Here is a 570,944-nt window from a genome sequence, read left to right as displayed (position 1 = left end):
CCTAAGGCGGGACTAGAATTCCCTATCCCCTGGTGATTGGCTCAAAGTCACCCAGCCAGCTTTCATGCCTAAGGCAGGATTAGAATGCCCCATTATGCATCCAGAAGTAGCCATTTTGACTTTTTTGACCTGCCACTCCCAAGGGACGCCTCTGCTTTTGCTGCCACACAAAGGCTCCTCCTCTGCTTGCAGCCAGGCAATACTCACCCCAGATTGATGGTTTGTAACCTTGGCAACCGATCTTGGGTCGCTTCTGGTCGTACTTCTCACACGTCTGGGGAATTCCGGCCTTGTTGCAACACCAGTCGTGCAATTTCAGTTCTCCGTCTGGACACATCAACCCAGGGAGAAAATGAGAACAAGCCAGGATTAGTTGTTTTGTTTTGTTTTGATTGATGCTTGTTTGTTCAATGCCTCGCAGTAGCCCAGCAAATATAAACCAGCCCAGTACGGACAGTTTCCGACGGAAATGAACAGTTCGCTTAGTGACCGTTGGCCCTCTGGTCACGTGATCCAAAAGTCAGACGCTTGGCAACTGTCTCATATTTACGACGGTTGCAGGATCCGCTTTCGGCAACCTTCTGACAAGCCAAGTCAAGGGAGAAGCCGGATTCACTTCAGGACCGTATTGTAAAGAGTCAAGACCCTGCAACCGACACCCCATAAGCCACGAGCCACGCCCAGGAGCGGTTAAGTTTGCACCACCGCATCAAAAGTCAGAAGCAAAAAAGAACCGAGGCATTTAAAAACAAAACAAAATTAAGAGCAGTAATGGATATGAAATCCTTTGAAATCTCATCAGTCTGGAACCCACATTACGTATCTGATATTAGCACCGTTGAGAAAGTCCAGAAATATTTCAAAAGAAGAGTTCTCCACTCCTCTGCTCATTGCAGAATACCTTATGCCACCAGATTTGAAACTCTAGACCTAGAAAACCTTGAATTACGCTGCCTCCAGTCCGATCTAAATATAGTATATAAAATCATACATTGCAATGTCCTACCTGTCAATGAATACTTCAGCTTCAACCACAACAACACAAGAGCACACAATAGATACAAACTCAAGGTTAATCGCACCAAACTTGATGGCAGGAAATACGACTTCAGCCACAGAGAGGTCAATGCCTGGAATCCTCTACCTGACTCTGTGGTTTCTTCCCCAAACCCCCAAAACTTTAACCTTAGTTTGTCTACTATTGACCTCACCCCTTTCCTAAGAGGTCTGTAGGGGGTGTGCATAAGCGCACCAACGTGCCTACCGTCCCTGTCCTATTGTTTCTTTTTATTTTTCATATACGTACCCATTTCATGTATTCAAAACTATATTTATTCTTATACCTGTATCTGGTAAGCGATTGACAAATCAAATAAATACTAAATACTAAATACTCTACATTAACGGTAGGAGTCTAAGATCTTTTTTTAAAAAAAACACCTTTTGTTATGTTTGAGGTCTGACACGCAGGCAGGAGCGGGATTCAAAAATCCCAGAAAAGCGGTTCGCGGCCCAGTTGCTTGGGTGGGTGTGGCCATGATGGGTGTGGCCTACGGATACTTCCGGGAGGGCTGTTTTATCCTTTTCCCAGAGTCCGGAGGCTTCCCTCAGGCCTCTGGGGGGAAGGTGAAAATGGCCTCCCCTGGGCTCTGCAGAACTTTCCGGAAGCCCGAAATAGGCCCGTTTCCAGACTCCGATACTTCCAGAAGGCCTGGTTTCCACCCCTTCCCAGAGCCTCCCCACGGACTCTGCACGGGGCCACGTGGAAACTCTTGGGAGGGGAAGGGTGGAGTGGGAAGGGGCAGCCGGTCCGTTCAAATACTGGTTCAGCGAACCAGATGTAAAACTGAACACCTGGTTCTCCCGAACCAGTCCGAACCGATAGAATCCGACCTCTGCATGCAGGGTATCTGTACCTAGTTCAAAAGGTTTTGTGGCCCAGAAAATGACGTATCGACATCATCGACTTTTTTTAATGACCCTATAATCCCTCACCGAGTGGAGTCTGGGCAACTTGAGCTGAGTGTTTATTGGCCGGATGCCTTTCCTGTCGCCAGTGCAGAGTTTTGTTCAGCAGGTGCATTCTTAATGTGTCCAAAGAGAGAAATCTCTGTCTCTCTACCTAGGATTGAACTCACAGCCTCCTGATAAGTGAGGTGAGAGCTCCATTTCTAGGTCATCACACCACTCCCAGAAAATAATGATTTTTGTAATATTGTAGGATATTTTTGAGATAAAACCTTCTATCTGTTGGATGTGTCCAAGAGCTCCTATAACTGTTTGTAATTTGTCACCTTAACTACATTTCAGTCAAAAACATTTTCTGGACACTAGACTAGACTTAACAACCATGTTACTAACTTCAAGCATCCAGGTTATGGGTGTTGTTTGAACGTAACCATTGATCTCAGTCCACCAATATTTAACAGATTAACAAATGAGTTGGAAGGGACCTTGTAGGTCATCTAGTCCAACCCTCCACCCAAGCAGGAGACCTTAGATCATTTCTGACAGATGGCAGTCCAGTCTCTCCTTGAAAGCCTCCAGGGATGAAGCTCCCACAACTTCTGTTCCATGGGTTGATTGTTCTCACTGACAGAAAATTTCTCCTTGTTTCCAGGTTGAATCTCTCCTTAGTCAGTTTCCATCCATTGTTCCTTGTCTGGCCTTTGGGGGCTTTGGAAAATAGCTTGACCCCCTTCCTTCTCCTCTCTGGGGCAGCCCCTCAAATATTGGAAGATGCTCTCCTGTCTCCCCTGGTCCTTCTCTTCCCTAGACTAGCCAGGCCCAGTTTCTGCAACCGTCCATCGTATGTTTTAGCCTCCAATCATCTCCTCATCATCCTGGTTGCTCTTCTCTGCACTCTTTCTAGAGTCTCAACCTCTTTTTTATAGCGTGGTGACCAAAACTGGATGCAGGACTCTAGGTGTGGGCTTACTAAGGCTTTACAGAGTAGTATTAGCACCTCACTTGATCTGGATTGTAACCCTCTGTCTGTTAATGCAGTTTAGGATTGCATTGGCTTTTTTGGCGGCTGCTGCACACGGCTGGCTCCTATTTAATTTCACTTCCTTTTCTCCCTCGTTTTAATCCCGAGACAAAGGGTCAGAAAACCTCCATCCTTCACCCCCTTCGTGGCTCACCGTTGTTGGGGTAATTTTTCCTGGAATTTTTCCAGATTCTCTCCTGCCGACCTTCTTGGAGTTGGCCGTTTCGGTTGTAGAGACATCGGACGCCCGACCCGTAGTTATTTGGCCTGGACGAATACAGCAGGGTGAAGCCAGAGTCCTGCCAACCTGCAAACACGAAAGGGGTTAATTTCAAACTCATTCTTCGCCTCCTCTTCCTCCTCCTCCTCTTCCTCTTCTCAAATCCCCTTCTTTCTACCACTGACGATGTTCCCTAGTTAGGTCATAAAACGTCTGCAAGAAAACTACCAAACTCAGAGAGCACTAAGGATCCCACAGTCCTCCTGCTCCCACTCCTCCTCCTCTTCCTCCTCCTCCTCTTCCTCCTCCCTCTTCCTCCTCCTCCTCTTCCTCTTCAGAAATCCTCTCCTGTCTACTATTGACAATGTTACCTAGTTAGGTCATAAAACGTCTGCAAGAAAACTACCAAGCTCAGAGAGCACTAAGGATCCCACAGTCCTCTTTCTCCCATTCCCCCTCCTCTTCCTCCTCCCTCTTTCTCCTCCTCTTCTTCTCCACAAATCCCCTCCCTTCCACCACTGACAATGTTACCTAGTTAGGTTATAAAACGTCTGCAAGAAAACCACCCAGCTCAGAGAGCACTAAGGATCTCACAGTCCTCCTCCCACTCCTCCTCTTCTTCCTCCTCTTCCTCCTCTTCCTCCTCCTCCTCTTCTTCCTCCTCCTCCTTCTCTTCCTCCTCCTCCTCTTCCTCCTTCTCTTCTTCTTCCTCCTCCTCCTCTCTTCCTCCTCCTCCTCCTCCTCTTCTCCTCCTCTCTTCTTCCTCCTCCTCTTCTTCCTCCCCCTCCTCTCCTCCTCCTCTTCCTCCTCCTCCTCCTCTTCCTCTTCCCTCTTCCTCCTCCTCCTCTTCCTCCTCCTCTTCTTCTCCACAAATCCCCTCCCTTCCACCACTGACAATGTTACCTAGTTAGGTTATAAAACGTCTGCAAGAAAACCACCCAGCTCAGAGAGCACTAAGGATCTCACAGTCCTCCTCCCACTCCTCCTCTTCTTCCTCCTCTTCTTCCTCCTCCTCTTCCTCCTCCTCCTCTCTCCTCTTCCTCCTCCTCCTGTCCTCTTCTTCCTCCTCCTCCTCTCTCTTCCTCCTCCTCCTCCTCCTCTTCCTCCTCCTCCTCTCTTCTTCCTCCTCCTCTCCTTCCTCCCCTCCTCTCCTCCTCCTCTTCCTCCTCCTCCTCTTCCTCTTCCCTCTTCCTCCTCCTCCTCTTCCTCCTCCTCTTCTTCCTCCCCCTCCTCTCCTCCTCCTCTTCCTCCTCCTCCTCCTCTTCCTCTTCCCTCTTCCTCCTCCTCCTCTTCCTCCTCCTCTTTTTCTCCACAAATCCCCTCCCTTCCACCACTGACAATGTTACCTAGTTAGGTCATAAAACGTCTGCAAGAAAACCACCCAGCTCAGAGAGCACCAAGCGCCCCATGATCCTAAGAGGCCCCAGGGAGGTCCGTTGTCATTTCAAACGGCCACTCTCCTTAACCATCCATAAGTCAAGGACGACCTGTCACTGACTAAATGGAAACGGTGGCTTTGATTCCTCCAGAATCCAGAAAAGGTTAACCAGCTTAAATCCAGCTGTGGGAACTTTTAGCATTCTCTCTCTAGATCCAGCGGTCTCAGAGGCCCTGGAGACCCTCCCATGAACGCACACACACACAACCCCCCCCTCACCTTTTTGGCTGGTTGTGTAGCGGTTGTCCGACATCGCCTGTTTCAGAAAACATGGGCAAGGGGGCAGGTTCCTATTCCAGGCCGATGGGAGCGTCTCGTGACTCAACCAATCCAGGCACCTCTGCCGGTAATTCACACGGATCCAACTATCCAGTTTGTATATCCACAAACCGCGCACATCTGGAAGGAAACGCAGAGGGAAAGCAACAATGAGCTTGCATGAGAGCGGTCTTCCAGTATTTGAGGGGCTGCCCCAAAGATTGGAAGGGCAGGGGGGTCAACTTATTTCCCAAAGTCCCTGAAGGCAGGACAAGAAAAAAAATAACAGGTGGAAACTCATCAAGCAACCTGGAACGGAAGAGAAACTTCCTAAGGTAAGGACAATTAACCAGTGGAACAACTTGCCACCAGAAGTTGTGGCTGCTCCAACGCTGGAAGTTTTTAAGAAGAGATCGGATAACCGTTGGTCTGGAATGGTGTAGAGTCTCCTGATTGGATGGGGGTGGGGGCTGGACTAGATGACCTCCATGGTCCCTCCAACTCTGTTAATCTGTTCTTCTAATCAGCGGAAGGACCGGCCTTCAATAGTTGTGGGAGCTTCATCACTGGAAGCTTTCAAGAAGAGACTGGACTGGCATCGGTCGGAAACAGTGTAGCGTCTCCGCCTCGGGCGGAGGGTTGGACTAGATGACCTCCAAGGTCCCTCCAACTCTGTTAATCTGTTCTTCTAATCAGCGGAAGGACCGGCCTTCAATAGCTGTGGGAGCTTCATCACTGGAAGCTTTCAGGAAGAGACTGGACTGGCATCGGTCGGAAACAGTGCAGCGTCTCCGCCTCGGGCGGAGGGTTGGACTAGATGACCTGCAAGGTCCCTTCCAACTCTGTCCATCTGTTAAATCTCCGTTCAGTGCCACGGGAGACATTAACACCGCTTTATAAAGCCTTAGTAAGAGGCAACTGGGATACGGCACCCAGTTTTGGTCATCGACACATTACAAAAAAGGTGTTGCAAGTTTGGGAAAAGTGCAAAGAAAAGCAACTAAGATGATTAAAGGCCAAAATATATCAAGAACGGTGGCAGGATCTGTCTAGAGAAAAGAAGGACGGGGTGGGGCGGGACATGATAACAATATTCCAGTATTTGAGGGGCTGCCCCAAAGAAGAGGGGGTGTCTCAAATTATTCTCCAAAATACTAGAAGGCAGGACAAGAAGCAACGGATGGAAACGCATCAACAGAGACAAACAACCTGGAATTAAGGAGGAATTTCCTAAGGACAATGAACCAGTGGAACTGCTTGCCACTAGAGGTTGTGGCTGCTCCATCAGTGGAGGTTTTTAAGAAGAGACTGGATAACCCTTTTGTCTGAAACGGTCTAGGATCTTCTGCTGGAGCAGGGGGTTGGACTAGAAGACCTCTGTTAGGTATAACATAGGTCACCTAACGTAGTTTGGGTAAAATAATATATATAAACTATCATTCTAAGTTTAAGTGTGTGTCACTTTAAAACTGCAAAGCATGTAATTTGGGTGTGGTGTGAAACCACCATAAGAGGGAGCAAGACAACCTGATTGATTGCTGACGATTCCCTGACGATTTGCTGGCAATTACTGACAATTTACTGGATTGCATGGTTTGTTAGCTGCGTCTTTCCCCTACTGAAGAGTTGCTGAAGGAAGAGAGGAGTTTTTTGAGTTCTGCATATCTCTACTGCAAGGAGATATATCACCGGACTGATATTTGTAAGTGTACTGACCTCTCTTTTTCGACACTGGACTTTGCAACTGAATAATCCCTGGACGGACTGAACTAATTGAATGATATATGGACTGTTTTGACTATGCTTTAACTCTTGCTGGAATAAAACTATTTAATTAGCACTCTGTATCTGTTTTACTGAGTGTAAGCTACAAAAATGTTTATCTCACATATTCTGCCTGCCTGCCTGACTGCCCTGCAGATCCTGCTAGGGTGTATCCCTAACAACCTCCAGGGTCCCTTCCCGTTCTATTCTGATTCTGATTTATCAGATTTATCTCGGGTTAAGTTTTGGTTCTGTCTCTCCCAGCTTGGAGAAGCAACTTGGGATGAAGGAGAAACTTCCAAGCAAGGAGAACAATGAGACGTGTGTTCTGACTTCTAGATTTCTCTCCTGCTAGCCATGGGGGAAAAACGAGACATGTCATGTCCACGTTCTGTCTTTAGACTGCTGGCTGAATAGAAAGACAGACAGACAACCTCTACAGAGGCTTCCACACAAAGATGATCTTTATTTCCTTATTGGGTCGCCAGGCATCCTCAAATATAATTCACGGTTATGTTGAGATCCATCTGATGTGCAATTCTTCGCAGAGCTGATTTCACGGTGTAAAAGAATAGCGATCTTTCATCCCGTAACGAAGGAGCAATGGGGTGAGACGTTGCTCGGGTCCAGACAAGAGTGAAGGAAATTCCCCAACCCAACCAAGGGTCAATTCAGGGACCAATCGGGATTACAGATGTGACCGCACAACATGAACTACATTTCCCAGGATGCATTAACCACCTTTACCAGGAGGCATTCCCTTAAGGGGACAGCTCCCATATTCCTAAGTAAATGATCCCACTTCCCTTGTGCTGGCTGGACAGCACAGCCCACAAGATTTTGGCCAGTCCATTTCACCAAGCCCAGGCCTTGGTCCCTACCTGTGTTGTAACCTTGGAAGTGATCAGGACGGTATTTCTCAGCTGGCGTTCGAGTCATCAGATTATCGTTTTTGAAATAGCCATCGCCGCTGGATAGAGGGAGGAAGAAAGGACATCGATTCTTATTTTTCCAAGAATAGATCATGCACCCACCCTACTGGAGGCAGACCATCTTCCAGAAATTTACACGGCTTGATGTCTAAATCAAGCAAGGGATCAGGCCGGAATCATTACATAGACACGAGAAGGCAAAATCTGACAGAGCTTAGAGGAGGCCATTTTCACCCTCCCAGAGAGCCAGGGGAAATCTCCAGACCCTTGAGAGAGTGAAAACGGCCTCTTCCTGGGCTCTGGAAGCCCACCAGGAGCTGGAAACAGGAAGTTCTGGCCCACCACGGCCACACCCATCTAGCAACCGGGCAGCGAACTGGAATCCCACCCCTGGGCCAGGGCCATCCGACAGTTATCAGCTGCCTTTGGAGTTGGATATCAGTGGGGCAGAAGAACAGCTGGAGCCTGTTCCCTGTGTGCGCATGCGCAGAGCTGCCAGAGATTATTAGCATTACCTGGTGTACCCAATCAGCACATTGGGGGCTGAGAGTTTAGTGTAGTCCCATTGCATCCCTCCATCTTGGTAAAGGAACAGCGCGTAGGTTCGGTAACCGTCTGTGGTGAGAATGGCTTGATAGGTGTTCGTCTAAATTAACGAAAAGAAAGACCAGGGGTGAGACGATAGCAGTCTTCCAATATTTGAGGGACTTCCATAAAGAAGAGGAAGGGGTCAGCTTATTTTCCAAACCACCACAAGGCAGGATTAAGAAGTGACGGGTGGAAACTAATCCAGGAGAGAAGCAACCTGGAATTAAGGAGAACCATCCTAACAGCAGGGATGGGATTCTACCGGTTCATACCAGTTTGGTAGACCCGGTTGTTACGATTCTCCATAGTTTGGAGAATGGGTAATCAGGGCCCTGGCTGGCCCTGCCCCTCTCCATCCGTTTCTCCACTCCCTGACCAGTCACTCCTTATAGCGCGTGTACGCGACATCGCTGCCCGCATTTTCCCACCCACCACCATTGCTTCCGGCAGCAGCAGCAAGCCAGCCAACCAGCCAGCCAACTAGCCAGGCCAGCCAACCAGCCAGCCATTGCTGCCTGCCTTCCACCATCATCCCTAGCCCTGACTGATCTGGCTGAATGAAGGGCCGGTGAGAACAATTAACCGGTAGAACAGCTTGCCACCAGAAGTTGTGGGTGCTCCATCCCTGGAGATTTTTAAGAAAAGATTGGACCAGCACTTGGTACAGGGTGTCAGGGTTCCAACAAATCTACCCCCATTCAAATCGTAAGTCTCTAGCCGCATCTCTCAAGAGTAAAAAAAAAAAATTGATTTATTAGGAGCGGCCATGATGGCGTTAGCTGGGTGCAGCCGACACTAAAATACACCATTCATTTCCCCCTTGACCCTGGTCTTCCATCCACCCCCTGGATGTGTATTCTCCAATGGGACACATCCATAGCCAAGAGTCATCAAACATGCTCTCCAGTAATATTCCTGCACGCCGACAGCTTTGGGCTGCCAAGACGATTATCTAAGGCATTTAAGGAATGCACTGCTTTCCCCCACTCCCTTTTCTGCTGGCACCTAAAAAGACCAAAGGAGTATTATTATTATGTTAGTTGATACAGGGATGATCTCCTGCCTCGAGCAAGACTAGAAGACCTCCAACTCTTTTGTTATTCTGTTATCCTGAATCACAGCAGGTCCAGCTAACTTCATGAAAGGAAAAATATCGCCCAATGCTTGTTAAAATCCACTCACCTTGCTCTTCTGCCTCTGCGCCGGGTAAGGTTGGACTTTGTCCCAGGTGACTTTGAGTAACCACCGAGCTCGATAGGAAGACTTGACGTACCGGCGAATCTTTTCTTCCACGTCTTGGACGAGGGGGTCTTTGGCAGAGTTCCCACAAGGATATTCCTGTGCATGAAGGGACAACATGTGGTCAGTGGGGAAACCAAAGGAACATGTAGAGTAACGGTGGAGAAGATGTCGGAGGTCTTCTGAAATGTAGGGTCCTTGGTGCTGTCTGAGCTGGGTTGATTTCTTGTAGATCGGAGGTCTCATTCTCGCGGCCCGCAGGCCAATTGCGGCCCACAGGACGATATCCTGTGGCCCCCACCGTGATACGAAAGTATAATATTAGTGCGGCCTGCAGGGGGAATGGACCTCTGAAGGAAGTCCCACCCGCCGTTCCTCGTCGTGGCTGACATTCGGTGCTAGGCTAAGCTACACCGACTTCATGCACACACTACGCTTGTAACAACAGTGTGGCAGATGACGAACAGTCCGGTAGCAGTCGCCTTTTTTTTGCGGTCGCCATTCCAGTACTTTCTACCATCAACAAATGCCACGATCAAACGCAGAGAAAGGCGACTGCTACCGGGCTGTTCGTCATCTGCCGCGCTGTTGTGGCAAGTAGAAGCGGAAATGACGTCACGCGTCGGGACGTTCTCCATGCATCGCTAGCTGGCTAAACACTTCTATGAAACGTGGAACAAGAGCGACGCCAAATGGAATAAACTAAATTTTGTCACACCCTCATCATGTCTTTGTCAAAGCCTGCAGTGAAGAGAAAGATAGGTGATGAGCACAGAAAATGACATTTGAGGATGTTTTTTTAAAAAACGTTTTTTGTGGAATCCCTTATGCGGCCCAGCCTCACCCAGCCTCTGCCTCCAGAAGCCCCCAGGTAAATTGAGTTTGAGACCCCTGTTGTAGATGGTTCATTACCTGACCAGGTGACATCATCAGGGCTAGAAGGGAGGGGTTTGTGAAGAAGAGGAGGAGGAGGAGAAGGACTGAGGGGTCCTTGGTGCTGTCTGAGCTGGGTTGTTTTCCTGCAGACATTTAATTAGTGGACTATGTCAGTGGCTATTCAGCCGGTTCGCACCGGTTTCTACAACCCGGTAGCAAGGATTTAGTGTGGGTCGCCGAACCAGTAGTAAGTTCTGGCTGGCCACGGTCCCGACCCGGTCACCTGGTCACCGTTCGCTCGCTTGCCCCACCCGATCAGCTGTGCCAGGATTCCCCTCGTTTACTTACTGCTATGCCCAAGAGCCTTCCTGGGCCCCGGGGAGGCCCCCAAAATGAAGCGGGGAGGTTGCGTCCCCAAATATGCTCCGTTTTTTTTTCTTCCTGAGCAAAAATGCCCCCCTTCCTCTTCCCCCTCCCCTTTTTCCTCTTCCTCCTCCTCCTCGGCAAACTCCATTCCCTGGCTGGGGAATTCTGGGAGTTGAAGTCCACACCTCTTAACGGTGCCAACGTTGAGAAACACAGACCTCGCGAATCAACTTGACTGGTTTTGCTTCGTAGAGGTCCCTAGCATTAAACTATCGATGGCTCACCTGGTAAAAGATGGTGCCAGCTCCCTTGGAGAAGTCCGCATTGTCCCAAAACACAGCCACCATGGGTACTTTCTCACGACCATTAAAACCACCGGAAGGTGGGTTGGGATAGCTGGAAATGTCTTGGTCAGAGGCGGGGAAGACAATCTGTCCATTATCCGTGAACTAAAGGAAGGCGTAAAAAGAGATAGCGGCTTTTGAGAAATAAACGTTGATGTAGCCAGCACAGTTCTCTGTGCGCTGAGTCAACTCATAAAATATTTCGATGTTCTTTTTAGAGTTGCCAACGGCAGCTTGGAAACCAAAACTGCATTCCATAAATGTTTTCAAAGATAGTAACGAGGTGACTGAAGTTTCTGCCAACGCAAAATTCTAACTGGAGAGCATGATTGATGACTCTTGATGAGGGATGTGTCCCATTGCTGTCAGGATTCCGGCAATTACCCCCATTTAAATCATTACACAAACTTCCAGAACTTAAAAAGGATTTATTAGGAGTTAACATGCCGGCACTGCCTGGGTGTAGCCGACTCTGAGACATTTAATTTATTGTCACCCTTGAGCCTGGTTTTCCCCCCACCCCCTGGGAGTATCATAATTCATATTCTCCAATGGGACACCTCCATAGCCCAGAGTCATCAATCATGCTCTCCAGTTAGAATTTTGCACAGCAAAAACTTTGGTCACCTCGTTACTATCTTTGAAAACATTTATGGAATGCAGTTTCGGTTTGCAAGCGGCTGCACTGCTCCCCCCTCCCTTTCTGATGGCAACTCTAAAAAGACCATAGAAATATTTTATGAGTGCCCACGAGGTGCATCATATGATTGCAAAGCGGGTGTGTGTGTGTGTGTGTGTGTGATTGCCGGAACTATGGATCTGGGTCGTATGTCTCCTTTTTCAGATAGGGTGTTAGTTTTAAATGACAGGTCATAAAGTGAGGACTGCCCGTATTGGGCGCAGAGCTGTGGTGGCGCAGTTGTTGGAAAGCAAGTATTGCAGGCGAATTCCGCTGCCTGCCAGCTGCCTGCAGTTTGGCAGTTCGATCCTGACTGGCTCAAGGTTGACTCAGCCTTCCGTCTTTCCATGGTCGGTAAAATGAGGACCCAGATTGTTGGGGGCAATATGCTGACTCTGTAAACCGCTTAGAGAGGGCTGTAAAGCACTATAAAGCGGTATATAAGTTTAAGAGCAATTGCTATTTCTTTCTTCCTTCCTTCCCCCTTCCTTCCTTCCTTCCTTCCCTCCTTCCTTCCTCCCTCCCTCCCTCCCTCCCTTCCCTCCTTCCGTTCCCTCCCTTCCATTCCCTATCCATCCATCTATCCATCCATTCATCCACCCCAGCTTAAGGGTGACTCAGCATTCTATCCTTCCAAAGCCGGTAAAACGAGGACCCAGATTGTTGGGGGGCAATATGCTGACTCTGTAAACCGCTTAGAGAGGGCTGGGAAGCACTATGAAGCGGTATATAAATCTAAGTGCTATTGCTATTTCTTCCTTCTTTCTTTCCTTCCTTCCTTCCTTCCTTCCTTCCTTCCTTCCTTCCTTCCTTCCTTCCTTCCTTCCTTCCTCCCTCCCTCCTTTTCCTTCTTTCTTTCCTTCCTTCCTTCTTTCTTTCCTCCCTCCCTCTGTTTCTTTCTTTCTTTTTTCCTTCCTTATTTCCTTTCTTCCTCCCTCCCTCCGTTTCTTTCTTTCTTTTTTCCTTCCTTATTTCTCCATTCTTTCCTTTCTTCCTCCTTTCCTCCTTTTCCTTCTTTCTTTCCTTCCTTCCTCCCTCCCTCCTTTTCCTTCTTTCCTTCCTTCCTTCTTTCCTTCCTTCCTCCCTCCCTCTCTCCATTTCTTTCTTCTTTTTTTTTCCTTCTTTCTTTCCTTCTTTCCTTCCTTCTTTCCTCGGTTCTTTCCTTCCTTCCTCCCTCCCTCCCTCCTTTTCCTTCTTTCCTTTCTCCCTTCCTTCCTCCCTTCCTCTTTTTCCTTCCTCCTTTTCCTTCTTTCTTTCCTTCTTTTTTCCTCCCTCCCTCCTTTTCCTTCCTTCCTTCTTTTCTTCCTTCTTTCCTTCCTTCCTCCCTCCCTCTCTCTATTTCTTTCTTTCTTCCTTCTTTCTTTCCTTCTTGCCTTCCTTCTTTCCTTCCTTCCTCCCCTCTTCCTCCTTTTCCTTCTTTCCTTCCTTCCTTCCCCCCTTCCTCTTTTTCCCTCCTCCTTTTCCTTCTTTCTTCCCTTCTTTTTCCTCCCTCCCTCCCTCCTTTTCCTTCTTTCTCTCTTTCCTTTTTTCCTTCCTTCTTTCTTTCCTTCCTTCCTTCCTTCCTTCCACAGCCAGGAGTTCAATCCTGACCGGCTCAAGATTGATCCAACCTTCCATCCTTCTGACGTCAGTAAATTGAGGACTCAGATGGTTGGGGACAAGAGGCTGACTCTGTAAACCACCTAGAGCGGCCTGTAAAGTGGTATATAAGTCACTATTATAAGCGGTATATAAGTCACAATTGCTATTGCCATTCTTCCTTCCTGGGGTCAGAGTCAAGAGAGCAATCAGCCTAGAATCATTTAAGTTGTCACAAATGGTTTAAGTTCAACCCTTTTTGAATCCCGTTGATTCTGATCTAGCGCCAATTTAGCCCTGACTGTTAGTTGACCAGATTCTTCCGTGTGCGAATCAGCTTCCCTGAAACGTAACGTGTGGTCCTTAATCCTCATGCCTGACACACATACGCACCCCCAGTGAATCTCAACTCACTAGTTACTCACGTAAAGAGAGTTGCGTAGAGATTTTCCAAGTGGTATCCCAGTCTCGGGCTTGAAGAGGGGTGAGTTAAAATCCACTTTCCTTTCCACATATTGGTTATCATTCACGCCGGCACCGTAGGGGTACAAGGACACTGCTGCACCTGTAAACCATGTGACAAAAATTGAGGCCATTTTGGTTTGTTTTTTATTCAGCCGCTTTTGACTTTCATTCTCGGTTAGATCATGGTTTAAATTTAAACCAGGAATTCTGAGAATGTTGATGGATATTAAGGCATAAAACCTGATTGCTGTTATAATCATTATCACGCTCAGTCACATTTAACATTTTTTGTGTCCACTGTTTTTGGACAGAAGGACGGTAAAACGACTCTAAGAAGAATAAAAGCAATTTCAGGGCTTCTTTTGTTGATTTACACATCAGCCATAGCTTATTAAGTGATAATTTACTTTGAAAAGCTCGGTTTCTAATGAACATCAGATAGTCCTCGACTTATGCCCATGTATGACCAGAATTTCCATTGCTAAATAAGGCAGTTGTTAAGGGAATGCCTGATTTTACGAGCCTTATGGTCACGGTTAAGCAAATCACTGCAGTCCTTAAGTGAACCACATGGTCTTTAAGTGAATCCAGCTCCCCCTCCACGGACTTTGCTTGTCAGAAGCTGGCTGGGAAGGCCGCAAACGGCGACCATGTGCCAAGCTTCCAAATTTGGATCATGTGACGGTGGGATGCTGCCACGGTTATAAGTGTGAGGATGAGTGATCCCTTTTTTCAGCCCCGTTGTAACTTTGAACACTCAAAGGAAGGGCTCTAAGTCAAGGACTAACTGTTATTGCTGCTAAAATGGGATTGGATGGCATGTGTCCCGAGAAGCGCTCAAAAAATCAAAATGGTGGCGACCAGGTGATTCGAGCCCCGCCCCCTTTTGGAGTTTGCAGCCCGCCATCTTGATTCTTTTGATCGCCCCCACATGGATGACTCCGTTGGATGCATAACATGGACGCCACAGGGAGGGGAGAACCTGGAACCCCAGGGATGGGCCCAATTATGGACCCTTTAGGACGTGTGGACTTCGATTCCCATAATTCCATGCTGTCTCGGGAATTCTGGGAGTTGAAGTCCGCAGGTCGTCAAGGGACCAGGGCTGCTCACCTCTCCTGTTAATCCTGTTAGTAGGAAGACTGTGGTCTACCCCGTTTCCCTGAAAAATACCCCCTACCCTGAAAGTAAGTCCTAGCTTGATTTCTACACGTGCACCCAATATAAGCCCTACTCCCCCAAATAAGCCCTAATTAACATCCCAGCCACTCCAAAGTGGACGGGTAAAAATTAAGCTAGGGTGAGGATTGGGAGTGGGGTGGAGCTGCCCTACTACTTATCTTAGGACAGGTGTAGCCAGGCCTCGCACATCCTGACACCTGCCTGGCCGGCCTATTTCTTCTGCAGCTGGCAAGGTTGTCAAGGCTTTTCTGAAGGCCTCTGGAGCTGAGAACAAAGCTCTGGATCGATCCTGAGCTCCGTTACCAGCTGCAGAGGCCTTCAGGAAAGCCTTGCTAGCCACAGAAGAAGTTCCTGAAGGTCTCTGACAGCGAAAAGGAGGCCAGGAGCAACGTGCACGAGTGAGGTTAGTCAGTGGAGGATGTCCCCCAAAAATAAGACCTGGTGCTTTTTTTTGGTGGCAAAAAAAAATATAAGACAGGGTCTTATTTTGGGGGAAACACGGTAGCAGCAAAGAAAATGTGGTTTCTCACCAACCCACCTGATGGTGCACCAGTCATGATGGCGGAGTTTTCAACTGGTTTGGTTTTCTTGTCCTTGGACTTCTTCGAATCGGACTTCTTCGAATCAGACTTCTTCAAATCGGACTTCTTCGAATCGGACTTCTTCGAATCGGACTTCTTCGAATCGGACTTCTTCTTTGCGGGTTTGCCGGTGGGTTTTGAGGACTTGGCGGCTAGTAGGCCCACTCCGGATAAGGCAAGATGAACACCGGGCTCGCTCCCGTCTGTTTTGGCTTTGCTTAAGTCAAGAGCGACCTTCCCTTTCATTAAAGTCTGGTGCTCTTTTGACAAGTTAGGGCCACTTGAAGAGTCCTCATCATTCTCATCTGAAGCAGAAGAGCTGTCTGAAGATGCGGGACCCGGCTTCCCAGGAAGGATGTGCCCTGAGTTGGCTAGGATGTCAGAGTTGAAGGACAGGAGAGGATAATCTGTTTTGAGTTGAACTCCTGATCTTAAAGAAGGTAACAGTGGCATCTCCTCTGGGACTGAAGTCTTGAAGGACAGGAGAGGAGAACCTGCTTTGAGTTGAAGTCCTGGTTTTCCAGAAACCAATTTTGATGCCTCTGCTGGGCCTTCAGGGTTGGAGGACAGGAGAGGAGAACCTGCTTTGAGTTGAAGTCCTGGTTTTCCAGAAGCCAATGTTGATGCCTCTGCCGGGACTTCAGGGTTGGAGGACAGAAGAGGAGAACCTGCTTTGAGTTGAAGTCCTGGTTTTCCAGAAGCCAATTTTGATGCCTCTACTGGGACTTCAGGCTTGGAGGCCAGGAGAGGAGAACCTGCTATGAGGTGAAGTCCTGGTTTTCCAGAAGCCAATTTTGATGCCTCTGCTGGGCCTTCAGGGTTGGAGGACAGAAGAGGAGAACCTGCTATGAGTTGAAGTCCTGGTTTTCCAGAAGCCAATTTTGATGCTTTTGCTGGGACTTCAGGCTTGGAGGCCAGGAGAGGAGAACCTGCTATGAGGTGAAGTCCTGGTTTTCCAGAAGCCAATGTTGATGCCTCTGCTGGGACTTCAGGGTTGGAGGACAGAAGAGGAGAACCTGCTATGAGTTGAAGTCCTGGTTTTCCAGAAGCCAATGTTGATGCCTCTGCTGGGCCTTCAGGGTTGGAGGACAGGAGAGGAGAACCTGCTATGAGTTGAAGTCCTGGTTTTCCAGAATCCAATTTTGATGTCTTTGCCGGGACTTCAGGCTTGGAGGCCAGGAGAGGAGAACCTGCTATGAGTTGAAGTCCTGGTTTTCCAGAAACCAATGTTGATGCCTCTGCTGGGCCTTCAGGGTTGGAGGACAGGAGAGGAGAACCTGCTATGAGTTGAAGTCCTGGTTTTCCAGAAGCCAATTTTGATGCCTCTGCTGGGCCTTCAGGCTTGGAGGACAGGAGAGGAGAACCTGCTATGAGTTGAAGTCCTGGTTTTCCAGAAGCCAACTCTGATATCTTTGCTGGGCTTCCTTTTGTACCCAAAAGAGAAGGTGGCACTCCATCTGCAGAAGAAGCTATGGATATCCCCTTGTGAACTGCCAAGATTGAATTGAGAACTTCACCTCTGTCTTCCAGAGTTAAGGGAGATGAACCTTTCCCAACCACACTGCCAAGTTTGGGGCCACCTAGATTAGAAGGTGCTGACAGCAGGCCATTTTTGGGAGGCAAGGAAGCCAATGGAGACACCACTCCTAATAGTTGACCTGCTGCTGGTTTGGTTCCTTTGGCAGAAGATGGATGGACCAAGTTACTGACACCATCCAAAGCCTCAGAAAATCCTTGGAGAACCTCTCCACCTGCTTCCAAGATTGGACCATTTGATACACCCAAAGTATCACCAGTAGAAATATGGTCACCCAAAACAGAGTTTTCTCCACTTCCATCCTCGATGGAATTCGCCAAATTGCCCTGGTTATCTGAAGATGGCTGAGAAGAATCTGGAGCACCAACATCCTGGCTCATTCCTTGGGCGGCCAAATTCTCATCTGAAGATACTGAGCTGGAGATGGAGGTTTCTTCTGAAGATTGAGAAATCACGGCTCCATCAACAGACGACTGTCCACTCATTGCATCCGAATTTTCTCCAAATTGTTCTGCTATATTGTTTTGATCTGGACCTGTTCCTGTGGAAGAAGTGGGTCCTTGGGCACCTGCTGTTCCTAGGTTGGTAATCTCCTTCCCTCCATCGGTGGAGAGGGATGGTCCTCCCTCAACCAGGTTTTCAGAGACATCTTTGCTGACCGATGTCCCAGGGGATTGTGGTTCAGTGGACGATGGAGCTACGGAGAATTGGTCCTCGCTTACAATTGAATTGTCTTCAGGCGTCTCTGCTCCTTCTCCTTCGGTTGCCACGCTATCTGGAGATCCTACATTATTTGATGACCCCGCATCGTCTGCCTCCTCACCTGGAGATGAGGAAGATTGTCCATTCTCAAGGCCTCCAGGAAGGTTTTCATTGGCAGATGTTTCTGGAAATTGTAATTCTGTGGCTGGTGGAACCAGAGAAGCTTGGTCTCCACTTGCAATGGGGTGGCTTTCCGTTGGTTCTGCTTCCTCAGGTGCAAGAGAATCTTCTGGTGATGTTCTATCTGCTGATAGCTGAGATCCCTCATCAGTTGTTGACTTTCTGATGGCAGTTCCCAACTCTTTGGTGGAAGACGAATCTTCTAGGGACTCTTGAGTGGATGGAGACGAAGGTCCCTTTTCCTCAGGCACACTTGAAGACACTTCTGATGTCTCTGCCCCATTGGGAAGGGGTGTCCCTGCCGCTGATTCTCCATCTAGAGGGAGTTGAGATCCTGCATTTGTGTCTGTGTTGCTAGTTTCTTCTTCGTCGGAAGAAGAAGTGGCTTGTGGTTCTGGAGCAGTTGAAGATCCATCACTCGTTCTGGAGACTTCTGGTGTTCCTGCCTCTTCAGAAACTGTAGCTCCACCTGGCCCAAGCCCGTTTGGAGACGACAGAGGTTCTGTGTTAGTTGCTGGTTCTGAATCAACTGCTTCCATCCCATCTCCACCGCTAGGTTTTCCAGAGACCTCTAGATCTTCTAGAACCGTTGATGATTCTGTGGCTGATGAACCTAGGGAGGTCTCTCCCTCATTGGCAGAAGAAGAGTTTTCTAATGGTTCCAGTCTGTTGGACACGTCAGATGTTTCAGTGGCTCCACCCGCCACGGATGGCTGAGCTTCTGCGTTATTTGTTGCCGCTGGACCAGCCGTTTCCAACTCTTCCCCAATGAGAGAAGATTCCTCGTTATCCGTTCCTCCAGAAATGTCCTCACCGCCTGATAGTCCTGGAGATTGTGATGCTGTGGATGATAAGGTCCAAGACGATTTCTCCCCATTGTTGGAAGTATCTTCTACTGCTTCTGCACTCTTAGAATCTTGAACCTCTGTTGTTGGCGAACCATCTAGAGATGGTTTAGATTCTGGGGGAATCCTGGATTCTGAGTTGGCGTTTTCCACTCCTTCAGAAGTCGAAGTTGAATGTAACTCCGCAGCTGATGGGATCAAAGATCCTTCCTTCCCGTTTACATCAGAGGCACCTTCTGATATCTCAGAACTTCCAGCGGTTGCAGATAGCTGAGCACCATCAGGAGGTAGCTGAGATCCTCCATTATTTGCTGACTCCAACGTGGCTGTTTCAGTCCTGTTATTATTTAGGGAGAGTTCTCCATCCATACGTCCTTCAGCATCCTCTTCGCTGGTGGATATTTTGGACTCCGATCCTCTGTCCAATGGATCTTGAGAAGATTTCTCACTGATCGTATTAGTGGTCTCTTCAGAATCTTCTACTCCATCAGAAGAAGCCACACCTTCTGGAAGGACCTGAGATCCCTTGTCAGTCGCTGGAGGTGAATTAGCAGTTCCCGCCACTTCAACTGGGAAGGCCGCACTTCCATGGTTGAGTTCTCCAGAAAACTCACCACTTTCTGAGTCTGTGGGTCCTCGTGACTCTGTGGTTGACGAAGCCAAAGGTGATGCCTTCTCACTAGCTACAGATGTTTGCAGTTGTCCTGTCTCTTTAGAAGTTTCAGGTGCTGCTTCACCACCTGGAGATGGCCGAGAACCCACCGCTGATGGCTCAGAGGCAGAGGTCTCCGTTTCTTCAGCAGAAGAGGTCGATGGTGGTGTTGCATCCTCAGAAGATACTGCTCCTGTTGATAATTGAGCATCCTCTCTTGGGACTGAGGTCTCTCCATCTTCTATAGGTGCCAGAGCTAAAATTCCTCCAACAGGTGAAGTTACTAATTGTCTCACAGGAAAGTCACTTCCAGGCTGACCGTCGTTGCTTGCTGCAACGGTTGTTTGGGCTGATGAAGCTGACCTGGCATCATCTTCCTCGTCTCTACTCTCATCTATCCCATCACCGCCTGGAGAAGAATCGAGAGTTTTGGATGATAGACCTGGGGAGGGTTCGCCATCTTCATTCTCCGAATTGGGAAGTATATCCTCAATAGATGCCGAAGATTTTTCCGCTGAGGGTTCCTGAGTTTGTGTTGATGTCTCGGTGTCTACAAGGGGAGAAATTGTCCCAGATTGTACAGCGGGTTCATTTCCAGAGCTTGGAATACTGGTATCCAGTGCATCTTCAGACTTTAGCTGTTGCTCAGAAGATGAAGCATTGAATTTGTGCTGGGTATTGTCACCATCTACAAGAGGTTCCTCATCAACCCCTGGCTCTGAGGTAGATCCAATTTTCTCTTCTTTAGGAGATAAGATTGGTCCGTCGCTTAAGTCTCCAGAAATGCTTGGTTCCTCAGTAACTTCTACAAGAGCCGGCTGAGGGTTTATGATGGATGGTGCAGAGGAAATTTCTTCTCCATTGATGGAAACGGAATCTTCTGGATCCTCTGAGTGTGTTTCCACATCATCATCTTTTGGTGGTTGGGAAGACGTTGCCAGCGGGATTCCAGAAATTGAAGAGAGCTCGTATCAGAAGGCGGGAGATCTGACACACCGTGATCTTCACCATTGGCTTGTGTGTCTACCTCATCTGAGGAAACACTTGGGATGGGGCCACCGTTTTCAGAAGAAGAACCCATATTTCCAGATGATCCACTGGGCAAGTCCTCACTTCCTTCTCTCTCTGAAGGTGGTTCGTTGGTAGATCCAGGAGCTGAAGTTTCTGCAGGTGGTTCTTGAGCCTGGTCAGCTCCTTCATTCTCCACAGGTGGAAGAGAAGGAGGAGGATCTTCTACATCCCCTGAGCCCGTTTCCATGTCATTCTCTTTTGGTAGTTGAGAAGAAGGTTGGGAACCCGGTAACAAATTGGACGGAAGTTCTGTTGTGTCTGGTTCTGAAATTAGAGATCCAGAAAGTGCTTCACTGGGAGATGTTGAAGGAAAGGTAGGTTCTCCTTCTGAGGAAGAACTGGAACCAGATGTTGGTGCATTCTCTACAAGTGACTGACTTGGAGACAGTTGATCGTCCAAGGACCCTGATCTTTCCATGGGCAACAGGGTTCCAGAACTTGAAGAGAACTCTGTGTCAGGAGGTGAGAAGTCTTTACTGGTGGCTTCTGTGTCTACCTCCTCCAAAGAGGAACCAACATTTCCAGGTGATTCATTAGGGAAGGCCTCATTTCCTTCTGTCTCTGAAGATGGTCCACCAGTAGATGCAGGATCTGAAGCTTCTTCAGGTGATCCTTGAGCTTCTGCAGGTGGTTCTTGAGCCTGGTCAGCTCCTTCGTTCTCCACAGGTGGAGGAGAACTCACCATCGTATCAAACAAAGCCCCTGGTTTATTTCCAGTAGCCAAATCTGAAGGGATGGGATTTATTTCATCCTCGGGAAGGCCGTTGGATGTGGTAGTTGCCTCGCTATCTTCTAACTCTGAATTAGCTGTTTCCACCCCAGGATTCAAGGAGGAAGCTGTGCCACCGAGATCTTCAGATCTTTCTTCATCAGGTATCTCAGTTCCTTGGGCAGGTTCTTGTCCTGGAAATGGTGACACAGGAGATGTCCCTTCATCGCTCTTTGGGTTTCCTGAGTCGTTTTCTCCTTCCTCTTTCACTGTGGAGGCTTCTCCTCCTATCTCACCACCTTCAGTCAACTGAGAAGGTATCTCTGGAGTTCCAGAAATTTCCCCCGGAGGAATATCTGATGTATCCAACGGTGAAGTCCTAACAAGGGTGTCACCGGGAGGCCCTGAGCCAGATGGAGCATCATCTGAAGGAGAGGAATCCGCTGCTTCAACATCTAGAAGGTCTTCTGGTTCTTCCCTGGGCAGGTTGACAGGGCTTTCCTGATTGGGCTCTGAAGATGAAGATGGAATTGGATCTGCGTCACCTCTCCCTACAGGAGAACCAGAGTCCACACCAGCAGGAGATGGCTGAAGGGAGCCTACATCAAGGTCATTTATCCCTGGAGATCCAACGTTTTCACGGGCGGGCAATGGCCAAACGGGAGGGAACCCTGTTGAGGTCTCAGGACCACCCTCTGAAGACAGCGAAGGGGCATCTACGTTCTCTCCTGTTTCTTGGCCTGGCAGGTCTTCTGGGGTGCTAGGAAAAACGGGGGGATTTGAGGAGGGGTCTTCTAACGTCCCACCACTCTCATCCGTAGACGGTTCTGGCGTGTCTTTCTCTGCCTCTAAAGGGGAAGCTTTGGTTTCTTCCCACGAAGTTGAGTTGGGCTTCCCTTCCTCGTCCAGATTTGGTTCTCCAGGGATGTTCTCCAACGGCTTCTCTCCTTCTGGAGGACTTGTGCTGAGAATTTCAGTCTGGGCTTCTTCTTTAGAGGGAGAGGCTAAGAGGTCTTCCTCAGAGGTTGCAAAAATAGTCACGGGAGCCTCTGTCACGCCGGAGTATCTCTCCGTGACTAGCTCGGTGGCTTCGTGGCCAACTTCCGAATCCAGAGGAGGTGTTTTCTTTGGAGCTTCCTGGGATTCAGCAAGAGAGTCTCCTTGGAGGCTCTCTTTCCCCAGAGTTGGCTGGGAAGAGTTGACTGGATGCAAGACATTCTTGTCCACCGAAGGGACTTCTGAGATTTCCTTGAGATCTTCGGGGATTTTGAAGGTCTTGGGTGTGACGGCCAGAGAACCAGAACCGTCTTCGCCATCGGCCTCAGAAGGGAAGGGGGTTTCGGCGGGAAAGTCCAGATCCTCCTCGGTGGTTGTGGGCAGAGTGGGCCCAAAATAATCGGCGAATGCCACAGTGGAAAGAAAATTTGGCGTGGAAAAGTCGTCTTCGATTGCCGGAGGTTCAGTGGCCACTGGGAGCGCTGCTCCCGTCGCGATCCCTGCAAAGGGGGGATGAAATGAGAGTCACGCTTTTGCAACAAAGACAAGCTCCTATTGAAATAGATTGAAATAGAATAGAATAGGACAGAAAATGGAATAGGATAGAAAATAGGATAGGATAGGAAATAGAATAGAATAGAATAGAATAGAATAGAATAGAATAGAATAGAATAGAATAGAATAGACAAGACAAGAGAAAATAGAAGAGAATAAAAAATAGAAGAGAATAGAATAGAAAATAGAAGAGAATAGAGAATAGAATATAATAGAACAAAGAGAAGAGAAGAGAAGAGAAAATAGAAAATAGAAAATAGAATAGAATAGAAAATAGAATAGAATAGAAAATAGAATGAAAATAGAATAGAACAGAAAACACAAGAGAATAGAAAATAGAAGAGAATAAAAAATAGAAGAAAAGAGAAAATAGAAGAGAAAATAGAAGAGAAGAGAAAATAGGAGAAAATAGAATAGAATAGAAAAGAGAAAAGAGAAGAGAAAATAGAAGAGAAGAGAAAATAGAAGAGAAAATAGAAGAGAGACTAGAATAGAATAGAATAGAATAGAATAGAAGAGAAGAGAAGAGAAGAGAAGAGAAGAGAAGAGAAGAGAATAACAAAGTTGGAAGGGAAGTTGGAGGTCTTCTAGTCCAACCCCCTGCCTAGGCAGGAAACCGTATACCACTTCAGACAAAGGGCTGTCCAACATCTTTTTTAAAACTTCCCCTGATGCAGCACCAGCTACTTCTGGAGGGAAACTCTTCCACCGATTAATTGTTCTCACTGTCAGGAAATTCCTCCTTCGTTCGGAGCTGCTTCTCTCCTGGATGAGTTCCCACCCATTGCTCCTTGTCCTGCCTTCAGGGGCTTTGGGGAATTATTTTGACCAATCTTATAAATCGATGAATGTACAGAAGTCAGGGAGGACTATGCGTGGTACCTGGCTCAACAGCAGTAACTGGGAGAGGGACCTTGGAGTCTTAGCGGACAATCATTTAAATCGGAGCCAGCCGTGTGGCTGAAGCTGCCAAAAAAAAGCCCACACGGTTCTAGGCTGCATCAACAAAAGGATAGACTCACGGGAAGTGTTAATACCACTTTATAAGGCCTTGGTGTAAGGCCACACTTGGGATACTGCGTCCAGTTGTGGTGGCCAGGATGTAAAAAAAGGTTGTTGAGATTCTGGAAAGAGTGCAGAGAAGAGCCACAACATACAACGAACAGTTACAGGAATTGGGTAGGCCTAGTTTGATGACAAGAAGGACCGGGGTGATATCATAACAGTGTTCCAATATTTGAGGGGCTGCCCCAAAGAAGAGGCAGTCAAGCTATTCTCCAAATGCACCTGAGGGAGGACAAGAAAGAATAAATGGAAACTCATCAAGGAGAGAAGCAACCTGGAACTAAGCAGACATTTCCTGACAGTGAGGACAATTGACCAATTCTTCCTTCCAGAAGTTGTGACTTCTTCAACGCTGGAAGTTTTTAAGAAGAGACTGGACAGCCGCTTGTCTGAAATGGTATAAGGTTTCCTGCCTAAGCAGGGGGTTGGACTAGAAGACCTCCAAGGTCCCTTCCAACTCTGTACTTCTATGATCTAAGGCCATGATGGCAAACCCACGGTTTGCAGAATCAGCCTCTTGCCCCCAACAATCTGGGTCCTCATTTTACCGACCATGGAAAGACGGAAGGCTGAGTCAACCTTGAGCCGGTCAGGATCGAACTGCCGAACTGCAAGCAGCTGGCAGGCGGCGGAATTCGCCTGCAATGCTTGCATTCTAACCCCTGCACCACCACAGCTCTGCACCCGATACGGGCAGTCCTCACTTTATGACCTGTTCGTTTGAAATTAACACCCTATCTGAAAAAGGGGACTTACGACCCAGATCCATAGTTCCGGCAATCTCACACACACACACACACCGCTTTGCAATCATATGATGCACCTCGTGGGCACTCATAAAACATTTCTATGGTCTTTTTAGAGTTGCCATCAGAAAGGGAGGGGGGAGCAATGCGGCCACTTGCAAACCGAAACCGCATTCCATAAATGTTTTCAAAGATAGTAACGAGGTGACTGAAGTTTCTGCCAACGCAAAATTCTAACTGGAGAGCATGATTGATGACTCTGGGCTATGGAGGTGTCCCATTGGAGAATATGAATTAGGATACACCCAGGGGGGTGGAGGGAAAACCAAGGTCAAGAGTGACAATGAATGACGTGTCTCAGAGTCGGCTACACCCAGGCAGTGCCGCCATGTTAACTCCCAATAAATCCTTTTGAAGTTTTTGGAAGTTTGGCTTGAGATTTGTGATTTAAATGGGGTAACTCCTGGAATCCTGACACCTCGAGTTATGACCATAACGGAGCCTGCCCCCAGAGGTGGTATTCAGCCAGTTCTGACCAGTTCTGGAGAACTGGTAGAGGAAATTTTGAGTAATTCGGAGAACCAGCCAATCCCACCTCGGACTGGCCCCGCCAATCCGCTCTATTCTCCGCCTCCCATTGAGTCCCAGCTGATCGGCTGAGTCTCCTTGGGTTGCCCTGCTCAGGAGAATGGAGCTGGAAAGCAGGTTAGTGGGGTGGGCGGGGAAGGGGGATTTTGCAGTATCCTTTTCCCTGTCATGCCCACCAAGCCACACCCACCAAGCCATGCCCACAGAACTGGATTCACTTAACAACCACGTTACTAACTGAACAACTGCAGTGATTCACTTAGCAACGGTGGCAAGAAAGTTCGTAAAATAGGGCAAAACTCAGCTAACAACTGTCTCCCTCAGCAATGGAAAGTTTTGGCTCAGTTATGGACTACCTGTAAAATGCACTTCAGATAATCTTGAACGATCCCTAATCATTAACAACTTGGCTCCTTCTTGGAGGAGGACGAATTGCTGTTATAAGCTCTTTGTTTGAAGGATTAAAAAAAGGGGAACGGAAATGAATTAAAATATATAGATAAACTTTGGCAAAGCGGAAAGGAAGAAAAAATATGATTATTAATTATTATAAGTGAAGATAAAATGAGACATATTAAGAAGTTATTTTAGCGATTTACCGGGGGGGGGATACTTTAAAATATATACATTTTAAAATATACAGTTGATTATTTAATAGATATTAAAAGTGTACAATGAGAGTATTTTATTATGATTAAAGTAGGGGAATGAAAAATACCACGTGGATCCTAAATATATAGCCTTTATTTTACCTTTACTCTTTTTAGATTATTATATATCGGCTTAGAGAAAATTAAGGATAATAATGATGTGTCATGTAAAATAAATAGGTGGTAAGCTGAATATGGAAATAATAGGGGATAAAGAATTGAAAACCTATGTGTGGATGAAATGATATTGACGTTGAATTAATGAATTGAAATAGGAAATGCAATTTTATTTAAAGAAGAGTGAAATGGATAATGAGATGAGATGATATTATACTGTATAAGATTAATGGAAATGAAAGTATGACTATGTACAAGTGCTATAATCCAGAATCATGTTGCTCACGTGAAGAGATGTGTAAAATAAAATAAAAAATACAACTTTCATTAAAAAACAACAACTTGACTCCTTCTTAACTCCCTCCCTTAATGGATCTTTTAGATAAGATCCCTGGGTTTTTTGGCCATCTTGCAACTAAGAGGATTAAAACCCGGAGACTAAAACGTACGAAGAATGGTTGCAGGATTTGGCTATGGACAGTCTAGAGAAAAGAAGAACTAGCGGGGGATATAATAGCAGTCTTCCAATATTTTTTCTAAAATACTTTTTATTAAAGTTTTACAATTAAAAAAATACAAATCATGTTTACATTATTTTGCAATACATTGGGGCATCGGTTTTTTTCCATCTTCCGTTATTCAAATCTATCTACATAAATACATTACTCATATTTACATTATATATTAACTGTTATTCTTGTTATCTAACCAAGTATATAAATTTCCCCAGACTGTATAGAATTCTCTTTTTTCCTTTTCCTGCAACTCCATATTAAGCTTATTCATTTCTGCACAATCCATAATTTTTTTAATTAACATATTAATTAAGCAGTTTTCCAATATTTGAGGGGCTGCCCCTAAGAAGAGGAAGGGGTCAACTTATTCCCCAAAGCATCAAAAGTCAGGAGAAGAAGCAATGGATGGAACCACCGGCCTCCAGGAGTTGTGAATGCTCCAACACTGGAAGTTTTTTTAGAAGAGATTGGATAGCCATTTGTCTGAAGTGGTGCAGGGTTTCCTGCCTTAAGCAGGGGGTTGGACTAGAAGACCTCCAAGGTCCCTTCCCACTCTGCTATTCTATTCTATTCTATTCTATTCTAAGAGGCAGGACAGCCATTTGTCTTGGGCAGAGGGCTGGACTAGAGGACCAGCAATACCCTTTGCAGACCCATGAATCAGGAAGGAAGGAAGGAAGGAAGGAAGGAAGGAAGGAAGGAAGGAAGGAAGGAAGGAAGGAAGGAAGGAAGGAAAGAAGGAAGGGAGGGAGAGTGGGAGAGTGGAAGGAAAGAAGGAAGGAAGGGAGGGTGGAAGGAAAGAAGGAAGGATGGAAGGAAAGAAGGAAGGAAGGGTGGAAGGAAGAATGGAAGGAAAGAAGGAAGGAAGGAAAGAAGGAAGGAAGGAAAGAAGGATGGAAGGAAGAATGGAAGGAAGGAAGGAAGGAAGGAAGGAAGGAAGGAAAGGGAAGGAAGGAAGGAAGGAAAGAAGGAAGGAAGGGAGGGAGAGTGGGAGAGTGGAAGGAAAGAAGGAAGGATGGAAGGAAAGAAGGAAGGAAGGGTGGAAGGAAGAATGGAAGGAAAGAAGGAAGGAAGGAAAAGAAGGAAGGAAGGAAAGAAGGGTGGAAGGAAGAATGGAAGGAAGGAAGGAAGGAAGGAAGGAAGGAAGGAAGGAAGGAAGAAGGAAGGAAGGAAAGAAGGAAGGAAGGAAAGGTGGAAGGAAGCATAGAAGGAAGGAAGGAAAGAAGGAAGGATGGAAGGAAAGAAGGAAGGAAGGGTGGAAGGAAGAATGGAAGGAAAGAAGGAAGGAAGGAAAGAAGGAAGGAAAGAAGGAAGGGAGGAAGGGAGGAAGGGAGGGTGGAAGGAAAGAAGGAAGGATGGAAGGAAAGAAGGAAGGAAGGAAGGAAGGAAGGAAGGAAGGAAAGGGAAGGATGAAAGAAGGATGCATGAATGGAAGGAGGAAGGGAGATGGAAATGAGAAGAAGACAGAAGGGGAAGGAAGGAAGGAAGGAAGGAAGGAAGGAAGGAAGGAAGGAAGGAAGGAAGGAAGGAAGGAGATGGAAACTCATCCAGGAGAGAAGCAACCTGGAATTAAGGAGAAACTTCATAACTGTGAGGACAATTAACCAGTGGAACAACTTGCCACCAGAAGTTGTGGCTGCTCCCATCCCTGGAGGTTTTTTAAGAAGAGACTGGACAGCCCCCTGTCTGGAAATGGTCTAGGGTCTCCTGCTGGAGCATGGGGCTGGACTAGAAGACCTCCAAAGTCCCTCCCCAGCTCTATTCTAATTTGATTGCTCAGGTGCTCTTTTCCTATCTAGGTATGGCAGGTTGAGCTTTGCCCCCCACAGACAGGCTGGGTTATGCTAGGTACACAAACTCCTTCATGCATGTCCCATCAATAAATCTCCTTTTGAGATAAAAACCCCCTTTTGCTAATCATTGCTCAGGTCCGATTCCTGCTCACAAAAACACACACACACACACACACACACATACCTGCCACTCCAGTTTTACCCTGAGGAGGAAATGCTGGAGTGGAGGGTGGATTCAAGCCAAGAAAAGCTTTGAAAAAATTGATTTTTTCTTCAGTCGTTCCCAGAAACCTAGCAGATGCCAAAGCAGAATCCGTAAAAGGAAATATTTTATTTTATTGTAGTTTAGTTTAGTTTAGTTTAGTTTAGTTTAGTTTAGATAGATAGATAGATAGATAGATAGATAGATAGATAGACAGACACAGATAGATATAGAGATTAGATAGATAGATAGATAGATAGATAGATAGATAGATAGATAGATAGATAGAGATATATATAAATGATATAGATATAGATATAGATGTATGGTATTCAGCTTTGTTCGGGTATTTTCCCACGTCATTATAGTTGTGCTTTTAAAGTTGCCTGATGATGGCAGATGAGATTCTGCCGAAATGGCGCTACAACTTTAAAAGCACAACTATAATGACGTGGGAAAATACCCGAACAAAGCTGAATGCCATACATGTAAGTACCTGTGAAAACTTAAGAAAACATAGCTATAGATACAGATAGCTATAGCTATAGATAGATATATGGATATATAGACATTAGGTATAGATATATAGATAAACACACATACACAAATACTGGTAATTATATTTATTTATTTATTTGTACCCTGCCCTTATTATTTTTATAAATGACTCAGTATTTTCTCCTCCTATTTTCCCCATAACATCAACCCTGTGAGGTGGGCTGGGATAAGCAAGAGTGATTGATCCAGAATGACCCAGCCAGCTTTCATGCCTAAGGCACGACTAGAACGCTCCAACTCCTGGTAATTGTCCCAAAGTCACCCAGCTGGCTTTTGGGCCTAATGAAGAACTAGAATTCAGTGCCTCCTGGCGATTGGCCTAAAGTCATCCAGCCAGTTTTCATACCTAAGACAGGACTAGAACTCACCGTCTGCTAGTGATTGGCCCAAAGTTACCCAGTCAGCTTTCGTGCCTAAGGCGGGACTAGAACTCACCATCTTCTGAGCTCTCTCCTGGCGCCTGCACCCCTAGACCAAACTGGTGCTTTATCTACTTCCTCTGTTCATACACAGAGCGCTGCATTTTGCACCGCTCCCTTTGCTGTTTCTGAGAGGTCTCCAAGGGCAGCTCCATGTGAAGCACACTGCAGTAGCCTAGTCTGGTGCGAGGCATTCTAGTTCAGTGGTCGCCAACCGGTGGGCCGGGGACCACTGGTGGGCCATGAGAAAATTTTGGTGGTCCGCAGAGAAATGTCCCCCCAAAGCAATTCATCCAGGCTATGCGGGAACACAAGGCTGCGCCACCCATATGGCTGGTGGGAACACAAGGCTTGTGTCGCTTGCATTGCGAACAACACAAGGTAGTGAGGGGAGGGGAGGGAAGGGCGGAGGGGGGACTTGCCCCACTCGCCCCACGCATCTGGCCTGGCCACTGGGCTGCTTCTTTCCGCTTCTTTCTTCTTCTGCTTCTGGCTGCACGCAAGGAAAGCAGCCAAAGTCTTTCTTTCTCTCCCGCAAACTCCGCCAGAAATGAGTCTTTGGGACCCTGCAAGGCCTCCTGCTCCAAGAGGCTGCGCGGCAAAGACTCGTTTCTGGCGGAGTTTGGGGGAGAGAAAGAAAGACTTCTGCGGCTCCTGCTGCTTTCCTTGCAAGAAGCCAAAAGTCTCTCCTCTCTCTCTCCCCCTGAGAACTGAGCTGGAGACGGTATCCTGCGATTCCAAATAAAGAACGATCGATCGGTAGGAAAACGGGTTGGGGGATTTTCCTGCAGACTTTTTGGGGGGATTTTCCCAGGGTCTCTGGTCCGCGGGATTTAAAATGGTGAGTTTGGGGGTCCCTGAAATCCAAAACATCAGTGACCCCTGGACTTAGATGCTTAGATGCTCTGCTCTTTAAAAAAAAACATTCTCCAATTTCTAACAAGCGGCACATGGGTTTCTCCAGAGGCAACACAAGGTCTTCAGATAGCACTTTTCTACATTTACAGTATGGGTAAATCCTCGACTTACGACCTCAATGGAGCCCAACCTTTCTGCTGCTGAGACATTTATTGAGTTTTGCCCTGATTTTACGACCTTTTGTTGCCACCGTTGCTAAGCGAATCACTGCAGTTCTTCAGTGAGTAACACGGTTGCTAAGTGAATCTGGCTTCCCCATTGATTTTGCTTTTTAGGTCGCCAAAAGGGACTGCAACCGTCGTCAATGTGAATACTTGCCGAGGGTCTGAATTTTGATCCCATGCCCCTGGGAAGGCTGCAACGGTCGTTAAGTGTGAAAAACAGCCATACGTCACTTTATCCAATGCTGTTGTGAAACTTCAAACAGCCACTATGTGAATGGTTGTAAACTGAGAACCTGTACAATTAATCCTAGCATTCATGCACAAAGGTTTGCGGAATACGTTAAGCTACAAAAAATAAAATAAAATTAACCAACATTCTTACGAACTAAGCTTAGTTAGCACACAATACAAGCACCGTCACTGGATCTTCAACCTAACCTGGTTTAATCATGTTGTGTGAACCGGGTTCTTACGCCGGTGGCAGGAAAATGTAGTTTTTCAGCACCTTTCATCAAAATTGTTTGTAATTATCAAGTACCACAACACACAGGAACTTGAAATGCTAACTTCACTCGGCATTCATTACTCTGGGGTTAAAACTTGTCTGCAACCACACCAGGATATATTTGTGTGGTTATTAGAACCAGCCCAGGAGAAATTTCCTGATAAGCGAGGACAATTAACCAGCGGAACTGCTTGCCACCAGAAGTTGTGGGTGTTTCGTCCCTGGAGGTATTCAAGAAGAGATTGTCTAAAATGGGATAGGTCTCCCTGCTTGGTCATGGGGGTCAGACTAGATGACCTAAACAGCAACTGTGAGAGGGACCTTGGAGTCCCAGTGGACGATCCCTTAAACATGAGCCAGCCATGTGCAGCAGCAGCCAAAAAAGCTAATACAATCCTTGGTTGTATAAACAGAGGCATAGAATCGAAAATCACAGGAAGCATTAGTACCGCTTTGTAAAGCCTTTAGTAAGGCCACACCTGGAATCTTGGCATCCAGTTTTGGTCACCACGTTACCAAAAAGATGTTGAAAAACTTTGGCAAAAGTGCAAAGAAGAGCAATTAAGATGATTTAAAGGTCCGGAGACCAAAACATATGAAGAAGGGATTGCTGGATTTGGGTTTGGCTAGTCTGGAGAAAAGAAGGAAAAAAGGGGAAATGATAGCGGTCTTCCAATATTTGGGGGGCTGCCACTAAGAGGAGGAGGTCAATTTATTTTGCAAAGGAACAGAAGCAACTCAAGGAGAGAAGCAACTTAGAATTAAGGAGAAACTTCCTAACAGTGAGAACAATTAACCAGTGGAACAGCTTGCCACCAGAAGTTGTGGATTCTCCAAAATTGGAAGTTTTATTAGAAGAGATTAGATAACCCTTTGTCTGAAGTGGTGTAGGGCTTCCTGCCTGAGCGGGGGGTTGGACTAGAAGACCTCCAAGGTCCCTTCCAACTCTGTTATTCTATTCCAAGAGGCAGGACAGCCATTTGTCTGAAACGGTATGGTGTCTCCTGCTTCGGCAGAGGGCTGGACTAGAAGACCTCCAATATCCTTTGCAGACCCGTGATTCAGGAAGGAAGGAAGGAAGGAAGGAAGGAAGGAAGGAAGGAAGGAAGGAAGGAAAGAGAAGGATGAAAGAAAGATGCATGGAAGGAAGGAGGAAGAGAGATGGAAATGAGAAGAAGACGGAAGAAGAAGGAAGGAGGGAGGAGGGAGGGAGGAGGGAGGGACGAAGGAAGGAAGGAAGGAAGGAGAAGGATGAAAGAAGGATCCATGGATGGAAGGAGAAGGAAGGAAGGAGGATGCAAATGAGAAGGAGACAGAAGGAGAAGGAAGGAAGGAAGGAAGGAAGGAAGGAAGGAAGGAAGGAAGGAAGGAAGGAAGGAAGGAAAGAGAAGGATGAAAGAAGGATGCATGAAGGAGGAAGAGAGATGGAAATGAGAAGAAGGAGAAAGAAGGAAGGAGAGAGGGAGGGAGGGAGGGAAAGAGAAGGATGAAAGAAGGATGCATGGATGGAAGGAGAAGGAGGAAAGGGGATGCAAATGAGAAGAAGACAGAAGGAGAAGGAAGGAAGGAAGGAAGGAAGGAAGGAAGGAAGGAAGGAAGGAAGGAAGGAAGGAAGGAAGGAAGGAAGGAAGGAAGGAAGGAAGGAAAGAGAAGGATGAAAGAAGGATGCATGGATGGAAGGAGAAGGAAGGAAGGGAGATGCAAATGAGAAGAAGACAGAAGGAGAAGGAAGAAAGGAAGGAAGGAAGGAAGGAAGGAAGGAAGGAAAGAGAAGGATGAAAGAAGGATGCATGGATGGAAGGAGGAAGGGAGATGCAAATGAGAAGAAGACAGAAGGAGAAGGAAGGAAGGAAGGAAGGAAGGAAGGAAGGAAGGAAGGAAGGAAGGAAGGAAGGAAAGAGAAGGATGAAAGAAGGATGCATGGATGGAAGGAGGAAGGAAATGGAAATGAGAAGATAGAAGGAAGGAAGGAAGGAAGGAAGGAAGGAAGGAAGGAAGGAAGGAGATGGAAACTAATCCAGGAGAGAAGCAACCTGGAATCAAAGGAGAAACTTCCTAACCGCAAGGACCATTAACCAGGGGAACTGCTTGCGACCAGAAATTGTGGCTGCTCCATCACCGGAGGCTTTTAAGAAGAGACTGGACAGCCATTTGTCTGGGGTCTCCTGCTGGAGCAGAGGGTCGGACTAGAAGACCTCTGAGGTCCCTTCCAGCTCCATTCTGACTGAAGCCTCCCAGGAGCCTTCCAGCTCTGTGACGGCATCCTGTCTATTCGGACTGGCGAAGTCCTCCTCCTCTACTGCCCTTCCTCCAACCCTTCTCTTCCCTTCTCCCTTGAGTGCATCTTTAATTAACGTCCCCCCACCCACCCACCCCCGCTGGGCTGAATATGCCCACCTCCCTCTTCGAACTGTACCGATGCCAACTCACCGCACAGAAGCCATGCCCAGAATCCGAGCGAGGGCCCCCGCAGCCGCTCCTTCAGGCTCCCCATGGACCGGCTGGTTGACTACGCTGGAGAAGACCGCCCAGTGGCTGAGGTCCTCTTAACAGGACCAAGTAGACCGTGCCAGGGGACCCGTGGGTCTTTATAAGAGGTGGGAAAGGGGGCTGTGCCCGTAGCCACGCCTCTCCCTTCCTCCGATGCTCGGGTTACAACCGGAGGGCTGGAAAGAACTAAGGTGAAACAAAGGTGCTTTCCATCTAACCAAAGAACGGTCGAATGGGATCTGGAAGGTCTTCTAGCTCAACCCCTTTTTCCTCAAGCAGGAAATCCAACACAGGTGGTCCTCAAATGCACGGCTGCAATCGAGTCCGGGGTTTATTTTCTTAATAAGGGAGTTTTGCACCCCGTTACGACTTTTCTTGCCCGTGTCGTTAATCAGGTCATTGCTGTTGTTAAGTTAGTGACACGGTCGTTAAGCGAATCAGGCTCTTCCCCCCATTGCTTGTTAAGAAGGTCGCAAGAGGGATCCCAGGATTCTGGGACGCAGCCACCGTCATCAACATGAGACAGTTGCTAAGAAGCTGAATTTTGATCATACAGATAACAGATCATCAGAGTTGGAAGGGACCTTATAGGTCATCTAGTCCAACCCCCTGCCCAAGTGGGAGATCCTCCACCATTTCTGACCGATGCCAGTCCAGTCTCTTCTTGAAAGTCTCAAATGATGAAGCTTCCACGATCACTGAAGGCAAGTCGTTCCATTGAATATAGATTAACAGAGTTGGAAGGGATCTTGTAGGTCATCTAGTCCAACCCCTCCAGCCAAGCGGGAGACCCTACATCATTTCTGACAGATGGGAGTCCAATCTCTTCTTGAAAGCTTCCAGGGATGAAGCTCCTACAACTTCCGAGGGCAACTTCTGTTCCATTGGTTGATTGTTCTCCCTGTCAGAAAGTTTCTCCTTATTTCCAGGTTAAATCTCTCTCCTTGTTCAGTTTCCATCCATTATTTCTTGTCTGGCCTTCGAGTGCTTTAGAAAATAGCTTGACCCCCTCCTCCTCCTCTCTGTGGCAGCCCCTCAAATACTGGAAGATGCTCTCCTGTCTCCCCTGGTCCTTCTCTTCCCTAGACTAGCCAGGCCCAGTTCCTGCAACCGTCCGTCGTATGTTTTAGCCTCCAGTCCCCTCATCATCCTGGTTGCTCTTCTCTGCACTCTTTCCAGAGTCTCAACATCCTTTTTATAGTGTGGGGACCAAAACTGGATGCAGGACTCTAGGTGTGGCCTTACTAAGGCTTTACAGAGGGGTATTAGCGCCTCTCTTGATCTCGATTGAATCCCTCTGTTCATGCAATTTAGGATTGCGTTGGCTTTTTTGGCTGCTGCTGCACATGGTGTGGCCTGACAGGACTTCCATTTTGTTGCCTTTCCCAGAGTCCGGAGGCTTCTCTCAGGCCTCTGGGAGGGAGAAAATGGCCTCCCTTGGGCTCTGGAGACCCACCAGAAGCCGGAAACGGGGCCGTTTCCGGACTTCCAGAAGGCCCGTTTTTTCCCCCTCCCAGAACTTCTGCACGGACCCTGTAATCCAAAATGGGCCTCGTGGAGACTCCTGGGAGGAGGAGAATCCCACCCCTAGTTTGTGTGTGTGTCTGTGTGTGTGTGTTTGTGTCTGTGTGAGTGCGTATCCCACCTATATTATATTTATACTATAGTAAAATGAGGACCCTGATTGTTGACGGGGCGGGCAGAAGCCTCTCTGAGACTCCAGCATCTTATTTACCACACGTGCACAACGCGTACAAACGTTCAGCCTTCCAGAGAGGGCAGAAAGAGAGTGGAAAGGATTAGATCTTAATTTTATTTATTGATATATATTTATATATGTTTATATTAATCTCAGAGAGCTCTCACTCTCGCCTCAGAATCAGGAGGCTGTGAGTTCGATCCTAAGTAGAGGCAGATATTTCTCTCTCCATGGGCCCGATGAGAAAATATCTGCTGAACAAAACTCTGCATCGGTGACAGGAAAGGCATCCGGCCAGTAAACACTCGACTCCATTCTGTTGCACTGAGTGGTGTGTGGCCTTGAGGTGGAGCTCTCACCTCACAATCGGGAGGTTGTGAGTTTGATCCCAGGTAGAGGCAGATATTTCTCTCTGAGCACGATGGGAATAGATCTGCAGAACAAAACTCCGCATCAGTGACAGGAATGGTATCCGGCCAGTAAACACTCAGCTCCATTCTGTTGCACAGACTCCACCCCACAAGGGATTATGGGGTCGTTTAAAAGGAGATGATGATATAGATCTCAGAGAGGGTGGTGGATTGAGCTCTTTTCCTGCCCCCTAAATACTAATAAATGAACTTATATTAATGATATAATCAAAGCTTCCATCCCTCATCGTGAAAGGTTTGCACCGCAAGATGTTATTTTTAACAAATACAAACAAATACAACTATTTGTTTAATGACTGAGGTTAAAAACGGCACTGAAAAAAAAGTGACTTTATGACCATTTTTCATTCGGTTGCAGCATCTCCATGGTCATGTGATCAACGCTTGGCAACAGGCTCAGACTTATGACCGTTGCCTTGTTCTGACGTCACGTGATCCCCTTTGCGACTTTTTGATCAGCAACATCAACGGGGAAGCCAGATTCCCAATGGGTTGCAGGATCCCAGATCACCAATTGCCATCTTCTGGACTGGCTTGTGACCAATAATGCCAATGGGGTGAACCCTAACTCTGATTCACTTAACGACTGTTACGATTTGCTGAGCCCAAAAGCTCATAACATCAACCACTTAACCTCCATCTTGCTTAGCAATGGAAATTCTTTTTTTTTTTAATTGATTTTCTGTTAAAATACATTTCTTAATGCTTTATAAACATTGTATTGTCTGGGTATTTAATTTGCTTAACAATACCAATTTACATTCTTCACCTCCACCTCTTTTTTTTTCCAACCATTGGTCAAATAAATTCCACATCCTCTTTCTGCTTAATTTTCAATGTCAATCCATCCCTTTCTGCACAGTCTAGTATATTCTTGATTATCTCTTCATTTCGTGGCGTTTCTTCATTTTTCCACTATTGCATGAATATAATCCTTGCTGCTGTTAAGACATATAATACCGTGTTTCCCTGAAAATAAGACCCTGTGTTATATATATTTTTTGCCACCAAAAAAGGCAACAGGTCTTATTTTGAGGGGATGTCATCCCCTGACTAACCTCACCTGTGCACATCGCCCCCAGCCTCCTTTTCGCTGTCAGAGGCCTTGAAGAATTAATTCTACAGCTGGCAAGACTTTCCTGAAGGCCTCTGCATCCCATAATAGAGCTCTGGATCGATCCAGAGCTTTGTTATCGGCTACAGAGGCCTTCAGGAAAGCCTGGCCAGCTTTGCCGGCTGCAGAAGAAATGGGCCGGCCAGGCAGGTGTCAGGGTATATGAGGCCTGGCTACACCTGTCTAAAGGTAAGTAGTAGGACAGCTCCACCCCCCCATCCCCACACTATCTTAATTTTTACCCGTCCACTCTGGTGTGAGCAGGATCTTAATTAGGGCTTATTTTGAGGGTAGGGCTTATATTGGGTGCATGTGTCCAAATCAAGCTAGGGCCTACTTTCAGGGTAAGTCATATTTTGGGGGAAATGGGATATTAAAGACATTCTCTTCCCGTCCGGTTTTTCTGATATGATACCTAGTAAAAAAAACAATTCAAGTGTAAAATCTACATGTAAAAATTCTAACTGATTTCCCACCATCAGAGTCATAACTTGAGGGCTACCTGTTCCCAGAGTCTTCTCAAGGTGTAGTTTTCGAAGAAGTCACCTGGTCTGCTTAGGTGAGCCACCCACTCAAACATCCTCGCAAGGCGCAAAGCAGTTTTGAGTTTCTGGTTAGGGTCGATGGTCCCTCAGGGACATTAAAATGCTAATTCTGCTCCAGTCCATTAAATCTGCTGATGAGGTCACAGACCATGAATCCCTTAAGGCTTTCTGGATCACCTGCCATTCATGCCTGGCCCGATGAGTCAAAGAAGGGCATCGTGTCACCAGCCAATGAAAAAGAGCAAGGATGATAACCTCTGCACCTCGAGAACGGGATGTCTTCAGGTCCCACCGACATCAGAAGGACCTCACAGGGTCTCTTAAAAGATTAAAAGCTGATTACCTCACCCCCTGCGTGAATTCCAAAGTTATTCTTCATCGGAACTCGTCAGTTACGAGTTTGTTTATCGGGAACATGGAATTTTCCAGATTTTGTGTGTGTGTGGTGGTGGGGGAGCATGAGAACCTGTTTAGAAGACTGCATGACGAGCAAATTTGGGGAGGCGGGGGAGGAATGTGTCCCTTTAAATTCATGGCTAGGACATATAATCCTTGACATGCAACCATTGGTTTAGTGGCCGTTCGAAGTTACAGCACTGAAAAATAGAATAGAATAGAATAGAATAGAATAGAATAGAATAGAATAGAATAGAATAGAATAGAATAGAATAGAATAGAATTAGAATAAAAATAGAGTAGAATAGAAATAGAGTAGAATAGAAATAGAATTAGAATAGAAACAGAATAAATAGAATAGAACTAGAATAGAATAGAAATAGTATAGAATAGAAATAGAATAGAATAGGATAGGATAGGATAGGATAGGGTAGGGTAGGGTAGGGTAGGGTAGGGTAGAATAGAAATAGAATAAAAATAGAATAGAAATAGAGTAGAATAGACATAGAAATAGAATAGAAATAGTATAGGAATAGAAATACAATAGAAATAGAATAGAATAGAATAGAATAGAATAGAACAGGATAGGATAGGATAGGGTAGAATAGAAATAGAATAAAAATAGAGTAGAAATAGAGTAGAATGGAAATAGAATAAAAATAGAATAGAAATAGAATAGAATAGACATAGAAATAGAATAAAAATAGTATAGGAATAGAAATACAATAGAAATACAATAGAAATAGAATAGAATAGAATAGAATAGAATAGAATAGAATAGAATAGAATAGAATAGAATAGAATAGAATAGAATAGGATAGAACAGGATAGGATAGGGTAGAATAGAAATAGAATAAAAATAGAATAGAAATAGAAATAGAGTAGAATGGAAATAGAATAAAAATAGAATAGAAATAGAATAGAATAGACATAGAAATAGAATAGAAATAGTATAGGAATAGAAATACAATAGAAATAGAATAGAATAGAATAGAATAGAATAGAATAGAATAGAATAGAATAGAATAGAATAGAATAGAAATACTGTTAGGAATATGAGTCACCTAACAGCTATTTGGGTGAGAAATATATAAACCAGGATAAACATTTTAAAACTGTATCTTTAAGAGCATGCTAAAAACTGCAATTGGGTGTGGTTTCTCAAATGGCCATAAGAGGGAGCCAGAAACCTGGTTTATCTTAGGCCTTAGTCTCAGAAGAGAGTGTGAGTGTATCTCTGTTTCCTTCTGTTGGAAGGTATTGCGGTTCCTCCATCTTTCCTAATTGACTGATATTCCTGGATTTGATGTAAGTTTGTTACTGAACTTTTTTTTGACACTGGACTTTGATATTTGGATTGTCCCTGGATCGAAAAACTGACTGATTTACCTGTGAATGACTTTGGGACTGCTTATCTTGAACTTTGCTTAACATTTCTGGAAGTAAAAACCTACATTTACTGTACAGTGTATCTGTGTGCTGTATGTGTATTATTCAAACACTACTCTCAAATAAGTCTCCCTGTATGTGCTCATTCTCCTAACGGGGAATTACCTCAACACTAGTTATGGGCCCAGGCCATACCAGGCTCAGATAACTGAAAGTTAGTGTGAATGCACAGTACTGTATACAGACAGCTGTTTACTGTTTAATTGTGGGTTACTATCCTGGTAAAGATGGCACAAGACACTTCAACAAGTCTATCACTGATAACCCAGTTGGATGGAACAAACTATGTTTCCTGGTCTATGAAGTGCAGTCTACTTCTGCGTAGAGAAGGTTTATGGAATGTAGTTCAAGACCCACCAGATGTAAATGCTTGGGATCCAGAAAATGAGGATGATGCCAAGAAGCTTGCTGACTTTAAACAAAACAACGAACGAGCTCTTTGTATAATTGGACTAACACTGAGTGACCAGCAGCTAGTCCATATTCGTGGAGAAGAGTCTGCTGCTAGGTGTTGGGAGAATTTGAAGAGGATTTATGTTCGTGACAGTGTAGGTGCACACATACATCTTACACGTAAACTGTTTAGAGCACGTCTTCTGAAAGGTAGAGATATGTTAGTTCATTTGAATTTCATGAAAAGAACTTTTCAAGAGCTACATGAAAAAGAACTGATATTTTCAGAGCTGCATCAAGTTTACATCATTCTTTCCTCATTGGATGAAAGTTATGATGATTATGTATCTTCACTGGAAGTCCTGCCCAGAGATGAACTGACATTGACTGACATAACCGGAAGGTTGCTAGAAGAAGCAAGAAGACGGCTGGATAGGGACCAACTGAGGAAGGAACAACCACAAGAAGAGAATTTGTCTTCAACTGCCTATACTGTTAGGAAATGTTTTTCTTGTGGGGCTAGGGGAGATATAGCTAGATTCTGTAAGGATGGAAAACAACAGAATACTGGCAAACACCAGAAGGCCAAAAAGAATGTTAGTTTAGCTATGTATAGCAATTCAACTGTAAACCATGATTTGTGGGTTGTTGATATTGGAGCATCACAATGCATTACTAAGGATAGAAACAGGTTTGTAAAGATGTCCACGAGTAAACAACATGTATCATTGGCAAATGGATGGAAGATTAAAGCATCAGGTGAAGGTACTGCATATTGTTCTTGTATAAACGAACATTTAACTATGCTGTATGTACCTAAATTGAAATTTAATTTGCTATCAGTAAGGGCTTTAGTTAATATTGGTTATGTAGTAACCTTTAGAGGAGATAACTGTATAATAGAGAAAGAGGGTAAAAGTGTTACTGCTACTTTAAAAAATGATTTATATGTAATACATGATGATCAGTTGAAGATGGCTAGTTCAGTTTATAACAATGTTAAACCACGTGATGAATGTATACATTTATTACATAGACGTTTAGGGCACATTAATTTCAAAATGCTCAAACAAACTGTTGAATTATTAGAGGGAGTAAAATTGAAACCCCGTAGCAAGTATTTAAACTGTAATGCTTGTAGCCAAGTTAAGAGTAAGGCTACTCCAGCAAACAGACTAAATGGGTTTAAGACCAAAGAACCTTTAGAGGTTGTGTTTGCTGGCATAATTGGTCCTAAGAAACCAAGTTTAGGAGGTGCCTGTTATATTTTGAGTATTATGGAACATTACTCACGATATGGTTTCTGCTATCTTATGAAAAACAAAACAGAAACATTCCAACATTTCTTTAACTGGCTAAGGTTTGCTGAGAGAAAAAGTAAAGTAATTACTTTAATTACTGATAATGGGACTGAGTTTGTTAAAAAAAGATTCCAAACTATGTTGAAATCGGCTGGTGTGAAGCATAAACGTTCTGTACCTTGTAGACCACAACGTAACTCCTTTGTAGAACGAAGAGGGCAAACATTACAAGCCATGGCTCGTACTATGTTATCTGACTCAGGTTTACCTGAAACACTGTGGGGTGAGGCCATAATGTTTAGTAACCATGTTTTAAACAATGTAGTTAATACAACAACTGGAGAATTGCCGTTGGCATGGCAGAAAGCAAGCCAAATTTAAGTTACCTACACACATTTGGAGCTCCAGCATGGGTGCATATTCCCTCACAAGTAAGACTGAAAGGGCAACATAGAGCTAAGAAGTTATTTTTTGTGGGTTATGAGGCCAACCATAGATCATTTAGATTCTGGGATCAAGGCACAGCTCATGTTTATTGTAGTGCTAGTGCAAAAGATATCTGAAACAAACAATGCATTATGCATTGTATTTGCAGCCAAAAGATGAGCTGAATTTAGCTGCATATGCTGATGCAAGTTTTGCTACAGACATAAATACACGAAACTCTACATCGGGTACTGCTGTATTATTGGGAAAAACATTGATTGGATGGAGACAGAAACATCTAAGTTTGTCAACAATGGAGGCTGAATTCTCATGTTTGTCTTTACTATGTACAGATTTAGTTTTGTATAAGCAATTATTAATTGATATGGGAATTGATGTAAAAGATCCTATTGTTTTTTATGAAGATAACCAATCAGCAATACAGATGGCTTCAAATATTGCTGTTAAAACAAGAACGAAACACACAGATTTAAGATATTTAAATGTGAGACAATGTGTGCAAAGTAAAATGATCAAGCTAGAATACTGTATGTCAGAAAACAATATAGCAAATCATTCTACAAAGGCCCAAGGCTCTATAAAGCATAAGGCGTGCTGTGAAGATTATGGACTTAGAATGTAAGGTTGTACATATTATCTTACCCAAAAGGGGAGAATGTTAGGAATATGAGTCACCTAATGGCTATTTGGGTGAGAAATATATAAACCAGGATAAACATTTTAAAACTGTATCTTTAAGAGCATGCTAAAAACTGCAATTGGGTGTGGTTTCTCAAATGGCCATAAGAGGGAGCCAGAAACCTGGTTTATCTTAGGCCATAGTCTCAGAAGAGAGTGTGAATGTATCTCTGTTTCCTTCTGTTGGAAAGTATTGTCGTTCCTCCATTTTTCCTAATTGACTGATATTCCTGGATTTGATATAAGTTTGTTACTGAACTGTTTTTTGACACTGGACTTTGATATTTGGATTATCCCTGGATTGAAAAACTGACTGATTTACCTGTGAATGACCTTTGGACTGCTTATCTTGAAATTTGCTTAATGTTTCTGGAAGTAAAAACCCACATTTACTGTACAGTGTATCTGTGTGCTGTATGTGTATTATTCAAACACTACTCTCAAATAAGTCTCCCTGTATGCGCTCATTCTCCTAACGGGGAATTACCTCAACAAATACAATAGAATAAAATAGAATAGAAATAGAATAGAACAGATATAGAAATAGAACAGAATAGAATTAGAATTAGAATTAGAATTAGAATAGAATAGAATAGAATAGAATAGAATAGAATAGAACAGAACAGAATAGAATTCTTTATTGGCCAAGTGTCGTTGGACACACAAGGAATTTGTCTTGGTGCAAATGCGCTCAGAGTACATAAAAGAAAAGAGACATTCGTCCACAGTCAAGAATCCAAAGGTACAACACTTAATAATAGTGCAATTTTAATTAATAATTAAATTAATATTGCAATTTAGGATTGCATTGTGCTAGGTAGACCCAACCGCTTGGCTGGTTTATCATTCAATAAACTACATGAACTCAGGAAGGAGGATTTATCAACATATTGTGTGAAAATGATCATTGATAGCCGATATACGTGAACTGGTAGTGTTGGGGTGCAGAAAGTAGGGGAACGTGTATACAAAATCAAAGTGATATTATTGAAGATGAATCTTAAAGGTAAGCGATCTCCCTCTTAGGGACATATCAGAGGTTCTTACATGCTTAATGATCTAAATGTTTGTCTTATTAAATATTTGGCTTGGTTTTTTTTAGTTTTTATTTTCAGGCATGGTGTTTTGTTTCACGATTAGCTCTGTTGTGGAGTCCTTGGTGCTCTCTGAGCTTGGCGGTTTTCTTGCAGATGTTTCCTCACCCAGCCAGTTAACATTATCAGTGCAAACTCCTCCCCCTTCAAGCACTGATGATGTTACCTAGTTGGGTCATGAAATGTCTACCAAAACCCACCAAACTCAGAGAGCACCAAGACCCCAAAGTCGTAATTCTCCTCCTCCCTCCTTTTCTTCCTCCCTCCTCTTCCTCCTCCCTCCTCTTCCTCCTCCCTCCTCTTCTTCCTCCTCCTCCACCTTTCCTCCCTTCTAGCATTGATGATTCTCTATTTCCTGGCTGAGGAGTTCTAGTAGTTGAAATCCACATCTCTTAAACTGCCCAAAGTTGAAATACACCGCTCAAAATGGAATATATTTTGGGATTATTATGTTTTTTAAAAAATTCACTCATTAAAAATAAAGTTGAAGATCACCTCACGATAGTTTTGGGGAGAAATAATAGCTCAAATGTCAAAAAAATTATTAGCTATTGGACCAGTGAGAATTATGAAGATCAACAGTTCCATCTTGGAAATCTTTGCTTCTCCTTACCAAACTTTTGATAGAAAGAGGTTTCAATTGAGAATCATTGGCCTCAACTAGAGAGCAAGAAGAAAAAGAATATTTTAAGATATGGGATTTATTTTATCAATGGCTAGATAGAAAAGTGGAAAATTGAAGTATAATTTAACAGTAATGATAGGTTATAATTGATTATTATAGAGTGACTTTTAATATGAAATAAAATAGGTAAGAACTGAGATTTTCTCCAAAGGATAATGTGGATTTGAAACTAAAATCTAATGATGGCGTGATAATAGTATAATATGACATGGAAAGTTGATGACTGTAATATGAATGTAAACTTACATTTAAGAGGAAAAGACTATACCCATGATGGCGAACCTATGGCACGCATGCCACAGGTGGCACACAGAGCTATTCGTGTGGGCACGCGAGCCCCAGCCCAATTTATCTGCACTGCGCATGCACACCTCCCAGCTGATTTTTGGTCCATTTGAGGCCTTTTTCACCCTCCAAAGGCTGCAGACTTTGCAGCCTTTGGAGGCTGAACAACAGGCCTTCAGGAAATACAAGAAGTGCCAAACGGGCCCATTTTTCGGCCTCCAAAGGCTGCAGAGGCTTCCCTCGAGCCTCAGGAAGGGCAAAAAAGGCCTCAAAGAGTACAAAAATCACCTGAGAGGCATGTGCATGCACAGTGCATTGTGGGCGCGCGCCTGCGTTTTTGGCACACCACAACAAAAGGGTTCGCCATCACTGGACCATACATATTGTGCACAAGATTTATGTACTACCCGACACACTGTACAATTGAAAGATGGTTTTATTTTGTTGTTTTACATTTGTATTTGTCTACGTTTGTTTTAAAAATATTTAAAAAAATATTATAAAAAAGAGAGACTAATTTGCCTGGATTTCTCCGTGAATTTTTTACTTTATTTTTTTATTAATTTGCCCCCTATCTCACCACGAGGAATCCCTGTCGATATCTGGAAGGAAAAGCAGAAAACCTTCTACATTCTCCAAGGTGACCCTCCCGCCAAAGGGTTGACCTCTGGCCGTTTGTTTCCCTGATTTGGCCAAACGGATTGAAGAGTTAATAGGTGACCAGCCTGTTACATAACCTGGTTTGGGAGGAGAAGTTTTCCTTCCAGTCCTCCAAACGCTTTCCAAATTAATGACCTGAATCTTCTGCATGGCGTCACAGCGTGGGCCAAACCGATGATCCGTGCAGTTGGACAGCAATCGCTCGAGGGGCTGAAATATTTTCCTTTGGGAGGGGAGAAATAAACGACCCTTGCGAAAGAGGACGCAAGTTCTTAAATAGCCCCTGGGCAAGATGTCAAAGACCCGAGCCTTCATGCACTATGATTATGCTTGTGGTTATTTCCAAACCTGTTTTTGGATTCTCCGGTGCCAATTCTGTAGGATTCTGGGCCCACCATTCATTCGGTAATTCTCCTTTTTTTTTTTTCTTCCAAATCAGAGCGAAGTCTGCTTAGTGAAAAATCTTGCAGAAATTCCAGCCCTTTCCAAGAATTACAGAATAGTCAGAGTGGAAGGGACCTTTGAGGTCTTCTAGTCCAACCCCGTGCTCAAGCGGGAGATCTATACCATTCTGGACAAAAAGGCTGTTCAACCTCTTCTTGAAAACTTCCAGTGTTGGAGCAATTCGCAGCTTCTGGAGGCAAGTTGTTCCGCTGATGAATTGTTCTCCTTGTCAGAAAATTTCTCCTTGGTTCTAGGTTGCTGGGTTAGTTTCTATTCATGATTTCTTGTCTTGCTTTCTGGTGCTTTGGAGAATAATTTGACCCTCTCTTCTTTGGAGCAGCAGCCCCTCAACTATTGGAAGGCCGCTCTCATGTCACCCCTGGTCCTCCCAGATATGCTGGATTCGAGGGGCACAGGGGTTAGCTGACTGCTAAGGGTTTGATCCTGACTGGCTCAAGGTCGACTCAGCCTTCCCTCCTTCCGAGGTGGGTAAAATGAGGACCCAGATTGTTGGGGGCAAAAGGCTGGCTCTGTAAACTGCTTAGAGTAAGGATGGAAAGCACTGTGAAGTGGGATATAAGGCTAAGTGCTATTGTTCTTCCTTCCTTCTTTCCTTCTTTTCTTCCTCTCTCATGCTTATCTTCCTTCCTTCTCTAATTCTTATCTTCCTTGCTTCCTTCCAGTCTTATCTTCCTCCCTCCCACCCTCCTTTCCTTCCTCCCATGATGGCACAGTGGTTAGGATGCAGCATTGCAGGCTGACTCTGCCCACAGTCAGAAGTTTGATCCTGACTGGCTCAAGGTTGACTCAGCCTTCCGTCCTTCCGAGGTGGGTAAAATGAGGACCCAGATTGTTGGGGGCAAGAGGGTGACTCTGTAAACTGCTTAAAGGGGGCTGGAAAGCACTGGGAAGCAGGATATAAGTCTAAGTGCTATTGCTATTGTTCCTTCCTTCCTTCCTTCCTTCCTTCCTTCCTTCCTTCCTTCCTTCCTTCCTTCCTTCCTTCCTTCCTTTTCTCCTTCCTTCCTTCTGTCAAGTGGTATATAAGTCTAAGTGCTATTGCTCTTCTTTCCTCCCTTCCTTCTCTTATTCTTATCTTCCTCCCTCCCTCCTTTCCTTCCTTCCATAGTGGCACAATGGTCAGAAGGCAGCATTGCAGGCAAACTCTGACACAGTCAGAAGTTTGATCCTGACCAGCTCAAGGTGGACTCAGCCTTCCCACCTTCCGAGGTGGGTAAAATGAGGACCCAGATTGTTGGGGGCAAGAGGCCCTCCCTGTAAACTCCTGGAGAGGGGCCGTAAAGCATGGTGAAAGGGGAAGGGAAAAGGAGAGGAGAGGGGAAGGAGAAAGGGAAAGGAAAAAGAAAGAAAAACGAACTGTGTAAATCAAGGACTACATGAAATACAGGAATCTTCCCAGACTGGCAGGTTTTGCCTGGGAAAGACCAGATCAGGCACAAAGACATTCAGGGGTGTGTGTGCGTGTGCGTGTGTGTGCGCGCGTGCGTGCGTGCCAGACCTTCTCCTCGTGTCTACATAACGATTCCAGGCTAATCTCTCACTTGACCCCGCCCTCCTTCTGACTCGGCCCTTGAACCTGAAAGATTTTCCGCCAAAACGGGACATTGCAACGGTCATAAATATGAGTCAATTGCCAAGCATCTGAATGTTGACCATGGGAAAGCTGCATCCGTTATCGGTGTGAAAAACAAACATAAATCTCTTTTTTTCCAGCACTGTTGTAACTTCAAATGGTCACTCAACGGAATGGTTGTAAGTCGAGGAATATCTGTATTGCCTTTTCCAAAATGGATTAGACCAGGTGAATTTAGTTATTGGAGTTAAAAAAAACAGAAGCAGGCCATTTTTGCTGTATTATCCGAGGGGTTTTTGTTTGGCAATCAAAGCTACAGTTGCTAATCTGTTACTTAAGCTCAACACAAGGGTGTAACTGCAACTGGCATTATTTCCAAAGCTTTTGAAGGAGGAAACGCACTCGGTTCCTGAGCTGGTTACAACATTTGGCTATTTATTTATTCAAAATATTAAGCTGTCATCTAACCAGACTGGTTGAATTTTCTGTCCAAGTTGTTCGGCCAATAAAAGGAATTAAGAAAGAGGAAAACTAACCTCCCTTAGCAAGTTACGTAGGGACTGTCCCTAGGGTTGGGTTTTGAAGAAGAGACTGCACAACAATTTGTCTGAAATGGTATATAGTCTCCTGCTTGTGAAGGGGATTGGACTAGAACAGTGGTCGCCAACCAGTGGACCACTGGTGGTCCGCGAGAAAATTTTGGTGGTCTGCAGAGAAATGTCAGCCCCAAAGCAATTAATCCAAGCTGCGTGGGAACACAAGGCTGCGCTGCCCACATGGACCATGGGAACACAAGGCTTGCGTCGCTTGCATTGTGAACAACACGAGGTAGTGACGGGGGGGGGGAAGGGCGGAGGGGGGAACTTGCCTCACGCGCCCCACGCGCCTGGCCTGGCCACCGGGTTGCTTCTTTCTGCTTCTTTCTTCTTCTGCTGTTGGCTGCACGAAAGGAAAGCAGCCAAAGTCTTTCTTTCTCTCCCCCAAACTCCGCCAGAAATGAGTCTTTGGGACCCTGCAAGGCCTCCCGCTCCAAGAGGCTGCACCGGCAAAGACTCATTTCTGGTGGAGTTTGGGGGAGAGAAAGAAAGACTTCTGCGGCTTCTGCTGTTTTCCTTGCATGAAGCCAAAAGTCTCTCCCTCTCCCCCTGAGAACGGAGCTGGAGACGGTATTGTGCGATCCCAAATAAAGAACAATCGATCGGTGGGAAAACAGGGTAGGGAATTTTCCTGCAGACTTTTTGGGGGATTTTCCCAGGGTCTCTGGTCCGTGGGAGTTAAAATTATGAGTTTGGTGGTCCCTGAGGTCCAAGAGGTTGGTGACCCCTGGACTAGATGACCTCTAAGGTCCCTTCCAGCTCTTTTCTGATTGATTGATTGTGTGAACACAGCCAACCTGTTGATTTTGTACATTTCGCACAGTAGGGGAGAATTTGTCACTGGAGTTTTCTCAAAATTTGAACAGAGCATTCGTGGAATCAGCCAGCATGAAAAATAATTTTTTTTAAAAAAAAAACTGAAATCCATGATTATTTATGTTATTGGGGTGCATTGATCCAGAAGAGGCACAAATTGGAAGCTTTCTGATTATTTTCCAACTTCTTTGCTAGCCAATCCAGGTCAGGTTGAAGTTGTAAACCGGAAATTTTGCCTGCAGTTCCTGGTTGAACTGGAAGGAAGAAGAGAAGAAAGCGATTGGACAACCGTTTGTCTGGAATGGTCTAGGGTTTCCTGCCTAAGCAGGGGGTTGGACTAGAAGACCTCTAAGGTCCCTTTCAGTTCAGTTATTCTATTCTATTCTACGCTACTCTACTCTATTCTTCTTCTGCATTCTATTCTATTCTATTCTATTCCATTCCATTCCATTTTCTGCATTCTATTCTATTCTATTCTATTCTATTTTATTCTATTCTATTCCATTCCATTCCATTCCATTCTTTTTCTGCATTCTATTCTATTCTATTCGTCATTCCAATATTTATTCTATTCTATTCTATTCTATTCTATTCTATTCTATTCTATTCTATTCTATTCTATTCTATTCTATTTCTATTCTATTCTATGCTTTTTCTGCATTCTATTCTATTCTATTCTATTCTATTCTATTCTATTTCTATTCTGTTTCTATTCATTTTCTCCATTCTATTCTATTCTATTCTATTCTATTCTATTCTATTCTATTCTATTCTATTCTATTCTATTCTATTCTATTCTATTCCATTCCATTCCATTCCATTCCATTCTTTTTCTGCATTCTATTCTATTCTATTCGTCATTCCAATATTTATTCTATTCTATTCTATTCTATTCTATTCTATTCTATTCCTATTCTATTCTATGCTTTTTCTGCATTCTATTCTATTCTATTCTATTTCTTCATTCTATTCTATTATTCTATTCTATTCTATTCTATTCTATTCTATTCTATTCTATTCTATTTCTATTCTGTTTCTATTCATTTTCTCCATTCTATTCTATTCTGTTCTGTTCTATTCTATTCTATTGTATTCTATGCTTTTTCTGCATTCTATTCTATTCTATTCTATTCTATTCTTTCTATTCTATTTCTATTCATTTTCTCCATTCTATTCTATTCTATTCTGTTCTGTTCTATTCTATTTCTGTTCTATTTCTATTCTATTCTTTTTCTGCATTCTATTCTATTCTATTCTATTCTATTCTATTCTATTCTATTCTATCCTATCCTATCCTATTCTATCCTCCTGAAAAAAGCACCTTCGGGACAACCATGAGCTGGGGGATGGAGAACCACTGCAGCCTTTTTCCAGATGTGCTGTAAGGCCTTACCCACTTTCGCACCGCATGAGTGACAGAAGGATCCGTGATGTTTAAGGAAGTGCTGAGTCTCACCGACAGGATGAAGCGAGTCCTGGCTGCAGGAAAGCAAAGACAGAGAAAAAAAAAAGAATCAGGCAGTCCTTGACTTACAATCGTTCTTTTTTAACGTCCCAACTTACAGTGGCACTGAAAAAAAAGTACAGGATGAGATATTTTTACACTTACGACCATCGTAATATCCCCCAGGGTCACCTGATCAATGTTTGTTCCACGGTTCATTCTGGGTGTTGCCCCAGGGATTGGGGCCTGGATGTTGTCTGCACACACCTAGCCTGATAATACAACCTCAGGTTGAGGATTTAGTCTTGCAGCTGAACTGAACCAGCAGGCTGACGGGGAATTTTGAAAATGGAGCTTTTTAGAAATCTCCGCTCCAGAGGTGGTGAATTCAACCAGTTCTGACCAGTTCTGGAAAAACCAGTAGCGGAAATTTTGAGTAATTCAGAGAACCGGCCAAATCCCACCTCTGACTAGCCCCGCCAACCCCATCTCTTCTCTGCCTCCCCTTGAGTCCCAGCTGATCAGCTGGGTCTCCTTTGGTTGCCCTGCACAGGAGAACGGAGCTGGAAAGCAGGTTCTTTGGTTGCCCTGCCCAGGAGAACGGAGCTGGAAAGCAGGTCAGTGGGGTGGGGAAAGAATGGAGATTTTGTAGTATCCTTCCCCTGCCACACCCACTGAGCCACACCGTGCCCACAGAACCAGTAGTAAAAAATTTGAATCCCACTACCGCGAGTCCGGTCTCTTTCGAATTCAGAAGAATTCAAGTGTTCAGACAGAGCGGGAGGATGTTTACCTGGAGTTTTAGGGAGAGTCTTTGAAGCTGAGGAAGATGTGGTGGTAGAAGAAAGGACTTTCAAAGTGGTTGTAGAATTTGCACTTGTGGGATTTGTGGCGGGCGGAGCAGGAAGTCCCAGGTTGGTCTTTCCTGGGTTGGAAGACAGAAGGCCGGTGGACATAACTTTTGAGGTGCTTCTGTCTTGAGTAACCAAAGAAAAAGTTGAGGAGGGAGAACTTCCTGGCCACCAGCTGGTGATCTTAGCCTCAGAACTCGTGGCAACTTCTCTGGTTGTGTCTCCAACTCCAGAAGGGGCACTCAGAAGGGTGGAGGCCGCTACTCTTGGAGTAGAAAGGGGAACCAACAAGGGGGACGTTTTCATTGTCTCCGTAAAAGAAGGAGAACTAGGATGTTTCTCACTGGTAGATTCTTCTTGGGACGTGATGGAGATGATGGTCAAAGGGACTTCAGATGTCCTTTCGTCGTGGGGAGATGGAGGGCTGGAATTCATCTCCTCTGTGGTGGAACGGATGGAAAGCATGGTGGATTCTGCTGGGTGAGTAGTCCTTTCTTCTGAAGGATGCCCAAAAACAGTGCTGGAGATGGAGGTCGTTTCAAGGGGTGAAGAAGATGGAGAGACATTTGAGGTGCCAACAGGAGTGGAAGCTTCAGGTGAGGAAGAGGTTGGCAGCGTTGTAGCTACTCCAGAGAGGCCTGTTTCTCCAAGGATTCTCCTCGGAGCAGTCGTGTCGGAGAGGAGAGCCACAGAGGAAGAGAGGAATCCCGTGGAAGCTTCAGGTGAGGAAGAGGTTGGCAACGTTGTAGCTACTCCAGAGAGGCTTGTTTCTCCAAGGGTTCTCCTCGGAGTAGTCGTGTCAGAGAGGAGAGCCACAGAGGAAGAGAGGAATCCCGTGGAAGCTTCAGGTGAGGAAGAGGTTGGCAGCGTTGTAGCTACTCCAGGGAGGCTTGTTTCTCCAAGGGTTCTCCTCGGAGTAGTCGTGTCAGAGAGGAGAGCCACAGAGGAAGAGAGGAATCCCGTGGAAGTTTCAGGTAAGGAAGAGGTTGGCAGCGTTGTAGCTACTCCAGAGAGGCTTGTTTCTCCAAGGGTTCTCCTCAGAGCAGTCGTGTCAGAGAGGAGAGCCACAGAGGAAGAGAGGAATCCCGTGGAAGTTTCAGGTAAGGAAGAGGTTGGCAGCGTTGTAGCTACTCCAGGGAGGCTTGTTTCTCCAAGGGTTCTCCTCGGAGTAGTCGTGTCAGAGAGGAGAGCCACAGAGGAAGAGAGGAATTCTGTGGAAGCTTCAGGTGAGGAAGAGGTTGGCAGCGTTGTAGCTACTCCAGAGAGGCTTGTTTCTCCAACGGGGTTCCATGGAGTGGTTGTTTCATAGAGGAGAGCAACAGAAGAGGGAAGATACTTATTGGTCTCCGCTGCTGGTGTGGTAGTTTCCGTGGTACTAGCGGTGTCAGCCACAGATACAGAAAGACGTGACGCTGATGGTGTTGGAGGAGAAGTTGTGAGATTGGTTGTGGCTCCCCCTGAAAAGAAAAAAAGAGACAGGTCACTTTTTGTGTTGACCAGCACTCACGTTGACCAACTCTTGTGTTGACCAACACTTAATCAGTGGAACGACTTGCCTTCAGAAGTTGTGGGTCCTCCATCTCTGGAAGCTTTTAAGAAGAGATTGGACGGCCATTTTGTCCAGAATGGTGGAAACAGTATAGGTTTCCTGCGAGAGCGGGGGGGTTGGACTAGATGACCTTCAAAGCCCCTTCCAACTCTGTTACGAGTCTTTGAATGAGTCGCCAAAGTTTAGGTCCCGCCCAGAAGTCTCCACGTGGCCCATTTTCGATGCAGGTAAGTGCAGGGTTTGCGCAGAAGCTCTGGGAGGGGAGAAAATGGGCCTATTTCTGGCTTCTGGAGGGCCTCTGGAGCCCGGGGGAGGCCATTTTCACCCTCCCAGAAGCCTGAGGGAAGCCTCCGGACTCTGGGGAAGGCGAAAAACGGCCCTCCCGGAAGCTCTGGTAGGCTACTCCCTCTATGGCCATGCCCACTGTGGCCACGCCCACCTAGCAACTGGGCAGCGAACCAGTTGCTGGGATTTTTGAATCCCGCCCCTGCTTAAGAACCTGCACAGCCGGTGCCAGCCCATTCCGCCTAGTTGCTCGCAGTGCCGCGCCTATGAGGCAAAAGTTGGGGTGGTGGCGGTGGAGTTACCCCCCCCCTGCACCCTGCATGGACTTACCTCAGGGCCCCCGCACCCAGGCCATCCACGCCCTGGCACCTACCTTGCAATGGCAGCACCGGCGGCCATGTCCACATAGCCACTGGAACACTGCTACTATTTGCTCATAGCCGCAATGGAGCAGGAGGCCAGCGGTGTGCTGGTGCCGCGGCTGCAAAGTGAGGCATGTTTCAGGGTGTGGGTGGCCAGGCTGCAGGGGCCCTCAGATAAGCCGGTGTGGGGCGCATGAGTAGCTCTGTGATGACCCAAAAGGGCGTGGCACAAAGGCAACACAGTCAAATAAACAAGAAGTATCCCTTTAGTATCTCCAACTTTGCCCCCAATGTCCAGGTTACCTTTGGCTGGAGAAAAACCTTCCCAGGAACAGCCTTTAAGTGAAGGAAATTCAGTCCGAAAACAAAGTACGTACAAACTGTAACTAAAAATCCAAACAAACCAATCTGTAGGAATTAACTCGATAGGGCAGGAGAAGGAATTGCAGACTTGAACGGCCAGCAAAACACACACAGTTGGGAAGACGCCAGAAACCCAGATAAGCCTCGACAATACCAGATAATTCAAAATTTGCTCCCAACAACTTGCTGTGTACAGCTTTTTCCCGTTTTAAACACTGTGTTCCCACCTGCAGCTAATGAAGGGAATCAGGGCCCTTTCCTTCCCCGTAAGCCAGCAACTCACGTTGCTCCCTTTAATCCATTCCTCCCTATGTGCCCTAGGATAAAGAGGAGGTGGGCCTGGGTCTTCCTCTGAACTCCCTCTCCCTTGTTCTACCCCTCCCCTGCTCTGCCCAGCCGGACTTTGCCCTTCCCCAGTTTCTTCCACAGCCAACGGAGCCACACTCCCACTCCCTGTCCGCTGCTCGGTGTCCCCCTCAGAATCAGATTCCAACAGGGACATGACAAGCTCCACCACCACCACCCGCCTCATGGCGATGACACTGGCACACGCGCAGCCTCCTGCCCTGCCGCGAGCAAGCAGAAGAAGTGGGCCTCCCGTACATGGAAAAGAATAAAGACATACCCCAAAATAAGTCCTAGTGCTTATTTTGGGATCCAAAAGAAAATAAGACCCTGTCTTATTTTCAGGGAAACACAGTATCTGCTGGATAACTCCGCATTGGTGACAGGAAAGGCATCCGGCCAGTAAACACTCGGCTAGCTCTATTCAGACTCCACCCCACGATTGATTATGGGGTCGACAAATGAGGATGATTCCCTTCACTACAGTTGCAAGACAAGTCATAAAACGGGGCAAAACTCCCTTAACAAATGTTTCACTTAGCCACGTAAATTTGGGAGCTCAACTGTGGTCGTAAGTCGAGGACTACCTGTGCTTTTATCCCCCTCCCCAAAAAAATCAGCTGTGAGGCATGCTCAGTGAGGTAAGTTTGCCTGCGGCTCATGCGCCAGCACAAATGGCTTTGGGTGCCATAGGTTCGCCATCACGGGTGAATGGGCAGGGGGTTGGACTAGATGACCTACGAGGTCCCTTCCAACTCTGTTATTCTATATTCTTTTTTTAAAAAAATAACTTTTATTAAAGTTTTACAAAATTAAAAAAACCTACAAATCGTGTTTTTAATTTTTACAATTTGTCGTAGCATCGGTTTTCCCCATCTTCCGTTATTCATAGCTACATATCTACATTATTTATATTTATCATATTTTATCTGCTATACCTGTTGTCTATCCAAACATACAATTTCTCCCAGACCGTATAAAGTTCTTTTTTTTCTTTCTCTTGTAACTCCACCATAAACATATTCATTTCCACACAATCCATAATGTTTTTGATCCATAGTAACCGTGGGATTATCCTCCAATTTCGAATTTTGAGTGTAGGCTAATCTCGCTGCTGTCAGAATATGTATTATAAGATATTTAATTTCTTTTTTATATTCACCTCTCATTATTCCTAATAAAAACACTTCCGGTTTGAGTTCTATTTTTTCATTCGTTATTTCTTGTAGCCAGATTCTAATTTTATTCCAATTTTTTTAATTTTGCAGCACAACCACCACATATGAAAGAAGGAACCAGTTGTTGATTTATACTTATTGTTATTTTGTTATTCTATCTTCAATGGAACATTGAACATTGGGCGGAGGGTTGGACTAGATGAGCTACAAGGTCCTTCCAATTCTGATTATCTGTTATCAAGTTTCTATTTTGTTTTCATGCAGGTAGTCCTCGACCTCCAAAAGTTCATTTAGTGACCGTCCGAAGTTAGAGCGCCACTGAAAAAAAATCTATGATTTCCCCCCACACATACTTTCAACCTTTGCAAACATCCCCATAGTCACGTGGCCCAAATTAAGACATTTAGCACTTGACTCATATTTATGACGGCTGCATAATGTCCACAGGTCACGTTGTCCCCTTTAGCGACCTCTAGATGAGCCAAGGGAATGGGGAAGCCAGATTCACTTAACAACCAAGTTACTAATTTATCAGCTGCAGTGATTCACTTAATAACCGGGGCAAGGAATGTCGTAAAATGGGGCTAAAATTCCCTTAGCATATGTCTCACTTAGCAACAGAAATATTGGGCATTAATTTTGGTCATAAGTTGAGGAACAACCAGTACAAATTCAAGCGAAGTTAAAATACAAAACAACTTCCAATTTTCCTAAGGACAGATATGATTATATAATCAGGTCATTAATGAATTGAACAGCTTCGTCCAGAAGTTCTGTCTGCTCCAACACTGGAGGTTTTTAAGAAGAGATTGGACAGCCATTTGTCTGAAGTGGGATAGGGTCTCCTGACTGAGCAGGGGGTTGGACTAGATGACCTCCATGTCCCTTCCAGCCATACAACAGAAGGATGCATTCTGCTATTCCCTTATGCAAATAAACAAAACCTAACCACTATCTAACTCTGCATGCAGTATTTCCATGCTCTTAAACTAATCGATCAATCATTGGTTCACAAGAAATTGTCTATTTGTTATTAAACAGGATTATAATCTCCAGTTTAAAAACCTAAGCAAGATTTTAGAAGAACCAAAAATTTTTAATTGCAAAGTCTCCATTCATTCCTGTTTCCAAATCTACTTTTTTCTTACTCTTTTTTACACTTCTCCATTCTATCGATCCATCACAACAACAACAAAAATCCAATCTCGCATCCATCTTTACATTCTTTTCTCTCCCTCCTTCCCTCCTCTCTTCCTCTCCCTCCCTCTCTTTCCTTCCCCCCCTCTCTCTCTTCCTCTCCCTTCCTCTCCCTCTCCCCCTCCCTCCCCCTTTCTCCCTCCCTCTCTCCCTTCCTCTCCCTATCTCTTCCTCTCCCTCCTTCCCCCTCTCTCTTCCTCTCTCCCTCTTTCCTTCCCCCTCTCTCTCTTCCTCTCCCTTCCTCTCCCTATCTCTTCCTCTCCCTCCTTCCCCCTCTCTTCCTCTCCCTCCCTCTTTCCTTCCCCTCTCTTTCTTCCTCTCCCTTCCTCTCCCTCCTTCCCCCCTTTCCCTCTCCCTCCCTCTCCCTCCCTCCCTCTTTCCCTCTCTCTCTCCTCTCCATCTCTTCCTCTCCTTCTCCCTCCTTCCCCCTCTCTTCCTCTCCCTCCCTCTCTCCCCCTCCCTCCATCCCTCTCTCTTTCCCTCTCTCCCTTCCTCTTCCTATCTCTTCCTCCCCCTCCCTCCTTCCCTTCCCCTCCCTCTCCCTGCCTCCCTCTCTCTTTCTCCAGGTGTCTTTAAAGCACTTACCAGTCACCTTGGCAGATTCCAGTAAGAATAAAATGGGCACCACTGGAAAATAACCGAGACCCATTTCAGGCAGAGGTCGGGGCTCACCTGCTGTCCCTTTTACCCACGATCTCAACAGCCAGAGATCAGCCTGACGAGACAATTAAAGCTGCAAATTCAAAGATCTCTTTCGATCTGGAGAGGGTTGTTTTCGGAAGCAGGTTTCCGGGTTGATCCAATTGCCAGGCAGGCAGGGAGGGGCGCTGAAGTCTGGGCTGGGTGTTTCACCTTCTCTTGCACTCCTTAGTCCGAGATGAGACTAAGTTCGGCCCACGATTTGAATTCACACGTTACAAGCAAGAACTGCAGAATCAGCAGAGAACCACAAGGACAGCACATTCCCACAACACAGTGAACAAGGAACTGAACTTGCTGGAATTTGTACAACACACGGAATGGGATAGGATGGGATGGGATGGGATAGGATAGGATAGGATACTTTATTGGCCAAGTGTGATTGGACACACAAGGAATTTGTCTTGGTGTAAATACTCTCAGTATACATAAAGAAAAGGTATATTCGTCAAGAATCAAGAATCGTAACGTACAACACTTAATGATAGTCATAGGGTACAATCAACAATCAAATCATACTAGGAAACAGTCAAATAGGATATTGGAATATAGAATAGAATAGAATAGAATAGAATAGAATAGAATAGAATAGAATAGAATAGAATAGAATAGAATAGAATAGAATAGAATAGAATAGAATAGAATTCTTTATTGGCCAAGTGTGATTGGACACACAAGGAATTCATCTTGGTGCAAATGGTCTCAGTGTACATAAGAAAAGAGACATTCATCAAGAGTCAAGAATTATAAGGTACAACACTTAATAATAGTCGTAGGGTACAATAAGCAATCAAATCATACTAGGAAACAGTCAATATAAATCGTAAGGATACAAGCGACAAAGTTACAATCATACAGTCACAAGTGGGAGGGGATGGACCATAAGGAGTGATGAGCAGATTAACAGTAATAACAGTGAACCCTTTGTAAGTAGTTGAACAGGGTGGAGGGAATTATTTGTTTAATAGAGTGATGGCTTTCAGGAAAAATTGTCCTTGTGTCTAGTTGTTCTGGTGTGCAGTGCTCTAAAAATAAATAAATAAAAAAATAAAATAAAATAAAATAATAAAATAAAATAAAATAAAATATAAAATAATAAAATAAAATAAAACAAATAATAAAATAAAATATAAAATAAAATAAAATAAATACCCTAACCGAGGTTAACCCTCACCAAGCCAAAGGTGTTGTGCGTTTCCTACCTTTTTAACCTGACCTGGTGAAAATGTTGCTTTTATAGCAGGCAAGCCATCCAGGCATGATGCTCCTTGAAAGAAAATAAAACCATTTTTTTTTCTCTCTTTTGCTGGCTGCTGGAGGTAGAATCCTGCACTGGGAAAGAGGTTGAACTAGATGGCCTCTAAGATGGCTTTCAATCTTTCCATTCCAAGGTTCTATTATTTTTGGCTGTTAAGTTAATACGGGGATCAAGGCTGGGTTTTCCCTTCCTTGGTTCATTTTTAGAGTTTCATTTCCTTCTGACTCCTTCCATGTTCATGAATAAAACAAATTCTTTTGATTAGAAAAAGATCCTGGGAGGTTTCCTCATTCCAGCCCTCGGTGAGTTTTCTGTTTTAGTGGGCTTTCCCTCCCGCTCTGAAAAAGTTGGCTTTTCAGTCCCCGATCTCCCAAATGACAAACATAGATTTAGAAAAATGAACAGATATCGGTTTTTCTTTTAGTATAGAGAGAACAGAGTTCCTTATTGGCCAAGTGTGATTGAACACACAAGGAATTTGTCTTTGGTGCATAAGCTCTCAGTGTACAAAAAAGAAAATATACATTTGTCAAGAGTCATCAGGGACAACACTTAATGACAGTCACAGGGTACAATAAGCAATCAAATCATACTAGGAAACAGTCCATATAAATTTTAAGGATACAAGCGACAAAGTTACAGTCATACAGTCACAAGTGGGAGGGGATGGTCGATAAGGAGGGATGAGAAGATTGATAGTGATAGAAGAGCAGACTTTGTCAATAGTTGGACAGTGTGGAGGGAATTATTTGTTTAGCAGAGTGATGGCGTTCAGGAAAAAGCTGTCATTGTATCTTGTTCTGGGGTGCAGTGCTCTTAGCGTCATTTTGAGGGAAGGAGCTGAAACAGTTTATGTCTGGGATGTGAGGGGTGTGTAGATATTTTCACAGCCCTCTTTTTGACTCAGGGTGCAGGATTACAGGTCCTCCATGGGTGGCAGGTTGGTAGCCATTGTTTTTTCTGCAGTCCTAATTCCTCTCTGGTGTCTGTGTCTGTTCTGTTGGGTTGCAGAACCGAACCAGTCAGTTACAGAGGTGCAGAGGACAGACTCCATCCTTCCTCTGTAGAACTTACAGATTCAGATTAACAGAGTTGGAAGGGACCTTGTAGGTCATCTAGTCCAACCCCCCCTGTCTGTATCAGCAGCTCCTTGGGCAGTTTGAGCTTCCTGAGTCGGTGCAAAAAGAACATTCTTTGTTGGGCTTTTTTTGATGACGTTTTTGATGTTAGGTGTCCATTTTAGGTCATGTGATATAGTAGAACCCAGAAATTGGAAGGTCTCTACTGTTGATACTCTGTTGTCTAGTTATTGTAAGACGGTTTCTCCTAAAGTCTACCACCATTTCTACGGTTTTGAGTCTGTTCAGTTCCAGATTGTTCCACGAGGTACCACGAGGCAAGTTGTTAAACCTCCTGTCTGTATGAGGATTCATCATTGTTTCGACTGAGACCAATCTGGAATATTTTCTCTAGAATATGCCAAATTAGTGCCAAAGTAGCCACAGTTGTGAGCCTCTTTTCAAGAAGAGACTGGACTGCCATCTGTCACAAATGGTTTAGGGTCTCCTGCTTGGGCAGGTGGGGTTGGACTAGAGGACCTCCAACGTCCCTTCCCACTCTGTCATTCTATATTCAATAGAACAGAAGTTGCCTTCGGAAGCGATGGGAGCTTCATCCCTGGAGGCTTTCAAGAAGAGACTGGACCGCCATTGGTCAGAAATGATGTGGGGTTTCCTACTTGGGGGGGGGTGGACTAGATGACCTCCAAGGTCCCTTCCAACTCTGTTATTCTATATGAAATGGGTTGGCTCACCTTCAGAAGGTGTGGGAGCTTCATCCCTGGAGGCTTTCAAGAAGAGACCGGGCTGCCCATCCGTCAGAAAGGGCGAAGTAGGGCCTCCTGCTTTGGGCGGGGAGGGGTTAGACTAGATGACCTCCAAGTTCCCTTCGCAAACTCTGTTAATCTGGAGCGGACAACCCTTATAAACGGATCCCCGGATTGGTGGGGGGATGGGCGGGGGAGGACAGCGCCGAAAGCATCTCCCGCCACGTGCCGGCCGAGCCCAAAGAAACAAGTGACGTCAGAGATTCGAACGCCCAGAAGCGAAGGAGGGGGCGGGGGAGGAGTTTCAACGTTCCATCCTCCGGAGTTCATTCACAAAAAAAAAAAACCGCGAGCGGCGGCCGGGGGCGTGGCGAACGAGGGGAGGGCGTGGCGGCCCCGCCTCTTTCCCCGCCCAGGGACGTTGTGTAAGCGGGCCCAGCGACCGGTTGGCTGGCTGAAGAGAGACAGAAGATCGCCGGGTGAGTGGCCGGATTCTAGGGCTGGAAGGGACCGCACTCAGAGGTCATCTAATCCAACCCCTACTGCTCCAGCAGGAGACCTTATAAGATCATCTGGCCGGGTTTTTTTGGGGGGCTCCGCTGCTTCAGCAGTGTCTCGTCTGCTGCAAGCAGAAGGGGCGGATGAAATCCTCCCTGGCCTGCTTTGCAAGACGGTTGTTAGGACGGAAGGAGCCCGCTTTGGGGGATGGTCTTTTGCACGAGCCTGGAGAGGAGGATGGGCTCTGTAGTCTGACTCTGGCCCCGCCTGGGCTCGGCTGGAGGAGGGAGTCGGCCCCACGCAGGGAGGGAGGGAGGCTTTAAAACAAAACACAAAAAAAGATGGGACATTTATTTGTTTGTTTTGGGGAATCTTTTAAATCAAGAGATCTCCACACTTGGCAACTTGTGGACTTCAACTCCCAGAATTCCTCAGCCAAGCAAAGAATTCTGGGAGTTGAAGTCCACAAGTCTTCGAGTTGCCAAGTTTGGGGACCCCTGTTTGAAATAATCGACGTTGTAGGGGGTGAGTTTTTCAAACTGGGTAACTTTAAGACGGGTGGACTTCAACTCCCAGGATCCTTCAGCCAGTAATCCTGGGAGTTGTAGTCCACAAGACTTTGAAAAAAAAAAAAACCACTGCTTTGGGGCAATTCCTGAGCTGTTAGTTCTTGCAAACTGCAGCTGCAGTTTAAGCCGGAGTTGGAATTGAGCAATGGGGTGGCTGCCACACCCATCATCCCCTGCTGCAGCATGATGGTCTGGCAGAGGCAGATCCTTCTGGAGAGACAGCCTGGAGGCAGGGAGGGAAGGTTTAAACCAGGAATCTTCAAACTTGGCAAGTTTAAGACTTGTGGACTTCCACTCCCAGAATTCCTCCTCCATTCATGTTTAGCCTAGGAATTCTGGGAATTGAAGTCCAGAAGTCTTAAAGCTGTCAAGTTGGAAGACCCTTGGATTAGATAGATGGATGGATGGCAAGTTTAAGACTTGTGGACTTCAACTCCCAGAATTCCTGAGGTAACATGACTGGAGGGAGGAATTGTGGGCGTTGAAGTCCACAAAAGTCTTCAAGCTGTCGAGTTTGAAGACCCCTGAATTAAGCAGCCTGCTTGGGATTATTAAATGCTCCTTTGTAGATCCAAAAAGGCCTTTATGATAAAGAAACGAAAAGGAACATCACAGCCCAGAATCCTAACACAAACAGACATGCACAAACACAAGTACACACCAGCCACCTAGGGGCATCGTGGGATATCTCTGAGATATCATTCTATCTATGTAAGTCTGACTTGGGTTTATGCTTAAGTAGCTCGATCCCCGTGCTTCGCTACGAAACCATGCGGTCGGGCTTAGTTTTGGGGGAGGAAAATAAGGGGGGGGTGGGAAATTCTGCCTCTGCCTATCAGCATCCATTGGCTAGCGTCCTGGCAGTGTGTGAAAGAGAGCTGAGGGCTGTTTGGAATCTGAAACTGTATTTGCTGTGTGAGCAAGAGGGAGACAGCAAGGAGCCTGGGCGTGGCTTAGCTCAACTGTTCTGTACTAAAGCTGCTTGGTGCTGTGAAAGCAAAACTGAACCTCCTCTGCTTGTGTTTTGCCTTTGGAAGAGATTTCTTTTTTTCAGGTGGGGAAGGGGAGTAGAACTCTTTAGCATCAGAGCGTGTTAATAATAATAATAATAATAATATGCAAAATACTAATAATACTCTGATGGGCATTGGGAAAAATCCTTTCTTAGTGAGCCCCTAGAAGCCAAGAGGAAGATACAGACCCAATTTCAAGTTTGTAGACTTTACGGTTCTGGAGATTTTGTGACGATGCGTGAGGGGTCTTTCGCTTTTGATATATAGAGATTCCAGGGATACTTAACAGACTTAAATTAAGCTGAGATTGGATGGTGAAAGTTAAATTGCCACGCAAAGCCAATACACTTGGTCCTCGCTTTATGACCACAGTTGGTCCTTGACTTATGACCACCACCGGGACGAGAATTTCTGTTGCTAAGCAAGGCAGTTGTTGAGTGAGTCATAGCTGATTCTACGATCTTTCTTTTTTGGCCACTGTTGTTAAGCGACTCACTGCGGTTATTAAGTGAGTCAGGCAGTCATTAAGCAAATCCAGCTTTCCCCCCTGCCCCATTGACTTTGCTTCCCCAGAAGCCGGCTGGGAAGCTCTCAAATGTTGGTCGTCCTCAACTTACGATCGTTCATTTAGTGACCATTTGAAGTTACAATGGCACTGTAAAAAAGTGACTTATGACCGTTTTTCATACTTAACGACCGTTTGTGGCATCAGGTGATCAAAATTCAGACACTTAGCAACTGACTCCTACTTATAACGATCGCAGCGTCCCCGGGGGGCACGCGGTCCCTTTTTGCGACCATCTGACAAGCAACGGGGAAGCTGGATTCACTCAACGACCATGTTTCTAACTTAACAACCGCAGTGGTTCATTGAACAACCGTGGCAAGAAAAGTTGTACAACGGGGCATAATTCCCTTGTGAGCTATAAGACCCCCAAATAAATTTATACTCACAATACGAAGACAAGTCTGGCGCACAATTTCAAAGGTTTATTGAAGAAAAATAGAAAGTGGTTGCAAGTATGGCCTCCAAGTGGATTCAGTACAAGGAGAGCAAGCTTCCACATTCAAACAATACATGTATGCCCTGCACAAAACACGCCACGCCTAAGAAGCTCACCTTACACCCCCTTTAGATTCTACATTCTTAAGAAGAGATTACTATAAACCCATGATGGTGAACCTATGGCACCCGTGCCACGGGTGGCACGCAGAGCCATTTGTGCCGGCACGCGAACTGCAGGCAAACTTACTTCACTGGGCATGCGCGTGCCTCACAGCTGATTTTTGGCAGGTTTGAGGCCTTCTTCGGCCTCCTGGAGGCTTGAGGAAGGCTTCTGCAGGCTTTGCAGGACGAAAACTAGGTCCGTTTCGTCACTTCCTGTTTTTCCGGAAATACCAGAAGTGATGAAACCAGGCCTAGTTTTCGGCCTGCAAAGCCTGGGAGGCCTCAAATCGGCTGAAAATCAGCTGTGAGGTGCAGTGCAGGTAAGGGTATGGTATTGCATGCGCGTGCGTCGGGGGCATGGGGGTGTGTGCATTGCCTTCTGGGTGCTGGCACGGGAGCACGAGCGTGCAAACATGTGCACAATTTTTGGCACAGGAGCCCAAAAAGGTTAGCCACCACTGCTATAAGCAGGGTCAACATGATATTGTTTCCTTTGTCTCGGTGTCTTATCTGGTCTTAATGCTGGGCTTTACCTTGGGAGGATGTTCCTTATCTTATTTACTTCTTGTCTCGCCGGGGCAGATCTTCCTATTTTCCTAGAAGGTCGTAATAACGCATCATGTACTTGTCACTGAACACATTTTAGGTTTTAGGGTATAAAACCTAAATGTAAAAAGAAAGAGGAGATTAACAGAAAAAGCCAAACTTAATCATACTTACAATCCTATTATGAAAGAGTAACTTAGAATACGTTTCTCTCACCCTTGACAAATGTTTCACTTAGCGACACAAATTTGCTAAGGGGCTCAATTGCGGTTGTAAGTCGAGGACTACCTAATCACACACACCCTGTCTACCTCCTAGGGTTGTTGTTACAAGAAAATGGAAGGAGGTGTGCGACATGTCCCTTAGTGCTTCTGGAGCATTGAGTGGGAATCTCAACCGAAGCGAGAAATCTCCCTTTTGGAGGGGATTCCTCATATGGACATTCAGTGGAACCTCCACCCTCAGAGGCAGTCTACCTTTGTATAAGTGTAGCTGGGCACCAATGCTGAAAAATAAATCTTCAGGTCCTGCTCCTCGTAGGTATTGTGGCCTGTCCAGCAGCCGAATCAGAGGAGGAGGAGGAGGCGTGGGAGTCAGGGCAGAGGTGGGATTCTACCGGGTCGGACCGGTTCTATAGAACCGGTTGTTATGATTCTGCAAAGTTTGGAGAACTGGCAAATCGCGCCAGTGGCTGGCCCCGCCCCTCCCTGCCCACTCACTCCTTACCTGGCATGTGTATACCATCCAATTTGCCCGTGTTTCGTAAGTTGCTATTTTTTCCCTTTCTGTCCCCCAACCGTCAGCTGTTCTGCTGTGCCAGGAGATTTAGAGTGGCTAGAAAGCAGGAAATCGTTGGATTTCTTGCTTTCTAGCTAATCTAAAAGCAGAGCTGAATCTTCCTTAGGACTGAAGCTTCTATTTTTCAGTGCAGACTCAGGCAGCAGATTGCAGAAAGTTAGATCTCTAAGTGAATCTGTGATTCTGTGAGCAACTCAATCTGCCTGCCTGCTTTGTCTGATTTTGGGTAAAAATTGCTCTTTTTTTTATTAAAAAAATCAATATTTACGTAAATATTTATAATGTTTACATACAAGCCACACCCACCCAGTCACAATTCCCTGACAGTTTGCTGGCAATTACTGGAGTTGCTGACAGGAAGAGAGGAGTTTCTGACCTTGTTGCATATCTCTCTCTACTGCGAGGAGATAAATTACCGGACTGTTATTTGTAAGTGTACTGGCCGTTTTCGACACTGGAATTTGCAAATGAATAATCCCTGAATGGACTGAAATAAGTGAATGGTATATGGACTGTTTTGACTATGCTTTAACTCTTGCTGGAATAAAACTATTTAATAGGCACTTGTATCTGCTTTTACTGAGTGTAAGCTACACAACACTTATCTCACATATTTTGCCTGCCTGCCTGACTGCCCTGCAGATTCTTGCTAGGGTGTATCCCTAACAACTATCAAGCCACACCTACAAATTAGGCCACACCCACAGAACCAGTTGTTAAGACATTTGAATCTCATCCCTGAGTCAGCCCTCCGATGGAGAGTTGACATGTTAAGAGTTTGCAACAATCCAACCGGCACACAAGTAAATAATTGAGCAGGATTCATTTATAAAAGAAGCTTCTTTATGTATAACAATATAAAACATGGTGCAACATGGTAGAAAGTACAAGAAGCAGAAGCAATCCGAACCACCAGCACTGAAGCACAGAAACTACATAATGCAGAGGCAATATTGCAAAGACAACACAACTCTTATTTATACACAGATCAGCCAAGCTAAGCCACGCCGAGGCTCCGAGTTGTTTGGGTCACCAAACTGTCTCCCTTGGCTGACCTGTTACCATGTCTCTTCCAAGTCATGAACTCTTATACACTGACACAACAGCTCCCAGGTCTGGAGGTGGCTGATGAGGAAGTGCCTGACACGCTAATGGGCAGAAGGCAGAGGAGAGGAGAGCCGTGAAAATCAATAAGCAGGTCCTTGGGACGGAAGAGCCATAGCTGCTAGTGGAGTCCCACCCTAGGGAGAAAAGTCAGGGGGTGGAGATGACTAGATGTGACAGACCACTATTCATCTTCCGCCTGGACGCACTTGTTAGCCTGCGGTGAGAGAGAAACGTTCTGCTGGGGCTGCCCGCACTCCGAATAACGTCAGAAGGTTTATCGTGTTTGGGGAGCTAACCCAGCTAGATTTTAATCGAATCTAGAAAAGTGGGAGGGGGGTGTTGTGTGTGTCTCCATCAAAGGGTCTCCGTCTGCTTACGTTCCCCTCCTTTTTTTGCGAAGACCTGTTTTTGAACTCGCGGCCATGTCTCCAAAGAGGAAGAAGCTCGGGCCCGTCACGTCTGCGTCCGACAGCTTGGAGGGAGGCCAAAAACCGGACCACGCTGGCACGAAGGCCTTCCCTGCAAGGAAGAAGTCCAAATCTCTGGACGATGCTGGAACCCAGAGTTTGGCCGAGACGGTGAAGGAAGGCCGTTTGAATGCGGGAGCCTCCGTCGCAGACTTCCCGTACAACAAGAAACGTGTCCGGTTGATCTCTCCGGCTCCCGATCTGAAGGAGGGCGCTCGGGGGATCTTGTACTGGATGTCTCGCGATCAGAGGGTTCAAGGTGAGATTGCAGATCCCGCATGGCGGAAAGAACTCAGTGGTGATTGGTCCAGTTCTTGAGTGCAGGAGAGGTCGTGGTTGGGTTCACACAACCGGGTCAATGCCTTTCCTCAATTAAACCCGCATTTGGGGTTTAGCAGGATGGATTGAACCGTAAGGGATCACAGCGGAATTAGCACCCTATATCCTTGTTTCCCACCTTAGAGTGGTGTGGTTGCCACACAATCAGGTGGCTATGAGTTCAATCCTAGGGTAGATATTTCTCTCTCTGGGCACAAGGAGCATATATCTACCGAACAAAAAACTCTGCATTGGCAATAGGGAGGGCATCCAGCCAGTAAACACTCACCTCCATTCTGTTGCCGACTCCGCAAGGGATTAGGGTCATTAAAAGCTGTTTCCCACCTTAAAGTTGTACGGTGGCCTAGAGATGGAGGTTTCGCCTCACAATCAGGAGGCTGTGAGTTCGATAATATTCTGTATCTTCTTTCTGTTTAATCTTCAATGTAAGTCGGTCCATTTCTGCACAAATCTCATTTTGCACAAATCACACATTTCTCCAGTATCTTCCTAACTAGCACTTTATCTCGTGGCATTTCTTCATTTTTACAATATTGTGCAAATCTAATCCTCGCTGCCGTTAAGACACGCAATATTAAATATATATTTTACTTATCAAATTTTTCTGGCACTATATATACCTAATAGAAAAAGTTCAGGCTTAAAATCTATGTGTTTTCCTATCATCCTTTCTAACCACTTATGTATTTTTGCCCATTTTTTATTTTATTTTTTTGCTTTAATAACGGTCCACCACATGTGGTAATATGTGCCCATTTTTTTGGTTACATTTCCAACATTTGCTAGACATATTTTTAAACATTTTAGCTAAGCTAACAGGTGGTAGATGCCATCTATAAAAAAAGTTTATGTTCAGACAAAACTAGAAAGGATTTAGAAGAACACGGGACTGAAAAAGATCTACCACAGCTAGACCAAATTTCGACAGGCAAAGAGGAAAAATTCATAACAAGAAGGTATAGTTATTTATTGGAAGTGGAACTAGAAGAGATAGCGAAGGGACCAATGATTGCCTGGGCAAGAAATGTAGGTCATAATATAAAATTAAAAGACTGGGAAAGAATGTGGATTAATAATTGCAAATTGACATTGTCAACAGCATTTAAAGAAAATCAGTACAAAATGTTTTATAGATGGCATTTAGCCCCAGCAAGACTGGCTAAAATATATCCAAATATAAAATCATATCCAAATATAAAATCATATCCAAATATAAAATTAGATTGTTGGAAATGTAAACAAAAAGAGGGAACATTTTTTCATATGTGGTGGCAATGCGCAGAAGCAAAAAAATATTGGATGTGGATACAAAGATGGCTATTAGAAATTACAGAATACCAATTAGAACTTAAATATTTTTACTAGGAATTATTAAGGGAAAATTTAGCAAGTCTATCCGATACATCATTATACATATTATAACGGCGGTGAGGATGGCCTTCGCACAGGGATGGGCGGGTGGGGGGGAAAGATACCATCCGAAGAGAATCTGATACAAAAAAAAAAATGGATTTTGAGGAAATGGATAAATTCACAGTAGAATTAAAAGGATGAATCGTTTGTGATAGGTGGTACAAAGGGGTAGAATATAGAAATAAGAATTGATGTATAGGTATAAAAAGCAAATATATGTATTAATGACACAATGCTGTTAGTGTAAATAGAGATCTGTAATTTTGTTTTAAAAAAATAAAATTAATTAATTTTAAAAAATAGATAAAACATTTTATGTAAGTTTTCTTTATAAGAAGTTGCAATATTCTTGCAATATTCTTATAGTTAAAGTTGCAATATTCTTCTCTGACAGTTGAGACACAGGAACGAGGCCCGAGAATGCTTTGCTTGTACGAGGGCGGTGGCCATTTTGTCTTTTTTTGACCACAGATATCTCTACTCAGAAGGCCCTTTGGGTTGTTTTGGTTTTGGGTTTTTTTGCTGGCATCTGGCAGCCATGACGCTTCTCACCCCTGTGCATCCTTCTTGCAGATAACTGGGCTTTCCTTTACGCCCAGCGCCTGGCCTTGAAACAGCGCCTGCCCCTGCACGTCTGCTTCTGCCTGGTGCCCAAATTCCTGGATGCCACCATCCGCCACTTCGGTTTTATGCTCAGAGGCCTGGAAGAAGTCGCCGAGGTATTAGCACTGGGGGTAGGGTGGTTGGCATTGCAGGCAGTGGTGGGATTCAAAATTTTTTTACTACTGGTTCTGTGGGCGTGGCTTGGTGGGCGTGGCTTGGGTGTGGCGTGGCTTGGTGGGCGTGGCAGGGGAAGGTTACTGCAAAATCCCCCTCCCCACCCCACTAACCTGCTTTCCAGCTCCGTTCTCCTCTGCGGGGCAACCAAAGGAGAGACAGCCATTCAGCTGGGACTCAATGGGAGGCGGAGCATAGATTGGGGCGGGGCCAGTCAGAGGTGGCATTTGCCCAATCTCTGAACGGCTCAAAATGTCCGCTACCGGTTCTCCAGAACGGGACAGAACCTGCTAAATACCATCTCTGATTGCGGTCACAGGGAGGAGGGAAAAACCTAGCTCAGGGGTTCCCCAAATTTTTAAACGGGGGGCCAATTCATGGTCCCTCAAACTGTTGGGGCGGTGGGTGCGGACTATAGTCTGCCTGCTCTTGCCTAACAGGAAGCTGTCCACGTTGTATTGCATGGGCTGTTGTGTTGATGACAATCTGCTTGTGATGACTGGGGGCATGGCACGAAAGCAACACAGCCAGATAACAGGCCAAACTCCCCTTTACTGCTCCAACTTTGCCCCCCTAAACATCCCCAGGTTTACTAAAAGTCCTAGAGCAAAGCTCTCATACACATTAGACACAAACACAAGCACACACACTCAGTGTAGGGTGTGCTTGGGTGTGGGGTTGGACTAGATGACCTATAAGGTCCCTTCCCACTCTGTTAATCTGTAATCTTCAGCAGCCTTTGGCTGCGAGTAGTCCAGTAAGCAAAGTTAGCCAATCAGTAACCAGGGCCAGCAGTCCAACAAGCCAGGTTTGCAAAACAGTAACCAGGGCAAGAAGTCCAACAAGCCAGGTTAGTTGAAACATCAACCAGGGCCAGCAGTCCAATAAGCCAGGTTTAGCCAAACAGCAACCAGGACCAGCAGTCCAGTAAGCCAGGTTTGCAAAACAGTAACCAGGGCCAGAAGTCCAGTAAGCCAGGTTAGCCAAACAGTAACCAGGGCCAGCAGTCCAATAACCCAGGTTAGCCAAACAGTAACCAGGGCCAGAAGTCCAATAAACCAGGTTAGCCAAACAGTAACCAGAACCAGCAGTCCAATAAGCCAGGTTAGCCAAACAGTAACCAGGGCCAGAAGTCCAGTAAGCCAGGTTACCAAACAGTAACCAGGGCCAGCAGTCCAATAAGCCAGGTTTGCAAAACAGTAACTAGGGCCAGAAGTCTAGTAAGCCAGGTTAACCAAACAGCAACCAGGGCCAGCAGTCCAATAAGCCAAGTTAGTCCAAACAGTAACCAGGGCCAGCAGTCCAATAAGCCAAGTTAATCCAAACAGTAGCCAGGGCCAGAAAGCCAGGCAAACAGGGCAAGCCCCACCAGACAGAGTACAACAATCTCCAGGCTTGTTCCCGACAAATGCCCCTCCCACCGGCACCTCCTTACATCTCAATCCCCAGGTGTGCCTTGTGAAGCGGGGTGGGGGCAGGACACTCTCCTCCCTTGTAGCCGGCTCAGTCTGCGTTGGTCTCGCCTTCTCTCTTCTCTCTGTGCTCTCGGATCAGGAGGGGATGGTCCCTGCTCTTCGCCTGAGATCTGTCTCCTCTGCTCCTAGCCTGAGATCTGTCTCTTCTGCTCCTAGCCTGAGATCTGTCTCCTCTGCTCCTAGCCTGAGATCTGTCTCCTCTGCTCCTAGCCTGAGATCTGTCTCCTCTGCTCCTAGCCTGAGATCTGTCTCCTCTGCTCCTAGCCTGAGATCTGTCTCCTCTGCTCCTAGCCTGAGATCTGTCTCCTCTGCTCCTAGCCTGAGATCTGTCTCTTCTGCTCCTCCGTGTCTGCAGGCCTTTCTGATCCTGAAAAGCCCTGCCTGGATTGACTCTGCCCTTCCCTAGTTTCCTCCAAGGCAGGGGTAGGATTCCAATTTTTTAACAACCAATTCTGTGGGCGTGGCTAGGTGGGTGTGGCCATGTGAGTGGGTGGGCGTGGCTTCTTCCCTCCCTGGGTTTTTTTTTTTTTTTTGCCTCCTGGGCCCCAGGGAAGCCTCCTGGACGAAGCAGTAGGACAGCAAGAGGAATCCCGGCACAGCTGATTATCGGAACAGCTAATCGTCAGGAGGAGGGAAAAAAGAAATAACTTAACGAGTAACTAGGAGGGGGAGAACGCAATCAGCAATGTCGGGCATGTGCACTATGTCACACATGCACGATAAGGACTGATTAGGAGGGGAGGGGCGGGCAGAGGGGGGTGGGTCCAGCCAGGGGCACAATTTGCCTGTTCTCCAAACACCGCAGAATCGTAACAACCAGATCTATAAAACCAGTCTGAACCGTTAGAATCCCAACCCCTGCTCCAAGGCCAACGGAGCCGCCTTCTCAATCTCTGTCGCTTCTTGTTCCAGCTCATCTTTTTATTTTATTTTTATTTTATTTATTTGTCAATTGTTTACGAGATAAGTAAAAGTGTATACATAATTATGAATACATGAAATGAGTACATATAAGAAAAATAAAAGAAAAATAAAAGAAACAATAGGACAGGGACGGTAGGCACGTTGGTGCGCTTATGCACGCCCCCTACAGATCTCTTAGGAAAGGGGTGAGGTCAATAGTAGACAGTCTAAGGTTAAAGTTTTTGGGGTTTGGGGAAGAAACCACAGAGTCAGGTAGAGGATTCCAGACATTGACCACTCTGTTATTGCTGAAGTCGTATTTCCTGCAATCAAGCTTGGTGCGGTTAACCTTGAGTTTGTATCTGTTGTGTGCTCTTGTGTTGTTATGGTTGAAGCTGAAGTATTCATTGACAGGTAGGACATTGCAATGTATGATTTTATATACCATGCTTAAATCAGACCGAAGACGGCGTAATTCAAGGTTTTCTAGTTCTAGAATTTCAAGTCTGGTGGCATAAGGTATTCTACAATGAGTAGAGGAGTGGAGAACTCTTCTGGTGAAATATTTCTGGACTTTCTCAATTGTGCTAATATCAGATATGTAATGTGGGTTCCAGACTGATGAGCTGTATTCGAGTATTGGTCTAGCAAATGTTTTGTATGCTCTAGTTAGTAGTTAGTAATCTTCCCCCGCAGATTCAGTCTCCGATGTGGGGCATAACACTGCTTTTTTCCCATTCTGCAGGAGTGTCGGCTGCTCGACATCCCTTTCCACTTGCTGATTGGTTTCGCAAAAGACACGCTGCCCCTCTTTGTGACCCAACATGGCATCGGCGGGGTAGTGACGGATTTCTCCCCGCTCCGTGTTCCCTTGCAGTGGGTTCTAGACATCCAGGAACGGCTACCCAGCGATGTGCCCCTTGCTCAGGTGCTGGGTTGGGGCTAGAATCGCCATGGGGTAGGGCAGGCCAGTTTGGGGGCAAATCTAACCCTAGATTTATTGGTGCACAAAGACAAGTGGTAGGTAGACACGTGCGGCTCTTTCTTGCATGTCGATGTGGAGGAAGAACCTCCAGAGTCAACAATGCACCCTAAAAATGGCAAGAAAAACTGAGAAAGACGGGCTGGGTGGAGGAGACAGAAGGGGCTATTGGGAAGGGATGGGTTGCGTTAGGTTGTTCCCCCAATCAGGGAAATGTCTGTTTACAGTTGTGAATAGAACAGAACAGAAAACAGAACAGAACAGAATAAATATTGGAATGACTGCAAGGCATTCCAACTGGTCAGTCCCAGAGGAGATCAACCCTGACCGCTCTTTAGAAGGCCAGATGGTGAAGGTGAAACTCAAAGACTTTGGCCACCTCATGAGATGGAAGGACTCGCTGGCGAAGAGGCGAATGCTGGGAAAGATTGAGGGCAAAAGAAGAAGAAGAAAAGGATGGCAGAGAAGGAGAGGGATGGATGGAGTCCCTGAAGCAGTCGGCGTGAGCTTAAATGGACTCCAGAAGTTGGTAGAGGACAGGAAGGCCTGGAGGAACGTTGTCCATGGGGTCGTGATGGATTGGACATGACTTCGCGAGTAACAAGAACAACAAGAATAGGAATAGGAATAGGAATAGGAATAGGAATAGGAATAAGAATAGAATAGAATAGAATAGAATAGAATAGAATAGAATAGAATAGAATAGAATAGAATAGAAAATATGGAATGGGATGGAATAGGATGTGATGGAAGAGAATTTAGAATAGAGTAGAGTAGAGTAGAACAGAACAGAACAGAACAGAACAGAACAGAATAGAATAGAATAGAATAGAATAGAATAGAAAATATGGAACGGGATGGGATAGGATGTGATGGAAGAGAATTTAGAATAGAGTAGAGTAGAGTAGAACAGAACAGAACAGAACAGAACAGAACAGAATAGAATAGAAAATATGGAACGGGATGGGATAGGATGTGATGGAAGAGAATTTAGAATAGAATAGAGTAGAATAGAATAGAATAGAATAGAATAGAATAGAATAGAATAGAACAGAATAGGACTTTTTATTGTCACTTTGAATGTACACTAATCAGCATACATTAAAACGATTGTCCAAGCTCTTCTCATTTCCCATCCTCAGGTGGACGCGCACAATATTGTCCCATGCTGGGTTGCCTCGGACAAGCAGGAATATGGGGCAAGGACGATTCGGCGGAAGATCCATGACCGGCTGGCTGAGTTTCTGACCGAATTTCCCCCTGTGGTCAAGCACCCTTTCCCTGCTGGGCTTCAGACCAAGGTGATGGGAATGGCAGAATCTGGGGATGGAGTCAAAAGAGGAATCAGCCTAGAGTCCCTATGTAGCCACGAGCAAACCAAGTCCAACCCCTTTTGAATTCCATGGATCCAATCCAACACCAACTCCAGGTAGTCCTCAAATTGCAAGTGGAATGGAGCCTGCCCATTCCATTCGCAACCTGAGAATTCGTGGGAGTGAATCACCTACATTGAACGAGATCACTCCCTCATTTCGTCCACGCATTTGCTAATCGAATGTGCAGTTTGTTAAGTGCATATGAGATATTTCGGGGTAGGGAAGGCCATGCAGAGCCTACAACGGGCCAGGAGAGGCCTCTGAACCACTGAATGGGGCGTCAAAGGCGTAGATGCACCCCTTGGAAGCTCCACTTTATCCAGCAATGTGCCGGAGAAATGTTGCAAAGCCTCTGTGGTTGTTTGTAAGGGTGAACAACTGCCATGGTGTTGCAAGATTCAGTTTTTCGGGCCTCGTTTGGAAACACTAGGGGCAGTGGTGGTAATCTACGAGTTCTGCCCGGTTTGGCCGAATCGATAGTAAAAAAAAAAACAGCTACTGGTTCGGCTGAACCAGTATTTCTATTTTTTTCCTCCCGATGATCAGCTGTTCCGATGATCAGCTATGCCAGGATCCCCCTCGCTAACTTACTGCTTTGCCCAAGCGGGTTCCCTGAGGACCACGAGGCCGAAAGGGGCACACGGGGGCGGGGGGGATGCTGCGGGGTTTCCCCATACTTCATTTTTTTGCCTCCTGGGCCTCAGCAAAGCTTCCTGGGAGCAGAAATGGCCTCCCAGGAGGCTTCCCTGAGGCCCAGGTGGCTAAAAAACGCTCACCCAATCCCATGGCCATGCCTACTTAGCCACACCCACAGAACCAGTAGTAAAAATATTTGCATCTCACCCCGACTAGAACAGGGTTGCCATCTGGCCGTATTTTTCTAGCCAAATTCGAGAAATCTGGCCGTATTTCTATCTGCTTGGCCTTTAAAAAAACGATGTCTCTGACCAAATTTATTTGGCCAGAAATTTGGCTGTACAAAAGTTGCTTGGCCGTGAAATCAGCCAGATGGCAACCCAGCCGCTCTCCTTCCCTCGTGCATGCGCGTCACCATGAGCAAAAGGAGGACAAGCGCGTCCTCTCAGTTCTCCGACACGCCCGCTTCCTCTCAACTCCCGTCACACACCCCTTCAGGACCTTGGCGCCCGGCCATGCTCCCTTCCCGCCTGTGACCTGAGCAGGGGCGGCTCCTCCTCCATCACCACACCCATTCCTATTACGGCTCGTTCCAACGCCACACCCCTCGGCTTCTCCACCTATCCCGAGCTCTCCTTCCCTCGCGCATGCGCGTCACCATGATCAAAAAATAATTTGGCCGAATTTGGCTGTATTTTGACTTGAGTTTGGCTGCAGAGCCAACTGCGATCTGGCAACCCTGGACTAGAGGGCGCTGATCGCATAACTTCAAACATTCGCTAAAGGAACGTTCGTCCCCCGGGGATGACCTGTATTAGTTGAGAAGATTCCCGCGCATAGGCTTTTAGCAATAAATTAGTTTAACGGAACCTTCTCGTGTGGACTTGGTGCCCTATGAGAGCATTCGAGACACTCCGATTTTCTCCATTCCGCGTTCTTTTTCCTTGGTGCCCATCGGCCTCTCTGCCCCGCTTGAAATCCTGCAGCCCATCAACTGGGAGGCCTGCTACTCCAGCTTGCAGGTGGATCGCTCCGTGAAGGAGGTGGAGTGGGCCACGCCCGGATCGGCCTCTGGCTTGAAGGTATTGGAAGAGTTTGTGAAGGACAGGCTGAAGTGCTTCAGCTCGGACCGAAACGACCCCAACCGGCCGGCCCTCAGCAACCTCTCACCCTGGTTCCACTTTGGTGAGTCCAGGTAGTTCTCAACTTACAACGGTTTGTTGAGTGACCGTCCGAAGTTGCAATGGCATTGGAAAAATGTGACTTTCACCATTACAGCCTTTGTAGCATCCTCCGATTTGCGTGATCAAAATTCAGACACTTAGCCATTGACTCATATTTATGATCGTTGCGTGGTCCCTGGGTTGTGCGATCCCCTTTTGCGACCAAGCAAAGTCAAGAGAGAAGGCAGATTCACTTAACGACTAACACTGCAGCTGAGGTGATTCACTTAACAACTGGGGGGAAAAAGGTCATAAAATGGGGCAAATGTCACTTAAATGTCTTGCTTAACAACAGAAATGTTGGGCTCAGTTGCGGTCATAAGTTGCATGCTGAGAGAGGAATTGGAGCCTTTGGGAAGCCCAGCTGGTACATCGGTGCAGCCGGTACATTGATTGGGGGCTACGGAGAAGGGAGAGAATTTGAACCCAGAGCTTAGAAGCCTTCCCCGATCTGATGTTTTCTAGATATGTTTTAGATTGCAATTCCCATAATCCACCAGCCAACAAGCTAGTTGGGTTTGGGCAGTGTGGTTGGGCATATTATGGGAATGCGGTAATCCTCAACTTACAATGATTTGCTTGGTGACTATTTGAAGTTACAATGGCACCATTAACGGTGAGGACTTATGACCGGATCCTCGCACTTATGCATTTAATAATAAAGAAAGGATAGCCCGGAGGCTGGTAACCTTAGTGGGCAGATGGATGACCTCTGATTTGTCCCTCGTAGGTCAGGTGGCTGTGCAACGAGCCATTTTGGAGGTGCGCAAACATCGCACCAGGTACAAAGAGTCTGTGGAAGGTTTCATCGAGGAGGCTGTGGTGCGTCGGGAATTAGCGGACAACTTCTGTTTCTACAATCCCAACTACGACAAGGTTGAAGGTAATGGAGGCCTCCGTCTTCTGGGCTCACATGAGACGCGTAGACCCAAATACCCAAGCGAACCATAAACAGGTTGGGTGAAGGCCTCTGCCACCTCCTTAAACCTGTGCTGGTTGTGTGAATGCAGCCACTGTGTCAGGCGTGAATAACCGGACTCAGTGGTGTAGAGTTCAAACTAGCTACTTTATTGTTTTCTGCCTGCAATACAGGAATCTTCCCAGACGGGCAGTTTTCACGTAGGAAAAACCAGATAAGGCTCAAAAGCATTTGGGGTGTGCGTCTTTATATGTGAGATCTTGCTCCCTTGTGTTTATGTAGCGAGTCCAGGCTAATTCCCTGTTTGGCCTCTCCTTCCAACTGGGTGTTTTGACTCCCAGTTCCCCAAATATGACAAACCCTCTGAAGTTAACTCAAAGATTCCTTTAATTAGGAGCGCCAGCAGCCCCGGCAAAACACTTCTCTCTCACCACCAGCTAACAAGTCCATCCAGCAGGGAGGTGAATAGTTGTCTGCCACATCTATTCATCTCCGCCCCCTGCCTTTTATCCTCAGAGCCAGGGTGGGGCTTCGCTAGCAGTGGTGGCTCTTCTGCCCCGAGGACCAGCCCATAGATTTCCTCTCTCCTCTCCTCTCCTCTGCCTTCTGTGAATCAGGCACTGAACCCAGCTGTTCCTCCTGTTTCTCATCAGCCACCTCCAGACCTGGGGCTGTTGACACTCCGTCGGAGGGCTGACGGACGGCCCAGGCTCCGCCCCTCTCTCTCTCTCTCTCTCTCTCGCCAACTCTATTCCCTCTTCCCCCTCAGAGCTCTCAGGTTGTCCTGATGCTGAACCGACTCCCACACCTCCTCTTCCTCCTCTGATTCGGTTGTTGGAGAGACCGGCAGCTGATAGGCCACAACTCTGGGACGGTTGCTCTCCAACATTTTGACAGGTGTACATTCTTCCAAAGGTGCTTTCGACTGGGCCAAGACCACACTGAAGCTCCACGCCCAGGACAAGAGGCCTTACCTGTACACCCTGGAGCAATTAGAAAAAGGGAAGACGCACGACCCCCTGTGGAACGCTGCACAGGTAGGCCGAAGGCAAGAGGAAACATGGTTAGGAGATCCCGGTTAATTGCATTTGACTAGGATTTTTTTCCCCAAATTTGTTTTTCTTTTTTTATTCTTTAAACATCTCTTTGAGTGAACAGCGCGATTCCAGGTTTTAACATACATACATACAGAATTGTTGTGACTCCGGAGTTGGAATCTGTTCCATTGGCAGATGGGAGCTCAAGCGAAGCGGAAATGGCAGTAAATTATGAGCCGGCTCTGTTGAGCGATTTGGATTGCAGTCAGGATGAGGAAATGGATGTAACTAGGAGAGACGAACCTGATTTCATAGAGCTGTCAGGACCTTCGACCTCCTCTGATTCTTCTCATCTGGCTGAGCAACAGCTGGGAATAGCTAACCAGGAACACTTGCGAGACTTTTCTAGTGGGGAGGAGTCTTTGGAAAGAACCTGGTTAGATGTGCGTAATAGACGTAGGATGAGGCGTCAATCTCAATTAGGAAGGAGGCGTCGAACCAGTGACTAATTAAGGAGATTAACACGGCCTCATAGTGGATAAAAGGAAACGGCTTGGCTGGCGAGCTTTGCCAGAAGCAAAGTGATTTATGGGAGTGAACACACGGAGGGAACTCTTTGAGGCTTTGGGATTTATAGCCACATCAGTTTTGCCGGACAGAGTTTGGATTTATTGCTGAGGACTGGAAACCCTTCCACAGTCCTTTTGGGAAGGTTTGCTTTTTGGTTTGTGAACTGCTTGTTTCATTTTGCCCTCCTGCAATTAAAGGGGAGACATAACACATAATCATAATTATATTTCCAGCTTTTGTTATCCAGTTTCACATCATATCATTGCCTGTTCCATTTTCCTTTTAATATGTTTTATCATTTCATGTTATTTCATTCCTCATGATAAATATTATATGGGTTGACATTTTGCTTGTCAGAAGATTGCAAAAGTAAAAAAAAAAATATTGGACAAAATGACATAACTTGGTTGGGGAAAATGATAAGGCAGCATATAGATTTGAAACCAGAAATATTTTTTTGTTGGGCATTCTGCTGGAAAAGTATGACCAAAGGAAGATAGATGTGATGACCCAGGGTGGGATACAAAAGCAACCAAGTCACAAAACCAGGTGAAGTCCCTTTAATTGCTTCAACTTGGCCTCCAATGTCCAACTATCATTGACTGGAGAAAAAACTCCCCCACAAACAGTTGCAAAAAGGAAGAAATGCCGTTCAAACTCAAAATGCATATAAATTATAAATAGAAAAAAACAACACAGACCACACTGAAGCAATTAATGAGACAAGGGCTTGAAGATATCCACAACTATCGAAATACACACACACAGGGAAGGACGCCAGAACTCAGATAAGAACTGACAAACTAGAAATATTTCACGCTTTGCTTCCAGCACTGAGCCATGCGCAGTTTGTCCTTTTAAACCAGTCCTCCTAGCTGCAGCCCATGAAGGGGATCAGGGCCCTTTCCTCCCCCGTAGACCACACCATTCATGTTTCTCCCTTATCCACTCCTCCCAGCGTGCTCTAGGATGAAGAAGGGATGGGCCTGGGTCTTCCTCTGAATGCCCAGCCGGCCTGTGCCCTTCCCCAGTTTCCTCCACAACCTCCGGAGCCACACTTCCACTCCCTTCCGGCTGTTCCTCCTCTCCCTCAGACTCTCAACAGAGGCATGACAGCCTGGGTGTAGCTGGCTCTGGCACATAATTCATTGTCACCCTTGACCCTGGTTTTCCCCCACTCCCTGGGTGTATCCTCATTCATATTCTCCAATGGGACGCATCCATAGCCCAGAGTCATCAATCATGCTCTCCCGTTAGAATTTTGCTCACAGCAGAAACTTCAGTCACCTCGTTACTATCTTTGAAAACATTTATGGAATGCACTTTCGGTTCCCAAGCTGCCGCACTGCTCCCCCCACTCCCTTTCTGTTGGCAACTCTAAAAAAGACCATAGAAATATGTTACGAGTTGACATTAGCTTTCTTCAAGGACCTGCGAAGTTCACCAGTCCTTCCCCCTTCTTCCATCTCAGCTCCAGATGGTTCACGAAGGGAAGATGCATGGCTTCTTGCGGATGTATTGGGCCAAGAAGATTTTGGAGTGGACCAGGTCACCGGAGGAGGCCCTGAAGTTTAGCATCTACCTGAATGACCGCTACGAATTGGACGGCAGAGACCCCAATGGTTACGTAGGTGAGTAATGGGAGAGGCTGGGAGGTCACCCAAGGAATTTTGAGGAAAAAGACCCACGACTTAAGTCTTTGGGCTTCTCTCTGGCCCTTGTGAAGTAGGACGGTCATTAAGCGAGGATTCCCTGTACCGCTAAACCCATACCAGAAGGGGGGAATAACATGCGTAATAGATGTAGTTTCATAAGTTTAAGGCTTTGCTCGACGGCCTCTTTCCAGAGTCTCTTAGTTATCCATGTTGATCGCATGGCTCCTAAGCGAGGGATGGGAAAAGTAGCTGAGATCTCAGCGTCTCTTGGAGATCGACGGTAGTCGGGGCACTGGTTGTGTGTACACCCGAACATCAAAGAGTGTGTGTCACTTAAACTCAAATAGATCTTTTTAGATTTGTTGTTGTTAGCCAGGAAGTCGTGTCCGAGCCATCGCGACCCCATGGACAACGTTCCTCCAGGCCTCTACCATCTTCTGGAGTCCGTTTAAGCTCACGCCGACTGCTTCCGGGTCTCCATCCAGCCCCTTCCTTCTCAGCCGTCTCCTTCTCCTTCTGTTCCCCTCAATCGTTCCCAGCATTAGGCTTTCTAGATCAGGATTAGTTTAAAAAATTAGATTAGATTACATGTGTATCTATACGTCAGTAGAGTATGTCACTTAAACGCAGATCTTTCTAGATTAGACGAGATTAGATTATGTGTGCATCCATATGGCAATAGAATGTATGACTTAAACTATAAATCCTTCTACATTGGATTAATTAGACTAGATTAGATTATAGATTAGTCTAGACTAGATTAGACTAGATTAGGTATGCATCCAGAGGGTGACTTAAACTCAGATAGATCTTTCTAGATTAGTTTAGAAGAGATTAAAGATTAGATTAGATTATGTGTGCACCCACATGCCAATAGAATGTCACTTAAACTATAACTCTTTCTAGATTTGATTAATTAGATTATAGATTAATCTAGACTAGACTAGATTAGGTATACATCCAGAGTGTGTCACTTAAATTCAGACAGATCTTTCTAGATTAGATAGATTAGATTAGAACGGGATTAGATTATAGATTAGATTGTTCATCCATATCTCAATATGTCACTTAAACTCAGATAGATCTTTCTAGATTATGTTGTTATATTGTTATAAATTATGTGAATCCATATGTCAATAAAGTGTGTCATTTAAAACTCAGATCTTTCTAGATTAGATTTGATTAGATTATAGATTAATCTAGACTAGACTAGATTAGTATACACCCAGAGTGCGTCACTTAAATTCAGACAGATCTTTCAAGAATAGATAGATTAGATTAGAACGGGATTAGATTATAGATTAGATTGTTCATCCATATCTCAATATGTCACTTAAACTCAGATAGATCTTTCTAGATTATGTTGTTATGTTATGTTGTTATAAATTATGTGAATCCATATGTCAATAAAGTGTGTCATTTAAAACTCAGATCTTTCTAGATTAGATTTGATTAGATTATAGATTAATCTAGACTAGACTAGATTAGGTATACATCCAGAGTGTGTCACTTAAATTCAGGCAGATCTTTCTAGAATAGATAGATTAGATTAGAACGGGATTAGATTATAGATTAGATTGTTCATCCATATCTCAATATGTCACTGAAACTCAGAGAGATCTTTCTAGATTATGTTATGTTATGTTGTTATAAATTATGTGAATCCATATGTCAATAAAGTGTGTCACTTAAAAACTCAGATCTTTCTAGATTAGATTTGATTAGATTATAGATTAATCTAGACTAGACTAGATTAGGTATACATCCAGAGTGTGTCACTTAAATTCAGACAGATCTTTCTAGATTAGATTAGATTAGATTAGAACGGGATTAGATTATAGATTAGATTGTTCATCCATATCTCAATATGTCACTTAAACTCAGATAGATCTTTCTAGATTATGTTGTTGTGTTGTTATAAATTATGTGAATCCATATGTCAATAAAGTGTGTCATTTAAAACTCAGCTCTTTCTAGATTAGATTCGATTAGATTATAGATTAGATTAGATTAGATTATAGATTAAGTTAGATTGGGTTGGATTAGATTATAGATTAGATTAGATTATAGATTAAGTTAGATTGGGTTGGATTAGATTAGATTAGATTAGATTATAGATTAAGTTAGATTGGGTTGGATTAGATTATAGATTAGATTAGATTAGATTAGATTAGATTAGATTAGATTAGACATGACACTTTATTTGGCCAGGTATGGCTAGCCTTGTTCTCTGCTCTCTTGTTAGGCTGTATGTGGTCCATCTGTGGGATCCACGATCAAGGATGGGCTGAAAGGGCCGTCTTTGGCAAGATCCGCTACATGAATTACGCTGGTTGCAAGAGGAAGTTTGATGTCGCCAAGTTTGAGCGCAAATACAGTCCTCAACGCTTCGCTCAGTAACCTCGGCGGACGGGCACAGTCGACGCTGGGGGGAACGGGTGTTTCTCCCCTTCTAAATGACAAGAATAATAAAGACATTCGTTGTTGCGCAACAAAAGCAAGCTTGATCTACTGATTGAGACACCAGGCTAGAAACCAGGCGAGGGCAAGTTCTAGTTCTCTTAAGAGAGGAAAGCCGGTTGGGTGACTGGGCCAATCACAAGGAGATGGTGAGTTCTAGATTTTGGCCTAATCAATGGAAAATGGTGAGTTCTAGTCCCACCTTAGGCTTGAAGGCCCTGGGTGACTTTGGGCCAATCACCAGGAGACAGGGAGTTCTAGTCCTGCCTTAGGCTTGAAGGCCACCTGGGTGACTTTGGACCAATTACCAGGAGACGGGGAGTTCTATTGTTGCCTTAGGCACGAAAGCCAACTGGGTGACTTTGGGCCAATCACCAGAAGACGGGGAGTTCTAGTCCCGCCTTAGGCATGAAAGCCAGTTGGGTGACTTTGGGCCAATCACCAGGAGACGGGGAGTTCTAGTCCTATCCTAGGTACGAAGGCCAGCTGGGTGACTTGGGCCAATCACCAGGAGACGGGAGTTCTAGTCCTGCCTTAGGCATGAAAGCCAGCTGGGTGACTTTGGGCCAATCACCAGGAGACGGTTGGTTCTAGTCCCGCCTTATGTACGAAAGCCAGCTGGGTGACTTTGGGCCAATCACCAGGAGACGGGGAGTTCTAGTCCCGCCTTAGGCATGAAGGCCAGCTGGGTGACTTTGGACCAATCATCAGCCAAGTTCAGATAGCACCAAGGACTCCGCAATTTCCAGAGACCGCTAAGGGCCCTGTCAGGGTTCCGGCAGTTATTCATTTTGTATACATGTTTTATAGTTGACCGCCCCCACACCCCTTCTTCTTCTCTGCATACTCCCCTCCCTCCTACTTCTGATGATGTTAGCTAGTTGGGTCATGAAATGTCTGCAAGAAAACCACCCTGCTCAGAGAACATCAACGACTCCACAGTTCTAGATTATGTGAGCTACAAATATCTGAGCTACAGATATTTCTCTTTTATAAGATTTAGTGAATATAACCTTTCTTGGGGAAACTGCTCCATAAACAGGGGGGTGCAAGGCAGAGAAAAAAAATGGCCGAATACATGTTAAGTCCTTGACTTACGACCAGAATATGTGTTGCTAAGTGAGACATTTGAGTTGAAGTGAGTTTTGTCCCATTTCACGGCTTTTCTTGCCACGTTTCTTAAAATGAATCACCGCAACGTTGTTAAAGTAGTAACTCGGTTGTTAAGTGGATCTGGCTTCCCAGTTGACTTTGCTTGTCCGGTCACAAAATGGGAACACATGATCCAGGGGGGGACACTGCAACCGTCGTAAATATGAACCAGTTACCAAGCCTCTGAATTTTGATCACGTGACCATGGAGCAAGAGCCATTGGTGGGAAAAAAAAAATGGTCGCAAGTGCTGTTGTAATTTCCAGTGCAGTCGTAACTTCGGTCAACTAAACAAACTGTTGTAAGTCAAGGATGACCTATAACCGTTTGGGGAGGGACTGGCGCCGATACCATGCCATCCAGCATTTTCCGTGAATTTGGCTCAGTGGCGAAGAGGCCGAGCTTGTCGATCCGAAAGGTTGGCAGTTCGGCGGTTCGAATCCCTAGCGCCGCGTGATGGAGTGAGCTCCCGTGACTTGTCCCAGCTTCTGTCAACTTAACAGTTTGAAAGCATGTAAAAGAAATGCAAGTAGGAAAATAGGAACCATCTTTGGTGGGAAGGGAACAGCCTTTTGTGTGTCTTCGAAGACGTTGAGTCCTGCCGGCCACAGGACCACGGAGACGTCTTCGGACAGCGCTGGCTCTTCTTCGGCTTTGTGTCGGAGATGAGCACCGCCCCACTAGAGCCGGAAAAGATGTGCAAGAGGCACCTCCACCTTACTTTAGGGTCTACACCAAAAGCGTCCATCTTTGGCAACTTTTAAGACTTGTGGACTTCAACCCCCAGAATGCCCCAGCCCAGCCATGCCTGTTTCTTTTTCTTACCCCTTAAAGCGGGAAGATTGCAGAGGAAGGGATTACAAGAGAAGAAAAGGACACGGTGGCTCAGGGGCTAAGACGCTGAGCTCGTTGATCAGAAAGGTCGGTGGTTCGGCGGTTCGAATCCCTAGCGCCGCGTCACGGAGTGAGCTCCTGTTCCTTGTCCCAGCTTCTGCCGACCCGGCAGTCCGAAAACATGTTAAAAAAAAAAAAAATGCAAGTAGAAAAATAGGCTCCACTTTGGTGGGAAGGAAACAGCGTTCTGTGCGCCTTCGGGCGTGTCCTGCCGGCCATAGGACCACGGAGACGTCTTCGGACAGCGCTGTCTCTTCTTCGGCTTTGCGACGGAGAGGAGCACCGTCCCCTAGAGCTGGAAACGACTAGCGCGGACGTGCGAGGGGAACCTTTTACCTTTATTGTACCGTTTAAATAAAGTATTTCAGTTGTGCAACGCTCCACCGACTGTAAACATAACAAGAGACGCAGGCTGCTGCTTATTATTGTTTTATTAGGGACGAACTTTTCCATGGTTATCCTTTACCGGAATAACGGCTGGATTTCTAGGTTGAACCGGTGTGCTCTTCATTTTTTTTTTCTTTTTTTAACAAACAACATTCACGTCAACACAGATAAGAAATATTTTCTTTTTTCTTTTTGCCAAATGGGCATTAAATCCATAACTCCAGCACCCGTGAGCACCATTTAGCACCCCAAATCTTCCTTTCTGTGCATCTTTTTTTTGGGGTGGTGTGTGGTGGGTGGGGGTGGGGTCTATTTCTAAAGCGAATCCTTTAGGGCCTACTGTCTCCTTGCTGGTTTTTGTAAAACTTGAATCAGTGCTGAGTCGAAAATTAGCTTTTGCTAGCAAAAGAGGAACCAACGTTCTCACAACACCTTCAAACATTTGCTCGAAGCAACGCGGCGGGAGGAACCTGCTTAAAAAAAACGAAAAAACACCACAAAGTGTGAATTTGTGATTTTTTTTCCCCCTTAAGTGTGTTAAAAAAAAAAATAAGTGTGCAAGGAACCAGATTTTTTTTTTTTTTTAAAGGGCGTGGACGGGGCCCGGGCAAACATAAATATATTTAATATAAATATAATTCTCGGGGGCGAGATAAGGACCCCCTCGGTTAAAACAATTCCGATTGACAACATTGGGGGGTGGGGTGGGTTTAAATTGGTGTTCGGTGACAAAACTAAGAAAGAGGACATTGTGCCAGGAAGAAATGGTGCATAAATTTAGTTGGAAGATTTGATTAAGGGAGGCGAAGGAGGTTTCACCAGAACGGATGTTGACCGGAGAAGAGATCAATTGCCTTGCAATTTCAATTTGTTTTTCAATTTTGGATCTCCGGCTGTTCTGGGTTCTAGAACAGGGTTTCTCAGCCATAGCCGCTGGGAGACAGGTGGCCTTCCAACTCTCAGAACTGAGAGTTGGCTGGGGGTTTCTGGGAGTTGATGTCTTAAAGTTGCCAAGTTTGGGGACTCCTGCCTTAGAAGAAAGCAGCCATAAAACGTACGATCCTGGGATTAAAGAAAATGGCGTTTCCTTCTTCAGCAACGCCTTGGCATGTTTGGATCCATCCATGTCGTGGTTTTTAAATTTTTTTTAAATGATGCAATTCTAATTTTTCGGGTCTCTCCTGGCTGCCTTTTCACTCTTAAAACTCCAAACTTTGCACCTTTAAGGCTTGTGGACTTCAACGCCCAGAATCCTCCCCCAGCTAGCCATGAGAATCCTGGGAATTGAAGTCTATTCATCTTCGAGTTACCCCGAAGGTTGAAAAACTGTGGTTTTTAAGAGAAAGGGGGGAGCAGAGACTCCCAAAATGCTCTGCAGCTTAGGGGAGAGCTCATAAGACAGGTCTCCAAACTTGGCGCCTTTAAGACTTGTGGACTTCAACTCCCAGAATCCCCCAGCCAGCCGTGTTTGTTTCTTTTTCTCTTACCAGCTAAAGTGGAGAGAGATTGCAGAGGAAGGGATTACAAGAGAGTAAGCTATGCTGGCTGGGGAGAATTCGGGGAGTTGGAAGTCCGCAGGTCTTAAAAAGTTGCCAAGTTTGGGGACCCCTGGCTCATCAGATGGATGAGCGACCTTTCAAGTCAAGGGTCTTCCAACTTGGCAAGTTTTTAAAGGCTTGTTGGACTTCCAGCTCCCAGAATTCCTCAGCTAACATGAACGGAGGAGGAATTCTGGGAGTTGAAGTCCACAAGTCTTAAAAGCTGTCAGGTTTGAAGACCCCTGGCTTAAGTCAAATAAAACCACGTCCTGTAAATCTGAGCAAGAAAGATCCTCTCCATAGATCGGCCTTCTTAATCGGCTTTCTGCAACTGTCTTAAAATTCTGTCCTCAAGTGAGATTGGAACTATCGTGGTGTCCCAGCTTTGACAGGGTGACTTAGCGATGGCCGTGCAACCTGCGAGAAACCTCACCTAGCCAGCCAGCAACCTCCAAACGACGGACGGCCTCCTCTCACCTCACTTCCTGACTTGCTTTGGCCAAGTATCTCAAAACCACAGATATCAGGGAAGGTAGAGCAGCATTAGAACCCAAGACACACCTACCAGTTATCCGGAACCCCTTCTTTCTCTGCTGCCAGGAGCAGGCCTCTGAGCCTGCCCCCCCTTCCTCCAGCTTTGGAGGGGGGGGAGGCTCCAACACCCCGGATCCAGTGGCCCCAGTGGCTTAAGAGAGGGGGCTGAAGCCCGAAACAGCCGAAGGGGTGGCGCTATTGCAAAGGGAATTTATGCCTCTTAGGGGAGAAAAAAAAAATACCAATTTTTCTCTCCTTCGGAACATCATCTAGTCCCGGGGTCTCCAACCTTGGCCACTTGGAAGCCTGGCGGACGTCAACTCCCAGAATTCTCCCCGGCCAGCATAGCTTGCTCTCTTGTCATCCCTTCCTCTGCGATCTCTCCTGGGGAATTCTGGGAGTCAGAATTGTCTTCTACAAGTCTCAAAGTGGCCAGGTTTGGAGACCTTCTGTTTCAAGGCGTGTGGACCTTCCAACTCCCAGAGTTCTCCCGGCCAGCATACCTTACTTACTCTCTTGTCATCCCTTCCTCTGCGATCTCTCCTGGGGAATTCTGGGAGTCGAAGTCTACAAGTCTCAAAGTGGCCAGGTTTGGAGACCTTCTGTTTTAAGATGTGTGGACTTCCAACTCCCAGAATTCTCCCGGGCCAGCATAGCTTACTTACTCTCTTGTCATCCCTTCCTCTGCAACCTCTCTCCGCTTTAGCTGGTAAGAGTGAAAAAAAGAAACAGACATGGCTGGCTGGGGAATTCTGGGAGCTTGAAGTCCGCTAGGCTTAAAGTGGCCAAGGTTGGAGACCTTTGATCTTGGTCAACCGACATTGTTCCTCTTAAAGACCTTTCAGACGAACAGGGGGAAAAGTGTGAGTTTGTGTGTATGCGTGTGTGTGTGTGCGCTCTCACGCACGGATCCTTTTTTAAGAGGCTGGGAAGGGGCTGTGGTCTTCTCAGACTCCTGCAGCACGCACGTGCGCGCGCACACACACACACACACCAAAATCCAGGTGTGCCATTCTGGTTATCAGCTCCCGTTTCCCCACTAACATTGTCCCGAGATTTAAAAGGAGAAGTTTTTAATACTTTGTGCTCCCTTTCTGGCTCTTCAGATGAAACAAGAATGAAATTTAGCAAAGGGAAGAAAAAAAAAATAGAAGAGAATTTGAGGCGAGGATTCGGGAAATTAAGAAAAATTAAAAAGGCAAGACAAGACGAAACAAAACAACGGCCTTATCCGGCACACAGCAACCGATACGGCAAGTCAACCAAGGCAGGAGGGTTGGGGGGTTTTTTTCCGCTTTTACGCGTGTGGCCGGATCCTGTTGGGGAATTCAGCCTCCGGAAAGCCCATCCTCGGCTTCTCCCCCGTGGATGGAGCAAAGCCCTTGCAGGCATATACCCCTCTGCCTTTCCGTAGAAAGGAAAATTCCCCTCCGTTGGGCATCTGAGTTGGTTCCCAGGAGCCAAACCTCGTTCGCTCGAGTCCAGCAGAAGGAGAGAAAGAAACGTCACTTTCCGCAGGCCGAAAAGGCCTTTCCGTGGCTTGAGCTTCGGAGCGTCGGGAAGAGCGTCCAGCTCTGTGGCTGGTCAGTTCAGTTCTTTTGGAAGCGCAGGCCGGCACGTGGCGACCCCCGCAGCTTCTTGGCTGTCACGTGGCTGACCCGACCGTGTCCTCCTCCTCCTCCTCCGGTTCGTAGTCGGACAGGTCGGCTTCCAGGCTCTGCTTGGCCAGGAGCTCCCGGCGAGCTTGCAAGCGGGCGCACTTGGGGCAGGGTCCTGACCGGAAGCAGCCCTTGTGGTAGCAAGCTCGGCACTCTGTGGGAGGGGGGGAGAGAGAGAAAACGAAGGAATTAAGAGGAGCCGAAAAAGGCATGGCGGGGCAAGGAGTCCCAAACAACCCGCGTTCACTGTCATGCCCTTGTTGGAGTCGGATTCTGAGGGGAAATTGAGCAGCTGACAGGGAGTGGGAGTGCGGCTCTGGTGGCTGTGGAGGAAACAGGGAAAGGGCACAGTCCGGCTGGGCATTCAGAGGAAGACCCAGGCCCACCCTCTCTTCATCCTAAGGCACGCAGGGAGGAACGGAGAAGGGAGCAACATGGCTTACGGGGGAGGAAAGGGCCCTGATCCCCTTCATGGGCTGCAGCTGGGAGGACTGTTTAAAAGGGCAAACTGTGCATGGCAAAGTTGCTGGAAGCAAAGCGTGAAATAATTCTAGTCTGTCGGTTATCTGAGTTCTGGCGTCCTTCCCTGTGTGTGTGTGTGTATTTCGATATCTGTGGATGTCCTCAAGTCCTTATCCTGCCTTATCCGGCTTATTTGGGCTTTGGCGTCCTTCCAACTGTGTGTGCTTCGCTCTCTTTTGGAAGTCTGCGAGTTATTATCCTGGTCTGTCGTGTTAATTACTTCAGCGTGGTTTGTGTTGGGGTTATTTTTATTTCAAATTATCTTTACTTTGGATTCGGACTGCATTTCTTCCCTTCGCAGACTGTTTTTTGGAAGAGTTTGATCTCCCATCAAGGATAACTGGACGTTGGGGGCCCAAGTTGGAGGCATTAAAGGGAATTTATCTACTTTGGTGACTTTGTTATTTTTGTGCCACGACCCGGGTCATCACATTCACATTCATATTTTACATGGGTAAAATACAAAACATACTGTGTTTCTCCCAAAATAAGACACTGTCTTAATTTTTTTTTGCCACCAAAAAAGGGCACCGGGTCTTATTTTCGGGGGAAGTCATCCACTGACTAACCTCATTTGTATGGGTCACCCACGGCCTCCTTTTCGCTGTCAGAGGCCTTCAAGAATTAATTCTACAGCCGGCAAGGCTTTCCTGAAGGCCTCTGCAGCCGGTAACAGAGCTCTGGATCGATCCTGAGCTTTGTTCTCAGCTCCAGAGGCCTTCAGGAAAACCTTGTCAGCCTTGCCGGCTGCAGAAGAAATGGGCCAGCAAGGCAGTTGTCAGGGTGTGTGAGATCTGGCTACAACTGTCCAAAGGTAAGTAGTAGGGCAGCTCCACCGTGCAACCGCTTCACATTTACAACGGTTGCCGTATCCCGGGGTCACACAATCCCCTTTTGCGGTGTTCTGGCAAGCAAAGTTTAGTTTACTTTATTGTCGTTGCACCTCGTACAACGAAATCAAACACCATCTTCAGTGCACATCATGACTATGAAAATAAACACAAACACACATTCTACACACTCCACCTATTGAATTGAAGACTACCGACACCACACCAACACTGCCCTATACAGTAGAATTCAAAAGAGCTCCTGCCCTGGGATAGAAGCTGTTTTTCAGCCTGTTTGTCCTTGTTTTTATTATTATCCTGTACCGTCTGCCAGGTGGTCATAGTTCAAAAAAAGGGGTTCCCAGGATGAGATGGATCTTTGAGGATGTTTTGAACTTTCTTAAGGCAGCGGGAGCTCTAAAGCTCTTCCAAAGAGGGGAGAGGGCAGCCAATGATCTTCTGGGCAATGATGTTAACCCTCTGGAGCGCTGTCCTATCTGCCCCTGTGCAATTGGCAAACCATACAGAGGTGCAATGAGTTAAGATACTCTCTATGGTGCAGCGGTAGAAGGTCACCAGCAGTTTTGCATTCAGTTGTTTGTTTCCTGAGAAGCCTCAGGTAATATAATCTCTGCTGGGCCCTTTTGACCAGGGCTGCCATGTGAGCCCCCCCAGGTCAGGTCCTCTTTTAGGGTAACACCCAGAAACTTAAAACTGGCCACTTGCTCCCCTCGGTCTCCCTGGATAAACCAGGGCTGGAGGTCTGACCTGTTCCTTCTATATAGTCCACTATAAGCTCTTGGACTTATTGGTGTTGAGGACCAAGTTATTGTCCCCACACCACGAAAGCAACCGTTGGTCCACCTCATTCCCCCTTGGAGAAGTTAATGGGGAAGTCAGATTCACTTAACAACGGTGTTACTAATTTAAGAACCGCAGTGTGATTCACTTCACAAACGTGGCGAGAAAAGCCGTACAATGGGACAAAACTCAGCACCATAAATCCCGGGCTCAATTGCGGCCGTAAGCCGAGGACTACCTAAACGTGCTACACTGAAGAGAGCTCGGCTGGTACCGACCGATGGAGAAATTTGTACAGGGCTGGAAAATCGGAGAGCTGCGTTGAAGCCAACAACCGAGGGTTGTCGTTGCGTCCTTCTGTCTGGACGCAGTGCGAAACAATGCCGGGGGTTGCGTGGGGTCTTTCTTTGGCCCCCGAATGAACTTACAACCTAAACGTAAACGTCGCTGGGGGATTAGCTCTCCCGTTTGACGGCTCACCTTCGCAGGTCTTGCATTTGTTCAGCTGGAAGGGAAACAGGATGTCGTCTTCATTCTGGCAGAATTCGCAGATGAAGCCCTTCGCTTGGCACAGCTGGGCGAGAAAATTAAAACAACAACACGGACTGTCAGGATTGAACCACTTTGTGTCAGCATTCCAGCAAACCTTCATTTCGGTCAGTAACTCCGAGACAAGCATCGTCTCAAAAGTACCTTTATTAAAATAGCACCTGGCACACCTGTGGAAGCTCGAAACTAAAAGTTTCCCGGACTTCCCACAATGTCCCAAACTACAATCCCTCCCCTTTTCTCCCATCATCATATCACATGGACCGATCGTGATCTGTCCCGGTGTCAGATCCTTTCTCTCTGCTGATTAGCAAAGTTGAAAAAGGACCTTTTAGGTCATCTAGTCCAACCCCCTGCCCAAGGAGGAGACTACATCAATTCTGACAGATGGCCGTCCAATCTCTTCTTGAAAGCCTCCAGGGATGAAGCTCCCACAACTTCCGAGCGCAACTTCTGTTCCACTGAATATACATTAACAGAGTTGGAAGGGACCTTGTAGGTCATCCAGTCCAACCCCCTGCCCAAACAGACCCTCCACCATTTCTGACAGATGGCAGTCCAGTCTCTTCTTGAAAGCCTCCAGGGATGAAGCTCCCACAACTTCCGAGGGCAATTTCTGTTCCATGGGTTGATTGTTCTCACTATCAGATATTTTCTCCTTATTTCCAGGTTGAATCTCTCCTTGTTCAGTTTCCATTCATGATTCCTTGTCTGGTCTTGGAAAATCGCTCGACCCTCTTCCTCCTCCTCTCTGGGGCAGCCCCTCAAATATTGGAAGGCTGCTCTCCTGTCTCCCTGGTCCTTTTATTCATTAAAATCAGATTAAAGTCAGATTAATAGAGTTGGAAGGGACCTTGTAGATCATCTAGTCTAACCCCCTCCCTCAAATATTGGAAGGCTGCTCTCCTGTCTCCCCTGGTCCTTTTGTTCATTATAATCAGATTAAAGTCAGATTAACAGAGTTGGAAGGGACCTTGTAGATCATCTAGTCTAACCCCCCCCTCCCTCAAATATTGGAAGGCTGCTCTCCTGTCTCCCCTGGTCCTTTTATTCATTAAAATCAGATTAAAGTCAGATTAACAGAGTTGGAAGGGACCTTGTAGATCATCTAGTCCAACCCCCCTCCCTCAAATATTGGAAGGCTGCTCTCCTGTCTCCCCTGGTCCTTCTCTTCCCTAGACTAGCCAGGCCCAGTTCCTGCAACCGTTCTTCGTATGTTTTAAGCCTCCAGTCCCCTAATCCTCTTTGTTGCTCTTCTCTGCACTCTTTCTAGAGCCTCAACATCTTTTTTATAATGTGGGGACCAAATCTGGATGCAGGACGCCAGCTGTGGCCTTACTAAGGCTTTACAGGGTGGCGTTAGAAGGAAGGAAGGAAGGAAATCGGCTCCACGCACTCACCATGCATTTCTCAACGTGCAGCTCTCCCACCCGGAGGAGCTCGGTCAAGCGGGGTAGAAGCTCCCCCTTCTTGATGGCGCTTAGGTCGTTTAAGGAATAAAGGTGAAGGTCTTCGGTCAGGTGGCCCGGCACCGTGTCGAAGGTATCCAGAAGTCTGGGAGGGGGGGAATAGCAGCCATGCGCTCAGCAACGGGAGGACGATGCCTCTCCTTCTCAGACATCTTGGATTGTCAAAGACAATCAAGAAATACAGTACAATCCTGATACACCAGCACACGGACAGATGTGTCCCCACTGCCAGCACTCACTCATGCAAACATACAGGCAGACAGCTGGCAACTGTGATCCCCAATAATCTGGTTATCTATCTATCTATCTATCTATCTATCTTCTATGATCTATCTTCTATCATCTATCTATAATCTCTCATCTATCTATCTATATCATCTCTCTCATCTATTATCTATCATCTGTCTGTCTGTCTACCTATCTATCTAATCTATCTATCTATCCATCCATCCTTCCTTCCATCCATCCATCCATCTATCATCTATCTATCTTCTATCATCTACCTATAATGTCTCATCTATCTATATCATCTCTCTCATCTATTATCTATCGTCCATCTGTCTGTCTGTCTGTCTGTCTATCTATCTATCTTTCTATCTATCTATCTATCTATCTATCTATCTATCTATCTATCATCTACCTATAATCTCTCATCTATCTATATCATCTCTCTCATCTATTATCTATCATCCATCTGTCTGTCTGTCTGTCTGTCTGTCTGTCTATCTATCTATCTATCTATCTATCTATCTATCTATCTATCTATCTATCATCTACCTATAATCTCTCATGTATCTTCTATTTATCATCTATCTATAATCTCTCATCTATCTATCATCTATCTATATCTATCATCTCTCTCTCATCTTATTATATATCATCTATCAACTATCAACTATCTATCTGTCTGTCTGTCTGTCTATCTGTCTATCTATCTATCTATCTATCATCTATCTATCTATCTATCTATCTATCTATCTATCTATCTCTAGATGATAATCTCTCATTTATCTATAACTATATCTATCATCTCCCTCTCATCTCTCACCTCTCTATCATCTACCTATAACTATCTATCTATATCTAGGTGATAATCTCTTTCTTATCTATCTATCTATCTATCTATCTATCTATCTATCTATCTATCTATCTATCTATCCATCCATCCATCCATCCATCCATCCATCCATCCATCCATCCATCTATCTATCTATCATATTTAAGCACCACCCATCTCCCTCACTGAGGAACTCTGGGCTCTGTACAAATAAAATATTAAAAGCATGCAAACAGTATACAAAATTTAAATCTTATGTCTCTCATTAACCTCTCCCAAAATTTAAATTTAAATTGTGAGGCTCCACTCACCAGGTCTTAGAGAGACCTTACTTTAAAGTTATGAGATCGAATAATAGGATGGTATCTCAGGAAAAGTTGCCAATCTTTGATTTCATTCCAGACTTACAATGGACCCCTAAATAGGGACTTACAACCTGGTTTTAAAGTTTTGACTTCAATCAACCCTCATGTTGACATGATTGTGTTTTGGGAACTTGGAACCTGGCCCGTAATTATGACAGCCCTCTCTTCCTCTTCTCCACAAATCCCACTCCCTCCTAACATCGATGATGTTACCTAGTTGGGTCATGAAATGTCTGCGGGAAAACCACTGAGCTCAGAGAGTACCAAAGGCCCCTCAGTTCAACCCTGAGCTGCAAATATTCTCTTCTGTCAGAAATAAAACTACAGATTGTTTGTGATAGTATTGTCCAGATATAACTGGATCATAAATCTGTATGAGGACGTTACATTTCCCGACATTCCTGAAAGTGGAATTTGCCTTTTCTCACCGCTTTCTCACACCTGCGAGAAAACAACCAAGCTGCACACTCAGCCATCATCTCCACTGTGCCATCGGCTGTGGCACCAACTCCCTGCTACTCACAGCTTACTCTCACTCTACGGTGATGATGGGACTCTCCAAAAACGTTTCCCGGAATCCTTACCCTTTAGCTAGGCGACACGTTTTGAACATGTTCTTCATGTGGTAGAGCTGGATCCTTAAAAGCTGGAAGAGACCAAGGAGACGTGATTTAGGGGGAAACAAGAGTGGGAAGGGGCCTTGGAGGTCTTCTAGTCCAACCCCCTGCACAAGCAGGAGATCCTATGCCATTTTGTAACGTGTCGATGACCAAAACTGGATGCCGTATCCCAGGTGTCTTCTTACCAAGGCTTTATAAAGCGGTGTTAATGCTTCACGTGGCATTGAACAGGAATTTAACAGATGGACAGAGTTGGAAGGGACCTTGCAGGTCATCTAGTCCAACCCTCCGCCCGAGGCGGAGCCCCTGCACTGTTTCTGACAGATGCCAGTCCAGTCTCTTCCTGAAAGCTTCCAGTGATGAAACTCCCACAACTATTGAAGGCCGGTCCTTCCGCTGATTAGAAGAACAGATTAACAGAGTTGGAGGGACCATGGAGGTCATCAAGTCCACCCCCCCCCATCCAAGCAGGAGACTCTACACCATTCCAGACAAATGGCTGTCCGATCTCTTCTTAAAAACCTCCAGTATTGGAGCACCCACCACTTCTGGTGGCAAGTTGTTCCCCTGGTTAATTGTTCTCACTGTCAGGAAGTTTTGCCTAAATTCCAGGTTGCTTCTCTCCTTGATGAGTTTCCACCCGTTGCTTCTCGTCCTGCCTTCAGGGGCCTTGGAGAAGAGGTTTACCTCCCTCTTCTTTGGGGCAGCCCCTCAAATATTGGAGCGCTGCTATCATGTCACCCCTGGTCCTTCTCTTCATTAAACTAGACACACCCAATTCCTCCAAGCCTTCTTCATATGTTTGAGCTTCCAGATCCCGAATCAACAAACTAACAAAACCATCCTGCGTGGTTTTTCCACTTGGTGACCATTTTAGAGGAATCAGGGAGGGGGATCTCCAGATCAAACTATCCTCCAAAGCCCCTGAAGGACAGGAAGCCATGGGTGGAAACTAACCAAGGAGGAGAAGCAACCTGGAATGAAGGAGAAACTTGCTAACAGTGAGGACAACGAACCAGGGGAACAGCTTGTCACCAGAAGTTGTGGGGGCTTCGTCACTGGAGGCTTTGAAGAAAAAGACTGGACAACCATTTGTATGAAATGGTGTAGGGTTTCCTGCCTGAACAGGAAGTAGAAGACCTCCAAGGTCTCTTCCAATTCTGTTATTCTGTTAACGGCTGCAAAAACAGGGTATGTCTAGTCTAGAGCAGTGGTCCCCAACCACCGGGTCCCGGACCGGTACCGGTCCGTGGATCATTTTGTACCAGGCCTCCTATTTTGCTTGGGCGCCGCCATCTTGTTTCGACGGCGCCTGAGTAAGTGCTTCCGGGTGAGCTTGTCGGTCGTCGAAAGCGGCGTTTTGGGTGCTGAAGGAATCCTCGCGCCTTAAGTTTCGTCGAAAGGGGTGGGAGGGGGGCGGCTTCGAACGAAGAGCCGTCCCGATGGCGGTGGAGTCTCGCGTTACTCAGGAGGAGATTAAGAAAGAGCCCGAAAAGCCCATCGACCGCGAGAAGGTACAAAGGAGGAGTTGAAGGTGGCGGGGAGAAGCGGGGGACGGCTGGCTGGCTGGCTGGCCGGTCGCTCGGCTCGCCTTGCCTTGGTCGTGCGTGCTGATGGCGGTACCGGTCCGTGGATCGTTTTGTACATTTTGTACCGGGCCGTGGGACAAAAACGGTTGGGGGCCACTGGTCTAGAGAAAAGAACAACTAGGGGGGGTGACATGATAGCACCTTCCAATATGTGAGGGGGCTGCCCCAAAGAAGAGGAAGGGGTCAACCTATTTTCCAAAGCACCAGAAGGCAGGACGAAGAAGCAACGGGTGGAAACCAATCAAGGAGAGAAGCAACCTGGAATTTAGGCAAAACTTCCTGACAGTGAGAACAATTAACCAGGGGAACAGCTTGCCACCAGAAGCTGTGTTAGAAATAGACAACTATTTGTAGGAAATGAGATAGGGTTTCCAGCTTGAGAAGGGTGGTGGTGGACTAGAAGACCCCCAAGGTACCTTCCGATGCTGTTGGGCTATTATTCTGACCCAAAGCGTGACTCCAAGCCCCCGGTGCCTGCTTACCCTGACTTGGTTGAGAGGTTTGACCTTGCGGTAGAGGGCAGAGTTAACGTCCTGCATGTTGAAGAGAGGGTCGTTCCAGATCTTGTGCAGCAGGTCCTTGGAGAAATTGCTGACGTAGTACTTGCCAAAGTCCCACCTGCAAAGGATGCGGCTGGGAATGACCATCTGGGCATTCTCGTGGCAGCACTGGCAGAAGTATTTGCCCAGGTACTCACAGTAGCGCATCCGCTTGATGTAATCTGGAAGGCCCGTCCGACGAAGGAAGAGAGGAAGGGGGATTTAAGAGAGGGTGAGCGTTTCGACTCCGAAGGTCCGTAAACGCTGAGGACCAAACTCAGAACGTTCTAGAATCGAGGCAGAAAGCTCTGGCACTAAGAGATCTGCCCACCTAGGTGCGACTCCCGTTTCTACAGGTAGTCTTCAACTTATGGTTATTATTTTTTTTCTTTAACATCCACAGTGTTTAGTGTGTTATCTGGGTCAGTATATTTTGAATACAATTCTGACAGTGATATCACCATTTAAATATACATAGATGTATTTTTCAACTTCCAACATTTGCGTATATAGATAAGTAATCATAATATATTCTGTTACATTTCAGTTTACATAATATTGTTTTCCCAATTTCTACTTTCTACTTCTTTTTCTAACATTAAGAATAACCACCACGTTAAAAAGCATTCTACGTCTATCTATCATTTCTCGCCCTTTTTAAAAATTTCAACACTCATTAGCTTTTTCGTATATCTGTCCTGCTTCTCCTCTGGAATCTTGTAACCCCTTTTTTGTCATTTTTAGTTTAGTCTAAATAAATATTTAGCGGGGTCTGGGACCTTATTGGAATGGGAAGGCAGAGGTTGCTGTTCCACCCCTCACAGGGCTCCGAGGAAAGTCGGAATTAAAAAGAATTAGCCTGAAGATCTAGGCCAAGGGGGTCAAACTCAAGGCCCCTGGACCAGATCTGGACTGCGGGATGCTTAGATGGGACCATCCTGGAACTAACAAAGGCCTGGCTTGCGGGTGTCAACTCATAAAACATTCCTATCCCTGTTTTAGTAGTTGCCATTAAAAAAAAGGGGGCAGGGAGGACATCTGGAAGAGCAGTGCAGCGGTTTGGAAGCGGAAGTCCATTCCAACTCTTTATCTTTAAAAGATTGTAACTAAACTACCAGAGCTTTTGCCCGGGAATGTATTTAATTGGAGAACGTGATGGATGACGCCCAGCCTGTGAAGGTGCTCAGTTGGAGAATCTGATTTATGACACACCCGGGGAGGTGGAGAGGGGGGAAACAGGGTCAGAGGGGACTGTGACTGACGTATGCCAGAGTTGGCTTCATACAGGGCAGTGCAGGTATGTTGCCTCTAATGAATCTGGGAGGTGTTTCATTCCCCACTCCCTTCTTGCACTGATGGTGTTACCTAGTTTGGTCATGAAATGTCTGCAGGAAAGTAACTAAGCTGAAAGAGCAGCAAGGACCCCCCCACTCCTCCTCCTCTCCTCCTCCTCCTTCCTCTTCTCCTTCTCTTCCTCCTCCACCCTATACATCCCACTTCCTTCCAGCACTGATGACATTACCTAGTTGGGCCCTGAAATGTCTGCAAGAAAGTCACCAAGCTCAGAGAGCAGCAAGGACCCCACATTTCTCCTATTTCTCCTCCTCCTCCTCCTCCTTTCTCTTCTCCTTCTCTTCCTCCTCCTCCTCCTCCTCCTCCACCCTATACATCATCAGATGGAAGGGTAGACATTCCTAGGCCTGTTTCAGTAGTTGCCATTAAAAAGGGACAGAGAAGGAAATCTGCAGCTGTTTGGAAGCGGAAGTCCATTCCAACTCTTTATCTTTAAAAGATTGTAAACTAAACTACCAGAGCTTTTGTCCATGAATGTATTTAATTGGAGAACGTGATGGATGACACCCAGCCTGTGAAGGTGCTCAGTTGGAGAATCTGATTTATGACACACCCAGGGAGGAAGGGCGGGGGGGTAACAGGGTCACAGGGGACTGTAAATGACGTATGGCAGAGTTGGCTTCACATAGGGCAGTGCCAGTATGTTGCCTCATAATAAATCCTTTGAAGTTTTTTGAAGTTTGGCTCGAGAATCATGATTTAATTAGGGCGATTCCTGGAATCCTGACAGCGGGGCCTTTGCCAGAGAAAACGGAGTTTGGGATGGGTGGACTCCATTTCCGCTGGCAGAGGGCTGGCTGAAATTGGGTCCCCGAGTGGGGGGATGGGGGGCACTCCATTTTCGCTGGCAAAGAGCTAGCCCAAACACACAAAAAAACAAAACCGAAGGGAGAAATGTCCTTTTGCATTTCGGCATGCAAGAAGGGTCAGGGAAGGAGAAAGGGAAAGAGGAAAGATGGAGAAAAAAAGAAGGGAAGGTGGGAAGGGAGCGAAGGAAGGAAAGAGGGGAAGGAAGAAGGAAGGAAGAATGAAGAAGCAAGGAAGAGGAGGAAGGAAGAAGGAAGGAAGGAAGGAAAAAGAGGAAGGAAGAAGGAAGGAAGGAAGAGAATGAAGGAAGGAAGAAAAAGGAAGAAGGAAGGGAGAGGAGGAAGGAAGGAAGGAAGGAAGAAGGAAGGAGAATGAAGAGGAAGGAAGCAAGGGAGGAGGGAAAAAGAAGGAAAAGGAAGGAAGGGAAGGAAGGGAATGAAGGAGGAAGGAAGGGAAAGGGAGGGAGGAGGAGAAGGAAGGAAGGAAGGAAGGAAGGAAGGAAGGAAGGAAAGGAAGGAAAAGAAGAAGGAAGGAAGGAAGGAAGGAAGGAAGGAAGGAAGGAAGGAAGGAAGGAAGGAAGGAAGGAGGGCTGGTTATAATGAGAGGGAGGGAGGGTCTGAGCAAAGTCCTACCTTAGTCCTTTGCCACCATAGGTGCCCCCGAAATGAGTGACGTAGAGCTGGCCATGCCCACCCTGACCACGCCTGCCTCAGCCCCACTCACACACACATCCAAGGGCAAACACAACCCTGATGTGGCCCTCAATGAAATCGAGTTTCGACACCCCTGGTCTAGGCCAATGTTGGGCCTTCAGAACTCATCCAAGCCCAGGAAGGACTCACCGAAATCCGTCCTGATCCCACAGCCGGCACAGCGGTAGTTCTGTTTGGCCACCGCTGCCTTCCTCCTGCAAAACAGAAATTCGGGACGTTAAAAGCTCACGTCCCCAATTTGCTTCTCAAGCCACGAAGAGGGGAAGGTCTTCATCAGCGGACGTGGTTAGAAGGATAGAGCAAGGTTTGAGGAATCATCTCAGAGAGGAAGCGGTTGCCAACTAAATCCAACCCCTTCCTGGAGTGCTTAAGTGACTCTTAGTAGGTTGTTGACCGTCAGTCAAGAAGATTCCTGTGTGTGTAGGCTTTTAGCAATAAATCAACTTAATCAAAACCTTCCATGTGGACCTAGTCTTTCGCACTTGGCGAGACTGGAGGGAGAGGGAGAATCAGAAAGGAGATGTGTATGAAAGGGACTGGCAAAACTGAGGGCGGATTCAAGAGGGGAATCGGCCTAGAATCCCTACGTAGCCACAAGCAGGCTAAGTCCAACTTCCGTTGAATTCTGTGGCCCTTTATCTAACTCCAAGCAGGAGCTGACCGTTAGTTGGGAAGCAGACTAAGTCCAACCTCCCTGAGGGTGGAGTCAAGAGAGGAATGGGGCTAGAATCCCTGCGTAGCCGCAAGCAGACTAAATCCAACTTCCCTGAGGGTGGAGTCAAGAGAGGAACGGGGCTAGAATCCCTGCGTAGCCGCAAGCAGACTAAATCCAACTTCCCTGAGGGTGGAGTCAAGGGAGGAATTGACCTAGAATCCTTATGTGGCCACAAGCAGACTAAATCCAACTTCCCTGAAGGCGGAGTCAAGAAGCACCTCGAATCCCTACATAGCTACAAGTAGACTAAGTCCGACTTCCCCAAGGGTGGCGTAAAGAGGGGAATCAGCCTAGAATCCCTACGTAGCCACAAGCAGGCTAAATCCAACTTCCCTGAGGGTGGAGTCAAGAGAGGAACGGGGCTAGAATCCCTGCGTAGCCGCAAGCAGACTAAATCCAACCTCCCTGAGGGTGGAGTCAAGAGAGGAAAGGGCTAGAATCCCTGCGTAACATAAGCAGACTAAATCCAACTTCCCTGAGGGTGGAGTCAAGAGAGGAAGGGGCTAGAATCCCTGCGTAGCCGCAAGCAGACTAAATCCAACCTCCCTGAGGGTGGAGTCAAGAGGACGGGCTAGAATCCCTGCGTGCCGCAAGCAGACTAAATCCAACTTCCCTGAGGGTGGAGTCAAGAGAGGAACGGGCTAGAATCCTGCGTGGCCGCAAGCAGACTAAATCCAACTTCCCTGAGGGTGGAGTCAAGAGAGGAACGGGCTAGAATCCCTGCGTGCCGCAAGCAGACTAAATCCAACTTCCCTGAGGGTGGAGTCAAGAGAGGAGCAGGGCTAGAATCCTGCGTAGCCACAAGCAGACTAAATCCAACCTCCCTGAGGGTGGAGTCAAAGAGGAAGCGGGCTAGAATCCCTGCGTAGCCACAAGCAGACTAAATCCAACTTCCCTTGAATTCCATGGCCCCAAGCAGGATTCTGACCGTTAGTTGAGAAAATTCCTGCAAGCAGGCCAGTGAGCAATAAGTCACTTTAACTGAACCTTTACATGGGACCTGCTCTTTCACACCTGACACCTTTCAGGTAGGTTTTTAACTTCAAGCAATCACTAAGGGACCGTCCTTGTGGCTGCATAGGGATTCTAGCCCCATTCCCCGCTTGACCTCTCTACTTATCGTCTACATAAAGAGGAAACGTTTGAGTTCCGCTATCTTAGCTATTCCAGGTTTCATTAGAAAGACTCGGAGGACGTGGAATAAAACAACTGTTAGGAATAACAAGGTTACCTAACATAGTTTGGGTAAAATAATATATATAAACTATGATAGTAAGTTTAAGTGTGTGTCACTTTAAACTTCAAAGCATGTAGTTTTGGGTGCGGTGTGAAACCGCCATAAGAGGGAGCAAGAGAACCTGCTGGATTGCTGACGATTGCTGGATTTGATGGATTGATGGTTTGCTAACTGCGTGTTCCCTGCTGCTGAGTTTTTGAACGTCGAAGGAAGAAAGGAGGTTTGACTTCTTCATATCTCTACTGCGAGGAGATATATTACTGGACTGATATTTGTAAGTTTACTGACCTCTTTTTCGACACTGGACTTTGCAACTGAATAATCCCCGGACGGACTGAATTAGTGAATGATATATGGACTGTTTGACTATGCTAAAACTCTTACTGGAATAAACTATTTAACTAGCACAGTGTATCTGTTTTACTGAGTGTAAGCTACAAAAACGTTTATCTCACATATTTTGCCTGCCTGCCTGACTGCCGTGCAGATTCTGCTAGGGTGTATCCCTAACAACAACTTCTTATATTGCTTCAATTCTTCATTTCCTAGAAGTTCCTTCCCATTTGCTTCTACTTGAACTTTGTTAGCACACACACACACACACAAATCACAAGCTGTAAACAGCCCTCCTTACGCTGGTGCTGGATGGATATTGAAGATGATCTGGGGCCGTGGAGGGGCCCACTCCAGGTTTCCTCGCACCCGGATGCGGAGCTTGTAAATATCGGCGTGTTCTCCGTCGTCTGGAGATATGGGTACGGAATCGGGGATCGGCAGCAGCTGTTAAAAAAAGGAAGCAAATCCAATGTACACAATGAACACCGGCAATGTTTTGTTCTGTTGTGGTCTTCTTTCGAGGAAAAGAAAAACTAAGGGCTGGGGATCCACTGGTGGTCCGCGAGTAAATTTTGGTGGTCCGCAGAGAAATGTCCCCCCAAAAGCAATTCATCCAGGCTATGCGGGAACACAAGGCTACGCCACCCACATGGCCGGTGGGAACACAAGGCTTGTGTCACTTGCATTGTGCACAACATGAGGGAGTGAGGAGAGGGGGGAAAGGGAGAAAGGGGGGAACTTGCCCCACTCGTCCCACGCGCCTGGCCTGGCCACCGGGCTGCTCCTTTCCGCTTCTGCTTCTGACTGCATGCAAGGAAAGCAGCCGAAGTCTTTCTTTCTCTCCCCCAAACACCGCCAGAAATGAGTCTTTGGGGACCCCGCAAGGCCTCCTGCTCCAAGAGGCTGCACTGGCAAAGACTCGTTTCTGGTGGAGTTTGGGGGAAGGAAAGAAAGACTTCTGCAGCTTCTGCTGCTTTCCTTGCATGGAACCAAAAGTCTCTCCTTTCTCTCTCTCTCTCCCCCTGAGAACGAAGCTGGGGATGGTATCCTGCAATCCCAAACAAAGAATGATCAATCAGAAGGAAAATGGGGTGGGGAATTATCCTGCAAACTTTTTTGGGGGGATTTTCCCAGGGTCTCTGGTCCGCGGGATTTAAAATGATGAGTTCGGTGGTCCCTGAGGTCCAAAAGGTTGGCGACCGCTGGACTAAGGGGTGACATGAGAGCAGCGTTCCAATATTTGAAAGGCTGCCCCAAAAGAACAGAGAGGCCGAGCCAACCCAAGTGCCAGAAGGGAGGAGAAGAAGCAACGGATGGAAACTCATGAAGGAGAGAAGCAACGCAGAATTTAGGACGCATTTCCTGACCGTGAGAACAATAATTCCAGGGGTGTCAAACTCAAGGATTAGATCTGGCCCTGGGGGTGGAGGGGGCACCCTGGAAACAGCGAAGGATTGGCCCGATCTGTCTCTGCCACTAAAAACAGTGCTTGGTAGAGCCATGCGTGGCCCACCCGAGCTACATTTTCGGCCACGACGGCCACTTGCAGCACTCTGCCAGCAAAAAAAGAGCTGGGGTGTGTGTGTGTTTGTGTGCGGCCGTCTCGAGTTCTGTTTCCGCTGGCAGAGGGCTAGCAAAACAAACTAAATGTCAGGGCTCCGACAAATCCACCCTCATTCAAATCGTAAGTCTCTAGCCGCATCTCTCAAGAGTATTAAAAAAAAAATTGATTTATTAGGAGCGGCCATGTCGGGCGTTAGCTGAGTGCAGCCGACACTAAAATACACCATTCATTTCCCCCTTGACCCTGGTCTTCCCTCCACCCCCTGGATGTGTATTCTCCAATGGGACACATCCATAGCCAAGAGTCCTCAAACATGCTCTCCAGTAATATTCCTGCACGCCGACAACTTTGGGCTGCCAAGGCGATTATCTAAGGCATTTAAGGAATGTACTGCTTTCCCCCACTCCCTTTCTGCTGGCAACTAAAAAGACCAAAGGAGGTTGTTTTTTTTTTAGCTGACACTAAAAACAAAACAAAAGGGAGAAGTGTTTCCCCCTGTTGCATTTGAGCGGGCAAGAAGGGACAGGAAAGGAGAAAGGGAAAGATAAAGAAAAGAGGGGAAGAGAGCACGGGAGGAAAAAGAAGGAAAGAGGGGAAGGAAGAAGAAAGGAGAAGGAAGGAAGGAAGGAAGGAAGGAAGGAAGGAAGGAAGGAAGGAAGGAAGGAAGGAAGGAAGGAAGGAAGGAAGGAAGGAAGGAAGGAAGGAAGGAAGGAAGGAAGGAAGGGAGGAAAAGGAAGGAAGGAAGGAAGGAAGGAAGGAAAAGGAAGGAAAAGGAAGGAAGGAAGGAAGGAAGGAAGGAAGGAAGGAAGGAAGGAAGGAAGGAAAAGGAAGGAAAAGGAAGGAAGGAGAGGTCTCAAGGAAGTCCTGCCTTGGCACTTGGCCACCACAGGTGCCCCCGACATGAGTGACGTCAAGCGGGCTGTGCCCACCCTGGCCACACCAACCCCAGCCCCCCCCGAGGTCAAACACAACACTGATGCAGCCCTCAGTGAGGTCAAGCTTGGCACCACTGAATTAATCTGTGGAACAGCCTGCCTCCAGAAGTTGTGGAGCTCCAACACAGGAAGCTTTTAAGATGAGATTGGACAGCCGTTTGTCTGAAATGGCATAGGGTTTCGTACTTTGAGCACCTGAATTGTGATCACGGGGATGTCGCCAACGGTCTTCGGTATGAAAAATGGTCCTGAGTCACATTTTTCAGTGCCGTTGTCACCTTGATACAGTCAGTAAGCGAACTGGTTGTAAGTCGAGGACGTCCTCTATTATTTAAATCTAGGAATTGCTGTTTGGGAACCTCAGAGTTAGTTTTGCCTCGACCTTACCATACAATGCATTCAATAAACAGTAGGAAATGGGGATGAACCTGGATTTTATTTTGGACTCGCCAATAACCCGGCATTGCTCAGGTATTTATTTATCCTAATCCTGTATTAGAAAGGCAAAGCCCTGATTTTGGCGACCTGGAACAAAGGAAAGGTTGGATTTTCCTCACCAGAGACAGCCCCCTTGTGAAATACTGTGAAGCCATTAGCATGGCAACTCCACAGTGCTGTACAGTAGAAGCCATTTTAAGGCAGTATGGTAGAAGCTACTTGAAGGCACAACAACCCCAAGGTTGTTAAGTGTCTTATCCCCACAGTATTTGTTTTCAGAGACTAAATAATCTGTGTACCAGGTTTGGTTGGAATTTCTCGAAGCGTTCCAGGGTTAAGCTTGGACATATACACTGTCGTGCCCCTGTTGGAATCTGATTCCAAGGGAGAGGTGGAACAGCTGAGAGGGAGTGGGAGTGTGGCTCCAGTGGTTGTGGAGGAAACTGGGAAAGGGCACAGGCCGGCTGAGCATTCAGAGGAAGACCCAGGCCCATCCCCTCTTCATCCTAGGGCACACAGGGAGGAGCAGATAAGGGAGAAATGTGAATTGCATGGTTTATGGGGGAGGAAAGGGCCCTGATCCCCTTCATGGGCTGCATCTGGGAAGACTATTTAAAAGGGCAAACTGCACATGCCAAAGTTGCTGGAAGCAAAGCGTGAAATTATTCTGGTTTGTCAAGTCTTATCTGAGTTCTGGTGTCCTCCCAAGTGTGTGTGTATTTCATTATCTTTTGATGTCTTCAATCCCTTCTCCTGCCCTGTCTCGTTAACTGCTGCAGTGTGGTTTGTGTTGATTTTTTATTTATAATTTCTATGTACTTGGAGTTTGGACAGAATTTTGTCCCTTTAGAAACTGTTTCTGGGAGAGTTTTTTCTCCAGCCGATGATAACTGGACATTGGAGGCCAAGTTGGAGGAATTAAAGGGACTTTACCTATTTTTGTGACTGTGTTGCTTTTGTGCCACCACCACCCCCTCCGGTCATCTCACACACACACACACATACACCATATATAATATAAAAAATAATATATAATAAAAATAAAATAATAATCTAAATAAACAACATAAAAATAATATATATATCAAATAAAAATAAAAATATATAATAATATAATAATATAATAAAATAAAAATATAATATAAATATAATATAAATATAAATAATATAAATGTATATATATATATTTTAGATAGGGAGATAGAAAGATAGATAAACAGATAGATAGAAAGATAGAGATAGATAGATAGATAGATAGATAGACAGAAAGATAGAAAGATGATAGATAGTAGATAGAAAGATAGATAGATAGAAAGAAATAGATATATAGAAAGATAGACAGGAAAGATAATAAGAAAGAAAGAAAGAAAGAAAAAGAAAGAAAGAAAGATAGATGATAGATAGATAGATAGATAGATAGATAGATAGATAGATAGATAGATAGATAGATAGATAGATAGATAGATAGATAGATAGATTCTTGAGCGGGATGTTGACAGGACCATCGTGTGGGGGAGGAAGGAAGCAGAAAGGCATAAACTACCAGTTGCAGCTACGACTTATTTGCAAAGCCGACGCAGGAGTGAATCGGGAGGTGCTTGAGTTAAAACAGTAGAGGAAGGCAGAAGGGATCCTGGCCACGTGCTGAGACCACCTAAGAGTCCACACTAGCATTGTTAGTCCTGTTTTCAACCCAGTGTGAAATTTCTCCCTCTCCCCTTTTTGTCACACAAAGCAAAAAACTTTGCCTTAGCGTTTGCACTTTCAAGGAATGTAAACAGGGCTGTTTCTGATCTGAAATCCTTTTTTCTAACACCTTTTTATGACCACAGCATTGCTAGAAGCCTCGGGTTAGGGTTAGGGATTTGAACCGCCCACCTGCCGACCTTTCGGATCGACAAGCTCAGCATCTTAGCCACGGAGCCACCGCACCCCTCCGCTTGGTTATTAAATCCACACATTTTACGGATTTGTACCAAAGAGCGAATTAAACGGCCTGGATTTTTGTGGCTCAAGGTTGAATTGTGCGGCCCTTGGTGCTCCCTGAGCTGGGCTGTTTTCTTGCAAATGTTTTATTACCCAACTAGGGAACATCATCAGGGCTAGAAGGGAGTGGGATTTGTGGAGAGGAGGAGGAGGGGTCCTGGGTTCTCTCTGAGCTTGATGGTTTTCTTGCAGACGTTTCATTACCCAACTAGATAACATCATCAGTGCTACAAGGAGTGGGTTTTGTGGAGAGGAGGAGGAGGAGGAGGAGGAGGAGGAGGAGGAGGAGGAGGAGGAGGAAAATAATTGTGGGGTCCTTGGTGTTTTCTGCGTTTGGTTGTTTTCTTGCAGATGTTTTATTACCCAGCTAGGGAACATCATCAGTGCTAGGAAGGAGCGGAGTTTGTGGGAAGATGAGGAGGTCTGTGGGATCCTTGGTGCTCTCTGAGGTTATCGGTTATCTTGCAGATGTTTCATAGCCCAACTAGGTAATGCCATCAAGGCAATGAAATGTGGGGTTTGCTCCCTGTCTATATATAAACGGCTTGCCCTGTCAGTGTTGGCGTGAAGGTAGTTGGCAAGTCCTTAATTAGACTGATTACTCGGCGATTGTTTATCTGAGTTATTTCCTTAACTGGTGTGTTATCAGTTCTTGTTGGTCCAATATTAATCCTGACCTTAATCTCTGCTTATCTGGCTGTAGCTTGCTGGCAAGGTGGTGTTTTGGTCTTTCTGATCGTCTCTTTGGAACGGCGTGCAAACATGGTTTATCTCTCTGGGCCTGTTGATGGCTGATCTCTCCGAGTGCCAGACTTCCAAGAATTCCCTGGCGTTTTTTGGGACTGGGCTTGTCTATCGTCTATTCTGTATCACTGTAGAGTAAGTCAATTTGACTTTGCCCCTGTGGCTGACCCATGCCACTGCAAAATGCTTTCAAACTGTACCCAAATTCTTACACGAGGAATTGTGTGGCCCAGGGATGCAATCTTTACCGCTGTATTTATGAAACTCAGACCGAGACGACTGAACTCTCCTGCCAACAGCCCCGGTTACATGCCTAATACTATGTTCTTCTTCTTTCGGCTTCTACCGTACACTCCACATCAAACCACACCAGCACTCCCAATGCATTTTGTGTGTGTGTGTTGAAAAAAAGCACACAGTCGGTTGGCACCATGCTCCCCTTAGCACCTACCAGCAGTAGCTTGGCGGAGAGCCGTCTTTTCTTATACCACTTGGGGCGCTTAAAAAGCTTTTTAAGAAACTTTATCGGGCCCTGAAAACCAACACAAAATAGTATAGAGAGAAGTTCCCCGAAGATGGGTTCCAGCACGTGTCCGAGAACTCGGAAGACAAAACCTCTGGCCCCAGTGGACCACACCCAGGTTGGATCCTGCAACATTATCATCTTCTTTTAACGACCCCATAATCCCTTGCGGGATGGAATCTGGGCAGCTGAATGGAGCTAGCGGAGTGTTTTACTGGCCAGATGCTTTTCCCGTTGCCAACGTGGAGTTTTGTTCGGCAGATATATTCTTAGTGTGCCCAGAGAGAGAAATATCGGCCTCTACCTGGGATCGAACTTACAGCCTCCTGATTGTGAGCCGAGAGCTGCACTTGTCGGGAGGAGAAAAAAATAACTTAAGGAATGAGGGAATGGGCAGGGAAGGATGCAGTCAGCGATGTGACGCCTGCGTGATAAGGACTGACTGGGTGAGGAGGGGAGGGGCAACCAGGTTGGGGGCGTGGCCAGCCAGCAGTTACTACCGGTTCGGCGACCCACGCCAAATACTTGCTACTGCTTCGCGTGAACCGGTGCAAACCGGCTGAAGGCCACCACTGCTCCTCTCATGCCCTGCACTTACCTGCATCCAAAACGGGCCACGTGGGGACTCCTGGGAGGGGAGGGCGGGGCCAGCCAGAAGTGGGATTTGGGGATTCACTGTCATGCCCCTGTTGGAATCTGATTCTGAGGGGGAGGTCGAACAGCTGACAGGGAGTGGGAGTGTGGCTCCGGTGGCTGTGGAGGAAACTGGGGAAGGGCACAGTCCGGCTGGGCATTCAGAGGAAAACCCAGGCCCACCCCCTCTTCATCCTAGGGCACGCAGGGAGGAATGGAGAAGGGAGCAACGTGGATGGCGTGGCTTACGAAAGAGGAAAGGGCCCTGATCCCCTTCATTAGCTACAGCCAGGAACACAGTGTTTAAAAAGGGAAGCTGTGCACAGGAAGCTGTTGGAAGCAAATCGTGACTTGTCTTTGTTTGTCACATCTTATCTGGGTTCTGGCATCCTCCCAACTGTGTGTTTCGTTACCTTTTGAGGTCTTCAATCTCTTATCCTGCCCTGTCTTGTTAATTGCTGCAGTTGTGGTTTGTGTTGGGTTTTTATTTATAATTTATATGTACTTTGGGTTTGGACTGAATTTCTTCCATTTAAAAACTGTTCTTGGGAGAGTTTTCTCTCCAGCCGATGATCACTGGACATTGGGGGCCAAGTTGGAGGGATGAAAGGGACTTCACCTACTTTTGTGACTTTGTGGCTTTTGTGCCACGCCTCAGGTCATCGCATTCTCCAAGCTGTGCAGAATCTTAGCTAGGGGGCTCTCCCCGAATCCCTGTGAACCCCCAGAAGCCCACCTCTGCTATACACCAAAGACTCACGCAACGAAGGTGGGAAGGCAAGCGAAATTAGTCAGCCATTAGTGGCTGACCTTCTGCCCAAAGATACCTACCTTCTGTGGGGCGTCATGTTCGGGCACCAGCCACTCCAGTTCGGAGGCCGCGGGCAGCTGCATCCCTTCGAACTGCTTGAGTAAGCCCATGGCTACGGCTTCTGCCGAGTTGGAGTTGAGGAAGCTGTGGTAGCTCCTGGAGGAAGCGGTTGAGACAACAACCCATGTAAAAGAAGCAGGGTGGGATCCTCGGGGCCTTTCAACCGCGGCAACTTTAAGCTGTGGGGACTTCCGCTCCCAGAAACCCCCCCGGTTGTATGGGTGGAGCTCAACAGTCAGAATGCCCCCAAACCAGACAACCTTGACAACTTTTAAGATGTGTGTAGACTTGGGGGGGGGGGGGTTTAAGGAAAAAGCCATCAAACTTCAGGCGATTGGCAACTGGTTCATATTTACGAGTGTTGCGGTGTCCCGGGGGGTAATGTGATCTCTGTCAGGATTCCAGCAACCGCCCTAATGAAATCATGATTCTCGAGCCAAACTTCAAACAACTTCGAAGGATTCATTAGAGGGGACATACTGGCCCTGCCCTGGATGAAGCCAACTCTGGCATACGTCATTTACAGTCCCCTGTGACCCTGTTTCCCCCCCCTCCCTCCCCGGGTGTGTCATAAATCAGATTCTCCAACTGGGCACGCTCACAGGCTGGGCGTCATCCATCATGTTCTCCAATTAAATATATTCCCGGGCAAAAGCTCTGGTAGTTTAGTCACAATCTTTTAAAGATAAAGAGTTGGAATGGACTTCCGCTTCCAAACCGCTGCAGATTTCCTTCGCCCTCCCTTTTTTAATGGCAACTACTAAAACAGGCCTAGGAATGTTTTATGAGTTGACAATCCCCTTTTGGGACTTCCTGACTAACAAAGTCAACGGGGAAGCCGGATTAAACTTAACCACTGAATGAATCGAAGGGTTGCTAATTGAACGACCGCAAGGATTTATCTTAACCACGCTGGCGAGAAGAGTCATAAAATGGGGGCAAAGCACACTTTAACAACTGTCTCACTTAGCAACAGAAATGTTTGGGCTCAGTTGTGGTCGCAAGTCGAGGACCACCTGTCTCTGAATCCAGGCTGGGCTGAGCTGAGGGAGGGGAAAATGAAGAAGAAGGCATACGTACGCGGAACCGGAGGAAAGGAAGGACTTTTTACTCGGAGGTTGGTTCCTCTTGATGTCCGCATCTAACGTAACAGAAATAAGGTTATAATAGAGAGATGACATATTTAATTACTAATGTATTAACAGCAGCTAGAATTGCATTTGCACAAAGTTCGAAAAATGAGAAAATTCGGACGGGGAGGAAACAATTAAAAAAAATAATAATGCGGAAATGAGTAGATTAACAATGGCAATTGGGAGAACAGGAGGAAAAAGAGTACTATAAAATTTGGGATTTATTTTATGAACGGCTATTTCATGCCCCCGTGGAGACTGACTCTGAGGGAGAGGAGGAACAGCCGACAGGGAGTGGAAGGGTGGCTCCAGAGGTTGTGGAGGAGGCTGGGGAAGGGCAGAGGCCGGCTGGGCCGTCAGAGGAGGACCCAGGCCCATCCCCTCTCCATCCTAGGTGACGCAGGGAGGAGAGGATAAGGGAGAGACGTGGTCTATGGGGGAGGAGAGGGCCTTGATCCCCTTCAATGGGCTGCAGCTGTGACAACTGGATAAGAGGACGAACATGCATACGGGCCAGTGCTGGAAACAAAGCATGGAAATATCTCTGGTTTATGGTTCCTCTCCTAGTTTGGCGTCCTTCCCAGCGTGTGTTCTGTTATCTGTGGATGTCCTCCAGCCCTTATCTTGCCTGGTTTGTGTTGCTTTTTACTCTTTAGAATTTAAATGGCATTTCTTCCTTCTTGTAACTGCTTGGAGTTTTTTGTCTCCAGTCAAGGATATTTGGAGCTTGGAAGCCAAGTGAAGGAATAAAAGGGGCTTCACCCGTTTTTTGTGACTGTGTTTATTTTGTATCCCACCCTGGGTCATCGCAGGTTAGATAGTAAAATAAGAAATTGAAATATGTAGTAATACTTGTAATATATTATAATTGACTAACCTTGAATGAGGTAGAGAATGAATATAACTTAGCAAGAATGAGGCATGTTTTTAAAAGATGACAATTATAATGTCAATAATAATATAACATTTGTACAATACGATATAAAATGCTGATTAGAATGGTTTATAAAGGTATAAGAAGAAATGTATAACTTTATTATGCGCGCAAGATAATATGTACCCAACCGACACACTGTAGAATTGAAAGATGGTTTCATTTGTTATCTTTGTTGTTAAAATAAACTTTTTCAAAAAAAATAATAACACAACAGAGATGAAAAAATGTCAAATTTGAAAGAGAAGGCAGAACAACATAGTTGGAAGGGACCTCGGACGTCTTCTAGTCCAGGGGTAGGGAAACTTGGCTCTTTTTCAGTTGTGAGGGAAATCAATTTTTGACTGGAATGGGACTGTTTTAATATACAAATGTAGGACATATAAAGAATTAAAATATGGACAATAAGCGAGCAGCAAGGGGGGAGGAACTGGACAGAGGAAGTTAACTGGGAAAATTGGCTGCGCAAACTTCAGTTCTGGTATTGGTATACTGTAAACCACTCGGCTTTTAGTAAAGTATACCTTTTACTACAATTGGAATTGAGGGTCTTTCTTGCCTAAAGGGCCAAATCTGGGCAGGTCTGACACCCGATCTATTTTGTCCTATCTGATATGGACTTACCAAGGGTTCAGGAAGGGAAAGTGATTACCTGAAAACAACGAGGCCATCGAGACAGACAGGTCACTGTTGGACATGTGAATCAGGTTGGATCCTTCGTTTCCATCTGTAGGACATGCAGGGGATGACAGGAGAGCGTGTCTCAACAGGAGAACGGAAAGACCAATTGCAATACAGCTAAGTCCTCGATTTATTCCAATAAAGGAGCCGTCCCGTTACTAAGTGATCGTGCAAACACAGAGATGTTGCAACAGTTATATGTGGAAGACGCTCCCAGGTCGCTGATGTTCAGTGCCGTCATAACTTCGAACGGTCACTAAATGAATGGCCGTAAGTCGAGGACTACGTTGTAAAGGAAGGGTAGCTCAGGGCTCATGCTACGGAGCTCATCCTACCTCGGATCTCGTACTCATCCACCTCTTCCACAGATCCCGAATCGGAGGGGCAGGTGGAGTCCTGGGAGCTGAAATACGATCCGCTGTCTGTTGCTTTCAGACCTGCAAGAGGGAAGAAGCTTCAACGACCTGATCATGAAGATACTTCACTGCTGTTCTCGCCCAGCCTTCGCTAGCGTCTACGTCTGCTTTTCCCTGGGAGCCGGCTTATTGTTTTCCTCTTCTCTCCTCTCCATAACTCGTCTGCCTTTCCCTGAGAGCGGTTTATTGTTTTCCTCTGCTCTCCTCTCCACTCCATGTTTACGTCTGCCTTTCCCTGAGAGCAGGCTTATTGTTTTCCTCTTCTCTCCTCTCCATAACTACGTCTGCTTTTCCCTGGGAGCCGCCTTATTGTTCTCCTCTGCTCTCTCTCCTCTCCATGTTTACGTCTGCCTTTCCCTGAGAGCAGGCTTATTGTTTTCCTCTGTTCTCCTCTCCTCTCCATGTCTACGTGTGCCTTTCCTTGAGAGCCGCCTTATTGTTTTCCTCTGCTCTCCTCTCCTCTCCATGTCTATGTCTGCTTTTCCCTGAGAGCAGGCTTATTGTTTTCCTCTGTTCTCCTCTCCTCTCCATGTCTACGTGTGCCTTTCCTTGAGAGCCGGCTTATTGTTTTCCTCTGCTCTCCTCTCCTCTCCATGTCTATGTCTGCTTTTCCCTGAGAGCCAGCTTATTGTTTTCCTCTGCTCTCCTCTCCTCTCCACATCTACATCTGCTTTTCCCTGAGAGTTGGCTTATTGTTTTCTTCTCCTCTCCTCTCCTCTCTCCTCTCCTCTCCATGTTTACGTCTGCCTTTCCCTGAGAGCCGGCTTACTGTTTTCCTCTCCTCTCCTCTCCTCTGCTCTCCTCTCCTCTCCATGTCTCGTCTGCCTTTCCCTGAGAGCCAGTTTATTGTTTTCCTCTGCTCTCCTCTCCACTCCATGTCTATGTCTGCTTTTCCCTGAGAGCCGGCTTATTGTTTTCTTCTCCTCTCCTCTCCTCTGCTCTCCTCTCCTCTCCATGTTTACGTCTGCCTTTCCCTGAGAGCTGGCTTACTGTTTTCCTCTCCTCTCCTCTCCTCTGCTCTCCTCTCCTCTCCATGTCTCTCGTCTGCCTTTCCCTGAGAGCCGGTTTATTGTTTTCCTCTGCTCTCCTCTCCACTCCATGTCTATGTCTGCTTTTCCCTGAGAGCCGGCTTATTGTTTTCTTCTCCTCTCCTCTCCTCTCCTCTCCTCTGCTCTCCTCTCCTCTCCATGTTTACGTCTGCCTTTCCCTGAGAGCCGGCTTATTGTTTTCCTCTGCTCTCCTCTCCTCTCCTATGTCTACATCTGCTTTTCCCTGAGAGCCAGCTTATTGTTTTCCTCTGCTCTCCTCTCCTCTCCATGTCTACGTCTGCCTTTCCCTGAGAGCCGGTTTATTGTTTTCCTCTGCTCTCCTCTCCTCTCCACGTCTACGTCTGCCTTTCCCTGAGAGCCGGCTTATTGTTTTCCTCTGCTCTCCTCTCCTCTCCACGTCTACGTCTGCTTTTCCCTGAGAGCCGGCTTATTGTTTTCTTCTCCTCTCCTCTCCATGTCTACGTCTGCTTTTCCTTGAGAGTTGGCTTATTGTTTTCCTCTGCTCTCCTCTCCATGCATATGCGCATCTGGGATGGGCCTAATCTGTTCCTTCCCCCTCACTCAGCTCAGGCCCCAAAGACAGCTGCCTCTCCACCTGGGGATGGACGGAAGGTCCCGGTTCTGCTTCTGTCTCAGACGCCATTTCCTTATCAGAGCCTTCCAAAGGCTCTGAAGCTGGCCCAGGCTCCCCTTCCCCCTCGTCTGACTCTGCTGCTAGCTCCGCTGGCAGCCGACAAGCCAGAGCAACTATCAATCAACAGGATGCAATACAGGAAGTAGACAAGTCACAATCACAATCGAGCCTTGCAATTACGGTCGTGAGTTCTAACAGTCGTCAAGTGAGATACCATGTGAGAGGACCTGATTTTACGACCCTTTTTTTTGTGGCCGTTAAATCAAAAGGGGCTCAGCTGTTAAAGACACTGCGCTTATCGGCTGGAAAGCAGGCAGTGAAGGTTCGAGACCCGAACATCACGCGATGGGGTGAGCACCCATCCTCGCCTCAGCTCCTGCCAACTTAGTAGTTCAAAAGCACGCAAATGCGAGTAGGCAAATAGGTACCACTTCGGTGGGAAGGGAACAGCGCTCTGTGATGTCACGCTGGCCATATGAGCGCGGAAATGTCTTCGGGCAATGCTGGCTCAATGGCTTTGAAACAGAGATAAGTACCGGCCCCTAGAGTCGGCAACGACTAGTGGAATAAAATCTATTTAACTCTTGAGAATCTATGGAGATTCTCAGTCATCCAAGTCATGTTTGTCCCTTTTTCGGGAGGCAACTGGACTTGCTTGTTTTCTCTTTGAATTTTTTGGAAAAATTGCAGACCACAGGAACCCTTTTGCATTGCTCAGGTGACGCTGAGGATACAGATAAACCTCCAAGCGGCCTCAACGGCTCTCTAAAAAGGATGCAAATAACCAGCTGTCTACAAGGAGCATAAATCCTTCCATTCCCCACTATCCTGTCGGATGTCAGGGCTCCAAAAATACACCCCCATTCAAATCATAAGTCTCATCTGCCAGAGTAAAAAAACCAATGATTTATTAGGAGTGACCATGTCGGCGTTACCTAGGTGCAGCCGACTCTAAGACGCATCATTCATTTCACCCTTGACCCTGGTCTTCCCCACCACCCCGAGTGTATATTCTCCAATGGGACACGTCCATAGCCAAGAGTCACCGATCACGCTCTCCAGTAATAATCTTTCGCGCCAACAGTTTCGGCTGCCTAGCAATTATCTGAAGCATTTAAAGAATGCCCTACTTTCCCCACTCCCTTTCTGCTGGCCACTGAAAAGACCAAATAAGTACTAGGGAGAAGGGAGGACCTTTTTAGTCTTTACATTAAGTCAACGCTGCAGAGTTGAAGTTCTTAAATAGGTGCTAAAATCTGCTAAGCTTGAGAAAAGCTGGACGAGACGCTTTGGATCCCAAACCTAGTTTCGGAGAGACAGCCTGAGGTCTCACTGATGGCCTTGGGGTCTCAACGGAGCAACCTTCCCAAGGGCAGGAAGCACTCACTGTCAGAACCCACATCCGGGCATGCTGGGTGGAGGTAGCGGGTCCGAATTTGTTGCCGGCGGATGCGGATCTTCTGCTTCAGGTCTTGTATCACCTTGTCGCTTTCCTCTTCCTCCTCTTCCATCTGGCGGTTCATCATGTTGCATTTCATCAGCTCGATGGCCGCAATGAGCGACTCGGAGATGCTGAAGTGAGCGTTTTCCTGGGGCGAAGGGAGAGACGCTGTCAAATGGAGAATTAAATGCTTGAATGGAATAGAGTACAATAATATAGAATAGAAATTAGATTAGAAATGAATAGAAATGAATAGAATAGAATTGTAGAATAGAATATAGAATAGAATAGCATAGAATAGAATAGAATATAATAGAATGGAATAGAAATAGAATAGGAATAGGAATAGGAATAGAAATAGAAATAGAAATAATAGAAATAGAAATGGAATGGAATGGAATAGAATAGAAATTAGAAGAATAGAGTAGAGTAGAGTAGAACAGAACAGAACAGAACAGAATGAAGGAATAGAATGGAATAGGAATAGGAATAGAATAGAATAGAATAGAATAGAATAGAATAGAATAGAATAGAATAGAATAGAATAGAATAGGAATTGGAATTGGAAATGGAAATAGAATAGAAATAGAAATGGAATAGAATAGAAATTAGAAGGATAGGATAGGATAGGATAGGATAGGACAGGATAGGACTGGAATAGAAACAGAAATAGAATATAGAATAGAATAGAAATCATAGAATGGAATAAAAATAGAAATAGAAATGGAATGAAATGGAAATAGAAATAGAAATTAGAAGAATAGAAAATGAATAGACTAGAATAGGAATAAATATTGGAATGAAGAATAGCATAGCATAGCATTAGCATAGAATTCTTTATTGGCCAAGGTTTATTGGTCACACAAGGAATTTGTCTTCGGTGCATAAGCTCTCGTTGTACATAAAAGCTCTAAGTGACAAATCATGATCACAGTCATCATAAAAAATACACTCGTCAGCCCAATAGATAGATAGTCCTCAGCTTATTAGTGACCATTTAAAGTTACAACCCCCAGCCCTCCTTTTAGGGATTCTTAGGACTTGGTTCTGAAGTTTTTATGCCCCCACCCAACACGCAATCACATGACCACATTTGGCGCACTCAGCAACTGACTTACTTTTATGGCCATTTGCACTGTTCCACAGTTATAAGACTGTGTTTTACAGCGTTTTCCCCCCCTGAAACCTAACATTTACTTCTGATTTTTGGCACAATCGGCCCCATACGAAAAAATGGGTTTGCTTAAAAAACACAGCATTTGCTCTGTGACCGCAATGGTCACTTTGGGAGCATGGTGTTCACTTAACCCCTGCCACAAAAATGGATGTAAAATTGGGTTGATGCTGTGGGAGACTTGCTTTACGACTGTCACGACCGTAATGGACAGGCTCCATGATGGTCATACATTGAGGGCTACCTGTAGAACAATCCAAGCAAAAATTAAAGTTTTTATTTGCTCACGTCCAAGAGACAGTAACTTGCCAGACTAAACCTTTACCTAAACCTTGTAAAAAAAAATATCTTTGAGAAAAACAAGAAGGACTTGAGAGGCTCCTTTGCACGGTTCCCACCGATTAATCGATGTCTCTGTCTCAGGATTTGTTCAGCCCTACCTTCTCCAAGTCTGCACAGCTGCCAAAATCTTGTTCCGACAGGTAGCTGATCAGGGACTGGCCTTCCGTAGGCCTCCGGAACATCCCTTCACCTGGATGCAGATACTGGCGGGTGTCTGGCATGGGGGGGAAAAAAGGAAGTTGCTTTCAAAACAAGTGAAGGTGAATATATGAGTGTCAGGATAACATTGCTGATAATATCTATCTGTATCCATGTTTGTCTATTTTTGTCTGTCTCTTTCCTCTTTCTTTCTTTCTTTCTTTCTTTCTTTCTTTCTTTCTTTCTTTCTTTCTTTCTTTCTTTCCTTTATCTCTCTCTCTCTCTACCTGGATAGATGAGATAGAGATAGATAGATAGATAGATAGATAGATAGATAGATAGATAGATAGATAGATAGATAGATAGATAGACAGACGAGAGAGAGGGGGGGATTGATGGGTGAATGGATAGATAGAAGATAGAAGAGTGAGAGAAAGATGGATGGATGGATGGATAGTTGATGGATGGATACAGAAGAGAGAAAGATGGATGGATAGATGGATGGGTGGGTAGATAGATAGATAGATAGATAGATAGATAGATAGATAGATAGATAGAAAAGTGAAAGATGGATAGATGGATGGGTAGATGGGAGATGGATGAGAGATGGATAGATGCATGGATGGATGGGTAAATAGGTAGATAGAATGAAAGGGATAGATGGATGGATGGATAGATGGATAGATGGGTAGGTAGGTAGGTAGGTAGGTAGGTAGATAAAATAGAAGAGTGAAAGATGGATAGATGAATGGATGACAGAGGGGAAAATACATGGATGGATAGATGGGTAGATAGATAGATAAATGAAAGATGGATAGATGGATGGGTAGGTAGGTACGTGGTAGATAGATATAAAGTTGCAAATTTGAATGGTGGCTAAACAAAGAGTTCTAATTTGAGAACTGCTTATACATATAATTTTTCTGAAACCAAGCAGGCCTGAACTCCTGTCTGGTGGGTGGGTTCCAGAACCTGATCCATTCTGGACTCGGGGTAGCGGCTAGTGGAAAAAGTATTTCTATGGCGACCTCTCCCACCTTTTGAAGGGACCCCGAAGACAAACGCCGTAAACGGAAACAGGCTCACCGTATTCGACGTAGACCGATCCGGGGGTGCTTCCATCCTTGTTCTGCATGGAACAGGAAGCGCTGCCCTTGTACTGCGAAACGTCTCCATTGGACTCTAAGGCACAAGACGTGAAAGAAAAAAAGAGGCCCTCAAATGCCATGATCCACACGGGGGGAAGCAGCGAGCAGAACTGAGTGGGAGGAAGGGAGGAAAGGTGGAATGATCGCATCAAGCCGGACGGAGAGAACACAACAAATGTTGGGTGAACAGAGACTCACAGGACGCGACAACAGATGCATTACAAGGTATTGGGGGGTGAGGGGGGGGCATTCCAAAAGAGGTTGGTTGCAGGGGCTCTCGGTGCTCTCTGAGCCTGGTTGCTTTCTGGCAGACCTTTCCTGACCCAACTAGGTAACATCATCAGTGCTAGAAGGGAGGAGTGGTGGTGGAGAGGAGGAGGAGGAGGAGGAGGAGGAGGAGGAGGAGGAGGAGGAGGAGGAAGACTAGGTATGTGGTCCTTGATGCTCTCTGAACTTGATTGCTTTCTGGCAGACCTTTCCTGACCCAACTAGGTAACATCATCAGTGCTAGAAGGGAGGAGTGGTTGTGGAGAGGAGGAGGAGGAGGAGGAGGAGGAGGAGGAGGAGGAGGAGGAAGACTAGGTATGTGGTCCTTGATGCTCTCTGAACTTGCTTTCTTGCAGACCTCTCCCGACCCAGCTAGATAACATCATCAGTGCTAGAAGGGAGCGGGTGTGCAAAATGGAGGAGGAAGATAGGAGTTGACGGTGACGGTACGGTAGTAGTGGTGATGCGGATGGTAGTGGAAGAGGAAGAGGAGGAGGAGGACTGTAGGGTCCTTGGTATTCTTTGAGCTCGTTCGTTTTCTTGCAGACATTTCATGACCCAACTAGGTTACATCATCAGTGCCAGAAAGGAGTAGGGTTTTTTTTTCCCCCCTCTCTATTTATACACTAGTACAAGTCACCCAGATGACTAGAATTCAATGTCTCCTGGTAACTATCCCAATGTCATCCAATTGGCTTTCATGTCTAAGGCGGGACTAGAACTCACCCTCTCCTGGTGATTGGTCCAAAGTGATCCAATTGGCTTTCATGTCTAAGGCGGGACTAGAATTCATCCTCCTTCTGTCAATTGGCCCAAAATCACCCAATTGGCTTTCATGTCTAAGGCGGGACTAGAATTCACAGTCTCCTGGTGATTGGCCTAAAGTCACCCAGCCAGCTTTCATGTCTAAGGCGGGACTAGAAGTCACCCTCTCCTGGTGATTGGTCCAAAGAGATCCAATTGGCTTTCATGTCTAAGGTGGGACTAGAATTCATCCTCCTTCTGTCAACTGGCCCCAAATCACCCAATTGGCTTTCATGCCTAAGGCGGGACTAGAACTCACCGTCTCCTGGTGATTGGCCTAAAGTCACCCAGCTGTCTTTCATGTCTAAGGTGGAACTAGAATTCACAGTCTCCTTCTAGCCTGGGGGCTTAACCATTAAACCAAACCAGACATCGCACCAAAGCCTTGGAAGATGACGCCATCTTTCCTATAGCCGAGTATAAACATAGCTTGCAGTGACCTTACTCTGAATTTTTTGGGTCATGACGCAGTTCTGAAGCTTTGAAGTGCCTAGACACTATTCTTCCCTGTGCTGATTCCAGAGGGTTATAATTCTGGAATAAGGCAGATGTTGAAATCTTTCTTCCAGGTTTACATCAATGTCTCTGAACCACGGCAGCTTGGAAGATACGTGGACTTCAACTCCCAGGAGTTGAAGTCCTCGTATCTTCAAGCTGTTCAAGGTTGAGAAAGACCGATTTGCAAGCGTGAACTGAACGTGGGTTTAACCCTCCATTCAGCCCAAACGTGCCCCAGGCGTTGGGTGTTTCACATCGTTGGCACTCTTATTCCCTTAAAAATAGGCCAGTCCATACAGTGGAATGATAAATGAGAACAATGATAGGAAAAGGCGTGCTGAGGACAAATATGGCATCCTGCACAGATGTTGGCTTAACAGCTGCTCTTCGCAGCAGACCTGAATCTAAGCCAACATAGGCTGGGAGCACCAGGTTGGGGACGTTCTGATGCAGAAAAGGCCAATAATAAAAGGACGAAGGAGAAAGGAGGTGAGGGAGAGATGGGTGTCTGTTCTCAGGTTAGAATTCCAATCATGGTTTGGCACCATTTCAAGGGATGGATCCCTCACCCATGGACAACGTGCTAATGAGAGCCTCTTAGGGCTTAGAAAGGTCCTCGGAGGTCTTCTAGTCCAACCCCCTGCTTAATCAGGAGACCCCGTTTCAGACAAGTGGCTGTCCAATCTCGTCTTAAAAACCTCCAGAGGCAGGTTGTTCCACCGGTGAATTGTTCCTGCTGCTAGGAAGTTTCTCCTTGGAACTAACACGGGGAGTCCTCGACTGATGACCACAACCGAGCCCGAAATTTATGTTGCTAAGTGAGATATATTTTCAGTGTCATTGTACACATGTTGTGCATTGGCAATAAACATTTGATTTGATTTGATATCTGTTGAATGAATTTTGCCCTTTTTAACGAGGCTATGATTGTTAAGTAACTCCTTCCTTCCTTCCTTCCTTCCTTCCTTCCCTTTCCTTCCTTCCTTCCTCCCTCCCTCTTTCTTTTCTTTCTTTCTGTTTGGCTCAGATAGATGCATCTATAGTTCTTTCTCACTCTTTCCTTTTTGGTCCTTCCTTTTTCCTTCCTCCCTTCCTTTCTCTTTCTTTCTTTTCTCTCTCCCTCCTCTTTCTTTCTTTCTTTCTTTCTTTCTTTCTTTCTTTCTTTCTTTCTTTCTTTCTTTCTTTCTTTCTTTCTTTCTATATGGCTCAGATAGACACATCTATAGTGAGAAAGATTTCTTGCTTTCCTTCTTCTTGGTCCTTCCTTTCCTTTCTTTTCTTTCCTTCCTTCCTTCCTTCCTTCCTTCCTTCCTTCCTTCCTTCCTTCCTCTTCTCTCTCTCCCTCCCTTTCTTTTCATTCTTTCTATCTAGCTCAGATACATCTATAGTGAGAAAGAACTCATTTCTTTCCTTTTCCTTCCTTCCTTCCTTCCTTCCTTCCTTCCTTCCTCCCTCCCTCCCTCCCTCTCTCTCTCCCTCTCTCTCTCTCTCTCCAATTGTTAAGTGAATCACTTTAGTTCCTAAACTGTTAAATGAATCTGGCTTCCTCATTTACTTGGCTAGGGAGAAGATAGCAAAAACCGATCACGTGACCCCAGAACTCTGCAACCGTCATAAATATGAGCCAGTTACCAAGCGTCTGAACTTCGATCGTGCACGCTTTGGGATGCTGTCACGGTCAGAAGTGTGAAAAACCGATCATAAGCCCCCTTTTTTCCCAGTGCCGTCGCAACTTTGAACGGTCACGAAATGAACTGCTGTAAGTCAAGGACTACCTGTGCGTTCCGAGACGGAGGCGTGTTCTGTGGGGCAAAGGATGTGGAATATTCATGCTGGGGAAGAATTTAGAAAAATGTTCTAAATTCCCAGACGAGAACCTTTAGGAGAAATTTGCAAAAGTTTCGAACTCGGGGAGGGGCAAAGGAAAGGCCAACGGATGGGAAGAGGAGAGGCGGGAAAGAGAAAGGAAGATGGATTTTGCAGCATGCCGGTTCCCAAACCTGCCACTGGGTCTTCTATTATAATGCTGATGTCTCTGCGCCCTCCTAAGGACGCGTAGCGAAGCAGAAAAGAAGGTTAAGAGAAAAACAGGATGAAAATATTAAAAAAGGTTGCTATTTTTCCGAGAGAGAATCCGATCGGGTTCGCTTTGGGGAGCATCGGTGTTGTCGCACACAGATCTTCGCAAGCCCATTGATGATGCTCTTCAGTTATAACCATTTCTCCCCTTTTTTTTCTGAATTTTTATAGCTGTTTTTTTTTTGGCAACTTTAAGACGGGTGGACTTCAACTCCCAGAATTCCCCAGCCAGCCATGTCTGTTTCTTTTTCCCTTACCCCCTAAAATGGAGAGATTGCAGAGGAAGGGATTACAAGAGAGTATGAACTATGCTGGCTGGGGAGAATTCTGGGAGCTGAAGTCAATAGAATAGAACAGAACAGAACAGAATAGAATAGAATATAGAATATAGAGAATAGAATATAGAATATAGAGAATAGAATATAGCATATAGAATACAGGGAATAGAATAAGATATAGAATATAGAGAATAGAATGAAATATAGAATATAGAGAATAGAGAATAGAATATAGAGAATAGAGAATAGAATAGAATACCAGTTAGAAGGGACTTTGGAGGTCTTCTAGTCTAACCTCCCCATACCAGTGATGGCGAACCTTTTCGGCCCCATACCCAAAATGCAAGGGGCGCACACCCCCGTGCATGCGTGCAACCCCCCAAGCATGCATGGCAGAGACCTGAAGACCAGCTGGTTGGCTGGCGGGAGGCATACACATGCGCAGTGGAGCTGAGCTGAGGAGATGGCGCACGTGCCCACAGAGACAGCTCCGTGGGGCACCTGTGGCACGCATGCCATAGGTTCACTACCACGGTCCTTATACCATCTCAGACAAATGTTTATCCAATCTCTTCTTAATGATTGGAATAATCCAATCTCTTCTTCTCTTCTCTCCTTGACACTTCTATGTGTCAAGACACACTTCTACACACGCACACACACAAAACAACCCCCCTTACCGTGAGCTTTCGCAGAAGCTACGTTGGTGTCCGAATGGGAACGCACGTGGCTCCGTTTGGGTTTCCCTTGCGGGATCGAGGCCTGTCCCTCGGAGAAACTGGACCGTCGCAACAGCGAGGACTTCCAGCTGCCTCCCAGCTCCCCCCAGGAGGAGCCCGATTCCTGCTTCTGGGAGCTGCTGGATGAAAACAGGTTGGAGGTGCTGCTCCCCGAACTGTTCAGAGTGGCAGTGCCGGATTCTTCGGGGCTGTCGCAGGGCCGACTCGCCCGGCCGAGATTGCCGATGGCCAGGTATTCGCCCGTCTGTCTCATCTTGGCTTCCGGACAAGAATCTGAGTTTGGGTTGGGCAAAGGCCGGGGCTTGTTCCAGAAGCCGGGACGTTGTCGTCGTCATTGGGGCCAGAGATCCTGAGATGAGGAGGAGGAGGAGGAGGGCCGGCTGGAGGTAGGGAGCACCTGCCTTCCTGGTGCCGGTGAGCGGAAGTCCAAGCGGCATTTTCTTGAGACTGGATGGTGCCACCGAACGCCGGAGGGCTTGATAATCTCCTGTCTAGGAAGAGAAGGAGAAAGAAACGAGGAAGCCGCGTTATTTTCGGTGAAGATATGGATACGAGAACATACCGGTGGCCGTCAACGTTCTCGCCCAGCCCAGCCCACCTCGCGGGAAAATAGGAGGAAGGAGTTTTAGATATGCCTGCCACCTTGAGTTAGTTATCAAAACAATAAAGGCAGGATAAATTAAATACGTTCTAGGACCGTGATGGCGAACCTATGGCACACGTGCCACAAGCGGCACGCAGAGCCATTTGTGCTGGCACGCGAGCCGCAGGCAAACTTACCTCACTGTGCATGCACGCACCTCACAGCTGATTTTGGGGGGCTGGTTTGAGGCCTTTTTCGGCCTCCCAGAGCTTGGGAAAAAGCCTCTGCAAGGCTTTTCAGGACGAATTATAGGCCCGTTTGTCACTTCCGTTATTACAGGAAGTGATGAAACGGGCCTATAATTCGGCCTGAAAACCCCAGAGGCTTTTTCCTGAGACTCTGGGGAGACCGAAAAAGGCCTCAAACCAGCCCCAAAATATCAGCTGTGAGGAGCAGTGCAGGTAAAGAGGTGGGTGGTAGGGAATTTGCATGCGAATGTGCAGGGGTGAGGGGAGGGGGGCACACATTGCATTCTGGGTGCTGGCACACGAGTGGGTGCGTGCTGGTGCATACGCAATTTTGGCACAGGAGCCCAAAAGGTTAACCACCATTGTTCTAGGATATGATTCAAAGAATGTTCCTCTGGAATTCCCTAAACTAGCCCAGTCCATACAGTGGAATGATAAATGAGAACAATGATAGGAAAAGGCGTGCTGAGGACAAATATGGCATCCTGCACAGATGTTGGCTTAACAGCTGCTCTTCGCAACAGACCTGGATCTAAGCCAGCATAGGCTGGGAGCACCAGGTTGGGGACGTTCTGATGCAGAAAAGGCCAATAATAAAAGGACGAAGGAGAAAGGAGGTGAGGGAGAGATGGGTGTCCATTCTCAGGTTAGAATTCCAGTCATGGTTTGGCACCATTTCAAGGGATGGATCCTCACCCATGGACAACGCGCTAATGAGAGCCTCTTAGGGCTTAGAAAGGTCCTCCTCGGAGGTCTTCTAGTCCAACCCCTGCTTAATCAGGAGACCCTGCTTTCAGACAAGTGGCTCTCCAATCTCGCCTTAAAACCTCCAGAGGCAGGTTGTTCCACCGTGAATTGTTCCCGCGGTTAGGAAGTTTCTCCTTGAACGAACACGGGAGTCCTCGACTGATGACCACAACCGAGCCCGAAATTTATGTTGCTAAGTGAGATATATTTTCAGTGTCATTGTACACATGTTGTGCATTGGGAATAAACATTTGATTTGATTTGATATCTGTTGAATGAATTTTGCCCTTTTTAACGAGGCTATGATTGTTAAGTAACTCCTTCCTTCCTTCCTTCCTTCCTTCCTTCCTTCCTTCCTCTTCTCTCTCTCTCTCTCCCTCCCTCCCTCCCTCTTTCTTTTCTTTCTTTCTGTTTGGCTCAGATAGATGCATCTGTAGTGAGAAAGAACTCTTTCTTTCCTTTTTGGTCCTTCCTTTTTCCTTCCTCCCTTCCTTTCTCTTTCTCTTTCTTTTCTCTCTCCCTCCTCTTTCTTTCTTTCTTTCTTTCTTTCTTTCTTTCTTTCTTTCTTTCTTTCTTTCTTTCTTTCTTTCTTTCTTTCTTTCTATATGGCTCAGATAGACACATCTATAGTGAGAAAGATCTCTTGCTTTCCTTCTTCTTGGTCCTTCCTTTCCTTTCTTTCTTTTTCTTTCTTCCTTCCTTCCTTCCTTCCTTCCTTCCTTCCTTCCTCTTCTCTCTCTCCCTCCCTCTTTCTTTTCATTCTTTCTTTCTAGCTCAGATAGACACATCTATAGTGAGAAAGATCTCTTGCTTTCCTTCTTCTTGGTCCTTCCTTTCCTTTCTTTTTCCTTCCTTCCTTCCTTCCTTCCTTCCTTCCTTCCTTCCTTCCTTCCTTCCTCTTTCTTTTCTCTCTCTCCCTCCCTCCCTCCCTCTTTCTTTTCTTTCTTTCTGTTTGGCTCAGATAGATGCATCTGTAGTGAGAAAGATCTCTTGCTTTCCTTTTTGGTCCTTCCTTTTTCCTTCCTCCCTTCCTTTCTCTTTCTCTTTCTTTCTCTCTCCCTCCCTCTTTCTTTCTTTCTTTCTTTCTTTCTTTCTTTCTTTTTTTCTTTCTTTTCTTTCTTTCTTTCTTTCTTTCTTTCTTTCTATATGGCTCAGATAGACACATCTATAGTGAGAAAGATCTCTTGCTTTTCCTTCTTCTTGGTCCTTCCTTTCCTTTCTTTTTCCTTCCTTCCTTCCTTCCTTCCTTCCTTCCTTCCTTCCTTCCTTCCTTCCTTCCTTCCTTCCTTCCTTCCTTCCTCTTTCTTTTCTCTCTCTCCTCCCCTCCCTCTTTCTTTTCTTTCTTTCTGTTTGGCTCAGATAGATGCATCTGTAGTGAGAAAGAACTCTTGCTTTCCTTTTTGGTCCTTCCTTTTTCCTTCCTCCCTTCCTTTCTCTTTCTCTTTCTTTTCTCTCTCCCTCCCTCTTTCTTTCTTTCTTTCTTTCTTTCTTTCTTTCTTTCTTTCTTTCTTTCTTTCTTTCTTTCTTTCTTTCTTTCTATATGGCTCAGATAGACACATCTATAGTGAGAAAGATCTCTTGCTTTCCTTCTTCTTGGTCCTTCCTTTCCTTTCTTTTTCCTTCCTTCCTTCCTTCCTTCCTTCCTTCCTTCCTTCCTTCCTTCCTCCCTTCCTTCCTTCCTTCCTCTCTCTCTCTCTCTCCCTCTTTCTTTTCATTCTTTCTATCTGGCTCAGATAGACACATCTATAGTGAGAAAGAACTCATTTCTTTTCTTTCCTTCCTTCCTTCCTTCCTTCCTTCCTTCCTTCCTTCCTTCCTTCCTTCCTTCCCTTCCCTTCCCTTCCCTTCCCTTCCTTCCTTTCCTCCCTCCCTCCCTCCCTCTCTCTCTCCAATTGTTAAGTGAATCACTTTAGTTCCTAAACTGTTAAATGAATCTGGCTTCCTCATTTACTTGGCTAGGGAGATGATAGCAAAAACCGATCACATGACCCCAGAACTCTGCAACCGTCATAAATACGAGCCCGTTACCAAGCGTCTGAACTTCGATCGTGCACGCTTTGGGATGCTGTCACGGTCAGAAGTGTGAAAAACCGATCATAAGCCCCCTTTTTTCCCAGTGCCGTCGCAACTTTGAACGGTCACGAAATGAACTGCCTTAAGTCAAGGACTACCTGTGCTTTCCGTGACGGAGGCGTGTTCTGTTGGGCAAAGGATGTGGAATATTCATGCTGGGGAAGAATTTAGAAAAATGTTCTAAATTCCCAGACGAGAACCTTTAGGAGAAATCTGCAAAAGTTTCGAACTCAGGGGAGGCAAAGGAAAGGCCAACGGGTGGGAAGAGGAGAGGCGGGAAAGAGAAAGGAAGATGGATTTTGCAACATGCCGGTTCCCAAACCTGCCACTGGGTCTTCTATTATAATGCTGATGTCTCTGCGCCCTCCTAAGGACGCGTGGCGAAGCAGAAAAGAAGGTTAAGAGAAAAACAGGATGAAAATATTATAAAAGGTGGCTATTTTTCCCGAGAGAGAATCCGATCGGGTTCGCTTTGGGGAGCATCGGGGTTGTCGCACACAGATCTTCACAATCCCATTGATGATGCTCTTCAGTTATAACCATTTTCCCCCCTTTTTTTTCCTGAATTTTTATAGCTGTTTTTTTTTTTTTTGGCAACTTTGAGACGGGTGGACTTCAACTCCCAGAATTCCCCAGCCAGCCATGTCTGTTTCTTTTTCCCTTACCCCCTAAAATGGAGAGATTGCAGAGGAAGGGATTACAAGAGAGTATGAACTATGCTGGCTGGGGAGAATTCTGGGAGCTGAAGTCAATAGAATAGAACAGAACAGAACAGAATAGAATAGAATATAGAATATAGAGAATAGAATATAGAATATAGAGAATAGAATATAGCATATAGAATACAGGGAATAGAATAAGATATAGAATATAGAGAATAGAATGAAATATAGAATATAGAGAATAGAGAATAGAATATAGAGAATAGAGAATAGAATAGAATACCAGTTAGAAGGGACTTTGGAGGTCTTCTAGTCTAACCTCCCATACCAGTGATGGCGAACCTTTTCGCCCCATACCCAAAATGCAAGGGGCGCACACCCCGTGCATGCGTGCAACCCCCAAGCATGCATGGCAGAGACCTGAAGACCAGCTGGTTGGCTGGCGGGAGGCATACACATGCGCAGTGGAGCTGAGCTGAGGAGATGGCGCACGTGCCCACAGAGACAGCTCCGTGGGGCACCTGTGGCACGCATGCCATAGGTTCACTACCACGGTCCTTATACCATCTCAGACAAATGTTTATCCAATCTCTTCTTAATGATTGGAATAATCCAATCTCTTCTTCTCTTCTCTCCTTGACACTTCTATGTGTCAAGACACACTTCTACACACGCACACACACAAAACAACCCCCTTACCGTGAGCTGCAGAAGCTACGCTGGTGTCCGAATGGAACGCACGTGGCTCGCTTGGGTTTCCTTGCGGGATCGAGGCCTGTCCCTCGGAGAAACTGGACCGTCGCAACAGCGAGGACTTCCAGCTGCCTCCCAGCTCCCCCCAGGAGGAGCCCGATTCCTGCTTCTGGGAGCTGCTGGATGAAAACAGGTTGGAGGTGCTGCTCCCCGAACTGTTCAGAGTGGCAGTGCCGGATTCTTCGGGGCTGTCGCAGGGCCGACTCGCCCGGCCGAGATTGCCGATGGCCAGGTATTCCGGCCCGTCTGTCTCATCTTGGCTTCCGGACCAAGAATCTGAGTTTGGGTTGGGCAAAGGCCCGGGGCTTGTTCCAGAAGCCGGGACGTTGTCGTCGTCATTGGGGCCAGAGATCCTGAGATGAGGAGGAGGAGGAGGAGGGCCGGCTGGAGGTAGGGAGCACCTGCCTTCCTGGTGCCGGTGAGCGGAAGTCCAAGCGGCATTTTCTTGAGACTGGATGGTGCCACCGAACGCCGGAGGGCTTGATAATCTCCTGTCTAGGAAGAGAAGGAGAAAGAAACGAGGAAGCCGCGTTATTTTCGGTGAAGATATGGATACGAGAACATACCGGTGGCCGCCAACGTTCTCGCCCAGCCCAGCCCACCTCGCGGGAAAATAGGAGGAAGGAGTTTTAGATATGCCTGCCACCTTGAGTTAGTTATCAAAACAATAAAGGCAGGATAAATTAAATACGTTCTAGGACCGTGATGGCGAACCTATGGCACACGTGCCACAAGCGGCACGCAGAGCCATTTGTGCTGGCACGCGAGCCGCAGGCAAACTTACCTCACTGTGCATGACGCACCTCACAGCTGATTTGGGGGCTGGTTTGAGGCTTTTCGGCCTCCCAGAGGCTTGAAAAAGCCTCTGCAAGGCTTTTCAGGACGAATTATAGGCTCGTTTGTCACTCCGTTATTACAGGAAGTGATGAAACGGGCCTATAATTTGGCCTGAAAACCTGCAGAGGCTATTTCCAAGACTCTGGGAGACCGAAAGGCCTCAAACCAGCCCCCAAAATATCATCTGTGAGGCGCAGTGCAGGTAAGGGGGTGGGGTGGTAGGGAATTGCATGCGAATGTGCAGGGGGTGAGGGGAGGGGGGGCACACATTGCATTCTGGGTGCTGGCACACGAGTGGGTGCGTGCTGGTGCATGCGCAATTTTTGGCACAGGAGCCCCAAAAGGTTAGCCACCATTGTTCTAGGATATATTCAAGAATGTTCCTCTGGAGATCCGTATCGGAAGTCCTCGATTTATGACCAGAATTAGGACCAGAATATCCGTTCCTAAGCAAGGCAATTGTTAATGGCAATAGCACTTAGACTTATATAGCGCTTCACGGGGCTTTCCAGCCCCTCTCTAAGCGGTTTACAGAGTCAGCCTCTTGCCACCCAACAATGCGAGACAGCTTGAAGACGTGTGGACTTCAACTCCCAGAATTCCTCCTCCTCCAGTCGTGTTTAGCTCTGGAATTCTGGGAGCTGAAGTCCACAAGTCTTAAACTTGCCACGTTTGAAGACTCTTGCACTAAGGAAGGCAATTAATAGAAAATCAATAAAATTTATTTTAAAATTTAAAAAAAAACCCTGCAACGAACGTCAACCTCAAACCGAACGGCGGCACTTGTGCTGCTGCAGCAACTGAGCGGCAGAAAAGAGATTTTTTTTTTTAAAAAAAATGAAAATCTGGGACACGCCACCACTCGGGGCTTACCTGGGATGTTGGCACAGGTGGACGGAAACCCGGAGAAGGAGCCAAGGTACCGCGGGGCTGCACTTTCGGCCGAAGCGGTAGGGGTAGGTCCCAGGAGGGCTGTGAGGCTCTTCGTCCTGGGCTCGGAGGATTCCCCGCTCCTGGCAAACTGAAAGGAGGGCTACGTTGAGGCAAGAGCCACGCAGGGCACGAAGGGTCCCCACTAGCGGGGCGTGTCCCGCTTGGAATTGGGCCGTGGGAGTGGCTGGAGTGCGCGCAGATCAACTTGCATGAAGGGAAGGCCGCCCACGTGGCCCCGGTCCCCCTCTCTCTCTCCCCCTGCTGGGACTATATGAAGGACGACTGAAAAAAGAAGGGAAGACCCTAAAGCAGACGGAAATCCCAAGGAAGGAAGGAAGAAAGGAAGGAAGGAAGGAAGGAAGGAAGGAAGGAAGGAAGGAAGGAAGGAAAGAAAGAAAGAAAGAAAGAAAGAAAGAAAGAAAGAAAGAAAGAAAGAAAGAAAGAAAGAAAGAAAGAAAGGAAAAAGAATCAGAAAGAGAGAAAGGAAGGAAGGAAGGAAGAAAGGAAAGAAAGAGAAAAAGAAAAAGAAAAAAGAAAGAGAAAGGAAGGAAGGAAGGAAGGAAGGAAGGAAGGAAGGAAGGAAGGAAGGAAAGAAAAGAAGAAAGAAAGAAAGAAAGAAAGGGGGGAAAAGAATCAGAAAGAGAGAAAGGAAGGAAGGAAGGAAGAAAGGGGAAAGAAAGAGAAAAAGAAAAAAAAAAAGAAAGAGAAAGGAAGGAAGAAAAGAAGAAAGAAAGAAAGAAAGAAAGAAAGAAAGAAAGAAAGAAAGAAAGAAAGAAAGAAAAGGGGGAAAAAGAATCAGAAAGAGAGAAAGGAAGGAAGGAAGGAAGAAAGGGAAAAGAAAGAGAAAAAGAAAAAGAAAGGAAGGAAGGAAGGAAAGAAGGAAGGAAAGAAAGAAAGAAAGAAAGAAAGGGAAGGGGAAAAAAGAAACAGAAAGAGAGAAAGGAAGGAAGGAAGAAAGGGAAAAGAAAGAGAAAAAGAAACAGAAAGAGAGAAAGGAAGGAAGGAAGGAACAAAGAAAGAACAGGAGAAAGAAAGAAGAAAGAAACAGAAAGGAATAAAGAAAGAAAGGGAAAAAGAAAGAAACAGAAAGAAAAGAAAGAAGGAAGGAGGGGAAAAAAGAAAGAAAGAAAAAGCAAGAAAGAGAGAAAGAGAAAGGAAGGAAGGAATAAATGAAGGAGTGAAGAAAGAATGGGAGAAAGAAAGAAAGAAAGACCCCAAAAGAAGGAAAGAAAGGAAATTTCTCACTAAAGACTCGTCGATCTGAGGCAGCAGCCGATGGTTGTTCTGCTCCACGGCCTCCAGGCACTGCAACATGACAGTCACGTGGGCGTCGCTCAGCAGAAAAGCTGAATCTGTAAAAGAAATTTTAAAATGGAGGGTGGAATGGGTTCGCTCCTGCACTTCTCTTCCAGGGCAGGATTTCTTTTACAAACTTTTCAGATGTGTGGCCTTCAAACTCCCAGAATTCCTCCCCAAAGGGCAGGTTTAGCAACAAGGCTGGTGGGGCAGGGGTATTCTGGATTTCTTCCTTTTAAGGGACCAGCCAAGCGTCAAAATGGATCGATACATCCTTGACCGATCGTGAAAAGCTAAACAGGGTTTGGACCTGATGAATCCAGGGATGGGAGACCTACCGGGAATTAAAGTCGAGGCGGGGAAATTGAAAAAGATGTGGAGCAGAAATGGCAAAGAGGAGTGTGCAAGAAAAAGTCAGAAGCTCAACTTGACCATTTAATATTTAAACAGAATTAGATCCTAGATTGAACAAGGATGTCCAGCCTTGGCCACTTTAAAGACCTGTGGACTTCGACTCCCAGGATTCTCCCCAGCCAGCATAGCTTGCTCTCTTGTAATCCCTTCCTCTGCAATCTCTCTCTCCACTTTAGGGGGTTAAGAGAAAAAGGAAACAGACACAGCTGGCTGGCTGGGGAATTCTGGGAGTTGAAGTCCACCAGTCTTAAAGTTGCCAAGTTTGGAGACCTCTGCCTTAACCGTTAGACTAAAGACTTTGTGGACTTCAACTCCCAGAATTCTCCCCAGCCAGCATAGCTTGCTCTCTTGTGATCCCTTCCTCTGCAATCTCTCTTCACTTTAGGAGGCTAAGAGAAAAAAAGAAACAGACAGGCTGGCTGGGGAATTCTGGGAGTTGAAGTCCACCAGTCTTAAAGTGGCCAAGGCTGGACATCCTGACTTAAAAATACTTGTGTGGGAAAACACCAGAGTTAGGCACACAATTGGGAATTCAAAAAAAAAAGCTTGCAAGGTCCACTTTCCGTATTGCCACCAACAGATTCCGTACAAAGCAACAGATAAAAGCTAGTGGAAGATAAGCAGGGAATTCCCAGTTACAGGTCGGCCTCAATTTATGACTGCGTGTCTGTTGCTAAGCAAGACAGTTCCTAAGTGGGTTTGGACCTGTTTTACGACCTTTCCGGCCACCGTGGTTAAGTGAATCGCTGCAGTTGTTAAGAGAGTAACACGGTTGTTCAGTGAAACTGACTTTGCTTGTCAGAAAGTTGCAAAAGGGGATCACGCAACCCCCCCGAAACTTCAACCGTTATAAATATGAACCAGTTGCCAAGCGCCTGAATTTTCATCGCGTGACCCTGAGGGATGCTGCAGCGGTCATTAAGTGTGAAAGACGTTCATTTAAGTCACTTTTTTTTTCAGTGCCGTTGTAACTTTGAATAGTCACTAAAATGAACGGTTTTAAGTCAAGGATGACCTGTGTCGGATGCCCTGCAAACCAGCCAGGATAAATTCCTTGTCTGTCTGGTCACACTTGGCCAATAAAGAGTTCTGTTCTCTCCTCCTCTCCTCCAAATTCTATTCTGTTCTTAAGTCTATTTCTATTTCTTCATTCTCATCAAGATGGGACGAGGGTGGCTTAGTGGCCAAGACAATGAGCTTGTCGATCAGAAAGGTTGGCGATTTGGCGGTTCGAATCCCTCACTCCACGTGACGGAGTGAGTTCCCGTCCCTCGTCCCAGCTTCTGCCAACCGAGCAGTTCGAAAGCATGTAAAAAAAAATATGCAAGTAGAAAAAATGGGGACCCCTTTGGTGGGAAGGGAACAGCGTTCTGTGCGCCTCTGGTGTGTAGTCCTGCCGGCCACATGACCACGGAGACGTCTTCGGACAGCGCTGGCTCTTCTTTGGCTTTGTAATGGAGAGGAGCACCACCCCTAGAGTCAGAAACATCTGGCACAGATGTGCGAGGGGAACCTTTACCTTATCCTACTCTACTCTGTTCTTAATTCTACTCTGTTCTATTCTCTTTCGTGATGGCTAACCTTTTCGTCGTCCTTGCGTCCCAAAAGTGCGCGCGTGTACCTGCATCCATAACGCAATGCGCGCGCAACACCCCCTGCCTTCTGCGCCTGCACAGCAGATACCCAACAATCAGCTGGCTGGCGGGAGGCCCGTGCGCACGTGCAGGGGCGCATGTTCTGGGCGACGGCTCATGTGCCGGCAGAAATGGCTCTGCGTGCCACTTCCGGTATGCATGCCATAGGTTCTAAATTATACTCTGTTTTTAATTCTATTCTTGATTCTATTCTATTTTGTACCCTCTTCTACTCTACGTGATGGCTCAAAACAGGAACAGAAAACGCCCCCCGATGAATTCTGCATGGAAGAGGACCAGGAGGAGGGAAGGGCAGCCCCGTTTTCCTCTCACCCGTGTAGAATTTCCTGATGTATTCCTTGTTCTCCAGGAGGGGCTTCAGCTGAGCGGAAAGGCAGTGGAACTGCAAGCTGTGCTGAAGCCAGAGCTCGGCGAGGGTTCGCTCTCTGGTCCTCTCCGGATTCTGTTGCCCGTTCTCATGGAGATGGATAAACTGCAGAGGAGGAACGAGGTTTGGAGAAAAAAGCAGGCCCAGGTCAGCTGGGAGAGAGGATCCATGGTGGAAAGGCCTTTTCTAGGTCTCCTGACACACACACACCCCAAAAGCCTGAGTTTTTAATCACGGGAGGCTTTTAAGAAGGGACTGGACAGTCACTTGTCTGACGTGGCATAGGCCAGGGTCTCCTGCTGGAACAGGGGGTTGGACTAGATGACCTCTCCAAGTCCCTTCCGAGCTCTATTCTGACAAAGGAGTTTCCTTTCAAGTTATCACTTTGAAAAAGAGAGAGAGAGGAGAAGTGGAGGGAGGAAAAGAAGGAAGAAAGAAAGGAAGGAGGGAGGGAGGGAGGGAGGGAAGGAAGGAAGGAAGGAAGGAAGGAAGGAAGGAAGGAGAGAGAGGGAGGGGGAGAGGAAGGAAGGAAGGAGGGAGGGAGGGAGGGAGGGAGGGAGGGAGGAGGAAAGAAGGAAGGAAGGAAGGAAGGAAGGAAGGAAGGAAGGAAGGAAGGAAGGAAGGAAGGAAAGAAGGAAGGAGAGGAAGGAAGGAGGGAGGGAGGGAGGGAGGGAGGGAGGAAAGAAGGAAGGAAGGAAGGAAGGAAGGAAGGAAGGAAGGAAGGAAGGAAGGAAAGAAGGAAGGGGAGAGGAAGGAAGGAAGGAAGGAAGGGAGGGAGGGAGGGAGGGAGGAAAGAAAGAAGGAAGGAATGAAGGAAGGAATGAAGGAAAGAAGGAAGGGAGAGAGGGATGAAGGGAGAGGAAGGAAGGAGGGAGGGGGAGGGAGGGAGGAAGGAAGGAAGGAAGAAGGAAGGGGAGAGAGGGAGGAAGGAATGAAGGAAAGAAGGAAGGAGAGAGAGGGAGGAAGGGAGAGGAAGGAAGGAAGGAAGGAAGGAAGGAAGGAAGGAAGGAAGGAAGGAAGGAAGGAAGGAAGGAAGATCAGGAGAAATTTCCTGAGGGTGAGAGCAATTAATCCATGGAACAGTTTCCCTCCAGAAGTCCATTCATTTAATTTAATATTAGTTAATCAATTTTTGGAAAAGTTTCCAAAGCCACGAGAGCCAAAATGCCTCCCCACTCACTTAGTGGGTAACAACAGCAAAGCCAACTTCTCTGTTCTGCCAACCCTGTGTTCCCTCCTGCGTATCTCCCGGGTTTCTCTCTCTGAATTCCCCGGGTTGCTCACCTTGTCCACGTGACGGGCTGCGTGGGGGCTCAGCCAACGCACATCCTTCACAAACTGCCAGTAGTCCGTCTTCTGGCAATGCACCTGCGGAGGAAACAGAAGTCAAATTCCTCCCGTGGGAGCTACTGCAGCCTCCCACGTGCTGCCGAAACCCAACCAGGTGGAAAAAAAGAGGAAGAAAACCCAACAGCTTTTCAGCTGCCGAATATAAACGACAGGAGGAGACATTTTGGCCAGCGGCAAAAGAAGGCCGCTCTTCAACGGGTGTCTTCTTATTTCGGGCTGAAGATCAGTCAGGCGCATCTTTAAGAAGATAACAATTATTTGCTTATTACGTTACTTCAGGGGTGTCAAATTGGATTTCTTCAATAGCCCGTTCAGCATTGTAGTTTTTGTCTGCGAGCCAGGGGAGGGGGGGACGGACACAGAAGGGGGGGCCAGCGGCAGTTGGCATGGCCCATTTTCAGCCTGTTTTTTGGCCCTTTTGGGCCCATTCTTGGCCTGTTTTGGGGGCCATTTTTGGCTTGTTTTTCAGCCAGTTTGGAACCGTTTTTCGGCCTGTTTTGGGCCCATTTTTCAGCCATTTTGACCTGGGTTTTGGGACCATTTTTGGCTTGTTTTTCAGACAGTTTTGGGCCTGTTTTTCAGCCCATTTTTCAACCATTATGACTTAGTTTTCAGGCCATTTTTGGCTTGTTTTCAGCTGGTTTGGGGTCTGTTTTTCAGTCCATTTTGGGCCTGTTGTTCAGCTTGTTTCTCGGCCTGTTTTGAGCTTGTTTCTCAGCCATTTTGGCCTGTTTTAGAGGCCATTTTCAGCCTGTTTGACTGGTTTTGGGGGGCATTTTTGCCTTGTTTTTCAGCTGTTTTGGGGCCTGTTTTGGACCCATTTTTGCCTTGTTTCTCAGATGTTTTGGTCTGTTACTGAGGCCATTTTTTGTTTGTTTGGGGCCCATTTTTTGGCTGTTTTTGGCCTGGTTTTCAACTGTTTTCGGTCTGGTTTTCAGCTGTTTTGGGGCCCATATTTCAGGCTGTTTTGGGCCCATTTGTCGGCCTGTTCTTGTACCATTTTTCAGCCCATTTTCGGCCTACAGAGTGCTGCAGGACGCCATGGAAAGTGAAAACAAGGCGCAGGGGGACAGCACACAGCAGGCCCGTCCTTTCATATTTCCAGGCTGGCCCCATGGGCCGGATTTAAGCATTTGAGTTTGACACCCTTGTTTTAGTTTGAGAGCGTGAGGATGCTTAAGAGGAATTATCCTCTATCACAACAGCCCTGTGAGGTTGTTTTAAGCCGAGGGAGAGAAGGACCAGTTCAGATTCACTTCAAAAAGCTCTGTGGGACAGCGGAATGGGTCTATAGTGGCTGTACTGGTTTTCCCCAGGGTTTTATTTGGGCTTAGTGTTGTTCAACCTTGGCAACTTTTAAGATATGTGGACTTCAATTCCAAGAATTCCCCAGCTGGCTGGGTGAATGACCCAATGACCAGGAGCCTGGGAGTTCCAGTCCCGCCTTAGGCATGAAAGCCGGCTGGGTGACTTTGGGCCAATCTCCAGGAGACGGAGAGTTCTAGTCCTGCCTTAGGCATGAAAGCTGGCTGGGTGATTTTGGGACAATCACCAGGAGACGGGGAGTTCTAGTCCTGCCTTAGGCATGAAAGCCGGCTGGGTGACTTTGGGCCAATCTCCAGGAGACGGAGAGTTCTAGTCCTGCCTTAGGCATGAAAGCTGGCTGGGTGACTTTGGGCCAATCACCAGGAAATGGAGAGTTCTAGTCCTGCCTTAGGCATGAAAGCTGGCTGGGTGATTTTGGGACAATCACCAGGAGACGGGAGTTCTAGTCCTGCCTTAGGCATGAAAGCCGGCTGGGTGACTTTGGGCCAATCTCCAGGAGACGGAGAGTTCTAGTCCTGCCTTAGGCATGAAAGCCAGCTGGGTGACTTTGGGCCAATCACCAGGAAATGGAGAGTTCTAGTCCTGCCTTAGGCATGAAAGCTGGCTGGGTGATTTTGGGACAATCACCAGGAGACTAAGAGTTCTAGTCCTGCCTTAGGCATGAAAGCCGGCTGGGTGACTTTGGGCCAATCTCCAGGAGACGGAGAGTTCTAGTCCTGCCTTAGGCATGAAAGCCAGCTGGGTGACTTTGGGCCAATCTCCAGGAGACGGAGAGTTCTAGTCCTGCCTTAGGCATGAAAGCCGGCTGGGTGACTTTGGGCCAATCTCCAGGAGACGGAGAGTTCTAGTCCTGCCTTAGGCATGAAAGCTGGCTGGGTGACTTTGGGCCAATCTCCAGGAGACGGAGAGTTCTAGTCCTGCCTTAGGCATGAAAGCCAGCTGGGTGACTTTGGGCCAATCTCCAGGAGACGGAGAGTTCTAGTCCTGCCTTAGGCATGAAAGCTGGCTGGGTGACTTTGGGCCAATCACCAGGAGACTAAGAGTTCTAGTCCCGCCTTAGGCATGAAAGCCAGCTGGGTGACTTTGGGCCAATCTCCAGGAGACTAAGAGTTCTAGTCCTGCCTTAGGCATGAAAGCCAGCTGGGTGACTTTGGGCCAATCTCCAGGAGACTAAGAGTTCTAGTCCTGCCTTAGGCATGAAAGCCGGCTGGGTGACTTTGGGACAATCACCAGGAGACTAAGAGTTCTAGTCCTGCCTTAGGCATGAAAGCCGGCTGGGTGACTTTGGGACAATCACCAGGAGACTAAGAGTTCTAGTCCCGCCTTAGGCATGAAAGCCAGCTGGGTGACTTTGGGCCAATCTCCAGGAGACTAAGAGTTCTAGTCCTGCCTTAGGCATGAAAGCCAGCTGGGTGACTTTGGGACAATCACCAGGAGACTAAGAGTTCTAGTCCCGCCTTAGGCATGAAAGCCAGCTGGGTGACTTTGGGCCAATCTCCAGGAGACTAAGAGTTCTAGTCCCGCCTTAGGCATGAAAGCCAGCTGGGTGACTTTGGGACAATCTCCAGGAGACTAAGAGTTCTAGTCCTGCCTTAGGCATGAAAGCCAGCTGGGTGACTTTGGGCCAATCTCCAGGAGACTAAGAGTTCTAGTCCTGCCTTAGGCATGAAAGCCGGCTGGGTGACTTTGGGCCAATCTCCAGGAGACTAAGAGTTCTAGTCCTGCCTTAGGCATGAAAGCCGGCTGGGTGACTTTGGGCCAATCTCCAGGAGACTAAGAGTTCTAGTCCTGCCTTAGGCATGAAAGCCAGCTGGGTGACTTTGGTTCAATCACCAGGGGACTGGGAGTTCTAGTCCTGCCTTAGGCATGAAAGCTGGCTGGGTGATTTTGGGACAATCACCAGGAGATGGAGAGTTCTAGTCCTGCCTTAGACAGGAAAGCCAGCTGGGTGACTTTGGGCCAATCACCAGAAGACGAAGAGTTCTAGTCCCGCCTTAGGTATGAAAGCCGGCTGGGTGACTTTGGGCCAATCACCAAGAGACAGAGAGTTCTAGTCCCGCCTTAGGCATGAAAGCTGGATGTGTGACTGTGGGCCAATCACCAGGTGACTGTGAATTCTAGTTCCGCCTTAGGCTTTAAAGTTGGCTAGGTGACTTTGGGCCAATCGCTAGGAGACTGAGAGTTCTAGTTCCCCCATTAGGCTCGACAACCATCTGAGTGACTTTGGGCCAGTCCGTCTCTCTCTACCAAACTCACTTCACAGGGTTGTTGTTGTGCGGAAAAATAGGAGGAGGAAGGTGTGTTGTATATGTTTGCCACCGTGAGTTATTTCTAAAATTAATAAAGGCCGGGGGACCCAAACAAAATCATTCCAAAATAAAATCCAATTTCCTTTCCTGCTCCCAAGTTGAGCCACCTGCAGAATGCCAGGCAAGGGAGAATCCTACCTTGTCTAGGATGAGGCCATGGTAGAGGATGCTGTGCATGTCCCTGCAGAGCCGCTCCAAGCCGCCATATTTAGACCAGATGTTGGGATTACTGATGGAGACCAAGCCTTCCACCGTAGCCTTCAGGTTCCCCAACAGCGTCCAGTGTTCTCTCCTGAAACGTAAAGCAAACCCAGTGGACTATTATCCCCTAAGGAAAACAGTCCAACAAACGCAACCTACTGCAACTAACAAGGTCATATATTCAATTTTGCAGCTACAAAGATTGTTGGCCGAGCAGGTACAAAAACAGCCAGGGAAATAATCGAAGCTTGGGAAACAGGCCCCTGGCCAGTCAACAGGAGTGCTGATTGACTAGCAGCTTATCAGGTACAGGCAATCCTCAACTTACAACCGTTCATTTAGTGACCATTCGAAGTTACAACAGCACTGAAAAAAAAGTGACCTTCGACCACTTTTCACACTCATGACCCTTGTCGCGTCCCCATGGTCATGTGATCAAAATTCATATGCTTGGCAAACTGGTTCATATTTATGACGGCTGACGTTCCGGGGTCACGTCATCCCCTGTTGGGACCTTCTGACAAGCAATAGTGAAGCCATGTTCACTTAACAACTGTGTTACTAATTTAACAACTGCAGTGATCCTCTTAATAAACATGGGAAGATGATTTGTAAAATGGGGCAAAACTCACTTAACAAATTTCTCACTTAGCAAACATACATTCTGGACTCGATTGTGGCCGTATAGTCGAAGATGACCTGTACTTTAGGATCCAGGACTTGGCAGCACAAGGAAACAACAGCCAACTTAATAGCCAGCCATATCTGATATTAACACAGTTGAGAAAGTCCAGAAATATTTCACAAGAAGAGTTCTCCACTCCTCTACTCGTTGCAGAATACCTTATGCCACCAGACTTGAAATTCTAGACCTAGGGAACCTAGAACTATGCCGCCTTTGGTCTGATATAAGTATAGTATATAAAAGCATACATTGCAATGTCCTACCTGTCAATGAATACTTCAGCTTCAACCACAACAATACAAGAGCACACAATAGATACAAACTCAAGGTTAATCACACCAAACTTGATTGCAGGAAATACGACTTCAGCCACAGAGTGGTCAATGTCTAGAATCCTCTACCTGACTCTGTGGTTTCTTCCCCAAACCCCAAAAACTTTAACCTTAGACTGTCTACTATTGACCTCACCCCATTCCTAAGAGGTCTGTAGGGGGTGTGCATAAGCGCACCAATCGTGCCTACCGTCCCTGTCCTATTGTTTCTTTTATTTTTCTTATATGTACCCATTTCATGTATTCATAACTGTGTATATACTTATACCTATTATCTTGTAAACTATTGACAAATCAAAATAAATAAATATAATAAATAAATAAAAATCAACATAGAATAGAATAGAATTCTTTATTGGCCAAGTGTGATTGGACACACAAGGAATTTGTCTTGGTGAAAATGCTCTCAGTGTCCATAAAAGAAAAGATACATTTGTCAAGAATCATCAGGTACAACACTTAATAATAGTCATAGGGTACAATTAAGCAATCAAATCATACTAGGAAACAGTCCATATAAATCATAAGGATACAAGCGACAAAGTTAGTCATACAGTCACAAGTGGGAAGGGATGGGTGATAAGGAGGGATGAGAAGATTAATAGCAATAGTAATGCAGACTTTGTAAATAGTTGAACAGTGTTGAGGGAATTATTTGTTTAGCAGAGGGATGACGTTTGGGAAAAACTCCCCTTGTGTCTAGTTGTTCTGGTGTGCAGGGCTCTATAGCCTCGTTTTGAGGGAAGGAGTAGAAACAGTTTATGTCCAGGATGTGAGGGGTCTGTAGATATTTTCACAGCCCTCTTTTTGACTCAGGGTGCAGGATCCAGGTCCTCCATGGAAGGCAGGTGGGTAGTAATTGTTTTTTCTACAGTCCTAATTACTCCCTGAAGTCTCTCTCTGTCCTGTTGGGTTGCAGAACCAAACCAGGCAGTGATAGACGTGCAGATGAGCCCAACATTTTTGTTGCTAAGCGGAACAGTTTGTTAAGTCAATTTTACCCCGTTTTATGACCTTTTGTGCCACGGTTGCTAAATGAATCACTGCAGTTGTTAAGTTAGCAACATGGTTCTTAAGTGAATCTGGCTCCCCCATCTATGGCAACTTTAAGCCTGGAGGACTTCAATTCTCAGAATCCCCAGCCAGCCGTGTCTGTTTCTTTTTTTCTCTTAACCCCCTAAACTGGAGAGAGATTGCAGAGGAAGGGATCACAAGAGAGTAAGCTATGCTGGCTGGGGAGAATTCTGGGAGTTGAAGTCCATCAGTCTTAAAGTTTGGACACCTGCTGTTTTGAAGCATCCAACTATCCTGATAACACCCGACTCTGAATATGTCAAAAATGACAAATAATGCAAATTATTTTTATCTGCAGAAGACAATCCAAAGTTATTAGCTGAATCGACCTCTCCTCGGTAAAATCTGGATTGCGAAGGATGAAACCCACCCAAGGGTTCCACAATTATTTATCGCCTCAAGAGAAAGATTGGCTTTCAGCTCCCAAAATAAAAAAATATTTTTTCACTACCTAGAATGTTGAGAGTTTCTATATCCACCCTTCCTGATTCTTCATGTCATTTAAGAAGGCTGAGTCAAGAGAAAAGCAAGTATTTTTTTTCCTAGAAGTACAGTTAGTCCTCAAGTTAACAAACATTAGTTTAGCGAATGTCCAGATACAACGGTATTGAAAAAAAGGCACTTGCAAGCAGTCTTCCAACTTACGACGGTCACTGTCATGTACAGTGACTTACAATCATTTATTTAGCGACTGTCCAAAGTTGCAAGGGCACTTGAAAAACTGACTTATGACCCCTTTTCACACAACCACTGCCGTATCCGTTGGGTCATGTGATCAAAACTTGACCGCCTGCCAGCTGACTCATATTTACGACGGCCACAGTGTCCCGGGGATCATGGGATCCCCTTTTGTGGCTTTCTAATCAGCAAAGTCAACAGGGAAGCCAGATCCACTTAACAACCGGATTCAGTTACTAACATAACCGCAGCAATTCACTTAACCACAGTGGCAAGAAAGGATGCAAACTGGGGCAAAGCTCACTTAAGAAGTGCCTCGCTTAATGACAGAAGTGCTGGGCTCTATTGTGGTCATACGTCGGTAGCATTCCCCAGGTCCTCTGGATCACGGCCTGCAACTTTGAGGCCTGGCTTCAGACGATCGCAATCGCAGTTGGGAAAGCCAGATTCTCTGAACGACTGTGTGATTCACTTAACGACTGTGGCAAAAATTATCGTGAAATCAGATGCGAGTGACTTAACGCCCGCCTTTCTTCCCAAGAGAAATTCTGCTCCTGATTTTGGTCATAAGGACGGCCTGTAAACAGTAATGGCAGAACGTGAGGACTTCTAAGGAAGAGATCTCAAATTTCCCATTCTGGCTAGAAGAGATTACGTAATCCACCAGATCCACCTTTAACAGCCAAGAACGTTGTGGTCCTATTGAGCTGCCAGAAATGGGGAAGGATAGAGAAAACGGAATGGGCAAAGGAGTTTAAAACAGTGGCCCCCAACCTTTTTTGTGCCGCGGCCCGGTACCAGCATCACAAAATGATCCGCGACCCGGTACCGGCATCAGCACGCATGACCAAGGCAAGGAGAGCCGAGTGACCGGCCAGCCAGCCGTCCCCCGCTTCTCCTCGCCACCTTCAACTCCTCCTTTGTACCTTTTTTGTGCTTTTCTGTGCTTTCTTAATCTCCTCCGCCATCGGGACGGCTCTTCGTTTGAAGCCGCCCTCCCCTTCGATGAAACTAAGGCGCGAGGATCCCTTCAGGACCCAAACGCCGCTTTCCAACTGGAAAAGCTCGCCCGGAAGCACTTTCTCGTCAAAACAAGATGGCGGCGCCCAGCAAACCGGCGGCCCAGTAGAAAATGATCCACGGACCGTTACCGGTCCGGGGCCCGGTGGTTGGGGACCCCTGGTTTAAAGCAGTAGTTGCCAGGGACCACTGGTGGTCTGTGAGAAAATTTTGGTGGTCCGCAGAGAAATGTTCGCCCCCCAAAGCAATTAAACTGGGCTGCGCGGGAACACAAGGCTGCGCTGCCCACATGGCCCGCGGGAACACAAGGCTTGTGTCACTTTGTGAACAACACAAGGTAGTGAAGGAAGGGGGGGAAAGGGCAGAGGGTGGCCCCATGCGCCTGGCCTGGCCACCGGGCTGCTTCTTTCCGCTTCTTTCTTCTTCTGCTGGAAAGCAGCAGAAGTCTTTCTTTCTCTCCCCCAAACTCCGCCAGAAATGAGTCTTTGGGACCCTGCAAGGCCTCCTGCTCCAAGAGGCTGCGCCGGCAAAGACTCTTTTCCGGCAGAGTTTGGGGGGGGGAGAGAAAGAAAGACTTCTGCAGCTTCTGCTGCTTTCCTTGCACGAAGCCAAAAGTCTCTCTCTCTCTCTCTCTCCCCCCACCCAAGAAGGTTAGGAATGTGGCTGCCTTGGAGGGTGTGTGAGGGACGTGTGTGCGTGTGTGTGTGTGTGTGTGAGAGAGAGAGAGAGAGAGAGAGAGAGAGAGAGAGAGAGAGGAGAGGGAGAGGGAGAGAGAGAGAGAGAGAGAGAGAACATCACCGCCAGCCCTTCGAGGTTAGTTCAGCTCTCTCTCTCTCTCTAACATCAGCAAACCACCGTCAGTCAAAATTCATATTAGTGGTCCGTGGGATTTAAACTTATGAGTTTGGTGGTCCCTGAGGTCCAAAAGGTTGGTTCCCCCTGGTTTAAAAGTTGCAGTAGATCCTTTAAATACAACTTTAGTGGCCGTTCAAAGGTACAACAGCATTGACAAAAGTGATTTATGACCGTGTGGCACACTTACGACCATTGCAGCATCCTCAGGGTCATGTGATGAAAACAAAAAAATCAGATATTTGGCCACTGGAATGTACTTATGATGGTTGGAGCGTCCCAAAAACACGTGATTCCTCTTTTGCGACCTTCCGGCCAGCAAAATCAACGAGGAGTCCATTCACTTCACCCGCGTTACTAAGATAACAACTGCAGTCATTCACTTAACAACTGTGTGGCAGGAAAGGTTGTAAAATGGAGGCAAAACTCACTTTACAACTGTCTGGCTTAGCAACAGAACTGTCTCCCCTGGTCTTTCTCTTCTCTAGACCAGCCAGGCCCAGTTCCTGCCACCGTCCATCGTATGTTTTAGTCTCCAGTCCCCTCATCCTCCTGGTTGCTCTTCTCTGCACTTTTCTAGAGTCTCAAAATATTGTTTACAGTGTGGTGACCAAAACTGGATGCAGGACTCTAGGTGTGGCCTTACTAAGGCTTTACGGTGTGGTATTAATACCTCCCTTGATCTCGATTGCATCCCTCTGTTAATGCAACTTAGGATTGCGTTGGCTTTTTTGGCGGCTGCTGCACACGGCTGGCTCTTATTTAGCTGGTTGTCCCACTAAGACTCCGAGATCCCTCTCCCAGTTCCTGCTATTGAGCCTGGTTTCACCCAGTCTGTATGGGTCCTTTGGTTTTTCTTGCCTAAGTGTAGGACTTTACTTTCCTCTGCATTGAATTTCATTTTGTTAGATACGGCCCAGGGTTCTAGTCTGTCAAGATCCCTCTGGATCTTCAGCCTATCCTCTTGGTGTCTTGTTTGTGAATAGATCAGCCCAGTCTTTCTTAATGGGCACAACATATCCAACTCTAAAGACTTCAGGCATCTGCTGGAGGCCATTGTGGGGTGCTTTCTGCCTTTAAGAACATGTTTCTCCATTTCTCCTTTGGGCAAATATTCTCTCCTGCCTCTTTTGATATTAAGAATAAAGAATATTTTAATCTGGGGAAGGGGGAAGATTCCTACATTATCAATGGAACTTTTCGAATAAAATAAGGGTTTCTTCCCCCAAGTAGGTTAATTAGACAGTTAAACAAATGGAGCAAGAATGGCATGAATTAAAAGGAATGCATCACACAAGATTTTCATCCATGCGTTAACTTGTGTTGCTCTTTCTGTTTTTTTAAACGAGTGGCTTTTATCCTGGATTTTAAACAAGTCTGACTTCCTTTAATTTCCAAGTTCAGAGATGTTTACAAGCCCCAAAAAAGCAGCATAAGGCAAAGAGCAAAGCCACTCCCCAAACTCCAAACAATACCATCCAAATATACATTGAAAGCAAGCAATTTAGTACCGGCTGGGTGAAACCAGTTCAAAGGTAAGCAAGCGTGCCTCTCCCGGGACAGTCAAATGCTGCTGAATAATCAGAATTGGATTGATAATTTATGATCCTTGCAGACAGCTGGTCATTTGCATCCTTTTAGAGGGTTGTTGAGACCACCTGGAGATTCATCTGTGTCCTCAGGGTCACCTGAATGGTGCAAATGGGTGTGGGGGCTTTTGGGAATTGCTGAAAGGACTCCAAGTGGCTTCAACGACCCTCTAAAAGGATGCAAATGTCCAGCTGTCTGCAAGGAATATATATATATTCCCTTCCCCACCATTCAGTCAGAGCTGTCTTGGATGAGAAGTGAAACCTCTTCAAAAAAAAACACCCTAGAATTGTATTTGCTCAAAATTGAGAAAAATGAGAAAATTCCAATAGAGGAGGAGCTGATTAAGAAAATAATGGAAATAATGTGCAGAAATGAGTAGGTTAACATTAGCAATTAGAGAGCAAGAAGAAAAACAATACTTTAAGATATAGGATTTATTTTACCAATAGTTAGATAGAAAAGTAGCAAATTGAAGTGTAATACAATAGCAATGATATAACTGATTATTTTGGAATGAATTATAATATGAATTAAAATGAGTAAGAACTGAGATTTGCTCTGAAGGATAATGCGGATTTGAAATTAAAGTTTAATGATGATGTAATAATAATACGACATGGAAAGTTGATTAATGTAATATGAATGTAAATTTAAATCTAAGAGGAAAAGGCTATAAATATTATGCACAAGAAATATGTACCAACCGACACACTGTATAATTGAAAGGTTCTATTTGTTGTTTTATGTTTGTGTTTGTTGTTTTTTTAAAAAATTATATTAAAAAAAACCACCAGAAAGTCCAAAAACACCTTTGGGAGGTCCTGAATCTGCATTTGTAAAAGGGAAAAACATGGTGGCTGGGCCATACCTGCAAGATTGTGCATATGATTTTGTGTGTGTGTGTGTGTGTGTGTGTGTGTGCTTGTGTTTCCTGGTTACCAAACCGATAGGCTTTAAGGACATGGACTTTAAACTCAGGGTGTTCCAGGGGAAGATATTCCTGCCAAGGGCCCAGAATCATAACCTGGCAGAATGGACTTATTATGGATGGCTTTCATTGACACCAGGTTGGCTTCTGAGGTGCTGTTGTCCCCTTTGCAGGTAGAGTTAATTCTAATTTTTGTAAGGCTACCTTAACAGAATCTTGCCCATTGGATATAGATAGTCCTCGACACACAGCCAAAAGCCAGCCCAAAATTTCCATTGATAAGCGAGACACTGGTTAAGTGAGGTTTACTCCATTTTTAGATTAGATTAAATTAACAGTGTTGGAAGGGACCTCGTAGGTTATCTAGTCCAACCCCCTTGCCCAAGCAGGAGACCCTACACCATTTCTGAAAGATGGCAGTCCAGTCTCTTCTTGAAAGCCTCCAGGGATGAAGCCCCTACAACTTCCGAAGGCAACTTCTGTTCCATTGAATATAGAATAACAAGAGTTGGAAGGGACCTTGGAGGTCATCTAGTCCAATCCCCCACCCAAGCAGGAGACCCTACACCATTGCTGACAAATGGCAGTCCAATCTCTTCTTGAAAGTCTCAAATGGTGGCACTCCCACAACTTCCTTCAACGAGGTTCATCCATAACAGATTAATAGAGTTGGAAGGGACCTTGTAGGTCATCTAGTCCAACCCCCTACCCAAGCAGGACACCCTACACTATTCTTGACAGATGGCCGTCCACTCTCTTGAAAGCCTCCAGGGATGAAGCTCCCACAACTTCCGAAGGCAACTTCTGTTCCATTAGCTGATTGTTCTCACTGTCAGAAAGTTTCTCCTTATTTCCAGGTTGAATCTCTCCTTGATCAATTCATCTGCAGTAGAAAAATTTTCTCTCTTTTTTGTTTGGACTTGTGGGCTGAGTTAAGCACCACAAATTTAGAGATTCAACTCAGTCAAGAGGGTTCAGTAGGAAAAGTCAAAGGATCAAGGGGGGATAGAGGCCAACAACAATCCAAGATGGCGGGAATGACGTTTCTACAATGGGGCAGATGGACGCCATTTTGGATGTTTTGAGTCCTCGTTTGGATGTTCCCCTGAAGATGAGAGACACGGCTGGAAGAAAGTCTCTGGAATAGAACCGAACAGAATAACAGAGTTGGAAGGGACCTTGTAGGTCATCTAGTCCAACCTCCCGCCCAAGCGGGAGACCCCACACCATTTATGACTGAAGGCAGTCCAGTCTCTCCTTGGAAGCCTCCAGGGATGAAGCTCCCACAACTTCCGAGGGCAACTTCTGTTCCATGGGTTGATTGTTCTCCCTGTCAGGAAATTTCTTCTTATTTCCAGGTTGAATTTCTCCTTGTTCAGTTTTCGTCCATGATTCCTTGTCTGGCCTTCAGGTGCTTTGGAGAATAGCTTCCTCCTCTCTATGGCAGCCCCTCAAATATTGGAAGACTGCTATCCTGTCTCCCCTGGTCCCTCTCTTCACTTTCTATGTAAAATCTTACACATTTTACGACCTTTCTTGCTGCTGTCATTAAATGAATCATTGTCGTTAGCAATACAGGTAGTGCTTGACTTGCAACCTTCATTTAGTTAGGCCATTCAAAGTTACAACGACCGGAAAAAAAGTGACTTGGGACCGTTTTTCACACTGTGGTCATTTGGATGCTTGACAAACTGACACACATCTACGACAGCTGCAGTGTCCTGGGATGAGGCTTTGGCGACCTTCTGACAAGCCAAGTCCATGGGGAAGCCGGATCCACTTAACAACCGTGCTGCAAATTTAACGATGGCGGCAATCCACTTAACAAACACGGCAGGAGAAGTCGTGAAATCGGGCAAAACGACTTAAAGCATTTCTCACATAGCAGCATAAATTTGAGGCTCCATGGTGGTCGTACGTTGAGGACTGGCTGCAGAGTTGTCAAGCGAATCTGGCTACCCCATGGATTCTGCTTGTCAGAAAGTCGCAAAAGGGGATCCTGTGACTCCGGGACACCACGACTGTCATAAAAAAACAAATAACGTACCTATTGTTTATACATTACTAATTTTGTTACTGTTATTTTGATCACAATACCCATTTTGGTTCGTGGCGAACTTTTTTGTTATGGTGTGCTGAAAGCTATCGTGTGCGCTGGCACCCACAATGCAATGTGCCCCGCCCCCCCTGCGTATGCACGCTCCTCTCAGCTGATTTTCAGCCCATTTGAGGCCGTTTTCACCCTCCCGGAGGCCCGAGGGAAGCCTGTGCAGCCTCGTGAGGCCGAAAAATTCGCCTTCCGGAAATACCGGAAGTGCCCTTTTTCAGTCTCCAGAGGGCCTCGGCAGCCCAGGGGTGACTGTTTTTGCCCTCTCAGAGGCTCAAGAAAAGCCTTTGCAGCCTCGGGAGGCTGAAAACAGGCCCATTTTGGCACTTCTGGTATATCCAGAAGGCCTATTTTTCGGCCTCCCGAGGCTGCAGAGGTTTTTCTTGAGCCTTTGGGAGGGCAAAACAGCCATCCCTGGGCTCCCGAGGCCCTCTGGAGACTGAAAAGGGGCACTTCCGGTATTTCCGGTAGGCCCATTTTTCAGCCTCCCGAGGCTGCAGAGGCTTCCCTCAAGCCTCCGGGAGGGCGAAAACGGCCTCAAACAGGCCAAAAATCAGCTGGGAGAAGCACGCATGCGCAGTGCAGGTAAATTTGGTTGGGGCTCACCTGCCCGCACAAATGGCTCTGCCTGCCACCTGTGGCACGCATGCCATAGGTTCGCCATCACGGATCTATAGGGTCACATTTTGGAATTACCCTATTTCCCCATGTATAAGCCACCCCTTTTTTCCAAAATTTTCAAGCCCAAAAAGTAGGGGGGTGGCATATACAAAGCAGGTACACTTTTTATACGTGAAAAATGCATAAAATAATAAAGTAGGAATAAACTGGTTTTCCAGCAGTATGCTATACTTTTTGTAAAAATTGTACGTGATGATACGATTACGAGTGCGAGTACGCGATAGAAATGCATACGCTAGGCATCGGCCTGAATGCTTCGTTCCTACTCTCGTTCCGATGCGTAGATTGCTAGCGTCGCCGCACCGCTCGGCATCATGACCGAAGTTGTAGATCTAGACGTCGAATTTTGTTTCTTTGTAAATTTTCTTTCTTCATAACTTGTTTCTCTAATAAAATATTTTTTTCAAAACTTCACAGTCCAAAAATTGGGGGTGGCTTATACAAAGGGGGTGCTTATACATGGGGAAATACGGTATTTATCCTATTTCATGTTCCGACTTCCACCTTTCGCTTTCAACCATCAATAGAATCTATTCCACGTACTGTAGCATTCTGTTTCCCCTTTATTTTTTTTAGTTCTAGAGTTAATCTATCTAATTCTGTGCAAACCAGTATTTTCTTTATTATCTCTCTTTCTAGAGGTGTATTTTCATTCTTCCATTGCTGGGTGTATACCATTCTTGCTGCTGTCAGAATGTGTAGTATTAAATAAATCGACCCTTTGCTCTAGCCCTCTGTTGTAATTCCTAATAAAAAATAATTCTGGCTTGAATTCTAGAATGTTGTCCTCGAGCGTCCTGAATTTTGATCACGTGATGGTTGTGTGGAAAATGGTCGCAAGTTGCTTTTTTCAGTGCCGTTATAACTTCAGTCACTACAGTAAGTGAACTGTTGTAAGTCGAGGGTTACCTGTACGAAAACCCCAAGAAGCACGTTTAAAACATGCCCAACTGACCCAGGGGTGCTCTTTAACTGGCCCACCCAACGCAGTAGAGAAGATTTCCCAGGGTGGGATACAAAAGCAACAAAGTCACAAAAATAGGTGAAGTCCCTTTAATTCCTTCAACTTGGCCTCCAATGTCCAACTATCATTGACTGGAGAAAAAACTCCCCCACAAACAGTTAAGAAAAGGAAGAAATGCCAGTTCAAACTCAAAATACAAATATATTATAAATAGAAAAAAAACAACACAAACCACACTGAAACAATTTATGAGACAAGGCAGGATAAGGACTTGAGGACGTCCACAAATATCAAAATACACACACGCAGGGAAGGACACCAGAACTCAGATAAGAACTGACAGAACTAGAATTATTTCACGCTTTGCTTCCAGCACTGGGCCAGGCGCAGTTTGTCCTTTTAAACAGTCCTCCCAGCTGCAGCCCATAAAGGGGATCAGGGCCCTTTCCTCCCCCATAGACCATGCCATTCATGTTTCTCCCTTATCAGCTTCTCCCTGCGTGTCTTAGGATGAAGAAGGGATGGGCCTGGTTCTTTCTCTGAATGCCCAGCCGGCCTGTGCCCTTCCCCAGTTTCCTCTACAACCTCCCAATCCCTGTCAGCTGTTCCTCCTCTCCCTCGGAGTCGGGTTCTAACAGGGGCACGACACTTCCTTGCTCTAAGGAAGAGTCTTTCCAGGCCCTGCCACCCACCCAGGATCTTCTCAACCATCTACGTGCCAAGGCTGCAGCTGGTTTCATTCTCTGCACAAAACATTGCGTCGTTAACAAACAACGGGGCTTTTCAGCACTGAGGCTGGAGGATTGATTTCAAGCCGTTGCACCCTAGGGCGTTCCCATTGTTGTGACTCTCTCAGTGTTGAGAGGCGAGGATCGGCTGCAACTTGCCAAAGTACGGAAGCAGTGAAATCCTTGAACCTGGACACCTGACCTTTCTAGTACAGGTAGAAGACCAAGGAAGCATCTTTGGATAGCACTACCTTAAGGGTCCTTGAAATAATAAACGGAATAGAGCTGGAAGGGACCTTGGAGGTCTTCTAGTCCAACCCCCTGCTTATGCAACAGACCCTGTACTATTTGAAACAAGTGCCTGTCCAGTCTCTTCTTAAAAGCTTCTTAAAAACCTGCAACTTCTGGTGGCAAGCCATTCCCCTGGTTAATTGTCCTCACTGATAGGAAGCTTCCCTTAATTCCGGGTTGCTTCTCAGGATTAGTGTCTATCCATCCTACCTACCATTATCCATCCATCCTTCCTCCCTTCCTTTCCTCCCTCCCTTCCTTCGAATTCAGCCTTGGAGGCAAACTCTGCCCATAGCCAGGAGTTCGACCCTGACCAGCTCAAGGTTGACTCAGCCTTCCATCCTTCCAAGGTTAGTAAAATGAGGATCCAGATTGTTGGGGGCAAGAGGCTGACTGCTGAGAGGGCTGTAAAGCACCGTGAAGCGGTATGTATAGATTAAGTCCGAGAGCTCTTGCTAAACGCTATTCAGGGCTGCTTCGTACTGCAGGTCTGAAAATGGGATTCCAGAGAAGTGTTGACTCACCTATGACCCGGCATGCCTCCCGCTGAATCACACATTAACTATCTTGGTGCCATTCCAAAACTGAGCCATAAACTTAGCTCGCCGCATTTCAAAATCCAGGACGCGATGATTCAACTCTTAACCGGTGCTACATTCCTCACCCTGGAGCTTGGCAACGTTTCTATTGTCATAAAATCTTGTCATGAAACTCATGACAGCTGCAAGCAGCCAAAGTGACATTCCGGGGAAAAGATGATGCTGCTTTCTAAGAAGCTTCCAGAACGAGGAGGAAGAGGAAGAGGAGGAAGAGGAGGAGGAAGAAGAAAGCTCAACTGACAGGTTGTCAGTTTGATCCTGCAGATCAAGAGAGAGAGAATACGCTGGAGGGGCCAAAAAGTTTAGCAAACCTCTCAGAATTCCTCAAGGAACGTGCCGATCCATCAGGATAGAGCTGGAAGGGACCTTGAAGGTCATCTAGTCCAAATTATGGGGTGTATAGGGGAGGGGGGGTGTCTCTCTCTCTCTCCCACTGGAATGTTTGCTTTGTTTTACCTGCGGCATGAAATAAATATATTTAACAGTCTTTCTGAATGAAGCGGGATCTGTTCCAAGAAGGAGCGTTTCTCTGCAGGCCTCGATTCGCCTTAAGCCCGAGACAAACAGAGCCTGCTTTGAAAGCAACTGGCCAAGTTTCCTGGAGGACTGGCAAAAACTTGGTTTATGGCATCCGACTCACAAGGAGGTCTTTCTGGGGAAAACGAAAATGAAAGCTAGGCTCTGCCGGGAAAGGAATGTCACCCCACAGTCCATTTTATCACTCTTTTGGACTTTTGCTGCTTGGTATTGTTTTGGTATTTGTCTGAAACGATCTAATTTCTCCTGCTTGGGCAGCGGGCTGGACTAGAAGGCCTCCAAGGTACCTTCCAGCTCTATTCTTTTACTTCTACTTCACCACACTATAAAAAAGATGTTGAGACTCTAGAAAAAGTGCAGAGAAGAGCAACCAGGAGGATGAGGAGACTGGAGGCTAAAACATACGAAGAACGGTTGCAAGAATTGGGGCCTGGCTAGTCTAGGGAAGAGAAGGACCAGGGGAGACAGGAGAGCAGCCTTCCAAAATTTGAGGGAGTGGGGTTGGACTAGATGATCTACAAGGTCCCTTCCAACTCTGATTATCTGTTATCTATTACTTCTACTTCTACTCTTCTATTTCTGTTCTATTCACTTTTGGGAGAAATGCAAGTCATCCAGAATCACTATACAGGTAGTCCTCAACTTACAACAGTCCATTTAGTGGCCAAAGTTACAATGGCCCTGAAAAAAGTGACTTAGGACCGTTTTTCACAACTGACGACCATTGCAGCCCCCCTGTGATCACTTGGTCAAAATTCAGCCCCATGGCCGCTGACTCGTCTTTATGACGGTCGCAGTGTCCCTGGGGGGGGGGGTGTCACGCGATCCCCTTTTTGCGGCCTTCTGACGAGCAACGTCCAGGGGGAAGCCAGACTCGCTTAATGACCGTGTCACTAACTTAATAGCTGTGGAGATTCGCCTAACCACGGTGGCACGCAAAGTCATAAAATGGGGCACAATTCGCTTAACAAGCGGTCTCGCTTAGCCACATAAATGCTGGGTTCAATGACGGGTCATAAACCGAGGACTGCCTGTGCAGTAGAAGGAGCTCCTGATGGCATGAAATAAGATGAAATTAAGTACGACCCTGAGTCAAAGCGGCAAAAGAAAAAGCAGAAAGTCGAAAGGATTGGCAGGAGAAAACTCTTAATGCAGAGGTCTCCAAACTTGGCAACTTTAATACTTGTGGACTTCAACTCCCAGGATCCCTCAACCAGCAAAGCTTACTCTCTTGTAATCCCTTCCTCTGCAATCTCTCCTCTTTGGGGGAATAAAAGAAAAAGGAACAGACACGGCTGGCGGAGGAATTCTGGGAGTTGAAAGTCCACCAGTCTTAAAGGTGCCAAGTTTGGAGATTTCTGCTCTAATGCAAGCTCAGCTCAACCGACTTTCCATTTCAGTCACGGCGTCAAAAACAAGTTTTTCTTTGCATTTTTTTTTCCCCTTATTAACACAGAAGCAGAAAAGCGAAACGGATTCAGGGACTCTGCAGGAAGACTTACAACAATTCATTTAGTGACCGTTCGGCGTTACAACGGGACTGAAAAAAAAGCGACATATCGTTTTTCCCGCTTTGTACGCTCGTGCGGTTTACATCCGGAGGCTTGACCACTGACTCGCATTTCTGACCGGAGGCGGGGGGAGGGGGTCACGTGATCCCCTTTTGCGAACTTCTGACAAGCACAGTCAATGGGGAAGAAGCCAGATTCACTCAGCGACCGTGTTGCTAATTTTACAACCGCAGTGATTCACTTTAAACAAACTATGGCCAAAAAAAAAAAAGTCGGGAAAAAATAGGACAAAACTCACTGAACAAATTTCTCACTTAACAACACAAATGTTGGGCACAGCTGGGGTCGTAGCTTGAGAACTACCTGTTATCCCTCATTCCAAAGAGGGTCTTTTTTAAAAAAAAGAAAAAGAAAAAATCCAGAACAGATCGAACATAAAACTCTCCCAGTTTCCTATTTTTGACCGTGGTTAATTCCAGGGAAGTCCATACAGTTAGAAACAGTGGCTACCAACCTGCCTTCCACAGAGGACCTGTATATTGCACAGTCGAGACTGTCAAATTTCTAGGCTCCATCATATCACAAGACCTAAAATGGACACCTAACATCAAAAACGTCATCAAAAATGCCCAACAAAGAATGTTCTTTCTGCGCCAACTCAGGAAGCTCAAACTGCCCAAGGAGCTGCTGATACAGACAGGGGGGTTGGACTAGATGACCTACAAGGTCCCTTCCAACTCTGTTAATCTGAATCTGTAAGTTCTACAGAAGAATGATTGAGTCTGTCATCTGCACCTCTATCACTCTCTGGTTTGGTTCTGCAACCCAACAGGACAGACACAAGACTCCAGAGGGCAATGAGGACTGCAGAGAAAACAATTACTACCCACCTGCCTTCCATGGAGGACCTGTATATCCTCATGAGTCAAAAAGAGGGCTGTGAAAATATCTACAGACCCTTCACATCCCGGACATAAACTGTTTCAACTCCTTCCCTCAAATCGACGCTATAGAGCCCTGCACACCAGAACAACTAGACACAAGGGGAGTTTTTTCCGCAACACCATCACTCTGCTAAACAAATAATTCCCTCAACACTCTCCAACTATTTACAAAGTCTGCACTACTATTACTATTAACCTTCTCATCACTCCTTATCACCCATCCCCTCCCACTTGTGACTGTGTGACTGTAACTTTGTCGCTTGTATCCTTACGATTTATATGGACTGTTTCCTAGTATGGTTTGCTTTGCTTATTGTACCCTGTGACTATCATTAAGCGTTGTCCTTGATGATTCTTGACTCATGACAAATTTATCTTTTCTTTTATGGACACTGAGAGCATTTGCACCAAAGACAAATTCCTTGTGTGTCCAATCACCCTTGGCCAATAAAGGAATTCTAATCAACATGCCTCTGTTTGTGGCTCACCTGTCATTCGGAGGCAACCTGTCAACTCCTAAAACATTCCTAGGCCTGTTTTAAGTAGTGGCCATAAAAATTTTTAAAAAAGGGGGGGGTGGAGGAAGGACATCTGGAAGAGCGGTGGAGCGGTTTGGAAGCGGAAGTCCATTCCAACTCTTCTCTTAAAAAGATTGTAACTCAACTACCAGAGCTTTTGCCTGGGAATATATTTAATTGGAGAACGTGATGGATGACAGCCAGCCTGTGAGTGTGCCCAGTTGGAGAATATGATTTATGACACACCCAGGAGAGAGGGGGGAAACAGGGTCACAGAGGACTGTGAATGGCGTATGCCAGAATTGGCTTCATACAGGGCAGCGCCAGTATATGTCGCCTCTAATAAATCCTTTGAAGTTTCTTAGAAGTTTGGCTCGAGAATCATGATTTAATTAAAAGCGGTTGCTGGAATCCTGATGCAACCTGGAGGATGCACATAGCTATGATTCACAGTTGCTGATGTGCCACAATTTTTAAAATGTTGGTTTTGGAAAACTATCATCAGCGTTAAAGCACCCGTCAACCCTTCCCAAAGGGCTTTTATTGAACAGAAGTTAGTTGTGTATAAGGAGGGTTTCCTCCTCGCTTGGCCTGTTAAATCTGGTCAGGCCTCGTTTTGAAAATAATAATAATAATTTATTTTTCATATTTCTGAACAGACCATCTCCTTCAAAGAGGGATATATGACTTACAACCACACACCAAGGACACTTCCTTTCAATCCTCAGCTACAAATATTCTCATTTGTTAGTTACAGCCATTCGTTGAGTGGCCGCCTGAAGTTTCAACGGCACCGAAAGGCCCTTTTTCACACTTACGACGGTTTATGGAAGTGTCCCTGGGGTCACGCATTTGTAACCTTCCCCTCTGGTTTCCAACAAGCCAAGTGAAAGTGAGGGGAGCGAGGTTCGCTTCACAATTGCACGATTCACTTAACAACTGTGGCAATAAAAACATTGTAAAGTGGGTCAAAAGTCAGCTGCCTCACTTATCAACGGAGATTTTGGGCTCAATTGTGGTCGTATGTAAGGACTACCAATAATAGATGATAAGGTAGGTTATGGTATAATATAATACTAATGTACCAACCTAGAACTAAGGAGAAATTTCGTGACAATGAGAACAATTAACCAGAGGAACTGCTTGCCACCAGAAGTTGTGGCTGCTCCATCAGTGGAGGTTTTTAAGAAGAGATTGGACAGCCATTTGTCTGAAATGATGTAGGATCTTTTGCCTGAGCAGGGGTTGGACTAGAAGACCTCAAAGGTCCCTTTCAGCTGTATGCCGATTGATCAGTAATGTTCCTTGAAGGATTCTGAGAAGTTTGCTAAACTTTTTGGCCCCTCTAGCATCCTAGACTCCCATCTTCTCTCTCTTGATCTGCGGGATGTGTCTTGGCTGGACTAGAAGATCTCCAGGGTCCCTTCCAGCCATACGACAGAATGATGGAACGATTCTATTCTCTCACAAACAAACAAAACATAATCACTAACTCTACATATACAGTGTTTCTACACTCTTAAACAAATCCATCAATGATTTCTTTTCAAATTATAGACTGGAGAACCGCTCGAGCGGGTTGATATAAGGATGCCTGCTTTGAACCGAGGGTTGGACTAGAAGACCTCCAAGGTGCCTTCCAACTCTGTTATTAATGTGTAACACATTGTAATTGGAAGACTACTTGTAAGACAGAGTTAAATTCGCATTCATAACCGGGTAGTCCTCCTGCATGTTTAATCTGTTGCCATGCCTGCCTTGCCAACACCCCATGAAAGAAAACTATAATTCTTACAGTGGAAGGTAGTTTCATTTTTGGCACAGTGACTGCTCAGAGCTGCACGGATAGTCCTCAACTTACGACAGTAATTGGGACTGAAACGTGCACCATTCAGTGATGTGGTTGTTAAGTGAGTCACGTGCGATCATTAAGTCACAATGGTCATAAGCATGAAACACATCTTTAAGTCCCTTTTGTCGGTCGTAAGCAGGAAACACAGCCCTAAGTATCCTTTGCCAGTTGTAAGTGTGAAACACAGCCCTAACTCCCTTTCATCAGTCATAAGCGTGAAACATACCCCTTAAGTCCCTTTTGTCGTCGTAAGCATGAAACATGGCCCTAACTCCCTTTCATCAGTCGTCAGCGTGAAACACACCCCTTTTGTCGGTCATCAGCACGAAACACACCCCTTAAGGCTCTTTCGTCAGTCGTAAGTGTGAAACGCATCCCTTTCATTGGTGATAAGCACGAAACACACCCCCTTAACTCCCTTTCATCAGTCCTAAGCGCAAAACACACCCCTTAAGTCCCTTTTGTTGGTCATAAGCGTGTAACATGGCCCTCTCTTCCATTAGTTGTAAGCATGAAACACACCCCTTAAGGCCCTTTCTTTTGTCGGTCGTAAGTGTGAAACACATCCCTTTCATTGGTGGTAAGCGCAAAACACATCCCTTAAGTCCCTTTGGTTGGTCATAAGCGTGTAACACGGCCTTAACTCCCTTCCATTAGTCGTAAGCATGAAACACACCCCCTAAGGCCCTTTCTTTTGTCGGTCGTAAGTGTGAAACACATCCCTTTCATTGGTGGTGAGCGTGAAACACACCCCTTAAGTCCCCTTCGTCGGTCGTAAGCCTGAAACAAGTCCCTAAGTCCCCTAGGTCAGTGCCCGTTGTCACTTCGGACGGTCACTAAACGAACGGTTGTAAGTCGAGGACTGCCTGTATTCTATCCTCAAGACACCCCCCCATGACTGCAAACCCCTCTCTCATGCCAGCCCCCCAATGACCCCCCCTTCTCTTAGCCCCCTCTTCGTCCCAGCCCCTCCCCCACTCCGCGACCCCGCCCCACGGCTCCCCCCCCCCCCCAACCGCGCAACGTCCCACCTGCGCTCCTCCTGCTCTCTGACCTCCATCCCCGGAGGGAGGGGAGGCGTCTCTCAGGGACCCCCGGTCTCTCCGCCCGCCCGAGAGACACCCAGTCCGAAGCCGCCGCCCGCTGCCATGGCAGGGCCCTGAGCGGGAAGCCTCTTGCCCGGCACCGCCTCCCGTTCCTCGCCCCGCCGCTCCGTCACCGCCACGAACTACAACTCCCGGCGTGCCCCGGGCAGCTTCCGGCCTCCGCGCCCCGCCTCCTTTAGCCGCCTCCGCCAATGGAGCGCCTTGCTCGCGTTCGTAGGGACTTCAACTCCCGACAGGCTTTACCGGCTCTTCCGGCCTGGTGGGGGGGCGTTGTTGTTTTTTTTGCCCTTGGCTGATGCGTGTTATATTATAGGAGGTCTGGGACGCGCGTCTAGGTGTGTGTGTGTGAATGACGGGAACGGGCTTCCGCCCAGGTTTTTAACTAGGAAAGATAACTTGCACTTACAAAATATCTGCAAAGCTAAGGTTTTATTGATGTATCTAGCATGTGGCATCTACGGACTGACGTACAACACTAACAGAAGAAAGTTGAGGGGCAGAAATAAGAATCATATAGGATTGCCATTAGAATAGAGTAGAGTAGAGTAGAATAGAATAGAATAGAATAAGGAATAGAATAGATATTGGATGAAGAATAGAATAGAGTAGAATAGAATAGAATAGAATAGAATAGATATTGGATGAAGAACATAATAGAATAGAATAAATATTGGATGAAGAATGGAATGGAATAGAATAGAATAGAATAGAATAGAATAGAATAGAATAGAATAGAATAGAATAGAATAGAATAGAATAGAATTCTTTATTGGCCAAGTGTGATTGGAAACACAAGGAATTTGTCTTTGGTGCAAATGCTCAGTGTCCATAAAAGAAAAGAGACATTTGTCAAGAATCATCAGGTACAACACTTAATGATAGTCAGAGGGTACAATAAGCAATCAAATCATACTAGGAAACAGTCCATATAAATTGTAAGGATACAAGCGACAAAGTTACAGTTATAAAGTCACAAGTTGAAGGGAGATGGGTGATAAGGAGTGATGAGAAGATTAATAGTAATAGTAGTGCAGACTTTGTAAATAGTTGGACAATATTGAGGGAATTATTTTTTTAGCAGAGTTGGGGAAAAAACTCCCTTTCTATCTAGTTGTTCTGGTGCGCAGTGCTCTATAGCATCAATCTGATGGTAGGAGTTGACACAGTTTATGTCGGGGATGTGAGGGGTCTGTAGATATTTTCACAGCCCTCTTTTTGACTTGTGCAGTATACAGGTCCTTGATAGAAGGCAGGTTGGTAGCCATTGTTTTCTCTGCAGTCCTAATTACTCTCTGGAGTCTGTGTCTGTCCTGTTGGGTTGCAGAATCATTATTACCCATTAATGTAATTTCGTGGAATAAATAGGAAACTAGGAGGAGGAGTGTTATGTGTGTTTGTCGCCTTGAGTTACAGGTAGTCCTCGACTTAATGACCATAGTGGAGCCCAGAATTGCTGTTGCTAAGCGAGACTATTGTTAAGTGAGTTTTGCCTCATTTTGCGACCTTTCTTGTCACTGTTGTTAAGTGAATCACTGCAGTTGTGAACTTAGTAACGTGGTTGTTAAGTGAATCTGCCTTCCCCGTTGGCTTTGCTTGCCAGAAGGTCGCAAAAGGGGAAATCAGGTGATCTCAGGACACCGTCATAAATATGAGTCAATTGCCAAGCATCTGACTTTGCTTCGCGTGATCGTGAAGATGGCTGCAACGGTCGTAAGTGTGAAAAACGGTCCTAAGTCACTTTTTTCAGCCATGTAACTTTGAACGGTCACTAAGTGAAACGGTTGTAAGTCGAGGATAGCCTGCACTTATGAAGAAATAAAGGCGGGGTATAAAAATGTTAGGATTATGGTTGCAAAATTCTGCAAACTGATAGTACAGATAACATTTCCCAATAGTTAGGAGAGTTGGAGATAAATATTGCTTTCGGGGTGGAATTCTAAATGTTGTTTTAGTTTCAGTTATTTGTACTTTTGTGTTTTGATTGGAGGTGCTTTTGAGTACTGGAAAATGGCCAGCTGTACCTTGAAAGTAACAAGGAAATAAAGCATGTTTTTATGCTACTTCGGTCTCAGATCCAGCCAGCTAGGGCTGACTGAGTTATCTAAGGTTAAAAAGGAACTTTGCACTTACCCCCTTGGGAATAATTCAAGTAAACTCCTTATTAAATCCAAATAGAAGTGAGGACATATTCAATTAAGTTTTACTGTCTTAATCTTTTACGATACTGTATTTATTATCTTGTGAGACACCCTGAGTCGTGTGACTACAAGGCTTATTTTATTTGTTATTTATGTGTTAAATTTACAGGCTGCCTGTCTCGCTTGTGGGGCTACTCTAGGGCGTCTTGCAACTGTTGGAAGGAAAAAAAACACCTGGTTCAGTTCCAAGCTGGGAGAAAGACGCTGGAAAGAACATGGAGGCTGATTGGAAAGAAGGTTTAATGTTGAATAGCATGCAGTTCTGGGGCAGCTGAACAAACAGTTGAATGAGTGGGTGGATCTTTACAGGTTTCTGTGACTTTGAAGTTTCAACTGTTCTGGGGATGTTGTGTGATGAAGGGGCTTGTGTTCTGATAGGTTATTGGACAATTCCAATTGCGGCTTAATGGCTTTCCTCCTGGGTTGGATCTTGGGTGACAGGCTGCTTGTGCTAATCCCATCATTCTGCCTTTGTCAGTTTTGCTGCCAGGAGTTTTGAAATATCTTGCCTTGAACAGATTTCCGCCTGCAGTGTTTGCTTTGCTTATGAATAGAGCTATCTAGACACGCCTTCCTCTTTCAAAAAGCTCTTTATCTCCTTAAGTGCCGGCGTCTGCTGTGGGCTATTAACAAAGACTCGGGGGCTCCTTTCTGTCTTTAAGAGCATGTTTCTCCATTTCTCCTTTGGGAAGATATCAGATAATCAGAGTTGGACCTTGTAGGTCATCTAGTCCAACCCCCCGCCCAAGCGGGAGACCCTACACCATTTCTGACAGATGGAAGTCCAGTCTCTTCTTGAAAGTCTCAAGTGATGAAGCTCCCACAACTTCTGAAGGCAACTTCTGTTCCATTGGTTGATTGTTCTCCCTGTCAGAAAGTTTCTCCTTATTTCCAGGTTGAATCTCTCCTTGTTCAGTCTCCATTATTCCTTGTCTGGCCTACAGGCACTTCAGAAAATTGTTTGACCCCCCTTCCTCCTCTCTGGGGCAGCCCCTCAAATATTAGAAGATGCTCTCCTGTCTCCCCTGGTCCTTCTCTTCCCTAGACTAGCCAGGCCCAGTTCCTGCAACCGTCCGTCGTATGTTTCAGCCTCCAGTCCCCTCATCATCCTGGTTGCTCTTCTCTGCACTTTTTCCAGAGTCTCAACATCTTTTTTATAGTGTGGTGACCAAAACTGGATGCAGGACTCTAGGTGTGGTCTTACTAAGGCTATATAAGGAAAATATAATATTCTACCTTTTTTAATGTTTTAAGTTCATTCTACAGTGGTGGGGAGAAGCTTCCCACACAACAATAAAAAGGAAGAAATTAAAAAGAATGTAATATGAAACAGAAGGAGAATAATAGCACGGTAAACTAAAACACTGAGAAAGAAAATGAGAAGAGATCAATACGAGATGGGTGGCCCGGAAATTTCATAATAAATGAGGGATTTTTATTCTGCTCACAGGCCCCAGTGTGTCTCTCACACACAGATGTGTACGTAAGAATAACTCTCTACCCACACCTTCGCAGTCTGAAAATAGCACACAAGGAAGAACTTATAAGAATGAAAGAGGAAGAACAGGAACTGCTGCTAAAAATTTAATAGTAGCTTTTTGAAAAGTGAAGAATAAGCTATTCAAAGAAAAGAGAAACTGGCTTTCAGTGCAAATGGTAAACTAGTTCTTTCTATTTCTCTTCTGATCTCCAGAAATAGGTCAAGTCCAGTCCTTTGGGCCTTTCACTCAGCATTAAGCATTTCGTTACAGCTGGTCCTTGTGTTACGACAACTGAACCCCAAATTTTAACTGCTAAAAGCAGAACAGTTGTTGAGTTTTCGCCCCATTTTCCGATCCTCCTTGCCACAATTATTAACTGAATCACTTCAGTTAGCAATGTTGTCCCCAAAAACGGGGCTCTTACTTGGTGTCATAGCCGATAAGTCACTGGACACAACGTGTGGTAAAAAATTATACTTTTATTTTGCTACCAAGATATAAGGACCAAGGCTCCAGTTTACAATTTTATACCAAGCCTTATAGTCAAGGGGTGGTCGCATTCAATCCTTTTGCCCTTCCCCTAATAATATATGCATAACCGATAATATTGATTGGTTATTTGGATTTCAGCCCCCTAAAACCTTTACACTTGTTCTGCTAAATAGCTAAACATTGCGCCGCCTGTTTTTCCACCCCGGGTCACGGGTATCTTGCAAAGTGTCCTAGTTTTATATGCCAGTGTGATATGTAGAAATTACATATTATGAGTTCCAACCTGTGGAAATGAAGAAGAGAAGGGAAGCCATATTTATCCAATATTTGAACTATGCCATGATTATTGGACGGTTATATAATTATATCTAATAAACATGTATTGTTTTGTAACGCATTATGTTCTAAAGTAAATGTGAGGCTTTTGGGTAGAATATGGGCCTGTACTTTTTGGCATAAGGATATGTGTAGGACAGTGGTAGTCAACCTGGTCCCTGCCGCCCACTAGTGGGCATTCCAGCTTACATGGTGGGCGGTAGAGGTTTTGTCCCCTACTTTATAAATCACCATTACTGTGGAACCGGTGGGCGGTTAGAGAAAATTTTACTGCTAACAGAGATACAAAAGTGGGTGGTAGGTATAAAAAGGTTGACTACCCCTGGTATAGGAGATACTACGTTATCCTCACCCAAAAGGAACTGGTTAATGATCTATTGTATTACAGATGGTCATAACAGGACCATAACAGGAAGAAGAAGCCATGAGAACGAGGGTAGTCTCCAAGGGCAAGGAAACAGGTGTTACACTACAATAATTATGGGTGTTGCGTAGGGAGATACGTAGCTTGGATCGATTGGGAACCCAGGAAAGGGGCAGAGACTGTATATTTGAACCTGTATATAAACCCCAGCCATGAGCAGAATTCCCTTTAGCAAAAGCTTAATAAAGCTGTTCTATATTGTTCACGTGTCTCCAGTTGTTTTGTGATTACTATCACAGCCAGCTATGTGGGGTTTTTTTGGGGGGGGGCGGTTCTTATAAGCGAGCTATTCTTGTTGCTAATATACTGGCTAGTGATTTTCTAACAGGTGAGGTGCTAACTTCTGACTCTCTACGCACGTGCAACTCCACCCGCGTCCTATTGCAGAGCAGCTCGAGGCAGCACACCACCTCCTCCTTTGCAGAAAGAGAAGACAGGACGGAGCAAAGCTGCTGAATTGTCTGTTTTAAGGCAAAAAGATGCTTTTTTAAAAAATCAGAATTCATATTCCTCACTCACGTGTCCTTTCCATCCACACCTGGGCCCTACCTCCACCTATGACCCTTCCTCTGATCCTCAGAGGGGTAGGCTCAGAGGTGGTATTCAGCCGGTTCTGACCAGTTCTGGAGAACCGGTAGCAGAAATTTTGAGTCATTCGGAGAACCGGCAAATCCCGCCTCTGACTGGCCCCACTCCCTCCTATTCTCTGCCTCCCATTGAGTCCCAGCTGATCGGCTGAATCTTCTTTGGTTGCCCTGCAGAGGAGAACGGAGCTGAAAAGCAGGTTAGTGGAGTGGGGAGGGAATGGGGATTTTGCAGTTACTTTCCCTGCCATGCCCACCAAGCCACTCCCACCAAGCCACGCCCTCAGTAGTAAAAAAAAATTGAATCCCGCCACTGGGTGGGCTGCTGGGGGATTGCAGGGTTTTGGGAGAGCCCCTAACTAAAATTCTGTGCAGTTCAGAAAACCCCCAAATCCAGGGGTGGGATTCTACCTGGTCAGACTGGTTCTATAGAACAGGTTGTTATGATTCTGTGCAGTTCGGAGAACCAGCAAATCGCGCCACTGGCTATCCCCACCCCGCCCACTTACTCCTTACCTGGCATGCGCGCCATGAAACTTGCCTGCATTGTGCCTTCACCTAATTTTGGGTAAGACGCTATTTTTCCTCCCCCCACCCAACTATCAGTTCTTTTGCTGTGCCGGGAGATTTAGATTAGCTAGAAAGCAGGAAATGGTTGGATTTCTTGCTTTCTAGCTAACCTAAAAGCAGAACTGAGCCTTCCTTAGGACTGAAGTGTCTATTTTTCAGTGCAGACTCGGGTAGCAGATTGCAGAAAGGTAGATCTCTGAGTGAATCTGTGATTTTAGCGAGCAACTCAATCTGCCTGCCCGCTTTGCCTGATTTTGAGTAAAAGTTGCTCTTTTTTTAAATAAAAAATTCAATATTTATATACATGGTGTGTTGGGAGTTAATTTTGTGAGTTTGCTTGCTAGCAAATTTTATGAGTTTGCAAGCAAATTTTATGTGACAGACTCAGGTAGCAGATTGCAGAATGCTAGATCTCTGAGTGAATCTGTGATTCTGTGAGCAACTCAATCTGCCTGCCTGCTTTGCCTGATTTTGCATAAAAGTTGCTCTTTTTTATTTTTTTAAAAAATCAATATTTACATATTTACATACAAGCCATGCCCATCCAGTCATGTGACCAAGACACGCCTAGTCAGCAAGCCACGCCCACCCAGTCACATGACCGCCAAGCCACACCCACAAATTAGGCCACGCCCACAGAACTGGTTGCTAAGAAATTTGAATCCCTATCCTGCCCAAATCCCACTTCTGTCTGGCCCTGCCCACTCTGCCCCTCTCCTCACAGGAGTCCCCATGCGACCCATTTTTGATGCAGGTACGTTTTTGGCTTCCAGAGGGCCTCTGGAGTCCGGGGAAGTTGTTTTCACCCTCCTGGAGGCTCGAGGAAAGTCTCCGGAGCCTGGGGAGGACAAAAACGCCCCCCACCAGCCATAGTATAGGCCACACCCAACATGGCCACGCCCACCCAGCAACCGGGCAGAGAAACGCTTGCTGAAATTTTTGAAGGCCACCCCTGGTCCTCATCTGTACATACGTTCCACCATCTGATCCTCCAGTAACATGGACGTTAAGTGAATCTGACTTGGTTTGTCAGCAGGTCGGAAAAGGGGATCGCGTGATACACACACACACACGGGGACACTGCGACGGTCATAAATACAAGCCAATTGCCAAGTGTCTGAATATTGATCAGGTGAACAACAGTTGTTAAGTGTGAAAAACAGTTATAAGTCACTTTTCCTTCATTTGCCTTCACTCAAAAGTCACCTTTTTTCAGGGCCGTTGTAACTTCAGTCACTAAAGAACGGTTGTAAGTCAAGGAGTAGTCCTCGACAAATAGGCTGAAAAACAGCTTCTATCCCAGGGCAGTAACTCTACTGAATTCTACTGCAGAATGCAATATTAATGCAATATCAGGGGTTTTCAACTCAATTGTCTAGAATGAGAAGGATGTGTGCTTGTGTTTATTTTCATAGTCATAATGTACATTGAAGATGACTTTCATTGTACGAGGTGCAATGACAGAGTAAACTAAACTAAACCTAACCCTGTTAGTCGAGCTTTTGTCGCTATTTGTAATAATTCAAGGCTCTCAGGATGCCAGAATGACTCAGGGAAGCTTTCACAAAATGATTATGGTTCCGTTATTATGGATATCCCACTGTCTATTTTTTTTTTTTATTTAGTTCTGCTTCTGTGGAAAGGGAACTTCATGAGGACAGTGGTGACACCCAAGCAGGAAAAGCCCAAAGGGAACATCAGGCCAGCCATAAAACAAACTTGCATAGGAAAAGAGATTTAATAAAAGGTATTGAAAGAAGCCCCCTAGAGAAAAGCCAAGTAATTAAGAAAGCTAGGGAAACAAGAAAAAGGAATCCCTTACAAACAACAGGTCATGCCAAATCAGCAAAACAAATAGACACAAAATATATTGCAAAGGAGACAGACAGGAGATTGCCACAAAACAAATATAAGAAAACATTAACACGGAGTTTACCCTCTGGCGGAAATGAAGACAACCCCTGACAGGATTTAAAACATTAAGAAATACAAACACAAGCACACACACACAAAAGGAGAAAAGGTATAAAAATCAGGGGTTTATTATATAAAGATGGCTAGCCCCAGAAACGCAGACTTCTTGCTATCTCTTGCCTTCCTGAAAAATAAAAAGAACCAGCGTCCAAGCAGTTGTCTGTGTCCTTGCACCAGAGCCCTCCCAGCAGGAAAATCGAGCCCTCAGAAGAAAGGCATTTTCCAGCCTTTCAACACTTCTATAGTTTTTAATTTTTTAATAATTATGCGTTATGGGTTTTTTTTGGTAACAATTGTTTTATACTTTTATTTTTTGAATTTATATGCTGCCCATCTTATTATCTAGCACTTATTATCAAGCTCTCTGGACAGTTTTATCTATTATTAGGTTATTATAAGCCACCCAGACTTACTTTCCATGAGATGGGTGGCCATATATATTTTTGACTAATAAATAAATACACAATATTATACCTCGATCAATTGCCCAACCTAATGTAAAAGGCAACTGGTTTATCAGGGAAACCACACACACACACAAATTATAACCTACCTCTGTGTCACCTATTAAAAGAGAATTAACAAGCCACCTAGCCAGCAGGCCTTCATTGTGAAAACTGCAACAGTTGAATAAACCATGATTCAGTTCACATAGGTTAAATGAGTTGTCTATGCCTGTTTTTAATTGTTTTATTTATTATTTTAGAATTTTGCACAGCCAGCCAACTCACACAGTGATCCCAGGCGGTATATACAACACTAAAAGTTTTTCTCAACTTTAAGATGGATGAACCTCTTAAGTAAGATAGTAGGGCATTCTGGGAATTGAACAAAATGGATTTTCAAAGAAACCCTGGTTTCAATAAAGGAGAATATTTTGTAGCTCAGGGTCCTTCTGAGCTTTTTAGTTACTTATTTTTATTTTATTTATTTATTTTTGTCAATTGCTTACAAGATAATAGGTATAAGTAAAAACATAGTTATGAATACAAGGATACATATGAGAAAAATAAAAAATAAAAATAAAAGAAACAATAGGACAGGCACGTTGGTGTGCTTATGCACGCTTGGTTAACCAAACTAGGTAACATCGTGGTGCTGCTGATTTAAACCCTGGTTTAAACTCAGTCAAAATAAACCATGCTGAGCTACGGTATATATATCAGCCAGGTCCTGGCTGCGTTGAGTCCTCCCCGCCTGCAGGGGGCAGGGGGCTCCCTTCCACATGCTTTTTCGCCGCTTAGCGTCGCAATCCCTGCTCATGCGGAGAAGCCAGACCAACGAAGCTCGTCTCCGCCACCCGCCCCGCTTCGGCCGCTACGCGCACGCGCCGAAGCGGTTGGCTTGCTCTGGTTCAGCCGTGACCCGAATGCGCAGGCGCCAGCCTCGACTGACGCATGCGCCGAAGGTTTAAAGGGACCCCCGCCCCCTCTCCGTCGGCTGCTGCTTTGGTTCGCGTCTGGGATGGCGACGAGAACAGCAGCGGCGGCGGCGGCGGCGACGGCGACGGCGGCCATGAGCGGATTCGGCGCTGGGGCGTCCTCGCTCCAAAGAGGCGGCGGCAGCAGCAGCAGCAGCAGCAGCGGCGGTGGAGAAACGCTGGAAAAAATCGACATGTCTCTGGGTGAGACACGACGCGGCGGGCGAGTGGGCATAACGGCGAGGGGGAGGGAGTTGCTCGGACCGAACCATGGAGGCACCAGTGGAGGGGGTGGCTCGGACCGAACCATGGAAATGCTGGCTGAGGGTGCTCGGGCCGATCCATGGAGACACCGGCGGGGGTGTGCTGGGACTGAACCATGGAGAGACACCAGTAGGCTTGGGGTGGGGTGGGGGTGGGGGCTACGCGGACCGAACCATGGGGACGCTGAAGGGGGATGCCCGAGCCGAACCATGGGGACGCTGGCGAGGGGGTTGTTCGGGCCGAACCATGGGGACGCTAGCTGGGGGTGCGGAGGGGCTTCCGGGCCAGAGGTGGGCGTGGCCCGAAAGAGGCGGGGGAGACGGGGGTCTCTGCCCTCGAGGGGGAAGTTTCCTTTTGGGTCCAGCCTTGTCACTTCCTGGTATTGTCTGGCTCGAGGTCAGCTGACTCTGCAATCTGGGATTGCCTGGTGGTCTCCTTTCCAGGGATTAACCTTAGTAGAGCATCACTGTGTGTGTGTGTGTGTGTGTGTGTGCATGTATGTATATCTGCATAATATATGTGTGTGCATATATATTCATGTATTTATATAAGTGTGTGGTGTGTATGTATATATGTGTATATATATATATATGTATATGCACGTACATATGTGTGTGTTGCATACACACATGAACCTGTGTATAGTACAATATATGAGATAAAGTATTAAATTAAGGTAGAACCATAATAAGATTGCCATAATATGGTGCCATAGAGTCTGATTCTCCCCTTAAACTTACATTTGTGTCTGTGTGTATAATGTGTTTTGTTAGTGTTTGCATATTGGTGATTGCATGAGGTCTGTAGAGAGATTCCATATATGCTAAATAAAATAAAAATAATTAACCTTCGTTTTGGGAGAGCAGCCAGAGTTTGCTTGCTACTCCCTGCCCTTAGGTTTCGGTTTTGGATGCTGTGCCTTAGGATGGAAAAGGCCCAGCTGTGGTTTGGGGGAATAAAATTTACCAACCTCTATTTGAGTCTCGTTGCTGCTGAAAGATATGGTTTAGCCATGGTCTGTAGGTTGTTTGTGCATGGCTGAAAACAGGCTAGGCTGACTTTGGTACTTGAGCCTTGTTTTTTTTTTTTCCTGTATGGGGATATCCTACATTTGGGCTTGCACAAATTTAGAATTAGAATTCTTTATTGGCCAAGTGTGATTAGACAGACACACAAGGAATTTGTCTCCTGTGCATGAGCTCTCAGTGTACATACAACAATAGTGATAGATTAGTAGGCCTCTGTTCACACTGAATGTTAAGCTGGGATAGATAAGGGCTTAAAAGTGTGGCATTTCCCCCCCAATGTGTGTATTGTAGATGGTGGTTGGGTTTTCCATAGCAAATTAAATCAAAAATTGCCCCACCTGTATTTTAGTCCAAATTAACAGGTGGGTTTACATGGATTGAAAAAGATTTGGAGAATGAAATAACAGAATGGCTAAAGGAAAAAACGGTTGTAAAAAAAGCAAAATAGTAGCAAATAAAGCCCAAATGCCTTGGTGGTGGTGGAAAATAAGTTTATTTTAGAAATGTTTCAGGAAGCTTTCTAGGCAGGACAAACAATTAAAAAGTGAAATATTGATTGAAGGCAAGATTTTTTTTTTCAGTAAGAATGTAGAGGGAAAAAACCTGAAGGGAGATGAGCAATTAGGAATTATGAATTATGAAATATAAATAAACCTGGCAGTTCTCTTCAGGATTAGGGTTAGGAGCTGTCCCATTTATTCGATTTATATTATTATCTTTATTTATCTTTCCTCCAGGAAGATGACTGCATACATAGTAGTAATACCTTCTCCCTTTTTTCACACAACCAGAACCTTCTGAAGTAGGTTGGACTGCGAGAGTGACAAGCAAGGGAGTTTTGGGGCCTGGTTGTAGAGGACCACGGAGATGGTTACAGCAACTAGCGGAATCTGGATTAAGCCCTGGAAAGAAGGAAGGTGTTAGAAAGACAGGGAAGGTTGCCCTGCCTTGATTCTCTTTGGCAGAAGGAGGAGAGAAGTTAGAATGCCCACCATTTTTCAAGATTCTATCACAAGAGATAGATCAGGGTTGGGTGATTATGGCCCCTTTAGGATGTGTAAATTTCAATTCCCAGAATTCCTGAGCCAGCCATGATTTCCTGTTACCGTCTCATATTGGTATCTTATGATTATATCGCTTTGTTGTTTGTATGTATGCAGAGAGCTTATGCACGAGACAAATTCTTTGTGTCCAATCACACCTGGCCAATAATGAATTCTGTCCTGTCCTATCCTCCTCCTATCATTCCTATCCTATCCTACTCATTCTAATTCAATTTCTAATTCTAATTTATTCTATGGTAATCCTCTCCCCTATATCCTATGCTGATTTCTATTTCAATATTTCTTATTTCCTAACCTGGCCTGACCCTGAGAGGGAGCTGGACTTTCCTATTCCTATTTGAATGCCTTGAGCATAACACCCCTAATTTTCTTGGGATGATCTCGGAACTGTCAGTTCAGTCCAGAATCTCGCGTAAAATTGGTCCTTGGTGCTAAAGTAAATCTGACACCCGGTTGTGATTCAGCTCCAAGGGTTTGCATTGCCTTACACACCTTTTAAAGTTGTCCATGGAAAACAAATATAACCGTTATTTTGACTATGCAACAATATGTTCCCATTTCCAAATCCCTGCTAACAATCTGGAGCCAATTTTGACTTCAGTACCTGCACAGGGTTGGTTCTTCAGGACGGCGTTAAATTCTTAATGCAATTTTATTTACTTTTACTGTTTTTTTAAATCCTGCCTTTATTGCTTTACAAGTAAGTCAAGGCACAGAACATATCAAATATATCTTCCTTCTCTTTTTCCTACAACAACCCTGTGATGAGGTGGGGTGAGCTGAGAAGGAATGACTGGCCCAAACCCAAAGCTTTCATGCCAAAGGCAGAACTAGAACTCGCCGTCTCCTGGGGGTTGTTCCAATGTCACACAGCCGGCTTTCATGCCAAAGGCAGAACTAGAACTCATCGTCTCCTGGTGGTTGTTCCAAAGTCACACAGCCGGCTTTCATGCCAAAGGCAGAACTAGAACTCACCGTCTCCTGGTGGTTGTTCCAATGTCACACAGCCGGCTTTCATGCCAAAGGCAGAACTAGAACTCACCGTCTCCTGGTGGTTGTTCCAATGTCACACAGCCGGCTTTCATGCCAAAGGCAGAACTAGAACTCACCGTCTCCTGGTGGTTGTTCCAATGTCACACAGCCGGCTTTCATGCCAAAGGCAGAACTAGACCTCACCGTCTCCTGGTAGTTGTTCCAATGTCACACAGCCGGCTTTCATGCCAAAGGCAGAACTAGAACTCACCGTCTCCTGGTGGTTGTTCCAATGTCACACAGCCGGCTTTCATGCCAAAGTCAGAACTAGACCTCACCGTCTCCTGGTGGTGGTTCCAATGTCACACAGCCGGCTTTCATGCCAAAGTCAGAACTAGAACTCGCCGTCTCCTGGTGGTTGTTCCAATGTCACACAGCCGGCTTTCATGCCAAAGTCAGAACTAGAACTCACCGTCTCCTGGTGGTTGTTCCAATGTCACACCGCCAGCTTTCATGCCAAAGGCAGGACTAGAACTCACCGTCCCCTGGTGGTTGTTCCAATGTCACACAGCCGGCTTTCATGCCAAAGGCAGAACTAGAACTCACCGTCTCCTGGTGGCTGTTCCAAAGTCACACAGCCGGCTTTCATGCCAAAGGCAGGACTAGAACTCACCGTCTCCTGGTGGTTGTTCCAATGTCACACAGCCGGCTTTCATGCCAAAGGCAGGACTAGAACTCACCGTCCCCTGGTGGTTGTTCCAAAGTCACACAGCCGGCTTTCATGCCAAAGGCAGAACTAGAACTCACCGTCTCCTGGTGGCTGTTCCAAAGTCACACAGCCGGCTTTCATGCCAAAGGCAGGACTAGAACTCACCGTCTCCTGGTGGTTGTTCCAATGTCACACAGCCGGCTTTCATGCCAAAGGCAGGACTAGAACTCACCGTCTCCTGGTGGCTGTTCCAATGTCACACAGCCGGCTTTCATGCCAAAGGCAGGACTAGAACTCACCGCCTCCTGGTGGTTGTTCCAATGTCACACAGCCGGCTTTCATGCCAAAGGCAGAACTAGACCTCACCGTCTCCTGGTGGTTGTTCCAATGTCACACAGCCGGCTTTCATGCCAAAGGCAGAACTAGAACTCACCGTCTCCTGGTGGTTGTTCCAATGTCACACAGCCGGCTTTCATGCCAAAGTCAGAACTAGACCTCACCGTCTCCTGGTGGTGGTTCCAATGTCACACAGCCGGCTTTCATGCCAAAGGCAGAACTAGAACTCGCCGTCTCCTGGTGGTTGTGCCAAAGTCACACAGCCGGCTTTCATGCCAAAGGCAGGACTAGAACTCGCCGTCTCCTGGTGGTTGTTCCAATGTCACACAGCCGGCTTTCATGCCAAAGGCAGAACTAGAACTCACCGTCCCCTGGTGGTTGTTCCAATGTCACACAGCCGGCTTTCATGCCAAAGGCAGAACTAGAACTCACCGTCTCCTGGTGGCTGTTCCAAAGTCACACAGCCGGCTTTCATGCCAAAGGCAGAACTAGAACTCACCGTCTCCTGGTGGTTGTTCCAATGTCACACAGCCGGCTTTCATGCCAAAGGCAGAACTAGAACTCACCGTCTCCTGGTGGTTGTTCCAATGTCACACTGCCGGCTTTCATGCCAAAGGCAGAACTAGAACTCACCGTCTCCTGGTGGTTGTTCCAATGTCACACTGCCGGCTTTCATGCCAAAGGCAGAACTAGAACTCACCGTCTCCTGGGGGTTGTTCCAATGTCACACAGCCGGCTTTCATGCCAAAGGCAGAACTAGAACTCACCGTCTCCTGGTGGTTGTTCCAATGTCACACAGCCGGCTTTCATGCCAAAGTCAGAACTAGACCTCACCGTCTCCTAGTGGTGGTTCCAATGTCACACAGCCGGCTTTCATGCCAAAGGCAGAACTAGAACTCGCCGTCTCCTGGTGGTTGTTCCAAAGTCACACAGCCGGCTTTCATGCCAAAGGCAGGACTAGAACTCGCCGTCTCCTGGTGGTTGTTCCAATGTCACACAGCCGGCTTTCATGCCAAAGGCAGAACTAGAACTCACCGTCCCCTGGTGGTTGTTCCAAAGTCACACAGCCGGCTTTCATGCCAAAGGCAGAACTAGAACTCACCGTCTCCTGGTGGCTGTTCCAAAGTCACACAGCCGGCTTTCATGCCAAAGGCAGAACTAGAACTCACCGTCTCCTGTTGGTTGTTCCAATGTCACACAGCCGGCTTTCATGCCAAAGGCAGGACTAGAACTCACCGTCTCCTGGTGGTTGTTCCAATGTCACACTGCCGACTTTCATGCCAAAGGCAGAACTAGAACTCACCGTCTCCTGGTGGTTGTTCCAATGTCACACTGCCGGCTTTCATGCCAAAGGCAGAACTAGAACTCACCGTCTCCTGGTGGTTGTTCCAATGTCACACAGCCGGCTTTCATGCCAAAGGCAGAACTAGAACTCACCGTCTCCTGGGGGTTGTTCCAATGTCACACAGCCGGCTTTCATGCCAAAGGCAGAACTAGAACTCACCGTCTCCTAGTGGTTGTTCCAAAGTCACACAGCCGGCTTTCATGCCAAAGGCAGAACTAGAACTCACCGTCTCCTGGTGGCTGTTCCAAAGTCACACAGCCGGCTTTCATGCCAAAGGCCGGACTTTCTGCCTTAATAAATACTAGACCAAACTACTCTTTGCAGTCCACAAAACACTTTTATTATCAATTGCTTTTATTTCTAAGCCGTTCTGTCAGACCTGTCGCCACTTAAACCTCTACATAGAAACCATCCTTGGCTCCATTTGTTGAAAAGGGTATAGTTTATTTGAGACCAAGTCTATTGCGCCAGAAGTGATTGTCCTACTTTTCCCTTCCTTTGGGTTCAGGCAAGATGTTTTCCTAACGGTCAGTCCAAGCGCAGGTTGGTACGCAGCCCCCTCCTTCTCCCAGCTGGGTGACCTTGAGGCAGCCTCTGGAGGAGATAACGGTAACTTTCGTTTCCTCCAGTATTCCCTCCCCTTCATCCCGCCGCTATCCATAGCTCATGGCGCTCTCTTAACCCCATAGTTGCAAAGCACTAGCCCCCGTCAGGTGGCAGCTGGCATCCGCTTGCTAAGCGACGCCGTTGTTACATGAATTATGCCCCGTTTTATTACCTTTTCCGCCCCGTTTGCTAAGTGAATCATGTGGCCATTAAGCGAATCTCTCCGTTCCCCCACCCCTCCCCGGGCGATGCAACTGTCATAATACACGCCAATTAACCAAGCGCCCAAGTTTTTGATCACGTCATCGTGGGGATATGCTGCAATGGTTATAAGTGTGAGAGTTCCAGTCCCACCTTAGAAATGAAAGCTGGTTTGCATGATTTTGGGTCAATCGCCAGGAGACCAGGAGTTCTAGTCCCTCCTCGAATACCAGGCTAGAAGTTGGGTGATGCTGAGTTCCATCACCCAGGAGACGGTGAATTCTAATCCCGCCTTAGGCATGAAAGCCGGCTGGGTGACTTTGGGCCAATCACCAGGAGACGGGGAGTTCTAGTCCCTCCTTAGGCATGAAAGCCAGCTGCGTGACTTTGGGCCAATCACCAGGAGTCCGTGAGTTCTAGTCCCGCCTTAGGCATGAAAGCCAGCTGGGTGACTTTGGGCCAATCACCAGGAGTTGGTGAGTTCTAGTTCCTCCTTAGGCATGAAAGCCAGCTGGGTGACTTTGGGCCAATCACCAGGAGACGGTGAGTTCTAATCCCGCCTTAGGCGTGAAAGCCAACTGGGTGATTTTGGGCCAATCACCAGGAGTCGGTGAGTTCTAGTCCCGCCTTAGGCATGAAAACAGGCTGGGTGACTATGGGCCAATCACCAGGAGACAGCGAGTTCTAGTCCCGCCTTAGGCATGAAAGCCTGCTGGGTGACTGTGCAACCGACATAAATACCTCCCGCTTGGATTTTGTTCATTTAATGTTGGGGAATGCTGCTCCCTCTGGGGACGCTGCGATGGTCATAAATGTGAGTCAGGTCTCAAGTATCAGAATGTAAATCACATGGCCACGGGAATGGTGCAACAGTCATAAGTGTGAAACGGTCATAAGTTGCCTCTGGTCTGATTTGATCTAGGGCGGGGGTGTCAAACTCAATTTCATTGAGGGCTGCATCAGTGTTGTGTTTGACCTCAGAGTCGGGTGGGTGGGCGTGGCCGGGGTGGGTGTGGCCAGGTTGACATCACTCATTGAGGCTCCATTTTTGGCCACAATGGCTTCCTGGAGCCCACGGAGCTCGGGGAGGCCGTGAACAGAGCCCAGGTGACCGAAAACTGAGGCCAGGCGGGCTTCACGCAGCCTCCCCGAACTCCCATTTTCACTGGCAGAGGCACCACGGGCCGGTCTGCTGTTTCCGGGATGGCTCCACGGGCCTTGAGTTTGACACCCCTGGTGTGATGACCCGAGGTGGGATACAAAAGCAACAAAGTCACAAAAATAGGTGAAGTCCCTTTAATTCCTTCAACTTGGCCTCCAAGGTTCACTTATCATTGACTGGAGAAAAAACTCCTCCACAAACGTTGCGAGAAGGAAGAAATGCCGTTCAAACTCAAAATACATATAAATTATCAATAGGAAAAAACAACACAAACCACACTGAAGCAATTAATGAGACAAGGCAGGATAAGGACTTGAGGACATCCACAGATATCGAAATACACACACACACACAGGGAAGGACGCCAGAACTCAGATAACCGACAGACTAGAATTATTTCACGCTTTGCTTCCAGCACTGGGCCATGCGCAGTTTGTCCTAAATAGTCCTCCCAGCTGCAGCCCATGAAGGGGATCAGGGCCCTTTCCTCCCCGTAGACCAGGCCATTCACATTTCTCCCTTATCCGCTCCTCCCTGTGTGCCCTAGGATGAAGAGGGGATGGGCCTGGGTCTTCCTCTGAATGCCTAGTCAGCCTGTGCCCTTTCCCAGTTTCCTCCACAACCTCCGGAGCCGCACTCCCACTCCCTGTCGGCTGTTCCTCTTCTCCCTCGGAGTCAAATTCTAGGGCGCATGACAGTATGATATGGAATTCTGGTATCATAGTATGCTAATAGTAATAGTAATAATATAGTGCAGTGATGGCTAACTTTTTTCTTGTCGTGTGCCAAAAGTGTGTGTACACATGCATATGTGCCTCCACCCATAATGCAGTGTGCGCACAACCCCCCCACCCTCTGCACACACACGCACAATCCCCTGTGCTACGCGCCTCCGCATGCACGCGCATCTCCTGCACATGCACGGCAGATAGCCAGTAATCAGCTAGCAGGCGGGGGGAGCGCATGCGCAGTGGTGCTGTTCCAGGTGACCTCTCACGTGCCAGCTGAAATGGTTCTGCGTGCCACTTTCAGCACGCATGACATAGGTTCGTCATCACGGGTATAGTGTATAGCCATGATGGCAAACTTATGACATGCGTGCCACAGGTTGGCACGCGGAACCATTTGTGCAGGCACGCAAGCCCCAGCCATACTTACCTGCACTGCACACGCGCGCGCCTCCCAGCTGATTTTCGGCCCGTTTGAGGGTGTTTTCGGCCTCCCTGAGGCCCGAGGAAAGCCTCTGCAGCCTCAGGAGGCTGAAAAATGGGCCTTCTGGAAATACCGAAAGTGCCCGTTTTCAGCCTCTGGAGCCTGGGGGAGGCCTTTTTCTCCCTCCCTGGGGCTCGAGGGAAGCCTCCGCAGACTTTGGAGGCCGAAAAATGGGTCCATTTCGGCACTTCCGGTATTTCCGGAAATAACCCGCACGAGATTTTCGTCACGGGAGCCCAAAAAAGGATAGCCACCACTGGTATAGTATAATGTCGAGGGGCCTTTTACCTTCTGTTGGAGGTTTTTCTGACTCCTGCAATTCTCTTGACCACGAATTAAATTAAATTCTTTTTTTGCCAGCCGGAGATTTAACATTTAAACGCAGAGGCCAAGAGCCAATTTAAGATGCTTTCACCCGAAAGAGGTTCCACTTGCAGGCGCCAAGATGGCGACTTCTCTCTCCTTAGCAGTTCGGAGCGTCCTGGGCTTCCTTTGACAAAAGCCATCGTCATGCACTCAGCATCCCAGCTTAGAAATCTTTTGGCGCCCTTGTTTCAACTTCCGATTTACAAAAAGAGACGCCGGAGGAAATTCAGACCAATTCATCTCCACCCGTCGTTTTGTGTGTGTTTTTTTTTTCTTCCTAAGGCTATTGGATCGCAGGCCAGGCTCAAGAGAGAGAACTGTTTGTTAGAGAATTAATAACATTTGAAAATGAACTGGGGAAAAAAACACCCCTGTCTCCAGGGAGAGATCACGGGGAGATTTCGTAAGCGAGTCCGATTTGAATTCGTCCCTTTGGGCAACGCAACCTCTCAACCAGAGGAGGAGGAGGAAGAAAAAAAGTCCTTTTGCAGATCCCATGTCTCATTTCAGCGAGTCTGTTGGGCTGAGCTGGGCTTCATGGCCCGTTTTTCCATCCTGATGTCCTGCTTTTGCCCTGTTTTTTTTTTTCATCAGTTTAATTCTGCAAGACTCGTGACTCCGGTTTCTCTTCAGTTGTGCACATTTGCGTGGAGTTCGTAGAATAGAATAGAGCTGGAAGAAGGCTTGAAAATGGTTTCTCAAACGGTGTTTAAAAGGGTTTCTCGCTTTTCCTCTAGAAATTCACATTTTGCACTTTATTATTATTATTATTATTATTATTATTATTATTATCATGACTTATTCTATCCCATGTTTATTATTTTCCAGGGTGGATAAAAATTGATGATTTTTTTTAAAGTTAAAAAAAAAAGGATTTTTAAAATTTTAAATTGTTTTTTTTTATATTTTTATCAAATTTATTTTAATAAAATACGTTTGGAGTAAAAAAAATAAATCTAAAGATAGTTTTCTATTTAAGATACATGAATAATGTAGTTTATTCGGCAGGAAATGGAGCTTCGTTCTGTGGCACACGAGGCTGCAGATTCTGCAATATTGGGACTGTCGGGGAGTCGACATCGGGTCAGAGGAGGAGCTGCCTGCGGAGCAGAGATAACAGCGGCTCTTTAAAAATGAGGGTTTAAATCGAGTTGATTTAAATCAAGCCCTTTTACTGGTGATTTAAATCGTGATTTAAATCTACCTGATTTAAATCGATTCTACCCTGTCATTTTCTATCAGTAACTCAAAGTGGGGAACATACCTAATGGCCCTTCCTCCTCCTCCTCCTCCTCCTCACAATAACAACCCTGTGAGGTGGGCTGGCTTTCCTGGCTAAGATAAGGCTAGAACTCACCATCTTCCAGCTTCTAGCCTGGTGCCCAAGGAGGGACTAGAACTCACCGTCTCCTGGTGATTGACCCAATGTCGCCCAGCTGGCTTTCGTACCTAAAGCGGGACTAGAACTCACCGTCACCTGGTGAGTGGCCCAAAGTCACCCAGCCAGCTTTCATGCTTAAAGCAGGACTAGAACTCTCCATTGCCTGGTGAGTGGCCCAAAGTCACTCAGCTGGCTTTCGTACCTAAAGCGGGACTAGAACTCACTGTCACCTGGTGATTGACCCAATGTCGCCCAGCTGGCTTTCGTACCTAAAGCGGGACTAGAACTCACTGTCACCTGGTGAGTGGCCCAAAGTCACCCAGCCGGCTTTCATGCTTAAAGCAGGACTAGAACTCTCCATTGCCTGGTGAGTGGCCCAAAGTCACTCAGCTGGCTTTCGTACCTAAAGCGGGACTAGAACTCTCCATTGCCTGGTGAGTGGCCCACTCAGCTGGCTTTCGTACCTAAAGCGGGACTAGAATTCTCCATTGCCTGGTGAGTGGCCCAAAGTCACTCAGCCGGCTTTCATGCTTAAAGCAGGACTAGAACTCACCGTCTCCTGGTGAGTGGCCCAAAGTCACTCAGCTGGCTTTCGTACCTAAAGCGGGACTAGAACTCTCCGTCTCCTGGTGATTGACCAACAAAGTCATGGTTGTGAAGCGAATCTGGCTTCCCCCACTGACTTTGCTCACGAGACGGTCGCAAAAGGGGATGATCACGAGACCTTGGGACGCTGCAACCGTCATAAGTACATGCCAGTTGCCAAGCATCTGGATTTTGATCACGTGACCAGGAGGGAACGCTGCAAAAAAGGGGGGTCCTAAGTCAACTTTTTTCCCGTGTGGTTGTAACTTTGAACGGTCACTAAGCAAACCGTTATAGGCCGTGGGCTTACTGCTGTGGGGCGCTTTGCCTGAGCCGCCAGTCTTCAACTCCGAACCGATTTATCTTCCGCAGATGACATAATTAGGTTGAACAAGAGAGAAGAGAGGAAGCAAAATATCCCCAGGATGAAGAGAAGCTTTCCACAGAACGGCCCGCGACAGTTCCGGATGAGGCGGATGAAGTGGGGAATTCAAGACTATCCAGGTTAGTTGACTCTCAGGTAACATGGTTTGTTCTCACGGAACTGAGCAGGAACCACCCAGGGCCCATGTTTGCAATTTTATAGATCTTTTAAAATCTTTATTAAACAAATTCTGCAATTAAAAACATATATCCCTTCATTGCAACGCGTTTGTAGTAGCGTTCGCTCACTTTGACCTATTTGTAAGTCTGTAGAATATTACTAAATATTACTACAATTATTTTTCGTTCGATTTATCGCATATTTTCAAATATTTACATAATTATTTACATAGTTATACATAGTTACGCATCGTATTATTTCATCTCACTGTTTTTAATTTTAGTATAGTTAGACCATGTATAATTGACAGACTGGATTTTATACATTTTGAGTAGTTATTTATTATTTTATGCTAGCTCACTACCCACGCTTCACTACAAAACTATGTGGTCAGGCTTAGTTTTTTTGGAGGAAAATAATGCCTGCCAGCATCCATCGGTATTCATCTGGCTAGTGTCCTGTTAGTGTGTGAGAAAGAGTTGAGGGCTGTTTGGAAACTGAAGCAGTATTTGCTGTGTGAGCAAGAAGGAGACAGCAAGGAGCCTGGGTGTGGCTTAGCTCAACTGTTCTGTACTAAAACTGCTTAGGGCTCTGAAACTAAAATTCTTCTTTGCTTGTGTTTTGCATTTGGAAGAGTTTTCTTTCCAGGTGGGGAGGGGGAGTAGAACTCCTTAGCATCAGAGCGTGTTAATAATAATAATAATAATAATAATAATAATAATAATAATAATAATAATAGAAATAGTCTAAATGCTCTGATGGTCATTTGGAAAAATCCTTTCTTAGTGAGCCCCTAGAAGCCAAGTGGAACATACAGGCCAAATTTCAAATTTGTAGGCTTTACAGTTCTGGAGATTTTGTGATGACGCGTGAGTGGCATTTCGCTTGTTTTATATATAGATTTATTATTATTTTATACTATTATTTTTAATTGTATCTTTACTGAGTGTTTTTATTTGTTTTGGTCTCTGGCCTATGACTATAATAAACTGAAAAAGAAAAGGAAAAAAAAAAGAGTGGGGAATTCAAGACTATCCAGGTTAGTTGAGTCTTGGGACCATGGTTTGTTTTCACGGGAAACCACCCAAGGCCAATGTAGAGGCAACTCCTAATGTAATAGGTCCGGTGGTACAGGTAGTCCTCGACTTACGGCCACAGCTGAGCCCCAAATTTCTCACATTAAATGAGACATTTTTTTTTGGAAGAGAGTTTTGCCCCCTTTTACGACCATTCCTGCCACAGTCGTTAAGTGGATCACTGCCATTTTTAAAGCCAGCTTTAAATGAGTCTGGCTTCCTAGCTGGCTGGAGAATTCTGGGAGTTGAAGTCCACAAGCCTTAAAAGTTGCCAGGTTTGGAGACCTCCTGATTTAGACCTTGGGAATTAACGGCCTTTACCGACCGAAAGTCCAGGCGAGAGTCCGGCAAGGAGTGAAGTGAAGCAATAGCCCTTATCAGCTCGTTCAGGTAAATGCAAGGCCTTGAGCTCCGATCCAGCCAGGAGGCGGCAAATTAAGTGAGAGAAAGAGACAAACCTCCGTTCCGGCAAGGCGAAAACACACGACCGCCAAACCATTCCCCTTTCCTCCCCTTTATTCCCCAGCCAGGGAGGGGCCGGTCAGCGTCCACGTTTGGTTTTGCTTCCCTGGCCGGCTGCTCTCCTCTCCTGACAGCTCTGTGCATACGCGCATCTGGAACAGGCTCCAGCTGCTCCTCCTCGCTCCTCTCTGACTCCCTCTCTAGTGGCTGGGAAAATGCTGGACAGCCCTAGCTCTCTCTCTGCGTCCGACGCTGAGCGTCCCTCAGAGCCCTCCCCGGGCTCCAGAACTGGCCCCAGGCTCCTCCTCGCCTCTCCTCTCCTCTCCTCTCCTTTACTTTTGCTTCCCAGAAAACTAGGGAGGGGCCCTTCCAAGGCATTTCCCACGTCCCCCTCCCCTTTCCTTCTATTGGCTGAGATGCGTTTTGAATGACAGCTATTTAGAGTTCAGTTCTTCCTCCTGTCTCCCAAGGTGATTCTCATAGCGCATGAAAGGACCTAATCCCTTCTTCTTCCTTCCTTCCTTCCTTCCTTCCTTCCTTCCTTCCTTCCTTCCTTCCTTCCTTCCTCCGTCCTTTCCTTCCTTCTGTCCTCCCTCCCTCCCTTTCCTATCCTTCCTATCTTCTTTCTTTTTTTTCTTTCCTTCTTCCTTTTCTGTCTTTCCTTCTTTCTCTTTCCTTCCTTCCCTCCCTTCTTTCATTTTTTTCTCTTTCTTTCTTCGTTCCTTTTTCCTCCCTCCCTCTTTCTTTCTTTTTCCTCCCCCTCCCTTTCTTTCTTTCCTTTTTCCTCCCTCTTTCTTCCTTCCTTTCTTCCTTTCTTTCCTTTTTTCTCCCTCCCTCCCCCTTCCTTCCTTTCCGTTTCCCTCCCTCCCTCTTTCTTTCTCCCTTTCTTCCTCCCTCCTCCTTCCTTTCTTCCTTTCTTTCCTTTTCCCTTCCTCCCTCACTTTCTTTCCTTTTCTTCCCTCCCTCTTCCTTCCTTCCTTCCTTCATTTCATTTCCTTTTTCCTCCCTCCCTCTTTCTTTCTCCCTTCCTCCTTCCCTCTTTCTCTCTTCTTTCTTTCTTTCTTTCTTTCTTTCTTTCTTTCTTTCCTTTTTCCTCCCTCTCTCCCACTTTCTTTCCTTTTTCTTCCATCCCTCCTCCATCCTTCCTTCTTTCTTTTTTCCTCCCTCCCTCCTCCTTCCTTTCTTCCTTTCCTTTTCCCTCCCTCTTTCTTTCTCTCTCCCTCTTTCTTTCTTTCTTTCCTTTTCCCTCCCCTCCCTCTTTCTCCCTCCCTTGCAGGTTTTGGCAAGAACCACTTAGGACGTCGAAAGCAGGTGCCGGGGAAGAGGCGGGCCTATGGCCTTAAGACGGGCTTGGCAGCGAGGAAAGCCCCGGGGCCTCACAAGGGCATCAGCCCCCTCAACCGATCGCCCCTCAGTGAAAAGGTACCGGGTGGGTCCAGTTCAGGCTGGCGAAGGGAGAGAAATGGTTTTGGCTCCTTTTCAGTCCCTCGGCCGTGACATGGCCTGCTTGGCTGGCTGGCGGGGGGAATTCTGGGAGTTGAAGTCCACCCATCTTATTAAAGAAAATATCGGCCTGGTCCAGGTCGTCCTCGACTTAACGACCACGGTCGAGCCCAAAGTTTCTGCCGCTAAGCGAAGAGATGTGCGAAGTGAGTTTGCCTCCTTTTAAGACCTTCCTCCGTCAACAGTTGTTAAATGGGTCGCTGCAGTTCTTTAAATTAGTTAACTCGGTTGTTAAGCGAACCTGGTTTCCCTGTTGACTTAGCTCGTCAGGAGGTCGTAAAAGGGGAATCGCGTGACGCCGAGACACTGCAGCTGTCGTTAAATACGAATCCCTTGCCAAGCGCCTGAATTTCAACCGCATGACCCCAGGAATGCTACCACGGTCATCAGTGTGAAAACTGGTCATCAGTCCCTTCTTTCAGTGCCGTTGTAACTTTGGTCACTAAACCAACCGTTGCAAGTTGAGGACTTACCTGTACCTTAAACGGATGGTGCCCAGAGCCTAGCGTTAGCTCAAGGGTCTCCCAACCCAGCAAGTTATAAGACCTGTGGGTTTCAACTCCCAGAATTCCCCCAAGTTTCTCTTTCGAAGCCATCCTTGATCCTCGAAATAATTTTCCTGCCTGATCTCCTAAGATGGTGACGTAGCTCCAGTCTAATCTTGAGATCTGCTCTTCTGTTTAGTTTTGGGGGTGAGGCTTTGATTCAAGGTTTGTAGGGATGCTCAGTCATCCAGGTCCTGGTTTTGCCAAAGGTGCTTTTTTGTTGTTGTTCAGGAGCCAACTGGAGTTTCTTGTTTTTTTCTTTTGAGGGTGTTTCGATTCTTATCCGAGAAGCTTCCTCAGTTCTGACTGGATCGTGGGGAAGGGAAGGATTGATATTCCTCGCAGACAGCTGGTCATTTGCATCCTTTCAGAGGGTGCATTGAGGCCGCTTGGATATTTATCTGTGTCCTCAGGGTCACCCGAGTAGTGTTCTTGGTTCCTAGTGGTCTGCCATTTTTTTCCTCTCTGGAAATCCACTCCTTCTCCCACCCCCGTCGTGCCCCTGTTGGAGTCTGATTCCGAGGGGGAGGTTGAGCAGCCGACAGGGAGTGGGAGTGTGGCTCTGGTGACCATGGAGGAAACTGGGGAAGGGCACAGTCTGGCTGGGCCTTCAGAGGAAGACCCAGGCCCACCCCTTCTTCATCTTAGGGCACGCAGGGAGGAATGGAGAAGGGAGCAACGTGGCTTACAGGGGAGGAAAGGGCCCTGATCCCCTCGATTAGCTGCAGCTGAGGAAACAGGATAAAGAGAGTGTTTTTTTGCCCACAGAACTTTGCTGGAAGCAAAGCGTGGATTATCTTGGTTTGTCAATCCTTATCTGGGTTCTGGCGTCCTCCCAACTGTGTGTGTTTTGTTATCTTTTGAGATCAGCAATTCCTTCTCCTGCCCTGTCTCCTTAATTGCTGCAACGTGGTTTGTGTTGGTTTTTATTTATAATCGATATGTACTTTGGGGTCGGACTGAATTTCTTCCCTTTAAAAACTGTTCTTGGGAGAGTTTTTTTCTCCAGCTGAAGATAACTGGACATCGGGGCCCAAATTAGGCTTTTGTGACTTGGTTGCTTTTGTGCCACGCCCCTTTGGATCATCACACACACACACACACCGTTCGAAAGGTGTTCATCCCAAATTGTATAGGTAAAAGCCTGTAGAGATTCTTAGTCGTCCAGGTCATGATGGTCCCAAAGGTGCTTTTTTTTTTTTTTCAGAAGGCAATTGGACTTTCTCGTTTTTACTTTTGAAAGCGTTTCACTTCTCCTCCAAGAAGCTTCTTCAACTCTGACAGGATAGTGGGGAACGGAAGGATTTATACTCCTTGCAGACAGCTGGTCATTTGCATCCTTTTAGAGAGCTGTTGAGGCCACTTGGAGGTGTATCTGGGTCCTCAGGGTCCCCTGAGTGGTGCTCCTGGTTCCTATAGTCTGCAAATTTTTTTCTTATATTTTTCTTTTTTTTTTCCCCTCTGGAAAATTGCAAACTACGGGAACCCTTTGCACCACTCAGGTGGCCCTGAGGACACAGAGTAACCTCCAAGTGGCCTCAACGACCCTCTAAAAGGATGCAAATGCCCAGCTGCCTGCAAGGAGTATAAATCCTTCCCTTCCCCATCATCCAGTCGGAACTGAAGAAGCTTCTCGGATGAGAAGCGAAAGTTTTTCAAAGAAAAAAACAGAAAGCCCAGTTGCCTCCTGAAAAAAAAAAAGCACCCTGAGGACACAGACAAACCTCCAAGTGGCCTCAACGACCCTCTAAAGGATACAAATGACCAGATGTCCGCAAGGAATATAAATCCTTCCATTCCCCACCATCCAGTCAGAACTGAAGAAGCTTCTCGGATGAGAAGCGAAACGTCTTCAAAGGAAAAAAACCAGAAACTCCAGTTGCCTCCTGAAAAAAAACCCCACTTATGGGGGGCAGGTGGTGGGGGTGTTGGGGCTTTGCTCTTGCTCCTGTTCCTCCGGACAGGCGCACCCCTGACCCTTCGTGTATCTCCCTAAAGAACCTGCAAAGGAATTACTCCGTTTTGAAAAGGAAGATGGCCGTCCAGAGACAACCCGAACTACAGAGGAAGCCAGGCGCCCGCTTCCGAAGGCCCAACTTGTTAAATCGAAGGTAAAGCTGCCCGGTTAACCCTTTGGGAGGAGCTCCCTTGAAGCTTGGGCCTCGGGCGAAGCCTCGCGACATCAAGGAAAGGGGGTTGTATCTGTGAGGGAAGAGAATCGGGGGCGGGCTTCCCAAAAATGTTCAGCAGGCGGTTCTCTGGGCGTGGCGTGGCCAGGGTGGGCGTGGCCTAGTCGGCCTCCTGCACCGCGGAGGGGGGAGGGTTGTTTTTGCCCTCCCCGGGCTCCGGAGGCTCTCTGGAAGCTGGAAATGGGCCCATTTCCGGCCTTCCCGACCTGTCAGGAGGCCCGTTTTCCCACCCTCCCTGAGCCTCCGTGTGCGCCCTGCACTTCCCGACATCCGAATAGAGGAATGAAGAAGAGTAGAGTTGGAAGGCACCTTGGAGGTCTTCTAGTCTAACCCCTGCTTAGGCAGGAAACCCTACTCCTATTTCGGACCAATGGTTATCCCGTCTCTTCTTTAAAACTTCCAGGGTTGGTGCCTTCCCAACTTCTGGAAGCCAGCTGTTCCACTGGTTAATTCTTCTCCCCGTTAAGGAAGTTTCCGCTTAGTTCTAAGTTACTTCTCTCCTTGGTTAGTTTCCACCCGTGGCTTCTTGTCCTGCCTTCAGGTGCTTTGGAGAATAGCTTGACTCCCTCTTCTTTGGGGCAGCCCCTTTGTGGTAGTCCTTGGTTTACGGACCACCACAGAGCCCCAGATTTCTCTTGGTAAGCGAGACAAGCTGTTGAATGACTTTTGCTCCGTTTGAACTACCTTTCTTGCCCAAGTTGTTCAGTGAGTCACACCGTTGTTAAGCAAGCCAGGCCGTTGACTCTGCTTTGTCAGAAGGTCGTAAAAGGGATCCTGTTTGCAAATCAGGACACAAGACCACGAAAGGTTGGAGAACACAGGTTTTTATTCGTGCGCAAAGGTTCAGAGCATCAGCATGGCATATTCCGAACCCCTGGCTCTTCCTGAGGCGTCACTTTTATACATGTCATAACCTCAGCCTAGCCCGGGGCGCTTCTTATGTTAAACTATACCAAAAAGGAGAAGTACATATCTTGTTCTTTTCCAGAACCATCCTTATTCACCGAAACATGCTTACTTCCAGTTCCTTAGTTCAGCAATTTCGTGGTTTTGCGCAATATGTCTATATAAGAAGCATGGTAAGGTGGGGTCAGAGGATTTCTGGTAAATGCATATTTTGTTTTGGACCTTCCAAGCCGCTTCAGCGTGACTCTGGGATGCTGCAACCGTTATCAGTACGAGTCTGTTACCCTATTTGTGTATGTGTGTGTGCGGGGAAATATGCTGGCTCAGGAATTCTGGGAGTTGAAGTCCACAAGTCCATAAAAAGGCTCTCAGGATTCCAACTAATACACCCGTAGCAAACAGCCTCAGGGTGGACAAAGGCCACTGTTCCCCACCCTTGCCATAAACGATAACAAGGACATGTGGTTATTATTATTATTATTTGTATTTGTATTTACAGGCCAAGCATACAGTCCCTGTCGACCAGAATTGGGAATAAATTATACCAGCAGAAAGATACACGCCAAGCAACTTTCCTTTTTCGGCGGGGCCTGAAGGTACTTTTGCATATCTGCATTTCAATCTGAAGGAAAGATTTGGCCCGCTCTTCTGCCAATCTTAAAATCTGGTCACTCCGAGGTTGGCTCCCGTTGGGGAGCCGTTTCCCAGGGGAGTCTACCTTTCAGGCATTTCATTACCTGACTACCATGTTTTCCTCCAAAAATAAGACCCTGCAGGGTGGGTGGGGGGAGAAAAAAAGGAGGAATGAAGAGGAGCCGAAAAATGACATGGAGGGGCAGCCGTCTCAAACAATCCATGCTTTGAACTAGGGGCCAGTCTGCATTGATCGTATGGCACCTTCGCGTCATATTTAACACGGGTAAAATACAAAACATACCGGGTTTCCCCCCAAAATAAGACCTAGTCTTACGTTTCGTGTTGTTTTTTGCCACCAAAAAAGGCCACCGGGTCTTATTTCCGGGGGCTTTATGCGATTTTGCATGCATCTCGCGTGATTTTGCATGTCCAACCTCTGCAAGCTTAAGGTGTTCCGATGGAGGCTGAAGGCGGGGAGAGACGTGGTGGGCAGGAGATTCAGTTGTTGGTTGCGAGAGGAGAAGGAGTGGCGGAGTCAAGAGAAGAACAAGCCTGGAATCCCTGCGTAGCCACAAATGGACTAAATCCAAACCCTCTTGAATTCCGTTAGCCCTTATCTACCATGTTTCCTGGAAAATAAGACCCTGTCTTATGGGTTTTTTTTTGCCACCAGGTCTTATTTTGGGGGGATGTCATCCACTGACTAACCTCACTTGCATGTGTCGCCCCCGGCCTCCTTTTTGCTATCGGAGGCCTTCAGAAACTTCTTCTGCGGCCGGCAAGGCTTTCCTGAAGGCCTGGGCAGCCGTTAACACAACTCTGGATCGATCCAAAGCTTTGTTACCAGCTCCAGAGGCCTTCAGGAAAGCCTGGCCAGCCTTGCCAGCTGCAGAAGAAATGGGCCACTAAGGCAGGTGTCGGGGTGTGCGAGGCCTGGCTACACCTGTCCAAAGGTAAATAATAGGGCAGCTCCACCCGCACATCCCCAACCTGGCTTAATTTTTAATCAGGGCTTATTTTGGGGAGTAGGGCTTATATTGGGCGCATGTGTAAAAATCAAGCTAGGACTTACTTTCAGAGGAGGTCGTATTTTGGGGAAAACAGGGTAGGTAACAGTGCTAGAAAGGAGTGGGCTTTGCTGAGCTGGGTTGTTTTGTTGCAGACGTTCCATTACCCCACTAGGTCACATCATCAGTGTTAGAAGGGAGAGGGGTTTGCACTCTGCTTTATACCCAAGGGGCTTGGCCTGTCAGTGCTGGTGGGAGTGGCCTTGGGGGTTTCCTTGGTTAGGCTGTGGTTTACCGTTAGCTTGTTTATCTGAGATGGCGGCTACATTGATTGGGTTATTATTTACTCCTTGAGTTTTGCTTGCTTTAGTATTCATCTCGATGTTAATCCCTGTTGATTTGCTGATGGGAGAGCGAACCCTACTCCCTTCTAGCCTTGGTGATGTTACCTAGTTGGGTAATGAAACGTCTGCAAGAAAACAGTACTCGAGAGAGCATCAATTTCCACCACCCCCTCTCATCCTCCTCCCTTTTAGCACTGATGATGTTACCTAGTGCGGTGATGAAACAAAACAACCACTTTCAGAGTGCATCAGTTCCTCCTCCTCCTCCTCCTCCTCCTCCTCCTCCTCCTCCTCCTCTTCTTCCCCCCCTCCTTACATGCCACAACCCCACTTCCCTTTTATCACTAATGATGTTACCTAGTTGAGTCATGAAATGTCTGCAACAAAACCACTTTCAGGGTGCATCAGTTCCTCCTCCTCCTCCTCCTCCTCCTCCTCTTGCATGCCACAACCCCCCTTCCCTTTTATCACTGATGATGCTACCTAGTTGGGTCATGAAATGTCTGCAAGGAAACCACTAAGCACCAAGGACTGTACCTGTGGATACCCTTGACTGAATTATAAAGGTGAGGGACTTAAGATTCCTATTTCTGTATGGGGCATCTCTGGGGGAAATGGTATAGGGTTTCTAACCCTGGGGGGGTGGGGTTGGACTAGAAGACCTCCAAGGTCCCTTTCAACTCTGTTAATTCCACCTTGCCCTTCCTGCTGCCAGCAAACTGGAAGCGGTGGTTTAATTATAGGCCCAGAACACTTTAGAAGCCTGCACAAAAGTCCACGAGCCTTTGGTTTGTCAACCTTAGCAAGTTTTAAGACGTGGGGGCTTCAGCTCCCAGAATTGCAGCTGGGGAATTCTGGGAGTTTGAAGTCTGCATGTCTTTTACAGTTGGCAAGATTGAAAAATGCTGAGCGAGCCAATAGGAAGACTTTTTACTAAACTGTAGAAACTAGAAGTAGAAATCCAAGACTTTCATTTTTCCTTGCGTGCTTCAGCTTGCTAGATTGCTATCCGTAGGTATCTGATTTTTTTCCTTTCCTTTCTCCTTTTCCTTTTTCCTTCCTTTTCCCTTCCTTCCCTTTTTCCTCTTCCCCTCTTTCCCTGTTTCCTTTTTCCTTTCCTCCCCAGGTACAAGCACAAGTCCATCCAGAAGGTGACTACAGAAGCCAGGGAAACAAACGGACTCGCCCGTAGGTATTCCAAAGAAATGGACCAAGCAATCACCAATCTGTGCTCTCGTTTTCCTTTTTCTTTTCTTTTTTTTGGGAGGGTGGGAGGAACATATCTCAGTTCTATATTGTCTTAAGGACTGTGAGTATCTTTTGTTCTGGCAAACTCATCCAGAAATTCAGCACAGGAATTCAGTTGGGTCAGAAGGAGGAGCTGGTTCCATCGCTGGAGAAGCGAAGGGTTCAATAAGCGATCTCTTTGATTCTGTACAGGCGGCTCAGAAAACAGCAACTGAATGAAAAACTGCTGGTGACCTTCTACCGCTGCATTAGAGAGAGTATCTTAACTAGTAGCACCTCTGTATGGTTTGAGAATTGCACAGGGGCAGATAGGAAAGCGCTCCAGAGGGTTAACATCATTGCCCAGAGGATCCTGGGTTGCCCTCTCCCCTCTTTGGAAGAGATTTATAGCTCCTGCTGCCTTAAGAAAGTTCAAAACATCCTCCAAGATCCATCTCATCCTGGGAACCTTTTTTTTTAACTATTACCACCTGGCAGACGGTACAGGATAATAATAAAAACAAGGACAAATAGGCTGGAAAACAGCTTCTATCCCAGGGCAGGAGCTCTTTTGAATTCTGCTGTATAATGCAATATTGGTGCAGTGTCGGGGGTTTTCGGTTCAATGTGTGGAGGGTGAAGGACGTGTGTTTGTGTTTATTTTCCTGGTCATGATATGCACCGAAGATGGCGTTTGATTTCGTTGTACGAGGTGCAAGGACAATAAAGTAAACTAAACTCAGGGAAACGTTTTATTAAGTGAGTTAAACTTGCGAAAAACTATCATAGCTCACGTTTTTTTTCGGCGCCGTTGTAAACTTTGAACAGTCACTAAACCAACCGTCGTATGCCAAGGATTACCTGTTTCAAGTCCCGGCTAAGCTGATTCAATGCACGTGCTTATTGTCGAGAATCTGGTTAATTAATCACCAGCACTAAATTGGCTCTAGATAACAGTTAACAGAATACATATGAGAGGTTGGATTTAGACTCTTTGTGGCAACGTAAGCATGCCAGGCTAGGTCCTCTCTTGACTCTGCCATCACCAGGCTCTGCCTGTGCTTTGGTAAAATACAGGTAGTCCTTAACTTATGACCACAATGGAGCTCAAAGTTTCTGATGCCAAGCATGACAGTTGTTGAGCTTGGCCCCATTTACGACCTACCTCGCCCTGGTTGTTACGTGAATCACTGCAGTTAGTCACATAAGTGAATCTGGCTTCCCCCCCATTGACTTGACTTGTTAAAAAAAATTGCAAAAGGGGATTGTGCGACCCTGGAAAAACTGCAACCGTCATAAATATGAGCCAATGGCTGAGCAGCTGAATTTGTTAGTGTGATGAAGGGTCCTGCTAAGTCACTTTTTTCCAGTGCCGTTGTAACTTTGGTCACTAAATGAATGATTGTAAGTTGAGGACTATGTATAATTGACTAAAAGGACACAGCTTCGGGAAAAACCGGAATTCGGTGCTTTGAAAGGTGATTTCCAGCATCATTGATGTAACCCATACAGAAATAGCAATAGCAGTAACACTTATATATCACTTGGCTTTGCAGCCCTACTCTGAGTGATTTACTGAGCGATTTACTCTTGCTCCCAATAATCTGGGTCCTCAATTTATTGATGCCAGAAAGATGGAAGGCTGAGTCAACCTTGAGCCGGTCAGAATTGAAATGTTGGGTTTAGGCAGAGTCAGCCTGCAGTATTGCATAGGAAGGAAAGGAAAAGGAAAGGAAAGGAAAGGAAAGGAAAGGAAAGGAAAGGAAAGGAAGGAAAGGAAAAGAAAGGAAAGGAAAGAGAAGGAAAGGAAAGGAAAGGAAGAAAGGAAAAGAAAGAGAAGGAAAGAAAAGGAGGAAAAAGGAAGAAAAGGAAAGGAGGGAGGGAAAGAAAGGAAAAAGAAAAGGAGAAATAGCAATAGCACTTAGACTTATATACCACTTCACAGGGCTTTTACAGCCCTCTCTAAGCAATTTCCAGGATCAATCTCTTGCCCCCAACAATTTGGGTCCTCATTATACTGACCTCAGAAGGCTGAGTCAACCTTGAGCCGGTCAGGATTGAACTGCTGGCTGTGGGCAGAGTCAGCCTGCAATGCTGCATTCTAACCATTGTGTGTGTAGGTAGGTAGGTAGGTAGGAAGGAAGGAAGGAAGGAAGGAAAAGGATGGAGAGAGGGAGGAAGGAAGAAAGGAAAGGGAGGGAGAAAGAGAAGGAGGGAGGAAGGAAAAGGAGGGAGGGAAGAAGGAAGGCACATAGCAATAGCACTTATATACCACTTCACATGTTTTCCAGCCCTCTCTAAACAGTTTACAGGGCCAGCCTCTTGCCCTCAACAATCTGGCTCCTCCTTTTAGCAACCTCAGAAGGACAGAAGGCTGAGTCAACCTTGAGCCGGTCACGATCAAATGGCCGGCAATGGGCAGAGTCAGCCTGCAAAGGCTGCATTCTAACCCCTGGGCCATCCTGGCTCTTCCAGATACAGCTATGAACGAGGTGGTTTGTCTAGTGTCCTCCGTATTGTTCGGCTTTATAGCAAGATAAAAGTCACCGCGGGTTCCGTATGCTGTTGCCATGAACTTCCTGTAAATTAAATTTGGAATTAATGAGCTGTGCTTTCCAAGCAGATGGCGAACGTCTACCCGAACTGGAGGGATTTTGACTATTTCCATTGACAATCCTGGTGCTGTTCTCTCTCCAATGTGAGTAACACCGTGAAGCACGAAGAATCTGGACCTCACAGTAGATTCTAGCGAAGCTGATTTATTGTTTATGCTTATAGATAAGATTCTAGTCAACTTTTGTGTGTGTGTGTTGTCTAATAACCTTGTAAGTCCCTTGTGGAGTGGAGCTGAGGGTGTTACTGGCCCGATGCCCTTCCTGTCACCAGTGCGGAGTTCACCACAGATACGTTCTCATTGTGTCCAGAGAGAGAAATATTTGCCTCTACCTAGGATTGAACTCACAGCCTCCTGATCTCTAGGCCATGCACCACTCAGTGAAGGGAATCACTCATCATCATCTTTTAATAACCCCATAATCCCTTGTGGGGTGGAGTCTGGGCAACTGAATGTGGAGCTGATTGTTTACTGGCCGGATGCCTTTCCTGTCGCCAGTGTGGACTTATATTCAGCAGATATATTCTCAGCGTGTCCAGAGAGAGAGAAATGTCTGCCTCTACCTAGGATCGAACTCACAGCCTCCTGATTGTGAGGCGACCACACCACTCTAGGCCACCGCACTCACGAGATTCTAGTCAGTCCAAAATTAGAATAACAGAGTTGGAAGGGACCTTGGAGGTCTTCTAGTCCAACCCCCTGCTCAAGCAGGAGACTACAACAGTTCAACAAATAGTTGTCCAATCCCTTCTTAAAAATCTCCCGGGATGGATTGGATAATAGTTAACGTCCCCAAAGTGCTTTTTTTTTTCTCAAGAGGCGACTGGACTTTCTGTTTTTTTCTTTGAAGACGTTTCGCTTCTCATCCAAGACGACGTTTCGGCTTGAAGAAGCTTCTTTGGATGAGGAGCGAAAAGTCTTCAAAGAAAAAGTAAAAAAAAAAAAGTTCAGTTGCCTCTTTTTAAAACAAAAGCACTTTTGATACAACCATGACCTGGATGGCTGAGAATCCCCATAGACATAAGAGTTAATGGAATTGAAGAGATGGACCGCTTGTGGGACCGTAACGACTCCAGGCTTATTCCTCGTTTGACTCCATCCCCGGGCTCTGCCTGTCGTCCTGCAAAAATCACTTTTATTTCCCATTCGAATATCCCGCAGATGTTTTCTACTGATGGCGAAGCAAACCTTTTGCTTGAACCTTGTAGGAGCCAGCACACAAGCCCATAATTCAGCAGGATTCATTATAGAGAAGAAACTTCTTTATGTACAATAATATAAAATGTGATGCATGTATACAATACCCATGCAGCTCTTGCAACGTGGTAGAGAAAAGTAGCAAGTACTCTCAAGCCAAGACAAACAAACTCTTTTATACACAGAACAGTTAAGGTAAGCCACGCCCAGGCTCCAAGCTGTCTCACATGGCTCACACACAACTAAGCCAGTGTCTCTGTCATCAAACAGTCCCCGTTGACTGACTTGTTGCCATGGCTATTCCAGGTCATAAATTCTTATACACTGACAAACCTACCCAGTGCGTTATCACAATCTGTTTATTTTTTTGCTTTACAGTTCTTTGAAACCAAGACTCACCAGCAATCTCATACCCCCCTTTCTCCTGAAGAAGGAAGCATCGGAAGAGAAGAAGGTCCCCAAAGGTGTCCCTCTGCAATTTGACATCAACAGTGTCGGGAAGCAGGTTGGTAGTGTTGCAGCCCGCCAGTGGCCAGTGGAGCTGGCGGCAGATTCAGACAGTGAGGAGGTTGGGGAGGAACCTGGGCCAGTCCTGAAATCCTCTGTGTCGGAGGCAAAGATGGGGCCAGAGCCGCCTGACTGTTATCAGCTGCCTTTGGAATCGGAGATCAGTAGGGAAGAAGAACAGCTGGAGCCTGTTCTCAGTGTGCTCATGCACAGAGCTGCCAGAAGAAGGGAACAGCTGAGGAACAAGGGTCAAATAGGGAGTAAAGGCTTAGGTGGACGGTGAATGGCCCTTCCCATAGGGGAATAAAGAGGAGCGAAAGGGGAGTGGGGTTTGCAGGAGACAATTAGTTCGTTTAATTAGTGTGAAGACTTCCGAGACCGTAATTACGCACACACTTATCTTGTTTTATTGCAACACTGGGAATTATTTTCATTCCCAGCCAGTAATGAATCTCAAACAGTCCCTCGAGATAAGCATCCACCTTTCTTTCCTGTGAAATGCTGCCAATAGCAGAAGTGTCAAATAAACTAGGGAAAAAAAACAATCGAACTACAAAGAGCTTCAGTGAATGAATCTGAACTGAATGACCTTGCTTCCTGCAAAGGTTTCATCATCTTTGCCTGTCCTTTATCCCTTATGGGAGGGACAATCGTCTCCCAGTCTTACTCCCGAGTTTCCCCTTTTGTTTCAGCTGCTCTCGCCTTCTAGCAGCTCTGCACATACACACGCTGGGAACAGGCTCCCCTTGTTCCTCTTCCTTGCCGCCGCCAGACTCCAGAGGCTCCAGAGTCCGCACCCCACTCCCAGATGGTCCTGGCCCCATCCCTGCATCGGACGCAGGACCCTCATCTGAGTCCTCTCCAGACTCCCTGACTGGTCCCCTTTCTTCCCCTCTGTCCCATACCGCTGCCGTCCGCACAGGCTGGCGGCGAACCTCAACACCGTTGATATTATTAAACAACAATGGCCGCCTATCCCGGGTTCTTGGGAAGACCTCGATGGGTGGGTCAAAAGGCCACATCCCAGTCAAAACATCCGGCTGACTCTGCGATGAAGCATACTACCACTACTGCGGAGTCCTTGCTGTGCTCTCTGAGCTCGGTGGTTTCTCTCGCCGACGTTTCACTCCCGAACTAGGTAAACGTCATCCGTGCTTTCATAATGTCGTCACAATAACGGCTTCTCTCTTTTCGGCATTCACAGACCAGCATGACCCTCAACGAGCGCTTCGGGATCCTGAAGGAACAAAGGACAGCTCTCGCTCAGAACAAGGGCAGCCGTTTTGTGACGGTGGCCTAGAAGAGGCCTTTCCTCCCCTTGGAAGGAGCCGGAGAGACTGTGGGGTCCAGAAGTCATGGGAGACATTGGAGACTTTTGTGTCAGAAGATCCCCAAGGAGCTGAACCCTTTTCCCCGTCCATTTAACTGCCCTTCCTCTATCCTGGGAGGTCCAACCTTGATGGCTTTTAAGACCCGTGGACTTCAATCCCCAGAATTCCCCAGCCAGCCGTGGGAGTTGACGTCCGCACCTCTTAAAAGTGGCCGAAGTTGGGCACCACCTGCTCGAACTAGTCAGACCAGACGTCTCCAAACTGGGCCACTATAAGCCCTGTGGACTTCAACTCCCAGAATTCCCCAGCCAGCCAGCCGGACGTGTCTGTTTCCTTTTTCCTCTTAACCTCCTAAAGTGGAGAGAGAGATTGCAGAGGAAGGGATCACAAGAGAGCAAGCTATGCTGGCTGGGGAGGATTCTGGGAATTGAAGTCCACAAGTCCTAAAGTTGCCAAGTTTGGGGACCCCCTGAGTCACACCATCAACTCATCCCTTTCATCTCTTCCGATATAACGAAGAAACACAGCAAGCTTTGGGTTTGTTTACTTAAATAGGCACCTCGCCCTGGATTTGGGAAGGTCCAATTAACCCCTGCAAGAAGGGGACACCCCCAGTTACTTTTTGTTGTTCTTGTGGTTGTTTTTGAAAATGCCGGTAGGTGTCGACGCTCCACCCTGCAAAGATGAAAAAAATAATAATAATATTTTTCTTTCTTCACGCAAAAAAATTATACAGTGGCCCTCCTGGTCCGATTTAGTTTTAGTTTTGGCCACAGGCCTCCCAGGGAAGGTCGGTTCTGCTCTTCTTTCGTTGGCTGATTCATCTGAACGGCTTGCGCGTCCCGTTTTCTTCTAGTTCACCACACACACCCCCGCCCCCCAAAAATCGGAAGCAATTGGGGCAGAGGGAGGAGGTGGAATAATTGCCGTGATGGTCAATTGGGCAGGTCTCCATCAAAACCTCCCCGGCGATATTGGCACGGATCCGATCCGTAGGCTTGCAAAAAACAAACAAACAACGAATGACCTGTGAGTATCTTTGTAGTAAAACCTGCCACGACAACTCGAGTTCAGTTTTATCCTTCGGTCACAGAGTGAGCCGCTTGGTTTTCTTGAGGGCATCTTTCACTGACATTAGCCTGGTTTTTCCCTTTCTGAGTTCTGTTGAAGGTTGCTTTGTTGTGTAGTGAGAAACGTGCACTTTGTGACTCCTCTACTTAGCGGTAAGTTCCACCGAGGTACCTTCCTGTCGTGTCAAGGGATCAGAAGTGGTGGAGTCAACATCTCAGCATATACACCCACACCCACACACACCCCAAGCTCTCTGCATGTCTGATTAATTTTGACTTCCAACCAGGGGATATTTGGAACCCTAAGAGGAATAACGGAATTGCCCGTGAAAACATCCTGAATTTCTGGATGTTCATACATCCATAAGAGGATCCTAATTCGTAGGCCTAGTGTCAGAGGTTACAGTGAAAATTTTCATTTTCTGGTGGTTTTCAAAGCAAAGAAGATTTGGGTAATCCGTAGAGCATTTTTTTTTTTAAATTAAAAACTACGGCCCATGATGATTAATGTTCTTTTGTTTCTAATTTTTCTTTCTTTTTTTAAAATCTTCTATATCGGTGTTTTTCAACCTTGGCAACTTTAGGACGTGTGGACTTCAAATCCCAGAATTCTCCAGCCAGCTATGCCTATTTTTTTTTTTCTCTTACCCCTTGAAGTGGAGAAATTACAGAAGAAGGGATTGTAAGAGAGTAACCTATGCTGGCTGGGGAGAATTCTGGAAGCCCATATATCTTTAAAAGTTGCCAAGGCTGAGAAACTGCTGTTCTGTAATCATTACAGTGGAAAAAGTTTTGGACATTTTTATTATTTTTTTTTAAATTGTGTACTAAAAATTCTGTTGGAAGTCTGTTAAAAACGAAGAAGACCGAGACGTCCTTTAACCCGGCGCCCATCAGATGGGTTGGAATTGCAATTGGCCCAACCCACCTCACGGGCACCAGGTTCGAGACCAAGAGCCTGTATGCTGAGCACCATCCTGCGTTTGGTTTGTGCCAGGATGCAATTAAAAACGGAGCGAACAAACCTTTTGCATCAAGCCGGATGCAAAAAAGATTGATGCAATGCATCCCTCAAGAAAGTTAGTTTGTACTTAAGGAGAATATACTTTAAATCTGTACCTTTGGGTATTTTTTTTTTTTTTTTGGAGAAGTTAATACATTTGGATCTATTCTAAAGCTATTGGACTTTTTAAAAATAAAATTACAAAAAGTTTACGGGTTTGCGAGTTGTGCACGGTTATTATTGGGCTTGCAGAGTTAGTCCTTGACTTACAACCACAATTTGAGCCCAGAATTTCTGTTGCTAAGTGAGACATTAAGTGATCAATTTGTCCCCGTTTTATGACCTTGTCACAGTTGTTGAATGAATCAGTAGAGTGCAGAGAAGGGCAACAAAGATGACTAGGGGACTGGAGGCTAAAACATACGAAGAGTGGTTGCTGGAACTGGGTATGTCTAGTTTAATGAAAAGAAGGACCAGGGGAGACGTGATAGCAGTCTTCCAATATCTCAGGGGCTGCCCTCAAAGAAGAGGAAGTCAAACTATTCTCCAAAGCGAAAGAAAGAAGGAAGAGGGAGGGAGGTAAGCAAAGGGAAGGAAGAAGGAAGAAAAATGAAAAAGGGAGGAAGGAATGAGGGAAGGAAGGAAGGCAGAGAGAGAAAGTAAATAATAAAATAAGGAAGGGAGAAAGAAAGGGGAAAAAAAGACATCTGAGCGAACCATAGATAGACAAAAGACATGTCTAGTTTAAGGAAAAGAAGAATAGGGGTGACATGACAGCAATCTTCCAATATCTCAGGGGCTGCCCCCCCAAGAGAGGAAGTCAAGCTCTTCTCCAAAGCATCTGAGGGCAGGACAAGAAGCAACGGGTGGAAACTCATCCAGGAGAGAAGCAACCTGGAATTGAGAAATTTTGCTGAGAAAAACTAACCAGTGGAACTGCTTGCCACCAGAAGTTGTGGCTGCTTCCATCACTGGAAGTTTTTAAGAAGAGACTGGGCAGCCACTTGTCTGAAATGGTCTAGGGTTTCCTGCCTAAGCAGCGGGTTGGGCTAGAAGACCTCCAAGGTCCCTTCCAACTCTGTTACCCTATTCTACTAGTTGTTAAGATAGCCATACCTTAACTTTGACTTTGCTTTTCAGAAGGTCGCAAAAGAGGGAATCACATGACACACACACACCCCCAGGACACTGCAACCGTCATAAGTGCAGGGTCCAGTTGGGTCTGAACTTTGATCCCATGACTCTGGGGATGCTGCACCGGTGGTTAAGTGTGAAAAACGATCACGGGTCCCTTTTTTTCAGGACCGTTGTGTAACTTCAAGCAGTCACAAAATGAACTGCTGTCAGTCAAGGACTACCTGTGTTCTATCAAGGGAGACTTAGCAAAAAAAATGGCTGTTGAAACCGCTAAAGGTTGTTGAGCCCGGTATGCCTGTTGCTCAGCAAGACAGCTTTCAAATGAGCCGTGTCCCGTTTTACGACCCGTTTTTGCCACGGGGAAGCGAATCATTGCAGTTGTTAAAAGGGATCGTGTGGTTGTTAAGTGGAAACTGGTTTTCCATCCTTGGCTTGGCTTGTTGGAAGCTCGAAAGACGTTACTTAGGACCCATCTTCAAAGTTACAACTGCCACCCCACCCGTCCCTAAGATCGCGTGATTCCAACTCCCAGAATTCTTCAGCCGGCTGCGCTCGGCTGGGGAATTCTGGGAGTTGAAGTCCACAAGTCTTCAAGCAGTCTAGGTCGAGAACCTGATGTGTGCTATTTATAAAACATTGTAAATCGTATATAATGTATCAATCCGTCGATCAGAATAGAGCTGGAAGGCACCTTGGAGGTCTTCTAGTCCAACCTCCTGCTCAAGTGGGAGATCCTATACCAGTGGTGGCTAACCTCTTGGAGCTCCTGTGCCAAAAAGTGTGCGCGCGCTTGCATGTTTGCACTCACGTGAGAGCACTCAGAATGTAATGTGCGCCGCCCCCACGACCCCTACGCACATGCCTACAATCCCCACCTATCCACCACCCCTGACACCCCCTTACCTGCACTGTGCCTCACAGCTGATTTTGGGCTGGTTTGAGGCCTTTTCAGCCTCCCAGAAGCTTGAGGAAGGCTTCTGCAGGCTTTGCAGGTCGAAAACAAGTCCCGTTTCGTCACTTCCAGTATTTTTGGAAAAACAGGAAGTGATGAAACGGGGCTAGTTTTTAGCCTGCAGAAGCCTTCCTCAAGCCTCTGGGAGGCCGAAAAAGGCCTCAAACCCGCCAAAAATCAGCTGTGAGGTGTGCGCATGCGCAGTGAGGTAAGTTTGCCTGCAGCTCGCGTGTCAGCACAACTGGCTCTGCGTGCCACCTGTGGCACGTGTGCCATAGGTTCGCCATCACGGCACTAGTATATAAACAAATTCCCTTCCTTTCTAGCACTGATCATGTTACCTAGTCAGGTAATGAAATGTCTCTAGGAAAACAACAAAGCTTAGGCCCATCAGTTCAACGCTGAGCAACAAATTATCTAACCGCTAAATTATCTAGTCTGGAAAAAGGCCTCAAATGGGCTGAAAATCAGCTGGGAGGCACGCGCATGCGCAGTGAGGTAAGTTTGCCTGCAGCTCGTGTGTTGGCACAAATGGCTCTGCGTGCCACGCGTGCCATAGGTTCGCCATCACGGCCCCATACCATTGCAGACAAGGGGTTGTGCAGTCTCTTGTTAAAAACCTCCCGGGATGAAGCACCTATAACTTGGAATAGTATAATACATAATACAACTATGAATAGTATAATACAATACGTGCTCTGACTTGCCTTAAATTGCAAGATAGGCGGCAAATAAATTTGAGAATAATAATTGTGAATTTAACGGCAGCCCAACCAGCCCACTGAATGGAGAACATTTCTTTTACAAAAATGAAGAAGTTGGCTCTTCATTTTTTTTAAAAAAAAAATCCCCCGTACCAGGGAGGGAAAGCCAGAATGGCATTAATTATACCTATCTCACTTCCTCTGTAGGAGTTATTGGTAGGAGCCTGAGAAGAGCCCTGCATCACATCTGCAGCTGTATTTATACTGTATTTAGGAGTTTTAGTATCTGGTTTTCCCCTTTTTAACAAGCTGTCGTGGCTGACTTGTAAGGCACCGCTTCTTTGCAACCTGACAACAGAGGCAAGGGGAGAGGAAAATGGGATGGGGAAGGGGTAAAATATAAATTTTCTAAACAAATAAATATTGTAAGTCGCCTTGTGCAAGTAGGCAGCAATGTAAAATTTCTAAATAAAATGGTTGGAATGTGTAAGGAGCTGGGAGGGAGCTAAGGAAGGTATGTGAGCTGTTGGCAGCCTGAGAAAATCCCAACATTTCAAGGTCACCTGATGGGACGACCTTCTAGCGGCGCAGACTGTTCCCCCCCAAAACAATATGATTGAACTGTATTGGTAGACAATGGATACCGGGGTGGCTCAGGAAGGAAAATTGGGAGTTTAACTATAGTGGCAAATACTGTATCTGTAGCTCATATGTAGGATGAAGGCGAAGGTGAGTTCTTTGAGCTTGTGGGTCGGTTTTGTTGGAAGGAAAATCCAGGTCCACTTCCAAGTTGGGAGAAAGGAGCTAGAAATAAAATGGAGGCTGATTGGAAAGAAAGATTCTTGTTTATTGAAGAGCAGAACCACCCCTTGGATTTGGTTCTGGGGCAGCTGACCAATTAACTTGAGGAGTGCAAGGATTTTTATCCAGTTTGCAGTTTTTTTGTCATTTTGGGGCTGGCTTTGCACCCTTTTATTATTTGATCAGTTTTACTTGTTTCACAAAGGCTCCGGATGGGCCTTAATTATCAGCTTTCTGGACCTAACCCTGTCAGGCATGTGTAATTGATTTTATCCTGTTGTTTATTGCCTCTAATCTGCCTTTCTTAAGGGACAGGTATTGTTTCCAGTTTTCTCAATGAATGGGGTTAAGGTCAGGTCCTCTCCTTCACCTCATCTCCTGCAGGTGAAGGTGTTTTGTCTGGGAATAGGCACATTAAGAAAGTACTGTCTGCTTTCTGCCTCTTAAGAACATGTTTTTCTATTGGGAAAATTTAATATTCTGCCTCTTCTTTTATTTTTCCATAATACTTCTATTATGCTTTTTTTTACCTTTACATATCTCAATCACATCTTTAACAGTACTGTGGCATCATTGAATAAAATAGAATGGAATTTATTGGCCAAGTGTGATTGGACACACAAGGAATTTGTCTTGATGCGAATAGAATAGAATAGAATAGAATAGAATAGAATAGAATAGAATAGAATAGAATAGAATAGAATAGAATAGGATTCTTTATTGGCCAAGTATAATTGGGCACACAAGGAATTTGTCTTGGTGCAAATGCTCTCAGTGTACATAAAAGAAAAGATACATTCGTCAAGTGTCAGGAATCCTCAGGTACAACACTTACTGATAGTCGTAGGGTACAATAAGCAATCAAATCATGCTAGGAAACAGTCAATAAAACCGTAAGGATACAAGCGACAAAGTTACAGTCACACAGTCACAAGTGGGAGGGAGATGGGCGATAAGGAGTTATGAGAAGTTTAATAGTAATAGTAGTGCAGACTTTGTAAATAGTTGGACGGTGTTGAGGGAATTCTGGGAGTTGAAGTCCACAAATCTTAAAAGTGGCCAAGTTTGGAAAACCCGGCTCTAAAAGGATGCAAATGACCAGCTGTCTGCAAAGAATACAAACCCTTCCATTCCCCACCATTCAGTCAGAACTGAAGAAGCTTCTTGGAGGAGAAGCGAGACATCTTCAAAAGAAAAAGACTAAAGTCCAGTTGCCTCCTGAAAAAAGCATCTTTGAGACAACCGTGGCCTGGATGGCTGAGAGCCTCTATGCCAAGGGTCTTCAAACTTGGCAAGTTTAAGACTTGTGGACTTCCAGACTTCAATTCCTGAGCTAACATGACCGGAGGAGGAATTCTGGGAGATGAAGTCCACAAGTCTTAAAGCTGTCAAGTTTGAAGACCCTTGATCTATAGGCTTCCCACGGTTTCATTACCAGGCTAGATAACACCTTCAGTGGAGTTTAGGGCAGGGGTCCCCAACCACTGGTCCAGGGACCGGTACCGGTCCGTGGAACAATTTCTACCAGGCCGCCAGTTTGCTGGGTGCCGCCATCTTGTTTTGATGAAAAAGTGCTTCCGGTGAGCTTTTCCAGGTAGAAAGCGGCGTTTGGGTGCTGAAAGAATCCTCGCGCCTTAGTTTCATCGAGGGGGGGGCGACGGCTTCGAACAAAACTAAGGCGCGAGGATTCTTTCAGCACGCATGGCAAGGCGAGCCGTCGCGAAGCCCATCGACACAGGTACAAAGGAGGAGTTGAAGGTGGCAGGGAGAAGCGGGGGACGGCTGGCTGGCCGGTCGCTCTGCTCGCCTTGCCATGCGTGCTGATGCCGGTACCGGGCCGCGGATGATTTTGTGATGCCGGTACCGGGCCGTGGCCCAAAAAAGGTTGGGGACCACTGGTTTAGGGGATGTCAGTGTTGTTCTGTTTATAAGGGCTTCAGGTGTAGGTGTGTTAAGTGAGGGTCTTGTGATGGGGAGGCTTCGACGAACTCATGAGCCTGGCGAGTGGTAGATTGGCCAATGAGTTTAACTATGCTACCTTTCACGCCCAAAGAACTGGCTTTGCTTCTTCTATACCTATTTGGATCTATCAAGTAAAATTTATACACTCGGTGAAATAATTTCCCAGGAGCTGCTTCTGATGCATAGGCCAATGGGCCGGTTGACATGTACACTCGGTTAAAGTAACAATAGCACTTAGACATGTATACGGCTTTATAGTGTTTTTACAGCCCCCTCTAAGTGGTTTACAGAGCCAGCCTCTTGCCCCCAACAATCTGGGCCCTCATTTTACCCACCTCGGAGGGACGGAAGGCTGAATCAACCTTGAGCTAGTATGGATGGATGCATAAGAAAGGGGAGGGGGGAGGGAGGGAGGGAGGGAAGGAAGGAAGGAAGGAAGGAAGGAAGGAAGGAAGGAAGGAAGGAAGGAAGGAAAGAAGGAAGGAAGGAAGGAAGGAAGGAAGGAAGGAAGGAAGGAAGGAAGGAACAATAGCAATAGCACTTAGACTTATATCCTGCTTCCCAGCGCTTTCCAGCCCTCTCTAAGCAGTTTACAGAGTCAGCCTCTTGCCCACAACAATCTGGGTCCTCATTTTACCCACCTCGGAAGGACGGAAGGCTGAGTCAACCTCGAAGCAGTCAGGATTGAACTGCTGGCAGTCAGCAGGAATAGCCTGCAATGCTGCAGTCTAACCACTATGCCATCCCATAAGGAAGGAAGAAAAGAAGGAATAGCAATAGCACTTAAGACTTATATGACCGCTTCAAAGTGCTTTACAAAGTCAGCCTCTTGCCCCCAACAATCTGGGTCCTCATTTTACCCACCTCGGAAGGACGGAAGGCTGAGTCAACCTTGAGCTGGTGAGATTTAAACTGCCAAATTGCAGGCAGCCGGCAGTCGGCAGAAGTAGCCTGCAGTACTGCACTCTGACCACTGCGCCACCGCGGCTCCTGGTGACCTCATTCCTGTCACAAAGGTGGTTTTTCAAAAGGCAACTGGAGTTGGTTTGTCCTTGAAGATGTTTCGATTCTCCTCCAAGGAGCTTCTTCACCTCTGGCTGAACTGACAGTCAGAACCGAAGAAGCTTCTTGGATGAGAAGCAAAACATCTTCAAGGAAAAATAAAGGCCCGTTGACTTTGGGGAAAAAAAACATCTTAGGGACAACCATGACCTTGAATGACTGAGAACGTCCGTAGACATTTAACCTCAATCCTGTTTTAATTGGCGGCGGAAAGTACACAAGGAACCGGGAAGGAAGGCAGAAGTAGGTTAGCGCGATATCCTGAACCTCAACGTAATCAGCCACCTTTGAAGTCAGTATATTATGCAAACCCAGAAAGCAGAATAACACCTGGAAGGGACCTTGAAGGTCATCTAGTCTAACCCCCTGCTCAAGCAGGAGACCCTATACCATTCTGGACAAACGGTTGTCCAGCCTTTTGTTAAAATGGAGCACCCACAACTTTTGAAGGCAAAGCCGATCTACTGGTTAATTGTTCTCACTTGTCAGGGAATTTCTCCTTAATTCTACAGCCAGGATGGTCTGATTGTGGTTCAGAGTTGTGCAAACCTACGAAACTGGGCTGAAGAACCCATGATTATGTTAACCAGGGTTTATTACAGAGGTCTCCAAATTTGGCAACTTTAAGACTTGTGGACTTCAACTCCCCGAATTCTCCAGCCAGCTGTGACTTTCTTTTTCTCTTACCAGCTATAGTGGAGAGATTGCAGAGGAAGGGATTACAAGAGAGCAAGCTATGATGAGTGGGGAATTCTGGGAAATAGAGACAGATAGATAAAGACAGGTAGATAAGAGAATGAGAGATGGGGCTTGTGGGTAGTAGGTAGATGAGATGGAGGGAGGGAGGGAGAGTTATACAGATAGATGGATGTGTGTGTGGATAAATAGGTAGATGAACTAAAGATAGGTAGATAAAATGGGTAGATAGATAGTAAAGTAGAGTAGAATAGAAAACAGAATAGAACAGATATTATAGAATAGAATAGATATTGGAGAATAGAGTAGAGTAGAGTAGAGTAGAGTAGAGTAGAGTAGAGTAGAGTAGAGTAGAATAGAATAGAATAGAATAGAATAGAATAGAATAGAATAGAATAGAATTCTTTATTAGCCAAGTGTGATTGGACACACAAGGAATTTGTGCATATGCTATAGGTAGGTAGGTAGGTAGATATGTGTGGGTAGTATGCAGATGAGATAGACAAGACAGACAGAGATGGGTGTATGGGGGGTAGTAGGTAGATGAGATAGAGACAGATAGTTAGGAGGAGAGTTTGAGATAGGTAGAAGTGTGTGTGGGTAGATAGGTAGATGAGATAGAGATAGATAAAGATAGGTAGATTAGATAGATGAGAGAGAGAACAGGGGGAGGTGAGATATAAACAGATAGATCGACGATTGATAATGATACATAGATAAGATGGATGATACTGTACATAGAGTTATGGGAGATGATGGATTAAATTACTACTGCTACTAAATTTAAACATCTTAACACAACAGTTTGTGATGTGTTAAGATATGTGTTAAGGGGGTTTCTTTGCACAACAGGGGACATATGCAGGTAGTCACATGATCAAAATTTCACCGCCAAATATTATGATGGGTCGTATTTATGACGGTGGCCATGTCCCAGGTCACGTGATCTCCTTTTACGACCCCTCTTGACAAAGTCAAGCGGAAAGCCGGTTTCACTTAACAACCGTGCTACTAATTTAACAATTGCATTGATTCACTTAACAGCTTCAGCAAGAAAGGTTGCAAAACTGGGGCAAAACGTTAAGCGTCTTGCTACCTTTGGGTGTGTAGCGGTGTTAGAGGTTGAGTTGTTCCTATGCTCACCTAACGGGGCTTCCCTCCTTCTGCTCCATGTTCAAAAATCATGCTTTCTTCCTCCTGTGATCCCACCCAGCCCAGGAACCGGACTGTCCGCAGACAGGGGTGATATAGGTAGTCCTCGGTTCACGACCACAATTGAGCCCCAAACTTTATGTCGCTGAGACAGTTATGGGGTTTTTCCTCGATTTTAACCACTTTTCCTGACACCGTTGTTAAGTGAGTAACACAGTTATTGAGTGAATCTGGCTTCCCCAGTGGGTTTGCTGGTAAGAAGGTCGTAAAAGGGGATCATATGACCCCAGGATACGGTGACAGTCATACATAGGAGACAGTCGTCACGCATCTACATTTGGATCACATGATCCCTGAGATGCTGCTGCAATGGTCATGTTAAAAAAAAAAAACACCACCTGTTTGTCATTTTTTTTCAGGGCCGTTGTAACTTCGAATGGTCACTAAACAGAGTGTATGTTAGTCCTTCTTTTCCACACCCCCCGTGCTGTAGACTACGATTCCCAGAAGGCTCGCGGCCCGCCTTGGAACAAACAGGAAGCGCCTCGCCGTTCCGCGCAGGCGCCGTTCCGCGCGGGAGGCCGCCTTCCGCCCTTCTCCGCCCACGCCGGCCCGCCCGCTTCGGCGCAGGCGCAGAGCGGGGTGGGGGGCGGGCAAATGGCGGCGGCCGCGGCGGCGGCGGCGGCGGGTGAGGGCGGCTGCTCCGGTGGCGGCGGCGGCGGCTGCTCCGCGACGCTCATGCCGGCGGCGGTCGCGGCGGCGAGCGGGAGCCTGGCGGCGGGGGGCTGCGGCGCGGCGGGGCCGTCGTCGTGGACGCGCTCGCTGGAGCGGGCGCTGGAGGAAGCGGCGGCCAGCGGTTCCCTCAGCCTCAGCGGCAGGAAGCTGAGGGACTATCCGCGGGGCAGCGCGGCCGGCCACGACCTGAGCGACACCACCCAGGCCGGTGAGCGGAGGAAGGCGGGCGGGCGGGAAATCGGGACGGAGAAGTCCGCACCGCGAGCCCCATGAGGCGCGGACTACGCGGCCCATGCTCCCGAGCCCCGCGCGGGGTGGCGGCGAGGCGAACCCCGGCGACGAAAACGGTCCCGACGCGGGTTGTTGTGAGGTAACCTCTGTTAAGGGTGGGGGTGATGAAGGAAGAGGGGGTCGTGTGAAACCCCCCGCCCCGGCAAAGATGGAGGGTGACGCGCGTCGTGGGAAGGCGGCCCGTGTCTGACCTGCATCTCGTCTCTTCTCTCCATTCCCCCCCCCCAGTGGGTGGCTTTTGGGGGAGGGTGTCGGACCCAAATTAGGAAGCCTTTGGGGGTCTTTGTGTTGTGGGGTGGGGGGAGACCCGGCCGTGGGGAGGGTTGTGCATAGTAGTCCTCGACTTACGACCACAGCCTGGGCGGCCCCCCCTCAAACATGCCCCTGAATGAGACGGCCGCTAAGCGAGGTTTTGCCCCGTTTTAGGATAATTTCCAACTGCCGCTGTTGTTAAGCGAATTGCTGCAGGCGTTAAATGTGAGACACGATTGTTAAGTCACAACATTCATTTTTCTCTTGCTGTGTGTGTGTGTGTGTGTGTGTGTGTGATATGATATGTGTATGTATATATATATATATATATATATATAAATAATATATATGTATGTATGTATATGTATATGTATGTATGTATGTATATATAGATGTGTGTGTGTGTGTGTGTGTATGGATCTGAAGTAGTCTGTGTAATTTCTCTGCCTCTCATAATATAGTATGATAGAATATAATAGAATGCATATTTTTTGCATTTATGTTTTTGTCATGTTTATGTTGTGTATATTGGAGGTGGAGATCCTTTGAGAGCAGGACGCAACTCAACGGAATTTAACGTATTCCGATTGGTGTGCATTCAAAGTGAACAGTTTGCCCTTGGAAGTTGTGGGAGCTTCATCCCTGGAGGCTTTCAAGAAGAGACTGGACTGCCATCTGTCAGAAATGGTGTAGGGTCTCCTGCTTGGGCAGGGGGTCGGACTAGATGACCTCCAAGGTCCCTTCCAACTCTTTCATTCTATATTCAATGGAACAGAAGTTGCCTTCGGATTTTGTGGGGGCTTCATCCCTGGAGGCTTTCAAGAAGAGACTGGACTGCCATCTGTCAGAAATGGTGTAGGGTCTCCCGCTTGGGCAGGGGGGTTGGACTAGATGACCTCCAAGGTCCCTTCCAACTCTGATTATCTGTTATTTGTTTTCTGACAAAGTTTAATTCTAAGTCTTAAGTCTAAGTGAATCTGGTTCCCTCCCTGGATTTTGCTTGTCAAGGCCGCGAAAGGGGATCTTGTGACCCCCTGGGACACTGCGACCGTCATAAATCTGAACCAGTTGCCCAGTGTTCTGAATTTGGATCACGTGACCACGGGGATGCTGTATGGTCGCAAGTGTGCAAAATGGCCATAAGTCACTTTTTTTCCAGTGCTGCTGTTGTAACGGTCACTAAATGAATTGTAAGCCGAGGACTACCTGTATTTTGTGTCTTTGTGGGTTTCTCTGTACCCCACACTCCGCAGAGGAACCCCGCCATCAAAGGACTAAATGATGGTTTAGCCATGGGCAGAGTAACGTGGGAATCTGGTTTCCCTGCCTTATGGAAGGACTGGATCCCGTGGCTTTACTTCTGAGTTTGTGTCAGAAGCATCACAATTAAAATAAGGCATACTATAAAACAAAATTGATAATACAAGATTAAAATATGTACAAATTAAACAAATATTGACCAGAAACAAGTAATATTGACTGATTAACTTAATTTACATTAAGTGATTAATTTACTTCTGAGTAAATGGACCCCTGTGGGCAGAAGGCCTTGTGGCTGCGTCCTTCAAAGCTTTCGCCAGCCACCATTTTCCCCCAAACTGGGTTGCTTGGATATCTGAGTAAACGTGTGTACAGGTAGTCTTTGATTTACAACCATTCATTTAACGACTGTTCCAAGTCAGAATGGCACTGGGAAAAAAAAGTGATTTATGACCGTTTTGCACACTGATGACTATTGGAGCATCCCCATCCACGTGATCAAAATTCAGACACTTGGCAATTGGCTTGTATTTATGACGATTACAATGTCTGGCAGTCATGCGATCCCCCCTTTGCGACCTTCTGACAAGCGAGATCAGGGGGAAGCCAGATTCACTGAACAACTGTGTTACTAGCAACTGTAGTGATTCACTTAACAGCTGTGGCGAGGAAGCCGTAAAATGTGAGAAAACTCACTTAACACCTGTCCTGTTTAGCGATGGAAATTTTGGGCTGAACTGTTGTCTTAAGTCGAGGACTACCTGTATAAGAAAGCTAGAAGAAAGAGAGTAGAATCAAATCATTCTAAGCCAAAAAAAATGAAGGAAATATAAAAGAAGTAGCAAAATGCTTCTGCGTAGCTGAGAGATGCAGAAAAAAGGAGCAACTGACATTTGACAACTGTCTTGCTTAGCCACAGAAATATTGCGCTCAAATGGGGCCACAAATCGAGGACCAGCTGTATTCAGGAACCTGGGGTCTGGGCTCCGAGTTCAGGGTAGCATTTCTGCTTGGAGGGCAGAAGGAGCAGCCACAGGAGAGAGGCTGTCCTCAAATGACAGGCAGGAGTTTGTTGATGCAGCTTTTGCATATTTACACGCCTGTGCTGAAGAGGAGCTGCGTCCGCAGGTATTTTGTGCCGAAGGAAAAACAGAAAACGAAAAAAGCCAAGCGTCTTGCAGCACGGAGTTCAGAAGGGCCAGGGGAGGCTTTGATGGTTTTGTAAAATAATAAGGCTGCAAAAGTCTGTGCAGCCCAGTTGGGGTCGGCAGGCGTCCCCCAGGGACCATCCCTCTGGCACCGATGATGAGGGTTGTTTTTTTTTGTTTTTGTTTTAATGTAATCGAAATCACTGGGCTTGACCACACATGTAAACAGCAAGGGAAGCAAAGGAAGAATCAGTGGGCCAGCTGGCTGGAGGAACCTTGAAGTCTAAAAGTTGACCAAAGGGAAAAGGGCGTGGAGAGAAATCGAGATACAACCAAACCCAGATAGGACGCTGAGCAGATGCAGTTAGTCATAATTGCTAAGGACTAGCTTGATCTAGTGGTTAAGGCACCAAGCTAGAAACTAGCAGGCAGGGAGTTCAAATCCAGCCTTAAGTGGGAAAGCCGGCCAGGTGACTTTGGGCCAATTATCAGAAGATGGTGAGTTCTAACTCTGCCTTAGGCGGGAAAGCCAGCTAGGTAACTTTGGAACAATCGACAGTCGACTGAGTTCTAGTCCCGCTTTGGACTTGAAAGCTGGCTGGAGGACTTTAGGCCAATCACCAGGAGACGGGGAGTTCAAGTCCCATCTTAGGCAGGAAAACTGGCTGGGTGACCTTGGGCCGGTCACTCTCTCAGCCAAACCCACCTCACAGGGGTGTTGTTGTGGAAAAAAATAAGAGGAAGGTGGGTTGTTAGGTAAGTTAACTGCCTGGAGTTGTAATAATAAATGTGAAATACAAATAAAAGCTAAGGGTTTGATTGATTGGCTGGGCTGTTAAAAGATTTCCAAGCTTTTTTTACTTTGCCGATTGCAATGATGCCCGTATCTCAAGTCATTAAAATGATGCGTGCTGTGAATGAGTACCATATGTGCTATTTTAAAGATGAAGAGCAAAATCTTTTTCTAATTTTGTAACTGCAGAAACCAGGAGGGAATTCAGCTTACTAGCTTTATGCCAGCCTTGGCCTCCTCCTCCTCCTCCTCCTCCTCCCTGGTTTCGGGATTAGAAGGCAAGCTGGAGGGTTGGAAAGATGTTTCCCCTTCCTCTTTTGCGCCTTGGAGAGGCAGGAAGTAGCAAAGCGTGGAAGGAAGTCCCGTTCTGCTGCTTGATTATAGTCTCTGGGCTTCAAACGTCAGCTAAAGCAGGGGTGGGCAACTGTGGGCCCCTTTACGACCTGTGGACTTCAACTCCCAGAATTCCTGGCTCTGTTGCCCACCCTGATCTAAAGCCTACGCATAGTCTGCCTTTCTTTCTTGGGGGCTGGCACTGCTAAAATGAAAATATTGGACACTACCAGCTAAGGAGATTATGAGCCTTTTTCCTGAGCATTATATTCAGAAAAAAATGTATGTTTGAAGATGGAGACATAATTGCTGATAAAAATTGCAGACTCCTAATAGCCCTTCAATTAAAGTGGAATACATATTCATACACACACACACACATACACACACACATAATCAAATGCACTTCAAATATAATGGTAGAACTAAATAGAATCTTTTATGTACTGAAAGAAAATAAAGTTCTATCAGGCAAACGGTGAAGGGCTTGAATATTCTTACCATTGGCGTATTCTGTTCTGTGGTTTGACTGTGTCAGCACAGGAAGTCCTTGACTTATAGCCATTCATTTCGTGACTCTTCAGAATTTCAGTGGCACTGAAAAAAGAGGCAACCATTTTTCACACTTGTGACCATCACATCATCCCTATAATCGTGTGATCAAAATTTGGACGCTTGGCAACTGGCTCGTGTTTATGACGGTTTCGGTGTCCCATGTTCAGTGGGTCATGTGATCCCCTTTTTGTGATCTGGCAAGCAAAGTCAACGGGGAAGCCAGATTCAGTTAACAGCCGTGCTACTAACTTAACAACTGCAGTGATTCCCTTAATAAAGGTGTCAAGAAAAGTTGTAAAATGGGACAGAATTCACTGTCTGGCTTAGCACCGGAAATTTTGGGCTCATTTATGGTTGTAAATCAAGGATTGTAAGTCTCAATGTCATAATATGTTTACAAAGTAGAGCTGAAATAATGCAGATGACTGAATATTAATAGGTGTGTCCAAACTACAACAAATTATCCAAATAGACTGTACTGGTTGAGCAGAAGAAATATAGGCTGTTTTGCATCAAAAGAGGAAGGAATATAATGTTAGAAATCATTAGCATGAAGCATTGTCAGATAGATGCCATTTTGTATACGGCTACAGATCTTTGAAATGTGTAAAAATAATGAGCAGGGAAACTTTTATGGCCTTAAAGCATCAGTAAGAAAAATATCCAGTGATGAGTCTCCAGATGTGATATAGGGAGGCTGATGTTTGCTTAGAGATTTGCAGACTGACTTCCTTTATATTATTAGCCAGAGGTGGTGAATGTTGGTGAGGGCAGGATAAGCAAAAGTGTGTGAGGTGGGTGGGTGTTACATTTAAAAAAAAAGATATTTTAGACCAAATTATTCAGTTCAGTGAATGAAAAATTACTGTTTGGGAGATTGCTTGAAAGTTTTCGCTATGTTTTTTTTTAAATAAACCAGAATACTATGGACGATGTGTAGCAAACACTTTAAGAATCCTGTTTCTAAGCAATTGCAACTCACATGCCTTGACCAAACCGACATTAGCGGCTCTCCAGAAGTGCTTGCTGCATATTATGAATTTTTGAAGATAATGCTGAGAGTGATCGTCTCCTTTAGCAGAGGGGCACTGAAGCTTGGAGAGGAAGGTTGACTGGGGACTTTCCATTTCATCAAGCATGCTCAGAGCACCCATAACAGTTTCTGAATGCGTGGACAGTGCACACACCAGACCTGGGAAAGCAAATGAAATTACAACATGGAGCATTTTATTTGAATGTAAATTTGCCGGAGCCTACAATAAATTTAGGATAGAAAGGCAGATTGCAGTCTTTATTCCGGGTTGGTAATATTGTGACGTGTCCTTGGTTTAAACTTCATTCATGTATGCTTTCTCTCTCTTCAGAATTGATGGTGGTATCTAATTTTTAAGCCTCTGGTGATTTGGGCAGAATCTGGTGCACTTTCGTTTCCATCTTAAAATTCCATTTAATGTAATTCATGGGGCGTCATATGCAATGGGATTGGGTGTGCTGGAGGAATTTTATCCCCTTCTCCTTTATCCTTTGCAGAATTTAGGGCAAAACATTAATCAGAATAAGTTGTATTTACATGGAGGACAGAGGTATACAATCAAGGCTTACAAGAAGAGACGGCTGGCTGTTTGAGTGATAGTTTTATATCTGAATATATAAACACACACGTCAGTTCAGAATAAAAATGCTGGCAATGTCTTGAAATGTGTGGTCATTTTGAGAAATATTTCTCCCCAGAACAAAATAGTAAATAGTACACCACAGGGTTGCGTGTTGAGTCCCTTACTCTATACTTAACAGGTAACAGATAATCAGAGCTGGAAGGGACTTTGTAGGTCATTTAGTCCAACCCCCTGCCCAAGCGGGAGACCCTACACCATTTCTGACAAATGGCAGTCCAAAACTCTTTAGGTGCATGACTGCATTCCCACTCACGCTAGTATATACTATTGCTTAATTTGCAGATGATACAACAGTAGAATGCAAAGGTTGTGTGTTTATGTTTTATTTGTATAGTTATAATGTACACTGAAGATGGCATTTAATTTCGTTATAAGAGGTGCAATGACAAGTAACTAAGCTAAATAACGTAAAACTAAATTAGATTTGTTTTCGAAAAGGGGCATAAAATACAATGAATTGGTATTTTATATCACAGTACCCCTCGCCCCTGTCTACTTCATCTCCTATTTGGACAAAGTAATGAGATGAATTAAATCTGAAATAAAGCCTAAGTAAGTAAGTAAGTAAATAAATGACATTCAGCTAAAACGTCTTAATATTTTTGCATGCCTAAAATTAGGCATCGTTCCCATACCTCTTATACATACCTCCCGTGTATGTATTAACAGAATAACAGAATTGGAAGGGACCCTGGAGGTCTTCTAGTCCAACCCTCTGTTCAGGCAGAAAGCCTTATACTGGTTCAGACCAAGGTTTGACATGGAGTTGGAGCCATTGTGTGTTTGTGTTGTTTTCCTGTTGATAATGGGCCATTCAGTTCTTTTCAACTCCTAGGGACCACATAGATTTTCTCATCTTGTTTTGAATTATAGTCTTTTATGCAGATAAAAGCTGTGATTTTTCTGGGTGCATTGTAGCGGATACAGAAACTGAGGAAATGCACAATAATAGAGATTAGTAGGATGAATGAAATGCTGAAAAAAAGCCAAGGTAGGAGCCCTCTTTCAAATGCATTAATTCGTTTCATAGTGCTGAAAATATTTGGGTGTGGGTGGGCATAATGGACGGAAGCTTACTAAAAGTTGACAGTGACTACAATTAATCAGCTTGCCTCCAGAAGTTGTTTTTAAGAAGAGGCTGCGCAGCCATTTTTTTCTGAAATGGTATAGGGTCTCCTATATACCATTTCAGCAGGAGGGTCGCTTCCAACTTTGTTACTCTATCTTCTAGCCAGCAAAAATAAAGTTGTACATCGTCGCTTCTGCTAAGTCAGAATTGCTTTCAGACCTCAGAAGTTTGTGAAGTTTGTCCCATAAGACACAATTCCCAGTGTATGTAAGAAAAAAAGTGTGGATTAAATGAAACCCGTGTCTTTCTTGGAGGATGATCGGTAAGCGGAGTACGGCAATTGTGTTTAATAAAAGATTAATAATACATTTGTAAGCAGGATATATATGGTAGGCTGGCATTGTGTATCTATTTCTCATCAACAGGCAGTTAGTCACATTTATTCTTCCTCAACCGTTTGTTCTATGCTCTTGTTAAGGGGCAGGAAGGATGGGGGCCAAAAGTATGCAAATTCACAAGGAAAACAAGACCCCATTTAGAAAGATGCACTTGGTCCTAAATCTAAACATATCTGTTTTCCTGGGACTTGAAGAGCCCTAAAATGCTATGTATCTGTGTGCATTACGACCCGAGTAGCTATAAAATAAACTGAAGTCACATTCCTTCACCGCGTGGTTACCACTGGTAACCACAACTGTTTGGATGCATAAATAAAACCATCTTTCACCGTAGAAGTCATAACAACACTGCAGGAGGTTAATAGATCTTGCAGTTAAATTGTGGATTTCTCCTTTATTTTCAGCTTCAGTTTTAGACCTGTCTCCGTTCTCTGTTCTGAAATAGAAACAGGTTGAATTGGGTTTTGGAGGAGGTGAATTCGGACCTCATTAAAACTCTTCCTTTTTTTTTTGACATGCCCATTCTCTACCCCTATTAATCGGTGTACCTTCATCCCATAAAATGTTCCACCATCTAAAGCTCTTTTCTAAAATTCAGAATAAAGCTGCCTGGGTGAGCATATGTAATTTTATTTGCTGTGTTTGTTTAGAAGTAGAGCCTGTGTAGGCATCCGTTGTCGATTACATTTATAATCGATCTTACAGTCAGACAAATCTGCATATTACAGGAGTCAGAAGTCTCCGGAATTCTGGCATGATAGGATGGTCAGTTTTATATTTTTCGCGTGTTGAATTTACTATAATTCCCTCCCTATGCGTTGGGCTGCCTTGAATGTGGTGCCTCTTTATTCCACCCAGCCATCTTTGGTAAATTTCAGTGGACCCCAAATAAGTGACCTGTTGTGCTTTTTACCTTTTCAGATTTATTTTTTTAACTCGATGGTCATTATGGGTTCTGTATATTTTAGTTTTTGTTTTGGTTATTTGTGCCTCGCCATCTTGTCAGCCATCTAGAACTGCTATGGCAAAATGGACAACCTTATGCCAAAAAAATACATACGGGTAGCCATTTGTTTGGCGACCTTTCAAAGTTACAGCGGCACTGAAAGAAGTGACTTATCCCTGTTTTTCATACTTCAGACTGTTGCAGCATCCCCACGATCCAAATTTGGATGCTTGGCAACTGTTTCATTGGCATTGCAGTGTCCTGGGGTCAACGTGATCCGCTTTTGCGACCTCCTGACAAGCAAAATCAAAAGGGAAGCCGGATTCACTTAACCGCCATATTACTAACCTAATTTCAATGATTCACTTATCAGCAATGGCAAGAAAAGTCATAAAATGGGGCAAAACTCACTTAACAAACGTTTCACTTAGCAACATTAATTAAGTCTAGGGCTACCTGTACAAGACTCCAATCAACTAATGAAGCTAAACTGGCATTAGATAAATGTCAATGGAATTCATGGGTGGGGAGGGTAGGACTTTGGTCTCTTGAGGCAACGCAGCGACTCCAAACTAATGACACATTTAACCCCACCTTCCAACTCAGCCTGCTCGTCTCCTGCAAGAAGTTATCTTTCGCAGGTAAATGTTGCCTACCCATTGTGGGTCATCTCTGTCCACTAATGGTTCCTTCCTGTCTCAGGAATATGATGGAATACAGGATGACTCCTATTCTCCTGGCCTTCAGAGAGAACTACGACCTTCGTGGTTTCTTCTATTAGATTTTGTATTAATTTAATGTTATTTATTTTATTAGGCTGCTGTGATGCTCCAGACATCCAGTAACTGCTCATCTTACAGTCCTCCCGCATGTAAACAAGATTAAAACAGTAGCAGTAGCCAACACTAACAAATCACATAATGAAATGTTGTGTAAAAACGCATTTTAGACCTATACACCGCCTACAGTCCCTTGGGATTCAAGTGGACAAAGCATTGTATCAATAAACAAATATATTGGAAGGATGCCTACTTGGCCCAAGTTCTCTCTTAGGCATTCCACAAGGGTTAATCTTTTGTTTTCCCTTCTGGGTAATTAAAAGGTAAATGTCTCTTCCCTATTTTTCTAGCTTACAAAATCATTTTTTAAATAGTCTAAGGCTCCTGAACTACGTGCCACAGTTTTATTGCTCACAAGCCCCTGTCCATGATAATTTGCAAGAATTAGTTGCCTGGTTGATGTAGGGAACAGCACTGTGGTACATATAGGTAGTTCTTGACTTATGACCCAAAGTGAGCCCAACATTTCTGTTGCTGAGTGAGGCTATTAAGTGAGTTTTGCCCCATTTTAAGACCTTTCTTTTTCCACCGTTGTTAAGTCAATCAGTGCAGTTAGTAACATGGTTGTGAGGTGACTATCTGGCTTTCCCATTGACTTTGGTTGTCAGAAGGCCGCAAAAGGGGATCACTTGACCCCAGATAGTATCAGGCGTCATACATACGAGCCAGTTGCCAAGTATGCAGATTTTGATCACGTGGCCATGAGACAAACAGTCATAAGTCACTTTTTTCAGTGCTGTTGTAATTTCGAACGGTCACTAAACAAATGATTGTAAGTCGAGGACTATCTGTAATGTTGAAGTGCGCAATAAAGCAACTAAAAAGTCAGTTTCTCCCTGGAAAATGTGGAAAATCTTGGTCCTGCATGTATCTTTGCAGGGCCTTTTTTAATTTGCAACATTTACATCTAAAGCGGAAGAATGGTGAATAGCAGACTTGCTGCCAGATAAGATTCATTTCAAGATAATTTTTACCCTTCTCAGGAGTGGTAAACATTGTCTTCATACCAGTAACTTTAGCTCAGAATTTGTACTACTTGCGGGACTGCTATATCAATAGGGAAGGTTACTTTTACATCTTGAAGGTTTAATACAGGGGTCTTCAAACTTGACGGCATTAAGACTTGTGGACTTCAACTCCCAGAATTCCATCTCCAGTCATGTTAGCTCAGGAATTCTGGGAGTTGAAGTCCACAAGTTTTAAGCTTGCCAAGTTTGAAGGCCCTTTGTTTAATATATACATCCATTCATCCATCTATCTATCTAATCCAAGGGTCTTCAAACTTGGCAGCTTTAAGACTTGTGGACTTCAACTCCCAGAATTCCTGAGCTAACATGACTGGAGCAGGAATTCTGGGAGTTGAAGTCCACAAGTCTTAAAGCTGTCAAGTTTGAAGACCCCTGATCCATCTGTCTAATCCAGGGGTCCCCAAACTTGGCAACTTTAAGACTTCGGGGAGTTGAAGTCCACAAGTCTTAAAGTTGCCAAGTTTGGAGACCACTGGTCTAATCTATCTATGGATATAATACATTAAAATATTGACATGATTGACAGTTTGAATAAAAGACTTTGTTCAATTTCAGGTAGCTAAATAAATGCAATAAAATAAACATTTAAATAAATGCAAATTTATGGTTTCACATCTATGGTTTCACATTTAAAATGCAGAAATATTTGCCATTGTCCAAGATAAGGCAAAGTAACTTGGTCACTCAGGTGAGATGGGCGGCGTAGAACTGTGGTAAATGAAGTAGTTAAACTCCCATAATTTTCTAATTACCCCATCTTTTTCCTCGCAGTCACAGTAAAACCAGATTTCTCAAACGTTGGCTGCTTGTTCTCACACTGCGATTTCTTCAAGGTGTGTGCACTCAGCTTTCCGGTTTCTTGCAATAATCTTTCTTGAGATGTTGATAGGAACTTCCTGCCTGCCGAGGCGGTCGCAGCTGGCTGGCTGGCATGTGACATGGCATGGCTTAGTTAGAAAGGCCTGCAGATGTGGCTCTGCAACCAGCAAGGCTGCGAGTTCTAATCCCACCTTAGGCACAGAGACTAATATTTTCTTATATGTCTTCCCCACCACCACCAATTTGACGCAAGCCTGCTTCTTCCTGAGGTTAAAACTGAGTGTCCTTAAAACAGGCCGGATGCTTGAATGAAATCCTACTCTATTTTTATGTAATTTAATATTTATAAAGTACAAAGGAATTGCCTGTTGTCTTTGTAAAAGGCATTTGTTTTTCAAAGAGTTGCTGATTATACTTTTTTTGTCTTTTAAATTTCATCCTTTCCTGAATCTTTTTATGGGGTTTTTTTTTTTTTTTGTTCTCTGGGAAAGCAGCCTGAATATCCTTTTTACAGAATGGAAAGTATAACTGAGAACATTTTTTTGTTAACAGCATCTCCTACCATTCTAAGATTTCGGGTAGAAAGTTCTCGACTTACAACCATTCATTTACTGTCCGTTCGAAGTTACAACAGCACTGAAAAATGTGACTTACGACCATTCTTCACAGTTATGACCGTTGCAGCACCCCCTTGGTCACATGATCAAAATTCGGATGCTAAGCCACTGGCTCATATTTATGACGGTCGCAGTGTCCCAGAGTCACGTGATCCCCTCTTTGTGGCTTTCTGGCAAGCAAAATGAATGGGGAAACCAGATTCACTTCACCATGTTAGTAACTTAATAACTGCAATGATTCACTTAACAACTATAGCAAGAAAGACAGTAAAATGGGGCAAAAGTCATTTAACAAGTGTCTTGCTTTGCAAATGGAAATTTTGGACTCAGTTGTGATCCCAAGTTCGGGAACTACCTGTATAGATTACCAAATTGGTAATCCAGGCTATCTGCCTGGATTTGGAAATCTGTAACATCGCTTTCGCAGTCTGTTTTCAACATAATTTCTCTTTTGATGTAGAATTCCTAGATGATCTTGTATTTCCTTCCTCATATCTGTGGGTTGAGCCAACTGGTAGTTTACTAGGAATGAAAGAAAACCTGTTCAAGCAATTTCACACGTGTCACATAGTAATATTTTTATGAGACTGGGAGCAATTTCCTTCCTGTATTTCGAATTTGTGCAATGTTCTAGCGCCGTGAAGAAGATGTGTGTCAGAACTGCCCCACAGTCACTTCCCAGGAGAGAAAACTCTTGACTCCATGAACATAAAGAGAAAAGGGACCTTGACTAGGCAAGATCTGAAAGCAGCAAAATCAGGCAAGATCTGAAGCAAGTGTGCGCTAAGATTACAAATTGAAAATCACCCCAGAGCCCTCCCACCCCCAGGAATTAGGCAGACAGAATCCAATCATCCTCCAGGAAGTTGTTTTGAGAACGTCTCTAGTCCAGGTGCTCTGTGCTTTCTTGCATGCTAGAATAGAATAGAATAGAATTAGAATTAGAATTAGAATTAGAATTAGAATTAGAATTAGAATTAGAATTAGAATTAGAATTAGAATTATTAGAATTAGAATAGAATTAGAATTATTAGAATTAGAATTATTAGAATTAGAATTATTAGAAATAGAATAGAATAGAATAGAATAGAATAGAATAGAATAGAATAGAATAGAATAGAATAGAATAGAATAGAATAGAATACTTTATTGGCCAAGTGTGATGGGACACACAAGGAATTTGTCTTTGGTGCATTTGCTCTCAGTGTACATAAAAGAAAAGAGACGTTCGTCAAGAGTCAAGAATCATCAGGGACAACACCTAATAATAGTCATAGGGTACAATAAGCAATCAAATCATATTAGGAAACAGTCCATATAGATTGTAAGGATACAAGCGACCAAGTTACAGCCATACAGTCACAAGTGGGAGGAGATGGGTGATAAGGAGTGATGAGAAGATTAATAGTGATAGTAGTGCAGACTTTGTAAATAGTTGGAGAGTGTTGAGGGAATTGTTTGTTTGGCAGAGTGATGGCTTTCGGGGAAAACCTGTCCTTGTGTTTAGTTGTGTTCTGGTGTGCAGGGCTCTATGGCGCCGTTTTGAGGGAAGGAGTTGAAACAGTTTATTTCTTGGATGTGAGGGGTGTGTAGATATTTTCACAGCCCTCTTTTTGACTCAGGGTGCAGGATGCAGGTCCTCCATGGAAGGCAGGTTGGTAGCCATTGTTTTTTCTGCAGTCCTAATTACTCCCCGAAGTCTCTGTCCGTCCTGTTGGGTTGCAGAACCGAACCAGTCAGTTATAGAGGTGCAGTTGAGAGACTCCATAATTCCTCTGTAATAATTCCTTAGCGCTTAGGTCAGTGGATATTTATTCTTCCCCCACCTGCACGCTTCCCATCCCAAATACCCATTGCTCCTCCCCCCCTCCCCGTTTCCATGGTAGCTGGCAGCAAGCTTGAAAGAAGAAAAAAAAATTGACGGCCAGGCTGACGTTACGTGTGCAAAACAGGAGAAGAAGGTATATCGTATTTGTGGCTTTCTCTCTCTCTCTTTTTTTTTTCTCCTGGTGTTACATGCCTCACTTGACTGTCGTGATGAAGCTTGTTCTGCCGGAGAAATTACCAGCTTTAAAGCTCCCTTGTGGACAGTATCATAAATCAGCCAGGTATCTTTGCATAGGTAGCAAGAGTTTTGGCGTCCGCCAGAAAAAATCTGAATGAGGAACTGAAAAGGGCATGCCTGTGAATAAGATTGGTTAGAAAGGTTATTATGAGACTCCTCCTGAGTTTTGCTATCTTTGCATAATCGTGCCTTTTACCAGGGGGGAAAAAACATCTCCTTCTGCATCCTAGCTTCCTTAAAACTGTAATTATCTCACATTTTCCCTGGGCATGACCTTGAGTGTGTTAGTTGTCAGCCAGCAGGATTCTCTTCAAATGTGGCTGTGCAATGAATTTCAGTGGGGTCCGTCCATCCATCCGTCCATCCGTCCATCCATCCATCCAATCATATTTATGTTGGGGTTAGAAATGGAATACAACACAATAGTAGTTCTCGTTTAGCAGCCATAGTTGAGATTGGCAACTCAGTCCTTAGGATTAAGTGATCAGCACAGCTAATCCTCAACTTTCAGCCACTCATTTAGTGAGCGTTCGATGTTAATCCCAGCGCTGGAAAAAGGTTACTTATGACCATTTTTCACACTTAACGTCTGTTGCAGCATCCCCGTGATCATTTGATCAAAATGCTTGACAGGATTCAGGTGCTTGACAACTGGCATGTGCTTAGGACGCTTGTAGTGTCCTGGGGGTGGTGGTCACATGATCCCCTTTTGGGACTTTCTGACCAGCAAAGTCAATGGGGAAGCCAGATTCACTTAACAACAGTGTTACTAACTTAACGGCTGCAGTGAGTCCCTTAACTGTGGTGAGAAAGAGTGTAAAATGCAGCAAAACTCAACAACTGTCTTGCTTGGGAAAGGAAAAATTTGGTTCAATTGTGGTCGTAAGTCGAGGACTACCAATCAGTGGTGGGATTCATTATTTTTTTTTTACAACTGTGGGCGTGGCTTGGTGGGCGTGGCAGGGGAAGGATACTGCAAAATTCCCCATTCCCTCCCCATCCCACTAACCTGCTTTCCAGCTCTGTTCTCCTGTGCGGGGCAACAAAAGGAGACCCAGCCGATCAGCTGGGATCAGCTGAGGCGGAGAATAGATGGGGCTGGCGGGGCCAGTCAGAGGTGGGATTTGCCAGTTCTCCAAACGGCTCAAAATTTCCGCCAGTTCTCCAGAACCGGTCAGAACCTGCTGAATATCTCTGCTACCTATAGATCAGGGGTCTTCAAACTTGACAGCTTTAAGACTGGTGGACTTCAACTCCCAAAATTCCTCCTCCAGTCATGTTAGCTCAGGAATTCTGCGAGTTGAAAGTCCACAAGTCTTAAACTTGCCATGTTTGAAGACCCTTGCAATAGAGCAGGGGTCTCAAACTCAATTTACCTGGGGGCCGCTGGAGGCAGAGGCTGGGGGAGGCTGGGCCGCATAAGGGATTCCACAAAAAAAACGTTGTTAAAAAAATATCCTCAAATGTCATCAACAGTTAATGATTTCTCCAATACACGAACTGTCCTGAACATTGAATGAGGATCATGGACAGTTCCTCAGAACGTGGCTTCTCCGGCTTACTCCTTGCTGCCAGAGACTTGACAACGCTTCCTCTCACATATCTGAGCCACATTTGGCTTGAGAGAGGAGGCACTTGAGACCCTCAGTTATGGCTTGAAGATGATCATCAGTAAGTCTGGACCTGTACTCGGACTTGTTAAAGTTCAGGGCGTAGAAGAAGCCACGACGAGGAACGGCGGGCGGGACTTCCTTCAGAGGTCTGTTCCTCCTGCGGGCCGCACTAATATTATACTTTCATATCACGGTGGGGGCCACAGGATATCGTCCTGTGGGCCGCAATTGGCCCGCGGGCTGCGAGTTTGACACCCCTGCTATAGAGAATGCTAAAATAGGATTTAGAGAACTAAATAATCAGGGTCATTTCTAGACATAGGAAAAACACTACAAACATCAATTAATTATACGGAAATCTTACTTGGCTATTATTTTTCTTTAAAAAAAAAAAAGGCTTAAAAGAAACTCTATTTCCCCGCCTCTCTGTCAGGCGCCATGTCACAAGTCAAAAGAACAACACTCCCTATTCCCTTTTCTTATGAATGGCCCAATGGATATCAGGCACAGGAAACTTGCAGTTGTGGTTTGTCTGAATTGGCTCATAATTCACATAAGAACCAGTCCGTTATTCTGAGGTTGACTATTAGCTTTTGACTTTTGCTTGAAAGACGATGAAAGGGTGAGCTTCTGTCCATTTTTTTAAAAAAAAAACCTTTGAAATGCTTTTTTATGCTAAAACGTTCGACGCAACCTACAGCAGCTTTGGGAGCCACGCTTGTACATATAAGGCAGAAGGATAAATGATGTTCTGATCTAAAGTTTAAAGCAGTGAATAATGCTGTATAACTAAAGATAAATTAAGATTCCTCGGGGCATCGAGCCAGGATCTTCCACGGGCCGTCATTGCGTTAATGTTTATGTCAAGTGAATTTTGATCCTTGCCCTGTGGGGAGATGTGAGATGTGTATTTGCACACCCCGTTGTGTTTCTTCTCTCCACCGTTAGTTTTTGTTTTTTTTAAATAATGTGTATCTCTTCGTTGTTTTTTTTTAAATGTTAGGACTGCCCAGAATTTTGTTACCTGATAGGTAAGCATATAAACTGAAATGAATGAATAAAATAATAGCGATAGTGGGTAAATAAGGTTAGATCTCCAAACTTTGCAACTTTAAGACTTGTGGACTTCAACTCCCAGAATTCTCCAGCCAGGTATGTTGGCTGGAGAAGTCTGGGAGTTGAAGTCCACAAGACTTAAGTTTGCCAAGTTTGGGGACCTCGACTTAGAATTTGGATCAGAGTCACTTCATTGAATTGGGTGACTATAGAAATTGAACAAACAAATAAATAATACATTAGAGTTGGTCCTGATTGCTAATAGCAAAGGAAATTCTCTAGGTAAGGATAACATACTTGCCGTTGTAAATATCTTCTTTGAAGAAGAAAGATCTTACTGCATTGTTTGTCCACCATGACCTCTTTAAGACAGGTGGACTTCAACTCCCAGAATTCCCCAACCAGCCATGCTGCCTGGGTAATTCTGGGAGTTGAAGTCCACGGATCTTAAAATGGCCAAGGTTGAGAAACACTGTCATGGATAGCACTGACTTTGCATAGGCTTATACATATAAGAAGACAGTCTTTAAAGGTGTAATTCCTCTCCCCCCCAAAAAAACTGGGCATTGCACATATGGCCATTGCAAAAAGTAGAAATGAATTGTTTCTTATGTTGCTTCCCAATCCAGAGTCTTTTAAATGATGTTGACATATTTGAGGGCTCCGTTTATTGTTAATAACGGCTGATTATCAAAATGGACTTCCACAGTCAATTGATCTCATCAAAGCCGTGCTTTGGTTTATGGTATTTAAAGTCAAAATGGGAGTTTTAAAATCAATACAAGATGCTGGCAGTTATTTAACTAGTCATGGTCTTTGAGCTGTTCCTCGAAGACGATCTTTGCAATTTAATTGTCTGAATTTGAGCTTTAGTTAGCAGTGGCTGATTGCTGATTGGACATGGTTTCCCGAATGCTTGTCTGGTCTGTTTTAATTCATGTCAGGATATTGATTTATTTTGTATGCGCTATAATAGTAAGTTGGCCCCATTCCATTTCTCTTCTGGAAGTCTGCTAATTGTCTTTTGAAAGCTGGCCTGATGAGGGAAGGCAGGAGAAATAAACTATAATGGAACCTATTCTATAAAAGATTATGTCAGCGGGACAAATGGAGTCCTCAGAAGATCATTAGATCCCAGGCCTCTGACGCTTCTTGTCAATACTTGCTATTCTTTGGAAGACATTACGCAGAGTCTACAGTAAAAGAAGGCAATTTTGTGACCTTACAGGTCACCAGTGTGCACTGTATGGAGCCAGCATGGGGGATAAAATTCTGGTATGGATTGAAGCCCTTCTATTCCTTTGATATTTATAGACAGGCAGTATGCTGATTCTGTAAACCACTCAAAGTGGGCTGTAAAAGGCCTGTGAGGCATTATAGAAGTCTTAAGTGCTATAGAATAACAGAGTTGGAAGGGGCCTTCGAGCTCATCTAGTCCAACCCTCTGTTCAATCAGAAGACACTGTACCATTCCAGACAAACGGCTGTCCAGCCTCTTGTTAAAAACCTCCATGGATGGAGCAGCCACAACTTCTGAAGGCAAAGCAGTTCCACTGGTGAATTGTCTTCACTCTTAGGAAGTTTCTCTTTCGTTCCTGGTTGCTTCTCTCCTTGATGAGTTTCCATCCGTTGTTTCTTTTCTTGCCGTCATGTGCTTTGGAGAATAGATGAACTCCTTCTTTGTGGCATCCTCCCCCCCAGATATTGGAACCCTGCTATCATGTCACCCCGACTCCTTCTTTTCATTAGACTAGACACATCCAATTCCTGCAATCATATGTTTTAGTCTCCAGCCCTTAATAATCTGGAATGCTCCTTTGGATACCCAAATGTCAGTGGATCCTTAATTATTTGTTAGATTTATATCCTTCCTTTCAGATAGGAGCTCAGGATGTCCTAGATCCGTGATGGGGAACCTATGGCATGTGCGCCACAGGTGGCACGCAAAGCCATTTGTGCGGGCATGTGAACCCCAGCCCAACTTACCTGCATTGCGCATGCCTGCACCTTCCCAGGGAAGCCTCCGCAGCCTCGGGAGGCCGAAAAACAGGCCTTCCGGAAATATCGGAAGTGCCGAAATGGGCCCGTTTTAGCCTCCAGAGGCTCTCCGGAGGCTGAAAACGGGCACTTCCGGTATTTCCAGAAAGCCCATTTTTCAGCCTCCCGAGGCTGCGGAGGCTTCCCTCGAGCCTCTGGGAGGGCGAAAATGGCCTCAAAACGGACCGAAAATCAGCTGGGAGGCGTGAGCATGCACAGTGCAGGTAAAGGAACAGGGGTGTTATGCGCATGCGCAGGGGGCAGGGCACATTGCATCGTGGGTGCCGGGGCGCGTGCACTTTCAGCACACCACAACAAAAAGGTTCGCCATCACTGTCCTAGATACTGTATTTCTCTCAACCCCCCACCCCTTCCCCACCTTATGCACAGCAAACCGGTGGGATAGGTTGTTCTGAAAGCAAATACGTGGCCAGAAGACTCCTAAGAAGCTTTCGTGGCTGAGGATGGACATTAACTGGGGCTCCCTTGTGCCAGCCCAACAGTTAACCGCAGCGTTGCACAAACGTTCCTGCCGTGGATACGTATCATTCTTTCAACTATGGGATGAAGCAGTTTAATATTCTTCCTTCTTCTCCAGTCTTGGTGGGTTTTGGTTTGGGATGTAGTAGTTCAGATGGATTTCCCCCCCCCCCAGGTTAGTTGTACCATGGACTGCTTCAGTGAATTTGATTGCCTCTTTGTCACTTTTGGAATAAACTCAGTTTACTAATTGCATGTGTGTCTTACGTCTATGCGTGTGGGGGCTTGTGGTATGTCCAGCCTCCCTAAGACCTATACATCAGGATCATTACCTGTGATTGGAGGTCGGTAGCTACAGGTAGTTCTCGCTTTATGACTACAGCTGGGGACAGAATTTCCATTTATTTACTTATTTGGAGAATTTGTGTAGCCGCCTACTCACTCCAAGTGACTCTAGGCGGCTTACAGACAATAAAAAACACAACATGGAAAAAATAATACACAGTAATATTAAAATAATTTTAAAAGAAAACCCCTCCCCTCCATCGCTAAGCAAGGAAATTGTGGAGTAAACCATGCCTGATTTTACAACCTTTTTTGGGCCAGGATTGTTGAGTAAATCACGGCAGTCATTAAGTGAAACTAGCAGTCCCTAAGCAAATCCGTCGTTCCCCTGTTGACTTTGCATGTCAGAAGCTGACCGTGAAGGTCGCAAAGGGGGACCCCAGGATGCTGCAGCAGTTGTAAATACGTTCCCATTACCAAACACCTGAATTTGGATTAGGCGTCTGTGGAAATGCTACGAAGGTTGTAAGCGTGAGGATCGGTCGTAAGTAAGTTTTTTCAGCCTCACTGTAACTTCAAACAGTCACTGAACGAATGGTTGTAAGTCAGGGAGGACCTGTAAATGCTTGACCTGGACTTCTGTGTAGTGGGCATAGGGTCCTGGAGTCATCTGCGTAGCAATATTCCTCTTGGCTTCTTTTCGAATACAAGTAGTCCTTGACTTATGACAGCAATTAAACCCAGAATTTAGGTTGCAAAGTAAGAAACTGGTTTAAGTGAGTTTTGCCTCATTTGACGACCTTTCTTGCCACATTGGTGAAGTGAATCCCTGCAGTTGTTAAATTAGAAACATGCTTGTTCAGTGAACCTGGCTTCCCCATGGACTTGGCTTGTCAGAAGGTCGCAAAATGTGATCACATGACCGTGGCACACTGCAATGGTCATAAGTGCGAACCGGTTGCCAAACACCTGAATTTTGATCATGTGACCATGGGGATTACAGGTTGTAACTGTTAAAAGCTGTCCCTTCCGTGCCGCTGTAATTTCTTTTCTTTTTTGTTAATAGATTTTTATGGTGTTTTTCACCAATACAACTCAAATCATAGTCACATTTTCAACAGCATTTTGACATCTATAAATATTGTTAGCTTATAAGTCTTAATACATTTAATATACAACTACCAATAACTATTATCTTTATCAATAATTAATTCTATCATATATTCCTATATATTTTACATATTTACAAATCACTTTCTTAAGGTCTCTTACAGTTAGTCTTCACATCTTATATCTGTTCTCTATCCATTCATACCATTTGTGCCAGATTGCATAGTCCTCCGAGTCCACTTTCTGTAATTTCTAATGGTCCCTAAATGAACTGTTGTAAGTCAAGGACTCCCTGTATACAGTTGGGCTCTTTCATATAAGCATCTTCGTTCGGGACAATACCTTTTTTTTTAAATAAAAAAACAAACCCTAGCCTGTGCCTTGAAGTTGGTTCTTTTCAACCAAATAGGGTTGAGTTTAACTGCAGGTATTGATTTGAGCAAAATGGAACGGCTGCTGATTGAAAACAGAAGCCGAAGCTTTTGTTAGGGTCTTCGCAAGGATTCTGGAGAAGAGAAAAGGATCTGCCTATGGAAACCGTTTTTTATCATAATATTTGAACAGGCTGAAAATGATGTCATTGTTGTGACAGGTGCTCAAGTTGCCTTCTTCAACCTGTGAACAGATTTAATCGGTTGATATTTAATACGGCGAAGAAAGTCTGATTTGGCAGCCGTCCCTCAAACGACCGCTCCAGCACAACGGTGGTCTTCGTTAGATCCTCCAAGTTGCTTTGCCGTAATCTGCTAAAGCTCTTCTCTCTCTTCATCGTGTGTAATCCACATGTCTTTTATAACAGGCACATGGATTTAAACATTTAGGCTTTACGGTAGACTTCACGTGCGTTAGAGTTGACGTGCATCTGTACACCTAAATGAAAAAAAGCACCGTATGTATCTATTATTAGGTATTCATCCCGCCTTTATTATTTGATAAGTAGTTCAAGATGGTAAGCATACATAATGTTCCCTTCTCTTTGTTTTGGCCATATCAATCCTTTGAGGTGGGCTGAGTTGAGAGATTGACTGGACCAAAGTCCCCCAGCCAGCTTTTATGCCTAAGGTGGGACTAGAACTCACCGTTTCCTTTGGCCCAAAGTCAGCCAAAAAGCTGGACTAGAACTCACTACCTCCTAACCATTGGCTCAAAGTCGCCCAACTAGCTCTTATACCTAAGGCAGGACTAGAACTCCCCATCTCCTGGTGATTGGCTCAAAGTCACCCAACTGGTTCTCACCCATAAGGCAGGATTAGAACTCAGCATCTCTTGGTGAAAGGCCCATAGTCATCCAGCCAGCTTTCATACCTAAGCCAAGACTAGCATTCCCTGTCTCCTGGTGATTGGCTTCAAGTCACCCTTCGGCTTTCTTGCCTAAGATGGGGCTAGAACTCCCCATCTCCTGGTAAGTGGCCAGCTGGCTCTCATCCATAAGGCAGGATTAGAACTCACAGTGTCCTAGCTTGGCCAACATTTAACCACTACACCAAACCGTCTGCACATGACTGCACTTTCTGTAAGCAACAAGGCTATATATAGTACAACTAAAACCTCACAAGATGTGGGTCAGAGATGGTCTCCTCCATGGCTTTGATTTTAAGGACTTTGTTCTAAGCGTTTGCTAGACTTCCTTTTGAAGAATTAATGGGTTTATCTCCATGACAGTTGCTTCCATTAATTTTGTGTGTAGCTTTACATAAGCAAACGCATGGAAACCTCTTTAAAAAAAATTCCTTCCCAGTGTCTAATTTTAAATCCTGCATGCGTGTGTGTACACACGCGCACACTCACACACTCTACCGAGGCATGGATATTAAGAAGAAAATGCACTCACCAGGAGAGATTTTTCCTGCATTACCGTAAGATTCCTGAGCCTTCTTTCTGCAAATGGCAAAGCAATTGAGATTTCTGTAAAATATTTAAAAATAGCCAAGGCTGATCTGTTCCTCTAAAAATCGTTCATTTAGTCATACTAAAGTTTGTAAGCCAGATGAGGCAGACGGCTAACTTTCCTGCTGCAGCCTTTTATTTATTTAGTTCAGCTTATTTTAGCCATCTTGGCTCCGTCCTTTTTTCTTTTTCCTGAAAAAGAAATTTGCTTGGACTCTCCTTGGCTGGGAGCCTGAACTGAATGACGGGTGATTTACTAGCTTAATAGAAGGTTTTGCTGGAATTCGTTAAGGAGCAGGAAAGACTATAAATCTTCAACCTTGGAGAAATGGCCTGAAATATGTAATTTTTCAGGGTAGGATTGGCTTCACAACTGCGGCCACTTAGCATCCAGTTAGTAATGAAGTAGAATTCATTTATTTACTTATGTATTCATTAAATGTTTATGCTGCCCTTTTCACTGATTCAGTGATTCTGGACATCTTACAGTACAATCAAAACGTAAAAAAAGATCATACAAAGCAGTTGAAGTTACGAAGATTACATACAGGTAGTCCTCCATTTACAACCACTCATTTAGTGACTGTTCGAGGTCACAACAGCACTGAAAAAAGTGCCTTTAAAAACCCTGTGTTATTCTGTTAAATATCTATATCTATTGGTCCATCAAGTCTTCCTTTTGAGTTTAAAAAAAAATTAAAAACATTTGTCAGGTGGTGAACCTGTAGTTCAGTTCAACTATCCACCAGATTCACTTTATCCTATTCAACGGACCCACACCTGTTTCCACAGTAAGATAGCACTTGTTGGGACCATCAATATGGCTCTAATAAATTTTCTTCGGGGTGGTTTCAAGAATGTTAAACTTTGCAAAGTTGTAAATATCAGATTCCAAGTAATACACCCATAGCAAATAGAACTCCAAGGCAGGTAAATTCCTCAAAGAACAATTTCATTGGGTCTATCATATTGGCATAGGCTGCTGAAAACCAACTCTGAAGATTCCCACAGTTTTCACCTTAAAAGTAAAAGTTTTTTCCCCTACCCCAATCAATCAATCATGGGGTCCAATCACAGTGTTGTCCGGTTGCTTAGCAACTTCACTCCTCCTCTCTCCAACCTCCTTGTGAGAATGTCCTTGGCTCCCAGGAGAAAGTATTTTGTTTTGACTACAAAACCCCAGCTATCTTCCCTCCTCCGTATCCCTTAGCTTCCTCCAACACTGAAGCCTCAAAATGGCCTCAGTCGGATCAGCTTCAGGGTTAACAGTGGGAACGTAACGGTCACTAAACAAATTGTTGTAAATCAAGGACTATGTCAGGGTTCGAAGTAATAACTCCACAGAAAGCAGAACTCCAAGGCAGGCAAGTTTCTCAAAGAACAGTTTGATTGGAGATATCATTTCAGCACAAACTGGTGAAAACCGATTCCGAAAGTTTCCGCACCCTGATTAAAAAGTGAAAGTCTTCCCCCTTTCCCCAAACAATCAGTCACATTGACCAATCAAGGTGCTGACTGGTTGCATGGTAACTGGATTCCTCCTCCCCCCAGCCATCTGTTGGAATGACCTTGGTTTCCACAGGAAACTATTTTGTTTTGGCTACAAACCCTCATCAAACTATGCCCCCCCCCATCCCTTCTTCCCACTGTGGCACCCCGAAGCCTCCAAAATGGCCGCAGCCAGGTTCAGTTCACAGTTGACAGACTACCTGTATCTTAGCTTGAAAGATCTTGCAAGCTGCAGGGATATTGTTAAATGGTAAAATCTTTCCAGGGCTGTAGAGGCACATTGTGTGACCCTTGTCTATTTTTTTTTTTAAAAAAAGAGCATCCCAGGATCCGGAAACTTGGAACTGCACCCTTAGATGTTTATAGATCAATTTATCCCTTTTATTTACCATTGGTGGCTTTTGTGAGGGTAGTTGGGCAAAACTTAAAGACCTGGCTTTTCTGATAATTTCTTGATAGTTTTTGTTGTTTCCAAAATAAAACTAGCGTCCTTAGTGTTTTTCACATTCCCATCTGTGAAGTAGACATGATGACTACATCCTTGACACCCCAATAATGCGTGGATGATCAATGGAAACAGCAAGCACTTGTTAGTTAAGACACCGGAAAGGAATGGAGCTATTATTGCAACCTTACGACCATAATTAAGTCCAAAATTTATGTTGCTAAGTGAAACGTATTGTTCAGTGGGTTTGCCCCCATTTTACGATTTCACAGTTGCTAAGTGAATTACTGCATTTGTTAAGTTATTAACATAGTTAATAAACCGTGGTGGCGCAGTGGTTAGGGTGCAGTACTGCAGGCTATTCTGCCGGCTGCCTGCGATTTGGCAGTTCGAATCTCACCAGGCTTAAGGTTCCATCCTTCCGAGGTGGGGTCAAATGAGGACCCAGATTGTTGGAGGCAAATATGCTGACTCTGCAAACCGCTTAGAGCAGGCTTGTCCAACCTTTCACCTTCTGGGTCACATCAGAAGATGAAAATTTGGTTTGGGCCGCACATAAAATAAAATAACAGTAACGATACCTGATCATCCCCAAAAACCATAGAAAACACTTTTTTCATAAGATATCATAAAAAATAGTCAACCAGGGAAAAAGGAACGCGCGGGGGGGGGGGAGAACGCTCGCCCACCTCGCGCCTACCTCTCCTCCTGCAAATGGCCCGGCTGGATGCGGCAGGACTGGAAGGCGCGGACCGGGAGGCTCGGTGCAGCAGCGGCGGCAACAGCAGGAGGTGGCGGAGCGGGACTCTTGGGCTGTGGCTGCCTCGGCACGAGGAGCGCTCTGACGGCGCCCGCCTTTTCTGTTGCTGCTTGGCATGGCGCTGGCCTCGCCTCGGCCTCTCCTCCTCCTCACTGGCTCGTCCTCTTGCACGAAGGTTGGGGTGGGCACTGGGCCGCATTACGAGCTGACCTGGGCCACGTGCGGGCCGTGGGTTGGACAAGCCTGACTTAGAGAGGGCTGTAAAAGCACTGTAAAGCGGTATATAAGTGTAAGTGCTCTTGCTAGTTCCACTTTTTCTTCTTCCCTCTTGCTATTATTGCTATTATGCTCTTGCTATTATTGAATGAGCCGCAGTGACGCAGTGGCTAGAATGCAGTACTGCAGGCTACTTCTGCCGGCTGCTGGCTGCCTGCAATTTGGCAGTTCAAATCTCACCAGGCTCGAGGTTGACTCAGCCTTCCAGCCTTCCGAGGTGAGTAAAATGAGGACCCAGATTATTGGAGGCAAATATGCTGACTCTGCAAACCGCTTAGAGAGGGCTGTAAAAGCACTGCAAAGCAGTGTGTAAGTGCTATTGCTATAATTGTTAAGTGAATCTGCGTTCCCCATTGAGTTTGCTTGTCAGAGGGTCACAAAAGCTGATCACATGACCCCGGACCACTGCAATCGTCATAAATATGAGACAGTTGCCAAGCATCTGAATTTTCATCACGTGCCTACGGGGTTGCTGCAATGGTCATAAGTGTGGAAAAACGGTCAGAAGTCTCTTTTTTTTCAGTGCCGTTGTAACTTTGAGTGGTCACCCGATGAACTGTTGTAAGTCGAGAAATACCTGTAGTTGCAATTGCCTCAAATGAATGTCCCCAAGGGATGTATCTAAATTTTCAGGGAGATATTTGAATACAGTGGCTGAATAAACATGAGCAGCCTTTTTGTCCCTAGTAGAACATCTCAAACTGCCCCACAGCGTCTTCCTTGGACTTTTTTTTTTACCTTGGCAAAAATAATTTGCTTTCTCTTACGAGTGAAAACTCACAGCAAACTTTAGCCAAAGTTTGCCTGGACTGTTGTTTCTCATCTGGGATGCATCTATTCCCCCAAACAGCAGCCTGAATATGTTTTCCAGAAATGTGGCTTTTGCAAACAGCGCTTAATGGCCTGTTTGCAAATTTTGTCCTGAGTTCACAGGCCTTGCTATAATTGAAGCCAGCAAACGGGCATTTCTTCTGAAACGGTGTCCTTGAAATAGTTTGTGTGTGTTTGTGCGTGTATGTTTGTGTGCCGGAGTCCTTGAGAATTTCACTTCATAGCGCAAGAATGCAACTTTAAAAAAAAAACCAGGATAAATAAAAACATAAAGTGAAATGTGGAATCTTACACATCTGTGGCATAAGCTATTCATTTGTTGGCAGCGAAAATACTGTACATTTTGATTTAAAAGTAATCTTTGGTTCTTCTGCAGCTTTTGAGAAAGAAATATCTGAGAGACCTTTTTTAATTTCTTCTAGTAATTAACGTTCTGGGATAGTATCTGGGAAAGGTCCTTGACTTACAACAGTTCACTTAGTGACATTTGAAATTACAACAGCACTGGAAAAAAGTGACCATTCTTCACACTTATGACCGTTGCAGCACATCCCCAAGGTCACCTGATCAAAATTTGGAAGCTTGGCAACTGGCTCGTATTTATGACGGTCGCAGTGTCCCACAAGTAAAGTCAATGGGGGGGGAAGCCAGATTCATTTAATGGCCGTGTGACTTACTTAACAACTGCAGTGATTCACTTAACAACCAAAGCAAAAAATGGTCATAAAACAAGGCAAAATTCACGTGGCAACTGTTTTGCCTAGCAGCAGGAAGTCTGGGCTCAGTTGTAGTTATAAGTTGAGGACTACCTGTTCCAGCTGGATGCAAACAGAGAGTAAAAGAGTGGGTTAGAGAAACGCTGTTGCTTCAGAAATGGATTTAAATTGTGTATTTTCGAAGCCATCCTAGCATTCCTACCTTAAGCAGTGAGAAGGAAGGCATGAGATCATCCAGTTCTTCTATTTCAGGAAATCCTCCAAGCATGGAGCTAAGCAGTATTTATTGCAAGAGAGTTTGTTTAAACCCTTGCCACACAAAAAGAGGAAAATACTCAGGCCAGTCAAGAATTTTCCCCAATTGGATCCTTTGCCTTGCTGGTCCAGACGGGAATGAGAGATATCGAATCCTCTTCCTTGAGCCTTTAGCAGCGAAGACTTTATTTAAGTCTGTAAAAGATCAGCATAGCACAAGGATAGAAAAAAAAAAAGGAGGAGGGGCAGGAAGGATCAAAGGAAGGAAGGAAAGCCGACATCATTTGGAATTTGGGCTAAAATATTGAGTGAGCTCGGGGGTACGAGAGAGAGAGAGAGGAGCATACAAGCAGATGAGTATCTATTTATTTGACGTATTTCTCCTGCCAACTACTGAAATCCACAACAGCCCTTCTTCCAAGCCTCTAGTGTGCAGCCTCTAAAATAAGGGTGAGCGTGAAATTAGAAACATGTTTTGTTTTGGGCCCCGAACGAAACTCATTTCAGTGGCTCCAATGTAAGATTCTGAGTTTGCTCCGTTCCAAACCAAATAAAACAGCCAGGGTATGAACAGTTAGTCCATCAAAACACAATGGATAAAGGTAAATCCTTGAGTTAAGGCCACAATCGAGCCCAACATTTCTGTTGCTGAGCGAGGCCTTGGTTAAGCAAATTTTATTCCATTTTACAGCCTTTCTTGCCACGGTTGCTAAGTGGATCACTGCCGTTGTTAAGTTAGTCACACAGCTGTTAAAGTGGCTTCCCCGTTGACTTTGCTTGTCAGAAGGTCACAACAGGGGACCCTGGGACCATTGTAAATGTGAGTCGCTTGTCAAGCCTCCGAATGTAAATCACGTGGCTGTGGGGATGCTGCAGCGGTCATAACTGTGAAGAACGGTCCTAAGTTAGGTATTTTTCAGTGCTGTTGTAACTTTGAACAGTCACTAAATGAACATTTTGTAAGCCGAGGACTATCTGTATTCAGAAAAACCCCTTGCTGCCTTGTGTTCAAATCCATAAGAATGGGTGGAATGGCAGTCCAGACTCTTGTCTTTCATTGAACTTTTATAAAACTTGGCCAAAAGTATTGATTTTAAGATCAATTTAAAATATCTGTTGGCTGTGCTTCCTGAGGGTGATAGGAATTGTGGTCTCTAGCTTACATGCAGGGCATATTGTTGGAGAAAGCTGGATTACACTGAGTGAATTTTATTATTTTTAATCTAAATCTACCATATTGACCTAAACTATAATGTGATTTGTTTTATTTTGGGAAACACTTCCTCTTCTTGCAGCCCATAGTAATTATGTTAACGATGACCACTTAAAAAACTAAATTTCATTGTAGAATGGAATTATTGTGCTTCGCACAGTTGACCACATGTTTAGACTGGAATTGGCATTTTTGTCCGCCTGTCCAGAGTTCTTCTCAAGGACCTGGGATGGGCATATGTGGATGATTGATGTGGTCAGAGGTCTCATCACAGGGTGGAAACTGTTCCGAGGCAAGATGCCTTTTGCAGTTGACTGTTGACGATTGTGTCAGTGCCGATGGTATGACTGCAATGCAGATGTTTAAACTGGATTTTGGCATGTTGGTCCACCTATCAAGTCCTTCCTAAGAAGGCAGATGTTCTTGTTTAATACTATTAAAGGTCTTGTTGCTGGATGGAAGCTGTTCCGAGGCAAGCTGCCTTTTGCAATTGACCGATGGGGATTGCGTCAATGCCATTAGGGTTCAAGTGGTGCTCCTGATGTTTTGGAATTGCACCCAACGTGCCTGTCACTATTGGTACCATCTTTGCTTTCTTTTGCCACAGTAGTTCTACTTCTATTTGTGGGTCTTTTTATTTTGTGAAGTTGTTATTATGGTTCATCACCCTGGGTTTGGTATCTTTATCCATCAATCAAGTCCTTCCCAAGGACCTGAGACAGGCAGGTGTTGTGGTTTGGTGGCATGAAAAGTATTAGTGCAGGATTTAAGCTGTCCCAAGCAAAGCTGCCATTTGACTGATGGAAACTTTGATGAGGTTGAAGTGGTGCTCCAGATGTTTTGCTATTAAACCACTTACTTTTTTATTTCTTTTGCCATAGTTCTTCTGCTGATATCTGCAGGTCTTTGCATTTTATTATCTTCTCCAGTTCTTCTATTCTGCTGTCTCCAGATATTGCCACATCCACTATCCAGACTCGGTTGTCTTTCTTTTGTAAATTTTATTTATTTTCAAAATACATATGAAAATTACATTTTAACAGTTCTGTGTCAAGCATTACTTATATTTACAATTCTTTTTTATATCAAAACTTATTTCTCTTATCTAACCACACACACACACACACACACACACACACACACACACATATATGTGTTTTCTTAAGTTTTCGCGGGTACTTACATGTATGGCATTCGGCTTTGCTCGGGTATTTTCCCACGTCGTAGTAGCTGTGCTTTTAAAGTTGTAGCGACGTTTCAGCAGAATCTCATCTTCCATCATCAGGCTTCTGATGGCAGATGAGATTCTGCTGAAACGTTGCTACAACTTTAAAAGCACAGCTACTACAACGTGGGAAAATACCCGAGCAAAGCCGAATGCCATACGTGTGTGTGTATATATATATATAACATTTTCCAAACCCTATAAAACTCAGACTCCTCTTTACCTTTAAGTTTTTTCGTAAGCCTATCCATCTTGGCACAATCAAGTATTTTGTTTATTACCATATTTTCGTAAATATGGTATCATCTGTTTTCCAGTTTGGGGAAACAGTCTTGCTGCTGTTAATATGGGTTGTACAACATATTGGATAAGTTTCTTCAGGTTTCCTTTAATCAGCCTCAATAAAAAAAGTTTCTGGCTTAAATTCAGTATCATGCCCTGTAATTTCTCTTATCCATTTCTTCAATTTTTCCCAGTATTTTTTAACATTGGGCCATTGCCACCACATATGATAGCATGTTCCGTCTGAGCTTACATTTCCAGCATTGCGGTTTCATTTTCAGGTATATTTTGGCCAATCTCGCCGGTGTCAAATGCCATCTATAAAACATCCTGATTAAATTTTCTTTATACGTTGTTGATAACATTAATTTGCAGTTCTTGGTCCAAATTTTCTCCCAATCTTCTAACTGTATGCTATGACCTACATTTTGTGCCCAAGCAGTCATTGGGCCCTTAACTACTTCTTCCTCCACTTCTACTTGGAGTAAATAATTATATGTTCTAGTGATAAATTTTTCTTCTTTACCAGTTAAAATTTGGTCTGATTGTTGGGGTTCCCTTTCTATTCCAAATTCCTCCATATCTTTTTTTATACCTAGTTTTGGTTGTCCTTCTTTTTGACAGTTGTTAAGTCAGGGGTGTTACGGGGTAGGTGCTTGCCTGTTTGAATTTTAAACTCCCAGAGCACTTTAGCCTATTATTACTACTGTTATCGTTAATGGTTATTGTTATCCCATCTTTATCTTAATGTTCTTACTCTCACTTGACTGGATCTCATACTGTTTATTCCTTCTCTTTCAAGATTTATCACGGAACCGACTCTCTGAGGTGCCACCAGAAGCCTGTCTCTTCGTTTCCCTCGAGAGCTTGAATTTGTACCAGAATTGCATTCGCTATATTCCAGAAGCCATTTTGAACTTGCAGTCCTTAACATTTTTGAATATCAGGTAAGCACGTCCTATCACCCTTGTCTCCCACCCACCCCCAGACCATCCTTGACTGCCCAAGCTGGAGAGTGTTGAGCCTAGCAGAATTTTCACGTTGTCATGAAAGGAGAAGGCTTGATTGAAGATGAACCACCACATTTTCCAAGGGGAATCAGCGGTTCTTACAATGAATTGAAAACTTGCCCTTTCAAAAAAAAAAAATCTGGCTGTCCAGCTTACATTTTTTATCTATTTGCTTGGTGTCTACATGGTGGGCGAATGTGAAGAGTTCAGAATTTTTCCTTGAGATCACTGCAGGTTACTGCTAAATGCAGGTGTCATAGGATGAAGGCTGTGTTATTCTGTGACAGCAAAAAAAACCACAACCCTGCAGTCTGATAGTACCTTTTCTGACTGACAAATTATATTGCAAGGCATATAAGCTTTGGTGAACTCATGTCTTAGATGGCACTTGATGAAATAAAACTGGAGCTCACCAAAGGTGGTTATAATTATTACTTGTTAGATCTCTAGTGTGTGCTACCTTCTCTAACATAAGCTGGTGAACCATGGACACTAACCTCACAATTGATACAAAAGCTACGCGTGGCGCAAAGAGCCACAGAAAGATACATGCTCGGCATTACAAGAATAGAATAGAATTCTTTATTGGCCAAATGTGATTGGACACACAAGGGATTTGTCTTTGGTGCAAATGCTCTCAATGTACATAAAAGAAAAGAGACATTCGTCAAGAGTCAAGAATCATCAGGTGCGACACTTAATCATAGTCATGGGGTAGAATAAGCAATCAAATCATACTAGGAAACAGTCAATAAAAATCATAAGGTTACAAGCGACAAAGTTGCAGTCATACAGTCACAAGTGGGAGGGGATGGACGATAAGGAGTGATGAGAAGATTAACAGTAATAGTAGTTCAGACTTAGTAGATAGTTGGACAGTGTTGAGGGAATTATTTGTTTAGCAGAGTGATGGCGTTCGGGGGAAAAACAGTCCTTGTGTCTAGTTCTGGGTGTTCATTGCTCTATAGCGTCGTTTTGAGGGAAGGAGTTGACGCAGTTTATTTCTGGGATGTGAGAGGTCTGTAAATATTTTCACAGCCCTCTTTTTGACTCAGGGTGCAGGATACAGGTCCTCCATGGAAGGTAGGTTGGTAGCCATGGTTTTTTCTGCAGTCCTAATTACTCTCTGAGGTCTGTGTCTATCTTGTTGAGTTGCAGAACTGAACCAGACAGTTAAAGAGGTGCAGATGACAAGACAAGATAGAAAGACATCCTGCACATAGGTTAGATAATAAACACATGTATGCCATATCATTAAGAGAGTCAAAGAATTGAAATGGGAACGGATTGGGCGCATAGCAAGAAGAACTGAGGGCGGATGGGCCAAGGCAGTCATAGAATGGATCCCGTTTGATCGAAAGCATCCACAAAAGAGACATAGAACAAAATGGAGCGACGACATCAGCCCAATATTGGGGAGGTCCAATTAGCAAAAGGAAGCTTGGGGCCATATTGGTTGGAACATGAGGAAGAGACCTTCATCCTGCAGTGGATAGACAATGGCTAAAATGATGATGACGCTAAAAACCTATAGGCCACCCATCGCTCTGTTGAAGGGAGGTTATAATAAAACACATTGGTCAAAAAACATGCGACCAAAATGCAATTTTTTTTCCTCCTGGTTCTTACTTTTAACCCACTGTTTCTACTGTTTTTACCTGGAGGTCCCCAACCGTGGCAACTTTTAAGACTTGCGGACTTCAACTCCCAGAATTCTCCCCAGCCAGCACAGCTTCCTCTCTTGTAATCCCTTCCTCTGCAATCTCTGCTCTTTGGGGGGATAAGAGAAAAAGAAACAGACAGGGCTGGCTGGGGAATTCTGGGAGTTGAAGTGCACAAGTCTTAAAGTGGCCAAGTTTGGAGGCCTCTGTTTTAACCATTCAGTTGTGTCCGACTTGTGGTGACTTTATAGGCAAGTGGCCTCCAGGCTACCCTGCCAAACCCGCTTCTTTCAATTGTTGGATGTTCCACTTTGCGTCGGATGCGATGTTGATCGAGCCAGTGTGTCCTTTGCTTGCCCCTTCTTGTTCCACTGACAGTTCCTACCATCATTGCCTTCTCCTATGAATTCGCACTCATAACCTGGCCAAATTAACTCAGCCGTTGGCTTGATATTTTTGACTTCTAATGATGTGGCTGGTTTTATACGATTCATCACCTCTTTCTTGGTCGCTGTGGATGACCATGATAGATGCAATAATTTACTCCAGCCCACCAGTTTGAAGGTGTCAATTCTTTTTCAACCGGCCATTCTTGGTACCCAGATCTTACAGCCCTATATTATTGCAGACTACAGGCAGTCCTTGACTTACAATGGTTCATTTAGTGGCCTTTCTTTTCTTTTTCTTTTATTTAAATTTTTTATTTTATTTTAAAACAAACAATCCATCTTCCATTTAAACTGTGTGTACAAATATCTTGTGCAATAACAATTACAGTTTACACATATTCATTGTATTGGTATTGATTCTCTATTTTTAGTTAATACTGATCTACATAATATGTCTAATTTTTAGAACAATCCCCATCTTAACATATTTGATGATATTAGCATGTTTTCTATATTTCACTAATCTTTTTTAATTTCTAATTCCCATATTTATTCTCAAGCTGTGATGACCCAGGGTGGGATACAAAAGCAACAAAGTCACAAAAATAGGTGAAGTCCCTTTAATTCCTTCAACTTGGCCTCCAATGTCCAACTATAATTGACTGGAGAAAAAACTCCCCCCCCCCACCAGTTGCAAAGTTTGGAAACCTCTGCTCTAACTAGCCTGCTTTTTGTGTTTCTATCAATATCTTTCTTTTCCAGATCTTATTCATGTTAATTCTCACAGTGGGGCCTAAGGTTATCCTGCATTCGATTTCAGGAGTTATACCTGCCCTTGTGAACAATAAATCTATTACGGCATTTCTGTATTAACTTAAGTTTATCTTTTGTTTCTGGCCATAAGATAGATAGGTAGAATTCTTTTATTGGCCAAGTGTGGTTGGACACACAAGGAATTTGTCTTGGTGCAAATGCTCTCTGTGTCCATAAAAGAAAAAGAAATACATTCGTCAAGAGTCAAGAATCATCAGGTGCAACACTTGATAATAGTCATAGGGTACAATAAGCCATCAAATCATACTAGGAAACAGTCCAAATGAATCGTAAGGATAATTCAAGATGCTGCCTTAATGGCTACAATCCTAAACAGTTTGATGTTTTGATACACACACACACACACACACACACACACACACACACACACACACACACACACACACAAAGATTTCCTCTTCATTTTAACAAAAACGTGCCTGAAGTGAAGTATCCGTTTTGAAAGACTTTCTGGTGTAAGGGGTGGTGGTGTCTGTGCAAAACAGCGCAGACTTTTTTGTGTTTCCAAAAGCTATTTTAAGTGACTCGAGTGGGAAAGATAGCTCTCAAGTCTTCTGCTCCAAAGAGCACAAACCCTTTCATGTTTGAAAATGGCCCTTTTTTAAAAAAAGTGAGCTAAGTGGGAAAGGGAACCACGTGTGTTCCATAAGTTAGATTGGAGTATGGAGCAAAACGCGCTGCTTTCGTTCTGACCCCAGAAGTAAAACTTGCCTGGTTTGAGCCAGCGGCCCAGTCATCTAGTCCTTCAGGGTATTCTTGTCCTTCCAAAAGTGAGACGGACCATTTCCAGCATCCTGTGTTCGAAATACAGGCTGTCCTCGACTTACAGCCACAGTTGAGCCCCAAACCTATGTTCTTAAGCAAGGCGTGAGTTCAGTGAGTTCAGTGCCCCATTTTACACCTGTCTTAACCACCATTGAATTGCTGATAAGTTAGTGATAAGGTTGTTAAGTGAATCTGGGTTTTCCCCCATTGACTTTGTTTGTCAGAAGGTCGCAAAAGGGGATCACGTCATAAATATGAACCAGTTGCCATGCATCCGAGTTTTGATCCCAAGACCACAGGGACGCTGCAACGGTCGTAAGTGCGAAAAACGGTCCTAAGTCACTTTTTTCAGTGTCCTTGTAACTTTGAACGGCCACTAAAAGAACTGTTGTAAGTCAAGGACTAGCTATAAAACCTGTGTGGTTTGAGTGGGGTTTTTTTTGTGCTTTTTTGTAGCATGTGGCTGACTTGTCTCGTCCAACTAGTTTGAGTGGGCCTATTTCATTCCACACCTGAAACAAAAACGTGTTTTCCTCCCGTACAGATCCCTTCTTTCACATGGAAATTAAAGCTCAGCTAATTGGGGACGCTCTTTTGATGATTCTTCATCTGGGGGAAAAACACGTTAGGCCTGTTCTTTATTTAGCTTTGGGCCGGCTGTTTCGTTTTCAGTCGGTTTTCGAATGGTCTCTGAACTACTTCTTTTCCTAAACAGTTTGAATTCTAAAATTTGGGTACTTTTTGAGCCCGGGTGATGTAGATAAAAAAACAGTGCTGGATTTCTTCATAGAATAGAATACAATATAATTCTTTATTGGCCAAGTGTGATTGGACACACAAGGAATTTGTCTTGGTGCAAATGCTCTCAGTGTCCATAAAAGAAAAGAGACATTCATCAAGAATCATAGAAAGTACAACACTTAATAATAGTCACAGGGTACAATAAGCAAAGCAAATCATACTAGGAAACAGTCAAATAAGATATTGGAATAAAGAATAGAGTAAAGTGGGGTAGAGTAGAGTAGAGTAGAGTAGAATAGAATAGAATAGAATAGAATAGAATAGAATAGAATAGAATAGAATAGAATACTTTTATTGGCCAAGTGTGATTGGAAACACAAGGAATTTGTCTTGGTGCAAATGTTCTCAGTATACATAAAAGAAAAGAGACTTCCATCTAGAGTCAAGAATCTTCAGGTACAACACTTAATAATAGTCAGAGGGTACAATAAGCAATCAAATCATACTAGGAAACAGTCAATATAAATCGTAAGGATGCAAGCGACAAAGTTACAGTCATACAGTCACGAGTGGGAGAGGAGGGGTGATAAGGAGTGATGAGAAGATTAATAGTAATAGCAGTGGAGACTTTGTAAATAGTTGGAGAGTGTTGAGGGAATTGTTTGTTTAGCAGAGTGGTGGCGTTTGGGGAAAAACTGTCCTTGTATCAGGTTGTTCTGCTGTGCAGTGCACTGTAGCGTCGTTTTGAGGGTAGTAATTGAATCAGTTTATGTCCAGGATGTGAGGGGGTCTGTAGATATTTTCATACATCATTATCCTCCAGTGAACAGTTGAGATCCTCGCTGATTTGATTGCAGAGCCTTGTATCTTACAGCGTGTCTGCTTTGTAATATGCCACATTCTGTGAAAAGGTATTTTATATAAAAGGTTTTTGGTTTTGTATCACAATCCCTCGAAATGTTAATACCACTTTCTAATGCCTTGGTAAGGCCACACCTGGAATATTTGCATCCAGTTTTGGTCACCACGATGTAAAAAAGACTCTAGAAAGAGTGCAGAGAAGAGCAACAAAGAGGATTAGGGGGCTGGAGGCTGAAACATATGAAGAAGGGTTGCAGGAATTGATCTTGAAAAGAAGGACTAGCTGTCACATGATAGTAATATTTGAAAGTCGGCCCCAAAGAAGCGGAGGTCAAATTATTCTCCAAAGCACCAGAAGGCAGGACAAGAAGCAACGGGTGGATACTAATCTAGGAGAGAACCAGCCTAGAATTTAGGAGGAATTTCTTTGCAATGAGAAGAATTAAATCAGTTGCCTTCAGGAGTTGTGAATGCTCCAACAACCGGAGGTTTTTAAGAAGAGGCTGGACAACCATTTGTCTGAAATGGTGCAGGGTTTCTTGCCTGAGCAAGGGGTTGGACTAGAAGACCTCCAAGGGTCCCTTCGAACTCTGTTGTGTGTGTTATTTTGTATACCTCAGCCAGCAGTAAAAGAATCAGACTTTGTCTTAACTTGATCTTTTTGGCAATTTAGTTGTGCCTTAACTTCCTTTGTCTTTTACAGCAAGTTTCCTTTCAATTTTTTTTTTTTTTAAAAAGGATGTGAGTCAGAGGACAACTTCCGATACTTGTTCGCTTCAAAACATTGGTTTTCTTCTGCTCGCTGGCCCTGGGTAAACAGGGAAGGCTCAGATTCCTTTTCTCAAAAGCAGTTCATTTCACGTCAAAGGGATCCTATGGTTGCTTTCAAAGTTTTTTCCTCTTAATCCTGTAGCGATCCACTAGGAAAACTCCGGATTCCAAGCTTCGTCATCCTGTGTTTGGCTTCTCCCAGCTGGCTGCAAAAACAGATCCTGACATTTCCTGAGACTTGAGATAGCGCTGAAGCAGGAGGGGCCCTTCAGTGCCTCTGTGCTAACTTTCCGCCAGACGGTGGTATTTTTTTTTTTTTTCAGACTCCATAAAAGCTGGCGAACGAATGACAACACAAAAACGTTTGGGGACCCTTTGTTTTCACACTCGTTCTTTCAGTTGATTACCTGTTGTGATCTTTTCGAACAAAATGCATGCTACGTAAAGCATTCATAAGTTTAAAAAATTGGATTTTTAATCCTGGCCTCCTTAGTTTAGAAGTAACTCAGTGGAGTGAACTTATCTAATATTCTTTCCTCCTCCTATTTTCCCAATAACAACAATAACCCGCCTGTAAGGTGGGTTGGGCTGAGAGAGAAGGGGGTGGACCCAGTCACTTCCTTGCCTAAGGTGGGACTAGGACTCCTTGTCTCCTGGTGATTGGCCCAGAGTCACCCAGCAAATTTTTGTGGCTAAGGCGGGACTAGAACTCCCCGTCCCTTGGTGATTGGCCCAGAGTCACTCAGCAGGCTTTCGTGGCTCAGGCGGGACTAGAACTCCCGGTCTCCTGGTGATTGGCCCAGAGTCACCCAATAGGTTTTCGTGGCTCAGGCGGGACTAGAACCTCTCGTCTCCTGGTGATTGGCCCAGAGTCACCCAGCAGGTTTTCGTGGCTCAGGTGGGACTAGAACCTCTCGTCTCCTGGTGATTGGCCCAGAGTCACCCAGCCGGCTTTCATGGCTAAGGCGGGACTAGGACTCCTTGTCTCCTGGTGATTGGCCCAGAGTCACTCAGCAGGCTTTTGTGGCTCAGGCGGGACTAGAACCTCTCATCTCCTGGTGATTGGCCCAGAGTCACTCAGCAGGCTTTCATGTTGGTTTGGGTAATGAAACATCTGCAATAAGGCAACCAAGATCAGAAAGTACAAAGGGCCCCCACAGTAGTAGTCATTCTCCTCCTCCTCCTCCTCCTCCTCCTCCTCCGCCTCCTCTTCACAAACCCCTTCTAGCACTGATGATGTTACCTAGTTGGGTCACGAAATGCCTGCAAGAAAACAGCCAAGCTCAGAGTTCACCAAGGATCCTACAGTCCTTCTCCTCTTCTTCTTCTCCTCTTCCCTCTTCCCCTCCTCCTCTCTGCAACCCTCCCTCTCTTCTAGCACTGATGATGTTACCTAGTTGGGTCATGAAATGTCTGCAAGAAAACTACCCAGCTCACAGAGCGCCAAGGACTCCTCACAGCTAATTCCCTCAGTTATTCATCATATGGTTCAGCTTCCAGGCCCCTGATCATCCCTGTGCTCTTAGGGCCTTTTCTTCTATTCCGCCTTGAGGGTTATATCCTGGAACAGGAATAAATATATTTTATTTACAGGTACGAATAATAAAAGAGTATCTCAAAGAAAACAATGCCTAGAAGGTACAGGTCACGCTGATTACAATATATTTATATATATAGAGAGAGAAATTCTTGGACCCGTATTCAGCAACCAGCTCTCAGCTGCATGAATTTCCTCTTTATATAAAAAAGCAGGAAATCCTTTTGCAATTGGAGGCCACACAGGGCTGCAGGAAAGTGAGCAATGAGGGCCTGGGATTTTTAGTCTCCACTTCCCACCCCCCACCCCTGTGTTTTAATAAAATAATTGTGATTATCATGTTGGATGCTTTAAAATTCTTCTTTCACTGGATTTTTTTTTTTAATTTAAAATCTTACTTCTCCAATCAGGAACTTCCAACAATTTTGTTGTGTGACAGGGATAGGAATCACACCAGGACGAGGGTAGGTTTGCAGGCTGACTATTTAGGTGACTGATCAGAGGTGGTCTTCAGCTGGTTCTGACCTGTTCTGGAGAACCACCGGTAGCGGAAATTTTGAGTAGTTCGGAGAACCGGCCAATCCCGCCTCTGACTGGCTCCACCCTCTCTATTCTCTGCCTCCCATTGAGTCCCAGCTGATCGGCTGGGCCTCCTTTGGTTGCCCTGCACAGGAGAACAGAGCTGGAAAGCAGGTTAGTGGGGTGGGCAGGGAAGGGGGATTTGGCTATATCATCCCCCCTGCCACGCCCACCAAGCCACACCCACCAAATCAGTAGTAAAAAAAATTGTATCCCACCACTGTGACTGATAGATGGATTTGATGGATTGACAGATGATTTATACAAAGTCGTTGAGTGGATCCACAAGGGACTAGAATAGGATAAAGAGGAACTAAATGCCTAACCATATTTTATTGATGTACATTTCAACAAGGCTGCGCACGTAAATCACTTTCAGTGTCACAGAACCATTTTTAATAATTAATACAACATGGATTATGGATAATCCTCTTAATTACAACCACATCCGAGCCCGGCGTTTCTGTTAGCTAAGCAAAACATCCGATACGTGATTTTTTGTCCCCTGTTTTCTCACCTTCCTTGGCCAAAATGGTGAAGTGATTTCACTGCGGTTGTGAAGTCAGTAACACAATTGTTAAGCGAATCTGGATTCCCCCAATGACTTCGCTTGTCAGAAGGACACAAAAAGGGGAATCAGAGACACCCCCCCCCGGACACTGCAACCGTCATAAATATGAGACAGTGGCCAAGCGTCTGAATTTGGAGCACGTGACCATGGAGATGCCGCCTTGGTTGTGAGGTCCAAAGCCACTTTTTTCAGCGCCGTTGTAACTTCGAGCGGTCGCTAAACGAACCGTTGTAAGTCGAGGGCTGCCTGTACCCATTTTTTTAATTTTTTTTAATTATTAATGGATTGGTGGGGGGAGGGGAGTATAACAGCAGTTTTGCCCCATTTCCTGCAAAAATCAAAGAATGCAGCGTTTAGCTTCTTGTGTCCTGAGTTCCTTGACTTCTCATTAAAAAAACCCAGCCAGTCAAATTGAGGCTACTAACTCTGCGAGGTGTGGCAATTGTGGACAGAGCAAATTTGGGTCATGGTTGGAACTGGGAGTTTTCCCTTTCAAGCGAGGCATTGTCGCCTTTCAGAAGCCTTTGTGTGCACTGCACACACACAATCCAGTTGACCTTGAGAGGGAGACTTAACAACACCGGGCGGCTTTGCCAGAGGGGAGGAGCTGGTTCCCACGGCTTGCGTGAGCAGCGCTCTTCAGGCAGGTGCATCATCTGAATAGGACGCCGATTATCCATTCAAACGAAAAGGAAGGATGCTGTAACTACTTAACAGAAGAATAGAGTTGGAAGGGGGATTAAAGGTCTTCTAGTCCAACCCCCTGCACAAATGGTTGCACAGTCTCCTCTTAAAAGCCTCCAGTGAGCTTCTGAAGGCAAGTTGTTCCACTGATGAGTTGTTTTAACTGTCAGGAAATTTCTCCTTAATTCGAGGTTGCTTCTCTCTCCTGGATTAGTTTCCACCCGTTGCTTCTTGTCCTGCCTTCTGGTGCTTTGGAGAAGAGCTTGACCTCTTCCTCTTCTTTGGGGCAGCCCCTGAGATCTTGGAAGGCTGCTGTCATGTCTGCCCTAGTCCTTCTCTCCACTAGACTAGCCATGCCCAGTTCCTGCAACCCTTAACAGAATAACAGAGTTGGAAGGGACTTTGGAGGTCTTCTAGGGATAGTCCAGCCCTCTGGTCAAGTGGGAGACCCTATGCTGCCATTGGGTGCGGGGATGTCTGTCAAAAAGACCTGCATAAATTCCCGTGGGTTCAGCCAGGAGTCTTGATGACTTTTGTGGCTGCTTATGACCTCCTTAGCCACAACACCGGAAAGGGATGCTTGTCCGCCTCTCCATGCTGATGACTTCCTGAATGTGCAAGGTTGATCCCGAACCGAGACAGAACGCTGGGCTGGATAGGGCATCATCCAGAGGCGTTGCTTAATCTGGTGTTTCTCAACCGTGGCAACTCGAAGATGCGTGGACTCCAACTCCCAGAATTCCCCAGCTACAACGCCACGCAAGTTGCCAAGGTTGAGAGACACTGGCTTCCTCCCTCGACAGAAGCTCGAGACAATCTTTGTTTCCTGGAGCTAAATTGTGTGGAATTGCAGACTTGCAATCTTTAGCCTTGGTGTAGATTTAAAAACAAAAACAAAAACGAACACGGCCAGTGGTTCCACGTGTATGGTTTTTGTATTGATTGTGTGGATCTCTTGACTTTATTACCAGGTTTTGTAAGCTCATGAGGTTCCTACAAAAGTATTTATTACTTTTATCAGAATGGCATCTCCTGATACATACAGCAAGAAGCAGCTTTCTTTTGTGTGTGTGCCTAAATAATTTACTTTTTTAAGCACACCAATAAACATTGGAGAGCAAACCCCCACCCCCTTGTAGTACTGATGATGTTACCTAGTTAGGTCATGAAATGTCAACAAACCAACCAACCACCGAGCTCAAAGAGCAACAAGGACTCCACAAGTAGCACTCTTCGCAAGCCCCTCTCCCTCCTAGCACTGATGATGTTCCCTAGACGGGTCATGAAACGTCTGCATGAAAACCACCCAGCTCTGAGAGCACCACGGACCCTGCAATCCTCCCCCTCTTCCCCCTCCTCCTCCACCACCACCTTTTACTTCATTCTGCAAACCCCTCTCCCAACACTGATGATGATACCTAGTTAGTAATGAAAGGTCTATGAGAAAACAACCCAGCTTAGAGCACACCAAGGATCCCATCAAATAAACAACTGTCTTTGAATCTGGGAATTCAGTTAAAGTGGACCAAAATAAGTATTTTTTTTCCTTTAGGGGTAAAAAAAAAAAAAGGTTGTTGAATTTGTCTGACTAAAATGCGCTATCAGGTCTTTGCATTCTGACCCGACGCCATGCAGGTCCTCATTCTGACGTCTTTATTTCTTTCCTTTTCTTTTTTTCCCCCCTCTCCTGAATAGCCGCAACCAGCTCTCAACGTTGCCTGTCCACTTGTGCAACCTGCCCTTGAAAGTCCTGATCGCCAGCAACAATAAGTTGGTCTCCATCCCAGAAGAAATCGGACATCTGAGACATCTGATGGAGCTTGTAAGTGGTTCCTGTGTCTTTCCCGAGCTCGGCCTTGGATTCTGGGCTTCTCGATGGATTGAGATTGGATGGGCGAATTTTTGTTTGCTTAAAGAGACCTAGAACTTTTACCTACCACGAAGTCAATTTTTTCACCTTAATGGTGGATAAAAATGCGAATGGTTTACCAAAAGTTGACACAGTTTGCCCTGAAACGCAGATCGTTCTCCACTTACGACCCTTTGTTTAGTGACTGAATTTAGACCGGCATTGAAAAAAGTGATTTATACACATAGAATCCGGATTCACTTAATAACCGTGTCCCTAATTTAATAACTGCAGCGTTTCATTTAACAACAGTGGCAAAAAAAGGTCGTACAGTAGGACAGTATTGTCTTGCTTAGCCATGGAGATTCGTGGCTCAGTTGCGGTCGTAAATCGAGGCTTACCTGTAGCAGTATTTCTTTCTTGTTTTCTTTTTAAAACAAGTATTTCTGTTTCTCTGTCGATATCCTGACTTTGAGGAAGGTAACCTACCCCCTTTACATCCCAAGACTGATGTTTATTGCCATTAACACGCTCTGACTTTTCAATCCTCGTGCGTGTTGCTTCTCTGAGGTTTTAATAGCTGGTGGGACATCTGCCAAATTTTTGTGGTTTCTCGTTAAGTTTCATGAGGTTGTTTAAATAAGCATGGAGGTTATTTAAACAGCAAGGTGGTGATCCCTGGGAGAGGACAGCAGATCAGTTTTAATCATATATATTCAGGTAGTCCTCCGAGAACTCTGATTGTGGCATGGAGCACGCTATCTGAGAAACCGGCTCACCCCTAAGGGATTGGCCCATCCCACTTGTGCCAGGGGGAGGGGAATTCTGGCTGGCGGGGTCCAGGACAGAGCCTTTTCTGCTGTGGCCCCCGCCCTCTGGAACATGTTACCCCACCACCACCACCGCCGCCGCCGAGGTCAGATCCGCTCCCATCCTTTTGGCCTTCCGAAAGACATGGCTTTGCCAACTAGTCTGGGGCCCCAATGCATGTGTTACGTTGAAGGGGGCTGAAGGAGTAGAGAAAGCCCCACCTCATCCGGTGCAAACCTGGCTCCCTCCGTCTCTGTCCTGCTGAATTATAGTTTGACTGAATTTTTCCATTTCAGATTGTCTGTCTGTCTATATGTCTACTGTATATCTGTATCTTGATAGATAGATAGATAGATAGATAGATAGATAGATAGATAGATAGATAATCTGTCCGTCCACCCACCCATCTTTCTCTATGTCTGTCTGTCTGTCTGTCTATCTATCTATCTGATATCGATCTAGATAGATAGATAATCTGTCCATCCACCCACCCACCCACCCATCCCCCTCTCTCTATCTTTGTCTCTCTATCTATCTCCATCCATCCATCCATCCATCTATTTTTTCTATGTATGTATTTATGTATGTATGTATCTATCTATCTAACTATCTATCTATCTATCTATCTATCTATCTATCTATCTATCTATCTAGATTAGCTGTCCACCCACCCACCCATCCCCCTCTCTCTATCTCTATCTCTCTATCTATCTCCATCTCTCCATCCATCCATCTATTTTTTCTATGTATGTATGTATGTATGTATGTATGTATGTATGTATGTATGTATGTATGTATCTGTCTGTCTATCTATCTATCTATCTATCTATCTATCTATCTATCTATCTATCTATCTATCTATCTTCTATCTAGATAGATAGATTAGCTGTCCACCCACCCATCCCTCTCTCTCTCTCTCTCTCATGTAGCTGTCACGCTATCTAGTTAGTTATCTACTTCTGTCTCTTCCCCCACCCCCTTCCATCTATTGACTGTCTGTCAAAATGAATCTAGCAGCCTGACTCTCATGGACCGCAGGGGGCCTACAGAGATAAAAAAACCCAACATAAAACCGGTAGCACCCCAGCCTCCTGGCGACAACAGTCAAACAAGCCCCCCGATGAACGCAGCGTCCCTCAGGGGTCTCCAGACTCCGTGGCAGAATCAGGTCTTCAGAGCTTGCCAGAGCGTGTCAAGGTCAGGGCCAATCTTATCTCTGCAGGACTGATGTTCCAGAAGGAGGGAGCTACTATGGAAGAGGACCTTCTTGGTCCCACCAGATGGACCTCCTTACAAGACAGGGAGTATTCTCTGCTCCCAACTTGGTGGGTTGGGTAGATGTGACCAGAAAAAGACAGTCCTTTAAAATAACGTTGACCTTCTGAAGAAATGCTTTGACTTGAACCTTACCATGAGCGGAAAAAATGGATTTTATTAAATTGACACCCCCCACTCTGTCTTCCAGGATGTCAGCTGCAATGAAATCCAAACAGTCCCTCCCCAGATTGGAAATCTAAATTCCTTGCGGGATCTTAATATCAGGAGGAATCACCTGGTACATTTACCTGAAGGTAAAAACATGCACATAGACACAATGAAGTTTTAATGTCACTGCTCTTTTGTGGAATATTCGTGAAAATGGGCTCGCTTGTTAGATTATGTATGCCTTGTTTCTTCCATAATTAGTTGACGTGTAACATTTTTGTTGTGTTGTGTGTGCCCTTGCAGAGCTTGCAGAGTTGCCTTTGATTCGGTTAGATTTCTCCTGCAATAAAATCACAACGATCCCAGTGTGTTACCGGAACCTCAGGCACTTACAGACAATCACCTTAGATAACAACCCCTTGCAGTCTCCCCCCGCCCAGGTAACGTATTCTCCAAGTCTTTGAAATTTAAATTGTGACTAAAATGGCGATTCCTCTAAACCCAAACGCGTTTATTTTGGTGGAGAAAACTTGGCTTTTCGCTTCATGCGTGCCTTCTGGTGTTTTTGTGCTGTTGCATCGCTGTTAAGACTGTGGCATTAGATGGGTGTTTTGTGGGCAAAGTCTCCTGAGGTAGACCTCACTTGGACAAGAGAGGATCCATGGAAATGCATCCTATTATTTAAACCTCAGAACCGGGAGGCAAAAAAATAAATAAATCACTGTACAGTCTATTATTTTGCTGTTGCGGTAATTGATGCTGTCTATGCAAGGGCATAATGGTCCTATTCAGAAATAATGCTTCAGTAGCCTAGTTAGGAAGCCTGGAGCCATCCCCAAACACTGCTTATGTGTCAATATACATTTACAAATTCCCAACCTCCTCTTAAAGGCTTAGTAGCTTCCACTTAATCCGAAGCCCGCAACGATCATGAAACAAAACTCCAAAGAGTCTGCTTGAGGCTTTGGCATTTAAAGTCCAAAAAGGAAACAGCAATTGGTAGCTGATTAAACCAAATTATGAAATCACATTTGAGACCAATGGTATACCAATGGTATATCAGGTAAAAAAAAAAACAGTTGGCAATTTACAGGGAATGTCACACAGAGGCTGGCGCCATCAGAGAAAGACTAGAGAATTTAGCAGTTAGAAGGTATAATTTGTCGCTCAGCATTGAACTGATGGGCCTAAGCTTTGTTCAGTTTTCCTGATTTCATTACCTGACTGGATAACATGATCAGTGCTAGAAAGGAATGGAATTTGTTTATATACTAGTGCCGTGATGGCGAACCTATGGCACACATGCCACAAGTGGCCCGCAGAGCCAGTTGTGCTGACACACGAGCTGCAGGCAAACTTACCTCACTGCGCTTGCGCATGCTTCCCAGCTGATTTTTGGCTGGTTTGAGGCCTTTTTCGGCCTCCCAGAGGCTTGAGGAAGGCTTCTGCGGGCTTTGCAGGCCGAAAACTAGCCCCTGTTTCATCACTTCCTGTTTTTCCAAAAATACCGGAAGTGACAAAACGGGGCTATTTTTAAGCCTGCAGAAGCCTTCCTCAAGCCTTTGGCAGGCCGAAAAAGGCCTCAAACTGGCTGAAAATCCGCTGGGAGGCACAGTGTAGGTAAGGGGGCCACGAGGTAGATGGGGATTGCGCGCACATGCGTAGTGGGCGTGGGGGGTGCACATTGTCTGGGTGGTGGCACACAAGCGTGCAAGCGCACACACATTTTTTTGCCTAGGAGCCCAAAAAGGTTAGCCACCACTGTACTAGTGGCTTGCCCTGTTAGCGTTGTACAACTCAGACAAACAAGTTAACAAAGAAACCACCAAGAATACCTGAACTGAGAGAGAAGGAGAGAGAGAGAGAGAGAGAGAGAAAGATTGTAAAGATTAAAATATTGGGCATTAAAACTTCAAAATTGACATTTATGTCCTTTTATATAGGAAATGTTCTTCCATTAAAGACAATCTGTCTTTAACCACCTGCCATCGTATATTGAACTGGTTCGATTTCTTTCTTTTAAGATCCATACTAGAATGGTGCTGCAATCTTCAGAAGGAGTTCAAATTTATTGTCAAAACCAAGGATGTAAATTTTCAGTGGTTGGTTTTATATCTGATCTGATTCTGAATCTCTGGGTCTGATCTTTTTTAATCAGTCTGGGGAAAGGAGAGGACATTTGGTTGGCCCATCTTTTTAAAAAAACAGCTTTAGGTTTCATATAGACTGCGTTGCTTTCAAAATGTATTTATCTACTTATGAAATATATTTATGAAATTTATTTGCCGCCCATCTTCTATCCAATAACACTGGACGTCTCATAGCATACAAACGTTGAAACATGAAAAGACATTTAAATCAACAATCATAGAATACAGGGGATAAAATCATTAACAAATTTTAAAAAATGCTTTGTCTCCCCCCACACCCTCTTTCTAGATATGTATAAAAGGAAAAATCCACATATTTAAGTACCTGAACATGGAAGCGTGTAAAGTGGTGCCAGACCTTCCTGATTATGACAGGAGACCGATAGGCTTCGGATCCTGGTAAGCAGCCAGACATTTCAAATTTATGAGGAACTCCATAGTCTCTGCGCCGACTGAGGAACTCTGGGAGTTGAAGTCTTAAAAATCGAGGTTGAGAAACACTGCTCGGGGTTCTTAACCATTTCCTGGCGGTTGGCTCAAAGTCCCCCAGCCATCTTTCATGCCTAAGGCGGGACTAGAACTCCCAGTCTCCTAGTTGCATCATTACAACCTCCTTCAAAGCTGTCGGCATAGCACCCTACTGAGGTGAAGTGTTGAAGCCTCCTGGATGCAGCTTGGCACACCTTGTACCTGCTGCCCCAGGGGCCTGAGGCCTGTTAGAATGGAGCTAACGCAAACGGGGAGATTAAAACAAAGAGGAACTGGCTCGTTCTCCAGGGTGGATAAAAATTGATGGTGTGTTTTTTTTAAAGGGTTTTTTAAAAAATGAAATTGGATTTTTTTATTTTTATCAAATGTTATTTTAATGAAATGCTTTTGGAGTAAAAAATCTAGCTCAAGGTAGTTTTCTGTTTAAGATATATATATTAATAATTTGGTTTATTCAGCATGAAATGGAGTTTAGTTATGTAGCATGAGGCTCAGTGGTGGGATTCAAATGTTTTTACTACTGGTTCTGCGGGCGTGGCTTGGTGGGCATGGCAGGGGAAGGATACTGTAAAATCTCCATTCTTTCCCCATCCCACTAACCTGCTTTCCAGCTCTGTTCTCCTGTGCAGAGCAACAAAAGGAGACCCAGCTGATCAGCTGGGACTCGATGGGAGGCGGAGAATAGAGGGGGCGGAGCCAGTCAGAGGTGGGATTGGCCGGCTCTCTGAACTACTCAAATTTCCACTATCGGTTCTCCAGAACTGGTCAGAACCTGCTGAATATCCACCTCTGATGAGGCTGTATATTCTGCAATATTGACAGTGGCTTTTTAAAAATCAAGATTTAAATTGAGTTGATTTAAATCAAGCCTTTTTTGACTTAGTGATTTAAATCGACTTGGTTTAAATCAAATCCACCCTGTCATTCATACACCTGGTATCGGCGACTTGGAAATGCACAAATGTCCACACTGTGAAACGCACTTCGGGTCACGAATCCCTTCCTGAGATCTCCGTTGCTTCCAGTTGTGGCCTTTGCAAAGACAGGAGGATGCAGTAGAAATAGCCAATATTTCATGTATTATTTCTCCCACCAGTAAGATGTCTTTTAAAGCGAGCGACAACTAGCCCGGGATGGTTAGCAAGGCCTGGGTGAAGCCAAGCTGTCTACTTCTTGTTGCTGTTGTTACAGACCCACTGCAGATTTCCCTAGGGCCTTGGGGACTGGAGGGGTACGACAGAGGATGCTTTGTTAAATGTCCACTGGCAGGGGGCTGGAGGGGTCCTTTGTTACAGGGGTGCTGACCGAAGCAGTTTTTTAAATGAGGCCTCTCTAAAGTCCCTGTGTTGAGCTCTCTGGTTAGTGTGCACAGGGAGAGATCTGTTTCTGTCACTTGGCCCTTAGTAGATTTATGTCTGCCTATAGCGATAGAGTCAGTTCCATGGATAAAAGCAGGGGTTGGATTCAAAAATCCCAGCAACCGGTTTGCTGCCCAGTTGCTGGGTGGGCGTGGCCTACTGGTATTTCCCGGAGGAGCGTTTTTCGCCTTTCCAAGGGTCTGGAGGCTTCTGTTCTGACCCACGCCCTTTCCCGACAAATCAAACACCAATTCAAAAAGAACAGAAACCTTGTCATGCTTTTACAAAATAATTAGCTGGGATAAGCACAAGCCTTGCCAAACTGAGCGAGACTTGCCAAAAGATAACGGATAAGAAATAATTTGCAAAATAAGAATCTTCAAATGCCAACTTAAGATACTGGTAATGTCCACGAGGCTGAGTTTCAAAACGTCTTTGCTTCCTGCAAAGAATGTTCGCTTCACAGCTGGCTTTTAATCTTCTTGAAGGAAGAGCCCTTACCTTGCAGCCTTATTCCCGAGTCGCCCATGCTGCTGCAGCTGCTCTTTCCTGCAAGCAACCCTGTGCGCACGCGCACTTGGCACAGGCTCCTCGGGAACCTCCTCCTCGCTGCTGCCAGCCCCTACAATCTCTGAAGGCAGCAGTCCACTCCCCGATGGTCCTGGCCCCTCACCTGAGTCCTCGCTCTCCTCGGGCCTCCGGCAGGGCCAAAATGGCCTCCCCCGGGTTCTGGATGCCCTCCAGAAGCGGAAAGAGGCCCGTATCCAAATTTCCGGAAGGCCCGTTTTTCCCCCTCCCAGAGCCTTTTTATGCACTTACCTACATTGAAAATGGGCCACGTGAAGACTCTTGGGAGCGGAGGAGCGGGGTGGGAGGGGCCAGCTGGTTGGTTCAAATATCGGTTTGGTGAACCAGGTGCAAATTTAACATCCATTTCACCCGAACCCATCCGAACCGGTAGAATCCCACACCAGATAAAAACTGGCGTGTCTGGAGCTCACTGGAGATGGATCTCCGGGATTTGGTGAATTTAAGTACAGGTAGTCCTCAACTTACAACCACAGTTGAGCCCAAAACTTTCTGTTGTTAGGTGAGAAATTTGTGATGTGAGTTTTGCCCCGTTTTACGATTTTTTCTTTCCTTGCCACATTTCTTAAGCGAATCACTACAGTTGTTAAATTAGTCACACCGTCGTTAAGTGAATCTGGCTTCTCCATGGACATTGCTTGTTGGGGGGGAGGAATCGCAAAAGGCGATGTATTCTAATCTTGATCATGTGATCACGGAGATGCTGCAACGGTCATAAGTGTGAAAAATGGTCCTTTTGTAACTTTGTTGTAACTTTGTGCTCTTGTAACTTTGAACAGTCACTCAGTGAAGTGTTGTTCCCATTCCTTTAGTGACCATTTGAAGTTACAACAGCACTGAAAAGAGTGACTTAGGACTGTGTTTTCCACACTTAACGACTCTGGCAGGATTCCTGCGGTCATGTGATCAAAACTCAAATGTTCAGCAACTGGCATGTATAGATGACCGTTGCAGCATCCAGGGGTCACGTTGCAGCGCCCCGTCTCATAAAGTCAGTGCGGAAGCCAGATTCACTTAATGGCCGTGTCACTAACTTAACAATTGCAGTGATTCACTTAACAACTGTGGCAAAACAAAAGGTTGTAAAATGGGGCCCAAAGCTCACTTAATAACTGACGCGCTTAGCAACCAAAATTTGGGGCTCAGTTGTGGTTGTAAGTCGAAGACTACCGGTCTAGTGAAAAGATGGCAGTGCCTGCAAGTTAATTTGAACTGTAAGCTGCCCAGTCATTGACTGTGATGGGCAGTAAAATAAAATAAAATAGTAAAATACAATACAAAAAAATAAAACAATAAAATAGTAAAATACAATACAATACAACCCAACATATAAAATAATAATAATAAAAAATACCAGATGGCTGATACCTTACACCAGAGGTCTCCAAACTTGGCAACTTTAAGACTTCTGGGTTTCTGGAGTTGAAGTCCACCGAGTTTCCAAGTTTGGGGATCCCTGTGTGATGCCCCTGTCGGAATCTGATTTGGAGAGGGAGTCTGAACAGCTGACAGGGAGTGGGAGCGTGGCGCCGTTGGCTGTGGAGAAAACTGGGGAAGGGGTAAAGTCCGGCTTGGCAGAACAAGGGAGGGGTAGAACAAGGGAGAGGGAGTTCAGAGGAAGACCCAGGCCCATCCCCTCTTCATCCTAGGGCACGCAGGGAAGAACGGAGAAGGGAGCTACATGAGTTGCATGGCTTACGGGGAAGGAAAGGGCCCTGATTCCCTTCATTAGCTGCAGGTGGGAACATAGTGTTTAAAAAGGGAAGCTGCATGCAGCAAGCTGTTGGGAGCAAATTGTGAATTTTATCTGGTATCTTCCCAACTGTGTGTGTTTTGCTGTGCTTTCAAGTCTGCAATTCCTTCTCCTGCCCTGTCAAGTTAATTACTGCAGCATGGTTTGTTTGGATTTTTAGTTACAGTTTGTATGTATTTTGTTTTCGGATTGAATTTCCTCCACTTAAAGGCTGTTCCTGGGAGAGTTTTTCTCCAGCCGAAGGTGACCTGGACATTGGGAGCCAAGTTGGAGATAATAAAGAGACTCTTCTTGCTTATTTGACTGTGTTGTCTTTGTGCCACACCCCGAGCCATCACACCCTGCCTTACACAGTTGACCAATGCTTCTACATGTAATAGTAGAAGTGCCACAATAGCGTTAGGAGGAAAAGTAGAAAAAAATATTTCTGTTGTAAGAACAAGGCCTCTCTTGTAGGATCACCTTCGGCATAGAAAGCAGCCTGAAAGGGTCAAATGTGTCCTTTGTATTCCTGCCTGATATCAGATGTTTCCCCAAGAATTTCTCCATTCTTTCTCTCTTTGACAGCCACGAAGATTTGTATTCGAGTCGACCGTACGGAGCACTGGATTCCGGGTTCAACAGCGTAGACAGCGGAGATAAGAGGTGGTCAGGAAATGAAGTAAGGGTGCTTGGTTTGCGTTCGGCTGGCAGATAATTGTAGCTTAAGAGAAAAGGAGGCGGAACAAGGCAGAATCTGGCATTTCAGAGGGCTGTAATCTTGAAACATCTTATTTTGCTCTCGTGTCTCACTTTTGTCTCTAAAATTGCAAAAAAAAATTGGAAGCTGGGAAGCCACTGATCAATAGCATCCTTTTATGCCACTTATCGCGTACGTCAAGGAGGCAGGAAGCTGTCAAATATTTGATTCCAATAAAACTCCAGTCAAGCGAAGACAGTTGCAAAGAAAAGGAAAAAAGAGAGAAGGGTCGTTTCAAATTTGGTTTAGTTCATTGATGTCATTCCCTTTCAGAGAAGGGTCGTCTCCTCCTCCCTCCCCTCCCCCAATAATAGTACTGAAATCGAATAAATTGAAATTGTTACTCTAATGGTGAGAACTTGGAAGCGGCAGGTTGAAATATTTGTTGATAGCTGTTCTGACCAAGGCTTCCTGAGATCGTAATTAAGCACATGCTTAGTCAAAATAACTCTTGCTTTATTTCAACGCTGGGAATGTTCATTCCCAGCCTGTAATGAGTCCCAAATAGTCCCTCGAGATAAGCACCCACCCTTTCTCTCCTTTGAATTGCTGCCAACAACTAAAGTGCCAAATTAACTGTAAAAAAGCCAAACAGAGTACAATGTCCACCCAGAGCTTCAAGGTTTAATCCGAACAGAGTGAACGACGTTGCTTCCTGCAAAGGTTTCTCTACCTTTGCCTGTCCGTTATCCCTTATGGGAGGGGCAATCACTTCCCAGCCTTATTCCCGAGTTGCCCCTTTTGTTTCAGCTTCCTTGCTGCTGCCAGACTCCAGAGGCTCCGGAGTCAGCACCCCACTCCCAGATGGTCCTGGCCCCATCTCTGCATCGGATGCAGGACCCTCGTCCGAGTCCTCTCCAGACTCCCGGACTGGTCCCCGTTCTTCCCCACTGTCCGATTCCGCTGCTGTCCAGCGAACCACAACAATAGGAATAAAAGTACATTTGTCCCAGTTGAACTGCTGTCCAAATACACAAAAACAAGGAAAATCCTTTGAAGTGGATCCTAATTCCCCCAAGTCTCTGGTAGATTTCTGCCATTTTTCTGACATTCAGTTTTAGGTGTCCTTAAGAAATCCACTGAACGGAGCCGAGAGATAAAACCTAAGAATTGAATTTTGCTGCCGAGTAAATTTTTATTTGCTAGTAATAAATCTTGTATGTACTGTTTGGGTTGTACGTATTTTTAAAACTCTCCGTTGACGTAAGTGCAGCTTTTTCCAGGAAAGACTTATAAAGGTTCCGTCTCCAAGGTTTCATCAAATATTAAAGGGGGCTTTATTTTTATTTTTAATGCAGCCGACAGATGAATTTTCTGACCTTCCTCTGCGAGTGGCAGAGATCACGAAAGAACAGAGGTTGAGAAGAGAGAGCCATTATCAAGAACACAGAGGGAGCTCCTTAGTGACAAATGGTGGAGGTAATAGCGCTCATTTGCGAGCTTCCTTCCAGACTTTAAGGGGGCATGTGTTTGAGAATTGCATGTTAAACTGAACCCTGTTGCTATTTTTGAGAAGATGAGAAGATTTGAGAATTAAATAGATATATTTGAAGCGTGTTGGTCCTTACTCTCTGAGCTTGGCTGGTTTTTTTTGCAGATGTTTCATTACCCAAGAAACCACACTCCCTTCTAGCACTGATGATATTACCTAACTTGGTAATGAAATGTTGGCAGGAAAATGATGTTCAGAGAGCACCAAGGACACTTCAGTTCTGAGCTAGAAATATCCTTATATATTTGAAGTATTTTACCATCTCAGGGTGCCTTGAAAATTAAATAAAAGCACATAAAACTTTGAACTGGCCACTTTTCTTCAGCCACTCCCATTTATGGGAAATATAACTATATATAAATATAACTGCAACTATGCTGGCTGAGGAATTCTAGGAGTTGAAGTCCACAAGTCTTAAAGGTGCCAAGTTTGGGGACCTCTGTCTTAAACAAATGATCTGCTAATCCCGGTAGTCCTCACTGAGTGACCACGAACAACTATCTGCAGTGACAACAGCAGTGAAAAAAACTTTGTGACCCATCCTTGGCAGTTTGTAAACCAACAGAAAGTCCGATCAGATGCATAGTTGTGGTTACAGAGCGACCGCTTTGCGGCTCCCCATGATGGTTGCTAAATGAGGACTACCTTTGCCTTGACAATAACTGGATGGTTTTAAAAGTCTATGGAGATTCTCAGTCCTCCAGGTCATGGTTGTCCCAAAGGTGCCTTTTCAGGAGGCAACTGGGCTTTCTGGTTTTTCTTCTGAAGACGTTTCGCTTCTCATCCAAGAAGCTTCTTCAGCTCTGGCAGAATGGTGGGGAAGAGAAGGATTTATATTCCTTGCAGATCATTTGCATACTTTTAGACGGTCGTTGAGGCTACCTGGAGGTTTATCTGTGTCCTTAGGGCCACCTGAGTGGTGGAAATGAGTATGGTTCCTCCTTGGACCTGCTGGAAGGACTGTGTTGTAGATAGATGATATCCTAGCCCTCTCCCCTCTGTTGAGAGAGGGTTGTTCAATTGTGCCATTCCCCACCACCCAGTCAGAATTGAAGAAGCTTCTCGGATGAGAAGCAAAACATCTTCAAAGAAAACAGGAAAATCCAGTTGCCTCTTGAAAAAAAACATGGTTTTGAGGACCGTGATTTTTGGGACATGGTTTTAAAAGCTATATAATCCGTTTTCAGTTCCTTAGCGTAGCGGTTTGGCTGTGGGATTAATTGTAGGCCCAGTCAACCGAAGGATGAAATAGAGCGGCGTTTTATTAGACACCCCGGGCAAATGGCTGGCTTTCATTTGGTTGCATCCTCACCTTTCAACTTTTGTGCTTCCAGCACTCTGCTGAAGTTCAAAAAAGAACAGTCCTGCAGTTGCCAAAATATCCGCTAAATCTTGGGTCTGGCTCCTGTGTGCTCAGGACATTAATAATAGCTTTTTCCATGAGTCCTTGGCTAGCGCAGGAAATAATTTGTTGACTGCAACAATTGTGTTAAAACGTTTTACAAAACGTACCAATAAAAACTAACATAAACTAACAAGAATCAGAAAGAAAGAAGAGAAAGAGAAACAGAGGTTCTGCTGGTTGACTGTTCTCGCTGTCAGGAAATTCCTCCTTGTAAAAATCTGGGAAAAAGTGATCGTTTAAAAGCCCTTGATGATTTAAAAAAAAAAAAAACCTGGATCAACCGCATTCTGTAAAACGTGATTTTAGGATTGCCACCCAAGTGATAATCTTGTTACTCTCAAATAAATGAATTCTTCTGTGCCAAAGCAAAGATTACACACATACACACACACACCCTGAACTCTTGTTGTGAACTGCTATAAATCCTTCATTTCTGGTTTCATGGGTAGCCATTAAACCTTCCAATTTGGTAGTTAGTTGGGAGGTTTAATCTTTCTTTTTTCTTTCCTTCTCCTTCCAGTGAAATTTATCTTTCAGGGTGGAAAGTGTCTCTTTTGGCAGCACTCCTGTTTAGAGAAACCCAGATAAGGATGTTGCAGCAGTTTGTTTTGTTTTTGAGACTCGGCTCTTCTGGTTGTGCCTGATGTCATAAACTTCTTTCCCTTCCAGCGGAGCAAGATCTGGATCAAATCGACTTTATTGACAGCTGTGCCACCGAGGAAGAGGAGGAAGACGTCAGGCAAGCCAAATGTCCAGAGTCAGACAGCCTCAGCACGCAATTCATGACCTATATTGAACAACGCCGAATCTGTCACGAGGTGACGCTTCCTTTTTTTTAATTGTGGATGTGGGTGGGTGGCAGTGGTGGCATTCAAAAAAATTTTTTTTTTTACTACCGGTTCTGCTTGGTGGGCATGGCAGGGGGGAAGGTTACCGCAAAATCCCCCTTCTCTCTCCACTCCACTCACCTGCTTTCCAGCTCCGTTCTCCTGTGCAGGGCAACCAAAGGAGACCCAGCCAATCAGCTGGGACTTGATGGGAGGCGGAGAACAGATGGGGGCGGGGCCAATCAGAAGTGGTATTTACCGGTTCTGCGAACTGCTCAAAATTTCCGCTATCGGTTCTCCAGAACTGGCTGAATACCACCTCGGGTGGGTGGGTGGGTTCTTGCAATGCCGTCCCTTTGCTGTCAACTCGGTTGGTCTTTCCCACCTGATGGGTTTTGACGAGCGTGTGTCCAACGTTTGGTTCGAGTTTTAAAACCCGAGAATGAATTTTAATGAAGGAACAAGTAACTGAAGCTAATCTTTTACAAAGTGCCTCCCTCCTTATGAATGAACACCATTGAGCAAACAAAATTTCTGTGGCTCAACGAGACAGTTGCGAAGGGAGTTTTGTCCCATTTTTTTTGTGACCTTTCTTGCCACGGCTGTTAAGTGAATCACTCCGGTTAAGTTATGGCTTGGTTGGTTTGGCTCTGCAACCCAACGGGACAGACACAGACTCCAGAGGGGTAATTAGGACTGCAGAAAAAACAATTACTACTCACCTGCCTTCCATGTAGGACCTGCATCCTGCAGCCTGAGTCAAAAAGAGGGCTGTGAAAATATCTACACACCCCTCACATCCCGGACATAAACTGTTTCAACTCCTTCCCTCAAATCGACGCTATAGAGCACTGCACACCAGAACAATTAGACACAAGGGGAGTTTTTCCCCAAACGCCATTCCTCTGCTAAACAACTAATTCCCTCAACACTGTCCAACTATTTACAAAGTCTGAATTATTATTATTGTCATCCTTCCTATTCCCTATTTTTTCCCACCTATGACTGTAACCCTGTTGCTTATATCTTTACAATTATATTGTTTTATTTGTTTCCTAGTATGATTTGATTGCTTATTTAGTATCCTATGACTATCACTAAGTGTTGTATCTTATCATTCTTGCTGAGTGCATTTTATTTTTTCTTTGTGTACACTGAGAGCATTTGCACCAAGTCAAATTCCTTGTGCATTCAATCACACTTGGCCAATCACACATTCTATTCTATTCTATTCTATTCTATTCTATTCTATTCTATTCTATTCTATTCTATTCTATTCTATTCTATTCTATAAAGAATTAAGAGATTTAACCTGGAAATAAGAAGAAACTTTCTGACAGTGAGAACAAGCAACCCATGGAACAGAAGTTGCCCTCGGAAGTTATGAGAGCGCCATCACTTGAGACCTTCAAGAAGAGATTGGACTCCCATCTGTGTAGGGTCTCCCGCTTGGGCAGGGGGTTGGACTAGATGACCTACAAGGTCCCTTTCAACTCTGATTATCTGTTATCTGAATTCTGTAAAAAATAAAGAATTCTATTAAGTGAATCTGCCTTCCCCATTGGACTTTGCTTGTCAGGAGGTCACATGACCCCAGGATACAGCGATCATCATAAATGTGAGTTAGTTGCTAAGGGCCTGAATTTTGATCACGTGACCATGGAGATGCTGCGACGGTCATAAGGGTGAAAAATGATCGTGTTGCTTTTGTTCAGCACCCTTGTAGTTTCAAATGGCCACTAAATGAATGGTTGTAAGTCGAGGACACCCAATACAGCCATTGGTTTTCAGAGAACGGATTGTATGTCGTGGTGATTTTATCTTGGAGTTATCCTGAGCTTTTGCGGATAACAGGATATTACATTCAGTGCTTGTTTTGGACAATATTTACTATTTCAGATTTTTGTTTGAAAGCAAATGATATTGAGCAGCCTCAATCGTGGTTAAAAAGCCAGCATAAGAAAACAGATGCATATTTCGGGGAATTACAGTCGTCTCCATTGTGCTCCTCATTATGAAATGGCTCTCGGAATGCGTATAGGCGAAAACTCTACACATTGTGTGGGTGTGCTACTGAAACAATTCTGTGATTTTAATAATGTTTGGCATATCAAATTATTGGTTGCCTTAATAAGGCAGCCGCAAAGAAAACAAGGAGGGGGAGATCTGCAGCCCAGCCTTTTCGTATTTTAATTTTTTGATGGATCACATTTTGAAGCACTCCCCATTTCTCCTCTCCTCTACAGCTAGTCCTCAGCTTACGACCACAATTGATCCCGAAATTCATGTTGTTAAGTGAGAAATTTGTTGGCTGTTCTTAGCACATTGGTTAAGAGTATCGCTGCAGTTCTTAAATTAGTCAACACGATTGTTAAGTGAATCAGGCTTCCCCGTTGATGTCGTTTGTCAGAAGGTCACAAAAGGGGACACGGCAACAGTCATAAATGTGAGTCAGCTGCCGAGCGCTTGAATTTATTCACGTGACCATGGGGATATCGTAAGCGTGAACAATGGTCCTAGGTCCCTTTTTTTTCAATGACGTTGTAACTTCAACCGGTCACTAAATGAACTCTCGCAAGTCTAGGACCCTACCTATATTTGTAAATTGGTCAGGGTACAAATCAAATGTTAAAAGGAAAAACTGGAAACCAAATTTGAAAAAGAGGCCAGTTAAAATCCCAGATTAAACGTTAATTAAAATCCAGGAGGGAGGGAAAGCCTTGCCCCTCTGGGGAGAGCAGGTTCCAGGGTTTCCCCAAATAAGATAGCTTTCACACTGCACACCCTCAGACAGATTTTTTTTCCATTTTCTTAGACAGAGATGTATTGTCACCATAAAAGAAAATAAAAAGTATGTGTCCTTTTAAAATAGGTTGGTGGTACCCCAGTCATAGGTTGCAAGCAGGCCTTGAGTTCCGTCCCTAAGAATGAAGAGAAGAGAAGAAAACAGAACAGATATTGGATGAAAGAATAGAATAGAATAGAATAGAATAGAATAGAATAGAATAGAATAGAATAGAATAGAAGAGAATAGAATAGAATAGAATAGAATATTGGAGTATAGAATAGAATAGATATTGGATGAAGAATAGAATAGAACAGAATAGATATTGGATGAAGAATAGCATAGCGTAGATATTTGATGAAGAATAGAACAGAACAGAATAGAATAGAATTATTTTATCGGCCAAGTGTGATTGGACACACAAGGAATTTGTCTTGGTGCAAAGGCTCTCAGTGTACATAAAAAGAAAAGACACATTTGTCAAGAGTCAAGAATCATCAGGTACAACATTTAATCATAGTCATAGGGTATAGTAAGTCCTTGGGTAGTTTGAGCTTCCTGAGTTGGCATAGAAAGAACATTCTTTGTGGTGCTTTTTTGATGATGTTTTGATGATGTTAGGTGTCCATTTTAGGTCTTGTGATATGATAGAACCTAGAAATTGGAAGGTCTCTACTGTGGATACCGTGTTGTCTAGTACTGCAAGAGGTGGTCGTATGGGAGGGTTTCTTCTAAAGTCCACCACCATTTCTATGGTTTTGAGTGTGCCCAGTTCCAGATTGTTCTGGTTTACACCACGAGGCAAGTTGTACAACCTCCTGTCTGTATGCGGATTTGTCATTGCCTCGAATGAGACCAATCACAGTTGTGTCACCTGCAAATTTCAGCATTTTAACCGAAGGATCGTTTGAGGCAGGGCTAGAAGTCACCATCTCCCAGTTTCTAGCCTAGTGCCAGATGACTTTTGTCCCTAAAGCAGGACTAGAACTCACCATCTCCTGGTTTTCTAACCTACTGCCTTAACTGCTAGACCAAACTGGCGTTTCATCGTGGGAGGGGCCAATTTACATCCTTTTTGAAGGGTCCATCATAATTTTTTACACTCACTAAATGTCGCCAGCTGATGACTCCCTGTAGAAAAACTCTGGAAGAGGTTTCAGTCATGGGTCAAAGCCTCCCCCGCCCCATAGGGCCCCGGGAGCTTCCCAAGGAGAGGCTGAAATAAAAGGCAGCCTTCAAAACGCTGCCTTTTTCTTCCCAAGAAACAGAGGCATTCCATCAGCTACGGAGTTTATTCTTAGAATGTAAATTTGAACAAAAGATGGTTTTATTGGTTGGTGTTGGCCTGAGGGTCTTGGGCTGGGAAGGCGACAGTGGTTGCAGTGTTTCCTGTCCTGATACCCCAGCTCCTTTGCTGGTTTTTACGGAAAAATGCTAGAATGCAAAAAAGACGGCCCCGTCTAGTGTGCTTAATATAATTAAATGCAGACACAAATTAGACCCAGAGAATGGACAGTTTCTCCTTCTATTTTACGGCATTGCGGTTAAACTTGAAACACTAGCTAGGTTTGACTAAGGAAGTTCTGGTCTTAGTAAGAGAGCTCAGCCATGCTGGAAAGGCTGAACCGAGATACGTGGTGGTTTCCAGCTCACTTTGGACGGGGAGCAACTTCTCCCAGGGTCTGCCAAGTCGGGCCTCCCATCAGAGAGAGGTCCTTGAGAGCCTGGGTCCTTGGTAGTACAGGTAGTCAGAATAGTCATTGGAAGGGACCTTGGAGGTCTTCTAGTCGAACCCCCCTGCTCAAGCAGGAGAACTTACACCATTTCAGTCAAGTGGCTTGGTTATTAACTGAGTTTTTGCCCCCATTTTCTCGTCACAGTTGTTAAGTTGAGACTTTCAAGAAGAGATTGGACTGCCCTTTGTCAGAAATGTTGTAGGGTCTCCTGCTTGGGCGGGGGGGGGGGTTGGACTAGATGACCTACAAGGTCCCTTCCAACTCTAATCTGTTATCTGTTAAGTGAATCACTGCAATCGTTAAGTTAGTAACGTGGTTGCTAAGCGAATTTGGCTTCCCCATTAACTTTGCTTGTCAGAAAAGGGGATCACATGACCACAGGGCCCTGGGATGCTGCAACCGTTGTCAAGCATTCATGCGTAAATCACGTGACCGCTGCAATGGTCATAAAGGTGGAATACATAAGTCACTTTTTTCAGCGCTGTTTTAACTTTGAACGGTCACTAAATGAACGGTCGGGAGGATTACCTATAATCCTGGCTCTAGGTCAACAGGTTTTGGGACGAGCAATTACCACGTTTCCTTTTCTGAACCTTTAAGTATCTATCTGAGTTCGGTTCAGTTTAGTTTACTTTATCGTCACCGCACCTCGTGCAACAAAATCAAACACCATCTTCAGTGTACATTATGGCCATGAAAATAAAACACAAACATCCTTCACATTCTATACAATTGAACGGAAAAACCCCTGATATTGCATGAATATTGCACTAGACAGTAGAATTCAGTAGAGTTACTGCCCTGGGATAGAAGCTGTTTTTCAGCCTATTTGTCCTCGTTTGGATTATTCTGTACCATCCTGCCAGGTGGTAGTAATAACTGTGGAGTAAAAATTTAGGTGAATTTCAGGTGGGGGAATCCTGATAGCAATTGTTAATAACTAATACCTCCTAGTGCTCAGAATAATAGCCTCTGGATTTGGCATGAAGTCTGTTGTTCCTTGCTGCAGTTTTGAAAAAAGAGGCAAAAATATTCTTGCCTGTAAGATATCCAATCCACTCCACCGTACCGCAGTCCCAGTTTTGTCCAGTGGTTTGGGTTCTATACATTGAGAGACCATGAGTTCTAGTCCTGCCTTAGTCACGAAAGGCGACTTGGTGACTTTGGACCAATCACTAGGAGACGGTGAGTTCTAGTCCCGCCTTAAGCCATCTGAGTGACTTTGGGCCAATCACCAGGAGACGGTGAGCTCTAGTCTTGTCTTAGAATGAAAGCTGACTGGGTGACTTTGGGCCAATCACCAGGAGACGGGGAGTTCTAGTCCCACCTGAGGCATGAAAGCCAGTTGGGTAGTGAGTTCTAGTCCCACCTGAGGCATGAAAGCCAGTTGGGTAGTGAGTTCTAGTCCCACCTGAGGCATGAAAGCCAGTTGGGTGATTTTGGGCCCGTCGCTCTCTCTCATCCCAACCCACCTTACAGGGTTGTTGTAATGGTAAAAATAGGAGGAGTATTATGTCATTTTATCACCATGGATTATTAGCGATTGCCCAGCTGCGTAAGCCACTGAAGCAAACATAAATGCTCGACTTTTCCTTTTCACAGATATAGTTAAGCTGGCAAAGCTGCTGAAAATGTTCAGTGTCTGGTGTTCATGCGTGCAATTGGGTCAGCATATGCTTTTGGCGCTAGCTATATATATATATATAAAACATATATACCCCAACAATTATGCTGACCCAATTACAGCCATCCCACGTCATTGTAGTTGTGCTTTTAAAGTTGTAGCAACGTTTCGGCAGAATCTCATCTGCCATCATCAGGCTTCTGTATTGTGTTAGTCTGTGAGTCAGACTTTTTTAGTGGTTTCAGTTTTAAATTTGGGGATAGCCTACTGCCAACTACACTTGGCCAATAAAAGAATTCTATTCTATTCTATTCTATTCTATTCTATTCTATTCTATTCTATTCTATTCTATTCTATTCTATTCTATCTTATCCTATCCTATTCTATTCTATTCTTTATTCCAATATCCTATTTGACTGTTTCCTAGTATGATTTGATTTGCTTATTGTACCCTATGACTATCACTAAGTGTTGTCCCTGATGACTCTTGACAAATGTATCTTTTCTTCTATGTACACTGAGAGCATTTGCACCAAAGACAAATTCCTTGTGTCTCCAATCACACTTGGCCAATAAAGAATTCTATTCTATTCTATTCTATTCTATTCTATTCTATTCTATTCTATTCTATTCTATTCTATTCTATTCTATTTCTATTATGTGACACAAAGAAACAACACATTCAAAATGACAATAAAGTTTTTCTAAGTATCTTAAGTTTTTCTCCATTTCCCTCTAAATTAATGGGAAAGACCGAAGGGTTGGTTCTGGCTTCTTAATGGACCAGGCATAGCGAGGGCAGAATCTCTGCCGTGAATGACTGGATGGTAGGAGATGAGATGGCTCTTAATAAGCCAAAAACAAAACTAAATTAAAGCAACGTCACTGTCATGTATTTGCTCCTCACCCTGGCTCCGATCTGGCTCTGAGGCTTGCATCAACATGTCCGAAAGAGGCAAATGGTATCTTCTGTTCTATATTAGGCTCAGCCTGTCCTGCGTCCGAATTTTTGTCTTTTGTCACCCAACAATATAAAAGCTGGGCTAAAGAAGTCCCTCGGGGCAAACATTTCTCTCTCCCCTTCCGGGGTTCCTGCAAAGTCTTTCACTTGATATCCCATCATGCACTCCGGATCAAACACAGCCTTCATTATTCATTCAATGTTGAGGAGTAATGAGATGTGTTGTTCTTTAATAATTGCTCACATGATCTTTCTGGTAAACAGGCTGGCCTCTGCACACACACACGCGCACACACACACACACACACACACACACACACACACCAGTCTTTTGCTCACTCTGGGGTAATACCCTCTTGTCTGTTGCCCAACTTAATAGAATAGAATAGAATAGAATAGAATAGAACAGAATAGAACAGAATAAAGAATAAAGAATAAAAAATAAAGAATAAAATAGAACAGAACAGAACAGAACAGAATAGAATTTAGAATTCTTTATTGGACAAGTGTGATTGGGCACTCAAGGAATTTGTCTTGGTGCAAATGCTCTCAGTGTACATAAAAGAGACATTTGTCAAGAATCATCAGGTACAACACTTAATGATAGTCAAAGGGTACAATAAGCAAAGCAAATCATAGTAGGAAACAGTCCATATAAATCGTAAGGATACAAGCGACAAAGTTACACTCAGTCACAAGTGGATGGGCGATAAGGAGTGATGAGAAGATTAACAGTAATAATAGTGCAGACCAATTACATGTAATTGTGGTCATTAACTCCTTGACTTAACGACCATAACTGAGCTCCAAAATTTCGGTTGTTAAGTAAGACATGTGTTAAGTGAGCTTTGCCCCCATTTTACGACTTTCCTTGCCATCTTTGTTAAGTGAATCACTGCGGTGTGTTAAATTAGTCACCCGGTCGTTAAGCGAATTGGGTTTCCTCCTTCACGCTGCTCGTCGGAAGGTCGCAAAAGGGGATCGCGTGACCCCAGGATGCTGCAACCCTCATAAATGTGAGTCAGTTGTCAAGCATCTGAATGTAAATGGCATGACCCTGGGGATGCTGCAACGGTCATAAGTGTGAACAATGGTTGTAAATCACTTTTGTCAATGCCGTTGTAACTTTGAACGGTCACCAAGTGAACTGTTGTTGTAAGTCGGGGACTACCTGTCCTACTTCTTCGAGAACTGGCTATATTTCGAGTAAATTTCCATTTTTGCAATTGCATCAGCTCAGAATCCCCCTGAGCCTATACAGGTAGTCCTTGGCTTACGGCCAGTATTCTTGTCGTTAAGGGACACGATTGTTAAGTGAGTTTTGCCCCATTTTACGACCTTTTTTGCCACTGTTGTTAAGCGAACCCCTGCAGTTGTAAAGTTAGCAACCTGGTCGTTAAGTGAATCCGGCTTCTTCATTGACTTTGCTGGTCAGAAGGTCTCAAAAGGGGGCCACATGATCCCAGGATGCTGCGGCTGTCATAAATAGGAGTCAGTCGGCAAAATTTTGATCACGTGACCACGGGGATGCTGCAGCGGTCATCACTGTGAAAAACGGGTCAAAGGTCCCTTTGACCAGGGCCGTCGCAACTTGGAACGGTCACTAAAGGAACTGTTGTAAGTCGAGGGTGGCCTGTGTTGCTTCTGTAAACCAGTTAATGAATCCAAAGGAAGAAACACACACGCACGCACACACACACACACACACACACGCTGTCAGGGCTCCGGCATCCACCCCCATTCAAATCATGAGTCTCTAGCCACATCTCTGTCTTCCCCCACCCCCTGGGTGTATATTCTCCAATGGGACACATCCATAGCCAAGAGCCATCCATCGTGCTCTCTAGTAATAATCTTGCGGGCCAGAAGCTTCGCCTAGAAATTATCTATGAAAGCATTTAAGGAATGCGCTACTTCCCCTACTCTTTTTCTGCTGGCAACTCTAAAAGACCAGAGAAATATTTTTGAGTTCTCTCTCTCTCTCACACACTCACACACACACACTGCTCAAGGAAGCCCATCCAGTGGTGGGATTCACATTTTTTTTATTACCGGTTCTGTGGGCGTGGCTTGGTGGGCGTGACAGGGAAGGATATACTGCAAAATCCCCATTCCTCATCGCCCCACTAACCTGCTTTCCAGCTCCGTTCTCCTGGGCAGGGCAACTAAGGAGACTCAGCCAATCAGCTGTGGGTGTGGTGTTCTGTGGGTGTGGCTTGTGGCGTGACAGGGAAGGATATACTGCAAAATCCCCATTCCCTCCTCGCCCCACTAACCTGCTTTCCAGCTCCGTTCTCCTGGGCAGGGCAACTAAAGGAGACTCAGCCAATCAGCTGTGGGTGTGGTGTTCTGTGGGTGTGGCTTGGTGGGCGTGACAGGGGAAGGATATACTGCAAAATCCCCATTCCCTCCTCGCCCCACTAACCTGCTTTCCAGCTCCGTTCTCCTGGGCAGGGCAACTAAAGGAGACTCAGCCAATCAGCTGTGGGCGTGGCTTGTGGGCGTGGTGTTCTGTGGGCGTGACAGGGGAAGGATATACTGCAAAATCCCCATTCCCTCCTCGCCCCACTAACCTGCTTTCCAGCTCCGTTCTCCTGGGCAGGGCAACCAAAGGAAGACCCAGCCGATCAGCTGTGGGCGTGGCTTGTGGGCGTGGTGTTCTGTGGGCGTGGCTTAGTGGGGGTGGCAGGGGAAGGATACTGCAAAATCCCCCTTCCCTGCCCACCCCACTAACCTGCTTTCCAGCTCCGTTCTCCTGCGCAGGGCAACCAGGTAGTCCTTGATTTGCAAACATCCGTTTAGTGACCAAAGTTACAACAGCATTGAAAAACTGACCATTTTTTCACACTTAACGACCGTTGCAGCATCCCCATAGTCACGTGATCAAAATTCAGGCGCTTGGCAACGTGACTCGTACTTAACCACGGTTGCAGTGTCCTGTGATTCTTCTTTTACAACCTTCTGGCAAACCAGTTCAAAAGGGAGGCCAGTTTCACTTAACAACCCTGTCACTAAATTAACACCTGCAGTGACTCACTTAACTGTGGCAGGAGAAGTCGTAAAATGGGGTTAAACCCACGTGACAACTGTGCCGTTCTAGCAAAAGGCTCAAATTGTGGTCGTAAGTCGAGGACTGCCTGGGGGCAATTTTGTAGGGCCGGCCGTTTGCCAACCCAGCTCTATTGCTGAGAGAAATCCTAGCTGGTAGGAGCAGCTGCAGCAGAACGAAACACTTTTTCTGGCAGGGTATAAACAAACCCATTTTAGGATCATCTTACAGAGCTTATTCTAATTCCGCCTGTGAATTGAAGATGCCAAGTGAGATTTGAGCACCTACACGGAGCAGGGCTAAACTTTGTCCAGCTTGCAGGTCCATGGTGCAAATTTCTTTATTTTAACGTCAGACGTTGCTTGCCGTGATTGAAAAATAATGGACTCCTTTCTGTGAGAGGAAAATGGAAGAATACCGTTGCCATTTTAGAATAGAATAGAGTAGAGTTCTTTATTGGCCAAGTGTGATTGGAGACACAAGGAATTTGTCTTTGGTGCATAAGCTCTCAGTGTACATAAAATAAATGATACATTCATGAAGAATCATCAGGTCCACCACTTAGTGATAATAGTCATAGGGTACAATAAGAATAGAATAGAATAATGGAACAGAACAGGACAGAACAGAACAGAATAGAATAGAATTCTTTATTGGCCAAGTGTGATTGGAAACACAAGGAATTTGTCTTGGTGCAAATGCTCTCAGTATATATAAAAGAAAAGAGACTTCCATCCAGAGTCAAGAATCATCAGGCACAACACTTAATGATAGTCACAGGGTACAATAAGCAATCAAATCATACTAGGAAACAGTCCATATAAATCATAAGTATACCAGTGACAAAGTTACCATCATACAGTCACAAGTGGGAGGGGATGGATGATAAGGAGTGATGAGAAGATTAACAGTAATAGTAGTGCAGACTTTGTAAATAGTTGGACCGTGTTGAGAGAATTATTTGTTTAGCAGAGGGATGGCGTTCAGAAAAAAACTCTCCTTGTGTCTGTTTTCTGAACTGTGTCAGAGTATATACATGAACCGGAATAGAGCTTTGTAACAAGGCAGCCAATGAATAGGCATAGCCGCTAAATCATTTGTAAACTAACACAGCTAAGACTTTGTACTCACACTTCCAACCCTCCCTGGTCACGTGATCACCAGTTGTGACCTTCTCCACCGACTTCCAACAGTGAGGAGAGTTGGAGTCCTTTAGTGATTGTGCGATTGAGTTCACAACTGCAATGATTCATTTATCAGCTGTGGCAAAAGTTATCAAATCCAGCACGATTCACTTAACAACGGTCTTGCTTAATGGAAATTGTGGTTGTAGGTTGAGGACTATCTGCATTTGTTGGTATCTACATACAGGAAGCAACCCAAATTTGTTTCTCTGCTTGCGGATCATTGTAGTTTGCTTCAACTATTTGAAACCCTGAACATGGTTAGTCGAGACTGGTGAAAATGGAAGATTTCAAGGAGTCAAAGTTTTTGAGGGGGGAGCTTCACAAATGTTCTTAAATGTTGATTGTGGCATTCTATTTTTTTTTTTCTCTCCCTTTATGAAGGGTTCACCCGTAAAACCTACAAACAACCGAGAGTTTCCTAGGTCGGAAGATGCAAGAAAATACCTCCATCAAAATAGGTGAGAACTTTTATTTCATAATAGTTTAAGAACCTTTGAGGGAGAGTTTAAACTTAATGTATAAAACACAAGTCCCAACTCTCATTTTTTAAGATGAGTCACCCAGCTGGCTTTCATGCCAAAGGTGGTACTAGAACTCACTGTCTCCTAGTGATTGGCCAAAAGTCCTCCAGCCACTTTGGTGTAGGGGTTAAGATACTGGCTTAGAAATCAGGACACAGTGAATTCTAATCCCTCTTTAGGCATGAAAGCCAACTGGGTGATTTTAGGCCAATCACCAGGAGTCTGTGAGTTCTAGTCCCGCCTTAGGCATGAAAACCGGCTGGGTAACTTTGGGCCAATCACTAGCAGATGGTGAGTTCGCTAGCTGGGTGACTTTAGGCCAATCACCAGGAGTCTGTGAGTTCTAGTCCCGCCTTAGGCATGAAAGCCAATTGGGTGACTTTAGGCCAATCACCAGGAGACAGTGAGTTCTAGTCCTGCCTTAGGCATGAAAGCCAACTGGGTGACTTTAGGCCAATCACCAGGAGACAGTGAGTTCTAGTCCCACCTTAGGCGTGAAAACTAGCTGGGTGACTTTGGGCTAATCACCAGGAGACAGTGAGTTCTAGTCCTGCCTTAGGCATGAAAGCCAACTGGGTGACTTTGGGCCAATCACCAGGAGTCTGTGAGTTCTAGTCCTGCCTTAGGCATGAAAGCCAATTGGGTGACTTTAGGCCAATCACCAGGAGACGGGGAGTTCTAGTCCTGCCTTAGGCATGAAAACCAACTGGGTGACTTTAGGCCAATCACCAGGAGACGGTGAATTCTAGTCCCGCCTTAGGCATGAAAGCCAATTGGGTGACTTTAGCTGGCCAATCACCAGGAGACAGTGAGTTCTAGTCCTGCCTTAGGCATGAAAGCCAACTGGGTGACTTTAGGCCAATCACCAGGAGTCTGTGAGTTCTAGTCCTGCCTTAGGCATGAAAGCCAATTGGGTGACTTTAGGCCAATCACCAGGAGTCTGTGAGTTCTAGTCCTGCCTTAGGCATGAAAACCAACTGGGTGACTTTAGGCCAGTCACCAGGAGACAGTGAGTTCTGGTCCCACCTTAGGCGTGAAAACTAGCTGGGTGACTTTGGGCCAATCACCAGGAGACAGTGAGTTCTAGTCCCGCCTTAGGCATGAAAGGCAGCTGGGTGACTTTGGGCCAATCACCAGGAGACAGTGAGTTCTAGTCTCGCCTTAGGCATGAAAACTGGCTGGAGGACTTTTGGCCAGTCACTAGGAGACGGTGAGTTCTAGCCCCACTCTTGGCATGAAAGCCAACTGGGAGAGTTTGGGCCAGTTGCTTTCTCTCAGCCCAACCTACCTCAGATGTTTATTATGGGGAAAATAGGAGGAGGACGGAATATTGTCTGTCCGCCTTGAGTTACTTCTCAAAATAATAAAAGCAACCAATAAATAGATACCACCCCCCACCCCACCCATGGGTGTTACTCAGGGCCAGAATGCAGGCTTCATACAGTAGAATTTACAACTGATCATAAAACTCGCTGTGAAGTTCCCATCGCCTTGGGTTTTGCATCTCTCATCTAGCCACTTTTGCTACCGTAATAGCTCCGGTCAGAAATATAAACCCGTGCGAAAGGAGGCTATTTATTCAGACTCTTTACATTCTGTGGGTCATGCAGTACATTCCCCTGGCAGCACGCACCGTTAAAGAAGTGCCAACTGTAGTGCAGTGCACCCCTATAAACAAGCACTTCTTGCAAGAACAGCTGTGGGCAGACAGCAACCTTATCCTGGCCTTCTCTACCAGCTCTGCTTATCTGAGCATGGATAAAGGCAGCTCTCTGTAGAGTCCAGAAATCAGTCCACTGGAATAATGACAGAAGTGTCACCACGGTTGAAGTGATGACTTTTTTGTCCAGGAATAGAGAGACCCTGCTGTATCCACTGATAAATACACTGCTTGTCACCCTAGGGCAGTGTTTCTCAGCCTTCCACACTTAAAAGATGTGTAGACTTCAACTCCCAGAATTCCCCAGCCTGAGCAATTGTGCAAATTGAAGTCCACGTATCTTTAAATACGTAGCACAAGTTGAGAAACGCTCCCCTGGGCACTTAAATCCTTCAATGATACACAACTGTGTCAGCATTTCCTCTCAACCCTGCAGGCCATCATCACCCTTCTGTCAAGGGATGACTCCTCTCTCTCTTTTCTTCCTATCCCAGTTGATTATTTCCATCCAGATCCTACCCCAAGGTAGCATAGCCTTGCCTGATTAACGTGCCGAGAAATGAAGCGTTTTAATGTATGGCATGTGCCAAATAACTCTACTCCATCCGAAATAGTGGCAGTGCAGTGGTTAGAATGCCGTAGTGCAGGCTGACTCTGCCAACTGCCAGCAGTTCAGTCCTGAGTGGCTCGAGGTTGATTCGGCCTTCGATCCTTCCACGTGTAAAATGAAGACCCAGATTGTTGGGGGCAAGAGGCTGACTCTGTAAACCACTTAGAGAGGGCTGGAATGCACTATGAAGTGGTATATAAGTTTGAATGCTATTGTCCTTCCTTCCTTCCTTCCTTCCTTCCTTCCTTTCCTTCCTTCCTTCCTTCCTTCCTTCCTTCCTTCCTCTTCTCTTCTCTCCCTCTCTCCTCCCCTCAGAATGCCTAGTCCCTCCAGTTCAGTCTGAGTGGCTTAGTGCTGCCGATCCTTCCAAAATAGACCAGATTTTGGGGAAGTCCTGACTCGTAAACCCTCCCTCCCTCCTCCCTCCCTCCTTCCTCTTCCTTCCTCCTTCCCTCCCTCTCCTCCCTCTCTCCCCTCCCTTCCTCAGAATGCCATAGTGCAGGCTGACTCTGCCCACTGCCAGGAATTCGATCCTGACCGGCTCAAGGTTGACTCGGCCGTCCATCCTTCCAAGGTCACTAAAATGAGGAGCCACATTTTCGGGGTCAGGCTCCAAGGGGCTTTGTAGCAGGCCCTTCCAACCTTAAACCCCTTTTAAAGACTTCAGCTCCGCTAGCTGGGGAATTCTGGCAGTTGGAAGTCCGCACGTCTTAAAAGTTGCCATGGTCGGAGGCCCCCCGCTTACGAAGCGCTGTGGCATGGTATATAAGTCTTCAAGTGCTATTTCTAAAAGGAGAAGGACAAAAGAATTGTGCACGCTCCGTGGCATCAGATCAAGATGATGGTGGCTTGCTTCGGCCAGTTCGAAAGATGGGTTTACTCTGCAATAGATGTGACTGCCACAACCTGACTACCTTAGAGTAACCGTCCTATCCTTGAGGCAGAAACACAAGAGTGCCTTACCCAGCTACAGGGATGCCTTCTCCATATATGGCAATATTGCTCCCAGCTTTTTACTGTGCTAGGAGCTTTCCATGGTGACCGCTAGCCTATCGTTAGAGATGGGGTGGGCTGGGGAGAGAGCTGGCCTTCTTAAGTGCGCTTTGAGAAGTGATCCTTCAGTTTGCTGGAACAGAAAGGGGTGATTTAATATAATATTCCCTTCGGATTATAATGGAACGCTTTGATTTAAGGTGGGAGGAATCCTGTCCTTGGCACCTGATCCAGATGGAACAGAGATTGTGAAAGGCACAGGAGGAATTTAAGCCAGAATTGAAAAAGTTTGTAATTGCCTAACCAAAAATGGTAACTGTGATGTCCCGGGGCGTGGCACAAAAGCAACAAAGTCACAAAAGTAGGTAAAGTCCCTCTAATACCTCCAACTTGGCCCCCAATATCCAGTTATCATCGGCTGGAGAAAAACCGTCCCAAGAACAGTTTTTAAAGGGAAGAAATTCAGTCCAAACCCAAAGTACATATAGATTATAAATAAAAACCAACACAAACCACAACTGCAGCAATTAACAAGACAGGGCAGGATAAGGAATTACGAACTTCAAAAGATCATGAAACACACACAGTTGGGAGGACGCCAGAACCCAGATAAGACTTGACAAACAAAGATAATTCACGCTTTGCTTCCAGCAAGGTGCTGTGCACAAACACCCTTTTTATCCTGTTTTCCCAGCTGCAGCTAATGAAGGGAATCAGGGCCCTTTCCTCCCCCCTAAACCACGTTGCTCCCTTCTCCGTTCCTCCCTGCGTGCCCTAGGATGAAGAGGGGATGGGCCTGGGTCTTCCTCTGAATGCCCAGCCGGACTGTGCCCTTCCCCAGTTTCCTCCACAGCCACCGGAGCCACACTCCCACTCCCTGTCAGCTGCTCAACCTCCCCCTCGGAATCAGATTCCAACAGGGGCATGACAGGTAACAGTGGTGGCAGTCCTGAACTCAGGATCTGAGTGGCTTAAATTAGAACAAGCGAACGTGTGGGATGCGAAGGTGGCCGATCGTCGGCACTCGCTAAATGTTAGTTAGCTGAGAAAAAGACGGATTGAAAAGAGAATCACGAATGCTGTGAGAATTTAACAAAATGGGAAGTCTACATGTGTACATGGGACAATTCACAGTGAGGACAATTAACCAGTGGAACAGAAATTGCCTCCAGGAGTCGCGGGTGCTCCCTCATTGGAGGCTTTTAAGAAGAGCCTGGACAGCCACCGCTCTGAAATAGTATAGGATCTCCTGCTTGAGCGAGGGGTTGGACTAGAAGACCTCTAAGGTTCCTTCTAGCTCTATTCTGATTCAACTGAAGAAGCATTACCCTACAGATGTGACCTGCTAATGGAGCGGTGTGCCACTCACTTAAATATCCTTGTAAAGGCTGCATCCTTGTGTGGCAGTTGGAGGAATGTTCTTAATTGCTCCCTTACACGAAGGAGAACGTAGCGAGACTGAATACAAAATCTACAGGGCGTCAAATTTAAGTAGGCTTGGGAATGTGAGGTCTGCCGTGTCAATTATCAAAGGCTAAACGATTGTGTTTTACAAGGACAGTGACGTGATGATTGCAACGTTTAAGAAAAAAAGGCTATTTTACAAGCAAAGTCAATGGGGGAAAGCATAAACAGAAGGCTAAAATTGGGTATAGATTAGAATTCTTTTATTGGCCAAGTGTGATTGGACACACAAGGAATTTGTCTTTGGTGCAAATGCTCTCAGTGCACATAAAAGAAAAGAGACATTCATCAAGAGTCAGGAATCATCAGGTACAATAAGCAATCAAATCATACTAAGAAACAGTCCATATAAATCGTAAGGATACAAGCGACAAAGTTACCGTCATACAGTCACAAGTGAGAGGGGATGGGCGATAAGGAGTGATAAGGAGTATGTCTAGTCTAGTGAAAAGAAGGATTAGAAGTGACACGATAGCAATCTTCCATGTATTTATGATGGTTTGTGTTAGAGTATTCATGAACTGGCAGAGACATGGTTAACAAAGTCAGCCAATGGGAGCTGAATCTGGGACTGAGAGTCTGGGCGTGGCTTAGCTCAGTGCTCTCAATTCTGAAAGTGAAACTAGTAATCTGTTCGGAGCTCCTGAAGCTGCTGGTTGTGTTTTGGTTATGTGACGTTGGAAGAAACTACTACTGGTATTGTAAACTTTACTTCATATGATTATGTTTATAAAGAAGGGATTGAGCCCTGCTGAATCAGTCATCTGTGTGTGTTTTCTGGACTTGAATTTATGTTGCAAAACTCGTCACAGTTTACTGAAAACTGGCACTTCCATTTTTCGGCAAAACCAAGCCCAGAGTGAACTTTTAGCTTTACTCAGCCACTGCGGTACTCAATGTCCTGTGGGGTTTACTTTAATGCAGCCTTGTTGGCTGCAAAAAGGTCATAAAATTGGCTTAGTCACATGTATCCAAACAAACAACGTTCATACCAACCTGCACCATATAAAATGGTATTTAAAGGCCAGTGCTCTCACAGAAGAGCACAACTCAGAGCACGTTGATGATGTCTCCTCGAATGGTGATGAAACATTTTGCAACCAAAATGCCAAGCGCGGAGCTCAAACACAAAAGCCCGACTATCAATCCGAGCTACTAATATTTAAACACATTTTAGTCACATATGCCTGGGGCATGCTCCATTGTAGTTTATGGTGAGGAATACCTCTAAGCTCTATTTCCTTTGGGTCATCTCCTCAAACCTTTAATTTCTTTGACTTTACTATCCCTCGCTCCGTTTCTGGGCTCTTCCTACTACAAAAGAGAATCATGTCACTCTCTTCGTGGGGCTTATTTTATCTACTCCTATTTTCCCATCGTCTCCTCTTTGCTCTATTTATGTGTTTGCAGAGATGCAGAGGAATTAAAACGACCTGACAGTCTGAGTTTAATGCAAGATAGGGAACGACCGCAAGGATTAAGGCGCTTTGTAGATCAGTCAGAAAGGTAAGGATGTGAAGAGGGAAGATATCCTTTGCTAAATAAAGTACAACTCGCAATGTTAGAGAGGATTTTACAGATTTTTACAATGTTAGAGAGGATTTTACATAACTTTACAATTTGCCCAGAGCTTAACTATTAGATTTAGAACTCAGAATAACTTTATAGTCACTTTGGATGTACCCTAATCAGCATACAATAACATGAGATTTCTTTGCATTGCACTCTCGCTACTTCCTATATACACTACATAATGACAAACATATAAATAAATAAAATAAATATTGGGTAAATGACAGGCATTCTAAATAAAGCAATTTTTAGATGCTAACTGAATTCATACACATTTCTGAATGGTGCTGTGTAGCCTGCGGTGAATTTTTCTTTTGTTCATTGGATTTTGTTTATCCTGCCTTTTATTATTTTATAAACAAGTTAAAGCAGCAAACAGAACATTCCTTCCTCTTCCTATTTTTCCAGCAACAACCACCCTGTGAAATAGGTTGCGCTGAGAGAGATTGATTGTCCCAAAATTACCCAGCTGGTTTTTATGGCTAAGGGAGGACTAGAACCCACTGTTTCCTGGTGATTGGCCCAGAGTCACCCAGGCGTCTTCCATGACTAAGGCAGAACTAGAATGTACCATCTCCTGGTGATTGGTCCAAAGTTACCCAGCCGGCTTTCATGCCCAAGGCAGAACTAGCACCCCCCGTCTCCTGGTGATTGGCCCAAAGTCACCCAGCTGGCTTTCCTGCCTAAGGCGGGATTAGAACTCATTCTCTCCTGCGGGTTGGCCTAGACAGTCATTCTGCCATCTTCTATGCCTACGGCGGGACTAGAACTCTCCATCTCCTGTTTCTAGACCGGCACCTTCACTACTACGCCCAGTGTGCAAGCTGAAATCCCTGCAAGCAGTAGTATAAATGCTCCAGTCTGTGGAACCTCTGGCACAACAGAGTTATAACACTGTACATTTCTCCTGCTTCCCATAAATTTCTCTCTTCCTCCAGGGGTTGCCGAGACTCTGCTGCCCTTGGGTCATTGTCCAATGCTCACAATCAGGTAAGCGGTGTTTTGATTTCTCTCGCATTTAACACGTTGCCAACTTCCAAAGGACGCAGCTTGTCAGAATGTTTGCAGCGTGACTACTGTTGTGAGACAACCCAGGAGTACGACACAGCACACAGAGGCTTTGTCTTTTAACAGTGGTTTATATACAAGGCCGCTATATACGTACATATACGTGATAGGCAAATACCTGGCAAGCAATCAATCTTCTTTACTCTGCACGGAGAGCCACAGTGGAGAGAGAACACAAGGAGAGAAGAGATACGCCCTCTCATGGCCTCATTTATAGAGAGACAGCTTCTTAAAGTGGTAAAACACTGTGGGACCCATCCTCAGTCTTAAAGCGTCAATAGCCATGCTGATTCATCTTCGTCGCATCAGCCTTACAACAGCCGGTCAGCTATTAAATCTCAATACCTTGACACAGCTTGTGGTTTTCCCTTCCAGTTCATTGTTCTTCTGTTTCTTCCCCCAGACCGTTCCCGCAGAGGCTGACCCGCCCAAACGGCGTGAGACCTTCATGGAGTGGACGCGGAGGGAAGGGCAGTTGGCGGCCCTGCACTATGAGGAGGAGAAGAGGAAGACGAAACAGATTCAGAAGGAAGCTGTACTTGATTTTGTCAAGGTAAGGACCTTCTGAAGCCCCCTGTCAACCGCCCTAACTTGGTCAGTTACAAAAGAAAGACTTTCGGCCCATAGTTAGTTTCCCTACCAGCACCGCCTCCTAGCACTGATGATGTTCCCTAGGTTGGTAGTGAAACAGCTGCAAGAAAACCACCAAGCTCAGAGAGCACCAAGGACCTTTCAGTATAAACCAGGTCCCAATCCTTCAACTTTTCAGCAGCAGGCTAACTTACTTGCCAGGTAGTAGAAGTGTGTTTTTTGGAAACGCAATTGGGCGTGAGAGCTTAAGATAAATTGTCCTAACCGGCACTTCCCTTTCACTTCAGGTCTACCATTCTGCCATAAATCAATTCGCCATTTGTCATCCTGTCCCTTGGGATATACTCTATCCCACACCATGTGATGACCCCTTCCAAAAGTGGCTTTGGAAGATCTTGAAGCAGAAAACAGGAGATGCTGGAACTGAAGGATCTGGGTTTCAGTTGAGACCTAGAAAAAACCCATCTTACCTTGAGTTCGAACAAGGATCTCCAAAACTTGGCAACTTCAGGACTTGTGGGCTTCAACTTCCAGAATTTCTTAGCCAGCCTCTGTGGCTGGCTGAGGAATTCTGGGAGTTGAAATCCACAAGTCTTAAAATTGCCAAGTTTGGTGTCCCCTATTGGTCTGCTATGGTCAGCACTGGTTAGTCAAAAAACTTGTCCTGGCTTCAGATGGGGAATCTTTCTCCTCTTACCAAGAAATGCTAAGGAACATCTCTGGACAAAGGATGTTCCACCGTGTCTATGGAAATTTTCCTTCATCCAGGTGATGGTTGTCCCAAAGGTTTTTTTTTTTCAAAAGGCAATTGGACTTTGTTCTTCCTTGAAGATGTTTCACTTTGTTGTGGTTAGCTGGCAGCGAGTGCGGATTCAGAGATTGTGGGGGCAGGCAGCAGCGATGAGGAGGTTCCTGAGGAGCCTGTGCCAAGTGCGCATGCGCATAGGATTGCTCGCAGGAAAGAGCAGCTGCAACAGCACAGGCGACTCGGGAGTAAGGCTGCTAGGTAATGGCCCCTCCTTCAAGAAGATCAAAGCCAGCTGTGAATCAGACGTTCTTTGCAGGAAGCAAAAACGTTTTGAAACTTCAGCCTCGTGGACATTGCAGTATCTTTTTTAAAAAAACAAATTTTATTAATTTTTGAAATCAATACACAAACAAACAAAACATAGAATATAACAACATAAGAGATCTTTTCTGGAAAAACAAATAAGTCATCTTATTTAAAAACAAAATAATTCCAAATTATCATATTTCCATACAAACACAATTTAATATGTATTTTATCTTATCTTCAACTTCATATCTTTTCCCAACTTCTCTTTATTTCTCCCTTTCCTTCTATTCAATTATATTTCTTTTACCTTGAATTATATATATTCATTGTATCCATCTGCCTTATTTACAATTTCATTATCCTCTTCCAACGTTCTTCTAGGGTTTTAATTCAAACATAGACAGACATAACACAAAACATAAATACATAAAACTTCTTTTTGGAAAGCGGCTTACCCCGGGTTACATCTTTTTGTACAGACATAAATTCCTGCTCACAAATATACTATTTCATATCTTATTTAACATTCTATATACAGTTTTGGCGAGTCTCGTGCTTATCAAAATCAATTAATTTGCAGCAGCCTTTTAACCGGGGATTCGTAAGAATCATTAAAAGGTTTCTGTTCTCTTTGGTTCGTGTTTGTTTTATTGAAAAAGGATTTGGGTCAGAACATACTTCTAGGAAGCTTCTCCAATTCTGACTGAATAGTGGAGAATGGAAGAATTTACATTCCTTGCAGTCCTCTGGTCGTTGGTGCTGTTTCTGAGAGTAACTGAGGCCACTTGGAGATTTATCTGTTCCTTCAACCATCCCAAAGCAGGCTCCATATCCATCTGCACTACTCAGATGCCCCCAAGGGCTCAGATAAACCTCCAAGTGGTCTCAACAACTCTCAGAAAGAGTGCTACCAAGGAGTGTAAATCCTCTCCACCGTTCTGTGAGAACCGAAGAAGCTTCTGGGATGAGAAGCAAAACGTCTTCAAGGAAAAACAAAAAAAAAAGTCCAGTTGCCTCTTGAAAAAGCACCTTTGGGAAGTTCCACCATCCAACTGCTGTTTTTCCTGGTAATGAAAGCTGATAACGGGGATGGGTTGATGAGTGGGAAGGACCCCCCCCCCTCATTTAAACCACAGATTCTAAACAAAGGTAAAAACCGGCTTGTTTTGCTGGAACGAAACCTTCTCCAATTTCCGCCCTCAGTATTACAATGACCATCAGCCTCACCCTCTTCCTTTCTAACGCTGCCCTTAGTTTATCCTCCAGTTCAGCAGTTTCTTTTTCTTCTTTCCAAAGCTCAAGGCGTCCCAGAGCCCACGGAAGCAAAACACGCTGGAGAACGAGGTAAGCCTGGATGACCTCTCGTTACCCTTTCGTTCTTTCTACTAAAAGCTTCCTAGGCAGATTATTTGCCCCTTAGGGCTCTGATGAGAGGCATGCTTCCTGGGAAATGCCCCCCCTCCCGGTGGGGTCAGTGGAACTGCCCGGATAGCAAACAGGGTCGTTTTGTAAAGGCAGCGTTTGATCTAACAGTGCTGCCTTTTGTTGCGTCTTAGTCCCTTGTTTCCCTCCTCCTGCCTTGGTTCTGAATTTTTTCCTGGAAAGGACAGAGAAGGAAAGTTGGAGCAGACAATAAAACCAAGACTCCATAAGGAAAAGGTGCCAGCAATAGTTCTGTCCCAACTCTTCAGCCTTTTCATTAACAATAAATGTTCCGGCTCTTGAAATCTAGGGTGATCGGCCACTCATAACCAGCAGAACACCCTAGCAGAATCTGCACGGCAGTCAGGCAGGCAGGCAAAAATATGTGAGATAAACGTTTTTGTAGCTTACACTCAGTAAAACAGATACACTGTGCTAGTTAAATAGTTTTATTCCAGCAAGAGTTTTAGCATAGTCAAAAAAACAGTCCATATATCATTCACTAATTCAGTCCGTCCGGGGATTATACAGTTGCAAAGTCCAGTGTCGAAAAAGAGAGGTCAGCAAACTTACAAATATCAGTCCAGTAATATATCTCCTCGCAGTAGAGATATGAAGAAGTCAAACCTCCTTTCTTCCTTCAGCAACTCAGCAGTAGGGAAAACACGCAGTTAACAAACCATCAATCCATCAAACCAGCAATCGTCAGCAATCAGTCAGGTTCTCTTGCTCCCTCTTATGGCGGTTTCACAACCGCACCCAAAATTACATGCTTTGCAATTTAAAGTGACACACACTTCAACTTGCTATCATAGTTTATATATATTATTTTACCCAAACTACGTTAGGTAACCTATGTTATTAGTAACAGACCCCACAGTCCTTTTCTTCTTCCTCCTCCTCCTCCCAAACCCCATTCCCTTCCAGCACTGATGACATTACCTAACTGGGTAATGAAACATTTGCAAAAAAGGCAGCCAAGGTCGGAGAACACCAAGGACCCCGCAGTTCAACCCTGAGCTACAGCTATTCTCTTCTATTGATACCATTCAAAAGCCGGGCTCTGCTGGGTATTGTTGCACCTTCCTTGCACACACACTCCCTTTGGAACACACCTGCTTCACAAGCACGTACAACACGCTTGAAACCTTGCAAGCACTCCAGGCTGATCTCAATTGGCTCTCTTTCCAGTCTCTTCCTCATTTGACGTTTGCCTTTTTCCCCGGCAGTAAGTTTTTTTTTCTACACCGGTTGGACAGTGTTCTTCTTTTTTAACTTTTACTAATGAAAACCTGGTTTTGATATCATGGGCTGGCAGATCAAATCCTTCACCCTATAAAAAGCTTCCCAGTCTGAATTCAGTCGCCTTGTTTTTTTCCTTCGTGGTTGTTTCGGTGCCTCCCAAACTGTCTCTGTGTCTTTGTATGCCTTCGTAAATGTTACGTTGAGGGTTTCCACAAAGTGCAGTGAAGAACAAGCAAGATGATTAAAAACCTGGAGGACTAAAACATACAAAGAACGGTTGCAGGATTTGGATTTGGGCAGTTTAGAGAAAAGAAGGATTGGGGGCCGGGCGGGGGACCAGATTAGCAGTTTTCCAGTATTTGAGGGGCTGCCACAGAGAAGAGGGGGTCCACCTATTTTCCCAAGTACCTTAAAGGCAAGATAAGAAACAATGGGTGGAAACTAATCAAGGAGAGAAGCAACCTGGAATTAAGGAGAAATTTCCTGACAGTTGAGAACGATTAACCAGTGGAACAGCTTGCTACCAGAAATTGTGGAGTTTTTTAACAAGAGATTGGACAGCCCCTTGTCTGAAATGGTCTAGGCGTCCCTGCTTGATCAGGGGAGAAGAGAAGAGCAACCAGGATGAAGAGGGGACTGGAGACTTAAAACATACAATGAACAGTTGCAGGAACTGGGCCTGGTTAGTCTAGGGAAGAGAAGGACCAGGGGAGACAGGAGAGCAGCCTTCCAATATTTGAGGGAGTGGGGTTGGACTAGATGATCTACAAGGTCCCTTCCAACTCTCACTTTAATCTGATTTGAATGAACAAAAGAACCAGGGGAGACAGGATAGCATCTTCCAATATTGGAGGGGCTGCCCCAGAGAGGAGGAGGAAGGGGGTCAAGCTATTTTCTAAAGCACCTGAAGGCCAGACAAGGAACAATGGATGGAAACTGAACAAGGAGAGATTCAACCTGGAAATAAGGAAACATTTTCTGACAGGGAGAACAATCAACCGGTGGAACAGAAGTTGTGGGAGCATCATCACTTGAGGCTTTCAAGAAGAGATCGGACTACCATCTGTCAGAAATGGTGTAGGGTCTCCTGCTTGGGTGGGGGTTGGACTAGATGACCTCCAAGGTCCCTTTCAACTCTGATTATCCGTTTATCTATTAAATCTGTTAGGGGGTTGGACTAGAAGACCTCCAAGGTCCCTTCCAGGGTTGTTCTGATTAGTAAATTAATCAGTAAACCTAGAATTAAGAAGAAATTTCCTGACAGAACAATTAACCAGTGGAACGACTTGCTTCCAGATATTGTGGAGGCTCCATCACTGGAGGTTTTTTAGAAGAGATTGGACAGCCACTTGTCTGAAGTGGTATTGGGTCTCCTGTTGAGTAGGGGGTTGGACTAGAAGACCTCCAAGGTCCCTTCCCGGTCTATTGTCTTCTTTGCTGGAAAAGTTCGGAATTTGGGATCGTGCTACATTTTGCGGGCAGCCACAGCTCCGAATCAAGTGCAGATGGGTGAAAGGCTGAGATTTATTAAAGAGCTGACGGGGTCCCTTCCCCATCCCCCCAAAGTCAGGGTTTTCCTCCACACTCCGCTGGCGAGCGTTTATGTGCCTCCTTTCCGCCCCCCAACCCTCATCAAAAGCCTTGTTACTTCCAGATGTTTGTGCTTGTCTGTATACGGTGTTGTTTGTGTTCTCTTGTCACTGACACGAACATCTCTCCCGCGTTCCCAGTGTCCCTTTCCGTCCAGAAGGTCTCAGCACACTGACGATAGTGCCTTGCTGGTGGTAAGAATCCTGCACGCCTTGGCCTGCTTGTGTGTGTGTGTGGTGTGTGTGTGTGTGTGTGTGGTGTGTGCACGTGCTCTCAATCGAGACCAGAATTTAGCATGCCAGACGAGGCCGTCCATCCATGCAACCCTAAATAGCATAAAACATGGCCGCCCCCTCCTTTTCCTAAACACACCTTTCTGGTAAATCGTAAATCCATAGAACCAGTTCCCGGTACCCAAAAGGTTGGGATCCATTATGTTAAGTGAATCACGGCAGTTGTTAAATGAATCGTGTGGTCATTAAAAGGAATCTGGCTTATCCCATTTGATTTTGCTGGTCAGAACCTGTCTGGGAAGGTCACAAATGATGAATCAAGTCAGGGGTCCCCAAACTTGGTAATTTTAAGACTTGTGGACTTCAATTTCAGCTATGCTGGTGTTCTGACCCAAACCCTTTCCCAATAAAACAAACACGAACCAAAGGGAACAGAAACCTTTTAATGATTCTTTACGAATCCCCGGTTAAAAGGCTGATGCAATCGAATTAACTTTGATAAGCACAAGCCTCGCCAAAACTGTGCGAGGCTGCCAAGAATAACAGATAAGAAATATTTTACAACACAAAGAGTCTTCAAATACCAACTAAGATGCTGCAATGTCCACGAGGCTGAGTTTCAAAACGTTTTTGCTTCCTGCAAAGAACGTCTGATTCACAGCTGGCTTTGATCTTCTTGAAGGAGGGGCCATTACTTTGCAGCCTTACTCCTGAGTCGCCTGTGCTGTTGCAGCTGCTCTTTCCTGCGAGAAGCCCTGTGCGCACGCGCACTTGGCACAGGCTCCTCAGGAACCTCCTCATCGCTGCTGCCAGCCCCACAATCTCTGAAGGCAGGAGTCCACTCCCTGATGGTCTTGGCCCCTCATCTGAGTCCTCGCTCTCCTCAGCCGCCCACATCTGCTGCCAGCTAACCACAACAGCTGGCTGGAGAATTCTGGGAGTTGAAGTCCACAAGTCTTAAAGTTGCCAAGTTTGGAGACCCCTGAATTAAACGATTCCGAGACAGTACAACCAATCATTAATATGAGTCGGTTGCCAAGCCTCTACATTTTGAACACGTGGCCCTGGGGATATAGCAATGGTCGTAAGTGTGAAAACCAGCCATAAGTCATTTTTTTTCAGTGCCGTTGTAACTAACTGTATAACTTTACTTACAAGGGCTAATCCAATAAACTTGAAATTTTTACCCCTCCCATAGACAGTTGGTGGATAACCAGTTCATCACAATACACATTTTTCCCCCAAATGCTAAGCTTTTTGAGCTTGAAATGGGTTGCTCTGACCATCTTTCAAGTTTTGGTTTTTTTTTTTAAATTCAGAGCTCCTAGAGTCGTTCTGTCGGCGAGATGGGCAGGGTATACATTTAATAAATAAATAAAATCACTTCTGGAGTGGTGAAAATCTCATGTCAAGGTTTGGAGCGATTGGTTCAAATATAAAAACAGTCTTTTGGGCTCAGGACAATTTTTGTTTTGCGTACCAGTAACAAAGAGTCATATGTCCAATATATTTCCTTTATTCTGCCAAAAAAATTGGCCCAGAACTAAAATGTAAATAGATACTCTTCTATTACCATGAAAAACTTCCCATTATTTTGATATGGCAAGGTAGATTTGGACTGGCCTTGTGTTTGAATGTGATACTCTCCTATTAGTGTTTCTCCATCTTGGACCCTTTAAAAAAGGGGTATCCAACCTTGGCAACTTTAAGACTTGTAGACTTCAACTCCCAGAATTCCTCAGCCAGCAAAGCTTTGCTGGCTGAGGAATTCTGGGAGTTGAAGTCCACAAGTCTTAAAGTTGCCAAGGTTGGACACCCCTGCTTTAAAATGTGGGGATATCAACTTCCAGAATTTGCCAGCCACCAAGGCTGGCTAGGGAATTCTGGGAGTTGAAGTCCACGTATCTTAAAGCAGCTAAAGTTGAGGAACCCTGCCCTCTATATTTATCCAGGTCACCTTCCAAAGACATGAAAAAGTTTCCATTATTAAGTTTTGTGTTTGTGTTTGTAAAAGTCACTTCAATCATTAATGTCTGTCACCAAATTTGATGGTCAAATCTTCTCTAACAGAGACTAAACACTTTGTTTAAATCAGTGATGTCCTCGCTCTAATCCGGACCCCATTTTTAAGATTGTCCACTGTTCATGTAACTCTGTTTCCATGTTTTATGCTATTTCCTTCCTCCTTTAAAGATCCTTAAAAACAGCTGCTGAAACCCAGCTGCTTTGCCTAGAAATCCGCTTGCTCCTGCATGTTTACAGCTTGCATGCGTTCTGTGTTGTATTGTGTTTTGATCTCCTCTTCGCTTTAAATGCTTCATATTGTCAAGACATCTCAGCCTGATCCTGGAAAGAAAGAAACCGTCCAAATAACATTCACCCACCCACCCCTGGCTCAGTTGCTGCACTGCAGCATGGAATTTCTTTCTTGCAAAAGTAGAAAGAGGTTGGAACGTGGTTTTAAATTTTGAGTTGACAGAATGCCGGTTTAGTTTTAGCCCTGATTCAGCTGGATAGCATTTTAAATCTTAATCATATTTAGGAAAAGTGACGCTAATTTGTACCAGAAGACTCATGCAATCTGCTATCGACCACTGAATAAAGGAAGGAGTTATGTTACAATTCATTGCCATTTATCTTCCTTCCTTCCTTCCTTCCTTCCTTCCTTCCTTCCTTCCTTCCTTCCTACCTACCTACCTACCTACCTACCTACCTTTATCCTCCCTCCTTCCCTCCCTATACACCTCTCTTTCTTCCCTTCCCTCCTCCCTCCCTCCTCCCTACTATTATCTATCCATCCATCCTTTCTCTCTTCCCTCCTTCTTCCTTCCTATCTTTATTCTTCCATCCATCCATCTATCCATCCATCCTTTCTCTCTTCCCTCCTTCTTCCTTCCTATCTTTATTCTTCCATCCATCCATCTATCCATCCATCCTTTCTCTCTTCCCTCCTTCTTCCTTCCTATCTTTATTCTTCCATCCATCCATCTATCCATCCATCCTTTCTCTCTTCCCTCCTTCTTCCTTCCTATCTTTATTCTTCCATCCATCCATCTATCCATCCATCCTTTCTCTCTTCCCTCCTTCTTCCTTCCTATCTTTATTCTTCCATCCATCCATCTATCCATCCATCCTTTCTCTCTTCCCTCCTTCTTCCTTCCTATCTTTATTCTTCCATCCATCCATCTATCCATCCATCTTTTCTCTCTTCCCTCCTTCTTCCTTCCTATCTTTATTCTTCCATCCATCCATCCATCCATCCATCCGGCTGCCCCAACTCAGACAGAGTGGCTCTGAGTGACATACAGCATAAACACATATCAAGAATTAATAGTGACTGTGCAAATGAGAAGAAAGATCGCAGCCGTAGTGCCAGGCAGCTTGGGTGCAATCCCAAAACATCTGCAGCACCATCTCACCATCATTGACAAAACTGCCCTCGGTCAATTGCAAGAACGGCAGCTTTGCCTGGGACGGCCTCCATTTTGCAGTGATACTTTTGACACATCGTCAGGCATCAACCTCTGCCTCTTCCGGGTCCTTTGGAACGGCTTGATAGGCAGACAAAAATCCCCAATTCCAGTCTAAATATCTGGCGGACTGCAAGCAACCCTTTTAGAGAAGAGTTAACAACAAGCGGTACACGAATGTGTGTTTGTGTGCCTGTGAAATCCCTCCCGGCCTGGACCAAGCCTCGCAGCTTTCTTGACAAAAGTTTTGAGAGGGGTTTGCCGTTGCTTCTTTCCTGGGGCTGAGAGAGAGGGACTGGCCCGAGGTCATCCAGGTGGCTTTGTGTCTAAGACAGGACTAGAATTCACGGCCTCCCATTTTCCGGTGCCCTAAACGACTACACCCAACCGGCTCTGTATATATAAAACTACAAAAACTGACTTATCAAATGGCAACCGAGCACGGAACAAAACAAACCCCAGTGGGGGAATCTCACCAGACCTCATTCCAAGTTCTGGGGACTTTCCGTAAGGCGAGCTGATTTGGCACCTGTCATATATTTGCGGGTGTGTGTGGAGGGATTGCTGGAGGGAGGGTCAACCCCAGAAAAGTCACCCTTCCTTCCTAGGTCCCGTAAGATGACGAGGCTAAGAAACCCGGAGCGTGCCCAGGTGGGACACACAAGGGCAGATATTTGTGGAGGAGGAGGAGGAGGCTCCTTAAATATGATCTTGAGCCGGTTTTGTCTAGTGGTTAATGCACCAGGCTAGAAACCAGGTTGAGGAGCCCACCTGTCAGGTGGGTTGGGCTGAGAGAAATTGATTGGTCCAAAGTCACCTAGCTGGCTTTCATACTTAACGCAGGACTGGATTTCACCGTTTCCTGTCCCAAAGTCACCCAGTAAGCTTCCATGCCTAAGGCAGGACGAGATTTCACCATTTCCTGGTAATTGTCCCAAAGTCCCCCAGTCAGCTTTCATGCCTAAATTGGGACTAGAACTCACCGCCTCCTGGTGATTGACCTAATATTACCCAATTGCCTTTCCTGCCTAACATGGGGTACTAGAACTCACCGTCTCCTGGTGATTGGCCCAAAGTCCCCCAGACAGCTTTCATGCCTAAGGCAAGACTCGAATTCACCTTCTCCTGGTTCCTAAGCCAGCACCTTAATCACCCCGCCAAACTTTTTAATTTTTGTTTTTCAAATCCTTTTTGCTACCGATGGCCCTTGGCCGATGCCAGCTCTTTCCAGCCCCAGTTTTTTTTGTTTTGTATTGCTTTCCATCTCTTGGCCCTTTTGCGCTGGGTGCGGGTAGCAAAGCTCTCCCAGCATAATGGATCATTGTCTGGGCCTCCTTTGTTTTCCACTTCCCTTCTTACATCACAGTGGCCTGGCCAGCCAAGAAGTTTCCCCAACCCTGAACAAAGATTTTAGCTCTCGGGTAAGGAAATGGCTTGAAACCAGATCCGACGAGCCAGCAATACAAAACCCGCCAGCTGGTCCTTGCAGCCAGCCTTTGCATGCAACGAAATAAAATTGTGGAATAGTTCTCGCAAGGTTTTCTGGTTGCCTGTTGTCATTAGAGTCCCGGGCAGTGGCTAAAATTATACTTTTGGAAGCACTGTGTGCTTTTAGCTGCAGTCCTTCCCCAGTTGTGCAAAAGTGCATTGCTGTAAATCTGCTGGGGACTGAGGGTCAGAGGTGAGGTGTGTGTGTGTGTGTGTGTGTGTATACATGCACAAGAGGGGGAAGGAGAAAGGACTGAAGTTGGATTTGTATGTACGACTACAGTTGAGCCCCAAACTTTATGTTGCTAAGTGAGACATTTGTTAAAGGAGTTTTGCCCCATTTTACGACATGTTAAGTGAATCGCTGCAGCTATTCAGTTAGTCACATGGTCGTTAAGTGAATCCGCTCCACTCCCCCCCCATTGTCTTAGCTCATCAGGAGGTCGCAAAAGGGGATCCTGTGACCCCCGGGATATTGCAACCGTCACAAATGTGAGTCAGTTGTCAAGCATCTCAATGACTCTGGGGATGCTGCAACAGTCGTAAGTGTGAACAATGGCACTTTTTTCAGTAACATCGTAACTTTGAACCATCACTAAAGGAACTGCTGTAAGTTGGCAGTATTTATAACCGGTTCTTCCTTCATGATTTTACGTTTCTGATTAGAAGTGGGGTGCTTGGTTAAAACAAAGGGAATGATGGCCCTTTAATGACCTGTGGACTTCAACTCCCAGAATTCCTGAGCCAGCGGCTCAGGAATTCTGGGAGTTGAAGTCCACAAGTCATTAAAGGGCCATCGTTCCTCACTTCTGGGTTAGCAGAATGGATAGACCTTGCTTTTTTTTTCAAAACTGGGCCCAAATTTAGAATTAGAGATAGATATTCTTTGATAAGAGGAAAATATGTATTCATAGACCTTCTACCATCCTTCTCCACTTTGGATTGCAGCTCTCATCAGCCCCAGCCAAGTCATCATTGACTGGGAGTAATGGGAGCTGCAGTCCTGCACACATGGAGATGATCAGGTTGAGGAAGGTACGCACGTTTTGCTATTTAACTCTGAACTATTTTTAAAAATTGCATCCTGCTGTCCGTGGAGCTGGGGAGGAAGGTCAGCTGGCATCTAATAATGGTTTTGTAGGCCTCCAAGAGAAATTGTGGAATTAATTTTGCAACCCAGACTGTCTCAACGTGTTTGCTTTGGTCTTTGCTGAAGGTTTTGTATATGGTCAACATTGCTGCTTTATTTCTATTTTTCCTTGCGGTAATTAGGACCCGCTTTTCTGTGGCTGGCTTAGCAGATGCTCTTTTCTGTCGTGGCTCTTTTTGTTCCTCAACGTCCGATCTCAAAAGAGAATGGGACGTTGCTCCCCATTATTAAACTACTGAAAGAGTTGGCAGAATATCCGTATTCTCTTCAGAGAATCGGGGGCCAAAATGATAATTCTCGGTGTGCTCCTGTTCTTCATTGGAGTGCATGGCTGAGAGTGTCACTCTTCTCTCTTTGTCTCTTTCTCTTCAATCCACAGAGCGACGACCGATCCACAATCTCATCGAATTCACCCACTTCTCAAACAGGTAAGCAAGACCAAGACTTCCTGAGACAGTAACAATCACACGCTGTTCCCCAAAAACCTTTTTTAAAAATCTCAATGGCTGTGGATTCTACGCATTCACAGCCCGCAATGAGTCCCAAACAGTTTGTGAATAGTCCAGTGGAAGTCTGCCACAGTCTTTTGGGATAAGGCTGATAAGCACCCACCTTTATCTCCCTTGAAATGCTGCCAAGGACTAAATTGCCAATTAGCTGTACGAGGCCAAAAGGAGCACAAAGTCAACACGGAGCTTCAGATTTTAAACCAACCAGAATGAACAAAGTTGCTTCCTGCAAAGGCTCCTGTCCCTTTGCTCCTCCTTTAAGTCTTAGGGGAAGGCCAATCATCTGCAAGCCTTACTCCCAAGTCGCCCCTTTTGTCTTAACTGTTCTTGCCTTCTGGCAGTCTGCGCAAGCATGCACTGGGAACAGGCTCCCCTTATTCCTCTCTCCCTTGCTGATGTCAGATTCTGGAGGCTCTGGAGTCAGCACATAACTCAGATGGACCTGGCTCCATCTCCGTATCGGACGCAGGACCCTCGTCCGAGTCCTCCCCAGACTCCAGGACTGGCCCATGTTCCTCCCCACTATCCGACTCTGCTGCCAGCTCTGCAGGCCGCCGGTGTACCACAACAGTGACCAACAGCAGATTCATAAGAAGGTCAGGGGAGAGTCCTTGTTAGGATTCAAGATCTTGTTCCGGATGATAATACGGATAGTCCTCGACTTAACGACCAAAACTGAGCCCAAAATTTCTGTCGCTAAGTGCTGACAGTTAAGTGAATTTTAACCCCATTTTACAACCTTCCTTGCCGCCGCCACTGCCCTCGTTAAGTCAGTCACACAGTCATGAAGTGAATCCACCTTCCCCATCGACTTTGCTTGTCCGAAGGTCGCAAAAGTGGATTGCACAACAGGGCCACCATCATAAATATGAGTCGTTCTGAATTTTGATCCCGTGACCCCGGGGAATGCGGCAACGATTGTAAGTGTGAAAGATGGTCACGTCCCTTTTTTCAGTGCCCTTGTAACTTCCAACGGTCACAGAATGAAGTGTTGTAAATCGAGGACTACCGTGAATGGAATTGTCCCATCACTAGGCCTGGTGGAAGAAGCGGGGGAGGGTCCATTTTCACGTCATCCTTGTAAGTTAATTGTCAGCTTTGGAAGCCATATTAGCACCAGAAGCTTCCACGCTGCCACATTCTTTCTTATAAACCCTCGTTCCATTCCAATTCAGTTCAATCAATAATCATTAAAGTCTTAATATCTTTAACATTTCTTTTCAATTAAATATCATACTTCCGTAAAGACACATATAATCTCCATAATTTTTCCCTTATTTCTCTTCATATATGTTTTGTAAATCATTAAATATTCATTTTGTTACATTTATTTATTGACAAACATTCCACTAAGTTACGATAATTATTTTATCATACATTGTTTCATATTTTCTGAAATTATTTCTATTTCTAATACAACAATACTATCTTATGTACCTTTGCAGAATCCCTTTTTCCATTAGATTTTCACCCATTATCTCTAAATAGGCCCTGTTTCTCTATATTTTGTTTCTATCCTTTATAACAACTTTTCCTTTCTTTCTTCCCTCTCTTCTTCTCCCTCCCCTTTTTACCCCTTGTCTCTCTACTTCTAATTCTCTCTTCTGCATTTCACTCTTCTGTTGCTTTCTAATTTTATACTTATTTTTCAGTCTATCCTTTTTGGGGTTGTTTTTCCCAATCTTAAACTTTCCATTCTCTTTCCCCCCTTTCCTTTTTTTCCCCCACCTAAGATTACTTGTTCACCTAAGATGGCTTCTTCTTTGTCCCAGTCTTCTTGTTCTGCAGGCATTTCTTGTTGTTTCTCATAGTTCCAAATCTCCATTTCTAAAAACTGAAATACGAAGCCAAAAGAACATCTCCTTTCTTGTGCATCTTCTTTATACTTTTTAAGTTCCATTTTCAGTTCTTCTAAAAGTGGAGCCATTTTAAACAGTTTTAAACAACCACCCGATTGATTTTAGTCATTCAAATGCAATAACCAAGAATTCAGAGATCACCAAGTAATCCGAATAGTCCCAAGCTGTTTCTTCTTATTTCTTTTTTCACTTTCTCTTCCTGGGGTTTTACTATTTTGTTGCAATGTTTCAGTTAAGATGTATCTTTTGGAAGTCTTGTTGAGATTTTGCTGTAAGTTCTTTTTACTTCCAGGCAGTCTCCTCCCTTCCAGATCCTGCCCTTTTATTCTTTCCCCAGATGTGCCAGTATAAACTACTCTAATAAAAGGAAACTTTGAGAGATGTGCCAGTATAAACTACTCTAATAAAAGGAAACTTTGAGAAAATGCCTGTCTCAGAGTTTTTAATTGGAGTTGGGGCTTTCTGGAACCCTGACATTAATTAATATGAGACAAGCCAATGTCTAAATGCCAGGCAGGGTGTACCACTATTCTGTCTGTGGACACTTGTTTCTTGGCTGGCAAAAGGCAGCAAGGTTTATGGCTTATCTCCCACAGCCTTCAGGGATGGTTGTTTGAAATATCAGTCGTGACATAACTCTGACTGGCTGTCCCATGAAATGAAGCTGGTCCCCAGCCCCCGTCCCAATGTCTCTGCCCCCCTTCCCCCCCACGCCTCTCTGATATTTCATCTACCACTGGCATTTCATCTCACCTCAGTTTACTCTTTATTTTATTTATTTATTATTGTATTAACTTTAGATATTTTATTTACATTTTATATTTTTATGTTTTTTTATTTTATTTTTATTTTATTTTGATTATTTCATTACTTTTTGCTTGTAGTTTTTTATTTTTTTATTTTAGCTATTTTTATTTTATTTTAGTTATTTCATTTTTTTGCTTGTAGTTTTTTTATTTATTTTATTTTAGCTATTTTATTTTACTGGTTTTATTTTCTTTTTCATTTTTTATATTTTTATTTTATTTTAGTTATTTCATCATTTTTTGCTTGTAGTTTTTTATTTTTATTTTATTTTAGCTGTTTTATTTTATTGGTTTTATTTTATTTTTCATTTTTTATATTTTTATTTTATTTTAGTTATTTCATCATTTTTTGCTTGTAGTTTTTTATTTTTATTTTATTTTAGCTCTATTTTATTTTATTGGTTTTATTTGATTTTACATTTTTTATATTTTTATTTTATTTTTTATTTTATTTTTCCCACTTTGATATCTTTATGACGAACTCAAGGCAGGGAAGTCCTCCTCGTATTTTTCCCACAACAACAACCCTGGAGGTGGGCTGGGCTGAGAGAGCCCAGAGTCACGCAGCTGGCTTTCATGGTTAAGGTGGTGGGATTAGAACTCAGTCTCCTGGCAGTTGACCCAGAGACACCCAGCTGGCTTTCATTCCTAAAGTGGAACTAGCATTCCCTGTCTCCCAGTTAGCACCTTTGAACCGGATCGCTGCAAAGGTACTAACCAGCTTTCATGCGTCTTGGCAAGCTTGCAAATGGTGATCGTGTCACCCAGGATACAGCAACCAACATGCCGGTTGCCAAGTGTCCAAATTTTGATCATGTGAACTACTGGAGGTGCTGCAACGGTCGTTAATGTGAGGACCAGTTGTAAGTCGGTGCCCTTCTAACTTCGGAGAGTTGGTAAACAAACAGTTGTAACTCTAGGACCGCTTATAGTTTGGTTCTAGTTATTTAAATTGTCATAGTAATGGTTTTGCTTTTCTCCTTCTCCCCCTTCTCCTCCACCGCCCCCAACCTCACCTCATCCTTCCATGTCCCCATTTAGTCCACCTGTCTGCCCCATATCCTGGCCCAGCTGCCACCCCTTCGTACAGAGCAACTCCCCAGCGCCCCGAAAGCTTCCTTTTCCGAAACTCCGCCAGAGAAGACGCAAACAAAGGTAAGTCGAACAGCTTCTCGGTTCAAGCATGGGGTCCAGGCTGTGTGTCCCTTTAAGGTGTTTAATTCATCCGTCCTTGTCACCCCTCCCCTCCCACTGGTGATCGTAGGACTGAAACTTTGTTGCTTGTATCCTTACGATTTATACGGACTGTTTTCTAGTATGACTTGATTGCTTATTTGTACCCTATTGACTATTATTAAGGATTGTACGTTAAGAATTCTTGATTCTTGACGAATGTATTTTTTCTTTTATGTATACTGAGTATTTACACCAAGGCAAATTCCTTGTGTATCCAATCACACTTGGCCAATAAAGCTATTCTATTCTATTCTATTCTATTCGATTCGATTCGATTCGATTCTATTCTATTCCAAAGTGGAACACTTAAAATTAGCTGCAAATAGTCAAATAAGAGCAATCTTGCCTGAATGAAAAGTGTGGATTACAGCTGCTGGTTGAAAGGAAATTTATGTAAGCTAATTCATTTGGGATGCAAACTTGTACAGAGGTGCAAAGGTAATTAATTATACCCCCATCTTTAATATTTTTATAAACCAGTCAAGTAATACTTCTTCGTCCTCCTATTTTTCCCACAACAGTCCTGTGAGGTGGGCTAGACTGAGAGAGAGAGAGAGAGACGGGCAGGCCCGAAGTCATTCTTCCGGCTTTCATGTTTTCCTTAATTTTAAACTTTAATATTGCTTAAAAAAAAAACACATCCCAGATCTTTTAAAAATTGGAACTCACGGATAATGAGTGGCATAGGTCAGTGATGGCGAAACTTTTAGTGCCCCACATATGCAGCAGAGACCCAAAGACCAGCCGGCCAGCAGGTGGCACACACACATGCGGAGCTGAGCTGGAGCGATGGTGCGTCTGCCCACAGAGGGCTCTGTGGGCCACCTCTGACATCCGTGCCACAGGTTCGCCCCCACTGATATAGGGTCTCCTCTTTGAGCCAGGGGGTTGGACGAGGTGACCTACCAGGTCCCTTCCAACTCTGTGATTTTGTATTCTGGGTGAATTAAAAAGGTTTGATGATGGCTGGGTATTGTGTGGCACAATGACACAAGAATAACGGTGTTCCCACATTAGAGAAATCGATCATGACAATGAACTGTTTGGTCAAACAATAGAAAGATTTTTGGGGGAGAAAATGAATTTATTTATGGATTGGACGGTTAAGAAAAGTGAAGATTAAATGAAGGTGTTCACAAAACAGTTACCAGGGAGCCCGTTAAGTGGACTGAGTTGTCTAGGCTGAGTTGTAAATATCCCCATGCTGGCTGGGGAATTTTGAGAGTTGAAGGCCACATATCTTAAGATTGCTAAGGTTGCGAAGCACTGATTTAGATAAGTAGCAAAGATTTTATGTTTAAAATTTTCTCTATTGATCTAAATCAGTGCTTCGCAATCTTTATAATATATATATATATATATATATATATATATATATATATATATATATGTATGTATGTAGGTCTAGATGTGTTAGGGTCTTTTCCGTGTAAGATTAAGAGTATCTTGGCAACATTTCGGAGGTCCCACTTGCCATCCTCAGGCTGGTGCTTTGGCTTCGTGCCATCTGCTTGCACTGGCACGAAGTCGAAGCACCAGCCTGAGGATGGCAAGTGGGACCTCGCCGAAAGTTGCCAGGATACTCTTAATCTTACACGGGACCAACACACCAGACCCATACACTGTACCTGAAAATCTACGAAACAAATAGATAGATAGATAGATAGATAATAGATAGATAGATAGAAATAGATAGATAATAGATATAAATATAGATATATCTTTGCTACTGATTTGTATGTATGTATGTATAATTTATTTTATTGTTTACAACTGTAAATATACAACAGTGCTGCTGTTTTGGCATTACGTTTACTATACATACAAAGATATTGCTAAACCATTAACTTTCATATTATTGATACAGTATTTGCTTTTTGGTTCTATTCATCCTGGCTAATTTTGTTCCGACCTTCCCTTCTTTTTTGTAACCACCGATAAAATTTATTCCACGTTTCATAGCAAACTGATTCCCCCTTGTTTTTCAGTTCTAAGGTTAGTCTATCCGATTCTGCCCAAGCCATTGCTTTCCTTATTATTTCTCTTTCTGGTGGTAGGATTTCATTCTTCTAAAATTGTGCGTATATCATTCTCGCCGCTGTCAAAATAGGTATGATTAAATATGCTATATCTTAGTAGTGAAGATTTTTGAAGCTCATTCAATGGACGTGATACTAGAATGTAACATCTATCTGCCCTATTATGAGGATGGTAATGTTGGCCGTTCACGGTGATAATTTTGCCTTTTCCAGCCGTCACGTCGCTGCCTGCTTCCTCGTCAGCTCCGGTTAATTGCACAGACGACCTCAGCGATAACCATAATTCCACCTTGCCAGAAGAAGACGTTTTGGTGATAGAACAACTGCGAAAAGTATGTAGTTGGAAGAGGTGGTTATTTGGTTGGAACAGTAAAATGTGGTGGGCTTGGTTTAGGGCTGACTCCAAACCTAAGTTGGACATAGAAGTGAGACCCAGCATGTCTTTGCCAAACCACACACCAAACCAGCGCTTCTCAATCGATGGTTCTTACTGTTATGAAATGAAATGTCACCGTTTTACGACCTTCCTTGCCACAGTTGTTAAGTGAACCACCGCAGTTGATAAGTTAATAACATGGTCCTTAAGTGAATCTGGTTTCCCTCATTGTCTCGGCATGGCGAAAGAGGATCAAATGAACCCTGGGATGCTGTGCAACCGTCATAAAAATGAGCCAGTGGCCAAGCTTGCTGTATTTTGAGCACATGACCACAGAAATCCTGCCACATTTCCTACGTTTCGCACACATAACTGTCATAAATCACATTTTTTTCAGTGCTGTTTTAACTTAGAAAACAGTCGCAAAATGAATTATTGTAAGTCAAGGACTTACAGATAAAGTACAGGTGGTTCTCAGCGTATGAGCCCCACATTTCTGTTTGTTAAGTGAGACATTCGTTAAGTGAATTTTGTCTTATTTTATGACCTTTCTTGCCACCATTGTTAAATGAATCACTGTGTCAGGGTTCCGGCAATTGCCCCCAATTAAATCATGAGTCTCGAGCCAAACTTCCAAAACTTCAAAAGGTTTTATTGGGAGTTAAAATGGCGGCACTGCCTGGGTGTAGCCGACTCTGAGGCACATAATTCATTGTCACCCTTGACCCTGGTTTTCCCTCCACCCCCCTGGGTGTATCCTAATTCATATCCTCCAATGGGATGCATCCATAGCCCAGAGTCATCAATCAGGCTCTCCAGTTAGAATTTTGCACTGGCAGAAACTTCAGTCACCTAGTTACTATCTTTGAAAACATTTCTGGAATGCACTTTTGGTTTGCAAACTGCCACACTGCTCTGTCCCCCCTCCCTGTCTGTTGGCAACTCTAAAAAGACCATCCAAATATTTTATGAGTTGACGCACTGCAGTTGATAAGCTAGTAACCCGGTTGTAAAGTGAACCTGGCTTCCCCGTTGACTTTGATTGCCAAAGGCAGTTACATGAGCTTAGGACGCAGCAAACTGTCATAAGTTTGAACCAAGTGGCCAAGCATCTGGATTTCGATGACATGATCGGGTGGGGGGGTGCTACAGACTTCATTAAGTGTGAAAAATGGTCCTTAGTCCCTTTTTTCAGTTGTCGTTGTAACGTTGAAGGGTCCCCAAAGGAACAGTTGTAAGTCGGGGACTATCGGTACTTAACCTGCTTTCGTTCTAGCAATCATTCTGCCCTCTTTTTTTCCCCAGAACATTGAATCCCGGTTAAAGGTGTCTTTGCCGAACGATCTCAGTGCAGCCTTAACGGACGGCGTGGTGCTTTGCCATTTAGCCAACCATGTGCGGCCACGTTCGGTCCCTAGTATTCACGTGCCCTCGCCAGCTGTCGTAAGTATCCAGGGTAGTCGTGTTGGGCCACTTCAGGAAAATTGGCTTTTAATTCCTCTTTCTCTTCCCTTGGAATATTACTCAGCTCCATATAGAATAGAAAAAAATAAGAATAGAATAAATATTGAATGAAGAATAGGATAGGATAGGATAGGATAGGATAGGATAGGATAGAAATTGGATGAAGAGTAGAATGGAATGGAGTAGAATGGAATGGAATGGAATAGAATAGAATAGAATAGAATAGAATAGAATAGAATAGAATAGAATAGAATAGAATAGAATAGAATAGAATAGAATAGAATAGAATAGAATTCTTTATTGGCCAAGTGTGATTGGGCACACAAGGAATTTGTCTTGGTGCAAATGCTCTCAGTGTACATAAAAGATACATATGTCCAGAGTCAAGAATCATCAGGTGCAACACTTAATGATAGTCAGAGGGTACAATAAGCAATCAAATCATACTAGGAAAGTCAAAATAAATCGTAAGGATGCAAGCGACAAAGTTACAGTCACACAGTCACAAGTGGGAGGGGATGGGCGATAAGGAGTGATGAGAAGATTAATAGCAATAGTAGTGCAGACTTTGTAAATAGTTGGACAGTGTTGAGGGAATTATCTGTTTAGCAGAGTTAGGGTTAGGGTTATATTATACTCATGACTGGGCTGTATTTTTGCAATAAATGAGTACGTATAAAGCAACGTCAAAAACGTTATGAAATGCAAGTAAAGGGAATTCATTTTTGGAGGTTGCAAAACAGCCTGTCCCATTCTTGCCCTAAATGTGGTGAATGCTGGTGTCACACACACACACCCTCTCCACACACACACACGTATGGCTTGTCATCTTTGGCACACGGGTCGTAGGTCCGCCACTGCTGCCGGAGACTTAACAACGCTGCTCCTGGTGAATGCCATCTTCTTCTTTCTTCCTTCTGCAGCCTAAATTAACCATAGCCAAGTGTCGACGGAATGTGGAAAATTTCCTGGAAGCCTGTCGAAAAATAGGGGTGCCACAGGTATGAGAGGAAGCCTTCCCATTTTATCTTCACACTGTGTGGGATTATTTTATCTAAACATTGTTTAGATAACCGTGGGGGTCACTGGTGCCCTTTGAGCTGGGTTGCTTTCTTGCGGACATTACATTATCCAACTAGGTAACACCATCAGGGCTAAAAGGAAGGGAGGGTTGCAGAGTGGAGGAGGAAGAGGAGAAGACGGGGTTTGAGGAGAGGGAGGATGAGGATTGCGAGGTCCTTGATGTTATCTGAACTGGGTTATTTTCTTACAGGCGTTATGTGACCCAACTAGGCAACATCATCAGTGCTAGAAGGAAGTGGGGAGGGGGGAGGATCAGAGCAGGAGGAAGATTGTGGGGTCTTTGGTGCTCGTTCTTTTCACAAAGACATTTCATGGCCCAACTGCGTAACATCATCAGTACTAGAAGGAAGTGAGATTTGCAGGGAGGAGGAGGAGGATTGTTGGGTCCTTGGTCGTTTCCTTGCAGACATTTCATGACCCAACTAGGTAAGCTCATCAGTGCTAGAAGGGTTTTTTTTTTTTTGCTGTTTTAAAACCTCTTTGGGGTATTTAATCTCACCTCCCAGGAACCCATAGTTCATCAGAGTGGAGTACACCCCAAAACGTCACACCCATGCATCAAAAGATAGGTACAAGAAGAAACACCTGGCCTCTTCAGCTACAGATAAATAACTTGGGAGGATATCTTGGACTACTGTTCCCATTGTCCTCAGCCACGAGAGCATCTGGCCATGCTGGTGAAAGGTGATGGGAGTTGTAATCCAATACACCTGACGAGCGACAAAGGAAGGAAGGGCAGACTATGTTTCAGATCTAAGGTCTCTACCGTCTTCTGAATGGGTGGAAAAATACCGAGTAAAATTAGATACGGTTGCACCTCACCAGCCTGATAATCCTGGTTTTAATCTGGTTAATGTCTTCGTTTCACCTTGGTTGTACCCACGACAAAATTTCCAGCGCATGGAAAACTAACCTCTTCTGATTTGTGGTCTTTTGAATTCCTCCCAGTGGTTGGACAAAACGGGGAGGGGAAACAACCCCTGGGAGCAATTTAGAAGACCCTGCCTGAAGCTGCCCAAGTAGGATTTCTCCCCATTGCAATCGGGTTGGGGTGCCGTGAACTTCACGTGCACAAATCGGTTACAATTGGCTTGTCCCTCGAGGCATCACCACAAGTCTGGAAGGACCTGAGATCAAATCCTAAAGGTTTTGGAGTAGAAATCTTGCTTCTAATTGCTTTGAGCAAGATACAGGTAGCCCTTGAGTTGCGACTACAATTTCCAGTGCTAAGCAGGGCAGTTGTTAAGTAGCGGAAAATAAGAATGAAAGGAATTCAAGGAGGACTGGACTGAGATCTCTTGTTGGCGTGCGATGCAGCCAGGGTTGGGATTCTACCGGGTCAGACCAGTTCTATAGAACCAGTTGCTACAATTCTGCACAGTTCAGAGAACTGGCAAATCGTGCCACTGGCTGCCCCCCCCTCCCCGCCCACGCATTCCTTACCTGGCATGTGTGCCATCCAACTTGCCTGCGTTTGGTAAGTTGCTATTCCGCCCCCACAGCCATCAGCTGTTCTGCTGTGCTGGGAGATTTAGATTAGCTAGAAAGCAGTAAATCGTTGGATTTCTTGCTTTCTAGCTAATGTAAAACAAAACTCAACCTTCCTTAGGACGGAAGCTTCTATTTTTCAGTGCAGACTCAGGTAGCAGATTGCAGAAAGATAGATCTCTGAGTGAATCTGTGATTCTGTGAGCAACTCAATCTGCCTGCCTGCTTTGCCTGATTTGGGGTAAAAGTTCCTTTTTATAATGAAAAAAATCAATATTTACATCAATATTTATAATATTTGCATACAAGCCATGCCCACCCAGTCATATGCGCACCGAACCACACCCATAAATTAGGCCACGCCCACACAACTGATTCTTAAGAAATTTGAATCCCATCCCTGGATGTGACAGATTTGACCCTCCCTTCCCTTGGTCTCAGCCTCGTCCTTGCCTACAATTTCAGACCTCTCTTGCCTCAGTTGCTAAGTGAATCGCAATTGTTAACTTAGTGGCACGTTGTTAAATGAATCTGGCTCCCCCCAAAGTCACAAAAGGGGGATTCTGTGATTCCAGGACACGGCAACCGTCGTAAATATCAAGCGTCTGAATTTTGATCAGGTGACCACAGGAGGGTTTATAATGGTTGTAAATGTGAAAAACACATTTACAACCCCGGAACGGTCACTAAACGAATGGTTGTAAGTTGAGGGCTACCTGCACAGTACAAAGTGCTTTGAGACGCTTATTTGTACGTAGTCCAGAGTTCTGGGACAGAGATGGGCCGTTTCAAAAGTTGGTGTAAAGCTGACTTTCGAAGCAATCGACAGATGGGGTTTTGGGGTTCACTTGATCGTCTTTTTTGCCACCTTCTGCCATGCAGAGTCAAAGGGGGAAGCCAGATTCACTTAACAACCGTCTTATTAAAATGTCTTTGGAGATTCTCCGTCATTCAGGTCGTGGTTGTCCCAAAGTTGCTGTTTTTTTTTTCCAAAAAGCAGCTGGTCTTCCTTTGATTTTCCTCCCAAGACGTTCCGCTTCTCCTCCAAGATGCTTCTTCGGAACAGTGGGGCAAACCATGTCACTCGCTTTCCCCACCGCAGCGATTCACTTAACAACGGTGGGAAGGCAAATGTCAAAATGGGGCAGGACTCACTTCACAGCTGTCTTGCTTAGGGGTGGAAATGTCGACTCAGCTACGGTCCTAAGAAGGATGCGATGGCTCAGTGGCTGAGACGTTGAGCTTGTCGATTGGAAAGGTCGGCGGTTCGAACCCCCAGCGTCGCGTAATGGAGTGAGCTCCCATTCCTTGTCCCAGCAACTTCTGCCAACCTAGCAGTTCAAAAACACGTTAAAAAATGCAAGTAGGAAAATAGGAACCATCTTTGGTGGGAAAGGAACAGCCTTCCATGCGCCTTCGAAGGCGTTTAGTCCTGCCGGCCACAGGACCACGGAGACGTCTTCGGACAGCGCTGGCTCTTCGGCTTTATGACGGAGAGGAGCACTGCCCCTTAGAAATGACGAGCACATACGTGCGAGGGGAACCTTCACTCTTAGCTATGGTCCTAAGTGGTATGTCTGGGCATAACAATGGTTTTAGAAACGGGAGCGTTGCAACCTGGCGAGGATCTTACGTTGGGCAGCTTCGCAGACTCCGGCCTGCCTACCGAGCGAGCTTCTACTAATTTTTTTTCTGTCTGTTTTCCCTTTCCTGCTGCCCACTTCCGGACAGGACAGCCTGTGTTCCCCTTCTGACATTCTCCAGCTAAACCTCAGCATTCAGAGGACTGTTGAATCCCTCCTTTCTCTGGGCACAGACTCCGAAGAGACTAATCTGGTGCTACTTTCTACTCAGCTCTGTGCTTTCGCGGCCTTTTACTGTACCTTGATGCTCCTGGTCTGTGTGTTCTACCGCTGGGTCTTTTTCCTCTGAGAGAAACAAAAAACACAAAACACGAAACACAAAACGAAGCGAAATCACGCACAACCTTGCCGGTCCTCTACGCCGGCTCCTCCCAACTGGGTGGCACGCGGTTTGCGGGAGACGGCACGGGTTCAAATCCACCCGTGAAACTGCTCTGGGCCAGCAGGCTGAGAGTTACATCTCCGAAGCAAGGGGTCGGCAACCGTTTAAGATCCCAAAGGGCCCAGATCCTGCCCCTTCTCTGCCTCTCGCAGGGGTGGCTGGCAGGTCCTGCAAACCGAGGGAGGTGACATCCGCGGGGATGGGCCCCGTCCTCTTCTCCTGCCCCTCCAGGAGCCTGGCTCTGAGTCTCAGGGCTGACCATCGGTTTCCAGCCACCCCATAGTTAGCCTGCGGGCTGGATTTGGGCCTGCAGACCACCGGTTGCCGACCCCCTGGTCTTAAACCTTTGCATAGTATTTTTTTTTTTTTAAAGAAAGTCTTGCTGTGTCACACGTGGAATGCTTTCTGGAAGTCGCAGGAAAGAAAAGAGAAAACGGGAATGCATGGATTTATTTTAACTACACGACTAGATATTTTTGTAAAATAGGAAGTTTCGGGTTGTGAAGCACAGGGTAGAGACAATAAGGGAAATTTAGCAGTCGGGGAAGGGGAGGGGGAAAGAAAAAAGAAACCAGCTGGTTTGTTAGGAGGTGAAGATGGTTTGGCCGTCTTCCTTTTGGGTACCATCCAGGTTTTTTTTTTAAATGCATATTTCTCGAGGTTTGAGCAACTGCAGGATTTTCCAGGTTTTTCTCCCAAGGGCTTGGAATAAAGACCAGCCTTTCTCTTTCTTTTTTTAAAAAAATCAAAACAAAAGGGTTGCTGCTTCAGAGTTCTCCGTTGCCGCTCCGGGTGAAATGTCCCCTAAAAGAGATTCAAACGTTCCTTCGTGACTCTGGACACCCCAACATTGAAATAATAGGATTTTTATTTTTTTAGCTGGTGCAAGGAATCTCTCTGGGGATTAGAGCACAACGTTAGAAGAGGAAGCTCCTCAAAGTTGGGCTTTTAAAAAAACACACACAATTTATCGAGGCCTCTTCTTTGGGTATCTCTTCCTTTTTTCCTCCCACTTGGATAATTACTCAGGTAGTAAAATATTTCTCCAAGGAGAACAACCTCTCTGTAAGCTCTCGGCCAGCTCTCGAGCATTTCCCCCGGGGGAGAGCAGCCCTGGTCTCCGAGCTGATATCCTGGCTACCTCTGCACAGCTTCTCGGTCAATCCAAGTCAGCCCTTTTTAATTCACCCGATAGGTATCTCGAAGAAATGCAGCCGGTCCTCGGCTTACGGCCATTTGTTGCGCAACCCGCTGCATAACAACTGCAACGGGGAGAGCCAGGATCACGTGGGCATCTCACTTAACGGCAGCAATAGCTTAAGACCATAATCCTGGGCTCAATAGTGGCCGTAAATCGAGGGAAGGCTTTCATCCAGTGCCCCCCAGTCTCCTATTTCAGAGCTGGAGGATTTCCCTGTGTGGGTTTCTTCGCCTCCATAAATATTCCAGCTGCGTCCCATCAGAAACGGCGTTTCTGCTCTCCTTCTGTTTATAAATCTGTGTTTTTTCATCTTGGCAATCGATGGCGGATGGGGGATTCTGGGAATTGAAGTCTCTTCAACTCTCCTGGAAAAGTGGCCAAGTTGGAAGGACATGGATCTGTACTGTGGCTTTTCTACCTGTTTACCTGTTCGAATTGAGATCTTAAAGCAATTACAGGTAGTCCTCGACTTACAACGGTCCATTCAGTGACTGAAGTTATGACGGTGCTCAAAAAAAAGGCACTTGAGACCAGTTTTTCACACTTAACAACTGTGGCAGCTCCCTCCCCCCACCAATGGTCGCGTGACCAAAATTCAGACACTCGGCAGCCGGCTCGTATTCACGACGGTCGTAGTGTCCCAAGATCACCGATCCCCCTTTTGCGACCATCTGACCAGCAGGGTCAAAGGGGAAGCTGGATTCGCTTAGCAATTGTGTTACTTACTTAACAACTGGAGCGATTCACTGAACAGCCGTGACCAAGAAAGATCGTAAAATGGGGTGGGGGGGCAAAACTCATCAGCTGTCTTGCTTAGCGATGGAAATGTTGAATGCAGCTGTGATCGTAAGTCGAGGACTGCCTGAAACACCCCCGCTCTCTTTCATTGCCTCAGTCTGATTCAGTCTCAGCCCTATCGGCTTCTATTGAGGTAATTCCCCGTTAGGAGAATGAGCGCATACAGGGAGACGTAGTGAGAGTAGCGAAGAACAACACACAGCACACAGATACTCCGTACAGTAAATGTAGGTTTTTACTTCCAATAAACATTTAAGCCAAGTCCAAAACAAGCAGTCCAAAGTCATTCACAGGGAAAGCAGTCAGTCTTCAGGTTCAGGGACAATTCCAATATTAAAGTCCAGTATCAAAAACAGTTCAGTAACAGAGTTATATCAACGATCAGGAACAGTCATTTAGAACAGTGGCCCCCAACCTTTTTTGTGCCACGGCCCGGTACTGGCATCACAAAATGATCCGCGGCCCGGTACCGGCATCAGCACGCATGACAAGGCAAGACGAGCCGAGCGACCGGCCAGCCAGCCGTCCCCCGCTTCTCCCCGCCACCTTCAACTCCTCCTTTGTACCTTTGTTGATGGGCTTCGCTTCAGGACGGCTTCGGGACGGTCGCTCGGCTCGCCGTGCCTTGGGTGCTGAAAGAATCCTCGCGCCTTAGTTTCGTTGAAGCCCCCTTCGAGGAAACTAAGGCGCGAGGATTCCTTCAGGACCCAAACGCCGCTTTCCAACCGGAAAAGCTCACCGAAAGCACTTTCTCATCCAAACAAGATGGCGGCAGCCAGCAAACTGGTGGCCCGGTAGAAAATGTTCCCCGGACTGGTACCGGTCCGCGGACCGGTGGTTGGGGACCCCCTGATTTAGAAGGAACGGCAAAACTCTCCAACAGACGGAATAGAGAGACTCACCGAGACTCAACAACCCAGTTTTCTGGCTCCCTCTTATGGCCATTTGCGGAACCACGCCCGATTACAGTTTTAGCATCCTCTTACAAGACACAGTATTAAAATGTCTATCCTGGTTTATTTATTTCCAACCCAAGTGATTGTTAGGGGACTTACGTTCCTAACCGCTTCCAGGCTCGCCCGGAATAGAAACCCTGCTTGACTTGAAGGCATCTCAAACCTAAACCTCTTTGTCCCCCCTGTCCGTCCCCCTGGCGCAATAAGGAGGGGGAGTTCCGGTAGGATTTGACAAGAGGTCTTAACACCGGCCTCTGCTTGGAGAGATTCTCCATCCTTTAGGCAGCCTTGCGGGGAAATTTCTCCTCTAGGCGCTCGGCCTCTGGTGCTCAGGTGAACACCAGGCGGAACCTGCTCAGCCTGACCAAAGGAGAATGATTCGTAGCTCAGGGTTGAAACGGGGGGTCCTCTGCGCTCCCTGAATTTGGTGGTTTTCCTGCAGACATTTCGTGACCCAACCTAGAGTGGCGCGGGGGCCTAGAGGCGGAGCTCTCACCTTACAATCGGGAGGCTGCGAGTTCGATCCCACCTAGGGGCAGGTATTTCTCACTCTGGGCACGATGAGACTATATCTGCCTGGGGGGAGGGAAAAAAACTCCGCATTGGCAACAGGAAGGGCATCCGGCCAGTAAAACACACTGCCAGCTCAATTCAGTTGCCGAGACTCCACCCCTCAAGGGATTATGGGGTCGTTAAAAGTTGAAGGTGATGATGATGATTTCATTACCCAAACTAGCTAACCTCATCAGGGCTGTATAGATACAGAGAACAAAGTCCTCCCCTCCTTCTAACACTGATGATGTTCCCTAGTTGGGTCATGAAATGTCTGCCAGAAAACAGCTCCGCCCAGGTAGAACCAAGGGGCCCCTTCTCCGCCTGTTATTCTCTGCGGTGCTTTTGACTTTCTCAGGGAACCCTGTTGCTCTCTCTAGGCAGGAACCCGACGGCTCCCAAAAATTGCCTTTTGCTCAGGCAGGACAGTCCTGCCTGGATTGCCCTCACCTGGTGGTCTTCAGTCGCAGGAGACCTCTCTAGGCCGGCCTCTCTGTTCATCCCCTCCCTTTCGCCGGCCGCTAGAAGCGCAACAGCGACTCTCTTCTTTTTCTTCTCTGGCAACGATACGCCCATTGATAGCAAATAACCCTCAGGTCTTACTTGAACGTGCACATGGGATCGTACCTATAAAATTTGCAGCTCCGGCGTGAACTCCGCCGGGGTCCTCGTTGCTCTCTGAGCTTGGTTGTTTCCTTGCAGGCGTTTCAGGACCCAATGGAATATCATCAGTGCAGGAAGGGAGCAGGAGGAGGAGGAGGAGGAGGAAGAGGACTACGATGGGGTTCTTGAAGACATTTCATTACCCAACTCCCGTATTTCTCCCCAAAAATAAGACCCTGCCCTTTTTTTTTTTGCCACCAGAAAAGGCACCAGGTCTTATTTTCAGGGGACGTCATCCAATGGCTAATCTCATTTGTCCAGGTTTCCCCCTTTTCTCTGTCAGAGGCCTTCAGGAACTTCTTCTTCTGCCGCCGGCAAGGCTTTCCTGAAGGCCTGTGCAGCTGGTAACAGAGCTCTGGATCGATCCTGAGCTTTGTTCTCAGCTCCAAAGGCCTTCAGGAAGGCCTGGCCAGCCTTGCCGGCGGCAGAAGAAATGGGCCGGCAAGGCAGGTGTCGGGGTGTGTGAGGCCTGGCTACAACCATCCAGAGGCATGTAGTATGGCAGCTCCACCCACCCTAGCTTAATTAGGGTCTTAATTAGGGTTTATTTGGGGGTTGGGGCTTATATTGGGTGCGTGTGTAAAAATCCAGCTAGGCCCTACTTTCAGGATATGTAGTATTTTCAGGAAAACTTAGGTAACGTCATCCGTGGTAGGCGGAAGTGAGCTTTGCTCTCTGTTTATATACCAGCAATTTGCCTATAGATAGCAAACCCCGCTCCCTTCTAGCTCCTGAAATCTAGGTTGGTTGGCCACTCGCCACCAAGCTGTTCCATTGATGACATTTGACACCACTGAAGACGTTTCATGACCCAGCTAGGTAACATCATCAGTGTTAGAAAGGAGTAAGGTCCACTCACTCCTCTCTAGCACTGCTGATGCTACCTAGTTGGGTAGGGAAACGTCTGCTTGAGAAACCACCCAGCTCAGAGAGCACCAAGGACTTGAAACACGCTGGTTGAAGGTTTACAAACCGGTGCCTGGGAATGCCGTGAAAACCTATTGTGCATTAACCTCGCTGACGTAACTCCTGAATTGCATTATTAATAGTCAGTTCATTATTTGGGTCGTTTGGTGGCCACTGCTGCTGCAATGAGAAACCTTATGGATTCCCTGCATGGTTGTGCAGCTGATAGGTGTTTTTTTTTTTTCCTGCATATCCCTTGAATTATATTTCTTTTCTGAGTTGGATCCTTAGCTCCGTCACGCTTGGTTTAGTCTTGCTAGCGCTTGCAAGCTGAAGCAGGCGTTACCTTGGCTTATCTGGATCTGGCTTGAACCAGGCCTGTTGCTATGCTCGGTGTGTTTTGTCCCATAGCTCATACCATTTTAAACCCAAATTTAGGATTCCCCCCCAAAGTCACATAACTGGAGAAGGGGTGACTTCAATTCCTCAGCTTGGTGGTGCCTGCCCTGCAATTTGGAAATTGCACAAGGGTAATCTGTAGAAGAAAGCTGCCACCTGGGGTGAGATTTGGGTGCTTAGAGATCAACCCTGCCCCATGACTAGGTCTGTGCTGCCCCAAAGAAGGAAAACTCTAGATCAGTGGTGGCTAACCTTCTTGGGCTCCTGTGCTGAAAATTGTGCACGCATTTGCGCGTGCGCGCTTGGGTGCCAGCACCCAGAAGGCAATGTGCGCACGGCCACCTCCACGCCCCCTGTGCATGTGCGCACAATCCCCCTGCCATCCCGTTACCTGCATTGCGCGCCTCCCAGCTGAATTTCGGCCACTTTGAGGCCTTTTTCTGCCTCCCAGAGAGGCCTTTGGAGGCCAAAAAAATGGGCCTGTTTTGTCATTTCCGGAAATACCGGAAATGATGAAACTGGCCTGTTTTTCGGCCTCCGAAGGCTGCAGAGGCTTCCCTTGAGCCTCTGGGAGGCCGAAAAAGGCCTCAGCTGGGCCAAAAATCATCTGGGAAATGCGCACATGCGCAGTGCAGGTAAGTTTGGCTAGGGCTCATGTGCCCTCACAAATGGCTCTGCGTGCCATAGGTTTGCCATCATGGCTCTAGATTCCCCAAGGGTATAGAAAGAACCAAACTGCATTGTCCAACCAGCCAAGAAAAAATTAGGGCAACGGGTTAGTTAGTTAGTTGCAGGTAGTCCTTGACTTACAACAGTTTGTTTAGTGACCGCACAAAGTTACAACGGCATGGAAAAAAGGTACCCTTTTTTAGTACCCTTTTTCGCACTTAAGGCCATTGCAAGTCACGTGATCAAAATGTGGACCTTGCCAACCGGTTCACATTTATGATGGTTGCAGTGTCCTGGGATCACGTGGTCCCCTTTTACGACCTTCCGATGAGCAGTGGGGGAGTCAGATTCACTTAACAACCTAACTTGATAACCTGCCTTGATTCACTTAAGCAACTGTGGCAAGAAAGGCTGTAAAACGGGGCAGAACTTACTTAGGAAATATCTCAATTAGCAACAGAAATGTCGGGTTCAATAATTGTGTTCGTAAGGTTGAGGACTACCATTATTTAGTTAATTGGTTAATTAGTTAATTAGTTAGTTTAAATACTGTCCATCTGGTTGTCAGGCCACTCTAGGCATCTTATAAGATTAAAAACAATATATGTCCGGCACGAACAACCAGGCCCACCTGTGTAGATTCAAACTAGCTGCTTTATTTTATTTGTATTTAGTTTTTTCTAATTTTTTTTTATTTTTTAACAACAAACATAAACACAAAACACAAAACCTTCTTTCCAACCTTCTAGATACTTTATTGTTCTCTGCCTATAATACAAGAATCTTCCCAGCTTTTGCCTGGGAAAAAGCGAAATATAAGGCTCCAAGGCATTCGGAGATCCCTTCCAGTGTAGCTGGCTGAGGAAACCTGGGATTTGAAGTCCACAGGCCTTATTCTAGCTTGGATACCCTGCCTTAAGCTAAGAACCAAATCCCTTTTACAGTTTAGCACAGGGTCCTCAGAAATGGCGTAGGGTCTCCTGCTTGGGCGATGGGGGTTGGACTAGATGACCCACAAGGTCCCTTCCAACTCTGTTCATCTGTATCTCGCCTGACTAATGGTGGGAAGGAGTGGAAGGAGTCCCAGAGACCACAGATCTCTGAAGGGACTCTCAAAATTTGTTTAGGATCAGAAAATCATTTCAAAATCAAGACAAGGCTGAGATCAGCATTGCGCATGTTCAGTTTTCCAGAATTGTTATAGTAAGCTGAAAGTTCCCAACCTTTTTCCTCACCACAGGCCTCCTTTACATACTTTTTGTAGCCACGGACCCCTCTGAGACTTATCTCAAGATTTAAATCATAACCTTTTTGGTATCGCGCCTCCCTTCCCTAAGTGTCCATGGACCACAGTTGGCGACACACTGAGCTAGACCAAGGACTGCCCTTTTCTTGGGCACGCCAAACATTTCTAGATGGAGGCATTTGCACAGACGGTTTGATAAGGAGCAAATCTGTGCAAATCTTCCAACGGCGCAGAGCGGGGAGATTCGTTTATCCGCCCCGTGAACAGGCACACTTTTCCACCCCTCGTGGATGAATTCCACCCATGAGAAGATTTATCTCTGGCTTGTTTTTCTTCTTACCTTGATTCTCCCTATAAAACCCACCGCTAATAATAAGAGTTTTGGCTTTTTTTTCCTTCTTCGATGCTTGCTATACACACCTGTATTTTGCATGCTCTCTTTGTATGCCTCTTGTCGCCAGGCTGGTGCAGGCTCTGTTGCTTTGGGGGCTTTGTTGGTTGAAATAAAAGTCACCTCTAAATTCAGCTGGGTGGTCCTTGTTCATTTAGTCTGAAGAGGACAACGGACGGAGTCTCGGGTCACGGAGCAACCTCAGTGGGAGACAAATTAGAATTAGAATTCTTTTATGGGCCAAGTGTGGAATTTGTCTTGGGGCATGTCTGTCTTGCACCCAGAACCCGGCTTGTACACCCCTCCACGTGCAAGGAAAGTGAGAGAAAAATTCCTCTGATTTAAAGGACGAAAAATCCCTCCCGAAATCAAAACATTTGAATTGGGAGGGAGATTCGATGTTAGTTAACATACTCATTGGTCTGTTTTATTTCCTTGATCCTCTGTGTTGTGTGATGGGTTGTACAAATAGCCCTCGGCCTATTTTCATTTAGTGACCATTCAAAGGTACGACGTCACTGAAAAAAAGTGACTTAAGGCTGTTTTTCACACTTGCGACCACCGCAGCATCCCGATGGGTCACGTTGGATCAAAATTCAGGCACTCGGCAATGGACTTGTATTTATGACGGTTGCAGTGCCCCGGGGTCACGTAATTCCCTGTTCCCACACCATCGCCAGCTGCTCTTCTGGTTTCTGGTCAGCCAGCTGGTCTTCGCAGGCGCTGGAGCGCTGGAAAAAGGCCCCCCAAATGACCCCAAAAACCAGGCCATTTTCAGGCTGTTTTGAGACCGTTTTCTGGCACAGAAAACAGCCTGAAAATGGCCCAAAAAACAGGCTGCTTCCCAGGCTGTTTCAGGCCATTTTCCAGGCTGTTTTTGGTGTGAATATGTCCCAAAAACGGCCCCTAAAATGGCAAAAAACCCACAAAAAATGCAGATATTCGTGCACTGGCCAGCTGGTCTTCGGCTTTCCAGCGCTCTGTCATGCGCCCATGCACATGTATACATGAACGTCCCAGTTTGGGCACTGTGTGCCGTAAAGGTCTCCATCACTGGGCTAAGAGAAGAGCACAGCTGGCCCCAGAGTCTCCCAGGAAGCTTCGGTGACTGAGGGAGGGGCAGGACCTCTGGGGGTCGGGGAGGGTGGGCTGCTCTCCCCAGTCTCCTCAAAGGGAAGCTCCCTTCCCCTTTCGCGTCCCAGGAGAACAAGGAAGGGTCTTGCGGTCGAGTCTGTGGAGAGTCTCCATCATCCAGGTCACGGTTATCCCAAAAGTGCTTTTTGAAGAGGCAACTGGGCTTTTCATTGTTTTGCCCCAAAGAGGTTTCGCTTCTCATCCAAGAAGCTTCATCCGTTCTTCAGTTAGGATTTTCCCAAGGGAAAGCCAAAGGGGGCGTTAAGCGCCCAGACATAGAAAGAGTGATATAAATGACCCCACAGAAAAGGCTGCCAGGATTTGAACTACCACATCAGCCGTGGACAATCCTGAGTAGCATTCGCACCTCACGCGGACTCGGATGGGACTCTCTGTGTAAAGTGAGTGTGACTGCGGGCTCCCATCTCAAACTGTAGATCATATAGTGACCGGCTATAAACTGAGATCAAATACCAGTCCAGAATCTGATTGATAGATAGATAGATAGATAGATAGATAGATAGATAGATAGATAGATAGATAGATAGATAGATAGATATTTTGTTCATATAAACCATGCTGCACTTCAGTGGTTAGATGGCCTAGACCAGAGGGGTCTCCAACCTTGGCCACTTTAAGCCTTGGGGACTTCAACTCCCAGAATTCCTCAGCCAGCATAGCTTACTCTCTTGTAATCCCTGCCTCTGCACTCTCTCATCTTTGGAGAGGATAGGAGAAAAAAAAACAGAGGAATTCTGGGAGTTGAAGTACGCTAGGCTTAAAAGTTGCCAAGGTTGGAGACCCCTGGCCTACAACAGGGGTCCCCAATCTATGGGCCACGGCCCACTACTGTGGCTTAATTGCCACCAAGCCGTACGAGTAACCAGCTAGGGTGCACGCATCCACGCAAACCTCCTTGTGGCCCCTTGCGCGTAAGCGCCACTGCAAACGTTGCAGGCGCAACGACGCACACCTGTGCCTGACCCACAAAACCATCCCCTCTTTCGTCCCCCGCTCTCCTACTCTGGCCCGACAACCCGGAATATTTGGAGAACAGAAGTTGCCCTCGGAGGTTTGTGGGAGCACCATCACTTGAGACCTTCAAGAAGAGATTGGACTGCCATTTGTCAGAAATGGCGTAGGCGGGGTTGGACTAGATGACCTAGAAGGTCCCTTCCAACTCTGATTATCTGTTAACTCTGGCCTAGACATTCATATACTTGAACCTAGATCTTTCTAACGCGTTTCATTGGGTTCTATCCGTCGAGGTGAGGTGTCCATAATATTATCTTGCTCGCCCACGTACGCTGGATGGATAAATAACCTGGGCAACTCTGAAAGACCAGAGAATCGTTTTACGAGCCCTGACGTAACCGAGAAAACCCCGTTGCTTTTTGCCAACGCACCTTTGGGACGCCCTGCATTCATTCCTTCGGCGCCCCCCTCAGCCAGCACCCCCCCCCCATCCCATCATCTTCCTTCCCTCACGCTCACCCCGTCCAAATTTAATTTCGCTTCCCTTTTTCCTATCCATTTTTCATCGTCATCCTGTCGTTTTTTTTCCCTCCCCACCCCTTTTGTGCGTGTGTGTCGTGTGCGTGTGTCTTTCTCTCCCCCTCTGTAGGAGCGACTGTGTTTGCCTCTGCATATTTTAGAAGAGAAAGGGTTGGCGCAGGTGGCAGAGACTGTCCAGGCCCTCCTGGAATGGGCCCCCCCAAAACAACAGCACCACCTGGGCGCGGCCTAAGGAGCCCCCACCCCCACTCCCCCGAGAACCACCTCTTGCCCGGGGCTGACGGAAGGAGGCGCGTGCAGCCACCTCTCCAAGCACAGACCGTCCGTCGTGTTCGAAGAGCGACCGCCGAAGCCCGAACTCCTGGTGGGAATCCTTTTGCCTTTTCGTTTCTCCGCATCGGACTTTTGCAATTTGGAAAGTGGTGGTTTTTCGCCCCCTTGGGGCGGAGGGAACGGGTGAAAAACTCCAGGAGCCCCTCGGCTTCCTATTGAAATCTCCTCCTCGGGGAAATCAATCGGGGCAGGGGAGAAAAAGGAAGGAGAGCTTTGTAAACCCCGCCTCTATAAAAAATGTGAGTTTCCTGGTAGGTTTAACATGGAGAGGGGTGGGGGAAAAAAATCCCTTATTTTTATATTTTTTATTTTATTTTTGCACTTCTGCTCTGAACAATCCCGCAGACAAGACCGGCTCCCGAAGGATCCCAGCAATGATGGTCCTTAGCCAGTCCTGAATCCTCTTCTTTTTCCTTCTTTTCCATCGTCGTCGCTTCCCACTGAGATGTTTCTTGCACGATCTTGTTTTTTTTTTTTAAATACGCATTCGTGGGTTTCCAAGACGTGCAAGAAATTCAGCACGATTTGATCCAAAAAATCAGCAAGTCGGATGCCTGAATCGGAGAGAGCCTGGTACGACTTTAATCTCACCCCTCAAATGTTGTTGGTTTTTTTTTTATTCTAGCAGCACGAAGGAGCTGAAATTTGAGCAATAAATGTATCAATGATGCCTGTTAAATGAAGAAGAATGGGGCACAGCTAGATGCCCTTCTGGGTGCTTCAAAGAGCAGCTTTTGTTTTCATGCAACTGACCCAATCTAGCTTTTGTTGCTTTCTTCCTCCTGTTCACCTACCTAGTTTTCTTAATGAGCGTTTATAAAATGTGAGATTGCAAACCACTTTAAGCACTTATTTGGAGAGGGCAACTGGGAAGAGCTCTTTAAGTGAACCAGGCACAGTTTGAACCCGGTTGGAAAAGCGGCTGCCACACCTTGAATCTGCCCGGACCGTAATTCTGCCCACGTGGAGAAAAGACAAACCTGAATAAAATTTGCAAGTTTTTTCAGAACGAACGAACGGCGAGCCTCTGCCCGTTGGTGAGAATCGCAGGCTGGATCTCTCCAACCGGGACCCTATTCAAAGAGATCCTCCGTCTTGATTTTTTTTTCCCCGTATGGTTTCCACGCTTGCGGACAATCCCAGTTAAAGCCACTTCTTGTGTTGAGAGTGGAAAAGTGTGCGCTCCGGTGTATGGATAGGATTGGGGCAGCCCTGTTGTGCCGTAGAGCAAGCGTATCCAACCTTGACTTGTGGACTTCAACTCCCAGAATTTATCAGCCAGCAGAGCTTATTCTCTTGGGATCCCTTCCTCTGCAATCTCTCTCTCCACTTTAGGAGGTTCAGAGAAAAAAGAAACAGTCTCAGCCGGCTGGGGAATTCTGGGAGTTGGAAGTCCACAAGTCTTAAAAAGTGACCCAAGGTTGGACATCCCTGCCGTTGAGGAAACCTGTGTGATTCCCTAAAGGAAACCGGAATGTTTAAGGTGCCAGGAAAAGAGTCTGCAATTGAAGGGAGTTTGTAGCCATTCGATTCCTGATTTAAGTAGCAGGAGGTGCATCGGCTGGGAAGTCAAAATTTCAGTTGGCCGATTCAGCTGCCGGGGGCGGGGGGGGAATGAAGTCCCCGTTCTCCGTTGTTGCAGGGCCGGAGAACTTTCGAAAAAGAAAGAAAAATGCTTTGCATGTGAATGAGGTGTGTATCTCGGACTCCTAAGTGAACCCAAAGGTAGCGAAGGTCGCTCGTGACAGATGTGCAGTGTGGAAGAGGTAAGACAAAGGAGGTTTGGCTGGAAGAGATTTGGAAATTGAGCCACAGCACCATAACTGGGTTTGGTTTTTTTCTACTTAGTTATTTCCGATCAACCCTGTTTGTTTTCAAGCACCTGTTTGCTTCTCCGAGCTACAAACAGGCAGCGTTCCCAGGGCTTCCCTATTTCTTTCCTTCCTGCCCTTTTCTTTCTCTGCCTCCATCGCTCTTTTATTTTGGTGTTCGTCTCTTTTTCGGCGTGGCCAAAGGGACCTTTTTGAAGGGACACAACGCCACGTTTCCAAAGTCTTCAATTTGTAGGATTGAGTTTCCGGAGTTAAATCTACACTCTCCTAGTTTGTCTGCTTACAAGTTCTCTGCTGTGTTTGTTTTACCCAGAGGTCTCCAAACTTGGCAACTTTTAAGACCCGTGGACTTCACTTCCCAGAATTCTCCAGCCAGCTGTGTCTTAAAAGTTGCTAAATTTGGGAGCTCCTGGTTTTTACCGATCGGCGGTTCTTGGGCTATACTCGCACCCGGCTAGGTTGAGAAACGGAGAAATCTCGTCAGTGCGGGAACTCTCTGTGTGAAAATTCTCATTTTTTTTTTTTTTTTACGCCCAGGCTCTTGCACTAGTGTAAGTTTGGAGCCTTTGAAATCCTAAACTCTTTCTTTGAGGTGCGCACGATGACGTCTTTTGAATTAGAAGCGACTTGTTTCCAGAGTCAACTGAGCTAGTTCAGGGTCCCTGGGCAGAATCTCGAGTCCAAGATAACCCTGTTCTTGAGGTCAGAACACTATTTCAAGCCTCGAGCGCTTCCAAACTGTTAAAAATGAACATTTGGGGCAAAGTTGGAGTGAAAACGGTTTGCTTGGGGGAGTCTGGTCTTTGCGTAGGGCACTGTTGTCAACCTTGGCAACTTTTAAGATGGGTGGACTTCAACTCCCAGGATTCCCCAGCCAGCATAGCTTTCTCTCTTGGAATCCCTTCCTCTGCAATCTCTCTCCACTTTAGGGGAGTAAGAGAAAAAGAAACAGGAATTGGCTGGCTAGGGAATTCTGGGAGTTGAAGTCCACAAAGTCTTAAAGTGGCCAAGTTTGGAGAGCTCTGCCTTAACCATTAGACTAAAGACTTTGTGGACTTCAATTCCCAGAATCCCCCAGTCAGCACAGCTTCCTCTCTTGGAATCCCTTCCTCTGCAATCTCTCTCTCCACTTTAGGAGGTTAAAGAGAAAAAGAAACAGATACGACTGGCTGGCTGGCTGGCTGGGGAATTCTGGGAACTGAAGTCCGCCCGCCTTAACGTCGCCACGGTAGCATAACACTTGAATTGTGTGCCTTCGCTTGGAAAAAGTATTCCTCGCGGGCTCGGTTGTGTGGGTCGACTTTGGTGTCAACACAGAGACGAAAGAAACGCGCGCGCAACAGGGGTTGCCCGCCTCGTTGCAAAAGATGCTCACGGCGGCGCTTGCCCATTGGAGCCATGTTCAAGGGCCCAAAAGGGAACACGGGAAAAACCCGCCACTGACGTGGGTGGGGGGACAGGGGGTACCCTTTGTAGGATGCTTTGCTGGCCTCTGGTGCAGGAACCATAGGAGACATTCTTCAGGGGCAGCTCAGCCCAGGCCCCCAAAAAGGCACAAAAATCCGTCCCTCTTACCACCACCACCCTCAGCCCAAAGCAGCACCGGTGTGATAACCGCCTGCCGCATGGGCTTTGTTTCTGGGTTCAGAAGGGTTCAAAAACCCCTTCTCGTCTATTCAGCCAACACGGTTTGGGTTGTCGTTGCACCCAAAGAAAAGAGAGAGAGAGAAAAAAAAAGACAGCCTCCACCCCCTTTTTCTGTTTTGTTTTTAATTTCAGGTTTGAAACGGCTTGGAGATTTTGTGTTTTGCTCTATTTACGTGCAATTTTTTCTTCTTCTTCTTAATCGTTGATGAAAACCCCCCCAAAAAAGTGTGTTAAAACGGTTGGTAGAAGCAACTGCAGATGACGGTCTTATAATGAAGATATAACAGTTGTGTGTGGGGGGGGTCCCTCCTGGCTCAGCAAACACCCCCCAGCATTTTCTGTTACATTAGTTCAATGCTAGGATTTTTTTTTGTATCAAGGAACTGCACATTTTTGCAACTGACATTCGCAGCCTGTCTTTTCACTGGCCGAGAGCTTCCCTGCTCATTCTCCTGTGTTTGAATTCCCTTTCTTACCACCTGACGTTTACCTGGCCACATTATTCCCCCATTACCAGGGATTGAGTTGGCCAGAAACAAAGGAATCAGCCTGGCATTCTCGTGTGTTGTGTGAAGGCCCATTGTGTGTCGATCGATCATTGCTCATCCAGGCCATCCTCATTCCCCGTCTCCTGGGTCAAACGTCAAGTTAGCTCCGTGGAAAGCAGAACCACAATTTGTTTTTTATTTTATTTTTTTTCCGGATCAGATCTGAGGATAGATAGCTGCTTAACCATCTCTGCCTCTCCCAAGCATTGCAGAGAAAAGAAATTGCTTTATTCCTTCGTTGGGTTGGAGAAAGTTACTGCTGCTACTAACCCCAGCTCATGGAGCAAGCACGGTCTCCCAAGAGTAGGATATTAGCACGGAGCAATCCCGAAGTTCCCCTACAATGAGCCGAAGGTTCGTACTTTGCAAAATGAACTCGGTTGCGTGACGTTCACAGCAGTTTGATTCCTAAGAAAATTGGAGAATCTTTCCACGTTCCTTCTCTCGTAACGGGTGTTACGTCTTGAGGAAATTAAAGAGTTTCTTGTTAAAAAAATGGATGTTCTCAGTAGAACTGTTGAAAAAAATTGAGGTTTTTTTTCCACCCCAGGGCCCTACAACTCGCCTTTTTTCTAGGCCGGAAGATCAGGGCTTCCGGTGTAATTTGGCTTTTCCCCAGTTTAGTGCTGAGGCGGATGAGTTGGACCACAAAGACCTTAATCCCCCACCAGTTGCTGGCTCAGAATTAAGGGAATTGGTGGTCTGTCCCATCTGGAGGGTGCCGTGCCGGGGAAAAGCCAGTGTAAGTAGTAGCGTAGCCAAAAAAAAAAAATTTTTTTTTTTAAATATTTCCTATATTTGTATGTCTGTAAATACATTCGATGGAGGACTATCAAATATAAATGTCATAATATCATGGGTTTTATTTTCAATTGCCTGTATATGTTACCAGTCCATTTCTAGCACACCTGATATAATAAACTCCAAACCTGGGTGATTTGAAATAATAAATAAATAAAAAAAATAAGCTTTAAAATCTGCCTCCGAAAACAGAAGTGTTTATTCCGAAGCGGGTTTATTCGGTCTCTCGTATTTGGGCTTCTATCACGACTTGGAATTGGTTTTGCTGTCACTAAAAGGGCTTTGCACGATAATTTTTACAATAAAGTTGAAATTCTTCTCATCCAGCGCTCATCTTTTCAAGGGGATTTTCCAAGAAATCTTAAGTTTTATAGTAAAGAGACAGCCACGTAACTTCACTGGCTGTCTCCACAAATATCCAGGTTGCTAAAAGCCGTGGGAAATCAGGAGTTAACATCCTATGGACAAAAGGAAGCGATGGGCTTAATTTTCCATTTTATGGTGGCCAAAGAGCGCCTGTGGTTATTTGCTAGAGGTGTTGTATAGTTAGTTCCTACACTGAGGAAGCTTCGAAATTCCTTCCAATTCTCACTCTATAAACACTAGGACTGCAGCTTCTACTCTTTAATGGAAGAGAATTAAATACAGGTAGCCTGACTCACAACAGTCCCTTTAGCGACTGTTCAAAGTTACAAGAAACTGGAAAAAAGTGACTTGCGATGATTTTTCACAATCACTGCAGCATCTCTATGGTCACCTGATCCAAATTCAGACTTTGGGCGACTGGCGTGTACTTATGACAGTTGCAGTGTCCCAGGTCACGTGATTACGACCTTCTGACAATTTAGCTTACTTTGATTGTCAATGTACCTCGTCCAACGAAATTAAATGCCATCTTCAGTGACAAGCAACCTCAGTGGGGAATCCAGATTCATTTAAGGACCACGTTTCTAACCCAACGACTGCAGGGATTCACTAAAGAAACTGTGGCAAGAAATGTCGTAAAACGAAGCGAAACTTATTAGCCACTTCCTCGCTGAGCAACAGAAATCTCTGGGCTTCATTGTGGTCATAAGTAGAGGATTAGCTGTATGTTCTGAGGGATGGTTTCCTATCGACGTTTCCAAAATTGTGAAAATCGGCGAGCATCAAGCTTTGCAGGTATGTGTTCCCCCGTGCAATTTCATTGAACTCTGTGAGACAAAATAACCCCACAATAATTGCACCCTCCTTTAGAATAACCAGTTTAAGGTCTGGGCATCCTCTTGGACTTATTAGTTCCCCTTTTTCCTTTAATTAATAATATATATATATGAAATATATTTTTAATTATATTATTATAGACATACACACACACACGGTATTCAGGTTTCTTTGGGTATTTCCCCACGTCTTTATAGTTGTGCTTTTAAAGTTGTCGCGACGCTTCAGCAGAATCTCATCTGCCATCATCAGGCTCGTGGGTTGGGTTTGTCTTTGATGAGGAAGGCAAGCCCAACCCACGAGCCTGATGATGGCAGATGAGATTCTGCTGAAGCGTCGCGACAACTTTAAAAGCACCAGCCTGAGGATGGCGAGTGGGACCTCACCGAAACGTCGCCAAGATCCTCTTAATCTTACACAGGAAAAGACCCGAACACACCTAGACCTACATACCTGTACCCGTTAAAATCTATGAAATATATAAACGTATACCCTCTTTCTCCAACAATACGGCCTCCCCCAATGGGAAATCCCAGCATGTTTTATAGGCATGAAATGAAATTAAGCCCCTCCCCCCAAAATTAAGGCCTGTATTAAAACATGCGAAATGGGGGGGAATGGGGGGGGGCTTGCCGTTAGGAAGTACTTTTGTTGCACACCGGGATATGGTGCTGCCTGCGTTGACCCCGATACGAAGTGCCCCACCAACGCCGAGGTCAACCTCCAAGCTGTCATTGCCCACCCGAAGATGCAAGGGGAGGGCGGAATTAAGTCACCCCCGAAAAGACGGCCTAGCCATTTTTTCGGGGCTCCCCCCCCAAAAAATAAGACCCAGCCTTATTATATGAGAAACACGGTGTGTGTGTGTGTGTGTGTGTGTGTGTGTATGTATGTATGTATGTTTTCACAGGTATTTATATGTATGGTATATATATGTATGTATGTATATGTATTTGTTTTCTGAGGTTCTCGCGGGTATTTGTATGTGGATCTTTGGTTATTCGGGTTTTCTCCCGCGTAAGATTGGAAGTATCTAGGCAACGTTTCGATGAAGTCTCATTCATCATCTTCAGGCTTGCATCTTTCGCCTTGTGCTTCTCAGAGTAAGCTGCAAGCTCACATTACTCTGAGAAGCACAGAGCCGAAGACACAAGTCTGAAGATGATGAATGAGACTTCATCGAAACGTTGCCTAAATACTTCCAATCTTACGCGGGAGAAAACCCGAATAACCAAAGATCCACATACAAATACCCGCGAGAACCTCAGAAAACGTGTGTGTGTGTGTGTGTGTGTGTGTGTGTGTGTGTGTGTGTAAAAGACACTGGCTTTTGATATCCCAGGATCAGTCGTCCCCAAATGAGAGAGGCAAGTGCTCGAAGAGAGAATACGTCTAATTATTCTAATTATTCCAAATCCTCTGGGCCAATACAAGGTGCACCCACGCTGGACGTGAGGAGGGCAGGACAGGCTCCTCCGTCACTTCTTCCTCCTTGGCCCGGGTTTCCCTTTCTTCCCTTTCTCCTTGGTGACCGGCTCTTCCTCCAGCATTTTCTTGAGGTTTCTGTAAGGACCGAGGAATCTACGGACCATCATGCCTCTCCACCAGGACTGCAGCTGAAAGGAAAAGACGGGCATGGGAAAAATTGGATTCCGCCTCCCCAGCCTGGCACAAGCGGACTCCTTCAACCGACACGGGTGCAAAAGCCCAGCCCTCTGCCCGGTTGGCGTCCGGCATTGGGCTAGCCAACGGCCTGCTGCAAGGAAGCCCCAAGCTCGGGGCTCACATCGGGACCGGTTATTCGAAGGTCCATCTTCTCCACTTACATCTACCCAACCCAGGGCTGGGATGCTACCGGTTCGGCCCGGTTTCATAGAGCCGGTAGCTCTGAAGAACAGCAGGCACAGAACCGGTCGGCCGGGCTCTCTCTCGGCTGTCCTTCATTACCCCGCTTTTTTCAACCTCGGCCGCTTTGCGTGGCGCAGCTGAGGGTGAAAAAGCCGGAGAAAAGAGGCTTTTCGAACGCTGCGCACCTGCGTGCAGCACTTTTCGGGCTGTCCGGGTAGCGCAGCCTCAGGTGATTTTTTACACGCGTGCGCAAACGTAACCACCGAACCGTTAGTAACGCTGATTGAATTCCACCCCTGACCCAGCCTCCTAGAGAAGGGAGGCAGGGGATTTTAGGGCTCCTCTCTCTTAAGGGGCTCCATCTGGGGGGACCAAGAAGCAGGGCCTTCTCCGTGGTGGCTCCCTCCCTGTTATTTGAAGGTCCACCTTCTCCGCTTACATCTACCCAACCCACTAGAGAAGGGGGTTCTGGGCGAGGCTTCCCCAAATCACGAGGCAGACTCCTCGTCCCTTTTGATTTAGGCTAATGTGAATTCCTCTCGTTCACCTCCAGCAAAGTCCCGGCAAACAGTCTTTCAAGGGTGAATTTACAACCACAGACCTCATCGGGCTGGGAGAGCTGCCAGGCCGATAGCTTCCAAACGCCACGCTATACCAGCAAATTCTCGGCAAGAAGTCTCTTGAGAGTGCACGAACAAAATCTTCACACTAATTAAACGAACTAATTGTCTCCTGCAAACCCCACTCCCCTTTCGCTCCTCTTTTATTCTCTCTGGGAGGGGCCATTCACCATCCACCTGAGCCTTTACTTCTGAGTTGACCCTTGTTCCTTAATTGTTCTCTTCTCCTGGCAGCTCTGTGCCTGCACACACTGGGAACAGGCTCCAACTGCTCTTCTTCCCCACTGATCTCCGACCCCGGAGGCAGTTAATAACTGTCTGAGGGCCCTGGTCCCATCTCTGCCTCCGACGCAGAGCCCTCGTCCGAGCCTTCCCCAGACTCCAGGACTGGCCCAGGTTCCTCCCCAACCTCCTCACTGTCTGAGTCTGCTGGCCATTGGTGAGCCATAACAAAGGGAGGCAGGGATATTGGGGTTCCTCTTAAGGAGGTCCATCTGGTGGGGCCAAGTAAAAGGACCTTCTTGGTGATGGCTCCCTCCCTTTATTTCACAGTCCATCTGTTCCACTTACATCTCCTCAACCCACCAGAGAAGGGAGGGAGAGTATGCTATAGGTTCTCTCTCTCTTAAGGTCCATCTGGTGGGACCAAGAAGAAGGGCCTTCTCCGTGGTGGCTCCTACCCTGTGGAACATCATCCCTGCAGAGATAAATTGGCGCTCACTTTTGACAGTCTTTTGAAAGGCCCTGGTTCTACCAGTGGGCTTGGGGACCCCAGGGTGGTAGGACGCTCAATAAGGGGTTGGTTTGGTAGTTGCTGCCAGGGAAGTCCACAAGTTGTTCCCCACCAGTCATGCCCTTGTTAGAGTCTGATTCTGAGGGGGAGATTGAGTAGCTGACAGGAAGTGGGAGGGTGGCTCCAGTGGCTGTGGAGGAAACTGGGGAAGGGCAAAGTCCGGCTGGGCCTTCAGAGAAAGATCCAGGCTCACCCCCTCTTCATCCTAGGGCACGCAGGGAGGAACGGAGAAGGGAGCAACATGGCTTATGGGGGAGAAAAGGGCCCTGATCCTTTTCATTAGTTGCAGCTGGGAGAACAGGATATAAGAGGAGTGTTTGCTGGAAGCAAAGCGTGCTTTATCTTGGTCGAGCCTTATCTGAGTTTTGGCTTCCTCCCAACTGTGGGTGGTGCGTTATTCTGCAATTTATCATCCTGGCCTGTTGTGTTAATTACTTCAGTGTGGTTTGTGTTGTTGTTTTTTTATTTCTAACGATCTGTACTTTGGGCTCGGACTGCATTTCTGCCCTTCGTAGACTGTTTTTGGAAGAGTTTGCTTATCCAGCTGAGGAGAATTGGACATCGGGGGCCACGTCGGAGGCGTTAAAGGGAATTTATTCTACTTTTGTGACTTTGTTAATTTTGTGTCACGCTCCGGGTCATCACACCACCCCTATTGCAGCCCTTCCAGACCAAAGCAGCCTCTTACCTTCAAGATGCTCTTCATCTCCAGGGCATCTTGCTCGACCTTTTTCCTCGCATTCTCTTTCTCCTTCCGGTCCTCAATGATCGCTTGCTCGCACGCCCGGCACTGCAGAAAGCAAGTGGAGACATGGGCTTTGGAGTCTCTTGGGGGAAACGGAAGCTTCCTATCTGAATTCACTCGTCTTCTCTTACTCCTTTGCTCCCGTGTCTCCAGTGGGGTGGGGCTGGCCTAGGAAGGATGGGTCTTTTTCTCTCCCCAGTTTGAAAGCATGGTTGGAGTTTTTTTTTCCATTGGGGCGTGATGATTGACCCAAAGATACCTACCTACAGTAGCTAGCTTCTATGCCTAAGGCGGGACTAGAACTCACCGTCTCCTGGTGATCAGTCCAAAGTGCCCCAGTTTGCTTTCATGTCTAAGGCAGGACTAGAACTTACTCTCTCCTAGTGACTCACACAAGATCCATCAGCCAGCTTTCATGTCTTAAGGCGGAACTAGAATACACAGTCTCCTGGTGATTGGTCCAAAGTCTCCCAATTGGCTTTCATGCCTAAGGCGGGACTAGAACTCACCGTCTCCTGGTGATTGGTCCAAAGTCTCCCAATCAGCTTCCATGCCTAAGGCGGGACTAGAACTTACTCTCTCCTAGTGACTCACGCAAGATCCATCAGCCAGCTTTCATGTCTTAAGGTGGAACTAGAACTCACAGTCTCCTGGTGATTGGTCCAAAGTCACTTGGCCAGCTTCCATGCCTAAGGTGGAACTAGAACTTACTCTCTCCTGGTGATTGGCCCAAGATAACTCAACCACCTTCCATGCCTAACGTGGAACTAGAACTTACTCTCTCCTGGTGATTGGCCCAAGATAACTCAACCAGCTTCCATGCCTAAGGTGGAACTAGAACTCACAGTCTCCTGGTGATTGGCCCAAGATAACTCAACCAGCTTCCATGCCTAAGGCGGGACTAGAACTCACAGTCTCCTGGTGATTGGCCCAAGATAACTCAACCAGCTTCCATGCCTAAGGTGGAACTAGAACTTGCTGTCTCCTGGTGATTGGTCCAAAGTCACCCAGCCAACTTTGATGTCTTAAGGTGGCATTAGAACTCACATCCTCTTGGTTTCCTAAGCCAGCACCTTAACCACTACACCAAACCCAGATGTGCCACGGCCATTAAGAAAAAACCCTGATCCGGCCATTATGGCCACCATCTTTTCATCCCACCCTGTAGATGTCCCCGAGCCTCCCCACCCGCCGCCCTTCTCTGCGGAGACACCGGCAGCTGCTCTGCCCCCCAGCAGACGTTCCTTGTCGCCCACCCTTCCTACCTGCTTGGCCAGTTCCATCAGAGCGGCCTGGTCTGCCGCTCTGGAGGACTTCAGGTTGTTGAGGGCCTGCTGCTTGGCCTCGGTTTCCTTCTCATACTTCTCCATCCAGTATTCCAGCTTCTCTTCTATGCTCTGTTTGTGAGAGGCATATGGCCGCTTAGCACGTTTTTAAGGCAGGCGGACTTCGATTCCCAGAATTCCCTGGGTCGCATGGCTGGCTGGGGAATTCTGGGAATGGAAGTCCTATTATTATTATTATTATTATTTTGCAAAACCCCAAACTTGAACCCAGTTGAGTGTCCCTATCAACTTCCTTCACAAAAGCTGCTTTTTGAGTTGCACACACACACACACACACACACACACACGCACACTTCCCATCTCCCACACTCCAAATTGCTAACATCTCAACCCCACGTTTTCTACTACAGCAGGGGTCTCCAAACTTGGCTACTTGAAGACGGGTGGACTTCAACTCCCAGAATTCCTCAGCCAGCTATGCTTAATCTCTTGCGATCCCTTCCTCTTCAATCTCTCCATTTTAATTGAGTTCTTTTCCATTCTGGAAGTCCGGCAGTCTTAAAGTGGCCACGTTTGGGGACCCCTGGACTACAGGTAGTCCTCAACTTAACAACAGTTCCTTTAGCGACGGTTCAAAGTTATACAGTGGCCGTGAAAAAAAAAAAAAAAGACTTGGGACCGTCTTTCACACTTAATGACTGCGGCAGCATTCCCAAGGTCACACGATCAAAATTCAGGCGCTTGGCAACCAACTCATAGTTATGACGGTTGACATGTCACACACACACACCAAGGTCACGCAATCCCTTTTGGCAACCTGACAAGTCAAAGGCGCTGGGGCGGTGGTGGCTAACCTTTTGGGGCTCCTGTGCCAAAAATTGTGCATGCACGTCATGCGCGACAGCACCCCGAAGGCAATGCGCATGCCCCCGCACACCCACTGCGAATGCATGCGCCATCCCTCTCCACTGCGCCCTTACCTGCACTGTGCCTCACAGCTGATTTTCGGCTTGTTTGAGGCCTTTTTTTTTGGCCTCCCAGAGGCTTGCAAAAAGCCTCTGCAGGCTTGGCAGGCCGAAAAAGGCTTGTTTCGTTACTTCCGGTATTTCCTCCAAAGGCTGCAGAAGCCTTCCCGAAACCTCTGGGAGGCTAAAAAAAAGGCCTCAAACAGGCCCCAAATCAGCTGTGATGCGCACGCATGCGCAGTGAGGTAAGTTTCCCTGTGGCTCGCTTTGCCGGCACCTGTGGCACGCGTGCCAATGGGTTCACCCTCACGGTGCTAGGGGAAAGCAGGTTCACTTAATAACGGTGTAGTGAGCAATTTCAGAACCGCGGCGGTTCACTTAACAACCACGCGGCAAGGAAAGTCGCCAAACGGGGGGGCCCAAAAACTCGCTTCGCAAATCTCTCCCTTGACGGACATACATTTTGGGCTCCGTTGGCGGCCGTAGGTTGAGGACTACCTGTAGAAGGGTAAGACTGGAGGTGCTCCCCGTCGCTCCTGAAGAACCAGGGTGGGGGTTTGATGGGGGTTGGGGGCGGTGGGTAGGAAAGAGAACATCCTGGCAACAACTTTTGAGCGGGATGAGGTTAGAGTCACCACCGACCGTTTGCTGCTGCTTCAGGAAAGCCACGATTTCTATGTGGATCCGGATCTCTTGATCCATTTCGTTTCGCAGCTTCTGAAGTCGGGGAGGGAAAGAGAAGAAGCGGCGTCAAACCGTCGTGCGTTCTCCGTGGGGCTGCTCCCTTTGGGGAGTGCGCGACCTCGGAAGCTGCAGCCGGGGCAGAGCGCGGCAGCGCCGATACTTTTGCGCAGGGGGCCCCCCCTGAGGACAGCAGTCACACTCAGTCTTATATGCCGCTTTGCAGTGATTTCCGGCCCTCTCTAAGCGGTTTGCAGAGTCAGCCTCTTGCCCCTCCAACAATCTGGGTCCTCATTTTACCCACCTCGGAGGGACGGAAGGCTGAGTCAACCTCGAGCCGGTCAGGATCGAAGTCCTGGCTGTGAGGATGCAGAACGATACTGCATGGCTCGAAGGAAGAAGGAATGAAGGGAGGGAGGGAAAATGCAAGGAAGAAGAGAGGGAGGGAAGGGAGGAAGGAAGGAAAGGAGGAGGAATAGCAATAGCACTTAGACCTATATATCACTTCACGGTGCTTTTACAGCCCTCTCTAAGCGGTTTACAGAATCAGCCTCTTGCCCCCAACAATCTGGGTCCTCATTTTACCGACCTTGGACAGAGGGAAGGCTGAGTCAACCCTGAGCCAATCAGGATCAAACTGCTGGCTGTGAGCAGAGCCAGCCTGCAATATTGCATTCTAACCACTGTGCCACCACAGAAGGAAGGAAGGAAGGAAGGAAGGAAGGAAGGAAGGAAGGAAGGAAGGAAGGAAGGAAGGAAGGAAGGAAGGAAGGAAGGAATAGCAATAGTCCTTAGACTTATATGTCGCTTCACAGCCCTCTCTAAGTGGTTTACAGAGTCAGCCCCTTGCCTCCAACAATCTGGGTCCTCGTTTTAGTGACCTGGGAAAGGACAGAAGACGTAGAATGTGAGCCAGAGACGGGAGAGACAAGAATTCTTCAAAGAGCCCGGAGCAAAAAAGCTGGAAGCGTTGAAAATTCACTGGTGGATAAATCCTGAATGACCCACGGCTAAGAAACTGTCAACTACAGGTTGTCCTCCACTTACAAACATTCGATTAGTGAACAAAGTTACAATGGCACTGAAAAAAGTGACTTATGACTGTCACGGCATCCATCCCAGAGCCACGAACAAAATTTGGGCACTTAGGGGTGTCTCTCTCTCTCTTCCTCTCCCTCTCTCTCCCTCCCCCTTCTCTCTTTCCTTCTTCTCTCTCTCTCTCTCCCCTTGTTCTTCCTCTTTTCTGTCTCTCCTTGTCTCTCTTTCTCTACCTCCCTTTCTCCCCCTTTCCTTGTCTTTCTCTCTTTCCGTATCTTTCTTTCTCTCCCTTTCTCCCTCTTTTCTTCTCTCATCTTTTTCTTTCTTCCTCTTGGTCTCTTTCTTTCTTTCTTTCTTTCTTTCTTTCTTTCTTTCTTTCTTTCTTTCTTTCTCTCTCTTTCCTTGCCTTCCTCTCTTTCCTTATCTTTCTCTCCCTTTCTCCCTCTTTTCTTCTCTCATCTTTTTCTTTCTTCCTTCTTGGTCTCTTTCCTTCTCTCTCTCTCTCTCTCTCTCTTTCTTTCTTTCTTTCTTTCCTTTCTCCCTCTTTCCTTGCCTCTCTTTCTTTCTCTTTCTCCCTCTTTCCTTGTCTCTTTCCTCCCTCTCCCTTTCTCTCCTACCCCCCCCCATCACCCAAAGAAAGCTCTTCTCCACCACCGAGGAAAATGTACCTCAATTTCATTCTGCAGATCGTTCTCGGTCGCAAAGCACTTCTTCTGCACTTGAGCCACCTGGAGATCGGTGTCCTTCTTGACGTAGCGATTCTCCATGTCCGTTTTGGCCTTCATCTCCTGAAGCTGGTCTTTGAGGTAGGCAATCATCTCATTCCGGTTCTATGAAAGAACCAGGATGATGGTGGTGGTGGAGAAAAAGGAAGTAAGGTTAGAACTGCCAGACAGGCCCAGCTATCCAGACCGGCGGTCGCCAATCAGTGGTCCGCAGCCCACTGGTGGTCCGTGAGAAAGTTTTGGTGGTCCGCAGAGAAATGTCACCCCCAAAGCAATTAATCCAGGCTGCGTGGGAACATAAGGCTGCGCTGCCCACATGGCCCGTGGGAACCCTCTCCGCCTACTCACTCCTTACCTGGCAAACCTGCCTGCTAAGTTGCTATTTTTCCTTTTTCTGACCATCAGCTGTTCTGCTCTGCCAGGAAATCATTGGATTTCTTGCTTTCTAGCTAGTCTTTAGATCTTCGGCTCTGCTTTTAAGCAGAGCCGAACCTCCCTTAGGACTGAAGCAGTGCAGGCTCAGGTAGCCGATGGCAGAAAAACAGATCTCTGAGTGAATCTGTGATTCTGAGAGCAACTCAATCTGCCTGCCTGATTTTAGGTAAACGTTGCTCTTTTTTTAAATAAAAAATTAAAATATTGATATAAAAATAATATTGACATACAAGCCATGGCCAGCCAGACACAGGACCACCAAGCCACACCCACAAATTAGGCCACGCTCACAGAACAGGTGGTTAAGAAATTTGAATCCCACCTGGTCTGTGTGCATGTGTGAGAGGGGAGGAGAGAGAGAGAGAGGTTAGATTAGACCAGATCTCTCTCTCTCTCTCTCTCCCTCCCTCTCTCTCTCTCTCCCTCTCTCTTTCTCTCCACCACCAATGTCAGCAAGCCACCTTCAGTCAAAAATTCATATTAGTGGTCCCTGGGACTTAAAATTATGAGTTTGGTGGTCCCTGAGGTCCAAGCGGTTGGCGACCCCTGGATTAGGCCGTTCCTACCCCCCAAAGGGCTGAGCCCGTTTACATAATCGAACCGGAAAAGATCCTGTTTTGGGGCTGACCTGCAGCTCGTAATCCTTTTCCTTCTTGATCTCGCCAAGCTGTTTCTGGAGGCTCTTGATCTTCTTCCTTCCCATCTCCTCCCTGTAAATGGGGGGGTGGGAGAAGGGGGCACAGGGGGGTTGAGAACGAAGGAGAGACCGTTTTCGAAACCTTTCGGCCAGCAAGATGCAGGTAATCCTCAACTTACGAGCGTTCCTTTTAGTGACCGTTCAAAGTTAGGACAGCACTGAAAAATAATAATAATAACCAGCCGGAGAATTCTTGGGAGTTGAAGTCCGTAAGTGTTTAAAAGTTTCCAGGGTTGGATACTTTTGCTTTACATATTTACAAAAAAAAACACAGAATAGGATAAAAGCAGCCTGTGGTTTTGGCCAAGCAAGAAAAATATATAACTCCCTCCCTCCCTCTCTTTCTTTCTTTTTCTCCCTGTTCCCTTGTCTCTTTCTTTTCTTCCTTCTCGTTCTCCTTCTCCCTCTTCCCTTGTCTCTCTTTCTCTCTCTCTTTCTTTTTGTTTCCTTTTTCTCCCTGTTCCCTTGTCTCTCTCTCTTTTCTTCCTTCTCCTTCTCCCTCTTCCCTTGTCTCTCTTTCTCTTTTTGTTTCCTTCCTTCTCTCTTTTTCTCCCTGTTCCCTTGTCTCTCTCTTTCTTTTCTTCCTTCTCTTTCTCCTTCTCCCTCTTCCCTTGTCTCTCTTTCTCTCTCTCTTTCTTTTTGTTTCCTTTTTCTCCCTCTTCCCTTGTCTCTCTTTCTCTCTCTCTCTTTCTCTTTTTGTTTCCTTCCTTCTCTCTTTTTCTCCCTGTTTCCTTCTCTTTTTCTTCCTTCTCTTTCTCCTTCCCCCTCTTCCCTTGTTTCTCTTTTTGTTTCCTTCCTTCTCTCTTTTTCTCCCTGTTCCCTTCTCTCTCTTTTTCTTTTCTTCCTTCTCTTTCTCCTTCTCCCTCTTCCCTTGTCTCTCTCTCTCTCTCTCTCTCTTTCTGTTTCCTTCCTTCTCTTTTTCTCCCTCTTCCTTGTCTCTCTCTTTCTTTTCTTCCTTCTCTTTCTCTTTCTCCTTCTCCCTCTTCCCTTGTCTCTTTCTCTCTTTCTCTTTTTGTTTCCTTCCTTCTCTTTTTCTCCCTGTTCCCTTGTCTCTCTCTTTCTTTTCTTCCTTCTCTTTCTCTTTCTCTTTCTCCCTCTTCCCTTGTCTCTCTTTCTCTCTCTCTCTCTTTTTGTTTCCTTCTTTTTCTCCCTGTTCCCTTGTCTCTCTCTTTTCTTCCTTCTCCTTCTCCCTCTTCCCTCTTCCCTTGTCTCTTTCTCTCTCTTTCTTTTTGTTTCCTTCCTTCTCTCTTTATCTCCCTGTTCCCTTGTCTCTCTCTTTCTTTTCTTCCTTCTCTTTCTCCTTCTCCCTCTTCCCTTGTCTCTATCTTTCTTTTTCTCCTCTCTCTCTCTCTCTCTCTCTCACACACACACACACACACACACACACACACACGAGGCTCACAATTCCCCTCCCTGTTTTGATCTGCCCTCTCCCAGTCAAATGGGGGAGAGAGAGACCCCCTCCGAGCCTAGAAGGAGGACGGGAGCGAGGACCTGAGGACCAGGTTCTGAAGGTTGGTCTTCTTGTCCTTCTCCAGAGCCACGGCCAGCTGCAGGGTGCGGAAGGTCCTCAGCATCAACATCTCATCCATGGTGCCTTCAAGGACGTTGCTCGAGTATTGCCTGACAGGAGGAAACAGGAAACAGGGGTCCGCTCAGTGGCCAGGCCAAAGTAGGGGGGTCCTTGGTGCTCTTTGAGATCAGTGGGTTTCTTGCAGACGTTTCGTCACCCACCTAGGTAACACCATCAGTGCTAGAAGGGATGGGGGGGGGAAGGTCATAGGGAGAACGAGGAGGAGGATGACGGCTATGGGGTCCTCGGTCCTGTTTCTGCGCAGACCTTTCATGACCCAGCTAGGCGACATCATCAGCGCTAGATGTCAACTCATAAAACACTTTGTATGCACGTTTTATAGTTGCCAAGAGAAAGAAGTGTGTGTGTGTATGTGGGAGTTTCCAAGAGCCGGCAACTGTGGAATCGAAAGTGCATTCCATTCATATTTTCTTCAAAGGCTGATTTGATGACTCCAGCCACGCAAGAATCTTAACTGGAGAGCACGATCGATGACTCTTGGCTACGGACGCGCTTCGTTGGATGATCCACCCAGAGGGGTGGGGGGAAAGCAGGATCAAGGGTGACTAGTGAATTACGTAGCTCAGAGTCGGCTACACCCAGGCAAATGCCGGCGTGTTAGCTTCTAATAAATCCTTTTTGCCGTTTTGGGAGTGTGGCCCGAGGCTCATGGTTTAATTGGGGTAACTGCCAGAATCCTGACACTAGAAAGGAGCGGGGTTTGCTCTTTGTATCATAGTGGCTTCCCCGTCCACGTGGGTGGGAGTGTTATTTTTTTTCTTGATCGTTCGTTCATTTGGGTTTGCCTTTCTTTTCCCAACCTGGAATTAAGGAGAAACTTTATAACAGTGAGGACAATTCATCGGTGGAACTGCTTGCCACCAGAAGTTGTGGCTGCTCCATCAATGGAGGTTTTAAAGAAGAGGCTGGACAGCCACGTGTCTGAAATGGTATGGAGCCTCCTGCTTGGGCAGGGGTGGGGGGCTGGACTAGAAGACCTCCAAAGTCCCTCCCAGCCCTAGGATTCTAGGTTCCCCATTGGCTGAGCTAGAGTAGAGGGGTCAACCTCTTCTCCAAAGCCCCTGAAGGCAGGACAAGAAGCAACAGGTGGGAATCAGTCAAGCAGAGAAGCAATCTAGAACTTGCCACCAGAATCTGTTGGTGCTCCAGCATTGACTGGACAGCCAATTGTCTGGAATGCTTGAGCAGGGGGGCTGGACTAGAAGATCTCCAAGGTCCCTTCCAGCTCCATTCCGATTCGGATTCTGAATCCTACCTGTCCACCTGAACTTTCTTGAGGACATCTGTGGACAAAACGCTCTGCCTGGTGGCCATGGTGAAGAGATGGTTGGACCGCTTCAGGTCAGAGCTGGTGTCCAACAGCTGCCACCGAATTTCGGCTATTTTTCCCAACTCGGCCGGGATTTTGGCCAGGCTTTCGGCTCTCTTGTCCATCAGGTTCCTGTATTTCGTACTCAGCTCTTGCTGGCTGGCAAGGATGTCCTGCATTCCTTTTTCATCAAGCTGAAGGAGGGGCAAAAAAAAAAGATGTGTGAAGGAGGCCTCAGAATAGACCAGAGCAGCGTTAGTCAACTTTTAAAAATGGGTGGACTTCAACTCCCAGAATTCTGGGAATTGAAGTCTACCTGTCTTAAAATGGCCAAGGTTGAATAACACTAGCCTAAGCAGTTGTGTGTCTTTGCTTGTGCAAAAGCAACAAAAAAAAAATTTGGACAAAAATATATACATGGTTAAAAAAAAATTAAAGCAGTGTATAAAGATATATATATATGTTTTCTGAGGTTCTCGCGGGTATTTGTATGTGGATCTTTGGTTGTTCGGGTTTTCTCCCGCGTAAGATTCAAAGTATCTGGGCAACGTTTCGATGAAGTCTCATTCATCATCTTCAGGCTTCTGTCTCTGGCTCTGTGCTTCTCAGAGTAATGTGAGATTGCAGCTGCTTCCTCCTTTTAACTGCCAGTGGGGGTGGGACTTGATTGGGTGGGGGCTTGGCTGTGTTTTGATTGGGTGGGGGTGTGTTCTCATTGGTTGGGGGGTTAGCCGTGTTCTGATTGGTTGAAGGCGTGTTCCTTCCTTCCTTCCTTCCTTCCTTCCTTCCTTCCTTCCTTCCCCTTTTTTTCCTTCCCATTCCATTCTGAGCCATACATGAAGCAAACCGACACACACTATGAAGATGCAGCAGGACCACGAACTAGAAGCCAAACAGCAAGATCACAACTCTCCAGCTCAAATCCCCCAGCAACTAAGACTAACCTGAGCACAACCAAGCCCCCACCTGAACAGAACACGCCTCCAATCAGAACACGGCTAACCCCCCAACCAATGAGAACACACCCCCACCCAATCAAAACACAGCCAAGCCCCCACCCAATCAAGTCCCACCCCCACTGGCAGTTAAAAGGAGGAAGCAGCTGCAATCTCACATTACTCTGAGAAGCACAGAGCCGGAGACAGAAGCCTGAAGATGATGAATGAGACTTCATCGAAACGTTGCCTAGATACTTCAAATCTTACGCGGGAGAAAACCCGAACAACCAAAGATCCACATACAAATACCCGCGAGAACCTCAGAAAACAAATATATATATATATATAGATAGATAGATAGATAGATAGATAGATAGATAGATAGATAGATAGATTATATTTTTGTTAGGTACTGTCTATATATATAAAAGCGAAATACCCCTCGCGTGTCATCACAAAATCTCCGAAACCGTAAAGCCTACAAACTTGAAATTTGGCACATAGATTCCTCTTGGCTTCTAGGTGCTCACTAAGAAAGGATTTTTTAAAAAATGACCATCGGATCATTAGTATTTCCTATATTATTATTATTAACACGCTCCGATGCTAAGGAGTTCTACTCCCCCTCCCCACCTGAAAAGAAATCTCTTCCAAATGCAAAACACAAGCAGAGGAGGTTCAGTTTCACATCAGCAACCAGCTTTAGTACAGAACAGCTGAGCTAAGCCACGCCCAGGCTCCTCGCCCTCTCCTCCTTGCTCACACAGCAAATACTCTTTCAGTTTCCAAACAGCCCTCAACGCTCTGACACACTGACAGGACGCTAGCCAGATGGATACCCTTGGATGCTGGTAGGGAGAGGCTCATGAATTTTTCCCCTCTTATTTTCCTTCCCAAAAACTAAGCTCGACCACATAGTTTTGTAGCGAAGCACAGGTCATCGAGCTGGTATCAGATAAGTATGATACAGAGAATATATATTTAATATTTCATGTTTTGATAGCAGCAAGAATTGTATATGCGCAGCACTGGAAAAAAAATGAACAAACACCTACAGAAGATGTCATTTAAAAATACTAGATCGTGCAGAAATCGATAGATTGACATTAAAGATAAAAGAAAAAGAAGATACGGAATATTTTCAAATGCGGGACTTTTTTTACCAATGGTTGGATGACAGAGGTAAACAAATTAGGAATCGGAAAAGCACTATTATGTAAGCAAAATAATCCAGACAATACACTGTTCGCAAGGCACTTATGTATGTAAAGAGAAAACGTATAAATAAACTGTTTTTAAAAAATGGCCAAAGTTGAGAAACATTGACATTGGATAGAAAACTGGAGAAATTTTGGACTTATTTTTTGTGATCTTAAGTCAAGAACTCCAGACGTTGAAAAAATTGTCTTCTAGCTCCACCTTCTGGACTTGGCCTGATAGGAAAGACCAGAGTCCTGAAAAAAAAAAAAGTGAGTCGTTTATTTAAACAGATTAAGAGTTGGAAGGGAGGGATCTTGAAGTCAGCACTGTCGATAAATGGCTGTAAGTGGCGAATTACCTGTATTTGCAACACGGTGAACAGTTAGAATTAGCTCCCCTGTTCCAACCACAGCAGGCAACGTTGAAACCTAGCTGTTGTAATGACGAGGCAGTCGAGTTGTTTGATCATGAACAACCGAATCGCGATGATCTTTATTGGAGTCTAGTCTTGCATTTATACACATTTTTAATTATCCTCCATCATTGGTTAAAACTTTGGTTACTGCTTAACTTTCGTTACTGTTTAGCACAGTAATCTGTACAATTAATTATCTCTAGTTAAAGTCTAACATATGTTTACTTCCTCTCTCTAGTCCTCCTTTAGATGAGTGACTTTGTTTACCTGAGTTGTATTTGCTTGGAAACATTCTTTATCTGAGGTTGGCCATCCGAGATTGGAACATTCCTGCAATTACAACTCTACAACCTAGCAGATGGATGGATGGATCGGTGAGAAGGAAGTCCTGTGGATCGGAGGGTTTTCCGATCCACCTCTCCAGTTCCACTTACTGGCCCACAAGCTTGATGTAGATAATTGTGTCCCTTTTCCCAGCCAGGTGTCTACTACCTAGATCTTTTAGGTCAGCTCCTGCATCCGGGATGATTTCCTGTTTCCTTGCAAACACCCATCGGTCTCTCACAACCTGGCACCACACTTACATCCTCCACGTCTTTCCTTCCCTCGTAAGAAACAGGCATGATGTAGCCCAGGATGGCCAGCTGGTCAGTGCAGTCTTCCAGGACAGCGGAAAGCCGAACGGCGTCCAGAGGAGGGAGCTTGGGGGTTGTGTTCTTGATCCAGATCCACGATTCCCTGGCCCAAAGAAAGAACAGGCTCGGCTTAGAGGGCTGACGGGCCCCAAAGAACCATGAATGACCTGTGGAGTTGCTTCCGCGTAGTTCTTTCTTGTCCTTCCGCCTACAGACTGAATCTTGCCAGACTAAAGCAAAGTCTCTGCATAACTGTTAGATTTAGAACTAAGGACAAATTTTCCGACAGTTAGAACAATTAATCAGTGGAACTACTTGCCTCCAGAAGTTGTGAATGCTCCAACACTGGAGGTTTTTAAGAAGAGATTGGATAACCATTTGTCTGAAGTGGTGTGGGGTTTCCTGCCTAAGCAGGGGGCTGGACTAGAAGACCTCCAAGGTCCCTTCCAACTCTGTTATTCTATTCTATTCTATTCTATTTCTATTATTTCTATTCTATTTTATGTACTCTGTGAACAGCTAGGGAGGGTCTACCTTTTCCTTCTTCCTGCCTGCCAGATATTCCAAGCTCAGCTGTCTCTTTTCCCTACAAGAAAGAGCCCTTCCCAATGATCATAAATTATGAGTGTTTCAAGCACCAGTGCAAACTATACGTATCACACTTTAATTGGAAAACTGAACTTCTGGATGCTATTGATCTAAAAAAACCAATCACTCGCAATCAGGTTTTCTATAGTTTAAAAGCTCCTGGAATAGAATAAAAATATAGTATTATATAGTATAATATTAGTATTAGTATTATATTGTAATAATATATAATAAACTATACAATACTAATAGTACTAATACCACTACTACTACTATACTATATATTTGTATCTACGGAGTTACTCCAGTAACTCAATGAAAAGGAAGTAATGAAAAGAGCAGACGCAAAAGAGAAATAAAAGAATGGAACAACAGAATAAACAATGAAAAAGAAAACAATGAGAAGACATCAAAATCATCAGAAAATTTTACAGCGAACGAGGCTGAGTGCCATAGGGAGGCAGGGGTCCTACAGCAAATGGTGGCTTTTTGTGGCACCAAGTGTCACCTTTCCCGAGGCACAGCAAGAAAGCTGCTTTTGAAAAAGGTTTCCAGGGCCTCTTACGGGCCTGGGATCTCCTGGTGGTCTCCCATCCAAAGAGAAGCCGGGTCTAATCCTGGGCTTACTTTTGGAGATCAGCCAAAATGCTGATCCTTGGTTCAAAATGTCTATTGTTGCACCAGCCATGGCTCTTGGTTTTTGTATGCTGCTTAGGATAGCCCTGACTGGAGCGGCGTATAAATCACAAAAATAACGTTTTTCCTGGCTAGCCTGGGATCTCCTGGTGGTCTCCCATCCGAGCACCAACCCAATCAGACCCTTTCTCGCCCAGAGAAGGCCAGCGGCGGCTGCCACGTATAGCTTGGGCGAAAGACCTTTCCCGACCTAGCGAGGAGCGTCGGGGGACCCCTAAACAGCGTGCAGTTTCGGGGGGCTCACCCGGACTCCCTCCGCAGGAAAGAGGGGGTCGCCATGGTTACCAGAAAGCGTCCGAAGGGGCCTTCACTGAGAATAGGTCGTCTAAACAAATTCCTGAAATTTTTACGACGGCCTTTTCAAGACCTCCGAGGTCTTGAAAAATACATCCCTGGGCGTGTGAGAGCAGGGGGAGGAATGGCTTAAAAACAAACGACCGAACAACAAAAGGACGGGCTCCCAGGCCGAGCGATTCCTGTCAGGCAAACACGATAGCCGCCTCGTATTAAGGACCGGCAAGGAAGAGGAGGCGCAGGGGGCCGCCTTGAGTTCCTATCCCAGCGTGCCTGGCGGGCTTGCCCTCCTTTTCTTTCTCGGCGCCGCCATTTTGGGCCGCTGCTTGAGGAGGTGAGCGCAGCTTCGGCGACCGCTCGGCGTCGTTGGCGGGGGGAAAGGGCGCGGAAGGAGGGCGGCGGGAGCGGACGGAAGACCCGGGCGGTGAGACTGGGCGGGTTTGGCGGCGGACACAGGCCGGGATGGCTAGGATGCGGGTTGGATGCCGGCTTCACCCGGGGCCTGGTTTGGAGCCGCGAGATCCGCTCTAGGAGTGGAGGAGGACTCTCGTTGGCCTGCCAGTCTGGGAAGGGAGGCCGGGGTGCGGGGATCTCCTCGGGCCTGGATGAGTGGGGGGTGGGTGGGGGGTCGGGTGGGGGCGAGTGGGGAAATCCCTCCCCTCTCCTCGCAGCCTAGATCAGACGAGATCATCCCCCCGCGCTGCAGATCCCCTGTCCTCAAAGATCGACTGCAGTAACTCTATTGAATTATACGGTGCAATATTAACGCAATGATCAGGGGTTTTCCATTCAGTTGCATAGAATGCGAAGGATGCGTGTTTGTGTTTTAATTTGTATAGTTATCATGTACACCGAAAGTGGCATTTACAGATACAGATAATCAGAGTTGGAAGGGAGGTTGTAGGTCATCTAGTCCGACCCCCACCGCCTGGCTAAGCGGGAGATCCTACATCAGGGGTCTCCAAACTTGGCCCCTTTAAGACTTGTGGACTTCAACTCCCAGAATTCTTCAGGAGATCCTACACCAGAGGTCCCCCAAACTTGGCCACTTTAAGACTTGTGGACTTCAACTCCCAGAATTCTTCAGGAGATCCTGCACCAGAGGTCTCCAAACTTGGCCACTTTAAGACTTGTGGACTTCAACTCCCAGAATTCTTCAGGAGATCCTACACCAGAGGTCTCCAAACTTGACCACTTTAAGACTTGTGGACTTCAACTCCCAGAATTCTTCAGGAGATCCTACATCAGAGGTCTCCAAACTTGGCCACTTTAAGACTTGTGGACTTCAACTCCCAGAATTCTTCAGGAGATCCTACATCCTTCATCCCTGGAGGCTTTCAAGAAGGGACTGGACTGCCACCTGTCAGAAATGGGGTAGGGTCTCCTGCTTGGGCAGGGGGTTGGACTAGATGACCTATAAGATCCCTTCCAACTCTGATTATCTGTTCATCTGTTAAACTTAACTCTGGACTGTGAGGCTCCATTTAACTACCATATCATCATCATTATTATTATTGACAGTAATAGACTTATTAGTATTAGAATTAGTTGCTCCGTAAGAGCCAGGGCAAAACACTACACATGGCTAACTATGGCAGTTAGTAATCTGGGCTACTAACTGACAAACTAGTAGCTAGGAGAAGCCTTTTTCTAGTGTTTTGCTTGGGCTTTTACCTGGCACAGTGGAGGAAAACTTAGTTATAGCGGATAATTTGAATTTTTAATGGTATTTTACTCTTATTATGTATGTTCCTGGCATTGTATTGGAACACCTAGGAAATCTACAGGGCAGGTGACGTTTTCAGGCAAAGTATTGAAATATTTCTATTATTTTTAATAATGCCGTATGCTTTCCCTAGGCATGGTGTAGTCCTCAAATTGAGCCCCACATTTAGGTTGCGAAGTGAGAAATGTGTTTACATTTTGTGTGATTTTTTTCTTGCCGCGCTTCTTAAGCGAATCACTGCAGATGGTCATAAGTGTGAAAAATGGTCATATGTCGCTTTTTTCAATGCTGTTGTAACTTGGAATGGTCGAGGACTACCTATATAATAATACCTAGGCATTGACGCAGAATGAAAATAGCTATTTAGGCAAAGTATGAAAAGATTCACAAAAGGGTTTAGGGCTTTATTGAAAAAGTACTGTGTATGAAATTGAAAGAAGGAATGAAAAATAAAAGCACAGGACTTTCTTTACTGAAAATAAACAAGAGAAAAAGACCAGTACTGACCGGTATACGTGCTACAACAAGGAAGGTTAGAATGGCATTTTAGTGGGATATTTTATATTTTGCCCATTTGCCTTTTGATATCTTATAGAATGCCTGGTGGGAAATATTAAACATTTCCTGCTTTGACCTCCCATTTTTGGCATTCTATAGAATTTCCTAGACAATATACGTTGTGTTTATTCTTTTTTTAAAATATTGCAAGCTTCTCAAAAGTCACTTCAGGGTGAGATGGGCATCAAATAAATTGAATAAATAAAGTAAGAGCTCCGCTTAAAACACTGGAAAGCTGTCGCTCATTAACATTGAACAGTAAAATGGGCAGCAGGTTAATACTACAATAAACCAAAGAATAGGTGGTATTAACAGACTCACTTGTGAATTCCAGCACATGTGAATTGTATCCCTCTACACCTCAGGTTCTGTAGAATTTTGCAGGGCATGAAGTGAGAGGTGTCTTTCACAAAATTTCCGTGAGAAAGGGTGGACTCCTGTCATGGAGTTCTGGATTCTGGTTTGGGGAAGGCTGATCGATGCCAGGAGAGGGGAGTCCTTGTCATGGGTTCGGATTCTGCCCTGGAGGAGTGTGCAAAGAGAGTGCAAGCGTGACCTAAAGGCCTCTCGGTTCTCCTGCTTGCATCTCTTGAGAGGGCGATGCACATATAGATGGTGGTTTGTGTGTGTGTGTGTGTGTGAACTCTGTGCATTCAGACCAGCGTGTCTCAATTTTGCCAGCTTGAAGACGGGTAGACTTCAACTCCCAGAATTCTGCCTGGGGAATTCTGGGAGTTGAAGTCCACCCGTCTTCAAGCCGGCAAAGTTGAAAAACAGTATTTTAAACCAGGAACGAGGCCTTTTCTTAAAAAATAATAATCAGCTGCCGGTGCAATTGGATGGACGGAGAGACCCTGAGCGGTAGGGAAACGCTGCACATGGATCGTAATATCGCTCGTACCCAAACCAGGTTTATTAAGCTGCCATTGATGCGTCGCGTCCTAATAACTTCCTGTTTCTCTTTTCTGCAGGCCTGCTGGAAACGGGACTTCTAAGGCAACACAATGACGGGCAGGTAGGATGTTTTCCCCTCCAAAGAGCGCACCTTCCTCTTCTTTTTGCTCAGTCCACGGCATCGTGGTTTATTACACATCTCCATCCTAGTTATATTGCGGTTATTTCATGGAGCCCACTGGCTAGATGATTCAGAAGCTTAAAAGCAAAAGTTTTTCACTGGTTAAATTCTGCAGTTGTGGCCAGGAGAGTCTTTGTGCAACTTTGTGCTGGCCTTTTATCTGGATCATGCAGTCCTGCGCACAGTCACTTGTGACCTGATTGTCTCTTGGTTGGATTGCTGCAATGTGCTCTGCTTGGGTCTGCCCTGGAAGAGTAGTCAGAAGCTGCAACTAGTACAGGAAGCGATGGCACGGCCATTTTTTTTTCACACTTTATTTATACATTTAATGTATATAAGTGCTTTGTGAACAGTGTATTTCCTGATCGATTTGCTTACATAATAATATTTTTCCTGCTCCTAATTTCTGTTATCCAACCATTTATAAAATATAAGTCCCATGATCGAAAATGCTCTTTTTTCTTTTATCTTTAATGTCAGTCTGTCCGTTTCTGCACGGTCTTTTTATATGCACTGCTCAAAAAAAATAAAGGGAACACAAAAATAAGACATCCTAGATCTGAATGAATGAAATATTCTTATGAAATACTTTGTTCATTACATAGTTGAATGTGCTGACAACAAAAATCACACAAAAATTATCAGTGGAAATCAAATTTAGCAACCCATGGAGGTCTGGATTTGGAGTTACACTCAAAATTAAAGTGGAAAAAACCACTACAGGCTGATCCAACTTTGATGTAATGTCCTTAAAACAAGTCAAAATGAGGCTCAGTAGTGTGTGTGGCCTCCACGTGCCTGTATGACCTCCCTACAACGCCTGGGGATGCTCCTGATGAGGTGGAGGATGGTCTCCTGAGTTCTTTTTTAATTCCAGGAAGTCTCCTCCCTTCCAGATCCTACCCTTTTATTCTTTTTCTCTCCTTTCCTGTTTTCAAAAGCTTTTAATTATCCAGAAATCTTTATTATCCCTTTGACTTTTTATTTTCAGCATTAAATGCCTTATTGATGTCAAAGTGGATTTTTTTTTCCAATTTCTTGCTTAAGTCTCTTAGCTGTCAGTATAGGAAAAGGAGAAAACCAAATCTTTTCCCTTTTCTCTCTCCTTCGCAGCTTAAAAATCTTCTTAGGGAACAATGTTATTTTTTTTGTAAGTTTAAATTCCAGGGTACCTTATTTGTTGCTTTTGCTGTTTGACCCGGTCAACCAAAACTTTCTATTCTTATCTTCCTCCTGCACATTCTTTTCCGGTCGAGTTCTTCTTTGTGGTGGCCATTTCTGACCACCGCTGCAACCGCCTTCGGGAAAGGGAGTAATGACCAGCTGGGGAGGAGAGATGCGGCTCTCCTTAACCCTGCAGGCAGTCTCCCCCCTCTTCACCACCTCTACGGGGTGGCTTAGCTCCGAAACCAGCCGGCTTGGGGCTCTCCAGCGGGGAGCACGGATCGAAGACTCGCAGAGACGCTGTCTCGGTCTGTCGCTGAAGAAGCTCAAACCAGAAGTCGTCCGTAAATGATGTCTTCAATGTTGATATAATTGTGTCTTTTTTAAATTGTTGGAAAACTGAATCAAGTTTATAAAAAAAAGAAAAAAGAAATGTCTCCAAGAAACCCATCAAGCTCAGAGACCACCAAGGACCCCTCAAAAAAAAATAATAATTCATGGATACTCAATGACCTGCATTAATATAGTAAGGCAGAATCGGGGTGCTTGGTGTAGTATGTGAACCCAGCAGCCGTGGGAGATCTGCTCCTCAGCACGGCCTTGTTTTTTGTACCTCGGTTGTGCCCAGAATGTTAATTGTGAGGTTCTTCGTTCCCTAGGTTGTGGTGCAAGGCCACTTTTGCTGGCTACAAACGAGGCCTCCGAAACCAGAGGGAGCACACGGCCCTGCTGAAAGTGGAAGGCGTCTATTCCCGCAACGAGACCGAATTCTACTTGGGGAAAAAATGCGCCTACGTCTACAAAGCCAAAAAGTGAGTCGCCCATCGCAGGGCTTGCTGGTTTCATGCTCCCATCTTGTGGGTCTGTGCTCGCGCACGACATTCTTCGCAATGTCGATGAAATGCCCTGGTCTCCTGGAAAGGTTTGCTGCACTAAAGCAGGGAGTCTCCAACCTTGGCTGGGGGATTCTGCTGGCTGGGGGATTCTGGGAGCTGAAGTCCACAAAGTCTTTAGTCTAAAGATTGAGGCAGAGGTCTCCAAACTTGGCCACTTTAAGACCTGTGGATTTCAACTCCCAGAATTCCCCAGCCAGCCGTGTCTGTTTCCTTTTTCTCTTAACCTCCTAAAGTGGAGAGAGATTGCAGAGGAAGGGATCCCAAGAGAGCAAGCTCTGCTGGCTGGGCAGAATTCTAGGGGTGTTGAAGTCCACCAGGCTTAAAAGTGGCCAAGGTTGGAGACTCCTGATATAGAATACTGAACAAGGAATTTGTCTTCGGTGCAAATATTCTTGGGTGTAAATAAAAATTAAAAAAAATAAAATTCATTGGTCAAGAATCATAGGTATAACACCTAATAGTCGTCAAAGGGTGCAAATCAGCAATCGAATCATGCGAGAAAACATCATAATCGATCAAATTATACTAGTAAACAGTCAATTTTTAAAAAATCGTAAGGATAACAAAGCCCCCAAGTTACTTTCATGCAGTCATAAGTGGGAGGAGATGAGTGAAAGGAAGGATGAGGAATAGTAATACCAGGAGGTCTCCAAACTTGGCCACTTTAAGCCTGGAGAACTTCCACTCCCAGAATCCCCCAGCCAGACGTGTCTCTTTCTTACCTACCAAAGTGGAGAGAGATTGCAGAGGAAGGGATCACAAGAGAGCAAGCTATGCTGGCTGAGGAATTCTGGGAGTTGAAGTCCGCCAGGCTTAAAGTGGCCAAGGTTGGAGGCCTCCTGCTCTATAGAGGGTCCAACAATTTAGCGTGTGGTTCTGTTGTCATTACGCACAGGGGTGGTAGATGTGGGGTTAAAAGCAGCAACGAGGTCTTAGGCGTCTTGTGACATATTTGTGTTGTGGGGTGTCACAGAACATTATAGGGTTGTGATGGGGAACGTGCGGCACGCATGCCACAGGTGGCACGCAGAGCCCTCCGTGGGCACATGAGCCGTTGCCCCAGCTCAGCTCTGCTGCATGCATGTGCCTCCTACCAGCCAGCTGGTCTTGGGGTCTCTGCCACGCATGTGCAGGAGTAGGGCGCATGCAAGTGTATGCGTGGGGGACATGCACACCTGTGGGAGCGGCACGCATGCACGAGAGATGTGCACACATTGCATTTTGAGGATGCGCGCGCGAGAGCGCTTCGGGCCCTCGGTGCGGGAAAAGGTTAGCCATCGCTGGTCTAGGGTCTCCTCCTCGAGCAGTGGGCTGGACTAGAAGACCTCCACGGTACCCTTCCAGCTCTACCCTTGATTCGGATTCTCTTGAAAAAAAGCACCTTGGAGTCTTCCACTGATGCACCAAGGCAGAGTTGAGGCAGAGGGTGAATTTCTGTGCTCCTGAGACCTCAAACAAGGTGGATTGATGATGTAAACGTGGGCCCAGTTGGCCAAAGAAGGTTGGCTGGAAACCCGCAGAAGAAGAGGCCTTCATCACGCAGTGGATAGACAGTGGCTATGAGGGTGGAGGTGGACATTATGGTTGTAGATCAAGGGTGGGCCTTGTATGCCTTTTCGGAGCCCCTGTCCTATCCGTTTGCTGAGCCAGGAATTGCCGGGGTTTCTAACGGAATCTCAATCAATCTCTCTCTCTCTTTCTTTCTTTCTTTCTCTTGTTTGGCCAGCAACACGGTGACTCCTGGCGGGAAGCCCAACAGGACCAGGGTCATCTGGGGGAAGGTGACCCGCGCCCACGGAAACAGCGGCATGGTGCGAGCCAAATTCCGCTCCAACCTGCCTGCCAAAGCCATTGGACACCGGATCCGAGTGGTGAGGATGAGAGCGCCTTCAGGCCGGGGGTGGGGGTGTGGCTTTGAAATCTGGTTTGAGGGTTCTTAAAAAGAAACAAAACCCTGCAAATATCATGAATCTGTTTTTATTCTTTTTTTTTTAAATTCAGTGCAAGGGCACTAAATTGCATCCTCTGTTTGGCTAAAACAGGGGTGTCAAACTCGATTCCATCCAGGGGCGCATCAGGGTTGTGTTTGACCTTGGAGGGCAGAGGGGGTGTGGGGCGTGGCTAGGGTGTGCCATGGTGGGTGTGACTGGAGGCAGGGCCAGGGTGGGTAACACTGAACTCGTTTTCCTTTTTCCTTCCCTTCCTTCCCTTCCTTTCCTTTCCTTTCCTTTCCTTCCTTCCCTTCCTTCCTTTCCTTTCCTTCCTTCCCTTCCTTCCTTCCTTTCCTTTCCTTTCCTTCCTTCCCTTCCTTTTCCTTTCCTTCCTTCCTTTTCCTTCCTTCCTTTCCTTTCCTTTCCTTCCTTCCCTTCCTTCCTTTCCTTTCCTTTCCTTTCCTTCCTTCCTTTCCTTCCTTCCTTTCCTTTCCTTTCCTTCCCTTCCCTTCCTTTCCTTTCCTTCCTTCCCTTTCCTTCCTTCCTTTCCTTTCCTTCCTTCCCTTCCTTTCCTTTCCTTTCCTTTTCCTTTCCTTTTCCTTCCCTTTCCTTTCCTTCCTTCCCTTCCTTCCTTCCTTCCTTTCCTTTCCTTTCCTTCCTTCCCTTCCTTTCCTTCCTTCCTTTCCTTCCCTTTCCTTTCCTTCCTTCCTTCCCTTCCCTTCCTTCCTTTCCTTTCCTTTCCTTCCTTCCTTCCCTTTCCTTTCCTTTCCTTCCTTCCTTCCCTTCCCTTCCTTTCCTTTCCTTTTCCCTTTCCTTCCCTTTCCTTTCCTTCCTTCCTTCCTTCCTTCCTTCCTTTCCTTTCCTTTCCTTCCTTCCTTCCTTTCCTTTCCTTTCCTTTCCTTCCTTCCTTCCCTTCCTTCCCTTTCCTTTCCTTTCCTTTCCTTTCCTTCCTTCCTTCCTTTCCTTTCCTTTTCCTTTCCTTCCTTTCCTTTCCTTTCCTTCCTTCCCTTCCCTTTCCTTCCTTTCCTTTCCTTTCCTTCCCTTCCTTTCCTTTCCTTTCCTTTTCCTTTCCTTTCCTTTCCTTCCTTTCCTTTCCTTTCCTTTCCTTTCCTTTCCTTCCTTCCTTCCTTCCTTTTCCTTTTTTTCCTTCCCATTCCATTCTCCTCTCTCCTTCCTTCCCTCTTCTTTTCCTTCCTTGCTCTCTTCCCATCTTTCCTTCTTTTCCTTCGTCTTTCCCTTCCTTCCTTCTCTTCTTTTTCCTCCCCTCTTCATTCTCCTTCCTTTTCCTCTTTTTCCTTCCCACTCCATCCTCCTTTCTTCTTCCTTCCCCTCTTTCCTTCTTTTTCCTTCCTTGCTCTTTCCCCATCTTTTTCTTGGTCTTCCCTCTTTCCCTTCCTTTTTTCCTGTCCCTTCTTGGATGCTCAAAAAGCAAAAGGAGAAGCATTTCTCCCTTTTGCTTTTAGTTTGTTTTTCTAGCCCTCTGCCAGTGAAAATGCACACACACACACACACACACACACACACACACACACACACACCTGAGCTCCATTTTCGCTAGCAGAGGTGCCGTAGGCCGGTCTTTTGCCAGATCTAAGCACCCTGTGGGCCGGATCCAGTCCCCAGGCCTTGAGTTTGACATCCCTGGACTTAAAACACCTTTCCTGGGGCTGCAGAGAGTCACAGTTGGGCTGGTGAGATGGGGGGGGCGGGGGTGTCGTAGGAAAGGCTGAAAAATGGTTACCGGAGGGTTCTGCTCCTGTCTACGTCTGGTAAGCATTTTTCTTTTCTTTTCACAGATGCTGTATCCATCCAGAATCTAAACATGTGCTGCAAATAAAATTGAAAGTATATTTCACTTTTGTAGACTTTGGTCTTGTCTTGCCTTTTCCTTTCAGCCCGTGACACAAATAATTCGCCCTTTCAGTGGGCAGCAGAGCGTTCTTTATTGCTAACCGAAACAATTAAAATTAAGCTGTGTTCCACAGTAATGGCAACTTCTGCTAGAGTTTTGCGTGTACTCAGTGGGTGACAGTTTTCCATCCACAAATTAGTCCTTGATTTTATGACTGTCATTAAGTCTAGAACTGCAGCCATGAATCATGCTGGCCATTAAGACCTGGTTTTTACAACCATTTTTTTGTGTGGAGGTCATTAAGCAAACCCATGTAAAGGTTTCCGCCGTGACTGGGATGCTGCAAACAGCCAGGAATGTGGGCTGGTGGCCAAACTCCCCAAATCCTCTGCCTTTGGCAGGATCAGGTGTCAGGACTTTGAATCTGGGTTGTAAGTATCTTTTGGGGTGTCCATCGTAACTGGTAACGTTCACTAAGCAGCCAGTCGTAAGTTGAGGACTACCTGCTCGTTGATGTGCAGTAATCTAATTCTTCAGCTTGTTTAGCTTTATAAACTTCTCTTTGCTTATGTAGAATCCTTAGAGCTGTAAGATTGGGAAGTACTATCTTGTTTCAACCTGGAGGCACCCCCCCATGCAGAAAAATCCATTTAGCTGTATGGATTAGAGAATTATTACTTATATCCTGCCTTTATTATTTTTACAAATAACTAAGGTGGTGAACTTTGCTAAATGCTGCTTCCTCCTATTTTCCCCACAACAACAACCCCGTGAGGTGGGTTGGGCTGAGAGAGGGACAGGCTCAAAGTCACCCAGCTTGGCTTTCATGCCTCAAGTGGGACTAGAACCTGGTGATTAAAAGAAAGGATGTTCTTTCTGCGCCAACTCGGGAAGCTCAAACTGCCCAGGGAGCTGCTGATCCGGTTCTACAGAGGAAGGATGGAGTCTGTCCTCTGCACCTCTGTAACGGTCTGGTTCGGTTCTGCAACCCAACAGGACAGACACAGACTCCAGAGAGGAATTAGGACTGCAGAAAAAACAATTACTATCCACCAGCCTTCCATGGAGGACCTGCATGCTGCACCCTGAGTCAAAAAGAGGGCTGTGAAAATATCTACACACTCCTCACATCCTGGACATAAACTGTTTCAACTCCCACCCTCAAAATGACGCTACAGAGCCCTGCACACCAGAATAACTAGACACAAGGGGAGTTTTTTCCCAAATACCAAATCACTCTGCCAAGCAAATAATCCCCTCAACACTGTCCAACTATTTACAAAGTCTGCACTACTATTACTATTAATCTTCTCATCACTCCTTATCGCCCATCCCCTCTCACTTGTGACTGTATGATGGTAACTTTATCACTTGTATCCTTACGATCTATATTGACTGTTTCCTTGTATGATTTTCTTTGCTTATTGTACCCTCTGACTCTCATTAAGTGTTGCACCTGATGATTCTTGACAAATGTGTCTTTTCTTTTATGGACACGGAGAGCATTTGCACCAAAGACAAATTCCTTGGGTGCTCAATCACTTGGCCAATAAAGTATTCTATTCTTTTCTTTTCTATTCTATATTCTATTTTATTTCATTTCTATTCTATTTCTATTCTATATTTTATTTCATTTCTGTTCTATTTCTATTCTATATTCTATTTTATTTCTATTCATATTTCTATTCTATATTCTATTTCATTTCTATTTCTATTCTATTCATATTTCTATTCTATTGTGCTGCCCATTGCCTGTCCACAGACCGGGCTTGGCTACCTCTGCCTTAGTAAACCAGGCTTCCAATACTACAACCTTCGTTAAGCAGAACGACCACTGAAATAAAGCTGCGCTCTTCTGCTTCCTGACCCCCCCCCCCTATTTGTACAGGGCTATTTTGGGAACTCCAGAACAATCCCCTCCTCAGCCCCTACCTCTCATCCCCCTGGGGAGCAAGTGATGCATCTTTGCACGTCCATTGAGGGAAAAACAACAGCCAAAGGAAATGCTCACCCGTTTTCTGTGGCTGTCGGCGAAAATTTTTAATGCTTTGCAAACCGCCTTCCCAGCTGAATAAATGAAGGGGGTGAGTGGGTGGGAGGTTCTTTATTTTTTATTCATTTATGTTGCATAGTTCTGAGCCATCCAGCCCCTCAAAGGATTGGGTTTTTATTTTATTTTTTTAGCTTTGCAGCCCGCTGCTGCCACGGAACCTGACCCGCGTCGCAGGAGGCCTATTTCAAAAACTTTAACATGAAGCATTAACCTGCCCTTTGCCGTACAGGTAGCCCTCTATGATCATAATTAAGCCCAACATTTATATTGCTAAGCAAGGCGGTTGTTAAAAGTGAGTTTTGCCCCATTTTGCAACTTTTTTTTGCCTTAGTTGTTTCAAACGAATCACTGCAGTTTGGTGAATCGTGCCATTTTTAAGCAAAAGCTTGTTAGTAAGACTACTACTGTGATGGCGAACCTACGGCACAGGTGGCACGCAGAGCCATTTGTGCCAGCATGCGAGCCGCAGGCAAACTTACCTCACTGTGCACACGCACGCGCCTCCACAACTGGTTTGAGGCCTTTTCAGCCTCCCAGAGGCTTGAAAAGCTTCTGCAGGCCGAATAATAGGCCTGTTTCGTCACTTCCTGTAATACCAGAAGTGATGAAACGGGCCTATTATTCGGCCTGCAAAGCCTGCAGAGGGTTTTTTTCAAGCCTCTGGGAGGCCGAAAAAGGCCTCAAACAAACCGAAAACCAGCTGTGAGGTGCAGGCAGATAAGGGGGGCGGAATGGGGGAATTTTCGCTTGCAAGCGCAGGGGGTGTTGGGGTGGGTCACATTACCTTCTGGGCGCTGGCACACAAGCGTGCACATGCCAGCACACACACACACACAATTTTTGCCACAGGAACCCCAAAAGGTTAGCCACCATTGATCTACTAGTCCCATTATTTCCCATTCAAGTACTAATCTGGTCTGGCCATGCTTGGCTTACTAGCTAAAGTGGTCCGGATGTCACATCCTTTTCTGAAGGCATGTAGGAGAAAACAAATAGAGCTGGGGACAGAGTTAAATGTGTCATCAGCTTAGAGTCCTTGGGTTGCTACAAACTATCGCTTGAATTCTGTTGAGCCTTATCGGTGCCAATTTAGCCCTGTTGATCGACTAGACTCCTGTGTATACGCTTGAATAAATCTGTATGTATTTCTATTTCTAACTTAACGTATGATCCTGATCCATTTTGCCCGACAAGGCAGTTGCAATTTCCAAACATATCCTGCGTGTTGCAATCCTCTAACCTTTGCATTATTGAGGCTTGGATGGCGTTTCCGTTCCGTCTGTGTGACCTGCAGAAACCAGCTTCAAGTAGCCATTTCAACTAGAAATTCTGAGGGGGGCAAATAGATAGATAGATAGATAGATAGATAGATAGATAGATAGATAGATAGATAGATAGATAGATAGACAGATGCCCAAGGAGCTGCTGATCCAGTTCTACAGGACAGACACAGACTCCAGAGAGGAATTAGGACTGCAGAAAAAACAATTACTACCCACCTGCCTTCCATCGAGGACCTGGATCCTGCACCCTGAGTCAAAAAGAGGGCTGTGAAAATATCTACAGACCCCTCACATCCCGGACATAAACTGTTTCAACTCCTTCCCTCAAATCGATGCTATAGAGCCCTGCACACCAGAACAACTAGACACAAAGGGAGTTTTTCCCTGAACACCATCACTCTGCTCAACACTGTCCAACTATTTACAAAGTCTGCACTACTATTAGTGTTAATCTTCTCATCACTCCTTATCGCCCAGCTTAGTCTCCTTGTAACATCTGGGATTATTCAGATATTGGCAAGGAAATATGCAATTCTCGCTCTGGCCCATGTTAGGTCGCAGTTTTCCTTATCATGCTGCCCTGTAAATTTACAATTAGCCAGGAATACAGAGAAGGCCAAAGCAAACCAAAACCCATCACCTGCTTAGCTAGATACCTGCCGCATAGCCCCAAATACTTGTGACTCATGGGGGTCTGGGAGAAGGAATTGAGGCTACTGAGTAGCTGAACTTTGGGCAGTTAATCAATAAAGAAAGGTAAATAGATTACGGGTGGACCTTGTCGGTTACGTTCAGTTGAGCCATTCAGTTATCAGCTTGTTGGAAGGACAGGTCAAGTTTGGTGTTAAAGATTTTTAAAAATGGGAGTTTTTAAGAGCAGCCCCCCAGCCAGTACTGTTGGGGGAGAGGGGCCAGGATAGCAACCTCTCTTATGGTGCATCGCTCTTTCTGATACTTAGGCCCTCAACTGCACTGTAAAAACAGGCCAAGTTTCAACCCAGACCGTTGTGCAGCCATCTTGACTTTTTTGACCTATTTGGAGACATCATTGGCTTAGCTATTCTTTTTTGAACGAGGGAAAGGTATAACTGCGAATACATCCGGATTCATCAGGAAAGCAAGTGTTCGTGGCCATGATTCCAGGATGAGTCTTCATTTCACTAGGTCCGTCATGGCGAACCTATGGCACCTGTGCCAGAGGTGGCACACAGAGACCTCTCAGTGGGCACATGAACCATCGCCAGCTGCTTTCTGGTTTCTGGTGCTGGCCAGAAAAAGCACCGGAAAACAGCCCCAAAACGAGCTGCTTTTCGGGCCGCTTTGGGGGCTTTTTCAGGCTGTTCTGGGGGCCATTTTGGTGCAAAGGATGGCCTATAAACACCCAAAAAAACAGCTTGAAAATGGCCTAAAAACGCCCCCCCAAACGGCCTTAAAATGGCCAAAAAACAGGCCGTTTTCTTGTCGTGTTTTGGGCCCTTTTGGTGCAAAGAATGGCCCAAAATGGCCTGAAAATGGCCTTTAAAAAAAAAAACAATTTTATTGATTTTTTAAAAACAAACAAAACATAAAAACATCAGCTCTCTTCCATACATATATACAAACAGTGTGTCGGTTGGTTCATCAGTTTTGTGCATTCATTTCGTAGTCTCAATTACAGTTACATTACATAATAACTCATATTATCAATCCAAACTTATATATCCTAGTATCACTATTAGAAAATCATTTGACTATAATTTTATTCATTCGTACTTTATGGGCTAACTATAATTTAGGTAGTTTATTCTATAACAAATCATATAATCATACCCAATCTATCCTAAAAACACTTTATAGATATGATGTCAAGTAACAAAGAAAAAGAAAAAGCAAAGATATTCCTTGTTATCTAACATTCTAAATATTCTATTACTATATTTTATCATCCAACCATTGATTGAAAATGGCCTTAAAATGGCCCAAAAAACCCCAGGCCGTTTTCCATTCGTGTTTTGGGCCATTTTCAAAGCTGTTTTGGGTGTGAAAAATGGCCTGAAAACAGTCAGAAAAGGGCCCAGAAAACAGCCCCCAAACGGCCTGAAAACAGTCCAGAAAAAAGCCTGAAAATGAAAATGGCCTGTTTTGGGGGACCGTTTACAGGCCATTTTTCACACCAGAAATGGCCTGAAAAAGGGCCTCAAAACCGCTCCCCAAAACAGGCACAGGCGCACCGGCCAGGTGCATGCGTGGTTCAGGTTTGGGCACTTGGGTGCCAAAAATGTTCTCCACCACTGCACTAGGTTTTACTTTAAAGGCGATGTGGATCAGGCTGCAACGTTAATCCTCCCCCATTCTCTTTTGCGCAGCCGAGACAAAGAGGGGCAGGTTAGATTTTGATGAACAGGGAAGGAAACCTGTAAGCAGGAATATTTGAGGAGGAAGTGCTAAAGGCCGTATTTGTTTAGGCAACATACCAGCACACGGCCTTGTTTTGCAACAGGTTTTGTGCTGGGAACTCCAAACAGGGGTGGAAGAGGAAAAAAAATAAGAGGCTGTTGTGCTGCCATTTGCTAGGCCCTCCGTCTTACTCCGCTGTTGCGCGTCCCTCTCCAAAACAGGTTCCTGAACCTCCAGCGGCAAATATTTCCAAGCTCCCTGGGGTAAACCCAAGTTTGTGGGTTGTGTAATGCACACACTTCTCCCGTGGTGTTGTGGTTTGCCGGCAGCCGGTGGGGATGGCTGAGGTCTCGGGTGAGGGGCCTGCGTGTGATGCATTGATGGGGCCAGGACCATCAGGGAGTGGAGTGCTGCTTTTGGAGACGGTGGAGGCTGGCAGCAGTGAGGATGAGTCCCCCGAGGAGCCTGTGTCCAGTGCGTGTGCACACAGGACTGTTGTAATGATGAGGCAGTCAAGTTGTCTGATCATGAACGACTGAATCATGATGATCTTTATTGGAGTCTAGTCTTGCATTTATACACATTTTTAGTTATCCTCCATCTCTGGTTAACTTCGGTTACTGCTTAACTTTTGTTATTGTTTAGCACAGTAATCCGTACAATTAATTATCTCTAGTTAAAGCCTAACACATGTTTACTTCCTCTCTCTAATCCTCCTTTAGATTAGTGACTTTGTTTACCTGAGTTGTATTTGCTTGGAAACATTCTTTATCTGAGGTTTGCCATCTGAGATTGGAACATTCCTGCAATTACAACTCTACACAGGACTGCTCGAAGGAAAGAGCAGCTGCAGCAGCACGGGCGACTCGGGAGTAAGGCTGCAAGGTAATGGCCCCTCCCTGAAGGGATAAAAGACAGCTGAGAGACTGGAGTTCTTTGCAGGAAGCAAAGAAGTTTTTGCATGCAAGCCTTGTGGACGTTCAGGATATCTTAGCTGGTGTTTGGAGAGTCTTTGTGTTTGAAATATTTCTTAGTAACTTTATCTGGTGTTCTTGGCAGCCTTGCACCACCTTGACAAGGCTCGTCCTTATCAGAGACAATGAGTTTGAATAGCCTTTTAACCATGAATGAACGGAATTCAGAGAAGCATTAAAAGGTTTTGCTTTTATCTGTTTGGTGTTTGTTTACTTGGACTAAGATTTGGGTCAGAACCTGTGGAGGTTTTGTCTTAGGGTGTGAGCTTCGCTCTGCGTGTGGCTTTGTGCACGCTGTTCTGACCTAGGCTTCTCAAGATCACGAAGGTGACTCCTCATCCCGATAAAACCCCTTTTATTTAGGTTAAAAGTGAATTCCCCTCCAGCAAAGTCTCGGCAAACAGTCTTTCATGAGATTTCACAACTAGACTGAAGAGGCTTGGAGAGTTGCCAGGCCGATATCCTCCAAACGCCATGCTGTAGCAGCAATTACTTGGTAAGAAGTCAGGAACAGATCTTCACCCTGATGAATTGAACTAGTTATCCCCAGCAAACAGCACTCCCCTTTCGCTCGTCTTTTATTCCCTCTGGGAGGGGCCATTCTCCATCAACCTAAGCCTTTACTCCCGAGTCGACCCTAGTTCCTTAATTGTTCCCTTCTCCTGGCAGCTCTGTGCATGTGCACACTGGGAACAGGCTCCAGCTGCTCTTCTGCCCCACTGATCTCCAACTCCTAAGGCAGCTGATAACTGCCGGACGGCCCTGTCTGTTGTAATGACGAGGCAGTTGAGTTGTTTGATCATGAACAACTGAATCATGATGATCTCTATTGGAGTCTAGTCCTGCATTTATACACATTTTTAATTATCCTCCATCACTGGTTACCTTTGGTTACTGTTAGATCGGTGGATCGGGTCACATGAGGCGAGACGCGAAAGTGAACAGTCAGCTCTTTATTGTGACTTCAGAACAAGGACAGCTAAAGTGTGCAAGCCGCTTGGCTTTATACAGCCGGCCGGCGGCTCGGCGGCCAATGGCAGCGCTTTGAATCTCCCGCGATCGGCTCAGCCAATCACAGGCGTTCAGTGAACCAATCGGGTTGCTGTCCGGGTGGACCAATCAGAATGCGAGTTTACAAGAATGTTAATACAGAACAGTTACTGCTTAACTTTCGTTACTGTTTAGCACAGTAATCCGTACAATTAATTATCTCTAGTTAAAGTCTAACATATGTTTACTTCCTCTCTCTAATCCTCCTTTAGATGAGTGACTTTGTTTGCCTGAGTTGTATTTGCTTGGAAACATTCTTTATCTGAGGTTGGCCATCCGAGATTGGAACATTCCTGCAATTACAACTCTACACCTGGCCCCATCTCTGCCTCCGACGCAGAGCCCTCGTCCGAGCCTTCCCCAGACTCCAGGACTGGCCCAGGTTCCTCCCCAACCTCTTCACTGTCCGAGTCTGCCGCCAGCTCTGCTGGTGGGCCACAACACATGCAACTATGGCTGCTGAACGGAAGTTCAGCATGTTTAGTGCTTGGACAGGAGACCACTAGGAAATCCCGGGGACAGACAACAGCAATAGCACTTAAGACTTATATACCACTTTACAGTGCTTTACAGCCCCTCTAAGCGGTTAAATTCAGGGGAACCATGTCCCTTCCAGAGCACGACTGTGTGAACTTCTGCATGCTGTACCCCGGGACTGGCATAATCCCTGGTACACAAAGACCGCATGGCAGGATTGGCTGAGCTTCCACGCACACAGCAGTTCAGTGTGTTTAGCGCTTGGACAAGAGACCACCAGGAAATCCCAGGCATAGACAAGATGCTTGCCAGAGTGCGCTTTGGTATGCGTGTCTCTGTGAAAGCGCGCCCAGCCTTCTCAAGGGATGCGCGCCCCACTTTTGCAAGCAAGCCAGGGTGGGCACAAACCTTGCCCAACCCGTCGCCCTCCCCGGGGATCCGGGATTCTCCCCGCCCCCGCCGGCTCAGGATGATGGGCTCCCTTCCAGCGACTTAGAATAGAATAGAGCTGGAAGGGCCCTTGGAGGCCTTCTAGTCCAGCCCCCTCCTCAAGCAGGAGACCCTATCCTATCTCAAACAAGGGGCTGTCCAATCTCCTTTCTAAATACCTCCAGTGACGGAGCAGCCACAACTTCTGGAGGCAACTTTCGCTCAACTGGTTAACTGTCCTCACAGTTCGGAAGTTTCTCCTTAGTTCCCAGGTGGCTTCTCTCCTGGATGAGTTTCCACCTGTTGCTTCTTGACTTGCCTTCAGGTGCTTTGGAGAATAAGTTGACTCCCCCTCTTCTTCTTTGGGGCAGCCCCTCAAATACTGGAAGATGCTCTCATGTCCCTCCTTTTCTCTAGACCAGCCAAACCCAAATCCCGCAACCGTTCTTTGTATGTTTTATCCTCCAGGCCTTTAATCCTCTTGGTTGCTCTTCTCTGCATTTTTCCCAAAGGCTCAACGTCATTTTTGTGGCGTCCAAAACCGGATGCTGTATTCCAGGAGGTTGGACTAGATGACCTCCAAGGTCCCTTCCAATTCTGTTATTCTGATAGGACAGAATAGAATATTGGATGAAGAATACGATAGAAGAGAAATTGGATGAAGAATAGAACAGGATAGGATAGGATAAATAGGAATAGGAATAAATATTGGATGAAGAATAGAATAGAATATTGGGATGAAGAATAGAATAGAACAGAATAGGCATAGGAATAGAATAGAATAAATATTGGATGAATAAAAATAGAATAGAATAGAATAGAATAGAATAGAATAGAATAGAATAGAATAGAATAGAATAGAATATTGGATGAAGAATACAATAGAACAGAAATTGGATGAAGAATAGAATAGAATATTGGGATGAAGAATAGAATAGAACAGAATAGGCATAGGAATAGAATAGAATAGAATAAATATTGGATGAATAAAAGAATAGAATAGAATATTGGATGAAGAATACAATAGAATAGAAATTGGATGAAGAATAGAATAGGATAGGATAGGATAGGATAAATAGGAATAGGAATAAATATTGGATGAAGAATTGAATAGAATATTGGGATGAAGAATAGAATAGGCATAGGAATAGGAATAGAATAGAATGGAATAAATATTGGATGAATAAAAGAATAGAATAGAAGAGAATATTGGATGAAGAATACAATAGAATAGAAATTGGATGAAGAATAGAATAGGATAGGATAGGATAAATAGGAATAGGAATAGGAATAAATATTGGATGAAGAATTGAATAGAACAGAATAGGCATAGGAATAGAATAGAATGGAATAAATATTGGATGAATAAAAGAATAGAATAGAAAATAGAATAGAAAATAGAATAGAATAGAATAGAAATTGAATTTTTTATTGGCCAAGTGTGATTGGACACACAAGGAATTTGTCTTGGTGCAAATGCTCTCAGTGTATATAAAAGCTACAAGTGATTAATAGAGTAGAGTAGAGTAGAGTAGAATAGAATAGAATAGAATTCTTTTATTGGCCAAGTGTGATTGGACACACAAGGAATTTGTCTTGGTGCAAATGCTCTCAGTGTACATAAAAGCAAAGATACATTCGTCCAGAATCATCAGGTACAACACTTAATGACAGTCACAGGGTACAATCAGCCATCAAATCATACCAGGAAACAGTCCATATAAATCGTCAGGATGCAAGAGACAACCTTACATACAGAGTCACAAGTGGGAGGGGGAGGGCCGATAAGAAGTTTAAAAAAATCAACCAGAAGAGAGGGGGAAGGGACCTCGGAAGGTCTTCTAGCCCAACCCCCTGCTCTAACTTCGGGGCCTCTCGCGGCGTCCCTCCCTCCCCTCCCGGCTGCAGCAGCAGCAGCGGCGATCGCCGGGACTCGGACCGGGGCCGGCCGGGTTCCCTTCTCTCCCCGCTCCCTCCGGAGGCGGCGCCTGGCGCGGCGGGGTAGAAAAGCGCCGGGCCAAGACGGGCAGCACCGGCGGGCCATGGAGCCGGAGGCGCTGCGGGACCTGCGGGCTCTGCTGGAGCGGGCGGGCGGGCGGGAGCCGCTGCGGCTGGCGGGCGAGGTGCGCCCGGCCGAGCTGCAGACCTTCGCCCGCGATCTCTTCGCCGAGCCGCCGCCGCCGCCGCCGCCGGAGGAGCCGGAGAAGGAGGAAGGGGAGACCGAGGCCGTTGCAACGGGGAGGACGGGGAAGCGACGGCGGGCTCGGGTGCGCAGCGGCGGCGGGCGGCATCCGTTGCGGGGCTGCGCGCTGCTCTTCGCGCTCTTCCTGCCCGCCTCGCTGGAGCAGCCGCGGGAGATGCGCCGCCTGCGCGAGATCCTCCGCGACCTGCGCGCTCAGCTCCCCGCCGCCGCCCCGCCGCCCGCCGTGGTCGGCGTGGTGCTCTTGCTGCAACCGCCGGAGAACCCCGAGGCCCCGGAGGCGGCGCGGCTGCAGCTGGAAGGGCTGCTCCGGAGGGTCTTCTCCTCCCGCCGCCGCCGCAGCCGTAGCCGCGATCCCGGGCTGCCGGATACCTTGCAAGCGGTCGCTTACCGGCCGGGGGACGGCCGGGCGGCCCGGGAAGCCGCTTGCCGAGCGCTGCGAGCCGCCTTGAAGCTGCGAGCAGGTGCGCGCACGGGGCCCCGGGGGCCAGAGCGGGAGATGGCGGCGCCCCCGGGCGCCCTCTTGCAAATGATCTCCGCGAAGGGAGCCCCGCGGGTGGGTGGGTGGGAGACGAGACCATGTTCTTTTTTTGGGGGGGGGGAAGAGCGAAATGCCTTGATCCCCCCCAGAAAGGTAGGTGAGTTCTTAGGTGAGAAGGGAGGTACAGATATAGTAGAGTTGGAAGGGACCTTGGGGGGTCGTCTAGTCCAACCCCTTCCCCCCCTCGAGGAGACGCTAGACTATTTCACGTAGGTGGCTGTCTTTAATGGGAGTCCAATCTTCAATGTGTTTCCTGACCTGGCCTACCTTACAGGTACAGATTAACAGAGTTGGAAGGGACCGTGGAGGTCGTCTAGTCCAACCCCCACTCACCATCAAGGAGGAGGCACTGTGCTATTTCAGAGAGGTGGCTGTCTTTAATGGAAGTCTAATTTTCAATGGGACCTTTTCAATCCTGACCTGGACTAACTTACAGATACAGAAGATACAGGTTAACAGAGTTGGAAGGGAGCTTGGAGGTCATCTAGCCCGAGCAGGAAACCCTACACCCATTTCTGACCGAGGGGAATCCAGTCTCTTCTTGAAAGTCTCAAGTGATGAAACTCCCACAACTTCCAAAGGCAACTTCTGTTCCATGGGTTGATGGTTCTCCCTGTCAGAAAGTTTCTCCTTATTTCCAGGTTGAATCTCCCCTTGTTCAGTTTCCATCCATTATTCCTTGTCTGGCCTTCAGGTGCTTTGGAGAATAGCTTGACACACACACACCCTCTCTATGGCAGCCCCTCAAATATTGGAAGATGCTCTCCTGTCTCCCCTGGTCCTTCTCTTCCCTAGACTAGCCAGGCCCTGTTCCTGCAACCGTTCATCGTATGTTTTAGCCTCCAGTCCCCTCATCCTCCTGGTTGCTCTTCTCTGCACTTTTTCTAGAGTCTCAACATCTTTTTTACATCTCTTCTTTGTGGCAAGCGCTGAGATATTGGAAGATGCTATCTTGTCACCCCATCCTTCTTTTCCTTAAAATAGACATGTCTTCTGTCCATCCATGGTTTGCTCAGATGTTCTTTCTTTCTTTCTTTCTTTCTTTCTTTCTTTCTTTCTTTCTTTCTTTCTTTCTTTCTTTCTTTCTCTCTCTCTCTCTCTCTTTCTTTCTTTCTCTCTCTCTTTCTTTCTCCATTTCTTTCTTTCTTTTTCTTTCTTTTTCTCTCTCTCTTCCTTCCTTCTTTTCTTTCTCTCATCTTTTTTTTCTTTCTTTTGCTTTGGAGAATAGCTTAGCCCCCTTGCTTCTCTCTGGGGCAGCCCCTCAAATATTGGAAGGCTGCTCTCCTGTCTCCCCTGGACAGGAGACCAGCCAGGCCCAGTTCCTGCAACCGTTCTTCATATGTTCGAGCCTCCAGTCCCCTCATCATCCTGGTTGCTCTTCTCGGCACTCTGGAGGTGGCTGGATTAACATTCAGGTTTAAACTTTTTTTTTTTAATGCTACTTGCAAGGAATGGAAAATTCTCCCTTAGGGGATTGTTGGAAGGAATATCCATCTGGTTCAGTTCCAGGCTGGGAGAGAGACGCTGGGAACAACAGGGCGGCTGATTGGAAAGATGGTTCAATACTCAGCACAATCACACACACAAAAACAACATGTGGCTCTGGGTCAGCTGAACAACTAGCTGAGTGAGAGGAAAGGGTTCTTCTAGGGTTCTGTGTTTTGGAAGTTTGGGATGTGTGCCACATGGGCTTTATGTTCCTAAAGAGGGTATTGGGCAATTCCCATTGTGGCTGATGGGATTTTTTTTTTGTCCTGTGCTAGATTTTGGGTGAGGGACTGCTTGTTATAATCCTGTTAACTTGGCTTTTGTTAGCTGTCCAACTTTGCTCTAAGGAAATGGATTATTGCCAGCAATATTTGCTCTGCTTATGAATGGAGCCATCTAGACACTTGACTTCCTCTTTCAATAAGCTCTTTATCTCCTTAAGTGCTGGCATCTGCTGTAGGCTATTAAGAAAGACTTGGGTGATGCTTTCTGTCTTTAAGAGCACGTTTCTCCATTTCTCCTTTGGGAAAATACAATATTCTTCCCTTTTTTTAATATTCCCCCAAATATTTCATTCTTCTAGGAGTGGGGGCTTCCCACAATTTACAACATTTTTTCGGGCAGGAAAACGGCAAAAGAAAAAAATCCATAGTTGGGGTTGCTTTAACCATCATGGTGTTGGTTTAACAATTGCTACCCAAAAAGTCAGAAAATCAGCTGAGTGACAACTGTCATGACTTATGACTGACATTTGGGGCTCCATTACCCTAAAATAAAAGGACTCCTGTCAGAGCGTTTGCAGCGTGACTATTATTGTGAAACAACCCAGGAGCAAAACACAGTACGCACACAGGCTTAGACGTGAACAGTGGTTTATACACAAGACATATACAGAAATATACGTGGTAGGCAAAATACCTGACAAGCAATCAATCAATCTTCTTAACTCAATGGAGACTTGACATAAGGAGAGAGAAGTACACCCACTAATGTTTTCCTTTATATAAATACTTCTTAAAAAGGTAAAACAACTGTGGATCCATTCTTTGTCTTAAAAGGGCAATACCTGTGCTATGCTGAATCATCCTTATTGCATCAGCTTTATAGCTTGTGGTCAGCTCTTAAATATCTATACCTTCACATACCTTATGAGGGGTCCTGGGTGCTCTCTGAGGTTGCTTATTGCAAACGTTTCATTACCTAAACCAGGTAATATCATCAGTGCTGGCGGGGAGGTTGCTTTCTCTTTATATGAAAGGAGCTTGCTTATAGACAGCAAACCCCCTCCCTTCTAGCACTGATAATGTTACCTAGTTGGACAATGAAACGTCTACAAGAAAACCACCAAAGTCAGAAAGCACCAAGGACCCCATTCTCCTCCTCCTCCTCCTCTTCCGTTATGCAAACCCCCTTCCCTTCTAGCACTGATGATGTTACCTAGTTGGGTAATGAAACGTCGGCAAGAAAACAAGCAACCTCAGAGAGCACGAGGACCCCATAGTTCTCCTCCACCTCCTCCTCCCTTTTGTACTGATGATGTTACCTAGTTGGGTAATAAAACGTCTGCAAGGAAACAACCAAGTTCAGAGGACCCCACAGTCTTTTTTTTCCTCCTCCTCCTCCTCCTCCTCAACCCCACACCCCTTCTAGCACTGATGATGTTACCTAGTTGGGTCACTAATTTGACTTTTTTTGCTTTTACAGATGGGGCAGAACTTCCAAAGCCAAAACTGCCTGCCTTATTGTCGTGTATTCCGTGGGGCAGAAGGAGCGAGGATTTTCAGACGGATGCAAAATTAAATGAAGGTAAAGAGGCCTACGAATTCATGAGCGCTGCAAAAACATTGCCTGCGTTCCCACCACACACACAACCTGGATGCGGAATCAAGGTTTTTTGGTTTTTTTTTTTCTTATTTTCAATTTCATTGTACACGTGTTGTGCGTTAACAATAAATGTTTGATTGATTTGATCTGAAGCTTAGTTAAAAGGCATATGATTGGATCAGCAGAAATCTCATATTTATTTTTATTTATTAATCAAATTTATATGGCTGCTCATCTTATAATTTTTTTCCCCAATGAATTTGGGACGCCTTCTATGTCAATATTTCTCACCCTTAGCCATTTTAAGATGGGTGGACTTCAACTCCCAGAATTCTGGGAGTTGAAGTCCACCCATCTTAAAATGGCCAAGATGGAGAAACACTATTCTAGAGAATGAATGTATGTAAAACTGAGCGTGCCATTTTAATTTTAATACTCTGCTCTTTTTTCCCAATGTAGATGCCATACAAGACTTAGAAGGTGCCATGGCGTTGACCAACATTGCACCCAATGGGAAGTGTGAAGAGGCCTCAGAGACACTTAACAAGCTGTGATTTGTTGTCTGATGGATTCCACGTTCTTTATATCCTATCTTTTGAGGAGTAAAAAAATGAGTTGCAAATCTGGGATAGCCTTACAAGCTCTGCGAAGGAAGCAGCTAGAAGCTGGCCTGTTTTGTTTTTTTTAATGATAGTTTGTTCCAGAAGCAGTGGTGCAGAAAAGATGCTGGTTTGTTTCCTTTCAGCATCCTTGTTTCATGGCGAACCAAAGAAGCATTTGTTTCTACTCTTAAGCACATTAAGGTGCATATTCTCTTCATAAAAGCCATTGGACCTCTTGAGGCTCACCATTTAGAGAAGCATCATTGTTTCCCAAAAGTTGTGATGGAGACAGTACAACAGAAATGGCAATGCAATCATCATTCTTGCCAGATCCAACCGTCTCTTTCTTATTTAACTTGTCTCCTCCATTCTGGCATCCCTGTCTGCAGCGTTGGAAATCTTGATGCTCGGAAGGAAAAGAGAAACAGTCGCTCATGTTTTGAGGGGAAAAAAAAGCCACTTTATTCCGTTCCTGAATATGGTTTCAGGTGGCAAAGAAATTCTACTACGTTGTTAATGGAGATACACATGTGTAGTTACTCGGTCTTGTGGCTATGCTGTCCCGTGCTATGTTTTGGAAATTTACTATATCAGTGTTTCTCAACCCTGGCCCCTTACAAATGGCTTCAATTCCCAGGATTCCCTAGCCTGGCCTTGCTGGCTAGGGAATTCTGGGATTTGAAGTCCACACATTTGACAGTAGCCAGGGCTAGGGTTAGGTTGAGCAACACTGTATGATAGGCATAGTTAAAACTTGCAATATATATTTTTTTTCATCAAAATAAAAGAGTTACGCATTTCACGAATGAAGACAAATGTTATGGTTATGCATTTTTACAAACATTTTTTTTCATTAAAATGAATGTTTATTCATTTGTCCCTCTCCTACAGAAAGCTTTTCCAAACGCTGTGTTTTGTAGCCTGAATCTTTATATAAAAATACTGATGAAATTGTAAGGTCCTAATCTCCTACATTTTATAATATAGAAAGCAGATGCATAGAGCTACTTAGGTTACAGTCTGAAACAATTTTCTATTTCTCTAAAAATAATATTCAAAGGACCATCATCTTATAGAGGGGGGAGAGGGAGGAGGGGAGGGAGAGAGAGAAGGAGAAAGAAAGAAAAAAAAAGAAAAAAGAGAAAAAGAAAGAAAAAAATAACAAAGAAAAGAAACAGAAGGAAAGAAAGAAAAGAAACAGGAAGGAAAGAAAGAAAGAAGAAAGAAAGAAAGAAAGAAAGAAAGAAAGAAAGAAAAAAGAAAGAAAGAAAAGAAACAGAAGGGAGGAAAGAAAGAGAGAAAGAAAGAAGGAAAGAAAGAAAGCCATGCAGGTCCCTGGCTTGTATATTCAGCCTGACTCAGGGTAGTAAGATTGTAATCTAGTTTATTTGAGAGACCCCAGTTTGTGGGGAGAAATGTTTATAAGAATAGTCACACAGTCAATGATTGACAAAACAATTGAGAATCCAGTTCATTTCATTAATTTAATTATTTCAAGTATCCCATGCATTGCTTCTTGGAGATACGAGTGCAAAGTTTTAACATGCTTATAATTTATTTACTAATGATGAAGTTAACCATTGTTTACTCCATCCAGTTTGCACAGGTGGGCTTGCCTAAGAAGCCAGACAAAAAGGTGGTTTCAGTTTTTGAGGTTGTGCAAATCCAGCTACAGGAATTACAGGAAGATAAGGACAAACAAGTTACCCCATAATTCTTTTACCAATTTAAATCAGTGTTCATGACAGATTAGAGCAGATATATCCTTCAGCAATGGGATTTCTTTAACTGAAGCTGGTTCTCCAATACCTTTTGCAAATGTTTGACCAGATTTACCTACCAAGTTTAAATTCGTTTATAAATAAACTGCGGGGGAGTTGTATCAGCACAAAACACAAGCTTTTGAAACTTACAAATCAAAAGGTTTCATGCAAGCCATAAGGTGCGGTGTTTTAATCCGCTTGTCAAGATTAATAAACAGAATATGCCCTCTCCCTTTCTCTTAACAGGACTTTGTACCTTCTGCTGTAGAACTTATTTTAATGCTGTGCCTTTTGAAAATCTGGAATAAACAGCCATTTGTGGCATATGTGCTTTGCCTGTGCAATGACTGTTTAAAGTTAATCCTCTTTCAAAGAACAGACGTCAATTATATATAGAAATACAGAATTCTTTATTGGCCAAGTGTGATTAGATACACAAGGAATTTGTTTCTGGTGCATAAGCTCTCAGTATACATACAACAATAGTGATAAGCAAAAATGTTATAGTCATAAGATAAAGAGATAGGTGAATTCTGAATGTTATAAGTGTCGTTGGTTTTCAATAAACAATTTGTCCTTGCTTGTAAGATGGAACTGCATGGCTAATGACTCAGTTATCCGACAAGCCTCTATAAACCTTTCTGGCCAATAAAATTGGTTGCAAGGCCTTTACTGGGTTTGTAGCCATTTTGCCTTCTTATTTAGAAACAGGATTTTTTGTCATCAACTATTGGACGAGGAAGTAAGGTAATGCTTGACTTACAACCACTAATTTACCGATGTTCGAAGTTACAACGGCATTGTAAAAAATGACTTACGATCAGGTTTCACCCTGACGATCGTTGCAGCATTCAAAATGGATCAAATTTGGACAATCAAAATTTGGACGTTTGGCAACTTGTTTGTATTTATGACAATTGCTATGTCTGGGATTCATTTTGTGAATTTCTGACAAGCAAAGTCAGTGGGGAAGCCATCTTGTCGTTTAGCAGTGGAAATTTGGGCTCCAGATGACAAAAGCTTGCTGCACGCTCATTCTGAATGGCTGCAAATCGTGACTTCATTGAGAAACCTTGTACCCTGGAGGCTGAGTTTGGCATGCTTCTGGGATTTTGCTAGCAGGCTCCCTTATCTCACAGGAAATGGAGCCTGTGTTAAATGACAACTATAAACAAAAGGGATTTTCCCTGCGCTCCTGAGAGAGTTTTCGAGAGAGCAATGGAGAATTTTAAGGGACTGGTTAGTCTCTGTGGTACTTGACTCGCTTACAAATTGTCACCAGGTTGCCTAATTTGACGATGCGCTGCACAGATACCATGAATAAACCTGTATCTTTGTAAATAAATCGATTACAACATAAAGACATTGCAAAATGCTAACCAGACTCCAGTGATTTTTTTTCCTAAAGGAAAAGCAAACAAAGCCTGGAAAACAGATTGCAAAACTGGACCTTTACCAGTTGGAGAAACAGGCTGTGTGCAATGGAGGTTGGAATTCAGAATAGAGGTGGAAGGGATCTCGGAGGTCTTCTAGTCCACCCTCCTACTCAACAGGAGACCCTATAAAATTTGAGGCAGTGGCTGTCCAGTCTGTTAAAAGCCTCCAGTGTTGAAGCGTCCGCAACCTCTGGAGGCAAGCAGTTCTACTGCTTAGTTGTCCTAACTGTCAGGAAACTTGCTTCTCCTTTATTAAGGGTCTTTGAAGTTTACCTTCAGGATCTGGCCTTACAAAGAGCAGTCAGGGTCGATCGCCTCTAGGACTGACCGGTTTGGTCACCTTGCAGTCCAAGGGACTCTCAGGAGTCTTACAATTAGAATTAGAATTCTTTTTATTGGCCAAGTGTGATTGGACACACAAGGAATTTGTCTTGGTGCAAATGCTCTCAGTGTACAAAAAAGAAAAGATACATTCATCAAGAGTCAAGAATCATCAGGTACAACACAATAATAGTCATAGGGTACAATAAGCAATCAAATCATACTAGGATATAAATCGTAGGATACAAGCAACAAAGTTACAGTCATACAGTCACAAGTGGGAGGGGATGGGCGATAAGGAGTGATGAGAAGATTAATAGTAATAGTAGTGCAGACTGTGTTGAGGGAATTATTTGTTTAGAAAAGCGATGGCGTTCAGGAAAAAACTTGTGTCTAGTTGTTCTGGTGTGCAGTGTTCTATAGCGTCATTTTGAGGAAAGGAGTTGAAACAGTTTATGTCCGGGATGAGACGGGTTTGTAGATATTTTCTCAGCCCTCTTTTTGACTCGTGCAGTATGCAGATCCTTGATGGAAGGCAGGTTGGTAGTAATTTTTTTTCTGCAGTCCTAATTATCCTTTGAAGACTGTGTCTGTCCTTTTGGGTTGCAGAACCAAACCAGAGAGTTAGAGAGGTGCAGAGGACAGACTCCATCATTCCTCTGTAGAACTGGATCAGCAGCTCCTTGGGCAGTTTGAGCTTCCTAAGTTGGTGCAGAGAGAACATTATTTGTTGTGCTTTCTTGATGTTTTTGATGTTAGGTGTCCATTTTAGGTGATGTGATATAGTAGAACCTAGAAATTGGAAGGTCTCTACTGTTGATACTGTGTTGTCTAGTATTGTAAAAGGTGGGAGTATGAGAGGGTTTCTCGTAAACTCTACCACCATTTCTACAGTTTTGAGTGTGTTCAGTTCCAGATGGTTCCGGTTACACCACAAGTCTTATCCAGCACCAGAGTTCAAAGGCCTCCATTCTTTTTTGGTAGCCGCCCCAAATACTGGAAGACTTCTATCATGTCACTCCTAGCTCTTCTTTTCTCTAGATTGGCCATACCCCATGATGAGATCATGCATCAGTTTCCTTGCAGCATAAGGACTTGGTTAACTGGTGAAAAACTCTTGACTTCTGCTCCACAAAGGGAATTCTGGGAATTCAAATCCACTCCATGCTGGCTGGGGAATTCTGGGATCTGAAGTCAACGTGCCTTAAAATAAAATCTCCAAAGTTGGGAGAAAACTCTGGTTTATACTGTATTCTCTGAATTCCCAAACCAAATGAATTCAGGCCCAGGTTAACACATTAACCCAGTTTGCAAAACGCTGGAAATATAACATTAGTTGCCTCTGGTTAACAAAACAGAAATTCGCCTCCCAAGACCCAAGTCAGCCATTTTGGGAGCGGCCTCCTGTGCGATTCTCAGCCTCAAGGCAGGCAGGCACTCAACAGGTATAGCTCGATCGACGTTTTTTTATCACCCTCGGCGTCGTCGTCTCGTAAACCACCCCTTCCCTTCCTCCTTCTTTAGTCGGCTTCGCTTTCTTCCCATCTTTTCCCTCCTGCCCAGCCCTCAAACGCCAGCAATTTTCGAAGCAGGCGTTTACGAAGGCCACCCCGCATTCCTTTTTTTTTTTCCTCCCCTGGTTGCTAAGAAACCGCGCCCTTGAGTGAAGGCCCGGTCGCCGTCGCGGGTTGCCAAGCGTCACTTCCGGCGTTGCTCCGGAAGCGGCGAATGCGCTTGGTCACGGACTTGGAAGCGGGTGCTGCTCGAAGAAGGCTCCGTGCTCTTTTCGCCTTTTCTCCGTTCCGGGAGCCCCGAGCCGGCCCGGACCGCCCCGCGACGGCGCCATGATCACCTCAGCCGGTAAGCGAGGCCGCGGTCGGCCCGGAGGGAAGGCCGGGATCGTTTCCGCTGAGTCAGGCATGGCCCGAAGAGAGGCTTTTATTCTGGGGCAGCCGCCGCCGTTGTTGCACGCCCCCCTCCACCCGGGCTCCTTGACCCCCGGCCCCCCCGGTCTCTACCTCGGGGGCCGCCTGTGGAGATTCTCAGCCGCCTGGGTGCTTTGCTCAAGAGGCGACTGGACTTGGGAAACTCGCAGGGTTTCTTTTGTTTTCTTTTTTGGCATCTGCCTGTCTGTCTATATCTAATTATATCATCTCTATGTCTGTCCGTGTCTATAGCTCTCATCTCTCTCGCTCAACTATCTATTAGCTATCTATCTAAATCTAATCTACCAGAATAGAGCTGGGAGGCACCTTGGAGGTCTTCTAGTCCAACCTCCAGCTCAGGCAGGAAACCCTACACCTGTCTCGTCTCTTCTTAAAAACTTCCAGTATTGAACATTGACAACATTCATCCATCTGTCATCTATATCTATTCATCCATCCATCCGTCCAACCATCCATCTATCCATCCACTATCATCTATATCTATCTATCCATCCATCATCTATATCCATCTATCATCTATATCTATTCATCCATCCGTCCAACCATCCATTTATCCATCCACTATCATCTATATCTATCCATCCATCCATCATCTATATCCATCTATCATCTATATCTATTCATCCATCCGTCCAACCATCCATCTATCCATCCACTATCTATCATCTATATCTATCTATCCATCCATCTATATCCATCTATCATCTATATCTATTCATCCATCCGTCCAACCATCCATCTATCCATCCACTATCTATCATCTATATCCATCCATCTATCCATCATCTATATCCATCTATCTGCCATCTATATCTATTCATCCATCCAACCATCCATCTATCCATCCACCATCTATCATCTATATCTATCTATCCATCCATCCATCCATCCATCTATATCCATCCATCTATCTATATTTATCCATCTGTCATCTGTATATTTCTCCATCCATCTATCAATGTATCTATCAATGTATCAATCTAATCTAATCTATCTACAGACACATACACATTCAACCTAGATTGTGAGGTTTCTCTGTGTCAGATATGTGGGTATATGTATAACAGTTATCCTTTGAGAGCTGAATGCAATGTAATTTCATTTTGATTAGTGTACATTTAAAGTGACAATAAAAACTCTATTCTGTTCTCTATATTCTGTTGTCTATTCTATTTTCTGTTCTATGTTCTATTTTCTATTCTGTTCTCTATTTTCTATTCTGTTCTCTGTTCTATTTCCTATTCTATTCTCTATTCTATCCTATCTCTATCCCTCGACTTACAACAGTTCATTTAGTGACTGTTCAAAGTTACAACGGCACTGAAATAAGTGACATGACCATTTTTCACAGTTGCAACCTTTGCAGCATTCCCCATGGTCACGTGATCAAAATTCGGACACTTGGCAACTGGTTCATATTTGTGATGGTGGCAGCGTCCCAGGGTCACGTGATCTCCTTTTGCGACCTTCTGACAAGCCAAATTCAATGAGGAAACCAGATTCACTTACCAGCTAGGTTACTCTTATCAATTGCAGTGATTCACTTAACCGTGGCAAGAAATGTCAAAATGGGACAAAACTCACTTAATAAATTCTCACTTAACAACATAAATGTTGGGCTCAATTGTGGTCATAAGTCTACCTCTATTCTCTTTTCTATTTCTTTATTCTATTCTGTTCCATTTTATTTTATTTATTCTGTTCTATTCTCTATTTCTCTTTTATTCATTTTTCTTTGAAGGCGTTTCACTTCTCATCCAAGAAGCTTCTTCAGCTCGGACTGGATGGTGGGGAATGGAAGTATTTATACTTCTTGCAGACGGCTGGTTATTTGCATCCTTTTAGAGAGTCCCTGAAGCTACTTGGTTCGTCCTCAGGGTCACCTGAGTGGTGCAAAGGGGTGTGGAGCCTTCTTGGAACTGCTGAAAGGACTGTGTTGTGGAGCTATGCATTCCGCAGGACGTTTCTCCCCTCTGTCTCTTCACTGTTGAACATAGGTGCAGGCTCTGGGGATGAGTCTGTGTTGTCCAAGAAGGCTCCATGTCCCATTTTCCCCTTTAAGGTGACCCTAAGGACATAGAAAAACCTCCAAGAGGCCTCAACAACCCATTAAAACAGGGGTGGGCAAACTTTTTGGCTGGGGGGGACCTCATTGACTTTTAAAATTTGACAGACGGGCCGCCACCTGGTGTCGAAATGCCTGTCATTACAAGTCAAAATCAAACGAATGCAATCATTCAATCATTCACATCAAACCTTAATTCTGTACCAATCTTCGGCGGGCCGGATTAAAAAGACCAACGGGCCGGATGTGGCCCGCGGGCCGTAGTTTGCCCACCCCTGCACTAAAAGGATGCAAATGACTTAACTGTCTTTCAAGGAATACAAATCCTTCCATTCCCCACCATCCGGTCAGAACGGATGGAGCTTCTTGGATGAGAAGCGAAACGATTTCAAAGAAAAAAGCAGAAAGTCCAGTTGCCTCTTGAAAAAGCACCTTTGGGTCGCCTGGCTAGTGTTGAGCATTTGGGCTTTACAGACCCACAAGAACACTGTGTGTGTGTGTGTGTGTCACATAGTTTCTCTTGGTTCTTGAATGAGATCAAGCTTTGAGACTCAAGAGTGTGGAGAGGGAGACTGATTTCACGTGATGTGCGTTACACACCAAGCCAGGTGGTGACCTTTCCTCGATCTGGTTACATGATGGGCTGAATACTTCATCAGGTTTGGGGAGTTGTTCCCGTTAATTTGAGGGTCCTGGGTGCTGTCTGGGATTAGCGGTTTACATGCAGACGTTTCATTACCCAACTAGGTGACATCATCAGGCCTCGAAGGGAGATGGGTTTACAGAGAGGAGGAGGGCGAAGAGGAGAAGAAAGAAGGCGATAGAGAAAGGAGAAAGAGGAGGAGGACTGTGGGATTCTTGGTGCTCTCGGAGTTTGGTCGTTTTCGTGCAGATGTTTTATTACCCAACTAAGTAATATCATCAGGGCTCGAAGGGAGTGGGGTTTCTGGAGAAGGGGGAGGGGAAGGAATATGGGATCCTTGGTGCTCTCTGAGCTTGGCGGTTTTCTTGCAGACATTTCATGACCCAACTAGGTAACATCATCAGTGTTAGAAGGGAGTAGGGTTTGACCTCTCGTTATACAGATGTGGCTTACTCTTTCAGTGTTGGTGGGAGTCTTTTTAGTAGTTTCTCGATTAGGCTATTTGGCTATTCGTGTGAGTTGGGTGTTCCTTGATTGGTGCTGCTTGATTGTTGGTATTAATTCTGGCGTTAATCTCTGCTTGTTGTTGGTTGCTGGTAATAGAGGCCTGTTGGTCTTTTTATTTCCTTGTTAGCCTTTGTTCGTCTGTTTTGAATGGTGTGAAGATGTTGCTTATCTCTAGATCCCTGTTCATGGCTAATTTGTTTGCCACCCGATTTGGTTGTGAACAGACGCATTCGCGACCCAAGGTTCCTATGTACGTGTGTGTATACATATGTGTGTGTGTGTGTGTGTGTATATGAATGACAATATATTTATAAATCTGCCATATATCAAAAAAACCCAGAACCACAGCTTTTTACCACTGTGCTTCCTGGAAAGCATAAACGGTGCTTCGTAGCATTATTTTCCACAAGGAGAAGCAGCTTACACAGTTAATCACAAATAATGTGCCTGTAAACAGGGCACGAAATGAGTGGATCAGAATTAATAGAACCTGAAATTAACTCTCTTCTGATATCATTTTCTGTTTTGGAGACATTTGTTTACCTTTTATCTGAGACTCAACCACTTGCTGCAATTTGCTTTCAAGTAAACATGTTTTTGTTGTTGTCTAGGTCTTGTTCATTTTAGCTTAGCCGGTGTTAGAATGTTGTTATTATGTTCTGAGTCAACCTTGATTTTTTCCCCCCCTTGGTGAATTTTTTTTTTAGAAGTGGATTCCCATTGCATTCTTCCTAGGGCTGAGTAGGACAGGCTGGCCGAAACCTCTCAGTCTAGGGCAGGACTATAACCCAAGATCTCTCAGTGCTATTAAAAAATTGCTCTAATTGTAAATACCAAAAACAAAGTTCCGATATCTCAGGTTGTAAATGCATTTGCAAATCATACCTATTCCCTTTACTGTAGCAATTCTGAAAATAACCCTTTTTATTTTGAAGTATAAATTCTATGTGATGTTTAATATACCGGGTTTTTTTTTGCAGCTGGAATAATTTCCCTTCTGGATGAGGAAGAGCCAGAACTCAAGGTGAGTGTGGAGGCTGTCTGTCTTGACTTCAGAATAAAAGTATTCCGGGATCTGAATGCTGACAAAACAATATTTTTAAAATGATCGTTTCGAGTGTTATATTTTTACCGACTCAAGAGCTTGAAACTGCTATCTTCAAGACTGTGTACAGGTAGTCCTCGGGTGTACGACCACCAAACTTGGAGGCCCAAATTTTAGTTGCCAAAAGGGAGAAATTTGTTAAGGTAGTTTAGTCCCATTTTACGACTTTTCTCCCCCACAGTTGTTAAGTGAATCACTGCAGTTGTTAAAACTACTAGCACGGTCATTAAGTGAATCTGACCTCCTCATTGATTTGGCTTGTCAGAAGGTCATAAAAAGGGGATCGATCCCATGAGCCCGGGACATGGCAACCGTCATAAATACGAGACAGTTTCCAAGTGTCTTCATTTTGATCACAAGACTGTGGGGGGATTGCGATGACCTGGAGTCTATCAAAAATATAACTAAAACCAAAATGTAAATAAAGGTCCTTTAATGCCTTCAACTTGGCTTCACTGTTTAATTGTTCACAGTGGAAGATTAAACTATTTTCAAAATAGAATTCCAAACGAAAGAAATACAGTTCAAATTCAAAGAGCAGATAACGAAGCGAAAACCAAAAGCAAACCGCGCTGAAGAAAGTTCCACGATAGACCAGAATAAATAATTACAAACTTCAGGGAGATAACCAGGTACAATCTGTTGGAAGAACGCCAACCAAGATAAACCTCCTTTAGGAATAAAACACTAATTTGTCTCCAGCGTTTGTTAGCACGCAGGTCCAAACTCTTATGCAGATCTCACACCTGCCACCCATGAAGGGGATCATGGCCCTCTCCTCCTGAATAGACCACGTTTTTCCCCTGATCCTCTCCTCCCTGCATGCCCTAGGATGGAGAGGGGATGGGCCTGGGTCCTCCTCTGACTGCTCAGCCGGCCTCTGCCCTTCCCCAGCCTCCTCCACCACCTCCGGAGCCACCCTTCCACTCTCTGTCGGCTGTTCCTCCTCTCCCTCGGAGTCAGTCTCCACCAGGGGCAGGACAGGGATCCTGCAATGGTCGTAAGTGTGAAAAACGACCATAACTCACTTTTTTCAGGGCCGTTGCAGCTTCAAACAGTTACTAAACAAACTGTTGTAAGCCGAGGTATTACCTGGATTATTAAGAAATTTGAGAGGGGTTATTTTGTCCACCCTCTTTGGAAAGCACCAGGCTGCCTGTAACGAAATGCAGTTCATGCCACGGTGGGTCTTGCTCTTTTGCCCTTCCAGCTACTTGCTAGACAGGTGTGTTGGTTGAAGTCTAAATGAAAGTCTAAATGCAGTGGTTTTCGTTCTTTTCACAGGAATTTGCTCTCCACAAGCTGAACGCAGTTGTCAATGATTTCTGGGCTGAGATCTCTGAATCGGTGGATAAAATGTAAGAGGGAAGACCTCAAATTCATTTGAAAGCGTGAGCTAAAACAGGGGTCGCCAACCTTTTGGACCTCAGGGACCACGAAACTCATCATTTTAAATCCCACGGAACAGAGACCCTGGGAAAATCCCCCAAAAAAGTCTGCAGGAAAATTCCCTCACACCGTTTTCCTACCGATCAATCGTTCTTTATTTGGGATTGCAGGATATCGTCTCCAGCTCCCTTCTCAGAGGGAGAGAGACTTTTGGCTTCATGCAAGGAAAGCAGCAGCCAAAGTCTTTCTTTCTCTCCCCCAAACTCTGCCGGAAAAGAGTCTTTGCCGCGCAGCCTCTTGGAGCAGGAGGCCTTGCAGGGTCCCAAAGACTCATTTCTGGCAGAGTTTGGGGGAGAGAAAGAAAGACTTTGGCTGCTTTCCTTGTGTGCAGCCAAAAGCAGAAGAAAGAAGCCGAAAGAAGGAGCCTGGTGGCCAGGCCAGGCGTGTGGGGCAAGTCTCCCCCTCCGCCCTTTCCCCCGCCGCCTTGTGTTGTTCGCAATGCAAGTGACACAAACCTTGTGTTCCCGCGGGCCATGGGGGTGGCGCAGCCTTGTGTTCCTAACACAGCCTGGGTTAATTACTTTGGGGGTGACATTTCTCTGAGGACCACCAAAATTTTCCCGTGGTCCCCGGCCCACTGGTTGGCGACCACTGAGCTAAAATATATCTTGTCACTTATCTGAGGTCACTTTTTTGAGCTGCTAATTTCAGCACTAAAGAAAAATGCTTACATTCACCATGGGGCTGCAGCGAACCAACCATTTCTTCTTTCGTCCTCTTCCTCTCTTTCCCCCCCCCACTCTCCCCCCCACAGTGAAATTCTGTATGAAGATGTTGGGTTTCGTAGTCGGGAATTTGCCGCCTTGGTGGCTTCCAAAGTGTTCTATCACTTAGGGGCTTTCGAAGAATCCCTGAATTATGCCCTGGGAGCTGGCAACCTTTTCAACGTCAATGACAATTCCGAATATGTAGAAACCATTATCGGTAAGTTTGTGCACTGGAAAACTGGAAAATGCTTGTCCCGGTTTTCCAAATTCAATGGCCTGTGCAAAAATTTCACAAAGTTCCGTGGTGGGTAGAATGAGGACCCAGATTGTTGGGGGTAAGTGGCTGACTCTGTAAACCGCTTAGAGAGGGCTGTAAAAGCACTGGGGAGTGGTGTATAAGTCTAAGTGCTCTTCCTTCCTTCCTTCCTTCCTTCCTTCCTTCCTTCCTTCCTTCCATCCATCCATCCATCCATCCATCCATCCATGGTGGCATTGTGGTTAGGATGTAGCTTTGGAAGCTTATTCTGTCCACAGCCAGGAGTTCAATCCTGACCAGCTCAAGGTTGACTCAGCCTTCTGTCCTTCCCAGGTCGGTAAAATGAGGACCCAGATTGTTGGGGGACAATATGCTGACTCTGCAAGCCACATAGAGAGGGCTGGAAAGCACTGTGAAGGGGTATATATGTCTAAGTGCTATTGCTATTGCTATCCCCCATCCTGAGGTCTATCATAACTTCATATAGTTGTTAAGCAGCCTGTCATAAGTTAAGGACTATCTGCACAGGGTTTTTTTTTGCTCAGATGTCTTTCTTTTCTTTTCTTTCTTTCTTTCTTTCTTTCTTTCTTTCTTTCTTTCTTTCTTTCTTTCTTTCTTTCTTTCTTTCTTTCTTTCTTTCTTTCCTTCCCTTCGCTTCCCTTCCCTCCCCCTCCTCCTTCCTTCCTTCCTTCCTTCCTTCCTTCCTTCCTTCCTTCCTTCCTTCTGCTTTGGAAAATAGCTTGACCCCCTTCCTCCTCCTCTCTGGGGCAGCCCCTCAAATATTGGAAGGCTGCTCTCCTGTCTCCCCTGGTCCTTCTCTTGCCTAGACTAGCCAGGCCCAGTTCCTGCAACCGTCCGTCGTATGTTTGAGCCTCCAGTCCCCCAATCCTCCTGGTTGCTCTTCTCTGCCCTTTTTCTAGAGTCTCAACATCTTTTTTTTTATTGTGTGGTGACCAAAACTGGATGCAGGACTCTAGGTGTGTCCTTACTGCTGTAGATTAACAGGCATGTTTTGTCCTTTACAACGGAGTCTATCGCTATTAGAAAAGCTTACCGGATACATTGCTTTCCTCAGCAAAATGCATCGATCACTACACCAAGCAGTGTGTGGAAAACGCAGACTTGGCGGAAGGGGCCCAGAAAGCCGTGGACCCCCGCTTGGAAGGGATCGTGAACAAGATGTTCCAGCGCTGCTTAGACGATCACAAGTACAAGCAGGCCATCGGCATTGCCTTGGAGACCCGCCGGCTGGACATTTTTGAGAAAACCATTTTGGAATCGGTAGGTGAAGGCGGGACGTTGGGAAGAGTCGTTGGGTAGGATACGCGTATCGTTTTGAGCGCATTGCGTTCTTCGTTTATGCAAATTGTATAGCCACCTGTGGTGACCCGGGGAGCAGCACATACGTGATAACTTCCCAAACGTAAATAAATTTCCTTTGATGCCTCCAACTTGGCCCCACTGTTCAGTTGTTCTCAGCTGGAGATTAAACTCTTTCCAAAATAGTCTCCAAAAGAAAGAATTACAATCCAAATTCAAAAACAGATAACGGAGAAATATATAAATAAATAAAAAAACCCGCACTGCAGGAATTTCCACGACAGACCAGGATAATTAATTACAAACTTCAAGAAGATAACAAGGCACAGTCCATTGGAAGAACGCCAACCAAGATAAACCTCCGCCAGAAATAAAACACACTTTGCTTCTAGCAACGCTGTGTTTTAAACGCCCCTCCTTTATACTATTCCCCCCAGCTGCAGCCAATGAGGGGGATCATGGCCGCGTCCTCCCCCGTAAGCCACGTTGTTCCCTTCTCCATTCCTCCCTGCGTGCCCTAGGATGAAGAAGGGATGGGGCTGAGTCTTCCTCTGCCCTTCCACAGCCTCCTCCACAACCTACCGAGCCACACTTCCACTCCCTCTCGGCTGTTCTTCCTCCCCCTCGGAGTCAGTCTTCAACAGGGGCATGACACCACCTGTGTCAACTCATAAAAATATTTCTATGGTCTTTTTAGAGTTGCCAACAGAAAGTGGGGAGTGGGTAGAGAGAAGCGCAGCAGCTTGCAAACCAAAACTGCATTCCATAAATGTTTTCAAAGAGAGTAACTAGGTGACCGAAGTTTCTGCCACGCAAAATTCTTAACTGGAGAACATGATTGATGACTCTGGGCTATGGATGCATCCCGTTGGAGAATATGAATTAGGATATACCCAGGGGGTGGGGGAAAACTAGGGTCAAGGGTGACAAGGGATGATGTGCCTCAGAGTCGGCTACACCCAGGCAGTGCTGGACATGTTAACTCTCAATAAATCCTTTTTTAAGTTTTGGAAATTTGGTTGGAGACTCATGATTTAACTGGTGTGGGGGTGACTGCCAGAATCCTGACAGCCTGTGTCTCTGGACAGCAGACAGAAGGAAAAATAAACAGTGTTATTACCAGTCCAAAACAGTCTATGGAGACTCTCGGTCATCCAGGTCACGGTTGCCCCCATGGTGCTTTTTCAAAAGGCAATTGGACTTTCTGGTTTTTCTTTGAAGACATTTCACTTCTCATCCAAGAAGCTTGACTGGATGGGGAGGAATGGAAGGATTTATACTCCCTGAAGACAGCTGGTCATTTGCATTCTTTTTAGAGGGTGGTTGAGGCCACTTGGAGTTTTATTCCTGTCCTCAGGGTCATCTTGAGTAGTTGCAACCGGGCGTGGAGCCTTCTTGGAGCTGCTGAAAGGACAGTTGTAGAGTGGGGATAGATGATGATGTATCCCTCCCCCTCTCTTGAGAGAAGGCGGTCAATTTTAACATAGATGTCCTTTTTGACCCCTCTTTCAAACCTCCAAGTGGCCTCAACGACTCTCTAAGAAGGCAAACGACCAGCTGTCTGCAAGGAATACCAGCTGATTTTCGGCCTCCCAGAGGCTCGAGGGAAGCCTCTGCAGCCTTTGAAAGCCGAAAAACTGTCCCGTTTCTGGAAATACCAGACGTGACGAAACAGGCCCATTTTTCGGCCTCCAAAGGCTGCAGAGGCTTCCCTCGAGCCTCTGGGAGGCCCAAAAAGACCTCAAATGGCCCGAAAATCAGCTGGGAGGCACGCACATGCGCAGTGCAGGTAAGTTTGACTGGGGCTCGCGCGGCCGCACAAATGGCTCCGTGCGCCACCTGTGCCACCGGTTCGCCCTCACGGATCTAATTGCTACATTGGTAATTTTGCCGTAGGATTTATTACTTGACGCCATTTTGGAGTGTTTTTCTTGATTGATCTTCTTGACTCATTTCATCTTTTCTCATGTTTCTCCAGGACGAAAGATAAAAGTTCAAAGAAAAGAGATTGGTCAAATGTTGCTTTAAACGTATTAACCATCGGAGACAAATAATGTGACTTTTATTTTTATTTTTTTTTTTGGTTTTGACAGAACGATGTTCCAGGCATGCTGGCCTACAGCTTGAAGCTTTGCATGTCCTTGATGCAAAATAAGCAGTTCCGCAATCAAGTTTTGAGAGTTTTGGTGAAAATTTACATGAACTTGGAGAAGCCTGATTTCATCAACGTGTGCCAGGTGGGTTGTGTAGATGCTTGTGCAGAGATGAGGGGTGGGTGAGCTAGAGCAGTGGTTGCCAACCAGTGGGCTGGGGGGACCACTGGTGGTCCGTGAGAAAATTTTGGGGGTCTGCAGAGAAATGTCCCCCCCCCCCCAAAGCAATTAATCCAGGCTGTGCGGGAACACAAGCCTTGCGTCATTTGTATTGCGAACAACACAAGGTAGTGAGGGGAGGGGGGAAGGGGAGGGAAGGAACTCACCCCACGCGCCTGGCCTGGACACCGGGTTGCTTCTTTCCGCTTCTTTCTTCTTCTGCTTTTGGCTGCATGCAGGGAAAGCAGCAGAAGTCTTTCTTCTCTTCCCCAAACTCCGCCAGACATGAGTCTTTGGGACCCTGCAAGGCCTCCTGCCCCAAGAGGCTACGCCGGCAAAGACTCATTTCTGGCGGAGTTTGGAGGAGAGAAAGAAAGACTTCTGCGGCTTCTGCTGCTTTCCTTGCATGAAGCCAAAAGTCTCTCTCTTCTCTCTCTCTTCTCTCTCTCTCTCTCTCTCTCCCCCCTCAAGAACAGAGCTGGAGACGGCATCCTAGGATCCCAAATAAAGAATGATCAATCAATAGGAAAATGGGGTGGGGGATTTTCCTGCAGACTTTTGGGGGGGATTTTCCCAGGGTTTCTGATCCACAAGATTTAAAATGATTGAGTTTGGTGGTCCCTGAGGTCCAAAAAGGTTGGCAACCCCTGAGCTAGAGGTTGCTCAGATAATGTCATTGGGCATATCGGTAGGGCTCGACATATGACCGCAGTTGAGCCCAAAATGTCCACTGGTAAGAAAAACCGTTGTTAGATGAGTTTTGCCCCCATTTTATTTCCTGGCCACGTTTATTAAGTGAATTGCTGCAGTTGTTAAATGAGGAACCTGGTTATTAAGTGAGTCTGGCTTCTCCTTTGACTTTGCTTGTCAAAAGGTTGCAAAAGGGGATCCAAAAGGACATTGCAACTGTCATAAATACGAGTTAGTTGCCAAGGGTCTGGATTTTAGTCACGTGACCACAGAGGAGTTACGAGAACGACCGTCAGCGTGAAAAAAAAAAAAGTCATTGTTCGCTTTTTTCAGCGCCATTGTAACTTCAAACAGTCGCTAAATGGTTGTAAGTGGAGGGCTACCTGTAATAATACAGCAAAAACCTACTTGGGATATTTATATTCTCAATATTCTCAGCTTCTCAAAGGTTAGATTGAGGGCTATGTTTTAGTACTGGGCACAGCCATCATTTAAAGGCCCTGAATTTAGGCCTAGTGGATATAGGTGGGTCCTTGCCTCTTAATTCCTGCCCATGGCCCAAATGATAGCAAGACAGATGGATATAGATGAGAGGAGGGAAAGAGAGAGGAAGGGAGGGAGTGGGGGAGAGAGAGAAAGAGAGAATATGAGAATATGGATGGTTGTAGACAGAGATAGGGATGCGGTGACTCAGTGGCTAAGACGCTGAGCTTGTCAATCAGAAAGGTCAGCAATTAGGCGGTTCGAATCCCTAGCGCCGCGTAAAGGAGTGAGCTCCCGTTGCTTGTCCCAGCTTCTGCCAACCTAGCAGTTCGAAAGCACGTAAAAAAATGCAAGTAGAAAAATAGGAACCACCCTCAATGGAACTTCCATCTGCTATCCATGTTTCTCCAAAAATAAGGCCCAGTGATTCATTCTCTCTCTCTCTCTCTCTCTCTCTCTCTCTCTCTCTCTCTCTCTCTCTCACACACACACACACACACACACACACACACGACTAGCACCGATGTGCGAGGGGAACCTTTACCTTTATCTAGACAGAGATAGATACATAGACAGACAGACACAGATAGTCTTTGACTTACAACAGTTCACTTAATGACTGTTCAAAGTTACAACCCCCTCCCTGCCTCCCTCCTGCAGTGTCTCATTTTCTTGGACGACCCACAAGCCGTGAGCGACATCCTGGAGAAACTAGTGAAGGAGGACAACCTTCTCATGGCTTACCAGATCTGTTTCGACTTGTACGAGAGCGCCAGCCAGCAGTTCCTCTCCTCGGTCATCCAGAACCTCCGCAGCGTTGGCACCCCCATTGCTTCCGTGCCCGGATCTACCAACACGGGGACGGTGCCCGGGTCCGAAAAAGAAGGGTGAGACATACATGCTTACTATACCTGTCGAGTCCTTCCCTTTCAGGAATGAGCGATATTGTGCAAAGGATAGGATCACCGATTTAATTGCCGCTGTGGAAGATGCAAATTGACTCGTTACGGGTAGTTCTCGACTTAAGATTGAGCCCAAAATTGATGTTGCTAAGTGAGACATGGGTTAAGGGAGTTTTGCCCCATTTTACAACTTGCCTGGCCACATTTTTTAAAATTTATTTTTAAATTTTAATTGTGAGAATACACACACAGTACATCCAACTTAGCCTTGTTATGTACATTTTACTTCATTTATAATCTCCTTATTTAATATATTAATTACTAATTAATCATAACTACTAATATTTTGACTTTGTCTTCTGCTATATAACCATTGATAAAATTTATTTCGTGTTTTATAATATTTAGATGCCTTTGTCTTTTATTTCTAAAGTTAACCTATCTGATTTGGATATGCCATGCTTTTTCTTATTATTTTTGTTTCTGGAGGTATTATTTCATTTTTCCAATATTGTGCATATATGATTCTAGCCGCCGTCAATACACGTACTATTAGATACATTATTTTCTTCTTAAATTTTTCCGATATTATTCCTAGGAGAAAAAATTCCGGTTTAAATGGAATACATTCTCCCGCCATTTGTTCTATCCATGTTTGAATCAGTCTCCGATATTTTTTTTTGCAATATTTTATCACATTTTATTGTGGTAAAACGCACCTGATACATCCTGACACTCCCAACAATTTGGAGGTATATTTTTTTAAACATTTTAGAAAGCCTGGTTGGCGGAAGATGCCACCTGTAAAATATCTTATCAAGATTTTCTTTTAAAAGCCGTAGCCGATTTCTTAAGTGAATTAAGTGAATCGTTGCAGTTGTTAAATTAGTCACATGGTCGTTAAGTGAATCTGGTTTCCCCATGGATTTGCTTGTCAGAAGGTCACAAAAGGGGGAATCTCATGACCCCGGGACCCTCATAAATGTGAATCAGTTGACCAGCATCTGAATTTTGACCAAGTGACCATGGGGAGGCTGTAATGGTTGTAAGTGTGAAAAAGTGTCCTAAGTTAATTTTTCAGTGCCATGATAACTGCACGGCCCCTAAGTGAACTGTTGTAAGTGAAGGACTACCTATATTTCCTATAAATCAACTAACTGGTCTTGTTTCCTGGCCTTTTTTTTTTCTCTCATGTGCTACTTTGGTGGCCAAGGTTATGACAATCAGCAAAATCTCTTGGTTTAATATTTCACAATTGGGGAGCACATGGGTGGTGGTTGTTTTTTTAGGTCATCCTCAACGGTGTCGATATAAATTGCCTGTAGTAATAGAATAACATAGTTGGAAGGGGCCCGGGTGATCTTCTAGTCCAGCCCCCTACTCAAGCCAAGTAGGTAGAAAAACGGAATGGCTTGTGTTTTGGCCTACCAGTGGCCAGAAGGAGCTGGCGGAAGACTCGGACAGTGAGGAGGTTGGGGAGGAACCTGGGCCAGTCCGGGAGTCTGGGGAAGGCTCTGACAGATGCTCTGCGTCAAAGGCAGAGATGGGGCCAGGGCGATCCGACAGTTATCAGCTGCCTCTGGAGTTGGACATCAGCGGGGAAGAAGAACAGCTGGAGCCTGTTCCCAGTGTGCACATGCACAGAGCTGCTAGAAGAAAGGAACAGCTAAGGAACAAGGATTGACTCGGTAGTAAAAGCACAGGTGGACGGTGAATCGCCCCTCCCAGAGGGAATAAAAAGGAGTGTGGGGTTTTGTAGGAGACAATTGGTTCATTTAATTAATGTGAAGATTTGTTCGTGAGTCTCAAAGATTCCTTGCCAAGTATTTCCTTGTACAGCAGTGTGCTTGGAAGCTATCGGCCTGGCAACTCTACAAGCCTGATAAGGGCTGTGCTTGTAAATTCTCCCTCAAAAGACTCTTTGCTGGGACTTTGCTGGAGGTGAATGAGAGGAATTCACATTAGCCTAATCAGAAGGAGTTTTGTCGGGACGATTTTGTGAAGCTTAGGTCAGAACAGCTTGTTCCTTCAAGGTAAAAGATTTGGGCCTCTATTCTTTTCATCCCCTAGGACGTTTTGGAGAACAGCGACAGTGTGAACGAGAATTTTTTGTTTTTGTTTTTCAGAGAGATGATGGAGACAGAAGAGAAGAAAGGCAGCCCGGTTGCTTCTGTGAAGTCAGCTCAGACGGTAAGTGTCATTACACAAAATCTACTGACGTTTGTAGAAGATGCAACAGTGATCGGTCTCATTCGAGACAACAATGAATCTGCATACAGACAGGAGGTTGTACAACTTGCCTCGTGGTGTAACCGGAACAATCTGGAACTGAACACGTTCAAAACTGTAGAAATGGTGGTAGAGTTTAGGAGAAACCCTCCCATCGTACCACCTCTTACAATACTAGACAACACAGTATCAACAGTAGAAATCTTCCGATTTCTAGTTTCTACTATATCACATGACCTAAAATGGACACCTAACATCAAACACATCATCAAAAAAGCACCACAAAGAATGTTCTTTCCATGCCAACACAGGAAGCTCAAACTGCCCAAGGAGCTGCTGATACAGACAGGGGGGTTGGACTAGATGACCTATAAGGTCCCTTCCAACTCTGTTAATCTGAATCTGTAAGTTCTACAGAGGAATGATGGAATCTGTCCTCTGCACCTCTATAACTGTCTGGTTTGGTTCTGTGACCCAACAGGACAGACACGGACTCCAGAGAGTAATTAGGACTGCAGAAAAGACAATGGCTACCGACCTGCCTTCCATGGGGGACCTGGATCCTGCACGAGTCAAAAAGAGGGCTGGGAAAATATCTACGGACCTGTCACATCTTGGACATTGTTTCAACTCCTTCCCTCAAAACGACGCTATAGAGCGCTGCACACCAGAACAACTAGACACAAGGACAGTTTTTTCCCTGAACACCATCACTCTGCTAAACAAATAATCCCCTCAACCCTGTCCAGCTATTTACTAAGTCTGCACTACTATTACTATTAATCTTCTCATCACTCCTTATCGCCCATTCCCTCCCACTTGTGATTGTAGGACTGTAACTAACAAGAAATTATTTGTTTAGCAGAGTGATGGCGTTTGGGGAAAAAACTGTCCTTGTGTCTAGTTGTTCTGGTGTGCAGTGCTCTATAGCGTCGTTTTGAGGGAAGGAGTTGAAACAGTTTATGTCCAGGATGTGAGGGGTCTGTAGATATTTTCACAGCTCTCTTTGTGACTCATGAGGATATACAGGTCCTCCATGGAAGGCAGGTCAGTAGCCATTGTTTTTTCTTCAGTTTTTCTTCTTTAATCTCAAATTCTTTCAATTGCTTTGCTCACCCAGTAAGCTCAGGCTCCTTTACTCAGGGAATGCCATCTTCAGGAGCCTCTTTGAGCTTATTCTTCCCCCATCTTGCCCCACACCTGAGTTTCAGAAAGGCCATCAAAATGTGCCCTTTTCAGGAAGCCTTTGGGATAGAGGTGCCTTGAGGTGTGGACTCATCGGTGCTCTCTGAGCTTGGGGGCTTTCGTGCAGACGTTTCATCACCAAACCAGGTAACATTATCAGTGCTGGAAGGGAAGGGGGTTTGCAGAAAGGAGGAGGATGAAGACGGCAAGGTTCTCGGTGCTCTCAGAGCTTGGTGCTTTCCTTGCAGACATTTCATGACCCACTCCACAAATACCACTCCCTTTCAGCACTGATGATGTTGCCTAGTTGGGTAATGAAACTTCTGCAAGAAAACAACCAAGCTCAAGAGAGAATCAAGTCCTTCTCCTCCTTCCTCCACCACTTCCTCCTCCTCCTCCTCCTCCTCCTCCTCTCTGCAAACCCCTCTCCCTTCTTTCACTGATGATGTTATCTAGTTTGGTAGTGAAACGTTTGCAAGGAAACAACCAAGCTCAGAGAGAACCAAGGATCTCACAGTCCTCCTCCTCCTCCTCCTCCTCCTCTTCCTCCTCCTCCTCCTCCTCCTCCTCCTCCTCCTCCTCCTCCTCCCCCTGTTCCTCCTCCTCCTCCTCCTCTCTGCAAACCCCTCTCCCTTCTTTCACTGATGATGTTATCTAGTTTGGTAGTGAAACATTTGCAAGAAAACAACCAAGCTCAGAGAGAACCAAGGACCTCACAGTCCTCCTCCTCCTCCTCCTCCTCCTCTCTGCAAACCCCTCTCCCTTTCACTGATGATGTTATCTAGTTTGGTAGTGAAACATTTGCAAGAAAACCATCAAGCTCAGAGAGAGCCAGTGACCCCACAGTTCAGCCCTGAGCTAAAATTCTCTTCTGCCATTGTCTTGAAGTGTTTCCTCTTGAGGTATGGTAGTCTGTTTTTTATTTAACTTCCTTAATTGTTCCTGGAATGGTTTTTTGAGTTGGTTGTTAACCTTATTGTATAGAACAGGATATGAAAGCCACTCTGAGTCAATGAATACTGGAGTGACAGTTAAGCCCAGTGAATAAATGAGATAAATAACGATACTTGTTTGTCCCTTCCCACGTGCAGAGTCCAGGAACGAAAGACCAGATTCCCAAAATGATCAAGATTTTAAGTGGGGAAATGGCCATTGAATTGCACCTCCAGTTTTTAATACGAAACAACAATACGGACCTCATGATTCTAAAAAACACAAAGGTAAGGCCTCTGTGTACGGGTGGGTGTATCTGTCCTCATTTTGTGGCGGGCCTGAAGGGTGAATAGCAACACACTTCGAAAGATTTGGAGAAAGGTTGGAGTTACGAGCCCTGATGATGTGACCTAGTTTGTGTGATGACCCAGGGCACGGCACAGACATAACACAACCAGCTGGCAGTTCAAACCATTCCTTTATTGCTCCCACTGTGCCCCCAAATGGCCCCACATTCACAGCAAGTCCTGGAGCGAAGCTCTCACATGCACCTTCAGACGCCTCTGGGTGCGAGTCGTCCAGTAAGCCAGGTTAACCAAAACAGCAACCAGGGCCAGCAGTCCAATAAGCCAGGTTAGCTAAACAGTAACCAGAGCAAGAAGTTCAGCAAAGCGGGCAACTGGCAAGCCCCACACTACAGAGTCTCAGCCGGTCCTTGAGTATGGAAGATTTGTCTTTAAATGAATCCAAACTCCAGCTCCTTTTTAGGACAATGATGGTTTATTCCATATATCAGCAAACAACAAATGCCCTAATCAGGCAGGAATGGCTAAAAGCCAAGCAAGGTTTGAGTTTGCTCTCTTTCCTTTTATTACCGTTATCATGAGACACACCGCACCACAGCCAGGCCTATACGCAGCTCTAGTTCTGGCCACGCCGAACCCATTATCCCTAAATGCTAGTAACCCTATAACATGTCTACATCCCTACCCTATTCCCACCCTCACTAACTGATCCCCATCTGGTGCCACCTTCACCATGTCTTAACTTGATGCTTAATTGCCACCTGTATGTGCCCCAACCCCCTCTAACAATACACACCACATCAATACATGAAAAAAGCCATTTCCAGCTCCGAAGTTGCTTCAGAATCCATCCTGCAACCCCGCAGTTGCTTTAGAATCCCTCCTGCAACCCCGCAGTTGCTTCAGAATCCATCCTGCACCCCGCAGTTGCTTCAGAATCCATCCTGCACCCCCGCAGTTGCCTTCAGAATCCATCCTGCAACCCCGCAGTTGCTTCAGAATCCATCCTTCAGCCCGCAGTTGCTTCAGAATCCATCCTGCAATCCCTGCAGTTGCTTTCAGAATCCTCCTGCACCCCCGCAGTTGCTTCAGAATCCATCCTGCAATCCCGCAGTTGCTTCAGAATCCATCTTGCAACCCTGCAGTTGCTTCAGAATCCTCCTGCACCCCGCAGTTGCTTCAGAATCCATCCTGCACCCCCGCAGTTGCTTCAGAATCCATCCTGCAACCCCGCAGTTGCTTCAGAATCCCTCCTGCACCCCCGCAGTTGCTTCAGAATCCCTCCTGCACCCCCGCAGTTGCTTCAGAATCCTCCTGCACCCCCGCGTTGCTTCAGAATCCATCCTGCACCCCCGCAGTTGCTTCAGAATCCATCCTGCACCCCGCAGTTGCTTCAGAATCCATCCTGCAACCCTGCAGTTGCTTCAGAATCCATCCTGCACCCCCGCAGTTGCTTCAGAATCCATCCTGCACCCCCGCAGTTGCTTCAGAATCCATCCTGCAACCCCGCAGTTGCTTCAGAATCCATCCTTCACCCCCGCAGTTGCTTCAGAATCCATCCTGCAGCTGACAGCTCTGCTGAGTCATTCTAAAGCAACCTTCAACACCATCGGCTAGCACACAAAGCAGCAATCCAGATCCGGCATCCGCAGAGCTAAGGTGATATTCTCCACTGCCAGCTGACTTTCTGTGAAGTGTGACGGTCTCCTTAGCTAACGTGGAACCCCACACAGAGTACAGCAATCTCCAGGCTTTGGCAAGTGCATAGGAGGCTCCACAGATTCAGTGTTGGTTCCCAACAAATGCCCCTCCCACCGGCACCTCCTTACATCTCAGTCCCCAGGTGTGCCTTGTGAAGGGGGCGGGGCACGGGCAGGGGGGTAGGCCTTGCTCTTCTCTTGCGCTCTCCCTGCAGGCCTTACTAAGTCGGAAAAACTTTGCCTGGACTGACTGCCCTTCCCCAGTTTCCTCCGAGGCCAAAGGAGCCGCCCTCTCAATCTCTGTCGGCTCTTGTTCCATCTCATTGCTCCCCTCAGATTCTGATGGGGCCATGACAGTTTGGTAATGAAACGTCTTCAAGAAAACCACCAAACTCAGAGAGCACCACAGCCGTCCTCCTCCTCCCTGCAAATCCCACTCCCTCTTAGCACTGATGGTGTTACCTAGTTGGGTAATGAAATGTCTGCAAGAAAACCACCAAGTTCAGAGAATAGCAGGGACCCCACGGTCCTCCTCCTCTTCCTTTCTGCAAACCTTTCCTCCTCCTAGCACTGATGATGTTACCTAGTTGGGTAATGAAATGTCTGCAAGAAAACCACCAAGTTCAGAGAGCACCACAGCCGTCCTCCTCCTCCCTGCAAATCCCACTCCCTCCAAGCACTGATGATGTTACCTAGTTGGGTAATGAAATGTCTGCAAGAAAAGCACTAAGCTCAGAGAATAGCAGGGACCCCACAGTCATCTTCCTCCTCCCCCTTCCTCCCCGCTACAAACCCCACTCCCTTCTAGCACTGATGATGTCCCCTAGTTGGGTAATGAAACACCTGTAAGAAAACCACCAAGATCAGACAGCACCAAGCGGAAAATTCTTTTCTTTCCCTACTTTTCATCTTCCCAGTGGTACATTTCAAATGTCGATCGCAACGTCTTCTTTTTTAAATTGTGAAAATTCAAAGGAAACCTGACAGCAGTACTTAAGATTTATCCCTAGGTACGTTGGTAGTTCGTGTCATCCACAGCCAAATCCTCTGGCCTGCATGGGACAAGTTGAATGGTGGCAAAATTCTTGCTTTGGAGAAAAGTTTTAAGATTCCCCTGGAAGGAAGAGTTCAAATTGAGTTGGGCCACCCAACATCATTGGTTTTTGGTTTTTTGTTTTGTCTCCAGGGTCTAGATTTCTCCAGGAAACCCCAGAGAATATTTTGGGCTGATGTTCTTCACACACACACACACACACACACCACGTTAAGTTGAACATTTTCTCGCAGTTTTGTTTCACCTGAGAATTGGAGGCATTCCGAAGAAACGAAGACCCAAACTTCACACGTACCTGAAATAGTTATTTGTATCTCGGTCTTTTGCGATGAAGATAACACTTGGTTTTATTCTGAAATCAATCTGATTCAAATCCTTACAGTGTTTATCCTTAGAAATAGGCGTTCACCATTTCGCTTAGTCTTATTTGCAGGTGGCTGAGGTTGCAGGTTAATTCCTGAATTGTCCATTCCATCCAACATGAAATGTGGGGTTACTTTGTGCGGCTTGATCAGTATTACTCAAACCTTGGCAGCTTTAAGATGCGTGGACTTCAATTCCCAGAATTCCCCAGCCAATATGGCTGGCTGGGGAATTCTGGGAGTTAGAAGTCCACGCGTCTTAAAGCTGCCAAGGTTGAACAGTACTGAACTTGACGCTCAATATGTCCAAATTCATCCATATTTTTTTTCCTTAGAAGAATCATTCCCTAGATTTTTTTTAATTGAATTGTCCCAGCAAAACATTTTTAGCTTAAAATACGATGCTGCTGTAAAGTAATTGTAACTGCCTATTTTTAGTCGAATTACGGGGAATATTAACACCCCAAATTTAGTTTTCAGAAAGGAAGGGTGTCTCCGAAATTCCCACGATTTTCTATTTTTGAATTCCTTCGTTTAGCTTTTCAAGAATCCAGAGAGGCCCAATCCTGCTCTGTTGCGTCCTTTGTGTTGTTATGACCTTCTGTTCTCCTCTTTTCTCCAGGATGCGGTGCGGAATTCTGTGTGTCACACCGCCACCGTTATCGCCAATTCCTTCATGCACTGTGGAACAACCAGTGACCAGTTCCTTAGGTAATGGCACGTAGCGGGGCAGGAAAAGGTGTGTTGGACCGATGCGGGCAATAGGCCGGCAGAGAAGGGAGTGTACACTTCGCATGTGAACCAGGAAGAGACTCGCTGGGAACTTCTGGATGGTGCATGGGTCAGGTCTGCCTGTGTACGGCAAGGGTTTTCAAACGTGGCAAGTTTAAGACTGGTGGACTTCCAACTCCCAGAATTCCTGAGCTAACATGACTGGAGGAGGAGGAATTCTGGGAGTTGGAAGTCCACAGGTCTTTAAAGCTGTCAAGTTTGAAGACCCCCACCCTATACCATTTGAGACAAATAGTCATCCAATCTCTTCTCAAAAACCTCCAGTGATGAAGCACCCACAACTTCTGACAGCAAGCTGTTCCACTGGTCAGTTGTCCTCACTGTTAGGAAGTTGATGATCCAAACTCTGCCAAGGATCTTGGAGTACTCATCTCTAATGATCTAAGTGCTAGAGCCCACTGTAACTACAAAGCCAAAAAGGCGTTAAGAGTTGTTAACCTAATCCTACGTAGCTTTTTCTCGGGTAATATTACACTACTAACTAGAGCATACAAAACATTTGCTAGACCAATGCTTGAATACAGCTCATCAGTCTAGAACCCACATTACGTATCTGATATTAGCACAGTTGAGAAAGTCCAGAAATATTTCACAAGAAGAGTTCTCCTCTACTCGTTGCAGAATACCTTATGCCACCAGACTTGAAATTCTAGACCTAGAAAACCTAGAACTACGCCGCCTTTGGTCCAATCTAAGTATAGTACATAAAATCATACATTGCAGTGTCCTACCTGTCAATGAATACTTCAGCTTCAACCATAACAACACAAGAGCACACAGTAGATACAAACTCAAGGTTAACCGCACCAAAACTTGATGGCAGGAAATACGACTTCAGCAACAGAGTGGTCAATGTCTGGAATGCTCTACCTGACTCTGTGGTTTCTTCCCCAAACCCCCAAAACTTTAACCTTAGACTGTCTACTATTGACCTCACCCCTTTCCTAAGAGGTCTGCAGGGGGCGTGCATAAGCGCACCAACGTGCCTACCGTCCCTGTCCTATGGTTTCTTTTATATATTTTTTATTTTTCTTACATGTGTCCATGTATTCATAACTATGTTTTTACTTATACCTATTATCTTGTAAGCAATTGACAAACCAAATAAATAAATAAAGTTTCTCCTTAATTCCAGGTTGCTTCTCTCCTTGATTAATTTCCACCCCTTGTTTCTTGTCCCGCCCTCTGGTGCTTTGGAGAATAGGTTGAAGCCTCCCCCGCTCTTCTTTGGGGCAGCCCCTCAAAAACTAGAATACTGTTATCATGTCATCTCTAGTCCTTCTTTTCTCTAGAGCAGGGGTCTCCAACCTTGGCCCCTTTAAGACTTGTGGACTTCAACTCCCAGAATTCCTCAGCCAGCTTTGTTGGCTGAGGAATTCTAGGAGTTGAAGTCCACAAGTCTTAAAGGGGTCAAGGTTGGAGACCCCTGCTCCAGACTAGCCATACCCAAATCCTGCAGCTGTTTTTATGTTTTTGTCTCCAGGCCTTTAATCATCATAAGTTCGGGGTTCCCCAAACTTGGCAACTTTAAGACTTGTGGACTTCAACTCCCAGAATTCCTGAGCTAACATGGCTGGAGGAAGAATTCTGGGAGTTGGAAGTCCACAAGTCTTAAAGCTGTCAAGTTTGAAAACCCCCTGACATAGATATGACCGATAGAAGATAGAATTCTTCATTGGCCAAGTGTGATTGGACACACAAGGAATTTGTCTTGATGCATGTAGACATAGATGATAGACAGTCATGCAGATAGATAGACATACACAGGTAGATGTTGATGGATAGATGTAGATCAGAGGTCTTCAAACTGGAAAGCTTTTAAGACTTGGGAACTTCAACTCCCAGAATTACTGAGCTAACATGAGGAGGAGGAGGAATTCTGGGAGTTGAAAGTCCACAAGTCTTAAAGGTGTCCAGTTTGAAGACCACTGGTATACAGTCATTGCTTTGTCACTCAACTGCTCCAAAACTCGTCAAATTCGGTATTCGACGGCGTTTTGAAGCAGAAATCTTGTTCTGGCGTTCGTGTTTCTCCCAGTAGTTGACATGCAAGGAAGAACTTGCTGCCTTGTGACTTTATTTTCATCTTTGAGTAGTTCAGAGCCAAAAAGTAAGTGAAGCCAAAAGTGAGAAGCTAAAGTCCCTTTGGCCTCAGTCACTAATATTTAAGCATTGCTTGCCTCTTCTAAAGAATCCAGATTTAATTTTCCATTTTCTTTTCCGCAGAGACAATTTGGAGTGGCTTGCAAGGGCTACTAACTGGGCCAAGTTTACTGCTACAGCCAGCCTTGGTGTCATCCATAAGGTAATAAAACTGAGTTTTTTGCTGCATTGGATTTTTTTTGGGGGGACGGGGGGGGACGACCACTGGATTTGGATTTTCCCCCCTCAGCTTCTCTCAACATCTGGTTGATCATGAATGATTGAAACCCTCTTATCTGATCTAGCTTCCAGATAAGGAGGGTGCAAGCGTTAAGCATACGGGAGAGCTTTCTCACACGCGATGAAGAGTACTGTACGCTTCGACTTCATTGCACGCGCCTTTCCTAATTTGAGAACTTGACATCCGTTTATAGCGGAAAGAAATTTTACAAGTCCACCTGTGACGAATGCGTTTCTATCTATGGGGATCCTGGAAGAATGGGGGAAAAATAAAGTTTTTAATGTGCCAGTTGTGATTGTTAGGAGAAAGCATACGGCTACAGGGAATAAGCCGTTGCAGATAGAGCTCCGTAATACAGCCAATTTTTAAGAATTGTTTCATAAAATCAAAACAAAGGAACAACCTTGGCAATCTTGGTAGAGCTTTTGTTCTGTCTTCTATCTAAGAAGTGCCTTTTGGGCCTACCTCCACCTGTCAGACACGGTAACTTTTAATACATCCCTTTTCCTCTCAGGAGTTCAGTTTAGTGAATAAAACAAAGTAACAAGCCTGAAAACAATGTACTGAAAATAAAAGGTGCTTTTTCAAGAGGCAACTGGGACTTTCAGGTTTTTCCTTGGAAGAGGTTTCTCTTCTCCTCCAAGAAGCTTCTTCCGCTCTGACTGGATATAGTGGAGAAGAGAAGGATTTACACTCCTTGCAGACAGTTGGTTGTTTGCATCCTTTTTAGAGGGTCATTGAGACACTTGGGAGGTTTATCTTTTAGCTATGCAATTTGGGATGGACATGCTTTAAATGGTGTGGGGGTAGGAAGTGATTTTTCAGAGGAAAAATGGCAGACTACAGGAACCCTCCACACCACTCAGGTGACCCCGAGGATACAGAGTAACCTCCAAGTGGCCTCAACAGCCCTCTCAAAGGATGCAAATGACCAGCTGTCTGCAAGGAGTCTCAATCCTTCCCTTCCCCACCATCCAGTCAGAGCTGAAGAAGCTTCTCGAAGTGGAAGCAAAAAGTCTTCAAGAGAAAAAAAAAAACCTCCTGAAAAAAAAAATCCCCTTTGGGACAACCATGACCCGGATGACTTGAGAATTTCTACAGACTTTTACTGAAAATAATGTTTTCAAGAACCTGTAGGTTATTTAATGGCTTAACGACTTCTTGGATTTGTAAAGCTCTTAACTCAAAACAAACAAAAATGCATTAAAAGCCACGTTCAGCAAAGTAGCCATTTATAGGGCAGGTGCCTGTCTAAAAAAAAAGATTAAAAAAAAAAACCACAAAAGCTTGAAAGAGAAAGAGATTGACTTTTCACCGTCCTTCTGTTCTGTTCTGGGGGATTCCTAGGGTCACGAGAAGGAAGCTCTTCAGCTGATGGCAACGTACTTGCCCAAAGACACGTCTCCGGGGTCTGCCTATCAGGAAGGAGGCGGCCTCTACGCCTTGGGGCTCATCCACGCCAACCATGGCGGCGACATCATCGACTACCTGCTGAACCAGCTCAAGAATGCCAGCAACGACGTACGTGCCACACCTCACGGCAGGTCAAATGGGCCCTTAGGCCAGGCAACGTTGCATTCTTTGGGCTGCTGAAATTTGGCTCAAAGCTCTGTCCCCTAGGCTGGAAATTAAAGGTGGAAAATTGACCTCTTAAATCACAAAAAAAAAAAAACATTCAGAAGATCTAATGAGGGGGTCCCTTAATACTCTCTGAGCTTGGTTGTTTTCTTGCAGACGGTTCATGACTGAACTAGGGAACATCATCAGCGCTAGAAGGATGTGTGTTTTGCACTCCTGTCATGCTCTACCAACACCGATGCTGTTTGGATCATGAAAACCAAGCTCAGGGAGCCCCCTAAGGCCCCATAGTTTTCCTTCTCAAACTTCACAAACTGTACTCACTTCTAGCACTGATGATGTTATCTAGTTGGGTCATGAAACGTCTGCAAGAAAATAACCAAGCCCAGAGAGCACCAAGGACCCCTCAATCCTCCCCCCCCCCCAAAGCCCACTTCCTTAAACCCCATTTCCTGCACCGGATGAGGAGAGCACATCTTTCTCCTTCTGTCCTGGCCACTTTTTACAGAGGCACCACTGAGAGCGTTTTAACAAACTGCATCCCTGTTTGGTTTGGTGGCCGCAGTGCCTCAGATAGAAAGTCCCTACAGAGAGCGGTGAGGACAACGGAGATTATAGGAAGTTCACTTCCCGTTATTCAGGATGCTGCTTATAAGCGCTATGTGCTTAGAGCCCAAAGCATTGTTAGAGACCCCACACCCAGCCACTTCATGGTCTGTTTCTGTTGCTCCCCTCTGGGAGGAGGTTCCAAAGTATTTCTAGCCGGACTACCCAATTCTGTAACACTGTAAGAGGTCGGTGAAATGAGGGCCCAGATTGTTGGGGGCAAGAGGCTGACTCTGTAAACCTCTTAGAGAGGGCTGGAAAGCACTGTGAAGTGGTATATTAGTGCCCTCCTTCCTTCCTTCCTTCCTTCCTTCCTTCCTTCCTTCCTTCCTTCCCTCCCTCCTTATCTCCTCCCTCCCTCTCATTCCCCTTTCCTCCCTCCCTTCCTTATCTTCTCTTCCTTCCTAACCTCTGTCCTCCCTCCTTCCTCTCCTTCCTTCCTTCCTTCCTTCCTTCCTTCCTTCCCTCCCCCTCCCTCCCTCTCATCTTCCCCTTCCCTCCCTCCCTTCCTTATCTCTCTCCCCTTCCTAACCTCCTTCCTTCCTTCCTCCTTCCCCTCTCCTTCCTTCCTTCCTTCCTTCCTTCCTTCCTTCCTCCCTCCCTCCCTCCCTCTCATTCCCTTCCCTCCCTCCCTCCCTCCCTCCCTCCCTCCCTTCCTTATCTCTCTCCCTTCCTAACCTCTGTCCTCCCTCCTTCCCTCTCATTCCCATCTTCCTTCCTTCCTTCCAGTGGTTAAAATGTAGTATTGCAGGATGACTCAGACCATAGCCAGGAGTTTGATCCTGAACAGCTCAAGGTTGACTCAGCCTTCCGTCCTTTCCAAGATTGGTAAAATGAGGAGCCAGATTGTTGAGGGCAAGTGGCTGACTCTGTAAACTGTGGAGAGGATTGTAAAAGCCCTGTGAAGCGGTATAAAAGTCTTTAAGTGCTATTGCTATTACTATTCCATCCCATCCCATTTTCGGATTTGGCTGCTTTCTCTCTGGGTTTGGAGCATAAATGATCCTCTTTGTTTATCCTCACTTTATGGTTTCTGCAGATCGTTCGGCATGGGGGAAGCCTGGGGCTTGGCTTGGCTGCCATGGGAACAGCACGCCAAGATGTCTACGACCTTCTGAAAACCAACCTGTACCAAGATGACGCGGTGACAGGTGAGTTCTGGCATTTAATGCAGCCGCATTTCTCAGTTTGTGTGACTTCGTGCTAATGATGAGGGTCCTCTGCAAAGAGCACAGCTAATCCCCAGCTTTCTACAATCATTCGTTTGGTGACCGTTAAGAGTTAACAACGGCACTGAAAAAAGTTACTTTGTTCTGACCCAAACCTGGTTCCAGGAGAGCAAACACAAGACAAAAGCGGCAGCACAACCTTTTAATGTTTCATCTACGTATTCTGTTTCTTGACAAATAAAAGGCTGCTTCCAACTAATTAGCTCCGACAAGAAAGAGCCTTGCCAAGTTTTTTCAAGACTGCCAAAAAACAACAGCTAAGAAATATTTTACAACACAAGAGTCTTCAAATACCAACTGTAATGTCCACGAGGCTGAGTTTCAAAACGTCTTTGCTTCCTGCAAAGAACGTTTGCTGCACAGCTGCCTTTTATCTTCTTGAAGGAGAGGCCCTTACCTTGCAGCCTTACTCCCGAGTCGCCCATGCTGTTGTAGCCGCTCTTTCCTGCGAGCAATCCTGCGCGCATGCACACTGGGCACAGGCTCCTCGGGAACCTCCTCATTGCTGCTGCCAGCCCCCCCAATCTCTGAAGGCAGCACTCCGCTCCCTGATGGCCGTGGTCCCTCCTCTTGAGTCCTCGCTCTCCTCAGCCGTCCGCACCTGCAGCCAGCTAACCACAACACACTATAGGACCTTTCTTTCAAGCTTAACGGCCATTGCAGCATTCCCCACACGGTCGCACGATCCCAGTTTTGGCAACTGAACTCGTATTTATGACGGTTGCAGTGCCCCGTGATCCCCTTTTGCGACCTTCTGGGGAAGTCAGGTCCATGTAATAACCAGGTTATTAACTTAACTACCAAGGTTTCTATGGCAAGAAAGGGGCACAAAACTCAACAGCTTCCTCAGGGAGGGAGATGGGCAGCTTTATAATCTGATCAGTAAAATAAATCATGCATCGTTCTGGGCGAGGGAATTCTGGGAATCGATGCCCGTGCCTCTTTAAAATGGGCACGGGTGTGAAAGGACGGACTTAAGATTCTTTTTGGACCCAAGAGGTGCACCTGCCTTTATTCTGCTTTCTTCTTTCCCACCCAAAAGGCGAAGCAGCTGGCCTCGCCCTAGGCCTTGTGATGCTGGGGTCCAAAAACGCCCAGGCCATCGAGGACATGGTGGGCTATGCCCAGGAAACCCAACACGAGAAGATCTTACGGGGCTTAGCCGTTGGGATCGCCCTGGTGATGTACGGGAGGATGGAGGAAGCCGATGCCCTCATTGAGAGCCTGTGCAGGGATAAGGTGAGTCCTGTTCTCCGCTTGGAGGTTCTTTCTTGAGGGTTCATGTTTGACATTTGAGCATCCGTCCCCAGCCTTGTGCCCTCCTGGAGAATGAGAAGGAAGCACTGTTAGGGATACACCCTAGCAGAATCTGCACGGCAGTCAGGCAGGAAGGCAAAAATATGTGAGATAAACGTTTTTTGTAGCTTACACTCAGTAAAACAGATACACTGTGCTAGTTAAATAGTTTATTCCAGCAAGAGTTTTAGCGTAGTCAAAACAGTCCATATATCATTCACTAATTCAGTCCGTCCGGGGATTATTCAGTTGCAAAGTCCAGTGTCGAAAAAGAGGTCAGTAAACTTACAAATATCAGTCCAGTAATATATCTCCACGCAGTAGAGATATGAAGAAGTCAAACCTCCTTTCTTCCTTCGATGTTCAGCAACTCAGCAGCAGGGAACACGCAGTTAGCAAATCATCAATCCATCAAACCAGCAATCGTCAGCAATCGTCAGCAATCCAGCAGGTTCTCTTGCTCCCTCTTATGGTGGTTTCACAACCGCACCCAAAATTAGATGCTTTGCAGTTTAAAGTGACACACACTTAAACTTACTATCATAGTTTATATATATTATTTTACCCAAACTACGTTCGGTAACCTTGTTATTCCTAACAAGCACCAAGAGTCTGTTTGGTGTAGTGCAGTGGTTCCCAACCTTTTTTTTGCCCCGCACCCCTAAAGAAATTTCACTCAAACCTCACACCCCCTGAAATTTATATTTTGCTCAGTTAAGTTAATCCATTGCAAAAGAAAATAAAAATGACAACTTATAGCCAATATCCTATTATTTACTTGGACTTTTCTCGCACCCCCTGGAATATCGTCTCGCACCCCCACGGGGTGCAAGCACCCCAGGTTGGGAACCTCTGGTGTAGTGGTTAAAGCACCAGGCTAGAAAGCAGGGGACTATGAGTTCAAGTCTCGCCTTAGGCGTGAACGTTGGTTGCCTGACTTTGGGCCAATCACCAGGAGACGGTGGGTTCTGGTCCCGCCTTAGGCATGAAAGCTGGTTGGGTGATTTGGGTCCAATCACCAGGAGACGGTGAATTGTAGTCCTGCGTTAGGTATGAAAGCCAGTTATGTGACTTCGGGCCAATCGGAGTCTGAGAGTTCTGGTCCCGCCTTAGGCATGAAAGCCTGGTTGGGTGACTTGGGGCCAATCATTAGGAGACGGGGAGTTCTAGTCCCGCCTTAGACCTTAAAGCCAGTTGAGTGATTTGGGGCCAATCACCGGGAGATGGTGAGTTTTAGTTCCACCTTCGGCACAAAAGCTGACTAGGTGCCTTTGGCCCAATCACCAGGAGACGGTGAATTCTAATCCGACATTATGCATGAAAGCCAGTCATGTGACTTTGGACTGATCATCAGGAGACTGAGCTCTAGTCCTGCTTTAGGCCTTAAAGTTGGGTGTCCCTGAATTCCTCCTTCCCTCTCAGTCCGGCCCACGTCACAGGGTTGCTGTTGTGGGGGGGAATTGAAGAAAACATAAGAAAACAACAGCCTAATCAAGAAATCATCGGGAAGAAAACAACACTCCCACCATTACTGACAGGGCCATTCATACATACATACATACATACATATGTTTTCTTAAGTTTTCGTGTGTACTTGTATGGCATTCAGCTTTCTTCAGGTATATTCCCACGTCATTGTAGTTGTGCTTTTAAAGTTGTAGCAACGTTTCGGCAGAATCTCATCTGCCATCATCAGGCTTCTGGCAACTCATCTGCCATCATCAGGCAACAGAAGCCTGAGGATGGCAGATGAGATTCTGCCGAAACGTTGCTACAACTTTAAAAGCACAACTACAATGACGTGGGAAAATACCCGAACAAAGCTGAATGCCATACACACACACACACACACACACACACACACACAGCAAACTCCCCTCCCCTGTAGCCCTGATGATGTAATCTAGTTGGGTAGTAAAATGTCTGCAAGAAAACAACGAACCTCAAAAAGCACCAAGGACCCCACAATTCAGCCCTAAATTACAAATATTCTCTTCTATTAATAAATCTTATTTTATCTAATAAATCTCTTAGTCCACCTCAGTCAAGTCTTCCCTGACAGGGGCTTGGGATACAGATCTTTCTCAGCTTTCCTGGAAATTGAGCAATGGGCAAAACAGTTGTTAGGGGCCTGAATTTTGCTTTCCCCCCATCCAAGTGATATTTATAAAGCTTTCCTTTTTTCCAGGACCCAATTCTCCGGCGTTCGGGGATGTATACTGTCGCAATGGCTTATTGCGGCTCAGGGAACAACAAAGCGATCCGGCGTCTGTTACATGTGGCGGTGAGTTCCCCTTCCTCTTGGAGTAAACCAAGGGCGGGATTCCACCAGTTCGCACCTATTCGCTAGAACCGGTTGTTAACATTCTAAGCAGTTCGGAGAACCGGTTGTTAGAAGAAATTACTGGGCTAATCCTGTAAGGAAGGCAGGAAGGAAACATTCTGGTGTCGCTTATAGAAACTGCCTCTGTTAACACTTATTACATTCTTGGCAGGACTGGACTTCCTGTCTCAGGAATTTCTCTGGAGTTTTTTTTCCCTCCTTTGCTGGTACTTTGCTTGTGTGGAGTGACCATTCAAAGTTACAATGGCACTGAAAAAAGTGACTTATGACCCTTTTTCACACTTACGACTGTTGCAGCATCCCCACAGTCACGAGAGGCCAGGCGAGGAGGTGCGTGCCTCAATGTGGGTGATACTGAGTTGGCCACGCCCAGCCAATAACATGACCGCCAAGCCACCCCCACCCAGTCACATGACCGCCAAGCCACACCCACCACCTAAGAACCAGGAGAGGGCAGGCTTGCGGGAGGTGAGTTGGGAGGTGCCCACCAAGCCACACCCACCAAACCGGTGGTAAAACCTTTTTAAACCTCACTACTGCTCAGGTTGCTAGCTGGGCTGTCAGCCTGAGCTCAATTTGGTTGCAAGCGTTTCATCACCATCCGTGCGTTTTGAATTGTTAATTTGGATGCTTTTAAGTGCTTTTTTTGGGGTGGGTGGGTGTTGTAAAATGTTTTTATTATTTTTAATTGTAATTTAGTTTTGTTTTTTGTTAATTCTAAGCCACCCAGAGTCGTTGACTGAGATGGGCATTCCTTCAGTATAGAAATTGAATGAATGAATTGTGGTAAATTGATAATTTTGCCGCAAAAGGAACGTATCTTAACGCTGTGTTGCCTTCCAGATATTGCATTCAACTGTGGTTTAAAACCCCACTTTAGACCACAGTTACTAATTGGGCAGCTGGTTGCTTTTTTTGTCAGTTGAAAATTAATCAGAGGAACGTTTCCTTATCACTGGCTTAGTGTGATAAGCTTTAGAAGGGAGACTCCATGTTGCAATTCTATTCATAATCACAAAGAACCATTTCCAGGTTAGCATTGAAGAGGCTCTTTAAATAGGGAATAAATATTACTTTTCAGAACCAACTCATACAATTTTATTTGTGCCGAACTCACCTAGTCCAACAGTTTCAAATCCTGTTGATGAATTTGACTTACCTCTAAGTAATGCTCTAGACCAGGGGTCGCCAACCTTTTGGACCTCAGGGGCCACCAAACTCGTCATTTTAAATCCCGCGGATCAGAGACCCTGGGAAAATCCCCCCCAAAAAAAGTCTGCAGGAAAATTCCCCACTCCCATTTTCCTACCGAATGATCGTTCTTTATTTGGGATCGCAGGATACTGTCTCCAGCTCCATTCTCAGGGAGAGAGACAGAGAGAGACTTTTGGCTTCATGCAAGGAAAGCAGCAGAAGCCGCAGAAGTCTTTCTTTCTCTCCCCCAAACTCCGCCAGAAAGGAGTCTTTGCCGGCGCAGCCTCTTGGGGCAGGAGGCCTTGCAGGGTCCCAAAGACTCATTTCTGGCAGAGTTTGTGGGAGAGAAAGAAAGACTTTGGCTGCTTTCCTCGCGTGCAGCCAAAAGCAGAAGAAGAAAGAAGCAGAAAGAAGCAGCCTGATGGCCAGGCCAGGCACGTGGAGTGCGTGGGGCAAGTTCCCCCACTCCCCCCTCTCCTCACTACCTCGTGTTGTTCGCAATGCAAGTTACGCAAGCCTTGTGTTCCTGCAGGCCATGTGGGCGGCACAGCCTTGTGTTCCTGCGCAGCCTGGATTAATTGCTTGGGGTGGGGCGAGCATTTCTCTGCAGACAACCAAAATTTTCTCATGGACCAGCAGTGGTCTCCAGCCCACTGGTTGTCAACCCCAACTCTAGATTACTTTAATTTCTGCTTTTTCCCCCCCATAGGTGAGCGACGTCAACGATGACGTCAGGCGAGCGGCTGTCGAATCTCTGGGCTTTATTTTGTTCAGGTACGAGCAACGTTTTCAACAACCTGGTAGGACCCAGAAAGTTTTTTTCTTGATGTTCTGTGTATTCCTTTTTGGTTTTCTGCTGTATAAACTGGTAAAAATTTTTTGATGAAATTGGGTTGGAAGCTTCTTCCCACTTTCAGGGATGGTCTCCAAGTTGCGTTACATGACTGCGCCTTGGTTCTTCAGCAGACCTGTGGTACCCAAAGACACTGGTATGTGCCAGAGTCTTAACGTTGCCAAGTTTGGTGATTCCTGATGTTGGAAGCAAAATCCATCCGGTTCAGCTCCAAGCTGGGAGAAAAACGCTGGAAACAATGCGGAGGCTGATTGGTTTATTATATAAACAGAAAAGATTAGGTTTATTGGAGAACAGAACCACCAACCACATGTGATTCTGGGACAGCTGACCAAATGGAGTTTAGAGTGGGTGGGTTTTTATACCTTCTGGATTCCCATGGGGTCACGTAGGGGTCATGGCTGGCTCTACAGGCGAACGGGGAAATGCAAATCCTAGGTATTTGTCTGAGCTAATCTTGTCAACCTTTGACTTGCCTAATTGTGTTGCTTATCTGGAGTCTTGGTCTGACCCAGTCTTTCTGAATGAATGACCAAATTTGACTTCTATAAGCTTGGCCTCCTCAGTTTCTGCTTGGTACAGGGAAACTCGGCTGTTTTCTGCCTTCCTTAATATTTCTCTCCCCCATATCTCCTTTAGGGGAAATATTTTATCCTGTCTTTTTTAATATTTCCCAAAATATTTGATTCTTCGGGGGTGCGGTGGGCTTCTTACCATTGTAATAGCAGCTAGGTGCTTTCCTGGTTAGCATCAGCCACTAGGCACCATTGTTCATGCCCAGGTTACTACCAGGTGCTTTAAATGGGGCTGCTTTTGTACCTCCCATCTGTCAGAAATGGTGTAGGGTGTCTCCTGCTTGGGTAGGGGGTTGGAATCAATGACCTACCAGGTCCCTTCCAATTCTGATTATCTGTTATCTGTACCTGGTCTGAACGCTGCAGCTGGTTGCAGAATCTGGTGACCAGCTTGTCGATGGGAGCATCCAGCTGGGTGCATGCCTTTGAGATAGTTGCTCTCCCAGAGGGTGGTTGTGGTGAAGAAAATAGGGCCCAGGAGATTGAGGTGCACAATTAAAGGCACACATAAATGTGATAATAGATAAATCCGAAGAGCTATTTTTGTATTGTTTTAATAGATCACGCCCGCGTGAATAAGAGAGATAAGAGATGAAATGATTTCGTTGGCGGTTCCGTCCATTTCAGTGCGTGTCTTGTAACCACTGTTTGTTTGTTTTTAAATTGGTTTATGATTTTAAATTTTAATTGTGAGTTGCTTTGAAGCCTTCCAAGTTCTCATTTTACACAAGCATTCGTATTTTACGAGAATGCTCTGTAACTATTTTAGTGGTAAATAATGCAGAATTATGCACTCTTCGATTCAAAGTTGTACTTTGGAAGATTCTGTATGTCAGGTACGGGCAGATTTGACACCGGAGAGATTTAATTTCCCAGAGACCCCAAGTTGACATACTTCAAATGAAAGAACGAGACACATGCGAGTGTAAGGATGAAGGCACGGTTGGAGAAGGTTGCGTGAAATTTGAAGACAATCCTTCATCTGCTTTTGTAATTTGAGAATGAATCTCACTGAAAATTTCTATTGCCAGCAACGGAAACATTTTATGATGTTATAGCGTATGCTGTGTATCAGGAATTATTTATCTGTCTGTATCATGCTGGCTGAGGAATTCTGGAGGTTGAAGTCCACAAATCTTACAGGTGCTAAGTTAGAATTATTTTCAGTGTTGGAGCATTCACAACTTCTGGAGACTAGCAGTTGCACGGATTAATTGTTCTCCCTGTCAGGAAATTCCTCCTTAGTTCTAGGTTGAATCTCTCCTTGGTTAGTTTCCACCCGTTTTTTCTCGTCCTGCCTTTGGGTGATTTGGAGAACTGGCTTTTTTTTCCCCCACAAAGAAGTCCAGAGAGCTATCAATTAAACCAGAACTCTCCAAACTTCTAGGCTGCATCAACAGAAGGAGAGAATCAAGATCGCGAGAAATATTAATACCACTTTATAAGGCCTTGGTAAGGCCACACTTGGTATACCGCATTCAAATTTCGTCGTCGCGATATTAAAAAAGATGTTGAGACTCTAGAAAGAGTGCAGAGAAGAGCAACGAAGAGGATATTAAGGGACTGGAGGGTGAAATATACTAAGAACGGTTGAAGGAACTGGGTATGTCTAATTTAATAAAAAGAAGAACTGGGCTGACATGATAGCAATGTTCCAATATCTCAGGGACTGCCAGAGAGAGGAGGGGATCAAGCTATTCTGGTCTGTACAGGTAATTCTCCACTTACGATTGGTTGCTTAGCGATTGTTCAGGGTTATGACAAAACACACACACACACACACACACACACACACACCCGAAAAGGTACTGTACCTATGACCTAGTTCCGTGTTGGCGAACCTATGCCATGCGCGCCGGAAGTGGCATGCAGAGCCATTTCCCCCGCACGCGAGAGGTCGCTTGGAAGAGCCCCCACTGCGCATGTGCGCTGCCTCCCGACAGCTGATTGTCGGTATCTGGTGCACATGCGCAGGGGTGGAGGGGGGGGTTGCGCGGGAGATGCATGCGCAGAGATGTGTGGTGCGTCAGGAAAATCACATGCGCAGATGCATGGCGCGCAAGGAGGGGCGCGCGTGCATACGCAGGAGTTGTGGGGGGTCCAGCACGCATTGCCCTCTGGGTGCTGGCACACGAGCGCAGGCAAGCAAGCGCGCTCGCAATTATCAGCACGGGAGCCGGAAAAAGGTTAACCACCACTGACCCAAGTTCCAATAGCCAGTTTGGTGATCAGTCTGCATTTATGGCTATTTGCACTCTCCCAAGGTCATGTGACCACAATTTACAACATTTTCCTGCCAAAACCCGTTGCTTGCGTCCGCTTTTCGACACCCCAAAATACCCCCCAATAGCCAACAATGGGTTTGCTTAGTGACTGAGAGGTTCACTTAACCCCTGGCGATTTGCTTAACAGCCAGCTCAAAAACGAAAGGTCCTAAAATTGAGCTGGTCATGTGATGACCTGCTTTCTGGCTCTCACAAACGTACGGCACTATTATGGTCATAACTCGGGGACTACTGCCCGTTATTTTTTTGATGGATGGCCACCATCAACTGCAAAATTTGTCTGCTTTGGAATTTGCTAAATTTTGCAAATTGTCCCTCTGTCTCCCCAGTTTCTGGGAGTACAGCTATTCCTTGACTTAGCGACCACAATTGAGCCCCAAAATTTCTGGCAACCGAGCAAGACAGCCGTCAAGTGAGTTTTGCTCCATTGTGTGGCTTTTCTGGTCACCATTGTTAAGTGAATTGCTTCAAGTTAGTCAGCCGGTGGTGAAGCGAATCCGGCTTTCCCCATTGACTTTGCTTGTCAGTAGGTCACAAAAGGGGGATCGCGTGAGCCCCTCGGATGCTGCCACCGTCATAAATGCAAACCAGCTGCTGAGCGTTGGAATTTTGATCGCAACCAAAAAAATGCTGCGACTGTCGTAAGTCTGAAAAGTGCTTCTGTGATGACCCAAAGGGGCGTGGCACAAAGGCCACACAGTCAGATAATCGGTAGGAGTCCAACTTTGCCCCCAATGTCCTGGTTACCTTGTGGGCCGGGGAAAAACTCTCCCAGGAGCAGCCATTGGCTGCAGAGAATCAAATGCAAATGTTTTGGTCAACCAAAACTGTAACTATAAATCCAATCAAGGCAAGATGAGGTAATTCGTTCGGCAGGGCAGGAGAAGGAATTCCAGACGTGAAGGCACAGCAAAACTCACATGGTTGGGAAGATGCCAGGAACAAAGGTAAGTCACGACAACACAGGATAAAGTCCCGTTTGCTCCCAGCAACTTCCACAGTCAGCATTCAATTCTTATACATTTTCATCCCAGGTGTTGCTAATGAAGGGGATCAGGGCCCTTTTCTCCCCTATAAGCCATGCAACCCACGTTGCTCCCTTCTCTGTTCCTCCCTGCGTGCCCTAGGATGAAGAGAGGGTGGGCCTTGGTCTTCCCCTGAACTGCCTCTCCCTTTTTCTACCTCTCCCCTGCTCTGCCCAGCTGGCCTTTGCCCTTCCCCAGTTTCCTCCACAGCCAATGGAGCCACACTCCCCCTCCCTGTCAGCTGTTCGTCTTCCTCCTTGGATTCAGACTCAGATTCAGGGGCATGACAGCTTCTAAGTCACTTTTTTTCCCGTGCCGTCGTAACATTGAATGGTCACTAAATAAATGGTTGTACCAGTATGGCCCAAAACTGGATTTTTTTTTCTTTCTCTCTCCTCTCATACCCTGTTATCGACAGCAGAGGTCTCCTCGGAGCTGCTGTGTTAGTTGTGTGGCCTTGCTCAGCCGTAAGGGGCTATCATTCAAGGCCACCGATGCTGTTTATAAGCGTGATACATGCAAAAGGACACATTCCAGAGACTCCTTCCATATTTCCAGGGATTTTTCTCCAAATAGGTTGGGAGAGGGCATTTTTGTCCCCTGATCTCACGGAGCATTTAACCTTTGGCCGAGAAGACAAATCCTATTTGGAAAACGGAGAACTTCCTGGTAGGGCTGCAAAGCGTTTTTTCGGAACGTGACTCTCTTTGCTTCTGCCTCCTCCCTGCCTGTCAGTGACACCCTTTCTATAGTTGGAAATGTTCACGTCCTAAAGAGTGTGACTAATCCACTATAATTGGAATCCGTTGGGTCATCTTTAATTCCCCCAAGAAGAAGGACAAGAAACATTTGTGAGAGTTAGTTTGGACTAATGGTTAAGGCACCAGGCTAGAAACTGGGAGACTGTGAGTTCTAGTCCCACCTTAGGCATGAAAGCCGGCTGGGTCACTTTAGGCCAATTCCCCAGGAGACGGTGAATTCTAGTTCTGTCTTAAGCATGAAAGTCGGATGGTAACTTTAGGCCAATCCCCAGGAGACGGTGAATTCTAGTTCTGTCTTAGGCATGAAAGCCGGCTGGGTAACTTTAGGCCAATCCCCAGGAGACGGTGAATTCTAGTTCTGTCTTAAGCATGAAAGCCAGATGGTAACTTTAGGCCAATCCCCAGGAGACGGTGAATTCTAGTTCTGTCTTAAGCATGAAAGCCGGATGGTAACTTTAGGCCAATCCCCAGGAGATGGTGAATTCTAGTTCTGTCTTAAGCATGAAAGTTGGATGGTAACTTTAGGCCAATCCCCAGGAGACGGTGAATTCTAGTTCTGTCTTAAGTCTGAAAGGTAGACTTTTGGTTCAGTCACCAGGAGGCGGTGAGTTCTAGTCCCACCCTAGGTATGAAAGCCAGCTGGGTGATTTTAGGCCAATCGCCAGGAGACAGGGAGTTCTAGTCCTCCCTTAGGCATGAAAGCCGGCTGGATGACTTTGGGCCAATCCCCCAGGAGGCTGTGAATTCTAGTTCCTCGCTGGACCCAAAAACCAGCTGGGTGATGTTGAACCAATATGAAAAAAAAAAAAAAAATCAGTGAAACAACATCAGCTGCTTAATACGAAAAAGACCATCTGTGTGGGGGTTTCACTAACATCCTACCCCATGCAGGAGATAAAAGCCAGGCCTTCATACCAAAATGCAATGCGACATTCAGACAAGTACAGTATTGGTCGGAGAGGCAAGGTCTCGGTGCTGTACACCAGCTGGGAACTGTTCATTTTGGTTCCAGGTTTAAAATATTTGGATCCTTCCCTGTGTTTATTTCTACCTTAGTCATTTTTTTTCCCCCCGGCCTTGGAAAAATCACTGAATCCAAATAAGCTTTTACAGCTAGTCCTTGACTTATCATTCATTTAGTGACGGTTCAAACATCACGGAAAGAAGTGACTGAGGGCCCTTTTTTCACACTTACAACTGTTCTGACCGAGCTCCCCCAAAATGACAAAGTTAACTCAATGATTCCTTTAATAGGAGCCCCAGAAAAAGGTTTCTCTCTCATTGCAGGCTAACAAGTCTATCCGTCAGGGAGAGGAATAGTTGTCTGCCACATCTATTCATCTGCACCCCCACTGCTTTTTATCCCTAGAGTTCAGGTGGGGCTTCACTAGCAGTGGTGGCTCTTCCGTCCTGAGGACCGGCCTATAGATTTCCATTGCTCTCCTCTCCTCTGCCGTCTGCCCATCCATACGTCAGGCACTAGACCCAGCTGTTCCTCCTCATCAGCCATCTCCAGACCTGGGGGCTGTTGACTTTCCATCTAAGGGCTGATGGACGGCCCAAGCTCTGTTTCTCTTTCTCTCTCTCTCTCTCTCTCTCTCTCTCTCTCTCTGTCTCTTTCTCTCTCTCTCTCTCTCTCTCTGCCAGCTCCATTCCTCTTCCCACTCGGACTCTCAGGTTACCCCGATACCTTGGTCCTGACTTCAGTGCCCCCTCCTCCTCCTCCCATTCGGCTGCTGGAGGGGCCGGCAACCAACATCCAGCATCCCCATGGCTCCGTGACCAAAATGTGGATCCTTGGCAACTGACGATCACTAAGGGAACTGTTGTAAGTTCGAGGATGGACCTGTAAGATAGTTGTGAAGTGAATCTGGCTTCCCCATTGATTTTTGGTTTTTTTTTATCCAAAAGTCACAAAAGGGGATCATGTGACCCCCGGGACCAGAGGTAGGATTCTACCGGTTTGGACCGGTTCTATAGAACTGGTTGTTACGATTCTGCGCAGTTCGGAGAACCAGCAAATTATGCCTCTGGCTGGCCCTGCCCCTCCCTGCCCAGTCCTTATCGCGCATGCGCGCCATCGCTGACTGCATTCTCCCCGCCCAGTCACTCCTTAAGGTATTCATTTATTTATTTATCCTCCCAACGATCAGCCCTTCCGACGATCGGCTGGGTCGGGATTCCCCCTCGCTGTCTTACCGCTTCGCCCAGGAGGCTTCCCTGAGGCCCAGGAGGCCAAAAAAAACAGAGCGGAGGGGCGGGGGGGAGGTGTTTGCAAAAAAAAAAAAAGGCCACGCCCACCTAATCACATGGCCACTCCCACCTAGCCACGCCCACAGAACCGGTAGTAAAAAAATACTTGCGTCCCACCCCTGCCCGCGATGCTGCAACTGTCCCAATTACCTGCCAGTTGCCGGGACTCCGAATTTCGATCGGGTGGCAACGAGGATGCCGCGACGGCCGTTAAGCTTGCAAAAGGGATCACAAGCCCCTTTTGAAACTTCGAGCGGTCACCGAACGAATGGTTGTAAGTCGAGGATCATCTGCCTTTTGAGAAAAACCAAGTCTAAATGTGCATTAGCGATACGTGAATGCTGTTCTCGGGCAGTTGTGATTCCTCCGCTTGAACTGGCTGATCAGAACATTCCAGAAATGGTTTCTATTTTTCCGGAAATAGGGTTTTTGGGGGTGCTAGAAGTGGGTTCACGGTCTCCCAAGATTAGAAGAACCGCATCCGGTGGTTTACCGTGCAAAAAAAATGCCTCAGCCATCCTGGATCGTCTGTTGGGAGGAGAACACACTTTCATGAAGGGGCTTATTTATTTTATGCACAAAACTACACTTGTATTTGGAATCACACCCAGCTTCTTCTTCTTCTTTTTTTTTTTTTTAGGTGTGCCTTGCACGTTACAACTAGCAAAGCCATATTAATCCCCGATTGACCCACAATAAGCCCTTAACCGTCATATATCGTTCTTCCCCTTCCGAGTTTTGTGGCGAGGCTTGTTTGCTTGGCATAAGCCCATATGCTTCTCAATCTCGGGCAGTTTGAAGAGATGAGGACTTCAACTCCCAGAATTCCCTAGCCGGGCAGGCAGGCTAGAGAATTTTGGGAGTTGAAGTCCTTCCCCCCATTTTAAAAATGGTTGAGGTTGAGAAAATGCTGGCCATAATAATTTTAATAATTTTATTCAGGCAGATTGGGAATCGGCCCTTCCTCCAATGTGTTCTGACCAAGGTTTCCTGAAACCGTGATTAAGCACACGCTTAGTTAAAACAGCTCTTATTTTATTTCAACGCTGGGAACAGGGGTGGGATGCAAATATTTTTACTACTAGTTCTGTGGGCATGGCTGGGTGTGGGTGGCCATGTGACTGGATGGGCATGCCTTTTTAAAAAAAATTTTGCAGCGCCCTCCCCCTCCCGTGCTCCATTTTTTTAGCCTCCTGAGCCTCAGCGAAGCTTCCTGGGCGAAGCGGTAAGACAGCAAGGGGATCCCGGCACAGCCGATCGTTGGAACAGCTGATGGTTGGGAGGAAAAATAAATAAATAAATACCTTAAGGAGCGACTGGGCGGAGAGAACGCAGTCAGGGATGTTGCACGTGCGCGATAAGGACGGACTGGCCTGGGAGGGGCGGGCAGAGAGGGGCGGAGCCAGACAGGGGCATGATTTGCCAGTTCTCCGAACTGCGCAGAATCATAACAACCGGGTCTATAGAACTGGTCCAATCCGGTAGAATCCCACCCACGGCTGGAATTTTGTTCGTTCCCAGCCTGTAATGAGTCCCAAATAGTCCCTCGAGATAAGCACCCACCTTTCTCTCCTTTGAATCGCTGCCAGCAACTAAAGTGCCAAATGAACTAGTAAAAACCAATCAAAGGACAAAGACCACACAGAGCTTCAAGGTTTAATCCGAACAGGACGAATGACGTTGCTTCCCGCAAAGGTTTCTCTACCTTTGCCTGTCCTTTATCCCTTATGGGAGGGTCAATCACCTCCCTGTCTTACTCCCGAGTTGCCCCTTTTGTCTCAGCTGCTCTCGCCTTCTAGCAGCTCTGCATATAGGCGCACTGGGAACAGACTCCCCTTGTTCTTCAGCCTTGCTGCTCCCAGACTCCGGAGGCTCTGGAGTCAGCACCCCACTCCCAGATGGTCCTGGCCCCCATCTCTGCATCGGATGCAGGACCCTCGTTCGAGTCCTCCCCAGACTGCCAGAGTGGTCCCCGGTCTTCCCCTCTGTCCGATTCCACTGCCCTCTGCTCAGGCTGCCGGCGAATCCAGAACCCGTAATCTTTATGGCGGACGTCCCGATTATAGCTAGTCTTCAACTTACGTCCATTTGTTTAGTGACCGTTGGAAGTCAGAACGACATTGTAAAAAGCGACGTACAGCCATTTTTTCATACTTATGACCGTTGCAGCGTCCCCACGATCCCCTGATCAAAGTTTGGAGGCTTGGCAGCTGACCTGCATTTATGACGGTCGCAGTGATCCCCTTTTGCGACTGTCCCGACAAGCAGAGCCCAACGGGGAAGCCGGATTCGCTTAACAACCCTTGTTGCTAACTTGACAACTGCAGTGCTTCACTTAATGACGGTGGCAAGAAAGGCCATCAAACGGAGGCCAGGCTCACTTAATAACTATCTCGCTTAGCAACAGAAATTTTGGGCTCAATGGTGTTCGTAAGCCGAGGACTATCTGTACTTGCGACGGTCGCAGGCGTCCTGGGGTTACGTGGTCCTCTTGCCACCGTCCGACCACCGAAGTCAATGGGGAAGCCAGATTCACTTAACACCCGTGATACCACTTAACTGTCTCATGTAGCAACAGTGGAAATTATGGTTGTAAGTCGAGGACTGCCTATGGTTTTACGGATTCCTTTCAGTTGTGTAGGCATGAGTTTGAAACCTTGAAGGAGATATCCTGAAGTTTAATTTAGTTTCCTTTACTGTACTATATCGTCCTTGCACCTCGTGCAACGAAATCAAACACCATCTTCAGTGCACTTCATGACTATGAAAATAACACAAACACACATTCTACACACTCCACATATTGAATTGAAGACTCCTGACACCACACCAACACTGCCCTATATAGCAGAATTCAAGAGAGCTCCTGCCCTGGGATAGAAGCTGTTTTCCAGCCTATTTGTCCTTGTTTTTACTATTATCTTGTACCGTCTGCCAGGTGGTCTTAGTTCAAAAAAAGGCTTCCCAGGATGAGATGGATCTTTGAGGATGTTTTGGACTTTCTTAAGGTAGCAGGAGCTCTAAAGCTCTTCCAAAGAGGGGAGAGGGCAACCCGTGATCCTCTGGGCAATGACGTTCACCCTCTGGGGTGCTGTCCTATCTGCCCCTGTGCAATTGGCAAACCATACAGAGATGGAGTAAATTAAGATACTCTCTATAGTGCAGCGGTAGAAGGTCCCCAGCAGTTTTCCATCCAGTTGTTTGTTTCCTGAGAAGCCTCAGGTCGTAGAATCTCTGCTGGGCCCTTTTGACCAGGGCTGCAATGTGAGCCCCCCCAGGTCAGGTCCTCTTTTATGATGGTGACACCCAGAAACTTAAAACTGGCCACTTGCTCCCCTCGGTCTCCCTGGATAAGAAAGCGCTGGAGGTCTGATCTGTTCCTTCTATATAGTCCACTATCAGCTCCTTGGTCTTATTGGTGTTGAGGACCAAATTACTGACTGCCTCCACACCACAAAAGCAACCAGTCCACCTCATCTCGTTAGGCAGACTCATTCCTCCCACCCCCCCGGTTTTAAGTTTTAAGAATCCGTGGAGTTAGGAGGAGGGAAATGTTTATTAATCCATTTTTATGGCCGGCCATCTCACCGGTGCATTTCTGGGCAGCTGCAAAATAAAAATAAAAGACTGATTTTATTGATGTGGCCAGATTTCTCCGAAACTCACAAACGCATTCGGAGAGCCAGAAGATGGGAGCGCCTCGGGGAAAGGTGCATCTGCGCGTAGTGTTTATTTCTCAGCAAACTCCCATTTCCCCTTTGCGCCTCCTGGACGACACGAGCCTTCCTTTGGCTGTGGAACGTTGATGTGCGGTTCTGCTCAGCCGTCTGGATGGATAAAGTATTGTCTGTTGGGGAAAAAATATATATATATATTCCGGTTTTTGTGGGTGGCATGTTAAAAAGCCTTGGGAAAAGGAGAGAAAAAAAAATCTTCCGTGGTCCAAAATCTGGGGAGGGCATGGGAGGACTGTGGGGTCCCTGGTGCTTTCCTCGGTTGGATTGTTGGTTTGTTTTCTTGCAGACGTTTCACTACCCAGCTAAATAAGAGTATCAGTGCTTAAAGGGAGTGGGGTTTGCAGGGAGGAGGAGGAGGAGAGGAAGAAGAGGAGGAGAAAAGGAGGAGAGAGGAAGGGGGGAAAGCAGAAGAGGAAGGACGGGAAAAGGAGGAGGAGGAGGAGGAGAAGGAGGAGGAGGAGGCAATGGAGAAGAGGAAGACAGGAAAAGGAGGGGGAGAGGAGGAGGAGGAAAAGGAGAAAAGGAGGAGAGAGGAAGGGGGGGAAAAGAAGAGGAAGGACTGGAAAAGGAGGAGGAGGCAATGGAGAAGAGGAAGAGGAAGACAGGAAAAGGGGGGGAGAGGAGGAGGAGGAGAAGAAGAAGAGAAAAGGAGGTGAGAGGAAGGGGAGAAAAAGCAGAAGAGGAAGGACAGGAAAAGGAGGAGGAGGAGGAGGCAATGGAGAAGAGGAAGAGGAAGATAGGAAAAGGAGGGGGAGAGGAGGAGGAGAAGAGGAGAAAAGGAGGAGAGATGAAGGGGAGAAAAAGCAGAAGAGGAAGGACAGGAAAAGGAGGAGGAGGAGGAGGCAATGGAGAAGAGGAAGAGGAAGACAGGAAAAGGAGGGGGAGAGGAGGAGAAGAAGAAGAGAAAAGGAGGTGAGAGGAAGGGGAGAAAAAGCAGAAGAGGAAGGACGGGAAAAGGAGGAGGAGGAGGAGGCAATGGAGAAGAGGAAGAGGAAGACAGGAAAAGGAGGGGGAGAGGAGGAGGAGAAGAGGAGAAAAGGAGGAGAGATGAAGGGGAGAAAAAGCAGAAGAGGAAGGACAGGAAAAGGAGGAGGAGGCAATGGAGAAGAGGAAGACAGGAAAAGGAGGGGGAGAGGAGGAGGAGGAGGAGAAGGAGAAGAGGAAGAGGACAGGAAAAGGAGGAGGAGGAAAAGAAGACGACAGGAAGAGGAGGAAAGAGGAGCAGGAGGAAAAGAGAAGGAAAAGAGGACAGGAGGAGGAGGAGAACAGCAGCAGCAGGGAGAAAGGAGGAGAGGAAGAGGAGGAAAAGGAGAAAAAGAGGGTCGGAAAAGAAGATGAGATGATGGAGGAAAAGAAGAGGAGGAAGAGGAGGGCTGTGGGGTCCTTGGTGCTCTCCGAGCTTGGTGGTTTCCTTGCAGACGTTTCATGACCCAACTGGGGAACATCATCAGCGCTTGAAGAGAGTGGGGTTTGTTCTTTGTTTATATACAGTGTCTTGCCTTCCCATTGTTAGTGGGTGAGGGGTTTTCTTCTTGGTAGTTCCTTGATTTTTGGCTGTTTTACTGTTTGCTTATTTGCCTGAGTTGGTAGCTGCTTGATCGGGGATTGTTTGACTCAGCTCAAACCCTTTCAGTAGACTAAATTAACAGGAGAGGTCAGTTGGATTCTGCAAAGCCCAAATCCCTTCTGCGACAGGTTGTTCTTCGATTAAAATCATTTGAAAATAACTGATCTCTTCTCTTGATTTTTGGAACACGGGAGCAGCATAAAATTTGGATATGCCAAGAGTAAAAAAACTAAGCCGGAAGAAAGACAATAGACTTGTTTATTATTTATTGCTCCATATCTATAAGCCGTTGGCACCGCTTGAATTTGGTCCTTGCACAGTTAGTGATAACTTGTGCTACCCTGCTGTCGTTGGCTTGACTTGTGAAAGTATGTGCCCCCTCACACACTTGTTAATCCACATCATTTAAAAAAAAACTCCAAGAGTCTGTTTAGATACTGAATATCTCATAAAAAAAAGCATCCGGTTAGGCTACGTAAAGCAATCGAGAACATAAACATAAGGGCTCAGTCAACGGTTGAAATCCCGCTTAACAAGACAAACTTGAGTAATTCGTAGCGCTGCTAAATACAGTTCGACATCTAAAGTCCGCCTTGATGCTGTCACTGTTCTAAGAATTAAAAGCATCTCATCGATGTTAATAATTTTAAAAATCGTTCCTATGTGGAAGGCATCCACAATGGCCTTAAAAGCTAGCTGCCTTTTCTAGAAGACCACGCATGGAATATTGCAATACAGTTTTGGTTAAAAAAGATGTTGAGACTCAGTCTAGAATGCAAAGACATTTCAGAAACAGAAGGGATTTTTTTTTTTAGGATCACTTAAGCAGAGTTTTTGGCCGCCATCTGATAATCCTCTCCGCGAAAATGTAGTTTTGATGCCCGGGCAGGACTCATTTGGAGCTGGTGACTTCACCACCTCAGCGCAGGAAGTTTTATTCCAGGCGATTCTGATTAACGGGGAACGTTGCAAAAGCATTAAGCCCTGATAAACTTGCAGGAAAAAGAAATCACATTTCAAGTCTCTGGGTAAACCAAATTAAAGCAATCCCGTGGCTTTCGACCCAGATGTTTCTGACAAAGAGACGGCAGATTGAATTCAGTTAGACATTAGAGGAAACGGAACCTTTTTTTTCAAGATGGTCCCAGAAATGAAAGATTGGCAGAGCCAGGAAATTTCGGATGCCTGCTGGATTGTATTGTAGAATATTGATATGTGCAGAGTAAAGTATTTAGTGGCATATAGATGGTCCTTCATTTACAACCGTGCGTTTAGTGCAGTGGTCGCCAACCGGTGGGCCGGGGACCACTGATGGTCCGCGAGAAAAATTGGGTGGTCCGCAGAGAAATGTCACCCTCAAGGCAATTAATCCAGGCTGCATGGAAAGGCTGCAGGAACCCAAGGCTTGCGTTGCTTGCATTGTGAATAACACAAGGAAGTGAGGGGAGGAGGGGAAGGGCAGAGGGGGGGAACTTGCCCCACTCGCACCACATGCCTGGCCTGGCCACCGGGCTGCTTCTTTCTGCTTTCTTCTTCTGCTTTTGGCTGCACACAAGGAAAGCAGCAAAAGTCTTTCTTTCTCTCCCCCAAACTCTGCCAGAAATGAATCTTGGGGACCCTGCAAGGCCTCCTGCTCCAAGAGGCTGCGCCGGCAAAAACTCATTTCTGGCGGAGTTTGGGGGAGAGAAAGAAAGACTTCTGCGGCTTCTGCTGCTTTCCTTGCATGCAGCCAAAAGTCTCTCTCTCTCTCCCCCTGAGAACGGAGCTGGAGACGGTATCCTGCGATCCCAAATAAACAACGATCGATCGGTAGGAAAACGGGGTGGGGAATTTCCCTGCAGTCTTTTTTGGAGATTTTCCCAGGGTCTCTGGTCCGCGGGATTTAAACTGATGAGTTTGTTGATCCCTGAGGTCCAAAAGTTTGATGACCCCTGGTTTAGTGAACATTCAACGTTAACAGCGGCTCTGAAAAAAAGCGACTTATGACTGTTTTTCACACTTACGACTGTTGCAACATTCCCATGGTCACCTGATCGAAATTCAGATGCTCAGCAGCCGACTCATATTTATGGCGGTCGCTGTGTCCCCGGGTCACGTGATCCCCTTTTGCGACCGCATGATAAGCCAAGTCGTCAGCCTGATTCACTTAATAACCTTGTGACTGCTGGATCAACTGCAGTGATTCATTTAACGACTGTGGCAAGAAAGGTCGTAAGGGGGGGCAAAATTCACTTAAATGTCTCAATTAACTACAGAAATTGTGGTAAAGCGAGGACTTAACTCTTATTTATCCCATGGTTCAAAATGTTATTAGTTTACCAAAGTATAAAAATATAAAGAAAAATGAAAATAAAGGTAAAAGGGGGATGAAAGGGGGAAAAGAAAAAAGTGTAGGGTAGAGGAAAAACAGAAGAAGAAAAAAGCATTGACTTCCTTTTGTTGCAATAGAATAAGGTAGAAACATAAAACCTCAATTTTTTACTTTTAGATATGATAATATATGTTCTGACCAAGTCTTCCAAGACCGTAATTACTCACATGCTTATTTTAAAAATAAGTCTTGTTTTATTGCAACCCTGGGAATTATTTTCATTCCCAGCCGGTAATGAATCTCAAACAGTCCCTCGAGATAAGCACCCACCTTTCTTTCCTGTGAAATGCTGCCAATAACAGAAGAGTCCAATGAACTAGAAAAAAAAAACACCAACTGAAGTACAAAGAGCTTCAAGAACGAAACAAATGACGTTGCTTCCTGCACAGGTTTCATCACCTTGGCCTGACTTTTGTACCTTACGGGAGAGGCAATCACCTCCCAGCTTTATTCCTGAGTCGCCCCTTTTGTCTTAGCTGCTCTTGCCTTCTGGCAGTTCTGTGCATGTGTGCACTGGGAAGAGGCTCCCCTTATTCCTCTTCCTTGCTGCTGCCAGACTTCAGAGGCTCCAGAGTCAGCACAAAACTCCCAGACGGTCCTGGCCCCATCTCTGCATCGGATGCAGGACCCTTGTCTGAGTCCTCCCCAGACTCCCGGACTGGTCCCCGTTCTTCCCCACTGTCCGATTCCGCTGCCGTCTGCACAGGCTGCCAGCGAACCACAACAATACATACTCGCCACTTCTAAAATCAGCAAAACCCCAAATCAAAATTTCCTCCCATCTCAACCATAAAACAGAGATGGCTAAATTGAACTGCTTGGATGAAAGAAGAAGGAGGAGGAGGAGGAGGAGGAGGAGAAGAAGAAGAAGAAGAAGAAGAAGAAGAAGAAGAAGAAGAAGAAGAAGAAGAAGAAGAAGAAGAAGAAGAAGAAGAAGAAGAAGAAGAAGAAGAAGAAGAAGAAGAAGAAGAAGAAGAAGAAGAAGAAGAAGAAGAAGAAGAAGAATACAATTAATTTTGTTTCTGCTTGCACACTGCTAAGGTAGCGGCAGCTTGAGGTCTTCAGTTCCCAGAATTCCCCAGCCAGCAGGCTCTCCGCTCTTTGCTTGAATAAATAATGGGATCAGGATGCCTGGAGATGCTTCTCACTGATATTCAGTTAATTAAGCCGAGTTCTCCTCCTGCTATTTTTTTTCCCCCAGGAGTCCATCGTCCGAGCTTTGGCGAGATAAACGGAGCCCCAAACTCTGCCAAAGAAAGAACGGTGTTCTTTCCATGCCATGCCCGTTTTTCAAGTGCAGGTAGTCCTCGACTTACAACCACAGCCGAGCCCAGGCGGGGAGGAATGCCTCCTGCAGCACCCTGCCAGCCAAAACATTTAAATTTATTTATTTTTTATTTTTTAAAAAAGACCTCTGCCATAGAGGGAGAAAACAAGGATGGAGGGGGGGCGCACGCGGGCCGTTTTAGCCGCCAGTCCCCCAAATCATCTTTGTTGGTCTTCTCTGCACTCTTTCTAGAGCAGTGGTGGCTAACCTATTTGGGCTCCTGTGCCAAAAATTGTGCACACGCTTGCACGCTCGCGTGCCAGCACCCAGAAGGCAATGCGCACACCCCCTTACGCATGTGCGTGCAACCCCCCCCGCTACCCCCTTACCTGCACTGTGCCTCACAGCTGATTTTCAGCGGGTTTGAGGCCTTTTTTCGGCCTCCCCAAGGCTTTTGAGCAAGGCTTCTGCGGGCTTTGCAGGCCGAAAACCAGCCCCGTTTCATCACTTCCGGTATTTTCGGAAAAACGGGAAGGCTGCGAGTTCGATCTTAGATAGAGGCAGATATTTCTCTCTCTCTCTGGGCACACTAAGAATATATCTGCCGAACAAAACTCCTCATTGGTGACAGGAAGGGCATTCGGCCAGTAAACCCTCCGCTAGCTACATTCAGTAGCCCAGACTGTACCCCGTAAGGGATTATGAGGTCGTTAAAAGAAGATGATTGATTGATTGATTGATTGATTGATTAGTTAGACAGACAGACAGACAGACAGACAGACAGAGTGTGTGCATATGTTTGTGTGTAGAGCAAGGGTCCCCAACCTACCGGGCCGTGTTCTAAACCAGGCCAGGGGAGATTAGCGCAAGGACCCTCTGCTCGCACGCGGAGCTCCATTCGCACAAGTGGAGAACACCCATGCGCTGATCACACAAAAAGAGCTGTGGACGTGCGCCGGACACACACATACACACCGGTCTGGGCCACCAAGCTGGAAGAGTTGGGGACGGCTGGTGTACAGCCATCCCCAAATATACCTAGCAGTTGAGAATTCATAGCGGAGCTATCCAAAGCAAGGCCCCCGGAGCCATAAAATGTAATTGACTCGGAAATTCAATCACACGGTTTTTATCAGCGCGCGCGGTGGTACCCTTGAGGGTTTTACGACATCGCACTCCAGGCAGGAGTTCCTTGACACTTGGCGCTTAGCAGTTTTGTATTGATTTGATGGCAATAAAAAGCATCGGGGAAGAATTTATTTAATTCTGCGGCCCTCGAAGACAAAAAAGTGGTGCTTTTTTTGTCCCCGTTCAGAAGGAGTGCTTAAAATTTGAAGAGGGGTGGAAAAGAGGCAGAGAGAGAAAGAGAGAACGAGAGACAGAATGAGAGAGAAAATGCGAGAGAGAGAAAGAAAGAGCATGAGCGAAAGAGAAAGAATGAGAGAGAGCATGAGAGAGAATGCAAGAGAAAGAAACCATGAGAGAAAGAAAGAGAGAGAATGAGAGAGAAAGAAAGCATGAAAGAAAGAGAAGAGAGAGAATGTAAGAGACAGAAAGCATGAGAGAAAGAGAAAGAATGAGAGAGAGAGAATGAGAGAGAATGCGAGAGCAAGAAAAAGAATGAGAGAGAGAGTAAGAATGTGAGAGAAAGAAAGGACGAGTGAGAATGAGAGAGAAAGAGCATGAAAGAAAGAGAAGAGGGGATGTGAGAGAGAAAGCATGAGAGAAAGAGAATGAGAGAGAATGCAAGAGCAAGAAAAAGCATGAGAGAAAGAAAAAGAATGAGAGAGAGAATGAGAAAGAAAGAGAGAAAAAGCATGAAAGAGAAGAGAGAATGTGAGAGACAGAAAGCATAAGAGAGACAGAATGCGAGAGAATGCGAGAGAAAGAAAAAGAATGAGAGAAAGAAAAAGAATGAGAGAAAGAAAAAGAATGAGAGAGAGAGAATGAGAAAGAATGAGAGAGAAAGAAAGCATGAAAGAAAGGGAAGAGAGAGAATGTGAGAGACAGAAAGCATGAGAGAAAAAGAATGAGAGAGAGAGAATGAGAGAGAAAGAAAAAGAATGAGAGAAAGAAAAAGAATGAGAGAAAGAAAAAGAATGAGAGAGAGAGAATGAGAAAGAATGAGAGAGAAAGAAAGCATGAAAGAAAGGGAAGAGAGAGAATGTGAGAGACAGAAAGCATGAGAGAAAAAGAATGAGAGAGAGAGAATGAGAGAGAATGAGAGAGAAAGAAAAAGAATGAGAGAAAGAAAAAGAATGAGAGAGCGAGAATGAGAAAGAATGTGAGAGAAAGAAAGCATGAGAGAGAATGCGAGAGAAAGAAAGCATGAAAGAAAGAGAAGAGAGAATGTGAGAGAGAGACAGAATGAGAGAGAATGAGAGAGAAAGAAAGCATGAAAGAAAGAGAAGAGAGAATGTGAGAGAGAAAGCATGAGAGAAAGAGAGAGACAGAATGAGAGAGAATGCGAGAGAAAGAAAAAGAATGAGAGAAAGAAAAAGAATGAGAGAAAGAAAAAGAATGAGAGAGAGAGAATGAGAAAGAATGAGAGAGAAAGAAAGCATGAAAGAAAGGGAAGAGAGAGAATGTGAGAGACAGAAAGCATGAGAGAAAAAGAATGAGAGAGAGAGAATGAGAGAGAAAGAAAAAGAATGAGAGAAAGAAAAAGAATGAGAGAGCGAGAATGAGAAAGAATGTGAGAGAGAGAAAGCATGAGAGAGAATGAGAGAGAAAGAAAGCATGAAAGAAAGAGAAGAGAGAATGTGAGAGAGAAAGCATGAGAGAGAGAGAGAGACAGAATGAGAGAGAATGCGAGAGAAAGAGAAAGGATGAGAGAAAGAAAAAGAATGAGAGAAAGAAAGAGAATGAGAGAAAAAGAGAGAGATAATGAGAGAGAGAGAAAGAATGCGAGAGAAAGAGCATGAGAAAGAATGTGAGACAAAAAAGAGAATGTGTGTGAGAGAGAGAGAGACGGCTGCAGTAAGGAAGCTGCAGGCACTCTTGAATGCTTAACTGAATACTAAGCGGTCACAGAAAGGAATCCCACAACCCCAGGACGCTGACCGTCATAAATATGAGCCGGTGGCCAAGCGCCTGAGTTTGAATCAAGCGACTACGGGGATGCCGCAGCGGTCGTCCAGTATGAAAAACGGTCTTAAGTCCTTTTTTTTTTCAGTGATGAGGTAACTTCAGGCCGTCGTTAAGTGAAGTGTTGCAGGTTCGAGATTTGCCTGTAGGATGCAATTGTTCTATTTGCATATATTTATATACACAAAGAGGGTGATTTTCTCTCTCCCCCCCGCCTGCTCCCTGTGCTTTGCTGATCTCACCGAAGCTTTTCAGCCTCCGAGAAGTTGATGCAAATCTCTTTTTGTTATTTCGGCACTCGTGTGATTAAAGCCTCATTAAAGCCCCGTTTTGTTTTCGCACACCACCGCGAAAGAAAACATTTATAATGCATCAGTATGGAACTGAACAAATTGCTGTGGTAATTTTGCAGGCTCCCCTGTGTTCCAGACCCACGGAGGCTCAGCTGGTTGGAATCCACGGTTCTGTTGCTAGATTCCTGCTCTCCGTTTCTCCGGAAGAGTTGGGCCCAAGTGTCTGTGGAGATTCTCTCTCATCCAGGTCACGGTAGAATAGAATAGAAATAGAATAGAAATGGGATAGAAATTAGAAGAATAGAATAGAAATGGAATAGAAATTAGAAAAATAGAATAGAATAGAATTGGAATTGGAATTGGAAATGGAATAGAAATGGAATAGAAATGGAATAGAAATTAGAAGAATAGAATAGAATAGAATAGAATAGAATAGAATAGAATAGAATAGGAAATAATGAAATGAAATAATGAAATGAAATGAAATGAAATAGAAATGGAATAGAAATTAGAAGGATAGGATAGGATAGGATTGGAATAGAAATGGAATAGAAATTAGAATAGAATAGAATAGGAAATGAAATAGAAATAGAAATGAAATAGAAATGAAAATGGAATAGAAATGGAATAGAAATTAGAAGAATAGAATAGAATTGGAATTGGAATGGAATAGAAATGGAATAGAAATTAGAAGAATAGAATGAATTGGAATGGAATAGAATTGGAATAGAATTAGAATAGAAATGGAATAGAAATGGAATAGAAATTAGAAGAATGGAATGGAATGGAATTCTTTATTGGCCAAGTGTGATCGGACACACAAGGAATTTGTCTTGGTGCAAATGCTCCCAATTGTCATCCCAAAGGTGCTTTTTCAAGGACTTCCTTTGTTTTTTGTTTGAAGACGTTTCGCGTCTCCTCCAAGAAACGTCTTCAGCTCTGACTGGATGGTGGGGAACGGAAGGATTTGTCCTCCTTGGAGCAGACGAGCTCTCCAAAGGATGGTTTTTCCTGCAGACATTTGACCCAACCAGGGAAACACCATCAGGACTAGAAGGGGAGAAGGGTTTGTAGGGAGGTGGGAGGACTGTGGGCTCCTTGGTGCTCTCTGAGCTTGGCTGTTTTCTTGAAGAATTTCATTACCCAACTAGGGAACATCATCAGGGCTAGAAGGGAGTGGGGTTTGTGGAGAGGAGGAGGAGGAGGACAACGAATGTAGGGTCCTTGATGCTCTGTGAACTTGGCTATTTTCTTGCAGACGTTTCATTACCCAACTAGGGAACATCATCAGAGCTAGAAGGGGTTGGAGTTTGCTCTCATTTTATATTCTATTAGCACCGGTGATGTTACCCAGACTGACTAATGAAATGCCTGCAAGAACCGCAAAGCTCAGAGAGCACCAAGCACCCCTCATTTCAACTCTGAGCTACAAATATTCTCCTTTAGAGCCGATTTCCTGGTGAAGTTGCTAGAATAGTTCCTCAACCTTGGCAGTTGGTGGATTTTAAAGGGGTGGATTTTAAATCCCAGAATTCCCCATTTGTAGCTCACCCCGGAGCTAGGGACCGAATCATATTGCATTTCAGATCTTCGGGAAGGCAAATCCATGAGCCCCAAACCATTTCAAACCTCCTTTCTTTTCTTTCTCCTCTCCTCTCTTTTCTTTTTCTCTCTCACTTCCTCCTTTTCCTTTCCTTCCTTCTCTGCCTCATTTCCTTCCTTCCTTCCTTCCTTCCTTCCTTCCTTCCTTCCTTCCTCTATTCTTTTATCTCTTCCTCCTTTTTCTCTCTCTCTTCTTTCTCTCCCCTTTTTCTTTCACTCCTGACTTTTCTATTCTTATTTCTTCTTCTTCCTTCCTTCCTTCCTTCCTTCCTTCCTTCCTTCCTTCCTTCCTTCCTTCCTTCCTTCCTCTATTCTTTTATCTCTTCCTCCTTTTCTCTCTCTCTTCTTTCTCTCCCCCTTTTTCTTTCCCTCCTGACTTTTCTATTCTTATTTCTTCTTCCTTCCTTCCTTCCTTCCTTCCTTCCTTCCTTCCTTCCTTCCTTCCTTCCTTCCTTCCTTCCTTCCTCTGTTCTTTTATCTCTTCCTCCTTTTTCTCTCTCTCTTCTTTCTCTCCCCCTTTTTCTTTCCCTCCTGACTTTTCTATTCTTACTCCTTCCTTCCTTCCTTCCTTCCTTCCTTCCTTCCTTCCTTCCTTCCTTCCTTCCTTCCTTCCTTCCTTCCTTCCTTCCTTCCCCCCCAGCCCAGTCTCTCTCTCTCTCTCTCTCTCTCTCTCTCTCTCTCTCTCCCTTCCCTCCCTTTCCTTCTTCCACATATATCAAGGAAGGCCCAGAGGTAGTTCACAACTCATGCTGTCAGGGTCAAAAGAAGGAAAACAAAACCCATTGTCCTAGGATGACAGAAGGTTGGAAAAAAAAAAAGTACTATTTATAATTTCGTTCCTTTTATTTGCTGGTTATCGTTTGCTGTTGTCACCCATTAATTTTAGTGCCCTCCTCAGTGGCCTTCAGATGTCTAGATAAAGCATCCAATTTTTTCTCAAGATATCTGGAATCTTGGTTCCTTTTGAGCAAAGGCCACACCATCGGGGGAATTTAAATTATACAGCCATCGGATACTATCTCCAATTGGACCCGTTCCGCGTTATTTGGGGCACCTTAGGCCCTCTTATATCAGATTATGAATAATAATCCCTTTAATTTTCCTTTCTGCTTGGACTGGGCCCGGCATCCTGTTAACTGTTCCTCTGATCCTTAGGAGCGTACATCAGTGAAAGTTCAAAAATTATACCTAGCCGAGTTAATTAAAGGCCACGCGCTCCAGAGTGACAATTTACTTGGACATTCCTGCGGTACGTTATAATAAGCTCCGCAAGAATTATTTATGACTTTCATTTTGCAGCATTCGGTGCCTACAGGGAAAGTCCTCCAGCTTACGACCGTCATTGAGCTCAACACTTCTGTGGGGAAGTGAGATATTTGCTAAGTGAATTTTGCCCCATTTTACGACCTTGTTAGCTTGTTACTGTCACTGCAGTTGTTAAGCTAGGAGCACGGTTGTTAAGGCTTCACCTGTTGAGTTTGTGTGTTAGAAAGTCGCAAAAGGGGATCATGTCACCACCGTCATAAGTAGAAGTCAGTTGCCAAAAGCCTGAATTTTGATCATACGACTACGGGGGGGGAAATGCTTCAACGGTCGTAAGTGTGAAAAAAGGTCATAAGTTGCTTTCTTTGGTGCTGTTTGCAACTTCAGATGGTCACTAAATGGACTGTTGTAACTCAAGGGCTGCCTGTGTTTCATTATTGACCCAAAACATGCGATTTTCATAGTATCTTGATGAATTTTGCAACACCTTGGCGAAATATTTTCTGTGTTGGAATTATCTAATCCTAAAAAACAGCTTCATTTATCTGTGACTCTGATTTATTCTTTTTTTTTCTTTTAAGTGTGTGAGTGTGTCAATGTGTGAGAGAGTTGAGGGCTGTTTGGAAACTGAAGCAGTATTTGCTGCGTGAACAGGAAGGAGACAGCAAGGAGCCTGGGTGTGGCTTAGCTCAACTGTTCTGTACTAAAGCTTCTTGGTGTTACGAAACTGAAACTCCTTTCCTTTGCTTGTGTTTTGCATTTGGGACAGATTTCTTTTCAGGTGGGGAGGGGGAGTAGAACTCCTTAGCATCAGAGCGTGTTAATAATAATAATAATAATAATAATAATAATAATAATAATAATACCGTGTTTCTCCAACAATACGACCTCCCCCAATAGGAAGACCCAGCATGTTTTCTAGGCATAAAATGAAATTAAGCCCCTCCCCCCAAATTTAGGCCTATTTTAAAACATGCGAAGTGGGGGGTCTTGCCGTTAGGAGCGCCATGCGGGCAGCAATTCCTCGCCACCAGCTGCTCCTAATGGGCGATCACCGCAGAGCGCGGAGAGCTCCCTACTCCTGCCAAGCACCTTTGTGGCAGACCCAAGACCTTCAGCACTCGCCGCTGTTGATTTCCCTTCTGCCCATGATGCCACCACGTTTGGAGCTGTCACTTCCACGTTTGGAGCTGCCGCTTCCACGTTTGGAGCGCTGCCGCTGTTTGGAGCGCTGCCGCTGTTTGGAGCACTGCTGCCGTTTGGAGCTGCCGCTTCCGCTTCCGCATTTGGAGCTGCCGCCGTGTTTGGAGCTGCCACTTCCGCGTTTGGAACCCCACCGCTCTTTGGAGCACAGCCGCTGTTTGGAGCTGCCATGTCCGCAGTTGGAGCTGCTGCTTCCGCGTTTGGTGCACCGCCGCCGTTTGGAGCACCGCCGCCACTCCAAACACGGCGGCAGCTCCAAACGCGGAAGTGGCAGCTCCAAACATGACGGCGGTGCTCCAAATGGCAGCAGCACTCCAAACACAGACGCGGCAGCTCCAAACGTGGCGGCGGAATGGGCAGAAGGGAAATCAACAGCGGCGGGTGCCAAAGGTCTTGGATCTGCAGCAAAGGTGCATGATCACCCGTTAGAAGCGGCTGGTGGCGAGGCTGCCCGCAGGCGCTCTAGATGAGGATGCAAGGGGGAGAATTAAGTAACCCCTGGAAAGACGGCCCAGCCATTTTTTCAGGGCTCAAAAAAATATAAAACCTGGCCTTATTTTAAGAGAAACACGGTAATAATAATAATAATAATAATAATAATAATAATAATATAGAAAATACTAATTCTCTGATGGTCATTTCGAAAAATCCTTTCTTAGTGAGCCCCTAGAAGCTAAGAGGAACATACGGGCCCAATTTCAAGTTTGTGGCTTTATGGTTCTGGAGATTTTGTGATGATGCGTGAGGGGTATTTTGCTTTTTTATATATAGATTACACAGGTGGTGAGTATCTCATTTATTTTTTAATTTATTTTTTAATCTTACATTTATCATATGCTTTGTCACTTTATAGTGCACTGTGCATTTTTAAGGACATTTCTTTAGGCTTCCGTACGTTACAGATACCCGTAATTAATTACTTGTACATCAGGATGTAAACTTCCCTGTCATTTTATCGATCGCTGTAATTCCGTGATTCTCAATCTTGGCAGCTTGAAGATGTTATGGACTTCAACTCCCAGAATTCCCTGGCCAGCCAGGGGAATTCTGGGAGTTGAAGTCCTCACATCTTCAGGCTGCCAAAGCTGAGAAACACTGCTCTAATGTCGTTTATTCATTCATTCAAAACAGAAAACCTTCCTATAGAAATATTCCTATCAGTTCAGTTTCCTTTGTAAGTCCTCACCATATAAAGCAGAACCAGAGTTTTCAAGACCCTTGTATAAAATGTTTCTATGGACTGTTATAATATTGGTCAAAATTAGATACCAGGAAGAATTGCTCTGGATGCTGGAGAGGAATTCTTGCACTGGAAAATTCTCAGTAAGTAAAAAGCAGCTAAATTAATCATGTTCTTGAACATGGCTGAATTAACCTTTTCTTTTGATGAAATAACTGCAGACAAGACACAAAGCCCAGGGCTAGAGGACTAGGCATTGCTGGGAACAAAATACAGGCAGTCCTCGGTTTATGACCATTAATTGAACCCTTTATGTCCTATAGTCAAGCCAATCAACACATGACCACACTAGATTTTACAAACTTTTTTTTGCAATGGTCATTAAGTGAATCACATGATCATTAACATAGCGGTCATTACATGGTCGTTGTCTGCTTTGAGGGGGTTTTGACCAAAACTGGAACTAAATTCCAGTTTCTGGCCAAAAATAAAATAAAATAGCATAATTTGAGTCCATATGGCCTCAGGACGCTGCCCACGGCCATAAACGGGGGCCTATTGGGTGCTGCCAAATCCACTCTCGTTCAAATCATGTTTCTAGCCACATCTCTCAGAGTAAAAATATTGATTTATTAGGAGTGACCTGGGTGCAGCCGACTCTGAGACACATCATTCATTTCCCCCTTGACCCTGGTCTTCCTCCACCCCCTGGATGTATATTCTCCAATGGGACACATCCATAGCCAAGAGTCATCAATCATGCTCTCCAGTAATAATCTTGTGCACCAATAGCTTTGGCTGCCTAGCCATTATCTGAAGCATTTTAGGAATGCACTGCTTTCACCCACTCCGTTTCCGCTGACAACTAAAAGACCAAAGAAGTATTTTTTAGTTGACACAACCATTGGAACGTTTACAACCAGATCATAAGTACCTTTTGCGGGTGTGTGTGTGCGCGTGTGTTTCTGTTGTACCTTTGAACAGTCATTAAGCGACCGGTCTTAATATGAGGACTATCTGCCTGCAGTGTTGTAAGAAAAAAAAAATATACGTGCATAATTCATCTGGCCAAGCTGAGATTTATTAGAGAGACTTGGGTTTTTGAGACCTGCCCATAGAAGAAGAGTCCTCAACACCTGGGCTGTGGCCCACTGCTATTTGGAATCAGGCGAGTGGCGGGCCAGCAGTTGAGCTATGCATGCTTGCGCACCGGCCCACCACTCATATAGCCTGGGTATCCCTCTCCCTCCCCCCAAGCTGGGCCACCAAGCTGCGAAGTTGGGGACCGCTGCCGTAGACCACAAGAGCAAAGTTTAACACATTTGGAAATAGCTGGCCTTTTAATCTTCCCTTGTTTGCGGGGAAGAAGACGCTAATGAATTCCTAGATGAATTTAAGATACACACTTTATTCCTAAGCGTAAGCATCCTTGGGTAAAAGGCACAAACCTTGCGTATGTTTGACAAAGTAGCCCTTTGCCGTTTTTGTCACACAAATCGGAGATGAAGGAAAGCCGAGACTTGCCGTAGCTGTATTTATTTATTAAGGCTCCTCCGTTTATAAACCACAGTGCCGGAAAGCTTGCTTTACCGCTTAAACACTGGACTAAATGGAGGGGGTCTTGGGGCAGGAGGAGACCAATTATTAAAACTGCCATTAGGAATCGTATAAATAGTGGATGAAAACCATATATACATACTGGCGTTTCCCCGGTGGGCTTCGCACGCACGGGGTGCGTGTTTCCCAACACCAGGCTACACATAGCTGGCTTGTTCTTCTGTTTTGTTCACTTCGTGCTCAGTGAGGAGCAACGTGTCCAGCAGAACAGCCGACGACGACTGGATGGGTGAACTGCAAAGCCGGTGGTTTGGGTAGCTGACCGGATTGATCCCGTTCCGCCTGCCGTGGTGCATCATAAAAATCTTGGAGTTCTCAGTCATTGAATTCCGGAACGAAAGTCTGGCAGAGGGTTTCCGGGAGGCTCTGCCGGCAGCCGAAGTCTGGTAATTGCAGGTGATGTACCTGCCGAAGGCTTCCCGGAAGGTCTTGTTGAAAAGGGTGTAGACCAGCGGATTCACCCCTGAGGAGACATAGCCGATCCAGACGAAGATCTCCATCAACATCTGAATGAACTCCTCGCTGCAGGATTTGCACAGGACCGAGGTGATGTTGGTGATGAAGAAAGGACACCACATCACCAAAAAAAGGAAGAACACGATCCCCAGCACCTTGGATGCCCGCTGTTCGTTGGTGATCGACTGGACCGATTTTTTCCCGACGGTGGACATCCTGCGTACCAGCATTTGTTCGCTCCCATTTGGCAAGGCTCTGTCCTTGCGGGTACCGTCCAGCATGGCCATTTTTTCTGGCGAGGACCCGGGCGTCGTCACCTCCCGCTGGAAAACGGTGGAGATGGCGTTCCAAGTCAGGCGTGGAGGCGGCTTGTTGATCAAGTAAGCTTTCCTGTGCAGGACCCGGATGGTCAGGAAGTAACTCACCACCATGATGGCCAGCGGGACGAAGAAGGCGGCTATCGAACCGTACAGGATGAAGTCACCGAAACGGCTGGGCTTTAGCACGCAGGTGAAGTTTTGAAAGTCGGCGCCGTTTTCTTCGATCCCGCGAATCGGGATCGGAATTGCGATGCCTGGAAAGGAAGTGGAAAAAGCAATGAACTTCAATCTACACCTATGTGAAAGGGAGGACCTCAGAGTATTTTGAGGAGCGGACACTGGTTGGGAAGATCTGCAGATGGGAGCCCGAATGGAAGAGAAAGTAGCTCGGGATTGAACTGTGAGGTCCTTGGGGTTCTCTGAGCTTGGTCCTTTCCTTAAGTAAAGATAAAGGTTTCCCTCTCCCATCCGTGCTAGTCATTTCTGGCTCTAGGGGGCAGTGCTCATCTCCGTTACAAAGCCGAAGAGCCAGCGCTGTCCGAAGACGTCTCCGTGGTCATGTAGCCGGCAGGACTAAACGCCCAAAGGCGCACGGAAAACACGGTTCCCTTCCCACCAGAGGGGTACCTATTTTTCTACTTGCATTTTTTTTACATGCTTTCGAAGTGCTAGGTTGGCAGAAGCTGGGACAAGTAACGGGAGCTCACTCCATTACGGGGTGCTAGGGATTCGAACCGCCCAACTGCTGACCTTTCGGATCATCTTAGCCACTGAGCCACTGCGTCTTTTCCTTACAGACACTTGATTGCCCAATTGAATGAGATCGTCAGTGTCTGTAGGGAGTGGGGTTTGGGAGGAGGAAGGTTGTGGGGTCCTTGTGATAAATTATAAAATATTAGAAGTGATCAGTTCTAATCATGATTTGTCACTTGTTGCTTCTACGCACACTAAGAGCTTATTGTCTGTCGAGGTTCTCGGTCATCCAGGTCAGGGTTGTCCCAAAGTTGCATAAACGCATGGTCCAACATAGGAGAACAAACCCATCCGAACTAGATTCAGTAGTCTTATCTGCATTTAAAAGACAAGGGCCGCTCTTTTGAAGACGGCAAAGTCCACATTTTGGGCAGAGAGGACCGCTGGTTTGAAAGTAGGGGTCCAAGAGGCCATCTATCTCCAAATTAAACGGTCCTATCTCAACAGACGGGGAGGGATATGTCACCATCTATCTCCAGTCTACAGCAAAGTCCTTTCAGCAGTTCCACACGCATTTGCACCACTCAGGTGATCCCGAGGACACAGATAAACCTCCAAGTGGCCTCAACAACTCTCTAAAAAGATGCAAACGACCAGCTGTCTGCAAGGCGTATAAACCCTTCCACCCCCCACCCTCCAGCCATAGCTGAAGAAGCATCTTGGAGGAGAATAGAAACGTCTTTAGAGAAAAAACGGACAAGTCCAGTTTTCTTCTTGAAACAAGCACCCTTGGGACCACCACGAGACCTTACACACCGGAGACAAATTCCTTGTGTGTCCAATCACCCTCGGCCAATAAAGAATTCTAATTCCAATTGAAGCTCGGGGGTTTCTTTGCAGACGTTTCATGGCCCAGCTAAGTGACCACCTTCAGTGATGTCGGGCCACGGAATTTCTGCAAGCTCAGAGAGCACCAAAGACCCCACAGCCTTCTGGATGAACGTCCCTCACCCTTTGAGGAAGGGGCTGCACCGGCATCTATTTTCACCCAGAAGACTCGGAGAAGAATACCAGTTTGAGCATCGGTGTTTTGGGTATCATCATTGGAGGAGGAAACAGAAATGGAGCCAGATTCTGCGCAGAACCCAAGTCCTAGGGATACTGATCGAGGTTGAGAAGCGATCTAGAAACAAGGGGAAATTTCCTGGCAGAAGAATCAACTAGTGGAACAGCTTGCTTCCAGAAGTTGTGGATGTTTGGAGGTTTTGAAGAAGAATCGGGAGATCCAATTGTCCGGAATTGTATAAGGTCTCCCGCTTGAGCAGGGGGTTGGGCTAGAAGACCTCCCAAGGTCCCTCCCAACTCTGTTATTCTACTGTCTCCAACTCTGGGACTTTGGGCTGTGATTCCGACAATATTATACGGTCTTCTGAGGCATAAGTGAGGGAAGCCTTGAGGGTCCAAACAGTAGGGAGAAAGAGGCATCCGATTTCAGGGAAGGATATTCGAAAATTTGGAAAATCATTGTACCTTGGTTCATAATCTCCAGGAATTCCATGGGGATTAAAAAGCTTCTGCTATAAAAAGCCCCCTTTTGAGACTTAATGTGTGACTGCAATTATCCTTGTCAAAAGGCTTAAAAACTACTCTTGATAAGATCAGTAAGGCAACAGGTGTGTATAATACCATAAAAAAAGGGGGGGGGGTCTCCAACCTTAGCAACTTTGAGACTTGTGGACTTCAACTCCCAGAATTCCTCAGCCAGATTTGCTGCAGGGGTGGGATTCTACCTGGTCAGACCAGTTCTATAGAACCGGTTGTTACAATTCTGTGCAATTTGGAGAACCGGCAAATCACGCCATTGGCTGGCCCAGCCCCTCTTGCTCCGCCTACTCCATGCCTTACCTGGCACGCGCACCCTCCAACTTGCCTGCCTTGTGCTTTCGCCTAATTTTTGGTAGGTTACTATTTTTCCTTTTTTTTCCCCCCCGACCATCAGCTGTTCCAACTATCAGCTTTTCTGGGAGGTTTAGATTAGCTAGAAAGCAAGAAATGGTTGGATTTCTTGCTTTCTAGCTAATCTAAAAGCAGAGCTGAACCTTCCTTAGGACTGAAGTTTCTATTTTTCAGTGCAGACTCGGGTAGAAGACTGCCGAAAGATAGATCTCTGAGAGAATCTGCGATTCTGTGAACATCTCAATCTGCCTTCCTGCTTTGTCTGATTTCGGGGAAAAGTTGCTCTTTTTTAAAATAAAAAAATTCAATATTTACATACATGGTGTGTTGTGCGTTAATTTTGTGAGTTTGCTTACTAGCAAATTTTATGAGTTTGCTTGCAAGCAAATTTTATGTGACAGACTCAGGAAGCAGATTGCAGAAAGGTAGATCTCTAAGTGAATCTGTGGTTCTGTGAGCAACTCAATCTGCTTGCCTGCTTTGTCTGATTTTGGGTAAAAGTTGCTCTTTTTTTATAAAAAAATTCAATATTTACATACATGGTGTGTTGTGAGTTAATTTTGTGAGTTTGCTTGCAAGCAAATTTTATGTGACAGACTCACGTAGCAGATTGCAGAAAGATAGGTCTCTGAGTGAATCTGTGATTCTGTGAGCAACTCAATCTGCTTGCCTGCTTTGTCTGATTTTGGGTAAAAGTTGCTCTTTTTTATAAGAAAATAAACATGTACATAAATATTTATAATATTCACATACAAGCTACGCCCAGCCAGTCATGTGACCACCAAGCCATGCCCAGTCAACAAGCCACTCCCACTCCCCGTTCTGTTCTGTTCTATTCCATTCTATTCTATTCCATTTTCTGTTCTGTTCTGTTCCTATTCCTTATTCTACTCCACTCCTATTCCTATTCCTTATTCTACTCTATGCTATTCCTGTACCTCAGAGGTGGGCAACTATGGCCCCTTTATGACTTGTGGACTTCAACTCCCAAAATTCCTGAGATAGCATGGCTTGCTCAGGAATTCTGGGAGTTGAAGTCCATAATTCATAAAAGGGCCATAATTGCCCACCCCTGCTATACCTTGTTCTCTACTCTACTCTACTCTACTCTTACGCGCCTGCCCATTTCATCCTGTCCATTCTTCCTCTCCTCCAATGCCATTTCACCCCTTCCTCCTGTGCATTAACCAATCCCTGTTCCCTCCCACCCACCACCCACAAACACTCACCTATGGAGATCAGCCACACCACTGCTATTTTGATCAGGGTGGTTGCCCGCGAGTTGTACTGGCTGGCCTGGATGGGCTTTTTGATGGCGACGTAGCGGTCCAAGGAGATGGCGCAGAGGTGCATGATGGAGGCTGTCGAAAAAAGGACGTCGAGGAACAGCCAGGCGGGGCAGAGGTACGGCGGAAGCGGCCAGGGCTTTTCTGAAACAGAAAGGTCAGAATAATTTCCCGAGGCTGCGAAAGGAAAGAGCCACAAGTTGTCCTCAAATTACAACTGTTCCTTCAGTGCCAATTTGCAGTAAAAAAAAAATGACCTGACGGTTTTTCATGTTTACTGTCAACTCATAAAATATTTCTCTGGTCTTTCAGAGGTGCCAGCAGAAAGGGAGAGGGGAAGCAGTGCATTCCATAAATGTTTTCCTAGTGTTGTGGTTCGCTGGCAGCCGGTGGGGATGGCTGAGGTCTCGGAGAGCGAGGACTCAGATGAGGGGCCTTCGTGGGATGCATTGATGGGGCCAGGACCATTAGGGAGTGGAGCGCTGCCTTTGGACATTGTGGAGGCTGGCAGCAGTGATGAGGAGCACCCCGAGGAGCCTGTGCCAAGTGCGTGTGCGCGCAGGGCTGCTCGAAGGGAAGAGCAGCTGCAGCAGCACGGGCGACTCGGGAGTAAGGCTGCAAGGTAATGGCCCCTCCCTTAAGGGATAAAGGCCAGCTGAGAAACCGGAGTTCTTTGCAGGAAGCAAAGACGTTTTTGCACTCGAGCCTGGTGGACGTTCGGGATATCTTGGTTGGTGTTTGGAGACTCTTTGTGTTTGAAATATTTCTTAGCAACTTTATCTAGTGTTCTTGGCAGCCTTGCACTACCTTGACAAGGCTCGTTCTTATCAGAGACAATGAGTTTGAAACAGCCTTTTAACCGGGAAGGAACGGAATTCGTCAAGAATCATTAAAAGGTTTTGCTGTTACCTCTGTTTGGTGTTTGTTTCCTTGGAACAAAGTTTGGGTCAGAACACATAGATAATTTCTAGGCGACCGAAGTTTCTGCCATGCAAATATCTAACTGGAGAGCCTGATTGATGACTCTGGGCTATGGAGGTGTCCCATTGGAGAATATGAATTAGGATAAACCCAGGCGGTGGGGAGGAAAACCAGGGTCAAGGGTTGACAAGGAATGATGTATCTCAGAGTCGGCTGCACCCAGGCAGTGCCGGACACGTTAACTCCCAATAAATCCTTTTGAAGTTTTGGAAGTTTGGCTCGAGACTCGTGATTTTAAATGGGGGGGCAACTCCCGGAGCCCTGACACTTACAAGTATTGCAATACAGGTAGCGCTCAAGGTGCAACCAAAACTGAGCCCAGAATGTCTGCTGCTAACGAAACGTTCAGAAATACCAGAAGTGATGAAACGGGCCCTTTTATCGGCCTGCAAAGCCCGCAGAAGTTTTCCTGAAGCCTCTGGGAGGCTGGAAAAGGCTTCAAATGGGCCGAAAATCAGCTGGGAGGCACAGGGCAGGTAAGGGGGTGAGGAGGAGGGATTGCGCATGCATGCATAGGGGACGTGGGGGGACGCACACATTGCCTTCTGGGTGTTGGCACGCGAGCGCAAGCGTGTGCATAATTTGGGGTACAGGAGCCCCAAAAGGTTAGCCACCACTGGCCTATATAAAAGCTCTTGCATGGGTGGACTTTTAGCCGATTATAGGTAGTCCTCGACTTAACAACAGTTCATTTAGCGACCATTCAAAGTTACAACGGCTCTGCCAAAAGCAACGGATGTCCATTTTTCACACTGACGGCCGTTGCAACATCCGCACGGTCACGTCATCAGAATTCAGATGCTTGTCAACTGATTCATATTCATGACGGTCGGCATGTTCCCGGGGTCATGCGATCCCTTTGTTGTGACCTTCCGATAACAAAAGTCCCTGGGGGAAGCCACATTCACTTAGCAACCGTGTCCCTAACTTAACAACTTGCAGTGATTCACTCAACAGCGGTGGCAAGAAAAGGTTGTAAAATGGGGCCAAAACTCCCTTCACAAATGTCTCTGTTAACAAGAGAAATTTGGGGGTCAATTATGGTTGTAAGTCGAGGGACCCCCTGTATTTGGTGAGCTTCATCCAGACTTCCTGGTTTAGCATTTTTAGACTTGCTTTAAGAAGTGACTTAACAACGCCCTGAACTCCTGAACGTTTTTTAAATTTAAATTTAAATTTTTAAACTTGCTTTAACAAGTGACTTAACAATGCCCTGAACTACCGAACTCAGAACTTTTAATTTAAATTTAAATTTTTAAACGTGCTTTAACAAGTGACTTAACAATGCCCTGAACTACCAAACTCAGAACTTTTTATTTAAATTTAAATTTTTAAACTTGCTTTAGCAAGTGACTTAACAATGCCCTGAACTACCAAACTCAGAACTTTTTATTTAAATTTAAATTTTTAAACTTGCTTTAGCAAGTGACTTAAGGACGCCCTGAACTCAGAACTCCGGATCGAGTGCTGATTTAATGTCTTTCTGGAATCATGTATGGGGCCTTTGACGAAATCTCTGTTTTACCGAGGCTCACTATGCCCTTGGCCCAAAAATTCTGGAGAATTCTGCTCATATTTTTTACATTTCACGAAGAGGTTTCGGCTTCTGCCTGCGGCAAGTTGGGTTTAAGTAGCAAAAACACGTTGAGGAGTGATGATGCCTGGTGTGCGTTTGCGATCCGGATTCCTGTCTTTGAGCAACCCCTACCTCCTTTCTGCAACCCTTAGAAGAGGTTTTGCCTGGTTTTTAAGGTGGGGGGTGGGGGTGTCCAACCTTGGCAACATTAAGACCTGCGGACTTCAACTCCCAGAATTCCTCAGCCAGCCCATCAGTGGGAACCAGAGTGAGTTTAGGGGGAGCGAAAACTCTTAACTGAACCAGGAATTGGGTATGCCTAAGTAGACATGGTAGCAGTCTTCCACTGTTGGTGATCACGTGAAGTCTTAATGCCATTTTATAATGTCTTGGGAAGGCCACACTTGGAATTCTGCATCAAAGATTTGGTCCCCACGATGTAAAAAAGATTTTGAGACTCTAGAAAGAGTGCAGGGAAGAGCTACAAAGAGGACTAGGAGACTGGAGGATAAATAGGATAGGATAGGATAGGATAGGATAGGATAGGATAGGATAAGATAGAAGAATAGAATAGAATAGAATAGAATAGAATAGAATAGAATAGAATAGAATAGAATAGAATAGAATAGAATAGAATAGAATAGAATAGAATAGAATAGAATAGAACAGAACAAGATAGGATAGGATAGGACAGGACAGGACAGGATAGGATAGGATAGGATAGGATAGGATAGGATAGGATAGGATAGAAGAATAGAATAGAATAGAACAGAACAGAACAAGATAGGATAGGATAGGATAGGATAGGATAGGATAGGATAGGATAGGATACTTTATTGGCCAAGTGTGATTGGACACACAAGGAATTTGTCTTGGTGTAAATACTCTCAGTATACATAAAGAAAAGGTATATTTGTTAAGAATCAAGAATCATAACGTACAACATTTAATGATAGTCATAGGTTACAATCAACAATCAAATCATACTAGGAAACAGTCAAGTGGGAGGGGATGGGTGATAAGGAGTGGTGAGATTAACGGTAATAGTTGTAAAGAGTTGAACAGTGTTGAGGGAATTATTTGTTTAGCAGAGTGATGGCATTCGGTAAAAAACTGTTCTTGTGTCTAGTTGTTCTGGTGTGCAGTATAAACATATAAAGAATCGTTGCTGGAACTGGGTATGTCCAGTTTAATGAAAAGAAGGACTAGAAGTGCCATGATAGCAGTCTTCCAATATTTGAGGGGCTGCCCCAAAGAAGAGGGAGTCAAGCTATTCTCCAAAGAACCAGAAGGCAGGACAAGAAGCAACGGATGGAAACTAATCCAGGAGAGAGAGAAGCAACCTGGAACTAAGGAGAAACTTCTTGAAAGTGAGAACAATTAACCAGTGGAACCACCTGCCTCCAGAAGTTGTAAATGCTCCAACGCTGGAAGTTTTTAAGAAGAGATTGGACAGCCCTTTGTCTGAAGTGGTGGTAGGGGTTTCCTGCCTAAGCAGGGGGTTGGACTAGAAGACCTCCAAGGTCCTTTCCCACTCCACTATTCTAGTCTATTCTATTTGGGGGGGCTGCCCCAAAGAAGAGGGGAGGTCAAATTATTCTCCAAAGCACCCGAAGGCGGGACAAGAAGCAACAGGTGGAAACTAACCAAGGAGAGAAGCAACCTGGACTTAAGGAGGAATTTCCTGACTGTGGGGACAATTAATCAAGCGGAATGGAAGTTGCCTCCAGAAGTTGTTGGCTGCTCCATCCATCACTGGAGGCTTTGAAGAAGAAATTGGGCAAATCTTTGTCAGGAATGTTATAGGCTTTCCTCTTTAAGCAGGGGTTGGACTAGAAGACCTCCGAGGTCCCTTCCAACTCCGCTATTCTGTTATAGCGTTTTGACTTGACACCCCCACCCACCCCGCCCCCGGTCTTCGCCCGCGGTGCATGCCAACCCAGGAGAGGCATCCATCTTGGCATCTCCAAACGTCGGTTCGGGCGATCCGAATCCGTGCACTTACCGAACAGCAGAGTCAGCAGGGCGATCGGCATCACGAAGAGCCCAACGAGCAAGTCGGCCACCGCCAAAGACATCAGGAAATAGTTGGTGGCATATTGTAATTTTTTCTCCAAAGACACGGCCAATATGACAAGGATATTTCCTCCGATGGTGGGTATGATGACCGTCAGGGTGAGCAGGCTGGCCCAGCGTAGTATATTATATTCCCCGGGGTCGATCTGCAGAGAGCCATTCCTGAGGTCGGATGCGTTCAAAGGCAAGAGCATCGTGGAGACGAGGAGACTGGGCTTAAAATTATTATTTCATTGAAGCCTTTCCCAGAATCTAGAAACTTGGTCTTCTTAGGCAACCAGGTATGACTTTCAGGAACCACCAGCATGATGTAAAATGTCTCATTTGCTCCTTCAAGGGATCCTGGTCCAAGCAGTGCTACCTTCCGATTTTCTGTCCGGGTTCATACCTTAAAAAGCCAAGTAAATTTTAAAAAATCGGGCTTGCTAGCCTCGGCCCATGTGTAGGTATAGATCCTCCTCTTAAGTTGGGCTAATCGTGAAAAAGGCACCTTTAAAAATCAGGGATTGTCGAAGAGCGAGGTTGCAAATAATTCTTGATTCTTCGCACGTGGCATCAGGATTCAGAACTTGTTCCGAAGGGAATCTTCTCTCTCTAGGTAATAAAAGAAATGCTTGATAATTATTACACAGGAATTTAAGGGTTTGGTTTTCGTTGAAATAACCCGTCTAATGCAAAGTTGGAATAATTATAATCCGATCGGTTGTAAAATAAAAGAAAAAAAAATATTCCCTTTTTTTTTTTTCTCCGGTCCTTTTTCTCTGTAGTTGACACGGGTGAGTCCGATTTTATTTGAGCTGAATTTGTCTTTTTGGAGGGGAAAAGTTACAATCCATATTTTTTTTTTGGGGGGGGGGGGAATTTATACAAATAACACTTCAGGAAATTATTGACGCTACAATTCGATCCCTGTCAGTTCACAAATCATTCTTTTTTTTTTTAATGTATATATTCCATGGGGCTTATTCCAGGTAAGGAATAAGGTGTGTTTTAAATCCGGAACTATTATTATCATTAGTTATTTCTCTGGCTTGGAAAAAGAGTAATTGCTGGCCAGGGTTGGATTGTACGTTTGGAAATAAAATATTTAGTGCTAGATTTAAGCCACAATAAATCTAGGGGGGAGCTTTCGACACCTTCTTCTCCCAGAACATAAATTTCCTCCAGGCTTTTATCTTTTCTTCCCCGTTATTATTTTGATCCCATTCGTATTCTGCCTTTTCACCCCAAGAATCGCCGCCCGTAGCTCGGAATCAGCAAAGTCTTACCTTGATTTGTATTTTTTTAAAATTTTTCCACCTCTCTCTCTCTCTCTCTCTCTCTCTCTCTGGAATTTACAAGCATTCCCTTAGTCCTTGAACCGGAGACATTTCTTTCATAAAACGTCCCAGGGATGATGATGTGCCTCTGCTTCTGGTTTATAACACTGGATTTTAAAAAAAGAAAGAAAAGAAAAGAAAAAAATTTTTTTGTAAGACTGTCTTGAGATCCCTTGGCCGTCTTCAGTGCCACCCACTCCTCCTTGCGATGGAGGTTTCTGGCGTGGTCGGCTTCGAGGAGGAGGAGGAGGAGGAAGAGGAGGAGGAGGAGGAAGAGGAGGGTGGGCCCTTGAATGGAAGGTTCCCTCCCCTTGTCTGGCTGTCGCTTCTTTTAGCGATTTCTGTCTCCTTGACCGCTGCTTCCCAGCCCTTCCCTTGCGCTCTGCACAGCCTTCTCTTGTGTCCACTGACTCAACTGACGACGGTCTTGTCGGCTGGTTATCTCTGACGCTGGCTTGGCGCTTCCAGCTTAGGAGGTTCGGGGCAAAGTTAGGAAGGACTCCGCTGAGATTCCCACCATTCATCCCTCTCCCTCCCTCCCCCTCTCTTTCTTTCTTTCTTTCTTTCTTTCTTTCTTTCTTTCTTTCTTTCTTTCTTTCTTTCTTTCTTTCTTTCTTTCTCTCCCTCCCTCTTTTTCTCTCTCTTTTTTCCTCTCTTTCTCTCCCTCTCCCCGTCTCTCCCTTTCTCTTTTTCTCTCGCCCCCTCTCTCCCTCTTATTTCTTTCTCTCTCTCTCCCCCTCTCTTTCTTTCTCTTTCTCTCTCTTTTCTCTCTCTTTCTCTCCCTCTTTTTTCTCTCTCCCCGTCTTTCTCTTTTTCTCGCTCCCTCTCTTTCTTTCTCTTTCTCTTTCCCTCCCTCTTTTTCTCTTTTCTCTCTTTCTCCCCCTCTCTTTTTCTCTCTCCCCGCCTTTCTTTCTTTCTCTATCTGTCTCTTCCTCTTTTTCTCTCTCCCTCTCTTTCTTTCTCTCTTTCTCTTTCTTTCTCTCCCTCTCTCTTTTTCTCTCTCTTTTCTCTCTCTTTCTCTCCCTTTCTCTTTTCTCTCCCTCTCCCCACCTCTCCCTTTCTCTTTTTCTCTCTCCCCCTCTCTCCCTCTTATTTCTTTTCTCTCTCCCTCTCTTTTCTCTCTCTTTCTCTCCTTTTTTCTCTCTCCCTGTTTCTCTCTTTCTCTTTCTCTCTCTCCCCCTCTCTCCCTCTATGTCTTTCTCTCTCGCTCACTCTTTCTTTCTTTTCTCTCTCCCTCTCTCTTTTCTCTCTCTTTCTCTCCCTCTTTTTCTCGCTCCCTCTCCCCCTTTTCTCTTTCTCTTTTCTCGCTCCCCCTCTCCCCTCTATTTCTTTCTCTCTCTCTTCCTCTTTCTTTCTCTCTCCTCTCTCTTTCTCTCTCTCTCCCTCTCTCTCTCCCTGTCTTTCCCTTTCTCTCTTTCTTTTCTCGCTCCCTCTCTTTCTTTCCCTCCCTCTTTTCTCTCTCCCCCTCTCTCTTTCTTTCTCTTTCTGTCTCTTCCTCTTTCTCTCTCCCTCTCTTTCTTTCTCTCTTTCTCTTTCTTTCTCTCCCTCTCTCTTTTCTCTCTCTTTTCTCTCTCTTTCTCTCCTTTCTCTTTTCTCTCCTCTCTCACCTCTCCCTTTCTCTTTCTCTCTCTCCCCCTCTCTCCTCTATGTCTTTCTCTCTCGCTCACTCTTTCTTTCTTTTTCTCTCTCCTCTCTCTTTCTCTCTCTTTCTCTCCCTCTTTTCTCTCTCTCCCCGTCTCTCCCTTTCTCTCTTTCTTTTTCTCGCTCCCTCTCTTTCTTTCCCTCCCTCTTTTTCTCTCTCCCCGCCTCTTTCTTTCTCTTTCTGTCTCTTCCTCTTTTTCTCTCTCCCTTTCTTTCTTTCTTTCTTTCTTTCTTTCTTTCTTTCTTTCTTTCTTTCTTTCTCTCTTTCTCTTTCTTCCTCTTTCTCTCCCTCTTTTTCTCTCTCTCCCGTCTCTCTCTCCCTCTTTTTCTCTCTCTCCCGTCTCTCTCTCCCTCTTTTTCTCTCTCCCTCTCTTTCTTTCTCTTTCCCTCTCTTTCTCTTTCCCTCCCTCTTTTTCTCTCTTTCTCCCCTTTTCTCCCTCTTCCTCTTTCTCTCTCTCTCTCCCCTTCTCTTTCCCTTTCTTCCTCTCCCTCTATCTTTTTCTCTTTCTGTCGCTCTCCCCTCTCTTTCTCTCTCCCCTCTCCCTCTCTCTTCCCCCCTCTCTTTTTTTTCTCTCCCTTTCCCCCTCTTTCTTTCTCTCTCCCCCTTTCCCTCCCTCCCTCCCTCTCCTTTAATTTTCCTTAATGTGCAGATTGTTTGGGGGGATTTTCTGGCGTCGCGTGGCACCTTTTTCAGTCGGCAAATGCAGCCTTCAGCCCTTCTTCCCCGCAGCTTCCGTGAGTGAGCCAAAGCGTTCCTTTTCACAGGGAATCAATTGCTATTCCAAGGTAGTCCTCGACGTGCAACCGTTCGTTTAGTGACCGTTGGAAATTGCCAAAAAAAAAAAAAAAGGGACTTAGATTTTTATGCTCGTGACTGTTGCAGCATCCCTGGGATGATGGGATCAAAAAATTTGAATTTGGGGATCAAAATCCCGGCGCTTGGCAACGGTCACGTATTTGTGACGGTTGTGGCGTCCCCGAGTTACGTGATTCCTCATGGGTGACCTTCCCAGCTGGTTTCCACCAAGGAAAGTTAACGGGGGAAGCCAGATTCGCTTAAGGGCCGCATGGCTCGCTTAACAGCTGCAGTGATTCACTTAACGACTTTGGCAGAATGGTTGTAAAATGGGACGCGACTCACTTAACAGCCTAGCAAGGGAAATATTGGGCTCACCTAGTCGGGTCATGAAACGTCTGCAAGAAAACTACCAAGCTCAGAGAGCACCAAGAACCCCAGAGCGCCCCCCACTCCTCCTCCTCTTCCTCCTCCTCCTCCAATCCCCTCCATTCTAGCGCTGATGATGTTACCTAGTTAGGTCATGAAACGTCTGCAAGAAAGCAACCAAGATCAGAGAGGACCAAGGATCCCACAGACCTCCTCCTCCTCCTCCTCCTCCTCCTCCTCCTCCTCCTCCCTTTTGCACTGATGATGTTACCCTCTGTAAGAAAACAATCAAGATCAGAGAGGACCAAGGATCCCACAGACCTCTTCCTCCTCCTCCTCCTCCTCCTCCTCCCTTTTGCACTGATGATGTTACCTAATTAGGTGATGAAACGTCTGTAAGAAAACAACCAAGATCAGAGAGGACCAAGGATCCCACAGACCTCTTCTTCCTCCTCCTCCTCCTCCTCCTCCTCCTCCTCCTCTTCCTCCTCCTCCTCCTCCTCCTCCTCCTCCTCCTCCTCCTCTTCCTCTTCCTCCTCCTCCTCCCTTTTGCACTGATGATGTTACCTAATTAGGTGATGAAACGTCTGTAAGAAAACAACCAAGATCAGAGAGGACCAAAGATCCCACAGACCTCTTCTTCTCCTCCTCCTTCTTCCTCCTCCTCCTCCTCCTCCTCCTCCTCCTCCTCCTCCTCCTCCTCCTCCTCCTCCCCCTCTCTCTCTCTCTCTCTCTCTCCCCCTCTCTTCATTCTAGCACCGATGATGGATAATGAAATGACTGCAAGAAAGCAACCAAGCTCAGAGAGTACCAAGGATCCCACAGTCCTCCTCCTCCTCCTCCTCCTCCTCCTCCTCCTCCCTTTTGCACTGATGATGTTCCCTAGTTGGGTAACAAAACTTCTGCAGGAAAACAGCCAAGCTCAGAGACCTCCAAAGACCCCCACCTGCTAACGTGGATTTCCAAACCACCAGAAGTCTCTCTTATGCACAGATGACAGCACTCAAAAGTCTTGAGTCTCCGTCCTCAAAATTAGCCGTGCATCACGCCAGCAAAGAAACAAATGAGGCCCATCAATAGGTAAAGATCAACAACATGTTTCGCCCAAGTCGGAAGGAAATTAATCCTAGGGAGCAAAACAGTGGGAGCTTTAAATGAAGGATTATAACATTTCAATGTCGAAGGGGAAAAAAAAAAACCACAGAATAATTAAAGCAGGGGTTTGTGTAGAAACGTTTACATTTTGTTTGGCAATTTTCTGAAAAACAGCGACTTTGGGTAAATGCAGGAGACAAGAATGAAAGATTAAATTAATCACCAGGCTCCGTCGTGTGTGTTAGTTTTCGACACGCTGGCAATACCACTCTCTCCTCTTCCTTAAAACATTCTTATTTTCACAGGGGAAATGAAGTTTTTCTCTCTATTGAAGGTAAAGAACGCGACTTCGTACTATTCGCCTTCGCGTTTGAACTACAATATGAGTAGTCCTTGACTTACGACCATAACTGAGCCCCAAAATTTCCAGTTAAAGAGCATTTTGCCTCACTTTGTGTCCTTTCTTGCCACCGTTGCTAAGTGAATCTGGCTTCCCCCATCGAATTTGCTTGTCGGAAGGTTGCAAAAAGCGATGACACTGTAACCATCGTCAATACAAGCCAGTTGCCAAACTCCTGAATTTGGGGTTGCAGCAAAAGGTTTAATAGCGTGTCACTAAACAAACTGTTGTAGGTCAAGGACTACCTGTAGTTTCCTCCTAGTTACTAAATGCATCGTTTGTTGTTATATCCAAATATTGTGCTGCTATATCCAACTGCATTTATATTCCATTTTTCATCACTGTATAGAAAGCTTGTATTTCCATCCTGTTTTTGTTTTGTTTTTAAGGTTAGGCTCGCAGCTTTCCGGTACCAGAACGATAACAGTCTATGCTTCCATTAAATTATGTGCTGAACTCCAGTTTTTAAACAGACCTTTGAGGAAATCTGGGAGAGAAATTTCTCTCACAGATACTTGTCTTTTTTTCTTTTAAAGAAAAGTGCAATGTTGAAACAGGCTTGTAATCAGCTGGACAGTTATTGAGTTTGGGGCAAATTGAACAGCTGAACCAGGTCCACGGCTGCATAGCAAAAAAATAAATAAAAAATTTTTTTATGTGTTTGCACATATGTTGTTGAACTGAAACCATAATAAGAGAAACTTCCCACAGATCAGATTCACTGCAACATATGGCTGATGCGCTGAGGAAGTTGGGCTGGTTAATATTTAACAACCTAAGCCAGTTGGATAGTGATGCTTAACAAAAGAAGAGAGTCGGAAGGGACCTTGTAGGTCATCTAGTCCAACCCCCCGCCCAAGCGGGAGACCCTACACCATTTCCGACAGGTGGGAGTCCAATCTCTTCTTGAAAGCCTCCAGGGATGAAGCTCCCACAACTTCTGAAGGCAACTTCTGTTCCATGGGTTGAATGTTCTCACTTTCAGAGAAAATTCCTCCTTATTTCCAGACTGAATCTCTCCTTGTTCAGTTTCCATCCGTTATTCCTTGTCTGGCCTTCGAGTGCTTTGGAAAATAGCTTGACCCCCTCCTCCTCTGTGTGGCAGCCCCTCAAATATTGGAAGGCTGCTATCATGACCCCGCTATTTCTGCTATCGTAATCCCTAATTCCAGCTACTGTTCTTCCTATGTTTTCGCCTCCAGCCCCCTAATCCTCTTTGTTGCTCTTCTCTGCACTCTTTCCAGGGTCTCAACGTCTTTTTTTTACATCACGGCGACCCAAACTGGAATGCAATATTCCAAGTGTGGCCTTACGAAGGCCTTTGTGATGACCCGGGCTGCGTTGCACAAAGGCTACACAGTCACATAAGCAAAAAGAGTCCCTTTGGTACCTCCAACTTTGCCCCTAACATCCAGGTTACCTTCAGCTGGAGAAAAAAAACCTCTCCCAAGAACAGTCTTTAAGTGGGGGAAATTCAGTCCGAAAACCAAGTACCTACAAACTGTAACTAAAAATCCACACAAACCACGCTGCAGTAATTAACTTGACGGGAATTGCAGACTTGAAAGGCCAGCAAAACACGCACAGTTGGGAAGACGCCAGGAACCCAGATAAGCCTCGACAAATACCAGATAATTCACGATTTGCTCCCCACGGTTTGCTGTGCGACACTTCCCTTTTCAAACACTCTCTTCCCAGCTGCAGCTAATTAAGGGAATCAGGGCCCTTTCCTCCCCCATAAGCCACGCCACCCACGTTGCTCCCATCTCTATTCCTCCCTGCGGATGAAAAGGGAGTGGGGCCTGGGTCTTCCTCTGAATTCCCTCTCCCTTGTTCTACCTCTTCCCTGCTCTGCCCAGCCGGACTTTACCCCTTCCGCGGTTTTCTCCACAGCCAACGGCGCCACGCTCCTACTCCCTGTCAGTTGCTTGGCCTCCCTCTCCGAATCAGATTCCGACGGGGGCGTGACAGCCTTATAAAGTGGTACTAACAACTCCTTGTGATCTTGATCCTATCCTTCTGTTGATGCAGCCTAGGATTGCATTGGCTTTTTTGGCTGCCGCTGCACACGGCTGGCTCATATTTAAATGATTGTCCACTGGGACTATCACTTAAAGTTTCTTCCCTTAGATCCCGCCCCGCCTCGTGTGTTGTTTTACAAATACTTTCCTTTACAGTTCCTTTTCCCTTCCTTGGGCACTTTTACATTGATTGATTATCAAATTTGGCTGCTTCTATCCTTGAAGTTGGAATCTAGCTTCAGACATATAATTTTACCCTTTGGTCATATTCTGGCACTTTGAGACTTATTACACTTGACTTACAACAGTTCGTTTAGCGACCGAAGTTTCAATGGCTTGGCAAAATGTGACCTGTGAGCATTTCTCATACTTACGACCATTGCAGCATCCCTATGGCCATGTGATTTCTATCCAAGACACTTGCCAAGTGACTCGTATTTACGACGGTTGCCTGGGATCGCCATTTGCGACCTTCCGGCAAGCAAAGTCCACGGGGAAGCCAGATTCACTTAACAGCCGTGGCGAGAAAGGTCGCAAAACGGGGCCAAGCTCCCTCAACAAATGTCTCGCTTAGCAACAGAAACGTTTGGCCTCAATTGTGGTCGTAAGTCAAGGACCACCTATATTAACTCCTGAAGGATAACCCAAGGGTATACCATACGTCTTGAAACGATTTTGTTTCCAAGCCATTTTGTTCTAAAATCTTGTGCGGGGGAAAGAAGAAATAATTTAACCTTTTGATTTTATAGATGTATTTTTATTTATTTTATTGATGTATTTTTATTATTTATTGATGATTTTATTGATGCATTTTTATTTATCGTTGATTTTGACTGTTGTACTGGTAGTTCTATATCCGTGCTTCGCTACGAAACTATGTGGTCGGGCTTAGTTTTTTGGGAGGAAAATAAGGGGGAGGGGAAATTCTGCCTCTGCCTACCAGCATCCATCGTTATTCATCTGGCTAGCATCCTGTCAGGATGCGAGGGAGTTGAGGGCTGTTTAGAAACTGAAACAGTATTTGCTGTATGAGCAAGAAGAAGACAGCGAGGAGCCTGGGCGTGGCTCAGCTGAACTGTTCTGTACTAAAGCTGCTGGCTGCTGTGAAACTGAACCTGAAATTCCTCTCCTCTGCTTGTGTTTTGCATTTCTTTTCAGGTGGGGAGGGGGAGTAGAACTCCTTAGCATCAGAGCGTGTTAATAATAATAATAATATAGGAAATACTAATGCTGTGATGGTCATTTGGAAAAAATCCTTTCTTAGTGAGCCCCGAGAAGCCAAGAGGAACATACGGGCCCAATTTCAAGTTTGTAGGCTTTAGAGTTCTGGAGATTTTGTGATGAGCCGTGAGTGTTCTTTCGCTTTTATATATATAGATAGATAGATAGATTTTTATTTATTTATTTTTCATACTTCCCAGAGAGGGGCTCTTTTGATTTCACACCCACCCATTTTCTTCCACTTGTCTTTGTATAAGTTAACTTAAGCTTCCTCGGAGGAAAAAACTGCAAAGCAGCATAAACACAATTTCCATAATGGTTTGTTAAATAAGCCACAGAGATATGAGTTGCATCCATCACCCCTGTGCTGGAGACATTGTGTGAGGCCCAGCACCGTGTGGGAAGCAAACCAATCAGCCATTTAGACAAAATAATTACAGGCATAATATGGAATGCATGAAGGAAAAAAAAAAACCCCACCAAGATGGATTTACTTTATATATATATCCAACTTCTATCATTAAAATATCCAAAAAGTCCTATATTTTTCTTCATTGCTCTGTCCGGCCCTTTCCAAGGTGATTGTGAACACAAATCGGCAATACCTGTAGCACCAAATCAAATGGATCCTATATACAGGTGACCCTCAACATACGACCACAATTGAGCCCCAAAATATATATATATATATATATATATATATATATATATATATATATATGAATGTGAGCGTGTGTGTGTGTGTGTGTGTGTGTTTGTGTGTGTGTGTCTATGTAGGTATGTACCGTATTTCCCCATGTATAAGCCACCCCTTTTTTCCAAAATTTTCAAGCCCAAAAAGTAGGGGGGTGGCATATACAAAGCAGGTACACTTTTTATACGTGAAAATGCATAAAATAATAAAGTAGGAATAAACTGGTTTTCCAGCAGTATGCTATACTTTTTGTAAAAATTGTACGTGATGATACGATTACGAGTGCGAGCACGCGATAGAAATGCATACGCTAGGCATCGGCCTGAATGCTTGCGTTCCTACTCTCGTTCCGATGCGTAGATTGCTAGCATCGCCCGCACCGCTTTCGCGCCATGACCGAAGTTGTAGATTTAGACGTCGAATTTTGTTTCTTTGTAAATTTTCTTTCTTCATAACTTGTTTCTCTAATAAAATATTTTTTTCAAAACTTCACAGTCCAAAAATTGGGGGGGTGGCTTATACAAAGGGGGTGCTTATACATGGGGAAATACGGTATGCATGTATGTAGTCCTAGGGAACGCAGAGGGGGATAGTGCCCATTAAATGGCTCGCATGATGTTACTGGGGCAGGGTGGTGTGGTTATTTTATTATTTTATTTTATCATATATGATTCTTTTATTGGTTTTATTGTTTTTATTGTTTTTTTATAAACGTTTTTATCTTTTTGTAAGCTGCCTTGAGTCACCATGTGCGAATAGGTGGCAGTATAAATCTCATAACTATAAATATACTAGCTCGATACCCGTGCTTCGCTACGAAACTATGTGGTCGGGCTTAGTTTTTTTTGGGGGGGGGGGGAAATAAGGGGGGGGGGATTCTGCCTCTGCCTACCAGCATCCATCGGTATTCATCTGGCTAGCGTCCTGTCAGTGGGTGAGAGAGTTGAGGGCTGTTTGGAAACCGAAAGAGTATTTGCTGTGTGAGCAAGAAGGAGACAGCGAGGAGCCTGGGCGTGGGTTAGCTCAACTGTTCTGTACTAAAAGCTGCTTGGTGCTGCTGTGAAACTGAAACTAAATTTTTTCTCTGCTTGTGTTTTGCATTTGGAAGAGATTTCTTTTCAGGTGGGGAGAGGGTGTAGAACTCCTTAGCATCAGAGTGTGTTGTTAATAACGACGATGATAATAATAATAATAATAATAATAGTAATAATAGTAATAATAGTAATAATAATAGAAACACTAATGCTCTGATGGTCATTTCTAAAAATCCTTTCTTAGCAAGCCCCTAGAAGCCAAGAGGAACATAGGTGCCAAATTTCACGTTTGTAGGCTTTACGGTTCTGGAGATTTTGTGGTGATGATGACGCATGAGGAGTCTTTCGCTTTTATACATGTATAGATAAATATATAAATATAAATAAAGCAAGCAAGCAAGCAAGCTTGCCTTCAGGGAAGAAAAAAATTTTGTTCCATCTTTTTTCCTAAGGCGTCTGCAATTTGAACCAGGGCCCAGGCAGTACCATCGTGTCGGCGTGTGAGCCTTAAAACGTGTCTTTCTCCTTTAACTTTCGGGTTCATTTATTCAAGGCCTTGTCACGTTGTGTGTTTAGAGCAGGTTTCTTTTCCTTTTGCCAACTTTCGAGCTTTGTTTGAGAACAAGGTGACGAATGGCTTTGTGTGCGGCGGGCGTTTATAGCCTTCATACCTGAGCTGCCTTCGGTGAAAAAAGAAAAAGAAAGAAAGAAAAAATCCATCCCAGCTTGTCAACTCTGCCCTCTTCACCTCTTTATTTACATTCCTGCTCCGAGTTCCTAGTCAGAGAGGCAGCTGAAAGGGCCAAGTTTTCTGGGCGTCCTTTGGTTGATTATTTTTTTGGGGGGTGGGGGAATTTTTAGGTGGCCTTTTTCCAGAATATATCCAGAATAAAATAGAGCTGGAAGAGACCTCGGAGGTCCTCTAGTCCAGCCCATTCCTCAAGTATAGAAGACCCTATACCGTTTCAGAATCAGAATAGATCCAGAAGGGACCTTGGAGGTCATCTAGTCCAGCCCCCTGCCCGAGGAGGAGACCCGCCTACACCATTTCAGATAAATGGCTGTCCAGTTTCTTCTTTAAAAAAAAAAAAAACTCCGGCGATGGGAACACCCACAACTTCTAGTGGCAAGCAGTTCCCCTGGTTAATTGTCCTCACTGTGAGGAAGTTTCTCCTTAAATCCAGATTGCTTCTCTCCTGGATTGGTTTCCACCCATTGCTTCTCCTGGTGCTTTGGAGAGTAGCTTGACTCCCTCTCCTTTGGGGGCAGCCCTTCAGTCGCTAAAATACTGCTATCATCTCACTCCTAATTCTTCTTTTTGCTACACTAGCCGGACCCCAAAAACTGCAGCCGTTCTTCACATGTTGTTGTCTCCAGGGCTTTGCTAATAACCTTAGTTGCTCTTCTCTGCACTTTTTCCAAAGTCTCAACCTCTTTCATGTAGTATGGTGACCAGAATTAGTTGAGGCATTCCAGGTGTGGCCTTCCTAGGGTTTTGTAAAGGGGTGCTAATACGTCAAGTCCTCTTGATTCTATGCCTCTGTTTATACAACCAAGGATTGTTTAAAGATACCGTTTTTATAAAGATAACAATCTTTTTGGCTGGTAAAGGATAACGCTCCTTCGTGTTTTCTTCAGTTAAAAAAAAAAAACCAAAACCTTCATTATTGACTTTCTTTTTCCTATTTAGGACTCCCGAACAATGTCCAAGTGTCGTTTCCTTGTTGTCCGAAAGTTACAACCCGCATGTCCGCTACGGAGCAGCGATGGCTTTGGGGATCTGTTGCGCTGGGACAGGAAACAAGGTAAGGGTCAGATGCATCCAAACTGCAGTTCTCCTTTTTTTTTTTTACCCACTAAAGTCCAAGAACTGAAGTATTTACACTTTTTCTCATTTTTACAAATAACTTAAGGAGGGAAGCATATCCAACACACCTTGAATTTACCCAACAACAACCCCGGGAGAAGGACTGGCCACCAACTGGCTTTCAAGGCGGGACTAGAACTCACAGTCACCTGGCGATTGGCCCATGGACACCGAGCTAATTTTCCTGACTAAGGCAGGACTAGAACTCACCGTCTCCTGCTGATTGGCCCAAGGTCACCCAGCTGACTTCTTTCACGTGGAAGGCAGGACTAGAACTCTTAATCTCCCGGGGATTGGCCCAAAGTCCCCCCCCAGCTGACTTTCCTGGCTGAGTCATGTTACTAACTTAACATCTGCAATGATTCACTTAACAACTGTGGCAGGAAAGGTCACAAAATGAGGCAAAACTCCCTTAACAAATGTCTCGCTTAGCGATATATATTGGGGGCTCAATTGTGGTCATAAATTGAGGACGATCTGCACAGCCAAATTGGCCTTTCATATTTGCTCGGTATTTGAGGCACCGCTCTGACCAACTCCATTGGATGAATTCCAAAGAAAATATAATTCTTGGTTCATGCTGGCTGGCAAATTCTGGGACTTGAAGTCCACACTCCTTAAAAGTTGCTTAAAAGTGAGAAATACTGATCTAAAATTTGCTGCCAGTCATTTCTTTGGATGATCTTCTGGTTACTGATCTATGCTTACGCAAGACCCAATTTCTATTTATCCGAAGGACCCATTCTTTGGCTCGACAGTCGTTTTGAAAAACCTTCAGCTTTGGTACATGTTGGAGGCAGAGTCTAGAGAGCCCACAGAAACTATATTGATTTCCTCTCGCGTTGACAATATTTTCCTTTACTGGACATAAAACGTTTAGCTCAAGCCTTTCGCCCGAGTCTGCTTTATGTCTCTAACTTTTATGTAGTCAAGATAACAACCTGCCTGGCTGTCGTTTTGCACTTTTATTGTTTATTTATGAAATAAAAGAACTAATGAGCATGTTTATATCGGTGGGTCGTCTTGCATCAACATATAGCAAAGGCTGAGCTAATACGTTGGAATTTAAAAGACTGGAAATCATGTTAAGATTTTAGTTCTTCCTCTATAAATAATTGTGAGCTCACACAACGTCAAGAGTTTGTGTCAGGACCCCCTAAATGCACACCAGTACCACTCCGCTCATAAAAAGGTAATTTTGCATAATTGGCAAGGAGGGGTGTTGAAGAGTTCAAGCAAGAAAAAGTAAGCCATAAAAAAAGACTTTGATCCATCCATTTGTCTGGGTTTTATTTAACCTATGAATTCATTATCTGGCTCTAGACCAGTTTAACTTTGAAGATGGATGGACCCGCCTTTATTATTCTTGTAAATAACTCGAGGGGGCAAACATACCTAATTATTCTTTCCTCCTCCTATTTTTTCCACAACAGCAATCCTGTGAGGTGGATTGGGCTAAGAGAGGGGGACTGGCCCAAACTCACCCAGATGGTTTTTGTCCCTAAGGCGGGACTAGAATTCCCAATCTCCTGGCAATTGGCCCCAAGTTACCCAGCTGACTTTCCTGCCTAAGTGGGACTAGAACTCCCCGTCTCCTGGTGATTGGCCCAAAATCACCCAGCCGGTTTTCATGCCTAAGGCGGGACTAGAACTCCCCGTCTCCTGGTGATTGGCCCAAAATCACCCAGCCAGCTTTCATCCTAAGGTGGGACTAGAACTCACAGTCTCCTGGTGATTGGCCCAAAATCACCCAGCCAGCTTTCATGCCTAAGGTGGGACTAGAACTCACAGTCTCCTGGTGATTGGCCCAAAGTCACCCGGCCAGCTTTCATCCTAAGGCGGGACTAGAACTCCCCGTCTCCTGGTGATTGGCCCAAAATCACCCAGCCAGCTTTCATCCTAAGGTGGGACTAGAACTCACAGTCTCCTGGTGATTGGCCCAAAGTCACCCAGCTGGCTTTCCTGTCTAAGGCGGGACTAGAACTCACTGTCTCCTGGTGATTGGCCCAAAGCCACCCAGCCAGCTTTCATGCTTAAAATGGGACCAGAACTTCCAGTCTCCTGGTGATTGGCCCAAAGTCACCCAGCCGGCTTTCATGCCTAAGGCAGGACTAGAACTCACAGTCTCTTGGTGATTGGCCCAAAGTCACCCAGCCAGGTTTCCTGCCTAAGGTGGGACTAAAACTTCTAATCTCCTGGCGATTGGCTCAAAGTTACCCAACTAGCTTTCTGGCCTAAGGCAGGACTAGAACTCGCCATCTCCTGGTTTCTAACCTGGTGCATTCCCCACTGGACCAAACCATCCATCTCTACCCTTCTTTAAAGGTTTCATTAAGGGGACCCTTCATGGAAAGCGCGAGGACAGGTAACAGAGGACGTTTCTTAGAAGTAAGCTTGAGACCAGCAGCATTAAAAATAAATAAATAAAATAAGCTTTTTTCTCACCTGAAACAAATTGCTTGCTTCCCCCTCCTTCCAGCCTTGGCATTTTTTCCCCCCCCCCAGAAGAAATTAAAACGTTTGATCTTCGGAGCGCCTATCGCGCTAGTGCCCTTTTTGGCGTCCTTCTCATCAGCCGCTCCCTACCATGCCCTCATTGAAGACCCTAATCGGATCATCCTGATGAAAGCCTGGAGCTTGAAAGGCAAATAAAGTTTATATTCTTCTCCTTTTTTTTTCCTCTCTCTCTCTCCCCACCCCCCAATAGGAAGCAATTAATTTGTTGGAACCGATGACTAACGATCCTGTCAACTACGTGCGTCAGGGGGCTCTGATTGCATCGGCCCTCATCATGATCCAGCAGACCGAAATTCTTTGCCCAAAGGTGAGTGAGAGATCTTTTTGGACCGGGGAGGTGTGCGAGAAAAAGAAGGTGTCGAAAGAAGAAGAATAGCGGTGGTGAGACATGTTGAAGGCGCTTTCGGTTTGGCCCGGCCTTTCGTTGAAGCGCGCTTGTTTTAATGAGATCCTAGAAAGACTGGAGAGGAAAGCAACAGAGATGTTTAAAAAAAAAGAAGAAAAAAAAAGGTGTTGAGGCTCTAAGAACCCTGATGGCGAACCTGTTCTGACTCAGGCTTCGTCAAACATAATTAATCCCAAACCTGTTTTAAGAGCAAAACCTGTTTTATTGCGACGCTGGGAATTGTTTCCATTCCCAGCCAGAGCTAATCTTAAAACAGTCCCCCATTTTTATCCTAAATTAGCGGAGGGGCGAAGCTCTCTTGAGAGCGAAAATCCGCTAAAGATGGTCACACTAGTGGAGTCGCCCCGAGCTCTGTTTTCACTGACAGAGGCGCCATGGGCTGGTCCTTGTCTGTTTCCAAGCACGGCCCCGCAGGCTGGATCTAAGCACCTCTGCGGCCCAAATCCAGCCCGCAGGCCTTGAGTTCATTTATTTTTGATGTTTTAATTTTGTTTGTTTGTCAAACCGTGTATAAGATAAGAAGCATAGGTCAGGGGTGGGATCCTACCAGCATCACAACCATTTTGTTTTGCGCGCATGTATGCCAAATGCCGGGTCAGGCAAGCGTTTCACCTGCTCCAGCTGTGCCGCGCAGAGCAGCCGAGGAGGAAAAAGCAGGCGCTAAAAGGACAGCCTAGAGCCTGGGTGGGCGGGTGGACCAAACAGACGAACCGACAATACCGCTTCATTGTCAGCTGCTCTTCAGAGCTACCGGTTCTATTGAACCGGGCTGAACCAGTAGCATCCCACCCCTGGTATAGGTAGGAACATAAAACAAGAACAAAGGTAGTAAATAGAGATAAATGGGGACAGGAAGACGGGGACGGTAGGCACGCGGGTGCGCTTATCCACGTCCCCTTTCAGGACCTCTTAGGAGCGGGGTGAGGTCCACGGTAGACAGTTTGAGGTTGAAGCTGTGAGAGGTTGAGGCCGTAACCACGGAGTCGGGTACGGCCTTCCAGGCGTTGACCACTCTGTGGCTGAAGTCACACTTTCATGAAGTCATACAAAGATGCTCCAGAGAGTTACAAACACAGCACAAAAAAAAACCATCGGTGGTTCTCTTTCTTCTTTAGAAGAGATTGCGAAGGCCAGACTCCTCTCTAGAGCACTAAAAATCTCTATAGACCTGTTCTCATCCTGGTCATTCATATTTCGAACTGTTACCATCAGGGAGGCGTTATAGGTGTCTTAAACTGAGGACTAGTAGACTGAGAAACAGTTTCTTTTCCAAGGCAATAATTGTCTTGAATCAAATAGTGCATTTGTGATCTAGTCCTATATATAAAGTGGCATTTTTAAAATCTCTAATTTACTATGTTTTAGATAGACTTTAGACTAGATTTATTATTATTATTATTATTATTATTATTATTATTATTATTATTATTATAATAAATACTCTTTAGTATGATTGTGATGTGGTATTTGGGACACTGTGCTGGAGTAGCTTTCAAATTTCGTTGTATCTATGGAATGCAATGACTATAAAGGTATTCTATTCTATTGTATTCTGCGATCGAGTTTGGAGCGGTTTACCTTGAGTTTGTATTGGTTGTTTGCCCGTGTGTTATTGTGGTTGAAGCTGAAGTTGTTGTTGACAGGCAAGACGTTGTAGCAGACAATTCTGTGTACTACGTTTGACACACCTGCTCTAGAAAGAGTGCAGAGAAGAGCAACCAAGATCATTAGGGGACTGGCAGCGAAAACATACGAAGAACGGTTGCAGGAGTTGGGTTTGTCTAGTCCAGGGGGTCTCCAAACTTGGCAATTTTAAGACTTGTGGACTTCAACTCCCAGAATGTGGACTTCAGCTCCAGCTGGCTGGAGAATTCTGGGAGTTGAAGTCCACTAGTCTTCAAGTTGCCAAGTTTGGAGACCTCTGGTCTAATGTAATGAAAAGAAGGATGAAAGGAGAACATGATAGCAGTCTTCCAATATTTATGTCATGGTTCTGACCGATGAACCCAACCAATTCAGCAACTCTGAGACTTTTTAACTTTCTCCAAGAACTGTTTTACTAAGTACATCATTTCGGCACGGATGACTACAAAACCAGCTCTGATTATTTCCCACGTTTTCAGTATAATTTTAGGACAGATCATTCCCTCCCTCATTGTCCCAGGTCACATTGTCCAATTCGATGAGTGTTCTGGTGTTGTTGCAATTTCTTCCAGTCTCTGGCCAGCACCTGTTGAGATGACCTTGGTTCCCAAGGGAGAGTAGGTTGTTTTGTCTGGTCTGCATTCTAAGCTTCTCCCCCTCCTCCCATACTGCGTGGCAACTCGAGAAAGGGAAAGATGGTTGCGACAGGCCTGACCCGTTTGAATTTGACAATTTGAGGGGCTGCCCCAAAGAAGAAGGGGGTAAAACCTACTCTACAAAGCCCCCGAAAGCAAGGGCAAGAAGCAATGGATGGAAACTAGTCAAGGAGAGAAGCAACCTGCAACCCAAGGAGGTTTTTCAGACTGCACAACCACCTGTCTGAAATGATATAGGATCACCTGCTTGAGCAGAGGGCTGGACTAGAAGGCCTCTAAGGTCCCTCCCAACTCTATTCTGATTTAATGGGTGGAAACTTGCAGAGATCAAACTTAGAACTAAGGAGGGATTTCCTGACGGTGAGAACAATTAATCGGCGGAATGGAAATCAGTAGTACCGAGTAAAAACTAGGATACAGTTTCATTCTGCGTTTCTGTTAGCATTTATTTATTTCTTTTACAAACATCCTCAAGGTTCCCTCCTCCCGCCCCCGACTGTACAGGAGGTTTCCTAGTTTGAGAAATATTCTTACTTATTGTGAGGCTCAGTTTGAAATCTTAATCTTGGTTCTGCTCTTTTAAAGAGTGAAATAAGCGCGCTAAGCTTGTTACTGGTGGTTTGTTGTTGTTTTTTAGCGATCTCTTAAGAGATTGTGGGTTTGAACGTTTATACAAGCCCTCTCTTTTAAATAATGTATTATGCTGTTGAATAATACATTCCAAGTGGATTTGAGGGGTGTGTGTGTGTTGTTTTTTGTTTTCATTTGTTTGACAACTCGAGAGTTTATAGCTCAGGGTTCTTGCACAATAGATGCAGTTGCTCTGCTTGGCTAGATTTTCAATCAGCCTTAGGACTGGCGTTGCTCAGAACTTAAAACTTAGAACAACCTTATTGTCAGCCTTGGTAAGACCACATCCAGAGTCCTGCATCCAGTTTTGGTCCTCACGCTATATGAAAAGATGTTGAGGCTCTAGAAAAAGTGCAGAGAAGAGCAACCTGGATAATTAGGGGACTGGAGACTAAGGCATATGATGATCGGTTGCAGGAACCTGGGCTTGGCTAGTCTAGTGAAGAGAAAGACCAGGGGAGACACGATAGCGGTCTTCCAATATTTGAGAGGCTGCCACAGAGATGAGGAAAGATTCAAGCTATTTTCCAAAGCAGCCAAAGGCCAGACAAGGAATAATGGATGGAAACTGAACAAGAAGAGATTTAACCTGGAAATAAAGAGGAATTTTCTGACATAATCGAACTGCTGGCAGATTGCAGAATTAGCCTGCAATACTGCATTCTAACCACTGGGCCACCATGGCTAAAACACTTCCCCACCAGCAAAACACCTAGATCAGTAGAGAAAACCAACCAAGATCAAAGAGCACCAAGGACCCCACAGCCCTCCTCCTTCTCCCTTTTACTGTAGCACTGATGATGTTACCTAATTGGGTCATCAAACATCTGCAAGAAAACCACCAAACTCAAAGACTACCAACCCGGTACTTTTGGGTCTCAGGGAATCTTCTTTGGTTCCTGAAGCAGACCTTGTGTTGTCACCGAAGAGAATTAACAGCAATCTTTTCTTTGCATGCCTCTCCTTGTCTAGACCAGGGGCCCATTTTCAGACTTGTTGGGACTTCAACTCCCAGAATTCCCCACCCAGCATGGCTGCCTGGAGGAATTCTAGGAGTTGAAGCCCACAAGTCTTAAAGAAGTATTAAAGCTTGGAAATTCTTGGTCTTAGTAGCTAACGCAGGGTCATCCAACCTTGGCCACTTTAAGAGCTGTGGACTTCAACTCCCAGGTCCACAGATCTCAAGGTGGCCAAATTTGCACACCCCGTCTTCCTTGGGAAAGACGTCTTGTTTTAAGTTGATGCAGCCGTGTCAAAAGACATTTTTTCCCCCCTTTCAACGCAGCCATTGGCTCCGGGTGGATTGAAATAGTCCCCTCTCCCTCACTCCCAGTAGCACAAGCCATCTGAGAATTTCCAAATCTCTGTGTTTACTGGTTTATACAAACCTGTTAAACAAGAAGCTTAACATGAATCTTCTTGGCGGCTCTTCCCGCTCTCCAGTGTATATACCGTCATTGGTTGATAGATTGATTATAACATCGGCTGGTCTTCCTTGCCTTTGCAAGTTACACTTAGTTGAGAATTTGGAAGCCTTCCTTCAGGAGAACAGAGCCTCCTCAGTTTCCTGCAGCTGTTCCCATCTTATATTTTATGGCAGAACCGCGGCAAGGTGTTAAACAAGACACAGAAGGCGCACAGTGTTGTCTGCAGAGTCAAAATGGGTCTTTTGGAGGGAGGATTTGGGGGTCTCCACCTTTGCAGCATTCCCTGGGGTGGTGGGGATTGTATAATACAGAAAACAGGGGTGATGGCGCCCTCTGAGCTTACTGGTTTCCTTGGAGACATTTCATGACCAAACTAGGGACATCATCAGTGCTAGAAGGGAATGGGGTTTTATGGAGAGGAGGAGGAAGGACACTGCGGGGTCCTTGGGGTCTTCAGTGCTCCCTGATCTTGGTTGGTTTTCTTGAAGACCTTTCATGACCCATCTACGGAATATCGTCAGTGCTAGAAGGGGGAGGGGTTTGTGGAGAGGAGGAGGACGGCTGTCGGGTCCTTGGTGCTCTCTGAGCTCAGTGGTTTTCCTTCTTTCTTTTTTTAATTTAAAAAAGTCTTTATTAGTCAAATTCTACATTTAAAAGCATGTTTCCATTCATTTCAGCATGTTTGTAGTGATGTTTACTCACCTTGATTCTTAATATTCTTTAAGTATGTAGAATATTACTAAATATTAGTACACTTATTTTACATTTGATTGATAGCATCTTTTCATATGTTTATGCAGTTATTTACACATATACATGCTTATACTTAGTCATACAATATTGTTTCATCTCACCATAACCTTTCATTCATTTCTCTGTTTTGTGTCTACCTAGCAACCAATTATACCATCGATTCCAGATTTCATGGTACTCTCTCTCCTTCATTTCCATCGAAATGAGGGGGGGAAATGGCTTTTGAATGAGCTCAGTGGTTTTCTTGGAGACACTTCATGACCAAACTAGGTGACATCATCAGTGCTAGGAGAGAATGGGGTTTGTGGAGAGGAGGAGGAGGTCTGTAGGATCCTTCGTGCTCTCTGATCCTGGTTGGTTTTCTTGCAGACATTTTATTACCCAACTAGGGAAGATCACCAGCGCTAGAAGGGAGAGAGGTTTGCTCTTATTTTGCACTTTTTAACCTAGTTTGGGTAATGAAATGTCCGCAAGGAAACTCCTGAGCTCAGAGAGCACGAAGCATCCTACAACGTAACTGTAAATTCCAAATATTCCCTACTATCAGTACAGGAAACGGAAATTTGCATGAGTAAAAAGAAGACTATTTAAAAAGTCCTTCTCAAAATCAAATGTTATCTAAAGGAAGCTTAGTCACATCACCAGTTAGGCATTTTTTGGGGGACTAGTTTGCATAATCGATGGATAAGACAAGCAAAGAGCCATAACAGGAATTGCAGCTTTGGCCTCAAAATTTGAAGGCCTGTTCAGCATCTCCTGTGGCTTTTGACAGATGTTCCGTAGATGTTGCTCTTATAGTTTCAGATTTTTTTTCCATCGACAAACTCTTTTATTTGAATAAGGGGAAAATAATCTTTGTAAGCTGAACTCTTGGTGATGTTGTTTAGGTTCACTGTTTGTTCCTTAAGATTTGGCAAAGTCAAAACAAGATGTTGAGACTTTGGGAAAAGTGCAGAGAAGAGCAACTCAGATGATTAAGGGCCTGGAGTCAAAAACATACGAAGAACGGTTGCAAGAACTGGGCACGGCCAGTCTAGTGAAGAGAAGGACCAGGGGAGACAGGAGAGCATCTTCCAATATTTGAGGAGCTGCCCCAGAGAGGAGGAGGAAGGGTGTCAAGCTATTCTCCAAAGCACCTGAGGGCAGGACAAGAAGCAATGGATGGAAACTTGTCAAGGAGAGATTCAGCCTGGAATTAAGGAGAAACTTCCTGACAGTGAAGACAATTAACCAGTGGAACAGAAGTTGCCTCCAGACATTGTGGGTGCCCCATCATTGGAGGCTTTTAAGAAGAGACTTGGACAGTCCCTTGCCTGAAATGGTCTGTCCTTCTGTCCTGGCCACTTTTTATAGAGGCACGGTGAGAGCGTTTTAACAAACTGCATCCCTGTTTGGTTTGGTTGGCCGCAGCGCCTCAGATAGAAAGTCCCTACAGAGAGTGGTGAGGACAGCCGAGAAGATCACAGGAAGCTCGCTTCCCGTTATATTCAGGATGCTGCTTACAAGCGCTATGTGCTTAGAGCTCAAAGCATTGTTAGAGACCCCACACCCACCCACTTCGTGGTCTGTTTCCGTTGCTCCCCTCTGGGAGGAGGTTTTGAAGTATTTCTAGCAGGACTTTCACCAGATTCTGTAACACGTTTGTTCCCCATGCCATTCGTCTGGTAAACTCGCGAGATTAGTTTTTCTCGCCCTGTACATGTCTACATCCAAACTACACTGTGTTGTTTCTCTGTGTCATATAATATGTGTGGCGTATAAGAATAGAATGGAATGCAATTAGAATTGGAATAGAGATGGAAGGGACCTTGGAGGTCATCTAGTCCATCCCTCTGCTCAAGCAGGAGAACCTATACTATTTCAGATAAGCGGCTGACTAGTTTCTTCTTAAAAAGGAACTAATTTTGTATTTATTTATTATTTGAATGTCCAAACTGTCGCACCATTGTGCTCATTTCACATGCTAATAAAGTTAGGCTTAAAATCCTACAAGCTAGGTGTCAGTTACAAATGTACTCCTTTGGTCTTTTTAGAGGGAGTGTGGGAAAACAAGGCATTCTTGAAATGCGTAGATATCAACTCAGCAGCCTAAAGTTGTCGGAGCATAAGAAGGTTATTGGAGAGCATGATGGATGACTCTTGGAGACCGATGTGTCCTACTGGAGAAGTCACATCCAGGGGTTGGGGGAAAGACCAGGGTCGAGGGGGAAATGTATGACGTGATTTAGTACCGGCTGCACCTAGCCACGCGCCAACATGGCAGTTTTTAAATAAACCAATTTCCTTTTTTCTGAGATGCGGCTAGAGACTTTTGATTTGAATGAGGGTGGGTTTGTTGAGAACTACCAGAAGTACAGGCAGGATTTCAAAGAGGCAAGAGGAACCAGAGATCCAATTGCCAACGTAGGCTGGATCATGGAGAAAGCTAGCGAGAAAAAACATCTACTTCTGCTTCATTGACTATGCTAAAGCCTTCGATCGTGCGGATCACAACCAATTGTGGCGAGTCCTCAAAGAGACGAGAGTACCAGACCATCTTATTTGTCTCTTGAGAAACCTACATGCAGGTCAAGAAGCAACAGGGAGAACTGGGCACGGAACCACTGACTGGAAAGGAGTCCAGCAAGGCTGTATATACTGTCACCCTGCCTGTTTAACTTATCTGCAGTGCACATCATGGGAAAGGCAAGGCTAAATGAATCACAAGTTGGAATTAAGATTGCTGGGAGAAATATCAACAACCTCAGATATGCAGGTGATGCCATTCTAATGGCAGAAAACGAAGAGAGTATTACAAAGAGAGTATGGCTTTATAAGAAGCTGGCGGAACATACAAAATCAGGTCTATACAGCCTGTGTCTTGAGCACACTCTTGTATTACAGCGAGTCTTGGACCCTTTACGCAGGGCAGGAGAGAAAGTTGAACCCCTTTCAATATGCGCTGTCTCCGACGCATTCTCGGCATCATCTGGCACGACAAATTTTCAAATGGTGCAGTCGTGGAACGTGCTGGAATTTCTAGCATGTATGTACTATGGAAACAGTGATGTCTAAGCTGGCTTGGGCATGTCACGAGGATGGTTGATGGTCGGATTACGAAAGACTTCCTGTATGGAGAATTAGTGGTAGGGAAAGCGACCGAGAGGGACCACAGCTGCGATATAAGGCTATCTAAAGGCCTTGGGAATGGACCTCAACCACTGGGAAACCTTGACCTCTGATTGTTCAGTTTGGAGGCTAAAGACGCAGCGTGACCTTCTCCAGTTCGAAGAAGAGGCACTCGTTCAGCAGGCTGAGGCAAAGAGGCAGTCCCAGAACCAGCAAAATCCGGGGGCTGGACATGAGACAAGCTGTATCTATCCTCAGTTTTGGAAGGGAAGGGCCATTTTAGCCACACTAGATGCTATTTTAGGACCTCTTTTCAGAGCACGATGCCACAGTCTCTTGAAACTGAAGGGTGCCAATTTGAATGGGAGAAAGCGAAGAGCCTCTTGATGCGGGTGAAGAAAGAGAGTGCAAAAGTTGGCTTGAAGCTCAACATTAAGAACTTAAAAATTATATATTGCAATGTCCTACCCGTCAATGAATACTTCAGCTTCAACCATAACAACACAAGAGCACACAGTAGATACAAACTCAAGGTAAACCGCAAACAAACTTGATTGCAGGAAATACGACTTCAGCAACAGAGGGGTCAATGTCTGGAATCCTCTACCTGACTCTGTGGTTTCTTCCCCAAACCCCCCAAAATTTAACCTTGGACTGTCTACTGTTAACCTCCCCCCTTTCCTAAGAGGTCTGTAGGGGGCGTGCATAAGCGCACCAACATGCCTAACGTCCTATTGTTTCTTTTATTTTTTCTTATATTATCCATTTCACGTATTCATAACTATGTTTATACTTATACCTGTTATCTTATAATTGCTTGACAAAATAAAAGAAAGAAAGAAAATATAGAAAACTAAGATCATGGCATCTGGCCCTCTCAATTCATGGCAAATAAATGGGGAAGAAATGGAGGCAGTGACAGATTTTATTTTCCCGGGCTCCAAGATCCCGCAGAGGGGGACCGCAGCCAAGAAATTAAAAAGACGCTCCTGGGGAGGAAAGCTATGGCAAATCTAGACAGGATGCTATGTCTGCGTCCTCACAGGACACTATTCCACATTCAGTCACCTGAATGGTGGAAATGGGTGTTGTGCCTCACCGACATCATCTGTCACCAGGCTACAGCACGGTCCTTTCAGCAGTCCCAATTTTCGCCACTCAGAAGACTCTGAGGACACAGATAAACCTCCAAGTGGCCTCAACGATCCTCTAAAAGGATGCAAATGACCAGCTGTCTGCAAGGAGTATAAATCCTTCCCTTCCCCCGCCATTCAAATCAGAGCTGAAGAAGCTTCTTGGAGGAGAAGCAAAACGTCTTCAAAAAAAAAAAAAAAACCCAGTAAAGTCCAGTTGCCTCTTTTTAAAAAAAGCACCTTTGGACAAATTTCAGGTTGGTTTTTGAAAATTTCTGCCCCAAGATCAGGTATTTGTTCAAAAGGGCATTTAGACAGATTCCTGGTGAAGAAGGAATCTGCCTGTCTGGATAAAATGGCTGCCTAGTGACAACTTTGGTCAAAATCCTCTCGTTGTCAGGATTCCAGCAATCGCTGTAATTAAATCATGATTCTTGAGCCCAACTTCAAAAAAATTCAAAGGATTTATTACAGGCGACATACCGGCACTGCCAGTAGTTGCCACTTGTTTTCCTTTCTCGTGAGATTATACTGGAGTTTCTACAGGAAATATGATGGCTTTCTTTTTTTTAAAAAGACACAAGTTTAATAAATTAATAGACAGATGTTTTTATCCTCCTTTTGAGAGCATCCCAAGAACCTCGAATAGACAGATACGGATGTTTGATGGTGTTACAGATATTGTCACAAGGATATCGTAAGCTGTTCTGAGTGAAGCTTCCCTTTGCAATGGACTGATGGTGATTATTATGGTTCTCGGCACAATCAGCCTAATATTTAGGTTGGATTTGGCATTTAGATTGGATAAGCAGAAATGAGGGTTTCATGATGTAAAATGTCTCCTCGCAGGATGGGAAGTTTTTCTGAGTGAAGCTGCCTTTTGCAAACAACTGATGGGGAGTTTGGCAATGCCGGCAGCAGTAGCACCTAGACTTATACACCACTTCACCGTGTTTTACAGCTCCTCTCGTAAGCGGTTTACAGAGTCAGCCTCTTGCCCCTAACAATCTGGATCCTCATTTTACCCACCTCGGAAGGACGGAAGGCTGAGTCAACCCTGAGCCGGTCAGGATCGAACTGCTGGCAGTGAGGCAGAGTCAGCCTGCCATATTGCATTCTAACCACTGTGCCACCAGGGCTCATGGTATCCAAGTGATGCTCCAGATGTTCAGCAGCACCTATGATTATTGGGGCTATCTTTGCTTTCTTTTGCCCCAGTTGTTCTGTTTCTCTTTCCAGATCGTTATATTTTGTGGTCTTCCTCAATTCTTTCTCTTCTCTTCTGCTGTCTCCAGGTACTGTTTATATCCTCTATCCAGATTTTATTGTCTTGTCTTATTCATGGTTGTTTAGTCTGGGGTGTTATGTGGCAGGTGCCTGTTTGTTTAAACTCTAAAGTCCCAGAGCAGTTCTTTATTTTTATGGTTTGGGGCACAACTCTGCCGTGTTGTTTAGACTGGATTTAACCATTTTATCTTTCTATCCAGCCCTTCCCAAGGATCTGGAATAGGCAGATGCTGTTAGATGGCATTAGAGGTGTTGTCGCAGGATGTAAATTGTTCCTAATAATGTGGCCTTTTGCACTTATTATGTGTGGGTAATTACAATTTTATTTATAGCCTTAAGACTGGTGGAAATTTAATAATTCAACTCCTAACCAAAGACATAAGATTATTAAGGTAGCCTCTAAGGAAATGAACAGTCCCAAGCGGGGTGCTTTTGTATAATTCAGGTGTTCAGTATTTCCAGATAATCAAAGAAGTCCTTTAGTTATTGCTCTGTGGGCTCTAGTCATGATTGGTACAGGCAGTCATCAACTTATGACCATAGTTGAGCCTAGAATATATGTTGTCAAATGAGAAATTTGTTAAGCGAGTTTTGTCCCATTTTATGACTTTTCTTGCCATATGAGAACCCAGATTGTTGGGGGAAACGTGCTAACTCTGTAAACCACTTAGAGAAGGCTATGAAGCGCTAGATAAGTCTGCTGTTGCTATTTGTTAAGCGAATCACTGCATTGGTTAAATTAGTAACACCGTTGTTAAGTGAATCTGGCTTCCCCATTGACTTTGTTTGTCAGAAGGTCGCAAATGTTGGTCACATGACTCCGGGACATTGCAACCCGTCATAAATATGAACCAGTTGTCAAAAGAAAAGCACGTGAACAAGAAGATGCTGCAAAGGTCATAAGCGTGAAAAATGGCCATACATCACTTTTTTCCCAGTGGTGTTGTAACTTTGAATGGTCACTAAATAAACTCCTGTAAGTCGAGGACTATCTGAAAAGAAGGACTAGGGGTGCCACGATAGCAATGCTCCAATATTTGAGGGGCTGTCACACAAAAGAGGGAGCCAACCTATCCAAAGAACCTGAGGGGAAGGACAAGAAAGAACGGATAGATAGACGCTGAAGCTCAAAATATACTTTGCGCAACAAATGAGAAGAGAGGACTCCTTGGAGAAGACACTGACGCTGGGGAAAATGGAAGGCCAAAGGAGAAGGGGACAGCAGAGGAAGAGATGGCTAGATACTATGTTTCCCTGAAAATACAACCTACCCCGAAAGTAAGCCCTAGCTTGATTTTTTTACACGTGCACACAATAGAAGCCCTAATTAAGATCTAAGATAATTAAGCCCTAATTTTTTGGTAAAAATTAAGCTAGAATGGGGATGGTGGGTGGGTGGAGCTGCCCTACTACTTACCTTTGGACAGGTGTAGCCAGGCCTTGCACATTCCGACACCTGCCTTGCTGTCCCATTCCTTCTGCGGCCGGCAAGGCTTTCCTAAAGGCCTCTGGAGCTGATAACAAAGCTCCGGATCGATCCAAAGCTCCATTATCCACTGCAGAAGCCTTCAGGAAAGCCTTGACGGCCGCAGAAGAAGAAATTCCTGAAGGTCTCTTGACAGCGAAAAGGAGACGCAAGTGAAGTGAGTCTGGGGACGACATCCCCACCCCCCCGAAAATAAGACCTGATGCCTTCTTTTGGTGTCAAAAAATATATATATATAAGACAGGGCCTTATTTCCTGGGAAAGACGGTAATGTCATTGACGCAATGAACGTGACTTTGGGCAGACTCGGCGACACCGTGGAGAAGAGTGGCGTGCTGCAATCCATGGAGTCGCAAAGAGCCGGACACAGCAACTGAACAATAACAGCAACAGCCTGAAAGAATTGGAAAGTCCACCTTTTAGTTCTTCTTTGGGACTGTGGGAACAGTCCTTTCCAAGAATTGGAGCAGTGAGAAAAGCTTATGACTCACTGGCCTGGAGGAGGGAGAGAAGGAGACGGTCTGGTGGAGATTTTTTGTTTCCTGCAATAACCTCTGTCTGAGTTGGCTGGGCTTCCTCTGCCCAGCCAGTCACAGCTAACTTCGACTTGTACTGGGTGGTTCCGCAATTCCTTTGGGCCTCTTCTGAGAATTTCCTTGGAGAACATGGTACGGACATGCTGCTGGGTGGACGCTCGGTGAGGGTTCATGTGGCATCAGCCACGCCACTCTGAGGCCTGTACAAAATGGCTGCCCACCCCATGCTCTGGGCCTTGGATCAAAATGGCTGACGGCCTAACGAAACCTCGGCAGGCCCAGCAAAGGCCTGATCGTAGGTCTGGCTGCGCGCTAGGGGGAAAACTGAGTGAGAGGCTTAGCCGAATGCTCCCAGCCAATGCAAGTCGAAAAGGGCCGAAGCCTCGACGCTGAAGGAGAGCGGATCCCGGCTTTCCTGATGGCACAGGTCCACTGGATCCCCAGGAGCTGTGCTGATGTTATTTTTGCTTGTTGGTTTGCTTTCTCCTTTCGATTTTGAGATAGTTGCTGCTAAGTAGCAAAAACTCCAGAGACAAGGAGCTGAGTCCAAAAGCTGGGAGGACCAGCAGCTTTTATATTTTGGCAGACTCAGCTCAATGATATCAGAGGGAGGACTGTTACCCATTCCTGGACTCACGTAGCAGCGTGAAGGAGAAAGACACGGATCACAGAGTTGGTCTTGGCAGAAGCTGGAAAGGGTCTATCTTCCAGGAGGTGGACCACCTGTCCTGGTGAAACATTTTGTTGAGTCTTGAAAACGGTGGCAATTACCTTCCTAGAGGTTCATGAATGTCCATAGTGGAAAGCACTTGTGGAATAGAAAGGCTGGAGTGGACCTTTGAGTTGCTCCAGTCCAATTCCTCGCCCAAGGCAGGAGGCTTTGTACCATCTAAAACCTATGAAGAACGGTTGCAGGAACCGGGTCCATCTGGTCTAATGAAAAGAAGGACGAGGGGAGATGATATGATACTAGCGTTCCAATATCTCAGGGGCTGCCCCGAAGAAGAGGGAGTCAAGCCATTATCCAAAGCATCTGAAGGCAGGACAAGAAGTAATGGATGGAAACTCATCAAGGAGAAAAGCAACTTAGAACCAAGGAGGAATTTCCTGACAGTGAGAACAATTAACCAGTGGAACTACTTGCCTCCAGAAGTTGTGAATGCTCCAACATTGGAATCTTGTAAAAAGATGTTGGATAACCCTTTGTTTGAAGTGGTGTAGGGTTTCCTGCCTAGGCAGGGGGTTGGACTAGAAGACCTCCAAGGTCCCTTCCAACTCTTGTTGTTCTGTTCTATCTTGGGACAAATGGCTGTCCAATCTTTTCTTCAAAATTTCCAGCGATGGAGCAAAAGAAAAGGAGGAAAAATGGGAAGGAAGGAAGGAAGGAAGGATCATCCCAGCCCCACCCGGGCCACCACAGGTGCCCCTGACACGAGTGACGTTGAACTGTCCACGTTCACCCCGGCCCTCCGAGATCAAATCCAAGATGAAATCGAGTTTGACACCCCTCCTCTAATTGTTTTCACTATCAGGAAATTCCTTTTTTGCAGGTAGGATCTTCCCCTGAGGTGTTTCCATCCGCTGCTTCTTGCCCTGCCCTCAAGTCTTTTGGAGACTAGCTTGACCCCTGACTCACTCTGACATCCCCTCAAATATTGGAAGACTTAAACATACACTGCTCAAAAAAAAAGTAAAGGGAACACTTAAACAACACAATGTAACTCCAAGTCAATCGTACTTCTGTGAAATCAAACTGTCCACTTAGGTAGCAACACTGATTGACAACCCATTTCACATGCTGTTGTGCAAATGGAATAGACAACAGGTGGAAAGCAGAGGCAGGTAGCAAGACATCCCCAATAAAGGAGTGGTTCTGCAGGTGGTGACCACAGACCGCTTCTCAGTTCCTATGCTTTCTGGCTGATGGTTTGGTCACTTTTGAATTCTGGTAGTGCTGTCACTCCAGTGGTAGCCTGAGACGGAGTCTACAACCCACACAAGTGGCTCAGGTAGTGCAGCTCATCCACGATGGCACATCAATGCGAGCTGTGGCAAGAAGGCTTGCTGTGTCTGTCAGCGTAGTGTCCAGAGCATGGCGGCGCTACCAGGAGACAGGCCAGTACATCAGGAGACGTGGAGGAGGCCGTAGGAGGGCAACAACCCAGCATCAGGACCGCTACCTCCGCCTTTGTGCAAGGAGGGACAGGAGAAGCACTGCCAGAGTCCTGCAAAATGACCTCCAGCGGGCCACAAATGTGCATGTGGCTGCTCAAATGGTCAGAAACAGACTCCATGAAGGTGGTATGAGGGCCAACGTCCACAGGTGGGGGTTGTGCTTACAGCCCAACACCGTACAGGACATTTGACATTTGCCAGAGAACACCAAGATTGGCAAATTCGCCACTGGCGCCCTGTGTCTTCACAGATGAAAGCAGGTTCACACTGAGCACATGTGACAGACGTGACAGGGTCTGGAGACGCCGTGGAGAACCTTCTGCTGCCTGCAACATCCTCCAGCATGACCGGTTTGGCAGTGGGTCAGTAATGCTGTGGGGTGGCATTTCTTTAGGGGGCCGCACAGCCCTCTGTGTGCTCACCAGAGGTTGCCTGACTGCCACTAGGTACCGAGATGAGATCCTCCGACCCCTTGTGAGACCATATGCTGGTGCGGTTGGCCCTGGGTTCCTCCTAATGCACGACAATGCTAGACCTCATGTGGCTGGAGTGTGTCAGCCGTTCCCGCAAGATGAAGGCATTGATGCTATGGACTGGCCTGCCCGTTCCCCAGACCTGAATGCAATTGAGCACATCTGGGACATCATGTCTCGCTCCATCCACCAAGGCCACGTTGCACCCCAGACTGTCCAGGAGTTGGGGGATGCTTTAGTCCAGTTGTGGGAGGAGATCCCTCAGGAGACCATCCACTACCTTATCAGGAGCATGCCCAGGCGTTGTAGGGAGGTCATACAGGCACATGGAGGCCACGCACACTACTGAGCCTCATTCTGACTTGTTTGAAGGACATTACATCAAAGTTGGATCAGCCTGTAGTGTTTTTTTCCCACTTTAATTTTGAGTGTAACTCCAAATCCAGACCTCCATGGGTTGCCAAATTTGATTTCCATTGATAATTTTTGTGTGATTTTGTTGTCAGCACATTCAACTATGTAATGAACAAAGTATTTAATAAGAATATTTCATTCATTCAGATTTAGGATGTCTTATTTTTGTGTTCCCTTTATTTTTTTGAGCAGTGTATTTAAAACAAGGGTCCCCAAACTTGGCAACTTGAAGACTTGTGGACTTCAACTCCCAGAATTCCTCCTCCAGTCATGTTAGCTCAGGAATTCTGGGAGTTGAAATCCACAAGTCTTAAACTTGCCAAGTTTGGAGACCTCTGGCTTAGACATTGGTAAGAATGTTTAAAGATGGCTTAGATGTTGGCTGGATCTGTGCTGTTGCTTAAGTCCTTCGACAGAGAGAAAGAGATTAGCTAAACCAAAAGTTTTAGTCCAAGCCAACATCTCGACACACGTCCTGGTGATCTCTTGAATTATCGCCTAATTTCACGCAGCTCCTTGCCAAATCAAGCAGAGCATTTTGAGAGGCTCAGCAGCTGCCCTGAACCAAGTCCATAAATTTCAAATTTTATTTCGAAATGAACTACCTTCGGTGGTTATCTTTCATCCGTTGCAGCTGCCAACTCGGTTTGTTTGTAAAGACCCGTGAAAATCACTCTGCACCGAAGCTGCTCCGGTTTTCTTAAATATTTCTTCTCCAGAGCCAGCAGGCAGAACGGCTCGATCAAGCAGCTGGATAAGCAGAATAAGACAAATGGGTTTTTTAAAAAAATTGGATTTTTATTAAAAAAAAATTTGGACAAGGCAAGGAAAGGCTTAGCTGGGCTGCGAAAGAAAAATAAACCCTCCCGGGGCTGAATAGCAAGAAGGTCTTGAAATGGATGCTGTGTGTTTCCCTTACAGGTTAGCTCAGTCTTCCTCAACCTCGGGAAATTTAAGATGGGTGGACTTCAACCCCCAGAATTCCCCAGCCAGCGAGGGTAACATCATCAGTGCTAAAAGAGAGGTTATATAAACAGAGAGCAAACCTCCCCTCCCTTCTAACACTGATGGTGTTACATATTTGGGTAATGAAATGTCTGCAAGAAGACAGCCAAGCTCAGAGAGCACCAAGGATCTCCCAATTCTCCCCCCTCTCCTCCTCCTCCTCTTCCTCCTCACTTTCTTCTAGCACTGATGATGTTACCTAGTTGGGTCATGAAACACCTGCAAGAAAACCACCCAGCTCAGGGAGCACCAAGGATCCTACAGTTGTCCCCTCCTCCTCCTCCTCCTCCTCCTCCTCCTCCTCCTCCTCCTCCTCCTCCTCCTCCTCCTCCTCCTCCTCCTCCTCCTCCTCCTCCTCCTCCTCCTCCTCCTCCTCCTCCCCTTTCTTCTAGCACTGATGATGTTCCCTAGTTGGGTCATGTAACACCTGCAAGAAAACCACCCAGCTCAGCACCAAGGACCCTACTGTTGTCCTCCTCTTTCTCTTCCTCCTCCTCCTCTCTCCTCCTCCTCCTCCTCCTCCTCCCTTTCTTCTGATGATGTTCCCTAATTGGGTCATGTAACACCTGCAAGAAAACCACTCAGGGAGCACCAAGGACCCTACAGTCCTCCTCCTCCTCCTCCTCCTCCTCCTCTCAATAAATCCTATTTCCTTCTAGTACTGATGACGTTGTCTAGTTTGGTAATAAAACATCATCAGTGGAACAACTTCTCTCCAGAAGTTGTGAATGCTCCAGCACTGGAATCTTTTCTACCACCGATGATATTATTGCTAGTGTGGGTAACGAACCCCCAAGATCTCTGATCTTTACCTAAGTTTTTGAGTTGAACTCATGACTTCGTGACTCACGTTTGAGTTGAACTCATGACTTCTTTGGTGGTCTTGCTCTGTTTGTGGCAAATTACGCAGCCTAAATAAAATTTCCATATATATATATATTTTTTCACTCAAGATTTCGTAAGTTGTTGTTACAAGGAAGGGATTTTCCTCACCAAAACTTAATCTAGGGTGGCACTGTATTGTTTGCAAGTTCTCTAAAGAACTTTTCTGGTTTGCAAAAATAATTAACCAAAAAAAAAAAAGCTGGGTATTCCTAAGGAAATCGTTTGGATTTTACTTCAGGGAGGATTGTTGTCCCAGCCAAAAAAAAAAAAAAGCACACCCACAAACAGAAAAGTTGTTATCAGGCTGATGGAAATTCTGGTTCATAGTTCCTGGAAGTTAAGAAAAAAAAAATACTACTTTTCAAGTTCCAGTTAAATGTTCTGGTTTTCTCGCTGCAGCTAGCAAACTTGCAGAAAAGAAGACACTTTTTAATATGCTGAAATAACAGGAATCCTACTCGGTTATTTTGACATAGTTGGTGGGAGAACTTTATTCCTGATCTGGCTTATTTTGAAGGAAAAATAAAGTCTCTTTTGAATTCATCCGTAGGTCCTTCTGGTTTTTTTGGCTGCAGGGATTTAACGTTGCTGCTTCTTCTGGACTTTTTAATTTACTTTTTTTATTTAATACATGTATTAAACTAAATTATTAGAGAACTGGTTTGAGTCTTTTTAGCACCAGGTTAAAACCGAGGACAATGTGAGTTCTAGATCCAGAGGTGAAAACTGGCTGGGTGACTCTTGGCCAATCACCAAGAGACAGTGAATTGTAGTCCCGCCTTAGGCATAAAAGCTACTGGGGGAATTTTGGCCAATCATGAGGAGACAAGAGTTCTAGTCCCGCCTTAGGCATGAAAGTCGGCTGGGTGACTTTGGGCCAATCACCAGGAGACGGTGAGTTCTAATTTCTCTAATTTATGGAAAGTTTTTCTTCTTTTAACGGCTGAATTAAGTCCATTTATATTAATTGCAATCAATTTTTTTCTCTTCCATGGTTATATTTTATAATTAGGTTTGGCAGCTCTGGTGGATCTTGGTTCACGTTGTCCTTTGGCTTCCTCCTTTCCACCTACTACACCTTCCTCTTTTTCAGTCGTCATTTGGCAGTCCGCTTGGAATTCAATTAGGGAAATTTCTTTTTCTGCCTCTTCCTATTTCCCTCTGAAAAATTCTGTATAAAATGATTCAGCTTTCTCAATTGAATCAATTCTGTATCTCTGTTCTTGCCATGTGAACATTAAACCTTCTGGAATCAGCCATCTATAATTCACCTCTTTTTTAAGTAGCATTTTAGTCAGGAATCGGTATTCTCTTCTCATCTCTCTCACTCTTCTGGGTACTTGTTTCAAAACCACAATCTCCTTATCTTTATATTTCAATGTTTTCTCTCTTGCCACTTGCAATATTTGCGTTTTAATGGCTTTCTTTGTAAATCTGATGTGAACTTCTCTTGGTAAGCTATTTCTCATCGCGTATCTTGTGAAAACTCGATAAACCTCATCTATTCCATCCATTATCTTCTCCTCAGTTATTTCCAAAGCTTCAGCCAATATTTCTATCATTATCTCGGCTAGATTTTGTCCTTTTTCTTCCTCTATGTTTTGGAATCTAAGATAAAATTCTGATCTGTCCATCTCCCATCTCAACATACCACTTTTATCTTGTTCAACCACAGTTAATCTGATATCAATATCTCCAATCTTCTTATCTCTTTGTTTATCTTCTTCAATTTTTAGTAGTCTTGACTTTTTCATTGGTTTTCTCTGTTCTTTGTTCAATGCTCTCTGTTCTTCGTTCGATGTTCTCTATTCTCTTTTCAATATTCTCTGATCTTGTTTGAATGTTTTGAATTCCTTGCATAATCATCTGCAGGGTCACTTTTTCTTTTTCTTGTTCTTTCTCTTGCCTTAACATTGTCTGTATTGAATGTTGTCCTCCAAATGGCGGAGAGGAGGAAGTAGAAGAACCGGTAGCTGTTAATTTCCTACTCATTTCAAACAATTCAAAATCTTCAGGTTCTTCTAGACCTTAATCCAATTGTGAAGTAACCAATTGCGGTTCCAAATAAAAATAGTAGGGAAAAAGAAGCCACATAGTAATAATAATAAAATAAGAAAAAAAGAATTTCTTCAGGTACTTGTATACCTTAATCCAATCGATTAGTTAGATAACAATGAAAATTCAAAAATGAAGGGAAAAAAACCATAAACATACACAAAGGAGAAAAAGTTGTAAAATCCTAAAAAAGACGGAAAAGTGAAGAATAAAAAGCTTTAAAAAAAAGGAAAAATTCTTCAGGTTCTTCAACACCTTAATCCAATTAAGAAGTCTCAAATATAAAAGGCTGCGTAAGAGAAAAAGAAAAAAAAAGCCAGGAAGATAAAAAAAGAAAGAAAAAACCAGTATTGGAGGTAGATGAAAAAACAAAAGTACCAGAAAGGCAGAAAGAGAAAAAAGAAAAAAAGGCTACTCCCTTAAAAAGAAAAGGAAGGGAATCATTAATACTAAAACTTTTGTTTTAAAATAAAAAGCAAACGTAAAAAATTAACTTCCAAAGACAAGCATAAAGGAAAAAAAAGCAAAGACAAGTCCCAAAGAATTAAAAGTCCAAATAGCTATTTCAAAAAGTAAACTGTTGAGGAGGGGTAGCACAGCTTAGGAAAAACCAAGAGAACACACTGCACTTTGTTTAGTTAATCCAAGGCTCTTGTTATAACTCTCTTCTCCAGAAACTTATCACCTTTTCTTTTCCTATAAACTTCAACACCAGACTGCAGCTGTTGATAGAAACCCAGAAGAGCACCTGCAATAATACTCTCCCATGCTCTTCCATCTATCTTATCCAATAGCAATGTCCTTGAAAAAAAGTCTCTGTTCTTTCTTTCTCAGCTTTGTCTGGTCGCAAGAGAAATAGAATATTTCCAAGCCTCTAGTTGGCAGTGTTACAGAGTTTCTTTGCTTTCACTTTCCCCCTCCTTTTCCAAGCAAAATGCAAGAAGAATTAATAAAAAGAAATAAAAAGATATTTAAAAAAAAAAGAAATTTAGGCTAGGGAGTCTCTAGCCTAAAATGTTACAAAATCAAAAAGGAGGAAAAAAAATAGATGTAAAAGAAAAAAAACAGTCCAGTTTCAAAATACAAGATCATATATAGAAAATCCAGCAATAAGAAAAAAAACATTACTTTGACATTCCTGTTTAAAATCGCCGCTTAATCACTTCTGTCAAAACTTTTGCAGATTCTTTCTTTCCCTTAGGGTGTCCTTTCAGATCTTAGAATAAAGAAAAAGTTCTCACCAAACCGGCACACTCTCTCTTTCTGTTCTCCCGTTTCGGAGCTGTCCCAACTTCAGCAGCTTTAACGGCTGCCTCTTTGCCGCTGGCAAGAAGAGCTTCTCCCGGATCTACCAGGGACTTTGCGGTATCCCTGGGATCGACAGGATGCGCTCTTCACTTTCACCGTCTCTTCGGGACAGTTTAGATCCAATAGGAACATCCAGGAGCAAAGATATCGGCGGCGATCTCAGATCTCCAAGATCGCATGCCGTATTGTCGCGACGCCAGCTCCGCCCTCCCCCGGATGAGACTGTGAGTTCTAGTCCCGCCTTAGGCATGAAAGCCAGCTGGGTGACTTTGGTTCAATCACCAGGAGATGGTGAGTTCTAGACCCGCCTTAGGCATGACAGCCGGCTGGGTGACTTTGGGCCAATCACCAGGAGATGGGGAGTTCTAGTCCCGCCTTAGGCATGAAAGCCGGCTGGGTGACTTTGGGCCAATCACCAGGAGATGGGGAGTTCTAGTCCCGCCTTAGGCATGAAAGCCAGCTGGGTGACTTTGGGCCAATCACCAGGAGACAGTGAGTTCTAGACCCGCCTTAGGCATGAAAGCCAGCTGGGTGACTTTGGGCCAATCACCAGGAGATGGTGAGTTCTAGACCCGCCTTAGGCATGAAAGCCGGCTGGGTGACTTTGGGCCAATCACCAGGAGATGGGGAGTTCTAGTCCCGCCTTAGGCATGAAAGCCAGCGGGTGACTTTGGGCCAATCACCAGGGGACGGGAGTTCTAGTCCCGCCTTAGGCATGAAAGCCAGCTGGGTGACTTTGGGCCAATCACCAGGAGATGGTCAGTTCTAGACCCGCCTTAGGCATGAAAGCCAGCTGGGTGACTTTGGACCAATCACCAGGAGACGGGGAGTTCTAGACCCGCCTTAGGCATGAAAGCCGCTGGGTGACTTTGGGCCAATCACCAGGAGACGAGGAGTTCTAGTCCCGCCTTAGGCATGATAGTCGTCTGGTGCCTTCAGGCAAGTCCCTCCCTCTCAACCGAAGCCACCTCACAGGGTTGTTGTGGGGAAAGTAGCAGGAGGAATGAGTATTGTGTGTGTTCACCACCTTTATTTATTTATAAAAAATAAGGCGAGACATTAAAAAAAAAAGAATAATTTTGAATGGTTGTCCATGTCATATACATAACTGGGAAGCTAACAGTTGAAATAGCATTTCAAAAAACTAATTAAGGAAAACAGGCTCACATGTATAGAAACTTCCTTTCTAGTTAACACAGGTAATCCTCGACTTATATCCATTTTTTTAGTGACCAGTTACAAAAAGTGACTTACGACCAGTTTTCAACCTGACAACCGTTGCCGCATCCCCGTGGCCACACGGTCAAAACTCGGCAGCTTGGCTACTGGCATGTACTTATGACGGTTGCATTTTCCTGGGATCATGGGATCACCATTTGTAACCTTCCCAGCCCGGCTTCCGACAACCAAAGTCAATGCTAGAAGCCAGATTTGCTTAATGATCGGACGGTTCGCTTAACAACCGCAGTGATTCACTGAACAGCGGTGGCAAAAAAGGGGTCATAAAACAGGGTAAAAACTCGCTTAAGGATTGCTTTGCTTAGCGGTGGATTGTCTTAATACTTTTATTTGCGGTCACAGACCAAAACACGAGTACAGTCAAAGAAGAACAAATGGAAAATTAGTCATGAACAACTGGTCGCCAAAAACTTGACTAAGGGGAATTACAGCGTTCTCCTCTGATGGTTACAGCTCTTAAAAAAAAAAATTGGAAACCTGAGAAGTGATGTATGAGGAGCCATCCCCTAGACCAGTGGTCCCCAACCACCGGTCCCGGTCCGTGGAACAATTTCTACTGGGCTGCCGGTTTGCTGGGCGCCGCCATCTTGTTTTGATGAAAAAGTGCTTCCGGTGAGCTTTTCCGGGTAGAAAGCGGCGTTTGGGTGCTGAAAGAAAGTCAGCCAAAGTCTTTCTTTCCTCCAAACTCCACCAGAAATGGGTCTTTGGGACCCTGCAAGGCCTCCTGCTCCAAGAGGCTGCGCTGGCGCGACAAGTCTCACAAAGACTCATTTCTGGCGGAGTTTGGGGGAGAGAAAAAAAAGACTTCTGCGGCTTCTGCTGCTTTCCTTGCATGAAGCCAAAAGTCTCTCCCTCTCTCTTTCTCTCTCCCTCTGGGAACGGAGCTGGAGACCCCAAATAAAGAACAATCAATCAGTAGGAAAACGGGGTGGGGAATTTTCCTGCAGACTTTTGGGGTTTTTTTCCCAGGATCTCTGGTCCGCAGGATTTAAAATGATGAGTTTAGTGGTCCCTGAGGTCCAAAAGGTTGGCGACCCCGGGACTAGGTGACCTCCGAGTGTCCCTTCCCACTCTGTTATTCTATTCTATCTTAAATCGGGTCTTATCTGCAGCTTCCACCGTTGGGTAGCCAAGACGTGTGTCATATTTTCTAGCCCTGTGGCTTTCCTACGTTGTGATACGGTGCCAAAGGCCGTCTCATTTTGCAATGAAATAAAGTAGCCACACCCGAAGATCAAAATCAATATAAATTTTCTCCGGATGCTTAATAAATCCCCGGGCCTTTTCAGAGGCTTGCAAAACTTCCCAAAAAGACACAGAGATGACGCAGAACCGTCTCGGTTTTTAAAATCCTTGCTCTAAAAATAACACCCGTCCCTTTTTTTAGCTCAGCCTCCGTCCCACCTCAAAATTGGAGGAGCCACACTTAGCCCACAAGGGATGCCTGGAATGGCAGGAGAAAGAAATAGGTTTTAGTTTATTCACGATTGTCCGTGGTAGCTCGCCCTTCCAGACCGAAACCTCTCGTATTTTGATGCATTAAAAGAAAGACACGTTGGTTGCAGTGAAGGTAAGTAAGGCCCATCTGAAGTCAGCCTGGTGGGCTAGAGACATTTCTACTAAGCTATCCCGAGGTGGGAGCGCCATCACTTGAGACTTTCAAGAAGAGATTGGACTTCCATTTGTCAGAAATGGTGTAGGGTCTTCCGCTTGGGCGGGGGGGGGTTGGACTAGATGACCTATAAGGTCCCTTCCAACTCTGATTATCTGTTACCCGATGGAATGAGGGCCTTGCTTCGTTCTCCATTCCTTCTGAGATGGTTCTGGACATCTCAATCTAGGTTGCACATCTGGCATTCTCTCCTGGTCTCCCGTTTATTTTTATTTTTTTCAAGGTCAGTCAAGAAGTTGCCAGCTAAGCCAGTTTCTCCACCTAGAGAACTTTATAAAGATTTGTGGACTTCCAACTCCCAGAATTTCCCAGCCAGCCGGCCGTGTCTGTTTCTTTTTTTCTCTTAACCTCTTAAAGTGGAGAGAGATTGCAGAGGAAGGGATCACAAGAGAGCAAGCTATGCTGGCTGGGGAGGATTCTGGGAGTTGAAGCACACCAGACCTTAAAGTTGCCAAATTTGAGGATCTGGGCATTGGAGTCCACATATCTTACAAGTTCCCAAGGTGGAGAAACAGCGATCTAAATTGTAAGAAAATGGTGCAACGTCTATCCTCTCCTTTCCTTGTTCCTATCATTTATGTTTACAGCCGACGAAAGAGTCATTCTTGACGGACAGGCAGGAGGGGAATTCCTTTTTCACATCGAGAAAAGATATTTTTCTCAAAACCTCTGATTACTCTCCGGTAAAGAAAGAAAGAAAAAAAACATTCAGAAATCTGTAAGAGTTTCATGAGCTTAAATTACCAAAGTGATTTAATCTATCCTCTGTTCCAACATTACAGCTCTTAATTTTTATTCACTGGTGTGATTTTTTTTTAAAGAATTATATCTTCCTGGAAAGTGGTGGTGGTGTTGAAATCCTGCCATTGTTATCTCATTTTTCCAAGATAGGAGCTCTGAAAAAGTTTCAAAATGCCTTCAAAGGAACAGTCTGCGTTTGGGATAGGAATAGAGGACTAAAATTGAGCCAAACACGCTCTGATGCTAAAGAGTTCTACTTCCCCTCCCCACCTGGAAAGAAATCTCTTCCAAAGGCAAAACACAAGCAGAGGAGTTTCAGTTTCACACCACCAAGCAGCTTTAGTACGGAACAGTTGAGCTAAGCCACGCCCAGGCTCCTTGCTGTCTCCTTGCTCACAGAACAAATACTCTTTCGGTTTCTAAACAGCCCTCAACTCTCTCACACACCGACAGAACAGCTAGCCAGGTGAATACCGATGGATGCTGGTAGGCAGAGGCAGAATTTTCTTTTCCTTATTTTTCCTCCCCCAAAAACTAAGGCCGACCGCATAGTTTTGTAGCGAAGCACGCCGGGTATAGAGCTAGTTTCTTTATATAATCCGTTCATTCGTTCAATGTATACATTTCATTTTTTAGTGGACTCTAGGAAACGCTTTTTTAATACATTTTTTTTTTTAATTTTTCTCTTACAGGTCAGCCAGTTTAGGCAACTTTACTCCAAGGTCATCAACGATAAACACGATGATGTGATGGCGAAGTTTGGGGCGATTCTGGCGCAGGGCATATTGGATGCAGGTAATTCATGTTTTGTCCTGGCGCGTTCATTGATACGTACAGAAAGATTTTGGTCCCTTGTTTTAAAATCAGGGTTTTTTTTTTCCCCTCAACCTTCAGTGATGTGGGTGACCCTGAGACCCCTTGGACTGAGAATTTTGGAGGTTGTAGTCCTGAGAAATTCCAAGTTGGGATGACTTTTTTGGGGGGGGCGGCTTTGTTTGCTTATTAGATGCCTTGGTTAAATTTACCTAAAAATAGAGTGGAGTAGAATATAGAGAATGAATGGAATATGGAATGGAACCAAATATGGAATGGAATATGGAATGGAATGGAATGGAATGGAATGGAATGGAATAGAATAGAATAGAATAGAATAGAATAGAATAGAATAGAATAGAATAGAATAGAATAGAAAATGGAGTGGAATCAGTGGTGGGATTCAATTTTTTTTACTACCACTCCAAGGGAAGGATACTGCAAAATCCCCCTTCCCTCCCCACCCCACTGACCTGCTTTCCAGCTCCATTCTCCTGTGCAGGGCAACCTCAACGGGAGGCGGAGAAGAGATGGGGTTGGCGGGGCCAGTCAGAGGTGGGATTTGCCGGTTCTCCGAACTACTCAAAATTTGTGCTACCGGTTCTCTAGAACTGGTCAGAATCTGTTTGAATACCATCTGTGAATGGAATGGAATAGAATATGGAATGGAATATAGAATGGAATGGAATGGAATGGAATGGAATGGAATGGAATAGAATAGAATAGAATAGAATAGAATAGAATAGAATAGAATAGAATAGAATAGAATAGAATAGAATAGAATATGGAATGGAATGGAATGGAATACTTTATTTCACCAAGTATGATTAGACACACAAAAAAATATGTCCCCATCACATAAGCTGTGTACATGGAAAACAATAAATAATAATCATAATAATGATACAGCGGGCAGTATATTGCATACACGAATACTTAGATACATACAAAAAAAATTCCACACAGAAGGAATAAAAGAGGTTTAACATCTAAGTTTATTGTTTGCCTATTGCTGTGCGCATGCTTCTTTAGAATGGAGCTTTGCGTGTTGTAATGACGAGGCAGTCGAGTTGTTTGATCATGAACAACCGAATCGTGATGATCTTTATTGGAGTCTAGTCTTGCAATTATACACATTTTTAGTTATCCTCCATAACTGCTTAACTTTTGTTACTGCTTAACTTTCGTTACTGTTTAGCACAGTAATCCATACAATTAATTATCTCTAGTTAAAAGTCTAGCGTATGTTTACTTCCTCTCTCTAATCCTCCTTTAGATTAGTGACTTTTGTTTACCTGAGTTGTATTTGCTTGGAAACATTCTTTATCTGAGGTTGGCCATCCAAGATTGGAACATTCCTGCAATTACAACTCTACATTTGTGCTGTGGCTTTGTTATTCAAAACAATCTTTTTTTAATTGTACGAATAAATTATTTATTTAGAATCACTTTGCTGTAGCAGTTAAGGAAACAGGGGACTCTGAATTTTTGTCTTCCCTTACATATGAAAACTCTCTTAGCCCAATCCACCTCGCAGGGTTGTTGTAGGAGGGAAAGCAAGAGTGTAAGATTTGTTTGCCACCTTCAGTTAACCAAAATGTATTAATAAAAGGGGGGGGCGAAGAGGAGGAGGAGGAGGAGAGCTGGAGAAGAGGAAGAGGGGGAAGAGAAGGAGAGGAGAACGAGGAGAGGAGGAGAAGGGAAGAGGAGAGAAGCTGAAGAGGAGGAGGAGGAGGGGAAGAGGAGGAGGAGGAGGGGAAGAGGAGGAGGAGGAGGACGAGAGCTGGAGAAGAGGAAGAGGGGTAAGAGAAGGATAGGAGAAGCAGGGGAGGAGGAGGGGGAAGAGGAGAGAAGCAGAAGAGAAGAACGAGGAAAGGAGGAGAAGGGAAGAGGAGAGAAGCTGAAGAGGAGGAGGAGAATGAGGAGGAGGGGAAGAGGAGGACGAGGAGGAGGAGGAGAGCTGAGGAAGAGGGGGAAGAGAAGGAGAGGAGAACGAGGAAAGGAGGAGGAGAATGAGGAGGAGGAGGAGGAGGAGGAGGAGGAGGAGGACGAGAGCTGGAGAAGAGGAAGAGGGGGAAGAGAAGGATAAGAGAAACAGGGGAGGAGGAGGGGGAAGAGGAGAGAAGCAGAAGAGAAGAACGAGAAAAGGAGGAGAAGGGAAGAGGAGAAAAGCTGAAGAGGAGGAGGAGAAGGAGAGGAGGAGGAGGAGGGGAAGAGGAAGAAGAGGAGGAGTGGTCTCAACAACTCTCCCAAAAGAATGCAAACGACCAACAGTCTGCAAGAAATATAAGTCCTTCCACTCCCCACCATCCAGCCAGAGCTGTGGAAGCTTCTTGGAGGAGAAGCGAAACGTTTTCAGAAAAAAGAAAAAGAAAAAGAAAACCCAGAAAAGTCCAGTTGCCTCTTGAAAAAAGCACCTTTGGGACCACCATGAGACCTTACACACCGGAGATGAATTCCTGTGTGCCCAATCACCCTCGGCCAATAAAGAATTCTAATCGCAATTCTAATTCGGGGCCCGTTTCAGCACTTCCGGAAGGCTCCCATTTTTCGGTCTTCCGAGACTACAGAGGCCACCCGCGAGCCTCTACAAGGGTGAAAAACAGCCTCAAAATGGGCCAGAAATTAGCTGGGAAGGTGCGCACATGCGCGGTGCGGGTAGGTTCGGCTGGGGCTTGCGTGCCCGCACAAATGGCTCCAGGTGGCACCCGTGGCCCATGCGCTGTAGATTTGCCATCGCGGTCGTAGGCCGTTCTTATCGCAGGGCTTCCTCGGCTCCGGATTCCTGTCTTTGGTTTCTGCAGCAGTCCCTTGCTGGTTTTTCAAAGAAAATCTCAAATAAATTCAAGGGATGGCTCAAGGCTCCACTTAGGGCCGGAGCGAGGAAAGTAAAGCACATTGTACGGTGAGTGAGTGAGTCATGCTGCCCTTTGGCTGATCCATGAATAATAAAGGTTGGCTCTTGTATATACATGAGCGTCTGTAAGGATCGGAAGTGACGTCATCCAGGCTCTGACATCGTGGTGGAAAAAAACATAATTTGGGATATTTGTGTGGTGATGCCATAATGCAGCTGACACCACTGTGGCATTTCTTACATAGTTGTGCTGGTATGTTTGTGGTTAAGGTGCTGGCCTAGAAACCAGGCAACCGAGTTCTAGTCTTGCCTTAAGCATGAAAGCTAGCTGGGTAGCTTTCGGCCAATCAACAGGAGACATTGAGTTCTAGTCCCGCCTTAGACATGAAAGCCAGCTAGGTGACTTTGGGCCAATCACCAGGAGACAGGGAGTTCTAGTCCCGCCTTAGACATGTAAGCCAGCTAGGTGACTTTGGGCCAATCACCAGGAGACAGGGAGTTCTAGTCCTGCTTTTGGCATGAAAGCCAGCTAGGTGACTTTGGGCCAATCACCAGGAGACAGGGAGTTCTAGTCCTGCTTTAGACATGAAAGCCAGCTAGGTGACTTTGGGCCAATCACCAGGAAACGGTGAGTTCTAGTCTTGCTTTAGTTACGAAAGCTAGCTGGGTGACTTTGGGCCAATCACCAGGAGACAGGGAGTTCTAGTCCTGCTTTTGGCATGAAAGCCAGCTAGGTGACTTTGGGCCAATCACCAGGAGACGGAGAGTTCTAGTCCTGCTTTAGACATGAAAGCCAGCTAGGTGACTTTGGGCCAATCACCAGGAGACGGGGACCCTTTTGGAGTTGCATTCAACTGCTGTGTTAATCATGGAATTGCTTCCCTCTCAGATCAAACCTCTTTGTCGCTCTTGGGAAAGGCATGTTTGTACTAAGCCATTAGATGCAATTGCAGGGGACCGTAAATAGGGATTGTGTTTGCATTTTGTACAGGAATTACGAGTGATTTTTCAGGGCTTCGAATGATGTACAAAGACTCCTCCAACCCAGAAATAAGGAGAAATTTCCTGACAGGGAGAACAATGAACCAGTGAAACTATTTGCCTTCAGACGTTGTGGCTGCTCCATCATTGGAGGTTTTCAAGAAGAAACTGCATAGCCACTTGTATGAAATGTTATAGGGACCTCCTGCATGAGCAGGGGGTTAGACTAGAAGACCTCCAAGGCCCCTTCCGTCTCTGTCCTGCTAATTCTAATATTTTTCTCCCCTGTAGGGTTTCAGATCTTTCATTCCTCTTACAAGGCAGAATAACAGAGTTGGATGGGACCTTGGAGGTCTGCTAGTCTAACCCTCCGCTCAAGGTGAAGACCAGGGGTCTCCATAGATGAGGGGTCGCCAACCTTTTGGACCTCAGGGACCACCAAACTCATAATTTCAAATCTCAGGGGCCACTAATATGAATTTTGACTGACGGTGGCTTGCTGACGTTGGTGAGAATGAGAGAGAGAGAGAGAGAGAGAGAGATCTGATCTAATCTCTCTCTCTCTCTCTCTCTCTCTCACACACACACACACACACACACACACACACACACACAGAAGCAGGGGTGGGATTCAAAGTTATTAACAACCGGTTCTGTGGGCATGGCCTAATGTGTGGGTGTGGCTTGGTCATGCAACTGGCTGGGCATGGCTTGTATGTAAATATTATACATATTTATGTAAATATTGATTATTTTTATAAAGAAAAGAGCAACTTTTACCCGAAATCAGGCAAAGCAGGCAGGCAGATTGAGTTGCTCACAGAATCACAGATTCACTTAGAGATCTGTGTTTCTGCCATCAGCTACCTGAGGCTGACACATAAACTCATAACATTTGCCAGCAAGTAAACTCACAAAATGCCATGTATGTAAATATTGGATTTTTTTTTAAAAAAAGCAACTTTTACCCAAAATCAGGCAAAGCAGGCAGGCAGATTGAGTTGCTCACAGAATCACAGATTCACTTAGAGATCTGTGTTTCTGCCATCAGCTACCTGAGGCTGACACATAAACTCATAACATTTGCTAGCAAGCAAACTCACAGAATAAACTCACAATACGCCATGTATGTAAATATTGGATTTTTTTATATAAAAAAGCAACTTTTACCCCAAATCAGGCAAAGCAGATAAGCAGATTGAATTGCTCACAGAATCACAGATTCACTTAGAGATCTGTGTTTCTGACATCGGCTATCTGAGCCTGCCCAGAATAAAAGAACCTTCAGTCCTAAGAGAGGTTTGGCTCTACTTCAAAGCAGAGCCCAAGATCTAAAGACGAGCTAGAAAGCAAAAAAAAAAAAAAATCCAACCATTTCCTGCTTTCTAGCTAATCTAAATCTCCTGGCACAGCAGGACAGCGGATGGTGGGTGTGGCGGGTTCCCGCGGGCCATGTGGGCAGGCGCAGCCTTGTGTTCCCGCGCAGCCTGGATTAATTGCTTTTCAACCTCTTTCAGTGAACAGTATGTTTCCAGATTTTTTACATTTCCATACAAACATGTCCTTAGTTACATATTCATCTTTCACATTCAATTTCATGTCATAGCATTACATTTATAATTTCAGTAAATTTTCTGAGCGAGTATTCTTGTATTCTTCGCGCTTATTATATATTTTCTATTCACATCTTAACTTTATTCTATGCTCATTGTACTTCTCTCTTTCTCCGTCACATTTGCAAATTCATCTTAGTTCCTTTTTCAAAAAAATATTCATCTAGTTCTAATGATTCGAGTTCCAATAATTCGAAAATTCAAAGATCTCCCCCTTTAACGACTAAATTGACTGTACCACCCCTTTGTCTTATACATCATTCAATTAACTTCCCTTTAATTCATAATAATAATAATTTATCATAGTATAATCCTATCCTAGTTCACACATGCATATTTTAAGGCAGATTCCGCGTGGCATTTTCCCCTTGGTTACTTTCTAATTCATTTAGCCATCCTCATTTTTGACTAGAATGCATGCACAGCATAATTTATTTACAGGTACTCTCCCTGCATAGAAAGGTGGGAGTTTGAACGGAGAATAACCATGTCGTTTTGATTTTGCTGGCAAAACCTTTAAAAGATTTAGCGAGCCGTCAATATTTCCCGTAACAGTTTCGGCAAGTTCTAGGAAGGACAGCTACAAATCTTGAACCGCAAAAAAACAACAACGGATTGATATTTTGGGAGCCTGCTTAAAAATCTGTTGGCGGCGGACTGCTGGCTGTTGTAAATCATTTTTCAGCCTTTTTTTTTTCTCTTTTCTTTTTGTAAACAACCAGAGGTATCTCACTAAGGAGGCCAACCACTTGGCCGCCAACAGTAGCTATACAAAAAAAAAATCATTTTTTTTCCTGGAAATTAGCTCAGGAATGTTGCTTTCCTAAATCATGGCAGAGCAGGGATTGTTCTATCAACAACGCGGAGAAGAGCTGAGATGCCAGGTTCCCCACCAGCCAAAGCAACAGGTGTGGGAGTGAATAGGTACAGGTAGTTCTCGCCTTACAGCCGTTCGTTTAGTGACTTGGGGGGGAGGAGAAAAGGAGAAGGGGAGGAAAAGAAGAAAAGGAGAGAAGTTAAGAGGAGGAAGAAGAGGAGAAAGCGGGAGAGAGGAGGAGGAGGAGGGAGAGAGGAGGAGGGAGGAAAGGAGGAGGAAGAGGAGAAGATGGAAAGGAAAGTGGGAGGAAGAAGATGAGAGGAGGAAAAGGAGAACAGGAGGAGAGGAGGAAACGGAGAAGAGGAGAGAAGGAAAAGGGGAAGAGGAGGTAAAGAAGAGCAGGAAGAGGACAAGAGGAAAAGAAATGGAAAAGGGGAGGAGGAAGAGAGGAGGAAAAGAACAAGAGGAAAGAAGGAAAAAGTTAAGAGGAGGAGAGAGAGGAGGTAAAGAAGAGCAGGAGGAAGAGGAGAAGATGGAAAGGAAAAGGAAAAGGGGAAGAGGAAGATAAGAGGAGGAAAAGAAGACCAGGAGGAGGAGGAGGAAAAGGAGAGCAGGTGGAGAGGAGGAGGAAGAAAAGGAGAAGGGGAGGAGGAAGAAGAGGAGAAAAAGGAGGAAATGGAAAAGGGGAGGAGGAAGAGAGGAGGAAAAAGAAGAGGAAAGAAGGACAAAGTTAGGAGGAAGAGAGGAGGTAAAGAAGAGCAGGAGGAAGAGGAGAAGAGGGAAAGGAAAGGGAGGAAGAAGATGAGAGGAAGAAAAGAGCAGGAGGAAAAGGAGAAGAGGAAGAGGAGAGGGAAAGAAGAGCAGGACGGAGAGGAGGAAAAGAGCGGGAGGAAGAGAAGGAAAAGGAAGAGGAGAAAAAGGAGGGGAGGAGGAAGAGAGGAGGAAAAGGAGAGAGAGAGAGAGAGAGGAGGAAAAGGAGGAGAGGAGGAGCGCTCAAAGAAAACCAGATTTTAGGTGGTCAGTCTGCGTCTTGAAAATAACAGTCCAGAGTTGGATAAATCCTGAAGAACTGAGCCTTTCTAGCAGGCCCTAAGGACTCTCGTCTCGAGACTTTTGACTTGGGTGCAAAGGGCCCAAGCTGCTTTTTCAGAGGAGGTGTACAAAAAAACCTTCCTCTGCCTTAGTTCCCTTTCTGGAAAATGGAGGAAACCAACGGGGGTGGGGAGGGGGAGTAATTTGCCTTATTAAATTTAACCCTGCGAATTGAATTACCGTTATGCGAATGAAATGCAGCGAATAGGATGGCTTCCTCTACGTTTGCCCCTCCCTCGTTTATCACTTTCAAAGATTTGCTGGGCGCTTTCTTGCTTGAAAGACTCCAACTCGGAAGAACTTTTATTTATTCATTTTTTTTCTGACTAGGTCTCGCTTCCATGCAGATCACGAGACATCGTAACGATTTCTGAGACTCTTGCTCAGCCTATCTGAGATTCTCGGTTTTCCCGTATCGGCAGCCAGAACTCATAGGGGTTGAAAGGGACACTCGGAGGTCACTTAGTCCAGGGGTCGCCAATCTTTTGGAGCTCAGGGACCACCAAACTCATCATTTTAAATCCCGCGGAGCAGAGACCCCGGGAAAATCCTCAAAAAAAAGTCTGCAGGAAAATCCCCCACCCTGTTTTCCTACCGATCGATCGTTCTTTATTTGGGGTCTGCAGCTCCGTTCTCACAGGGAGAGAGAGAGAGAGAGACTTTTGGCTTCATGCAAGGAAAGCAGCAGGAGCCGCAGAAGTCTTTCTTTCTCTCTCCTCAAACTCCGCCAGAAATGAATCTTTGCAGCCTCTTGGAGCAGGAGGCCTTGCAGGGTCCCAAAGACTCATTTCTGGCAGAGTTTGGGGGAGAGAAAGAAAGACTTTGGCTGCTTTCCTTGCATGCAGCCAAAAGCAGAAGAAGAAAGAAGCGGAAAGAAGCAGCCCGGTGGCCAGGCCAGGCGCGTGGGGTGAGTGGGGCAAGTTCCCCCCCTCCGCCCTTTCCCCCCTCACCTCACTCCCTCGTGTTGTGTGCAACGCAAGTGACACACAAGCCTTGTGTTCCTGCAGGCCATGTGGGCGGCGCAGCCTTGTGTTCTCAACACAGCCTGGATTAGTTGCTTTTGGAGGGGGGGACATTTCTCTGTGAACCACCAAAATGTTCTCCCGGACCACCGGTGGTCCACAGCCCACCAGTTGGCGACCACTGTTCTAGTCCAGCCCCCTGCCCAGGGCAGGAGTCCTTATTCCATCCCAGAACAAACGGCTGTCCGATCTTCTCCTTGAAGACCTCCAACCATGGAGCACCCACAATTCCAGGAGACCAGTTACTCCACTGAGTAATCATTCTCCCTGTCAAGAAATTCCTCCTTAGTCCCAGGTCGGGTCTCCCTCCTCTGAGGAGCTTCCGCCCGTTGCTTCTGGTGCTTTGGAGGACAGACAGAGAGATTAAACAGAGTTGGAAGGGACCTTGTAGGTCATCCAGTCCAACCCCCTGCCCAAGCAGGAGACCCTACACCATTTCTGACAGAGGGCAGTCCAGTCTCTTCTTGAAAGTCTCAAATGATGACGCTCCCACACCTTCTGAGGGTAACTTCTGTTCCATGGGTTGATTGTTCTCCCTGTCAGAAAATTCCTCCTTATTTCCAGGTTGAATCTCTCCTTGATCAGTTTCCATCCATTTATCCTTGTAGTCAAACCAGTTGATTAAATAATAGCTTCACTTAGCGCCCTGGCTCCCTCCCTCTTTCCTCCCTTCCTCCTTCCTTCCTTTCTCCCTCTCTCCTTCCTTCCTTCCTTCACCCTTTCCTCCTTCCTTCTTTCCTCCCTCCCTCCTCCCTCTCTCCTTCCTTTCTTTCTCCCTCTCTCCTTCCTTCCCCCTTCCTCCTCCCTTCCTCCCTCCCTCTTCCCTTCCTTCCTCCCTCCTTCCTTTCTCTTCCTTCCTTCCTTCCTTCCTTCCTTCCTTCCTTCCTTCCTTCCTCTCCCCTTTCTTCCTCCCTCCCTTCCTCCTTTCTTCCTCCCTCATTTCTCCCTCCATTCCTTCCTCCCTCCCTCCCTCTTTTCTTCTTCTCTCCTTCCTCCCTTTCTACCTTCCTTCCTTTCTCCTTCCTTCCTTCCTTCCCCCTTCCTCCTTCCTTCCTTCTCTTCCTCCCTCTCCCCTTTCTTCCTCCATCCCTCCTCCCTTCCATCCTCCTTCCTTCTCTCCTTCCTCGCTTCCTCCCTCCCTTCCTCCTTTCTTCCTCCCTCATTTCTCCCTCCCTTCCTTCCTCCCTCCCTCTTTTCTTCTTCTCTCCTTCCTCCCTTTCTACCTTCCTTCCTCCCTCCTTCCTCCCTCCTTCCTTCCCTCCTTCCCCCTTCCTCCTTCCTTCCTTCTTCCCTTCCTCCCTCTCCCCTTTCTTCCTCCCTCCTTCCTCCCTTCCTCCTCCCTTCCTCTTTCTTTCTTCTCTCCTTCCTCACTTCCTCCCTCCCTTCCTCCTTTCTTCCTCCCTCATTTTTCCCTCCCTTCCTTCCTCCTCCCTCCCTCCCTCTTTTCTTCTTCTCTCCTTCCTCCCTTTCTCCTTCCTTCCTTCCTTCCTTCCTTCCTTCCTTCCTTCCTTCCTTCCTTCCTTCTTTCTGTGAGCCAACTCTTGCTGTTCAGCTTCAAGCAGACGGCTGGAATGGGGGCTGCCTAGCATCAGTTTGACACTTTCCTGCCATCCCTGCTTTTCCCAGAGATGAAATTATCGTCGGGGTGGGGTGGGTGGGTGAGTTATCTGGCAGGATGAGATGCCGGCTGCCGTGATGCATCGAAGGAGGAATCCAACTCAAAGGCTTCTCCTGGCTGGAGGGTGGAGCGAGTTCTTCACACACACGCACACACACACACACACACACACACACACACATTGACACACACACTTTGGGAAGCCTGTTGCCAGATGCTTGGAAGGGCTTGAGGTTGGCCCACGAGGGAGTGGAGGAAAATGGTTCGGAACAATGGTTTTCTTTCCAAGAAAGAAAACGAAAAAAAGTGATTCAAGGTGACGAAAAGTCAGAGCGGGCCTCGCGTGCAACGCACCGGAAACCCAACAGACGTTGCCCCCAGATGAGTGTCCTAGGTTTTTACTTTCGCCACGCGGGATAGAAGCACATGCCTTCCATTGAGACCGGCCTTTACGCAAGGGGGGTGAAGAGGAGCTGTTAAACTTAGTCATTGCTAGGGAGAACCCCCCACCCCCAAATAAACCTGAGTTAGCATAGGCCTGGGAAACAGGAGGTTGGCCTGGAAGAAGGTTGGGTCTGTTCCAAGGGAGCATCTGTTCCCCAGAATCCTTCCGAGGATTCTGCCTCCGTTTTCCAACAGATAAGGAAGGCTGGGACACCTGGGAGTCATCCATCGCCTAGACAGGTCTGCACCTGACTTCACCGTTGTGACAGAGCGGCCGAGTTGGAAGAGACCTTGGTGGAGGCTTTCTAGTCCAGCAGGGGACCCTGTACCAGGGGGTTGCCAATTGGTGGGCCACTGGGGATCCGCGAGAAAGTTTTGGTGATCACCCCCAACGCAGTTAATCCAGGCTGGGCGGGAACATGAGGCTGCGCCGCTCACGTGGCCCGTGGAAATACAAGGCTTGCGTCGTTGCATCATGAACAACAGGAGGTAGTGAGGGGAGGGGGGGGAAGGGGAGGAACTTGCCCTACTCGGCCCCACGCGACTGGCCTGGCCTCCGGGCTGCTTCTTTCCGCTTCTGCTTTTGGCTGCACGTAAGGAAAGCAGCCAAAGTCTTTCTTTCTCTCCTCCAAACTCCGCCAGAAAGGAGTCTTTGGGACCCCGCAAGGCCTCCTGCTCCAAGAGGCTGCGCCGGCAAAGACTCGTTTCTGGCGGAGTTTGGGGGAGAGAAAGGAAGACTTCTGCGGCTTCTGCTGCTTTCCTTGCATGAAGCCAAAAGTATCTCCCTCTCTCTCCCCCTGAGAACGGAGCTGGAGACGGTATCCTGCGATCCCAAATAAAGAACGATCGATCGGTAGGAAAACGGGGTGGGGGACTTTCCTGCAGACTTTTGGGGGGATTTTCTCAGGGTCTCTGGTCCGCGGGGTTTAAAATGATGAGTTTGGTGGTCCCTGAGGTCCAAACGTTTGGCGACCCCTGCCTTATACTATGTCGGACAAATGGCTGTCCAGTCTCTTCTCGGAAACCTCCAGTGATGGACCATCCACAGCTTCTGTAGGCAAGTCAGCCTTGGCCAATCTTAAGCCTGCTGAGGTTGAGGGGACTCCCTGGTAGATCCCCCCACCCACCCAGAAGCCTCCCGTTGGTGCCCGTCAACACCTGGAAGATGGGAAGATGCGTGGACTTTGAATCCCCAGAATTGCCAGCTAGCATCTTCTGTGGTCTGGTTGACTCTCTCCGTCCCCATCTCAGTGGGAGCAGGATATCACGGAGAAGGAGGGTAGATGGTGGAATGGTGGAACCTGGGTATGACATTCAGTCGGGGCCTTTTGTCCTCTTTTGAACTGTCCCCTTGACTCATTGGCTCCCGATTTAGGAGACGCAAAAGAGATGTCTGATGACAGAGAGAGAGCAAACCCCGAACCCCTTCGGACACTGATGACATTACCTAGTTGGGTCGTGAAACATCTGCAAGAAGACAACCCAGCTAGCATCAAGGACCCCACAGTTCTCCTCCTTCTCTTTTTCCTGTCCTCTTCTTTTTCTTCTTCCTCCGCCTCTTCCTTTTCCCATCCTCTTCTTCCTCTTCCTTTTCCTGTTCTCTTCTTCCTCCGCCTCTTCCTTTTCCCATCCTCTTCTTCCTCTTCCTTTTCCTGTTCTCTTTTTCCTGTCCTCTTCTTTTTCTTCTTCCTCCTTCTCCTTGCTTTTCCTGTTCTCCTCCTCCTCTTCTCTTCCTTTTCCTGTCCTCTTCTTCCTCCTCCTCTTCCTTTTCCTATCCTCTTCTTCCTCCTCCTCCTTTTCCTGTCCTCTTTTCCTTTTCCTGTCTTTTTCTTCTTCCTCTTCCTCCTTCTCTTTTTCCTGTCCTCTTCTTTTTCTTCTTCCTCCTTCTCTTGCTTTTCCTGTTCTCTCCTCCGCCTCTTCCTTTTCCTGTACTCTTCTTCCTCCTCCTCTTCCTTTTCCTGTTCACTTCTTCCTCCTCCTATTCCTTTTCCTATCCTCTTCTTCCTCCTCCTATTCCTTTTCCTATCCTCTTCTTCCTCCTCCTATTCCTTTTCCTATCCTCTTCTTCCTCTTCCTTTTCCTGTCCTCTTCTCCTTCTCCTGTCTTTTTCTTCTTCCTCTTCCTCCTTCTCTTTTTCCTGTCCTCTTCCTTCTCCTCCCCCTTTTCCTGTCCTCTTCTTCCTCTTCTTTTTCCTGTCTTCTTCTTCCTTCTCCTCCTTCTCTTCCTTTTCCTGTCCTCTTCCTCCTTCTCCTCTCCCTATCCTCTTCTTCTTCTTCCTTCTCCTCCTGTTCTCTTCTTCCTTCGCCTTTTCCTATCCTCTTCCTCCTCCTTTTCCTGTCTTCCTCCCCTCCTCAACAAAACTCGGGGAGCTCCAAGGATGCCCGTCTCTACAATAACCCCCAAAACACCTGTTCCCGTGGTCAAAGAGTTCTGTTTATTTTTAAAAAAGGGACGTCTCTACTGCTGCAATCCCTTTCAGCCCACTTAAATCTAAGCCTCCCTCTTTGTGCAACTCCTCCCCAGGTGGCCACAACGTCACAATCTCTCTGCAGTCAAGGACCGGCCACACCCACATGCCTTCGGTGGTCGGCGTCCTGGTCTTCACCCAGTTTTGGTTTTGGTTCCCTCTCTCCCACTTCTTGTCGTTGGCGTTCACTCCGACCTGCGTCATCGGCCTTAACAAGGACCTCAAGGTAGGTGCCGCCTTGGGCATCGCAACGATGGTTTATTTTTTTTTATTTTGCTTAATCTGATTTGTCAATCGCTTACAAGGTAATAGGTATAAGTATATACATAGTTATGAATACATGAAATGGGTACATATAAGAAAAATAAAAAGAAACAATAGGACAGGGACGGTAGGCACAATTGGTGCACTTATGCACACCCCCTACAGACCTCTTAGGAAAGGGGTGAGGTCAATAGTAGACAGTCTAAGGTTAAAGTTTTGGGGGTTTGGGGAAGAAACCACAGAGTCAGGTAGAGTATTCCAGACATTGACCATGCTGTGGCTGAAGTCGTATTTCCTGCCATCAAGTTTGGTGCGATTAACCTTGAGTTTATATCTACCCTGTTTCTCCAACAATACGGCCTCCCCCAATAGGAAGTCCCAGCATGTTTTATAGGCATGAAATGAAATTAAGCCCCTCCCCCCAAATTAAGGCCTATATTAAAACATGAGAAATGGGGGGGAATGGTTGGGGGGGCTTGCCGTTAGGAAGTACTTTTGTTGCACACCCGGATATGGTGCTGCCTGCGTTGACCCCGATACGAAGGGCCCCACCAACGCCGAGGTCAACATCCAAGCCGTCGCCGCCCGCCCACCCGAAGATGCAAGGGGGGGAAATGAAGTCACCCCCGAAAAGACAGCCTAGCCATTTTTTCGGGGCTCAAAAAAATATAAGACTCGGCCTTATTATATGAGAAACACAGTATTGTTTGCTCTAGTGTTGTTGTGGTTGAAGCTGAAGTATTCATTGACCGGTAGGACATTGCAAGGTATGATTTTATACACTATATTTAGATCGGACCGAAGACGGAGACGGAGGTGGTTGGTTTTTTTTTTGTTTAACCTGCCCGTCTCGCCAAGGAAACGACTCGGCTGCTGTTCCTTGGGATAGGAAAACAGTCCAGGAATTAATTATTCTCCTCTCCCAAGAATGGAGGTTGAATACAGGCAGTCCTTGACTTGTGCCCACCACGGAACCCAACATTTCCCTTGTTTAAGCAAGACCGTTGTTAGGTGATTTTTGCCCCATTGTCAACTCGTAAAGCAAGCCTGTTTGTGAGTTGCCATGAGCAGGGAGGCGGAGCCAGAAGTACATTCCACGCTTATCTTACAAAGATTGTAGCCTGGGTGCGGTGACCCAAAGGGGCGTGGCACAAAAGCAGCAACATCACACAAAAAAATAGGTAAAATCCCTTTAATACCTTCAACTTGGCCCCCAATGTCCAGTTGTCTTTGGCTGGGGAAAAGAAAACTCCCTCAAGAACAGTTTTTAAAGGGAAGAAATTCAGTCGGAACCCAAAGTACATATAGATTATAAATAAAAACCAACACAAACCACGCTGCAGGTATATGTGTTCAGGTATATTTTTTTCCACGTATTACATAGATTACAAACTAGCTGGGATCAGGGACTGGAAATTGTAAGGATTCCCAAGTGCGGGGTGCGGTTTAATCAATCAGAATAGAATTGGAAGGGACTGGGGAGGTCTTCTAGTCCAACCCCCCCTGCTTAGGCAAATGGCTGCCAGTCTCTTCTTAAAAACCTCCAATGATGATGCACCCACAACTTCTGGTAGCAAGCAGTTCCACTGGTGAATTGTCCTCATTGTTAAGAAGTTTGTTCCTTAATTCCAGGTTGCTTCTTTCTCTCCTGGATCAGTTTCCATCCATTGTTTCTTGTCCTGTCTTATTTTTTTTAAAACAAGTTTTATTCAGTTTTTACATTTTAACATCTCTTTTTAGTGAACAGTATGATTACAGGTTTCACATACACATAACAAATACGACCGTAGTTACATATTCAATTTTTGTATTCAATTTTATGCTTTTATACATTTTCTATTATATTATATTATTCCAAATGCTTATCTCATGATTTAATTCACTTATGTTAGCTTCATAATTATTATACTTTAGTACTTTTAATGGTCACATTTGTACATTTCATCTTAAATTCTGATTAAAAACACTCCTTCAATAAATTGGTTTCCTCTCTAAAATATCAGTTTAAGTGCGCCGCCTCTGAGTTACATATTCATTAATTATCTCCCCTTTTAAATCCCATTAAACGTTTAACATTTTATTACCTAAAACATTAAAATTAATAATCCCTTTAAAACTACCTAGCATATATAAATCATATTCTGCATGATTTTCCCCCTTTTTAATTTCATAAGATTTATTTACAATTTCAAAAAAAAAGGGACATATTAATCCACTCGTTTAATCCTAAACCCTGATGTTAATTTCCATTTCTTTGATGCTTTGGAGGATAAGTTGACCCTTTCTATTTGGTGGCAGCTCCTTAAATATCGGAAGATTGCTGTCATGTCACCCCTGGTTCCTTCTTTTCTTTAAACTAAACATGCCCAATTCCTGCAACCTATGTTTCAGTCCCCAGGCTTTTAATCATCCCGGTTGCTCTTCTCTGCACCTTTTCCAAAGTGCAGAGAAGATTCAAAGGTTTAGGGCAGAGGTCCCCAAACTCGGCCACTTTTAAGACTGGTGGGCTTCCACTTCCCCAATTCTCCCCAGCCAATTCTCTCCAAAAAAGCAGGCATGGCTGGCTGGGGAATTCTGGGAGTTGACGTCCACCAGTCTTTCAAGCGGCCAAGTTTGGGGACCCCTGGCTTAGGGGAAACCGGACAGCCCCGTCCACCCCTTGAGCTTTTCACACAGGGGAGGAAGCTTGAACCTCCAAAGTCCCTGAGGGTAGGACAAGAAACAGTGAGCGGAAGCTCCTCACCCAACCTGGAACTAAGCAGGAACTTCCTGACACCGAGAGCAGTTCGGTGAAGATTGGACAACCGTTTTGTGTCCAGATGTTTCTCCTTAATTCCAGGTTGCTTCTCTCCTTCATTAACGTCCGTCTGTTGTTTGTGGCCTTCTGGTGCTTTGGAAAATATCTTGACCCCCCTCTTCTTCTCTGGGGCAGCCCCTCCAATATTGGAAGATGCTATCATGTCCCGTCGTCGTCGTCCCGCCGCCGCTACTTGTCCTCCTTTTCTCCAGACCAGCCAAACCCAAATCCAGCCATTGTTCTTCTTATGTTTTGGTCTCCAGGCTTTCCATCCTCGTAGTTGCTCTTCTTTGCCCTTTCCCCCAAAGTCTCCCCCTCTTGTTTGTAAGAGGCGCTTTTACCAAAGGCTTTCGTAAGTTCAACCGGCAAGGACACCCTCGGAGCTGCGGTCAAATCCCAGCGTGCAAACAGGGGCCCCGTTGTCCTCCGCAGAAAATGTCCTCCTTTATTTGTGTCGTTTTATGGAGGTGTAACCACTTCACACACGCACACACACACACCCCAAAAAAGGAAGCCTTTATCAGACAAGCCCTCCGCTCTGCCAGATTTGGAGCGACAAGCTTCTGCCCAGCGTGCTGACCTTTGGGGATTTTTTAAAAAAAAATCAAAGCACAAAATAAACCCATTTTTCTGCGCTCGGCGGATGCCTCCTTACCTGAGCAACTTAAGCTGCCTTGCGGGAGTTAAAGGACCCCAGGTTTGTCCACAGCCCCTCCGTTTGCAGTCCTTGGGTAGATGAAAAAGGAGCTTAAGAACAAAAAGCCGGTGAAAATCATTTTTCATCCCAGCATCTCGTCCCCAGCTGGAGCAGGGATGGGCAGCTCCGGCCACGCTAAGACTGGTGGACTCCAACTCCCAGAATTCCTGAGCCAAACAGCCGCTCTCTCCCCAAGGGAACCTTGCGTGTTTCCCTTGGTTTGCTCTCTGGATTTTGTCTTGGGATTCTCAAATTGGTTCTCCCTTCCCCATTTCCATCTCCCTCCCTCCCTTCTCCTCCCTTCCTCTCTCCCACCCTCCTTGCTACTTTCCTTCCTTCCTCTCTCCCTTCCTTCCTTCCATCCATTCTTCTTTCCTCCCTTCCTTCCTCCCTCCCTCTCCCCTTCCTTGCTACTTTCCTTCCTTCCTTCCTCCATCCATTCTTCTTTCCTCCCTCTCTCTTTCCTCCCTTCCTTCCTCCCTTCCTCTCTCCCACCCTCCTTGCTACTTTCCTTCCTTCCTCTCTCCCTTCCTTGCATCCATTCTTCTTTCCTCCCTTCTTCCCTCCCTCTTCTCCTTCCTTCCTCCACCCCTTTCTTCCTCCATCTCTTCTCCCTTCTGTCCATCCCTCCCTTCTTCCCATTTCCTCCCTCCTCCTCCCTTCCTTCCCTTCCTCCTTCTCCCTTCCTTGCTACTTTCCTTCCTTCATTCCTTCCTTCCTTCCCTCCCTCCCTCCCTTCCTTCCTTCCCTCCCTTCCCTCCCTCTCCCCTTCCTTGCTACTTTCCTTCCTTCCTTCCTTCCCTCCCTCCCTCCTTCCTTCCTTCCTCCCTTCCTTCCTCCCTCCCTTCCTTCCTTCCCTCCCTTCCCTTCCCTATCTCCCTCTCCCCTTCCTTGCTACTTTCCTTCCTTCCTTCCTCCATCCATTCTTCTTCCCTCCCTTCCTTCCTCCCTCCCTCCCCCCTTCCTTCCTTCCTCCCTCCCTCTCCCCTTCCTTGCTACTTTCCTTCCTTCCTCCATCCATTCTTCTTTCCTCCCTCTCTCCTTCCTTCCTTCCTCCCTCTCTCCTCCCTCCCTTCCCTCCCTCCCTCCTTCCTTCCTTCCTTCCTTCCTTCCTCCCTCCATCCATTCTTCTTTCCTCCCTCCCTCGTTACATTCCTCCCTTCCTTCTCCCCTCTCTCTCATCTTTCTTTTCTTTCTTTTTTTTTTTTCAGATGCCAAAAGTTCAGTACCGGTCCAACGTCAAGCCCTCCACATTTGCCTACCCAGCCCCCTTGGAAGTGCCAAAAGAGAAGGAGAAGGAAAAGGTTTGTAGCAGGCTCCCTCAGGGGCGGCCTCTGGGCATCCGGGGCCCTGTCCTTAAAGGCGGGGGTCTCCAACCTTGGCAACTTTAAGACTTGTGGACTTCAACTCCCAGAATCCCTGGGGATTGTCACGTTTGTGTGCATGTTGAGTCTGGTCTCTGGTGTGAGGTGAATTTCGTTGTATGTATACTGTGCATATCCGTACAACGACAATAAACAATTCAATTCTATAAATGTAAATGGAAACCAATATTTAACCAGCATTAAATTAACAATGTAGGGAAAAAGGGGGAAATTAACTGTTATATCTACTGTATTTCTATGCTATAGTACAGGGGTGTCCAACCTTGGCAACTTTAAGACTTGCGGACTTCAACTCCCAGAATTCCTCAGCCAGCTTTGCTTGTGGACTTTAAGACTTGTGGACTTCAACTCCCAGAATTCCTCAGCCAGCTTTGCTGGTGAGGAATTCTGGGAGTTGAAGTCCACAAATCTTAAAGTTGCCAAGGTTGGACACCCCTGCTTTAGGGCTTCACTGGCCATTGGTAATTGTGCCAGACAAATAGACAGATATTTTTTTAAATTTATTACATTTACATGCCTCCCGTTCTCCTCGATGGGTGAGGGGATGGGTGATGGACAACCTACGGGGAGCAAAAAAGCCAAAATCCTGAATTTCTTTACTTCCTGTACAAAATTGAACTTCCTGCTTCGTAAACAGTTTTTTTTTTTTTCCCCAGGAGTAGATCCTCAGGGAAAAGGATTCTGCTCGGGGCTCCTACAGAAAAGCAAGCAAACGATGCCACGGCTTGGCTCTTCCTGACCAACCTTCACCCCATCTAATTTCACTCCCAGACCCATCATCCCCTCCCTTTTCCTTAGATAATCGGACACAGGGAGGCCCGTAGTAAATTTTCAGGACACATACATACATACGTACATACAAACTTGCTTCTTAATACCTGCCTACCTATTAAAGTGCGTCTGTCTGCTGTTATCTGAGCAAACTTCCCTTCGAAAATTCTTGGGCCGCTTCTCTAACCCTGTTTTCCTTCTTCCCCGGTTGCCACGGCCAGGTTTCTACCGCTGTCTTGTCCATCACTGCAAAAGCCAAGAAAAAGGAGAAGGAGAAGGAAAAAGAGAAGAAAGAAGAGGAGAAAATGGAAGTGGTGAGTCGACTCCGGCCTCCTCTAGTTGTTCCTGGGACAGTAGCAATCACACGCTGTTCCCAAAACCCTCTTGGTTTTATTTCAACGCCTGTGGATTCTATGCATTCACAGCCCGTAATCACAGTCCCAAACAATTTATGAATAGTCCAACGGAAGTCCGCCACGGTCCTTCGGGATAAGGCTGAGAAGCACCCACCTTTACCTCCCTTGAAAGACACAAAGTCGACACAACTTCAGAGTTTAAACCGACCACAACGAACAAAGTTGCTTCCTGCAAAGGCTCATGTCCCTTTGCTCCTCCTTTATGTCTTATGGGAGGGGCCAACCACCTCCAAGCCTTACTCCCAAGTCGCCCCTTTTGTCTTTACTGTTCTTGCCTTCTGGCAGCTCTGTGCATGCGCGCACTGAGAACAGGCTCCCCTTGTTCCTCTGCCTCGCTGATGTCCGAGCGGCTCCGGAGTCGACACATAACTCTCAGGTGGCCCTTGGCCCCATCTCCGTATCGGACACAGGACCCTCATCCAAGCCCTCCCCAGGCTCCAGGACCGGCCCACGTTCCTCCCCGCTGTCCAACTCTGTTGCCAGCTCTGCAGGCCGCCGGCAGACCACAACACTAATCTGGTTCGGAATCAGGAAGAGCGCTGATTTCTCCGTGTCAGGAAAGAAACAAAAAATGTCCCAGGAATGTAGTGACAAGACGCTGAGAAAGGAAGTTTTTGGGAGCTCACTCAGGTTTCCCCAAAGTGAGAAATCTCTCTGCTGTCTCAAAATATAGACTGTCCTCAATTTTGGACCACAATTAAACCCAAAATTTCTGTTGCTAAGCGAGACATTGGTTAAGCGATTTTTAAGCGATATACAACCCGCCCCGCCCCCGTGTATATTGTAATATTGTACATTGTGTGTATATGTGTGTGTGTGTGTGTGTGTGTGTGTGTATTCATAGATTTTCACGGGTACAGGTATGTAGGTCTAGGTGTGTTCAGGTCTTACACAGGAAAAGACCCGAACACACCTAGACATACATACATACATACATACATGTATGTATGTATATGTATAAATATATACACCCATCCCTGCATATATTGTACATTGTACATTTTGTGTGTGTGTATGAATGTGTGTGTGTGTGTGTGTAACAGCTTGCCCTCAGAAGTTGTGGGAGCGCCATCACTTGAGATTTTCCAGAAGAGACTGGATTGCCCATCTGTCAGAAATGTGTAGGGTCTCCCACTTGGGCAGGGGGTTGGACTAGATGACCTACAAGGTCCCTTCCAACTCTGATTATCTGTTATATACATATACATATACATATACATACATACATACATACATATATATATATATATATATATATATATATATATATATATATATATATATGTATATGTATATGTATATATGTATAAAGAGAGACTAGTTTTATATATATATATATATATATATATATATAAAATATATATATATGCTAAATAGTACAACCCTATCCAGCGGTTGTAGCAAAGTACAGACAGCCGGGAAGGCCTTAAATTAGGATCGGACATTTTCATAGAGGACGAAGCCATAAATGGCCACAAGTTTTCTGTCAGCTTTTTGAGGCTCTCCAGATCTGAGAGCAGGCCTCACCAGGAGGCTGGGCCCACACTTGCGGGTCTCTTCGTGTTTTGCAGGTCTCTTCGTGTTTCCCGATCCCTCTTGCTTACACCTCGGGGAAAAGCCTGAAATACAGGTAGCCCTCTACTTACAACAGTTCATTTAGTCACCAAAGTTAACAACAGCCCTGAAAAAAAGTGACTTATGGCCGTTTTTCCTCACAACCTTTCGCAGCATCCCCACAAATCACGTGATCAAAATTTGAACGTTTGGCAACTGACTGACTTTTATGACGGTGGCAGTGTTCCTGGGGTTATGCGATGCCCTTTTTACGACCTTCTGACAAGCTTAGTCAATGGGGGAGCCAGATCCACTTAGCGACCATTGAACAGCTCCAAGCGGTCCACTTAACAACTGTGGCAAGAAAGGGCGTAGAACGGGGCAAAACTCACTTGGCAAATGTCTCGCTTAGCAACAAAAGTGTCGGGCTCCATTGTAAGTCGAGGATTACCCGCACAAATTGTGCATGCGAGGGATCTCAGTTGCGCCTCCCTCTGGCCTCAGGGGTCCAGTGTCCACCTCCAAGCGGTGCAATCTGCCAACTCGTAAAGCATTCCTATGTCTGTTTTTGAGTTGCCATAAACGGGGGGTTTGGGATCTGAAGGACCAGTATAGCAGTTTAAAACCAGAAGTATGTCAACTAAAAAATACTCCTTTGGTCTTTTTAGTTGCCAGCAGAAACGGGAGGGAGGCGGGGAAAGCAGTGCATTCCTTACATGCCTCAGATAATTGCCTTGGCAGCCGAAGCTGTTGGCGCGCAAGATTATTACTGGAGAGCCTGATTGGTGACTCTTGGCTATGGATGTGTCCCATTGGAGAATATACATCCAGGGGGTAGAGGGAAGACCAGGGTCGAGGGGGAAATGAATGATGTATTTTAATGTCGGCTGCACCCAGCTAACGCCCGGCATGGTCACTCCTAATAAATCCTTTTTTTTTTTTACTCTGAGAGATGGGGGTGGATTTGTTGGAGCCCTGACAAAGTACATTCCACCCTTATCTTACAAAGATTGTAGCTAGGCAACCGGATCTTCTGCCGGGGGAAAATCCTTCATTGGAGAACGTGATGGATGACACCCAGCCCGGTGGACACCGGCTTCATTGGAGAATGTGATTTATAACCCACCCAGGGGAGAGGGAGGGAAACAGCGTCACGGGTGACTGCGAATGGCGTATGGCAGAGTTGGTTTCATTTAGGTTAATGCCGGACACGTTGCTCCTAATAAACCTTTGGGATTCTTTGGAAGCCTTGTGTCCGAGGCTCATGATTTAATTAGGGTGATCCCCGGAACCCTGACACAGTCGTTCCATCTCATCTTGATTCGGAGGACAGATGTGGACTAGCTTCTTGTACTTACATCCCGCCTGTCAGCCGAGAAGCGCTCCAGCCTTTTTCCCGCTTTTCAAGGCATCCCTGGTGGGTTCACTTAGAACAGCTGGCAGAAAACACCAGCTGGGGAAATAGGGCTCATAGGAATGGCTGATTATTAAGCTACGGGATTCGATGTTTGACGGTAAACGGGGCTCTTCCTGCAAAACGTCAGTTTCCCAACGAAGAAACGTAAACCCGTGTTTGGTAAGATTTTTTTATTTTTTTTTTGTAATGCTAGAATTCACCTGTTTTCAAAGTGTTGAAAGCCCCTCCCAGGTTTGTTTACGGTTTCCTACATTCCCCGCTGAGGCTTTTCTCACCTCCGCAAACAGGAAGAAGCAGAGAAGAAGGACGAGAAGGAGAAGAAGAAGGAGCCCGAACCTTCTTTCCAGATCCTTGACAACCCGGCCCGGGTGATGCCAGCCCAGCTGAAGGTGCTCACCATGCCAGAGAGCTGCCGGTACCAGCCTTTCAAGACGGTGAGTTTTCATTGCCTGCCTGGCATCCATCCATCCATCTATCCACCATCCACCTATCTACCTCTTATCTACCTACCTACCTATCATCCATCCATCCATCCATCCATCCATCCATCCATATAAGTCTTACTAGTGCTTATTGCCCTTCCTCCCCTTCCTTCCTTCCTTCCCTTCCTTCCATCCATCCATCCATCCATCCACCATCCACCTATCTACCTCTTATCTACCTACCTACCTATCATCCATCCATCCATATAAGTCTTAAGTGCTATTGCCTTCCTTCCTTCCTTCCTTCCTTCCTTCCTTCCTTCCATCCTTCCTTCCATCCATCCATCCATCCATCCATCCATCTATCCACCATCCACCTATCTACCTCTTATCTACCTACCTACCTATCATCCATCCATCCATATAAGTCTAAGTACTATTGCCCTTCCTTTCTTTTCCTTCCTTCCTTTTCCTTCCTTCCTTCCATCCATCCATCCATCTATCCACCATCCACCTATCTACCTCTTATCTACCTACCTACCTATCATCCATCCATCCATATAAGTCTAAGTACTATTGCCCTTCCTTCCTTCCTTCCTTCCTTCCTTCCTTCCTTCCTTCCTTCCTTCCTTCCTTCCTTCCTTCCATCCATCCACCCATCCACCTGTCCGTCTATCTGCCTACCTACCTGTCTATCCTATGTATCAAAAGTGTACATTTTCTTTATCTACCTGTCTACCTACCATCTATCCACCCATCCACTTTCCTACCTCTTATCCATCTACCTTCCTACCTATCATCCATCTATCCATCCATATAAGTCTAAGTGTTATTGCCCTTCCTTCTGCCCATCTACCCATCCACCTGTCCGCCCATCTACCTACCTGTCTATCTTATCTACCTTATCTATCTACCTAACTACGTATCATCCAGCTATTTGTCCATCAATCCATCTATCCATCCATCCATCCATCCAGGTCTTAAATGCTATTGCCTTTCATTCCTTCCTTCCTTCCTTCCTTCCATGGTGGCCCAGTGGTTAGAATACAGCATTGCAGGATGACTCTGCCCACAGCCAGGAGTTTGATCCTGAACAGCTCAAGGTTGACTCAGCCTTCCGTCCTTTCCGAGGTCGGTAAAATGAGGACCCAGATTGTTGGGAGGCCAGAGGCTGATTCTGTAAACCGCTTAGAGAGGGGCTGTAAAAGCACTGTGAAGTGGTATATAGGTCTAAGTGCAATTGCCCTCCCTCTCCTCCCTGTCCTCCTTCCTTTCCCTCCCTCCCTCCTTCCCTCCCTCTCCTTCCTTCCTTCCTTCCTTCCTTCCTTCCTTCCTTCCTTCCTTCTTTCCTTCTTCCCTCCCTCCCTCCCTCCCCCTTCCTTCCTTCCTTCTCTCTCCCCTCTCCTTCCTTCCTTCCTTCCTTCCTTCCTTCCTTCCTTCCTTCCTTCCTTCCTTCCTTCCTTCCTTCCTTCCTTCCTTCCTTCCTTCTCACAGTGGTTAAAATGTAGTATTGCAGGATGACTCTGCCCACAGCCAGGAGTTTGATCCCGAACAGCTCAAGGTTGACTCAGCCTTCCGTCCTTTCCAAGGTCGGTAAAATGAGGACCCAGATTGCTGGGAGGCCAGAGGCTGATCCTGTAAACCGCTTAGAGAGGGGCTGTAAAAGCACTGCGAAGCGGTATATAAGTGCAAGCGCGATTGCTGTGTGCTTTTGTTTCCTTAGCTTTCCATTGGGGGCATCATCGTCTTGCGAGACACCAGCGAGGACACGGAAGAGCTGGTGGAACCCGTGGCAGCCCACGGCCCCAAGATAGAAGAGGAGGAGCAGGAGCCGGAGCCCCCCGAACCTTTCGAGTACATCGACGACTAGGAGGAGGTGGGCGTCCTTCGCGCTTCCTGCTTGGATTCCCTCCCACCACCCAACGCCAACATTTTAATCTGGCTGGAAAATGACCCCGGAGGAATTATTAGGGTTTTTTTTTTTTTCTCAGCTGGGCAGGGAATTTAGCGACGTGGACATTTCTGCGGTCAAGTGTCATGGTAGCGGAGGAGGAAGGGGACGCTGGGGCCTTGATGGGGTTTTTTTTTTTGCAAACGTTTCGGGACCCAACTACGGAACATCAGCAGCGCTAGAAGGAAGTGGGTGTGTGGAGTGAAGGAGAAGGAGAAAAAGAGGAGGAGGAGGAGGAAGGGAGAGGGAGGGAGGGATCTTTGTGTTCTGACCCGGACTTCACAGATGCAAGAAACGGACTCCCGGCAAAGGAGAAACCCTCTTTATTTACACCTTGGGAATTAACGGCCTTCACCAACCGAAAGTCCAGGCGAGAGTCCCGCAAGGAGTGAAGTGAAGCAATAGCCCTTATCAGCTCATTCAGATAAATGCAAGGCCTTGAGCTCCGACCCAGCCAGGAGGCTGCAAATTAGGTCAGAGAAAGAGACAAACCTCAGTTCCGGCAAGCCAGACTTCGTCCCACGAAACACGCAAGAAGCAACAACGAAGCCATTGTCGTTTCCTCCTATTTATTCCCCAGCCAGAGAGGGGCCAGTCAACGCTCTCTGAGCTTGGTTGTTGCCTTGCAGATGTTTCATTGCCTAACTAGGTAACGTCATCAGTGCTGGAAGGAAGCGATTGTGTGGAGTAAAGGAGAAAGAAAGGGAGGAGGGAGAGATCCTTGGTGCTCTCTGAGCTTGGTTGTTGCCTTGCAGATGTTTCATTGCCCAACTAGGTAACGTCATCAGTGCCAGAGGAAGACTAGGATGTAGGTGGCTTGTTTAGACTGTCCCGCCGGCCACTCGCCCGAGAAGGAGCCCAACCTTCTGCAAGTGAGCCAAGCAGGGTTGAGCTGAGCTGAGCTGCCCTTACTCCACCAAACACCCATCGATGGTCTTGGCACGAACGTAACCCGGGTTCCTTTCCTTTCAGATGGGCAGCCCTCGACGGAGTTCGGCGCAACGCCGGGACATCCGGAGCCCTGTGGAAGAAGCTCCGGTGACGAGCCGCAGCTCAGCGCATGTCCCAACCGACGCTTCTCTCGCCGGCCCGCACCACAGACGACGGAGAGCAGCAATTTCTCTCTTTGGCATTTCTCATTTACAGGAATTCGGTTTTCAAAATAAATTAATAATAAAATTTAAAAAAAACCAGGCCTGGTGGGTTTATTTTGCTTTTCCTCTTCGCTTGATTCGGAGCGAGACGGCCGGCTTGGGCGGGACCTTCAAAGAAGCGGCGTTGGGTTAATTAATTTCTGCACCCCCAATTATGTTCTTGGCACAATTGAAAAGTTTGGGGCTTCCAGGTGACCTTTTCCGCTGTGAAATACAGGTGGTCCTCGATTTAACGGCTGCAATGGAGCCCCCACATTGCCATTGCTAAATGAGACCGTTTTTTTAAAAAAAAAAACAATTTTTTGTTATATTTCCCATTGTTTTTTTCATCACAGTTCCAATTGTCAGCTATGGAATTCATCGCTGCCAACATAGCTGGAGAAAGTGGGACTGGGGTGATGTTAACTGAGTGGCTCTTAGTAGACAAATAAACACTGCTCAAAAAAATAAAGGGAACACAAAAATAAGACATCCTAGATCTGAATGAATGAAATATTCTTATGAAATACTTTGTTCATTACGTAGTTGAATGTGCTGACAACAAAAATCACACAAAAATTATCAGTGGAAATCAAATTTGGCAACCCATGGAGGTCTGGATTTGGAGTTACACTCAAAATTAAAGTGGAAAAAAACACTACAGGCTGATCCAACTTTGATGTAATGTCCTTCAAACAAGTCAGAATGAGGCTCGGTAGTGTGTGTGGCCTCCACGTGCCTGTATGACCTCCCTACAACGCCTGGGCATGCTCCTGATGAGGTGGCGGATGGTCTCCTGAGGGATCTCCTCCCACACCTGGACTAAAGCATCCCCCAACTCCTGGACAGTCTGTGGTGCAACGTGGCGTTGGTGGATGGAACGAAACATGATGTCTCAGATGTGCTCAATTGGATTTAGGTCTGGGGAACGGGCAGGCCAGTCCATAGCATGTCAATGCCTTCGTCTTGCAGGAACGGCTGACACACTCCAGCCACATGAGGTCTAGCATTGTCGTGCATTCAGAGAAACCCAGGGCCAACCGCACCAGCATATGGTCTCACAAGGGGTCTGAGGATCTCATCTCGGTACCTAATGGCAGTCAGGCTACCTCTGGCGAGCACATGGAGGGCTGTGCGGCCCCCTAAAGAAATGCCACCCCACAGCATTACTGACCCACTGCCAAACCGGTCATGCTGGAGGATGTTGCAGGCAGCAGAATGTTCTCCACGGCGTCTCCAGACCCTGTCACGTCTGTCACATGTGCTCAGTGTGAACCTGCTTTCATCTGTGAAGAGCACAGGGCACCAGTGGTGAATTTGCCAATCTTGGTGTTCTCTGGCAAATGTCAAACATACTGAACGGTGTTGGGCTGTAAGCACAACCCCCACCTGTGGACGTCGGGCCCTCATACCACCCTCATGGAGTCTGTTTCTGACCGTTTGAGCAGCTACATGCAGATTTGTGGCCCGCTGGAGGTCATTTTGCAAGGCTCTGGCAGTGCTCCTCCTGTCCCTCCCTGCACAAAGGCGGAGGTAGCGGTCCTGATGCTGGGTTGTTCCCCTCCCACTGCCTCCTCCACGTCTCCTGATGTACTGGCCTGTCTCCTGGTAGCGCCGCCATGCTCTGGACACTACGCTGACCAACACAGCAAACGTTCTTGCCACAGCTCGCATTGATGTGCCATCCTGGATGAGCTGCACTACCTGAGCCACTTGTGTGGGTTGTGGACTCCGTCTCAGGCTACCACTAGAGTGAAAGCACCGCCAGCATTCAAAAGTGACCAAACCATCAGCCAGAAAGCATAGGAACTGAGAAGTGGTCTGTGGTCACCACCTGCAGAACCGCTCCTTTATTGGGGATGTCTTGCTAACTGCCTCTGCTTTCCACCTGTTGTCTATTCCATTTGCACAACAGCATGTGAAATGGGTTGTCAATCAGTGTTGCTACCTAAGTGGACAGTTTGATTTCACAGAAGTGGGATGGACTTGGAGTTACATTGTGTTGTTTAAGTGTTCCCTTTATTTATTTTTTGAGCAGTGTATAATTCTTTGGATAGTTCAAGGTTAAAAGAGTGTGGCGCAGAAAGAATTGGAACTTACTTTGGGATTGGTTCATGTGATGTGATGATGAGGGAAAAGGGGTTGGGACCTTTTGGGTAACCGGGGAAAGCGTTTTGTTTTGGAATTCCACAGAATGTGCCAGGCGCTATTCCAATAAAAGTCCTTTGAGATGGAGTTACTGACAGGAATGGATTTTTCCCTGGAATGCTGCACACCAATTTTACAACGTCCGTGTACTGGTTATATCAAATCCCCCTTTTTTTGCATCATAGTATACATCCTAGTTCTGCGATGGCGAACCTATGGCATGCGTGCCACGGGTGGCACCCAGAGCCCTCTCTGTGGGCACTCAAGCCATCGCCGCAGCTCAGCTCCACTGAGCAGGCGCATGGGCCTCCTGCCTGCCAGCTGATTTTCAGGTGCCTGCCACCAGGGGGCAGGGTGCATGCATGAGCCATGTGCGCAGGCGGGGGAGCACAGGGGGCTTGCCCCCACACATTCACTGTTTGGGGCCTAGTAGGCCTCCCTGAAGCCTACTGGGAGGAAAATGGGCACGGGAGGGACCACACACACACCGTGCCCCATGCAGAAGCAAGAATTCCGGACACGAAGGAACGGCAATAACTCAACACCGTTGGAATGTCAGGAATGCAGATAAGCAAAGTCGACACAAGATAAACTCACGTTTGCTCCCAGAAGCTGCTGCACTCAGCTTCCATCTCTTTTAAACTCCCTTCCCAGCTGTGGCTAATGAAGGGAATCAGGGCCCTTTCCTCCCCCGTAAGCCACGCAACCCATGTTGCTCTGTTCTCTGTCCCTCCCTGTGTGCCCTAGGATGAAGAGAAGAGAGAATGCAGAAGGGAAGAGAAGAGAATGCAGAATAGAATAGAATAGAATAGAATAGAATAGGAAAAATAAAATAGAACAGAAAAAGAATAGAATAGAAAAAGAATAATAGAATAGAACAGAATAGAATAATGTAGAATAGAATAGAACAGAACAATATTGAATACAGAATAGAATAAATAGAAGAGAATAATATAGAATAGAAGTATAGAATAGGACAGAAAAAAGAATAGAGAAGAATAGAATAGAATAAGAAATGAATAGAATAGAAAACTTTATTGTCACTTTGAATGTACACTAATCGGCATACATTAAAGTGAAATTTTGTTGCATCCAGCTCTAAAGGGTCACCACCTCCAATATACACTACATAAACATGACTAAATAAGAAATACCAAATTATGCATATTTGAAGAGAAAGTTGGGTTTTCCCAATGCTCAGCCACTGTCTTTGGGGAAAGATGTGGGTGCAAGGAACATCCTTCTTAAGAGAGGAAGTCGGTGTGAGGTTTGATCCGTTGGCGTGAAAACTTACATATTCCTTACGGGAGGGGGAATTCTAAGAGGGACCTCAGTACTTTATTAAGAATAGAATGGAATGGAATGGAAGGGAATGGAAGGGAAGGGAAGGGAAGGGAAGGGAAGAGAAGAGAAGAGAAGAGAAGAGAAGAGAAGAGAAGAGAAGAGAAGAGAAGAGAAGAGAAGAGAAGAGAAGAGAAGAGAAGAGAAGAGAAGAGAATTCTTTATTGGCCAAGTGTGATTGGACACACAAGGAATTTGTCTTGGTGCAAAGGCTCTCAGTGTACATTAAAAAAGATACATTCATCAAGAACCATAACGTACAATAGTCATGGGGTACAACAAGCAATCAAATCATACTAGCAAACAGTCCGTATAAATCTTAAGGATACAAGCGGCAAAGTTACAGCCATACAGTCACAAGTGGGAGTGGGTGGGTGATAAGGAGTGATGAGCAGATTAATAGTGATAGTAATGCAGACTTAGTAAATAGTTGTACAGTGTTGAGGGAATTATTTGTTTAGCAGAGTGATGGCATTGTGGAAAAAGCTGTTCTTATTAACACATCAATATTCACAAAGCTGTGCCAGGCTCCTGCTAGCTGTAACACAGGGTTAATCGGGGCCATTTTGGAGTTCCCATTTTAATTACAGGTTGCCCTCAACTTGCGACCACAACTGAGCCCAAAATTTCCACTCCTAAGCAAGACGGTTCTGTTAAGTGAATGTCCCTCCATTTTACGATCTTTCTTGCCACGGTTGTTAAGAAGTGAATCTCTGCCGTTGTTCACGGTCGTTAAGTGAATCTGGCATCCCGCCCCATTGTCAGAAGGTTGCAAAAAGGGACTCGTGTGACCCCTCCCCAGGACAGTGCAACCGTCATAAATCTGAGTCACCGTCCAAGCTCCTGGATTTTGATCACCACGGAGGTGCTGCAACGGTCTAATTGAGAAAATCGGTCATAAGTCACTGTTTTCAGCACTGTTACAGCTTTGAACAGTCACTAAACGAATCATTGTAAATCAAAGACAACCTGTAGTGGAATGCACATTTTTTTTTTAATATGCAAGCAATTTTTTTTTTCAACCTGGTGGAAAAAAAATGCAAGTTCTCTCCCTCTCGTTCTCAGCTGCAGTGTGCTTGTTTGCCTCCGTGTGTTTGTGTGTGTTCACACCTCCAGCAAATGTGTGTTTACATATTTTCTCTCTGTGTTCGGCACCGAACAGCTTGGAAGGAAGGCGGGCGGTGAGGGGAGGAGAGCTGAAAACGGGGCAGACAATAGACCCACAGTGAAGGCAAGAGCAGGACGAGTAAATCTTCTTGAGGTGTGGAACCCGCTGGGTTGTCGATGAGGCGTGCGAGGAATATTTCCGCCTCGTGACATTTTTGTGGGTTCGCTTTCCATGCCAGGGGCTTGGCGCACCGCTGAGCTGTGAAGTGAGCAGAGGAGAGGAATTGGCAGCCCGCAGGCCTGGCGGGCGAGAAGGATGGTCAGGCGTTGGAGAGGGATCAGAGGGGTGGCGTCAACCAGCGGCGGGCTTTAAAAATTTTAGCAACCGGTTCTCTGCCCGGTGGCTGGGTGGGTGTGGCCATGGTGGGCGTGGCCTAGTCAGCCTCCTGCATCATGGAGGGAGGGGTTGTTTTCACTCTTCCCGGGCTCTGGAGGTTTTTGGCGCACCTTCCGGGAGGGTGAAAACAGCCTCCCCAGGCTCTGGAGGCCGAAACAAGCCCATTTCCGGCCTTCCTGAACTTCCAGGAGGGCCATTGTTTTGCCCTCCCCAGATAAGCCTCTGCACTTACCTGGGATCCAAAATGGGCCACATGGGGGTTCCTGGGAGGGGAGGGGCAAGGTGGGCGGGGCCTGCCAGTCACCAGAACTACCGGTTTGGTGAACCAGATGTCAAAGTAGCATCCGGTTCGTGTGAACCGGTGCAAACCGGTAGCAGCCCACTTCTGGTGTCAACCTGGTGCATCAGAGTGGCCGATTGAAGGGTGTCGGGTTGTGGCTACATACACTAGAACCAGTGGCCCCCAACCTTTTTTGAACCAGGGACCGGTTTCACGATTATTGATTCTTCCACGGACCGGTACCTGAGTAACGCGAGACTCCACCGCCATCGGGACGGCTCTTTGTTCAAAGCCGCCCGCCCCTCTTCCATGAAACTAAGGCACGAGCACCCAAACACCGCTTCCAACTGAAAACCCGGAAACAACCGAAAACCCAGAAGCGCCGTCGAAACAAGATGGCAGCGCCCAAGCTTTGCGGCCAGGTAAAAAATGATCCACGGACCGGTACCAGTCCGGGGACCGGTGGTTGGGGACCCCTTCACTAGACAATAATTCCTAAAGTAACCCACTGGGTGGAGCAAGGGTTACCTCCTAGCCAGCATGGTACAGCATGGTGTCAACAGAACTGCTATTGATTGATTGATTTGGTATCCCATTCTTTGTTGTTGTTACAAAACGCAGGGAGTCCTTGATGTGCAACCGTTTGCTTAAGGACCATTTGAAGTGACAAGAGCGCTGGGAAAGAGAGATGTATGACTGATTTTTCACCCTTATGACCGTTGCAGGGTCCCTAAGGTCACTTGGTCAGTTTTCTGGCGCTTGACAACACGTGTCCATGAAAGTTGCGCTGTGCCAGGGTGATGTAATCACCATTTGTAACCTTCGGGGCTGCTTTCCAACAAAGCAAAGTCAGTGGAGGCACCCAGATTCGCTTAAGGACCACATGATTTACTGAACAACCGCAGCAATTTGCCTAACAACTCATGAGTTGATTCTCTCTCGGCCCAATCCACTCACAGGATTGTTGGGGTAAAAATTCATTGAACAGACATTTTAAGCTTTCAATGGTGGTTATAAATTCAGGAGTACTGTACTGTAACTCAAGGCAGCAAACATGAAGTATGTCCCTCTTCCTACGATCCCCACAATAACAACTCTGTGAGGTGGGTTGGGCTAAGAATGAGTGACTGGCCAAAAGTCACCCAGCTGGCTTTCATACTTAGGGGTGACTAGAACTCACCGTCTCCTGGTAATTGGTCTAAGTCACCCAGCTAGCTTTTATGTCTAAGATGGTACTAGAACTCACCGTCTCCTGGTGATTGGCCCCAAGTCAAGGAGCCAGCTTTCATGCCTGGGGTGAGGGGGGACTAGAACTCACTGTCTCCTGGTGGCTTTCATGCCTATGGCAAGACTAGAACTCCCCATCTCCTGGTGGTTGGCCCAAAGTCACCCAGCCAGCTTTTATGTCTAAGGTGGTACTAGAACTCACCGTCTCCTGGTGATTGGCCCACAGTCACCCAGCCGGCTTTCACACCTAAGGCGGGACTAGAACTCACCGTCTCCTGGTGATTGGCCCAAAGTCAAGTAGCCAGCTTTCATGCTTGGGGTGAGGGGGGACTAGAACTCATTGTCTCCTGGTGGCTTTCATGCCTATGGCAAGACTAGAACTCCCCATCTCCTGGTGGTTGGCCCAAAGTCACCCAGCTAGTTTTATGTCTAAGATGGTACTAGAACTCACCATCTCCTGGTGATTGGACCAAAGTCAACCAGCCAGCTTTCATGCCTGGGGTGAGGGGGGACTAGAACTCACCGTCTCCTGGTGATTGGCTCAAAGTCAACCACCTAACCAATTTTCAGAAACCGCCAATCCTTGAGACCCGACTTATACTCGCAGACTTGCACACATTCCTTAGACTAGTAAGTGTAAGTGTAAGTGGTGGTGTACTCACCACCACAAGTAGGTATATCCTGAACCCTCTTCTTAAAAAGGCACTTGGGAAAAAAAAATTACGTCAAGTTGCAAAGAAAGGAACCAAGGAACATTTCTCAGCACCCACTGAAATAAGAAGTCTATCTTTAGTTGTAAACTTTTGGTCCTGGCTTTGATGAGGCCTAATAAAACCAAATTTCTCCAACCCAGCAAAAAATGGCTCCAACCACGACGCCCATCATTCTCAGCCGAGAAGTCCAAATGCTTGTGGGCAGCCTGGAATCATAACGATTTATACCCCTGTCCAATTTTGGGGGTGGAAACTGAATCTCGCGGTCATTAAAAACTCTAATTTTATTCCAACGCCGCTCAAAAGCTGCCATTTTACAAACAAATGTAAATCAGGCTTACGGTTTTGGCAGCGGCTGCCGCCAACTCCTTGTACCGAATCTATGGCTTTCTCCTCCTTTTCGTCTCTATCAACATCTTTTACTTCTTTTCCGGCTTTTCAATTCTTCCTTCGGTCCTGCCAGGTTGGAGGAAAAGGAGGCGAGACTCATTCTCTCCACTGGTACGCTCCATCAGACGCCGAGAAGGGAACACACATCGTGGGATAACGGCATTTTAATACGTTTAAAAGAGATTTTGATTTGCTAAAAAATAAATAAATATCGGGCGCCCGGTACAAGATGGATTTGGCTCCAGAAATATCACAACGAACCAAGCAGAATGGAGATTCCTTCAAGGACACGACGGATTGATTTTTCTCGCCTTGCTGAAATCCGCAGCTAGGTCTCTGAAGTTATAGGGAGTCCTCGATTTACAGCGTAGATTTAGTGACTGTCCAAAGTTATGATCGCACTGAAAAAAAAGTGATTTATGACCCTTTTTCCCCACTTGTTGCGGCATCCCTGTTGTGGCCAACCGATTCATGTTTAGGATGGTTGCACAGTGTCCCAGGGGTCGTGTGATTCCCCCTTCTGACGAGTGAAGTCAATAGGGGAAGCAAGATTCGTTTTACAGCCTTGCTCCTAACTTAACAACTGCCAGGATTCACTTAACGACGGAAAGAAAAAAGGTGGTAATATGGGGCAAACTCACTTAAGAAATGTCTGCCTTCGTTTTCCCCTTTGCTCTGTCTCCTCCATCCCTCCCTCCTTTCCTTCCTTCCGTGGTGGCACAGTGGTTAGAATGCAGAATTGCAGACAAACTCTGCTGACTGTGAGCAGTTCAATCCTGACTGGCTCAAGGTCGACTCAGCCTTCCATCCTTCCGAGGTCAATAAAATTAGGACCCAGATTGTTGGGAGGAAAGAGCCTGATTTTGTAAACGGTTTTGAGAGGGCTGGAAAGCAGTGTGAAGTGGTATATAAGTCTTAAGTGCTATTTTCTTTCTTTCCTTCCTTCCTTCCTTCCTGCCTGCCTGCCTGCCTGCCTGCCTGCCTGCCTTCCTTCCTTCCTTCCTTCCTTCCTTCCTTCCTTGGTGGCGCAATGGTTACAGTGCTGTACTGCAGGCTACTTCTGCTGCCTGCCAGCTGCCTTCAATTTGGCAATTCAAATCTCACCAGGCTCAAGGTTGACTCAGCCTTCCATCCTTCCAAGGTCAGTAAAATGAGAACCCAGATTGTTGGGGGCAAGAGGCTGACTCTGTAAACCGCTTAGAGAAGGCTGTGAAGCACTGTAAAGCAGCATATAAATCTTAAGCTCTATTGCTACAACCATTGCAGTATCTCTGTGGTTACCTGATCAAAATTCTGATGATGACTGTCCTGGGATGTGTCCTGGGATCCCGCGATCCCTTTTTGCTGTCTGGAGCAACATTTTTGGGGTCAAGAACATCCAGAAAGCCAAATGATTACGTAGATTGTGAAATCTGGAAGAAAAAACCAGCTGTTTCTGGAATAAACAGGGCTTGTGCGCATCCAAAGGGCGACATCCGCTTTGAATCTTCCTGGATTGGCAAGAGTGCATGCACTCACACATGGTCTGTTCTTTGAAGATTAGCCAAGAGGAGAAAAATCATGTTGAATCAGACTTTGTAAATCACTCCAGAAATATTTGGAAAAAACAACAACAAGGGCCTCACATAAGGATTTGCAGAAAAGAATTGCACTGACGAAGATGGGGACCGGTCTGCCAATGTTGGCTTCTCCAAGTTTCTTACTTGGACAAATCTCTCAGAAGTTCCCTTTGTTGTTGTTTTCCGGTTCCCGGTTCCAGTGGACCCCGCTTATAAAATTTTGAAAATGTGTGTTGCTATGGTCTAATTCCTGGTAGCCTGCATCATACTATACTGGTAATAAAAAGCAAGACAATCCACAATGCCCATATTTCAGGAGTCGTAGTAATATGTAATTCAACCAAACCTTAATAGGGATTGCTAAGACTTTCATCTGATCAATCACATCCCTGCACTAAAAGCATTCCTAAATGACTTCATACCTGGGTTTTGTCCATCACCTTAATAAATGGGCATTCTTGGGCAGGAAGGCAGATGGTCTGGCCTCCATCTATTGCTGTCATCCCTGCCTAACAAATAGAATAGAATAGAATTCTTTATTGGCCAAGCGTGATTGGACACAGAAGGAACTTGTCTTGGTGCAAATGCTCACAGTATACCTAAAAGATACATTCAAAGCAGTTCAACCACCCCAATAGATAGAAAGCAACACCTCCAAACTTGACCATTTTTAAGACTTGTGGACTTCCAACTCCCAGAATTCAACATGGCTGGCTGGGGAATTCTGGGAGCTGAAGTCCGCAAACCTTGAAAGTTGCCAAGTTTGGGGAGGCCCTGTGCGAAATAATAATACTTAAATTAAAATAGATGAAAGGGAGCCGTGCCAACAGTTTCATCAAATCTTGCACTGCTGTTGGTAGAGTTACTTATTTCAATCAGAATAGAGCTGGAAGGGACCTTGGAGGTCTTCTAGTCCAGCCCTCTGCATAAGCAGGAGATCCTATGCCATTTCAGACAGGTGGCTGTCCAATCTCTTCTTAAAAACCTCCAATGATGGAGCACCCACATCTGGTGGCAAGCAGTTCCACTGGTTAATTGTCGTCACTGTTAGGAAGCTTCTCCTTAATTCCAGGTTGCTTCGCTCCTTCATGTAGTTTCCTTGATTACTTGGTTAGTTTCCGTCCATTGTTTCAAAACACTGTTGTGTTCGATTTATGGTTGGCCACCTAGTAAGCCAGATGTTTTGTTGACTCTTGACGAATGTATCTTTTATGTACACTGAGAGCATTTGCACCAAGACAAATTCCTTGTGTATCTAATCACACTTGGCCAATAAAGTATTCTATTTATTAATAATCTATTGATTTGATTCTATCATTTTCCTTTATTTATTATTAAATTTAGATGCTGCCCATCTCATTATCAAGCAACCTCTGGTGGCTTATAAACGTCACAAAGACTAGGGTAGACAACCTAAAATATTAAATTGATATCCCATTGCTCTTTCTGGAGTTCCAGATTTTGATGTGATTTTAAAAACTGGGTGGGTTTTTTTTTTGGATGTGCTTACGTGCAAATGGGAGCCAAACTAGTCTTTTCCTTGGTTGTCTGTTGTTTAAAAAAAATATGTGGAAATGTTTTTACATGCAAATATTAACTAAATGATGCCCCAATCTGTCTTAGAACAGCTTCTCTGCATATATCCATCTAGTTCAATTTTCTCAATCTTGGCCACTTTAAGACGGGTGGACTTCACCTCCCAGAATTCCCCAGCCAGCCATGCTGGCTGGGGAATTCTGGGAGGTGAAGTCCACCCGTCTTAAAGCGGTCAAGGTTGAAGGAGGAGTTTGTAGGAACCCTTTGCTCAGTGTGTTGTGGCTCCCAGCTTCCCCTTCCAAAAATGGGGCGCCAGGAATTCCATCTATAGGGAATAATGGAAGGCCCTCAGGATATCGGAAGGGCGCCGGCCTTCCCTTCCAGAATCGCCGTTGCTAGGAGACGCCGTTTTTCCCCCCCCTCCCCATCCCGGACCTCGCAGAGTCACCTGACCAGACGCCTCGTCGCCCATTGGCCGCGAGTAAAGCCACGTGACCCTCGGCGCCTCCTGGAAAAAGCGGCCCAGTCGCCGTTGCTAGGCGACAAGGAGCGAGGGAGGTTGTGGCCTGGTCGGCCTTATCCGTCGCGGCAGGTAAGGCGGGCGATGCCCACCGCCCACCCCGCCGCTGGGAGGACCCGTGGAAGGAACTCCCGGGCCCGTCGGGTGTGGGCGATGGGAAGCCGCCTCTCCGACGCCCTGCTCCGGCTCGACACCGTGTTGTGCCGGACTACAACTCCCATGCTCCACAGCCATCCCGGTGCGGGGGTGGTGGTGGCGGGGGCTGCTGGTCCTTGGAGTCCAACACCCAATGGGAGGGCGGGGAGAGGCGTGCTAATCCCCGCAGCGACAAATCCCTCAGCCATCGTCGTGGGGGGAGCATGGAGGTTGTAGTCCCATGCATCTGATGGGCCAAATAGTGGGAGGGGGGAGTGACTTTGAGTGGCACTCTGCATATGCTCAGGGTAATTGCCTAATGACGTGTTCTTGACCAGCCAAGGAGGCCAAATGGTTTCTCAGCATCTCTGCTTGGGAAAGCTTTACCTGTTGAGCGTCTACCTGTTCCAAGACAACACATCAGTACAGGTAGTCCTCGACTTATGACCACAATCGAGCCCAACGTTTCTGTTTTAAGTGGGCCATTTGTTAAGTGAGGTCATTTGTTAAGTGAGTGTTGCCCCATTTTAGGGCCGTTCTTGCCACGGTCATTAAGTGAACCACTTGCCGGTGTTGTTAAGTGAATCTGGCCTCCCGTTGGCTTTGCTTGTCAGAAGGTTGCAAAAGAGGATCACGTGACCCTGGGACACAACAGCGGTCACAAGTATGAACCAATTGCCAAGCATCTGAGTTTTGATCACATGACCATGGGGAATGCTGCAAAGGTCATAAGTGTGAAAAATAGTCATAAGTCACTTTTTTCAGAGCTGTTGTAACTTTGAACGGTTGTAAGTCGAAGGATTACCTGTAGGTTTGCAGAGCTTGGAGGTTAAAACAAAAGGCTTTGGAATTGGAATCTGGACCTGGTTTGTTAAGAGTTCAGGGGAAAAAAATAGTTTCTTGGCACAAAAACAGCACACAAAAAATTAAAAATCAACCCCCTCCAAGAGTTAAGCTATTTTTTTTTTAAAAAAAATTACTTTTAAATGCCTCTTTCTGTACCGCTAGTATTTCTAAATTACTATTTCACAGATGAACAAAGGAATAATGAGCATTTGCAAGTTATTTAAGATCCCCTCTTGATCTTCCTTCTTTTCTCAAAATATTCTGGTAATTAGCATCAGTTTAGAAGGGCCGTACTTTTCCAGCATGCTATCACCATGTTTGCTTAATATGTGAAACCATAGTTTACTTAATTATGCTTTATTAAACTTAATTAGCTCAGCCATACAGTGCATTAAAATGTTAATAAGCAGTTTATGCTAGCCAGATGCACAGACTCCGACGTCATAGTTGGAAACCATGATTTATATAATTTGTGAAACAAACTGACAGGTATGTTAAAAACAAGCTTGAATGCAAAACCTGGGTCCGGCAAATTTCCTTTATTTGAGGTTGCTGCACGTTCTCCAGTAATTTGTGCCACAAAATGGCAAAGTTACATTGAATTTGTCCTTTGCCCTTTCATGAAAAAGGAAGTCTCTACAAGAGGTGAAACTTAGCACTAGCAGAAAGACCCTTTCAATGGATGAACGAAAAGGGAGCCAGAATTTGTGTGGTTAAACAAGGCAGTTATTAAATGAGTCCTGTCTGGTTTTACAAGTAGACCTCGAGTTACGGCCACAATTGAGCCTCACATTTCTGTTGCTAAATGAAACATTTGTTAAGTGAGTTTTGCTTCATTTTACAACTTAAGTGAATCACTTGCATGTGGTGACCCAGGATCAGATACAAAAGCAACAAAAATCACAAAAAAACAGGTGAAGTCCCTTTAATTCCTTCAACTTGGCTTCAAAGGTCCAATTATCATTGACTGGAGAAAAAAATTCCCCCACAAACAGTTGTGAAAAGGAAGAAATGCCGTTCAAACTCGAAATACAAATAAATTATAAATAGAAAAAAACAACAGAAATCACATTGAAGCAATTAATGAGATAAGGCAAGATAAGGGCTTGAAGACGTCCACAGATATCGAAATACGCCAGAACTCAGATAAGAACTAAACGACTAGAATTATTTCAGGCTTTGCTTCCAGCACTGGGCCATGCACAGTTAGTTTGTCCTTTTAAACAGTCCTCACAGCTGCAGCCCATGAAGGGGATCAGGGCCCGTTCCTTCCCTGTAGACCATACCATTCATGTTTCTCCCTTATCTGCTCCTCCTTGCGTGCCCTAGGGCGAAGAGGGGATGGGCCTGAATGCCTAGCTGGCCTGTGCCCTTCCCCAGTTTCCTCCACAACTACCAAAACCACACTCCCACTCCCTGTTGGCTGTTCCTCGGAATACGACACTGCAGCTGTTAACAGTAGTACGGCTGTTACATGAACCTGGCTTCCCCATTGACTTGGCTTGTCAGAAAGTCTCAAAAGATGATCACGTGACCGCAGGACACTGCAGCCGTCATAAATATGAGTCAGTGGCCAAGCATCTCAATTTGGATCACTTGACCCTTGGGATGCTGCAACGGTCATAAGTGTGAAAAATGCTCCTAAGCCGCTTTTTTCCATGCGGTTGGTTGTCAGCTATGGAAGGACAAATATACCCCGATGCAATGGAGCTGTTGTAACTTTGAATGGTCACTAAATGTCAAGGACTAGCTGTGTTACATATTTGCCATGGTGGTTAAACAAATCAGTACGGTTAAGTGTGTCACGCAGTTGTTTAGTGAATTACACAGTTGTTAAGTGAATCCAGCTTCTCCCATTCCTTTTGCTTGTTGCAAACTGGTGGAGAAGATCGCCCATGGAGGTCCACATGACCTGCAGCAACCCTCCTTAAATACATGCCAGTTCCCAAGCACCCACATTTTGATCCTGTGACCACGGGGATGCTGGGATGGTCAGATAATCAGAGTTGGAAGGGACCTTGTAGATCATCTAGTCCAACCCTCCCGCCCAAGCGGGAAACCCTACACCATTTCTGACAAATGGCAGCCCAATCTCTTCTTGAAAGTCTCAAGTGATGGCGCTCCCACAACTTCTGAAGGCAACTTCTGTTCCATGGGTTGATTGTTCTCCCTGTCAGAAAATTTCTCCTTATTTCCAGGTTGAATCCCTCCTTGTTCAGTTTCCATCCATTGTTCCTTGTCTGGCCTTCAGGGGCTTTGGAGAATAGCTTGACCCCCTTCCTCCTCTCTGTTGGCAGCCCCTCAAATATTGGAAGATGCTCTCCTGTCTCCCCTGGTCCTTCTCTTCCCTAGACCAGCCAGGCCCAGTTCCTGCAATCATTCATCGTATGTTTTAGCCTCCAGTCCCCTCATCCTCCTGGTTGCTCTTCTCTGCACTCTTTCTAGAGTCTCAACCTCTTTTTATAGTGTGGTGACTAAAACTGGATGCAGGTGTGGCCTTCCTAAGGCTTTACAGAAGGGTCTTAGTACCTCCCTTGATCTCGATTGTATCCCTCTGTTAATGCAATTTAAGATTGCATTGGCTTTTTTGGCTGCTGCTGCACACGGCTGGCTCCTATTTAGCCGGTTGTCCACTAAGACTCCAAAATCCCTCTCACAGTTCCTGCTATCGAGCCTGGTTCCACCGAGTCTGTATGTGTACTTTTGGTCGTAAGTTTGAGGACCGGTCCCTTTTTTCAGTCCCCTTGTACCTTCAAATGGTCCCAATACAAAAGAGTTGCAATGCGGAGGGCTTTGATGGAGGAAGGAAAAAAGGCAGAAGAAAAATAACCAGATATGGCACAGTCTGATCCTTAGAACTGTGGCTGGAAATACAGAATTAAGGTACAGTTGAGCCCTTGTTAACACTTTTGACTGATGAAAGTGCCGAGTTTCATTTCATTGTATAATTAAGGGAAAATATCCGTGAGCTTTGTTTGATTCATGGTGATCCCTAGGCCGATCTGTGTATTTTTCTGTGTATTTTTCTTGGCAATGATGTGAAATTGCTATGCTGTTGCCTTCATTTCTGATTTCTTTTTTAAAAAAAGAAAAATTTCACTGTTTAGCTTATATGTGTTATATTTTTTTCTGGTGGTGGTCCCACGAATACCCTTCTAGAATCTCTCCCTGCTTGACTTGAGAAAGTTAAGCAACCTTTTGAGAAAGGTTGATTGTGCAATTTATACATGGCATAATTTATGTAAGTGTGAAAAACAGCCTTAAGTCGCAGGTTTCAGGGATGTCCGCCACTTCGAACCGTCTAAATGAACAGTTACAAGTTGAAGACTACCCGTATGGGGTCTCTTTTGATACCCATAAAGCACGGGTGTCAAACTCGATTTCATTGAGGGCCGCATCAGGGTGGTGTTTGACCGAAGTGGTGAGTGGGGCAGCTCGACATCACTCATGGATTCCTTGTGTGTCCAATCACGCTTGGCCAATAAATAATTCTAATTCTAATGATGGGGGCACCTGCAGTGGCCCCGGGCAGGGCTGGGGGGGGATCCTTCCTTCCTTTCTTCCTTCCTCCCACCCTCCCTCCCTCCCACCAACTCACCCACCCACCTGTCTGTCCACCTACCTACCTGTCTATCTTATCTATCTACCAACCTACCACCCATCTGTCTGTCCATCCATCCATCCATCCATCCATCCATCCATCCATCCATCCATATAAGTCTTAACTGCTATTGCCCTTCCTTCCTTCCTTCCTTCCTTCCTTCCTTCCTTCCTTCCTTCCTTCCTTCCTTCCATGCATCCATCTATCCACCCATCCATCCATCCATCCATCCATCCATCCATCCATATAAGTCTTAACTGCTATTGCCCTTCCTTCCTTCCTCCCTCCCTCCCTTCCTTCCTTCCATGCATCCATCCATCTATCCACCCACCCATCCACCCATCCATCCATATAAGTCTTAACTGCTATTGTCCCTTCCTTCCTTCCTTCCTTCCTTCCTTCCTTCCTTCCTTCCTTCCTTCCTTCCTTCCTTCCTTCCTTCCTCCCTCCCTCCCTCCCCCTCCCTCCCTCCCTCCATCTCATCCAACTCACCCACCCACTGTCCTGTCCACCATATACCTGTCTATCTTATCTATCTACCAACCTACCACCCATCTGTCTGTCCATCCATCCTTCCATCCATCCATCCATCCATCCATCCATATAAGTCTTAACTGCTCCTGCCCTTCCTTCCTCCCTTCCTTCCTTCCTTCCTTCCTTCCTTGCATTCATCCATCTATTCACCCATCCATCTGTCCATCCACCTACGTACCTGTCTATCTTATCTATCTTCCTACCTATCTACCTACCTATCATCTACCTATCCATCCATCCATCCATCCATCCATCCATCCATATGTCTTAAGTGCTATTGCCCTTCTTTCCTTCTTTCTTTCCTTCCTTTTCCTTCCTTCTTCCTTCTCCTTTCTTCTTCCTTCCCCTCTTTCCTTCTTTTTCTTTCCTTGCTATCTTCCAATCTTTCCTTCTTTTTCTTTTTCTTTCCTCTTTCCCTTTCTCCTTTCCTGCCCCCCCCATCATGCCTCCTGCAGCCCTCTGCCAGTGAAAACGGGGCACAGGGGGTGCCCACGGCCCTCCCAGGCCCCATTTCCGACCGTCACAGCCCCCTGCAGCCCTCTGTTTTGGCTAGCAGAGGCACCACGGATCGGTCCTTTGCTGTTTTCAGGCCGGCCCCAGGGCCACATGTAAGCACCCCGCAGGCCGGAATCTGTCCACGGGCCTTGAGTTTGACACCCTTGCCATAAAGCCTAAGGTGTGCCAACCAGTTTGGTGTTAGTGGTGAGGGCACCAGGCTAGAAGCCAGGTGATGGTAAGTTCTAGTCCTGTTTTAGGCACAAAAAATGACCTGGTGACTTTGGGGGCAGTTATCTCCCAGCCCACAATAGAATAGAATAGAATAGAATAGAATAGAATAGAATAGAATAGAATAGAATAGAATAGAATAGAATAGAATAGAATAGAATTCTTTATTGGCCAAGTGTGATTGGAGTCAAGACTTGGCTTCAAAGGTCCAATTATTATTGGAGAAAAACTCCCACTTGCAAAAAGGAAGAAATTCCGTTCAAACTCAAAATACATATAAATTATAAATAGAAAAAAACAACACAAACCACACTGAAGCATTTATTGAGACAAGGCAGGATAAGGCTTGAAGACGTCCACAGACGTAGAATAGAGTAGAGTAGAGTAGAGTAGAATAGAATAGAATAGAATATAGAATAGAATAGAATAGAATAGAATAGAATAGAATAGAATAGAATAGAATAGAATAGAATAGAATTCTTTATTGGCCAAGTGTGATTGGACACAGAAGGAATTTGTCTTGGTGCAAATGTTCTCGATGTACATAAAAGAAAAGAGACATTTGTCAAGAATCATCAGGTGCAACACTTAATAATAGTCAATGGGTACAATAAGCAATCAATCATACTAGGAAACAATCAATATAAATCGTAAGGATACAAGCGACAAAGTTACAGTCATACAGTCACAAGTGGGAGGGGATGGGCGATAAGGAGTGATGAGAAGATTTAATAGTGATAGTAGTGCAGCCTTTGTAATAGTTGGACAGTGTTGAGGGAATTATTTGTTTAGCAGAGTGAAGGTCCAACAACATGCATTGCAGCCAATGGATGGACATTTGGTTCATCTGGGGAAAAAAAAGTGGTACCTGCATTTGTGGCAAGAATGCTAGGAAGCAACAAAGAAGTAAAAATAAATGCTGGGCCATGATAGAAATATTAGAATTCCTGTATTTAAAAAAAAATGATATTTATAGTACGGTCTTGGAGTTCATGCATCATTATGGCAGTGTATTTTGCCATTGCTGTTTTCTGGGATAACAGAATACCAGAGTTGGAAGGGACCTTGGAGGTCTTCTAGTCCAACCCCCTGCTGAAGCAGGAAACTTATATCATTTCAGACAAACGGTTGTTCACTCTCTTCTTAGAAACCTCCAGTACTGGAGCATCTCCAGCCTCTGGAGGCAAGTTGTTCCACTGGTTAATTGTTCTCACAGTCAGGAAATTTCTCCTTATTGGAAGATGCTATCATGTCACCCTTAAGTCTTCCTTTCCTTAAATTAGACCTACCCAGTTCCTGCAACCGTTCTTAGTATGTTTTAGCCTCCGGTGCCCCAATCTTCTTTGTTGCTCTTCTCTGCACTCTTTCCAGAGTCTCAACTTCATTTTTTTATATTCTGGGATCCAAATCCGAAGTTGATGGTTTTCAACTTTTCATTTTGGGGGGATAATGTCCCATTCCAGGATGAAGCAGGACTGACCCGCCTTAGCTTTTTAAATCGGCCAACCCTTATTAGCTAAATGCTGCCACCTGCTTGAGCTTTCAAGAAGAACTAGCAAGTGTTGACCTACAAGAGAGGCAGGAAACTGAACAGACTTAGGGCGGTTTCTAGAACAGCGGTCACCAAGCGGTAGGCCAGGGACCACCGGTGGTCCATGAGAAAATTTTGGTGGTCCGCAGAGAAATGTCACCCCTCCAAAACATCCCCCTTCCCAAAGCAATTAATCCAGGCTGGGCGGGAACACAAGGCTGCACCACCCGCATGGACCGCGGGAACACAAGGTTTGCATCGCTTTGTGAACAACACGTGGTAGTGAGGGGAGCGGGGAAAGGGTGGAGGGGCGACTTTTATTGGAAATCAAAAGAATTCAAGATCGGAGGCATTAGGCGCGAAAATCCCATATGCAAAGTTGTTGTGGCTCCGGGCTTGGATTCAGCTCCTGTGACTGATATGAGTTCAAGTGAGGAGGTCATGGCAGAAAAATATGAGCCGGCATGGCTCAGTGATTGGACTGATAACCAGGATGAGGAGATGGACGTGACAAAGGACGACAGACCTGATGTATTAGAATTGTCAGGACCTTTGAGCTCCTCTGGTTCCTTATCTGATCAACAGCCGGGAATGGCTGACAGGGAAGTTTTGAGAGAGTCTTCTAGTGGAGATGAGAACTTGGAAAATTTGTGGTTAAATGTAAAAAATAGAAGAGGGTTGAGAAGGCAAAATCAGCTGGAACGAAGGAGGAGGGCGAGTCAGTAAATTAGCACGTTGCCTCAATGAGTATAAAAGGACACAGCTGGGCTGGTACATTTTGCCAGGAACAAAGTGACTATTTGAGTGAGGATGTTACAGCAAGAAGCTCTGAGACTGGAGATTTATTGCCAGGACTGGTTTGCCGGGCAGAGTAAAGATTTATGCTGTGGTTTCTGCCAGCCATTATCTTGTAAGACTTCTTTCCGTTTGATTTAATTGTGAAACGGCTGCTTTCTGCTTTGTTCGTTTGAATTTCGAAGGGGAGTCATAACACAAAGTTACGGCAATGTTCCCACCCAGAGTAGTTCAAACTGGCCATCCCATCTGAAATGCGTATAATGTCATGGGAGGGGCACCTTCAGCTGGTGTTTGAGACATCTGGCTCCCCAGGAGAGTTGACCTTGTCTTGGATAGATAAGAGGCTACAGCTGCAAAAATAAGCAAGTAAGCATAGTCAAGAAAGTTTGCGCAAGTTTTACATTTCACCATTGCAACCCTCCAGCATTCTTCCCCCCCCCACCCCGCCACCCTGCCCCACAAAGCCCAGTTAATCCCCCCTCCCATTTCTATGGCAGCCGGAAAGACCAGCGGAAGAAGGATTCTTGGAGGCTGACATGAAGTCACTTTTTTTCAGTGCCATTGTAACTGAACAGTCCCTAAATGAACTGGTGTAAGTCGAGGACTACCTGTATTTTTAGAAATCGGCAGCTTTTGCCAAGGTAGTCAAAACCGCTCTCCTTTTAAAAGGTGAGCTTGAGCTGCCAGTTTGAAGAAAGAGGGCAGGCTGAATGCTTTTTTTTTAAAAAAAAAATCACGGGATAGAAGAGGGCAGACTTACGACCACAATTAAGCCCAACAGTTCTGTTGTTGAGTGAGACATCTGTTGAGTGCGTTTTGCCATATTTTACAACCTTTCTGTCGTGCGCCTGTCAAGAGTCTGAATCCGAGGAGGAATACGAACAGCTGACAGGAAGTGGGAGCATAGCTCTGTTGGCTGTGGAGGAGGCTGGGGAAGGGCAAAGTCCAGCTGGGCAGAGCAGGGGAGAGTTAAAACAAGGGAGAGGGAGTTCAGAGGAAGACCCAGGCCTATCCGCTCTTCATCCTAGGGCACACAAGGAGGAACAGAGAAGGGAGCAATGGGGGTTGCGTGGCTTACGGGGGAGGAAAGGGCCCTGATTCCCTTCATTAGACACAGCTGGGAATGAAAGTTTATAAGAACTGAATGCTGACTGCGGCAGTTGCTGGGAGCAAACGTTGAGTTTATCCTGTGTTGTTGTTGCTTATTTGTCTTCCTGGCGTCATCCCAACCATGTGAGTTTTGCCGTGCCTTCATGTCTGGAATTCTTGCTTCTGCCCTGCCAAACTCATTACTTCAGCTTTGTTTGTTTGGACTTTTAAGTTACAGTTTTTGTTGACCACGTTTGGGACTTGATTCTCTGCAGCCCAAGGCTGTTCCTGGGGAGGGTTTTTCTCCAGCCCAGAAGGTCACCCGGACATTGGGGGCCAAGTTGGAGCTAACAAAGAGACACTTCCTGATTATCTGACTGCGTTGCCTTTGTGCCACGCTCCTTTGGGTCATCACACTTTCTTGCCACAGTTGTCGAGTGAATCCCTGCAGCGGTTAAGTTAGCGACACGGAATTTTGCTTGTCAGAAGGCTGCCAAAGGGAAATCGCGGGACACGGCAACCGTCATAAATATGAGTCAACGGCCAAGTGGTGCTCTTGCTAACTTTGGAACAGCATAAAAAAAAAATGGGGGACTGGGTTGTGTCCGGGGCCTCCTCTCCACTCTTTCCAGTGAAAAACCTCTTCCCCCTGCAACCTGCAGCCTGTCCAGCCCCACTTACAAATAACCGGATTCAGATATGAAAAATATCGCAGCGATTTGAGAGACTGCTTTGAGATAACGTACTGCAAAAGCTTTATCCAGCAGCATGTTCAGCCACCCGTGTTCGAATTGTATTGGCAGGTTATCCTTGTTTGACGTTTGATGATGGGGGACGTACTTGCTTATGAAGCAGAGCTGCTGGGAATGGTGAAAGAGGTAAGTTTGTCTGGGTTTTTGACACCTGCCGGCCCCAAAGGTTCACCTCTACCCCTGGGGTGGAAGCTGCTGCCAAGCCCTTCGCCCCGGATTTATTTATAAATCCAACGGGTAGGCCAGCCATTTTGTAATTTCTCCCTGTGCGTGGTTGACAAATTAAAAACACATCCTGTAAAATAAAAACAGAGCGTGAGATAATATGGAGACTAAAGAAACAGATGCTCCTTCATTTATCCCCACAGTTGAGGCCAGCCTTTCTGTTGTTAAGCGAGACACTTTTTACGTGACATTTGCTCTTCTTTCTTTCTTTCTTTCTTTCTTTTTCTTTCTTTCTTTCTTTCTTCCTTCCTTCCTTCTTCCTTTTTACTTTCTTTTCTTTTCTTTCTTTTCTTTCTTTCTTTCTTTCTTTCTTTCTTCCCTTTTCTTTTCTTTCCTTCCTTCCTTCCTTCCTTCCTTCCTTCCTTCCTTCCTTCCTTCCTTCCTTCCTTCCTTCCTTCCTTCCTTCCTTCCTTCCCTTCCTTCCTTCCCTTCCTTCCTTCCCTTCCTTCCTTCCTTCCTTCCTTCCTTCCTTCCTTCCTTCCTTCCTTCCTTCCTTCCTTCCTTCCTTTCCTTCCTTCCTTCCTTCCTTCCTTCCTTCCTTCCTTCCTTCCTTCCTTCCTTCCTTCCTTCCTTCCTTCCCTCCCTCCCCTCCCCTTCCTTCCTTCCTTCCTTCCTTCCTTCCTTCCTTCCTTCCTTCCTTCCTTCCTTCTTTCTTTTTAAATCTTAAATTTTTATTAAGTAAACATTAAAAATGGTTGAACACAGTGCAACTTTCTTGGCCATCATTTTGGCCATACATACTATAGCAGGGGTGTCCAACCTTGGCAACTTTAAGACTTGTGGACTACAACTCCCAGAATTCCTCAGCCAGCAAAGCAAAGCTGGCTGAGGAATTCTGGGAGTTGAAGTCCACAAGTCTTAAAGTTGCCAAGGTTGGACACCGCTGGGCTATAGCATAGAAATACAGTAGATATAACAGTTAATTTTCCCCTTTTTCCCTACATTGTTAATTTAATGCTGGTTAAATATTTGTTTCCATTTACATTTATAGAATTGAATTGTTTATTGTCGTTTTACGGATATACACAGTATACCTCCAATGAAATTCACCTAATACCCAGAGACCAGACTCAACATGCACACAAACATGACAATCCCCAAACAACCTCCCCGCCCACCAAAATTCCCCGCCTCCTAAAAAACACACAAGCATTCCACACAACAGACCCCAGTGATCCTATCCAACAGCTCACTAACGGTGGTCCTTAAGTTCACTGTTAAGTGCAATTATAGCTCTGGGATCAAAAACTGCTCAGAAAAAGTCTGGTCCGAGTTATATACATATTTACAACCTAGCTTCTTTTCCATCGCCTTTTTCCCCTTGTAGTTTTTATGTTCATATCATATTTGTCCATTATATTTCATTTTTCTTTCACTTGCAAAACTTTCATTCCTATAAAGCGTCAACAACTACTTCTTTATCTTGACTTCAGCCATTGATAACATTTTACTCCAGGCTTCACGGTACTCTGTCTCACGCTTATCCTTCATTTCTAGAGTTTGTCCATCTTTGCACATGTTACCACCTTTCTTGCTACCGTTGTTAAGTGAATCCCTGCAGTTGTTAACTTAGGAGCACAGTAGTTTTTGTTAATATCCAAAAGTGCTTTTTTTTTTTTTTTTTTTGCAAGAGGCAACTGGAGTTTATGGTTTTTCTTTGAAGACGTTTCGCTTCTCCTCCAAGAAGCTTCTACAGCTCTGACTGGTGGGGAATGGAAGGATTTCTATTCCTTACAGACATCTGGTCATTTGTATCCTTTAGAGGGTCGTTGAGGCCACTTGGAGGTTTGTCTGGGTCCTCGGGGTGCTTTTTTTTCAAGACACAACTGGACTTCCTGTTTTTTTCTTTTAAAAACTTTCGCTTCTCATCCAAGAAGCTTCTTCAGCTCTGACTGGATGGTGGGGAATGGAAGGATTTATACTCCTTGCAGAAAAGCTGGTCATTTGCATCCTTTAGACGGTCATTGAGGCCACTTGGAGGTTTATCTGTGTCCTCAGGGCCACCCGAGTAGCATGAATGGGCGTGGAGCCTGCTTGGAACTGCTAAAACGACTGAGTTGCAGGCTGCGTTTGGTAATTCCAAGGAGGCTCCACATCCATTTGTACTATTCAGGTGATTCTGAGGACGCAGACAAACCTCCAAGTGGCCTTAATGACCCTCTAAAAAGGAGGCAAATGACCAGCTGCCTGCAAGGCATATAAACCCTTTCATTCTCCACCATCCAGTCTGAGCTGAAGAAGCTTTTCTGATGAGAAGTGAAACCTCTTCAAAGAAAAAACCAGAAAGTCCAGTTGCCTCCTGAAAAAAAAGGCACCGTTGGGACAACCCTGACTTGGATGACTGAGAGTCTCCTTTGACATTTTCGCTCAATATTTCTTCGCCGACAGTCTCTTAATGGGAAACGTGTCACAGATTCTCCTTCTCCTTCTTGCCTTCGCAGTATTTGGACTTTGCTGAATTTGAAGACACGGTGAAAACATTTACCAAAGAATGTAAAATAAAAGGGAAACCACTCCCCAAAACTAGAAGCAATTCCGCTAAAGACTCCAAGGCTCTAATCATTCAGGTAATGCTTCCTTTATGAGGGGTGGGTATGTCATCATCATCGTTGTCATCAACAAGAGTTGGAAGGGATCGCGGAGGTCTTCTATTCCACCCCCACTACTCAAGCGGGAGACCCTATACCCATGGTACCTAGCCTTTTTGGGCTCCTGTGCCCAAAATTGTGCGCGCGCTTGCATGCCAGCACCCAGAAGGCAATGCGCGCGTCCCCCCCCCATGTCCCCCGCACATGCACGCGCAATCCCCCACTCCCGCCACCCCCTTACCTGTACTGGGCCTCCCAGTGGATTTTCGGCCTCCCAGAGGCTTGAGGAAAGCTTCCGCAGGCTGAAAAATAGGCCCATTTCGTCACTTCCGGTATTTCCGGAAATGCAGGAAGTGATGAAACAGACCTGTTTTGGGGCCTGCGAAGGCTGCAGAGGCTTTCCTCAAGCCTCTGGGAGGCAGAAAAAAGGCTTCAAACGGGCCGAAAATCAGCTGGGAGGTGCATGCCTACGTAGTGATGTAACTTTGCCAAGGGCTCACGTGTTTGCACAAATGGCTCTGCGTGCCACCTCTGGCAGGCGTGCCCTAGGTTCGCCATCACGGCCCTATGCCATGACTGTGTCGGGTTTTATCGTTTAAAAGTGAAACCTGGAGGCTGCCGTGGTTAACCTTTTTTACAAGGCATATATGTAGCCCTAAGTTATTTGCTGCGAGAGAAAAAAGTTATAGCATCATTCATTAAGGAACCATACTTGTGATAATTTCTGAAAATGGCACGAAGACGTCTCTACAAATATTATTTGACTAGCTCGATCCCCGTGCTTCGCTACGAAACTATGTGATCGGGCTTAGTGTTTTAGGGAGGGAAAAAAGGGGGGGGAATATAATAATAGAATATTTAGAACTTTAGGAAACAATGAATACATATTTCTTTTTTTTCTTTGATAGTATTTTGATAAAATTTTATTAAGATAGACTTGGTATGACTTTATGATTTGCTATAAAATCAATTAAGTAAACTATAGTTATCTCGTTAAAAGTATGAATCAATAAAATTATAGTCAAATGATTGTTTAATAATGATATCAGGCCATATAATTGTTGATTGATAATATGAGCTATTATGTAATATAACTACAATGGAGACTATGAAATAAATGGATGCACAAAAAAAAGTGGTAAACCAACCGATACACTGTCTGTAAACTTATGAAGGAAAGGATGATGTTTTTTAGTTTTATGTGTACTTGTTTGTTGTTAACATTAATAAAACTGTTTTCAAAAAAAAGGTGGGGGGGTGGAATTCTGCCTGCCTACCAGCATCCATCGGTATTCATCTGGCTAACGTCCTGTCAGTGTGTGAGAGAGTGGAGGGCTGTTTGGAAACTGAAACAGTATTTGCTGTGTGAGCAAGAAGGAGGCAGCAAGGAGCCTGGGCGTGGCTTAGCTCAACTGTTCTGTACTAAAGCTGCTTGGTGCTGCTGTGAAACTGAAACTAAAATTTTTCTCTGCTTGTGTTTTGCATTTGGAAGAGATTTCTTTTCTGATAGAGCCGGGGAGTAGAACTCCTTAGCATCAGAGCGTGTTAATAATAATAATATAGGAAATACTAATAGCTCTGATGGTCATTTGGAAAAAATCCTTTCTTAGTGAGCACCTAGGAGCCAAGAAGGACATAAGAGCCAAATTTCAAGTTTGTAGGCTTGACAGTTTTGGAGATTTTGTGATGATTTGTGAGTGGTCTTTCGCAGAGATAGATAGATAGAGAGATAGATAGATAGATAGATAGATAGATAGATAGATAGATAGATAGATAGATAGATAGATAGATAGATAGATAGATAGATGATAGATAGATGGATAGATTCATAGATATAGATAGATATAGATAGATAGATAGATAGATAGATAGATAGATAGATAGATAGATAGATAGATGTAAATAGATGATAGATATAAATAAATAGGTATAGGTAGATAGGTAGATAGATAGATATAGATAGATAGATAGATAGATAGATAGATGATAGATAGATAGATAGATAGATAGATAGATAGATAGATAGATAGATAGATAGGTAGATAGATGATAGATAAATAGATAGAGAGTTGGATAGATAGATAGATAGATAGATAGATAGATAGATAGATAGATAGATAGATAGATAGATAGATAGATATGCAGGGAGATAGATAGATAGATAGATAGAGAGAGAGAGAGAGAGAGAGAGATAAATAGATATAGAGATATAGAGAGATTAACAGATTCACTTCCCAATTTAATTCTGGAGACCCCTTGCATTCATTTTCTACAAAGTAAACCTGTTTTGTCTTTCTTCACCTTTATTGTCAATTCTTTATTTGGATCTATTGATTGAGGAGGCTGCTAATTAGCCTTGTTGGCTAAATGAAGCCCCCCCTATTCTAGGCACAGCGTCTCTCTCTGAAGCATCCCCTTAGGGGTACAAGCGGAAGGAGAATGCTGTCGCCTTTCTGCAGGTAGTCCTCAACTTACAATTGAGCCCCAAATTTCTCTCGCGAAGCGAGACATGGGTTAAGCGAGCTTTGCCCCATTTGACGACCTTTCTTGCCACCGTTGTTAAACGAAGCAGTGCAGGTGTTCAGTGAGTCGCACGATTGGAAATTGAATCTGGCTTCCCCATGCTTGTCAGAAGGTCATTAAAAAGTGATCCCGTGATCCCAGAGCGCTACAACCGTCATAAATATGAGTCAGTTCTCACAGGTGGTCGGAGAGGGGAGGAGTGAAGTTGCCAGGCACCTGCCTCGGAGTTCTTTTTGCGACGGGTTTATTACTTCGAATCCTGACACTTTCTTTATTTCTCTCTCTCTCTCTCTCTCTCTTTCTTTTTCTCTTTGGAAGGATCTGCTCATGTCCTTTAGTGACGGAGACCAGGACGTCTTCTTCGAACTGTGGGAAGAGCGCATCCCTCCCTCCATCCGAGAGCAAGAAGCCGTGGCTCAGAAGCTGGAGTTCTACCTTCACATCCACTTCGCCATCTACCCGCTGAAGCACGCCGTGGGGAAGCCCGTAAATGTCCTTCTCTAAATGATCATCTTCATTTAACGACCCCATAATCCCTTGCCGGGTGGAGTCTGGGCAACTGAATGGAGCTAGCGGAAGTGTTTGAGTGGCCGGATGCTCTTCCTGTTGCCAAGGGGGGGTTTTGTTCAGAGAGAGAAATATCTGCCTCTACCTAGGATTGAACTGACAGCCTCCTGATTGTGAGGTGAGAGCTCCCCCTCTAGGCCAATTGCACCACTCCAAATTGTCTTCTCTAAATCACCTGTCCTAAATTCTTTTGTTGAAAGGAGCAGCTAGGAATCGGTTTATGATGGTTCCGGTGTCCCTGGGGTCACGCGATCCCCTTTTGTGAGAAGCACTTCGGCACTGTGTGATTCGCTTAGCAAACTGCAGGGATCCACTTACAACGGCGGCAAGGAAGGTCGTAAAAAGGAGCAAGTTCGCCTAACAAGTGTTTCACGGTATTGGACTGAGTAGGTGGTCGTAAGTTGGGGACCACCTGTATTATCCTGAAAATTATCGGTAGTTCTCCACCGACGACCCAGAATTTCCGGTGCTAAGCAGGGAGAGTTATTACGTGCATTTCGCCCCACGGTACAATCTTTTTTTTTTTTTTTGCCACCGTTGTTAAGTGAATCCTTGCAGTTGTTCAGCGACTGACACCGCTGTAAGGCGAATCTGGCTTCCCCACGGGCTTTTGTTTGTCGGAAGGTCACGAAAGGGAATCAAGTGACCCCGGGACACTGGGACCGTCGTAAATCCGAGCCAGTTGCCAAGCCTCTGAATTTTGATGCACTGGGGAATGCTGCAACGGTCGTAAGAGTGAAAAACAGCCATAACTCCCTTTTTCAGGGCTGTTGCAGCATTTAATTGTCATTAAACAGATGATTGTAATTTGAGGACCAACCGTAACTGCTCCTTTTCCCAAGAAATGACAGCCAAACCCCTCCTCTCAAAATTAGGTGCTTGAAAAAGACTTTTATTGCCTTAAAATCTGTAGAGATTCTCAGCGTTCCAGGCCATGGTTGTCCCAAAGATGCCTTTTTCAGGAGGTGACTGGGCTTCCTTGTTTTTTCTCTGAAGACGTTTTGCTTCTCATCCAAGAAGCTTCTTCGGCTCTGACTGAATGGTGGGGAACAGAAGGATTTATATTCCTTGAAGAGAGCTGGTCATTTGCATCCTTCTAGAGTAGCGGTGTCAAACTCAATTTCATCAGGGCTATGGTTGACCTTGGGGGGCTGGGCAGGCATGGCTGACTGGGTGGGTGTGGCCAGCTTGACACCACTCACTGGGCGTGGCTGACTAAGTATCATGCCCCTGTAGGAATCTGAATCTGAGGAGGAAGGTGAACAGCTGACAGGAAGTGGGAGCGTAGCTCTGTTGGCTGTGGAGGAGGCTGGGGAAGGGCAAAGTCCAGCTGGGCAGAGCAGGGAAGAGGTAGAACAAGGGAGGGGGAATTCAGAGGAAGACCCAGGCCCATCCCCTCTTCATCCTAGGGCACGTAGGGAGGAACAGAGAAGGGAGCAACGTGGGTTGCCTGGCTTACGGGGGAGGAAAAGGCCCTGATTCCCTTCATTAGCCACAGCTGGGAAGGGAGTTTAAAAGAGGTGCATGCTGCGTGCGGCAGCTGCTGGGAGCAAACGTGAGTTTATCCTGTGTTGACTTTGCTTATCTGCGTTCCAACTCCCAACGGGGTTGATTTACTGCCGTTCCTTCACCTCTGGAATTCCTTCTCCTGCCCTGCCGGACTAGTTACCTCATTTTGCCTTGATTGGACTTACAGTTACAGTTTTTGTTGACCATGTTTTGGCCTTGAATCTCTGCAGCCAAAGCCTGTTCCTGGGAGAATTTTTTCTCCAGCCCGGAAGCTAACCAGGACATTGGGGGCAAATTGGAGCTGATAAAGGGACTCCTATGGGTCACCTGACTGTGTGGCCTTTGTGTCACGCCCCTTTGGGTCATCACACGAGGTGGGCACGGCCGGCTTGACGCCACTCCCCAAACTGCTGGCATGTTTCCTCTTCGCACCGGGGAGACCATGCCAAAGCGACGTAGGCCAGCCCCTTACATTGTCCAGGAGGGCCCCGTGGGCCGGTTCCGACCACATCACGGGCCCGGATTTGGTCCAAGGGCCTTGTGTTTGACAGCCCTGTTCTAGAGGGTCCTTGAGGCTGCCTGGAGGTTTACCTGGGTTCACCTGAGTGGCACTCCTGGTTTCCTGTAGCCTGCAATTTTTCTCTCTGGAAATCCACTCCTTACTCCCACACCGTTCGAAGGCTGTTCATCCCAAATTGTATAGCTAAAATCTGCGGAGATGCTCAGTCATCCAGGTCCCGGTTCTCCCAAAAGGGCTTTTTTCTTTCTTTTTTTTTCAGGAGGCACCTGGACTTTCTGGTTTGTTTTTTTTTCTCTTTTATTGCCTAGTGCCTCCATTCTAGCATGTGGGTCTATTTTTTTATTTTTATTTTATTTTAATTGCGAAGCTTTCTTTCCATCTCTCTGGCCCAAAGGCCTTAATGAAAGTTTGATTTGATTTGAGCACCGTTCCATCACGGCCTAGCCCAGAAGCCGGCCTTGCTTCGTCTTCCTCTCTACCATTCCCTTGGGTGCGCCGTCCTCTGTGTGCATCTCTTCCGACTAGGAAATGAGAAAGGTCTGTTTTCTGTTCAGCAGCTTATCGTTGTTCACAATTCACGTCCGGTTTCTTTAATTTCTTTCCACCGCTGCTCGCCTGCAAACTCGAGATGCTGAACTCTATTTCGATTTTAAGGCTGCCTGCTGGCGTGTGGGAGGCAATATGTCTTGATCCACAGCCATCGTTTGGTGCATTGGGGTATTATTATTATTATTATTATTTTTAAAGTACATGTAGCCCTCCCCTTAACAACAGTTCATTTAGTGACCGCTCAAAGTGAACAACAGCACCGGGGGAAAAAAAGGGACTTAGAATCGAATGAACAGAATAGAATTCAATTTTTGGCCAAGGGTGATTGGGCACACAAGGAATTTGACTTGGTGCAAATGCTCTCAGTGTCCATAAAAGAAAAGAGACATTCATCAAGAATCAGGAATCATCAGGTACAACACTTAAAGATAGTCATAGGGTACCATAAGCAATCAAATCATACTCGGAAACAGTCCAATAGGATATTGGAATAAAGAATAGAATAGAATTCTTTTATTGGCCAAGTGTGATTGGGCACACAAGGAATTTGACTTGGTGCAAATGCTCTCAGTGTCCATAAAAGAGACATTCATCAAGAGTCAGGAATCATCAGGTACAACACTTAAAGATAGTCATAGGGTATAATAAGCAATCAAATCATATTAAAATAAAATAAATCGTAAGAATACAAGCGACAAAGTTACAGTCATACCGTCACAAGTGGGAGGGGATGGGTGATAAGGAGTGATGAGAAGATTGATAGTAATAGTAGTACAGACTTTGTAAATAGTTGAACAGTGTTGAGGGAATTATTTGTTGGGCAGAGTGATGGAAAAAAACTGTCCTTGTGTCTAGTTGTTCTGGTGTGCAGTGCTCTATAGCGTCGATTTGAGGGTAGGAGTTGACACAGTTTATGTCGGGGACGTGAGGGGTCTGCAGATATTTTCTCAGCCCTCTTTGACTCGGGGTGCATGATCCAGGTCCTCCATGGAAGGCAGGTGGGTAGTAATTATTTTTTCTGCAGTCCTAATTCCTCTCTGGTGTCTGTGTCTGTCCTGTTGGGTTGCAGAACCCAACCAGACAGTTATAGAGGTGCAGATGACAGACTCCATCATTCCTTAGGATCGATTTTCACAGTCTTTACAGCATTCCCAGGGTCACATGATCAAAATTCACACGCTGGACAACTGGTTCATACTTTTGACCGTTGCTGTGTCTAGTCCAGGTATTAGGATGTTTTTGCTTCCAGGAAGCTTCCCTGGGGCCCAGGAAGGCAAAAAATGCAGCAGGGCGGGGCACCTTGCCTGGCCATCCGGCTGCTTCTTCCTGCTTCCTTCTTCTTGTTCTTTTGGCTGCATGCAAGGAAAGCAGCCAAAGTCTTTCTTTCTCTCCCCCAAACTCCGCCAGAAATGAGTCTTGGGGACCCTGCAAGGCCTCCTGCTCCAAGAGGCTGCAAAGACTCATTTCTGGCGGAGTTTGGGGGAGAGAAAGAAAGACTTTGGCGGCTTCTGCTGCTTTCCTTGCATGAAGCCAAAAGTCTCTCTCTCTCTCTTCCCCTGAGAACGGAGCTGGAGACGGTATCCTGCGATCCCAAATGAAGAACGATCGACCGGTAGGAAAAATGGGGTGGGGGATTTTTCCTGCAGACTTTTTTGGGGGGATTTTCCCAGGGTCTCTGTTCCGCGGGATTTAAAATTATCAATTTGGTGGTTCTCCGAGGTCCAAAAGGTTTGGGGACCCCTCTGCTTAGACCGCAAGGGAACTGGGCCTGCCTCGAACGAATGGGCAATTTTTCTTTTTTTTCTCCGTTGCCGGAGTGTCCTGGGAAGGTGTGATTTTTCTCACCGTTCCAGATTACATTGAAGGGAAGAAACAAAAGCTCTTAATGGGGTGGACTGGCACTCTGCCCACTTCCAAAGTTGCGGCAGGCTGGTTTAGCAATCGGATACCCGGGTAGCTCAGTTGGCTGTGTAAAGCTGTTTTCCTGGTGCCAGGAACTCCACCTGCAGGCTGCCTGCTTGATGGACGGAGGTGAGAATTGATGTTATCTCAAACAGGGCCAGTCTTGCTGGGTGGCCTGTCTCTCTTCTTCTTGGTCTCAGTCCCCGCTCAATTAAAACTGCGGGGCAAACATTTGACGTGGGCTTGGCCGGTGGCCTTTGTCCCAAATTGCAAGTTTTTACAAGGAGGGCAGAGTTAGAAGCAAACTTGGAGGCCTTTCAATCCAGCCACCTTCTCGGGCAGCCATCGGCTATCCAATCTTGAAAACCTCCCGTGTTGGAACAGCCACGGCTTCTATTGGTTTCATTGTTCTCACATTTAGGAAGTTTCTCCTAAGATATTGGAGGTGGTGACCCTTTGAGAGCTGTTATGCAACGAAATTTCATTTTAACGTATGCCGATTAGTGTACATTCAAAGAGACAATAAAGTTATTATTTCTTTCTGCCTGCCTGTCTATTGGTCCATTCATCCATCCATCCATCCATCCATCCTATTCCGTCTCATCTCATCGTCTCATCTAGAGTATCCGGATAGATAAATAGATAAATAGACAGACAGACAAACAGACAGACAGATAGATATAGATGGATGGATGGATGGATGGATGGATAGATAGATAGATAGATAGATAGAATGAGGAAGATGAAAGAGATACAGTGAGAAAGAGAGATGATAGATAGATTTGATAGATACAATGAAAAGATCTGTATCATCTCTGTATCTATCTGTATCATCTCTGTCTCTGTTGTGGTTTGCCGGCAGCAATCAGGAGGACATTCCCGAGAAGCCTGTGCTGGGTGTGAGTGAGAACAGGATGATTCATGGAAGAGCAGCACAGGTAACTTGGGAGTAAGAATGCTAATTAACAGCTCCTCCCTCTAGGGAATATAAGCCTGGTTTCAAATGGCTTTTGCCTTTGCAAAAGGCAAAAGTTCGAAGGAGTTAGTGTGAGGATTACAAACTCTGATCTATTGGACTAATTGGCTGCAAGCCATCTGTTATCTACAGAGAGGGTTATTTGTGGAATAAAGCCGTGAACGTTTCAGTTTTGGAGTTTATCTGTGTTTGTTTTTGGAAACTTCGGCTGGTTCAGAACACTCATCTATCTATCTCGTCTAGACAGATGAAACATGAGACAGATCTATATATAATCTAGATAGATAGATAGTCTAGACTGTAGATTATCTGGATATATGTATGTATGTATATGTATATATAGATGTATATATATTATCTCTGTCTCATGTCTAAACTAGATAGATAGATAGATAGATAGATAGATAGATAGATAGATAGATAGATAGATAGATATCAATCTATCTAATCTATATCTCGGTTGCTTCTGTCCTTGATTAGTTTCCATCTGTTGCTTCTTGTCCTACCTTCAGGTGCTTTGGAGAATAGCTTGACTGCCTCTTCTTTGGGGGAAGCCCCTGAGATATTGGAACAGTGCTATCATGTCACCCCTTGTTCTTCTTTTCATTAAACTAAACCTACCCAATCCCAGCAACTGTTCTTTGTATGTTTTATCCTCCAGTCCCCTAATCCAGTGGTCGCCAACCAGTGGGCCGGGTACCACTGGTGGTCTGCGAGAAAATTTTGGTGGTCCGCAATGTCACCCCCAAAGCACCCCCCCCCCAAAGCAATTAATCCAGGCTGCGCGGAAACATAAGGCTGTGCCGCCCATATGGCCCGCGGGAACACAAGGTTTGCGTCGCTTGCATTGCGAACAACACGAGGCAGTGAGGGGAGGGGGAAGGGACGGAGGGGGGAGCTTGCCCCACGTGCCTCGCCTGGCCACCGGGCTGCTTCTTTCTGCTTCTTTCTTCTCCTGCTTTTGGCTGCAGGCAAGGAAAGCAGCCAAAGTCTTTCTTTCTCTCCCCCAAACTCCTCCATAAACGAGTCTTTGGGACCCTGCAAGTCCTCCTGCTCCAAGAGGCTGCGCCGGCAAAGACTCATTTCTGGCGGAATTTGGGGGAGAAAAAGGAAGACTTCTGCGGCTTCTGCTGTTTTCCTTGCATGCAGCCAAAAGTCTCTCTCTCTCTCTCTCTCCCTGAGAACGGAGCTGGAGACGGTATCCTGCCATCCCAAATTAAAGAACGATCGATCGGTAGGAAATACGGAGTGCAGACTTTGGGGGGAATTTTCCGAGGGTCTCTGGTCCGTGGGATTTAACATGATGAGTTTGGGGGTCCCTGAGGTCCGAAAGGTTGGTGACCTCCCTGCCCTCATCCTCTCCGTTGCTCTTCTCTGTACTTTTTCCAGCGTCTCAACCTCAACCTATCGATAACGGGGCACCTGGAGGCTGAAGATCCGATGTTGAGTTTGAAGAGTGAATCCTTCCAGAACTCCATCAGTAAATGCTAAAAAATAGACCCCACTTGCCCTCCTCCTCACCCCTCTCTCTTTCTTTCCTCAGGATAAAGCAGCTCTGGACGAAAGGATTGCCTATTTCAAAACCTACCTGGAGACCAAAGGGGCAGCTTTGAGCCAGACCACGGAATTCCTCCCTTTTTACGCCCTGCCTTTCGTGCCCAACCCAACGATCCACCCCTCTTTCAAAGAGCTTTTCCGGGTACGTCCTTGATTTGACGAGGAACAGCGGCTCCTCGGTCTGGAACAAGGGATGCAACGTAACCAGCTTAGCCTAGGCCAGGTTGAATGCCGGTAGTCATCATCTTACAACCGTTCATTTAGCGAACCCTGACACCGCATCTGTCGGTTAATGAAAGAAAAGCTGTCGAAATAAACGAGCTTAAAATAAAGCCCATCTTCAAAGTCCATGATTGTATTTAACTCGCAGAAACCCCGCCGAGGTCTTCCGGCGCGTTTATAAATATTCCCCTGAATATTCTCTCTGAGCCAATGCCCTTCGTTTCTCAGAGTTTCGGTGGGTTGGCAGAGACGGCAGAAGTCACGAGCTCTGGGTGTTTGGTAACAATTCTCACCGGTGGGTGTGTTTGTTTTTCCAGGATTCTTGGGAATCGGATTTAAAAACGAGGCTGGAAGAATTCCTCTCTGCGACGCTCAAGGCCAGCGACAGCCCGAGGCTTCTGACCTTATATGTATCCTTTAGAGAACGGCTCCCGAGACGGGACTCTTTTTTTTTTCAGACTGAAAACTCAGTAGAGGAATTCCAGTTGAGATAACGGGATGTTAGTGTACGATATAAAGTGGGGGGAAATACGTTTTCTCAGGCTGAGAATAATGAGAGCCTTTAGCGGCCTCTAGTGGCGTTTCTAAGTCTTATTTATTTGATTTATTTGATTTCTCAATCGCTTATAAGATGATAGATATAAGTATAAACAGAATACAGGAAGTAGGTACGAATAAATGGGGACAATAGGACAGGGACGGGAGGCACGATGGTGCACTTATGCACGCCCCTTACAGACCTCTTAGGAATGGGAATTCTCTCCTTTCCTTTCCTTTCCTTTCCTTTCCTTTCCTTTCCTTTCCTTTCCTTTCCTTTCCTTTCCTTTCCTTTCCTTTCCTTTCCTTTCCTTTCCTTTCCTTTCCTTTCTCCCTTCCCTTCCCTTCCCTTCCCTCTAAACCTTACTCCCAAGTCGCCCCTTTTGTCTCAGCTGCTCTCGCCTTCTGGCAGCTCTGCGCAAGCACGCACTGGGAACAGGCTCCCTCTGCTCCTCTGCCTCGCTGCTGCCAGATTCTGGAGGCTCCGGAGTCAACACATACCTCCCAGAGGGCCGTGGCCCCATCTCTGTATCGGATGCAGGACCCTCATCCGAGTCCTCCCCAGATTCCTAGACTGGCCCATGTTCCTCCCCGCTGTCTGACTCTCCTGCCGCCTCTGCAGGCTGCCGGCAGACCACAACACCGACTAGGGAACGTCATCAGTGCTAGAAAGGGAGGAGGGTTTGTGAAGAGGAGGAGGAAGAGGACTGTGGGGTTCCTGGTGGGCTCAGGAATTCTGGGAGTTGAAGTCCACAGGTCAGGAAAGGGGCCCCAGCAGCCCATCCCTGCTCCACAAGCAGCCGTGTGACGATCCTTCATCAAAAGCCCATTTTCCTTAGCTCTCTTCCTCTCCCAACGCAGAAAGAAAACACGCAATGCAGCCAAGGTATTTAAATCTGTACTAACTTGACGAAGAATTTGGGGACTTCTCCGCTATCCGTCGCACAGGCGGTCCTCAACCTACGACCACAGTTAAGCCCCAGATTTAGGGGGCTGTGTGAGAAATGCCTGAAGTGAATGTTTTGCCTTCTTTTAAGGACTTTTCTCAGCCACGTTTGTTAAGGGATTCGCTGCTGTTCCAAAATGAGTGACTTCCCCATTGACTCGGCTTGTCAGAGGGTCGCCAGAGGGGATCAGGGACTCCATCAGTCATAAATGTGAGTCAGCTGTCGGCCGTCTTTTCAGAGCGTTTGGCAGTGTGACTACCTTTTATGAGATAACCCAGGAGCAACGCACAACACGCACAGACTTAGACATCAACAGCGCGGTTTAATATACAACGGGTATATACGGTTAATATACACGCGGCGGCAAAATACCTTTACAAGCAAGCTTTCCTTCCTCCTAACACACGGAGAGCTTCCGCACTGAACACGGGTCACAAGGAAAGAGAACCGCTCCCTCAAATGGCTGCCTTTTATATACACCCCTCTTAAGGGGAACTTTACTCTCCAGCCTTACTCCAGCTTTACTCCTTACTCCAGCTTTACTCTCTCGCTTCGGCAGCACATATACTAAAATTGGAACGATACAGAGAAGATTAGCATGGCCCCTGCGCAATTTCTAAATCTTAATACCTTAACACGCCTGAATATAAATCATGTGACCATGGGGAGGCCACCATGGTCATAAGTGTGAAAAACGGTCCCTGTGAACCCGTTGTAAGTCGAGGGCTACCTGTAGCCCTCCAGATGAGAGAGTATATAGGAGGTCCTCGATTTACAACCATAATGGAGCCTTTCCATCATGATCATAAACCGTGATGGCTGTAAAATGGGTCAGTAATGTGACTGACCTCATTTTACAACCTCTGTGGGTATGCGCGCGCGCACACACACAACGGTCGTTAAGTGGCACCAACTTCCGATTCTGTTTTGGTAAACCAGACAGTTTAGTTTATTGTCGTTGCAGCTCGTACAACGAAATCGAACACCGTCTTCAGTGCACATCATGACCAGGAAAATAAACACAAACACACATCCTTCACCCTCTACACATTGAACCGAAAACTCCCGACAACACACCAACACTGCACTATACGGCAGAATTCAAAAGAGCTCCTGCCCTGGGATAGAAGCTGTTTTCCAGCCTATTTGTCCTTGTTTTTATTATTATCCTGTACCGTCTGCCAGGTGGTCATAGTTGAAAAAAAGGGGTTCCCAGGATGAGATGGATCTTTGAGGATGTTTTGGACTTTCTTAAGGTAGCAGGAGCTCTAAAGCTCTTCCAAAGATGGGAGAAGGCAACCCGTGATCCTCTGGGCAATGACGTTCACCCTCTGGAGTGCTGTCCTATCTGCCCCTGTGCGATTGGCAAACCATCCAGAGATGTCGTAAGTTAAGATACTCTCTATGGTGCAGCGGTAGAAGGTCCCCAGCAGTTTTCCATCCAGTTGTTTGTTTCCTGAGGCATCTCAGGTGGTATAATCTCTGCTGGGCCCTTTTGACCAGGGCTGCAATGTGAGCCCCCCCAGGTCAGGTCCTCTTTTATGATGGTGACACCCAAAAACTTAAAACTGGCCACTTGCTCCCCTCGGTCTCCCTGGATAAACAAGGGCTTGAGGTCTGATCTGTTCCTTCTATATAGTCCACTATAAGCTCCTTGGTCTTATTGGGGTTGAGGACCAAGTTATTGTCTCCACACCACGAAAGCAACTGTTGGTCCACCTCATCTCTGTAGGCAGACTCACACACACACACACACACACACACAGCGGAGATGAGGCTTATTGTTATAGAAACGGCTTGTACATGCTGTTGTGTCAAAGCAAAAAGTTGTGATTGTAATGTTACTTTCTCCTGTGCTAAAGAGAGTCGGAAGTTGGCAGCGATTGTTAAGTGAACACTGCGGTTGTGATACAAATCAAAGACTTGCTGTGGGTGCAGTTATACTCCAAAACAGAAATATAGCCCTTGACTTCGTTTAGTGACCGCTCAGAATCACAACATCCACCGAAAAAGGTGACCGATGGCTTTGTTCACACGTAACGGCCGTTGAAGCATTCTCCAGGGTCGCAGGATCAAAATTCAGACACTTGGCCACTGACTCATATTTATGATTCCCTTTTGCGACCTTCTGACAAGCAAAGCCAGTGGGGAAGCCGGATTCATTAACAACAGAGTTACTCGCTGAAGAACTGCGGCGATTCGCTTAACAAACGTGGCCAGAATGGGTTGTAAAACGGGGCAAAACTCACTCGAAAAGGATCTGGCTTAGCGACAGAAATCTTGGGCTTCATTTTGGTCGTAAGTCACGGACTCTCCATAGAGAGTCTCCCGCAGACTCCATTGACGCTGGCAGAGGGCTATGAAAACACACTAAAAACAAAACAAAAGGCAGAAATGTTTTCCCTTTTGCATTTGAGCGTGCAAGAAGGGGCAGGAAAGGAGAAAGGGAAAGAGGGAAGAGAAAGAAGAAAAGATGGGAAGAGAGCAAGGAAGGAAAAAAAAAAAAAAGAGGGTAAGGAAGAAGAAAGGAGAAGAGGGAAGGAAAAAGGGAGGAAGGGAGGAGAGAGGGAGGAAGGAAGGAAGGAAGGAAGGAAGGAAGGAAGGAAGGAAGGAAGGAAGGAAGGAAGATTATAATGAGAGTGAGGGAGGGTCTGAGCAAAGTCCTGCCTTAGCACCTGGCCACCACAGGTACCCCGACAAGAGTGATGTCGAGCTGGCCACACCCAGTAGGACCCTTCCCCCCCTGGACCCTCTTGAGGTCAAATGCAATCCTGATGCGGCCGTCAATGAAGTCAAGTTTTATAACCCACCTGCTCTATAGTAATGCTACTACCTGACATCCATATATCATGGTACATTTTTAAAAAAAAAATAATTTTGCAAAAAAATAAATTGAGATCATCAGCCTCTCTAGAGTCCAACAAAAGTCTTTGTTGCTAAGGTTTTGTTTTTTTTTTTTGATCTAACTTTAAACCACAGAGAAAAACAGAGTTTTTGGAACAAACCGGGAACTATTCGGCAGCAGCAGTTCTTATTATATCACTACAACTGTGTGTGTGTGTCTCTCTCTCTCTTTTTTTTTTCTTTTTTTGCTCCTTCCTCCCACACTTTGCAGAAACGTTGCAGCAACTCCACCAACAGCTGGTAGAATCCGAACGCAAAACCATGACCTACCTCAAGCGTTTCAACAAAATTCAGGCCGATTATCACAACCTCATTGGCGTCACGGCTGAGCTGGTGGATTCTCTGGAGGCCACTGTGAATGGCAAGATGGTAAGGGCGTCCCTGGAGCAGGAACGGGGTGTCTCGGGCCCGTGGAGGTCAAAAAAGTCAAGAGCCAAAGCCCCATCCCTTTTTTTTTGCACGGGTCGCATGTCAACCCTGAAGCTGACCTGACCGAAGCCATTTTGGACGCTTCAGTGTTGCCACGCTGAAGCTGAGGGAGAAGGAGGGGGAATTTGAGATAGTTGAGACTTTGTAGTCAAAACAAAATACTTTCTCTTGGGAACCAAGGACATCCTCATCCTGATCGGAGGGAGGAGAAGTGGTGTTACCAGACTGTTCTGATCCAGCTCCCCAAATATATCCTCTGAACTCAAAAGATTCCTTTATTAGGAGCGTCCCGGCAAAAAGTTTCTCTCTCAACACAGGCTTACAAATCCGTCCGGGAGAGGAATAGTTGTGTGCCACATCTATTCATCTCCACCCCCTGCCTTTAACTCCAGAGCCACGGTGGGGCTTTGCTAGCAGCAGTGGCTCTTCCGTCCCGAGGACCGGCCCATAGATCTCCACTGCTCTCCTCTCCTCTGCCTTCTGAGCATCCGCATATCAGGCACTGGACCCAGCTGTTCCTCCTCTTCCTCATCAGCCACCTCCAGACTATTGACTCTCCATCTGAGGGCTGATGGACGGCCCAGGCTCCATCTCCCTCCCTCTCTCTCTCTCTCTCTCTCTCTCTCTCCCTCTCTCTCTCCCTCTCTAGCTTTTTTTTTTTACCACTGGTTTGGCCGAGTTGGGTTTCATCAGATCTGTGCATTGGTCGAAAATGTGAAAAAATGTCATGTCACTTTATTCTGTACCATTGTAACTCCAAGCAGTCACTAAATGAAAGGACTAGCTGTAATTTACTTTATACTTCTGCAGGGAAGGTAGCAAGTGCACTAATATATACATACTCTGTGTGTGTGTGTGTGTGTCTGTCTGTCTGTCTGTCTGTCTGTCTGCCTGCCTGCCTGCCTGTCTGTCTGTCTCTGTCTGTCTGTCTGTATCTATCCTCCATCCTCTGTCTGTATATCTATCTATCTTTATCTATATCTATCTACCTACCTACCTACCCTATCTATCTATCTATCTATCTATCTATCTATCTATCTATCTATCTATCTATCTATCTATCTATCCATCTATATCTATCCATCTATCTATCTGTCTGTCTGTCTGTCTTATATCTATCTATTTATCTATCTGTCTGTCTATCTATCTATCTATCTATCTATCTTTATATCTATCTATCCATCTATCTATCTATCTATCTATCTATCTATCTATCTATCTATCTATCTATCTATCTATCTATCTATCTCTATCTATCTATCTGTCTGTCTGTCTGTCTCTATCTATCTATCTGTCTCTCTTTCTATCTATCTATCTATCTATCTATCTATCTATCTATTTCTATCTATCTGTCTGTCTGTCTGTCTGTCTGTCTATCTATCTCTCTATCTATCTATCTATCTATCTATCTATCTATCTATCCATCCATCCATCTATCTTTATATCTATCTTTATATCTATCTTTCTTTCTTTCTTTCTTTCTATCTATCTATCTATCTATCTATCTATCTATCTATCTATCTATCTATCTATCTATCTATCCATCCATCCATCTATCCATCTATCTATCTTTATCTTTCTCTCTCTATTTCTCTCTATTTCTATCTAATCTGTCTGTCTATCTATCTGTCTGTCTATCTATTTCTGTCTAAGTAAGCACATTCTTGTAATTTTCTCCATTTTAATGTTTTTTTTACCTTTTAAGGCCTAACATCTTAATGTTTTTAAGATGTGAGGCATTAAAATCATTTTATGATCTTCTAATCATTTTATGCTGATACAGGTGGGCCTCAACTTGCAACAGTTTGTTTACTAACTGTTCAAAGTTACAAAGGCACCGAACAAAGTGACTTACGGCCATTTTTCACACTTATGACAATTGCAGCATCCCCATGGCCATGTGATCAAAATTCAGATATTTGGGGACTCATTTTATGACGGTCGCAGAGTCCTGAGGTCTCGCGATCCCCTTTTACGACCTTCTGACAAGCAAAGTCAATAGGGAAGTTAGGTTCACTTAATGACCGTGTTGCTAATTTAACGACAGCAGTGACACACTTAACAACGGTGGCAAGAAGGGTCGTAAAATGGGGAAAAGTTCACGTAATAAACGTCTCACTTAGCAGTGTAAATGTTGGGCTCCATTGTGGTCGTACGTCAAGGACTGCCTGTATTTCTGACACCGCAGGTCTTCCCGGAGCCGCTTGATAGTGAGATGGGTAACATATAAAACTAAGAAATAAAAACAAACAAATAAGTCGGTGTAACTACAACTCTGATCCTATTGTCCCCATTTCCCTTTTAATTCGGCCTGAAAATCCGCACTTTGAGGGATGGACCATTTAAGTTCTTCCCCCTCACCAGGAGGGGTCACTATCGAGTTGACTATCAAGATGACTCTCACCAAGTTCAGAGAGATTTGAAAATAGACTACAGGAAGACCTCAACTTGCGACCGCAATTGAGCCGTTAAATGGATGTTCCTAAGCGAGTTTTGCCCCGTTTGACGACTTTCCTTGCCACATTGGTTAAGTGAATTGCCGGCGTTGATAAATGAGTTGTTAAGTGAATCCAGCTTCTCCATTGACTTTGCTTGGTTAGGAGGTCGCAAAGGGTGGTTCGCTGAACAAGAAGGGTCGTAAAACGGGGCAAAGCTTGCTTAACAAATGTCTCGCTTAACCCCAGAAATGATGGGCTCCCGTGTGATCGTAAGTCGAGGACTACCTGTATTTCCTAGCTCCTTCACTGAGATGCCCTGAGCCAGTGGCGGCTAACCTTTTGGGGGCTCCTATGCCAAAAATGGTGTGTGTGCTTGCGCGTGCACGTGCCAGAGTCCAGAAGCAATGCTCCCCCCCCATACCCCCTGCTCATGCACGCGCAATCCCTCCTGGCTGCCCCCTTTCCTGCACTGTACCGCTTTTCAGCCCGTTGAGCCTTTTCCGCCCCATTCTGAGAAGTTAGAATGGCCCCTCATCCTTCCGGAGACAAGTGATGAAATGGGCCTATTATTCACCCTGCCAAGCCTGCAGAGGCTTTCCACAAGCCTCTGGGAAGCTGAAAAAGCCTCAAACAGGCCGAAAATCAGCTGGGAAGCGTGTGCATGCGCAGTGAGGTAAGTTTGCCTGCGGCTCGCGTGCCGGCACAAATGGCTCTGCGTTGAGCAGTTCCAACTTAGCTGTTTTCCTCCTCGATCAGTGGAAAGGCTTGCAGTTGGCCTTCTCGACAGCTCCACCAAACCTGTTCATCCTTCCAGTTGTGTTTTTAAAGGGAAACTAATTCTAACTTTCCTTTTTTGGGGGGGTTTCATGCTTTTCTCAGATCACCCCGGAAGACCTGCAAAGTGTCTGCATGCGCCTCTTTAGCAATCAGATGAAGCAAAGCGTCCCACACAGCATAGACTTCACCAGGCCCGGAACTGTAAGTATGATTGTGACTTTCTTTGCGGAGGCTACCTGTGTCGTGTTTCTGTGCGTTTTGAGCTGGAGGTTCCCCGCATTGTGTTCCTCGCGCAAGTTAGGCCCGGAGCACCTGAGATTGCTCACGCAAGTGAGGCCAAGATCGCTTGCGCAAATGAGACCCAGCGCGCCAGCGATGCTCGCGTAAGTAGGAAGCGAGCCCCCTGCAATGCTCGGGTGAGAGCGGCCATGACTGCTCGTGCAAATGGGACTGTGGGTGCAGGGGTATGATTCAAAAATCCCCACAACTAGTTCTCTGTCCGGTTGCTGGATGGGCGTGGCCATGGCGGGCGTCGCCTGCCAGTACTTCCAGGAGGGCCGTTTTTCACCTTTCCCAGAGTCCGGAGGCTTCCCTCGGGCTTCTTGGAGGGGGAAAATGGCCTCCCCCACACTCCGGAAACTGGAAACAAGCCCATTTCTGGACTTCAGGAACGTCCAGTTTGGGCCCTGTGAGCCTCCACACGGGCCCTGTGCTTACCTGCATCCAAAATGGGCCGTATGGAGAGTCCTGGGAGGGGTGGGCGGAGCCAGCTGGTCGGTTCAGCTACTGGTTCAGCAAACCAGATGTAAATTTAACATCCGGTTCGCCCAAACTGGCTCCAACTGGTTGAATCCCACCCCTGATCTCACCTGGAAAACCAACACAACCCAGGTGGCCAGAAAGGCCCAGCTGAGACTCCATTTCTTCAGGATCTTGCGAAAGAGTAAAGTGGAACCACCACTGATGGCTTCCTTTTACCAGTCCACTATAGAAAGCATCCTCACACATTGCATGTCGGTTGTGGTATGCCGGCTCGACAGCCGCGAATAGAAAGACACCACAGAGGTCAGCACAAAACATTGTGGGCTGTTCCCTGATACCACTAGAGGACCTCGCTAGGGCTCGCTGCCTGAGATGAGTGAGGAAAATTCTCAGGGACGACTCGCACCCGGGTCACCATTTCTTCGCTCTCCTGCCATCGGGTAGGAGATAAGGTGGCCTAAGTGTAGGGCTTTACTTTTCTCTACATTGAATTTCATTTTGTTAGATAGGGCCCAGGGTTCAAGTCTGCCAAGATCCATCTGGATCTTGAGTCTATCTTCTTAGGTGTTAGCTATTCCTGCCAGCTTAGTATCATCTTAGTAAATTTGATAAGTTCCCCTTCTATTCCCTCATCTATGTCGTTCATGAAGATATTGAAGAGTCCTGGGCCTAAGACAGAACCTTGTGGCACCCCACCGCTTACTTCCCTCCATGTAGACTTAGACCCATTAAGGACTACTCGTTGAGTACGGTTTGCATTTCTATAAAAACAAACCTAAAATCCAAAATCAGCATTCCTCTTTCCTTTTTTCACCTCAAGCACAAAATCCAGAAACTGTTTTCAAGTAGACACAAAAAATAATCCCCCCTCCCTTGTGATCAAAGCAAATCCTTCCACCATCTCTGCTAACTCGACTTTTGCAACCATTCATCCCTTGTGGGAATCACGATTCAACCTTTCGACCTGCCCACAGATGTTCCTCAGTGTTCAGCACAGAACCTTTCAACACTTCAGTGAAACGCCATCTCCTCTGCGGAATTCCAAAATGCTGGCTTTTGTCGACTTTTATCTACTTTCTTTACACCCTACAGTGCGATTCTTTGTTCCTATTTTATACTCGGAGACCAAGATTGCACAGGGTGTGGCTTGGCCAAGGCCACCTATTTTAGATTTATGGCTCCCAGCCAGCTTTGGCAATCCGGCGGAAACAGCCGGATAGGTGTAAATGCAGAGAGAGAACAGTGGCTTTCGTGGTTTTGAGAGCAGAGTTTCAACGGGAATTTAAATCCGACGTACCAGAAGTTTTATCTTGGATAATTTGGGGTGGAAGGACCAGTTGCTCACCTGAGAGAGAGAGAGAGAGAGAGATACAATAGAAGAAATCCATTTTCTAGTACCGCTCGGCAAAGCCTTAGTAAGACCAATCTTGGAATACCGCATCCAGTTTTGGTCACCACAGCGTTAAAAAAGATGTTGAGACTCTAGAAAGAGAGCCGCAAAAATGGTTAGAGGGTTGGAGGATTAAACATATGAAGAATGGTTGCAGGAATTGGGAATGACTAGTTTAATGAAAGGAAGGACCAGGGGTGACATGATAGCAGCCTTCCAATAGTTGAGGGCCTGCCCCAAAGAAGAGGAAGCGGGTCAAGCTCTTCTCCAAAGCCCCTGAAGGCAGGACGAGAAGCAACGGATGGAAACTAACGGAGGATAGAAGCAACCTGGAATGAAGGAGAAACTTCCTAAGAGCGAGGACAATTAACCAGTGGAACTACTTGCCACCAGAAGTTGCGGGTGCTCCAGCACTGTAGGTTTTTAAGAAGAGACTGGGCAACCATTTGTCTGGAATGGCATATGGTCTCTCGTTCGAACAAGGGGTTCGGCTAGAAGACCTCCGAGATCCCTTCCAACTCTATTATTCCAGGGTCTAAATCCAGCCTTTGTGTCTGAAAGGACACAAGCTTGAGGGTTAAAGTCTTGGTTGTCTTACCTGGGAATTGGAATTCCAGAAGCGAAGATGTGAAGGGATGTGAGTTCAGGGTATGAATTTAAGCTTAGATATGTGCTTTAGGTTAACGTGAAAGACTGTTTTTTTTTTTAAAGCAGAACAGGCTATTTTTACAGGGTTTTTTTTCCCCAACATCTGTTTGAACTTTTCATACGTTCTGATAGATGACAGAACGATTGGAATGTGCGTCTGTTCAGTTTAAGGAACGGAGGCAGCTTGGTCTAGTGGTTAAGGTCCTGGTGTGGAAACCTGTAGATGGTGAGTTCTAGTTCTGCCTTTGGCAGGAAAACTGGCTTGGGGGACTTTAGACCAGTCACCAGGAGACTGGGAGACACAAAAGCCAGCTGGGTAACTGTAGGCCAATCACCAGGAGACTGGGAGTTCTAGTCCTGCATTAGACACAAAAGCCAGCTGGGTAACTGTAGGCCAGTCACCAGGAGACTGGGAGTTCTAGTCCTGCATTAGACACAAAAGCCAGCTGGGTAACTGTAGGCCAGTCACCAGGAGACTGGGAGTTCTAGTCCTGCATTAGACACAAAAGCCAGCTGGGTAACTGTAGGCCAGTCACCAGGAGACTGGGAGTTCTAGTCCTGCATTAGACACAAAAGCCAGCTGGGTAACTGTAGACCAATCACCAGGAGACTGGGAGTTCTAGTCCTGTGTTAGACACAAAAGTCAGCTGGGTAACTGTAGGCCAGTCACCAGGAGACTGGGAGTTCTAGTCCTGCGTTAGACACAAAAGTCAGCTGGGTAACTGTAGGCCAGTCACCAGGAGACTGGGAGTTCTAGTCCTGCGTTAGACACAAAAGCCAGCTGGGTAACTGTAGGCCAGTCACCAGGAGACTGGGAGTTCTAGTCCTGCTTAGACACAAAAGCCAGCTGGGTAACTGTAGGCCAATCACCAGGAGACTGGGAGTTCTAGTCCTGTGTTAGACACAAAAGTCAGCTGGGTAACTGTAGGCCAGTCACCAGGAGACTGGGAGTTCTAGTCCTGCATTAGACACAAAAGCCAGCTGGGTAACTGTAGGCCAATCACCAGGAGACTGGGAGTTCTAGTCCTGCGTTAGACACAAAAGTCAGCTGGGTAACTGTAGGCCAGTCACCAGGAGACTGGGAGTTCTAGTCCTGCGTTAGACACAAAAGCCAGCTGGGTAACTGTAGGCCAGTCACCAGGAGACTGGGAGTTCTAGTCCTGCATTAGACACGAAAGCCGGCTGGGTAACTGTAGGCCAGTCACCAGGAGACTGGGAGTTCTAGTCCTGCGTTAGACACAAAAGTCAGCTGGGTAACTGTAGGCCAGTCACCAGGAGACTGGGAGTTCTAGTCCTGCATTAGACACAAAAGCCAGCTGGGTAACTGTAGGCCAATCACCAGGAGACTGGGAGTTCTAGTCCTGCGTTAGACACAAAAGTCAGCTGGGTAACTGTAGGCCAGTCACCAGGAGACTGGGAGTTCTAGTCCTGCGTTAGACACAAAAGCCAGCTGGGTAACTGTAGGCCAGTCACCAGGAGACTGGGAGTTCTAGTCCTGCATTAGACACAAAGCCGGCTGGGTAACTGTAGCCAGTCACCAGGAGACTGGGAGTTCTAGTCCTGCGTTAGACACAAAAGTCAGCTGGGTAACTGTAGGCCAGTCACCAGGAGACTGGGAGTTCTAGTCCTGCGTTAGACATGAAAGCCACTGGGTAACTGTAGGCCAGTCACCAGGAGACTGGGAGTTCTAGTCCTGCGTTAGACATGAAAGCCAGCTGGGTAACTGTAAGCCAGTCACCAGGAGACTGGGAGTTCTAGTCCTGCGTTAGACATGAAAGCCACTGGGTAACTGTAGGCCAGTCACCAGGAGACTGGGAGTTCTAGTTCCCTTTTTCCCGAAGTGTTTCTGGCTTGCAACAAACCACACAGGAAGTAGGGATTGGTGTGACCACAGAAGCCGCCCCCTTTAACGCCCTCCATCTTCAGTTAACACAAGACCTGCTCCACAGCGAACACTTGGATTTAGGGTACATGGGCCATGTCTCAGAGACCGCGAATTTCTGAGCCCTCCCAGAGCTCAGGCCTACAAGATGGCTCCCCTCAGCGCCACAAACTGGGAAGACTCCCACAGCTGCTCAGCCCTGACCTTTGTTCAGCCGTGATTAATTTGCTTCTCTAAATTGTGAAGTACTAATTTATTAACTTGTTAATCCCATGGCTTTTTTCATTAATGTGCCGTACGTATAGGTGTGGGCGGGCAGGCGCACATAAGTATGCGCTATGCAGAGATGTAGTTGCAGAGATGAAAAGGAAGAAGAAGATGGCACTGGTGATATGATGAGGCAGGAAAGGCAGCTGGGTGACTTTGGGTCAGTCCCTCTCCGTCCAGCCCACCTCACAGGGTTGTTGTTGGGGGAAAGAAGAGGAGGGAGGAGTATTAGATACCTTCGACACCTTGAGTTGTTTATAAAAATAAAGGGAAGGAGGGAGGGAGGGAGGGAGGAAGGAAGGAGAGAGGGAAGGGGAAGGGGGAGGTAGAAAGGAGGAAGGAAGGAAAGAAAGAGGGAAGGGGGAAGGAAGGAAAGAGGGAAGGGGAAAGGAAGGAGAGAAAGGGAAGGAAAGAATGGGAAAAGGGGGAAGGAGGGAAGGAAAGAAATAAAGGGGAAGGGGAAAGGGAGGGGGAATGAAAGAAAGAGAAAGGGGAAGGAAGGGAGGAAGGGAGAGGGAAGGGGAAGGGGGAGGTAGAAAGGAGGAAGGAAGGAAAGAAAGAGGGAAGGGGAAGGAAGGAAAGAGGGAAGGGGAAAGGAAGGAGAGAAAGGGAAGGAAAGAATGGGAAAAGGGGGAAGGAGGGAAGGAAGGAAATAAAGGGGAAGGGGAAAGGGAGGGGGGAATGAAAGAAAGAGAAAGGGGGAAGGAAGGAAGGAAGGAAGGAAAGGAAGGAAGGAAGGAAGGAAACGTGGAAGGAGGAAGGAAAGGAAAGAAAGAAGAAAAGGGAAGGAGGGAAGGAAGGAAATAAAGGGAAAGGGAGAAGGAAAGAAAAGGAAGGAAGGAAGGAAGGAAGGAAGGAAGCTAGGAAGGAAGGAGGAAAAGAAGGAAGGGGGAAGGAAGCTAGGAAGGAAGGAAAGAAGGAGGAAAGGAAGGAAGAAAGGCAGGAAGGAAGGAAAGAAGGAGGAAAGGAAGGAAGGAAGGAAGGAAGGAAGGAAGGAAGGAAGGAAGGAAGGAAGGAAGGAAGGAAGGAAGGAGCGAGCTAGGAAGAGACCTGGCCCAAAGAATCCCTAAGATTTGGATACAACTGAATGGATAACATCATCATCAACAACAAGAAAATTATAACGATGTTCTTCATTAGCTGGTCAATCTTGGCAGGTTCTCGTAAACCAGGGGTCTTCAAACTTGGCTAGTTTAACACTTGTGGGCTTCAACTCCCAGAATTCCTCCTCCTCCTGTCACGTTAGCTCAGGAATTCTGGGAGTTGAAGTCCCCAAGTCTTCAACATGCCAAGTTTGAAGAACACTGTCGTAAACCCTCGGCCCATGAACCCCTCTCCCCGATGAGAAAACCCACATAATACCATTTAATGGAGCAGAAGCGAGACAGGCAGACCCCACCTGCTGTGGCAAATGACAACCGTAACTCTGATTCAGTCTCTTGAGACCGTCGCAACTCCGAGCCAGGAAGCCCACAGGATCGGTGTCACCTTTGAGTTCAGGGATAGCAGAGGATAAAAACTGGTGTGCAGCCCCATACTGGATTTGGCGCAGGTGCGTCTAAGAGAGCAGGTTAATCTTGGACAGTGTCGGCTGCAAGGCACCAGGACAACACAGGTAGCTGGATAAAATGGTAGGTTTATTGCTGCTCACCTATTAACAGGAAACTTGAAGGTAGCCCTCCACTTACGGCCGTAATGGAATCCAAAACGTTTGTTGCTAAGCAAGACCGTCGTTAAAGTGAGTTTTTAGCCCATTTTAACACCTTTTCTTTCACAATTGGCAAGTGAACCGCTGCAGCTGTTAAATTAACACCAGTGTTCAGTGGATCTGGATTATGACTGGTTGTCACACTTTCTGGCCATTGCAGCATCCCCACCGCCACGTGATCGAAACTTTGTGTGCTCGGCACCCAAATGTTTGCAGCGTCCCAGGGTCTCAATTGGGATTCAATTCAGCTGTTCTGACCAAGGCTTCCAAGACCGTCATTACGCACATGCTTATTTCAAAAAGAAGTCTGGTTTTATTGCAACGCTGGGAATGATTTTCATTCCCAGCCAGGAATGAATCTCAAACAGCCCCTCGAGATAAGCACCCACCTTTCATTTCTGGGAAGTGCTGCCAACAACAGAAGTGTCAAATGAACTAGGAAAAAAAAAACACGAACCAAAGTACAAAGAGCTTCAAGAATGAATCTGAACTGAACGGACGACTTTGCTTCCTACAAAGGTTTTGTCATCTTGGTCTGACTTTTATCCCTTATGGGAGGGGCAATCATCTCCCAGTCTTACTCCCGAGTTTCCCCTTTTGTTTCAGCTACTTTCGCCTTCTAGCAGCTCTGTGCGCACGCACGCTGGGAACAGGCTCCCCTTGTTCCTTTTCCTTGCCGCCGCCAGACTCCAGAGGCTCCAGAGTCCGCATCCCACTCCCAGATGGTCCAGGCCCCATCCCCAGACTCCCGGACTGTCCCACGTTCTTCCTCACGGTCCGATTCGGCTGCCATCTGCACAGGCTGCCAACGAACCACAACATCAGCAACCTTCCCAGAGAGTTTTTATCACGAGCAACATCAGCGGGGCAAGCCAGTTTTGCTTAACGACCGCGTGATTTCAACTTAACAATGGTAGCGATTTGCTTAACAACACTGGGCGAAGCAGGTTGCCAAGTAGGGCACCGCTCGGTGAACAACGGCCCTGCTTAACAGTGGAGATTTTGAGCTCCGTTGTAGCCGTTCAGTGCTGAAGTACCTGTACAGGTTAGCTTTTAAGTTCCCAGGAAGAACATTGTGTCGTTAACTCAGTGGAAGGGGAGGAAAGCTAGCAGCTCTGTTTGAACAGGCGACCTGCAGCTGCTGACTTCAGAGTCTAGAACCTCTTGGTACCGGACTCTTTAATTGAGCCAGGAAGTGCGAGGTCATAAATGTCGTCCCATCTCAATGTGAGATAAGCCATGTGCTACGGTTCCACTGTGGATCCAAGTTCAGCTGGCAAAAACCCTGCAGCGATATATCGGGTGTTGGGTACCACAGTGGCCCCCAACCTTTTTTGTGCCGCGGCCCGGTACCGGCATCACAAAATCATCCGCGGCCCGGTACCAGCATCAGCACGCATGCCAAGGCGAGCCGAGCGACCGGCCAGCCAGCCGTCCCCCGCTTCTCCCCGCCACCTTCAACTCCTCCTTTGTACCTGTATCGATGGGCTTCGCGACGGCTTCGGGACGGTCGCTCGGCTCGCCTTGCCATGCGTGCTGAAAGAATCCTCGCGCCTTAGTTTTGTTCGAAGCCGCCGCCCCCCCTCGATGAAACTAAAGCGTGAGGATTCTTTCAGCACCCAAACGCCGCTTTCTACCCGGAAAAGCTCACCGGAAGCACTTTTTCATCAAAACAAGATGGCGGCGCCCAGCAAACCGGCGACCCGGTAGAAATTGTTCCACGGACCGGGACTGGTCCGGGGACCGGTGGTTGGGGACCCCTGGGGTACCATATAGTTGTGGGATTCAGAACTTTTTACTACCAGTTCTGTGGGCGTGGCTTGATGGACGTGGCAAGGGAAGGGACAGGATTCCCGCAACCGCTCGAATGAAATCATGATTCTCGAGCCAAACTTCAAAAAACTTCAAAGGATTCGTTAGGTAACATCATCAGTGCTGGAAGGAAGTGGGGAATGTATAGGGTGGAGGAGGAGGAGGAAGAGAAGGAAAAGAGAAAGGAGGAGGAATATGGGGTCCTTGCTGCTCTCGGAGCTCGATGGCTTTCTTGCAGACGTTTCATGACCCAACTAGGTAACGTCATCAGTGCTGGAAGGAAGTGGGATGTGTAGGGTGGAGGAGGAAGAGAAGGAGAAGAGGAAGGAGGAGGAGGAGAGGAGGAGGAGCGTGGGGTCCCTGCTGCTCTTTCAGCTCGGTGGCTTTCTTGCAGACGTTTCATGACCCAACTAGCTAACACCATCAGTGCAAGAAGGGAGTGGGGAATGAAACATCTCCAAGAAAAGGCAGAGCGCATCAAGGACCCTTCATAAACATCAAGAAATCGGATGTGTCTGCGCATGGATCTCTCCAGTTTGTTTTTTCTCCTCTTAATCAGCTTTTCATTTTTAAAAAAACATTTGTTTTATACGTTATGTTCTATTTCTCTGGTTTTTCCTCTTAACTTTTTTTGTTTTTCTTTTCTCTTAATTCTCTTTTATTGAATGTGTGCCTGTTTACCTCTCTAAAGGAATATGGCTGTATGAGGCCCTGTAAGGATGAATATGTAAGTTCCCACATCTCCCTTTTTTTTTTTCTTTTTTTTACAAAAATAATAATAATCTTTTTTTTAACCTTTTCACATTTCTCTGTGCAACCCCCCCTCCTGTCTTTCTCTCTGCTACGTTTTGTGCCGGAAGCATGATTGTATGGCCCGCTCGATTCATTTGAATGACTGCATGGGAAATTTAACCCGATTAAAAAACCAACACTCGACAATCACGAGTCCGATTATGCCTCTGTGTGGCACGTTATATGTTTATTTCCTGAGCCTCTTCCTCAGCATGAGCTGTCACCTCAGGTTATTTTAAACATATTATATTAGAATTCTTTTTTCTCTGTTCACGTCACCGGACAGATTTTGTTCATCGGGGGAAAAGGTATTTGTTCGTTTGCTGGATTTTTTAATGTTGTTCCACTTCTGCATGCGGTATAAAATCACCCCTCCCCAAATTAAAACAGTTTATAATTTACCAGTTTAATCTCAAAAACTGCAGGTAGTCCTTAACTTATAACCATCCATTTAGTGATTGACCGTTCAAAGTTACGTTGGCATTGAAAAAAATGACTTATGATCGTTTTTCACACTTGTGACCAGGGTTACTCGATCAACATTCAACAACTGACATGTACTTATGACTGTTGCAGCGTCCCGGGGTCACATAATCCCCCTTTTGTGACCTTCTGACAAAGTCAGTGGGGGAATCAAGGTTCACTTAACAACTGTGTAACTAGCGTAAAACCTGCAGTGATTCACTTAACAACTGTATAAAGAAACGGCGTAAAACGGGGCCAAACTCCCTTCAGAAATGTTTCACTTAGCAGCATAAATTTGGGACTCGCTTGCCAAAGACTTCAAAAAAGGACCCAGGAAACAAGAAGGGGTCAAATGCCTTTTGCATGGTCCTTTCACCGTGGTTTGAACCTGGATTTTGGTCATAGTGGCAGATAAATAGACAGATAGAATTCTTTTTATTGGCCAAGTGTGATTGGACACACAAGGAATTTGTCTTGGGGCATTTGCTCTCAGTGTCCATAAAAGAAAAGAGACATTCGTCAAGAATTATCAGGGACAACACTGAATGATAGTCATAGGCAATCAAATCATGGCAGGATTCATATGCAGATAGTCCTCCACTTATGACCACAATTGAGCCCCAAAGGTCTGTTGCTAAATGCCACGTTGGTTAAGCGAGCTCTGCCTCGTTTGTTATGACCTATCTTGCTGAGGTTGCTAAGTGAATCACTGCCGTTAAGTAACCTGGTTGCTAAGTGAATCTGCCTTCGCCCTTGACTTTGCCAGCCGTGTGCAGCCTAAAAAAGCCAATGCAATCCTAAATTGCATTAACAGAGGGATACAATCGAGGTCAAGGGAGGTACTAATACCACTCTATAAAGCCTTAGTAAGGCCACACCTAGAGTCCTGCATCCAGTTTTGGTCATCACACTGTAAACAAGATGTTGAGACTCTGGAAAGAGTGCAGAGAAGAGCAACCAGGATGATGAGGGGACTGGAGAGTAAAACATACGATGGACGGTTGCAGGAACTGGGCCTGGCTAGTCTAGGGAAGAGAAGGACCAGGGGAGACAGGAGAGCATCTCCCAATATTTGAGGGGCTGCTCCAGAGAGGAGGAGGAAGGGGGTCAAGCTATTATCCAAGGCACCCGAAGGCCAGAGAAGGAATAATGGATGGAAACTGAACAAGGAGAGATTCAACCTGGAAATAAGGAGAAACTTTCTGACAGTGAGAACAGTCAACCCATGGAACAGAAGTTGCCTTCAGAAGTTGTGGGAGCTTCATCACTGGAAGCTTTCAAGAAGAGACTCTGTCAGAAATGATGTAGGGTCTCCTGCGTGGACAGGGGGTTAGACTAGATGACCTACAAGGTCCCTTCCAACTCTGATTATCTGTTATCTGCTTGTCAGAAGCTGATCACGTGACTCCAGGGCATTACGACCGTCATAAACATGAGCCAGTGGCCAAGCATCTGAATTTTGATCCCGTGACCACCACGGCGGTCGTAAGTGTGGCAAACGGTCCTAAGTCCCATTTTTCATTGCCGTTCTAATGGTCCCTAAACGATCTGCTACAACCGTGATGGCGAACCTATGGCACGTGTGCCAGAAGTGGCACGCAGAGCCATGTCTGCTGGCCTGTGAGCCATCGGCCCAGTCTACTGCGCGTCCACACGTGCCTCCCGCCAGCCAGCTGATTGTTTGGGGAGGGGGCAGGGGGGCGCACGGGAGAGGCTCACGCATTCGCAGAGGTGCATGGCGCGCATGTGAGGGGGGTTGAACTGTGGGGCCCTTGTGTGTCTTGTGAGCTTGGGGTTTTCTTGTAGATGTTTCATGACCCAAACTAGGTCACATCATCAGTGCTAGGAGGGAGATGGGTTTGCGAGGAGGAGGAGGAGGAGGAGGAGGAGGAGGAGGAGGAGGAGAAGAAGAACTATGGGGTTCTTGATGCTCTCTGAGTTTGCCTGTTTACTTGCAGATATTTTATGACCCAACTAGGTAGGTAACATTATCAGTGCTAGAAGGCAGTGCCTTTTGCAGGGGTGGGGAGAGGAGGAGGAGGAGGAGGAGGAGGAGAAACTATGAGGTCCTGGGTTGTTTTCTTGCAGACATTTCATTACCCAATTAGGTAACATCATCAGTACTAGAAGGAAGGGAGATTAGCACTCAGTCTTCTAGCATTGATAATTGGGTAATCATCAATGAAATGGGTCATGAAATGTCTGTGTCAGGTTTCCAAGTCATGTAATCCATTTAAAAAGTAAAAAGAACAAAGTCCATCTTCCAAGACGAATTTCTTTTATTTAGGAAAGCATCAAATTGGCAAAGTCTGTTGTGATTCCGGATCTGACCCAACCTGGAATTATACCACGTAATATTGGAAGTTAGAAACAGCCCCCCCAAAAAGTCACACACCCCCAATAGAAGTAAATCAACGTTTGCCTGGTGTCATCAGTCTCCATCTCCGGGTCTCAGCAGGGTCAGCTTTCGTTCCCACGGGAAGAAGAACCACCTAGCCTAAACAACTCTCTCTATCTCCACTCCTCCCACCTTAGGAATGTGGCAAGCCTGAAACCCTTCCCTTCCCCCAACCCCCCCATAGCCACCAAAGAGAAAGTAAGAAAAAGAATATATACTAAGCCTAACTAAGATGGCTAAACATATGTCAATTTCGGGCTTGACAGACTGCCCTCCCTCATTTGAAAAGAAACCCCTGCAATGACATAAAATACACAAAGATGGAAATTCGGTTAAACCCAATCATACAATGCGCATTTTAACCTCCTCTGCCACCCACAGAATTCCAAAAATTCGAAAATTGAGGGTGGGAGTGGGGTGTTGCATGCCCATGCACAAGGGGCCGGGGTGGGGTGGGGTTGTGCACGCATTGCATTATGGGTGCAGGCATGCATGTGCATGCACATGCGCACGCTTTCAGCACGCGAGGACGAAAAAGTTAGCCGTCACTGTGTTCTAAGTTGAAGGACCACCTGTGTTATTATTCAACACAAAACAAATTTTTAAAAAAACCTCACCCCTTTAATGGCTTGATTTTATGAACTGGTACAAACATACATTTTATAAGAACAGGACAGGACAGGACAGGATAGGATAGGATAGGATAGGACAGGATGAGAGAATAGAATAAAATAAGATAGGATAGGATAGGTACTGGATAAAGAATAGAATACATATTGGAATATATAGAATAGAATAGAATAGAATAGATATTGGAATATAGAGTAGAATAGAATAGAGTAGAATAGAATAGAAGAAATAGAATAGAAAAGAAAAGAAAATAGAATAAACATAACAGAATAGAAGTAATAGAATAGAATAGGAATAGAAGGAATAGAATAGAATAGAAATTGGAATATAGAGTAGAATAGAATAGAAGAAATAGAATAAACAGAATAGAATAGAAGGAAAAGAATAGAAGGAATAGAATAGAATAGAATAGAATAGAATAGAATAGAATAGAATAGAATAGAATAGAATAGAATAGAATAGATACTGGAATATAGAATAGAATAGATATTGGAATATAGAGTAGAGAGAATAGAATAGAATAGAATAGAATAGAATAGAATAGAATAGAATAGATATTGGAATATAGAGTAGAGTAGAATAGAATAGAATAGATATTGGAATATAGAGTAGAATAGAATAGAGTAGAATAGAATAGAAGAAATAGAATAGAAAAGAAAATAGAATAGAATAAACATAACAGAATAGAAGTAATAGAATAGAATAGGAATAGAAGGAATAGAATAGAATAGAAATTGGAATATAGAGTAGAATAGAATAGAATAAACAGAATAAACTAGAATAGAAGGAAAAGAATAGAAGGAATAGAATAGAATAGAATAGAATAGAATAGAATAGAATAGAATAGAATAGAATAGAGAATAGAACAGAACAGAACAGGATTCTTTGTCTTGGTGCAAACGATCTCAGTGTACATAAAAGAAAAGAGACCTTCGTCAAGAGTCCAGAATCTTAAGGTGCAACACTTCATGATAGTCACAAGATACAATAAGCCGTGTCAGTTGGCATCCCTGGAACCAACAGGATTGCCGGTGGCCTCCTAAGAACCACAGGGAGATTTGGCGGGGGGGAGGGATGTGGGGAAGTCATTATTGCAAAAGTACCCAGGGACATAAATCAAAATGAGTGACAGATCAACGCAGCGAGATAGAACCCAATCTTATCTGTGCAACCGGTCACGCCATGAATGGCCAGCATTGTGCCACCCGGGCGGCTATTCAATTGCCTATTGGGTATCATCCCCATCATCACCTATTGATGGACGCCACCTTTGAAACGGCTTTCCCCACCGCGCTCTTTCCCCCCCCCGCCGCCCCCCCGTCGGTGAGAACGATGCTCTCGTGTTACACAGCGTAGCTTTGTGGCGGCCGGAGCATCGCGATGGTATGCGGAAACAGGAGTAACGTAATCTGGCTTTTTGACATTTCCCTGCTTTTGTCGTCCTGGCCTTTCCCAGCCTGGGTGGCTTCTCATGGGCACCGATGAGAGAAGCAGCCACGGAAAGGGAAGGAGGAGGCCATTGTGCGGGGGGAGAATGTCCAAAAGGCCGGGATGTCCGCGGTCCAGAAAACCTCCACTCCAAAAGCAATCACTCCGAGACAGACACCCCTCTCCAAAGCTCTGTTTTATTTGGGTAGTAAACTGGCGCATCTGGGGAATCCCGTATCTGAATGTTCTGGGTTTCTTTGCAATAAGTAAAAAATACTAATTACAAATCCACCCTCTGCACCCACCTAGTCCAACCCCGCCACCCAAGCAGGAGACCCTACACCATTTCTGACAGAGGGAAGTCCAATCTCTTCTTGAAAGCCTCCAGGGATGAAGCTCCCACAACTTCTGAGGGCAACTTCTGTTCCATGGGTGGATTGTTCTCCCTGTCAGAAAGTTTCTCCTTATTTCCAGGTTGAATCTCTCCTTGTTCAGTTTCTATCCATTATTCCTTGTCTGGCCTACAAATGCTTTGGAGAATAGCTTGACCCCTTTCCTCCTCCTCTCTAGGGCAGCCCCTCAAATATTGGAAGATGCTCTCCTGTCTCCCCTGGTCCTTCTCTTCCCTAGACTAGCCTGGCCCAGTTCCTGCAACCGTCCACTGTATGTTTTAGCCTCCAGTTCCCTAATGATCCTGGTGGATTACACCAATTCCATTCAATTCCCCAACCCCAAAAAAGCCTTCCAATGGAAGCCCAGCTATTTGGCCTATTTATTAGAAAGTCCAGTTCCATAATAAGGCACGCTCCTTATAACAAACGACTTAATGCTCCTGGGAGTGAACGCTGGCATAATTTCTAAGCAAAGTTTGCTCTGTTTATATATCCTGACTTTTTTTTCTCTCTCTCTCTCCTTCAAATCACAGGCTTCCACAATGTTAAGAGCATCGTTGGTCCCTGCGTAAGTTCTTTGATTTCCTCTTGGCTCCTTTTTTTGTCGGGTCATCAAATGTGGGTGGTTTTGTGAAGAGAGAAACCATCGGCTTCAACAGGGGCTGGTCGTGCTCGACTTACGGCCGTTCAAAGTTACGACGTTGCTGACCAAAGTGACTTCAGATCGGTCCTCACATGCTTAGGACCATCACGGCCTCTCCAGGCTCTTGAGACCCTTGGCAGCTGGCATGTCCAGGCAGTCCTCGACTTAATGGCCACAATTGAGCCCAGAGTTTTACGTTGCCAAGTGGGAAATTTTGTCAAGTGGGGTTTGGCCCCATTTTACAACTTTTCTTGCCGCCGTTGTTAAGCGAATCGCTGCAGTTGTTCAATTGGTCACAAGGTCGTTCAGGCGAATCTGGCTTCTCCCCTGGACTTGGCTTGTCGGATGTTCGCAAAACGGGGATCACGTGAATCCCACGACACTGTGACCGTCATAAGTGTGAGTCAGTGGTCCAGCATCCAAATGTAAATCCCGTGACCGCGGGGAGGCTGCAACGGTCGTAAGTGTGATAAATGGTCCTAAGTCACTTTTTTTTTTCAGGGCCGTTGTAACTTCGAATGGCCACTAAGCGAAACTGTTGTAAATGGAGGACTACCTGCATTGATGACAGTTGCACTGTCCTGGGGTCATATGATCCCTATCTGCGACCTTCCAAGCCGGCTTCTGACAATCAAAGTCAACGTGGGAAGCCAGATTCGCTTAAGGAGTGCAGGGATTCACTTAACCACGATGCCAAACAAGTTTGTAAAATGAGGCACAACTCGCTCGCCAAATGCTTTGCTTGGCAATGGAGATTTTGGGCCCAACTAAGATTGTAAATCAGAAACTTACCTGATTAAAACATGGAGCTGGGCTGTGTCCCCCTCTCTCCCTTTTTTTTTTGCCACAAAACTTGAACTGCCTCCAAAGTTCTAGGCTAACTTTGAGTCCATTGATTTATTTCAGAGGTCTCCAAACTTTACAACTTGAAGACTTGTGGACTTCAGTTCCCAGAATTCTCCTGGTGATCGGCCCAAAGTCACCCAGCCGGCTTTCATGCCTAAGGCGGGACTAGAACTCACCGTCTCCTGGTGATTGGCCCAAAGCCACCCAGCCAGCTTTCATGCTTAAAATGAGACCAGCACTCCCAGTCTCCTGGTGATTGGCCCAAAGCCTCCCAGCCAGCTTTCCTGCCTAAGGCGGGACTAGAACTCACCGTCTCCTGGTGATTGGCCCAAAGTCACCCAGCCAGCTTTCATGCCTAAGGCAGGACTAGAACTCTCCGTCTCCTGGTGATTGGCCCAAAGCCTCCCAGCCAGCTTTCATGCCTAAGGCGGGACTAGAACTCTCCGTTTCCTGGTGATTGGCCCAAAGTCACCCAGCCAGCTTTCATGCCTAAGGCAGGACTAGAACTCTCCGTCTCCTGGTGATTGGCCCAAAGTCTCCCAGCCAGCTTTCATGCCTAAGGCGGGACTAGAACTCTCCGTTTCCTGGTGATTGGCCCAAAGTCACCCAGCCAGCTTTCATGCCTAAGGCGGGACTAGAATTCTGGGAGTTGAAGTCCACAAGTCTTAAAGTTGCCACATTTGGAGACCTTTGATTTATTGCCTATCCCGCCTTTATTTATTTATTTATTTATTTGTTTGTTTATTTATTTATTTATTTATTTATTTATTTGTCTATCAATAAGTCAAGGTGATAAACCTATCTAATACTCCTTCCTCCTACCATTTTATCCACAACAATCCAGGGAAGTGAGTTGCGTTAAGAGAGAATGACTGGCACAAGGTTACACTTGCCGGCTTTCATGGCTAAGGCGGGAACGGAACTCACTGTCTCCTGATTATTGTTTCAGAGTCACTTCACTGGCATTTTTATGGCTAAGGCGGGATTAGTCTCCTGGTGATGTATCAAAATTGATCATTTCCTGGCCCAAAGTCACCCAGCTGGTTTCATGCCTAAAGTGGGACTAAAACTCACAGTTTCCTAATGATTGGTCCAAAATCACACAGCCAGCTTTCGTGTGAAAGATAGGGCTAGAACTCACCATCTCCTAGTGATTGGCCCAAAGTCACCCAGCGGGCTTTCATGCCTAAGGCAGGACTAGAACTCACCATCTCCTGTGATTGGCCCAAAGTCACCCAGCTGGCTTTCATGCCTAAGGTGGGACTAGAACTCCCCGTCTCCTAGTGATTGGCCCAAAGTCACCCAGCGGGCTTTCATACCTAAGGTGGGACTAGAATTCACTGTCTCCTGGTGATTGGCCCAAAGTCACCCAGTTGGCTTTCCTGCCTAAGGCGGGACTAGAACTCACCGTCTCTTGGTGATTGGCCCAAAGTCACCCAGTTGGCTTTCCTGCCTAAGGCGGGACTAGAACTCACCGTCTCCTAGTGATGGGCCCAAAGTTACCCAGCTGGCTTTCATACCTAAGGTGGGACTAGAACTCCCTGTCTCTTGGTGATTGGCCCAAAGTCACCCAGCCGGCTTTCATATCTGAAGCGGGACTAGAACTCCCCGTCTCCCAGTTTCTAGCACGGCGCCTTAACTACTAGATCAAATTGTCCATTTTTCCAAATGGAGGCCCGACAGGTGCCGAACCCCTGAACCGGATCGCCGAGGACCGCTCGGTGCTGGAGGCCAGTTCCCCAGGCTTCAATTCTTCATTCCCGTGGGGCTCAGATCCATCCTCTGTAAAGCGCGTGACTTTCTAGGACTTAATGAACGCAGGTGAACATAGATGGACTTTCTAGGACTTCGATTGCTGGTTGCATTTCACGAGCTCTTTGTTCGGCAGGAAAGTGCAGGAGGTGCCCCTCCTGCCATCTTTGGATTATGAGAAGTTAAAGAAAGACCTGATCGACGGAAGTGACCGCCTCAAGGCTTTCTTGCTACAGGCCTTGCGCTGGGTAAGTCTCACTGTCCATCAAAGATGGCTGAGGAATTCTGGGAGTTGAAGTCCGGTAGTCTTAAAAGTTGCCGAGATTGGACACCCCCTCCCCGCTGTAGAGAATTGAGAAACCAAGTCAGTGGAAAGGACCCTGTGGTTAGACACTTCTACAAAATAGTCCTCAAATTAACAGATTAACAGAGTTGGAAGGGACCTTGTAGGTCATCTAGTCCAACCCTCCCCACCCAAGCAGGAGACCCTACACCATTTCTGACCGATGGCAGCCCAGTCTCTTCTTGAAAGCTTCCAGGGATGAATCTTCCACAAAGAATAGCGGGTGGGGAACAGAAAACCGGACCGAAAGTTGTATCCTTCTGCTCAAATGCCAAGTCTGCTGGTTTATTTAATTGCTCATTCTTCTATTGGTTTGCTTCATTTCTTCAGCCACCCAACTCAGTCAGTGACTCTGGATGGCTTGCAGTTCAGAAAGAAAAAATGTATTGCAATTCAATGTAATGAAAACACTTTTTAAAACAAAAACAAGCGCTAAAAACACCCAGATTAAATATACATAGGAGTATAGGAAATGTAAACCGCTCCAGACTCGATTGTAAATGGCACCAAAACTTGATTGCAGAAAATAGGACTTCAGCAACAGAGCGGTCAACTCACTACTTGACTCTGTTATCACATCCTCAAACCCCCAAAACTTTAACCTCGAGCTGTCTATCGTGGACCTCACTCTATTCCTAAGAGGTCTGTAAGGGGGCTTGCATAAGCGCACCAGCGTGCCCACCGTCCCTGTCCTACTGTTGCCATTTTCTTGTACTCATTTATTAGGTATATACGTATACCTGTTTATACTTACATGTTTATATGTTACGTTCATGCTTACACTTGTTTTCTCATTCTTGACAAACTAAACTAAATAAATAAAATAAATAAGTAAGCATAAGAGCCCCAGCGGCGCAGCGGTTAGAGTGCAGTACTGCAGGCCACTTCTGCTGCATGTCAGCAGTTCGATCCTGACAGGCTCAAGATTGACTCAGCTTTCTGTCTTTCCGAGGTGGATAAAATGAGGACCCAGATGGTTGAAGGCAAGAGGCTGACTCTGTAAACCTCTTAGAGGGGGACTGGAAAGCATGGTGAAGCGGTATCGAAGTCCCAGGGCTATTGCTATAAGCTGCTTGGCCAGTTACCAAACAAAGCTCAAAAGAGTTCAAAAGCAGCGTAAAAATTCAGAACGCAATTAGCTCTGGCTGACCGTTGGTTAAGCTGCAAGTGCATTGGTTGACTTGATTGCAATGGTTACGGTTGATTTTGTTCTGCCCAAGTCGTCCTGAGACCGTAATGAAGCACACGCTTCGTCCAAACAACTCTTGTTTTATTTCAGTGCTGGGAATTATGTGCCTTCCCAGCCTGTAATGAGTCCCAAATAGTTCCTCGAGATAAGCACCCACCTTTCTCTCCTTTGAATCGCTGCCAACAACTAAAGTGCCAAATGAGCTGTAAAAAGCCAACCGAAGTACAAAGTCCACACAGAGCTTCAAGGATGAATCTGAACTGAATGAACGACCTTGCTTCCTGCAAAGGTTTCTCTATCTTTGCCTGTCCTTTATCTCTTATGGGAGGGGCAATCACCTCCAAGCCTTATTCCCGAGTTCGCCCCTTTTGTTTCAGCTGCTCTCATCTTCTAGCAGCTCTGTGCACACGTGCTTTGGGGAACAGGCTCCCCTGGTTTCTCTGCCTCACTGCTGCCAGACTCCAGAGGCTCCGGAGTCAGCACCCCACTCCCAGATGGTCCTGGCCCCATCCCTTCATTGGATGCAGGACCTTCATCCAAATCCTGTCCACACTCCCAGACTGGCCCCCGTTCTTCCCCACTGTCCCGATTCCGCTGCCGTCTGTGCAGGCTGCTGGCGAATCACAACAGATTTTAAGGGATTGCCTTGTTTCTTTCGTCCTGTTTTGCAGCGTTTGACAACTTCCCATCCGGGGGAGCAGAGGGACACCGTTCTGCAGGCCTACATCAACAATGACCTGTTGGACTGCTACAGTAACGGCCAGGTTAGCGGGGGGGGGGGGTAGGGGGTGGAAATCGCTACCCTAGATCGGAGACCGAAGGCCACTTTAGGAGCCTTGATCTGCAACTCTTGACTTGTTAAAAATCCCCCGACTCCCCGGCGTGATCAGGCAAAATAGCCGACAGGGAGTCCTTGATTTAACAACGCCTCCTTTAGGGACCGTGGGGAGATAACGACGGCACAGAGAAAAGTGACCGTCAGGTCTGTTCTCTCACACGGAACGACCGCTGCCACGTCTCCATGATCCCAGGATTAAAATCCAGATGCTTGGCAACTGGCGTGCGTTTATGACGGGCTGCGATATCCCTGGGGTCTTTTGCAATCTTGTGACCAGCCAAATTAATAGGGAAGACGGATCCACGTAACAACTGTGTTACACACCGTTTCGTGGGGGCACAGTGGTGAGAATGCAGCGTTGCAGGCTAATTTTGCGGACTGCCAAGAGTTCAATTCTGACCGGCTCAAGGTTGACTCAGCCTTCTGTCCTTCCGAGGTCGGTAAAATGAGGACCCAGATTGTTGGGGGCAAGAGGCTTGCTCTTTAAACCTCTTAGAGCAGGCTGTAAAGCACTATGAAGCGGTATATAAGACTCATGTACCATGCTATTGCCCTTCCTTCCTTCCTTCCTTCCTTCCTTCCTTCCTTCCTTCCTTCCTTCCTTCCTTCCTTCCTTCCTTCCTTCCTTCCTTCCTTCCTTTCCTTTCTTTTCCTTTCCTTTCCTTTCCTTTCCTTTCCTTTCTTTCCTTTCCTTTCCTTTCCTTTCCTTTCCTTTCCTTTCCTTTCCTTCCTTCCTTCCTTCCTTCCTTCCTTCTTCCTTCCTTCCTTCCTTCCTTCCTTCCTTCCATCCATCCGTCCATCCATGGTGGAAATGCTATTGCTAAAAACCCAGCTGGTCTCATTTCCCCTGCTAAATCTTGCCCATGGTTATTAAGCACATCGATGGTCATTACATGGACAGTGTGATCATAAAGTGAATCCATTGTCATTAAGTAGACACAGTGGTCGTTAAGCCAATCCATTGTCTGCAATGGACATGTTTTGCCGGAAAGTGGCCGTGAAACAGTGTGCAGCAGTATATAAGTCTGTGCGCTGCTGCTTTTGTTGTCATTTCACGTCAGGTTATTCCAGGCTTAACTGCAACTTTAGGGTTCTCTTGCAGAGAAGCGTCTTGATGCTGATCCAGTCCAAGTGTGAGGTGGTTCGCCAGTACACCGCCAGGCTCATCAATACGTTTGCCTCCCTGGCTGAAGGTAAGAGGTGGAGCATAAAAGTAGCTACTTCACCTGGGAAAATTCTCCCGGTGCTCATTCAAATCTCTTGCCGGCCATTCAAATCAACCCAACTGGTCCTTTTCGCTCAATGGTACCAGCACACGGTCAGGGTTCCAACGGATGCCCTAATTCAGTGGTGGGTAACCTTTTTGGGCTCCCATGCCAAAAAATCGCAGGCGCGCTCGTGCCAGCACCCAAAAGGCAATGCGCATGTGTGCACAACACCACCACCACCACACCGCCTTACCTGCACTGCACATGTGCGCGCCTCCCAGCTGGTATTTCCGGAAATACCAGAAGCGACAAAACAGGCCTGTTTTTCGGCCTCCAAAGGCTGCAGAGGCTTCCCTCAAGCCCCTGGGAGGGCAAAAATGGCCTCAAACGAGCCGAAAATCAGCGGAGAAGCACGCATATGCTCCGTGCTGGGGCTTGCGTGCCCGCACAAATGGTTCCATGTGCCATCACAGCCCTAATTAACTCATGAGCCTTGAACCCAGTTTCAAAACAAATCCAATTATTTATTAGGAGCAACAAGTCGGCACTTTTCCCCAAGTGCAGTCAGCTCTGCCCTAGGTAATTTACTGCCCACTTATGACCCTGTTTTCCCCCTCCTCCTAAGGTGTGTCATAAATCAGGGGTCCCCAACCACCAGTCCCTGGACCGGGACCGGTCCGTGAATCATTTTTTACTGGGACGCAAAGCTTGAGCGCCGCCATCTTGTTTCGACGGCGCTTCCGGGTTTTCGGTTGCTTCCAGGTTTTCGGTTGGAAAGTGCTTCCGGGTTTTCAGTTGGAAAGCGGCGTTTGGGTGCTCGTGCCTTAGTTTCGTCGAGGGGGAGGGCGGCTTCGAACGAAGAGCCATCCCGATGGCGGTGGAGTCTCGCGTTACTCAGGTACCGGTCCGTGGAAGAATAAATAATTGTGAAACCGGTCCCTGGTTCAAAAAAGGTTGGGGGCCACTGTCATAAATCACATTCTCCCACAGAGCACTTTTCCGTAACCTGGGACATAATCTGTAGAAAGGTACGCGTGGAATATGCTTCTGGTCATAGCAACTGAACTGGTCCATCAGATATCCCCTGCCCCTTCTTACGGCAACTCAAAAGAGCAAGGCAGGAATGCTTTACGAGTTGACACACGTGAAGCTAAAAAGTAGGAATAGGTCCCAAAGAGAAGTCCGTGTTTCGAACCCGCAACAAACACGGTGTTTTTCAGGAGTTCAGCAACGAACAACGGCGGTGAGAAAAAAGGGACCTTTGACTGTTTTTCACGTTTTCCACCGCTGTGACCTCCTTGTGGTCACGGGATCAAAATTGGGCGCTTTGGCAACCGACTCCTATTTAGGATGGTGACAGTTCTCCCAGGGTCGTGGGATCACCTTTTGCGACCCTTGTGCCGTAGGAGATGACCAAGCTGAGCCCGAGGGAGAGATCAGACCCATCCTAACTCACGAGTCCCTGCAGCCTTACAAGGAATCTAAGTCCAGCCCACGTTGAATGACGTTCTTAACTGTGCTTCTAATTTTCCTCGACTGTCAGTTGGTCAGATTCTTGTAGAGAGCTTAAACTTGCCATAAATCTTTATACTCCTTGGTATATGGAATTGGGTATGTCTAGTTCAGTGATGGCTAACCTTTTCAGCTTGATGTGTCGAAAATCGGGAAAAAGTGTAGCCTTCCTCGGGTCGTGTGTCACTTCAAGAAATATCAACAATTTGGTTTATGACGGACTGGGCTGGGGGGATCACACAGGGCTGTGAAACTCGTCCCCCTGGTCTCAGGGCTGCAGGTGCAGGATGTGGGGATCGGAAGGCCACCTTACAGGGCTGTGAACCTCATGGATCTCCTTTCCTCCTGTAGCGTTCCTGAGGTAATGAAACTGACCAACCTCAGTTCATGGCGGTTAAAACTGGTTCTCTGCTGCAAAGATCTCGCGGCAGCGGTGACACCACGCCTCCACGCAACAAGCAGGGAGCAGGGATTGGAGCCGAGCACAGGCAGCCTCTAAATGTGCAGGTTTTCCCCACACCGACAGGCGTGTCAGTCAAAGTGCCTCGGCGTGTCACGAGTGACACGCGTGTCATAGGTTAGCCATCACTGGTCTCGTTTAATGAAAAGAAGAACAAGGGGGACACAATAGCAGTCTTCCGGTATTGGAGGGGCTGCCCCAAAGAAGAGGAAGGGGTCAAGCTATTCTCCAAAGCCCCTGAAGGCAGGACGAGAAGCAAAATTTGGAAACTAACCAAGGAGGGAAGCAACCTAGAACTAAGGAGAAACATCCTAACAGGGAGAACAATTAATCAGTCAAACTGATTGCCACAACAAGTTGTGAATGTTTCTATACTGGAAGTTTTTAAGAAGGGATTGGACTATCATTTGTCTGGAATGATGTAGGGTTTCCTGCCTGAGAAGAGGGTTGGTCTAGAAAACCTCCTGCACCTGCTAAATGCTATGCAAAAAGACTCCAATGAGGGAACTTTTAGAACTTAGAATAACTTTATTGTCACTTTTTTTACTGTTTCCTAGTATGATTTGATTGCTTATTTGCACCCTATGACTATCATTAAGTGTTGTACTTGATGATTCTTGACTCTCTTGACTCTTGACGAATGTAGCTTTTCTTTTTATGTACACTGAGAGCATTTGCACCAAGACAAATTCTTTGTGTGTCTAATCACACTTGGCCAGTAAAGCATTCATTCATTCATTCATTCATTCATTCATTCACTTTACACATACACTAATTGTCATTGCATCCAGCTCTCAAAGGGTCACCACCTCTAATATATACTACATAAACACGACTAAATAAATATATAAATAAATACAAAGTTATGCATATACCCACATATATTATATGACACAAACATGACTAAATAAATAAAATATAGAAAGAGAGAGATACTGATATAGAGGTAGATACAGATGATAGATAGATAATAGAGATAGCTAGATAGAGATATCTAGGTAGCGATAGATAGATAGATAGATAGATAGATAGATAGATAGATAGATAGATAGATGGATGGATGGATGGATGGATGGATGGATGGATGGATGGATGATAGATACGATAGATAGATAGATAGATAGATAGATAGATAGATAGATAGATAGATAGATCGATCTCTTAGATAGTCTAGACAGATAGATAGACATACAGATAGATGAGACAGAGAGATAGAGATAGGTAGATAGATAGATTTGGATTTAGAATTTGGATAGATTTAGAATTGGTAGATAGAATAACTTTATTGTCACTTTAAATGTGCACTAATCGACATACATTAAAATTAAAATTTGTTGCATCCAGCTCTCAGAGGGTCACCTCCTCCAATATAAACACGACCAAGATAAATAAATACAGCATTATGCCTGTGCCCATGTAT

At 45.7% G+C, this 570,944-nt stretch overlaps 11 protein-coding genes, 3 long non-coding RNA genes and 1 pseudogene across 29 annotated transcripts in view; 10 read left to right on the top strand and 5 right to left on the bottom strand.

The window, feature by feature from the left end:
* Window positions 1-48,171: 48,171 nt before the first annotated feature.
* LOC113450489 (uncharacterized) lies at window positions 48,172-56,542 on the bottom strand. Of its 3 annotated transcripts, XM_087933721.1 has the most exons (5): window positions 56,263-56,529; window positions 51,636-51,855; window positions 50,341-51,005; window positions 49,497-49,582; window positions 48,172-48,357 (listed from the first exon to the last, which is right to left on the bottom strand). In XM_087933721.1, exons 1-5 carry the CDS (start codon window positions 56,324-56,326, stop codon window positions 48,295-48,297), a joined length of 1,098 nt encoding a protein of 365 aa, XP_087789847.1. In that variant the 5' UTR covers window positions 56,327-56,529; the 3' UTR covers window positions 48,172-48,294. The 3 variants fall into 3 exon arrangements, with proteins under 3 accessions (XP_087789847.1, XP_026577472.2, XP_087789846.1); XM_026721687.2 differs by having other exon boundaries at window positions 50,341-51,855; window positions 56,263-56,542; XM_087933720.1 differs by having other exon boundaries at window positions 50,341-51,849; window positions 56,263-56,541.
* Window positions 56,543-59,855: 3,313 nt separating this feature from the next.
* Window positions 59,856-81,427, top strand: LOC113450488 (deoxyribodipyrimidine photo-lyase-like). The gene is made up of 10 exons (XM_026721686.2): window positions 59,856-59,938; window positions 65,559-65,884; window positions 67,951-68,096; window positions 71,278-71,460; window positions 72,657-72,815; window positions 74,513-74,711; window positions 75,480-75,632; window positions 76,584-76,705; window positions 78,747-78,906; window positions 81,176-81,427. The coding sequence occupies exons 2-10, from the start codon at window positions 65,581-65,583 to the stop codon at window positions 81,328-81,330; spliced, it is 1,581 nt and encodes a 526-aa protein (XP_026577471.2). The 5' UTR covers window positions 59,856-59,938; window positions 65,559-65,580; the 3' UTR covers window positions 81,331-81,427.
* A 2,426-nt stretch (window positions 81,428-83,853) lies between these two features.
* Window positions 83,854-157,384, bottom strand: RUBCN (rubicon autophagy regulator). Its single transcript, XM_087933733.1, has 23 exons — window positions 157,184-157,384; window positions 138,196-138,349; window positions 134,357-134,440; window positions 133,018-133,177; window positions 130,586-130,692; window positions 129,281-129,428; window positions 127,633-128,065; window positions 122,445-122,620; window positions 117,777-117,872; window positions 116,651-116,766; window positions 114,983-115,184; window positions 111,832-111,933; window positions 111,468-111,542; window positions 109,829-109,889; window positions 108,709-108,844; window positions 107,173-107,253; window positions 101,353-101,498; window positions 98,896-98,960; window positions 95,837-96,075; window positions 93,730-93,791; window positions 91,655-91,808; window positions 90,186-90,279; window positions 83,854-87,706 (listed from the first exon to the last, which is right to left on the bottom strand). The coding sequence occupies exons 1-23, from the start codon at window positions 157,210-157,212 to the stop codon at window positions 87,540-87,542; spliced, it is 3,087 nt and encodes a 1,028-aa protein (XP_087789859.1). The 5' UTR covers window positions 157,213-157,384; the 3' UTR covers window positions 83,854-87,539.
* Window positions 140,420-196,339, top strand: LOC148125944 (uncharacterized). Its single transcript, XR_015743657.1, has 2 exons — window positions 140,420-140,547; window positions 194,506-196,339. It is a non-coding gene; the product is annotated as an uncharacterized LOC148125944 (long non-coding RNA).
* FYTTD1 (forty-two-three domain containing 1) lies at window positions 166,768-196,339 on the top strand. Its single transcript, XM_087933727.1, has 9 exons — window positions 166,768-166,941; window positions 178,341-178,472; window positions 181,327-181,472; window positions 184,097-184,209; window positions 185,693-185,789; window positions 188,307-188,368; window positions 191,031-191,105; window positions 192,597-192,723; window positions 193,930-196,339. Exons 1-9 carry the CDS (start codon window positions 166,782-166,784, stop codon window positions 194,023-194,025), a joined length of 1,008 nt encoding a protein of 335 aa, XP_087789853.1. The 5' UTR covers window positions 166,768-166,781; the 3' UTR covers window positions 194,026-196,339.
* Window positions 196,340-205,231: 8,892 nt separating this feature from the next.
* Window positions 205,232-320,818, top strand: LRCH3 (leucine rich repeats and calponin homology domain containing 3). 10 transcript variants are annotated; one of them, XM_087933698.1, is made up of 21 exons: window positions 205,245-205,538; window positions 236,202-236,346; window positions 247,498-247,624; window positions 249,927-250,032; window positions 250,190-250,326; window positions 252,326-252,435; window positions 256,792-256,885; window positions 258,262-258,382; window positions 260,530-260,678; window positions 272,411-272,487; window positions 278,688-278,783; window positions 279,788-279,839; window positions 280,321-280,470; window positions 282,862-282,909; window positions 285,963-286,016; window positions 292,543-292,591; window positions 296,379-296,492; window positions 298,826-298,944; window positions 300,294-300,431; window positions 301,376-301,453; window positions 315,588-320,818. In XM_087933698.1, the coding sequence occupies exons 1-21, from the start codon at window positions 205,253-205,255 to the stop codon at window positions 315,708-315,710; spliced, it is 2,373 nt and encodes a 790-aa protein (XP_087789824.1). In that variant the 5' UTR covers window positions 205,245-205,252; the 3' UTR covers window positions 315,711-320,818. The 10 variants fall into 10 exon arrangements, with proteins under 10 accessions (XP_087789831.1, XP_087789829.1, XP_087789825.1 ...); XM_087933696.1 differs by lacking the exon at window positions 315,588-320,818 and adding an exon at window positions 304,755-305,716; XM_087933701.1 differs by lacking the exon at window positions 315,588-320,818 and adding an exon at window positions 302,042-302,351.
* Window positions 299,920-303,221, bottom strand: LOC148125943 (uncharacterized). The gene is made up of 2 exons (XR_015743658.1): window positions 302,979-303,221; window positions 299,920-300,516 (listed from the first exon to the last, which is right to left on the bottom strand). It is a non-coding gene; the product is annotated as an uncharacterized LOC148125943 (long non-coding RNA).
* Window positions 320,819-323,217: 2,399 nt separating the features above from the next.
* Window positions 323,218-339,553, bottom strand: DRC9 (dynein regulatory complex subunit 9). The gene is made up of 10 exons (XM_026721671.2): window positions 339,295-339,553; window positions 337,716-337,869; window positions 334,525-334,772; window positions 333,170-333,298; window positions 331,607-331,688; window positions 330,487-330,648; window positions 328,742-328,816; window positions 327,114-327,245; window positions 325,792-325,893; window positions 323,218-323,458 (listed from the first exon to the last, which is right to left on the bottom strand). The coding sequence occupies exons 1-10, from the start codon at window positions 339,327-339,329 to the stop codon at window positions 323,321-323,323; spliced, it is 1,257 nt and encodes a 418-aa protein (XP_026577456.2). The 5' UTR covers window positions 339,330-339,553; the 3' UTR covers window positions 323,218-323,320.
* A 13-nt stretch (window positions 339,554-339,566) lies between these two features.
* RPL35A (ribosomal protein L35a) lies at window positions 339,567-348,549 on the top strand. 2 transcript variants are annotated; one of them, XM_087933731.1, is made up of 5 exons: window positions 339,567-339,678; window positions 342,600-342,643; window positions 344,527-344,679; window positions 346,490-346,634; window positions 348,491-348,549. In XM_087933731.1, the coding sequence occupies exons 2-5, from the start codon at window positions 342,633-342,635 to the stop codon at window positions 348,512-348,514; spliced, it is 333 nt and encodes a 110-aa protein (XP_087789857.1). In that variant the 5' UTR covers window positions 339,567-339,678; window positions 342,600-342,632; the 3' UTR covers window positions 348,515-348,549. The 2 variants fall into 2 exon arrangements, with proteins under 2 accessions (XP_087789857.1, XP_087789858.1); XM_087933732.1 differs by having other exon boundaries at window positions 339,640-339,768.
* Window positions 348,550-359,097: 10,548 nt separating this feature from the next.
* C4H2orf72 (chromosome 4 C2orf72 homolog) lies at window positions 359,098-366,985 on the top strand. The gene is made up of 3 exons (XM_026721675.2): window positions 359,098-359,852; window positions 363,122-363,223; window positions 363,701-366,985. Exons 1-3 carry the CDS (start codon window positions 359,231-359,233, stop codon window positions 363,793-363,795), a joined length of 819 nt encoding a protein of 272 aa, XP_026577460.2. The 5' UTR covers window positions 359,098-359,230; the 3' UTR covers window positions 363,796-366,985.
* A 2,104-nt stretch (window positions 366,986-369,089) lies between these two features.
* PSMD1 (proteasome 26S subunit, non-ATPase 1) lies at window positions 369,090-503,816 on the top strand. Its single transcript, XM_087933694.1, has 25 exons — window positions 369,090-369,223; window positions 373,505-373,548; window positions 374,914-374,987; window positions 375,833-376,002; window positions 377,117-377,322; window positions 379,455-379,598; window positions 381,507-381,733; window positions 383,875-383,938; window positions 386,254-386,382; window positions 390,139-390,227; window positions 392,535-392,613; window positions 394,039-394,212; window positions 395,915-396,026; window positions 397,147-397,343; window positions 399,589-399,684; window positions 401,648-401,712; window positions 449,502-449,616; window positions 452,386-452,502; window positions 477,921-478,023; window positions 491,009-491,178; window positions 495,922-496,014; window positions 497,088-497,180; window positions 500,541-500,687; window positions 502,399-502,551; window positions 503,599-503,816. The coding sequence occupies exons 1-24, from the start codon at window positions 369,208-369,210 to the stop codon at window positions 502,543-502,545; spliced, it is 2,871 nt and encodes a 956-aa protein (XP_087789820.1). The 5' UTR covers window positions 369,090-369,207; the 3' UTR covers window positions 502,546-502,551; window positions 503,599-503,816.
* HTR2B (5-hydroxytryptamine receptor 2B) lies at window positions 427,222-437,815 on the bottom strand. Its single transcript, XM_087933722.1, has 3 exons — window positions 437,151-437,815; window positions 432,532-432,732; window positions 427,222-428,907 (listed from the first exon to the last, which is right to left on the bottom strand). Exons 1-3 carry the CDS (start codon window positions 437,413-437,415, stop codon window positions 428,015-428,017), a joined length of 1,359 nt encoding a protein of 452 aa, XP_087789848.1. The 5' UTR covers window positions 437,416-437,815; the 3' UTR covers window positions 427,222-428,014.
* On the top strand, window positions 484,737-485,677 carry LOC148125942 (uncharacterized). Its single transcript, XR_015743386.1, has 2 exons — window positions 484,737-484,923; window positions 485,158-485,677. It is a non-coding gene; the product is annotated as an uncharacterized LOC148125942 (long non-coding RNA).
* An 11,127-nt stretch (window positions 503,817-514,943) lies between the features above and the next one.
* ARMC9 (armadillo repeat containing 9) overlaps window positions 514,944-570,944 on the top strand; it is a 106,335-nt gene continuing 50,334 nt past the window's right edge. For 2 of the 4 annotated variants that reach the window (XM_087933706.1, XM_087933708.1), the window contains exons 1-14: window positions 514,944-515,049; window positions 525,041-525,115; window positions 527,656-527,781; window positions 530,644-530,811; window positions 537,892-538,047; window positions 538,445-538,537; window positions 539,526-539,550; window positions 542,727-542,884; window positions 546,262-546,360; window positions 555,320-555,355; window positions 561,267-561,301; window positions 564,111-564,222; window positions 566,178-566,270; window positions 567,447-567,537. In XM_087933706.1, coding sequence (XP_087789832.1) covers window positions 525,062-525,115; window positions 527,656-527,781; window positions 530,644-530,811; window positions 537,892-538,047; window positions 538,445-538,537; window positions 539,526-539,550; window positions 542,727-542,884; window positions 546,262-546,360; window positions 555,320-555,355; window positions 561,267-561,301; window positions 564,111-564,222; window positions 566,178-566,270; window positions 567,447-567,537 — 1,246 coding nt within the window. In that variant the 5' untranslated portion in view covers window positions 514,944-515,049; window positions 525,041-525,061. The remainder of the gene's footprint in view (window positions 515,050-525,040; window positions 525,116-527,655; window positions 527,782-530,643; window positions 530,812-537,891; window positions 538,048-538,444; window positions 538,538-539,525; window positions 539,551-542,726; window positions 542,885-546,261; window positions 546,361-555,319; window positions 555,356-561,266; window positions 561,302-564,110; window positions 564,223-566,177; window positions 566,271-567,446; window positions 567,538-570,944) is intronic. The other 2 variants (XM_087933707.1, XM_087933709.1) reach the window with 1 other exon arrangement.
* On the top strand, window positions 540,159-540,224 carry LOC113450481 (U6 spliceosomal RNA; annotated as a pseudogene).

Source organism: Pseudonaja textilis, chromosome 4 (genome assembly GCF_049901715.1).
Source record: "Pseudonaja textilis isolate UNSWEBS1 chromosome 4, rPseTex1.2, whole genome shotgun sequence".
In the NCBI taxonomy this organism is placed as follows: domain Eukaryota; kingdom Metazoa; phylum Chordata; class Lepidosauria; order Squamata; family Elapidae; genus Pseudonaja; species Pseudonaja textilis.
The sequence above is the reverse complement of the archived record's forward strand: the minus strand, read 5'-3'. Positions and strand labels throughout refer to the sequence as shown.

Bases quoted from the DNA above. Each gene is read 5' to 3' on its own strand.
- RPL35A (XM_087933731.1), top strand. The intron at 344,680-346,489 runs GTGAGTCGCCCA...TTGTTTGGCCAG, and splicing joins TACGTCTACAAAGCCAAAAA to CAACACGGTGACTCCTGGCG. The intron at 346,635-348,490 runs GTGAGGATGAGA...TTCTTTTCACAG, and splicing joins TTGGACACCGGATCCGAGTG to ATGCTGTATCCATCCAGAAT.
- HTR2B (XM_087933722.1), bottom strand. From the start codon at position 437,415: ATGCTCTTGCCTTTGAACGCATCCGACCTCAGGAATGGCTCTCTGCAG. The intron at 432,733-437,150 runs GTAAGTGCACGG...TTTCTGTTTCAG, and splicing joins CCTGCTGACTCTGCTGTTCG to AAAAGCCCTGGCCGCTTCCG. The intron at 428,908-432,531 runs GTGAGTGTTTGT...CTTCCTTTCCAG, and splicing joins GGTGTGGCTGATCTCCATAG to GCATCGCAATTCCGATCCCG.
- DRC9 (XM_026721671.2), bottom strand. From the start codon at position 339,329: ATGGCGACCCCCTCTTTCCTGCGGAGGGAGTCCGG. The intron at 331,689-333,169 runs GTCCTCGCTCCC...CCCCATTTACAG, and splicing joins CTTCAGAACCTGGTCCTCAG to GGAGGAGATGGGAAGGAAGA. The intron at 328,817-330,486 runs GTACATTTTCCT...CCCCGACTTCAG, and splicing joins ATCTGCAGAATGAAATTGAG to AAGCTGCGAAACGAAATGGA.
- LOC113450489 (XM_026721687.2), bottom strand. From the start codon at position 56,326: ATGGGTCTCGGTTATTTTCCAGTGGTGCCCATTTTATTCTTACTGGAA. The intron at 51,856-56,262 runs GTAAGTGCTTTA...TTTTCTTTTCAG, and splicing joins GGAATCTGCCAAGGTGACTG to GGGGAGCCACAACCAATCTC. The intron at 48,358-49,496 runs GTAAGGCCTTAC...TCTTCCTTCCAG, and splicing joins CTCATGCGGTGCGAAAGTGG to TTCAACCAGGAACTGCAGGC.
- LOC113450488 (XM_026721686.2), top strand. From the start codon at position 65,581: ATGTCTCCAAAGAGGAAGAAGCTCGGGCCCGTCACGTCTGCGTCCGAC. The intron at 72,816-74,512 runs GTGATGGGAATG...GAAATCCTGCAG, and splicing joins CTGCTGGGCTTCAGACCAAG to CCCATCAACTGGGAGGCCTG. The intron at 74,712-75,479 runs GTGAGTCCAGGT...TGTCCCTCGTAG, and splicing joins CTCACCCTGGTTCCACTTTG to GTCAGGTGGCTGTGCAACGA.
- LRCH3 (XM_087933696.1), top strand. From the start codon at position 205,253: ATGGCGGCGGCCGCGGCGGCGGCGGCGGCGGGTGAGGGCGGCTGCTCC. The intron at 250,327-252,325 runs GTAACGTATTCT...CCCTCTTTCTAG, and splicing joins TGCAGTCTCCCCCCGCCCAG to ATATGTATAAAAGGAAAAAT. The intron at 286,017-292,542 runs GTAAGAATCCTG...TTCAATCCACAG, and splicing joins ACGATAGTGCCTTGCTGGTG to AGCGACGACCGATCCACAAT.
- RUBCN (XM_087933733.1), bottom strand. From the start codon at position 157,212: ATGGAGGTCAGAGAGCAGGAGGAGCGCAG. The intron at 115,185-116,650 runs GTAGGGCTGAAC...CCTTCGCCCCAG, and splicing joins GCTGTGCAGACTTGGAGAAG to GAAAACGCTCACTTCAGCAT. The intron at 91,809-93,729 runs GTAAGGATTCCG...CCCCCCTCCCAG, and splicing joins ACGTGTCGCCTAGCTAAAGG to ACTTCTGGATACCTTCGACA.
- C4H2orf72 (XM_026721675.2), top strand. From the start codon at position 359,231: ATGGAGCCGGAGGCGCTGCGGGACCTGCGGGCTCTGCTGGAGCGGGCG. The intron at 359,853-363,121 runs GTGCGCGCACGG...TTGCTTTTACAG, and splicing joins CGCCTTGAAGCTGCGAGCAG to ATGGGGCAGAACTTCCAAAG. The intron at 363,224-363,700 runs GTAAAGAGGCCT...TTCCCAATGTAG, and splicing joins GGATGCAAAATTAAATGAAG to ATGCCATACAAGACTTAGAA.
- PSMD1 (XM_087933694.1), top strand. The intron at 390,228-392,534 runs GTAATGGCACGT...TCTTTTCCGCAG, and splicing joins ACCAGTGACCAGTTCCTTAG to AGACAATTTGGAGTGGCTTG. The intron at 478,024-491,008 runs GTAATTCATGTT...ACTCCTCCCCAG, and splicing joins GCAGGGCATATTGGATGCAG to GTGGCCACAACGTCACAATC.
- FYTTD1 (XM_087933727.1), top strand. From the start codon at position 166,782: ATGGCGACGAGAACAGCAGCGGCGGCGGCGGCGGCGACGGCGACGGCG. The intron at 178,473-181,326 runs GTTAGTTGACTC...CCTCCCTTGCAG, and splicing joins GGGAATTCAAGACTATCCAG to GTTTTGGCAAGAACCACTTA. The intron at 188,369-191,030 runs GTAGGTATTCCA...CTTTCCAAGCAG, and splicing joins GGAAACAAACGGACTCGCCC to ATGGCGAACGTCTACCCGAA.